Raw genomic sequence first — 576716 nt, 5'->3', positions numbered from 1 at the left:
TTCAAGTGTCCCCACAGAAAGAAGTCACAGGGGTTCATGTCTGGCGAATAGGGAGGCCAATCCACGCCGCCTCCTGTATGTTTCGGATAGCCCAAAGCAATCACACGATCATCGAAATATTCATTCAGGAAATTAAAGACGTTGGCCGTGCAATGTGGCCGGGCACCATCTTGCATAAACCACGAGGTGTTCGCAGTGTTGTCTAAGGCAGTTTGTACCGCCACAAATTCACGAAGAATGTCCAGATAGCATGATGCAGTAATTGTTTCGGATCTGAAAAATGGGCCAATGATTCCTTTGGAAGAAATGACGGCCCAGACCAGTACTTTTTGAGGATGCAGGGACGATGGGACTGCAACATGGGGCTTTTCGGTTCCCCATATGCGCCAGTTCTGTTTATTGACGAAGCCGTCCAGGTAAAAATAAGCTTCGTCAGTAAACCAAATGCTGCCCACATGCATATCGCCATCATCAATCCTGTGCACTATATCGTTAGCGAATGTCTCTCGTGCAGCAATGGTAGTGGCGCTGAGGTGTTGCCGCGTTTGAATTTTGTATGGATAGAGGTGTAAACTCTGGCGCATGAGACGATACGTGGACGTTGGCGTCATTTGGACCGCAGCTGCAACACGGCGAACGGAAACCCGAGGCCGCTGTTGGATCACCTGCTGCACTAGCTGCGCGTTGCCCTCTGTGGTTGCCATACGCGGTCGCCCTACCTTTCCAGCACGTTCATCCGTCACGTTCCCAGTCCGATGAAATTTTTCAAACAGATCCTTTATTGTATCGATTTTCGGTCCTTTGGTTACATTAAACCTCCGTTGAAAACTTCGTCTTGTTGCAACAACACTGTGTTCTAGGCGGTGGAATTCCAAAACCAGAAAAATCCTCTGTTCTGAGGAATAAACCATGTTGTCTACAGCACACTTGCACGTTGTGAACAGCACACGCTTACAGCAGAAAGACGACGTACAGAATGGCGCACCCACAGACTGCGTTGTCTTCTATATCTTTCACATCACTTGCAGCGCCATCTGTTGTTGAAAATTGTAACTACTGTAATTTCGAAAGTTTGTCTGCCTGAAAATGTACTGTTGTCCCAAGCATATTGCAACAAACGGTGTATTTCTATCGCTGCTCGTTTAGTTTTTATTGCCGTTTCAAATATACCGGTCATTTTTGAAACACCCTGTATATGCATCAGTTGTAAATTAGTTCTGTTGATTGAGGAGTTTGCCCAGTTCTTTCTGTTTCATAAAATATGTCTTGATTCTCTTAAAATTCTAACTGTGTACTTTTCAACTTTGCATAAAATTTTGGCTGTTTCTCAGTGTTACCAATATTATGTCCCTTCTTTTCAATATGTAAGCCGAATTGTAGATGTGCTTCTTGAATCTTCAGTTTAAGGTCCTGTCTGCCCATCTGACTTGAGCTGTGGATTTAATACCACTCAATTAAATTGCCAACCAAGCTCAGTTCAGATGTGGAATGATTATGGATAGAAACCCAGAGGTAACACAAATAATTTGCAATATTTAACAATAAATTACAAATAAATCTGTAAGTTACAGCAAACAAATATACCACACCATAGCATGACACAGTTTACAACATATTCAAATGATATGGGCATTGCATGTGCAGTGAACAGTGTAGCCTTCACAGTGGCGCCTTCAGCCTTTCTGGCGGCTAACTTCACAAATACATTGACAAACAAAAGGCTAAGGAGAAATCGAAAACACATATATAAAATCACTGCAGAACATTGCACTAACAGATGAAGCACTGAATAACACCATAATTCAGAAACCAGAAAACTGCTCTAAGAGGATCAAAACCTACTTGGCCAATCTTAATGCAATACAAAAAATTCAGTTTATAAAACTTAGCAATCAATAAATGAACCATATAATCTTTACTAAAAGAACTGCAGGCACTTACCATTTCCTGCACTGAAGTGCTGCTTGTTCCCTACCATAAAAATCCATCAGTCGTGTATCTGGAAGCATCCACAATCCACAACTAGTAGAGGCAGTACCTGGCAGGTCCATCTAATTTGCCCAATCACATACAAATAACACCTCTATTAACACACTGTATTTGCCAATTGTAGACTATGGCTACCACAGCCAGTCTCTTCCAAGGTGCACTAGTAGACCCTCAGACACCAACTATGTGCCAATTAGCTAGAGTGACACTGCAAACTCAGACTGGGTCTTCCCTCGAACAGAGACAACAACTACTGACTAGCCAGAGAAGACACTACTAACCAAGCCACCTGTAGACAAGACACTGGTGGACGGGACACTCAGAGACTCCTCACTGAGGCAGGCCATGTGCAATCCTGTAACCTGGCGCACACAACTTGACTACCTCCTAGAGAAGTGCTGGGGTAGTGCAGCATTGAGGACAGTTGCAGATCTTTGCCTGTCAATAGCAGACTGGCTCAACCTTCCCTGCTTAAACCAAAGCTGGAGTTGGAGGCAGGGGAGGAGGAGAAGGATTTGGCCTACTGTTACCTGGTTTCTTCATCCCCATCATCCTTAGTATCCCACTTACATTGTCTCCAATGAACCTGAATTCATTTCCTTGTTTTAGGATTCTGGACTCAATAACTGATTGAGGTACTCTTTCAGATGACCTCATACAGTCCTAGAAATCACAGCAGCATCTTCATCATAATGCCCTGTTCACATACACCAAATCCTTGACATGAAGGAAAAGTCCGTTACATCCTTGGTTGTACAGCTTTGCCCGCCTTTAATACAAGTGAGAGATACTGTGATGAGCTGCACCCCTTTTCTTCTTTATACTAATCAGGTAAGCGTCACTGATCATACACAGATTACTGAGTGGGGAATTGTTGGGTAGGCCAGCATGAGCTTGGCTCCTGTGATCTTATGCGTCTCATGATCTGTAGTATTGAAAGTGAAGGGCAGCCACCTGACTGAGCTATCCCACCTCGACTTATTATGAGAGTGGTTAAGAATTAATGCCAACTTCAGATTCCAGTTGATGCATTCAACAAAGGATGGCTGAGGGAAATAAGATTTTGTAGTAACATGATAGATGGTGTGATTGGAACAAAATCTCTTAAATGGTCTGGAAAGAAGTGTTGCTGCATTATGTTAGGTAGGCCAAAACTGGTGAAAATACTTATAAGATATTGAATGGTCACAGTGGTGTGACAAATGTATACAGATGCCCATCCTTCATGTGCGACAAGGGTCCTATGTAGTTCATTAAAATTTTGTTTGTGGGACTACTTTCTCAGGAGGACAATAAGAAATGTGGTGGGTATTGGAATTTGGTTTTGCTGTCTTGTACAGTTCACATTGCCCAGTCAATCTCTTAACATTCTTTGAAAGATCACTCCACATGAGGTGTTCTTTAATCTTCTAGAAGGTCTTTGTAAAGCCCAGATGCCAGCCACACAAAGAAACATTGAAATAATTGAACACTGCTAGTAGCAGGTGCTTTGGCAAGCAGATCTTCATCTGGTCATCAAATCGAATAAGAAAAACCAATAGTCCCTTTGAAATGGAATACCAATCAACTATCTCTTCTTGACCCAGTCCCTCCAAAATCTTGCTGATCTTGAGTTACTGCCTCTGCTCTGCTTCAAATTACAAACAGCAATGTAATCTTAGTCAAGACAGCAGTACCCCTTTCGAAGGCTCTCCCAAGGTATTGGAATTCAACCTGGGTGACTCCTCCTGAAACATCAGACTGAAGGTGTCTGTGATCTGACTTTCAGCCCTATGTGTATGTTTCATCCAAAATTTTAAAGCAGAAATGTGTACCAGCCAACAAGCAAACTGCCAGTCTTTCTAAGCCCCATCAGCACCCAGCTCAATGCCTGATTATCAGTTTCTAGCTCTAATTACTTGTGCTCAAGATAAAACCTGAACTTCTCCAAGGCGAAGAAGACTACAAAGGCCTCTAACTCATATACCACTATTCATTGCATCAGTTTGCACCACAAAGTATTTATTAAAGTTAGGTATCGCCAAGACTGGAGCACTGGCTAAAGCCCTCTTCAGGGAATCAAATTCTGATAGTTGTACATGAGTTCTTCGAAAATCCTCATCTTTTATTCACAGCTGATTAAATGATGTGGCAAGCTGGCCAAAATTAGCAATAAACTTCTGGAAGTAATTCACCATTCCAATGAACACTGCCATGTCCTTTTTGTCTCTAGATGGCTTCAAATCATAAATGGCTTTAGTTTGACTCTGATCTGTCCCTGCCGCAGTGTTGATGCGATGTGCCTAAGAAACTGACTGTGAACCAAGTTGATCTTAGATGGCTTAACAGTAGAGCTAGACAATATAAAACCTGACCCATGAGTCCCAGATGTTCATCAAAGGCCTCGCTGTATATCACAATATCATTGAGATAGTTGTAGATGCAGCAGGATTTTAGTTCTTCATAGACAGTGTCCAATAACCCAGAAAGAACCACAGGTCGCATAGTCAACCCAAGGGAACATGATTGAACTGAAAGAGACTGTAATGTGTACAGAAAACCATAGCTGCTTTTGACTTTTCTGCCAACAGGGTTTGAAAGTAAGCTTGGCTCAAATCTATAACACTGAAAAAGTGAGCTCCAGAAAATCAAGAGAAACAGTTATAAGAGATCAGGCGTTGGAACTGATTCCAGCAACACTTTCTGGTTGAAGGCCCAATATTTTACTACCAGATGGTACCCTGCCCCACCTGCCTTAGGAACTGGAAAAATAGGTGATGAATATGAGGAGACTGGAGGTCTAATAACTGCGTCCTTCAGCAGCAGCTGATCTACAATTTTTGTATCTCCTCCATTTTTGGAGGTGATAAAAAATACAGAGTTTGTCTCGCAGAGGTGTAATCAGTCAGTCAGAAATGTTGTTTGATCTTGTTAATGACTCCCAAATTTTTGGTGAGAAGCTCAGAAAAACACCCAAGATCACGAAGCAACTGTTCTACTTGATCTTTGCTCAAATGATTCAGACTAAACCCTCTGGCCTCACAACTGATGACACAAAGCCTCTGCTGAACATTATGCTGACAAAAGGAAATGTTCACCTCGTCCTTAAACAAAACAAAAAAAAAGTTTGTCAGCATATATCAATGTACATCCAGTCTTAATTAAAAAATGACATCCTTTGACCACCAAAACTGGATAGGCCACAAAAACTTAACAGTCTTAACCTTCAAGTGACACTGGCCAACTATCGATAGCAAACTACCATTGGTTGCAAAACATTTCTTCTGTACATGGCTTATCAGCCCAAACCCTCCCATGCTGCGATACTAGAAGTTGTCCTTGCTGTCTGATAAAGAGACAAAACTGCCAGAATCAACCAATGTGCAGACCATTTCAGACTTTAAAAGGGAACACACAAAGGGTAAAGGATGCATGTGCAACTCGTGACTTTCCTTAACACTAAGTGATAGTTGGCACTGTGCCACCTCCGGACAGTGTCATTCGTTTATAAAAGCCTCTTGTGGTTGTTGACAATTGCAGACCACATGACCGGGGTGATGGCAATGAAAACAGACAACCTTCTGAAACCATTTTCATGTAGTAATTGGAGGTTGCTCACTTTGAGCTGTTTCCAAACAGTCCACCTCCAACGTTAATTTATGCTTTTGGTTTGCAAACCTAATGCTCTCAGCCACTGAACTCACTTCATGCGGATCAGCGAACACAATCTGTCTGTCACACAACACCATACAGGACCAATCTTGCATATGCATTCCTTTAAGGATTAGGCACACCATCTTACTTTCTGATAATTTAATCGATAAAGCAAAACTGGCCACATGAATACTTTTCACAAAAGTGTGTGAGGGTCTTGCAGTCATTGCAGTCAAAAAACATACTCATTAATCAAGTCTTCCCTCTGTAAAACTGAGAATTAATTTGTTAATTTTAATTTACAAAATAAATTAAAGATAGCTGTAGGACTATACCTAGAAAACGTTTTAATGAATACCATAAAAAACTGTTGAATAGTAATTGAATTCTGTGTGTATGAGGGAAATGTATTTATAAACGATGTTTAGTAATCATTTGAAGGAATTTTTGATAATGAACTTTTTGAAATATCATTGATAGCGAAAAATGACGGTGAAGAACAACAAACTCAGTGTGATATGAAAACAAAAATGTATTAACTGTCAAGAAATTAAAGATTGTTATTGTGTTTACTGAGATTCGTATTCAGCAATATAAAAAATTAGAATGATCAACTAATCAGCATTTAAAAAAAATGTTTAACATGCCACTAAATTAAAAACTGTTTGCTTTTATGTAACTCCATCATCTAAAGACAAATATTCAAGCAAATGTAAGAATTGTTTTCTATAATATATGAAAAAAAGAATCCTTGTGATAAAAATCAGTTTGAAACAAATTAAAAACAATTTAAAATTGTCTTAATTTATTTTTATCTTATGTTCAATTACTTTTAATAATTATTAATTCTTATTTATCATTTTTTAAATTTCTAATAAATATTTTCCCTTATAATAATAAAGGAGTGAGGTGATAAAAAATCGTCATGAACTCAATTAAATTAATGTAAAAATCTTAACGCTGGTTCATCTTAATCTCAAACTCAAATTTATATTTGTCCTATATGAATTAATTTTTAATAAACCTTAATTCTGTCATTTGAATATTTTTGAATCCATCAAAACCAAAAAATTGTGGATGATGTGGAAGAAAATTTAAAATTACATAATGGACTGAAAGTAAATTTTATACTTTTTTGTGATTACAAGATGAAATCATCTGATTCTGAAAACCAACTGAATTTAAATTCCAAACATATAATTACAAAATCATGAATGAAAGAGATATGATTAAAACTTACATCAATCGAAAAGAAATTACAGCATGAATGTCAAAATTTCATGTTCAGTGTTCTGGCTGGTGTCTAGACTGAAAAATTGGGTTACAGTTATCAGTTAATAAATATATTCCTTTACGAGTTTCAACTTACATGGATTTACAGAAAAAATAAAGTAGAATGAAGCTTGTACTATTGTTAAAAACATCGATCATAAATGTTTTTGTGGTCAATAAAATAACCATTATGTCCTGTACATAAAGATCAATAAAGAATTGTTACAAATAAAAATGATGGACTCAATAGCAATAAAAAAATTGAAATTTATGAATTTCCATTTGTGATTGATATATTCCAAGAACTGAGAATAAAATTAATGTCTCTACTAATTATTATTCATTTAATAAAAAATATGATGTATAGCCACTGGAAATAACTAAATGTAAACAAGATAAGCATATTACCCTATTATGTTTCAAAGACGAAAATAACTTATATTATTATTGGATAAGGATCTACCTTCACTTATTTCAACTCATGTTACAAAACATAAAGACCCTAAATTTATTTGTGATATGTGTTTATTACATTTTAATGTTAAAGAAAAATTAGATAATCATATTTCAAAGCATTTAGTTAACAAATCATTAAAAGTTTAACTATCAGTCAAAATTTATATAAAAGTTGTAAAAATAATGAGTATACAATGAATGTTCCCTTTGTTATTTTTCCTGATTTTAAATCTTTACTTTTAAAACTGGATAACTGCCAACCAGAATCAGAAAACTCATTTACAACGAAATATCAAAAACATGAACTAAGTATCTTTTCTTATTTCAGTAAATATATCAATGGACATATAAAAATCCAGTTGTATATAGAGGGCCAACCTGTCATAAAAAGTTATCGAATGTATAAAAAAGAAGCTAAAGAAATTGGTGAAATATATTTTTAATTTGAAAAAATGGAACCATCAATATCTGAATAACAATCAAGGAAACTATAGTAAAAACATGTTCATTATGTGGACATCATTATTCCCAAAAAAAAAAAAAAACAAGGAAGTTCATCATCATGAACATTCAGTAGGAAAATATACAAATCCATTATGTAATAATTGTGATGTACAACTAAATATCTGAGCTTTGTACCAATTTATCTGGTTCTGATTCTGATTTGCTCATAAAAGAACTGTTATTAGGAAATAGAAATATAGTTAATGCCAAATACCGAACATAGATATATGAGTTTTGAGTTCTGACAAAAGAAAGAAAATCTGAAAATGCAGTTCATTGACACATTTAAAATTGTTGGTTCAAGTCTTGATAAAATATCTTGAGATTTGGGAAAGAATAAAATGGAATATAATATTACAATTTTTTCAGAAAATCTAGTAAATTTGGTAATTAAAAAGATTTATATCCATATGATTATATGGATAGTTGGAACAAAAGTTGAAGGAAAAAATCTTCTATCAGAACAAGATTTTTGTAATAAATTAAATGAATGTGATATTAATGATCTAAATTATAAGCACACAAAACTAGTTTGGGAAGATTTTAATACAAAATGTGTTGAAAAAATCATGACATCGTAAAACTGATATTTTATTATTATGTGATGTTTCTGAAAATTTTAGAAAACTTTTATAGAAGCTTAGGATTTAGATGCGTCTTAGCAATATACTGTGCATGGTTTAATTTTTTATTTAATGTTAAAATGATAAAATTTGAATTACAATTGTTAGATGATTATGGCATGGTTATAATGATTGAAAAAGGAATTAGAGGTGGAATATCTCAGTGTTGTAACAGAGATTTTAATGTGAATAACAAAAATTTGAAAATTGTGATCGAAATAAGAAATCAAATTGTTAAACATATTTAGACGCAAATAATTTGTAAGTGAAATATCAGATAATTGAATGTATGGATATATATTTGAATTAGATTTAGATTATCTTTGATATTAATAATCTCTTCAGTTGTACTAAGTCCCTTATTATTGGATCACTACTAGTTACATGACACATACTGATGACAGAGCACGTGGCCACATCCCCTGTGTGTGGTTCGAAATAGATTGGAGAATCAGAACCATCCACTACATTGGAATCTGGCTGTTTTATTGTATGACATACCACCTTTTAGCGGTTTTTTTCTGATGGCTAACAAATGTTGGGTAAAAAGATTCCTAGCTTTCCTGCTCTAATGTTTCAGGCACATAGTCACCTGAAGATAAGGTTTTTAATGCCACAAACCCAATAGTGACCAAATAATAAAGGACTAAATACAGCTGAAGTGGTTACTAATACCCAAAGTGACTACTCATAGCTAAGGTTGCCACACATACAAGGTTGTCTGCAGATTTAAAATATGGAAAAAACTTACATGATGAACATCAAAAGTTATCATTAGCTCCAGAAAATAAAATTGTACCTGATACTAAAGAAACTTTGAATGAAAAACATAATTATGTAGTTCACTACATAAGTCTTAAACAATATTTATCTCTTGGAATGAACATAACAAAAATACATAAAGTTTTAAAACTTAAACAATTTGATTGGTTGAAAAAATATATAGATTTGAATACGGAAATGAGGACTATGGTGAAAAAATTGGTAAAAGTTTTGTACAAGTTCATAAATAAGTTAGTATTTGGAAAACAGTGGAAAATATAAGAAACAGAGTGGATATAAAATTAGTTTCAAACACAGAAAAGTGTGAAAAACATGTAACAAAACCAAATTTCAAAACAAGCACAATATTTAATCAAAAACTTGCTGTAATTCACATGAATAAAACTAAACCACCATTTAATAAATCCATTTATACTGGACTGAACATACTCTAATCATCTAAAGAAATTATGTATAGTTTTCACTGTTATGTAATGAAACCAAAATATGGAGAAAAAGTTAAACTTTGTTATCGAGATTTATAATATACAGGGTGTTACAAAAAGGTACGGCCAAACTTTCAGGAAACATGCCTCATACACAAATAAAGAAAAGATGTTATGTGGACATGTGTCTGGAAACGCTTAATTTCTATGTTAGAGCTCATTTTAGTTTCGTCAGTATGTACTGTACTTCCTCGATTCACCACCAGTTGGCCCAATTGAAGGAAGAAAATGTTGACTTCGGTGCTTGTGTTGACATGCAACTCATTGCTCCACAGTACTAGCATCAAGCACATCAGTACGTACCATCAACAGGTTAGTGTTCATCACGAACGTGGTGCAATGTTTCCAAATGCGGAGTTGGCAGATGCCCATTTGATGTATGGATTAGCACGGGGCAATAGCCATGGTGCGGTACGTTTGTATCGAGACAGAATTCCAGAACGAAGGTGTCCCGACAGGAAGACGTTCGAAGCAATTGATCGGCGTCTTAGGGAGCATGGAACATTCCAGCCTATGACTAGCGACTGGGGAAGACCTAGAACGATGAGGACACCTGCAATGGACGAGGCAATTCTTCGTGCAGTTGACGATAACCCTGTCAGCGTCAGAGAAGTTGCTTCTGTACAAGGTAACGTTGACCACGTCACTGTATGGAGAGTGCTACGGGAGAACCAGTTGTTTCCGTACCATGTACAGCGTGTGCAGGCACTGTCAGCAGCTGATTGGCCTCCACGGGTACACTTATGCGAATGGTTCATCCAACTATGTGTCAATCCTCATTTCAGTGCAAATGTTCTCTTTATGGATGAGGGTTCATTCCAACGTGATCAAATTGTAAATTTTCACAACCAACATGTGTGGGCTGACGAGAATCCGCATGCAATTGTGCAATCACGTTACCAACACAGATTTTCTGTGAACGTTTGGGCAGGCATTGTTGGTAATGTCTTGATTCGGCCCCATGTTCTTCCACCTACACTCAATGGAGCACATTATCATGATTTCATACGGGATACTCTACCTGTGCTGCCAGAACATGTGCCTTTACAAGTACGACACAACATGTGGTCCATGCACGATGGAGCTCCTGCACATTTCAGTCGAAGTGTTCGTACGCTTCTCAACAACAGATTCGGTGACCGATGGATTGGTAGAGGCAGACCAATTCCATGGCCTCCACGCTCTCCTGACCTCAACTCTCTTGACTTTCATTTATGGGGGCATTTGAAAGCTCTTGTCTACGCAACCCTGGTACCAAATGTAGAGATTCTTCGTGCTCGTATTGTGGATGGCTGTGATACAATACGCCATTCTCCAGGGCTGCATCAGTGCATCAGGGATTCCATGCGACGGAGGGTGGATGCATGTATCCTCGCTAATGGAGGACATTTTGAACATTTCCTGTAACAAAGTGTTTGAAGTCATGATTAATGTGATTTGAAGAGACGTAATAAAATGAGCTCTAACATAGAAACTGAAGCGTTTGCGGAGACATGTCTACGTAACGTATTTTCTTTCTTTGTGTGTGAGGAATGTTTCCTGAAAGTTTGGCGGTACCTTTTTGTAACACCCTGTATAAACAGAAGGATTTATAATATACAGGGTGATTCAAAAAGAATACCACAACTTTAGGAATTTAAAACTCTGCAACGACAAAAGGCAGAGCTAAGCACTATCTGTCGGCGAATTAAGGGAGCTATTAAGTTTCATTTAGTTGTACATTTGTTCGCTTGAGGCGCTGTTGACTAGGCGTCAGCGTCAGTTGATGCTAAGATGGCGACCGCTCAACAGAAAGCTTTTTGTATTATTGAGTACGGCAGAAGTGAATCGACGACAGTTGTTCAGCGTGCATTTCGAACGAAGTATGGTGTTAAACCTCCTGATAGGTGGTGTATTAAACGTTGGTATAAACAGTTTACAGAGAATGGGTGTTTGTGCAAAGGGAAAAGTTCTGGATGGCCGAGAACGAGTGATGAAAATGTAGCACGCATCCAGCAAGCATTTGTTCGCAGCCCAGGAAAATCGACTCACAGAGCTAGCAGAGAGCTGCAAATTCCACAATCAACTGTATGGAGAGTCCTACGAAAAAGGTTAGTTATGAAACCTTATCGTCAACTACCCGAGGCGATGGATCGGCCGCCAGGCAGCCCGTGACAGAGCACTTCATCACTGGCCTCCAAGAAGCCCTGATCTTACCCCCTGCGATTTTTTCTTATGGGGGTATGTTAAGGATATGGTGTTTCGGCCACCTCTCCCAGCCATCATTGATGATTTGAAACGAGAAATAACAGCAGCTATCCAAACTGTTACGCCTGATATGCTACAGAGAGTGTGGAACGAGTTGGAGTATCGGGTTGATATTGCTCGAGTGTCTGGAGGGGGCCATATTGAACATCTCTGAACTTGTTTTTGAGTGAAAAAAAACCTTTTTAAATACTTTTTGTAATGATGTATAACAGAAGGTTATATTATGTTTCTTTCATTAAATACACATTTTTAAAGTTGTGGTATTCTTTTTGAATCACCCTGTATAATATATAAACAGAAGGTTTTTATGAAGATGTGAAAGAAATTCTTGGTAAATTCGATACAAGAGATTATCCTAACTGTAATGTACACAATATTCCACAAGTAAAGAAATAAAAAGTATTGGGGAAAATGGAAAAATGATGCAAGAATTTTGTTGTTTGAGATGAAAATGGTATGCTTATAGTGATTTAAAGGAGGAAAGATCAAAAGGAATTGAGAAATATGTTGTAAAAATCAAATAAGTTTACAAGACTATTAAAGAGTGTTTGTTTAAAAATATGGAACAATTAATTTGATATCAAGAAATAAACAAGTACTTTTTGCTATTAAAATTAACAAGAGAACATTAAGTCCACTTCATGATAAAATATATGTTTAGGAAAATAAAATGCATACACCACCATATGGACATAATAAATAATACTTTGTTAAAGCTTACACTTAGTGTATTTCTGATACTTATAAATTTCACATTTAATGTATTTATGTCCTCCAGCAAAAAATAAATCAATTATATGTTCTTTGATTCCTAAGCTGCATTCCTAGCTATTATCACCATCTGTTAAACTCATAATGTCACTCTAATTTTAAAAAATTACCTCATCATAATTGTCAGTATAGATCACCTATATGATAATTAAACTTTTCAGAGATTTATCAGATATTATCTTCGATTTTTCTTTTAAAATATATTTATTGTTAAAATTATTCTAAAGCTTCCAAAGCACTGAAGATTTACATTTATATTGAAAAATATTATAATAAATTTTGAAGAACTAAATGAGTGAGGGAAGCGAAAAATTATTACAAGTTTTACCAAGATTTTTCATTTTTTTATCACATTTTCGAGAAAAAGAGATGAAAATGAAGAAATAATTTGTAGCTTTTGTACCTTGGATTTATTCTTGAAATATTTTTTTGATGTTTTTACAGCAACAGTGGGCTAATCATTTTTAAATTTAGGATGACTGTTCTGCAGTTTGACAACCAGCAGACTTCCCATCACCTTAAACTTAACGTAAGTGAATTTTCTCGCAATTTGAAGTTATGGTAGCTGGTGTGGAGGAGTAAATTGTTTAAACTATATTGTCAGCAGAGGATGTGGAGGGTTGTTGGAACATAGCCCAAGTCAACTTGGGGTGCTGGAAATGAGCCAGCACGAGGTAGAGGGGCCTTTCCTTTCCCACTGTCAAAGATTTAAAGTGGAGAGATACAAACTTAGAGATAGGAGAAGCAATAATAGTGACCATACATCTTTGAGAGACCGTGTGCCAGAATTCTGCAATGTTATAAATAGCCCGACAGATCTGACCTAGTTACACCATAGACACAGTGACAGTATTCCAAGTCTTGGATTCCATCGTCACAGAACCAGTATTCCAGATCAGCCACCTTGCATCGCCTTCTTCGATTCTGACGTCATTGATCCAGTGATGCATATTTTCACTGTCCTTGGATGGTTCTTACCTTCGACCATGGATTCTATGGTCGAAGGTTCTTACACAGTGTAATCCATTAACAGTATCACCACTTGCGAGCTGAACATTGCAGTTATTCGTGCTGTATTCTGATCCTGCCCTGTTCTATCCTACAACACACACACACACACACACACACACACACACACACACACCCGTCAGTAATGACATGTTATGTAAAGGCAGCCGCTAGTACTATCAGTTTGAGAGTGCATGACAAATAGATATCGAACGACATAGACAGCCTGTAAGGCTCACAATGTATAGCCTAGACGAAAGTGTAGCGGTATGACGCAAAATTAAATTCTGTCACTAAGATTTTCATCGATTTAAGTACAAAATTGCGGGATTTGGCTTTGTTTTGTGTTGGATGCATGAAGGAGGTTTGTGTCGCGCTGTGTTATTCCCTCCTGCGTCGATGTTGTTGGTCAATTTGTGTACAGCTGTCGACTGTATCAATTTAATATATAATAGTTCTCAATAACGCCTCCGAAAAGAACGCCTGCACATACACCCGAAAAACTGTTTCAGTCTCTTCCTAGCTCATGTGAAGTAGGGCTCTGTTGTGTATTATAAAGGGAATAGGATGGAAGACGCTAGCATGATCAATTCTAGACTCTTATTTCCAAAATTTCACGCCGAGTGCTATAAATTACACTGTGATCACAAAAGTTATGTGATACCTCCTAATATTGTGTTGGCTCTAAACTTGCGCAGTATACTGCAGCACTCGACATGACATGGGCTCAACAAGTCGTTTGAAGTCCCTTGCAGGAATACTGGTACTGAGCCATGCTGCCCCTACAGGCATCGATAATTGCGAAACTGTTCCTGCTACAGGACTTTGAGCATGAGCTGATCTTTCAGTCAGGTCTCATAAATGTTTAATGAGATTCAGGTCGGGCGATGCTGGTGCCAAATCAGTTGTGGCTCCGTGACATGGCGCATTGTAATCCATAAAAATTCCACCGTTGTTTGGTAACATGATGTACCTGAATTGCTGCAAGTGGTCTCCAGGTCGCCGAACATAACCTATTACAGTCAATTCAGTTGGACCAGAGACCCACTCCATTCCATGTAAACACAGTCAACACTATTATGGAGCCAACACCAGCTTGCATAGTCCCTTTTTGACAACTTGGGTCCACGGCTTCGGGTGAGGTGGGGGGGGGGGGGGGGCGATCTGTGCCACACTAGAACCCTACCATCAGCTTTTACCAACTTAAATCGTGACTCATCTGACCAGGCCACGGCTTTCCAGTCGTCTAGGATCCAGGAGAGGTGCTGCAGACGGTGTTGCGCTGTTAGCAAAGGCGCTTGCGTCGGTCGTCTGCTGCCATAGCCCATTAACGCAAAATTTCGCCTCATTGTCCTAAAGGACACTTTCGTCGTACGTCCCACATTGATTTCTGCGGCTGTTTCATGCAGTGTTGCTTGTCTGTTAGCACTGAAAACTCTATGCAAACGCTGCTGCTACCGGTCGTTAAGTGAAGGCCGTCGGCCATTGCGTTGTGCGTGGTCAGAGGTAATGCCTGAAATTTGGTATCCTCTGCACACTCTTGACACTATACATTTGGGATCATTGAATTCCCTAACGATTTCCGAAACAGAATATCCCGTGCATCTAGTTTCAACTATCAATCTGCGCTTAGTCTGTTATTTCCCGTCGTGCGGCCATAATTACGTCATAAACCTTTTCACACCAATCACCTGAGTACAACTGACGGCTCTGCCAATGCACTGGCCTTTTATACCTAGTGTACTCTACACGACTGCCATCTGTATACATGCATATCGCTATCACATGACTTTTGTCTCCTCAGTGTATATCGAACTTGCTTCCTTTTTCTCAATAGGTTCTGTAAAGTTTAGCATAAATGTTTCGCAAAATAAACGTCCACACACTTCTGAACTGAGTCACCATAAACATAGTCCTGGGGAATTTATTTTCCAGTTCATGCATCATGATTCCAAACAGAGCACTGGACACATCTGTACCACAATTATTTGGCCTCTGCATAGGTACTTAACGTGATAATTCAGTAGTCGAAATTTCTGTCACACCAAGGCATACCTATGGTAAAGATCGTGGGGTCACGCCTGCGCTGACGCCCGTACCTCGAGCGCTAGGAATCATAGAACATAAGTAAGAGCTAACAATATCCCTATTGTAAATTTCACCAACATCAAAAGTACAGTAAGTAATGACGACGTGATTATTAAAACTTACGAGGCCACGAATAGTTTCAATACCTTCAAGGCAAAAATAGCCACCGCAAGCCATCCAGAACCTTTACTGAAATCAGCATACTTTGTGATGGCAAAATTCAAAATACCACCAACAGATACCCAAAGACAGTCAACAACGGCCTTTGAACCAGTGCTTTTCAGCTTCACTCCATTCTTTGAAGTGTAAGCTGCCCCAGTGATGAAAGTACTATTGTAAGTCGCTTTATAAACAGTAAACAGTCGCGCGAGAGCACTGGTTCTCCTACAAAGACGCATCTCTGTGAACCGTTCAGCCGACCGCTGTGACCGAGCGGTTCTAGGTGCTGCTGCTACGGTCGCAAGTTCGAATCCTGCCTTGGGCATGGATGTGTATGATGTCCTTAGGCTAGTTAGGTTTAAGTAGTTCTAAGTCTAGGGACTGATGACCTCAGATGTTAAGTCCCATAGTGCTTAGAGCCATGAACCGTTCACAGCAGTTGCTTCTCCAGCAGCCTGAGCCAGACTCGCAGTGTGACCTCTTTTCTCTTTGGTCAGATGTTGCGATACAGCGTCATCCGTTTAGCAGCGGTCGAACTGTCCTCGTGTAGTAGTAAAACTTTCGTATATTACAATGACATCACTGTATTGCACATTGAAGTTGTGACCGTGGTACTTGAAGTCCCGTACCACACCCTAATGGTGGGAGTTCAATTCTGTCGGTAAGATGTTACACAACTACATTGATAGTATAGTGCTGGCTGTACCAAACGTTTCACATTATGAGTGGCCGTACCAAAACTGACATTTGTTATGAGTGGCTCTACCAGGTTTATCGTTACCCATGGTCCGAATCCGAGTCCTCGAGGATTGTAAGTGGAACAGAGTGGCAGTGCCAGTGCCAGGGAATCATGATGCCAATTTGTTGCAAGCCATTGACTGTGTTGTGGAGGACACCCACTTTGTGATATAGTCACCTCGCCTTGTCTCGAATGATCGTCTTTAAAGGGACCATGTTTGTCTCCTTGTACAAGGTAACAATCCTTATGAGTGGAGGGGCATGCTGGCTCACTGAAGTAGCTTATTCTGCAGGCGCTGAAGGGTCTGCATCCTGGAGGAACTAATCGTGGCCCACGCCATGGAGCCATAGGTGAGAGAAGGATGGACAAGCATACAGTACAGTTGGAACTTAGATACCAAGTTCAGGTCCCTCCTGATGAGGAACGAGTGCAATGTCTTTGTCAGTTTCAGTACCTTTTGGATGATGCACTTCACATGTCGGTGGAAGAGCAGTTTGTTATCCATCTAGACTCCTAGACATTTGTTATCTGGGGACCATGGAAATGAGACGCCTGCAGTAGTGATGTTGTGGCGGAGGACTGGGAGCCGTTTGGGAAAGTAGACTGAAGTAGTTTTGGTGGAATTGAGGTCAATATTGTTCCACCTGCCTTTGGAAATGAGCAATGAGCTGGTCAGTGTTGCAGCTGACCGTATAGAACGCCGTATCTCTAGTGTGTTGTGTCAGGTGGCAGTGTGGGATGACTGGTGTATTATTACCATAAATGTTAAAGAGGATGGGAGACAACACAAAGCCCTGAGAAGTACCCATCGGCATGTGTCGTATGCTCCAGCGTTTTCCTCACTGACAAGGGAACCTCCCCATCGCACCCCCCTCAGATTTAGTTAGAAGTTGGCACAGTGTATAGGCCTTGAAAAACTGAACACAAATCAATCGAGAAAACAGGAAGACGTTGTATGGAACTATGAAAAAATAAGCAAAATATACAAACTAAGTTGTCTATGCGCAAGATACGTAACATCTAGGATAATCTGCGTCCACCAGTGCCGTGGGCCCGTGGTTAGCGTGAGCAGCTGTGGAACGAAAGGTCAACGGTTCAAGTCCACCCTCGAGTTAAAATTTTAATTTCTTATTTTCGCAAAGTTATGATCTGTCCGTTCGATCATTGAAATCTCTGTTCACTGTAATAAGTTTAGTGTCTGTGTTTTGCGACCGCACCGCAAAACCGTGCAATTAGTAGACGAAAGGACGTGAGTCTCCAATGGGAACCGAAAACATTTGATCGCAAGGTCATAGGTCAACCGATTCCTCCACAGGACAACACGTCTGATATATTCTATACGACACTGGTGAAGGCATGTGCGTCACATGACAGGAATATGTTGTCGACCCACCTACCTTGTACACTTGGCAAATGGGTAAAAAGATTCTTCTACCTTGCCCGATTTAGGTTTTCTTGTGGATGTGATAATCACTCCCAAAAAAGTGATGAAAACATGAGTTTGTCACATAAACTGAAAACGAAATATTAAACTTTTCACTGGAGGCAGGACTTGAACCAAGGACCTTTCGTTCCGCAGCTGCTCACGCTAACCACGGGACCACTGCGCTCCTGAGACCGCGCTATCCTTGATGTTGCCTATCTTACGTATGGACTACTCAAATTGTATATTTTACTTATTTTTTCATAGTTCCACACACCTTCTTCCTGTTTTCTCGATTGATCTGTGTTCAGTTTTTCAAGGCCTATCCACTGTGCCAACTTATAACTAAATCTGTGGGGGGTGCGATGGGGAGGTTCCCTTGTGAGTAAGCAGGAAGATCCTGTAGTGGAGGAAATCTTCCACGATCTCAATATAGATGTTTGGGATTGTAATCTGTATCAGTATTTTGTATACAAAACCAAATCCTGTTTTAAGTATTCTGCAGATCGTGTTCTATAATCCTGAGAACTTGCAGTTTGGCTGACAGGTATACAGTGAACTCGAACTGTTCTGGACAGATTGTCCCAGCCACAGCCAGAGGCTGGGAAATCCAGTGGAGGATCAAAGATTCCAGGACCTTCGCCAAGGTATTCAAGTGGTTGAAGAGCCTGTTGTCCATAGGGGCCATAGGATCCTTTAATGACTTGGCGATTGCTTTAAGTCTTGCCATCTTTCACTGTGGAGGGAAAAATCCAGTCATGAGACAGCAGCTCAGAATTCTGGTAAACGAGACCAGAGGCTCGCTCAAAAGCCAGCGGAGGTGTTTCTTTAAGATGCCATCCAATCGAGGAGCTGATTGTCCACACTTCCATTGGAGGATCTATTGGACTTCTACTGGGGGCGTAAGGTGAGGGGGAGTAAGATGTGGTCTGTTTCTGAAAGTGACAGTGGCTGTCTGAATATTGTGTCCACCCAGGAGTTCATGAGGAGTGAGGTCCTGGATGAGCAGTTGATTCTGGGGATCAAATGCATCTACCAGAGTTTCCACCACATGGAGGTCATCATAAATTAAGCCATCCAACCGTGTGGATGGGATGTTTGGTTCTTAGCATGGTTTGCCTAATGGCTCAGACAACAATCCATCCCGACTTGTGTTGGAGGAGAAAGGTGGACATCTTGGCATCATATTGTTCCATTTTCAAATCAGCAGGGCAGTGACAAAATTCACGTTGGAGATGCTTCATGCACTGCTTGCCCTGAGGGTCACAAAACTGCTTATACTGCTGGTGGTAGCAGTTGTTATGGATTTTCATCTCGCACAATAGAGGACGCAAGTCATCCAGTGGCGTTAAAGTATGAGGTACAACGAAAATGGAGGTCTTCATTGATTTCTGGATTTTTGTGGTTAAGTGATCAACAGCATTAACAAGATTGGCAGGGGTCATCAGTTCGAGGCTTTTCTGGGTGGTGCTGTCAAGAAAACTGCCAAATCTGTCTCAGTCCATGATAACCATGGTACAATGAACGTTGAAGGAGAGTGTGACATTGGTAAGGTGCAGGATCATTGGGTTCATGGGCTGATGCCAGTTCATGGAGCGTTCCCAAAGAAAACTGCACCATGATGTTCTTGAAAATGGCCACATCCAGAACATGTGGCTCATAGCTAGAACAGACTGGTATATGTGTAGGATTGTGGGGGCCATAGTGGACAGTGCCAGAGTACCTTCCAATTCGAGAAGGAGTCTGGCTGTGGAATTAGTGAGGCGAGAATACCAAGCTAGGTCTGCTCCAAACCAGAGTATGTCAAAAGATGTCAATCAGCAGAGGTCCATTTCAAGAAGCGGCTGGTTAGGGCTCAAATATGCTGCACCTAAAGTGATAGATCCAAAGTTGGTAGAGGCAGTGACTGCTGTAGCCTCTATATGTTCCAGTGGTTGGATAGCCTCTTGACTGTGGAAGAGTGAATTATATAGGAACTCTTCTGTACCTCCACCTTTGCAATGGAGCCAGTCTGTGTGACAGAAAACGAATTTCTGTAGATGAAAACCACCCATCAGTTAGATGTGTGTTTCCATAACAAGTAAAATATCCACATGATGGTCACAGAGGAATGTATTCAGTTCAGTCTTCATCTGTTTAATGGCATTGGCATTAATAATACAGACGACTAGATCCTGAGGGGGCTGGTGGTTGTTTGATGGACCATTCGCCACAATAACAATATCTGGCTGAGCCCTTCAGCCAGGACGATAACCTTTGTGAGCTTGTCGTCTGACTGAAGGATTTTCTGAACTGTTTCAGAATGATTGCCCTGATGCTGGGCTACGTGAACAGGGAGACAACCTTGAGGATATCTCTTATCACCCTATAACAAAGCATCTGGCTCCACCATTGGAGGATATCTTCGACCCTACAGCTAAGATGGGTGGACGATGTGGCAGGTGGAGAAGCTGTTGCAATGGAGGCTTGGGGCACTTCAATAAGTGGGTGAGAAGGCAGCAGATGATCTTTCTGTCTGGTGGGGGATGGCCGCTGTGACGGAGCAGTTCTAGGCACTTCAGTCCAAAACCGCGCTGCTTCTATGGTGGCAGGTTTGAATCCTGCCTCGGGCATGGATGTGTGTGATGTCCTTAGGTTATTTAGGTATAAGTCGTTCTAAGTCTAGCGGACTGATTACCTCAGATGTTAAGTCCCATAGTACTTAGAGCCATTTGAACCATTTGTCTGGTGGGCGTTGCTATTCGTCACAAGAGACAGATCAGCAGAAGGAGACCAAGCTGCAGCAGCAAAGGTTGTCATAGGGGACTTAGCTGAGGGGGAGGGGGGAGGTGGAGATCCTCATGCTACACATATGTTGAGTGCCGTAGCATCTGCAGCAGTTTGATGATTGTGAGATTGACCCCATAAGATAGGGAAAATGGGCGTGGTCCCATGGTGTTGAGGATGGCCAACTCATTCTCGATTTCCTTTCTGGAGAGTGGGAAAACTTTATTGCCTTCTGGTATATTGGACAACCCTTCCAGAAAACCGGCTGCTGGGGTCGCATATGGATTTTCCCAAGGCCAGGAGTTGGCAGTCCTCCGATGCATGCAGACTGGTACACTTAGCACACTGCAATGGCAGTGAGCAGTAATTACCAGTGCTTTGCAAACGTTGACGCTTATGGCAAATGGATGGTCCTTCATGGCCTTGATAAGATTCAATACACACCTTGGTGCATAGAATATACCTGATTTAGTATATATGTTCGACATCTTCTCTCCTAATAAGAAAGACAATTTGGGTTGGTAAAGGGATTAAGTTCCAGGTCTCAGGGTCCCTCTTGTACTGATGGACCAAAGGACTCTTGAAGTTGAGACAGAGCAGGTCATCGCTGAAGTCCATTTCTGGAACTTCACTTCGAAGGCCTTTTATTATAATTTTTGTTTTTCTGTCGTCAGAAGCCTGATGAGTTTGGTAATTCATGGCTCTCGATTTCAAAACGTAGAGGGCTGTGAGGTAGCCTTCCTGGATGTCAAGCATGTCCTTCTGGCGTTGCAGTTCAGTGTTAAGTTTAATGTAATTCATAGGATTGTAAACCACGATACAAGGCATCATCTCCTTCTTTGGTGGGGTTGACAGTGTATTCTGAGAAGTGGGATCGTGAGGGGGATCCATTCCCTGGCCCCAGGCACCAACAGGCACTTCTTCCCCTGGTTGTGAGTCATCCGAATCCATACCACTGCCACTGCAATGGAAGCAAGCAGATGACCATTTGAGAATTTGGCCTTGGGGGAGATCAACAAGGATGGAATTCTCAAAAGGCCTGCTGGGCCAGTGAGATGGTGTAGACAAAACAGCACTCAATGCTGTGTCCTGGTGGTGGTTGTTTGCATCAGTGTTCGGTTCTGATATGGCATGGCAGTCGGCAGGTGAGAGGTCTATGATAAGGTGGCCATGGGAGTCGTCAGACAGTGAGGTAGAAGTGGAAGATCAATCCCATATGCAGGGCTGTGGACAAGACTCTCATGAATCAGTATCATGTCAGAGGCTACTGGTGACTTGTGGTGGGAGGCCCGTTGGATGGTGATGCAGCCAGGCCCCAATAATTACCTTATTTCCTGTCGTCTATAAACCCCAGTTAGCCCGGGAGACTTGAAAACAACGGCATCCTGGAAGGCAAATGGCTAATCAAGGTCGACTCAGATATTACGGCTTGCAATGCTGAGCAGAACTCGAGACTGGTATGAACGACGCACACGTACTCGCAAATAAACACTGTCAGGGCTCCAACCTGACTGAACTGACACCGCAACCAGATATGGTCGTGCTGATATACGTTCGGCGTTATCAAAACCGCAACCCACTTCTGCCTTGAATAAATCTGCCCGCAGCGTATAGTAAAACTACAGACGCTGCATGGGCAGCGGCCGCTCACATACATGAAGTACACTACTATGCCGTGGAAGACTACATAGTTCTGCACTCGAATCGCAGAGAACGCAGGAGTGCCTCATATAGAGAGCACCCCAATGTGCACCTGAGAGCAACGATATCAAGAAGAATTGCTTTTGGCAAGATCAATGAGTTTTTTTTTTTTTTTTTGGAGAGGGAGGTGAAAAGATCTTTATTTATTATAACGACACTGAATTTTGAGCTGAAAACAGTGAATATAGCACCAAAATTACCGCTAAGGACAAAATGCTATTTGCTAGGAATCCTCATTTCCACCATAAATCCGACACGATACTTCGTATTTTATGATGTGGTGACATCTTGGAACTGTATAGGACACCAACCACAAGTTAGCAACACAAACTTCATGTTCCAATAAATACTTGACATCATCATCGAAGAGCAGTTTAAGAAATGTCTGCCATGGATTGAGCAACCGATATTACAATGCAGATGCTGTGCAGGTTCATGGCTCTTAGCTTCTTGAAAGTTACTTGACAGAGAAGACCTAATGCATCAAGGCACATAACTGTTCTCCCTTTGTGCCATCTGCGAATGAACTAGGAAAGGAAACGACTAGCAGTGATATTAGATGTACTTCACAGTCTGTTATATCAAAGCTTCGAGAATACATGTAATCGCTTTTGTGAGGTTTGTAATTTAGCAGAAGCGTCATGAAAGTCTTTATCTAGGAATAATACATTAATTTGACATTTATAACTGTGCGTTAAACTCCAGTCATCCCTGCTATAAGCAGAAAGCAACCTAGGTGATTCTAAGCTATTCTACACATGAATTACAAGCATTTTGCGTTGTAAAGAGGACATTCAACATCACCAGTGGATCTCTTATGGTACTGTCTTGTGGGATTTACATCATGCGGTCCTATGAGTTCTTGAGCTCAACGTCATAATCAGAAACCTGATCATAGATACTTCATGGATAGACATCGCGAGAGTAGATCTTTGGTATTGTCTTGGTTATGGCAGTGGAAGCACTGAGATAGAGAAGTACTGTTTGCGAATTCGGTCACTCGATATTTCTAAGATAAAATTATGATTGAAGTGTCGCACATTTGCAATCGAAGATAGATGGTAGCACAGTACATCCATTCGGAAGTATTGCAGAAGATGTGCAGTGAGCTAATTAGCAGCCATATACATAATATATTTCCACATGATTTCTAAATCTTTTCTATTGAAGACATGTGTAATCCCTTCAATAACACGCTTCCTTTGGAATTCTTTTGCTGGTCGAGTTTGCAAAGTACACCAGATGTGACAGAGAAGATTCCTTTAGAAGTTTTGTACAGCGTTTCACAGTAGGGCACTTCTTCTAGTATAAGTGCTTCACTGTATAGCCAATAGCACACAGTTAACATAGCAGAAGTACCATGACTGTATGTATTAGACTACCACCACCATGAACCCCACACAGTCTCAAGACAAAACAGCACAATTTACATCATACACTCATCCTGCTGGGAGAATGGACTGCCAATGTCCCACATCCCAATATACACCAATGAAAGACATTAGTAGGTGAGTAGGTAGATAGGTAGGCTATGTATAAAATGGCAGGTAACTCAAATTTTCGTGGGAAATTCAAAAATTGGCAGCAAATTAAAAAATAGGGCAGTTGTGCTGCAGGGTTTTTCCCCACTCTTATGATGTCACTGTGGAAGCACTGTTGTCGTAGGTATAAATGGGTGGGAAATTCAAAAATTCAAGATGGTACTTGGTCATGCTGGAATTCAAGATTAGAGACCAAGGATACTGGCCCAGCCTGCATGGTTGCCAAATTTCCTGGGTTTTCTCCTAAGACAAATGATGTTTGTTTTCCATGCAGGCCCATGCCTGCATGTTAGATAAATGATGACAGTCTGAGCCTGGGGTTCTGGGACAAAGACCATTGTCTCCCTAGGTCACCCTTCTCCCCCCCTCCCCCCCCCCTGCATCTGTTTCAGGACAAAAGCTGTGTTTCTTCTGAAATTCCAAACCTGTCTGTTAGGCAAAAATGCCATTCTGACCCTGCAGGTACGTAAACGTGCTTTCCCAAGCTATTATTCACTCAGACATGCATGAACCTGCAGTCATGGTATTTAGGTTGAGGGGATCGTTAGGGTTGGTTACACCAAACAACACCCATTTAGCAGTAGTTCATTTATCCACCTAAACACGTGCAAGGCTCACAAAGAACTGAACATGGCGGAACAGCCCAAAGACAATGCTCAGAGTCCAAATACGATGTTCAGAGTCCAAAGACGAACGCATATCGGTTCTGGTGTCGACCTTATAGGCGCCACAAGGTCACTTGTTCTAATCACAGAATTCAAGATGGCCACTGGGCTTTCCCCTGACGATACATACCACCTGCTGAAGTTCAGCTGTTCTAAGAAACAGTTTACCCACCCCTATTACATCACAGCTTAAACAACTATCAGTGTAAGGTTGAGTACACTTGTCCTAAGATTAAGTCCACCTGTGCTGTGCTTAAACATCAGCTGGGAATAGGATAGTAACAACTGCGTCTTTATATAGAAATACCACGCCAGGGAGAGCCCCCTTCCTGGAGTGGCCAGGTTCATAATTGCCTTACCAGATGAGAAATCTGCAGCACCCATCCCTCCACAGTAGCACACTAATTGTAATGGCAGGATTGGGCTGCACCAACATAAGCAGTCAGAGAGGGCCATTGGGCCATTAGCTGCCAAGGTCTGTCACTGCACAGTGGTAGCATGTCGACAGACGTCAGCCATGTAGCCACAGAACCTAGTCCACCGCTCAGCTGATACCAGCACTGGACCACATTGCTGAGCCCATCGCCTCTACTGCCCCCAAAACCTTGCCTACATCAAGTGTAATGTGGCAGGAAATTCAAAATGCCATGTGGTCTTTCCAGTACTAACCACTAGTATCTTATTTTCGACGACTCTGCAGTCGCAGCCCATGTTAAAATGGTGGGGCGATATAAAGTGACCCATAACCCATACATGCATATATTCTGCAAGGAAATACAAAACACTGTGTGATGCATGTTTGTCCTCTCGGAAAACTCATACAAATATCCTCGAAGGGGGAAAAAATAGGTTCCGGTTCTATACTTGTAAAATTGTCCAAAAACATTATGTTGGGGGGGGGGGGGTGGAAGGGTGACTGCTATGATGCAAGTTATTCTAATAGTCCACCACCCCAGGTGATCTATTTGTTTTATTCTTTTCATTTACCATGTCAAGGAGTGGAGTAGGTTGTTTGAGATTGGCCCACTAAAAGAGTCATGGTTCTATTCAGGAAGTATCAGACAAGCAGATAGCGGGGGAGTTGGGGTACCCAAGTTGGGAATAAATGGATGAGGCTTTCCGTTTCCAGCACAGGTCTTACAACGAAGGAAAACCTCCCAAAAATCTTGATCAGATCCTTGGGATTAGAAAGTTATTAATTTATTTCTGGAGCATTATCCTTCGTTGAGGACGTTGTCCCAGCCAAAAATCAAGCTTGTTTGACAATCAGAAAAAATTATACTTATTTACAAGTCGAATTGTAGCCGTCAAAACCGGCGTAAATATAGATGATCCGTCTATAACATGTACCACTGGCCTCTGGCACAACAATAGGCAGCTGAAGAGAGATCCATCAGCGTTCAAGTGAATCACGAGATGGAGTTCCATAATGATACGTCGGCTAGGCGAAACACATCACCACCAAAGTGCACATCGCAAGGCAGCAGCAGCACGCGCGGTCTCTTTAGACATGAGCTGTGCTATCTCGCATTACTCGTCGATTCTGTATGACTCCGCTCTTTGATAGGTTCTCTGGGGGTATCTCGCACCATATGTTTACGAAATTTCCAATAGATTCCGGTTCAGTGATTGTGGTTTTTTCAGTCATTCAGACAGAATTCATAATAGCTTCGGAAAGGCTGAGAATGGACGTTAGTGGAAAAATTTCATGGGGAGCTACACAGATAGCAGAACAGGTGGAATTTAGTAGGTATAGCTCTAACATGGTGCGGTACTATCCATTGAATTATCACATTAAGACGGTCCCAATTCTGCTACAGATACAAAACCACAACGATTAGGAAACAGAGTTCAACACATATTTTTGTTAGACACAGGTGTTCATCTAGACGTCATGTTAATGTGGTGACATCTCGGAACTGTGCTGGACGCTCAACAGAAGTCAAGGACACAGGATCTACCATCTTCTGGGTCTCGTGGACGAGCAGAGCGAGCTGAGTTCCACACAGTCAATGTTTACGGAATTCATGTTGATATTCTGTCTCCAGAAATGTCATAAGATGTATTCGAAAATTGCACAGGCGTCAGCGCTAATGGTAGTGTGCATCAACTCGATGATGGTTCACACAGTATCGTAGAAAAGTCAGAGAATGGGTCGGCAGAGAAATGTGTTTCTTCGTTTTTCATAGCTGCACTGAACGCGAGTCAGAACCCACAATTCTAACTTGGTAATGATATAACACCATCCAGCACTACTTAGGTCTACATTTTAAAGTCAAAATTGACAGAGACAAAATCGCTCGGTCTGTCGATGTAAGCAATATAGACCCATAGTAATATGCATCAACTCTATAATAGTTTTTGAAAAATGGAAATGCCTACTTACTAGCGTGTTGGTTCATCTATCTTCGCACCCAATAAAATGTCACGAGTCTGTATTTCATAGATTTCACAAACCACTGACAGGTTGAAAGTGACTGAAAAGAGCAATTTGTGAACCGGTATAACATATTTCTTCTTTCTTGACTGAAATATAACGCTTCCTAATGAATCCGACGCATGCACACAAGGTGAAGTGCGAAACAAACAAAGGGAACCTGCTGAAGATTTAGCGCCATCCAAAAGTCCTGAAACCCACAGGTTAAAGCAAAATCAATAGAGCAGTACTATATCGGTCTGTAGGAACAGAAAACTTACCATATCTTTCCTATAAACAGGCTACGATCTCGCATTCAGGCGATTTCAAGCAGTGATTCATTATTGCATTGTCTTCTGGGGTTTAGTATCATGTGGACCCATGATCCACTGAGGTCAATGTCACCATAAGCAAGACGAATATCGGTGCTTTATGGATAGAACTGATGTAAGTAGATCTATGGTATTGTCTTGCTTATGATAGTGAAAGCACTGAGATGGAGATGTGCTGTTAAGATTTTAGTCACTCAGTATTTCTAAGATAAAAGTTCGACTGAAAGTGTCGCACGTTTGCGATCGAAGATAGATGGTAGCACAGCACATCCTTCGGAAATATCGCAGATGTGCAGTGAGCTAATTGTCGGACATATTTATCACATACTTCCACAGGATCATCAAGTATTTTCTGATGAATGCAGAACCAAAACCTTCAACAACATGCTTGGTTTTCTTTTGCTGGTCAAGTTTGCGAAGTATACCAAATGTGATGGAGAAGATTCATTCAAAAGTTTTATACAGCCTTTCATAGTAGGGCAGTTCTTCTATACATAACTGCACCTATAGCCAATAGCCCACAGTAAACGTCGCAAAGGTACCATTACTGTATGTACTATACTATCATTTGTGTTGGAGACCGGTGTTAGTTGCATTGGTCTATAGTAGCATGATTGAGTCTTACACCACAGACAATTATATATGTATTTGTGCAGGAAAATTCTCCATCGATTTCTTATGGTACTGTCTTCTGAAGTTTGATGAGAGGTGGACCTGCGAACCATTGAGCTCAGTGTCATCTTAGTATAGCATTACACAGAGAACTCTTAATATGGTTGGACCTCTCCTGCTCATCATTCTCTGCTGTTTGGAAAGATGCAAATCTTGTAAAATACATCGAAAAGAAGTAATAAAATCGATCGCTTTTTTATTCCGATCACACAAGGAGTACTGCCAACACAAATCACCGCACACTGTTAAAAAGCTTTCCCACCGACTGCAGGGCATTGCAACTGCTTCACTGGGCTAGCCACTTTGTGAATTCCCACATGTGCAGGCTCCGCTACGCCCGCTCAAGGCCCGCTACTGCTGTCAACTGCTCCACACGGCTGCTGCCTCTTGCGGTGCGCAGACTGGATGTGGTGGCAACACTTTAATATTGATACCTCAGAAATTTCTGTCAAAATACACGCCCTCCCCCGCCCTCTCTCTTTCGCCCTCTCTCTCTTTCTCTCTCTCTCTCTCTCTCTCTCTCAAATGGATGCTTCCTGCTTGTGTGAACCAATGTATGCAAACACATACAGACTGAGGTGTCCCCCCCCCAACCCTCCTCCCTTCCAGCCTCTAACCCTGTCCATATCACTGCTCATGCAGACCTGGCGTTGGTGGTCCATACATCCCTCTTTGTTCTCACACTTCCACTGCTATGGAAACCTGTAGCAGATGGAACAAAGACATTCAGGAAGATGTACGTAGCATCTGACATGACATGTGCCTCACTAAACCAGCCTTTGTCCTGAACAAATTAGTGGGTACCTGGTAAACCCCCCCCCCCCCCCCCCCCGCAGTCAGCTGTGGATGTCTTGCAAATATTCCCTCACTCTATCAGATTGATTGAATATTTAATTACACCGATACCCTTTGTCTGCAGCCAGTTTTTTCCTTGCGTCCTAATGGTGGGTACTGGGACTGGTATATTTGTCAGGATTCGATCCCGCAATTGCCCAGTTTCCAAACCCTACTCTTCCCCCTTTCGGATTTATTTTCCCTTGCTTCTTACTGGTGGATACTGACACAGTTAGGTTACTTGGTAGGAAGTCCATTACGTTGGAGGCAGCTGAAAATTTCAGATTTCAGCTCAATTGCATGCTATGTTCTTAAACAATTTGCGGGAGTGGCTGGACAGATGCGTGCTCATACTACCCCTATGAGAAACAAAAAATTGATCAATCGAGAATTTGACGTTTCAGTTGGGGTTTTAAAGCGCCATAGAATTCCTAAACTGGTTCTCTCTGCTACATTTGGATGGAGGAGGAAGAGCCTACTGCATCATAGGATAGAGACAACAACAACAAATACCACTGAAAGACAGAGTCCACTGTGTTCTGTTGAGAAGGACGAAACACGACACACTTAAACCATGATCCAATCCGTAGTAGTAGTAGTAGTTGTCATGGCTAGATGTCAGAGCACTGAAACACTTGCACATGCTACACGCTCATGTCGCAATGTCCACATGCAGCATGCCAATTCCCTCATACACCGCCATTGCCAGCATCATTCCTCAGAGGTCAGAGAAAACTGCTGTTGCGACTGCAGCTGCAGTCATGGACATGTGTGTATGTCAGAGTGCACCACTCCCAGCCACGGAGGGCATCCGGGGATGATAGGAGTGGTAGGAATTCAGATGTTATCACTATGTCCAGCGCAAGCACTTTGCATTGATCGATACTGAATGGCTCAATTTTTGACGGAGAATACATGCAACACATGTGAACACACAGACAGCCCAACGCATCCTGAGTATTAGTTCACTATTTAGCTATCCAGAGGGTGCCGCTGCCGGGACTTGCCTCTACAGCTGAGGGCAAGAACCGACTAGCCAGCCAAGTGGAAGTTTTCCTTGTACCTGCCACTCGTGAGAGCCTTAAGCCGGCAATGCCCATTCGTTCAGGCTACAGGCTACCTCGGCCACGCGCCCCGTACGCCAGACGGTGTCGTCCTAGGAAGCCAGCCACAGATTTATCACTGTAATTACAATTAAATATTACGATTGTAGCTCCAATTTGATGACATTTGACAATGGGCGATGTATTGGAAATACCTTCTCCTGATGGGTGTGGCTCTGGAAATGTCAATATCTACAGGATGAGTTTTTCCACCATGTACAAACTCTAGGGACTGATTGGCGAGAGGATACGGTACAAAAAATGTCCAATGAACGTTTGTGTGGAAATGCATAGTTTTCATGCTAGAGACCATTTATTCAATCATATATTGTTACAGAGACTGTGGTCTAATACGAACTGTACCATGCAGCCACAGTTACAGTATGTATTGAAAATGGTTTCCATGTGCCTCAACGCATGCGTGTATGCACCGCAGCATGTTCTGTCTCACTTTCAGATCGGGTAGGCTGCATCTGAACAGTGTCAAAGACAGCATGAATGCACTGCGTCCGTGTCCCCACATTTGGAATGGTCTCTACATACACGACACTTTTGAGTTGGCCCCATAACCAGTGAAGGAGTAGGCATGCCACTGGACGCCCTCGTCCGATCCATCGACCAGGGAAGACACGTTTGAAATATGTCCGGATGTTAACAGCGAAGTGGGCTGGAGCACTATCATGTAGCAGCCACATAACCCTTTGAATCATCAATGGCACTTCGTCCAGCAGGGAAGGCAAAGTCACGAACAAAAAACCCTGCTGGTTCCAGCTTGTTACGCGATGTGGAAGGAAGACTCGTCCCAAAATACGGTCGCCAATCATCCCTGCCCACACATTCCAGCCGCTGATGATTCGCTATCACCATACCAGGGGGTTGCGCATGCTATCCCACAGATTACCGTCACGAAAACTGAAGATACTGTTCCGTGTAAAGGTGGCCTCATCTGTGAATAGGATGGATGACACAAATCCTGGGATCGTTTTTACCTTATGTGGGAGGTCTGTCGCTAGTAAGCCCTGCACTCGCTATAAGTGATAAGGGTAGTAATAATTGTCATGGAGAATGTTCCACACCGTTGGGTAACCGTGTGGACTGGCGGGCCAACTGCCTGGTACTGACACAGCATCGCCTACCACAGTGTTAATCACATTTTCCTCCAAGTCTATTGTCCGAACATTTCGGGTACGTCTTTAATGTTTTCCTACTTTCTGAAACAACACTGTCTCTGACAAACGGCCGGCAGGGGTGGCCGAGCGGTTCTAGGCGCTACGGTCTGGAATCCTGCCTCGGGCATGGATGTTTGTGATGTCCTTAGGCTCGTTAGGTTTAAGTAGTTCTAAGTTCTAGGGGACTGATGACCTCAGAAGCTAAGTCCCACATTGCTCAGATCCATTTGAACCATTTCAGACAAGAAACACTGTTGCAAACACTTAATGTTGTGGTTGTTGTCGGCGGGAATAGGTCTCCTGATACAACCTTGCTGCCTGCCGCTCGTTGCCATTTGCCTTTCCATAAGTAAGCACCGTGTCGGTAAGCTCTCGATACGAATATGGAACCACTGTGTACAACGTTGTATTACATCCACTATAAGGTGAGTCTGCAAGAGAAGTGAATTGGACACAACGTTTCTGATTATAAAACTAAGTCTTTAATTATTTTTAGCATTTAAACACTGACCTACAGAATTTTCCCTGACAGAGATAACTCAAGCTTAACATATTCATTTATTACCCACAGTATACAAACCCAGCGCAATGTGACTGCAATACAGTGACAACATGGATTCCAATAATTAACACAAAAGAATGGCCCTGAATTGCAAGAAATGCTAACAATAATAAAAATCCAAAAAATATGAAATTAAAGAAATATGAAACTACCTCCAAATCTGTTAATTGCCTAAACTCATTTCAACGGAGAGTCCCGATAGTGGAAACCCCTTTTTTTTTTTTAATTTTATAATTCACTTACCTCATAGAAAATCTTCATAACACGAACTACAGCAATTACAACAAGCAGCAACTACAGCCAGCTAAATAAAAATATTCTAACTACTATAGACTCTAACTACTAGGAGGCATATGGTTAGCAAAAGAAAGATTTTGTTGAAGAGAAAACAATGTATTTAGAAAATTTTACCTTATTCATGTGACATTCAGTTCCAAAAATTATATAGTTGTCGATAATTCCACTGCCCAAACATTACCAATCAAACGTACGTCATCATACATTTCCTTGTGTCTCACTTTACAATGCATGTACTACTAACACGGAGTCGCCAGTAAGAAAATCATGGCCATACACTTCTCTATCCACTCGCTGACTGCTAGCCCATCCAAATCTTGCGGAAGGCGCAGAGCTCTGTCAGCGATATTAACACAGTCTATAGCGCTGCCAACATATAAACAGGCTACTTACAATTACTATGGCAGGAAAAGGCGCAAGGGCATGATGTATGAGGAACAGTACTAACGTCTAGGAGGAAACCATACATAATGTAACTGTAGCTACATGGTACAGCGCGTATTAGACCGCTGTGTCTGTAACAGAGTATGACTGAATAAATGGTCTCTAGCATGAAAACCATGCGTTTCCGGACGTAAGTTCATTAGACCTTTTTTATTCCGTACCATCTCATCGATCAATCCCTAGGGTTCGTAAACGGTGGAAAAAAATTACCCTGTATATCCCTCTTGTGACTGGACATAATTTGCCACGTAAAATCCATCATGCACCTTATGGCTATCGGTGCGCTGAAATCGCTATCTTTCATGTCAAATCTATATCTCCCTTACGACCGGACATAGTAACTTGTTTGCACATGTTGGAACAATGACCACAGTAACTTTACATCCCAACACGAACTTTATAAGCCTGCCAATCACAGGATATCTATCACACATCTCCTACTAAGTATAATACTTCGCCAATAACTGAATTCTGGTGGCACCAAACAATATTGAGCGAAAATCAGCGATGGATGGACATGCCTCATTTGTTTTTCTTGCGAGTGGTACCAGTGTATCTTTGGAAGAGAGACATAACCGTCTTATAAGCGACTAGAAGGTAAAAACACGATCGCAACGACTATGTTACTGTCACACTGTATAAACAGTGGTCTCAGTTCTACACGCACAAACAAGTATCGCTAATGATATCCATGTTAAAAACTATATATGCTTTATAAATCGAGGTATCGTATTGCTCCTGAATGAAGTGGTCTTCGCCAACGGTGTAAGCTCCTAATAAAATCACCCTTATCACGAATTTAGAAAGTGATTCGGCTGAGGAACATGGTATTATGCTGATATTTGCAACTCCCTCTTGCTACTGCCATATTTTCCATGCTAACAGACAGTATTTGCAACGCATTCTGCCTCGATTCCATGTAGACATTGTAACAGAGGTTCTGCGATATATCCACTGGGCTATAGGCGAGGGAGGATGATGGTCGATTGAGAATGATCACATGCAGTGGATGGCGTGCTACGTGAGAAATCACTTTAAAAAAGTGGTTCAAATGGCTCTGAGCATAATGAGACTTAACATCTGTGGTCATCAGTCCCCTAGAACTTAGAACTACTTAAACCTAACTAACCTAAGGACATCACACACATCCATGCTCGAGGCACCGTAGCGGTCACGCGGTTCCAGACTGAAGCGCCTAGAACCGCGAGGCCACATCGGCCGGCGAAATCACTTAAAAAATACAAAGCTAGAATGAGGTCTTAAGAAATGCACAAAATCCTATGACCAATATACTGGCTTTTCATATCTTTAGTGTTACACTTCCTGGTAGAAATGGTGTCTGCAATTTGCAATCAACCACATAATTGCGTTGGATCCTATGGAGATGTCTTTCATACAGGTACGAAACGGGGTCGCTATGCTTTCTACTACCTGTTTCAACTACCTTTCAAGGTCATCCAACCACACACTTCCCCCATCCGAAATACATGCACATAGATCATTGTATATAGGAAATTTCTTCGGATTTTTGGTAGGTTAGCGAATAAGGCAGGAAAATATTCTTGTACAATATCTTCATTAACTTTTACATATACAGTTCCTTATTTTTGTTAGGTGGAGTTTTAATAATGTTCACTTTAATTTTTAAGTTATAGCTTAAATCCGCATCTGAATCATCTATTTCTTTCTCCATCCAGTAATATGACAAATACAGAGAAGGTATATTCTCGAATTCTGGTACGTATATAATTTTCTTCATGTAAAATACTTCTTTTATGCCTTTATATATAAACTTTGTTCCTTCCTGTAGTCTGTAGGCGAGAGAAGTTGGGGATTTTAATTTTTACTCTTATCTCCTCCATGACGCTATTGTTAAAGCGCCGGCCGGTGTGGCCGTGCGGTTCTAAGCGCGTCAGTTTGGAACCGCGTGACCGCTACGGTCGTAGGTTCGAATCCTGCCTCGGGCATGGCTGTGTGTGATGTCCTTAGGTTAGTTAGGTTTAAGTAGTTCTAAGTTCTAGGGGACTTATGACCACAGCAGTTGAGTCCCATAGTGCTCAGAGCCATTTGAACTATATTGTTAAAGCGTTCCACATCTTCCTGTGTTCTCCTACATATACTCCAGTTTCCCTTTCTTTAGTTCGATGTCCTCCATTTCCAGCTTCCTTTTCCGTGTGCATAACACGTTAATTGTACTTAAAAGTATAATTTCCTTAATTGGGAATGGCTTAAATCTGCGTGATACATTTACTCTTTTTCCTAGGACTCGTGGAATGACGTTGCTCGTGTCGTCCATTCCCCATTCTATATCGGACGGTACTGTGGAGAACAGTGTTCTAGACAGAGACAAATAAGTTTCTCCTGCTTTAACATAACACCTCTGTATAATACTTATATCGTCTTTATAGGTATCAGAGTTAAGACCCCCACGTAGTTTATAGGTAGATAATTAAAACTGTATGCAGACAGAACATAGCTGATGAGCTTTTCTCAGTCTCGAGTATCTGAAAGACTTACTTGTACACCTGTCAATTTTGGATATTGTTATTACCCCAGTACACAAACTGCAGAATGTTGTTAAACACAACAGTTTTTCTGTAAGTTATGTGTTAACTGACGCCACATGGACGCAGTTGGTACAGAGTCGCGTGGAGCACATTGTAAACACTATTTGTTGGTGTCTGATACACGTCTGATACACGTAAACACTCTTGCACATTCTGTAGTTGTATACTGTATATTAGCCAGCAGTCTGGTAATGCCAATGTATTGTATTGTATTGTATGGAACTGGGGACCTAGAAACGACGGAGAGGCTTCGTCCCCGCTCGAGCTCTCAGTGGTACACAATCCCACAACAGGCTACAGCAGTCCACTCACCCCACCGCTGCCCCACACCAAACCCACGGTTATTGTGCGGTTCGGCCCCCAGTGGTGGTGCACGTGTCTGTGCGAATTATTCGACGTTCCATTGCTGACACATGGTACTCTCTCTGGCTTATTGGTTGATGGTCTCTAGTGCTAATCCGGTGCTTCACAGTCGATTTGTCTAATTTGCTCTTCACCTGTGGATTGAAGCATTCAGAGAACTCTTGCAGAATGGCAAATAGCTTCTTCTGTTATTCCTTAGTGAGATCTGGTGATAGTCGAGCTAGAAGATCTTGTCTCGTAGTGGTAGTGCCAATTTCGCCCACAGACTCGGCATAGGAGGTTTCTACGACGCTCAGCTGTTCGGCAATTAACGGCTGAGCGCTTGCTACGCACATGCGTCGGGGAAGGATCTGCGGGTCTCGGCGACAGTTAACTATCCACAATTCACCGAATCCGTTCTTAAATGAGACGACAGAGGCTGTGATGACCAAGTTATTCTTCAGTGGTATGCTTCTCTTACATTCCACTACAAGATCCATGGGTTGATGCATGGCGTGACACATGACAGTTACCTTTCTAGCACTGACAGCATTAATGATCACTTCATCCAGCACACACAGTCTCCACACACTCGGATGCTCATCTTCCTGTCCACAGTATCTCATCTCGTATAGCATAATCTTCGAGCGACCACAATCTGTAATTGCCTGAGAAGCTTTCAGAAAGTCCCATCCGAGAATGACGTCATGACTACACTCTTGTAAGACGATGAATTTTAAGGGTTGTGTATGGCCACTTATACCCACATGAATGACACATCTTCCTGTAGGTTTTACATATTTCCCATTAGCCACCTTCAGAAGAGATGTTCTGCTGTTGACGAATACGGTTTTCTGCAACTGGCGACAGTACTTCTCCGAAATGACTGAATATGATGCTCCACAGTCCACAAGAGCTTGAGCTGGTCGGCCATCCATGAGAATATCGACGTAGTTTCCTATCATTTTTGTAGTGATCGACGGTGGAGGATTTTTCTGTTCGGCGGCCTCACCTCCAAGGAAGGTCGCAACCTTTAGTTTTCCAGTTTGCGGCGGCTACGTGATCGGCTGGAGCTTCTAAACGGCGACGGAGACCTTGATCGGCGTGTTCGGGAGCGTCCTCTCCAGCGGCTAGCTTGCGGCGATGGTGACCTGCGTCGTCCTGCACCCACATCTTCTTGTTCATCTTCGTCGTCCCGGAGTTGGCGTCGGCTGAGATCGGTCTGCTGTCTTCTGGCTCGGGCGTCACCAAATAACCGCCGCCTTTCTCGACAATAGTGCACCACATGTCCCGGTCGTCCGCAGTGGAAACATACTGGTTGGTTATCCTGGGTCCTCCAGACGCCAGTCTTCCTTGGTGCCCAAACAGATTCCTCATGTGGCATTGTAGGAACGTAATTTATCCTGGGTCTCGACTTTTTCACCGTTTTAAAAGGAAACGAAGGACGAGAGATTGGGTTCAATGTCTGTTCCACTTCCTCCCTTATGACCTCTTGAAACTTCTCGCTTTTTTGCTCGCCGTGCAATCCATGTGCCTTCTGAACTTCCTCTCTCACTATCTGACGAACACTTGTGAAATCAGTTCCTTCCTCCATCACAGACATCTATACGACGTTTGGAAGCCGTACAAACTTCTTGCATGTAATTCTTTTTTGATGCATTGTCTCTATATACTGGCACCATTTTATGAAGTCGTCTGCTGTCGAAACCTCCTTCAGGAATAGGGTTTGATACATGTCCTTAGCAACACCCTTCATGAGATGTGCAATCTTATCTTCCTCCTTCATTCTAGGATCCACTATTTTACACAGCTCCAAGGCGTCTTGAATGTAGGATGCTGTAGTTTCTCCTGGACGCTGTGTCCTGCACTTTAATTTATCTTCAGCCTTGCACTTCTGTCGTTGTGTGTCGCCGAAATACTTGCGCAGTTCCGCCTGGAATACTTCCCAGCTTGTGAACTTCTCCTCGTTGTTCTCATACCATTGCTTGGCAGTGCCCTCCAAGTAGAAAAATACGTTAGCCAAACGCACAGTGTCATCCCATTAGTTAAATTTGGCTATACGCTCATATACCTTCATCCACTTGTTTGGATCTTGGCCATCGTCACCAGAGAACCCGGAAGGATGTCTTATGCATACAGTTGCTGTCATCGTAACGTCCTCTTCTTCTTCTGTCTCCGGTAGATTGCGATCTGTTGAATATGGCTCGAACTCGGGTTTCTCGCCACGTAAACGGCGGCTCTGTCGTGGCCTGATGGGAGCCACTGTGTCGTCGATAAAGTGCGCTGTCACAAGTTTCAATACTCAGCGTCTCCACCAGAATAATGTCATGTAGAAGAAGGTGTAATTAGATGTATGACGAACACTAACTTCACTTAACGAAGGTTTATTCAGCACTTGCACATGCAAGAGCGCGGAGCGAACCGCCTCCGGCCAAAACACATACGGTATACATACAGTTACAGAACATTCCAGTACAATGATTCCTGACATTTGTGGATACTTCTAGAATGTACTCGAAACGATTATAGAAATTAAAATTTTGCATCCATGCAACAATCCAGTATCATAACCACTATGCTGCAGCCAGGCGACTAGCGCGAGTTTTGGTGTTCCCGTAAAGATAAGTTATTTTAGATTATAAAACATATAGTTTAGAACTGATTATGTGGTAAATAGGTGTATTAGTGTGCCTTTTAAGTGTACCATTAGAGGTTTCATTTTTCTTTACTTAACCCTTTCAGACCCGAATTTTTTCTGGAGGAATGAAAATTTTTTCAAATACTGTAATGGACTTGGATGATATTTAATGATTTTAGAAGCAACATTTGTAAAAAGACATGTTACCATTTTCGAAAAAAATTTTGTACACGTTTGTGTACACTCAATCAACACTGAAATCATAGCAGTCAAAACTAATTTATTTAAACATTACACATAAATTTGAAATCATTTACACACAAAATACATCCAAAATTCACCATAGTTTTAATTAAAAATGAAATGAGTCAGGAATTATGTTCATTATGTGGTTCTAATTGACATGAAATGAACGGAAACAGTTTTTTTCCTTTGACAAACAAAGATGTACATTACATTTTTCACATTTTATTCACGAATGTCCCTTGCATCCCGGAAATTTGCACCTGGTAGACAGTGCACCACTTTCATGAAGAGGCAAGTGTTGTGTTCCATCAAACAGACTCTCTTCAGGAGCCCTAGTTTCTCCTCGTCATCTTTGAACAGGTGTATCTGGAGGTGTGGCAGATGGTTGGCCTCATTTTCTATTCGAGGTATCCTGTTACGGATGGCAGTATATATGGGCCCAACTTTATAAAACTTGTCTTTATTGTCTGCTGGTTTAGCCACGTTGTTAACAAGATGGAAATTTGTTCTGAGTTGGAAGAATCTATTTCTCGGCATACTGTCCAAGAATAATTGCATTTTCAATGTTGTGTCCCAATACATTCGGACTCTAGGAAATTTTAGAGTTACCATAATTATATGAAGCCCAAACAAGATTTGGAGTTCTGCTGGTGTAGTTTGTTTGAAATTGCTAATTGTTCCACTCTGCAAGGCATATAGGTTTGTCACATCAGCCATAGTACTGAACCGATCATTGGTAATGTACTTGCTGAAATAAGTTGAAGGAGAAAGTATTTCCTGTTCTTCAATACATTGTTCCCATTTGTAATATGAATCCAGTATAGAGAGAGGACGATGACGCCACCTGATGTCTTTTTTTTCTGACAAAATGTATTTTACATCACTGAGCTTATTGTTGGTAAGTGGATCACTGTCTTGAATATCACTATTGTTGTTATCATTGTCACTGCACACACCACTTTCATTGTTTGCAGTTGACTCATCATTGGTTTCTCCCCCGTTTATTTTGTCAGCCCCCACTCTGATTTCCTTCTCTCTTGAAGTACAGTAGGATTCTACATCAGGAAATGATTCTTCATCTGATGATAAATCGATATCTGACACCTCTCCATTCAGCAGGATCCCTAAAATGGCATCTGCATCTCGCTCAGTGTTGAAATTCTGTTTCTTTGACATGATCAACAGAACTGAAATATTCACAAATAATAATATCAGTAGTGGTATTTCCCTAAAATAATAGTTTACAGTAGACCTAACGACATTGTCATCAACTGGAGCTTCAATGCTATGTCTATTTTCCTAAATGTTGCTCATAACAATACCTAGTAATACAACATACTTCATATGTTTTGAAAAATTCCGAGTCAAAACTCATACAATCGTCAGAATAAAACGAAACTGTTTCAACAAGCACTTCATATGAAGAAAACACAAAATACTCAACGTTATGTAAAACACTGTTCTTGAGACATCATGGCTACAATTGTGCACACAGAAAAACATCGCTTCTTTTTGTTGACTACAACAAATGATTTTGAAATATTGATTGTTGTAATAAATAAATCGAACATTCTACAATGTTCATGCAAAACAACAATACTAGTACTCAACTATACTGTGGGTTATAGCTTACCAAAGACTACCAGGTACTTTCAAGGTCACAAACTGCTCTGCACTGCTACCTTAATCTGTTGATATGTTTATAGTGCTGCACAACAGATGGTAGCACTTGTGCATGGTGAAAAGAATGAACATTCACAAATGTGTACATCAGCTCCAAATTGAGGAAAAATATTTCTATTGCAGTTAAGACGTCGTGAAAATTAATGTACACAATTGTAACCACAGAGTCTGAAAGGGTTAATATAGCAGAAGCCGCGAAAAGATCGTACAGTCGTATTTTCTGTTTACGTTTTGCTGCAGCAAATCTATAGAATTTCGTTTAGTTGTTCCTTGCTCTCTCCAGCAATTTAACTTAGCGTACCTCTTCATTATTTCACTAACATTTCCGGAAAGTAGCGTAAAGTTTAAGTTGTTGTTTCAGAAACTTTGCACTGTTGTTTTTGTTTACACACTGTTGCGTATAGGCAAATTTGTGGAACCATATTTTCGTGTTTATCTGTAATTTAACTGACTTATTCTTAACTAACTATTACGTTTATCATGAGTGAAAAGTGCTTGACTTGCTGTAGAATTGTTAGGTCGAGGCTTTGGTGTGATGGGTGCTGTAGTTTTTTCCATGTGGGTGACTGTAGTGGCGTGGCAATAGGGGAAGTAAATGAGACTCATCAGTGGTTTTGTAGGATTTTTAGTAGAGACAGGAAGATACTAGAACAGGAGGGGATAATTGCCGCCCATCAGGCTGTGTTAGACAAGGCCAGGGGAGTTCTTGAAAGATTAAGGAGGGAGAAGGGTAAAGAGAAGTGGGAAGTGCCAACAGGCAACAGGAGGAATAGGCCTAGATCTTTGAACTCTGACAGCTTTGTGGTGAATGTGGAAAATAGATTTGACCTGTTGCTTCAGTTAGAAGCTGGTGAGCCTCAAGCAGTTGCAGGTGTAGACAGGGCATAACAAACTTTCAGCAGCAAATTGAAAAGTAAGAATGTAGGGAAATTAGTAAAGAGAAAGAAAGTGTTGTTGTTAGGTAGTTCCTATGGAAGAGGTGTTGGCCAACTTTTGCAGGATGAACTAGGATCAAAATACCAGGTCACCAATTTTTTTAAACCTAGTGCTGGTCTGGAGCAGGTGACAGAGGACTTAGGATCACTTTGCAAAGATTTCACTAAGGAAGACAGCGTGGTTATTGTGGGTGGGGCAGTTAACAGTATTGACAGAGGTCCTGGCTACAGTATTGAGTGTGACCTGGCAAAGATTGTATCAGCATCGAAGCATACTAGTGTTGAGTTTGTATCTGTTCTTGGGCGCCATGACCGACCTCATTTGAACTCTTCTGTCAAGAGAGTTAATTTGGAGCTGGAACAGTTGCTTATGTCGGGTGCAGGGTCACATATTGGTGTGGTTCCTGTTGATTCTCTCAATAGGTGGGATTATACGAGGCATGGCCTTTACCTAAACAGGAAGGGGAAGGGTAAATTGGCTGGGGAAATAGCAGGAAAGTTAAAGGGGGGAGGCACTGTCATGAGTGGTAAAATACCAGTGGTTATAGGGTTCAGAAAAGACCCTTTTTTAGTGTAGGGAGGACAGAAAGAAAGCAAATTTTAAGAGAGGTTAGAACTGAGACAAACCTTCAGTTTGAGAAAGAAACGAAAAAACATAATTCTAGTTTATTACATCAGCATAAACAACTATTAGTTAAGAATTTTCAACAGTCAGCAGATGTTTTAACTCTACCGAATTTTAACTCAGTCACTGTGAAATGTCAGCTATCTTTATTGCATCAAAATATTCGATGACTGAGAAATAAAATTAATGAATTAACTATCTGCATAGAAGAATTAGAGTCTACAAACCCAGCTGACATAATCTGCCTCTCTGAACATCATGTGACCACTGGTATAGAACTTTTAAGTGTTACAGGGTTTAGGATAGCATCTCACTTTAGTAGATCAGTAATGGAGGAAGGAGGAGTTGCCACATTCATCAGGAACTGTCATAAATTTAAGAACATATACATCCACAAATTTTGCCTAGAACAGCATATGGAAGCATGTGCAACAGAAGTAGAATTTCACAAAAAATCCTTCATAATATTAAGTGTATATCGAGCACCTGCAGGTAACTTTAATTTGTTTGTAAACCACCTTGAAGCTGTACCGGCCCATTTAACAACCAAAAACAAATAAATAGTGGCTGCTGGTGATTTCAATATAGATTTCCTTAAAGACTCTCCCAATAAGAACTTATTTGAGTTAGTAACACTATCATTCAACTTAATTCCCACTGTAAAGTTCCCCACTAGCCAATTGCTCACAAACAGCCATTGGTAATATCTTTATAGAAAAGTCCAATGAACAAAATTATATTACAAAACCAATAGTCAATGGCCTCTCAGCCAATGACATGCAGTTCCTTCTGTTAAATGTTAATACTGAACAGGATATAAAATCTGTTAAATCTGAGCTCAAGAGGGTAATCAATAAGCCAAAAATTGATTATTTTAGGACACTCCTCAGAGACATTCACTGGACTGATGTTTACAGTGCTCATGGCATGAATGAGAAATGTAATACTTTTGCTAATAAAGTGCTTACCTTATTCGAACACTGTTTGCCCCCAAAACTTACCAAGGTTAGAGAAAAGTCTACAAAGAAGCCATGGAATACTCAAGGAATAGGAGTATCTTGTAAAACAAAAAGAAAACTGTATCTGTCAATCCGAAACAGTTCCGATGTTGATGCTATAGCACATTACAAGAAATACTGCAAAATATTAAAGACTGTAATACAGACGTCAAAGCAAATATATTACAAGGAAAAGATAGTCATATCAGATAACAAAATAAAGACAATATGGGATATAGTTAAGGAGGAGACCGGTTGAACCAGACATGAAGAGAAACAAATAGCATTAAGAGTAAATGATACATTGGTGACAGATGTGTATAGTGTCGCAGAACTTTTTAACAAACATTTTATAACTGTTACTGAAAAGATGGGGTCTCACGTTCGGTAGATGGTGCTATGGAATACCTCAGACCAGACATTGCAAGTAACTTCCATAATATGAATTTGACCCTCACTACCCCAGCAGAAATAATGTCCATCATAAAATCTTTAAAATCAAAAACATCTAGTGGGTATGATGAAATATCAACAAGAATGTGATTCTGAACTAAGCAACATATTAAGCTATCCATGTAACCAGTCGTTTATCTGTGGAATATTTCCTGAATGGTTGAAATATGCTGAAGTTAAGCCACTGTTTAAGAAGGGAGATAAAGAAATAGCATCAAATTTCCATCCAATTTCACTGTTGCCAGCATTCTCAAAAAATTTAGAAAAAGTAATGTACAGTTGGCTTTATAACCATCTTATCTCAAATAACATACTGTCAAAGTCACAGTTTGGATTTCTAAAGGGTTCTGATATTGAGAAGGCTATCTACACTTACAGTGAAAATGTGCTTGATGCATTAGACAAAAAATTGCAGGCAACTCGTATATTTTGTGATCTGTCAAAGGCATTTGACTGTGTAAATCACAATATCCTTTTAAGTAAACTAGAATATTATAGTGCAACAGGAAATGCTGCAAAATGGTTCAAATCTTATATCTCTGGCAGGAAACAAGGGTGTTATTAGGAAAGAGACATGTATCAAGCTATCAGGTATCATCCAACTGGGAACTAATTACATGTGGGGTCCCACAAGGTTCCATTTTGGGGCCCTTACTTTTTCTTGTGTATATCAATGACCTTTCATCAGTAACATTACCAGATGCCAAGTTCGTTTTGTTTGCTGATGATACAAACATTGCAATAAATAGCGAATCAAGTGTGGTCTTAGAAAGATCAGCAAATAAAATATTTGTGGACATTAATCACTGGTTCCTAGCCAATTCTTTGTCACTAAACTTTGAAAAAACACACTACATGCAGTTCAGAACTTGTAAGGGGTGTCCCACGAGTATATGTCTAACATACGATGACAAGAAGATAGAAGAAGTGGACAGCGTTAAATTCTTGGGATTACAGCTTGATAATAAATTCAACTGGGAGGAGCACAATACAGAACTGCTGAAGCGTTTTGACAAATCTCTGTTTGCAATGCGAATTGTGTCAGACATAGGGGATATAAAAATGAAAAAGCTGGCATACTATGCTTACTTTCATTCCATAATGTCATATGGGATTATTTTTTGGGGTAATTCATCAAGCCAAGCTAAAGTTTCCTGGGCACAAAAACGTGCAGTAAGAGTTATACGTGGTGTGAACTCAAGAACATCCTGCAGAAGCCTGTTTAAGAAACTAGGGATACTAACTACTGCTTCCCAATATATTTATTCCTTAATGAAATTTGTCATTAAAAATATATCACTTTTTCAAACCAACAGCTCAATTCATGGTATCAATACTAGAATTAAGAATAATCTTCACAAGGATTTAAAGTCACTTACTCTTGTACAAAAAGGTGTGCATTATTCAGGAACACACATTTTCAGTAACTTGCCAGCAGCCATAAAAAACTTAACAACCAATGAAATTCAGTTTAAGAGAACCCTAGAGGATTTATTGGTGGCCAACTCCTTCTACTCCATTGATGAATTTCTCAGTAAAACCAATTGATATATATATATATATATATATATATATATATATATATATATATATATATATATATAGCTTATTTATTTTAGTTGCAAATATTTGTCATGTATTGTTGTTTTTCTGACATGTTCCACATCATGGAGGACCTCCTCACTATGGATCAATTGGAATGAAAGTAAATCTAATCTAATCTAATCTAACCACTGTGCTACTCAGCTTCTTCTATATATATATATATATAACTTCTGCACAATTTCAGTGCAGTAATGTATTCATTGTAAATATGTGTGTGTGTGTGTGTGTGTGTGTGTGTGTGTGTGTGTGTGTGTGTGTGTGTTTGTGTGTGTGTGTGGGTGTGTGTAAGTACAATCTAACTTCTGCACCATTTCAGTGCAGAAATGCGTTCATTGTAGATAAGTATTATAGTAGTTGTATTACATGTTTATTACCTTATAAATAAATAAATAATTTTTTTTAATTCAGTGCATTAGTATTTGTAAAATGACTCTTTCATATAGTGTTCATTAAAAAATGACGCTCATTCCACTTGGGACCTATGGAATAGTACATTAGCTTATTTGTTTTAGTTGCAAATATTTGTCATGTATTGTTGTTTTTCTGACATGTTCCACATCCTGGAGGACCTCCTCACTACGGATCAATTGGAATGAAAGTAAATCTAATCTAATCTAATCTAACCACTGTGCTACTCAGCTTCTTCTGCGACAATATGTCGGAACTCCTACCCTTAGAGATGATAGTTCTTAAATTAGTAAGACCCTTGTTCTTTTATCATTGTATTTCGTTCTATTGTCTAGCGGCTTCCATGTTTGCTGTATGATATGCATGCTAATTCGAGTGTATTTAAATTGTAGTAAAGTGATCAATAAAACCATTGTATCAATGAACGGAGTACCACAACATTATTCAGTGTCTTCCTAAGTGGAGTCACAGTGGTGACCAAGGAAAGTGCTACAGATTTAGACTCCACAGTGAAAAGACAAACATTTTCGGACACCTTCAGCAACACACGATAGAAGTAAAACATGAAAACGTTGTACTGAAGCATCATTTCGTCGACAATGCAAATGGCTCACAAAGACATGACCCACATTCGCGTCAAATAGACCTCGGCGAGATCACACCCCAAGAACTTTGTGCCTCTTGTCAGCATCATTCAGTTCAGGTGACACGTGCAGGACAATGCAACGAACACGCACGGACGCTTGCCGGTTCTTCTGCATCGGTCCCGCCCCTGTCAAATCCTTTCATTACACAATATGCGTCCAGCCGGCCGGGCCTCGCGAGAAGTGGCCCTTCCGCATCGCGTATGCTCCACGAGCATCCAGACTTCAGTGCTGTTCCGCCATTACCTGTCATTCCTAAATTACCGGCTTTCCAGCCTGGGCTTGCTGCATCGTTATTTCAAATTGCTGAACTAATTTTACAAAGCCACGGCATTATGGAAGACACGCCCAGGTTTGTTGCCTTATTAAGTAATATTGCAAATTATGCTCATGTCATCAGCGATATCATCCATGTCTCGCCGGCTGTAAGAAAACTCAGCAAAATCGGCGCTACTTCAACGACTTGACAAGAGTTCTGAACAACGGCTGCGTCTGGCTATTTGCGAGGGAAGAACTGGTAGCAAAACACCCTCTAACCTATGTCAGCAACTGCGAGAGGCTGTATCTTCGAGCGACATGTCGGACAGAACTCTTTGGTCATTCTGGTTACTCAAAGTACCTCCACTACTTCAATGCGCATTTTTCTCGAAGGAACATGATTCGAAGGATATTAATTAATTTGTGGTAAGGTGATAGACTTTATGCTGTTCCACGACAGCAACAAGGAGGAGACGAAGGAACTATAACGTCCCCCTGGTAAATTTACCAGCCATTCGTGGTTCTCAACGGACGCGCAGGGACTACGAACCCCGAGCGCTTCACGAACACTGCCGACAGCGCCCGACTGCGGTACACTGACCTGCAGTCAGCTGGGGAGAGCACACCCTCAGCGGATGGCAACAATTCTCGCGTTGATGAGACGGCGCAACAGTGACGCCCACTTCAGCGAGAGAACACGCCACAGCCCACAGCCGTGCGACGTCCCGGAAATTCAGAAGTGGCGAACAATAGGCGCTCTGGATCACAACCGACAGTAAAATCACTTACGGATTGGGAGCAGCAGCCAAATCACTTTCACCGAGCCAGCAGGACGGATACGAGACTTAACGTGCGAACTCTAACAGACTCCTAACCGACACCGACTCCACGGTAGCACTATACCTGTTCGTTTATTTAAATCAACACATGAAAAGTTAGACACACAACTACGCGCCGCCAACGACATCCCCGCCAAACATTTCAGAACTATGGAACAGACAGTGATACAGGGTGTAATGAGACATTTACTTGGCAGCTCTTTATAGCCGATGTGTGCTACCCTACACTGAGGACGTACTTCCCACGAAATTTCCACCTTTCTCCCGACGTGACAGAGGCTTTCCTTCACCAGACAACTAGCGGATAATCTGTGCGAGGACACATCGGCTTCACACTGACGGGAGAAACGATTCCTATCCTTTGCGACACAAATGGTTCAAATGGCTCTGAGCACTATGGGACTTAACTGCTGAGGTCATCAGTCCCCTAGAACTTAGAACAACTTAAACCTATCTAACCTAAGGACATCAGACACATCCATGCCCAAGATAGGATTCGAACCTGCGACCGTAGCGGTCGCGCGGTTCCAGACTGAAGCGTCTAGAATCGCTCGGCCACGACGGACGGCTTTGCAACACACAATACGTACTGGAATACGACCTCCAGAATATGATCATGAAATACGAGGAAACCAAAAGAGAGAGAGTTTCTATGCTCACTGAAAACTCTGTCTTGAGAGAAAAGTTGCGTCCTTCGGCGACAGACACGACAACAAACGAGCTCACATCAGCAGGGCTTGTCAGGCCGTTAGAGAGTGAGCTTCACCCACCCACTTAGAGGTAAAGAAAGGCGGTTCTTGCAGACTTTGCGGTGACTGTCGGTCGCTGAACACACGTACGATACCCGATCGGTATCCAGTTCCGAACACACAGGACTTTTCACACTCCTTGACTGGCGTCTTAGACTGCAAAAAGGCGTGAAGATGCTCCCAAAACTACCATAATAACATCCTTCGGGTAATATGAATTTCTCTTCACGCCGTTCGATCGGAATTTACCCTGCAGCAGAAAGGATCGAACTATTAGGCTCACTCCCACGTCCAAGCAACTATCAGGAATTGAGAAGATTACTTGGAGCTATTAACTTTAACAGAAGATATTTGCCGCAAAGCTGCGATGATACAAGTTCCGCTTATTGGGAAAAACAAGCGCTGCAAGAAAACTCTTACATGGACAAAATTGATGCAAAGAGCATTTCACAATATGATACTGTGTCTGAAACAAGCTGTCACCTTGGCTCACCCTATCGAGAACGCTCCTCTGTCTACCATAGCTGACGCCAGCGAAACAGCAATTGGGTCGGTCCTGCAACCACTGGTTAATGGACAACAGCCGTTACTGCTTTTTTCACAAAAACTTACCCCCGCACAACGCAAACGGTCAGCATTTGACTGGGCGCTCTTGGCCATTTACGAAGCTGTGCGGCTCTTCACTCTTCAAAGAGAAGGCGGCGGACAGCCTGCTCGCAATTTATACGGAGCACCGCCCACTCGCGGAAGCTATGAGAAATACCTCCTGGACGGTATCGCCACGTCGACTTTGTCAATCAGTTCTTCATCGGCGTTCAGCACATCTAGGGTGCTGAAAACTTGTGGCGGATTACCTGCCTCGCATTAACACTTTGTCTACAAACATAAACTATGATGACCTCGCTTCGGCTCAAGAACATGACACGAAAATCCTGCTCTACTGCAGGATCAATCGACTGGTTTGATTTTTGAACGTGGACCTCTTCTCAGATGTGAGAAACAGCTCTGGTGTGACGCATCACAAGGGAGCGCTCGTGCGCTGGTTCCACTTTCAGTGTGACACCACAGCTTTCACGGTCACCAGCATCTGTCATATCCTGGTATTCTATCTTTCACCAAACTAGTCACAGAACGTTTCACATTCCCACATGTGAAACGTGACTGCAAACTGTTGGTTGGTCGGTTGGATGATTAAAGGGACCAAACTACTTTGTCATGAGTCCCTTCTTCCTCCAACAGATAGTATACATGACTGTGCACCAGAGATGGCCTACTGCGCAGAACCTAGGGGAAGAAAACCCCAAGACCCATCAAAGGTCAGAAGAAAGGCAGAAGAGAGGCCCATCTAAGGAGAAGCTGGAAGCCCCCAAAAGCAGAGTGCAATAAGGGGACATACATCCTTCACCTGTCGCCACTTACCAGACATACCCCACTCAGGAATTGTCTATGAAAGACTATCAACATGGACAGGACAAGAGAAGCACAGATAGACAAAAGAAAATTCGAAGGAACCACACGAGAGCGGGGAGGAAGAGTAAAAGAGCAGGTAGGATGAGGCCCAGGGTGGACCACTAAGCCCAGACAGCCACAGCCCAGTCTGGGCAGAGGAGGCGACGGAGTGTCTGCCACGCTCTCAATGAGCCAATAAAGTTAAGTGGCCCTTAAAGAGAATGGTAAAGGCCCCCTTGCAACGTACGAGGGGTTTATTGTAAAATCATTGATATATTGAAAAATATCTATTGGTAGTCTTAGAAGATCTTAAGTTGCTATCTGACTTAAGTTGGCTCTGTTTAAAAGCGCGGTTATGCCCCCAGTATCATTTGCATCGAAATTATCATTACAATCTAATTATTAAACAAAAATATGGTGATTGCTAGCTACGAAATCAATAATGCGGTGATTAGCATATGATACCAAATTAAGATTTATTCAGAACAGGATGAGCAATATTTCTAGCCAAACATGACAATCCAATACACTCGCTAACCTAACTAGCCTATCATTGGCACAATGCATCCTCTTTTCCTAACTACTTAAGTCAACACTGAACCCGCAAGTGACTCTATTGAAGTTCTGCCTGAACGGACACAGACTCAGAGAGCGCCAGTCAAAGAGCTACCGGAATACAAACTCATTTAGAATTACAGTGCCCTACTTTGGCTGATGATTGCTAATATCACCGTAATTCTCCGTGATGATTACGACGGTCGGCCCAGCCAACGTCGTGATGCCGTCTTTCCCGTGAGCGAACTTGGCTTTAATCTCCAACGTGGACGTGGTTTGCGTCCGTAAACTCCTGTACGCAAGTGTTCAATTGCGTAGTCCGTCAATAGTCAATACTCAAGCTACTTGCACATATGCCAAGAGTAGTTGGTCGATTCAAGTGCGCGCCAGCAAAGGTACACTTCAGATTCCATATGAACACCACAAGTTAGTACAAATCTGTTTCTCTCCTCAGAGGAACAGATAATGCTACGTATGTGGAGTCGTATGCTCTAAACTATTCAGACTTGGAGAGTAACCACTGGACTCATTGCCGGTAACTTCTCTCCACGCTCTCCAAGCAGGGCAGCCAGACACCGCGACTGCTCTCCTCCACAGGCGACGACACAGAATTCTCCTGCGGTTGCTGTTGCCGCCAAACTTTTAACACGTATCTCTACGCGCTCTGCGCCAATCCCGTCACAGTCTTCCTCAAATTTTCCACTGTGGCGCGAAATCGTCTTTCTCTCTTTCGCATATAGCTCCTTCTCGCTTCTTGTTGTGATGGCCCAGCCTCTCCGAACGTCTTTGGTGGTCTGAAGTGCTAGCCGACAAAGGGGTCCGGCCGCGGCCATCCCGTTAGTTTGACATGACATGAACACCTTCCTTAGGGGTTCCGGCCGTGTTCCAGCCTCTGAGCCCATCTCGTTAGTCTGACATGACACACACATCTTTCTTTTCTGTGCCCATTCTCTCCTACCGGTGGGCCAATTATCAATTATTATTCAGTGTATTAGTACTGATTTAGCGTCATGTAAGGTGCAAAATCTGCTACCTTACACCCTTCACTAATAAAAACGTAAAACTAAGTCAGTCACTGAGGCATCGTCTCCTGACACTGGGGTTAGCGAGTCAGGGAGATAAAGAGTTCACTGTAGGGCGGCTAGGTTGGGACAGTCCAGCAAAATGTGGACCACCATCAAACGGGAACTACATCGACAGTGGGAGGGGTACTCGCGACACAGGAGATGAGTGAACCAAATATGGCCAATTCGGAGCCGACTGCAGATTGTGGACACAAGCTTGCGAAGACTGCCAACGATGCAAAAGAGGGCACCACACAAATCTGGCACTTGGAGAACGAGATGTTTCAACAGGAAGATTGCAGCATGTGCGCCTGAACCTAGTCGGCCCGCTCCTGGAGTCCAAAGGATATAAATAAATTCTCTGCAGTTGGGTAGAGGCAGTGCCCGTACCAGACAGTATGACAGACACCACAGCTAGAGCCTTCACATCACTTCAGATCTCACCAGTCGGATTTCAAGCCCCAATAATCATGAACCAGGGCCACCACCTTGAGACGACCCTGTTCTCAGAAGTATACAAAATGTGCAGAGTGGAAAGCTATTGCACCACTGCCTACCATCCGTAGTGCAGTGAGTTGATAGAGCAGTGGTACTGCACTTAAGCCCTTTGACTACCAATTTTATTTCAAAAACATTAATGTATGGTTATTTTAAGTAATGTCCAGGAAGTAACATTATGAAAAGAATATTTCTCAGTTTCATTTTCCAAAAGGGTTGGGGGAGTAGGGGGTAGGACATACAGGATTATTCAAAATTATCTCCAGGGTTTCAGAAGATGACTGCACACATACTACAAGACATACTGAAAACAGACACACACCAGTGGACAGAGCAACTCTCCAAGTTTATAACTCACATTACAGCTGCTCAATATGGGCTTCGTTTGTGATGTGGCAAGTGTCAGTTCATGGGTGGAAGTCATTGACACGATGTGTCCAGAAAGGTGTGAAGGCAGCCTGCTATGCGAATCTGGTAATTGTGTTGCCTATCTGCAGGTGCTAACTAGTTCAATGTGGCAATACAGAGATGAGGGCTAACAAGGGAACCTCCGCATCGCACCTCCCTCAGATTTAGTTATAAGTTGGTACAGGGATAGGCCTTGAAAAACTGAACACAGATCAATCGAGAAAACAGGAGGAAGTTGTGTGGAACTATGAAAAAATAAGCAAAATATACAAACTGAGTAGTCCATGCGCAAGGTATGCAACATCAAGGAGAGTGTGAGCTTCGGAGCGCCGTGGTCCCGTGGTTAGCATGAGCAGCTGCGGAACGACAGGTCCTTGGTTCAAGTCTTCTCTCGAGTGAAAAGTTAATTTTTTTATTTTCAGACAATTATCAAAGTTCAGGCACTCACTCATAATCAACTGCGCTCTCCAAAATTCCAGGACATGTTCAGATTTGCTTGGACATATGCAGGATTTGACGGTCTACACACGGAAACATTTGAAAACGTAAAAAACATATGTTTTGACAGAGCACAGGGAAAACTGTGCGACTGTGAAACTGTTGCATTCATTTGTTGCAGTTTATGTGATAAACTCTTATGTTTTCATCACTTTTTTGGGAGTGATTATCACATCCACAAGAAAACCTAAATCGGGCAAGGTAGAAGAATCTTTTTACCCATTCGCCAACTGTGCAAGTTAGGTGGGTCGACAACATATTCCTGTCATGTGATGCACATGCCGTCACCAGTGTCGTATAGAATATATCAGACGTGTTTTCCTGTGGAGGAATCGGTTGACCTATGACCTTGCGATCAAATGTTTTCGGTTCCTATTGGAGAGGCACGTCCTTTCGTCTACTAATCGCACGGTTTTGCGGTGCGGCCGCAAAACACAGACACTAAACTTATTACAGTGAACAGAGACGTCAATGAATGAACGGACAGATCGTAACTTTGCGAAAATGTATATTTTGCTTATTTTTTCATAGTTCCACACAACTTCTTCCTGTTTTCTCGATTGATCTGTGTTCAGTTTTTCAAGGCCTATCCACTGTGTCAATTTATAACTAAATCTGAGGGGGGTGCGATGGGGAGGTTCCCTTGTAAGAATGAAACTTGAGGACAGTACAACCTACAGGTACAGTCTGTAATTATAAGAATGATGCTAACCATTGGCAGGCTTCCCATTACCAGTGAGACACTGACACGTAACAATAACATGCAGCGAATTCCAATTGGTTCTCTGATAACCTGCTGTGGGACATATACATCCTGATGGTAGTAAACGGGTTAAAGTGGCTTTAATGTGCGACTGGGGCTAGTGTATCGAAGCACTACCTCGGCTACATGCTGGGTGCTCTTCCAGCTTTTAAGGAAGGCTTGCAGGCGTCGCTGGCAGAGATTTTACATGGAGAGCCTTTGAGCGTACCAGCCGAGTTCCTCAAGCCTACAGAACTTCCGAACGCCCTTCAGGCCAATCCTAGTCACCTGTGTGAAACAGCACATCTCACACATTAGAACATCACCTCCTCAACACTATGGAGCTCCCAAGACATTCGTTCATAAGGTCCTCGCAACCTGCAGATTTGTAATGCTACATGTGGACATGTTATGTGTGGCTCTCCAAGGACCATACTCCAGCCCCCACAAAGTGATAAGGAGAAGTGTCAACACCTTAGATGTACTTCTTCATGACATATCTATAACCGTCAGTACATCGACATAACCTGCCTGGATCCCAAATGACACCACTGACGCCCAGGATCCAAACAGCACTCTCGCATCCGCCGATAAACAGCAACACTCAAACATACCTCATTGTTCAGCGACAGCTGGCCGGAGTGGCCGTGCGGTTCTAGGCGCTACAGTCTGGAACCGCGTGACCGCTACGGTCGCAGGTTCGAATCCTGCCTTCGGGCATGAATGTGTGTGATGTACTTAGGTTAGTTAGGTTTAAGTAGTTCTAAGTTCTGGGGGACTGATGACCATAGCAGTTAAGTCCCATAGTGCTCAGTGCCATTTGAACCATTTGTTCAGCGACGCCGCTAGGGCCATCGCCACCTGCTTCCCCTCCTTCCCCATCGGTTGCGCCATCCCTCAACAGGACAACCCCCTCTCTCCCACAATCCAATCACTGGTGTACCCGCTGTCTACCAGCTCGCCTTGACGATCACGTCCTTGACTAGGGCAGATGCCTTCACCTCCGCCCCAAGACTCGCGCACTGTGTGTGTGTGTGTGTGTGTGTGTGTGTGTGTGTGTGAGGGGGGGGGGGGCAGTGAAAGGTGCCTGTGGGGAAATTCTTCCCATAAGAGATTATAGTCCTTAAATCACTAACACCCTTGTTCTTTGGTGAAGTTCTTAGCTTTTATCTTTGTCTTTGATTCTGTCGGTTAGCTACTTCCATATTTGCTATATGCATGTTAATTCGAGTGTAATTAAAGTGTATTGAAGTGATCAAGAAAACAAGTGCATCAAAGAACAGAGAACCACAACATTACTCAGAGTACTTCCTGAGTGAAATCCCTACAAGTAGTACTCCCATGTGTACCTTGTAATGGTACAGAACAAATTAAGTATTTTGATAAATAATATCCAAAACAGTATATGCATTGTCATGAGACGACAGATCTAGGAGTCAGATTTTCTGATACAGCATCTCACAATTTCTTCCATCATATGACCATTACCAGGTAACTTCCTATCACATTCCTGGGGTAGTGTGAATAGTCTGTGACACATTCAACTGTCAAGAAGGCAGATTTGTGACGAGGTAGCGAATGGATGTTTGACATTTTAAGGAAAATAAGCATTGGCTATATGGAAAGAATTGTATTGAACAACATGTGGAAGAATCTATTCGAGTGTAAATATGCTTCTTCACTCCTTTTCCGGTGTGATTCAGCAACAGTAATCCTATTTTCAAATAAAAAGACATTCTATGTTGCAGGTATTTATTTTAAAATTTACACGTTTTCTGCTAGTGGCGCATCTTCAGAATTTCTGTATACAAACAGTTACATACGCATTACGTAAATCGTGAAGATGAGTCTATCCAAACCATGATAAGTAACTGTTAGTAATGGGTATAGGCAGGTTCTCTGACTATACGCCTATTTTTATCCTTAAATAAACAAACCACAGAGTTACGCTAGCTCCACGTATGTAACCAAACCATCACCTGGATGCACGTTTTATTTATTTATGACATAATTAATGGGCAGTAACTGTCATGATAATTACCGTAATTCATGGGTAAAATGGTGGCCCTGGTTATTAGCCAGGTGTTCAAACGCTTTTAGTGTAAAGTGGTAAATGTCATTGTAATGATGGTAATTTATAACCCAAAAACCTGTTGTCTTCTCGCCCCCACAGCCCCAACCACCGCCCCCACTCTGCTGCTACTGGCCACGCCCCTACCACAGCCCTCACCCCTCATTATTGTTGTCCCATCATCCTGAGACTGTCATTCTTAATGTGGACCTCACTGGAGCAGCAGTAACATCAGTATATTCAGATGATGCTGCAAATTTCCGGCATACTACTGCTCACAGCGGTGTTACCCTAGTTACGCTGTTTACTGTTTCGTGGCTAATTTTTGCCGTTTTTTAAAGAAAATACACATTTGATTGCAATTTTACTAATTTCTCCCACTTTTTAAGAAGTTACACGTAAATATTTGGTTCAAATGGCTCTGAGTACTATGGGACTTAACTGCTGTGGTCATCAGTACCCCAGAACTTAGAACTACTTAAACCTAACTAACCTAAGAACATCACAGACACCCACGCCCGAGGCAGGATTCGAACCTGCGACCGCAGCGGTCGCGCTGTTCCAGAGTGTAGCGCCTAGAACCGCTCGGCTACTCCGGCCGGCCGTAAATATTTGTTTCGTTGCTATTTTGCTCGTGGTCGTGCGGTAGCGTTCTCGCTTCCCGCGCCCGGGTTCCCGGGTTCGATTCCCGGCGGGGTCAGGGATTTTCTCTGCCTCGTGATGACTGGGTGTTGTGTGATGTCCTTAGGTTAGTTAGGTTTAAGTAGTTCTAAGTTCTAGGGGACTGATGACCATAGCTGTTAAGTCCCATAGTGCTCAGAGCCATTTGAACCACTTTTTTTCGTTGCTATTTTCCCGAAATTTCTAAGAATATGTATGTAAATAAGGGTTTCATGACTAATTTTTCCGATTTTTTAAGACGAGACAAATATAGGTTCGTTGCTATTTTATCGGTTTTTAGAAAATACATGGCTTTAATGCTTAATGTGACAGTATTTTGCATCTTACAGTGATTCAATTTTCACCCCTTGCCACGTGATTAATCTGAAATTAGGAAATACACTCCTGGAAATGGAAAAAAGAACACATTGACACCGGTGTGTCAGACCCACCATACTTGCTCCGGACTCAGCGAGAGGGCTGTACAAGCAATGATCACACGCACGGCACAGCGGACACACCAGGAACCGCGGTGTTGGCCGTCGAATGGCGCTAGCTGCGCAGCATTTGTGCACCGCCGCCGTCAGTTTCAGCCAGTTTGCCGTGGCATGCGGAGCTCCATCGCAGTCTTTAACACTGGTAGCATGCCGCGACAGCGTGGACGTGAACCGTATGTGCAGTTGACGGACTTTGAGCGAGGGCGTATAGTGGGCATGCGGGGGGCCGGGTGGACGTACCGCCGAATTGCTCAACACGTGGGGCGTGAGGTCTCCACAGTACATCGATGTTGTCGCCAGTGGTCGGCGGAAGGTGCACGTTCCCGTCGACCTGGGACCGGACCGCAACGACGCACGGATGCACGCCAAGACCGTAGGATCCTACGCAGTGCCGTAGGGGACCGCACCGCCACTTCCCAGCAAATTAGGGACACTGTTGCTCCTGGGGTATCGGCGAGGACCATTCGCAACCGACTCCATGAAGCTGGGCTACGGTCCCGCACACCGTTAGGCCGTCTTCCGCTCACGCCCCAACATCGTGCAGCCCGCCTCCAGCGGTGTCGCGACAGGCGTGAATGGAGGGACGAATGGAGACGTGTCGTCTTCAGCGATGAGAGTCGCTTCTGCCTTGGTACCAATGATGGTCGTATGCGTGTTTGGCGCCGTGCAGGTGAGCGCCACAATCAGGACTGCATACCACCGAGGCACACAGGGCCAACACCCGGCATCATGGTGTGGGGAGCGATCTCCTACACTGGCCGTACACCACTGGTGATCGTCGAGGGGACACTGAATAGTGCACGGTACATCCAAACCGTCATCGAACCCATCTTCCTACCATTCCTAGACCGGCAAGGGAACTTGCTGTTCCAACAGGACAATGCACGTCCGCATGTATCCCGTGCCACCCAACGTGCTCTAGAAGGTGTAAGTCAACTACCCTGGCCAGCAAGATCTCCGGATCTGTCCCCCATTGAGCATGTTTGGGACTGGATGAAGCGTCGTCTCACGCGGTCTGCACGTCCTGCACGAACGCTGGTCCAACTGAGGCGCCAGGTGGAAATGGCATGGCAAGCCGTTCCACAGGACTACATCCAGCATCTCTACGATCGTCTCCATGGGAGAATAGCAGCCTGCATTGCTGCGAAAGGTGGATATACACTGTACTAGTGCCGACGTTGTGCATGCTCTGTTGCCTGTGTCCATGTGCCTGTGGGTCTGTCAGCGTGATCATGTGATGTATCTGACCCCAGGAATGTGTCAATAAAGTTTCCTCTTCCTGGGACAATGAATTCACGGTGTTCTTATTTCAATTTCCAGGAGTGTATTTGATAGGTTTATGAGGACATTTGAATGTGACTGACATTGTCAAGTACATTTTTCTACAAATTCTTAATTTTCATTGTATGACGAGTGATATGTTTTATTATCAAAGACTGTGAACTCAGTGGAGTAAGAGGCAGAAACGAGACGTTGGTCTCACAGTGTGTGCGCGGGCAGCCCTTGCCAGCCCGGAAGCAGTAAGTATTGTGGGGACGTGGCGGCACTGCTTTCAAAGGTCTTTCCCAGTCCAGCTTACCACAGGAGGTCCCACAGTGGCACACAAGGTGGCTCAGGATCTTCTCATTTCAGAGCAGTGGGTACCTTACAGATCAGATCGTGAGAGCGCAGACACAACGTAGACCCGAGCTCGGTTGGCGCCATACAGCTGAGTCTGGAAAGTTATGTTAGTGATCGCTGAAATTTGAATGTATAAGGAGCTTAAATCGAGTGTATTTTAGGAGGTAATTGTTTCCTGGGCTCAAGTTTCACATGCTAACGAGACTTGAAGCTCGCTTGGCCGCACAGAAAAACATAGGCAATAACAATATTGAGATGGCTGACACACATGGCTGTAGAGAGAGCTTGTGGGATGTTCCAGAGTTGCAATTGTTGGAAGCACATTAAGCAAGTGAGGAGAATGCTGATCCGCAGGAATTTTGTGAGGACGATCGGTTCACTCAAACCTTTGGTGAACATTCAGACGCGGGAGACAAGTTGCAAAGGCACATAAAGGCGGTCGTCAAGATCCGTAATTATGATGTAGGCAGTCCACCCGGGTGTTTACCCATCCGTTACTGCAGTAGACCAGTGTCATGTGCATCTGCACAGAGCAGCCCAACCGATGTGCGCAGTCGCGTCTTTCATGAGGACACAGAAGAAGAGATGGAAGAAGGAAGGAGATCCACTGCAAGTACAGGAAGGGTCTTGCAAAATCATGGACAAGTTTTAGATAAGACAGGTGTGTCGTACATCCTGGAATATCTCAAACGTCCTACCAATAAGGTCAGTACCGAAGTGAGTAATCAGATTGAACGGGGGAACGCTGAAACACGTAAAGATATAATTGATAAAGTCGGCTCCAACATGGGAAACCAAAACTAGAAAGCAGTAGCGAAATTCAAACGATTAAAAATGAGACCCCGGAAGTGAAAGATAAGGTTGCAGCACTCAGAACAAAACACGGGCGAGAAATTGCGGTGGCCAAAAGAACCGCGAAGGAGGACAAATTAATTGTGAGGGACGCGAAGCGAATTGCTAGCGAAATAAGAGAAGAGGTGCAGAACACTGCGAAGATGGGTAAAAGTGTACTGTCTACGTTGCAGACACGGATAAAACGTGTAGAAGAAACGCAAATGTGAAAGACAGAAATTTCATCTAGCGAGGGATTGATTGCTGAGCCATCGACGTTCAAACAAGGGTTAGAAAACTAAGTCTACAATTATCAGAGGAAGTCAAATCGCCGGCCGGGGTGGCGGAGCAGTTCTAGGCTCTACAGTCTCGAACTGTGCGACCGCTACGGTCGCAGGTTAGAATCCTGCCTCGTTCATGGATGTGTGTGATGTCCTTAGGTTAGTTAGGTTTAAGTAGTTCTAAGTTCTAGGGGACTGATGACCTCAGAAGTTAAGTCCCATTGTGCTCAGAGCTATTTGAACCATTTGAAGTCAAATCACAGACAACCATTCCTACGGTAACAGTAGCGGACGCCAGTCACCAAGGTGGCGAGTGCCAGTTTGTCACCACCAAATGCGGTTCCGGTTAACAGAAGCGTGGACTTTGATATGAGAGTATCAAACCGGCTTCAGACAGAAAGCGTGCTTGACAAACAACAGACGGTTACCAGCAGCATGGCGCCACAAATAGTGAATGCGCGAAGAGTCAACGGCACGTATTATGTTCACAACTACTGTCTGATAATGCGCATCACGGCACACTTTACCAGTGCTGATAATGTGATGTAGAGTAGGAGGTCAAGATAGCGTGCGCCAAGAGGTGCGAGAACGAAGTGAAAATGTAGCTCGACAGGTCAGATATCCTGTGGAAACGTTCGATTTTAAACACTTCATTTCAGTGTGAAAGTTTCACACTACAAAGATGAAGGAAACATATTACATCCCAAGACCTTCATAGAGCAATTTGATCTACCTCTGCCTCCATATTGGAGGCAGAGGTACCCAGCCAGGAAGGGATTGGAGCTTGCCCTGAGAAATAATGTAAGGAGTTTCTTACATAAGACTAGATCCTTTAATTGATATCTAAACAAGTTAGGAATTAAGAAACCTTTCCATGTATCACCCTACACCATTCGCTGGTCTTACTGCGATAGGGTTTTCGTTGAGCTGCAGAGCATGATTGATGAAGGTGTATCAAGACCGCAAAGTCGGAGTATAATAGCCCATTAAGGATCAAAGAGGACGGTGGCATCCGATTGGTACTGGATTCGCGGCAAAAAAATACAATTATCGTGCTGGGGACGAATCGCCCAGAACGACTTAAGAAACTCCTACCGAAATTCCGTGGTTTCGATGTTTTTCTCGCCGGATTTGCGATCTAGCTTTTAGAAGATCGAGCTAGAACCGGACTGCCAGAAGTACACCCTTAATCGCATTCGGGAGATGTTTTCAGGTCAAAAAACTACCTTTTGGACTGAACATATCTTCCACAGCTCTTATCAGACCGAGGTCTCTGGAAAATACTGAGCAACGAACTGAAAGAAAAGGTTCCGTGCTATATGGACGACATATTAATAGCAGAAAGTATCTAGGAGAAGCATAATTTACTGCTGGAGGAAGTGTTGAGCAGATTAAAGAAATATAGGGTGACCGTCAACATCACTAAATCATGCTTTGGAAGCAGTCGTGTAAACTTCCTGGGACGCGTTATATGAGAAGAAGGGATTAGTTCCGATCTGGAAAGATTTGCCGCAATTGATGAATTCGCAACTCCAATGAATAGAAAGCAATTGAGAGGGTTCCCCAGAGTAGCCAATTTCTATAAGAATGTTTTGTATATGTAACGATATTGGCCATTCCCCGACTCTGTCAATTGACTGCGAAGAAGACAGTATGAGTGTGGGATGATTCTGCAGACCGAGAGTTCAACGCTCTGAAGTCGGCACTTGTCCCAGTACGTACGCAGTAGAATCTCGCTAATCCGTCCCTTAAGGTACAGGAGCATGGTAGGGACGCAAAAAAAGGTCGGATTATTAGAGGAACACTTTTATTGGGCCATAACATCACAGTACAGTACAGCAGAACTTTAATGTTCTACTGGAAATACTGTCGGAAATATTGTTCCACGTTAAAACAGTAACAGAACTAAAGGGAAACGTCCACACACTAAGAAATCTTATACGAAAATGTGGTGTACAGTAGCTCATGTACCATACAACACATCTGTATCGTATAGTAATATATTGATACTGTGAGTGAAAGTTTAACTTCTGTTCATACCTTATTACAGAACTGCATTTACAAGCAACTGATTTGCACTTAACTATTTGAAACACGAGAAATCACATGGTAAAAGATAAAAAATTTTTGGTCTTAAGCAGGACGAAAAAAGTCTGTAATGTCCTTTTACTTATCAGACAACAACTTTGTCTTTTTCGCTACGTTTCGCCATTTACTAATCCAAAAAGTGGATATTCAGGTAGACCTAGAGCTTTGTTGGATGTATTGTAGGGCTATATCAAATGCATTTTTAGCATTGTATGTGTTACTCGACTCGTAGGTTCATTGTCTTCGTTGTGGTCATCTTTCTCGTTCTCATCGGTTGTTCGACATACGGCGTCAGTGATTCAGTAGTCAGTTAATTCTGCTTACATTGTGCACCCAGCAACAGCTGTACTGATCCACTCACTTACATCACTGTGCCCAACGTCCGGTTGTAAAGACAGCATCACATATTTCCGTTTAGTTCAAATGGTTCAAATGGCGCTAAGCACTATGGGACTTAACTTCTGAGGTCATCAGTCCCCTAGACTTAGAACTACTTAAACCTAACTGACCTAAGGACATCACACACATCCATGCCCGAGGCAGGATTCGAACCTGCGACCATAGCAGCAGCGTGGTTCCGGACTGAAGCGCCTGGAACCACTCGGTCACGGGAGCCGGCTCCGTTTAGTTGGTGCCATAATTTAGTTTTACATTCTTTAATACGTAAGAAGAACATCTGTGTGCACAATAACACTTCTTGATCGAATTAGAAATAAACTATTTCATACTGACAGTGATCGAACTGTCGCACCTAGCAATAGTCAACTGTCTACTGATTCAATTAGCCATCGACAAGTCTTGTCCTGACTGTAGCAGCGGCCCGTGTATTTGTTTGTTTGTTGTTGCTTTAAGGGCGCAAAACAACTGAGGTTATAAGCGCCCGTGTCACAACTTAAAATTGTCAATTACCGAATGAATTTGAAGTCGATAATACTTAGAGCCTAATCGACTGGAGGAGAGGGATAGATAAAAACGATCGCTTCCCCTTTGAGGAGGTTGCTCAAACGGTTGAAAATAATAAAATTTCCTTTGCCATATTACTACGATGGATTAAAAGTAAAACGCGATTTACAGCACGTGTTGTATCTGCTAAAATATCTAACGATTCAGATGGGGAACATACATTAAAACGTAAACGGCTATAAAATCGGCATTGGGTCAGAAAATGGCACACAGTCAAAGGGTGGTTGCACTAAGCACAGATTGGTGCGGTATCCCCACGTAACAAATAGCGGTGACTGAAACCGCAGTGCCCGATACGTAACCTGGCTAAAAGTACCTCCTTGCGACGAGAGGTGCGAGAGGAAGTCGTCCAAACCCATGGGATGGTTTATTTTCCCGTAGTTTGTTCCCATGTAGAGAAGACTAGTTAGTGTTCATGCTAGAGTGACACAATGTTCCTACGTGCCGCAACACAGAGATTATCTGAAGGGACATAGTAACTAAACGGCCCGGGTAGTCTGAATGCGGCCTTGGGAACAGCATCGGCAGCTTCTTTCCCCGACACTCCGATGTGAGAAGGGACTCACATAAACATCACGTTGGCTGCATCATCAGCGTGCGAGTGAAGACATTCTTGGATTCGTTGTACTAAGGTGTGATACCTGTATAGCACCCAGAGGCTCTGGAGGGCACTAAGTGAATCGTAACACAACACAAAATTGAGAACCATGTGTCGTCGGATGAGATTGTAGATTGACGAATATCCCACCTGACTATACCTGATTAATACTATGTACAAACCCTGTATGAACACTTGTCTGTCTCGGAAAATACACATACATTTGAGATCGTTGGACGAGCAGTACATCCGCTCACCCTGATATATATACTGAGGTTCCTGTCACATCCTCACCACTGTGCGAACCTTCCAATCTGTCTGGATCAACAGGCTTAGAGTCCGTAGGATGAGCTTCAACACTACTATGACTTATCTCTATCGCATTCTTGCGTCAGCCTTCGCTACCCGCATCCTCACATAAACCTTCCAGTCCGTTCCCGCTCACAAACTGTATTTAGGGTGTGAAGCGTCAGTGTAGTGTACTATATTCATATTGAGTGAAAAGTGCGTAGCGTCACGTAATCAGCGAATGTATCCATACCCACACGACCAAACATGTTTTGTTCTGAAACTTTCTGGCACATTAAAACTGTGTGCCGGACCGAGACTCGAACTCGGGACCATTGCCTTTCGCGGGCAAGTGCTCTACCAACTGAGCTACCCAAGCACAACTCACGCCCCGTCCTCACAGATTTACTTCGACCAGTATCTCGTCTCCTACCTTCCAAACTTTACAGAAGCTCTCCTGCGAACCTTGCAGAACTAGCACTCCTGAAAGAAATGATATAGCGGAGACATGGCGCACAGTTTTAACCTGCCAGAAAGTTTCATATCAGCGCACACTCCGCTGCAGGGCGAAAATCTCATTCTGGAAACACCCCCCAGGCTGTGGCTAAGCCATGTCTCCGCTATATCCTTTCTTTCAGGAGTGCTAGATCTGCAAGGTTCGCAGGAGAGCTTCTGTAAAGTTTGGAAGGTAGGAGACGAGATACTGGCAGAAGTAAAGCTGTGAGGACAGGGCGTCAGTCGTGCTTGGGTAACTCAGTTGGTAGAGCACTTGCCCGCGAAAGGCAAAGGCCCCGAGTTCGAGTCTCGGTCCGGCACACAGTTTTAATCTGCCAGGAAGTTTCATATCAGCGCACACTCCGCTGCAGAGTGAAAATCTCATTCTGATGTTTTGTTCTGATACACATAGTCATTTTGTAAATATTCCTTGTATTTGATTTCCGTCTTATGCTGATTTTTTTAGAACGGCAGTTTTGAGAGAGATCTTCGAACTGGACACCCGTGAGGAACGGATGTCTTTCGTGCCAGCTCTTGTTGACGACGGATGAACATGCTGTCTTTCGCTCTCAGGTGAACTTTTATTTCATCTAGCAGTTAGGCCACCGTATTTCTTATAAATTTAGGCAATTGATATTGATGTATCTCGCAATGAGACGTTTCGGAATTTTGCCGGGCTGGGAGTTCACGTCTCTCGTCTGTTGTGTGTATAGAGCTACAGACAGTGTGCAGATTTAATAGTTTGTGGACGGCAGTCTGCTCTCCAAGATCTTTTATGTTAGCAAAAATGGTTCAAATGACTCTGAGCACCATGGGACTTAACATCTGAGGTCATCAATCCCCTAGACTTAGAACTATCTAAACCTAACTAACCTAAGGACATCACACACATCCATGCCAGGGGCAGGATTCGAACGTGCGACCGTAGCAGCAGCGCGGTTCCGGACTGAAGCGCCTAGAACCGCTCGGCCACAGCGGCCGGCTATGTTAGCACTCAGAATATTCTGAAGGGTTGCATCTTTGCCGGCGGCGCAATATTTCTTCAAGAATCGTCACTCCGTTTCGCCGCCACGCTGCATTCACGGTGATATTGCGACTCGCTCCGGCACTGTAGGACTGTAAAAGTAAATTTCTATGATCGTTATTAACGTACTTTTTATCTCCACTGAGGTTTCACACCAGTTGTTTGGGAGCAGTTTCTTCTAGAGCTTCGAACTGAGGTGATGTCAGTCATTTCGTGTTTTATTTCACAGATCACGTAGCCAAAAACAGGGCAGAAATAGGCAGTTAATTGCTAGTATCGGTTTAGAGTGACTTATTTTGTTTCATATGTCAGTTGGACGATTATGTCACAGTTTCATCTTGATTTAAATTGGTTCTGACTTTAATTCATGTAGTGAAGTAAATCATTTATTATTTCAGTTGAGATTAATTTCCCTTGATCAATGACTTTTATTGTATTGTGTTTCTTTATTAATAATGTTCAGATGCAATAGTTGATTTGGGTGAGCTTGGGGACGAGAATATAGTCTGAATATCCTAGAAGATTACCGATTAATCCATGGGATATACTCTAGTTGTAGAACATTCATTGTGATATAACTATCTGTTGTCAGATATTCATTGTATTGTAACTATTTGTTGTTGTTGGTTAAGTATTGTTTCTAATCACTACCTCCTGGGGGTACTAATGGTAGTGCCACTCTTCATCTGTCGTTAGTGAAATCCATTGCGCAACCTTACACACTTGTAGGTGTCCTTGGTTTATCTGCTTCCATATTCCGAAGGTAAGAGGTGTATAATACGCACACACACACACACACACACACACACACACACACACACACACACACACTCACTCACTGACACTCACACTCAGTCCACAAACCAGGAGGGGTGTTAAAAACTATCACCGCTAACGTGTGATGCTATTTACAGTTTTTTGGCAAATCATTAAAATTTTATCGATTGTTTCTAAGTATTTCGCAACTACCTACTTTTTCAAGAAGACGCACTTAAATATGTATCTTTAAATGTGTAATAACTATCACCACAGCTCATACCCTGCGAGCACACCAACATGTGACACTATTTTCAGTTCTTAAAAAATTTGTCGATTTTCTCCACAAATTTTTTTAGGAAGACACGCCACAACAATAAATATACAGCAATCCTACTTTTCATTTAAAACAAACGTAGTGCGTGGCGTAACTGCCGGCGCCCCTAACACTACATGATTACGCTGGTCTTGTAAAAAAAGTAACGGCTAGCATGTCTCTATAGAGAAAGCTATATACTTCCCTAACATGCCCCACTTCTGCGCCACTACAATCGGGATAATAATAGGAGTGAGACAGCTATGCCCGCTATTGGAGAACAAACAAACGAAGGAAAAAACTTTCGTTCTAACTGTGTTTTCCTATTGCACCGCACCGCACACCCCAGAATGCTTGTTTCGATATCACGTAGCCTGTGGAAGGAGGGCGAGAAATACTTCTTTATTTAAATCTGAAAAAAAAAATGGGATAGGACCTCTCGCAAGCTATTCGAAGCGCATCCATCCACCCTGTTCTAGCTACAGCTGCCGACCAGAGTCCCTCTCCACTGCAGTTCTGTGGCTGGTCGGCTCCAAAGCGCGCTTGACAGCGTTAAGTGTCTATAAACAGAAGAATACTATAGCATACACAGTAGGGGTCACGCGCAGGGGGGTTGTGAATTGTGACGTCACCGTGAACCCCGTCGCCACATCTCACTGCATTGAAACTTGTAAGCAAACGGCGTACACATGTTTAACTCATACGCAGGTACGTATGAATGAATCTAGACCTTCAAGGTTTTTGTATATTATTGTTACTGTTATTATTATTAAACTCTATATTAGTTAGGTTATTTTTTCTATGATCGGCGAAACGCTAGTGTAAACTATTTCTTTTTCAAATTTTGTTTGTAATTCTGATTGAGATTTTAAAAACACTAAGGCTTAAATCAATTAAATCTGGTGAAATGCTAAATTACCTGAGTATTATTTTTAATAGTGACTTCACTAGGATATTTCAATGTGTCTCTGACAAAAGATAACGTTTTACAAGTCACAGCCTTTACAATACCATTTAGAACACCATCCTATCATAACCACTTGACAGTCAGAAAAAGGGCTCCGAATCATTTTTTCACCATGTTTTAATTTCAGTAACTCAGCGCTTCATCGAGAGAGGCGATCCTGTAAATCTGCGTTCTTTTGTCAAAGGTCTTTTATTTCCCTTTCCATAATTTCTAATTGTTGGTGTAAGCACGCGTTGTTGCATTCACAGCAGTGTTACTTTATACGGTTAACTTTTTATCTAGTTGTAATTTCTTCGCCGGCCGCGGTGGTCTAGCGGTTCTAGGCGCTCAGTCCGGAACCGCGCGACTGCTACGGTCGCAGGTTCGAATCCTGCCTCGGGCATGGATGTGTGTGATGTCGTTAGGTTAGTTAGGTTTAAGTAGTTCTAAGTTCTAGGGGACTGATGACCGCAGATGTTTAGTCCCATAGTGCTCAGAGCCATTTGAACCATTTTTCTAATTTCTTCATTAGTTGGTAACACACTGAAGCGCCAAAGAAACGGATGTAGCCATGCGTATTTAAATACAGAGATATGTAAACAGGCAGAATACGAGTCTGCGGTCGGTAGCGACTATATAAGACAACAAGTGTCTGGCCAGTTGTTAGATCGGTTACTGCTGCTGCAATGGCGGGTTATCAAGGTTTAAGTGAATCTGAATGTGGTGTTATAGTCGGCGCACGAGCGATGGGAGACAGTATCTCCGAGGTAGTGATGAATTGGGGATTTTGCCGTACGATCATTTCACTAGTGTACCGTGAATATCAGGAATCCGGTAAAACATCAACTCTCCGACATCGCTGCGGCCGGAAAAAAGATCCTGAAAGAACGGGACCAACGACGACTGAAGAGAATCGTTCAGCGTAACATAAGGGCAACCCTTCCGCAAACTGCTGCAGATTTCAGAGCTGGGCCAACAACAAGTGTCAGCGTGCGAACCATTCAACGAAACATCATCGACGTGGGCTTCGGGGCCGAAGGCCCAATCGTGTGCCTTGATGACTGCACGACACAAAGCTTTACGCCTCGCCTTGGCCCATCAACACCGACATTGGACTGTTGATGACTGGAATCGTGTTGCCTGGTCAGGCGAGTCTCGTTTCAAGTTGTATCGAGCAGATGGTCGTTGTATGTGTATGGAGACAACTTCATCAAACCATGGACCCAGCATGCCAACAGGGGACTGTTCAAGCTGGTGGAGGCTCGGTAATGGCTTGGGGCGTGTGTAGTTGGAGTGATATGGGACCCCTGATACGTCTAGATACGACTCTGGCAGGTGGCACATACTAAGCATCCTGTCTGATCACCTGCATCCATTCATGTCCAATGCACATTCCGACGGACTTGGGCAATTCCAGCAGGACAATTCGACACCCCACACGTCCAGAATTGCTACAGAGTGGCTTCAGGAACACTCTCCTGAGTTTAAAACACTTACGCTGGCTACCAAACTCCCAAGACATGAACATTATTGAGAATATCTGGGATGCCTTGGAACGTGCTGTTCAGAACAGACCTTCACCCTGTCTTATGGATTTATGGACAGCCCTGCAGGATTCATTTTGTCAATTCCCTCCAGCACTACTTCAGACATTAGTCGAGTCCATGCTACGTCGTGTTGCACTTCTGCATGTTTGCGGGAGCCGTACACGATGTTAGGCAGGTTTCTTTGGCTATTCAGTGTAGAATACACGATAGGGGTCGCGAGGTAACGCAGTAGCAAGCTGCGCTACTGACTTCAGAGTGAATCCAAGCAGCAGTCAGTATCCCGCTAACACCATAACGTATTGTGTTGTAGTTGCGTTTATGAGCGAGAACAAGGCTGTTACGATGATGTCGGAGATTTGATGTTTTACCGGATTCTGATATTCACGGTAGACTCGTGAAATGTTCGTAAGGGCCGGCCGAAGTGGCCGTGCGGTTAAAGGCGCTGCAGTCTGGAACCGCAAGACCGCTACGGTCGCAGGTTCGAATCCTGCCTCGGGCATGGATGTTTGTGATGTCCTTAGATTAGTTAGGTTTAACTAGTTCTAAGTTCTAGGGGACTAATGACCTCAGCAGTTGAGTCCCATAGTGCTCAGAGCCATTTTTTTTTGTTCGTAAGGGAAAATCCCCACGTTATCGCTACCTCGGAGATGCTGTGTCCCATCGCTCGTGCGCCGACTATAACACAACATTCAAACTCACTCAAACCTTGATAACTTGCCATTGTATCAGCAGTAACCGATCTAACAACTGCGCCAGACACTTGTTTTACATAGGCGCTGCCGACCGCAGCGCCTATTCTGCCTGTATAATATCTCTGTATTTTAATATGCATGCCTACACCAGTTTTTTTGACGTTTCATTCTAGTATCCGGACAGAAGAGCATAAGCCCGTTCTGTCCCAGCTGGCGCCAGGGCTTTCCGCCTCCCCTCATCCTCCTCACCTACCCAGCACCCAGTGGCACGGGAGCGATGTTTCTGGCGCTACAGCCGTCCTCTACAACCGATGAGCATATCTCGATTAAAAAGCCAGTAATGCACCACCCTTCCACTAACTCTACGAATTCGAGCAGACAGCTTACGTGAATTTGCATGTAGTCGCTTATAGTGTGATAAAAAATATGGACACTTTTCTGTGCAACTGAATGTCCAGCGCGTGCTTGTGTCACACCTATGCTTTCATGGGTCGCTACTGCATGGCACAGTTCGCCAAATAAACATCTGTTCTACGTGAGAAAGCTTATATACGTTTCCAGAGATATATGAGTCCATATGTTTCACGAAAACTCACGTTTATTTACGGTTTGACAATTCTAGTAGTTATTTTCCGTCATTTCAACGGAATGTATTCTAATTTCGCTCCAATTCCAGCCAGTAGCTCTCTCTCCCTTCATTTTGTTCCACTGTCAGAGCGATCAGATATACACTGTGTGGCTCCTTGGAGTCGTCAAGTTTTTTTTTTTTTTTTCCCTGCATCAGTCACACTTAAGTCTGCTCTTCATATGATAGCTATGAGTACTCTGTAATCTTAACACCTCCTGAACTGCATTGAAGTACCATGATTATTTTTGTCGAAACATAGGACTGACAGACAATACCAACATTCTGTCTATGTATGCAGTTTTCCATGGGGTTACAGACATATCATTTCGTCCCCCAGCATATTACTATTCTTAAGACTTGTGCTACACTGTAGTAACAGGGCAATAGGTGCAGCAGCACAATTTCTTAGTGTCGCATGCCTACATTCAGGGACAAACCTATTGTTCTCTTTTGATTGACAGGTCGTTAACCTATTGTTCTGCTAAGAGGATTATGACCTCCTGGGGATAATCCATCCTTTTGATTGACATGTCCTTAACGTATTGTTCGGTTAAGTTTTTTTCAAATGTCATTCCTACGTCTCTGAGCCTCTCGGAAATACAGCACCGCTTCTCATATCAAATTAATTGACTAGTTAATTAAACTGATTGGAAAAAATTGATGGGGAATAGCTCAGTTATGCCACTTTCGGTATTTACGAGATTCCTCAGGTAATTCGAATAGGCCCTTCCCACTCTACCAATTTCATTGACTACTTAATTAAAATGATCAATTAATTAACCGCCGCGCAATGTAGCCGTGCGGTCTCAGGCGCCTTGCCACGGTTCGCGTGGCTACCCCCGTCGTGGGTTCGAGTCCTCCCTTGGGCATGGGTGTGTATGCGCTGTCCTTAGCGTATGTTAGTTTAAGTTAGATTAAGTAGAGTGTAAGCCTTGGGACCCTTGACCTCAGTAGTTTGATCCCATAGCACTTACCACAAATTTCGAAATTAATTAATCCCTCCCCCTCCGGTAAATCCCCCGACCCTCTCCTCCCACTGCCCCCTGCCTGCCGCATGGGATTAGCCAAGCGGTCTTAGGCGCTGCAGTCATGGACTGTGCGGCTGATCCCGGTGGAGGTTCGAGTCCTCCCTCGGGCATGGGTGTGTGTGTTCGTCTTTAGGATAATTTAGGTTACGTAGTGTGTAAGCTTAGGAACTGATGACGTTAGCAGTTAAGTCCCATAAGATTTCACACACTTTTTTTCCGATCGCACAAGGAATACCAGGGTGAACCACCCATCAGACGTAATTGCAGTGTTAAAAAATCTGTCGATCGCGAAGCACACGTCGTCCACCATCAACCGTCCACTAGCCCACAGAGAACGCCAGCTCGCGCCACAGTACGCGCAACTCCCACGGGGACCCGCAAACCAACGCGACCCTCAGCGGTGACGCCACGCACCGGTGTCCAAGAATGTCCGCTCGGGCACCACGACTGACAGACCGGATGTTACGCTGTTCCTCGAACGAAAGCATCAGGTAGCGGCAACTCTTTGATACTTGATACCAGAGTAATTCCTGTCGAAACAAGGGCTCTCTCTCTTCCTGTATCGTGCCACTGCTGGGACTGCACGCGCCGCCACGCGCCATCGGTCGTGGTCGAATCGAACTACAAACAAAGCAGCGATTACCCGGTAAACCCCTGCGGAATACCGACAAATGCGAGATGCCTTCATTCCAAAGCAAATACCTGACAGGGAATCGATCCATAAATACTGCTGAAGTTAATAAATAATTAATTTCTGGTCACGTAATCGTGATGTCGGGGATATAAGGCGGATGTAATAGCTATCTTACTCACACAAATTAAGGATGTCACGAAACTAGTAGCAGGCTGACTCGAAATACACTTTAAAAAAAGATCGTTGCATACAAAGAGAGAGAGAGCTCTAGTTTGCTTTGCAGATGACATAGGAACTTGCATGAGATATTTCATTCCGCCATGGACTCTATAAACAGCCCCAGCCTTCCCGGTGCACTTTTCTTGCGGTACACTTAATGAAGCGCTTCAAGAGTTATTAAATCTGGTGTGGAGTATCACATCTTGAAGATGTTACAAATGGTGCTTCAGAGGATGTGCCACAGGGAATATAAAGTAAATCGTTATTATAGGCCTTTAAACAATTTGCTTCACACAGTTTAGAACTACTCAAAATAAAAAAGGAATGACACTGCACAGTAGTTTGCGTGTGTAACAGAAGTGTTGTGTTTTTGATGAGAGATTTCATTAAATAATTCAAACCTATTATTATCTGACATCGTGATTGGAACTGGTGATGTATGAAATGATAGTCAGACTTTCTCTTTTTTATTTTATCAATTTCACCACTTCCACGAAACCTTTGCGTATTTTTGATACTTGTTAATTCAGCCTACACACAGTGGCATCTTATGTATACAAGTATAATCTGACCGCCAAGTCGTGGTTTGTGTCAGTGCATTCGAAGCATAGCTATCGTCCTTTCGGGGTTAATTTTCAGGGCCAAGCAGATGGGTGGAGAAACTGCAGAACTGCTGAAGTTTAAGTACATTTTTAAGTTCCAGATTTTATTTGCCATCTGACGTGCTGAATGGGGGATGTAATGGAATTTGGTCCAAAAACATTATTTTCTTGATCTACACAGTTTAATCTGTGTTTTGCGTGAATTTTATCGTAATAGCAGCTTTAGAAATGCCTCTAAATTGTTAAACTGATTAACTCTGCACTGGCGGCCACTCCCACCTTTTCCGACATTTGGGAAACTGCTTGCTTCAGCGGAATTTTTGTCAGTGTGAAGGCTGTTTTCTTTTGATATCTTTGGCTGACATCTATATCTCTGGCTGACATATATGTCTTTGCCTGAAAACTTTCCTGCATGTGGTTTATTTACGTCTTGACAAAACTGACACATATTAGTAGGTGGAAGGTTGAATTCGCAAAGCTTTCCGCGGAAATCAAGATTTATGCATCATAGGTGATGGAAAAATTGTGTTTAGGAAACGGAGGTTTCATGGAAATCGGTTTACCAACAAAAAAGAGGAAGCAGCTCGAAATGAAGAACATAAGCTCTCAGCTTCAGCACTGAAACTTGGGACAGGAGAATTGTACAGGTGCGTGAATGATGTTGATATGGATTCCAGTGGATTCAGACTTATTGATTTAGATTTCCTTTGCCAGACTATAAAGTTTTCGTGTTCATGTGTTAGCTGTAAAAATACGGAATGCGTGATTGTTGTTGAAGAAAGAAGAGTGGGAATAGGCTGTGATTTAAAATTAATTTTTAATTCGTGTGGCTATGAATTTTCGCTTTCCTCCTCCAAAAAATCTGACGCTGGTACCTACGAAAGTAATTTTAGGTTAGCATATGCTCTGAGATACCTTGGACAGGGCAGCGAAGGAGGTAATTTATTGTGTGGTTTTCTGAACATGCCTCCACCTTGTGGTAGGTTTGAAAAGATAAATAAAAAAAATGTCTGATGCTGTATGCGATAGTGCCAAAGTTTCTATGAAGAAAGCAGTGGAGAAATTAGTGGAAATAAACAAAAAAGAAATAGATTCTGGGGTAGATATTCATGACAGTGAATCTCCTACAAATATTACTGGCCTGTGTGTGTCTGTAGATGGGACCTGGATGAAAAGGGGTCACACATCTCTGTATTGAGTTGCATCTGTTATTGGTATTGACTCAGGCAATGTTGTAGAAACTATGTCTAAATACTGCCACCAGTGTGCAACAAGGAAAATGTCCAACAATGAAGACAGTGAGAAACTGTGGCAAGAAAAGTATGCAATAGCATGCTCTAAAATTTTATAGTGGCTCAGGTGGGGGCATGGAGGCTAGTGCAGTTGTGAGGATGTTCTTCCGATCTGAGAACCAGTATGGTGTTAGATATACTAAAAACCTTGGTGATGGGGACTCCTCTTCGTTCAAAACTGTAACACATAAAAATCCGTACAACACAACAATAGAAAAGTTGGAATGAGTTTGCCACATCCAAAAGAGACTTGGTGGTAGGCTTCGTCGCTTGCTGAAAGATAAGAAAGATGAAGTACTTGAGGATGGAAAACCACTAGAAGGAAAAGGCAGGCTTACCTGAAAGAAATTGATTCTCTTCGCTTATTTTATGGGAGAGCTATCAGGAAAAACACACATAACTTAGAGGCAATGAGTCGTGCTGTGTAGGCAATTTTCTTTCATAAACTATCCACTGATCGAACACCAATGTACAATCAGAGTCCGAAAGACGATAGGCGTATGTCCAGCAACAGAAATGAGATGTATTCACATAAACACTCATTACCAGAACCTGTTATGAACGCAATTAAGCCCACATTCAGGTTTCTTGCAAACCCTGACTTACTGAGGAAGTGCCTTCATGGAAAGACACAGAATGCAAATGAAAGCCTCAATAATTTAATTTGGATTAGATGCTCAACAATGACATTCTGTGAACTTGAAGTACTCAAAATAGGTGTCTATGGTGCAGTTTTATGTTACAATAACGGAAATAATCGCAGAATTGAAGTGCTGAAGAGAGTTGGTATAGATCCTGGTGAGTCTACAACAAAAGCATTTTACACCATCGACGAGAGCAGGGTCAAGAAACTAACAGATCAGTGTCCTACCTGCAAATACAGGCCACTCAGATTCGAAGAGGAGAGAAGAGAAACCTGGAGGATGAGGAGCATCAGTATGAAGGATTTTAAAATTGAGGTAAGCTTATTACAGTAAGAGAAGAAAATCTTTGAATCTCATTTTCTCTGTTTTACATTTTTTGTGTTATTAGAAGCCTTTTCTCAAAAAGTATATCTGCTAAGGCTATGAAATTTTCAGGAACTGTTCGCAACGTGTTGCTGTCTTCCTGGAACTAAAAAATACGAAATCCTGCAATTAAATTCTGATTCTTAGATGATTGTATGTACCAAAAAAATTAATTTTGGATGTGCATAATTGAAAACTCTGTTAATGATACAATTTGTACCATAAATTAATAACTGTAGTTCAGTGGTCTTATAACCTTCTCAGGATACTACAATGAAATTTTCAGATTAATTGAATGATTAGAATTTGAGTTATGGCTCTTTATAGAAAAGTCAATAAAAAATTAAAAATTCAAGTTTCTGGTAACACATTAATCCTGCATAATTTGTTATATTTTTCCATTAAAACACAGCTCTTTTTCTTTACATAAAATTTTAGATTTGTGCATTAATAAATATGGCTGTAATGATTTTTTAAATAAAAGTTTACATTTCCCGTTACATCCCCCCTTAAAAGAGATGAGTCCTGTGTGGTGTGAGATTCATGGACCACAAGCAATTGAGATGAATTCTATTGGGTGTATAGCTGAAAAGATTAACAATAACAATGTCTTTTCTGTAGCAAATTAAGGTGCTGCTGCTTTTTAATGACTTATTTCTTTACTTTATGATGAGTGTAGACATTTCATATTCAAAGATATGGCATAACGGTTGGTTGGTTTTTTGGGGGAAGAGATCAAACAGCGAGGTCATCGGTCTCATCGGATTAGGGAAGGACAGGGAAGGAAGTCGGCCGTGCCCTTTCAGAGGAACCATCCCAGCATTTGCCTGGAGCGATTTAGGGAAATCACGGAAAACCTAAATCAGGATGGCCGGACGCGGGATTGAACCGTCGTCCTCCCGAATGCGAGTCCAGTGTGCTAACGACTGCGCCACCTCGCTCGGTTATGGCATAACGGAACATACTGGCACAACTGAGACATTCCCAGCAAACACTGCATCACAAGCATTGCATCACTGAGGTCTTTGAAGAATGTGAAGTGTGCTAAAACACGGAAGAGTGTGAAGTGGCAACACGTTTCTACCATGGAATTCACTGGGATGATCCTGGCATACCCTATAAAGGTATGGTGACGACTCTTCGATTATTCGACCACACTGATATTATCATCTTTGTGAATGGGAAAGACAAGATCTCATGGATGCGTCGAATCTTCAAGTTTGTTGCTATTCAAGACCTGGAATTCTACGGGTGTCCTGCTCTCCATCGACTCAAGAAGAAGAAGATATGTGAAAATACAGTTGCAGTTATACCTGCTTATAAAAAAGTAAAATTACTTTGAGAAATAAATGTATTTTCACCTCATAATATGTGTATGATTATTCTTCACCCTGTTCCCACTTTGATAGTATACAGTTTCGTCCAGATACTATGTCTGTGGTTCTCGTACATATAATTTTCGACATGAATGCTATATGTCTTTGGAAGCAGACGTGCTCACGTGCCTCCTGCTTGCATAACCCAATTTGTGCTGTACGATAGGCATAATTCCATACAACCTTTCTATATATTTTGTTATTTCTGTCTTAAACTTCAGCTCCTTAATAGCACTCATCTTCAGAAAAACTTACTTGTATCACGCACAGCCTTTATATGTACATATATAATGCAATAGGGGATAGGTTCTTTATAAACAACAACAACTAAGATATATTGTAACGAATTCTTTTTTTATTCAGTTCACACAAATACAGTCAGTTCTTGAGATTGAAATTCACTTCTTGAGATTACAATATTGTTGTTGAGGTACAATTTAATTCTGCTATTCCAATTCAGAGATAGTTTTAACTTACACGCTACAACAGTAACACTGGCGGTGAATATTTTTCTTACATTTTTTCTCAGTAGCACTGGATGAGAATGTTAACAATTTTTCCAGATATACAAATCTACGCTAAAAACTAATGTGGAGATACTTTTATTACAACTAAATTCCACAGTCCCAGTAGCATAGCTTTTACCATAATTCTGATGGATTGTGTACACCTGGAAACTAATTTCAACAGCCCCAACTGCAAAGGTTTTTACAATAATAATAATTCTGATGGACTGTGAGCTATGTAGATACATATAAATTTATAAACTATTCTGACTTGGATGGCTACTGGCAGGTGAAAAACTTAAAAACTATTCTATTTACAAGACACATATCGTGTCGATATATATTAACAAAATACATATTTGTAGTGTACAAATAAATAAATATACAAGATCTTTTCTGTTTAAGGTTTTTTTAAATAAATAAAAGTATTTTTGTTTATGCTGTTTTCAATTTTTTTCACACACATGGTGTGCATATATCTGTATACTTTTTTTTCCTTTTTATCTTTTTTTCCACACTTGGTCTACATGTGTATATACACATGTACATAGTACACATAAATATTTACACACACACACACACACACACACACACACACACACACAAATACTTACATCATGATGAAAGGGTCATATATTACTACTCTGCAGACTCTCTCTCTCTCACTCATTCTCTCACTCATTCTCACTTAGTCACATTCCCTCGCCCCTTCTCTCGCTGCAAGTGAGTTGCGTGAGTACGGGAGAGTTTCAATCCTATCATCACAAATGATCCTTTTATCGTCGCGAGTCCACAGGCTGATTTTAGACTGCAGCACAGTGTTTACTTCGTGTTGTCTCAATCAAATACTAGTTTGCCGTACCATATGTAGCGGCTGCAGTGCAGCACTGCAAACACTGCTGTAAAGGCGCCACAAATAGTCTTTGATAGAGAGTTATCTCGATGCCATATGACGCACACCCGTATCCTGCTCTGGGTGGTACCTTCCAAAATGCGATATGCATACATTTTTGACCACAGACCTACAAACTCAACAATAGGCAATCCACTCGCATCGTCTTTCACAAGGCCGATAACCTTCTTGTTCTGTGGAACAATGCCATAAGAGTTATCAGTCACGTATGAGGACGTGTCGAATTCATTGTTGTGATACCTCATTGCTTCATATAGATTACAACAGATGAAGCTATCTGTATCTATATAAAGCAATTTAGGACTGCAAAATGAGTATTCATAAACTCATAATGAAAGCGGTGCATGTGGAGTTTGGATAGGTCTAGTGTGCACACCCTCACATAAATAGGTTTCATAAACTCTACTGCCGTCTTCGTCATCTCCACACCAACAGAGCTCTCACTGAATATGGTGACCCGCTTATAATTTGGTCTGGCAATGCATTTTATTACGCTGAAACGTCTATCTATTCAGTTCTGTTCAAACATTCACGTCGTTCCCTCAAATTCGCCATTGCTTCACCGAAAATTGAATTATTCATTAAAATATTTCTCAAAGTCACATGTCGCACAAACTCTATCTCTTATTCAAATCAATATACTCCTTCAACCATGGGGAGTGCTTGAACGAGATAGGCCGGATGATTCTGATCAGCTCCTCCCCAAGTTGAGACACTGATGGAGATTACGGTAATGAATAATGTATCTCTGCTTATTCCCCAGCATTGTCATCACAGTTCTGGGGGGGGGGGGGAGGGGGAGTGGGGGAGCCTTCTTGCAGAATTAGTTGCTCTGGACAGTGCCAAATCGAAGAGTGCATCATGCAAACTAGTGGGGTATGGGCGTTCTGCCTCCACCACACACCCTACATCAGAATCAGCCACGATACCCCCCCCCCCATGATTCTTATAACAAATCCCTTATCCCTTGCATTCGTCTTTGGGCACCCATTGAAACTTAACGATCGGTAGTGATTGTTGCATGCCATGCCCATATGAGTTTTTATATTCAAGTACATTATGTAACTTGCATCAAGGGATGCTTTGAACCTGCCACCCATCCATGGGTTATTTGCCTTCGCACACCTATGGATACATTGGCGACGTCCCCCATGGATCCCTTGCTCAAAGAAAAGAAGATGTCAGCATCAGTCAATAATTCGATGCTGCACTTTGTTTTCTTGACCATTGCATCCCAAGACAACCCAGGTGCCGTGTAATAAAAGGCGGTATCCAGAGAATATGTGGTCATGCATAGACTCCAGAATTTCTCGAAAACGTATGCAAGCAAGCACACATCTGTTTCCATGTAAATCCATGTGTACTGTACTAAAGTGGAGATGCTGAATTCCCGCGAGACATCCACGGCATGGTCATACTCTGCATCCTTTATGGCATCGCCTGTAAGGTTGCTGGAGAATGCAGTTATGTCGCATAGCCTGAGTTTCGCCATACTATTCACATACTGGTATGGGAAAACTCCCTTCCTAGTCACAAGTTCAAACTTTTCCTAGCCAGGAAATGCAGCTCGAGTGATATGCATATCCTCCCAGGGTAGAGTTTCAACGAGTTTGTGGGGTGATGCCTGTATAAAACGCACTTATCAAGGAAGCAGAGCGTATGGCGTCATTCGTTTGGAGAATGAAACCTATTTCCTGACGCTATCAGCTAGGATACCGACCTGATTTTTCTCCCAGCCGAAATCAGCCAAGTGCTCACCTAGAAGGTGAGCGTCGATTCCACTTAAACTATGGAAGAAAACGTGCATGTGCCTTGGTAGCTGGAACTTTCCCTTAAGATGACAGTGGTCCTTACGAGGAGTTTCTGTTTTTTTATCTAACAGCAACCTACAAATATGACAGTCAACCGCGTTATAGCACAAGTCTTCATTCTTCTTCGATTGGTGATGAGAACGTTGTCGCTGTAGAGCTTATCAACCTCCCACGAAATTTTTTCGAGCTCAGTGAGCAGCCAAACCGCAGGATTAACCCCAACATAAGATTTGTAGTGGTTATTACTCGAATTATAGGGCGATACAATTTGGTATGCTACGTGCTTTTTTGTAAAGGTGTATGTGAGGCTGCAGGGTCACCTTCGGAGTGGGTCACATGAGCGAGGAGGCATTCAAAGTCGGCCTACACTACAAACGGGCATCACTCATGGTGGTGGGTATTTTTATACTTTATGAATCTGTTTTCCTCAATAGGCATAATAACACATACCAGGTCCCTGGAAGCGCAGTCTACTAGATGCTGTGCTGATAAAGTGTCTGAGGAAGAAACTTAAGCAAATATGGTTTTTACACTTCTAGTTTAATTGGCAGAACAGAAGTTGGGACATGTCTTTGTTATAACACTTATGTATGTCAAGATGTCTATGATACTGAGTTGTGCACTGCGGATTTTTCTCGTAATTTCTCTCACAAGCCAGGACTGAACATGCAAAACGAGCTTGGTCGGTTTTATTTTCGACATTAATAGATGCCCTCTTATTAGGTATATCGTTAGGTAGCTCTATAGAGCTGGACCCTGACTTCCATCTTGGGAAACCGGTAAATTATAGCACTCAAGGTGGATTCGTGATACCATTCGGCGATTGATGTGCTCCGTGTTATCATGCCATTTTCCCCTCCAAAGATAATGAAGACTTGAGCCAGGGGCAGCTTTACAGGGGTGCGACAGTACGCAGAGGACTGTACTGCATTTAATGGCAGGATATCAGGGATCACTGACTACCTTGAGCAGCTCCATTTCCACAACAGGAAGGCACGCCCTTAGAGACCCGACAGTGTCGCAGTGCCCTCCTTCCGGATTCTCGATCCTTGTGAACAAGATTCGCTCCTCAAAGGCGTCTGCAATCACCCAGTGTTCTAACTGCGGCATGGGGTCACTACCATGACGTTCTTCACTAAAAGGAGAGGGAATGGCAGCTAGCCACAGGATCACATCTATTACTAGTACTATAACAACAACTAAGTGACGAAGCTGCTTGTAGTGATGTGTTGAGGGGTACGTGCTGTACCTCGTGAAATCGGGGAGGACGTGATGGCGGAGGAGGACGGAGGAGACACTGCGGAGTCGCGCCAGTGCGAGCAGCCTGGTTGCTGCAGCCCTGACCCACTTGCCGGCGGGAGGGCGGTTCGTGGACGCCATAGTGGTGCTGGGGCGGTGGCGAGGGTGGCGGCGGAGGCAGTGGTGGTGCCGGCTGCAGTTTCTTATGCAGCCACTAGCGGCGCCCTTGCTGGCGAAGCATGCTGCGCAAGACTTCGCCTCGATGTTACGGGCTTTGCCGCCCCTCGGTACCCGAGCCGTATTGCATGAATTGTCCCGCAGACGCGACCGCTGTAGAATAACGACAAAGAAAAATAAGTACAACGTTCTAGACATTGCTTGCTTCGAGGAAAGAAAGAACACTGATTATTTGTAAGCAGCGTGAGTATGTATTACCTATTTCGCTCGGGCTTCTTGGCATCTCCCTCATCTCCTCATGACGACGAAGGTCTTACTCCACCTCCTCCACGCAGTGTGGCATTTGCCCTCTTCTGAATCGGGGATGGCCCATCGATTAATCACACTGATAATCGCCTGCAACAATAATGATCTAATAACAAAGACAGATAAACATTCCCTGTCCCGCTTCTTTGTCTGCCACGAAATCATCCACAACAATAAAGAATATACACCATGTTACATCTATGATGAAATTTAATTACGTATACACAGTACTATGGAGATGAAAAAAAGTTAATATATGTATATATACTGAAACAATATGAAATTCTTAGTGAAAAGAAAAGAAATATCGTTTTATTGTTTTTGATCCTCGATATAATCTTCAACAACAACAAAATATTACGTAAACGATGAAATTTTTTAGAAAGAAACTACATATACTGCAACGAAATTCTTAGTGAAAAAGTAACATTTATGAGTTTTGGTCCCTCGAAATCATTAACAACAACCTCAGACTCGTTCGCCGTAGTACATTATGTGTACAGTGAAAGATATATGTACTACTTACGATGATACTGCTGCTGCTGCCATTGCTGTTGGTATTGCTGCTGGTGCAGCTGCAGCCACCGTTGTTGCTGTTGCTGCTGATGCAGCTGCTGCCACTGTTGCTGCCATTGCTGCTGCTGTTGCTGCAGCTGTTGCCTCTCGGGCTCTTCAGTTACCCTCTAGATATACGCTAAAACAATAAGACCTGTATTCAATACGAAATACTTCATGAAAAAAAAGTTACAGTTATCGATTTTAAACCCTCCAAATCATCTACAGACTCGCTGGTCACACCAGTCTGCAAAGATGGAATATATACTTGCAATGCTGCCGATGCAGCAGCTGCTGACACTGTCTCTGCTGTTGCACTACAGCATTCATTTCATCCACGCTTTCGTGTTGGTGGATATGTGCTGAAACAGCAAGAAGAAATGAATTCAATACGACGAAATACTTAGTTTAAGAGAAAACTTACAGTTACCGATTTGAATCTATACTTACCAGATAATTCCCAATCATGGTCTAAAGGTCTCTGCCGTTTGCCGCCACTAACACTACTGACGGTGCTTGATGCTGCTGATCGTTTCATTTTTCACCCAAACTACATCTACATCTACATACTGGTAACGTACATTTATGTACTGGTAACACCAGGCAAAAAAGGAGCAAACTGGAAATTAACGCATGCGAGCGAGAGCAGGACACTCGCCCTCACACTACTGTGGTTGATGATAGAATGAGGGCGACTGCTAAAGGATGGGGCCCATCCACACCCACACCAACGTGGTGACCAAACCAAAAGTTCTACTGTCACCTCCGTATAACATGTTAGTTTTTGAATCAGGAGCCACAGGATGCGGGCTGTGATGTCATCCATGCGTCTGGGTAAGATTACTCATTAACATGATCCATCAGGAGATAGAAAGTGGACGAAAGCGATCGAAGGGTAGGGCAGAGGGAAAAAGAGTGCCAAGGCAAGCGCCAAGGGAAAAATCTTCTGCGACAGTAGGACGGGTAGTAAGGGCAGTAGCGGCTTGCTATCTGCGACAGTGGATGCAGGGTGTGGTTATGTTAGTGCGAGGTATCGTGCATCGTTACCCTTGTTGCGGAAGCTCGTCGCGGGGCTTGCTGCAGTTGCTGCGTCCCTGCAACAGTTCAAGGTCGTTATACATTAGTGGGCGATCGGTCATAGATCGGCTCGCAGACAGTGTAGGGGGTGTGTGTGGCTGGTTTGCGTGCTGTGTACAGTACGGTTTCCCTGCGGTTGCCTGTTTTTCGGCGGGTCGAGCATCTGGGGTTACCAGTAGTAGCTGTGTTGCAGGGGCTCGCCAGTACTGTCGTGTTAGCGTGCTATGGACCATAGATGTTTAGTTCCTAGCCAATAGTGTCTTTGGTCTGTTATGCTTCCATCTATGGTTGTGGTCGTAGTCACCCAGAGAAAGGATAATCAGGTCGCGCGAGTGTCTCGTGTTATTGTACAGTCGTGTGGAGAGTTTCTGGAATACCTGCAAGATGATATCTAGCCGATATTCCCGGTGAAGGTCCGCGATGCGTGTGTAGCGCGGAGCGTTGCTTATGATTTTGAGTACTTTGTTCTGTATGAGCTGAAGACGGCGCAGTCGAGTGGGCGCAGCGTTTCCCCGGACAGGGGCTGTGTACGTCATCAGGGGTCGAATAAGTGTCATATACATGGACCTAGACACCCTCCTATTCAGTGTGCTACGCCTGTTAAGCATAGGGTAGAGGTGTTTGAGACTCGCGTTTGCTTTGTTGGTCACTTGTTGAATGTGGTCCCCCCCAGAGTAGTTTCCGGTCCAGCCAGACACCGAGATATTTGACCTTCTCGCGGAAACGTATTGGGTGTGCATGTAGTGTTATTGGGTTGCAGTGCTGATGTTTGCGCAGTAGCTTCGGTCTTCTAGTGAACAGAACGGCTTTGCACTTGTCGACGTTTACTCTAACACGCCATTTCACCAGCCAAGGCTCTGCCTTTCTGAGTGCAGTCTGTAGTCGTGAGTTAATGTTAGACGGCTTCCAGTCTTGCGCAAGGATGGCGCTATCATCCGCTTAGATTGCCACCGTTGTGTTGTGTGTAGCTGGGAGGTCGCTAATGTAGAGGTTAAACAGTAAGGGCCCTAGGATGCTTCCTTGGGGTACTCCTGCCTGGATACCATGTCGTGTCGATTGTTTGCCCTGCACGTCGGTGTTGAAACTCCTGTCCGTGAGATATGAGTGTATGAGACGTACGAGCCCATCGGGGAACACTGCGTCACTGAGTTTGCGTATTAGGCCGTTGTGCCATAGACAATCGAAAGCCTTTTCGATGTCCAGGAACACCGCCCCAGTTGCTTTGTTTGTGTTGTATCCGTGTGTTATGTATTCAACGACGCGGAGGAGTTGTTGTGTTGTTGAGTGGTGATTCCTGAAACCGAATTGCTCCGGTCTCAGAGTGTCGTTTGTGATACAGTGCCTGGTGAGCCGTTTTAGTATTACCTTCTGAACGATCTTGCTGAGCGCGCTCAGCAGACTGATGGGTCGGTAATTTTGTGGGAGGGAGTGGTCTTTTCCCGGCTTCCTGAACATCAGGACCTTGACCGTCTTCCAAAAGACGGGGAAGTGTTGGTGTTTGAGTATGGCATTCGTGATGTGTGTTAGGTACTCTACTGCTTTGTCCGTGAACTCCTGGAGGGCACGGTTTTGAATGCCATCGTGACCAGGGGCCTACCTAGCGGTGGTATGCATGATGGCCCATTTGACTTCAGCTGTACTAGCTTGTCGGATGATGTTGAGCGCTGGTTTGGCCAGGATGCGTGTGACCTCCTGATCGGTAGCAAGTGTGAACGCTGGGTCTGAGGGATCCAGGTTCGGTGTGAATGACGCTGCGAGTCTGATGGCCATCAGTTCCGCTTTTTCTTCCGCAGAATATGCTGGTCCGTCTGGCCCTTGTAACGTGGGGGTGTACAGTTTCTCCCTGGTGAAGTGTCGGGCTAGCTGCCACACGCCAGGCCGCGTGGTGTCTAGCCCTTCGAGTTTTTGGTCCCACTGTTGTGTCTTGAATGTTTGTATTTTTTCCCGGATTATACCCTGGAGCCTGTTAATGTGCCGTTTGAAGTGCTGGCGCCTGGTACGCTGCCAGTGTCTCCTGAGGCGGTTCCTCATTGAGATTAGGCCCAGGATTTCCTGGGGCAGGGCAGCACTGTGTTGTTTTGGCGTGTGGATTGGTATGGTGTCGGCTATTGCGTCCTGGACGGCGCCGGTGAGGGTTTCGACTGCCTCGTCAATTTTGGCTGTCTCGTTAATCGCGTGGGTTGGTGGGATGCGACTGTCAAGCGTTTCCTTGAACTGGGTCCAATTCGCGCGCCTGTAGTCTAACATCCTGCGTTGTTCCATGTTCTGCAGTGTTTCTTCAATGTACAGTATAACGGGTTGGTGATTTGAGGGCAGATCGTTTTCAACGGCAACGTTGAGTGTCGTTGTTATGCCCTTGATGAGGGCCATGTCTAACACGTCTGGCCTGTGTCCCCTCCGGTAGGGAATGTGCGTCGGTTCGGTCGGCGCTAGTGTGATGTAGTTTCGTCCTAGTGCGTGTTCGTATAGTTTCTTGCCATTGGAGTTTCATATTCGTGAGTTCCAAAAAAAAATGGTTCAAATGGCTCTGAGCACTATGGGACTTAACTTCTGAGGTCATCAGTCCCCTAGAACTTAGAACTACTTAAACCTAACTAGCCGATGGACATCACACACATCCATGCCCGAGGCAGGATTCGAACCTGCGACTGCAGCGGTCACGAGGTTCCAGACTGTAGCGCCTAGAACCCCCCGGCCACCCTGGCTGGCTCGTGAGTTCCAGTCCGGGTGTTTTGCGTTAAGATCTCCAGCGGCGATTACGCTTTGAGACATGTTGAGTATTGCGCTGATGTCGCGTGTTTTGATGTTTTTAGGGCTGTTGTATACTGACACCAGTGTAATGTAAGCTCCTTTGAACTTGACCCTGATGGCGGTTGCCTCTAGTTTTTCAAGTTCATGGAGCACAATGTTTGTGTGCTCTATGTCTTTCCGTATGATGATGGCTGTTCCGCCGTGACCGGAGCCGTCCGGTCGGTCGGTACGATAGGCGCAGAAGCCGGTGAAGTTTAGTTGGTTGCATGGTTTGAGCTTAGTTTCGCTCAGTAGTGCGATAAGGATATCCTTACGCTCCATGAGCGCGGCAAATTCCGTCCTTTTGTTGTTGATCCCGTCTGCATTCCAGAACAGGATCTGTGTCAGTGTCTGGTTGTTTGCGATGGGGGCCGGCTGTGGCGTGTTATCCATGTAGGGGTGTGAACAGTGTGGTGAGCGCTGTTTGTATGGCTGCCCAGTACTGCCCAGGCTGAGCAGCTATGAGCCGTGTGATGAGTGTGGTGACGGCCGCCGTGATCTTGTTTAAGATCTGAGTGGACGTGTGCTGGGGAAATATTGTTGCCAATAAACCCTCAAGTGTTATGTTGGTGTTGTGTGTGTTGGCCTGTGGCTCGGTAGTAGTGTTGGCGGCCGCTGGTGCGGGTGTTTTCGTTATGTGTGGGCTGGCGCTTGTGTTGCTGTTGTGTGGTGCATTTTGAAGTGCCTGTGTTTCAGTTGTGGTGAGGGGTGGAGTAGTGTGTGTGCTGGTATCACTGGCTTGCTGACTGTGTGCCTGCATTTCAGTGTTCTGTTGTTGTTGGGTACTTTGTTGTGGCTTACATGTGTTCCCACTCCTGTTACCTCGTGGTCGCCTACGCTTTATCTGGGTTCTTGGTTCTGGGGCTCCGTGTATAGGTGCGCTTCCTGTATGTTGTGTGTGGATTCGCAGGCTGTGGCTTCAGGAGGTGGGGTCGTGTTGTTTTTGGGGACTGCTGTTGGTACGGGTGTGGTTGTGGTGTTGCATGTTGGCTGAGACGGTTGTGTTGTTGTCGCAGCGGTTGTGTTAGTGCGTGCGCTGGGCGCGGAGGTTCCGCGGCCCGCTCCGCTCCTCCAGGGCGTGTAGCGATGGCGAACGATACTCTGTCCCTAACAGGGTTTGGTGCATGCCTTGGACGTGATATGGCGTTGGGTGGCTTCGATTTTTGAGTTTTGCGCCTCTGCGTCTTTGTTTACACATCGCAGCCCCTGTAGTTGGCGGCATGGCCTTGACCACAGCTGGCGCAACGGCGCATGTTTTGGTGGATTACAGTGCAGGGGTTGGATGCGTGTTTGCCAGCGCACCCGCGGCAACGGGGTGACAGGCCACAGTGAAGTGCCAAATGACCGAATCGCTGACAGTTGTTACATTGTTGGGGGACTTGTGGTGGTTCGTATAGCTCTACCCTTACGTCCATCCACAGAAGGCTCTTTATCTGCAGAAGGTCGAGGGAAGCGGCCGTGTCGGCCATCTCGACCAGATAGTGTGGCAGACGACTGTGAGAGCGGAAGCCCATCAACCTGGAAGCACTTTTACAGTCGAATCCCAGGAATTTGAGTGCCGCTTGTACTGTAGTGTTTGGGGTACTGGGGTCCACTCCCTTTACCACGTACTGCTGTGTTCGTCCTTCAGCTGTTCTGTACGTGTAGTGTTCGATCCCCTTTTCTTTGGCGAAGATAAAGAGATCTTTGTATTCGTTGTTAGTTAACATGTACAGTGACGTCCTATCCCCAGAGTACTTCGTGTGGAGCGTACAAGGTGTGTGCCTTTTCGCGAATGTTATGTTGAGGACACTAAGGTCCCCGTAGGTATTACGACTGGGGGAACAACCAGTCTTTTGTTGTGCGGGTGTAGCTGCGGTTTGTGTTTCTGTGGTGTTGCTAACTGCAGGCCGGGTCATGTTGGTTGTTGTGGTTGTGCCCCTTACCGGAAGTGTGGGTATTGGTGTAGGCAGCAGCGCCTTTCGGCTGCCTAGCGAGTGTGGTTGCTAGCTTGTTTGCGTACTGTTTCTGGGTTTGCGTCGTGGGCCCTCCACCTGCCAGGATCCAGTGTAGTGGTATTCTGGGTCCGCATCTGCAGCCGCTGGTTCCGCCGTTGGAGTCAGTTGCCACAGTGGAACGGTTGTACATGAGTCACCAGTTGCAGGTGAATATAGTGTGATGTGGAGGGTACTTGTTCGCGTGGGGGAATTGAAATGCCCCCTTAGAAAAATTATACATGACTGTGCATAAACTGACACACAATATTTTTAGCGCAACGCAATCTGACTTTCAAAAATCCCTACAGAAAAATGGCCTTGACTAACATTAACCTATACGTTTCACAAATAGCTTACCTCACAAAAATCTTGGTTACTCGAACTACTGCAATACAGCGAGCGCCACTACTGCCAGCTAAATAAAAGATTCAAACTACGGAAGGCACTAACTACTGATAGGGATAGTTAGCAAATGAAAGATTTTAATAGAGAACAAACAATGTATTTACCTTAATATCATCAAAAGTCATAATATATATAGCAGTTCATGACATCCAGTCTTACAAATTTCAAAAGTCCGCCATTTCTTTCCCCACATCCACCACTGCTGGCGGCTCACCTCCAACTGCGCAACACTATGTGCTGTTAACATCCAGCTGCCCAACACTAAAATAGCCGACAAAAATGCAAACCAGCCACAGACTGCACACAGCACAGCCAGTGATTTTCATACAGAGCGCTACGTGGCGTTACCAATATAAAAACCTGAACAGCCTACTTACATAGCCCCCATGCTCCCTACAAAAAATTTTACAAATTGTTTTGGGCACTGGCCAATACAGATTTGAAAAATTTTTTCATAATTACAGTAAGAAAGATATCAAATGCACACACTTATTGATACAATGTTGGTCAAAAGCTAAAATTTTCTTACAGTTCATAAAGACAGCGCTGATCATTCATCACAGTAAAACTACCGTTTCTTTTCTCAAAGTCTGAGCAGTAAAAGACAATGCACAAGGAAGTAGTGGATTTCCATGCAGTCTTGAAGAAGTAGTGTTGTCCTTCCAACCGAAAGCCAATGCTGACTCTTGACATGCAGACAGGTAATGGGTCACAACAGAGCAAACCCACATCAGAGTCATTCGAAGTTTTGAAGAATATTGGTAGGTAGGTCATCACAGAGTAGACCCACTGTAGTCCTGGTAGAGATTGTGGTATTGGTGGGCCACCAAAGGTGCAGACCCACTGCAGTCCTTATAGAAATAATGGTATTGATGGATCATCAAAGGTGTAGACCCACTGTAGTCCTTGTAGAGATGGCCAGCAGCCATCTGCTGCGACTGTGCAGGTGCACAATCACCACCGAAGAGTCTTGCAGACAATATAGCAGGTCCATAACCACCACTTGTGCACTCGCAAAGTTTTTGGAATTGTCCTTAGAATCAGCAATGCTGTTATCCAGTCCCTTGCTGAATTATTAACACATGTGCAAACACTAACTGTCCCTACATCTCACATATTGTCCATATACTATGACCAACAGAAACGTGTGCAGTGAAATGTAACTTACAAGTTACTTAATTTGATGAACTGGTGTCAATTACAATTTTATAACATAAGAATACAATTAGAAAGGTACAAAATAAATCATTAAAGAACATGACAATACAGATAACATTTGTAGTAGTACAGACTTTACAAAAGAATAGAAATAAACAGATACATCAGTGTTACAGGAATTATGACGTGAGTACATACATAAAAGATCAGAATAACTTTCGAATCATCAACTTCACACATGATAAATAAAACAGAACAGAATAAATAATGTCTAAACATCTTTACAAAGAAAATAACATAGTATTAGAAAATTTCTACAACATAACTCTCATCAGCCAAACACATAAAGACAGGAAAAAGACAAATACGCAAGGGTACATAAACACATAGTGGAATAATACAAAAGGAAAGACAGGGTTTGTTTTACTGCAGTATCTTGCAAACAAAACTTTCTTTACTTCTTGGAGATCTCCTTTCGTTCTTCATTATTTCAAAAAGTGCTATCTGTACCTGCTTTCTGTACTTTTTTCGTAAAACTTCTCAATGCATTTCTTCCAATCCATCATAGTTAGTTTCTTATATAGTCTACCCCCTCTAACTAAATTATAATTTTTTTAAGCTAACTTAAATCTACTGAGCTCAGACATATATACCAACGGACGAGGCAATGCAGCAGCACATAACAAATTAACACAAACCACAAGGACAAAAAATTGCAAATTGGCAAACCAAGCAGCAGTATTACAACTAACATAAGGCAATGAGCAGCAAACAAGAAAAATAAATCAGTAGTAAAACTGGCTTAACAGAGTAATGTAAAGTGAAATTTAGTAGCACTATGCCTGGCAAACAGCAGCAGCAAATGCAATAACTTATATCTAAACATGACAAAGCTCAAGCAGAAAAAATATTACAGTAAAAATGGCCATGTTTAATACCTATGCCGCATCTTAGTGTCTGTGTAATTAAAGTGGTGCACCACAACAACTTATTGTAAAAAAAAATATTACCATGTACTTGAAAAGAAAATTATGTATGCAGTTACTGTTACTAGTCCCTTCTTATTGTTCTTTCCATTCCAAGAGCTCCTTTTTCGAAGAATGTGGATCATAAAATAATTATTTAATAGATCTGTTGACAGAAAGTGTTCACATTAGCAAATGCATTTAAGTTTATTTTATAAAACCAATGCTGCAACACAGCTGGAAACCAAATATTAAACAAAATGAGCAATCTCTCAACTAGAAAGACAATAGATGTAAAATGTTTCTCATCATTTCATTAGGCATTTTAGTAAATATCATAAATTAAGAGCTCCACAGTGTAATCATATGTTTTCAAGTTTGAGCGTCTCGTATTTGCTATGCTTTCGACAAAGAAATTTCAATAGTGAGGATAATGGCCTCTTTTTTTTTTCTCCACCGAATGGCTTTCTTTTGTCAGACAACTACCTCTCAGCTGGGCGCCCAAAACGCATTACGTCAAGGTCACTTACCTTTCTTAACGAAATACACTCCTGGAAATGGAAAAAAGAACACATTGACACCGGTGTGTCAGACCCACCATACTTGCTCCGGACACTGCGAGAGGGCTGTACAAGCAATGATCACACGCACGGCACAGCGGACACACCAGGAACCGCGGTGTTGGCCGTCGAATGGCGCTAGCTGCGCAGCATTTGTGCACCGCCGCCGTCAGTGTCAGCCAGTTTGCCGTGGCATACGGAGCTCCATCGCAGTCTTTAACACTGGTAGCATGCTGCGACAGCGTGGACGTGAACCGTATGTGCAGTTGACGGACTTTGAGCGAGGGTGTATAGTGGGCATGCGGGAGGCCGGGTGGACGTACCGCCGAATTGCTCAACACGTGGGGCGTGAGGTCTCCACAGTACATCGATGTTGTCGCCAGTGGTCGGCGGAAGGTGCATGTGCTCGTCGACCTGGAACCGGACCGCAGCGACGCACGGATGCACGCCAAGACCGTAGGATCCTACGCAGTGCCGTAGGGGACCGCACCGCCACTTCCCAGCAAATTAGGGACACTGTTGCTCCTGGGGTATCGGCGAGGACCATTCGCAACCGTCTCCATGAAGCTGGGCTACGGTCCCGCACACCGTTAGGCCGTCTTCCGCTCACGCCCCAACATCATGCAGCCCGCCTCCAGTGGTGTCGCGACAGGCGTGAATGGAGGGACGAATGGAGACGTGTCGTCTTCAGCGATGAGAGTCGCTTCTGCCTTGGTGCCAATGATGGTCGTATGCGTGTTTGGCGCCGTGCAGGTGAGCGCCACAATCAGGACTGCATACGACCGAGGCACACAGGGCCAACACCCGCCATCATGGTGTGGGGAGCGATCTCCTACACTGGCCGTATACCACTGGTGATCATCGAGGGGACACTGAATAGTGCACGGTACATCCAAACCGTCATCGAACCCATCGTTCTACCATTCCTAGACCGGCAAGGGAACTTGCTGTTCCAACAGGACAATGCACGTCCGCATGTATCCCGTGCCACCCAACGTGCTCTAGAAGGTGTAAGTCAACTACCCTGGCCAGCAAGATCTCCGGATCTGTCCCCCATTGAGCATGTTTGGGACTGGATGAAGCATCGTCTCACGCGGTCTGCACGTCCAGCACGAACGCTGGTCCAACTGAGGCGCCAGGTGGAAATGGCATGGCAAGCCGTTCCACAGGACTACATCCAGCATCTCTACGATCGTCTCCATGGGAGAATAGCAGCCTGCATTGCTGCGAAAGGGTGATATACACTGTACTAGTGCCGACATTGTGCATGCTCTGTTGCCTGTGTCTATGTGCCTGTGGTTCTGTCAGTGTGATCATGTGATGTATCTGACCCCAGGAATGTGTCAATAAAGTTTCCCCTTCCTGGGACAATGATTTCAAGGTGTTCTTATTTCAATTTCCAGGAGTGTATTTACGACAGCAGTTTCCGCTACAGTGACAGTCTCATATAAAAATTTCACAGGTCGAGAATTTGCGTTACAAATATGTAGAAACGAAATCCTGTAAATATAACAGTGTGCAAAAAATTTTCGTCGGCATTGTGAGACATTCACGCCTATACACACATTTCATAGCTCTTAAAGAACGATTCTCGGTTTCCAACATCCTTTTTCACAACTAGAGTCCCTAACCACTACTCATTATTCCTTAACTTGTTACACATATAAATATTCATCGACACTTCTTCAGTATTTCATCATAAGAAATACGTAGCATAATCAAATTTCTCATATACGGTAGCATCATCTTATTGATCATAAACATATCTCAACAGCATAATACACATCGTCATCATAACATCATAAAACCTCAGCCAAATCTCAAAATCGTCGTAGCTTCCTTCAATAATTTCAAAACCTAAAAAAATTCTCTGCTCATGTCAAAAGTGTCATCTACCTCAAACATACTTTAAAAAACATGATCCCACACCAAATACATCATTAAAAGCTCTCGTAGTACCACAATGGTTCCAAAAAAAAAAAATATGAACAGTTCACAAAGTACAGACAAAATACAGTTTCATAAGTGTGAAGTTATTCAACTGTGTAATTACGTAAACATCTGTCACTGATGTAGTAAAATAAATGTTTGTCTCTTCCAGTTAAATGATCAGATAGCTGTGTAATTTATGTGTTAGAGAAATATGGTACCGATGTGTAAAGTTGTATAAGCAAATACCATATTAGCTAGGACTACTTGTGCTTGCCACACACATGGTACACAAAGTAAGCGTGTACCCCCCTGAGGATTAATGAATAATACCCTCAGGTGTTACAGATTACAGCAATGGAATGAAATGTATCACGGAAAACCTTTGTATCATTATACTTCAAATATCTTCAAAAATAAATGTTTTGAGTATAAAATGAATCACTCAAATACGTGTACTGTAGCGCTAAACTGTGCGTCTTGTTGTAAGATAATCTCTGTGGAAGTGTCGTAGTTATCGTCCTCCGAAAGCTAAGTTCTGCAGAAGTCAGTGTACTTACCTCATGCTAAACAAAAGTGAAATGCTTTGCGTATAGATATCTTAGTTATTACGCTTATTGCCGTGATGAAGAAAGGACTGTGCTCTAACGTATTGTTGTGCTATGGAAAAGGCTGTCTCATTGTAGCTATACCACAAAGGTTACTACTAAAACATGTTTTACTTTCCAGAATAATACAGAAAAACTGTGCAGATATAAAACAGAAACACTGCAAAAGCAACATTGTAAATCGTCACTCATCAGTAGCGTCGTGATAAAATCGTGTAGCTGTCACATAAACTAACCACTGTGTCATCTGGTATCTCACTGAAGGTACTTTAAATCCAGAATGTATTCTCAAGTAAACCAAAATGTTGCATTAAAATCTCATTAGCAGTACCAGCATATGTTCTAAGTATGTAAGCCTTATAGTCGTTACTTAATCGTGCAACTAACAAGCAAGAATGTACACACACAATAACACTGTGACGTCTGTTCACTATAACAATGCATTCGTAATTTCTGTTTAAATAAGTTATCTTGGTTCTTGATTGGATATTTAACTTCAAACATTGTTGCATGGTAACAGTTTTTAAGTCTGACAATGCATACTAGAAATGTGAAGTGAAAAGTTATATGGCAAAGACAAAGTTAAAAAGCAGATTATCTTTCAATAAACGGTTTTACGTGTGAAATGTGGTGTAAACCTTTACTCTTCCTAGTACGCAGAGTTTCAGCTTCCGTGGAATTATCATGTGGTATATGGTACATCGGTAAAGAATGCTAAAATTGTTCTCAAGGTTAGCGTCTATGTAATTTTTCCCTGAGCCAGCCGGCGCACGTGGCTGCCTGCGGTGCGAGTCATTGTCTGTCTCTTCGTTGGCGTGCGTCGTTATTGGGATTAGGAGACCTAACTTCTACAAATTCACCTTGTCGAGAGTGCCCTGCTCTGTTTGAATCCCGCCAGTTCTGATGGAATTCAGGTCTGTCGTTTTGTCGATAGTTTACATAGTTTCTTGTTTGTCGGTCATGTGGTGGAGAATTTCTCCCGGAATCGTAACTGCGCGCTGAACTGTTGCGTCTGACGTTATTCTGTCTCCCTTGATAATAATTATTTTCGTTCCCATATTGTCTGTTTCTATGGTTATCTCTGTCATATTCATTACTGCGAAAATGCGATCTTTCTCTGTAACTATTACTCTGCCAGTGGTTGTCATATGGGTGGTGTCTGTTTTGTTCACGATATGCGTTGTAAGAATAGCCTTGTCGTGTCCAGTTATTATTTCTTTCATCGCGGAATTGCGATGGATGTGACCTGTAATTGTTGTGTTCCTGTTTTCGCGTTCCGCGATTGTCAGTGTCAATTTCTAATTCTTGTAAGAGTCCCTGAAAAGTTTCAGAATGTCGTCTTTGCAACGTCCTGCCAAAATAATATGTCGTAAATGTTCAGGTAATTTGATTAAGCAAATGCGGATGAGTTCTGAGGGGCTGCATGGGTTTGAAAGGTACTGATTCTTGTGCAACATGTCTTCAAAATATTTCACAAGACTGGAAAATTCAGATTGTTCGAAATGTTTCATCATTATGATGCTATGTTTTACTCGGTCTTGTGTAGCTGAGAGGAAGGCATGATAAAATTCTCCTTCACTGTGGCAATCGTATGTGACCGATCGCATACTTACAGCTGGTTCATTCTCTAAATAGCCACACATAAATTCTAATCTGTGCTCTAATGACCAGTTGGGAGGAAAACAATGAGAGAATTGATGGAGCCACGCTTGTGGATGAATGTCGTTGCCAGAATTCTTAAATGTTTTAAATTTACGTGTAGTAATGAACAGCTTGTAGTCAAAATCATCATGTCGGCGAGTCGCATATCGGTCATTGTTACGTCGTTTCGGCGGTTCCATTTCAAAATTCGTTGCACCTTGCCAATTTCTTTCATAATTTCCGAAATGCGCTGTGTTATTATTTAGTGGCTGTTCCGTCTTTCTATGTCCCACTTCCCGTATTGGAGCGCGAGTGTCCTCTGAAATACGTAATTCTTGTATTACCTGTGTCAGCTGATCTTGTACTTCCCGGATTTCTCTTTGGTGTTGCGTATTAATTTGATTCTGATTTTGTTTGAATTTCCTAATTTGTTCGCACTCTTCCGTGTCATTAAAGACTACCGGTTTTGTGTCATTCAGATTATCATCTACCTTCGTAGATAAATTATTTAGCTGATCCGAAAGTTCAACTACTTTCTCTGATAGTGAAGTAATTTCCTCCATGTGTCTTTCTGAACCAATTTTCAGAGTATCTACTGTGTCCTTTAAGTTTTCCTGAGTTTTTGCAAGTTGCGTAACCAAATCGGTAGATGCAACTGAGTCAATTTTAGCTTGCAAGGTCTCATGATTTTCATGAACAATAGTTTGCAGTTCTTTTATGGCTGCTTCGTGATTCTGTAATGCATTTTCATGCCGCGAAAAAATAGGTTGAAAATGCTCACAAATTTGTGGTTTTACGTCATTACAGACCTTTTGACATTTCGATTCAATATTATGTAACTCAGTAGTTAAATCTTCACGTGTTTGTTGAAGCGTGGTGTCTAACTTCCGAAGATTTTTTTCCATTGTGTCTAACGTTTGAAGCTTTTGCTGTTTTTGTCTCTGATTTTGTTCCAGTGTATCTAACTGTTGCTGTGTTTGTCTCTGATTTTGTTTCATTTGTTGCATTAATTTCAATAATAATGCATTAGTGTCAGGAATCTGTTCCTCTATGCTTTTCGGCAGTGCATTTGCACCGGCAACATTCACATTTTGACAAGCAGAAAATGTGTCTTGACTTATTTGAGGAAACGGTGAGGACCCAAAACCTGTATCTGCAGTATTTGCAAGATTGTGTCCTGTCATTTCGGATTCCTGAGGCGAGCTGTTGGCGACCGATCGATCGATAATGCTTCCCTGTTCACTAATTGTTTCACTGCCTACACCATTATTTGCAGCCCGCTCCATTTCCCTACGCACAATTACCAAATTACTACTTTGTACATTAGTTAATTCATTACTCGGCGCCACTAACACACTGCTTTCGTCTTCACTGTCATTTCTCAGTTTACTTTGGAGATTAGTATTACGTTTTTCACACGCCATTATTGTCACAATATTTCACACGACAACACAGAAAAGCACAATTTGAAGGGCAAAATAAGAAAACACATTAACATAGCACTGAAAATAATATCTCGTTAATTGCAAGCACAGCTGCAAAATACTTGGTGCAAATCTACATGCATGCCACAACTGTTTTACTGTATAACAATGAAAGACTGCAACTACAAAGGAGATTCTCTCTACAGTTACGCGCTAGCAATAAACAAAAGCTACACTAATTACACAAACTACAAGAAAAAATTAGAAGATTCCAGTGAGGTATCTTCGGCTAAGGGTCGACATATGAAACGTCCCCTTAGAAAAATTATACGACTGTGCTTAAACTGACACACATAATTTTAGCGCAACGCAATCTGACTATCAAAAATCCCTACAAAAAAATGGCCCTGACTAACATTAACCTATACGTTTCACAAATCGCTTACCTCACAAAAATCTTGGTTACTCGAACTACTGCAATACAGCGAGCGCCACTACTGCCAGCTAAATAAAAGATTCAAACTACGAAAGGCACCAACTACTGATAGGGATAGTTAGCAAATGAAAGATTTTAATAGAGAACAAACAATGTATTTACCATAATATCATCAAAAGTCATAATATATATAGCAGTTCATGACATCCAGTCTTACGAATTTCAAAAGTCCGCCATTTCTTTCCCCACATCCACCACTGCTGGCGGCTCACCTCCAACTGCGCAACACTATGCGCTGTTAACATCCAGCTGCCCAACACTACAATAGCCAACAACAATGCAAACCAGCCACAGACTGCGCACAGCACAGCCAGTGATTTTCATACAGAGCGCTACGTGGCGTTACCAATATAAAAACCTGAACAGCCTACTTACGGAATCACTTGGGCCATAGAGGTCGGTTATTAATCGACGCTGGTTGAGCAGTTCCTGCGCTTGCGCAGCGTTTTGCCGATCCTTGTCGGCTGGGGAAACACCGGTGGGAAGTGCCATCTTGGTGTTGTCAGGAACTTTATTAGGTGTGGGTGGGCATGACAATTTTGCTTTTTCTGAAAAGAAAGAGCTACCAAATAGGTCCTACGGAAGAGGGGGAATGCCCTACGGCATAGGCACTGGTCAACCCTAACACAGAACGAGATAGTCTCGCTAGGGGAGTTTGTAACTGAAGTTACTGGTTGCTGCGAGTCAGTGACTCTTGCGACAATTTTTCTCCGCGAGCTACGCGGGAGCAAAGCTCAACCTTCCGCTGACCCACCGAGCGCTGCTGACACTTCGAAAGAAGACTCTGTAGAGCAGAGCAGTCAGCGAGGCCTAAACCCCAATAGCTACCGATGCACCGGCCATCACCGGCTGAGAGCTCCTTCCGCTGCGACTGCTGGAGTGCGTCGACGGTGATAGCGACTGCAAGGATGGGGCCCCTCCACGCCCACACCAACGTGGTGACCAAACCAAAAGTTCTACTGTCACCTCCGTAAACATGTTAGTATTTGAATCAGGCGTCACAGGATGCGGGCTGTGATGTTGTCCATGCGTCTGGGTAAGATTACTCATTAACATGGTCCATCAGGAGATAGAAGTGGTCGAAAACGATTGAAGGGTAGCGGTTGTAAGGGCAGAGGAAAAAAAGTGCCAAGGCAAGAGCCAAGGAAAAAAAACCTCTGCGACAGTAGGGCGGGTAGTAAGGGCAGTAGCGGCTTGCTATCTGCGACAGTGCATGCAAGGTGTGGTTGTGTTAGTTCGAGGTATCGTGCATCGTTACCTTTGTCGTTGTTGGAGCTTGTTGCGGCGTTTGCTGCAGTTGCTGCGTCCCTGCAACAGTTCAAGGTCGTTGTGGATTATTGGGCGATCGGTCATAGATCGGCTCACAGACTGTGTAGGGGGTGCGTGTGGCTGGTTTGCGTGCTGTGTACAGTACGGTTTCCCTGCGGTTGCCTGTTTTTCGGCTAGTCGCACATCTGGGTTTCCAGTAATAACTGTGTTACAGGGGCTCGCCAGTACTGTCGTGTTAGAGTTCTATAGGCCATAGATGTTCAGTTCCTAGCCAGTAATGTCTTTGGTCTGTTATGCTTCCATCTATGGTTGTGGTCGTAGTTACCCAGAGAAAGGATAAACGGGTTGCGCGAGTGTCTCGTGTTATTGTACAGTCGTGTGGAGAGTTTTTGGAATACCTGCAAGATAGTATCTAGCCGGTATTCCCGGTGAAGGTCCGCGATGCGTGTGTAGCGCGGAGCGTTGCTTATGATTTTGAGTACTTTGTTCTGTATGAGCTGCAGACGGCGCAGGGGAGTTGGCGCAGCGTATCCCCAGACAGGGGCTGCGTACGTCATCAGGGGTCTAATAAGTGTCATGTACATGGACCTAGACACCCTCCTGTTCAGTGTGCTACGCCTGTTAAGCATAGGGTAGAGTTGTTTGAGACTCGCGTTTGCTTTGTTGGTCACGTGTTGAATGTGGTCCCCCCAGAGTAGTTTCCTGTCCAGCCAGACACCGAGGTATTTGACCTTCTCGCGGAAACGTATTGGGCGTGTGTGTAGTGTTGTTGGGTTGCAGTGCTGATGTTTGCACAGTTGCTTCGGTCTTCTAGTGAACAGAACGGCCTCGCACTTGTCGACGTTTACTCTAACACGCCATTTCACCAGCCAAGGCTCCGCCGTTCTGAGTGCGGTCTGTAGTCGTGAGTTAATGTTAGACGGCTTCCAATCTTGCGCAAGGATGGCAGTGTCATCCGCGTAGATTGCTACCGTCGTGTTATGTGTAGCTGGGAGGTCGTTAATGTACAGGTTAAACAGTAAGGGCCCTAGGATACTTCCTTGGGGTACTCCTGCCTGTATACCATGTCGTGTCGATTGTTTGCCCTGCACGTCAGTGTTGAAACTCCTGTCCGTGAGATATGAGTGTATGAGACGTACGAGCCCGTCGGAGAACCCTGCGTCACTAAGTTTGCGTATTAGGCCGTTGTGCCATAGACGATCGAAAGCCTTTATGTTATGTATTCAACGACGCGGAGGAGATGTTGTGTTGTTGAGTGGTGATTCCTGAAACCGAATTGCTCCGGTCTCAGAGTGTCGTTTGTGATACAGTGCCTGGTGAGCCGTTTTAGTATTACCTTCTGAACGATCTTGCTGAGCGCGCTCAGCAGACTGATGGGTCGGTAATTTTGTGGGAGGGAGTGGTCTTTCCCCGGCTTCCTGAACATCAGGACCTTGGCCGTCTTCCAAAAGGCGGGGAAGTGTTGGTGCTTGAGTATGGCATTCGTAATGTGTGCTAGGTAGTCTACAGCTTTGTCCGTGAACTCCTGGAGGACACGGTTTTGAATCCCATCGTGACCAGGGGCCTTCCTAGCGGTGGTATGCATGATGGCCCATTTGATTTCTGCTGTACTAGCTTGTCGGATGTGGTTGCGCGCTGGTTGGGCCAAAATGCGTGTGACCTCCTGGTCCGTAGCAAGTGTGAATGCTGGGTCTGAGGGATCCAGGTTCGGTGTGAATGACGCTGCGAGTGTGAGGGCCATCAGTTCCGCTTTTTCTTCCGCAGAATATGCTGGTCCGTCTGGCCCTTGTAACGTGGGGGTGTACAGTTTCTCCCTGGTGAAGTGTCGGGCTAGCTGCCACACGCCAGGCCGCGTGGTGTCTAGCCCTTCGAGTTTCTGGTCCCACTGTTGTGTCTTGAATGTTTGTATTTTTTCCCGGATTATACCCTGGAGCCTGTTAATGTGCCGTTTGAAGTGCTGGCGCCTGGTACGCTGCCAGTGTCTCCTGAGGCGGTTCCTCATTGAGATTAGGCCCAGGATTTCCTGGGGCAGGGCAGCACTGTGTTGTTTTGGCGTGTGGATTGGTATGGTGTCGGCTATTGCGTCCTGGACGGCGCCGGTGAGGGTTTCGACTGCCTCGTCAATTTTGGCTGTCTCGTTAATCGCGTGGGTTGGTGGGATGCGACTGTCAAGCGTTTCCTTGAACTGGGTCCAATTCGCGCGCCTGTAGTCTAACATCCTGCGTTGTTCCATGTTCTGCAGTGTTTCTTCAATGTACAGTATAACGGGTTGGTGATTTGAGGGCAGATCGTTTTCAACGGCAACGTTGAGTGTCGTTGTTATGCCCTTGATGAGGGCCATGTCTAACACGTCTGGCCTGTGTCCCCTCCGGTAGGGAATGTGCGTCGGTTCGGTCGGCGCTAGTGTGATGTAGTTTCGTCCTAGTGCGTGTTCGTATAGTTTCTTGCCGTTGGAGTTTCGTATTCGTGAGTTCCAGTCCGGGTGTTTTGCGTTAAGATCTCCAGCGGCTATTACGCGCGGTGATATGTTGAGTATTGTGCTGATGTCGCGTGTTTTGATGTTTTTAGGGCTGTTGTATACTGACACCAGTGTAGTGTAGGCTCCATTGAACATGACCCTGACGGCGGTTGCCTCTAGTTTTTCAAGTTCAGGGAGCACTATGTTTGTGTGTTCTATGTCTTTGTGTATGATGATGGCTGTTCCGCCGTGACCGGAGCCGTCCGGTCGGTCGGTACGATAGACGCAGTAGCCGGTGAAGTTTAGTTGGTTGCGTGGTTTGAGCTTAGTTTCGCTCAGCAGTGCGATAAGGATACCCTTACGCTCCATTAGCGCGGCGAATTCCGCCCTTTTGTTATTGATCCCGTCTGCATTCCAGAACAGGATCTGTGTCAGTGTCTGGTTGTTTGCGATGGGGGCGGGGTGTGGTGTGTTATCCATGTATGGGTGTAAACAGTGTGGTGAACGCTGTTTGTATGGCAGCCCAGTGCTGCCCAGGTTGAGCGGCATAGAGCTGCGTGAGGAGTGTGGCGACGACCGCAGTGATCTTGCTAAAGATCTCAGCGGTCGTGTGATGGGGGAATATTGCTTCCAATAATCTCCCAAATGTTGTGTTGGCGTTGTGTGTGTCGGCCTGTGGCTCGATTGTGGTGTTGGCGGCCGCTGGTGCGGGTGTTGGCGTTATGGATGGGCTGGCGCTTGTGTTGTTGTTATGTGGAACATTTTGAGGTGCCTGTGTATCAGATGTGGTGGGGGGTGGGGTAGTGTGTGTGCTGGTGTCGCTGGCTTGCTGACTGTGTGCCTGTGTGGCATTGTTTTGTTGTCGCTGGGTATTTTGTCGTGGTGCACGTGTGTTCCCGCTCCTGCTTCCACGTGTTCGCCTACGCCTTCTCTGGGTTCTTGGTTCTGGGGTTCCTTGTGTTAGTGTGTTTTCTTGTGTGTTATGTGTAGGTTCGCAGGCAGTGGCTACAGGGGGTGGGGTCGTGTTGTTTCTGGGGGCTGGTGTTGATACCGGTGTGGGTGCAGTGTCGTGTGTTGGCTGAGACGATTGTGTTGCTGTCGCAGCGGTTGTAATAGGTGCGTGTGCTGGGCGCAGAGGTTCCGCGACCTGCACCGCTCCTCCAGGGCGCGTAGCCATGGCCAACGACACTCCGTTGCTGACAGGGTTTGGTGCGGGCCTTGGTCGTGTTATGACGTTGGGTGGCTTCGACTGTTGGTTTTTGCGCCTCTGCGCCTCTCTGTATACGTTGCAGCCCCTGTAGTTGGCCGCATGGGCTTGGCCACAGTTGGCGCAACGGCGTATGTTTTCGTGTATTAGTGTACATGCGTTGGATGCGTGTTTGCCAGCGCATCCGCGGCAACGGGGTGCCAGGCCGCAGCGGAGGGCCGAATGACCGAACCGCTGGCAGTTGTTACATTGTTGAGGGACCTGTGGCGGTTCGTAGATTTCTACCCTTACGTCCATCCGCAGAAGGCTTTTTATCTGCAGAAGGCCGCGGGAGGCGGCCGTGTCGGCCACCTCGACCAGGTAGTGTGGTAGACGGTGGTGGGAGCGGAAGCCTGTCATCCTGGAAGCACTTTTGCAGTCGAATCCAAGGAAGTTAAGCGCCGCTTGTACTGTGTTGTTTGGGGTGTTGGGGTCCACTCCCTTTACCACGTACTGCTGTGTCCGTTCTTCGGCGGTCCTGCACGTATAGTGTTCGATTTCCTTTTCTTTGAGGAAGATAAGGAGATCTTTATATTCACTGTTAGTTGATACGTACAGTGAGGCCCTATCCCCAGAGTACTTCGTGTGTAGCGTGCAAGGTGAGTGCCTTTCCGCAAATGTTGTGTTGAGGACACTGAGGTCCCCGTAGTTCTGGATTACGACTGGGGGAAAACCAGTCTTCTGTTGTGCGGGCGTAGCTGCGGTTGGTACTTGTGTGGTGTTGCTGACCGCAGGTCGGGTCGTGCTTGTTGTTGTATTGGTGTTCCTAAACGGAAGTGCGGGTTTTGGTGTAGGTAGCAGCGCCTTTCGGCTTCCTAGCGAGTGCGGTTGCTCGCTTGTTTGCGTGGTGTTTCTCTGTTTGTGTCGTGGGCCCTCCACCTGCCAGGGCCCAGTGTAGTGTTGTTCTGTGTCCGCATCTGCGGCTGCTGGTTCCGCCGTTGGAGTCAGCCGCCGCAGTGGGACAGTGGTGCATGAGTCACCAGATGCAGGTGAATGTAGTGTTATGTGCAGTGTACTTGTCCGCGTGGGGGACTCACTTGGGCCGCAGAGGTCGGTTATCAATCGACGCTGGCTCAGCAGTTCCTGCGCTTGCGCAGCGATCTGCCGGTCCTTGTCGGCCAACACCTCCTCAACGGCGGCAAGCGGGACGCTGACGTCGACGGGAACAGCCGACTCTCGCGCCTCTTTAGCTGCAGCCTTACTGCGGGTTAGGGCGGGGGAAACACCGGCGGAATCTGCCATCGTGGTGTTTGCAGGAGCTTTATTTGGTATGGGTGGGCACGACAATTATGCTTTTTCTGAAAAGAAAAGGCTAATAGTAGGTCCTACAGAAGAGGGGGAATGCCCTACGGCCTAGCGTGCGCCGTTGGTGCAGTGGCGCGGCACCTAAAGGAGGTGCGGAGGAAGAGAAGTGGCCTACAGTACGCGGGGTGGTCCGACGTGAACGGGCCCCTGGCACTGATCAACCCTAACACAGAACGAGAGAGCCTCGCTAGGTTTGTAACCGAAGTTACGGGTTACTGTGAGTCAGTGACTCTTGACGACAATAGAGCTTCTCCGCGAGCTACGCGGCTTTTCGACGAAAGGGAGCAAGCTCAACCTTCCGCCGATCCACCGACCGCTACTGGCGCCTCGAAAGGAACTCTCTGTAGAGCAGAGCGGTCAACGAGGCCTAAACCCCAATAGCTACCGTTGCACCGGCCATCACCGGCTGAGAGCTCCTTCCGCTACGACGGCAGGAGCGCGTCTTTTGTGCGGTGATAGCGACTGCACCATGACGAGGGTTTATATACTCTCTGCCCACTCCACCCACCACTTCCCCTCCAGGGAGCCAATAGGAACGCAGCATCTTACACCACCTGCAGATGAGTGCCGGTTTGAGCACGCTGGACAAGTCTGTGCCGGTCTGCGAGCACTGCATATGTCCTGCTGGTTGTGGGATGTTTGCTGTTCAACGTAATACGCAACTGGCCATTAAAATTGCTACACCACGAAGATGACGTGCTACAGACGCGAAATTTAACCGACAGGAAGAAGATGCTGTGATATGCAAATGATTAGCTTTTCAGAACATTCACACAAGGTTGGCACCGGTGGCGACAGCTACAACATGCTGACATGAGGAAAGTTTCCAACCGATTTCTCATACACAAACAGCAGTTGACCGGCGTTGCCTGGTGAAACGTTGTTGTGATGCCTCGTGTAAAGAGGAGAAATGCGTATCATCACGTTCCCGACTTTGATAAAGGTCGGATTGCAGCCTATCGCGATTGCGGTTTATCGTATCGCGACATTGCTGCTCGCGTTGGTCGAGATTCAATGACTGTTAGCAGAATATGGAATCGGTGGGTTCAGGAGGATAATACGGAACGCTGTGCTGGATCCCAACGGCCTCGTATCACTAGCAGTCGAGATGACAGGCAACTTATCCGCATGGCTGTAACGAACGGATCGTGCAGCCACGTCTCGATCCCTGAGTCAACAGATGGGGATGTTTGCAAGACAACAACCATCTGCACGAACAGTTCGACGACATTTGCAGCAGCATGGACTATCAGCTGGGAGACCATGGCTGCGGTTACCCTTTACACTGCATCACAGACAGGAGCGCCTGCGATGGCGTACTCAACGACGAACCAGGATGCACGAATGGCAATACGTCAATTTTTCGGATGAATCCAGGTTCTGCTTACAGCATCATGATGGTCACATCCGTGTTTGGCGACATCGCGGTGAACGCACATTGGAAGCGTGTATCCGTCAACGTCATACTGGCGTATCACCCGGCGTGATGGTATGGGATGCCATTGGTTACACGTCTTGGCCACCTCTTGTTCGCATTGACGACACTTTGAACAGTGGACGCTACATTTCAGATGTGTTACGAGCCGTGGCTCTACCCTTCATTCGATCTGTGCTAAACCCTACATTTCAGCAGGATAATGCACTACCGCATGTTGCAGGTCCTGTACGGGCCTTTCTGTATACAGAAAATGTTCAGCTGCTGCCCTGGCCAGCACATTCTCCAGATCTCTCTCCAATTGAAAACGTCTGGTCAATGCCCAAGCGTATCAAGGCCGTTATTACGGCCAGAGGTGGTTGTTCTGGGTACTGATTTCTCAGGATCTATGCACCCAAACTGTGTGAAAATGTAATCACATGTCAGTTCTAGTATAATATATTTGTCCAATGAATACCCGTTTATCGTCTGCATTTCTTCTTGGTGTTGCAATTTTAATGGCCAGTAGTGTATTAAATGTGGGTAACGCTCGCCTCCATTTTCCTATATTTGCATTCAGATTTCTATGTATCTAGGGATGACATAATTTCTGTCTGACGAACCGGAGCATTTCTCTCACAAGTCAGGATTGAACATGCAAAACAAGTTTGGTCGGTTTTATTTTCGACATTAATATATGCCCTCTTATTAGCTATATCCTTAGGTAGCTCTATAGAGCTGGACCCTCCATTTACCGGATCATAGACATGTGTATGGATGCGCTGGAAGGAGAAATCGGGACAAAGCGGGCGACTTCCCTTAAGCTTAAAGAAGTGAAACTTTACAGCATATTCCGCTTGTAGTTGCAAACAGCTGCAGCTATACCAAAAATAACGGAACTTTGAAAGATCACTGTGTATTTGTTCGACAGTGTCGGTAACTAACAATTATTTCACAATTGCTGTTGACTTTGTTACGCCCAACTTCACATTCTTTGTTTCTTCGGAAACATTAAAAGTTTGGAGCTTAGTATGAAAGTATAGTGCACTTATTTCAAAGACATGATGATGTTTAACGGTATGACAGCACACTGCTCATTTCGCTGCTGTTACTAATTGGCCCTGTTAGAATGAATTTGAAACAAAATGACTGTCCATTTCTTTAAGTGCATCCACAGTGCACGTTCGATTTGTGGTTTGTGTCAGCTAAATGATCCTTAATATCTGCTCTTCCCCCATCCGCAAAAAATATCATAACACTTACAAATTACACATTCTGCTTCATAGTCACGCCTCCCTCGTTTTATGGAGAACCATTCATCTGAATATTTTTCTTGGAATGAACAATTCCTCTTCGGCATTTTGAGTTCACTTGAAGCCCTCAAACACCTAAATAACAAATTAACCGCCATACGACTTGGAGAAACAGAGACTCACGTTGCTGCGAAGCTTAAACTAAAGTGAGATAACGGACGCTGATAGCGGTCCATCTATATGGCATCGCGCTTTCGAGTCACAATGTTTAAAGCAGGACTCGTCCCTTTTAAGCACGTCAGGTGGCAAATAAACTCTGTTCCATATATATTACACGGTAATGGTACAACTTGTGTAGGGAACATGTAGTAATCAAAAGCGTTCACGTGGCGACGACTCGTAATCAGCTTCATATAAATATCCGAGAGCACATTGTACACATTTCTTGATTTCACCCGCTCAAAGACGTTGTAAGCAGTAACATTCTCTTTTCCCAGCGAATCCGCAGTCCTCAAGGCTAACTGTCGTAACATATTGAGGAAGTAAGGGCTCTAGAATATTTTTCTAATGTGTGGCTACAGCTGTTCTTCTTCAATAAGCAAAGTTGTGCAGTCACTATCCCCTTTAATAGCGATAACTAACGCATGACCGTACTACGCACAATACACTCACTACCATTCCTCAAATTCACTATTCACAGACATCCTGCACACACTTGAAGTTGAATAACTGAATGACGATGGATTGATAGTAATTATTCAGTTACATACAGCTGGTGCGCTGAAAGGGATAAACAAAAGTCTGTTGTACACTTGGAATGAAACATTCTTTGCGTTCAAGCCTATAGGAGATTTCTACATTTCATGGTATTCCTTTTTGAAAATTCAGCTTCCGCACACATTATAGGATCTAAACAGGTCTGTATTATTAAGTCATCGTTACTCGCACATTAAACAAGCAGAATCTTTGTATGACGCTCTGACAGGCTCTTTTCCTTTTTCGTAACGAACTCAATTTTTCCAGCTGCAACAACGGATCCTCCTCCTGCTGCAAAGTGTTAAACAAGTGCGGTGCTTAGCAACAGAACTTAAAAATGTGCTTAGACTACAACAGTTTTGCAGTTTCACCACCCGTCTGCTTGGCCCCTGAATATTAACACGAACGGAAGTACTCTACTATATACTGCACTTGCAATGGTGACATCCAGTTTAACGTATAAAAACTTTTGAACACTATTAAGGTAAATACATTGTTTGTCCTCTCTCAAAATCTTTCATTTGCTAACTATATGCCTATCAGTAGTTAGTTCCTTCAGTAGTTAGAATCTTTTATTTAGCTGGCAGTATTGGCGCTCGCTGTATTACAGTAGTTCGAGTAACGAAGAGTGTTAGTCAGGGCTATTTTTTTGTGGGGACTATTGAAAGTCAGATTGCGTTGCGCTAAAATATTGTGTGTCAGTTTAGAAATGATCAGAATAAGTAAAGAGAAAAAAGTCTCAGTACGTTCAGTTTCACTCTGGAGTTTGAAAATCAAGTAACGCAGAAGTTTTACCAGCACAGTCATTCTTTACATTAAAAAGGGGAAGTTTCATATGTCAACCCCTAGACGAGGATATCTCACTGGAATCGTGTGATTCTTCTTGTAGTTTAAGTAATTAGTGTAATTATTGTTTATTGCTAGCGTGTAATTGTAGAGAGGATTTCCTTTGTAGTTGTAGTTTTTCATTGTTGTACAGTAAAACAGTTGTGGCATGCAGGTACATTTGCACCAAGTATTTCGCAGCCGTGCTTGCAGTTAATTAGATATTATTTTCAGTGCTATTTTAATGTGTTTTCTGATTTTTGCTCTTCAAATTTTGCTTTTCTGTGTTATCGCGTGAAATATTGTGACAATTATGGCGTGTGAAAAACGTAACACTAGGCTCTAAAGTAAATTGAGAAATGACAGTGACGACGAGCGTAGCTTATCAGCACCACCTTATAATGAATTAACAAATAATCAAAATAGTAATTTGGTAATTGTGCAAAGGGAAATGGAACAGGCAGTAAATAACGGTATAGACAATGAAACAATTAGTGGACAGGGAAGTACTGTCGATCGATCGATCGGCAACACTTCACCTCAGGAATGCGAAATGACAGAACAAAGTCTTTCAAATACCGTACATTCAGGTTTTGCATCATTACCCTTTCCTCAATCAAGTCAAGATACATTTTCTGCTTTTCAAAATGCGAATGCTGCCGGTGCAAATGCACTGCCGAAAAGCACAGAGAAATAGGTTCCAGACACGAATATATTGTTATTGCAATTAGTGCAACAAATGAAACAAAATAAAAAACAAACGGAACAAAATCAGAAACAAATGGGACAAAGGCTTCAAAAGTTAGACACAATACTTGAACAAAGTCAAAAACAATCACAGCAACAAATGGAACAAAATCAGAAACACATTAAAGAAACACTTGAACAAACACGTGAAGGTTTAACATCTGAGTTTCTTAAAATCGAATCTAAATTTCAAAACATTTCTGAAGATGTAAAAACACAAGTTTCTGAGCATTTTCAGCCTATTTTTTCGCGTCATGAAAATGCATTACAGAATCACGCATCAGCCATAAAAGGACTGCAAACTATTGTTCATGAAAATCACGATACCTTGCAGGCTAAAATTGATTCAGTTGCGTCTAACAATACGGTCATGCAACTTGCACAAAATAAGGAGAACCTAAAGGGCACAGTAGATACGATTTCCATACAAATGGACACTCTGAAACTTGGTTCAGAAAAACACACGTAGGAAATCAGTACATTATCGAAAAAAGTAGTAGAACTTTCTGACCAGGTAACTAATTTATCTACGAAGGTAGATGATGATCTGAATGATACAAGACCGGTAGCCTTTACTGACACAGTAGAATACGAACAAATTAAGAAATTCAAACAAAATCAGACTAAAATTAATACACAGTACAAAAGAGAAATGCGAAAGGTACAAGATCAGTTGACACACGTAATGCAAGAATCAGATATTTCAGAGAAGACTCTCGCTCCGACACGAGAAGAAGGATTTATAAATACGGAAAAGGCAAAGAATAATAACACAGGCCATTTTGGAAATTTTGAAAGAAATTGGCAAGGTGCAATGAATTATGAGATGGAACCGCAGACACGACGTAACAATGACCGATATGCGACTCGCCGTCATGATGATTTTGATCATAAGCTGTTCATTACTACACGTAAATTCAAAACATTTAAGAATTCTCGCAACGACATTCATCCACAAGCGTGACTTCATCAAATCTCTCATTGTTTTTCCTCCCAATTGGTCACTAGAGCACAGATTAGAATTTGTGTGTGGCTACTTAGAGAATGAACCAGCTGTAAGAATGCGATCGGTCATTCGCGATTGTCACACTGAAGGAGAATTTAATCATGCCTTCCTCTCAGCATATTGGTCTCAAGCTACTCAAGGTCGAGTAAAACATAGCATCATAATGATGAAGCATTTTGAACAGTCTGAACTTTCCAGTCCAGTAAAATATTTTGAAGAGATGTTGCACAAAAATCAGTATTTGAGAAATCCGTACAGTCCCTCAGAACTCATCCAGATTTGCATAATTAAATTGCCTGAACATTTACGACATAGTATTTTGGCTGGACGTTGCAAATACGACACTGAAGCTTTTCAGGGACTGTTGCAAGAATTGGAAATAGACACTGGCAGTCGCGGAATGCGAAAACAGGAACACAACAATTACAGGTCATATCTGTCACAATGTCATGACGACAGAAATAGTAACTGTACACGACAAGACTACTTTCATAACGCAAATCGTGATCAAAACAGACACCAATTGTATAACAACCGTTGGCAAAATAATAATAATTACAGGGAAAGATCACCTGTCTGTGGTAATGACTATGATAGAGACAATCATAGAAACAGACAATATGGGAACCAAAATAATTATTACCAAGGGAGACAGAACAACTTCAGATGCAATGGTCTACTGCGCAGTTACGATTCCGGAAGAAATTCTCCACGTGACCGACAAGAAAGAAACTATGGAAACTACCGACAAGACGACAGATGATGTAATCTTAACAACAGACCAGAATTTAACCACAATTGGCGTGATTCAAACAGGATAGGACCCTCTCGACAAGTTGAAATTGTAGAGGTACGATCTCCAAATCCCAATAACGACGGGCGACAACAAAGAGACAGTAGACAATGACTCACACCATTGGCAGCCACAAAACTTACTTATGAAGCTGACGCAGCTGCCATGGCTATTAATTGCGTAAAAATGGAAGACATTAGGGACATCTTATGCCAGCAACACGGCATAAAACAGAACAATATTGCATATCCTGTAATTCACTTTACAGTAGATGATGTGAAATTTACGGCAGTAGTTGACTCTGGCAGTCCAATTTCAGTAATTACTGAAACAGCTTTTAGCAAATGCAACAAGTTGAACGATTGCCCCACACCTCCTTTACGTAAGATTAAATTACAAGGTGCAATATTTGGAAAAAGTGTAGATGTATTCCAACAAACTAACTTAGAATTCTTTTGTCAAAGCCGCAGATTCACTATGAACTTTCTTATTGTTCCATTATTGTCGACGGAAATTATATTGGGAGTAGACTTTTTGAATGAATACAAACCAATTTTAAACTTTCACGATGCTGAAATAAGTTTAGAGAAAGAATTTAAGTCAATAGGTTTGAAATTTGAAGATTGGTTTTCAAACCATGGCGAGGAAATCAATCGGCTTTTCCTCTTGTTAGACCACAGCTCGGAACTTTCGACGGAACTTAACACTAATAATCACTGTGGTAGTACTGACAGGGATGATGACTTATTAGACACCAACGATTTAATTCAGAATAAAATTCAAACAATTGAGAGCTGTAATGACACTGATAGGCAGGACCTTTTTGACATTTTACAAGCAGATTCCACAGTTTTTATTCACAAAACAGGAACAATCAAAGGATTTCAATACCAGTTTCGTGTTCGTGAGCATACTAAATTTGGCGTCAGACCATATGTAATTCCGGCATTGTGTTAGAACGGAAATACAGTCTATGCTTGGCGAGGGCTTATTGAACCTGCAGTAAGCTTATACAATAATCCATTACATGTTGTTGAGAAGAAAAATGGATCGATCAGGCTTGTGTTATATTCGAGAGAAATAAATACTATCGTCATTCCTGAAACAGACAGACAGCAAACGTTGGAAGAACTTCGTCAAAATTTTAATGGTGTAAAAGTGTTGTCCTCTATTGATCTTAGATCCAGCTTCTATCAAATCGAACTTCATCCAGAATGTAGAAAATACACAGCTTTTCTCTGCTTCGGCGTTTGTTATCAGTTTCGGAAACTTCCTTTTGCTTTGAACATTTCTCATTCGTGGGCTAAATTCCATATTTCCTGAGTTCTTAAAACGTCATATCACCTTATATGTGGACGATATTCTAATTGCAGAAACCTCATGGTAACAATATAATCGCATTCTCAATAGTGTATTACGTACTTTTGCAGAATCTGGAATTACAGTTAACTTGGAAAAGTCTGCATTCGGTAGGACAAAGGTGAAGTTTTTGGGACACAATGTTTCTTCTGAAGGCATTCAGCCGGATCCTGAAAAGTTATAAGTAGTCAGAGCCATTCCAGTTCCATCCACAAAAAAACAAGTCTGCAGTTTTCCAGGTCTCGTGAACTTTTACCGTAGTTTTTTGTATATGCAAATTCTAATAACATCAAAACTTTGTTCTCTTACTGGAAAAAATACTATTTGGAACTGGGATGAACTGGCACAGTTGGAATTCAACTCTTTGAAAGAAGCACTACTTAACGCACCAATCTTAGCTCACCCAATCTGTCACAAGATTTCTGCCTCAGCACGGATTCTTCTAAAGTTGGTCTTGGTGCCCACTTATTTCAAGAAGCCATAGAAAATGACACTTCTGTTCAGAAAACCATCGCTTTTGCTAACCACGTGCTAAAAACTCTGAAAAAATTATTCCGTTACTGAATTAGAAGCTTTAGCTATCGTTTGGGCATTTACCAAATTCCGTTTCTTTCTTTCTGGTAAACACGTAAAAGTATACAGTGATCATCGTGCATTACAATTTCCTATGTCTTCAAAATTAAATCATGACAGTCTAAAACGCTGAGCATTATTTCTGCGAGAATTCCACTTCACAATAGTCTACATTCCCGGCAAGGAGAACATTGTTGCGGACGCGCTGTCACGTCCACCGGCTGGGCTTGAGAAAAGTAACACAGAAGCCAACCTCGAGAAAAATTTCAGTATTATTTACATTCAGAAAGTCGCCTTTGAAAACTTAATCACCACATCTTTAAAGGACATTGCTCATGAATAAGATAAAGATCCGATTTGGAGAGACATCAAAAGTAAATGGCATGAAAAGACAAACTCGCAAATTCGGCATTATTATCTGATTAGAAACAACATACTCTTCAAACGTTGCACAGTTGATGACAAGCTATAGTACTTTGCATTGCTGACGATTTTGTTAATAAGCTCATTTGGTACATTCTTTTCAGCTACGCACATTTTCGTCCACGAAAATGTTATCATATTCTTAGAATGACTTGTTATTTTAACAACATCGAAAAGAGAATTCGAAGAGTCTTGTCTATTTGTAAACTTTGTCAAGAAGCTAAACCATCTACCATCTCACATAGTGCTCCGTTTCTTATAATCCCTACTAAATGGAAACATTCGCTGCCGTTGACCTCTTGGGACCCCTTGTCAGAACATCGAATGGATTTTCGTACGTTATAGTCGCTGTCTAACTTACTTCAAAATTTGTTTCTTTCACACCATTGCGTAAAGGCATTGGACGGTCTGTATCCAACGCCTTTGTTAAAAATTTCTTACGTGTTGTTGGACACGTTGCTATAGTCTTTTTAGATAACGGACCACAATTCAGATCTGCCGTTTGGTCACGCATGCTTCGGAATCGTAAAATCAAACCTGTTTTTGTTTCATTGTACTCACCACATTGTAACCCATCTAAACTGATTACGAAAGAAATCAATAAGCTTTGCAGACTTTATTGTCACAGAAAGCGTCAGTATTGGGAGAGATATTTAGACTTATGTCAAAACGTGCTGAATGAAATGCCTCATGACTCCACTGCTTTACCACCTATTCTTGTACTGAAGAATGAAGAACTACCGAACACAATCAGAGAGCTTGTACATTTAACAAATACACGTAAACTTCGACACAAAGACATAATTGAAGGAAATGCAAAGAAACTGTATATTGGTCAGAAAGTTTTCATTAAAGCCCATTCATTCTCGCTTAAGAAGAAACACTTGAGTCACGAATTCTTTCTGATTTACAATGGACCTTACCGGATCTGTCGTATACCACATGATAATTGCGTTGAAGTTGAAATTCTGCATACTAGGAAAAGTAAAGGATTACACCACATTTCACATGTAAAACCATTTATTGAGAGATAATTTGCTTTCTGACTTAGTCGTTGCTACAAGTTTGCTACTTCACGTTACTAGTACGCTTTGTCACATTTAGAAACTGTTAACACGCAACAACGTTCTGAAGTTAACTATCCAGTCAAGAACCTAGGGAACGTATTAAGACCGTAATCTTATAAGCGCATTTTCATAGGGAACTGAGGACACAGTATTAGTGTGTGTACATTTTGTTTGTTGGTTGCAGGATCACGAAACGACTATAGTGCTTACGTATTTGGAACATATACTGCTAATGAGATTTTAATGCAACATTTTGATTTACTTGAAAAGACTTTCTGGATTTAAAGTACTTTCTGAGAGATTACGGATGACACAGTATTTGATTTGTTTGACAGCTACATGATTATATCACAACGCTATTAATGAGTAATACAATTTACATTATTGCTTTTGCGCTGTATTAGTTTTATGCCTGCAAAGTTTTCAGCGTTCTTCTGGAAAGTGGAACTTATTTTGGTAATAACGTTTGTGGCATGGCTACAGTGAGACAGGTATTTTTCTTAACACAACAATACGTTACAGTACAGTACTTTCTTGGTCACGGTAATGTACATAATAACTACGACGCTTGACATATTTTTACCGTTAAGCAATGACAGAAATTATCTTACAGCAAGACACACAGTGTAGTGCTACATGACACACATTTGAGTGATTAAGTTTTGTACTTGGAACATTTTTAGAAAGATTCTTGAGTTACAATGATACAGTGAAGGTTTTTAGTGGTATATTTCAACATCTGAGGAAATAATTACATTAACCCTCAGGGGAATATGCGTACTTTGTGTACTACACATGTGGAAAACGCAAGGAGCCCTAGCTAATATGGTATTTGCTTATTCAGTTTTACACATCGGTACTGTATCTCTCTAACACAGAATTACATAGCTATCTGATTATTTAACAGTGAGACTAACATTTTTTACTACATCAGTGACACATGTTTACGTAATTATACTTCACACTTATGAAATTGTACGTTGTCTGCATTTTGGGAACTTTTCACATTAACTTTTGGAACCATTTTGATACTATGAGAGATGTGAAAGATGAATTTGGTAAGGGATCATGATTTTTGAAGTACGTTCAAGGTAGATGACGCTATTGAGAGCATTTCTTTTTTTTAAGGTTTTGAGATTATTGGAGGAAGCTATGACGATTTTGAGATTTGATTGGTGTGCTATGATGATATTATTACGACAATGATGTGTATTATAATGTTGTGATATGTTTATGATCAATAAGATGATGTTATATGAGGAATGTGATTATGTGTTTATATGTATATGAATAATGAGTAGGGGTTAGGGACTCTAGCTTGTGAAAAAGGATGTTGGAAACCAAGAATCGTACTTTAAGAGTTATGAAATGTGTGTGCAGACATGAATGTAAGCACCACAATGACAACAGAAAGTTTCTGGACACTCTTATATATGAGTTTTTGTTTCTACACATTTCTAATGTAAATTCTAGTAGAGCATTTTTTTTAGAGATTTTGAAATTATTGAAAGAAGCTACGATGTTTTTGAGATTTGATTAAGGTGTTATCATGTTATTATTGTGACGACGATGTGTATTGTGACGTCAAGGTGTAGTTGTGATCATTATGAAGGGTGAGTGTGTGCATGAATGTGAGTACCAAAATGCTGACAGAAAATTTTTTGGACACTGTTGTTTATGAGATTTTGTTTCTATACATTTCTAACGTCAATTTTCAACCTGTGAAATTTTGTTATTTATATGAGACTGTCACTATAGCAGAAACTGTTGCCATAAATGTTTTGGTAAGGAAGGTAGGTGACCTTTACGTAATGTGCTGTGGGTGCCCAGCTGCGCAACAGTCGCCTGGAAAAAAAAAATAGTGTGTGCCTTTCAGAGGCACAGGCGTAGAAAAAAGAGGCCATTAACCTCACTATTGACATTTCTTTGTAGAAAGCATCGCAAATATGACACATTAATGCTTGAAAACATATGATTACACTATGGAGATTGTACTTTCTGATATTTACTAAAATCGCTATGAAATGATGATAAATATTTTACATCTACACAACTGATTATGACTACTGTCTTTCTAGTTGAGAGATTTTCTACTGCCTTATGAAATGCCATTGGCTAATGAATGGCATCTTCATGCTTTGCCTTCTATATATTTTCTTATTTTGTTTGATATCTAGTTTCTAGCTGCACTGCAGCATTGGTTAAAATAAAACTTAATAGATGAACTATTGTAAATATTTTCTGTCTACAGATCCATTAAATAATAATTTTATGATCTACTTTCTTGAAAAAGGGAGCACTAGGAAACGAAAGAAGTACAGGAAGGAGAACTGATATAGATGTTAGAATGTAAATAAACATTTCCCTTTATGGGAATTACATACATTATTTTTTTCAATGACTTGTTAACTTGTTTGGTAGAGTAAGTTATTGTGATGTATCACTCTAGTGTTAAGATGTGACATAGGTATTGAGGTATAAATAGACAATCCCTTTATCGGTATTGCTATCTTTACTGTAATATTTTTTCTGCTTGAGCTTTGTCATGTTTAGGTATAAGTTATTGCATTTCCTGCTGCTTTTTCTCAGGCATTGTCCTACTGAATTTCACTTTGTATTACTTTGCTAAGCCAGTTTTACTACTGATTTATTTTTCTTGTTGCTGCACATAGGCTCATATTAGTTGTAATGTAGCATTTTCTTTGCTAATTTATATTTATTGCTGCTTGCTTTGCCACTTTGCATTTTTTCTCATTCCTGTTTGTGTTAATGTTTGTGCTGCTGCATTGCCTCATCCCTTAGTTTATGTATCTGAGCTCAGTAGATTTAAGTTGGCTTAAGAGGGGGTATACTACATAAGAAACTAACTATGAAGAATAGGGAAAGAATGCATTAAGAAGTTGTATGAAAAGGATTTGGGCCAAAAAGAGTATTGTACAATGAGAAATAGTTACTTTGAAAGAGGACATGAATAGACAAGTAGGGTTTAGGGACAATAGGATTAGGTAGGACTTTATTGAAAACAAATAAGGAGGTAAAGAATATGTGAAAATACTAATACAGAAAGCATGCATAGATAGGACCTTTTGGGAATAATGATGAATCAAGGGAGACCTCTGAGAAGGAAAGAAAGTTTTGTTTAAGAATGAAATACGATAAATAGTGCAGTATCAAATGTTATACTGAAAACAAACCCTGTCCTTTCTTTTTGTGTGATTCCACTGTGTGTTTATATGTACCCTTGTGTGTCTATGTTCTTCTTGTCTTTATGTGTTTATCTGCTGAGAGTTATGTTGTAGAATTTTGTTAATACTAATTTACTATGATGAGGAGTACTGTTATCCTCAAATATAACCTGTTCTTTACTTTGAAAAAATGTTTAGATATTATTTACTCTGTTATGTCAGGTTAATGTTTGAATATTCTAATTTCTCTTTTATTTACTTATGTCACAATTCCTATAATACTCATGTATATGATTATTTCTATTCTTCTGTGAAGCCTGAATTACGAATAATGTTATCATTATGTTTATAATGATTTTTTTGTACTTTTGTAATTGTATTCTCATGTCATAAACTTGTAATTGACACCAGTTCTTCAAATTAAAGAAATAGTATGGTTTCATTTCACTGCACACATTTCTGTTGGTCATAGTAATTACACAATATGTGAGAAGTTAAAAAAAAAGGACTGTTAGTGCTCGAACGTGTGGTGATAATTCAGCAAGGGACTGGTTAACAGCATTGCTGGTTCTAAGGACATTTCAAAGTTTTTTTGTGAATGCACAAATTGTGTTTCATGGACTTGCTATATTATCTGCAAGACTCTTCGATGGTGGTTGTGCACCCACACAGTTGCAACAGATGGCTACTGGTCATCTCTATAAGAACTACAGTGGGTCTGCACCTTTGGTGGCCCACCAGTACCATAATCTCTACAAGGACTACAGTGGGTCTGCACCTGTGGTGACCCACTAATACCATTATCTCTATAAGAAATACTGTGGGTCAGCTCTGTGATGACCTACCTACCAACATTCTTCAAAACTTCGACTGACTCTGCTGTGGGTTTTCTCTGTTGTGGCCCATTACCTGTCTGCATGTCAAGAATCAGTACTGTCTGTCCATTGGAAGGTCAACACTACTTCATCAAGAGTGCATGGAAATCCACTACTTCCATGTGCGTTTTCTTTTACTGCTCAGACTTTGTGCATAAAACTGTAATTACTACTGTGATGAATGATGAGGACTGTCTTTATGGACTGTGAGGACAATTTTTGTTTTTGACCAACAGTGTATCAATAAGTGCGTGCATTTGATCTATTTATCATCGTTAATATGGAAAATTTTAACAAATCAGTATTGGCCACTGACCAAAAGAATTTTCAATTTTTTTTTTTGGGGAGCTGGGGGGCTATGTAAGTAGGCTGTTTAGGTTTTTATGTTGGTGACGCCATGTAGTACTCTGTATTAAATCGCTGTCTGCGCTGTGTGCAGTCTGTGGCTGGTTGCACTCGTTGTTGGAAGTTATTCACCAGTGTAGTGTTAGGCAGTTGGATGTGAACAGCCCATAGTGTCGGGCAGTTGGAGGTGAGTCGCCAGTAGCTATATGCCTATCAGTAATTAATGCATTCAGTAGTTAGAAGCTTTTACTTTGCTGGCAGTATTGGCGCTCACTGTATTGCAGTAGTTCGAGTAACGAAGATTTTTGTGAGGTAATTGATTCATGAGGGGTATAGGTTATTGATACTCAGGGATATTCTTTTGTAGGGATTATTGAAAGTCAGATTGCGTTGCACTAAAATATTGTGTGTCAGTTGAGTAATGATCAGAATAAGAGAAAACAATCTTACTACGTTCAGTTTCACTCTGGAGTTTGAAAATCAAGTAACGTAGAAGTTTTACCAGCATAGCCATTCTTTACATTAAAAAGGGGAAGTTTCAATATATACAGGGTGGAGAAAAACTGTGTCACGAAATTTTAACCCTGGATAGCTGATGTCAGTAGTAACCAAAATCGGTCGATAATGCACAGTTTTTAAACTACGGAAACTTAACGCCATGGGCCATCTGATTGGCCGCATGCTCTGGACACCCCCTGACCGTGAATGCTTTGCCTGCCAGAGATCGCGATGTATCCAAGACGGGCTCGGTTGCGCACACCTGCCTTCAACTCTGAGGGCGAATTCGCTGGGGTCCTGACACATACATTGTAGTTTCATGATAAGACATACTGGGAACAAACCCGTCAACAGCTGTTAGTTAGCACACTGAAAGTCTTTTACAAATTGTGTTGGCCCTGAAAAGGTCCTTTTTTGTAGCTAGGACATTGTTTACTTAAAGCAGGTGCTCGAATTCGCGACCCTCTGATGCGACACAAGCTTGGTAACGTCGAACCGCGTTTTGCCGAACTCTTTCAAAGATTTCATCATTGGTGGCATGTTGAATGCGATCCATTAATTCTCTTCGTTTCTAGGTGGTTCGCATCTGAGTTGGTGAACTAGAACCTTGAAGAACCCCCCCACAGGAAAAAGTCCAGTGGTGTGAGGTCTGGTGATTGCGGGGGCCATGTCCTACGAGCACCTCTGCCAATTACCCGGCCGTCGAAGAGTTCATTTAAATATCTGTGCACAGCACGACTCTTATGTACGGGCGCCCCATCATGCTGCAACCACATGCATAGCCGTATGTCCAGGGGAACATCTTCCAGCAGACCGGGTAGAGTTTGTTGCAAAAAGTGAAGGTAATTTGCCCCAGTAAGTAAGTCGAGGAGGTAGACGGACTGACTCAGTCAGATGGTCACCCACAATGCCTGCCCAAATATTAAGCGAAATTGTTCCTGGTGTCCATGGACATACGTGATGTGAGGATTTCCCCTTGCCCAGTAATGAACGTTTCGAGTGTTGCAAAGGCCATCCCGATGGAAGGTGCACTTATCGGTAAACAACACAATCGTGGGGATGTCGGGATCTCGTGCAACACATCGCAGAAACCACTGGCAAAACCCTAGCCTGTGTTCATAGCCCGCCACAGGATTTAGGTCTTGGACAGGGTGGACACTAAATGGATGCTGGCCATCATCCCTCAAAACCTCCTAGACTAACCGATAAGTGGCCCCCATGTCATGTCCAACCGGTCAAATATGTGTCGTAGGTGCTAACTCGAAGCGCTCGAGAAGAGTCTTCAAATGCAGTACCCTGTCGTGTTAGAGGTCTTCCAGCATCACCATGATATGCTGCTAACGAGCCTGTTTCACCAAGTCGCCTGTTAATTGCTGTAAATGTTTGTGGTTGTGGGCGGCATCTTGCTGGGTACCATTCCTCATACAACCGTCAGGCTTCATGCGCATTGCTGTCGGCTACTCCATAAACAAAAACCATATCTCGTTATTCATCAAACAATTACTGTGCTGCCATGCTTATGTATGACTAAATCGCAGGTGACATGTGTGTGCTCCAAAGCGAAGCTTGCGTGTGAATGCCTCTGAGGTAGAGACAAACAGCAAGACCTATTCGACACGTGTGTGTGTCACGCAAAGAACCTGGTATGTTATCCAAATATCAACTACATCTATCTGATGGATGAAATTGTGCGAAGCAGTACCAGAAAATCTATCTCTTACACCTTTCGTTTTATGACCGTGCACAATCATATTGATAATGCAGGAAAGCGCCAAAGAAGCTAGTATGGGAGTGCATATTCAAATACAGAGATATGTAACCTGGCGGAATACGGCGCTAGGTCGGCAGCGACTATAAGACAACAAGTGTCTGCCGCAATTGTTAGATCGGTTACTGTTGCTACAATGGCAGGTTATCAAGATTTAAGTGAGTTTGAACGTAGCACGGCGTGGGACACAGAATCTCCGAGGTAGCGATGAAGTGGGGATTTTCCCATACGACCATTTCACCATTCAACGAAACATCATGGATATGGGCTTTCAGAGCCAAAGACCCACTCGTGTACCCTTGATGACTGTATGACACAAAGCTTTACGCCTCGCCTGGGCCTGTCGACACCGACATTGGACTGTTGATGACTGGGAACATGATGCGTAGTTGGACAACTCTCGTTTAAAACTGTGTCAAGTAGATGGATGTGCATGGGTATGGATACAACCTCATCAACTATCACTGCTTGTTCTAGTGTTTCCAACACACGTATGCAAGCCAATGGATATGTGCGTGTTATTTGCGTGAGTTCTTCGATCGCAAACATACAACGCTTCTCCCTGCTCATCTACTGTGGAGCAAGGCATGAAATGCACCAATAAAAAAGATTGCTCTGTCACATCTACAACTAATTGCAGCACATATGTATGATACTTCCACGCTTATTCTGCTTATAACTGTGACCTTAGGCTATGTTCCACGTGAGCGATAGAAGCTAGTGACAGCGCGCGACAGCTTCAGGCGACAAAACACAACTGCAGGTGTAGTTACGGAGGGACATCTGTGTCGCTGCCTGTCTCCCCCTGCAACTGGCGACGTTTAAATCAAACGTGTTTGTATCTTGTCACTGCAGCACGCGCGACACAGAGCGACAGCCACGTGTCTTCTCGGCAAAGCAATGGAGCAGATGCGACGGCAGCTGTGAATTACTTCATTCGATTTTAAGAAAACTATTCTGTGAAAAACTTTGATTCTTCCACAACCTATAGTCTGATATCTTTAAACAATAAAGGTCGGCATTTATTTTCGTTATTCGTCATAGTTACAGTGCTGCACGAAATTGAGTACATGGCTGCACGATTTTTTTAAAAATTTGCAGAGGTAAAATCACATTGTGTAGACTTTCCGTATAGTTCATTTAAGGCCATACATTATTGCATATGAAATGTAACCAATATATCTAAATTGTATTTAAAGTTGAGACCGGAATAATATCTCTTTCCATTCTTGAGCTATTGTTTGTTATATACGCGGACGGGTCGCTCGCGGTGCGTCCGAACCCTTCCTGCGCTTCGGGAATCAAGTGGTCGTAAAGATCGTCGTATCTCATAAAAGGTTCAAGATATCAAAACGACGAATTTTGGAAATGACAGTAGGCAGAAAGGACTATTTTATCGTATGATTAACACTCGATACGTTTTTGTGAACGCGTGAGCAGAGCCGAAAACAAGACTCCCTATAACTTACACCACGAGGTTTTGTCCAAATTTTCATAGCCAAACAAAGGGAGAGAAACAGGTAAACGGGGTATCAAAGTTACCAGCATGAGGTCTAGTTTGGCATGAAAATATTTAACTGCTTCAAAGTAATCAGGGTAATGAACGAAAACCTAATTAATAAGCTGATGAAAAATTGAAATATTTCACGAAAAGCTGCTGCCAAGCAATGTAAATGAAGTGTCAAAAATTTCATGTGTTCAAGATCTAGCTATTTTGCACATGAAAAGATACATTGGTGCGGTATTTAAATGCCAAAAAGGCTTCCTTCGAATCAAGTACGGTAGAAAGGCAAACGAGGAGTCAGTAAGATCATGCTCTTTTGAATAAAACTTGAAATTAAAAGAATGAAAGAAACCAGTCAAATATTTTATGAAATGGTTTGTCTGAAAGAAATAAGTAGATCAGAGAAACGTTCTGCGTGCCTTTGAATGATGCTCGAAATCATGAAAAGAAAATGAGGTGCACCAAACTTTTCCCTGATATTTTTCTAATTCATACTTTTAGACAAATCATTACACTAAACGTTTGACTTTCTTTTCAAAAATTTTGTAAGCTTTACTTTTACAGACTATTTAGAGTAATTGAAACGAGGTGCACCAAACGTTTCCCTAATATTTTTTATTTCATACTTTTAGGCAAATTATTACACAAAACGTTTGAATTTCTTTTCAAAACTTTTGTAAGCTTTACTTTTACAGACTATTGAAACGAGGTGCACCAAACGTTTCCCTAATTTTTTTATTTGATACTTTTAGGCAAATTATTACACAAAACGTTTGAATTTCTTTTCAAAAATTTTGTAAGCTTTACTTTTACAGACTATTTAGAGTAATTGAAACGTTTGGCCTTAACACTGACTGCTGATGAATTAGGTTCGCAACATCAAATATTTGTAAAATTTCATCGTTCATTGTAATTTATTAGGAATTAAATGTGTGTGATATAGTGGGATAGGTGTGAAAATCAAGTTCTTTGGCAAGACCTTAAAAATACACTTAGCGATGCAATGCAAACAGTATACGTCAAACTTAGTGTACAGATTGTAAGTGAGTCAGTAAAAATGTAAAATCAGAGTGGAGTCGAACCCTCGACCTCCTCCCAACCCATAATCACGGCCTGTTTACACTACCCCTACACCACAGCTAGCATTTATGTGGAAGTACCAATTCGTATGCTTATGTTAGTATTTAGCATAGTTTGTCATGTAATCATTCCTCCGCATTTATTGACTGTTAAAAGTTCTTGATTATGTAAAAAAAACATTCATATTTAATTTATTGATGAGATAGTCGAATACTCCTCTGCTAATTCTCGTGTATTCGAAGACTTTGTCTGGTTATCTTCGTAGTTGATGATATTTAGGGGACTGATGACCTCAGATGTTTAGTCCCACAGTGCTCAGAGCCATTTGATGATATTTATAAAATTCTCCATGGAGATTCCTCCCTTTGTAAATTTCATGCAAAACATTCCTTTTCGCTTTATTTTCTTAAGTAAACCTAATTCTGTAGCCTTACTCTCGAGCTACAGTATTCTACAGGTTAGGGACGCCGTTTTATAGAAACAGCTGGTTGGCTCTAAGCAGCCATCTTATAGCGCGACATGGTCGCTCGTACGCAGGACACCCAAGCTTATCTCCCGATGTTGCTGATTGTCGCTGGAGTGTCGCGTATCCAGAAGTCGCTCGCTGTCGTTCGCTTCTGTCGCTCAAGTAGGATATGGCCTTTTAGGCCTCGTCTGGCGCCTTGGTATCTAAGTGACTCGCCAGCCAGTCTTGCTAATAGAAGTTCCACTACCTACCAGTCGACTACGAAAATGTTTCACACATTACTCAGATCTTATAATTTATCAATACCCACCATTTAGTAATTCGGTGGAAATGTTATATGTCTTATGTATAGGATAACAACACTTCCAAATTATCTAAGGAATTACCTAAAATCACTTTGAAATGCAATACTAGCGCTTACCATGTTATCGGAAATTACGCTCCAGATCCCAACTACATGCATCAGCTGGATGAAATTGTAGGAAGGTGTACCAGGAAATCTACCTTGTACACTTTTCGTTACATGACCATGCATATACTTACTGATAATGCACTGAAGCGCCAAAGAAACTGGCATAGGCATGCATATTCAAATATGAGGGTCATTCAATAATTAAAGAGACAAATTGGTCAGAGGAAAAACCGTTAGTAGGGCAAGTTTGGTACTTATATGGCTTTAAGTTGTCATCACTGAGATGAGTCCTGATCAGTTGATGTATCAACATAGTTTTGTTTATAACCTCAAAAATACATTTCAAGATGACGGGTCCGCTTGAAACGTCCACACTGGTTGAACAACGTTCTATTATTCGCTATTTACTTGCTGAAGACGAGAAACCAGTGAATATATACTGTAGAATGTCTAAAGTTTATGGTGAAGGTTGCATGAATCGTGCAAATTTTTACAAGTGAGTAGAGCAGTTCAAAAATGGTCGCGACTCAGTGACTGACGAACACCATTCTGGCCGACCAGTTGCAGTTTCAACTCCCTCACTTGAAAGTCTAATTGATGACATTGTTCGTGCCGACCACCGTGTGACTATGGAAATGATAGTTGATAAGGTTCAAGTTAGTACTGGTACTGTTTATAAGATCATCTTTAACAAGTTGAAGTACCGCAAAACACGTGCAAGATGGGTCCCAAAGGAGTTGACGCAGCTGTACCAGGAAACAAGGCTGAGAGTGTGCACAGAGCTAAAGGAACCTTATGAAAGAGAAAGTGAGCACTTCCTCAACAAAATTTTAACTTGTGATGAAACTTGGGTTCTCTATTACGAGCCAGAATCAAAAGGATAAAGCATGGAGTGGAAGCACACCAACTCACCTGTCAAGAAAAAATTCAAAACCCAATAATCGTCAGGAAAAGTCGTGCTGACGGTGTTTTGGGATGCTGAATGTTCAATTTTTGTGATTATCTCGAAGAGCAGCTTACAATGAACAGCCAATACTATTCGGATTTGCTTTTCAACAAGGTGAAGCCAGCCATTAGTGAGAGATGTCGTGGATCTCAGAGGAGAGGTGTGATTCTCCAGCAAGACAACGCACGTCCTCATATTGCTCAACTAACCCGTAAAACCATCGATAAAATGGGCTGGGAAGCACTGCCTTATCCCCCTTACAGTCCTGATTTAGTTCCTAGTGATTTCCATTTAGTTGGTGCACTGAAGGAGGCATTATGTGGGAAGAGGTTCCAGGACAACAAGGACTTGAAAAAGTTTGTGGGAAATTGGTTCAAACACCAAGAAAAAGAGTTCTTTGCAGCTGGAATAAAAAAGCTTGTAGCCCATTGGAACAAGCGCATAAATGTTCAAGGGGGTTATGTTGAAAAGTACGTATAAAAATAAATGCTTTTTTCTCCAGACCAATCTGTCTCTTTAATTACTGAATGACCATCGTACAGAGATATGTAAACAGGCAGAATATGGCGCTGCGGTAGGCAACGCCTATATAAGACAACAAGTGTCTGATTCAGTTGTTAGATTGGTTACTGCTGCAACAATGGCAGGTTATCAAGATTTAAATGACTTTGAACATGATGTTATAGTCTGCACGCAAGCAATCTGACACAGAATCTCTGAGGTAGGGATGCAGTGGGAATTTTCCCATATGATCATTTCACAAGTGTATTGTGAATACCAGGAATCCAGTAAAACATCAAATCTCTGACATCGCTGTGGCTGGGAAAAGATCCTGCAAGATCACGACCGACGACGACTGAAGAGAATCGTTCAATGTGACAGAAGTGCAGCCCTTCCGCAAATTGCAGCAGATTTCACTGCTGGGCATTCAACAAGTGTCAGCATACGAACCATTCAACGAAACATCATCAATAGGGGATTTTGGAGTGGAAGGTCCACTCGTGTACCCTTGTTGACTGCACAACACAAATCTTTAAACCTTGCCTGGGTCTGTCAACACTGTCATTGGACTGTTGGAGATTGGAAACATGTTGGCTGGTCAGACGAGTCTCGTTTCAAATTGTATTGAGTGGATAGGCGTGTACACAGAGACAAAATCATGAATTCATGGACCCTGCACTAGGGGGCCAAGGCAGCATCACGCCACATTGCGGGTTGCCTATATCAGGGGCAGGTATGCTCTCAGGTGCAAACTTATTGCCCTTCTTTGATTTACTGGTCATTAACTTATTGTTCTCCTGTGATTAACAGGTAATGTCCCCCTGGGGATAATAGGCCCCTTCTGATTGACAGGTGAATTGGGCTACCTCCACTAACCTAACCTCCACCTCCCCTCCCCCCCTCCACTCCCCTCCCCTCCCCAAGAAAATGGTGGGAATATTTTGGTGGGAAAAAATGTCGGGAAGAAAGGCCACCTAGACTACCTCCACAAAATCATCCAACCACCACCTGCTCCTTTGAATTGGCTGGAAAAGGACTCTGTGCTGGGCCGCTGGATACGATGGACGGACTCTTTATTTTGCATGCGTTGTGTGTTTGCACAATTTGAGTTGTTATAGGCGGTAGTACCATTCATTATGATCACCATGTGGTCCGGAGTCCAACTATCCTAGTACACAGTACTGCCACCAGAGGGCGCTGTCATCCCTCCCCCTTCCCATGATATCCAAGATGGCGATGTGGGGAAAAATGGCAGGAAAAGGACTCAATCTTTGTCCAGCTGCTGGAGAGGAAGAAGTGTACTTATTTATCTTCAGTGGGAAGTCGGAACAATTTATTTAGGGATGGATTTCATGTAGTTTATTTACTACACTGATATAAAACACTCACCCTCACGTCCTTGGGGTCATACATAATAAATAGCCTACAGACCTGCAAACTACTCGTAAATTACTGAAATAATGCAGTACAGTGATGTACAGACATGCAAACAACTCGTAAATTGTCAAAACAATGCATATAAATCGCTCTGCAAACATGCTCACTGATTGTAAACTGTCGAAATAATGCACTGCACAGCCTAAAGACATGTTCACAAAATAATGCAGTACACTGATGTAGGGACATGTTCACTACACGTAAAACTGTCAAAATAATGCGTGTACAATGCTCTGCAAACACGCTCACAATTCTTTAACAGCCGAAATAATTCAGTGCACAAACACTCATTGCATGTAAAAACAGTTTCGAACTATCGTTAAGAAATTGGACTGCAAGATATCAGCTATCTGTTCCATACAGAGGTCAAAGATGGAATGATAACCAGATGAGACAAGCACACACACCAGTCCAGCCTGTTCCACATGCGAGACACGTCTGGTTGCACACATGTTTACCTTGCTGGTGCACTACTGACACATTGCCTTAATACCTGCGGGTCCAGCGCCGGTCTAACTGCTGAGCAAGATATTTGCCTAGCGGCCCACCCTCGCAGGCGCAGCTAAGATGTTGTCAGTGTTATACTGACATCTCGTGTCTATGTAAATAACAGCTCAGTCTCCCTCTGGACGCACTTTAGAAACCTTTTGCAGTGCTTTCAGAAACTGTTTACAAAAATATCCCAGAATAACACAGGATGCATTCTACCTAGCGATCCTAATGGGATAGTCATCCATTACATATCATCCTTCCCGCAAATCGTAAAATGCCGTAGACATAGTTAATGGTCACTTTTGTTGTAGGAGCTTTTGTGATGTCTCGGCTTGTCTGCATGGAAATTCTTGTCCTAACAGAACTGTTTACGAAAATATCACAGAATAACACCAAATACACCCTTCCTAATGGTCCTAATGAGGCACCCCATCCATCACGTGTTACCCTTCCCAGAAATTGTAACATCCTGCTTTCAACATACATACCAGAAACAGTAAAAATTCGCTCATGTTCTCACTACTAAAAGCCTTATCATGTCTGTGCATGCTTGCGAAAACACTTTCAATCATAAAAGCTTCTCGTTGTTTGGAAAGAGAGCTTTGTCCACGCACAGACAGGAAAATCAGAACAATTATGCAAACAGAATTCGAGGCACAGAGGAGAAAAATGGCTGGAATTTCTGGTGTCCTACAGCTTCTGGTCTGGAGTTGTCCTAATGACACAATGGTGGATGAGGGACAGCGTCCCACCAGAAATGGATGGTCTGCTTCAACTCGCCTTTGGAGAATTGAACAAAGAAGACATCATGTTACTCTCAGAATGTTCTGTAGATACCTTGCCCGCACCTTGTTCGAACCAGTCAGCAGAGGCTCTTATGCCCCAGCACAAAGGATGCCTTGTGGATGAATGGAGCATTCTGATTGGCTCTTACTGAATTTGCTCATGAAACTGCTGCTGCTGCCTGTGTGGGAGCAGTGTCTGCCATTGTTTTTTCTGCAAATGAGATTTTTAAAGGCAAAACTATATTGTACAGATCGCCATATTGCACTGACACTTAAACCCTGCAAAACTGGTCTACAGGTCGTCAAATATGGAAAGACACTTCCTCAATTACACTGCTCTGCTATTGCTGAGCAAAGCTTGACTTTCTCAGTTTGAAACCCTCCAAACTACTGATGCTACTGATGTGGGAGCACTGTGTGCCATTTTCTGCAGACGAGACTTTCAGCAGCGAAACTACTTTGCATAGATAGTCATATCGCACTAATGGTTAAACTTTGGTTTAAAGATCGTGAAATATGGAAAGACACTTCCTCAATTACACTGCTCTGCGACTTTGGAGGAAAGCTTGAATATTTCAGCATGATGCCAATCTCCAACCCAGCTATATCACCACATACCATATCGATGTAGTAAACACACAATTCATACCCTGCGCTATACATAATCAACACTTCTGCATCCTGCATACAGCTATCGACTACCAGACCCTCGTACATATACCACAAAGACAGATAGCATAAGCACATGTACCGTATACACTCCTTCCAGCACCATATATTTCCCGCGAGGTCGGGCGGTCATCCACTGCAGCTGACGGTCACAAGTCATCTGCCCTCACACACACAATGTCCCAATGATTGACCAGAGCACCCTCAGCGGACTGAGGTCATGCTCTGAATTGTTGTACAAAGGCCGGTTCCCCCCGGCACAAAGGCATTACTGTTTCTGACACCCAGCTGCTTGCTTGCTTGCTTTCTACACCCATCTGCAGGCTCTAGGATTACAAGAACATATGCATTTTCACATGGTTTACCAGAATATCATACCATTTACGCGATGCCTCTCTATATCAAGCACATAGCAATATCGCTTGCATAGCAATATCGTTTGCACTCTATAATTGCGAAGATATAGACTGGAAATTGTTTCTCTAAAAACCGAAAACTTTAGCGAGGTGTAGTGAGATGGAACGTGCTGTAAACCATGGAGAACGCGAAACGTATCTCGTCTGCGAAGACATTAACGTGAAAACTCGAAAAAAAATAGAGGAAACATAATTCCACTTGCGAATCCAATGTCGGTGATATAACGGATTCCAAATCATCCTTACAATTTACAAAGTCAGCTGAGGTGTTTCTCATGTCTAGAGAACCAGCAAACGTGTCTTCAACTAGTCTTTCACCTGCTAAATGCACACAACACATATCACAGTCGTGTTCTCTCAATCAAATAAAAACAGCAAATGTGCAGAAGCAGTCAATGGAACTATTTATATGGTAGGGAATAATGTTCCAGCGCAAACACATGTACATATTGAATCTTCTCAAATTTCCACGGAGAACACACACGATTACGAAGGCTGTCCAACACACACTGAGTATTAGTTCCCTACTCAGCCATCTAGAGGTCGACACGGTTAGGTGAGCTCTGTTCCTGAATCCCAACCGGTCTTTTCATTCAGATGGCTCCTGCCGTAAGCCAGAAACGTGAATCGTTACCGCCACAGGAAGACTCAACATCATACAGGTACTCCAATCCGAAGCAGATCCACTTCCTTCAGGGTCCATTCACGTCCATCACGCCCAACATTCTATCATTGTTATTCTGTATCATCAAACGGAGAAAAATTACGAACTATAGAAGCTCTTCTAACTTCATTCGATAGAGAACTCTATAAGATTTTTACTGCAACTCTCTCTTCCGATATATCAAACACAAATATGGTACGCGTGCTTTCATCGAGCATATGTGACAATCCCAATAAATATCCAGGTATTGAGCCATTGCACAGACCAGTGTAAAGTGTCAACGCCCGTACTATAGGAGGAGGAGGACCATATCACGCAGACTATCAGTCGCATGAGAGGCTCCCTGTGACACAGTGTCGTTGCTTGAAACATTGTGTTTTTTCTGCTGCATCACATTTTGTACACTGCCATTCATTTTGTTTTTTTCCGTTCGCAGCTCGTGGTCGTGCGGTAGCGTTCTCGCTTCCTGCGCCCGGGTTCCCGGGTTCGTTTCCCGGTGGGGTCAGGGATTTCCTCTGCCTCGTGACGACTGGGTGTTGTGTGACGTCCTTAGGTTAGTTAGGTTTAAGTAGTTCTAAGTTCTAGGGGACTGATGACCATAGATATTAAGTCCCATAGTGCTCAGAGCCATTTGAACCTTTGTTTTGTTTTTTTGTTTTTTCCGTCACGACTTTGAGGTCTGTGTCAGGTTCTAAACTGACATTAACATGTTTTGATCCATTGCCTCACACAGAAAACCAGACGTCATGTAGTGTAAATCATGTTTTGCTGCTGCTACCACACACAAACACACACACACACACACACACACACACACACACACACATGATTGAAATAAAAGAAAGTCAGAACATAAAGGGAACTGAAAGACTTTTGTGGCGTTGTGGAGCGTTTCCAGTCTGCTGTCCAAAGGTGATTGACGGTCTCTACATTTTAACTCATTTGTCACAGTGATTGGATAACTGATGGCTCTGTGTTCCATTTCGATTGATTCTTCATATTGCAGTCATACACTGATCACTGTTTCAGTGCTAGCCATCCCTGAAAAGTGTTGCCCCTCCGCCAAGACTCTTTCTCCATCTCAAACAAGCTATGTTAGTAAATCATTATGTGAACCGCGCGACTGCTACGGTCACAGGTTCGAATCCTGCCTCGGGCACGGATGTGTGTGATGTCCTTAGGTTAGTTAGGTTTAAGTAGTTCTAAGTTCTAGGGGACTGATGACCACAGATGTTAAGTCCCATAGTGCTCAGAGCCATTTGAAATCATTATGTGGTAATCAATGGCGTACCAGTGGACGGATGGGATGGAAAAGACACCGCATATGTGCTGTAATAATAAGCATTACAGTTGATAGTGCGAACAATTTTAGCAATTTTATTATAATTTCAACACCGACCAATGATGCAGCAGCATGCTTCCCTATTTCAGTATCATCAGTAAACTGCCTCTCCTCTGCTTTGCGAGTACCAATGCGAATGTACATAGATGACTGTTCAGGACGTCCATTCATTGTTATTTCTCGAGCATATACATCAACGTATACCAGACAGTGATCTACATATTTCTAGCACTTCCAGCATAGTGCGTAATTAACGATCTTTGTCTATGCGGATGGGAGTCATTGGGAATTCTCGCATTCTTAGGATAAAGTTAGAGACTGAAAGATGTTCTCACACTGTCTTTGACCAACCCGCCCTGCAGCACTGTCAGCGATTTAATGTGCAACTGACCAGAAGTAGACTGCTACATTCCACATCTCGTGAAGAAATGGAGTGTGCCTAGTCCGTAACTTCTGCTCCGCACTCATCCAAGTGCATAATATTTCTCCAGATGCACGCATGTCGAGGAGGTTAGCACCCCTTATCGGTGAACAGTAGTAGATATGAAAGTGTTGCCATATAATAGCAGACAATTAAGAAGAACAAGAAACGAGTGGTTTTTATGCATAATGGAGCTTCAGACGGACGGAGTTCGAAGCATTTTACATAAATCAACTACGGTATCAATTCTAAAGTGTTGTTCCAGTGTCTGGGCTCAGTACCAAGAAGGTAGTGGTAAGGGAGAACATAAACACACGCACTCCTAAGGCTACACAGTTCTGCACTTAAAACAGGCTACAATGTTAGATGGTTGCAGTTTCCGACCTATTAGTTGTGTGGAATGCAACGATGTTAATATTCCAATGTAAGAAATATATTTCAGCACATGACATAAATCCTTCTTGCAGTTTTCTCTACGATAAACTATCGTGACAAACTGTAAAATAAAAAAAAAAAACTTTCTTAAAACATCGATTCTGTGTGATATATGCACAATATAGCTTTCCACAGGTGTACGGCGTCTACTGTTCATATCCGATCACCGTTCAGAAATTATACCATGCTTGCATCACTCCTATAGAAAATGATCGTTGGTAATGGAAATACCACTTACAAGGAAACGCATAGCAGTGGCCTTTGACATATGAAATTACACGTCATACCGCCACTAACTCTGTAAACAGGACATCTGTCAAGCAGATGAATACATGGGGATTGCAGTGCCTCACAAATACCTGTCGCTAACTTAGAATCACCTTAGTTATGAAACTGAAGTCTCAATTTTATATCCAAGATGCGACAGGGGAATGGAGTACATCGCATAAATCTTCGTTCGTTTAGAAGAATGTGACAAAACAGGATAGTCACGTTTCATCACACACAAGATGGAAGTTCTCTGATGACTGATAGATTTGTTGTTAATGGTCACAAGTAGACAGTGCTGTAAGTCACACACAGAACACGCGGTTGTATACAACTCGAAGGCTATGTCAGACAACTGATGCATCCTGACAGAACACCGGAAAAAAATGATGAAATGACCTGCAGCAACATCTCCCTCTCTCTCTAGAATGCATCATCAGTCTACCATTAAATCATACTTCGTTACAACTTATCTCAACCAATCACTCCATCCACTCTCTGTCATCTCTTCACGCAAATGCAAGTAAGTTTAGAGGCAGATGGTTTTCTGTTTACCTACAAAGCGTCAAATACAGTAGTCAACGCGCTTGTATCATTATTACATCAATAGACATACAGTAGAGTGCTGCCTCAACGAAAAAAAAATGACTTTCCCTGGTTCCCTGTGCATCCATGTCAACATTTTCTCGTTTTCCTCTTGCTGTTGCATACTCATTCCCATTCTGAGGTCATCAGTCCCCTAGAACCTAGAACTACTTAAACCTAACTAACCTAAGGACATCGCACACATCCATGCCTGAGGCAGGATTCGAACCTGCGACCGTAATGGTCGCGCGGTTCCAGACTGAAGCGCCTAGAACCACTCGGTCACACCGAATTTATATGTATTTTCTGTCGTTTTTCGTAATTGTGTCGATTTTAAGTTACTTCTACCCTTGCGATCATGCCATCACTTCTCGTTTTGTGTTCTAAAATTGCTTGTAAATGTAGGACAGCTGTCAACACCATGCGCAAATGCACTATTTTTCTGTTTAGGCGGCATAGTATTGGACTGTATTCGAATGCTCCCAGTCACCCCCACCCACATATTCTACAATTGCAGTGCGTTTGCTCTTTTTTCTGTATGTTTGTGCCTGTGCGTATATCCATGAATGTGTTGCATTGTCAGTGCGATATGTAGATCTATGCAAAATAGTTTTGCCGCTGGAGGTCTCCTCCACAAAAAATGGCGGACAGTGCTCCCACACCAGCAGCGTAAGTAGTTTGGCGGGTTTCAGGCCAAAAAATTCAAGCTTTGCTCAGCAATAGCAGAGTACTGTAATTTAGCAAGTCTCTTTCCATATTTGACGATCTGTAGACCAATTTTGCAGGGTTTAACTGTCAGTGCAATATGGCGATCTGTACAAAATAGTTTTGCCTGTGAAAGTCTCATTTGCAGAAAAAACAATGTCAGGCACGACTCCCACACCACCAGCAGCAGCAGCTTGATGGGTAAATTCAGTAAGAGCCAATCAGAATGCTACATTCATCCACACGACATCCTTTGCCCTGGGGCATAAGAGCCTCTACAGACTGGTTCGAACAAGGTGCGGGCAAGGTATCTACAGAACATTCTGAGAGTAACATGATGTCTTCTTTGTTCAATTCTCCAAAGGCGAGTTGAAGCAGACCCTCCATCTCTGGCAGGATTCTGTCCCTCATCTACCATTGTGGCATTAGGACAACTCCAGACCAGCAGCTGTGGGACACCGGAAATTCCTGCATTTTTCTCCTCTGTGCTTCGAATTCTGTTTGCATAATTGTTCTGATTTTCCTGTCTGTGCTTAGACAAAGCTCTCTTTCTAAACAACAGGAATGCTTTTATGATTGACAGTGTTTTCGCAAGCATGAACAGACATGATGAAGGCTTTTAGCAGTGAGAACATGAGCGAACGTTTACTGTTTCCGATACATATGTTGAAAGCAGGATGTTACGATTCTAGGAAAGATTGATACATAATGGATGGGCTATCCCATAGGTTCGCTAGTAAGAATGCATCCTGTGTTATTCTGGGGTATTTTCGTAAACATTTTCTGAAAACAATGCAAAAGATTTCTATAGCGCATCCAGCGAGAGACTGGGCTGTTATTTACACAAACATGAGACGTAAGTATAACACTGACAACATTTTAGCTGCGCCTGTGGGTGTGGGTCAATAAGCAAACATCTCACTCGGTCAACTGGACCCGCAGATACGAAGGCAATGCATCAGCGCACCAGCAATGGCAAACATGTGCACGGCCAGATGCGTCTCACATGTGGAACGTGCTGGACTGGTGTGTGTGCCCAACACATCCTGTTATCATTCTGCCTTGGACCTCTGTGTGGAACAGATCGCTGATACGTCTCAGTCAAATTTCTTAACGATAGTTCAAAATCGTTTTTACATGCAATAGGTGTTTGTGCACTGCGTATTTTTGAATGTTTAAGCACTGTGAGAGTGTTTGTGGAGCGTTACACATGCATAATTTTGACAATTTTGCGAGTAGTGAACGTGTCTGTACATCAGTGTACTGCATTATTTTGTGAACATGTCCATAGGCTGTACAGTGCATTATTTCAACAGTTTACAATTAGTGAGCTTGTTTTTGCAGAGCGTTTTATATGCATTGTTTTGACAATTTACGAGTTGGGTTGCGTTGATGTGTTGGAGGAGACCAAACAGCAAGGCCATCGGCCTCATCAGATTAGGGAAGGGTGAGGAAGGAAGTCAGCTGTGCCCTTTCAAAGGAACCATCCTGGGATTTGCCTGAGGTGATTTAGGGAAACTACGGAAAACCTGAATCAGGACGGCAGGATGCGGGATTGAACCATCGTCCTCCCGAATACGAGTCCAGTGTGGTAACCACTGTACCACCTCGCTCAGTAATTTACGAGTTGTTTACATGTCTGTACATCAGTGAACTGCATTATTTCAGTAATTTAAGAGTAGTTTGCAGATCTGTAGGCTATTTATTGCGACCCCAAGCACGTCAGGGTGAGTGTTTAGTATCAGAATAATAAATAAACCACGTGAAATCCATTCCTACATAAATTTTTCTGACTTCCCACTGAAGATAAATAAACTACACACTTTCCTCTCCAGCAGCTGAGCACAGACTGAGTCCTTTTCTGGACGATTTCAAGGAAGAGGTGGTGGTTGGATGACTTAGGTTAGTGGAGGTAGCCCAAGAGACCTTTTTTACTGCCATTTTTTCCCACCAATATTTTCCCGCCATTTTCTTAGGGGAGGGAAGGTGAGGTGAATGGGGAGGGGTGGGGAGTTAGGTTAGTGGTGGTAGCCCAATTGACCTATTGTCCCATCAAAATTTTTCCACCATTTTCCTGTGGAGGGGAGGGGGGAGGTGGAAGGGGAGGTATGGGGAACTATTGGTTAAGGACCTGTCAATCAAAAGGGTAAATTAGCCCCAGTGGGTCATTACCTGTCAATCAAAGGAGAACAATAGGTTAATGACATGTCAATCAAAGGTGAACAATATGTTTGCCCCTGAGTGCATATCTGCCCCTGATGTAGGCAACCCAAAATGTTACATGATGCCGGCCTTGTGTCCCTGCTCCCTGCAAGTCAGCAGGGGACTGTTCAGGCTGGTGGAGGCTTTGTAATGGTATGGGGTGTGTGCAGATGGAGTGATATGGGACCTCTGATACATCCAGATTGCATTCTGACAGACTTGGGCAATTCCAGCAGGACAATGCGGCACCCTACATGTCCTGAGGTGCTACAGAGTGGCTCCAGGAACACTCTTCTGAACTTAAACACTTCCGCTGGCCACCAAACTCCCCTTACATGAACATTAAATCTGGGATGCCTTGCAACATGCTGTTCAGAAGAGATCTCCACCCCCTCGTACTCTTACGGATTTATGGACAGCTCTGCCGGATTCATGGTGTCAGTTCCCTCCAGCGCAACTTCAGACATTGGTCGAGTCCATGCCACATCGCGCTGTGACAGTTCCGCGTGCTTGCGGGGCCGTACACGATATTGGTCAGGTGTACCAGTTTCTTTGGCTCTTCAGTGTAGTTTTGAGAGTTCTCTACGCAAGGCTATATTACAATGTCATTGAGATCAATGGCTCACAGGTCCACCTGATGTTAAACCCCAAAAGACAGCACTATAAAGAATCCGCTGAGAATTTGCATCCACAAACATCTTTATAACTGACTGTAGTATAAGACTCAATCATACTACTCCAGACCAATGCAACTTAGATTGGCGTTCGTCACAAATGATTTAGAAATCCCTTGGAACATTTGACTGTCGTTTATATATATTGAGATGTGGGACATCCGCAGTTCAGTATAACGAACTGTGTTCTGTCTTCCAGTAGGATGAGTGTATGTGGTTGGAGGGTTGAAACTGTGCTACTGTGTTTTGAGGGTGTATATACAGTAGTTCACTGTGACGTTACTCTAATACACACAGTCATGGTTCTTCTGTTACTTCAACTGTGTGCTATTGGCTGTAGGATTATGCAGTTATATACAGAAGAATAGCAGGGAATGCCCTACTGTTAAACGCTGTACAAAACTTCTGAGGGAATCTTTTCTGTCGCATCTGGTATATTTCGCAAACTTTACTAGGAAAAGAATTCCGATGCAATCGTGTTCTGGAAGGGTTTATACCTGCAGTCACAAAAAGAGATTTAGAAATCCTGTGGAAATATGCACTCTGTATGTCCGACTTTAACGCATTGCAAATCATCTGGGACACTTCCGAATGGATGTACTGCACTACTCTTTACCTTCGACTGCAAAATTGTAACACGTGTCATCAAACACTGATCTTAGAATTACTGAGTGACCGAAATCACAAACAGCACATCTCCATCTCAGTGCTTCAACTGTCATAAACAAGACACTACCACAGATCGACTCTCGTGATGCCTTTCTGTAAAGTACTTATGTTCATCTTCCTAACGATGGCATTGAGTTTAGTGGCTCACAGTCCACACTATGTTAAATCAAGAAGACAGTACCATAAGAAATCCGCTGGAGATGTTGGATGTTCTCTTTACAAGGCAGAACACTTGTAATTAGTGTGTGGAATAGCTTAAAATCATCTGAATACTTAGATCGCTTTCTGACTATAGGTAGGGTGACTGGAGTTTGTGGCCGGGCGGTTAAAGGCGCTGCAGTCTGGAACCGCAAGACCTCTACGGTCGCAGGTTCGAATCCTGCCTCGGGAATGGATGTTTGTGATGTCCTTAGGTTAGTTAGGTTTAACTAGTTCTAAGTTCTAGGGGACTAATAACCTCAGCAGTTGAGTCCCATAGTGCTCAGAGCCATTTGACCCATTTTTGACTGGAGTTTCACGTACAGTTGTTGTTGTTGTTGTGGTCTTCAGTCCTGAGACTGGTTTGATGCAGCTCTCCATGCTACTCTATCCTGTGCAAGCTTCTTCATCTCCCAGTACCTACTGCAACCTACATCCTTCTGAATCTGCTTAGTGTATTCATCTTTTGGTCTCCCTCTACGATTTTTACCCTCCACGCTGCCCTCCAATACTAAGTTGGTGATCCCTCGATGTCTCAGAACATGTCCTACCAACCGATCCCTTCTTCTAGTCAAGTTGTGCCACAAGCTCCTCTTTTCCCCAATTCTATTCAATACCTCCTCATTAGTTATGTGATCTACCCATCTAATCTTCAGCATTCTTCTGTAGCACCACATTTCGAAAGCTTCTATTCTCTTCTTGTCTAAACTATTTATCGTCCACGTTTCACTTCCATACATAGCTACACTCCATACAAATACTTTCAGAAACGACTTCCTGACATTAAAATCTGTACTCGATGTTAACAAATTTTTCTTCTTCAGAAACGCTTTCCTTCCCATTGCCAGTCTACATTTTATATCCTCTCTACTTCGACCATCATCAGTTATTTTGCTACCCAAATAGCAAAACTCCTTTACTACCTTAAGTGTCTCATTTCCTAATCTAATTCCCTCAGCATCACCCGACTTAATTCGACTACATTCCATTATCCTTGTCTTGCTTTTGTTGATGTTCATCTTATACCATCTTTTCAAGACACTGTCCATTCCGTTCAACTGCTCTTCCAAGTCCTTTGCTGTCTCTGACAGAATTACAATGTCATCGGCGAACCTCAAAGTTTTTATTTCTTCTCCATGGATTTTAATACCTACTCCGAACTTTTCTTTTGTTTCCTTTATTGCTCGCTCAATATACAGACTGAATAACATCGGGGATAGGCTACAACCCTGTCCCACTCCCTTCCCAGCCACTGCTTCCCTTTCATGCCCCTCGACTCTTATAACTGCCATCTGCTTTCTGTACAAATTGTAAATAGCCTTTCGCTCCCTGTATTTTACCCCTGCCACCGTCAGAATTTGAAAGAGAGTATTCCAATCAACATTGTCAAAAGCTTTCTCTAAGTCTACAAATGCTAGAAACGTAGGTTTCTCTTTCCTTAATCTTTCTTCTAAGATAAGTCGTAGGGTCAGTATTGCCTCACGTGTTCAAACATTTCTAAGGAATCCAAATTGATCTTCCCCGAGGTTGGCTTCTATCAGTTTTTCCATTCGTCTGTAAAGAATTTGCGTTAGTATTTTGCAGCTGTGACTTATTAAACTGATAGTTCGGTAATTTTCACATCTGTCAACACCTGCTTTCTTTGGGATCGGAATTATTATATTCTTCTTGAAGTCTGAGGGTATTTCGCCTGTCTCATACCTCTTGCTCACCAGATGTAGAGTTTTGTCAGGACTGGCTCTCCCAAGGCTGTCAGTAGTTATAATGGAATGTTGTCTACTCCGGGGGCCTTGTTTCGACTCAGGTCTTTCAGTGCTCTGTCAAACTCTTCACGCAGTATTATATCTCCTATTTCATCTTCATCTACATCCTCTTCCATTTCCATAATATTGTCCTCAAGTACATCGCCCTTGTATAGACCCTCTATATACTCCTTCCATCTTTCTGCTTTCCCTTCTTTGCTGGATATCTCTGTCAAGGCGAACTCTGTCAAGTAACTTTCAAGTATCCAAGTGCTGTGAAGCTGAGCAGTTGTACGTTGCAGTATGGATGGCTATGGAGAGACTCAATCCATGGCGGACATATCTTAAACTACTTTTCGATGACGTTGTCAAGTATTTGTGGGACCATAAAATTCGTGTTCCTGAATTTTGGTTGGTGTTCATTACAAATCCGAGATGTCACCACATGAGTAAAATACAGAGTATTATGTCAGATTAATGATGGACTGAAGAGTTCCCACCAAACAGAACGTTGTCCTTAAATTTGTGAATTAATTTCATTGAGTTTAGTACTATATTCGCTGATTTCAACGCAAAATTCTGTTTTACAGTGCAACATTCATTTTAAAAGCGTAAGACGACACTTGGAGAGGGAATTTACTCTTATTTTTCATTTATTTAGGTACTATATTCGCTGTTTTCAACGCGAAATTCAACCTTTGTGGTACAATATTCATTGATTTCAAAATAAAATTGGTGTGAAAATTGAGTTATTTGTTGTTTCATCTGACTGTTCAATAAGAAAAAAGTATATTGAGTTACATGAAGAAACTGTTGTCTGGACCATCGCATTTGTTTGTCATTTTCTGAGAACTTTCATTGCAATAAACACTAACGGGCTATTACATCACTGCACTTCTTTCAAATTTTACCAGCGCCCTAAATACTACACACCCTCAGGTAACTATAAAGAATTGTAGGACGTCTGGGCGTCTTGTGGTGTGGATGCAGACGATCATTTATACGACCGGGCGCGTCTCCTTTCCGTCTTGTGGCATCTACAGTTGCCAAGTTCATGTCGATCAGATGTCTACTGCAACAGTGATGCACGACATAGCCTGATGATTTCCCGTTAGCCGTCTACGTGCACTCTCGAGGTATAGCATTCATATTACTTCCACTAGATGTAAGTATAATGCGTTTAAAATTAGTTGCGACTTTTGATGTTTGGCTGACCGGAGGGGATCATGATGCCATTGCCCAGGTAACACCAATGCCAAGCCGGCTTTCCCTACCACGCCGCTAGCGTTTCGGCTGGTAAAGCGCCCTGTTGCCATGTGGTGTCACGCATTACATGCATCAATGTTCGTCATCTCTCGTAAAGTCGTATTTTCTGGCGTTGAAGCGTTCTGTAGTCATTAGGTATTGTGAACAAGCGTTTTATGATGGCATTGCATTAATAACAACAGTGCAATACATCTGAATACGATATTTGCAATAAAAGTACTGTCCAAGAACACATTCACTTGATGGTGAGATAACATTCTGCTGCATAACATTTCTCGGAATTTGACAATAGTAATCGACAAAACGCCTTGCCACTCTGTTGTGATGCATAAAGCCCCAACAATGCAGTGGAGGAAAGCAGATATTTTGCTCTGGGTACAAAGAAATGTTCCGTGAGATAAAGTTGAATCTAGCATATACAATGCGGTGTTAATGGAATTTGTAGTGCTGTACAAACCAAAACTACACGCTCCCAGATCGACGAACTGGCTAATGGTAAAGGGCAGACTTCAGTCGTGCTTCCTCCGTATCATGCTCATTTAAATGGGACTGAGAACACATGGGTCTAGGTGAAAAGTAATGTGGCAACAAACAGCAACACGTTAAAGCTGAGTGATTTTCAAATACTAAGAAAAGAAGCCATTGCATATGTATGACCTTCAGTTGTCAGCCATACTGAGAATGTAGTTAAGGAGATATTTGTTCATGAAGGACTGTGACAGGTTTTGAGGGATACGTAACTTCTCTTGTTGCCATGTTAGCAGAGTTTAGAAATATTGATCTCACTAAAATTCTAATGGAGGTGAAATTGCGAAAGAATCCTGAAATAGTGTATTATTAAACTAGTAACTCAGTGCAAGTCAGGAGAATACTTTATAAAATAACCCATTCTCAGTAAAAAAATAAATAACTTCTTCACTTATATTGTTACAAAACCCACAGCAGTTTTCGTTTCACCAGCTATCAATGACCATAAATAATTACATTACTTTATTGAAATGAATCTGTAGTCGCTTGAATATCGCACTAGATATGGAAGTTTCGCATATTAATCATATGGCAATCCACTCTCGTTTTTGCGCGCTATGTTTTACCAAAATCTTGTTTCGATATCTCGAATCATTTATGAAATACGACGAATTTATGAATATTTCTCTCTAGTTTTTTCACTGACGGACGAGTTGGTGACGGAAGGCTTTTCACACGTTCCATTACCTCGAGACTGGGAACTACAGCGATATCCTTCAAAGTTCAAGGAATAATTGAATATATTATCTATATTTAATACGTGGCAGCATGTAACCTAACACGCACCAAACACAAATTCACAGCGACCCGTATTTTTCACTGCAAACTAAGAATTTCTTGCAGTAGTTTACCTACTATCGAAATATCACAATAACAACGACCATTAACGAAATGATAGGCGGTTCTTCATATAGCTGACGAATTAAACTATAAGATCGTCCGGTTTGCTGATCAAGCGAGCCTGCCAGGTTCCACGCTGCGTAGGCCTGGCATATCGTCACTTGCTGACGCGCTCAGCACACTGGCAACTATATTCCCCTCCACTCGCTCTGTACTGAACTATCAAAAGTCGCAACTTATTTTAAACTCACTATAGTGCCCTGTAGTAACCCCACCAGCAGTCGGCGGGAGGTACTGTACAACAGATCCTCCATGTACCTGGCGTCTCTGAGATGTTTACCAAGCGACCACAGCTATTGTTTCTCAATGGGCCATGCGGGTCTACGTGACACTTCTCTTCCTACAGAAGGTGTCTGGGTTTTGCACCTAGAACTGTTGTCTGTTCTTCATGTTTAAATGCTGTATTCTCGTAAAAAATGTCATTATTTCAGAGATAAGGGCAGGAGGAGGGGCACTGGTAGGGGGAAGGGGATTGGTTCAAATGGCTCTGAGCACTATAGGACTTAGCATCTGAGGTCATTAGTCCCCTATAACTTAGAACTACTTAAACCTAACTAACCTAAGGACATCACACACATCCAAGCCCGAGGCAGGTTTCGAACCTGCGACCGTAGCGGTCGCGCGGTTCCAGACTGAAGCGCCTAGAGCCGCTCAGCCACACTGACCGGCCGGGGATTGGTACTGGGGAAGAAGGAGGATGAGAGCGCGGGGAGGGTAAGGTGCAGGGGGAGGTACAAATACGCCCACAATGCACTTTAAGTCAGAGCACACTTAGTCTACCTACCAACAAACAGTGGAAATATAACATACTGAATGCAACAAAATTAAAACCATTACTCAGATTACCAAGAGATGGAATACTATGTTCCCAAGGGCCAGCACTGGGACCAATGCTATTCGTCCTATCTGTAAATGACATAGAAGGAAACGTAAATTATCATAACCCTCATCATTAAACTGGTGACACTGGCTTTTTTATCAGTGCAGAAATCTCCAAACCTAGTACACGAAAACATAACAAAAGCGTCCGCCCCCGCTAACTGAGTGGTCAGCGCGACAGAATGTCAATCCAAAGGGCCTGGGTTCGATTCCGGGCTAAGTCGGAGAATTTCTCCGCTCAGGGACTGGGTGTTGTGTTGTTCTAATCATCATCATTTCATCCCCATCGACGCGCAAGTCGCCGAAGTGGCGTCAAATCGAAAGACTTGCACCCAGCGAACGGTCTACCTGACGGGACGCCCTAGTCACACGACATTTACATTTATAACAAAAGCAATTGATAGCATAGTAGAATGATTCACATGCAATAAGCTGATCACAAATGACAGAAAAATTGTAGTATTCAACTTCTATAATGCCGAGAAAAAATCCTACAAACTATAAATATCCAGTTGTCAAACAATGCCATAAATAGAGTTTAACTGAGAAAGTTTCTCAGGCTCTGCATCCAGGATAATGTCAGGTGGGGAACTCTTACTGACAACGTCATCAAGAAATTGAGCACATCCCGCCATGTGATAAGGATCCTTGTAAGCTTCCACAGCAAGGACTGCCTAAAAAGTGTGTAATATGCAAACGTTCAGTCACTTTACAAGTATGGAGAACATTTTCTGGGGAGCTTCTCCAAACAGCATTAAGCTATTTAGAGTGCAAAAAAAGAATCATATAAGGTGCCGCACACAGAAACCCTTGCAAGCAACTCTTCAAAAAATTACAAATCCTTCCATTACCATGCCTGCATATACAAGTATACTAAACAGCAGTATTCATAAAACAGTGTGCGATTGAAAATCTTGTACCCTTCCTCAAAAATGAAGACATAAACACCCACAATAGAAGACAAAAACTGGGTCTCCATATACACTGAACAGAAACTAAGCTCTGCCAAAATGAAGTTCCTCATAAAAAAGTAGCATTGTAACCACAGAACCAATACTAATAATAATGTACCAGTAAGCTGTATTGTAACCATAAGTAATTAATGATGTTTTATAATGATTGAAAAAGTATTGTGATAAATTATGTTCAACAACTTACTGTACATTCAATGTATCCACAAGATCTCATGGACAAATAAATATGTATGTTGGTCTACATACCACTACAATTAGTAGTAAAACTTTTATAGCAAAATTCCCTTCTAATTGAGCCAGTTTTCTACTACTGTTTCCTAGATTACTACTGCATGCATTGCTTGTTTCAACTTTTTCTGTCTATACAACTTTGCTGTTAATTAAAGAAATCTAGTTTCCGTTTTGGATTCCAAGTTCATAAATTTTTTTCAAGATTTTGATTATACTGATCAGTATCAGATTTTAAAACGTGATGCTCTTGCTTTATTAAAGGACATAGAGTACGATTTAAAAGTTTTTTCACGATTTTCCCAGCTGTATCTGATTTCATTCGAACTTAGGAAATTTAGTTACCACTGAATTAACCTGAGCGTCGATTTATTAGTGCTCTAACTCAACAACTGATTTAAATTTGCAAGGATCTTATTTCATCTCCGCAAGCTGAATGCTGTTGTTTAAAATCTCACTTCTTAACTCTTGCGATTCATTGTTTGTAGCATCAGTTCTACCGTGCAAGTCTTGACTTACTAGTAATTCTCTGTTCAGTTCACCTTTTGATTGTTCTAAGCCGATATTTAGCTCATAAGTCTTTACTCTGTGTGTTAAGTTTTTCCTCCAAAAATCCCGTGACATATTCAATCAAATTATTGTTGAAACCTGAAAGTTCCCTGTGGTCGAGCCTCAGAACAGACTACAAACACTGAACACATTTCTGCCTTCCGTTGACTCATCAAAACTTTGGTTAAGTCACATATTGTTGTCCAAAATTATAGCTGCCTCCCTAAAACTTTGGTCAACTTCCGTGTTATTGTCTGAAACGTGTTCTTGATTAACTGCCTCGTTTTGGTGTTCCATATTGAACAACATTACAAACTACAGGAATTTCACACCACCTGCACACTGTTTCCAAAATCAAGAAAGGAAAATAATGCATCAATAGATTACTTAACGTTTGCTGTCCGTGGTCACGAAACCCCACAAAATTATCTCCAGTCATTCACTTTGGCTCGTTTCTTGTCCATGCATGTGTCCACATTCTAGGTCGATGATGCCAGTTTCTTCCGTGATTTTTAACGATTTTCTTCCAAATTTTTGTTTTTTCAGGCTGATCTGTAACTGAAATAATTAATATGCCAGTTTTGATATTTTCAGCAGGGCAAATCTCCTCCACCAAACTGAAACGGGTCACGAATTTGAATGCTTAACTGACAACTTGCAGCTCTCCACGTTGATAGCTTTTCCATTAAAATGAATCTGCAGCACAAACTGTATTATTAGGGCGTTTTTGTGACATACTAACTACAGATGACATAGAAGAGACACCATAGCTAGATCTTTACACTTTATTACAACACTGTGGCAAAAACTAGTACAGAATTGACTAAATAAACATTGCTCTAACACTCCCTTGCCATGACTTCAGCCATAAACTAACAATAATGAAAATTAAGTACATACGTTAAAGTTATGCTACCTATTCGCCCAAATGACAGGCACCGACAGGGGCTACTGGTGGAGAGCAGTTTGGGATGCAGGCAGCGTTTCTGAAACATGAAAACCTATGGCAAGATAACAATAATCACGAAAACGTAGTTGATTTTGATGTTATCAGTGTGTGCCTGATTTACAGTGAATGGTAAAGTGAGCTTGGCCAGTCGTCTGAATGATGATGCAAGATTCCCAGTTGTGAGGCATGTTCAAGACAGGGGAGAAAAAAATTGTCTCCTGTGTGGAACTTTGTTGTGAATTTGGCTTGTGAATCATGTGGTCGATAGTGATATAGGTGCAGAATAGTGCGTTGACAACTACCATCCAATAATTCCACTGGTGAAGAGACGTGAAAAGACAAAATGCGATAGGTGCTGAGAAACAGCGATACCTCAATTTTCCTCGAGTGCAAGGCACAAAGATTGGACATCTGAGCCTTGAAAGTACGTAAAAAATGTTACGCTTCACCATGTGACTGAATAGAAAGGTCCGATTTGGATATGATGAATCTAATTTTGTTGGCAAAATTATTGAAACTCCACATCTGAAAGTGTGAACCATTGTCCAAAACGATAATTTATGGCAAGCTTTCTAAACAAAAGAGAAAAACGAATGCTTTTATAGTGCTAGAGCTGATTGTCAAATTCATTAGAATGACAAATAGATATCTACTTATGTACTGACGATGATGAGCCACCGTGGGTTCCAGAAAGGACCAGCAAACTGAATGTGGATGCGTTACCAAGCACTGTCAGGTCAAGTCCAACTGAAAAATTCCTGGTGTAGCGCTGTCTTGTTATCTGCACATGTATGACACTAAGCAGCCATCAGTTCAATCTACTTTTCAAGCCCATGTCACGCACAATGGTGTCAGTCCTCCATGTAATAATTTCAAAACATGTTGCTACAAAGACGTGGAAATAATTAGTCGCATTTGTTCTTTAGGAGTATTCAATAAAATTATACCATCCTGAAGAAAAAAGGCTATTGTGTTGCCCATACATTGCCAAAAAAATATTAGTGTACCAAGAAAGCGACATCTACTTTCATCCATTGACGGCATATGCCATCTGGGGGAAGTAAATGTACTGATAATGGTTTCAACATCGTCGCCAACAGACAGCGTAATGGCATAGCTACCGGAGCGCCATCCGTGTCTACTCTTTAATAGTGAATACTCACAGACAGAAGGCCCAGTGTGGTGCGAACGTGTGAAACAAACAGACAACCATTCCACAGAGAAGCACTCATGCTTCCTACAGCCAAATGAGGGCGTTTGGAAGGGGTAAAATTGTGGCATTCCTTTTGCAATACGACCACACAAGTTTGACGTGCTGCTTCAGATGTCCAACGATATTGGTATCAATGATCATGTGAACATTCTCACATGCTTAGACGAGGTTCTGGACATCCAAGCAGCACAGACGCGGCCAGGATCGTCGTATTGTAAGGACAGCAGTGACAGAATCTACAGCTACTAAAGCACAGATAAGAGGGCTTGTGAGCCAAGTCTTGTCAACACAAACTGTTACAAACTGATTATTAATAGTGAGACTACAGGCACGCACGCCTCTAGCCCATCTTCCACTAACGCCACAGCATCGAGATGCACAGCTCGACTGGTGCCGTCTGGTATTCAGCGATGGAAGCAGATTCTGCCTGCACACAAGTGATGGTCATCTGCACGTATGACATAGATCTGGGTTGTTTGGGGGAGAAGACTAGACAGTGAAGTCATCGATCTCATTGGATTAGGGAAGGACGAGGAAGGAAGTCGCCCATGCCCTTTCAAAGAAACCATCCCGTCATTTGCCTGGAGCGATGTAGGGAAATCACGGTATCATAATTAATAGCAAAAACTGAGACAGGTGAAAATATATTGTTGCGCCACGTCCTAGTCTGGAACATTGAACTGCCTGGCGCCAATACAGCAAAACTATGACAGAGTGCTATAATTGCGATGATCACAGATGATGAAGAGTACCGCTTCTGAAAAATGAATTGAGACAACTTTCAGCTACCACAGAGCGGCCAGAAGAGCTGACAGGACGAGAAAAGCAGGTCAATTGAAGTCCGAATAGCTTCGTGATGGTGAGTGGGTGTGCTAACTTGTTTTGGGATCTGGGTTAAAATGATAGCGAGAGAAAAAGGCTAGCTGGCCTGGTTGACATAATCAGTACTTGAATCAGGCTCTCTCTCGACATGTGCGCAGTGTTCTCAGACAGTGTCCACATGCATGTGTGATGCTGAGCTACAGCTTCAGATCAAATGTCTAACTTTGAGACGAAGAGCATTAACAGTACACAATGATGCAGTCAGTCAACTACTTTGGACTTAGATTCCAGAAACTGCAGGAATCCTCCAGAGCCAAAAATTGTATGCACGCTACCTGGTATCCTCACGCTGCTGAGTGTGTGATAACCTCCCTGGTTGGAGGCGTGTTCGAATCCGGACTGGTAGATGGCTGGCTACCCTGTTGCTGCACTCCAGTGCTTGTGGACAACCCTGTCGCTGATCCTCAGCCAGTGGGGCACATGCCTTCGTCGCTGATCATCTGATCATGCTGGGAGATGTGGTTTGAGTACTGACCTTCCCTGTACTGTATTCCATGGCCTGAGGAGGGCCAGCATCCCAGATGTAGCTGCGGTTCTACAGCTACAGTCCGCGTTCTCTGCCAGCAACTGCCTTTCTGTTGACATCAGTGGGTGATGCTGCCTGTACTCGCCGATACCCCTCGTGGCGCCATTAATACGATGAGGAAGGAAAAATGTTGCACTAAACATGGATCTGCAAATGAACCATTTGCGAGATAACTGTGAATGTTTGATTACGAGTCACCACTGATTTGAGTGTCAAACATTGTCCTAGTTAGTAAAAATGATTTGAAGTGTAAACTTTTCGATTTAGTCCTCATCCAAATGAGCTCAAACTGCATGCAAGGCTTACCATTACAAAACAAACGATAATTGTTGCAGTTTACTGTACACCACTCGCATCTGTAAAAGGAGGTGTTCCACGTGTCGCCTTCATATCTGAAGGCAATACTGCACTTGTATCTACAGTGAGTACGAATTCTTTTAACTACCTGCAAATCATCTTGTTAATATTTACAAGACTGCATAATTCGCTGCTCCAATTCCTCAACCATATCAAATGGTTCAAATGGCTCTGAGCACTATGGGACTCAACTGCTGAGGTCATTAGTCCCCTAGAACTTAGAACTAGTTAAACCTAACTAACCTAAGGACATCACAAACATCCATGCCCGAGGCAGGACTCGAACCTGCAACCGTAGCGGTCTTGCGGTTCCAGACTGCAGCGCCTTTAACCGCACGGCCACTTCGGCCGGCCCTCAACCATATCAATGAGAGTGCTCTACACTTCATTTCTGAGGTTATCACAGACAGAAAATTCCAGAGAAAACCTAACTCTGGATGACCAGACGTGGGATTGAACCGTCGCCCTCCGGAATGCGAGTCCAGTGTGCTAACCACTGCGCCACCTCGCTCGGTACATACATTTGGTGAGCACTGTGTCGTAGAGTACATTCGCCCAAGACAGACTGGTCCAATCCCAGGCCTTATGGTCTGGGTTGCGATAAGCTATGATCCTCGTTCACTTTTGGTGATTCTGGAGGGGACACTGCCCAGCACTTGGTACATGCAGAACGCTGTTAGACCCATTCTTTTGCGGTTCTTGCAACAGCAAAGTGATGTGTTGTTCCAACAGGATAATGCTCGCCCACAAGCTTCCCGTGACGCCCAAGTTACTCTGCAAGATGTGCAGCAACTTCCCTGGCCAGCACGAACTCCGGACTTGTCTCCAATCGGGCAGGTGTGGGATACGATGGGACAAGAAGTGACTTGTGCGACTCATCAACCAACAACCCTTACAGAACCACGTCAACAGTTCGAGCAGGTGTGGTGTAACGTATTTCTGGCCAGTATTCGACATGCCTACGAACGACTTGACGCCAGAGACATCGCCTACATTGCCGCCGATGGAGGTACATCACATACTAATATGAGCCTTCTAACATCAGTCGGTACCTGGTACCTCAGATCCGCTTGTGCTATTAATCTGTAAATGTTCATGTACTCATTATGCACTGTTGCAATAACAAATCTTGAGTGAATTGGAAACTTCTGAAAGGGTGTACTAATGTTTTTTTTCTTCTGTCAGTGTAATATTTGTGCACCACTGAAGCTGAAACTGATTTCGGATTACGAGGCCAGCACATCTGAATGTAATACTTGAGCAATAATAGTGACTGATGTTGTTCAGCAGCATGTTGCGATTCGCCGACAATCAATGGGAAAAGCTTGCAGTGCCTGTGAATCATATTGATCAGTGTGAAGAGAAGAATCTACTGGGGCATCGAATTTCGGATCATTTCCTGTAGGGAAACGAGACAGAATGTCTGCGTTTGCGTGCTGTGTCGTCAGGAAACAGAAAATATCATACTGGTATTGGAAAAAAGTAATGACCAACGTTGCAGCTTCTGTGCTGTGCGATCAGGCACATCTTTTGTTGGCTGAAAAAGAGCAGCCAACGGCTTAAAATCCGTCACGAGAAAAAATTCTCTACCTTGCAGGTATTGATGAAATTTCGTGACACCATAGACGATGGCTTAGGCTTCCTTGTCCAGCTGATTTTAGTTGACTTGGGCTTTGCTCATTATCTTAAACGTGAATGCCGTGGCGTCGTTCAGCATTGCCAGCCTTGTGAGATAAAACTGCCCCTATTCCATTTGTGTGATGACTCAGCAACTGCCAACACTACTGGTTTTTGCAGATCGGAATGAACAAGCCATGGGCGACTAAGCGATGCTTTTTTCAACTTTTAAATCGTATTCTCCAGTCCATTGGAAAGGAAGACTTTGACACCGAAAAGGAGCAACAATTTGCATTGCATTTGGAGTAAATTTGGTCTAGCAAATTAGTTTGCCCGAAATTGCCTGCAGTTCACGTATATTTTGAAGAGAAGGTAACCTCGGGACGACCTCTGACTGCTTAGACGAGGGACAAGCGCCATGGACGTCGATGAGATGTCCGAGATAATCTGTTTCAGTATTTAAAAATGAATACTTCTGTAAATTACACTTAAATCCTGTGTCAGTTAAAATCTGGAAAAGAGATACCAAATATTTGGGATGCTGTTCTGATGTTTATCCAGATACAATAATACCACACAAGTAATACGAACATGACAAAATTTTCGAAATTGCTTGTTCAAGAAAACGTTAAATTAATCCTGGAACAAGTGTGCTTTCGAAGGGAAGGCACTGGTATTGACCCAAGCCAACATATATATTGACCACCATGAAGATTTTTTCGTTTTGTCATTCACGGGAAGTTGACAGTAAGCATCGGCTAAATGGATTATAAAAAAGAATCGCCCATGCACGAGACAATGCATGGATGTGGCAAAAAATCAATAGCCATTTGGGCGTTAACTGTTGCCTTAAATTAGGTACAACGTCTAATGTTCTCAATAGATTTTCTTGTGATAACCAGAGGAGATTCACATTGACTAGTAGAAGACCCCAGTTTTTTGTAATCTATTGAGTTCAGAAGCAACTTCATTGCAAATGGCGTGAGGCACTGGACGTGTGCTGTAAAACTTTACTTGAGAATTGTCTTTGAGTATTAAGTCCAGTTGAAAATTCTTTGCTGTCGTAATGTGCCATCCAATAACTGTCTGTATTTTTCACACAACCAGTAAATGCTGGCATAGGAAACTGCACAAGTATCTAACTGAAACTGTGAAGACTGATTGCAAATGTAAAGGATGAGCCAGACAATAGGGGATTTTACTTTATTATATGAGCCTCAAACTGGTAACTTCATTTTTCCATTACGGCCAAGCCACGGCCGGCGGTGTTAGCTGCCTGTAAATTCTTTCGTCCCACGGTCTAGTAACAGGAAGTCAGCACCGACGAAGGGCACCTTGATCACGCGCCTCTCTCGTGTGCTTACGAGGTAACGCCGCCCCAGGCGTCGCTTAGCAGGCAACGCTCTGGAAAGTTCCATGCCGCCCGCACGGTTTGCTCGGTCCTGACCAATCAGGGCGGAGGAAGCCGCGTGGTGCGTCGAATATAGCCGACCGCCCGTCGCCGGGCCCGCTCTCTTGTATTCTTGCTCACCCGCGAGTCGGGTGCGCGCCCCGTAGCATTGAACATCTCCCGCTTCTCCCAGTGCTGCGGCACTGTGGACTTAGTTTTGGCAGACAACAACTTTCGGTAGCTTCGCGAACAGTGTTCACCAAATTGTAAGCTCTGGCTCACCCTTACCTCCCTAGGCCTATGTAGCCCCGTTCAACATGCTTTAGCAAATAAATGGCCATTCTCTAAAAATTACCATATTAATCCATGACGCCCACCGCCTGCCCATACGCCCATGCTGTACACAAATTTATAAAGATACGAATACTTTGTAGTTTGTTCTCTGAATATGAATGTCAGTTGTAACTTTAATCTTTTTCTTTTGTTGTTGTTCATGTAAGGTTAGCTGTTTGCTCCTCGTCTGCTATTTACAAGTTTCTGAATAATAGTATAGTGAAACAATTCGCCTTGGAAAAAAAAACTCCACAAGTGCAGTTAAATTTATAGTTCCTAGTCATGCCCTTGATTTCAGTGATCCAATCCTTGTAAATTGATTACTATGATGATACACACGAAAAAAATCTGAACAAGCAACAGCTACATGAATCTACACTTCAACAAATTCATCGTGCTTCTGATGACTTGATCATGGGGTAGGGTTTTCAGGCATTGCTTGAGGGAAGAACTCACAGCACAGTATACAGAACTGACACTCCTACCCAATAACAACAAAAAAAGAACATCAGGAGTCACCTGTGATTTTATAGGCAGCAAAAAGTTGTTGAAGCTGGATGTGGTAATCTGTCCATTTATCATGTTTCTCATCAAAGAACAGACGGCACTTGGCTATCACAATTCTGGGTTCACTCATAGTATTTTGTGATGGCTGTGTGTTTAGCAGTCTGTTAATGCTTCACAATATGGCTCAATTTCCACAAAAAATAATCGTAATTATGACGAAAAACACATTTTTTCATATTTTTCGAAAATACCAGACCATCACAATCCATAAATGGCCGACGGAGCTCATCGTATAAAAAAGACGCTTATTCACTAATTTACATCATATTTTCTTCATTTTCCCAGTATTTTCACGTTTTTTGAATATTTTCACTAATTTTCAAGTTTTTCACCACTTTTTCGAAACCGTTATTTATCTATCATATTGTAAAATTTCCTACCACTTCCCATGATATTTACTTGAATTTTATAATTTTTTCATTTTCTTAGAAATTGAGCCAGAACATATAAACTACATCTACTCCAAATTTCAAATTCAAAAACTGTACTGGATAAATTGATAAGAAAATTAAATATAAAAGTTCATCAAAAATATTTCAAGCAAAATATTTTTCAAATTACAAACTCAGTATCATGAAATTCTTCCTCTCTTTGTATCTTACATTAACATTTTCTTCTTCAAAAAATTGAAAATCACATCCAATAATTATTCTAAACATTTGATTGGAAAAATAATTTTAAAATCATTATGGACCTTCATACAAATTTTATCTCAATATTTTGCATGTAGTGATGTTATATAAATCATCTCATTCTAGCTCATTAATCTTCTTAACCAATGTTGCATTGTTTACACTGTTGAGTTTTTTAAATAAGGACTCCATCTATGGAGAAAAATTATTAATTAGAAAAATTTTAATTTATTCATCATAGAAATAAAAGTATTTTTTTAATTAAAATGTTATATGTTGTGAATGAACTCAAAAAAAAGAAATTGTAGCAAAAAATTCACAATCACAAAAATTAGAAATTTATAAAATTGAAGAGATAGCACATATGATATTCAATAATCTTTAGTTCTCTGAAGATGATAAATGGATAAAAGTTTCCTTTTTCGATGACAAAGTTGGAGAATATAATAAAAAATTAAGAAAAGATGATAATGTTAAAATATGTAAAAAAATTAGGAAAAAGTTGAAAATTATCGCTAGGATCACAATACGTTAAATTCTCTATTCCACTCATTATTATGTACGGAAGTGTATCAGGCTGTACATCAGAATTAAAACTAGGACATAATGTTATCAACGTTTTATTATTTTCTCTATGTGTCACGTTTATGACATACATTGGATAATATGTTATGCAATTATATGGACATACATCAGCATCTCTTTTCAGTTATAAAACTCATTTGAAATCACAAAGTTATATATATTTTGACATAATTATATGGTGCCTCTAAATTCCATATATCTTGTGGAAATAATTCGTTTCTTCCATTTTTCAAATATAATAATTGCAGTTTAACATGATCACATAATGATGAATCAATCAACTGATAATTTTTACAATTAGTTTGAAACATCAACAATATGTAAAATAAGTTATATCGAACTCCACTAAGTTACAATAATTTGTGATATCTATCTCTAAACATGGCACTCAAATTTATATATTCTCAACTTCAATTTTACCTTCTCCTGGTAATGTATCTTTATTTCAACGAAAATTTCACTATAATTGGCACGTTCAAACATAGCATAATTTGAAATTTAATTAGTCAAAATTACAGGAATACCTCATACCAACATTACTTCTTCACAGTCTTTAATAAACCTCCTAAAATCTCCACTAGATGTAGAACTTTGTTTACCTTACTCCTTATTTTAGCATTGTATGTCTTTTTATACATACTTCAGCAAGAGACAAAGTTAAATGTATTAAACCTGATGGAGAAATAAATCAATGTTCGAGGCTGGACTGAATGTTATTTTCTTTCCTTATGATTACAAAACCGATCAGCTTTCCTACACAGTTATCAATTAATTTTCTATTAGATTTTTCATCATATATCAGATAATCTGATTCAGAATGTGTAATAATTATAACATTCATGTAGAATTGACCATGATTTGGATATAGACAGCCATCAACAATATGAATGTTAATTTATACATTTTTATTAGGAATAGCAAATTACTTTTTCTTTTATAATTCACAGGAAAAGAATAAAACTGATAGTGCTCAATCTTGTTCATTTATAAAGATTAAAATTAATTGATTCATTTACAAAACAACTGTTATTGTAGCAGCTCTGAAATCAACAAAATGATCATTTTCTTCAGTAATATTTATTTCTAAATCCTGGATATAATAATGAATTCGAGTAAATAATGGATAACACAGTTCATAATTTATCGGTGCACCAAATTTAGTATTACTCTCAAATGAAGCAAAAATGTTAGTTTCACAATAAAAACAATCACCATTTTTATAAACATTCCATCAGCAAAATTAAAAATAACATCAGTTAATTCAGATTGTATCATTTTCTGAACATTATTAGTAATAATTTTTTTCATAGGCTGGATTAATTTTGTTATTAAAGTATAGCACAAAACCATCTTTCATGTCCATATTCAGATTAACATTGCTCTCAATAATAACTCTTAAATTCCATCCCCTTTAACTTGTATATTAGTCATCTGTATGAGTAAATATTTCTAATTTTTTGAACTATGTTGATCATCACAAATTCCTACTGTTTCTTCATCGTAATACAGTTATTTTTATTTTTTGATGTGACACTTGGACTTATAAATATTGTGTAACACCAATTAGTGCATGGTCTTATACATACAAGAAAGTTTTTCTTATGAACTGATGAACTAACCCTTGTTTGAAGTTAGCGACTGCCAGTGCAGTACTCAGACTGTGTCAAGCTTTCCTTTTATTACATATAAATTATTACTAATTAAATGAAAACAAATTGTGAGCCTAAAACAAGAATTGGAGAGAAGAAAACAGAAAATAAACACAATAAACTATTAGCTAATTCGATTTGATGATGATAATTGCACCAGCTGGTTGTTGAAAAACAACATTAATGATCGATAATTATGCTTTACTGAGAGGATGGGTAAAGTGTGATAAAATCATTTGTATATTTGTTCTAAAGGCTAACTCCAACCAAAATATCAAGAGCTTATGAAAGAATATAAAATGGTTAATGAGAATATTGCTATTTTTATTGAAATAACTATGAAATTATACTGTTGGATAAATGTGAAGGTAACTTAGTTGCTTTAGTAAATGATTTCATTCATAAAAATCAGTATGTATTTAGAGAATATTTTACTGTGGGTGGATATAAAGGAATAGATTGTTTTTATTTAGTTGAAACAAAAGACAACTAAATAAAAACAATCTCATTCTGGAAACGTCCCCCAGGCTGTGGCTAAGCCATGTCTCCGCAATATCCTTTCTTTCAGGAGTGCTAGTTCTGCAAGTTTCGCAGGAGAGCTTCTGTAAAGTTTGGAAGGTAGGAGACGAGGTACTGGCAGAAGTAAAGCTGTGAGTACCGGGCGTGAGTCGTGCTTCGGTAGCTCAGATGGTAGAGCACTTGCCCGCGAAAGGCAAAGGTCCCGAGTTCGAGTCTCGGTCGGGCACACAGTTTTAATCTGCCAGGAAGTTTCATATCAGCGCACACTCCGCTGCAGAGTGAAAATCTCATTCTGGAAAAGACAACTAAATAGTTAGTGAGAGATATACTAATTTTTAAATATGTTTAGACAAAGTGAAACAATTAAAATCATATTTACCAACAATCAGTAACTGAATATTTAATTTTTGATGATTTTAAAGAAAAAATAGTAGATACTGGAATGAGGAATAGATAGGACTATTTTACAATAGACATGTCAATGAAAATGTATGATGGAAAATACTGAACTAAGATTAAAGATTTCTCTTAATTAAATGGACTCGAATAAGGTATTAAAATCCATTAAAAACTATGCGGATCGAATTTTATGTGAACATAAAAAAATTTGCAGAAGCTCTTGATTATTCAGAGCAATATGAGTCATTATAAAAAACTAATCAATGTTGTACAGTTTGTCCATGATCTAATAATGGACCATAATATGGGCAAGTACTTGTTTTTATTTTTGTCTTACAAATGTAAAAGTAAAACACATTATTTTATTAATTTTTCTAAATGCAGGTATATAATTTCAGGTTTTTAAGACCATTTGTTGAAAATAGCAACTTTAAATAATTATAGGTATAAATTATTTAGTCATTACACATAAACATTAAAAATGAATACAAATTGCAAACATAAACATACAATGTAAACATAATATAAACCTAAACAACATTAACATAGTGTTATACATTACTAATAATTGCTTCATCTTAATTAAAAGCAAGCAAAAATATGATACAGAAATTGTTAAACAGGTTAAACGAAATAGAAAAATAGTTGAAGAGTTAAAAGAAGTTTTTTGAACATACAAGAAACAACTAGAACAGAATATGAGATATATGTGGAAGATGATGAAACCCATTATTGGTGCAATCGAACAATGCAAACAAGGAATTGAAGGTTTAGATGATAATGTTCTTAAAATTTTTGTAGTAAATCGAGAAGTTGAAAACAAATAGATCCATTACGATCATTAGAGAAATGTGAAACTTCACAACCAGTTAAACAATCTGATATACATTAAGTGTTTCAGAAATACAAGATGTACTGAAAAGAGAATAAAAATAGAGTTAAAAAACTAAATATAAGTAAACAATGTTGAAATATGTTAACAGTAGTTAGATAAAGTTGTCAGATCAAAACCTTTTGTTATGTTTAAATATATCTGTAATTAACCAGTAGAATTTGCTGGCGATATTTTAAAAGTTAGCGAAACAATGTACAGATTGATTGACGAATCTTTTAACTGATAACATGTACTATAGACGATTTTATTAAAAAACTTGATTATATTGATTTATCTACTTATGCAAATATATTATTTGATTCAGGAGCTCTATATCCTATTAAAAATCCTAACAACATAAAATCAAGTAGAGGTATTAAATACAATAATTTTAAAAAAAGGTTGTTGAAGTTTATATTCCAAAATTAACACCAGATAAGTCGCAATAAAGTACAGATGATTAAAATAACAAGAAAGTATGTGAAGGATTAAAAAACATACAGAAAAACCAGTTGAATACTTTTAGATGAATGATGAGGTTGAATTAATTGATAGATCAGTAGATCAGCAGTAATTCTTGGTGTAGAAATAGCTGGAAATAAGAATTATCATAAAGAAAAATTGGTGTACAAAAAGTTAACTAGTAACTCAATGATTTTATTATCAACAATATAAAAGGAAAGCTTCATGTAATTAGATTTATTATTAATTTACTGTATTCGTCTGCAGCTCGTGGTCGTGCGGTAGCATTCTCGCTTCCCACGCCCGGGTTCCCGGGTTCGATTCCCGGTGGGGTCAGGGATTTTCCCTGCCTCGTGATGACTGGGTGTTGTGTGATGTCCTTAGGTTAGTTAGATTTAAGTAGTGCTAAGTTCTAGGGGACGGATGACCATAGATGTTAAGTCCCATAGTGCTGAGAGCCATTTGAACCATTTTTTGAACTGTATTCATTTTGGAAACATAAAAACTGTAATAAACATTTAGGAAGTAGATTCATTAATAGGTTAAAATCTGAAATGCATTTACCTGATTATAATTATAGTCGTGCAGCAAGTAAATTAGCTGTGAGATTAGCAACATTAGATCAAGATAAATCTGATAGATGAAGTGTGTAAAAATGTAATACATCATACAGAGATCATAAGATTTCGAATCTATATATGAAGCAGATAAAGAACTTCACCAAATCGCAAAAGAAAGAATGTATGCTGAAGACACATCATTTGCAGAAAAGCGAACCGCAACGGCATTTAGAAGAACAATGTACGAAAAAACAAAATTAGGCATTGGAACTGAAACTGATAACAATGGATGAGGACTACAATTTTTTTTATTATTTTTAAACGATATAAATGAATAACTTCAACACATATGTTCTACTATCAAAACTAAAAAAGTTTTGGCAAAAGGTAAAGCTACAGCAATTAAACTGAAACTCAATAATGAACAGTGGACTAGCACTGATGATTATTTAACTGATGCTGTGAAAATAAAGAGAAGTAAGAAAACTGGTGAAAGTTTTCTTATAACATTACATAGACCTTTTATGAAAAAATGATTGAATATTTAAGGAAAAAGAAAGTAGGAGTAAGCTTAACAAAACATTAGGGAGGTGTCTTACAAATTTTACTAGCAGTATTTGGAGCTATTTGTTCATTAGATGGTGGAGTAGCAGCTATAACTAAATCAGTTCATCATTAACAAACAAAGATGAAGATTTAGCACAATAAAAAACATAATACAGCAGTAGCAAAGAAAGATGAATGAATAAAAAATTTGGAGAAATGGTTATGAAGTATGTAGTCCGTTATCAAATTTTCACCTAAAAAATTGAGTTAAACGATTGAAAATGAAACGCTTCTGTCGTGTTTTTCTGACTGAGGAATCACCTAACAGCCCAAAAATTTTTGAACGTGTAATAGTTAATATAGACACTTCAGAACATTGGTACACATTGGGTTTGTTCTATAAAACAACTAACAAAAAATGTTTTCGATTCATTTGCTGGTAACATACCAAAAGAATTAGTTAATCACTTGGGAAAAATGAGGTATACTACGATTTCGAGAGAACATAAGACTGTGAGGAATTAGTAAGTGGTCATTTGTGTTAAACCTATTATCAGATGGCTACACACTGAGGTAACAAAGTCGTAGGATAGCGATATGTGTATGTACACATGGCGGTAGCATCGCATACATAACGAGTGAAAGGGCAGTGCATTAGTTGAGTTGTCATTTGTACTTAGGTGAGTCATGTGACGAGGTTTCAGACTATTATGGTCGCATGATATGAGTTGACAGACTTTGAACGCGGAATGGTACCTGTCGCTAGACCCATGGGACATTGCATGTCGGAAATCGTTAGGGAATCCAATATTCTGTGAGCCACAGTGTCAAATGTGTGCCAAGAATACCAAATTTTAGGTATTACCTCACACCATGGACAATGGTATGGTCAACGACCCTCGTTTAATGAGAAAGAGCATCATCGTTTCCATAGAGTTTTCAGTACTAACAGATAAACAACATTGCATGAAATAACCACAGAGTTCAATGTAGGACATACGATGAATGTATTCATTAGGAAAGTGCAGCGAAATTTGATGTTAGTGAGGTACGACACCAGACGACTTAGGTGAGTGCCTTTGCTAACAGCATGACATCACCTGCAGCAGCTCTCCTGGGCTCATGACAATATTAGTTGGACCCTAGATGACTGGAAAACTGTGGCCATGTCAGATAAGTCCCGATTTGGTAAAATCTGATGGTAGGACTTGAGTGTGGCGCCATGAAGCCATGGACCCAAATTATCAACAAGGCACTGTGCAAGGTAGTGGTGTCTTTATAATGGCGTGGGCTGTATTTACATGGAATTGACTGGGTCCTCTGCTGGCCAGACCGCTACGCTCACAGGTTCGAATCCTGCCTCAGACATCGATGTGTGTGATGTCCGTAGGTTAGTTAGGTTTAAATAGTTCGAAGTTCTAGGGGACTGATGACCTCAGAAGTTAAGTCCCATAGTACTCAGAGCCATTTGAACCATTTTGACTGGGTCGTCTGGTCCAACTGAATCTATCATTGACTAGAAATGGTTCTGTTTGGCTACTTGAAGACCATTTGCATTCACGGACTTCATGTTCTCAAACAGTGATGTCACTGGACCACGACTGTTCGTGATTGGTTTGGAGAACACCTGTATAATTCGTGCAAATGATATGGCCACACAGATCGCCTGACATGAATCTCATTGAACGTTAATGGGACATAATCATGAAGTCAATCCATGCACAAAATCCTACACCAGCAACATTTTCGCAATTATCGACAAGTAAAATGCAGCATGGCTCAGTATTTCTGAATGGGACTTCCAACGACTTTTTGAGTCCATGCTATGTGAAGCTGCTGCACTATGTCAGGCAAAAGGACGTTTGACACGATATTAGGAGGAATGTCATGACTTTTGTCGCTTCAGTGCAAATTGTATAATATTTTAAATTTATAAATGGACATATTTTGAAATAAAATAACACTGGAAAATTAAAACTAGAAGAATGAAGAAATAAAAATTGAAAGATGTAGTTAACAAAATTACAGCATTAACAATTTCTCAACTTTTACTGAATTAAAGGCATCAGTTGTTGAAAGCTAGAACAGAGTATTGTTGGATAAATGCGGAAAAATTGATGTTCAAGGTAATTACGAATGTTTTGTGAATGAAACCATGGTAAATGTAGACTGTTTTTTTATTGTTTGTACGATTGGTCAGTTTCGACCTTTGGTTATTTTCAAGCATTCATCTAAAGGTCGAAGTTGGCCAGTCGCATTGTTAAAAAAAGTAACCAAACCTATGTGGACCATATTATCATTCATAAAACATGCTGAGGCTGTGGACCACCACAAAAACAAAAAAAATTGAAGTAAGTATGAATATTCTGATTTAGTCATAAAACTGGTTGATGAATATAGTAATACAAAACATTTGACAATAATGATTAGACTTAAAGATGTAGATAATTTAATTTAACTCTGACTAAACTTGTATCTAATGGTATAAACTAGAATTTAAAATAGGAGATAAAGTGAGAATAAGCAAACTGAAAGGAATTTTTTAACAGGATTATACTGCAAACTGGTCAACAGAAATTTTTGAAACTGAAGATACGATATTTTCTGGTATAGTTACATATAAATTTAAAGATATGAAAGGAAATTTTTATGAGCAAGAGGTACAAAAAACAAAATATCTCGTAGCCTAAGTTATAAACGAAAGATTGTAAAATCTATGTTCAATAGTTAGGATTTGATCCCCTATATAATAATTGGACAAATAAAGGTTAAATTATGATATAAAGTTTTTATGCACTATCAGTTTCTTCTATCAGTTCTTTATCCTGATGATAATGTATCTATCTTTATTAATCAGTTGACTGATAAATATATGAACTATTTACTTGATGTACATTGTTTGGTTATGAAATAGGTATTGATTATAAATATTACAAACAACAGCTAAAACAATATTGACTGCAATCAAACAGGCTAATACACGCACTTACATTTTTTGATAAGTACTTCCTTAATTAAATTAGTTATAGATCTCTTTACGTTTATTTTATAAGCATTGTTGTGTAAGTGTTGTTCAGAATCTCTTCTTACCATTTTATCTTTGATAGGATGTATTGAATAACATTCCTTTACTGTTAGCTTTATTTATTCTTCACTGAGACTATCTAAAACAATTATAATAATTATCACATTATTAACTATAGCTGTTACTATATGAATGGTGATAATTGATTGAATATATTCTGCTGATGTTAGAAGATTGTCATATAACTTGTTTTTAGTTTCATAACTACTTTGTTCATATTCATTTAGCATCACATTATTTTCAACATCAACAAAGCAATATAAATTATATTTAATGTCATCATATCTCATCTTGTAGAACTGTTTATCTTCTTCTATTCTAAACGTTTGAGAGCAGGTGTAATTTTTCCAGTTAATTTATAACTGATATGTACTTTGATATGTACTTAATGAAATTTACTATCTGGTTGTTCATCAATATTGTATATAGATGACCTTGTTTTACTTAATTTTTAGTTGTACTGTTAACTTTAAAGAACTGATCTTTTTGAAGTAGATCTGTTGTAACTATATATATTACATCTTTCAACTTTCTTTTAGATATTTCTATAGTTTTCCATTCTTAATTTCTTAATTTTGAATTCTAATCTTCTAGTTCTATGGCAAGTTTTTGTTCTTGCTTTTCTTCTATTTTCAGTTCATTTTCATATTCGATTGTAGGTTTTCTCTTTCTTTTTCTAATTTATATTCACCATGTATTCTAATCGAAGGTAAATCGTCTTTGTAAACTATTTTTTAAATTTTTGATTCTTCTTTTTTTGATGATAGAATAAGATTATATATGCCTGACTCTTTACCAAACGTAGATGACTTTTTGTTTCTTATCAGTTCCTCGCTCATCAATGTTTTTATATGCTTAAACAGTTTTTTCTGTTTAAGTATTTTGCCAACATCTTAAACTTTAAACCTAGGATTATTATTTCATTAATTATGACTAATACTTGTTTATCATTATTTATAAGATTATTGTTGATGCTGTCTAAGAATGACTCAATTTAAAAGAAAATTTTTTTACTAGAAGTGGTTTTTTCCATCAATATTGTTTATTTTTTGTTACATATTATTTTTCAGCTGCAACTTATAATATCCATATATAGTACATTGCACAAACTTGAACATTTCACTACCAATAAATGTTTTATCTTACAATTTTTTAATTTAATGTAAGCAATTAAAACTAAAAAGTTTAAAATGTTCACAATTGACAAATCAATTAATAATTTTAGTATACAGAACAATACAAAAGATGATGACAGGACAATATGCCAAAAATGTCAATGAGCATAATGAAAACCAATATAATAAGTCAATAATTTATGTATTTGGAAAATATATTTCTGCATATTATCATATTAATAATCTAAAACAAAATGATGAACATTCCAAAATATTGTCAGCGATGAAAAATTATGATGTTGAAGAACACACTGGACATGAACATGTATTAAATATAAAGAAATTAAAGATTTAATTTGTTTTCAAAGTCCATCATGTAGGGCCAAACATTTAGGTAAATTTTAAAAATGTAATCAAGTATATGCCAAAAATAAGAAACCTTGCCCTAAAAAACTGCCCCCAGTTAAATATAATTTAAAACCATATTTAAAAACCTTAGCTCAAAATAGCACATTCACAGAATCATTGATGATTTTTGTGAATTGTGCCAAATTATGGGGAACATTCTTTATTAATTATTCGATCAGCGAAACAGTGAAAAAAGTTCGACAGAAATGAAGAATATTTTGTGATGTAATCAATTGGCACTTTGGCATTACCAATTTCCAATAGCTGTTTTTAAAATTCAGCTGGCATATCACATCATAGATGTGTGTGGATTAAGGTCTTTAATATGTATTTATGCGTTCATTGCCAAAACCATGATGTTTTGAGGCAAGCCTTGAGTTCATCAGCCAGTGTTCATTTAGGTATAACTGGTAGATTCTGTTGGAATTTGCTTACTAACAAAATGAGGGCTCATCCGAACAGTTGTGCATTGGAATGCTGGACATTTGCCGCACCAGACATTTGCCACGCCGGACATTTGCCACACTTGCTCCTTCGCCAGGTAGCTTGAGCAGCGATCCCTCAGGTAAGGGACGCCCTTCCCCATACTACCTCTGTCCGCTTTCAAACCGCCGCCTCCACATCTTACTCGATGCAACCAGTACATAAGGGACCTTCTTCTTCGACATCTTGGCCAAATACAGAGCTTCTTTTCCGAAATAGAAATATTTTTAACTTTTGGGAAACTAAAGCAATACTGACGATTACGTCAGTATGTAATTAGTTCTGCCAAGTATAAATATAGATTCCTCTGCTGTATAGCAGCTTCCTTTCACACTTACTGATTGCGATTGAAACAGTCCATCTGCATGGGAGCAACAAGAAAGGAATGATGTAACGAGAATGCGAATGTATGCTAATCATTTCTTTTCGACCACTGCATTTGTGCCTACTTTAATTACTACAACTGCATACCCAAAAGACAATAGGGAAAGAATAAATGGGTATGTGAATGTTTGAAAAGAAGAACGACATACTCCATATTAATTTACTCTCTAGAAACATTAGTTAATAAAGTGTAGCAGGACAATGTTCAAAACATAATTGAAAACAAACTCATTAAATAGAGATAAGAAGATCTATGATTGACATATCATCTAAAGTCGACTTACAATTTTAAAATTTTAGAAAAAAGGAAATGAAGTAATACAGAATGCTACGCTTTTAACATACGTTGTTATTCTACATTGTTTACCTCTGGTATTTACAGGGTCACAGAGAAAGCATCTGAGGTTCCGGAGGGAAAAGGCGTAACTGTAATTATCTGCACTACAACAGAAACAAGGAGGACAACTTAAGGAAAAATAATGTAAGCTCACAATTGACTTTGAAGCAGATAGTACCTGTGACTTAGTATAGGCAGAGGTTATATTCGACAACTGGAATAAATTAATAACTGTCTCCTTTTACCGACCCCCTGTCTCAGATGAAATAGTTGCAGAACAGTTCAAAGAAAACTTGAGTCCTATCACAAATAGGTACCCTACTCATACAATTATAGTTGGCAGTTACTTCAATCTGCCTTCTGCATGTTGACAAAAATACATTTTCATATACCCTATCGTAGATAGAAAACAGCTGTCGTAATTGTTCTAAATGCTTTTTTTTTAAATTATTTTCAACAATTAGTTGACGAGTCCATTCAAATTGTAAATGGTTACGAAAACACACTTGATCTCTTAGCCACAAATAATCCTGAGTATCATGACGGACACAGGGATTAGTGAACACGCAGTTGTAGTGAGGCTCACTACCGTAACAATGAAATTCACCAAAACTAAATGCAAAATATATCTATTTATAAAAGCAGCTAAAATTCGGGTGACATCTTCCTAAGAGATAGTCTCCAATACTTTCGAACTATGTAAATGATGGCCATATGTGGCTTAAGCTTAAAGAAATAGTATCAACAGCACTCGAGGTATTCGGTACACAAAACACGACAGAAAGCTGTTGCAGGAGCACTGCAAAAGGCACGTTTAATTTAGACGAATGCAAAATCTCCAAGATTGGTGAAGTTTTACTGAGGCTCGAAATTTGGTGCGGATTTCAGTGCGAGATGCATTTAATAGTTTCCACAACGAAACTCGTTCTAGAAATGTGGCGGAAAATCCAAAGAGATACTGGTCCCATGATAAGTAAACCAGCAGAAAGGCTCAGTAAGTACCTTTACTGCGCAACAGCGACGGTAATGTTACTGATGACTGTGCCAATAAAGTGGAGTTTAGTAAATGCATTTTCCGAAATTCCTTCACCACAGAAGACGAAATAAATATTCCAGAATTCGAAATGAGAACAGCTGCAAACATAATTTAGAAGTAGATATCCCTGGTGTTGCAAAGCAACTGAAACACTGTCAGTGACAGAGGAAATGATCAAATATCTTTTCAAAAAGTCTCTAATGTATAAGAAAAGTAGGTCTAATACATTTGATTCTCATGTTCTTTAGTAACAATTAATTTTCAGTAGTAATCTCCTTGCTTTTACTGACCTATTTAAAAATAATCAACAATTTAATAAGAAATTTTAATTTTTAAAGGACTATATCTAAATGTACTTAAGTAGATTTACATCTATTATAAATATTTGTAGATAAACCTAAATAAAAAATATTTGAGGTGCCAAAATTGTCAACCTTTAGATCAGATCAGTTTTGGGGTGTCAATTTTAGGTGCAATTCAAAGATTCAGTTCCCATTTTCTTTTACAAAAGCGTATACTATCAGTTTAACAAACCATGATATTTTAGGTGATAGTTGCGATTCTGAAGCTTCAGAAAATTATTATAGAACTCACAATTATTTAATAGTATGGTCATAATACTGGAAGGTAGGAAAAAGTTATCTTAACGTGACAACAATAAGGATACTTTTGTTAGGCTTGAAACACTTTTTAATTTTTGCATTAAGGGCTGATTCGCACCACACTTTGCAGAGGCTTTGGACCATCAAAATGATAAATGACCATTTACCATTCTTGGTGTGTAAAATCAGCCTAAGCACGCTGAAGTAATGTACACTCTATTTACAATTACAACTTAATATTAGCTCCAATAATGCTGCTTCAATGTTTTGATAATTTTATCTCAGTAATCTGCGAGGACTCAGTGGTCTTCATAATTTAAATACATTATTTTTAACGTATTTTAGCTCAGTTTCTAAATATGGGCAATGTCTTTCAAGCAAGGCCTAATGTTGACTGTCTCTTCATAATTCTTTACGATTCTCTCTATGCTGTCGTCCAGCTTCAAGTACTACTGCTTCTTCTTCTTACCTTCAAGATTCATTTCCAATTTCATGTGCATGCAGTTTGTGAGCTCTGCTTCCTTTTCCAAGCACTCCACCAAACAGTTGATTCTAGGGTGAGGGTTTCCAATAATACTAATTATTTTGTTGTGCCACCCTTCAACAGCATTCGTCGTTCGGTGCCTTTTTCCGTAACAGTCCCACATTTCTATTGTGATATCCTCATTCTCTAGCCAGTTATCCACAAAGTAGTCAAAAAATTGAGAGAACCTTCCGTTATCAGGAGCTTCTGCATGAATCTCAATCCATCCATTGCTTACGTCCACCGGTTTTACAACTGCCAGCGCTGCACATGTGCTGACGTGAAGTCTTAAATCCTCGTTCTAGCGGTCCTCCTCAGTTAGACCGAGAACTCGAAATCTTCTCCATAAACTTTTCTTCATATGGAAATAGAATCCATTTATTTCAGTTGTGGGGAAAACTTGACGAGTGGCCGGTATCGTAGCTGCCTCTAAGTCCACCTTTAGTTGTTTAGGACACCACTCAGAGACTGCCTTTTTTATGAAACGAAACAGACGAACATCTGTGTCTTTCTTCTTATTAGGGAGCAGTGCAAATACAGTAGGAAGAATGTTTGTTTCTTTAATCGGGCCTCCTAAGTCTACGTGTATGATGTAGATCTGTGCAAACTGCTTGCTGCATCTCTTAAATGTTCCATCCATAAAAAAATGGGAACATGTTTTTAAACTTTCTTTTCCTTTGCTTCCACTAAAAATCATTATTCTCACCTCTAATCTATCGTCTTCCAGAAGAAAACCACTGCCATCTCCCATTTTTAATAGATCTTCATGAAGATAAATTTCATAAGAATTCTTAGGCTCTTGTTGGTTCCCTCGCTCTTGACTCTATCGACGACGCATGGTTCTCTTCATGGTTTCTGAATTAAGCATCACTGTAACAAAGTCATAAACTTTATTATGTAGATATCCCATTTCATCTGGGTATATCTCCAATAACTGTGTAGTTTCTTCTCGGACATTCTCTTCGCCTCTTTCCACTTGCTTTCTCACTTTCAGAGCCGCATCGTCAGGTGGTCCACAGAGAAGTTCTATTATGTTCAACACTTCTCTGTTCCTCGAAAGCCGCTTTCCCTTGCAATGATCCGCTTTTCGACGGAAGCACATCCATGTAACAACACCTTCTTTAGATTCCCTCTGTTTAAGATACGTGTAACATTTGTAATGAGCAGGAGGCCTGCCCTTGTTCGTTGCAATAACTTCCATACTGATGGTCATGTTAGGAACTTCGAAAGCAAACTGGGCGGCTGGGTGAGGAAAAGGCGGGGGGGGGGGGGGGGGGAAGAAAAGGGACCCGACCCTTCGGAGCAGGTAAAATCGTGGCAAATGTCCAGATTGGCAAATGTCCGGACACTGTGCATTTCCTCGTAAATCTTGAAGATCCCATCAACCTCTTCAAGCGATTTCTTGTGTTCCATTGTGCAACCTTCCCAGAGAATCAGTTAGCAAATTTGCAATACTTTTGCTATTTCAGAACCTTTTGTGATACTACATGTTTGAGTCTCTGCAAAATATATATTCAAAGGCAAATTGAGCACCAAATGCACTGCCCAGCCATCGTCGAATAATATAGTTCTAGTACTTGATGACACAAGGGACCAAAGCAATTCCATTTTGAGAGCGAATTTTAGCTAACAGCAAAATGATAAGGAGCTTTTTTCTGTTCTGCTGAGAGTATCAAGGAAAATTAGACAGCCACTACCATTGGCCACCACACTTGTAAATGTTTCGTAGGTCAACTTTTGATCTGCAAGCAAGAGTTGTTCATTTGATATGACAAATGCATGAAAGTCATCAGTATTGAATTGTTATTCTGTCAATAAATCTCGATCATATTTGTCATACACAAAACGTTTTGGTGCAACAACATCACGTTGAATAAGTGCTTAATTGTTGATGGTTTTCTATAAAAGTTCGAAATAAGTTGTTGCCTGTTATTCTATAAAAGTTTCATTGAAAATCCAGTCTGGAAATAGAATGGTGTCAATGTTCCTCATCATATGACTACATTGGAAAATATCTTCACTCAAGTCCTTTCCGAATTTTTCAAACAGATCGTTTGGCTTGGATGGAGACCAAGTGGTAAAATGGTAGCGAATAATTTTCGTATTTGTCACAGATGACAGCTGACAGAGGCATCCACCGACGTGGTTTCCCAATATAGGAGATGAAATGTCAAAAATTGTAGCATTTTCTTTCTTACATTCGGTTCTATTGTAAAACTGATATACTGTTTCTACAAATTCTATATAGATACAAATCTTCTCCAGAAAATGCTGCGTATTCTACAAAATGCCGCTTGTAAATCAGGCTATTAATTTTTGAGATTATATGTTCTGAACAGACAGACAAACATTAATTTTTATATAGATAAGGACTGCAGGATGCCAACCTATGCTCATTGACTCCCCAACTTTACAACTCCAACCACAACATCACAGTGAAGACATACAGCTCTCAACAGTATTATCATTCATCTTAGGATCTCCGTAACGCTTTTACCGCCAATGTGTCATTAACTTACATTTCATTGTAGTTAATTGTACTAAGAGTGGAATTTTTGTGATGAATCTACAATGTGCTGGCATACTATCATAATACACAACTTGTAGTATGAACACAATGAAGTATGACAAAATCCAACTTGGAATCTGATTACTGTCGAGTTTCGTGGAATCATCAAGCTGCACTACGACTTCATGAACGTTAGCCAATAAACCCAGTTCCTTATTATCCTCGAGATGGAGTAGGCTGCTAGATTCCTACTTTCCACAACGATTTTAAAGCCAATTACTTGGCATTCTCGAGATGTAGTAGACCGCTAGACCTCTACTTCCCACAACAATTTTAAAATTCAAGCAATAATCATTGTTTTTCAAAGTTCGTCTACAATAAATATTATTGCATTATCACGTGAATAACAACCTATCGCTTTTGACGCTAGCAAGAAAACTAATCGCTCTCAATTCGTTTGGATCATTCCAGTGAACACAGTCGATATCTGCTGGCGATTAATTCGACATCATCTTCCATTGTGAACATCATCTTCTTCGTTGTAATCACCCACTTCATCACAATCATCATTATCGTCGTCATCATCATCTTCATCTTTGTGATCATCCACTTCTTTGTTATCATTAACATCATCATCATCATCATCTTTCTTATCATAATCAGACTCCTCGTTTCCTCCAATATCATCACCTTCTGCTTTCATGAAAACATTGTTTCTTTAATGACTCATCTTGTTTATTTTGCCATACCTTCTTCATCTTCTTCTTCTTCTCCTTCTTCTTTGTCACAACATATGGTACATGCTCGTTCCTTGTTTTTTTTTATTAGTACCACTGCATCTTGGTGGAGTCATTTTCTATGACATTCTTTGCACAATGTCTGAGTGTCTTTGCAAGAACAATTCTAGCTACTTCTTACCAGATTTTCCATCTCTGAATCGAGGTTCCGGCTTCAGCTGTGCCACTAGTTGTGGACAAATTGTATGAGTGGACTTCTGATAAGAGGGAATCTATTGTTTTGACTCTCTAAGATCTGCTTAACTGACTGAGCTTCACAGTCTTCACCCAGTATACAAGAGGTACCCACCTGTCTTTGAACTGGATATCATCCACGATTTTCATATGTCACAGTTGTTTTGGGAACTTATACAATTTACTGGCATTTAGCATGGGCATCCCATTTTTACAGCTTCCAAAGCTTGAAGCATTTGGTTTTCTTTATACCTGAGAATCTTCTTTCCCTTTTCTGTCCTGTCCCCATGTCAAGTTACAGTTGGAAACCTAACACAAAACATTATGCTGAGTAGACGAGCACCAATGAGAGGGAGGGTGTGAGGGGTGGTAAGCTGGGGACAACATCCTGGGGCCCAAGCCTCATGTGAGGCACAAATCACTCAAGGGTTCAGATCACCTGGTGTGCTAGTTGGCAAATATGAGACTGCTATTGTAAAATAAATTTTGTATCATATAATAACCAAAAGAACATTACCCCAGTATCAGCTTAGCCAATCTAGCTCTTGCTAGATTTCTTCGCTTTCACGATTCTTTCAGCGTAATTGCATACAGTTTTGTTTTGTGTTTAATCTTGAATGCATAATATTTTGTTCAGGCATTGTGCACTAAAACCACATTGTAATGGGGTCGAAAATGTGCTTTCTTTAAGGGGAGGTTTACTATCTTTGTCTCGAATAAAGCATGCTCTTTGAGAATTTTTTTTCTGGATGTGTTATAGATATCAAAGTCAAATTTGCTCAAAAGTTTTATTGATATTTCCTCTACAAACTGGAATTTTTTCGACCGGAAATGTCGAAGAGCAAGGGCGGAATTGCCGTCTGAACGAAACAAAATTTCCATGTAGACCTCCACGCGCGGTATGTCACAAGTCAGCCGGCTCGTTTAAATCAAAATTGAGTTGACTTTAGCGAAGTATATAAGACTCTTTAGGAGCTGTACCTCGATTAAGTTATTTTGACCATTTGAAAAAATAGGTTTTTTTCATCGATTTTTCGACTTTGTAGACCAGGTAAAAATATTTATAGTTTATGGATAGGAATAAAAGTGGTGCAACTCCTAGACAATTTAGTTTGCTTCGTCGGAAACAAATAATAATGCCAATCGGTTCAGTAGATTTGACGTTACCATACCACGCGATCAAAAAAACGTCATTTCGAGAGAAACGCGTTTGAAGTTTTAACTACATATAAATGCAATATTATGCAACGTACGTTCAATCTGCTATTCCCGGTGCACAAAATAGTCCTTCCTCTTCTGCATAGAGGGCGTTCTGCTCGGTCTGGGCCATCCCGTGCTGCTCCAGAGCCCCTCGTATGGCCGGTGACAAGCGGTTTTCGGCCGCTTGAATCCGTTGGTCGTCCGAATGCTTGGCGAACTGCGTCGAATAGAGTCCCAGGGCGACGTCCATCGTTGTCATGGTCTTCAAAATTGCTGAATACCCTTCGTTGAAGCCGCTCACTGACAGGAAAGTCGCAATCCCCATAGTCTTCGCATCAGAATGCAAATGCCTGGGGGCTAACTTCCAAACACATGCGTTCAAACTTTCATTTGAATTTTACGTGTTTACTTCCAAGCACCGGTACAATAACTCATCCTCCAAAAGAAAACAACTGGTGCTTGAAAAAGGCGAATTTCAGGCAGGTGCAATTTTTTTGTTCAACTGTGAATAACAAACATTTCCATTCCGTATTCGGAAAAACCGTTTCAGGGTGGATTCTAAACATTTTTATGGATCCAAAACTGCAATTTAAAAAAAAATCGGTGTTTTGAACCAAAAGATAGTAAACCTCCCCTTAAATGGTGTTGGAAATCCTACCAAAACATTTACCCAATAAATGTACACAGCAACAGGTGTTAAATGTCGTTGTAATTAGGTAGGCTTGCCAACAACATTCAGAGAGAAGGCACTTTTGATTCCATCATAAGAAGGTTTTACACGAAATATATAGAAAATATTTTGCATTCAAGAGATCTGTATACAGTTGTCCTAGAAGAATCGTTAAAGTGAAGAAATAAAATTACACGAAAGAGGTACACTGGCCATGTTGATGCTCATATGTGTAACTTGAACTATTGTTCTTTTGTTTGTTCGTACACAGAATAGCCATCTTATATGGGACCTCTCATGTTACTTGATGTGACATAATTTTTTGATCAAAGAAGCTTGGCCTTTAGAGGTTCATCTCACAAAACTGGTGATGCAAATAATAGAAATTTCCTCAGCATATTAGAGCTCTTGATTCACTGTGATCCAGCTGTTGCAAATACATTTGCAAGGTCAGGGACAGATAAGAAGCTGGAAATCGTTTAAAAATTATCTGTCAAGTAATGGAATGACTACAAGTTGTGCCTATCACGTCAGGAGTGCCATCTTCTAACAGAGAGAAAATCAGATGTACTATCCTATTATCGCTGACACGACTCCTGATTCAAAACACATTATTATTTCTCATTATAATACGCTGCGGTTTAAACTAAGAAATAATTTGTAGTAGGAAAGCGATAAATATGAGAGAGTTGGGGTCTATAAAATACCGTGTAACACGTGCAAGGCAAGCTATGTAGGCCAAACTGGTAGGTCCTTTAAAGTACGTTACAAAGAACATAGCTATGCTTTATGGCTTAATAATTTCGAAAAGTCAGCTGTAGCCACGCATATTTGGGAAACAGGACACCCTATGTTGGGAATAGATCAGGATCTCGTTATTTTACATACACAGGACAAAGGCAAAAAGCTGGATCTACTAGAACAGCTGGAAATTACGATACACAGCGTGGATAATCAGAACACACTGAATGAACAGCTAACTGGCGATACAAATAACTTTTTCAAACATTTCACTGGTTTCTTTTAGTAACTACATTTTTAGCAATTGGCAGGATACCATCATTTCATGAGGTCCTTGGAACATGTATACGTTATCTGTTTGTATAGACATCTCTGTGACTTCCTTGTTTACTTAGGCGTGAGCTCATTCGCGTTTCAGTGTCGTGTTTGGCTACATGGTGTGTGGTATCAACGAAGACGCACGGGCGGTTTACGACGATAGAGGAGAGAGCCATGTGGTTAGATGTTGAAAACCATAGGCGACACCATTTTAGAGTTTTTTCTATTTTGACGACTATGTGGAGTTGCACTTTGGAAGACACGGCTGCAACAAGGGAAGTAGCCATGATGTTTTAATTTTATTATCAATTTTATTGTGCCTGGTGCATGTTCCATTTTAGCGAGTTTTAACAGGTTCTTTTACTTTTTATTATTCTGATGATGGAAGCTTGACTTCCAAAACGCGTCAATCTTAGTGTTTTACACTGTAAACAAGTGGATGAGCCGATATATTTTTTACATTGACATTCACAACGACGACCTCTCATCCAGTATGGATAAAATCAAAGTTCACTTGGATGAGATTCTCGTTGCTGTTGAAACCCTCAGTAAGTTAAATTTGTCAGCTGAAACACGTTCTCTTATACAGGATGTTTCGGATTATGTCAGATCTTTCAAGATTTAATCATGGCATCAAATTGACTAAGTTGTTGGTACCAACTGATTACAGGAGCAAATTAATACATGCTTGAACTACCAGCATAGATTTCGATGCAAGAGACATTGAGAGCATATTAAATTACTTAAAACATCTTCACAAAAATAGAGACGCCATCCTCCCTGAATCTAAAGTTGTTGTCAGTGCAATACTACCGATCCTGAATTTCTGGAGGAGTGCATTAAGAAGAGGAAGTCATTTCATGATGAAACTGGGAATGAAGTGGTGAGATCTGAATTCAGAAGATTTCTTCAAGATAATTGCTTTTTCATGTAATTATTGACAATCTAGTGTCTAACTTGGAAAACAAATACGAAACAGTGAAGGGTTCAGATGAAACATTTGTTACTCAAAGAAGGTGGCTGTGACTGACGATAAGGTCATTGAGGCATGCAGCTTATTTATCAAAGAATACCACAAGGATCTCACTCCAGATATAGAAGAAGAAAATAAATACAGGATGTCCCACTCAAACCTCCCTGATTTCAAAGACCCAGAAAAAAAAACACAGCGGATATGACAATGAAAAATGCACCACATTGTAGAGCATCTGAAAGAATTTATTTATTTATCATCAATACACCTCTATAAGTGAACCATTTGTAGCACGAAGAATATCTAGTCTATGTTCAGTTTATTGCCAAGTTCTTTGTAACATTTCCTCTGCTATTGTTGGAATAGCATTAGTGATACAATGTCACAACGTGGGAATATCGTCCACTTCGGTCGCATACACTTTGTCCTTCATGAATCGCCACATGAAGAAATCAAGTGGCGTAATGTCGGATGAACAGGGTGGCCAGGCAATGGGTCCTCCATGTCCGATCCAATGATTGGGAAATTTTTCTATCCAGGCACTTGCGAACAGCCATTGACCAATGCAGCGGAGCTCCATCTTGTTGAAAAATGGTGTTGGGTTGCAAGTCTTGTATCTGAGGCTACACAAACTGCTCCAAGATGTCCAGATACACTGACCCATTCACTGTTTGTTCTGTGAAGAAGAACGGTCCAACAATCCTGTCATGCATTAACCCACACCAGACATTTAGTTTAGGGCTATCACGAACATCTTCAATAACGACGTGCGGATTTCGCGGACCACAAAGTTGAACATTATGCCTATTAACCCTTCGTGATAGATGAAAGGTTGCCTCATCTGAGAATAAACATCTTTCCAGGAAGCTGGTATCCATATCAATACGTTGCAGCATATCCGCAGCAAACTGTTGTCAGCGTGGTTTGTCGTTTGGCATCAGATGTTGCAGAATTTGCACTTTGTAGGCACACATACGAAGACGCTGGTGGATTACACGATGCAATGTTGATCGAGGTACATCAAGTTGCCTAGATGCTTGACGAATTGACTTACGTGGGCTTCTGAGAAACGTTTCTCTGATGTCTTCCACTGTCTCTTCTGAAACTCCATAACGTGCACTGCCAGAATGTTTCAGAACACTTCTTGTTGCCAGAAACTTCCTTTACCATTGCTTGATTGTTTTCATATCAGGTGGATAACACTCATACATACGATGATAATATCTTTGCACAGTAATCGGCGATTTTGTTTCGCCAAACCACACTACTGCTTGCACGCGTTGCTGTGGAGTCTTACTTCATGCGACCATGCTGCACTCTGGCTACGATACTTTGGCACTTCTGATGTAGAAATGAATGGGACACCCTGTATTTGAAGACACTTCATACTTTAAACTTTGAATACATTGTTTTGGAACCATTAGACCTCTTGAATAAGGTGCATGAGCTTAAAATTCCAAGCTTATTTCCAAATGTATATGTAGCTCTGGGCATCTCTTACACTCTTCCAGTGACTGTAACTGAGGCAGAAAGTTCATTCAGCACTCTTACATATGTTAAAAATTATCTCAGATCAACTATGTATCAACAAAGTTTCACATATTTTTGGGACCTTGGCAACTGAATGTAATATGGCAACAATGATTTTATCTTGGAACTCTTCCAATTGGTCCGTGTTTGCATAGAGAAACAATAATATCAGAAAATTGAGTCTGCCTTGATGCAAAATGCCTTGTTATTCGTTTATTTCTTTAGTCTCCCACACTAGTTTTGGCGACAAATATCACCACCATCAGTGGTTTTTTTAAATCTAAAACATGCAGAAAATATCAGGGTTATACAAGCACAGTAGCACATTATTACATTTTTACTATTTGTTTCTTAAAATATTGTTTTCTATGGATACTTTTATACTACCTTATTTATTGCATATTACAGCATGTTTTAAGCAACAGAAAAAAATGCACAGAAAATATGTCGCAGACAGTGACAATAATTGCTTAAAACATGCTGTAACATACAATAAATAAGGTAGTATAAAAGTATCCATAGAAAACTATATTTCAAAAAACGAATAGTAAAAATGTAATAATGTGCTACTGTGTTTGTATAACCATGCTATTTTCTGCATGTTTTAGATTTTAAAAAACCCACTGATGATGGTGATATTTGTTGAAGAAACTAGTTTGGAAGAATAAAGAAATAAACGAATAACAAGGTGTTTTGTATCAAGGTGGACTCAATTTTCTGATATTACTGTTATAATATGGCAAGGCAACTAGGCTCTGATGATGTGATTCAAACATTTGCTGAAGAAAACATTCGCAAATCGCCATTGACAATGTTACAGGCAAGTAGGTTATAATATACTACCTGTTGCACAACTCATTATGGTTTAGATGCAAGCACACTGATCTGTATTTACTGAAATGTGTGGGCACATCAGGGAACGAGTGGGGAAAGAACACCTCATATTACAACATTACTGGAACCACACATTTCGTCAATTTACAACTCAGTATAATACTTAGCCTTTTGTTTTAAAGTGAAGTGAAAGTAAATTAAAGTAATCAAAAAGTAAATGGAGTGTACTTAAATTCTACACTAAATCGTTATTGTGTAACATCTGATGCTGAACTTGTAAGTTCGTTAGTTATACCAGTTCTCTCTCTTCCCATGTAGGTGTGGGTAAAGCCATCATCCAGTCTGCTACCTATGGTGATCTTGAGTTCCTGATAGCTGTCTTCATGACTACTTTTCAATCCAAAATTTTTTACTATTCTTTCAGTCTCTTACATCATGAAAGAGTCATGGTGCTGATATTCATTTTTGATATATCTAACCTTTGCACATTGATTCATGATTCATCCAATGGGTGTGTTAGCCCTTTCAAAGCTGCAGTGGGTAATTGGAGACATGGTTTACGATTTTGTTTTGTTTTACTACATTACAAATGATTTTGATTGTACTAGAACATTATACAAGCTATATTATAATAAATACAGGTATTTATAGTTTTCTGAAATAACAGATGACATGAAATCAAAAAAATCTCTTAGATAAGCGGTGTCTAGTAATGCATCGTTTTCATCTTATACTGGGATGAGGGAAACTGCCCCTAGCAATAAAAGTGCTGGAAGGACTTCGTTGAAAAAGGAGTGCGAAATTTAGAGGAAAATCTTAGCAGTAGCACATCATGCAAGTGTTTTACAAACTGTTTTCTTTCTACAAGATCATTATAACTAAATATAATGAAAAACTAAAACATATTTATAAAATGTTATTTAAATTTGTAGCTATCGCCGAAAATTCTATTTCTAATTTTGCGTGGAAATCAGAAACATGAATGTAGAAAATATGATAGGAAAAAATTTACATACTGGAGGCAGCAAATTTAACTTCCAGTGTCAGTTCTGCAATTAGGAAGCCTGTCCTTCTGAACTTTCCTAGAAAAACAATATTTTAATACATGAAACTAAATGAACAAATTTCATAAATATCTTCCATCACTTACAACAACAAACTAACAGCAATAGTTCGTTGTATCCATGGTGAGAATAAAATCTGAAACAAAAGGATACAAAATCTCAGTGATGAACACTGGCTGTTGTATAGAAAACGAGATATTTGCAGACACTGTATTATTGAAAACTGATGTTTATATTCATGTCCTTTACAGTATCAGATATTTGGGAACAGTTACTTTGATACTCTTGTTATAAACTTCCTGCTCTGTTGGAACACTTCATATGATTTATTAGGTACATCTGCTGCTAAATACAATGGAATAACCCATGACAGTCTGTATAATTTCCTGAAATGTTTACAAGCTCTATAATACACTGTAACACTGCGTCCAGCATGCAACCAAACTTAGTGCTGTTAATAGTGGCATGATGATACACAAATGTATACTACAACATGCTCTGATTCAATCCATTAAGTCATGAACAACTGTTAGTTCACTCGAATCCTTCTGTAATATCTCTTACCACAGTTTAAATTGCATTTTTGAACATATGTTTAGCATTTAATAAGAAAAACATATTTATTCTACGTTTCATTCCAGTCAATCTTTTTTGCGAGTAGGTGACAGGTTTCACATGACCTAACTGGAGCCATGGAGATGTAGATGTTTTGAAGTACCTAGTGTTTCCATCAAACAGTGTCACATATACCATGTCATTACTAGAATAGAGTCCAAATCCGAAAGCATGGTCGTCACTGAAGTGCAACTTTTGACATTGAAACATGTTTATTACGATCACCAATGGCAACCCGAACAGAACAGAACTGAACTCTTTGGACAGAGAGTGCTGTTATTTTAACAAACACTGAATATTCAACAATATACAAACATTACAGACATAAGAACTTTCGAGAATAATTCAGAAATGTTAAAGCTAAATAAAAAGTTATTGATGGTGGTTGTGTTTGAATGAGGACACACTGAGCGCAGCACACAAGCTAGTGACACTAAGTGTTATGCTGCACAATGTGCAACACTGCTCGTGGGAATACTGTACTAATAAAATAATACTTTCTTGCTTTTTGTGAAGCATAAAGTTATACATTCCTGAATATTTGAAGTAGGCTCACAATCTCTGCATCAGTTTTAAATTATGTCAAGCCTGACTTACAATTTATGCAGTTTTCTTCATAGAGTATTTCATTTTAGGTAACTGTGTCATGTGCTTGCACTCTGAGATTACTAATTAATATTGTCTGTCAGTTATTGAACAACATGAATGATAAAGGTCCCAACACAGTTGCACCTGAAGTTACTTCTGCATTGGCCAATGACTCCCCCTACCAAGAGGTTAAATTTCATTTGATGCTCTCTTTTCTACTTTGTACAAAATGTTTAATTTAGTTTCTAGTTTTCGTGATTTTTTTCACATTTAATGTGATAGACCTTAGATTTGCACTGTTAGTAAATGTGTCTGAATTTTTAACGGTTGAAATTTTGAAGGGTACGTGAAACATATGACTGTACCTGACATCTCATTCTGTAGGTTTCCTCATATTCTGACATAATCTAATGTGGGTCAGTACCAAAAGAGAATAGGAAGAAAAGAGTCTTTCTACTAGGTAGTAGTCGTGGGAGGTGTGTAGGTCAGATGGCACAGGACAGATTAGGGACAGAGTACAAGGTCATAAGTATAGTGAAGCCAAGTGCTAGCTGTAGCCAGGTGACAGAGAAAATAGGGAATGTGTGCAAAGGTTTTGGCAGAGAGGATCAGATAATTGTAGTTGGTGGTGTAGGGAACAGCCTGGCTAGGAACAGTAATTACAGCATTAGAGGTGACCTGGATGAAATTGTACTAGCAACTACACACACAAATGTGAGTTTTGTGGAGGCCCTGCAGTGCTATGACCAGACCTGGGCAAACACTGCTGTGAACCATGTGAAAACTGAGTTGAGAAGGCTGCTGATGACTGAAACGAAATTTCTCATACATGCAGTGCCAGTTGCTGCGGTTGGGAGTTTGGAATATACTAGACATGGCCCATATCTAAGTAGGAGAGGGAAAGATATACTGGCTGAGCCTCCTGCAGATAATATATAGGGGGCCACCATCACAAACACCAAGATCCCCATGGTTACTGGTGTCAGAGAGGCACCATTTTTAGGTTATAATCAGGATTCAGGCACCTTATTTTGAAAGAACTGAAAATAACTGAAGAGCCCACAAAATGCTTGATAATGCACAGAAAAGTAAGGTTAGCTTATATGTCAAAATATCAGAGGACTGACTAATAAGGTAGAAGAGCTTCTTGTCTGTTCGGAAAATTTAGAAAGCTACGAAAATTTAGACATCTTGAGCCTGTCTGAGCATCACTTAACCACGGGGTTAGATGAGTTACATATGAAAGCTTATACTATTGCAGCTTACTCATCCAAAAATAACATGGGAAATGGAGGAGTTGTTACATACATTAAAACAGAACACAAGTTCAGAAACATTGAGACAAGTAGATTTTGTAGAGATCAGCACATAGAAGTGTATGCATATGAACTAATACTAAAAAATAGTTTACTTCGAATTGTAGCTATATATAGATCCTCACTGGGAAATTTTTAACTGTTTATGAAGGATCTGGATTTTGTGCTGTGCTCTCTGTTAGGCAACAGCAAACAGTTAATAGTGTGTAGTGACTTTAATGTAGATTTTCTAAAAGATTCTGATAGGAAAGATGATCTGGAAACCTTATTTGGATCCTACAATTTGATCTCAGTAATCAACTTTCCAACATGGATGGATAAAGACGATAGTGTTTTCTTTGATGAAACTCAAAAGAAGAAAATAATTATTTGGCCAATAACAAATGCTCTCTTTGATCATGATGAGCAATTAGGATAAATAACATACTGTCTTACAGTATGAATCTTCCTCAGTGGAAATCAGAATAATTAATAAGTCCAGGTCAAGTGATTTTAAGAATAATTTACAGGAGATGGCATGTGATGTAATTTATATAGTACCAAATGCTGACATAAAATTTAATCTATTCCATGATAAATTCATATCATTATTTGAAAGTAACTTTCCACATAAGGACACTAAACAGCCATTTGAACAACCATGGCTCACTAGAAGGACTAGAGAATCTTGTGAAAGGAAAAGTGAAATGTATCTTTTAACAAGAACAAGCAGGGATCCTGCAGCAGTTGCACACAACAAAAACTACTTAAAATTACTAAGAATGTCAAATATCAGTACTTTTGACAACAGACTTAAGGTTATGTGGAATGTAGTGAAACGAGACACAGGACAACCAGCCACAGAACAAGACAACATCACTGCTGAACTGAATGGAAGTGCTAAAAATGGTGAGTAACAGGTAGCAAATCCATTTAGTAACCATTTCCTAAATATAGTAGAAAGCATAGGGATAAAAAGATGTATCACCAACTTCTCCTTCTAAAATTAAGAAAATTTATAATCTTTCAAAAATAAAAGCTCCAATCGAGTACTAAAAATTTGTACCCATGTAATAAGCACCATATTTTCTGAAATATGTGATGCATCACTAACTCAAAGTTTTTTCCCAGAGAGATGGAAATGTGCTTTTGTTAAACCCCTCTTTAAGAAAGTTGATAAGAGAGGTGTCAGTGACTACTGATTTGTTTCACTGTGACATCATTCTCCAAAATTTTTGGAAGATGTATTCTGGAATAGTATCTCACTTTAGCAACAATAGTATCTTTAGAAAATCACAGTTTGGGTTTCAGAAGGGGTGAGAATGCCATTTATACGTTCACTCACCAGATTTTATAAGAATTAAATAATAAAAAAATAGCGTGGGTTGGTATTATCTTAGACCTCTCGCAGGCATCTGACTGACTGAATCATAGCATTCTCTTAGATAATCAGACATTTTATAGAATTGATGGTATAACCAAGCAATGGATAATGTCATATCTAACAAAAATAATTCAAAAAGTTGTAATTAGTAAGTCAAGCAATATAGTCCAGAGACAAAATTCTGATTCGGGAGAAATAATGTAAGGCGTTCCCAGAGGTTGAATCTTAGGTCCATTACTGTTCCTCATATATCTAAACGATCTTCCATGTTTGTCGCCAGGGGTCCTTTCCTGCATCTTTCTGCCATTTTTGCGATCGGTTCGGTACACGAGTGCACCAAATGGTCTTGTTTCCGAAGGAGAGCCCCATCATTATTCTGTAAGCATTTCGGAAGCAATGCCCAACAGTTCTAGCGAACCAAAATCCTGTTGTCAGTTCTCCTCGCGCCAACCACTCACAAGCAATCTGCCTCAGATCCGCGCATGCGTACTTCAGCACCACAACGGCACGAACCCGAACCGGCTAGCAGCCGGCACAGGTACGATATTCTTCACAGTACCGAAAAGTGTGGTTGGAGTACATAATACTGTTCGAATTTCGCTGACGGTGTGCTTCCATGAATGCATGATAAAGATAGGCTATTGACTGTGTTCTGCAAACTGTCATAAATGTCACATTATGTCATTTTATTCTTATTCAAGTCGACGTCTTGTTTTCGATTTTACGTTTCGGAATATGAGTTGGGAATGGAGTGTAGTACCACATTGTACAATTAAACCTAAAGAAACAAACGAAAAATTCGTCATTTCTTTTGTTTTCCGTCGTTTCTTAGTTGCTTCAAAATTCATGGAGGTGTGTTTCATCCATGCAATTAGTTGCATAAGGGGAACATACCTCTACAAACCCAAAAAATTGTTTAAGAGAGTGTCAGAGGATAAGAAAATGCATAGAATGTAGTTTTAACTCACTCTTAGAGATCCAAATGATGAAATCTTACATCAACGATTTTGTTTTTAGAAACAAAATTTAAAAAAAACTCCTTTTCGAGAGCGTGTGGCAAGTGCAGCTATGAAGTTCGTTGTGCTTTATAACATGCATCTGACGACTCAAATGTGTGTGAATTCCTAAAGGACCAAACTGTTGTGGTCATCGGTCCCTAGACTAACACAGCACTTAAACTAACTTATGCTACGAACAACACACATACCCATGCCTGAGGGTGGACTCCAACCTCCGGTGGGAGGGGCCGCGCAATCCGTGACATCGTGCCTCAAACGACGCGGCTGATGAATCAAAATGTTTCATATATGGTGGTATAGTCTACAAACATTATGGACAGGATCTTTCATCTCTGTCTACTATTCTTAACGATTCGATCGCAGATAAATACGTGTGACAAGCAAGAATATAAAGACGATTCCTACAAGTTTCATTCGCACTAATTTAAGTTGTGCTCTTAGAGTCCTGTTTGACCACACACTCCGACGTCGCTGCATATTCAGAAAAAAAAAATTGTGAATTATTTGCGAAAAGAAAATATATAAATGTCACTGTCACTTGTTTCACGCACAGCAGTCTCGTCTTTTATTTCTTAAAAATTTGGGAGTCACGAAATCTGAAGATACTCATTCCTGAGAAGGCGCGCTCCAACGTGTAAATAACAACGAATATTTCAGTAAAATACTTAATTTTGACGATTAACGAAGTCTCAAATGTGTTACAAACACAAAATGGAAAAAAAGTTCGTACCCAGCGCTATGCGAACGCATGACCTTTCACGCTGCACTTCGTTGCGTTATCCGAGAGGCTATAACGACTCGCGTACCCTAGCTGCTTCATTCCGTATAATTCCAGTCGAGACAGACGCAGGCTGACTTCATCTCCGAATGATGCGGTGCTCCCGTAAATACACTCCTGGAAATTGAAATAAGAACACCGTGAATTCATTGTCCCAGGAAGGGGAAACTTTATTGACACATTCCTGGGGTCAGATACACTACATGATCACACTGACAGAACCACAGGCACATAGACACAGGCAACAGAGCATGCACAATGTCGGCACTAGTACAGTGTATATCCACCTTTCGCAGCAATGCAGGCTGCTATTCTCCCATGGAGACGATCGTAGAGATGCTGGATGCAGTCCTGTGGAACGGCTTGCCATGCCATTTCCACCTGGCGCCTCAGTTGGACCAGCGTTCGTGCTGGACGTGCAGACCGCGTGAGACGACGCTTCATCCAGTCCCAAACATGCTCAATGGGGGACAGATCCGGTGATCTTGCTGGCCAGGGTAGTTGACTTACACCTTCTAGAGCACGTTGGGTGGCACGGGATACATGCGGACGTCCATTGTCCTGTTGGCACAGCAAGTTCCCTTGCCGGTCTAGGAATGGTAGAACGATGGGTTCGATGACGGTTTGGATGTACCGTGCACTATTCAGTGTCCCCTCGACGATCACCAGTGGTGTACGGCCAGTGTAGGAGATCGGTCCCCACACCATGATGCCGGGTGTTGGCCCTGTGTGCCTCGGTCGTATGCAGTCCTGATGGTGGCGCTCACCTGCACGGCGCCAAACACGCATACGACCATCATTGGCACCAAGGCAGAAGCGACTCTCATCGCTGAAGACGACACGTCTCCATTCGTCCCTCCATTCACGCCTGTCGCGACACCACTGGAGGCGGGCTGCATGATGTTGGGGCGTGAGCGGAAGACGGCCTAACGGTGTGCGGGACCGTAGCCCAGCTTCATGGAGACGGTTGCGAATGGTCCTCGCCGATACCCCACGAGCAACAGTGTCCCTAATTTGCTGGGAAGTGGCTGTGCGGTCCCCTACGGCACTGCGTAGGATCCTACGGTCTTGGCGTGCATCCGTGCGTCGCTGCGGTCCGGTCCCAGGTCGACGGGCACGTGCACCTTCCGCCGACCACTGGCGACAACATCGATGTACTGTGGAGACCTCACGCCCCACGTGTCGAGCAATTCGGCGGTACGTCCACCCGGCCTCCAGCATGCCCACTATACGCCCTCGCTCAAAGTCCGTCAACTGCACATACAGTTCACGTCCACGCTGTCGCGGCATGCTACCAGTGTTAAAGACTGCGATGGAGCTCCGTATGCCACGGCAAACTGGCTGACACTGACGGCGGCGGTGCACAAATGCTGCGCAGCTAGCGCCATTCGACGGCCAACACCGCGGTTCCTGGTGTGTCCGCTGTGCCGTGCGTGTGATCATTCCTTGTACAGCCCTCTCGCAGTGTCCGGAGCAAGTATGGTGGGTCTGACACACCGGTGTCAATGTGTTCTTTTTTCCATTTCCAGGAGTGTACATGAAATTTTGAAAGGTTTCCTCTATCAGGCTTCATAAAATTCCTTTTCATTGTCACTTAAAAGTTTTAAATGTGTTTCGATAATTACTAAGTAAACCATGTGCGGAGAAAAGTACCCGAAGTCACCAGTAATTTCAGCTAACATTCATGTGATATATGTAAGCAGAGCCGACATTATGAAATTTAATGATTTTTTAAACTCTTAATTACATAAAAATAACATATTTTGTGAGAATGCTGACGAAAACCGTTTTTTTATATCATAACCACTCACACCCCGCCTATGAACCATGGACCTTGCCGTTGGTGGGGAGGCTTGCGTGCCTCAGCGATACAGATAGCCGTAGCGTAGGTGCAACCACAACGGAGGGGTATCTGTTGAGAGGCCAGACAAACGTGTGGTTCCTGAAGAGGGGCAGCAGCCTTTTCAATAGTTGCAGGGGCAACAGTCTGGATGATTGACTGATCTGGCCTTGTAACACTAACCAAAATGTCCTTGCTGTTCTGGTACTGCGAACGGCTGAAAGCAAGGGGAAACTACAGCCGTAATTTTTCCTGAGGGCATGCAGCTTTACTGTATGATTAAATGATGATGGCGTCCTCTTGGGTAAAATATTCTGGAGGTGAAATAGTCCCCCAATCGGATCTCCGGGCGGGGACTACTCAAGAGGACGTCGTTATCAGGGGAAAGAAAACTGGTGTTCTACAGATCGGAGCGTGGAATGTCAGGTCCCTTAATCGGGCAGGTAGGTTAGAAAATTTAAAAAGGGAAATGGATAGGTTAAAGTTAGATATAGTGGGAATTAGTGAAGTTCGGTGGCAGGAGTAACAAGACTTTTGGTCAGGTGAATACAGGATTATAAATACAAAATCAAATAGGGGTAATGCAGGAGTAGGTTTAATAATGAATAAAAAATAGGAATGTGGGTAAGCTACAACAAACAGCATAGTGAACGCATTATTGTGGCCAAGATAGACACAAAGCCCACGCCTACTACAGTAGTACAAGTCTACATGCCAACTAGCTCTGCAGATGACGAAGAAATTGAAGAAATGTATGAAGAAATAAAAGAAATTATTCAGATAGTGAAGGGAGACGAAAATTTAATAGACATGGGTGACTGGAATTCGGTAGTAGGAAAAAGGGAGAGAAGGAAACGTAGTAGGTGAATATGGATTGGGGCTAAGAAATGAAAGAGGAAGCCACCTGGTAGAATTTTGCACAGAGCACAACTTAATCATAGCTAACACTTGGTTCAAGAATCATAAAAGAAGGTTGTATACATGGAAGAAACCTGGAGATACTGACAGATTTCAGATAGATTATTTAATGGTAAGACAGAGATTTAGGAACCAGGTTTTAAATTGTAAGACATTTCCAGGGGCAGATGTGGACTCTGACCACAATCTATTGGTTATGACCTGTAGATTAAAACTGAAGAAACTGCAAAAAGGTGGGAATTTAAGGAGATGGGACCTGGATAAACTGAAAGAACCAGAGGTTGTACAGAGTTTCAGGGAGAGCATAAGGGAACAATTGACAGGAATGGGGGAAAGAAATACAGTAGAAGAAGAATGGGTAGCTTTGAGGGATGAAGTAGTGAAGGCAGCAGAGGATCAAGTAGGTAAAAAGACGAGGACTAGTAGAAATCCTTGGGTAACAGAAGAAATATTGAATTTAATTGATGAAAGGAGAAAATATAAAAATGCAGTAAATGAAGCAGACAAAAAGGAATACAAACGTCTCAAAAATGAGATCGACAGGAAGTGCAAAATGGCTAAGCAGGGATGGCTAGAGAATAAATGTAAGGATGTAGAGGCTTATCTCACTAGGGGTAAGATAGATACTGCCTGCAGGGAAATTAAAGAGACCTTTGGAGAAAAGAGAACCACTTATATGAATATCAAGAGCTCTGATGGAAACCCAGTTCTAAGCAAAGAAGGGAAAGCAGAAAGGTGGAAGGAGTATATAGGCAATACTGACCCTACGGCTTATCTTAGAAGCTAGATTAAGGAAGGCAAACCTACGTTTCTAGCATTTGTAGACTTAGAGAAAGCTTTTGACAATGTTGACTGGAATACTCTCTTTCAAATTCTGAAGGTGGCAGGGGTAAAATACAGGGAGCGAAAGGCTATTTACAATTTGTATAGAAACGAAATGGCAGTTATAAGAGTTGAGGGGCATGAAAGGGAAGCAGTGGTTGGGAAGGGAGTGAGACAGGGTTGTAGCCTCGCCCCGATGTTATTCAATCTGTATATTGAGCAAACAGTGAAGGAAACAAAAGAAAAATTCAGAGTAGGTACTAAAATCCATGGAGAAGAAATAAAAACTTTGATGTTCGCCGATGACATTGTAATTCTGTCAGAGACAGCAAAGGACTTGGAAGAGCAGTTGAACGTAATGGATAGTGTCTTGGAGGGAGGATATAAGATGAACATCAACAAAAGCAAAACAAGGATAATGGAATGTAGTCGAATTAAGTCGAGTGATGCTGAGGGTATTAGATTAGGAAATGAGACACTTAAAGTAGTAAAGGAGTTTTGCTATTTGGGGAGCAAAATAATTGATGATGGTCGAAGTAGAGAGGATATAAAATGTAGACTGGCAATGGGAAGGAAAGCGTTTCTGAAGAGGAGAAATTTGTTAACGTCGAGTATTGATTTAAGTGTTAGGAAGTCGTTTCTGAAAGTATTTGTATGGAGTGTAGCCATGTATGGAAGTGAAACATGGACGATAAATAGTTTAGACAAGAAGAGAATAGAAACTTTCGAAATGTGGTGCTACAGAAGAATGCTGAAGATTAGATGGGTAGATCACACATGAGGAGGTGTTGAATAGGAGTGGGGAGAGGAGAAGTTTGTGGCACAACTTGACTAGAAGAAGGGATCGGTTGGTAGGACATGTTCTGAGGCATCAAGGGATCACCAATTTAGTATTAGAGGGCAGCGTGGACGGTAAAAATCGTAGAGGGAGACCAAGAGATGAATACACCAAGCAGATCGAGAAGAATGTAGGTTGCAGTAGGTACTGGGAGATGAAGACGCTAGCACAGGATAGAGTAGCGTGGAAAGCTGCATCAAACCAGTCTCAGGACTGAAGACCACAACAACAACAACCACTCACAGTAACAACAACACAAACCATCTTTCTAACAAAGGAAAACAGTCTGTTATGAACTCACTTTCCACCCAGATGCATCCTGGTGATTCTTCAGTGACGCAATCACTAAATCCGAAGTTAAAACCACTCAATATGTCTAAAATAACAAATACTAGGTGTAAATAAATCACACCGAACCGACCGAGTGGGCCATACCGAAACCTAAAACCTCTTGGTACAGTTGACCAAAAATCGGCGGGCGGACTGATCGGTAACAGGTCTCAGAAGCTTACAGAATAGCAACTTCGGATAAAGAACCGAAAAAGACGTCACTACGGGTAACCTACCGCACCGATCGGTATGAACGATACAGATAGGGCCCGATAGGCGCCGTGAGGCAGTCTTGTATTGCTATCTCGTTCAAACAGTGTGGCAATGTTTCCGGGCTCCCTTGGCTGCCCACAGTGGAACAATTCCTTTCTGTTTCATTTAAGTATATGGCCCGCGGAAATACGGTTTGCAACATTATTTTTGGCATTGCCCAATGTTCCGAAAATTTCGCGATTTACATCCAGCATATAAATAGAGTGAGTCTGTTGGTTCATTGAGATATCTATTAATTTTTTCACGTACATAAGCAGGTTGTTTTGTTTGTGGGCTTCATGCCTCAGCTCTTCATTTTATACAACAATATATAACAGTGACTCTAATTGGGCACCACGCCATAATCTTCCTTCTAAAAAGAAAACTATATATGTTTCTGAATTACTAAAGTAATATAGAGTGTGCTAAAGTACTGTTGACTTTTTTGGAAGAAAAAGTGTCCTGTGGCTTATCGTGGCCTTCTATTATTAATCATCTATGGATTCAGTTTACTGTGGAGTCCCTTGCCAATAGCTGTAACTCTGGTATCGATCGCACTTTGTGAGGTCGTTTGGTGTGTCGGTTGCGTTGCTTGTAGTTGACTGTGTTGTTTTTGTTTGTGTTGCGATATGGTGTCAAGTGTTAGTGCTGTGTATAAACTTTCTCCGCTGTCAGTCAGCCACTCATACTAGGTGCGTAAACACAGAGTAAATATTTTGAAATGAGACTCCTTGCTTACTATATTTTACTGAATCAATTTTAAGTGAAATCAATGTAGCTGGCGAGTTAGTGAACGTACCGTCTAATTTTACTAAACTCAGTGACTGTGTTTTTGTTACAAGTAAGACACTGTTAATTTTGGTACTATCACATACGTGTATGCTAGGCAAATTTTTACCATTTTAGGTAACGAAACAAGGTGAGAAAACAGCACTGTGCTTCGTGGCATTTCAGCAGATATGTAATTGGACGTGAAAATGTTGAACAAATATTTGGGAATCGTACATTACATTATACTAGATCATAATATAGGTCCTCCAAAAATCTTATTTCGAATGAATTTTAGTAAACATTTCTATAAACACCGCCGTAAAGTTAGATGCATTCTTTACAGCCCCAGAGTGCATGAAATAGCTTCCTCGAAGTAGTATCTAGTCCAGAACATCACACTATAAAAACGTAATAGTTTTTTTTCGCAGCCTCAGTGATGGAACCTATAGGCAGTTTACCGGTGTCTTACTTGGAGCAAAGCTCGTGTCTATGCTTTCAATTTGATCAAATATAGATTGAGTAGACGTGTTGCGTAAGTCACCAGAGCTACTCATCGGATATCACAATATACTTATTGGGATAAGATCTGTTACGGTGAGATCCTTGTTTTACCAAACTTCCGTGGGACTGTAGGATTTTCAGAATATTGATTACATCACAGTAATCTGTGATCTGCCATAGGAACACAGTTATATGTGGGATACGAAATAGTATGTACGCCGCTTTTATCTGTAATAGTGTTACTTCAGCTGTGTTATTAATATGTTTATAACACACGCTGTGAGCGGATGACAGTGTTTACCTTGTGATTGAAAGAAATTCTCAACATTTCGAAAGTGTTGCATCATATAATTATATGATAATCTTTTCTTCCCATGGTTTCTATCACAAGCGTGTTTTTTAAAATCTCTGCCGACCAACTAGGATCACAGAACAGACTCAGTTCCTCCTCTTTCCTTGTTGTTTTCTACTTTTCCACTTCTCTTTCATCTTCTTCCCATTTTGTCATTTGCTTTCTTCCATCCACTGATTCTTTGATATTATTTCCTTCTAGATCTTTTCTTATTTCTGTAATCCATGCTATTGTATATTTCTTCTTCCAGAAATACAGGAATATTTGTTTTGTGAGCTTGTTTTCATTCATCTGGTATAGGTGTACAGAAAGGATTAATCTTCATTTAGTCATTACTTCTGATATTTTCTCAATATTTTTGTAAATCTCCTCATTGTTTCTCATTTTCCAGCCATATATAGTTTGTATTTCACCTATTATTTTTCTCACTAGGCCTATACATCTTTAAAGTTCCTCTTATGCTGTCCCGCTTATAGTTCATTGTTAAGCGTTCATATCCATATAAACATTGTAGCCATACCACTGTGGTATAGAGTTACTGTTTTTTTTTTTTTTAGCTATGCATTTTGTGTTGTCAATATTCTTTGTCAAGTGATATGCTCACTCTTTTTGGTTATCTCTTACATCCACTGCAAACCATTCTAGTCCATTCTGTTGCATAGTTTCTCCAAGGTATTTGAGTTTACTTACTTGCTCTCTTTTTACCTATTTCTGTTTTCCATGAATTTTTGTGCATTTTTTATGTTTGTTTTGAATTTTGTTTTTTCAGTTAAAATTTTGAGACTAGTTCTGTTTAGTATTTCTTCAAGCTAATTTATTTGAATAACTGTGTCTGTCAGATTTTCTGAAAGCATTGCAAAATTGTCTGCAAAAGCCATGCAGTTTACCTTAATTCCATTTGCTTTCCTTCCTAGAATTATTTGTTCAGTTTTGTGATTCTTGAGCTCCAAACTCCAGATCCTTACAATTTTCTCTAGAACACAGCTAAACAGTAAAGGCAATAAACCATCCCCTTATCTAAAACCAGTTTTTATTTCAAATGGCTGAGATATTTCTCCTATTAATTTAACTTAGTTTCACAAATTATGTTTGCCAACTTTGCTTCAGCACCAGATTCTCAAATGATTTTATCTATTGTTTCTCTGTCTACTGAATCAAATATTTTTTTGAAATCAAGAAATGATACTATTATAGGTTTGCTGGTTATCATTCTGTGGTGAATTATTGATTTTAAGTTAGAAATTGTTCTGTGCCGGATCTTTCCTTTCAAAAATATCCCAGATACTCTCCTAATTGTTTGTGTAAAGTTTCTACAACTCTGTCCAGGAGAATTTTTGATAATATTTTCTATGCCACTTGTGGAAGTGACACTCCTATGAAATTTTTGACATTTTGTTTGTCTCCCTTTTTATGTAGTGGGTGGATTAATGCTATTTTCAGTTTTCCAGATGTTGCAGATCATTTATAATCTTTGGTTCCGACCATTTCAATAATTCTGCTGTAATGGAGTCTTTACTACTTGCTTTGTTGTTTTTGCATGATTTGAGTGCTTCATGAATTTCTTGCTCTGTTGGTGGGAAATCTTCCCCTAGATTTTGTGGTATTGCTGGAAATTCCAATTTAACTGTTGAAACTGGACAGTTTAAGAGCCTATCAAAATTTTTTGATAGTGTTTCACAATTGTCCTTGTTGTTTGGTCCTATTTTCTCATTTCCATCTTTGAAGTTATTTGTATGTGGATTGATTTTCCAGTTTCTGGTGGTTGTCAAGGATATAGTCCATGGGCCCATTTCCTTTGAATAAAGAATCAGTAACATGTATATTGATGAGTCAACAAATTGAGATTGGTGAGCTGGAACTCTTTGTTTGGATCCTGAGTTGTGGGGAACTTTTTTTTCCTCTAAGCGTTAAGGAAAAGAGTGATCATTGACAATTTGCACAACTGCATTAGAGAGCGAGTGAAAGATAGAAAGAGTGTGTGTGTGTGTGTGTGTGTGTGTGGTGCAATTTTTTGCACTTACACATCTTTTTTTTTAATAATTAACAGATGACTACCATTCTAAATATTTGGCCAAATTCTCAGCAGTTTATTAGTTAATCAACCTCCTTACATAATTTATGTTTATTAATGGATAGTTCTTCAACCATTTTTAAAGGCTGTATTTGTTGAGTGAAGTAAAACCGTGAATTGATTCTCTGCAACTTATAAGGCAGCGAGTTTTGAGAATTACGTAGATCTCTGTACTACAATTGTTTTTTCTGTATTAGAGATTCTTGCCTTTAGAGTATGTCCTGTCTTTTAATTTTAACTTGCTGAGGTGGCACAATGTCTGAGTTTTGGGTTCAAATTGTGCTTTCCATGAATCACTTGAACTGAATGCTGGGTACCAGAACACAAGTTTTGTAAAACCAAGTGCCAGCCTCAGCCAGGTGCCAGAAAACTTAGGCCAGCTATGCAGGGACTTTGAGAAGGAAGATCAGGTAATTATAGTTGGATGAGCAGGAAACAACCTGGCTATGGATCCAAGATACAGTATTAGGAGTGACCTGGATAAAACAGGAGCAGAAACTGAGCACACAAATGTGGGGTTTGTGGAGGTCTTTCAGCACCATGATCAACCCAGGGTAAACACTGCTGCAAGGCATGTTAACCCTGAGCTGAACAGGATGCTTGAGACACTGGCAAAATCTCACATAAGTGTTGTTCCAGTAAATGCTGTTGGTAGGTGGGGATACACTACACATGGCCTGCACTTGAACAGGATGGAGAACAATAATTTAGTTTCTCTATTAGCAGAAACTGTAAGGGGGTCCACAGTCATACAAAGGTTGATCCCTGTGGTTAATGGGTCCAGGCAGACAGGTTTTTTTAGGTTAAAGTCAAAGTCCAGAAAGATGACAATCAAGATAAATAGAATAAAAGAAACTTCATGTACAGTAAATAGGGGTAAAGCTAAGGGCAGTATCAACTTACTTCATCAAAATATCAGGGGAATAAAAAATAAAGTAGATGAGCTATTAGTGTGTTTAGATGATCTCAAAAATAAGAATGAGATTGATATAGGGGCCTACTCTGTCTGTCTGAACACCATGTAACTATGGGCATGGATAGTGTCAGTATAAGTGGGTATAATTTAGCAGCTTACACTTGTAGATCTAGGATGGCTAAAGGAGGAGTTGCAATTTTCATAAAACAAGGGTATAAAAGCAAAACTGTAGAAGTAAGCAAATTTTGTGTTGATGAGCACTTTGATGTTTGTGCATGTGAGCTTCAGCTACATAATGTAATATTTACATTAGCAACTGTGTACAGGTCCCCATTAGGAGATTGGGAGCTGTTATGTTGTCTGTCAGACAGAAAGAAAGTTATTAATCTGTGGTGATTTCAGTGTAAACTTTCTAAGTAATTCCGATAGGAAAAACAAACTAGAAGTGTTATTAACAACATATAACTTAGAATCAGTGATCAATTTCCCTACACATATAGCTCAAGACAGTAGCACACTAATAGATAATGTATTTGTACAGAAAGAGGATGTAGAACAAACACATGCTTTCCCTGTGGTAAATGGATTGTCAGACCATGAAGCACAACTGATTAACTTTCAAAACCTAACAGGGTGTACAGTTCGGAAACCATTATGTAAAAGTGTGAGGTTGCTCAACCCGGTATCTATAGAGAACTTCAGAGAAAGCTTAAGAAGTGTTAATTGGGGAGATGTATATAATGAGCCAAATGCTAATGATAAATGCAACATATTTCTTGATAAATTTATATCCCTTTTTCAACATTGTTTCCTAAAGAAAATTACTAAATGTAACACCACACACTTTTCAAAGAAACCGTGGATTACAGCTGGTATTAAAGTGTCTTCAGATAAAAAAAGAAAACTGTATGAGACTGCAAGAACTAGTAAAGATCCAGAAGTACTTTTATACTATAAAAATTATTGTAACATACTGAGAAAAGTTGTAAGGAAATCTAGAAATATGTATGTTAGAGAAGAAATTAACAACTCCAACAATAAAATCAAATCAATATGTAATGTTGTTAGAAGGGAGACAGGAAAAGTAACCACTGGGGTAGGTAGTATTACTATTAAAGAGAACGAGACCATCCTAACCAACAGTACACAAGTAGCTACTGTATTTAACAACCATTTCTTAAGTGTATGACAAAAAATTGGTGAAGTTCAAAAGAAAAAGCCAGGCAGTACATGGAAGAGTCTGTTTTGAAAATATTTAGTCAGATTAAGTTTCACCTAACAACCTCTTCTGAAATAAGTAAAATTATTAAATCTTTGAAAAATAAATGTTCTATTGGAGTAGATGACATCTCTATTAAGATATTAAAACAATGTGGAGCAATTACGGCTGATGTTCTGAGTCACATATATAATGCATCACTAACTCAAGGTATTTTCCCAGATAGGTTAAAATATGCCATTGTCAGGCCTCTCTACGAAAAGGGGGACACCACAGATGTCAATAATTATTGGCCAGTATCCTTGCTTACAGCATTTTCAAAAACCTTCGAGAAAGTAATGTACTCAAGAGTGGTTAGTCATCTCAACAGTAATGGGATACTTAGCAAATCACAGTTCGGATTTCAAAAATGCTGTTCAACTGAGACAGCAATATACAATTTCTCTGTCCACATAATAGAGTCTTTAAATAATAAAATGTCACCAATAGGAATTTTTCTGTGACTTGTTCAAAGCATTTGATTATGTGAACCATGACATTATGTTACAGAAATTACAATTCTATGGTATAAATGGAATAGCATATGAGTGGTTTAAGTCATACCTACAGAACAGGAAGCAAAAAGTTTCCTTATATGAGTCAAGTGATTTAAATAAGTTTTCCACTTCATCTAACTGGGGTGAAATTACATTAGGTGTTCCACAGGGTCAATCATGAGTCCCCTTCTGTTCTTGATATATGTGAACGACCTCCCTTCCTATCTGAAACACTGTTTGCTGATGATACAAGCTTCATTATTAATGCAGAAAAAGAGACTCCAATTGAAAATGATACAAATAAGGTCTTTGGAAAAGTCATTAATTGGTTTTCTGCAAATGGGCTTGCTGTAAACTTTGGGAAAAAAAAAACAAAAAAAAAATAACAAAACAGTACATCCAATTTTCTGCTGCAAAATGTACAGTTTCTTCAATAAATATAACACAACAGAAATCAGTAGACATGGTAGAGCATACTAAATTTTTGGGTGTACATATAGATGAGAATCTTAATTGGAAAATTCATATTTTGGATCTTCTAAAGCGACTAGGTTCAGCAACTTTTGCAATCAGAATAATTGCCAATTTTGAGGATAAAGAAATTAGTAAGCTAACGTACTTTGCATACTTTCACTCTCTGATGTCATACAGAATAATATTTTGGGGTAACACAACATTTAGACAAAAAGTATTCACTGCTCAGAAGAAAGTGGTTAGAATAATGTGTGGGGTTCATAGTCGCACATCTTGTAGGCATCTTTTCAAAATATTGGGAATTCTTACAACAGCCTCACAGTACATTTACTCACTAATGAAATTTGTTCTCAACAACATGGACCAGTTTAAAAACAACAGTGACATTAATGATTATAATACCAGAAAAAAGAAAGACTTACACTATCCTTTACTCAACCTATCTTTGGCACAGAAAGGGGTAAAATATGGTGCTATAAAAATTTTTGATAAATTTCCAGATGAAATAAAATGTCTGACAGAAAGCAGTAATAGCTTCAAAAATAAATTGAAATCGTATATCCTTGACAACTCCTACACCATAGATGAATTCTTGAATAGGAATAAATAAATCTATAAATATAGTATATGCATTTTGTGCCATTTAAGGGAGTGGGGTAAATATATATCTAAAAACAAATATGATGTGACTTACCAAACGAAAGCGCTGGCACGTCGATAGACACACAAACATACACACAAAATTCTAGCTTTTGCAACCAACGGTTGCTTCGTCAGGAAAGAGGGAAGGAGAGGGAAAGACAAAAGGATGTGGGTTTTAAGGGAGAGGGTAAGGAGTCATTCCAATCCCGGGAGCGGAAAGACTTACCTTAGGGGGAAAAAAAGGACGGGTATACACTCGCGCGCGCACACACACACACACACACACATACACATACACACACACACACACACATCCATCCATCCATCCACACACACACATATATATAAAAATGTTGTTTCATATGTAAATTTCTTGTGCACTTGATACATTCCACATCATAACGGCTACCATACCGTGCGATTGATCAATGGAACAAGCAACCAACTAACAAACTAATGAGCTGAGGTTGTTATTGTGAGGGAGGACATGTCTGATTTCCTTTCCCATGCCTCTCCAATTTGAGTTTGATTTCGTTGTGAACAGAACATTTCCCCATGGTCCCCCTTCCTTGTTTTTAGATGATTTGGAGATGTGATTTATCTATTACTGTTTTGTATAACTGTTTTCTCTCAGTGGAAGGAATAAATTGGTGCTCACTGCAAAGAGGAAGCATTGAGTCTCACACAGGCACAATGTAAATAATACTAGATATATTTCGGATTGTGGACAAAGTTTTTGTTTGGAAGTGGAAAAACTCTCACACAAGAACAATTATCACTAGCATGGCCTCTGTCTTCAGGCACTGAGTTCAGTCAGGCCTTAGTGCCCAGAGACAGTAATCGTATATGTGTGTGTGTGTGAATGTTTGAGAGCTCTAATTCTGAGGAAGGATCTTGTCCAAAAGCTTAAATATTTCTAGTATTGTTTTTTGTTGTGTCTGTCAGCAAACTCAAAGCCTCGTCTGTGTTATGAGTAGCAATCTACCCTTTCAATGTTGTTATTCCATTATGACCTTTTCATTGTTTTGAAGATCTACATCTACATTGATACTCCGCAAGCCACCCAACGGTGTGTGGCGGAGGGCACTTTACGTGCCACTGTCATTACCTCCCTTTCCTGTTCCAGTCGCGTATGGTTCGCGGGAAGAACGACTGTCTGAAAGCCTCCGTGCGCGCTCTAATCTCTCTAATTTTACATTCGTGATCTCCTCGGGAGGTATAAGTAGGGGGAAGCAATATATTCGATACCTCATCCAGAAACGCACCCTCTCGAAACCTGGCGAGCAAGCTACACCGCGATGCAGAGTGCCTCACTTGCAGAGTCTGCCACTTGAGTTTATTAAACATCTCCGTAACGCTATCACGGTTACCAAATAACCCTGTGACGAAACGCGCCGCTCTTCTTTGGATCTTCTCTATCTCCTCCGTCAGACCGATCTGGTACGGATCCCACACTGATGAGCAATACTCAAGTATAGGTCGAACGAGTGTTTTGTAAGCCACCTCCTTTGTTGATGGACTACATTTTCTAAGCACTCTCCCAATGAATCTCAACCTGGTACCCGCCTTACCAACAATTAATTTTATATGATCATTCCACTTCAAATCGTTCCGCACGCATACTCCCAGATATTTTACAGAAGTAACTGCTACCAGTGTTTATTCCGCTATCATATAATCATACAATAAAGGATCCTTCTTTCTATGTATTCGCAATACATTACATTTGTCTATGTTAAGGGTCAGTTGCCACTCCCTGCACCAAGTGCCTATCCGCTGCAGATCTTCCTGCATTTCGGTACAATTTTCTAATGCTGCAACTTCTCTGTATACTACAGCATCATCCGCGAAAAGCCGCATGGAACTTCCGACACTATCTACTAAGTTATTTATATATATTGTGAAAAGCAATGGTCCCATAACACTCCCCTGTGGCACGCCAGAGGTTACTTTAACGTCTGTAGACGTCTCTCCATTGATAACAACATGCTGTGTTCTGTTTGCTAAAAACTCTTCAATCCAGCCACACAGCTGGTCTGATATTCCGTAGGCTCTTACTTTGTTTATCAGGCGACAGTGCGGAACTGTATCGAACGCCTTCCGGAAGTCAAGAAAAATAGCATCTACCTGGGAGCCTGTATCTAATATTTTCTGGGTCTCATGAACAAATAAAGCGAGTTGGGTCTCACACGATCGCTGTTTCCGGAATCCATGTTGATTCCTACATAGTAGATTCTGGGTTTCCAGAAATGACATGATACTCGAGCAAAAAACATGTTCTAAAATTCTACAAGAGATCGACGTAAGAGATATAGGTCTATAGTTTTGCGCATCTGCTCGACGACCCTTCTTGAAGACTGGGGCTATCTGTGCTCTTTTCCAATCATTTGGAACCCTCCGTTCCTCTAGAGACTTGCGGTACACGGCTGTTAGATGAGGGGCATTATATGCTTATAAAAATTTCAGATAAATACTGCACCCATATGGATTTAAAAAAATAATAAAAAAACTGTTCAAAATTACTGAAAATGGGTTGGTGACAGGTTGGGAAGCACACAAATGACATTGAAATTGTCACTAATTTTTTGGAAAATGTCCTTCCTTGGAGCACAAAACATGCATCATGCTTGACATTGTTCAGCAGTCCAAACTAACTCTCAGCTCAGTCACCTATGTCTGATGATATGAGAGGAAACATGGTGGGCAAGGGAAGATTGGGTGATAGCTTGAGAGGAGAGGTGCAACAAGAGATTGAAATAGGAATGTTTCACCAGTGAGTGCATCTTGGTTCATGCAGGACAGATTGTGTGGTGGCATACTCTGTGTGTGTGTGTGTGTGTGTGTGTGTGTGTGTGTGTGTCCTTTGATACAATACCTACCTACTAATTAGTCTTCTTCTTTCTTTACCTTGAACTATAACTCTTCTACATAATTGGTAACTGGGCAATTCCTTGCCAAGTGGTTTGATATCGAGAAATGTTCCCACATGACCATCATGGATTTTGATGAAATTTTATATGAACATTGACACATGTTCTCAATGAACACTGGTAAAGTTTCAGTTTTGGAAATTCAATGCTTTTGGAGATACAGTCACTTGTTTAAGACCATAGCACAGCTTTCTATAGTGCGTCCTTGAATTTTCAGCAACTTTGAGATGAGATATCTCTGTAAGTATTTGCGTGAAAGAAACAAAACTTGGCCATCTCATACAACTTTTAGAGCTCTTTAAAGTAAAATCTTAAGAAAAGGATTTCTGAGCAATTTTCATATAGATAATTTGAAGCAAAGTTGGCCGAAAAAATAGCTGTTTGAAAAAAAATGCGAACTTTTAGTTTTTTAAATCTCCATAAGTAATTGTGGGATGTACATGAAACTTTGCACACCATAACTCACCAACACAAGGTCTTAGAATATAAAATTTCGTTCTCCTATTGCTTTCCATATTTCACAAATCTAGGGTGAAGTTGACGATTTTTCAAAAAGTGCCAAAAATGGGTATTTTTAGTCAAATTTTTCAAAAAAGTGTTTTCTCCAAACTCTTCTAAACTACGGTCATTAGAAAGAGCATATTCTAAACTATCTAGAAAAGTGGATTTGGTTTTGCAATGCAAGCATATAAGGCCCTAAAAAGTAGCATCATCAAAGAGGCGCACTGGAAGTTTGAAAACATTTTTCTGGCATTCAAATTATACCCGAAACCTTTTATTATGCCTAATAAATGTTTATTAGTGCCTTGAATAATTGAAGTAAAAAGATCTGGTAAATAGACAATGAGACTGTCAGAAAAACTTGAAAACTATGAGAAGTAGCCCTTCTGCTTTTATCGTAAGTGTTCAGCTGCATAAAACTCTTCTCACTAGTAAAAAAAAAAAAAAAAAAAAAAAAAAAAAAAAAAAAAAAAAAAAAAAAAAAAAAAAAGAAAGAGAGAGAGAGAGAGAGAGAGATCATAAAGAATTCAATGAATAGTAGCTTCATATTTTTTGTACTTCTCAGAATTGTAAATATTTACAAGTGGAAAATGAAGACCTAATTTTTGGATTCAATTGTATAAAACATTTTTCCAAAAAAGAATTGGTTTGCTTGAATCATGCATCAAGTGATGTAAATTTTCCAATCAATATTGCAGAGATTTTAATACCTAGGTGTTGTAACCTGTGATTTTTTGTTTTTAAGTTATTATGGAAACATGTGAAATTGGTTGGTTAAACATCTAAGAGTTTTAATTTTGTATTTAATCACACTTAAATGTAGCCTACTACCTTGGTAAATACGTAAGCACTAGTTTCACAGAGAAAATGCACAAGATTCGCTGTTTATAGAAAATATAATGGCAACAATTACTTTAACAATCAGATTGTTTCATTATTGTGAGCCTTGTTTGAACAATCAGTATTTCAGTGGTGTTTTTGCAGCATAGTGAGTGGGTTCTCTTGACTGAGTGTGGCTTGTTAAGTGATTTGTAAGACCATCAAAGTTTGTAATCTAATTTACAAAAAAATGTTTTGATTGTGTCTTTTATAGCATATATCTCTTATTAGATTTTTTCATTGGTATTATACATTGTGTATAATTTCATTCAGTAGCAATTTGTCTGAAATTTAAGCAGATTATAATTTGCACTTAGAGGCCAAATACATTATTTAGTTACTGATTAGAGATGGATGCAGAAGGGAACAGCATACCTTCCTGCTCAGTTGGGCAAGGAGGTTGTGGAACAAAGTGTCATGCCACTTTCTTTGCCAAAAAAGTTGCTTTAAAATGGTTTGCGGATTTTAGTGATGAGAAAAAAGAGTTGTTGGTCCGATGTTCTGAAGCAAAGCTGGATAATATCTCTCATATTTGCCTACAACATGAAGCCCTGTTGTCGACACAATATGAGAGGTTACAAAAAAAAAGAAAAAATGCTTCAATCCCTTTGGGAAGGTGAATCGTAATGTTAATGCAGGAATTCGCACTCTTGATACTGAAACAGCTAATAAGGCTTCTGATATGTTGAAGAAGCAGCTTGTTAATAACATAAAGCCAAGTCAGAAAATTTGTCCGGCTTGCAGGACTACCTTAAACAAACACTTGGACAAAGCTTTATCAGCCTCATCACCACATTCTGATGAGGACTTTACACCAAAAGAAGAATTAAATAATAGCTTATTGTCTATCGGTATGTCACCCTTGAAGAGAACAGTTAGCTACAGTGATAAGCCCCAATATGTGAAGAAGAAAATTCAAAAGGCTCAAAATGTGATTAAAAGCAGAATTGTAAATGCAATGGGAGTAAACCGACAAATTGAAGATGCTAGTGAAATTAAGGAATGTGGAAACTGTGCCGACTATGCACATTTGCTGACTGAAGTGAAAGCCAAGATGCAGAATGCAATTCATAAAGAACAGATGCAAATTTTAACTTTGGCACCTGTAAGTTGGACAGTCAGACAAACAGCAGCTCAGTTCGGCGTGTCTGAAAGAATGGTGAAGAATGCTCGGAAGCTTAAGACAGAGAAGGGCATTCTGGCACTTCTCGAAAATAGGCAAAGCAGGAAATTACCAGCAGAAGTTGCTAGTAGAGTGCAAAATTTTTTTGAAGATGATGAGTATAGTAGGGTGTGCCCTGGAAAAAGAGGTAGTATTTCAGTTAGACTTTTAGATAGAAAGGCATACATGCAGAAAAGATTGTTACTTTGCAATGTACGAGAAATGTGTGTTATCTGTAAGAATATAAATGGTCCAGAAATAGGGTTCTCAAAGTTTTGTGAACTTAGACCCAAATGGTGTGTAACAGTAGGATCAGCTGGAATGCCTGCAGTTTGCGTCTGTGCAATTCACCAAAATGTTAAGCTTATGCTTAGCGGAGTTGGTATACGTGAAAATTATAAGGAGATTCTCAGCAAGGCAGTTTGTAGTTTGAACTCTAAACAGTGCATGCTACATCGCTGTGAAAGGTGTCCTGGGCCCGAAGCTATAGCATCTGAAATTGCCAGCTATTTCCTAGATCATGAGCCACATGAAGTTGTTGTGTTTAAGCAATGGATACATACCGATCGGGCCACGCTGGACACGAAGCAAATGGTAGTGGATGAATTTATTGACAATGTAAAAAATAAAATATGGGGTCTGTCATGCCATCATTACATTGCCAAGCATCAAAGCTTGCATCTTAAAGGCGTTAAATGTCATCTGAAAGACGAAGAGCTTGTTGTCCTAATGGATTTTGCAGAAGATTATTCTTTTATCATTCAGGATGCTGTGCAAGGCTTAGACAATAGTCAAGCAACAATTCATCCATTTATTATCTACTTTCGTCAAAATGAGAAAGTAGAATCTTTAAGTTTTTCCATTATCAGTGAGTGTTTGCGGCATGACACTATTACAGTTCACGTTTTTATCAAGGAGCTCATCAAATATATACAAGCACGGTTTGCACAGATATCCCACATTCATTATTTCAGTGATGGCTCCAGTGCTCAGTATAAAAATGTCAAGAATTTCCTAAATTTGTGCTATCATAAGAGTGATTTTGGAATGACAGCCGAATGGAATTTTTTTGCTACTAGTCACGGGAAATCACCCTGTGATGGGATTGGAGGTACAATAAAGTGGTTAGCAGCAAGAGCAAGCTTGCAATGGCCACTTAATGGACAAATTCTTACTCCCCTAGATCTGTTTCACTTCTGCTCTGAAAACATTAATGGAATTAAATTTGTTTTCGTCAGTAAAGATGAAATTGAAAAAAAATATTGTGTCACAAGAAGAGAGGTTTAAACTTGGACAAACTGTAGCAGGCACTAGAGAAAATCATCACTTTTTACCTATTGATGAAACAACAATTCAGGTCAGCAGAGTTTCAAATGATTGTTCATCTTTTCTAGCTAAAATGGGTCACAGTAATGAAGGAGGCATATTAATGTCTGCTCTCCAACCAGGACAATATGTTGCATGCATCCATGAAAACGTGTGGTGGATTGGGAACATCTGAGAGACCTCCACAGAGCAAAGGGATGCATTAATAAACTTTATGCACCCACATGGTCCTGCAAATTCATTTTATTGGCCACCAAGAAGTGACAAGTGCTGGGTTCCGGAACACCACATTATTGCAGTTATTCCAGTTCCATCAGTAAATTCATCTGGCCGGCAATACACCATTCCTCTTGATATTCACCAGAAAATTAATGTAGCATATCAAAAATTGAAATAGGTTAGAGGAAACAAATTAAGGAACCCAAGAGTGCCTTATAATTTTACTATCAGGCTTGGGAACCTGTGTAAAAAAAAACCTTATCAGGCTTGGGATCCTGTGGTAAAGAAACCCACCCGTGGCTGTTGTTGCTAAGCTATCGGGCGTGGCCCCTACGGCAATGGGAATGCTGGTTTTCTCAGGTGAAATGAAACTAGCAGTGATTAAGCCACCATGGACCATAGCAACTTATTTATACACTTCTTTTCCATCAGTAAGCTGGTGTTGTTCATTAAACAGGCCACTAATAATTAGATGATTATGCAAATCAATTTTACGATTTACATTCATTCTTAATAATAATTGTGTGTGTGTGTGTGTGTGTGTGTGTGTGTGTGTGTGTGAGAGAGAGAGAGAGAGAGAGAGAGAGAGAGAGAGAGAGAGAGAGTTGTGGCGGGGGGGGGGGGGGGGGGGGGGAGGTGACAATTAAGAAAAAACATTGTTTCTATTTTTATTCTTTTGCTATTCGGACTTAAGCTAGGTCCTATTCATCAGGACTTCTTATTTCACTTATCCCAGACATTAATAATCATGTATAAGGCAAAATAAAAGATTTCAGGTATAATTTGAGTGCCAGAAAAATGTGTTCAATCTTCCAGTGCGCCTCTTTGATGATGTTACTTTTTAGGGCCTTATATGCTTGCATTGCAAAACCAAATCCACTTTTCTAGATAGTTTAGGATATGCTCTTTCTAATGACCATAGTTTAGAAGAGTTTGGAGAAAACACTTTTTTGAAAAATTTGACTAAAAGTACCCATTTTTAGCGCTTTTTTAAAAATCGTTAACTTTACCCTAGATTTGTGAAATAATGGAAAGCAATAGGAGAATGAAATTTTATATTATAAGACCTTGTGTTGGTGAGTTATGGTGTGCAAAGTTTCATGTACATCCCACAATTACTTTTGGAGATATAAAAAACGAAAGTTCGCGTTTTTTTTCAAACAGCTATTTTTTCGCCCAACTTTGCTTCAAATTATCTATATGAAAATTGCTCAGAAATCCTTTTCTTAAGATTTTACTTTAAAGAGCTCTAAAAGTTGTATAAGACGGGCAAGTTTTGTTTCTTTCATGCAAATACTTACAGAGATATCTCATCTCAAAGTTGCTGAAAATTCAAGGACAGCACTATAGAGAGCTGTGCTATGGTGTTAAACAAGTGACTGTATCTCCGAAAGTATTGAATTTCTGAAACTGAAACTTTACCAGTGTTAATTGAGAACATGTTGAATGTTCATACAAAATTTCATCAAAACCCATGAGGGTCATGTGGGAGCCTCTAGACCACTTGGCATGGAATGACCCAACTGTAGCTCTTGATAAAAGCGATCCTCAGCTTTCGAATTTGTATCGGTAGCTCTTACAGATAAAAATGAGTTATACTTCTACTGTGTTCCCCACTTGAAAGTAGGGGCTCATATATATGTCCCTGTACGGAGCATGAGGATTTGATTCTGATGTTGCTGTGAAAATAAATAAATTAGCAATAATTGTGTCAGTGGAGGATTATCTGCTGAATCGTTCTAGTTAGTGGCAATTGAGATTGAAGCTGAGCGGGCCAATGCAACATAGACATTTAAAAAATTTAGCCTTTGGACTTTAAGTTCTTTTTTGTGACAGAGAGAAAGCTGGGTAAACAGGAAGAGTAAGAGGTGCACTGCTGGAGTAGAAAAGTCTTGGCCCAAGCACAATAGAGACAATGTTCCAGAAGCAGTTCGGAAGTGACAGTGTGCTGACTTGTGTTATTCAAGTTTGAGAACAGTATTGAGACATTGTTAATCAATAGATTAGAGATGAGAGCTAAATGAAGGGGAAATTATGGGTTAAAATTGAAACAAAGCATAAATGATAAACAGATGAGAAAAATTACTTTGCATTTGGCCTAATACGCATTTCAAATTATGTCTGTTGTACTTGTTGGTTCCATTTTTTATGCCTGCAGCCAAGTTGAGTGTTCAGTTTTTGCAGATAATGTTTGGACAACTGATCACTGAGGGTGATAGTCTTGTGTGTAATCATTGACTGGATTGAATTGTAGGTGTTACACTACTGATTTCACAGGTACTGTTCTAAAAATTCAATGTTTCAGTCTTGGATCATTTATTTCTGTGGCCTTCCTCCCCCTGCTCTGTCCACCTCCCCCATCCCCACCCCAAAGAAAAAGTAAAACTTCCAGGTAATGGAGGTGGTTAAGGTAGATACCGGACTTGCCTTAGGGAGGTGCAAATATAAAACCGCCCTTTGCCACACAGATTTATGTTACATTTGTGTAAGACATGGCAAATTTGTTTGTCCAGTCCAAGGTAGTGCTGTGACCTTAATGACATTGTCACTGATTAGATGTTAAACCAAAATATCACATCTTTCATCAATATGGCTTTCTTCTACACCTACATTTATACTTTTCACGCCACCTAATATTGTTTCATAGATCTACTGTGAGCCAATGCCAACATTATCACCCCCAACTGTTCTGTTAATGAAATTCATGAATGACATTTTGTTTGAAGGAACACATATCAGCTATGTTAAAATCCTATTGTGAAGACTGGTTTTGGGCTTATCCCATCATCGTGGGAACTGATGACAGAGAACAATTTATCAGTTGCAAAACTTTGCCAGTGAAACTTATCAAGAAACCATTACAAACGACTAACGGTATGTATTTTTGTTGCATAACTAATACAGCTGGATTCATGCATGTCATGAACTGCAAACATGAAGTTGAGAAGAGTTTTTGAAATTAAACATCATTTCTTAACCTCACACAAGCTGTTAAACATCATTATTTCCAATATTTTTTTCTATTTATGAATGATGCTCAGACATCTGTACAAGCTATAATTTCTCTTCTTAACCATACTGGTCATTTTTTGTTAAAATGTGGGTTTGAGCAATATGTTGTTTTTGTATGTCCATCCTTTTAGCAGGAGGTCTCTGGGACAACGGCCGTCTACTGTCGTGACAAAAAATAAAAACACCTACAGCTGTCCTTATGATTTTAATTTATTTTGTCACTACCAGTTTCAGCACTTCATTGCGTCATCTTCAGGCTCTCTTTGAAGTGGTACAGGTTGATATGATCCCCATGCATAACCCATCAGTTGCAGCATTACTGGATATGCACATAATGTGTCAGCACTCCATGATTGGATTGGCAGTTGGTGGTTGGGGTGCTGACACATTATCTGCGTATCCAGTAATGCTGCAACTGATGGGTTATACATGGGGATCATATCAACCTGTACCGCATCAAAGAGAGCCTGAAGATGACGCAATGAAGCATTGAAACTGGTAGACCGAGCAAGGTGGCGCAGTGGTTAGCACACTAGACTCACATTTGGGAGGAAGACGGTTCAATCCCGCATCCGGCCATCCTGATTTAGGTTTTCCGTGATTTCCCTAGATCACTTCAGGCAAATGTCGGGATGGTTCCTTCGAAAGGACACGGCCGATTTCCTTCCCCATCCTTCCCTAATCCGAGCTTGTGCTCCGTCTCTAATGACCTCATTGTCGACGGGACATTAAACACTAATATCCTCCTCCTCCTCCTCCTCCTCCTCCTCCTGAAACTGGTAGCAACAAAATAAATTAAAATCATAAGGACAGCTGTAGGTGTTTTTATTTTTTGTCACAATATGTTGTTTGGCTTGTTAGGCCATTAGTCCATGAATTCTTACAATTTTGACTTCAAGTTCATGATGATATACAATGCATCTCATCTGCCATTGGAACATAAATCAGTGTCCTGTGGCTCCTTTCTAGGACTGTCTGGTATTTGTGTTTCCCACTATTTTACGAAATAATTCCAAGTACATGTCCATAAAATACAACATTGTTCTGGTGTGATGGTTCCAAGTATTGAACTGCGCTGGTGTAATGAAACAAAACTGGGTATTTAATTTAACCTTCCACGCACAGTGTATAGTTTTGGGGGAGGGGGGGAATAAAAAAAATAGTGCCATCAGTTTTCAAGGTTGCTGCTGAGTTAACCATATTTAGGTCCAAACATAAGTTAATGATAAACTGGCTTATGGCCTGAAAGAGAGCACTGAATCTGTTCATAGAGAAAACTTCATAAATCAAAAAATTAGCAAATTATTTCAATATCCTTTCAGCAGAGAAACGTAATTTTATGCAACTCTGTACCTTCATATGACTTAGCTTCATCATTTTTGTTAACCCAGAATTGGATAGTGTTACCATACCACCGGATTTTTAAACAGTTACGAATGTTGGAATTGTACTAGCTTAGTAGTCTATGTGAACCATGGCCAATTGAAATAAACTGTGCAGTTACACTTTCCAAGATACTGATCTGATGCGGTGAAAATTTAATCCTACCGATATTGCCACAAATCTGACATTATTAGTCAACAATCAATAAATGATGTGTAATTCAGACTTCAAGAAGAATGAATTAATTCCAGTTGCAAAGGAATCAGTTGCTGACGGGTGTGAAAATTACCAAACTATCAGTTTCATAAGTCATGGGTGCAAAATACTAACACAAGTTCTTTACTGAAGAATGTAAAAACTGGTAGAAGCCGACATCAGGGAAGAGCAGTTTGAATTCCAGAGAAATGTAGGAACACCTGAGGCAATACTGGCCCTATCACTTATCTTACTACTGGGGATGTAATGAATAGAATTGGCACTACTTGACCAAAAGAAGAGATCGGTTGATAGAACAGAGACATCAAGGGATCGCCAGTTTAGTATTGGGGGGGGGGGGGGGGGGGTAAAAATGTAGAGGGAGATCAAGAGATGAATACAGTAAGCACATTCAGAAAGATGTAGCTTGCAGAAGTTATTCGGAGATGAAGAGGCTTGCACAGGATAGAGTAGCATCAGACCAGTCTTTGGACGGAAGACAACAACAACAACAACAACAACAGTTTCATTTATATGGGTCACAGTGAAGTATAATGTTTACTCCCATAAGGCCTTTAAAGAAATCTGAAGGTAGGAAATTTTTATGTATTCTGTGGGCCAACAAATGTCATTGTGTAAGTGCCAAAATATTTCATTAAGAGATGACCCTAGTATTTTTTGTTGGGTACTTTTAGATAAAAGCTACTACCAAAGACTTTATTGGGATTGCCTTCTTATATTATGTGCAAATTTTTGTGCGTCTGTCTAGATGCCTGGCAGCTGAAGCAGGATACCATGTTTTGCATCCACAGACTCCCACAAAATCTTGCATTTCCACATATGTACTCCACTGCAGCTATCTTGTTTTAAATACTGGGATCAGGATCTGTATCAGATATGAGACATACACTCCTCTTTGGTGTATTAGCTATGCCATTGTTTTAAACTTCTGTACCAGTCACTTGGCATTCATAAAGTGCAGAGCTACAGCCTGCATTAGGTTGGGAAATGCAGTTCATCCCTGACTATACTGTGCGTAAATGAAAAATTGCTATTTGCATTGTGATTTGAATTAAACATGAAACAGTAAGTTCTGCTATAACTGTTTGGGTGAAAGTATTCTCAGTTTTGAGAAAATCATTAAGTGTCTACATTCAGTAAGATGATGACCAACAAAGAATATACCAGTACGGCATCCAGCCAACTTCTAACCTTCAGTTGGACCATCGCCAGTTATGAATATACTGGCACGGTGTCCAACCAACTTCTGGGTAGCATAGTTGGAAAAGCTTAGTGACAATATCGCGATTTATGCCATGTTCCCAGAATTGAGTAGTGTAGTTGTCACAGGCTGTATATATTCATATACCTAAATTAATGTGCTTGTGAGATGTTTTTCTGTTCATAAAATTTGATGCATTATTCTTATAAGTGTCATGGATATACCTAAATTAATGTGCTTGTGAGATGTTTTTCTGTTCATAAAATTTGATGCATTATTCTTATAAGTGTCATGTCAGAAAAATTTAATTTTAGAGTTTGTAAAGTAAAATGTTTAAAGAGACTAGACAATCATACAAAGTGGCAAACAATCTATGTAGCAAAAGATGGAAGTTTTCATTTGTTGGTGAGTAACAGACTGCCGTACTGAATCCTGATCCTGACTCCCCCTGCGGGTCCTGGGGTAAGAATAGGCCCAAGGTATTTTTGCCTGTCGTAAGAGGCGACTAAAAGGAGTCTCACACATTTCGGCCTTTATGTGATGGCTCCCTGTAGGGTTTGACCTCCATTCTTCAAAATTTTTTCGAAGAGCGAGCCAATTGGGGGAGGGCACCTCACCTGGTGCATTTTGTCCATCATACCTTGAGATCTGTAGCCGCTTTCACGTCGTTGCATTGCAGTCCCGCTCATTCTCCATCTCTTGGGCGAGGACACCTCCCTTGGTGCATTTTCCACCGTGCACTATGCAGTGTCACTTTCTACACCGACAATGACCATGGACTTGTTTGCATCTGATATCCAGTACGGTAACGAGTCCTTTGTGGTGGGGCCGCCATTTACCCTGTTGGTTGTAGCCCCCTGACAACACAGGGATCACTCTGCTGATGCCTGCACTGTTGACTCCCCACATATGCCAAGGAGTAGATGCCTGTCACCCTGGGGCACCGGGACTCCCAGCAATGGTCATCCTGCCAGGTGGCCTTTGCTGCAGCTGTGTGGTGTCCGTGGGGAGGGCCACTAGTCGAAGTGGGTGGCATCAGGGCGGATGACGTGCAATGAAGCGTACCACATCATCACTTGCTGGTGATCAAACACGAGCAGTCTCTAAGCATTCTAAGTCTCAGTACAGTGCAAGGAAGTACGACCCTATATCATTCCCCTCCCTGGCCACACCAAGAGAGGAATGCCAGGCTAAGGATGGCAGCACACCTTATTCATCCCGGTACCTCGTATGTACGAGAACTGATGGGGACTCCTGTGTTCTGATGAAGCCACATTTTTTGTAAACCATTTAGAGGACAAGTTTGGGGAGGTGGAGGGCTTGTCCAAAATGCGGTCAGGGTCAGTCTTGATAAAAACAGCATCCTCTGCCCAGTCACAGGCATTACTCGCTTGTGACAAGCTGGGAGATGTTTCCATTACCATCACACTCCACAAGAGCTTAGATATGGTCTAGGGTATTATATGCCACAGGGACCTTCTTTTACAGTCTGACGATGAGCTGCACACCAACTTAGAGCGACGAGGCATTCATTTTGTCCAGCACATACATCGGGGTCCGAGGGATAATCAGGTTGCCACTGGTGCCTTCATCTTGGCCTTCGAGGGTGACACATTATCTGAGAAGGTCAAGGTGATGGGTCTACCACTGTGATGTAAAGCCATATATCCCTCCTCCATGCGGTGCTTTAAGTGCTGGAAGTTTGGCCATATGTCTTCCTGCTGTACTTCCAGTGTCACATGCTGAGATTGTGGACATCCATCACATCCCAATACTCCATGTGACCCGCCTCCCATCTGTGTCACGTGCGGAGAGCATCATTCCCTTTGCTCACCAGACTGCAGGATTTCACAGCGTGAAAGGAAAATCATGGAATACAAGATGCTGGACCGACTGACCTACACTGAGGCTAAGAGGAAATTTGAGGGTCTACATCCTGTGGCTATGACCTCCTCTTATGCCGCTGCTATGAGAACAGTTGTAGCCCCATCCGTTCCACTAATTCCGGTTGGCTCTCCGAGCTGGGAAACTACACCTGCCCCCTTGATGGTGTGGGGGGGGGGGGGCACTTCCCTCCCTGTTGCTCCCACACCACCTACCTAGGGAGCACGGCCCCCCAACCATCAGGAACACCAGTCCCCACTTCTCAGCTGGAGAAGTGTAAGTCTTCTTCGGCACCTCTTGCTAGGAAGGGGTCCCTTGGGTCACTCCCTTCCCAGTTTTCTGCTACTCCCACCAGTGCCTGAAGTGCCCAAAAGTAGCTGGTTGTAGGGCTTCACGATCATCCTCGGTCCCAGAGACTGAATCAGTCAAGCCCTCTTAGCCAGAGAAATCCAAGGAGCAGCGAGAGAAATCCAAAAAGAAGACCTCCAAGACCAAGGGATTTTTGGTGGCACCCACACCACCACTACCTACAAGCTTTGCTTCTGAGGATGAGGTGGAGATTCTGGTGTCCGCTGAGGACCTAGATCTTGCTGGACCCTCAAACATAATGGATACAGACAGCTCAGGAAATAAATCTGTGGCAGCAGGTGACCCTGAGGCGTAAACTGCCTCATTGAATGTTCCATGCCTTCCCAGCCTCAAAATCACATCATCCTTCAGTGGAATTGCGGCGGTTTCTTCCACTGCCTGGCTGAGCTACGGCAACTGTTAAGCTTTACACCTGCTTTCTTCGTTGCCCTCCAGGAAACCTAGTTCCCAGCAATGCGGAACCCTGCCCTCCGCAGCTGTAAGGGATATTACAGAAACCGTAGTGACTATAATCGAGTGTTAGGTGAAGTTTGTGTCTACGTCCTGAACTCATTATGCAGTGAACCTGTGCCCCTTCAAACCCCTCTTGAAGCTGTGGCTGTCAGGATAGGGATGATGCCGGAAATAACTGTCCACAATGTATGTCTTCCTCCAGATGGTGCAGTACCCCTGAATGCATTGGCTGCACTGATTGATCAACTCCCTAAACCTTTTCTACTTTTGGGAGATTTTAACACTCATAACCCCTTGTGGGGTGGCACCGTGCTTACTGGCCGAGTCAAAGATGTCAAAAATTTAGTGTCACAACTTGACCTCTGCCTCTTAAATACAGGTTCCCCCACACATTTCAGTGTGGCACACAGCACATATTTGGCCATTGATCTCTTGGTTTGCAGTCCTGGCCTACTCCCATCTATCCAGTGGAGAGTTCGTGACGACCTTTGTGGTCGTGACCACTTCCCCATTTTCCTGTCACTGCCCCGGTGTCAGGCCCATGGACACCTGCCAAGATGGGCTTTAAACAAGGCGAACTGGGAAACTTTCACTTCTGCTGTCACCGTTGAATCTGCCCCACATGGTAACATTGATGTGACGGTTGAGCAACTATCGTTCCTGCGGCAGAAAATGCGATCCCTCGCTCTTTAGGGTGCCCACAGTGAAAGGCAGTCCGTTGGTGGTCGCCGGAAGTCACTGAAGCAATTAAGGAGTGTCGGCAAGCTCTACAGCAGCATAAGCGGCACTCGTCCCTGCAGCATTGCATAGCCTTTAAACGGCTTCATGCTCGTGTTCGTCATCTTATCAAACGACGGAAGCAGGAGTGTTGAGAGAGATACGTCACGACCATTGGGTGCCATACATCACCTTCCCAAGTCTAGGCAAAGATCAAACGTGTTTTTGGGTACCAGACCCCAACAGGTGTTCCTGGTGTTAACATAAATGGCGTGTTATCTACCAACGAAAACCCGATTGCCGAGCACTTTGCTGAGCACTATGCTCAAGCCTCTTTGTCGGAGAATTACCCCCAGCCTTTTGCACTCTCAAATGGCGGCTGGAAGGGAAAGTAATTTCGTTCACTACAGCCACAGTGAATCACGTAATGCCCCATTTACAGAGTGGGAGCTCCTCAGTGCCCTGGCACATTGCCCCGACACAGCTCCTGGGCCAGATGGGATCCACAGTCAGATGATTAAACATCTCTCACCTGACTACAAGTGACATCTCCTCGTCATCTTCAACTGGATCTGGTGCGATGGCTTCTTTTCATCGTAATGGCAGAAAAGCACCATCATTTCGGCGCTCAGCTCCGGTAAAAACCAGCTTGATGTGTATAGGTATTGGCCCATCAGCCTCACCAACGTTCTTTGTAAGCTGCTGGAACGTATGGTGTGTTGGCGGTTAGGTTGGGTCCTGGAGTCACGTGGCCTATTGGCTCTGTGTCAGGACGGCTTCCGCCAGGATCGCTCTACCACTGATAATCTTGTGTCCCTTGAGTCTGCCATCCTCACAGCCTTTTCCAGATGCCAACACCTGGTTGCCATATTTTTTTGATTTACGAAAAGCGTATGACACAACCTGGTGACATCATATCCTTGCCACATTATAAGAGTGGGGTCTCCGAGGCCCGCTCCCGATTTTTATCAAAAATTTGCTGTCGCTTCGTACTTTCCGCGTCCGAGTTGGTGCCTCCCATAGTTTCATCCATATCCAGGAGAATGGAGTCCCGCAGGGCTCCATATTGAGTGTGTCTCTATTTTTAGTGGCCATTAACAGTCTAGCGGCAGCTGTAGGGCCATCTCGCCTTCTCTGTATGCGGATGACTTTTGCATTTCTTACTGCTCCTCCAGTACTGGTGCTGCTGAGTGGCACCTACAGGGAGCCATTCACAAGGTGGAGTCATAGGCTCTAGTCCACGGCTTCCAGTTTTCAGCCTCAAAGTTGTCTGTCATGCACTTCTGTCGGCGTTGTACCGTTCATCCAGACCCAGAACTTTATCTAAGTGATGAACCACTCACTGTAGTGGAGGCATATCGATTCTTAGGGCTGGTTTTCAATGCCCGATTGACTTTGCTACCTCACCTACATCAGCGTAAGTGGAAATACTGGCAGCACCTCAATGCCCTCCACTGCCTGAGCAACACCAATTGGGGTGCAGATCGTTCTACGCTACTGCAGCTCTACAGAGCCCTTGTTAAATCCTGTCTTGATTATGAGAGTGTGGTTTATGGTCCAGTGGTGCCCTCGGTTTTGCATTTACTCAACCCAGTGCACCACTGTGGCGTTCACCTAGCAACAGGTTCTTTTAGAACAAGTCCGTTGACCAGTGTCCTGGTGGAGGCTAGAGTCCCTCCATTGAAGGTTAGGCATGCACAACTACTCGCCAGTTATATTGCACCGTTTGTAGTTTCCCTGCGCATCCGAATTACCATCTCCATTTCCCACCTGCGGCAGCCCGTCTCCGCATCGGCAGCCCAGGTCAGGGCTAACGATTGCGGTTTGCATGCGATCTGTCTGAACTAGAGTCCTTCCCTTTACCACCTATACTTGAGGTCCAAACATGTACACCTCCGTGGTGTACACCTAGGCCGCAGTTTCGCCTTGACCTTTCACATGGCCCTAAGGACTCAGTTAACACTGTGACTCTCTGCTGTCACCTCCTCTCGATTCTCGATATGTAACAGGGCCATGAAGTGGTTTACACTCATAGCTCGATGGCCGATGGTCACGTTGGCTTTGCCTACGTTCATGGTGGACATATAGAAAGGCACTCCTTGTCCGATGGCTGCAGTGATTTCACTGCAGAGCTGACAGCCATATTTCGTGCTCTTGAGCACATCCGTTCTACATCTACATCTACATTTATACTCCGCAAGCCACCCAACGGTGTGTGGCGGAGGGCACTTTACGTGCCACTGTCATTACCTCCCTTTCCTGTTCCAGTCGCGTATGGTTCGCGGGAAGGACGACTGTCTGAAAGCCTCCGTGCGCGCTCTAATCTCTCTAATTTCACATTCGTGATCTCCTCGGGAGGTATAAGTAGGGGGAAGCAATATATTCGATACCTCATCCAGAAACGCACCCTCTCGAAACCTGGCGAGCAAGCTACACCGCGATGCAGAGCGCCTCTCTTGCAGAGTCTGCCACTTGAGTTTGTTAAACATCTCCGTAACACTATCACGGTTACCAAATAACCCTGTGACGAAACGCGCCACTCTTCTTTGGATCTTCTCTATCTCCTCCATCAACCCGATCTGGTACGGATCCCACACTGATGAGCAATACTCAAGTATAGGTCGAACGAGTGTTTTGTAAGCCACCTCCTTTGTTGATGGACTACATTTTCTAAGGACTCTCCCAATGAATCTCAACCTGGTACCCGCCTTACCAACAATTAATTTTATATGATCATTCCACTTCAAATCGTTCCGCACGCATACTCCCAGATATTTTACAGAAGTAACTGCTACCAGTGTTTGTTCCGCTATCATATAATCATACAATAAAGGATCCTTCTTTCTATGTATTCGCAATACATTACATTTGTTTATGTTAAGGGTCAGTTGCCACTCCCTGCACCAAGTACCTATCCGCTGCAGATCTTCCTGCATTTAGCTACAATTTTCTAATGCTGCAACTTCACTGTATACTACAGCATCATCCGCGAAAAGCCGCATGGGACTTAAGACACTATCTACTAAGTCATTTATATATATTGTGAAAAGCAATGGTCCCATAACACTCCCCTGTGGCACACCAGAGGTTACTTTAACGTCTGTAGACGTCTCTCCATTGATAACAACATGCTGTGTTCTGTTTGCTAAAAACTCTTCAGTCCAGCCACACAGCTGGTCTGATATTCCGTAGGCTCTTACTTTGTTTATCAGGCGACAGTGCGGAACTGTATCGAACGCCTTCCGGAAGTCAAGAAAAATAGCATCTACCTGGGAGCCTGTATCTAATATTTTCTGGGTCTCATGAACAAATAAAGCGAGTTGGGTCTCACACGATCGCTGTTTCCGGAATCCATGTTGATTCCTACATAGTAGATTCTGGGTTTCCAAAAAGACATGATACTCGAGCAAAAAACATGTTCTAAAATTCTACAACAGATTGACGTCAGAGATATAGGTCTATAGTTTTGCGCATCTACTCGACGATCCTTCTTGAAGCCTGGGACTACCTGTGCTCTTTTGCAATCATTTGGAACCTTCCGTTCCTCTAGAGACTTGCGGTACACGGCTGTTAGAAGGGGGGCAAGTTCTTTCGCGTACTCTGTGTAGAATCGAATTGGTATCCCGTCAGGTCCAGTGGACTTTCCTCTGTTGAGTGATTCCAGTTGCTTTTCTATTCCTTGGACACTTATTTCGATGTCAGCCATTTTTTCGTTTGTGCGAAGATATAGAGAAGGAACTGCAGTGCGGTCTTCCTCTTTGAAACAGCTTTGGAAAAAGGTGTTTAGTATTTCAGCTTTACACGTGTCATCCTCTGTTTCAATGCCATCATCATCCCGGAGTGTCTGGATATGCTGTTTCGAGCCACTTACTGATTTAACGTAAGACCAGAACTTCCTAGGAGTTTCTGTCAAGTCGGTACATAGAATTTTACTTTCGAATTCACTGAACGCTTCACGCATAGCCCTCCTTACGCTAACTTTGACATCGTTTGGCTTCTGTTTGTCTGAGAGGTTTTGGCTGTGTCTAAACTTAGAGTGAAGCTCTCTTTGCTTTCGCAGTAGTTTCCTAACTTTGTTGTTGTACCACGGTGGGTTTTTCCCATCCCTCACGGTTTTACTCGGCACGTACCTGTCTAAAACGCATTTTACGATTGCCTTGAACTTTTTCCATAAACACTCAACATTGTCAGTGTCGGAACAGAAATTTTCGTTTTGATCTGTTAGGTAGTCTGAAATCTGCCTTCTATTACTCTTGCTAAACAGATAAACCTTCCTCCCTTTTTTTATATTCCTACTAACTTCCATATTCAGGGATGCTGCAATGGCCTTATGATCACTGATTCCCCGGTTCTGTACATATGAAATCGAAAAGTTCGGGTCTGTTTGTTATCAGTAGGTCCAAGATGTTATCTCCACGAGTCGGTTCTCTGTTTAATTGCTCGAGGTAATTTTCGGATAGTGCACTCAGTATAATGTCACTCGATGCTCTGTCCCTACCACCCGTCCTAAACATCTGAGTGTCCCAGTCTATATCTGGTAAATTGAAATCTCCACCTAAGACTGTAACATGCTGAGAAAATTTATGTGAAATGTATTCCAAATTTTCTCTCAGTTGTTCTGCCACTAATGCTGCTGAGTCGGGAGGTCGGTAAAAGGAGCCAATTATTAACCTAGCTCAGTTGTTGAGTGTAACCTCCACCCATAATAATTCACAGGAACTATCCACTTCTACTTCACTACAGGATAAACTACTACTAACAGCGACAAACACTCCACCACCGGTTGCATGCAATCTATCCTTTCTAAACACCGTCTGTACCTTTGTAAAAATTTCGGCAGAATTTATCTCTGGCTTCAACCAGCTTTCTGTACCTATAACGATGTCAGCTTCGGTGCTTTCTATCAGTGCTTGAAGTTCCGGTACTTTACCAACGCAGCTTCGACAGTTTACAATTACAATAGCGATTGCTGCTTGGTCCCCGCATGTCCTGACTTTGCCCTGCACCCGTTGAGGCTATTGCCCTTTCTGTACTTGCCCAAGGCCATCTAACCTAAAAAACCGCCCAGCCCACGCCACACAACCCCTGCTACCCGTGTAGCCGCTTGTTGCGTGTAGTGGACTCCTGACCTATCCAGCGGAACCCGAAACCCCACCACCCTATGGCGCATGTCGAGGAATCTGCAGCCCACACGGTCGCAGAACCGTCTCAGCCTCTGATTCAGACCCTCCACTCGGCTCTGTACCAACGGTCCGCAGTCAGTCCTGTCGACGATGCTGCAGATGGTGAGCTCTGCTTTCATCCCGCTAGCGAGACTGGCAGTCTTCACCAAATCAGATAGCCGCCAGAAGCCAGAGAGGATTTCCTTGGATCCATAGCGACACACATCGTTGGTGCCGACATGAGCGACCACCTGCAGATGGGTGCACCCTGTACCCTTCGTGGCGTCTGGAAGGACCCTTTCCACATCTGGAATGACTCCCCCCGGTATGCACACGGAGTGCACATTGGTTTTCTTCCCCTCTCTTGCTGCCATATCCCTAAGGGGCCCCATTACGCGCCTGCCCAGGCAAGTAATTTCTCCTGTGTACTGACTCCTTGAGCAGCCTACAAGCTATCAACCAGTGCTACCCTCGTCATCCTTCTGTAGCAACCATCCAGCAGTCCATCTGTGCCCTGGAACGGTCCATTCGTTCAGTGGTGTTTGTCTGGACCCCAGGTCACGTCGGAATCCCAGGCAATGAACTTGCTGACAGGCTGGCCAAACAGGCTACATGGAAACCGCTTCTGGAGATGGGTGTCTCCGAACCTGACCTGCGTTCTGACTTATGTTGCAGGGTTTTTCGGCTTTGGGAGACGGAATAGCATAACAGTATGCACAATGCACAACAAACTGCATGTCACCAACAAGACTATGAATGTGTGGAAGTCTTCCATGTGGGCTTCTCTTACGGAATCAGTTGTCCTGTGCCGGCTCCCCATTGACCATGCTTGGGCAACCCACGGTTACCTCCTGTGCCGTGAAGACCCTCCTCAGTGTCGGTGCGGAGCCTGGTTGACAGTGGCCCATCTTCTGGTGCAATTTCCCACTTTGACTGCCCAGCAACAGAATCTTGGGTTACAGAACTCGTTGCCGCTAATTTTATCTGACAACACCTCACGTTTTATTCATAAGGATGGGTTTTATCATTTGATGTACGTTTTAGCGCATGTGCTTCTGTGTCCTCCACCCTAGTGCTTTTAGAGTGGAGGTTTTAATGTGTTGCAGAATGGCTGGTTTATCCTTTTTATTCTCATGGTCAGCGAGCCATGGTCATCTGCTTTGTTATTTTACTCTCTTTATCCTGGTTCTTGCGTTTCTGTGGCTTTGTTGTCCCCCTTTTGTCCACTTACACGTTTGCTGCCCTTCATCGTTCTTATGATTTTTTTCTTTCATTCTGTTTTGTGTTGTCAGTCTCATTTGTTTTATTCTCACACTTGTGGCATTGTTTTATTTGGAACAAGGGACTGATGACCTTATAGTTTGGTCCCTTCCCCCTGTCTTTTAATCCAACCAACCAACCTGATCCTGACTGATAAAATTAACAGTATCTTTGGTTGACGAGTTGTGCACATTCACAGTTCTCATAAAGATAAGTGTTTAATTGAGTAATAACAATTAATTAAGGCAGTATTACATAATAATTAAGTAAATTAATACCTATTATAAGCTATCAATTAAAGACTTCACAGTTTTTGTGTATTTTCTGAAGGAAGAAAACATTTCATAGGTGCGAATTTTGGACTAGGATTTGTTTACGTTGTGATATACTGTAAGTTACATGATTATTTCAATGGAGTAAAGTTTGTGTTGTTCGTGTATTCTCATATGCTATCCATTTGATTCTCTAGTAAGTAGCCAAAGTAAGAATATCCGAAATAAGTGAAAAGTTTATATATGTAGGCTCAGTTCTTTGTTTACTTTTTGTTTCGTCATGTAAACAATAAAGGTTACGTCATTTTTGTTTCACCAGAAGTTTTGAATTAGTATCCGAACTTTAGGCCTAACTTTCTAAGAAATTTAATATATTAAATGAGTAGCCTACGAAGTTGTTATTGTTTTAACTTAGACTAAAGCTAAAATTTGTTTTCCATGAGTGAGAAGTGTATGACTTGCCATAGGGTTGTTAGTTCTGAGGTATGGTGTGAGGGTTGTTGCAGTTTCTTTCATATGGGTGACTGTAGTGGCATGGGAATTGGGGAAATAAACAAGGCTCATTGATTGTGTAGGATTTGCTGTAGAGATAGGAAAATAGTGGAACAGGAGGAGAAGATTGCTGGCCTTAAGGCGAATCTAGCTAAAGTAAAACAAGATCTGGAAAGGTTAAGGGGGAAGAAGGGAAAAGAGAGGTGGGAAGTGAAAGAAGAAGAAGAAGAAGAAGAAGAAGAAGAAAAAAAAAAGTAGTAGTTCAAATGTGTGTGAAATCTTATGGGACTTAACTGCTAAGGTCATCAGTCCCTAAGCGTACACACTACTTAACCTAAATTATCCTAAGGATGAACACACACCCATGCTCGAGGGAGGACTCGAACCTCCGCCGGGACTAGCCGCACAGTCCATGACTGCAGCACCTTAGACCGCACGCCTAATCCCGCGTGGCGGTGGGAAGTGACAACAGGTTGTAGAAGAAATAGGAAGATGGATGTTCTCAGACAGTGTGGTTGTGAATGTGGAAAACAGGTTTGATCTGTTCTCACAGTTGGAAACTGAGGAGCTACAAACAGGTGTAGGAGTAGACAGGACACAACAAACTTTCAAAAAGTTTTTGCAAAGTAAGAAGTCAGAAAAAGCTGAAGAGAAGAAGAAAGTTTTGTTGTTAGGTAGTCCACATGGTAGAGGTGTAATCCAACTGTTGCAAGATGAACTAGGGTCAGGTTACCAGTTCACAAGCTTTTTTAAACCTAGTGCAAGTCTGGGTTAGGTTATAGAGGATGTAGGTTCACTTTGCACAGACTTTACAAGGGAAGACACCATAGTAATTGTGGATGGGGCGGGCAACAGCATGGATAGGAACCCTAATTATTCAATTGAGAGTGACCTGGTAAAGATAACTTCAGCAACAAGGCATACTGGTGATACGCTTGTGTCTGTTCTGAGGCGCCATGACGAGCCTCATTTAAACCCTTCTTTTAGGAGAGTTAATTTAGAGGTGGAACGGCTGCTTGGGTCAGATATGGGGTCTCACATCGGTGTGGTTCCTATTGACTCTATCAGCAGGTGAGACTATACTAGGATTGGCCTTCACATCTACAGGAAAGGGAGGGGAAAACTGTCTGTGCTAACAGCAAATAACTTGGGGGGGGGGGGGCTGTCACAAGTGCTAAAGTAGCAATGGTACAAGTGACAGATCACCAGTTTTTTTAGGGTACAGAGGACAGAAACAAAAGGTGTTCAGAGACAGGCTGAAAATCACATTCACATTGATAAAACAGGCAGCCAGAAAGCAAATTTTAATGTACACAATTCATGCAGACAGCCTCTGATTGAAACTAGAGATAATCAAAAATTGACAAGAAAATTAGGTTCATCCAGTTGTAATTCAGCCCGTGCATAAAATCTGTTATTGTTATTGTATCAGATTATCTGAGGACTAAAGGGTAAGCTTAATTAGTTGCTTATTTGTGTTGAAGAAGTAGAGTTGAGCAAACCAGTTGATATAATCTGCCTCTCTGAGCATCATGTGGCCACTGGTATAGATATGCTAAATGTTACAGGATTCGAGTTAGCTTCTTACTTCTGTAGAGAAAATATGGAGAAAGGAGGAGTTGCCACATTTGTCAGAAACTGTTTTGATTTCCAGAATATTTATATTAATAAATTTTGTTCGGAACAGTGCTTAGAAGCTTGTGCAACAGAAGTAGTATTTCATAATAAGTCATTTATGATAGTATGTATATGCAGATCACCTTCAGGAAATTTTAACCCCTTCATAAAAAATCTGGAAGCTCTGCTGTCCCATCTCATGGTAAAAAACAAGGAAATAGTGGTTGCTGGTGACTGTAATGTGGATTTATTGAAAAGCTCGGTCAGTGAACAATTATTGCAGTAAGTAACACTATCATTCAATTTAGTTCCTACTATGAACTTTGCTACTAGGATATGTAAATGCTCTGAGACTGCTACTGATAATAATGTTTGTAGACAAATCTAGGGAAGAAAGTCATATCACAAAACCAATAGTAAATGGGCTATCTGATCATGACATGCAACATCTTGTGTTAAATGTTGAAACTTGTCAGGATAAAAAATCTATTAAATCTGAGTACAGGAGGGTAGTAAACAAGTCAAAAATTGAGAAATTCAGGAAATTGCTCAAAGACATGAACTGGATAGATGTTTACAATACTTCTGGAAAAATTTGGAAATTTGTGGTAAGGTTTTATGGGACCAAACTACTGAGGTCATCGGTCCCTAAGCTGATGCCCTACTTAGTCTAACTTATGCTAAAGGCAACACACACACACACACCCATGCACAAGGGAGGACTTGAACCTCCGACAGGGGGGAGCTGCTCGGACCGTGACTCGGCACCTCAGATCACGCGACTACAATACTTCTGACTCAAATGGAAAACACAAAGCATTCATTAATAAAGTTCCCTCCGCTTTTGAAAATTTTTTCCCCTAAAGGTAACTCAAATCACACAGAAGTCAAAAAATAAACCGTGGGTTACACAAGGAATAAAGATATCATGTGGGACAAAAAGGAGACTGTATCTCCTATCTAGGAACAGCTTTGGTGTTAGAATTGTAATGCATTACAAAGAATACAGCAAAATGTTGAAGCAAGTAATCCAGAAATTGAAGCAGCTTTATTATGAGAAAAAGATAATTGCATCAGACAACAAAATAAAAACTGTATGGGCTATAGTGAAGATAGAGACAGGTGGGGCTAAAGAAGGATGAGGAACAGATAGCTCTAAAATTAAATGAGACTTTGGTAACAAGTGCATGTAGTGTTGCAAACCTCTTAAACAAGTACTTCATTCCTGTTACTGACAGCTTGGGGTTATCAAGTTCAGTGAACTGTGCAATGGTGTATTTGAGACCGGTCTTGAAAAATAACTTCAGTAAAATGGAAATGACACACACATCTCCCAAAGAAGTAACATCCGTCATAAAATCCTTAAAATCTAAGTATTGCAGTGGGTATGATAACATATCAACGAAGTTAATCAAGGAGTGCCTGTGCAAGTTGAGTTCTATCCTAAGTTATTTGTGTAATCAATCTCTTATCAGCGGAACATTTCCAGATGGGATAAAATATGCTGAAGTTAAGCCTCTTTACAAGAAGGGGGATAAAGAGATACCATCAAATTATCAACCAATTTCACTTTTTCTGGCTTTCTCAAAAATATTTGAAAAGGTTGTGTTCAAGGGTCTCCTTAAGCATTTGACAGCAAATAATGTATTGTCCAAGTCACAGTTGGATTTCTTAAGGGTTCTGATATAGAGAAAGCTATTTACACTCACAGTGAGAATGTAGTTAATTCATTAGATAATAAATTAGAGGGTACTGGCATTTTCTATGACCTGTCAGAAGCCTTTGACTGTGTGAACCACAGCATTCTCTTAAGTAAATTAGAATATTATGGTCTCACTGGCAATGCTGCAAAATGGTTTAAGTCTTGTCTATCTAACAGGAAACAAAGGGTGTCATTGCGAAAGACCTGTGCAGTAAGCAGTCTGTCTTCATTTGACTGGGGATTAATTACATATGGTGTTCCTCAAGGTTCCATCTTGGGTCCATTGCTTTTCTTGTGTACATTAATGACCTCTCATCTGTTACATTGCCAGATGCTAAGTTTGTTTTGTTTGCAGATGATTGCAAACATTACAATAAGTAGCAAGTCAAGTACAGATTTAGAAATAGCTGATAATCAAATTTTCAAATACATTAATAAGTGGTTTAAAGCTAACTAACTGTCATTAAACTTTGAGAAGACCCACTGTGTGCAGTTTAGAACCTGTAACAGATTTCCTTTCAGCATTTGTATAACATATGAAGACATGCAGATCGTAAAGGTTGACGGTGTTAAACTCCCGGGATTACAACTTGATAATAAATTCAGTTGGGAAGGGCGTACCACAGAATTGCTTAAGCGCCTAAACAAGTCTGTATTTGTGGTGAGAATGATGTCAGATGTCGGAGATATAAATATAAAAAAACTGCATACTTTGCTTACTTTCATTCTGTTATGTCATATGGGATCATGTTCTGGGGCAACTCATCAAACGGAGCAGAAGTTTTGAGCATGCAAAAGTGTGTGATAAGAATTATTTGTGGTGTAAATTCAAGAACATTTTGTAGAAACCTGTTCAAGGAACTTTGTTTTCTAACCACTGCTTCTCAGTATGTGTATTCCTTAATGAAATTTGTTGCAAATAAGAAATCTCTATTTCCAACCAATAGCTCAATACATAGTATCAATACTAGGAATAAGAACAATCTACATGAAGACCTAAAATCACTTACGTTGGTCCAAAAAGGGGTCTAATATGCAGGAACACACATTTTGAATAAATTGCCAGCAACCATGAAAAACATGGTTTCAGATAAATCACAGTTTAAACAGAGGTTGAAAGACTTTTTGTTAGGCAACTCCTTCTACTCTATAGATGAATATCTTAACAGAGACTGTTAAGCCAGCTTAAGTAAAAATGTCTGTTAGATTTCAGTTTTGACAGCACTTGGTCACAACAGTCAAGATTAGGTATTTGGTGTATGATACATTTATTAATAGCGCATAAAAATGTTTCATTTTGAGAGAGTGTTAATTCCGTTAATATTAGCTGTTCCAGTTTACCGCATTGTATTCACCTATTTTAACAATCTCCTGAAAAATGAGCAGAGTAGTAAATATTATATTCAAATGTTTTATGTTCTTATGTTATACTTTCTGACATGTTCCACACCCACGAGAATCGTCTCATTTTTTGGGTCTATGGAACAAAAACTGAATCTAATCTAATCTTCAGAATTCCAGTTGCTATTCATGCCAAAGCGGTTTCATAAACAAGACCACTGTTGAGCACTTTCTCCCACCCTTCCAAAAATGGCATATGTGGTTGCAGCCTTCCTTGGACTTATGAATTAATTGCAAGCTACAGTAAAAAGTAAGCATTCCCAAGATATCATAAAGCATTCTCTAGGGAAGGCAAATGAGAGAAAATCCACTGCAAACAATAAAAAAGCTAAACTGAAAAACACTCCAATACTTGCTTTATGCCAGTACTTTAAATCTTTTTATAATGAAAGTGGCTCAGAAATAAGCTGTTCAGTACCTGCACCACAAAAAGAAAAATGGGCCCAAATTATAATGCACAAACTGAAAACTAAGAAGTCACAGATGATCCTCATGTCGCATCAAAGTTGATCAGTGAATATTTTCATGAAGCTCATCCCCCAATACTCATTGATGGTATCTTCTTAGCCTATAAAAAAGGAAAGCTTTAGGTATAATCCAAGACTAGGTGGAACAGTTGTCACAGCATGAATGAAATTTTTCTTGTGCCTGAATGTAATTGAAAATTCTAGACTGCTGCTGTTACAAAAGTGCCCTCCATTCTATTAGCTTTATATTGGGGATGGTTGATAGTACTTAAACACCACACTTTTGCCATTAGGAGTGCATAACAGTGTTTCGTTTTGACAGTGTGTCAATTCCGTAAATATGAGCTGTTCCAGTTAACTCAACTAACAGTAGAGGTGCTGAGTTGTCAGAATCCAGTGGCTTCCTCCATCAGAGAAATGTGTATTTTCAGTATATAATTTTACAAGGCCCAACAAGAAGATGTGACAGTTTCTAAAGTCTGCTAACCCAATTATACACTCCTGGAAATGGAAAAAAGAACACATTGACACCGGTGTGTCAGACCCACCATACTTGCTCCGGACACTGCGAGAGGGCTGTACAAGCAATGATCACACGCACGGCACAGCGGACACACCAGGAACCGCGGTGTTGGCCGTCGAATGGCGCTAGCTGCGCAGCATTTGTGCACCGCCGCCGTCAGTGTCAGCCAGTTTGCCGTGGCATACGGAGCTCCATCGCCAGTCTTTAACACTGGTAGCATGCCGCGACAGCGTGGACGTGAACCGTATGTGCAGTTGACGGACTTTGAGCGAGGGCGTATAGTGGGCATACGGGAGGCCGGGTGGACGTACCGCCGAATTGCTCGACACGTGGGGCGTGAGGTCTCCACAGTACATCGATGTTGTCGCCAGTGGTCGGCGGAAGGTGCACGTGCCCATCGACCTGGGACCGGACCGCAGCGACGCACGGATGCACGCCAAGACCGTAGGATCCTACGCAGTGCCGTAGGGGACCGCACCGCCACTTCCCAGCAAATTAGGGACACTGTTGCTCCTGGGGTATCGGCGAGGACCATTCGCAACCGTCTCCATGAAGCTGGGCTACGGTCCCGCACACCATTAGGCCGTCTTCCGCTCACGCCCCAACATCGTGCAGCCCGCCTCCAGTGGTGTCGCGACAGGCATGAATGGAGGGACGAATGGAGACGTGTCGTCTTCAGCGATGAGAGTCGCTTCTGCCTTGGTGCCAATGATGGTCGTATGCGTGTTTGGCGCCGTGCAGGTGAGCGCCACAATCAGGACTGCATACGACCGAGGCACACAGGGCCAACACCCGGCATCATGGTGTGGGGACCGATCTCCTACACTGGCCGTACACCACTGGTGATCGTCGAGGGGACACTGAATAGTGCACGGTACATCCAAACCGTCATCGAACCCATCGTTCTACCATTCCTAGACCGGCAAGGGAACTTGCTGTTCCAACAGGACAATGCACGTCCGCATGTATCCCGTGCCACCCAACGTGCTGTAGAAGGTGTAAGTCAACTACCCTGGCCAGCAAGATCACCGGATCTGTCCCCCATTGAGCATGTTTGGGACTGGATGAAGCGTCGTCTCACGCGGTCTGCACGTCCAGCACGAACGCTGGTCCAACTGAGGCGCCAGGTGGAAATGGCATGGCAAGCCGTTCCACAGGACTACATCCAGCATCTCTACGATTGTCTCCATGGGAGAATAGCAGCCTGCATTGCTGCGAAAGGTGGATATACACTGTACTAGTGCCGACATTGTGCATGCTCTGTTGCCTGTGTCTATGTGCCTGTGGTTCTGTCAGTGTGATCATGTGATGTATCTGACCCCAGGAATGTGTCAATAAAGTTTCCCCTTCCTGGGACAATGAATTCACGGTGTTCTTATTTCAATTTCCAGGAGTGTATTTTAAGATAAATTACGTCTAACATTCTTATGTGAAATTTTATAGCAAAGTTCTGATAGTCCTGAAGTACAGTGAGATTTGTACAATTTATGGTTGGAAAATTCAGTAACGTGCATCTGAATAATAGGAGGTAACTGACATATTGCTGAGTAAAATCTGTTTTTGTCCCAGTAACTACTGTGACTTGTCTTAGCAGTGACTTCTCATTCTCACTGCACATGACATGTTAAATAGTTGTGGATTATCTTGTCCCACCAACAGCTGCTTTCTATTTATGTGTATGCTGGAACATGATTTGAGCAGTGTTCAGTTGTTTTGGCAGCATCCAAATCATGCTGTGGTCCTGTGTTCCCAGTGGCCAGGCAAGATATCTCATGTTTGTGGTTTATCCATTGAATCTTTCCAAGTCAGTTTGGAATGTAATATGTGACGTGCTGTCTTGCTGAATTTACGGGTCTACAGTGATGTGCTCTAAGTGTACAAAGTGGGGTGGGTGTGATCGAGATTGTTCAACCTACATACTTGGCTTGGATGCTCTAGCCACGATCAAATGCCGCGAGATACCTTGTCTGATCCATCCTGACACCACAGTACTGTAATGTCTTGCTAGAGGGGCCAAAACAAAACGGCAGAGCCCATTGATAAAGTGGAATACTGTGCCTGTGCAGCAGCAGAAATATTGTACCTGTGTCAGGCGAATCCAGCAGCTAAAGAAGTTATCTGGAATAGTGTGACACAGCTGCAACATTACTACTGTTGTTGAATTAGTGAACAATACTCCACTTTCATCATTTTTCGGGAGTATACCTGGGATATTGTTAACTCCTGTACTAGTATTTTGGCTGACAACTTTTCAGCCATTCTCATTGTGAGTTGCTTACAAGATTTTTCAAGCACTTTACACTGTGAAGTAAACGTGTATGCATCAAAGGTAACACTGTTGGTAACTTCAAGGAACACAATACTCCACTTTATTAGTGGGCTGCACCGTTTTGTTTTTGCTTTTGCAGTGGCATACTTTGGTACTGGGACTTCATGATATCGTGAAAGCGATGGATCAAATCAGTCAGATAGATGCATTGTTTTTTTACTTTCAAAATGCATTTGATCCAGTACCACACATAACCTTTCCAAAAGGCACTTGATTCAGTACCACACTTGTGCTTTCCAAAAAGCAGTAAATTTTCAGAGTGTTCGGAATAAAGTTCCTGAATTTACTACCCTCCAGGAAGCGTGTGGTGCACAAATTATTCTCGGGACCGAGGCCTGGCTGAACCCTGAGATAGGAAGTTCTGAAATATTTAGTGAGGGTTGGAATGAGTATTGGGAAGACAGATTAGACATCGTAGGAGGTGGTGTCTTCATTGCAGTTGACAAAAATATTGTGTTTACTGAGGTCGAAGTAGAGTGTGATTTTGAAGTTATCTGGACACGTTTAACAGGGCTAGGAGAAATAAAGTTAATTGTTGGGCCACCAGGTTCCACCATAACAGTTCTAGAATCATTCAAAGGGAGTCTACACTCTGTATCGCAGAAGAACCCGGCTCATGCTACATTAGTCGTTCAACCTACCTAGTATAGACTTGGATGTCTATGGATTCATTACAGGTGGTACAGACAAGCCGTCGTGTGAATTTTTTAACACATTATCCGAAAACTGTCTTGAGCAGCTAAATCGACAGCCAACGCGTAATTAAAATATTTTAGATCTGGTAGCCACAAACAGACCAGACCTCATCGAGGTTGTCAGTGTTGAGACAGGGATTAGTGATCATGATGTTGTCATTACAACTCTGGTTACGAAATTTAAAAAGTTGGTCAAGAAGGCTATGAGAGTATTCTTACTAGAAATAGCAGATAAGCAGTTGTTAGCATCCCACTTAGTAAATGAATTGACTTCATTTATTTCCGGTACGATGAACGTGGAAGAATTATGGGCAAATTTTAAATCACGCATTGGACAAGTACGTGCCAAAAAAGTGGATTACGGATGGAAAAGACTCACTGTGGTTTAACAGCGCAATTTGGAGAATGCTCAGGAAACAAAGACAGTTGCACTCACTGTACAAGAAAGATCGGGAGAATGAGGACAGGAAAAAGTTAGTAGATATTCATGGTGCTGTAAAAAGAGCGATGCGTGAAGCATACAACCACTACCACCGTCATACCTTAGCAAAAGATCTTGCTGAAAACCCAAGGAAATTCTGATCTTACATAAAATCGGTAAGCGGGTCGAAGGCTTCCATCCAGTCACTCACTGATCAGTCTGGCCAGGCAACGGAAGGGAGCAAAACGAAAGCTGAAATTTTAAATTTAGCATTTGAGAAATCTTTCACACAGGAGGATCGTACAAACATACCGCAGGAGTCTCGTACAGATTCTCGTATGGAGGACATAGTGATAGACATCCCTGGGGTTATGAAGCAGCTGAATGGGTTGAAAATAAATAAATCGCCAGGTCCTGATGGGATTCCAATTTGGTTTTACAGAGAGTACTCTACTGCATTGGCTCCTTACTTAGCTTGCATTTATCACGAATCTCTTTCCCAACGTAAAGTCCCGAGCGACTGGAAAAAAGCGCAGGTGCCGCCTGTATATAAGAAGGGTAGAAGGACGGATCCTCAAAATTACAGACCAATATCCTTAACATCGGTTTGTTGCAGGATTCTCGAACATATTCTCAGTTCGAATATAATGAATTTCCTTGAGACAGAGAAGTTGCTGTCCATGCATCGGCATGGCTTTAGAAACCATCACTCCTGCGAAACGCAACTCGCCCATTTTTCATGATATCTTGCGAACCATGGATGAAGGGTATCAGACGGATGCCATATTCCTTGACTTCCGGAAAGCGTTTGACTCGGTGCCCCACTGCAGACTCCTAACTAAGGTACGAGCATATGGGATTGGTTCCCAAATATGTGAGTGGCTCAAAGACTTCTTAAGTAATAGAACCCAGTACATTGTCCTCGATGGGGAGTGTTCATCGGAGGTGAGGGTATCATTTGGAGTGCCCCAGGGAAGTGTTGTTTTCTGTCTACATAAATGATCTTTTGTATAGGGTGGATAGCAATATGCGGCTGTTTGCTGATGATGCTGTGGTGTACGAGAAGGTGTTGTCATTGAGTGACTGTAGGAGGATACAAGATGACTTGGACAAGATTTGTGATTGGTGTAAAGAATGACAGCTAACTCTAAATTTAGGTAAATGTAAATTAATGCAGATGAATAGGAAAAAGAATCCCGTAATTATTTGAATACTCCATTAGTAGTGTAGCGCTTGATACAGTCACGTCGATTAAATATTTGGGTGTAACATTGCAGAGCGATATGAAGTGGGACAAGCATGTAATGGCAGTTGTGGGGAAGGCAGATAGTCATCTTCAGTTCATTGGTAGAATTTTGGGGAGATGTTGTTCATCTGTAAAGGAGACCGCTTATAAAACACTAATACGACCTATTCTTGAGTACTGCTCGAGCATTTGGGACCCGTATCAGGTCGGATTGAGGGAGGACATAGAAGCAATTTAGAGGCGGGTTGCTAGATTTGTTACTGGTAGGTTTGAGCATCACGCGAGTGTTACGGAAATGCTTCAGGAACTCTGGTGGGAATCTCTGGAGGAAAGGAGGCGTTCTTTTCGTGAATCGCTACTGAGGAAATTTAGAGAACCAGCATTTGAGGCTGACTGCAGTACAATCTTACTGCCGTCAACTTATATTTCGCGGAAAGACCACACAGATAAGATAAGAGAGATTAGGGTTCGTACCGAGGCATATATGCAGTCATTTTTCCCTCGTTCTGTTTCAGAGTGGAACAGGGAGAGAAGTTGCTAGTTGTGGTACGAGGTACCCTCCGCCATGCACCGTATGGTGGAGTGCGGAGTATGTATGTAGATGTAGATTCAGTACCACACATATGCTTATTATCAAAAATATACTCATGTGGGGCATGGAGTGAGACTTGTGACAGGAGGATACAGCGTGTTACCTTGGATGTAGAGCAATCAACAGATGTAGAAGTGAGTTCACATGTTTCCCAGGGACGTGTGTTGGGACCCTTGCTGTTCATGTTGTATATTAAGGACCTTGCAGAAAATATTAATAGAAATCTTAGCATTTTTGCAGATGGTGCAGTGATCTATAATGACAGACTGTCTAGGAAAAGCTGCACAGAAATTCAGTCAGAAATTGACAAGATTTCAAAGTGGTGGAAAGATTGGTGAGTCACGGTTGCAATTTGGTGACATACAAATATTTTGTTGTAACAATTTGTAGGGACATGAAGTGGAATGATCATACACTCTGTCATAGGTAAAGCAGGTGGCAGACTGCAGTTTGTTGGTAGATTACTTGGGAGATGCATTCAGTCTACAAAGGAGGCTGCATACACAACACTTGTGTGACCCATCCTAGAATAGTGTTTGAATATGTGGAGTCTGTACCAGAGAGAACTAATGGGGGATATTTAAAGAATACAAAGAAGGGCAGCACAAGTCATCACAGGTTTATTTGATGCATGGGAGAGTGTCACGAAGATGAAGTGAACTGGCAAATGCTTTGAAGATATACACATACTATCCTGTGAAAGCCTACTTAGAAAGTTTCTATAACCAGCTTTTAAGTGATGAATCAAGGAATATACACTCCTGGAAATTGAAATAAGAACACCGTGAATTCATTGTCCCAGGAAAGGGAAACTTTATTGACACATTCCTGGGGTCAGATACATCACATGATCACACTGACAGAACCACAGGCACATAGACACAGGCAACAGAGCATGCACAATGTCGGCACTAGTACAGTGTATATCCACCTTTCGCAGCAATGCAGGCTGCTATTCTCCCATGGAGACAATCGTAGAGATGCTGGATGTAGTCCTGTGGAACGGCTTGCCATGCCATTTCCACCTGGCGCCTCAGTTGGACCAGCGTTCGTGCTGGACGTGCAGACCGCGTGAGACGACGCTTCATCCAGTCCCAAACATGCTCAATGGGGGACAGATCCGGAGATCTTGCTGGCCAGGGTAGTTGACTTACACCTTCTAGAGCACGTTGGGTGGCACGGGATACATGCGGACGTGCATTGTCCTGTTGGAACAGCAAGTTCCCTTGCCGGTCTAGGAATGGTAGAACGATGGGTTCGATGACGGTTTGGATGTACCGTGCACTATTCAGTGTCCCCTCGACGATCACCAGTGGTGTACGGCCAGTGTAGGAGATCGGTCCCCACACCATGATGCCGGGTGTTGGCCCTGTGTGCCTCGGTCGTATGCAGTCCTGATTGTGGCGCTCACCTGCACGGCGCCAAACACGCATACGACCATCATTGGCACCAAGGCAGAAGCGACTCTCATCGCTGAAGACGACACGTCTCCATTCGTCCCTCCATTCACGCCTGTCGCGACACCACTGGAGGCGGGCTGCACGATGTTGGGGCGTGAGCGGAAGACGGCCTAATGGTGTGCGGGACCGTAGCCCAGCTTCATGGAGACAGTTGCGAATGGTCCTCGCCGATACCCCAGGAGCAACAGTGTCCCTAATTTGCTGGGAAGTGGCGGTGCGGTCCCCTACGGCACTGCGTAGGATCCTATGGTCTTGGCGCGCATCCGTGCGTCGCTGCGGTCCGGTCCCAGGTCGACGGGCACGTGCACCTTCCGCCGACCACTGGCGACAACATCGATGTACTGTGGAGACCTCACGCCCCACGTGTCGAGCAATTCGGCGGTACGTCCACCCGGCCTCCCGCATGCCCACTATACGCCCTCGCTCAAAGTCCGTCCACTGCACATACGGTTCACGTCCACGCTGTCGCGGCATGCTACCAGTGTTAAAGACTGCGATGGAGCTCCGTATGCCATGGCAAACTGGCTGACACTGACGGCGGCGGTGCACAAATGCTGTGCAGCTAGCGCCATTCGACAGCCAACACCGCGGTTCCTGGTGTGTCCACTGTGCCGTGCGTGTGATCATTGCTTGTACAGCCCTCTCGCAGTGTCCGGAGCAAGTATGGTGGGTCTGACACACCGGTGTCAATGTGTTCTTTTTTCCATTTCCAGGAGTGTATTACAACCTCCTACAACTCCCTCCCATAGGGACGACTCCGGAGACAAGCTTATACTAATTACAGCATGCACAGAGGCATTTGAACGATGGTATAAACTCTAATAACTGGTACAATCAGATGTATCCTCTTCAATGCACATCACAGTGGTTTGACATTTATAGATGTAGGTGTGTACCAAGACAGCAGGCATGTAACTGCAAACAAACAAAAATTTAACTTTACTTTTTTGTGTATTTGTTCTCTGCCAATGCTGATATTGGTTTTTGTTCAAAGTTCATTTCTGGTGTTCAGTCTTTTTGACAACTGCAGAAGCTTATTTTTGAGGATTACTGTAATGATATGGTGTGCAACCATATGGGATGCTCAGAAATGACAACTTGGGTTGTGTGGAAGTTCATACAAGAGCAATATGGCTACACACGATCATCAGCGCAATGCCTCAGGGAAAACGTTTAGATTAGCAAATATTTTGACACAGTTTGTACATTACATCCACTATTACAGTGAATGGTGGGCACAATTACATATGCCTGGTGTTGGAGAAGTTAATTCAATTTTGAACAGCTTACAACTTTTTGCGTGGGTAGGTGACAACAGCAAATCAAGAAATTGACATTAATTCATCATTTTACACTCAAAGCAGGTACTGTGTTCTCTGTAAAAACATATTGTATTGGAAAGATAAGTGAGAAAACAGATCTCCTTTGAAAGAATCTAGTATTGATTGATTAAGATGTAGCCTGATGGATCATTTCTCAAGTAAAAATCAAGTCAAAGTCCCTGAATTAAATTATGCTGAATTTTGGCCTGTGTTGTGTTGTTGTAATTAGCGATGGATGTTGATTGATGTGATTACACAACCATTGGGCTCTTTCATGGTACAAAGCTGACAATTTGAGTAAAGACACTAAATTTCACTAACATATTGAAGTAGGAATAGTTTTTGAACTGTGAAATAATTTTTTAAAATTGCATTTTTAATTTTTTGATGAACGTATTTTCGCATATGCTGAGTGAGTCCATGCAGTGTGTTAAATAATGTCACTCCATGACAGAAACTTTGAGAATACTACATTTGAAGTGAAAAGTGAGTAGAAATATGTATAAGTCTTTTTCTTTGCAGGCTGTGCACTTGGATTTCCTGTCTTCAACGACAGTGAACACCTTAAAGAACACAACTGGTCGACCAGGCATTGACAATGATTTGGTAAATGTGGCCAAGGTACAGCAATTTCTCTTATTGACATTATTTGTATCATCTTACCTTTGCACAACATCACAGATGCACATAAATATCCTCATCAATAATTTTCTCCCATTATAACTCAGCAACATCTTTCATGTGAGTTTCGTTTTGATAGTTCATCGACTTTGATATTGTGGTTGTATTTTCCTCTCCTGACCTTCAACCTCTGTCCTTCATCTCAGTATTCAATTGTTAACCACTAAACATTTGAGTTATCTCGGTAATATATGTCTCTCGGACACAATTTAATTTTTTGTAAGTATGTGTAATCTCAGTGTGTTAACTGTATCTGAAACAAATTGCAGATACTTATTGAGGAAATACTAAGAAATTCTATGATATTTACGAGATGACAACTTACAACAGGTTCATCCAACATCTCATTATGAATGGTTCAGGAAAATCGTAAGTTGACTAGAAAGCATTGATGCATAAAATGAAGCAAATGCTGTGTAAATGAAGCACTGTTGTGGTCAGCATGTTCAGCCTGTGCAGGAATATCTAGAAAATGCTGAATAGTTTAAAATGGCAGATTTTGCAAAACCGCTGCCAATATTTAAAAAAAAGAGAAGTGCCTTTATTTTGGATAACCATACCTGTTACAAATGTTTCATAAATATTAAGTAAGCAAAAAATTGCCATATGCAATTGCTGACATTACTTTTTCTGTGCTTTATCAATAAAAGGAATGGAAAAAAGTGGGTTATACTGTGGCAGTGGAAAGTGGGATTCAGATATAGATATAAGTATCAGTTATATTATTTGTCTATAAGAAAATAACTTTCAGATTTTAAGTTGATTTGTTAGGACTGGGAGTTGGTTGACTATGCAAGGTGCTGGTAAAATACTGTAATTGTGATGAGCAGGTGAAGGACTGAGATCATAGGATGGTAATCATTATTTCAATTTTAGGTGAATTTCCTGAATCTGTATAAGTAATTTCTGATCTGGTATCGCTTAGAAGAACATAAATAATTCTTTCCACCACCTGTGTGCTACGCCTCTAATCGTGTCACCATGGATGGAACATTATCTTAGAGAAAAAAATGTCAACCTGACAACTGTTCCGTGAGAAAGAATGTAACAGTGTTATCAGCAGGTGTATGAACCTATCTGTCAGATCCCTTTGACCACTTATATGTGCTATTGTGTATCATATTAGCCTTCTGCTCAACAGAAGAATAATTTTGTTTCCATAGTTATTTTCAAGCTTTCCTCCAAATTGCAAGTTTTGAGGAGTTGTTTGTAGGTGTTGCTTTGGTCATTTTGTGTGGTAAATTGTAGTATGATTTACTGGAGATTATTATGGACTTAACTAAGAAATATTTACTTATAACAACTTCTAAATGCAGAGTGTTAATGCCTTCTGACAGCCTAGTCAGGTTAATTGTATTGCTTGAGTTGTTGAATGCACTCACAGTGTGCTGTATATTGAAAGATATACTCTTCTGTGGAGCAGATCCGTCTCCCACGAAATCCGAAGACTGTACAGACAAGTTATTTTTTAGTGTGGAAAGGGTTGACAACTGTAAATTGAATATGTAGCTGTTCATTTGTAAGAAAAATGCCCAAAACTGTGATAGTGCCTATCAGAGAGGTGCATATCAACATTGATAAAAGTGGCATAAGATGTGGAAAAATAGTATTTGAATTTTTTGGCAGAAAATTAGGTGAAATGTTTTAAGAAATTACGAGTAATTTATTCTTGAATGCCAAAGCAATGTCATCTGGGTAGTGGTGAGACCCTGGACTCTCATTTGCAAGGACAGCAGTTCAAATTCGCGTCTAGGCATCCAGATTTAGATTTTTTTTTTTTACGTTTTCCAGAATCTCGTGAGGCAGGTGCTGGGCTGGTTTCATTGAAAAGGATGTGGGCAATTTCCTTTGCAGTCTGGACCTTAGCCCTAATGACCTCATTGTTGGGATGTTAAAGCCTTATCTTTCTTCATTTTCTTGAATGTCATATATTGTTAATGTACCTGTGCTCCAAGTGAGGGACACTGGTCTCACTTTTAAATATACATTAAAGTTTTTTGGGCTCACTATGTATGACAAGGTTTCATAGTATCTTCACCTAGGTCTTCATGTCTACAGATGTAAAACCACATAATGTTCTACCAGGATTTTGTCTGGTTCCTGTTTGATTGTTAACCTATGTTAAATTTGTAGATAGTACACAACGTGAGAGTGTTTGCTTGCCTATAAGTGCTTTGTAAATCCAACACCCTGCTCCATCTCTCTACTGTGATGCTCCTTCTTAGTATTCAGATGTGATTGCTCGTAGCATATGAAGTATATCTCATGTTGCCTGTTCAAAAATCATAAGTATTCTTATCTCATGTTGCCTTTTAAAAACTGATAAGTATTCTATATGTTGCTTAAGGTGAAGATGGCTACATGATGTTAGCCGGTGCCTATAAACTTCCATACAATCTACATTTTTTAATATCATTTTAAGGAACAGGATGTAAATGTATTTAAAATTGAATAGTTGACTTCAATACAACTCATCTTAGATGCAAACCAACAGGACTTTACCAATGGTAACTAGCAGGATAGGAATCTGCTGACATTATATACACAGATATACATTGAGCAATACAATTTTGCGTAAAAATCTTATCATATTGATGCATTAAAATGGATAGCTGGCCTTAGCCGCTGACTCAACATATTTTTTATTTTTAATATGTGTCTACACAACAAATGAAATTATAAGGAACATCGCCAACACATGCAACACTATAGCTCACAATTGACGTGGAACTAATGAGAGTGAGTCTTTGCGCCATGTGATGATAATAGTTAAAAATTATAGATTATGCAACTATCAAGTTGGAAAGGATGTAAAATGTGTGGCAGTGTACATGATAAAAGAATGGCATTTTGTAACATACTGTGCTACACATGTTCATAACAGACTGTGGTGTAAGAGCAACACACATATTCAACATTATGAATCATAATGGAGGTCTAAACAATCTCGGGCAATTTTTATGTCTTAGTGATGGTACAAGGTAACATCAGATTATTCAATTCATTGAAATGATGATAAAAACTGCATTTGGCTCTGTGGCTGATGCTTGCCAATTGCATACATAAAAGTACAATACTTAGGTTTGTGGATTATGTTGTAATCTTATATATCCAGTGCACCATTGCTCAAAGCCACTTACAGAAATGTATTTGTTTGTAGCAGACTTTGGGCTATACTCTGTACATGGATGGTATTCCCACTCTTATGACGAAAACCTTAGATAATCAGACTTCATACAGTTTCTAGAGTGCATCAGGTGATTTACTCATAGTACTTGTCCACATGTAGGTTGTAGCATTGCCTGTTGAATTCAATAGAAGGTGGAAGCCATTGTACTTTAATTGCCTTCCTTAGACAAGGCATAATAATAATAATAATAATATGTATGTTTGTGTTGTACGAGAAGTGCATATATTGGGTTAAATATTTTCAGGGACTAGGTGTGATTGTGCCAATACCTTTGCTATTGGCAACTATCAATAAGGTGGTTGGCTCTTCAATTTTTGAGAAAACATCTATTTTATGTCTTAGATCTGAAGATGGCTAGATTGTTAGCCGGAACTAGTAATAAATCCAAATAAAAATTTCGTTTGTGATCTTGGCTTCATGGGTTTTCAATCCTTAATAAATAAAAAATTTACAAGAGATTGTATTTCTCATGGTTGACAATGTCACCAAACCTAACAATACATGAAATAGTTCAGTGTATGTCTTGTAATGCAAATATGGCATGGTCATGGTAACATGTTTGAATGTACTTTGTTTACTGGTACAGTAAATGGACCTGTATGTGGGTTGCACTTTTTTCATTTGAGGTATAGAACCTCATATTTGTGACTGTATGCATTATGCCATTTGATGGTAACATTTGATGGCATTACATGTTGCATTATCCACATTGCTTTTCATATCATGCCATGCTGAGAAATGGAAGCACATAATGTAATTTTGTGTGATGTTGCTTGATAATGCGCAAAGGGGCAAAAACAGTAAACTGCCATTAAGAGAAAGTGAATGTTTCTTATAAAAAAGCAGCTTAACACAAGAAAATACTTTGACGATTTAAAGTTACATTAATCCATTTCATCATTTCTCAAGGAATGGGACACTGAGAAATGATACAGAATTGTTAAAGATGTAATTATTATGACTTTGCAGGGTGGTTGTTGGCTAATTCTCCTTTTTTATTTGTAATACCTCAAGACACCTTTTTCTGATATTTGATTTTATTTTGAACTTGTTACTATGTTTGTATTTTAATAATCCACCATAACAAGTATAATTATTAATAGTAGTGTGGTTAGGAGTTAACAAGTTGGTGAATGTGATTTTTACCTAAAACCGTACAGATAAAGTAAATCAGAAAGGATTTAAGAGAGCCACAAAGCAGTAGCAAAAATACAGAGTTGTATTTTATCATTGTTTAAATCTGGGACATCTGTCCAAAAAATTGAGTAAGGGTATGTATGGTGTGCAAAAATGCTGTTTGTAATCATCATTATCATCTTACAAGATAACATCAGAAAGACATAGAAAGGCAAACAAGCACTAAGCTTTAAGACAAGTTGCAACTTCCAGTGGTTCCACTAGAAACACTAAAACACGTAAAATAGAAAAGAAATAGGGATTAGGGTGCACATTGCTTGTTCTCTGTTTCAGCTGAATGAAATGTTAAGGTGTTCAGCTGTGTACACTTGGGGTACTGGTGTAGGGTGATGTGACATCAGTAGTGACGATGACAGACTTTCATGGACGTTTAACAGAGAGATGTGGGATGCATACACCTTTCTGGCACTCCTGGTCTAAGTTTTCAGTATTTGGCTGAAATCAATTTAGGTGAATGCCTGAGTACTTTGACTTATTCAATGTAGTTTGTCTGAAAAGGGCACAGTCAATGTTCATGTCTCATCTTTTCCTACTATTCATCCATGTGATAAATCTCTAATGACCTCTTCATCATTCTTGTCAAAGGTAAACATATTGGGAATTATGACTTTAGTACAATTGTAATGTTTATAATTTAAACAGCAACCATACTTGAGTTATCTGGTGTTTAAATTGTAAACCTTATTGTTGTAAACTGGATCTTTCTTTTTACTTTCAAGTAGGGTTCGTGTACACAAAAGTGTGATCTTATTGTTCAAATCTTAATCAGTACTCGCTGGACGTTGTGGCCGAGCGGTTCTAGGCGCTTCAGTCCGGAACCGCGCTGCTGCTACGGTCGCAGGTTCGAATCCTGCCTCGGGCATGGATGTGTGTGATGTCCTTATGGTAGTTAGGTTTAAGTAGTTCTAAGTCTAGGGGCCTGATAACCTCAAATGTTAAGTCCCATAGTGCCCAGAGCCATTTGAGCCTTAATCAGTACTATAATTATTAGAATTGAGGGTACATCAGTATTGTACACGGAGACAAAGCCACACATGGGAAACAGGGATCAGCTGTTCGCAAGATCACCAGACATAGACGTATATATATTTCCCACAGATCTGCATCAAATGCTAAGACAACTTTGTAGGCAGAAGTAAAGAATGTCCTATTTTTACCAAGTAGAAGACATCAACTAGGCATAAAAAATGTATCATATGGTGAACTAAAGAAGGCATACTATGCAAAGCAATCACCAGATTTCCTGCATTTTTTTTCCTGGCCTTTCTAAAGCTTGTGGTGATTGTGGATATCTTTAGTAAAGACAAAGGCCAAGCCGGTAGTGTAGGAACAGCCCTCTGAAGTTAAAAGTAACTGCAAAATGCCTCCACAGTACTTGTACCAAATTCTGAAACTGTTGTTGGCAAAAATATCCAGCCAGGCAAATTGGAAGCAGTATATTTGCATATATACCTCAAAACCACCCTCTCGCAAAAGGAAGATGTATAGGTAAAGGCAACTAAGAAATGAGGAAAATATCATGCATGAAATAAGAAACAGACATTGACATTTGTGTGGCTTAAGAAGCGAATCCTTATAGACTGTAGGTAAGAACCTAAGATTGACATCACCAATATAATGCCTTTCATGTGGAAGAACTGAAGCTTCCTCCATGTGTAAGACCCTTGTCTTTATATCTGCAAAAAATACGTTTCCTGGATGCTGACAAAACTATGCCAAAGGGCTGTGATCTATACAAAAACAATGGTGTTGGAGGTGACTGACTGGGTGATAATGGGATTGGCAATGCCTGCTAATGACCATAACCTCCGTCCCCTCATCCCGCTTGCTATTGATGAAAGGCTTTCATACTATCTGCACCTAAAAGTTATAAATCGAGAGCCATAAATGCACTAAATGTTGTACCAGGATTTTGTCTGGTTCCAGTTTGATTATTAACTTGTGTTAAATTTATAGATGCTGTGCAGAGTGAGAGTATTTGCCTGCCTATATGTGCTTTTTAAATCCAACACCATGCACCATCTCACTGCTGTTACACCTCTTGCTGTGATTCAGCTGTGACTGCTCAAAGTGTGTCAAGCAAGTCCCACATTGTTGGTTCAAATGTCACAACCGTTCTATACATTGCTTGGGGCAAAGACCTCGAAATGGCATTAGCATCTGGCTATATAACTTACATAAAATCTACATTTTCTAATGACATTTTAAGGAACAGTATGTAAATGTATTTAAAATTAAATATACGTCATCAATACAACTCTTTTAGAGTTAAACCAATGGGACTTTACCAGTGGTAACTAGCGGGATAGGAATCTGCTGACGTTATGTAGACGTAGCTATGCAATTTTGTGTAAAAAGATTTATCATATTGATATGTTAAAGTGGATAGCTGGCCTTAGCTGCTGACTCAACATATTTTTAATATGCGTCTACACAACAAATGAAATTATAGGGAACAGCGCCAACATATACAACACTGTAGGCCACAATTGACGTTGAACTAATGAGAGAGCGTTTTGCGCAATTTGATGATAATAGTTAAAAACTATAGATTATACAACCATCAAGTTGGAAAGGATGTAAAACGTGAGACAGTGTACATGATAAAAGAATGGCATTTTGTAACATACTATGCTGCCCATCTTCATAACAGACCGTGGTTTAAAAGCAACACTCATAGACAACATTAAAATCATAACGGAGATTGAAACAGAGTCTGGCAATTTTTATGTCTTAATGACAGTATAAGGTAACAACAACAGATTATTCAATTAATTGAAATGATGATAAAAACTGCATTTAGCTCTGTGGCTGATGCTTGCCAATTGTATACATAAAAGTACAATACTTAGGTTTGTGGATTATATTGTAATCTTTTACATTCAGTGTACCGTTGCTCAAATCCACTTACAGAAATGTGTCTGTTTGTAACAAACTTTGCATCATACTCTACACATGGATGGTATTCCCACACTTATAATGAAAATCTTGGCTAATCAGACTTCATACAATTTCTAGAGTGCATCAGGAGATTTTTCTCATAGTAGTTGTCCACATGTAGGTGGTAGCATTGCCTGTTGAATTCGACAGAAGGTGTAAGCAATTGTACCTCAATTTTCTTCTTTAGACAAGGCATAATAATAACATTTATGTATCTCTGTAATTGTATGTGTAGTACATATATTGGATTGAATATTTTCAAGGACTAGGTGTGATTAGATTGTTTGCTGAAACTAGTAATCCACTCAAAAATTTCACGTGTGATCTTGACTCAATGGGTTTTCAATCCCTAACATAAATAAATATTTACAACCAGTCGCGTATCTTCTGATTGACAATGTCACCAAACTTGACATTACATGAAAATACAAATATGGTATGGTAATGTTAATCTGTTTGAATGTACTGTGGTTGCTGGTATGATAACTTTACCTGCATATGGTTGCACTTTTTTCATTTCAGACATTGAACCTCCTATTTCTTTTTGTACATATTATACCCTTTGGTGGTAAATCTGGATGTCGTTATATGTTGATCTGTCCACATTAGTTTTCATGTCATTGTGTGCTGAGGAATGGAAGCATATGATGTAATTTTGTGTGATGATGCTTGCTAATGCCCAAAAAGGCAACAAAGGTAAACTGCCATTAAAAGAAAGTGATTGTTTCAAATAAAAAATGCCTTAACATCAGAAAATTACTTTGAAGAAATTAAAGATACATTATTCCACTTCTTCGTTTCTCAAGAAATTGGACACTGAGAATTGGTTACTAATGTAATTTTTATGCCTCTTTAGGTTGGTTGGCTATTCTGTTTTTTGTTTGTGATATATTACACTCCATTTCCTGATCTTTAATTTTAATTTTGAACTTGGTACTATACTTTTATTTTAATAATCCACCATAGGAAGGATAATTTTTAAAAGTAGTGTGTTTAGGTGTTAACGCGTTGGTGAATGTGAATGAGGCTGGTAAGAGGAATTTTGAAATTCCCCCAGTCAGTCCACTTTACTTGTTCTCTATTTCAACTACTTGTATCAGCAGCATTGGGAGCTGTGCTTCCCAAAAGTAAATTTGGGGCAGGCAGTTTATATATATATCTACCTGATAGTTATCAGTTTTTTTTAACTAAATTTTCGTTTACACACACACACAGAGACTTACTTGATCGCTGTATTTTTTTAAAAATTTTTCCTTGTGAAGTGTTACAATTATGAATTAAATTGCAGGTGACAGGAGTGATAGAGAGTCTTGTCTTACTCTTGAACATATGGGGAGTCATTGGTCAATGAAATGTTCAGATGTAAGCCAGCTGTCTACACTCGAATTATTGGTGTAGTGGGATGTGGCATCAGTAGTGACTAGAACATAATGTCATGGAATTGGAACAGAGAGAAATGGGGTACGCACATCTTCCTGGAATTCGAGGGGTTTTCAGTGGTTGGCCTAAATCAGTTTCAGTAAAGGCGTGAGTAGTTTGACATATTCAATACAGTCCCTCTGAAAAGGGTATAGCCAGTTTTTGTCTCCCATCTTTGCCTCATATTCGACCATGTGACAAGTGGGTCAATCCATACCAAGTGGTCCAGGAAAAAAATAATTGGTTGCCTGACCATCTTAGAAAAATTTTATATTTGCTGAGTGAATTCACCAATGTTTAGTAGTTACAGAAATATTAAAAACAATTATTGTTTATTATTTTTAAATGGCAGCCGTATTTGTTCCAGGCCGCATGCTTTTTTTCGTATTTGCAAGCATCTACATTTTTTACAATTATTCAGTAGTGGATTGTCCTAAGCCTTTCAGATAAAATGCATTTAGTTCAACACACTCTGGGCTACAAATTAACATCATTACCACTTAGCTGAATGTATTATTTAATATATTTTTAATAGTTCGAAGTTATCAGCCACAAATTAAAAGAAACACCATTTTTGAACAGTAGTTTTCAAAAGAAAGATTAATTTCTCAGCTTTAATATTTTTTCTGCTATTACACTGTATAGTGTAGTTATTTTTTATAGAGTATCAATAGTGAGCAGCTTACACTTAAAAATACACTATTTAAAAAAATGGATTTTTTTTTTTTTAATTTTTCCATTTTGTGGCCTGCAATATCTTTATTGGGGGACCAGATAAAAATCTGAAAATTTCACAGTTAATAGACTTATATGATATCAAACTTCAGTATAAATTTAAACTTTGAGATTCAATTGGAAGTTATGGGGAAAAAAAAACCACGAGTCAAAAATACGTTTTTTAACATCTGTGATATCTAGACTTATGGAATAAAATATATCAGTTACAGTATATAATTTAATCGTGTATATGATTACCTACTTTTTTTTATTGAAAATAAGCCTACTAATTACATTATATTGTTGTCTTTTTGTTTGTTTTTAGTACATCACTCATTGAACATTTGAGAAATTTGTTCACTCAGTTTGGGTGTTAGATTATAAGTTCATCCAGTCACAGTTGCAAATTCCATGGGAAACAGCTTCCTTAGTGCATTTTTAAGTGGCATCCAAACTTGATCCTTCTCAATTTTTTTAAAAGGTGTCCTTGGTCCTGGAGGGTGATAAAATACAACATTGTACATCTTGGTTTTGACAGTCAATATTATCATCTTCACCAATCCACCACTGTTCATCGTAAACACAAGCCACTATGTCTTTATTTTGAAGAACCAGTTGTACAAGTTTTCCACACTGATGAAGTTCACTAGCAGGCGAAGTTGATGTGATCTTACACTTCAGTAAGTTGTGTGAATGGGTTACAAAACAATGAAAAGATCAAGTGCTTTTTTTCTTCTGACAAGTGTTGTACCTATCCTTCAAGACACCGTCATAAACTTCTTGCATTTCCTCACATTGTACAAAAACCATGGGTAATTCCTTTGATATGTTTTTTACAGATTTCAAACATTTCCTGAGGTGTAATGATATGATTGTCATCGATCCGCTGCAGACTTGCTTTTGTGACAGCTTGCTTTGTTGTACCCCCAACACCATCACAAGCATTCTTCTCATGGCATGAAGTGAAAAAGTGCCATTCTACATCGAACCCAAAATCTTTTTTATGAAAGGAGATCTAAATAATTTTTTGTTTGTTTTTATATTGACTTGCTGCCCCATCCAAAAAGTAAATCAGTTTTATTATGGAAGGGTGGTGCTGTTTAATGTAGTTTGTTAATATTAGTTGAAAAATGTGCGTGCATTGCTGTAGTCTTGTGTTCAAGGTAGTCACTTATGACACAAAAGCTGTGGCTCATTAGTTTATCTTCATCTTTATAATAGAATACAAATGGATGGACTATGGCCTGTTTGTTACCCAGTGGTGCCCTTGTACTTCATCTTGAACAACAAAGGTATAATTTTCTGAAAAGTCAGCAAGAACTAAGCATTCATCAGCTGCCAAGGTTTGCTATTTGTCTTTCAAAAATTTACTTTGAGTTTTTGCAGCAAAATGATGCATTTTCAGATTTTCAAGATTAGCCACCAAGACTTCAAAAAACTCTTCTTGTGATTTTATGACTGTCACTATTTCAGTTCTGTCTTGTGTCACCCATTGTTTGTATTTTATATTGGCAAGCATCAAATCGTCTTCTTCGGATTATTCAAACATGTCAAGTAAGGCTTGTTTGCCTGGACAATCTTCACATTTTTCCTTGATCAATCAATTGTAACTGTCAATATTGTATACCATAACTTCCAAAAGGTCGTTATAGTCAACTCTAAGATAGGCCCCATCTATAATTAACTTTACATTCTGATGATACAAACAAACACAAACATTAAGGGTGCCAGATGCCCCTGCAACAATACACCATCTTGGTCTCAACTCGCAAAACTTTGATCTTCCAATTTTAATGTCAAGATTTTCTTTTTTAAATTCAGTGAATAGCTCATTTAAATTACACAATATTAACCTTTTTTGTCTTTGAATCTTAGAACCATTTTCTTTGACAGAAACACACACTTTTTTGCCAGACATCAAACGGCTGTTATTGCCATCGTCATAATACTTAATAACTTAATTGATTGTGTTTGCGTGTACCAAATTAGATGCACTTTTCTTTTGTAATGCTGGTAAAATTCCCTGTTCTTTTACTAATTGCCTTGTTAACTTAACAAGACGTTCTGACACATGAAATTCATCACTAACTTTTGCTCGACTCCAAGAATTCGGCGGTAAACTGATAATCTTAATTTTATCCTCTTTGTTTGAAATACTGCATTTAGTTTTTAGTTTTTCTATCAAATCATCATATTCGGTTGGTGAAGTTTTAGAACTTCCATCTGTTTTAGTACAAATTGTATTTTGAAATGAAACTTCCAAATTCTTTTTGACTTTAGCTGCCAATTTCTCAATTTTTTTATTCAAGGCACTTGGTCTTTTATCTTGTCTTAGTTTTCTAATTTTACTTGCAGGCAATGTACCCAGGATTTCACAATCTGTATCTACTTTTTTAATGGTTGCTGATAAGTCACAAAATTCTGTATCTGAGGTTTCACTATACTGTCTCTTGTGAATTACAAATATCTTAGAATAACATGTTGGACACAATGATTTTCCTGGTATGAGATTGACAAAAGGGCTTTTATTTTTAGAATAATGATCAAATGTTATTTCTCGCAGACCTTTTGGTATAGGTTTCTTATGTTTCTCAAAAGGTTAATTTTAATTTTAAACCATCAGCCCACCTAGATTTACCTAGGTTTCAGTCGGGATAACCCAACTTTCTTCAGAATAAAAACTTTAAATATAATTCCGCAGTCATTCCATAAGTTCAGTGGCAGTAGTCAGCAGGCCCAAATTATGATGGCAGTGTTCCACACACAGTTTAACAGTATGTGTGTGGATCACCTCCATGAAGACAAATTTAATACCCCATTGCCACCACATTATCCCCTACTTAAGTGTTTTCTGTAACTCATAACCATAACTTTGTCACGAAGCTCAATCAGGCACATGCATTAGTTTATTTTGATTTGATTCTAGACCATTACAGGTCAAATATACTAATCTTGAATAATGACCATCTATATTATATGGCTCGTATTGCTGGATCTTACAGATTATTTATTTATTTATTTATTTATTTTATTTATTTCTTTATTTTTATTTATTTATTTTCTGTCCATATAACAAAAAGTTTTTGGACATTGTCAGGAAAATTTAAATTAGATTACACATATATACTAAAATATTTACATTCTTTCATAACAACATATGGATCAGACAAATGTTTGTACACATTATTTTTCTAAAGGGCAGTACAAGTAGATTCCTCTATAGTGTAACACAATTTAGCTTATATTTATAATAGTACAGTACACATAATGCAGTGTATAATTACATTCTTTCATACCACTGATAAATCGGAGACATTGTCTGTATACATTGTTTTCCAAGATGGCACTACAACTTAAAGTCCTCTATAGAGTAACAACACTTCTCTATTAATAATTGCTTCAGTCTACTCTTTAGCATATGTAGATTTACTTTCTTGAGTTCACAGGGTAGTGCATTGTAGAAAATTGCTCCCATTCTGTGTGGGCTGTGGTCCGTTGCCTTTTTATTGGTCACTATTCTATGAAAATTTTCCCTTCCTCGTGTATCATAGTTGTGTACATTACTGTTTCTCATATTAAATTCAGGATTTTGTTTCATGAACATGACTGTCTGCAGTATAAACATGGAGTACACCGTAAGAATTTTATATTTTCTAAAGGTGTCTCTACAAGGCTCTCTCTTCTTTACCTTGGCTACCATTCTTACTGCCTTTTTTTGTAATCTAGAAAGTCTATCTATATGAACTGCTGATGCCCCACCCCATATCTCAATACCATACTGAAGGTGCGGAAGTATTAACCCAAAATATATTTGCCTTAAAGTATCATGGTCCAAGAAGGCTGAGACCTGTTTCAGTAGATACACATTTCTACTGATTTTCTTGCAAATATTATCTACATGTTCTTTCTATGATAAGTGTTCATCAACAACAATGCCCAAAAATTTATGTGAATTTGCATATGTAAGGCCCAATGGGGATGTAAGTACAGTATCAGTTATGGCAGCATTATAACTGTGGATGAACTTCATTATTACCGTTTTGTCTTTATTTACAAGAAGCTTGTTTGCTGTAAGGTATGTGGACAGAGTATTGAAACTGATCTCGGTAATGTTAGGTGCAGACTGCATATCACTGCCACAGCTGTAGACTTGTTCATAAGTTCATTCATGACCATTTGTGGGCTAAGCCAATAGGATGTTCCTGCGTTGTAACCATAGCTAAGCAAATGCTTAACATTTACGTATCAAAAATTTTTTTAGACCTAGTCATAATAATGACGATGTTGGCTTTATATTATCCTCCCCACTCCTAAGTTCTTTAAGGTGATTAAACTTCGTGCTTAAGCACAAAATTTTCCTAGAGAGGCCACACATTGTAGGCACGTGATGTCTTCCTCATATCATGACCAACAAACACTTCATAAACGTTAAGACAGTCGATCTAAGTACGTTCTGCACAGGATAACATATAGGCCCTTTTCCTCAGCTGTACTTTTCTTTTATTTCACTTTACTAGTAAATTCAAGTTCAGGAGTTAGGTTTGCGTCCTGTCCCAACAAGTACCCATCACACAGTTTATGTGCAGGCACAAGGTAGTGTGTCTGCCTAGGTGGGCCTAATGACGCTACGGTCAGTTCCAGTACAGCAATCGTGGCTGCTGCATCGCGGTCGCGAAGTGGGGGCGAGGCAGTTTCAGATAAGTTTTTACAATCTGACAGTAATTTATGGATTTGTAGTTTTAGCTTGATGATGTCCACTATGGACAAACGGTAGTTACTTTTATTCTGAAGAAGGTTGGGTTATCCCTACTGAAACATAGGTAAATCTAGGTAATCCTTGCAACTGAGGCTGTTGGTTTAAAATTAAATTATGGGCCCATATCATTAACATTGCTATGCAGAAGGATTTTTTGACATGTATTGGGTTTGAACATTATAAATTGCCTCGAAAAGAATGGTCGATTGACATGCAGGGGATGGATTTAGGAATCATTGTTCTTATGTAACACAGTTAGCTCTTTACTCACAAGGAGGGTAGAGTGCTATTGACAAGGGATTTCAAATTGATTCTGTATTTCTAGATTTCAAGGCTTATGAAAGCATACCTCAGAAATGGCTTGTAATCAAATTGCAAGTTTTGCATCACCTCAGTTCTGAGAGTTCTGGAACCTGTACAGAAAATTGGAATAGAGATGAACATAAACTTCATTTCCACCCTTTTTATTGCTCATTAAAACTGCGCTTTGCATGTTGCATTACCATACAGTGGGACCTTGAGAGGTGGTGGTCCAGATTGCTGTAGACACATCCTCTTGCATTGATGCATGCCTGTATTTGTAGTGGCATACTATCCACAATTTCATCAAGGCACTCTTGGTCCATATTGTCCCACTCCTCAATGGCGATTCGGCGTAGATCACTCAGAGTGGTTGGTGGATCTCATTGTCTGTAAACAGCCCTTTTCAATCTATCCCAGGCATGTGTGATAGGGTTCATGTCTGGAGAACATGCTGGCCACTCTAGTCAAGCGATGTCGTTATCCTGAAGGAAGTCATTCACAAGATGTGCATGATGGGGACGCGAATTGTCGTCCATGAAGACGAATGCCTCGCCAATATGCTGCCGATATGGTTGCACTATCGGTTGGAGGATGGCATTCATGTATCGTACAGCCGTTACGGCACCTTCCATGACCACCAGTGGCATATGTCGATCCCACATAAAGCCACCCCAAAACAGCAGGAAACCTCAACCTTGCTGCACTCGCTGGACAGTGTGTCTAAGGCGTTCAGCCTGACAGGGTTGCCTCCAAACACCGTCTCCGACGATTGTCTGGTTGAAGGCATATATGGCACTCATCAGTGAAGAGAACATGATGCCAATCCTGAGTGGTCCATCTGCCATGTTGTTGGGCCCATCTGTACCACGTTGCATGGTGTCGTGGGTGCAAAGATGGACCTCGCCATGGACATTGGGAGTGAAGTTGCACAATATGCAGCCTATCGGTCATAACACGATGTCCTGTGGCTGCACGAAAAGCATTATTCGACATGATGGTGTGGCTGTCAGGGTTCCTCTGAGCCATAATTTCTAGGTAGCGGTTATCCACTGCAGTTGTAGCCCTTGGGTGGCCCGTGCGAGGCATCTCATCGACAGTTCCTGTCTCTCTGTATCTCCTCCATGTGTGAATAACATTGCTTTGGTTTACTCCGAGACACTTGGACACTTCCCTTGTTGAGAGCCCTTCCTGGCATAAAGTAACAATGTGGACATGATCGAACCGCGGTATTAACCATCTAGATATGGTTGAACTACAGACACCACGAGCCATGTACTTCTTTCCTGGTGGAATGACTGGAACTGATCGGCTGTCGGACCCCGTCCGTCTAATAGGTGCTGCTAATGCATGGTTGTTTGCATCTTTCGGTGGGTTTAGTGACATCTCTGAACAGTCAAAGGGACTGTGTCTGTGATACAATATCCACAGTCAATTTCTATCTTTAGGAGTTCTGGGAACCGGGGTGATGCAAAACTTTTTTTGATGTGTGTATATAAACGATTTAGGAGACAATCTGAGCAGCCATCGTAGGTTGTTTGCAGATAATGCTGTTGTTTATTGCCTAGTAAAGTCATCAGAAGATCAAAACAAATTGCAAAAAGATTTAGAAAAGACATCTATATGGTGCGAAAATTGGCAATTGTCCCTAGATAATGGAAAGTGTGAGGCCATCCATGTGAGCGCTAAAAGGAATCCATTATACTTCGCTTACACGATAAATCAATCAAAACTAAAGGCCATAAATTCAACTAAATACCTACTAAATACCTAGGAATTACGATTACAAACAACTTAATTTGGAAAGAATGCTAAGAGAATGTTGTGAGAAAGGTGAACCAAAGACTGTGTTGCATTGGCAGAACACTTAGAAGATGCAACAGATTTACTAAAGAGACTGAATACACTATGCTCGTCCATCCTCTTTTGGAGTACTGCTGTGAGGTGTGGGATCCTTACCAGATAGGATTAATGGAGTACATCAAGAAAGTTCGAAGAAGGGCAGTACGTTTTGTATCGTCAAGAAGTAGGGGAGAGAATGTCATAGACATGATACAGGATTTGGGAGGGATATCATTTAAAACAAAGGCATTTCTCCATGTGGTGAGATCATCTCACGAAATTTCAATGACTAGCTTTCTTTTCCAAATGTGAAAATATTTTATTGACGCCAACACTTATAGGGAGAAACGATCCTCATAATAAAGTAAGGGAAATCAGAGCTCGCATGGAAAGATATAGGTGTTCATTTTTTCCACTCGCTGTTCGAGAGTAGAATACTAGAAAATTACTGTGAAGGTGGTTTGACGAAACCTCTGCCAGGCACTTAAGTGTGATTTGCAGAGTCTCCATGTAGATTTACTTGTAGATGTAGATGCTGTAGTTGAAGTTGCAGTAGCATATTCCATTGATGCTTTCAAGTCAATCAATAAGTTGCCATAGCTGACAAGTTATCATTTCCCAACTATAACAGTGAAGAAATGTCTTGGCGTACAGTTGGGTACCTAACTGTGGAAAAATTAGGTAGCTGATAAACCAACAAAAGAGGTTGCTGAGGAGCAGATTCATCTACACGCACATAGTCACCATTCTGTTGCATAAATAACTGTGTGTCAGTAGTCCGATGTCCTTAGACTGGTATCTCCATGCAGCCACAATGAAGGGAAGAAGCTCTTTTGGTGGAATTCTCTCTCTCTCTCTTCCTCTCTTTTTTAAGAAACTCTTTTCGCAGATGACTTCATGCTCTAGTGGGTGGACTTTCCTGTGTGTGTTTCTTGTAAGATACACTTTTTGGGAAAGCCTAAGTTAAATAAATTGTATGTATTCAATATTTCTGGTGAGGGAATGGCCCTTGGCTTACATGAGGACTTCTTACTACTCTTATATGTTGATTAATAGGGATGAATTAGTAAAAAATAATTAGTAGGAAGGAATAATAGGACAAATATAGTGTGAATTTTTAAAAGTTTGTGTATTATCAGAACTCGCTAAATTAACCACCTGTATATTTAAGCATGTTCGTAGTGGCTGGTTCACCATATATGTTGTGTAATCAGCTAGCTGCATACATTTGTGTATCAAGTTTTAGACCCAGCAGCTGGAGAGGTCTGTTCTTTACCCGTTTTCCCTTATAACAATAATCCCAACTGATTTTCCCATTCAAAATATAGAGATTTTCAATCACATTCTTATGTAAAAATGTACGGGGAAAAAAGGGAGGACTAAGTAACAATCAGTGGCAAGGTAAAGCAAAGCCAAAAAGTGGGAGGAGTAGAATCATAACAGAAAAGTTAGTTAATAGAGAGAGGGAGTAGTGGAGAAACAGAGGAAGGTAGGAGTGGTATAAGGGTGGACCGGAAATTATACATGTGGAATAGGTGACTGAATACCACTGTGCAGAAGCAATAAAATTATTTCTTATTTTAAGGTAGTAGATAGTCTGCTTATGGCCCTGTAGGTGGTGAGAACATGACGTGTGATGTTTTGTTAGAGGTCATAAAAACACAGCAAGAGGGTGCTTCTTTTCAATTGGTTAACCGTAGTTCAGAAAAGGTCAGGAGAATGCGTGAATATGATGCGGGACATTTGGTTTTAGACCAAGTAAGAAGGGTTCTTTCTGTCAGTAGAGGTCTTAAAGTCTTGGGAGGACCTTCAGAGTCTGTTTATTATTGCACATATGACTTCTAGAATTACTACTTGGATCCTACAGAAAGATTTTGGTGTGGAGTGGGTTGCAGAAGTAAAGGTTTTATTATTCAGACTTGAAGGTGTGTAGAGAAACCTGCATTTCATAATTTGAGGATCAATTGGTTCATCTTTTAACGAGACATGTATTCCAGTGTGGTAAAATGTACGGTCCTGCTTCTGAAGCCATTGCTGCACAGACATTTTCATGTCCACCCTATCGTCAAAGTGAATCCCATAATGAGCGTCTTTTAGCGGCTTGAACAGCTAGAAGTCTGATGGTGTCAGATCAGGGCTGTATGAGAGATGAGTCAAGATTTCCCATCCAATTTTCGCAGTCTCTTCAGTGGTCTTGCATTGTCTTGCATTGTCATGCAGAACAACAACATCTTCCACAGCTTTTGTTGGGTGAACTTGCTGAAGATGCACTTAAAGCTGTATGAGGGTTCTGATGTATTGGACAGAATTTATTGTGCATCCCTGCTCCAAAAAAATCAACCATAATTACACCCTCTGCACTGGCCTGTTGCTCTGCATCTCATCAGCCAATGGTTTTCGCCCTTCAGCTTTGTTACTGCGACAAACCCATCATCTAACACTGCTGGTATCCAATGTTACATCACCAGATACACTTTTCAGTCTTTCAAGAGTGTAAATTGGCATTTCACCTTCTGCATTCAAGAATTCTATCACAGAGCATGGTTGAAGATGAACATCGATGTCACCCATTTTGCAAGTGATTGCAGTACTGGCATCTGCTGACATAGAAAGTTACTAATGCAGCACGAGGTGGAGAAGAAGCTGTGCAGAATAGCACCAGATTCAAAATTTCCCTTAAGAAACTATATTTAAGGAGGAAAAAATGGAAGCCATTACTTTCTGCTGACTCTCATACATTTATCAATCTTGTCATTACAATGTTTTAATTTGCCGCTACCTGTCCATATCTGTTGAAATTATTTGGGTTAAATAGATTGGCAAACTTTGCTTGTGCAACATCTTCCTTTACATCCATTTCAGATATATGTATTGATCAAATTTTTAATGTCCAATTTAAAATTTTGTGAAATGATAAGGGTATTGGACCATATGAGGACTCTTGAGGGGGGGGAGGGTGACACACACACACACACACACACACACACACACACACACACAAAATGGTTCAAATGGCTCTGAGCACTATGGGACTTAACGTCTGAGGTTATCAGTCCCCTAGAACTCAGAACTATATAAACCTAACTAACCTAAGGACATTACACACATCCATGCCCGAGGCAGGATTCAAACCTGCGACCGTAGCGGTCGCGCGGCTCCAGACTGTAGCGCCTAGAACCGCTCGGCCACTCCGGCCGGCCACACACACACACACACACACACACACACACACACACACACACACAGTTGAGGAAGGATCTGGTATATCCAATTTACTCTTACATTCTTGCTAAGAAACACATGGGCAGACTATCCAACCACGCGAGAATGTAGAAAAGTGAGCAAGTTGACACAGCAGCCAAGGAGGAACACCAGTGAGCCACAATAGTTCAGTGCACTGGCTCCTGCAGGCCCTTTCTTCCCTGTAGAGGACTCATTTACATGCTGGAGAAGAAGTTCACTGAAAATAATGAAAAACCAATTAAGTCAATACAGGAAATGGAATGCTACACGTGTATCCGTGATCATGTTTGTATTATTTATTCCAATTTTCACCCGTATCACACCTTTAACTTATTAAGTCCAGTGACATTACATGTTTTGGCACACAATAGTCATGAGATGTGAATTTAAGATAGTGATTAATACATAGTCTCAAATCAAAACTATGCCACAAATAAACAGTAACTCAAACCAGTGAAAGTATGATATGCAAACAGTCAGGTAGTGGTTAACCTTCTTCCATTTGTATGATGAAAAAAAAAAACCCTTACACAGTGAAAAATATTTTAATGTACATACATATTCTGAAAGCCTCTACACAGTGTGTGGTAGAGGTCCCTTTGTAACATTCACAGTCATTTACTATCCTGACCAGGTTGCAAATGGGACAAGGGAAAATTGATAGCCTGTGTGCTTCTGTACAGCCCTAATCTCCTCAATTTTTTGATTATGAGATTCATGTTGAAAGACAGTAGAATCATTTTGCAGTATGTCTAAAATGGCAGTCCCCTAAATTTCATCAATAACATTTTACAAAAAGATTGTCTTCTTGCTTTCAAGGATTCCCATATAAGCTCATGGAGCATTTCTGTTACTGATCAAACTGCCTGGTAACAAATTTAGTGGTGTGCATCCGCATTTCTTTAATGATGATACAAACTGGTGGGGATGTCAAAACACTTGATCAGTTCTCAAGAATGCAGCACAAAAGGATTTCGTTTGCAGTGTCCTTTATAGGTGTGCTACACTTTGGCAGGACTCTGTCATTTGCCTTCCCTGCAGCTGACCGTATGTGTTCACTCCATTTCATGTTGTCTTCTCAGTGTTATGCTTTGATATGTAATCAACATGACCAAGTCAAGTGATGTACCATTAATACAGGAGTTTTTCTCTTATACATATGCATTAACTTACATTTACCCCAATTTAAAATGTGCTGCTGCTCGTCATACCAAATGGAAATTCTCTCTGAGTCATCCTGAATCTGCCTTTAGTCACCCAATTATAATACCTTCCCGTGCACAACAGTGTCATCAGCAAACTATCAGATTGCTGCCCACACTATATGACAGAGTGTTTGTCTACATGGAGAATAGGAGTGATCCTATCATGCTTCCCCGAGTCTGTCCTGTTGCTACTATTGTCTGTGATGAAAATTCACTGTCCAATATGAAGTACTGATTCTTTAACTAAAAATGATTCTGTAACTCAGAAAGTCTCTGGGCCAGTCACATACACTGATAGAAATGAAAATTTTACACCATGAAACACCAGTCTGATATTTATCAAACTTTGTGGAGATGTTCATCACATAACAGTTAAGTGATTAAACTTCCATTCCATTCAGATCTGATACCCATCATCATCATCATCATCATCATCATCATCACTATGAGGTGTGACCCTACAGACCTGAATATTTACATTTACTCACACCTGATTACTCTTCAATCCACAATTAAGTGCCTGGCAGAGGGTTCATTGACACACCATCAAGCTAATTCTCTACAGTTCCACTCCTAAACAACATGCAGGAAAAATGAGCACTTAAATCTTTGTGTGTGGGTTCTGATTTCTCTTATTTTATCACAATGATCATTTCTCCTTAGGTAGGTGGGCACCAACATAATAATTTCACAGTCGATGGAGAAAGTTGGTGATAGAAATTTCACAAGAAGGTCCTGCCACGATGAAAAATGCCTTTTTTTTTTTTAAATGATTGCCACCCCAATTCACGTATCATGTCCATGGCACTCTCTCCCCTATTTTACGATAATACAAAATGAGTTGCCCTTCTGTGAACCTTTTGATGTCCTCCTCCAGTCCCATCTGATGTGGCTCGTACACCACACAGCAATACTCCAAAAGGGGATGTACAAGCTGGGTGTAAGCAGTCTCTTTAGTAGACCTGCTCTATTATCTCTGTGATTGTACCAGTTTAAGTTATTTGTAATTGTAGTCCCTAAATATTTAGTTGAATTTACAGCCTTTAGATTTGTGTGATTTATCATGTAACCAAAATTAAGCAGATTCCATTTAGTACTCATGTGGATGACTTCACACATTTCATTATTTGGAGTCAATTGCCACTTTTTGCACTATAGAGATATCTTGTGTAAATCATTTTGCAATTGGTTATGGTCCTCTGATGACTTTACTATATGGGTAATGACAGCTTCATCTGCTAACAAATGCAGCTGCTCAGATTGTCAGGTATGTCATTTATGTAGATCAGAAACAGCAGAGGGCCTATAGCACTTCCTTGGGTAATGCTAGATATTACTTTTGTTTTACTCTATGACTTCCTGTCAGTTACTATGAGTTGTGACATATCTGACATGAACTCATGAATCCAGCCGCACAACTGAGGCGACTATCCATAGATACGCAATTTGATTAGAAGTCTCTTGTGAGGAACGATGTCAAAAGCCTTCTGGGAATCTAAAAATATGGAATCAATTCGATATCCCCTGTCGATAGTACTCATCACTTTGATAATAAAGAGCTATTTGTGTTTCACAAAAATGATATTTTCTGAATCCGTGCTGACTGTTGGTCAATAAATTGTTTTCTTTGAAGTAATTTATAATGTTTAAACACAGATATGATTCAAAATCCTATTACAAATCGACATCAGTGATATGGGTTTGTAATTCAGGGGATTACTCCTATTTCCTTTCTTTGGTAGTGGCACGATTTGCTCAACTTTGTAGTCTATAGATATGGATGTTTTGAAGAGCAAGTGGCTGTATATGATTGTTAAGTTTGGAGCTATTGTATCAGCCCACTCTGAAAGAAATCAGATTATTATACAGTCTGGACCGGAGGCCTTGCCTTTATTTAGTAATTTAAGCTGCTTCGTTACTTCTAAGTTACTCATGTTGGCAGTTGTTCTTGATCTGAATTCAGGAATATTTACTTGGTGATCTTGTGTGAAGGAATTTTAAAAACCGTGTTTAGTAACTCTGCTGTAGTGGTACTGTCATCAGTGACATCACCATTTTTATAACATAGTGAAGTTATTGATTGAGTCTTGTGACTGGTGTACTGTACATATGACCAGAATCTCTCTGGGCTTTCTGCGAGAACATGAGACAGGGCTTCATTGTGGAAAGTATTAAAAGCCTCTCACATTGAAGTTCATGCTAAATTCCAAGCTTCTGTAAAACTTCGTCATTATAGACTTATATTCATTGTGGCATGGAAAGAAACGGGCTCTGAATGTAATTTCAAGGAGGTCCTTTCTGTACACCTGAAACACATATTGTGTCAGTTCATGAAGATCACTGGCTGGAGGCTGGTATAAAGGTATACAGCTCCTCATAACATCCCAGTATTGCTCAATGGGTGACAAATCGGGCAGCCAGACAGACCAGTCAGGAATCCATACATTCGTCAAGGTGACTGTGGTATTAACTGCAGTGTGGAGCCATGCAGTATCCTGCTGGATCATGCCATTTGGTACCCTGGTGGTGAAGAGTATGACAGTAGGATTTATCTTTCTTGACATACACTGATGAGCATTCAGCTTCACTTCAGCAATAACAAATCAATCCTGTTCTCATATATAATATCTCCTCACACTGGAATTCCAGGAGTTGGATAGGTATTGGCCACAAGAATTTCTGCTTCCTGTGACCTTCCATTAAGTCATTTACAGACATGCTGACATCAGTCTGCCATAAACAGAAGACTCATTGCTAGACACCACAGAATTCCATTCAATGTTGCAATTGACAATGACTCTACAACAGGGTGCAAAGTTTCAATTCTGAAGCCACTAGCCTTTCTAACAACTTTGGTTGCCACAATTTCTTTATCAGGATACCTTTATGAAATGTGACATACTGTTTGAACAGTATCTTTTTTCATAATTCCATATCAGATTTGTTTATTAGAATATTAAAGTTCATCATAAGCATTGCAAATATAAATATACTGATGAAAAAAATATGACAACACCAATAAGGAGTTGTGTGACATAAATGAAATTTGGTATGCATGTTTCTTCATCTGAAAGATGACGTGTGTTTCAATTTCACGCCAGTCATGTAAAAGGGACACTAGTAGCAGCACTATGAGGATGCAAATTAGATTTGCTTTAAATACACGCTGTAATCATTATGAGCATTAGTTACCTTTGGGATTGGACGTAGTGAGTTGATGTTAGTCAAGAATGCCTTTAAGTTGACAAAGGCTCCATTGTCAGCACATCACTGAGTGTGTGTGAGGTTGTGTAATAGGTCTACGAGAAACTAGATGTTCTTCTTGTGATATTGCAGAAAGACTTGACAGGAATGTAGCTGCAGTAAGCAATGGCTGGCATTGGTTGTCATGAGAATGTACAGTCCCAAGAAGACCAGGCTCCAGATGGCCATTGGCACTGCCGAGAGGGAAGACCGTTGTGTTCAGCATATGGCTCTGGCACATCATACTGTATCTGCAGCAGCAATTTGAGCAGCAGTTGGCACCACAGTGACACAACAAATGGTTAGAAATTGGTTACTTCAAGGATAGCTCCAAGCTGACACAATGTAGTGTGCATTCCACTGACCGCAAACCACCACCACTTGTGGCTTCAGTGGTGTCAAGCGAGAGCTCATTGGAGGGTAGGATTGGAGGTACGTTGTGCTTTCTGGTGAAAGCTAGTTCTACCTCAATCCCACTGATGGCCACGTGTTGGTTAGGACGCGGCCAATTGAGGGCCTGCAACCAATGTCTCTCGTGCTAGAAGCACTGGACCTACATCTGGGGAACTATGGTCTGGCATGCAATTTCGTATGACACTGTTATGCTGCCATTCATGAACAGCATTCCAGGGGGTGTTTTCCAACAGGATAGTCCTTGTCTACATACCGCTGTCAAAACCCAACATGCTCTACAGGGTGTTGACATCTTGCCTTGACTTGCTTGATCACCACCTCTGTCTCCAATCAAGCACTCATGTGACCTCGCTGGATGACCACTCCAGCGTCATCCACAAACAGCATTAACCGGCCCTATCTTGACTGACTAAACAGAACAGGCATGGAACTCCATCCCACAAACTGACATCTGGTACGTGTACAACACAATGCTTTCACGTTTGCATGCAACATTCTGGTGATTACACCGATTATTAACGTACCAACATTTCACATTTGCAGTGGCTTGTCTCGCACTTACATTAACCTGTGATCTTGCAATGTTAAGCACTTAAGTATGTTGCCTAGACAAATGTATTCTCAGAATTTCATTACTCTACATTAATTATTTTTTGCTGCTGTGATTTTTTTCCATCAGTGTACATACCTTTACCATAGTCTAGCGGTCTAGCACTTTATATTTGTGTAGAGTTGTCTTTTTGCAGTGAAATACGACTGATAAGCTCTTGGATCAAACTCAGACAGAGGAGATGTCTGATAAGCTCTTGGATCAAACTCAGACAGAGGAGATGTCCATTTGCAGATATCATCAGCAAATCCTCCAGTGTGTGTCTGTCTTCATCCAAGTCCTGTATGCAGATTTTAGTCTGTTGTGACAGCTGAAACCTCTCACATGAGCTGTGCTCACAGGTAGAACAGCACAAAATGTGAGAACCTGAAGCAGATTGGAGCTCTTGTACAAAAATTTTCATTGCAGAGCTTTTGAAGCATCCGATTCACTGTCGTGAGGGAAACAAAAGTTTTTATTCTGCCCACTCTGCTGACAGGACATCCACTTACTCATCAAAGGGTGTTGGATTCAAATACATAAAGAGCTTTTTTATTTTTTCATTTCCTAGTTGGAGAATTTTGTCTTTGTGAGGCCAGTCCAACGTGTCAAAAACAAGCAGAGAGTTAGCAGAATGTAATGAGACAGATTGCAACCTTTCTGTGAAGTACACCTTTGCATTTTCTATTAAGTTACTCTTACAACCTGATACTCTTTATCCCCTATTTGCAGGTTTGTCAACTGAATATCATTAATTTTCCCTGAATTGAACACCTGATCCAAAAACCTGTGTTCATTCGGCCCAAGAGTAGAGTGCATGTCCTCCCAAACTGAGTTCAAGTGTTCAGTTTTCATTTTCAGAGATGAAATAAAGAGTTCCTTATCTTCCAGTGTCACACATAATGAATTCAGTTTCTGTTAGAAGTCCAGCAGGAGGTAGAGAAGCCCAACAAATTTAAATTGATTTAGGCTTTTCAGGAAATCTTTAACATTAGCAGCATCATCGTCATTTCCATGGGCTACCTGTTCACAGCAGATCACAACAGCTTTCCATGTTTGCAGGAGAGCTTAAACAGCACTCTCATTGCTGGAGAACCACCTGCCTGTGAATATCCCTCAATTTACAAATTTATTCTCCTACAATTTGTGCTGTGTCGCTTAACATCTGAAGTCTTTTTGTTGATCCGTAGTAGAATTTGAAAATATTTCTAACCACCGAGTCAAATGTTTCGAGATGCTCACATTTCCTCCAGATATCTAACACAGCTAATTGCAAGGGTTGTGCAAGACAGTGAATGACTATCAGTTTTAGGCAAAGAGGTTTCATTTACACAGCTAATCCTGATTTGTGCCCAACCACATTTGCAACACCATTGGTACCATAACATTTGTCTCTGTATTTACTTGGGCCTATGAGCTTATCTACATTACATATTAAAGCTATTTAATAACCAGAGGAAGTGGAGTCTGGTAGCTCTGTTACACCAAAAATGTCCTCCTTGATGTGGCCGTCATTTGCGTCCATGTTTCTATCATACATATTTGCATGATTGACTGCAGATTGCTCACTGGAACGATAAGTTAAAAGGCACATGTATGCACAGTTTTTAAATTGTGTATGAGACCCTGCTTCAGTATATCTGCTATAAAATGAATGAATTGTGTGCACTGTTTTTCATTGTCATACTGTGCTAACAGAGTCACAGTTAATGTACCTGCCAAACACAGTGCACCAAAGTCTTTAAATGCTTTCTCATGCTTAGCCATATACACTATGTGGTCAAAAATATCCAGACACCTGGCCGAAAATGACTTAAAAGTTCGTGGGGCCCTCCATCAGTAATGCTGGAATTCAGTGTGGTGTTGACCCACTCTTAGCCTTTATAACAGCTTCCACTGTTGCAGGCATACATTCAATCAGGTGCTGGAAGGTTTGTTGGGGCATGGCAGCCCATTTTTCATGGAGTGCTGCACTGAGGACAGGTACTGATGCCGGTCGGTGAGGCCTGGCCCGAAGTTGGCATTCTAAAACATCCCAAACGTGTTCTATAGGATTCAGGCCAATTGTGTCGTGTAGCCACTCTGCCACAGGCTGTGCATTATGAACAGGTGCTCGATCGTCTTGAAAGATTCAGTCGCCATCCCTGAATTGCTCTTCAACAGTGGGAAGCAATAAGGTGCTTAAAACATCAATGTAGGACTGTGCTGTGATAGGACCCCGCAAAACAACAAAGGATGCAAGCCCCCTCCATGAAAAACACAACCATACCATAACACCACCGCCTCCAAAGTTTACTGTTGGCACTACACATGCTGGCAGATGACGTTCACTGGGAATTCACCATACACTCACCTTGCCATTGGATCGCCACATTGAGTACTGTGATTCATCACTTCACACAACATTTTTCAACTGTTCAATCATCCAGCGTTTACACTCCTTACACCTGCGAGGCATTGTTTGGCATTTACCGGCATGATCTGTGGCTTATGTGCAGCTGCTTGACCATGAAATCTGTTTTCTCACCTCCTGCCTAACTGTCATAGTACTTGCAGTGGATCCTGATGCAGTTTGGAATTCCTGTATGATGGTGTGGATAGATGTCTGCCTATTACACATTACAACCCTCTTCAACTGTCAGCGGTCTCTGTCAGTCAACAGATGAGGTTGGCCTGTATGCTTTTGTGCTGCATGTCTCCCTTCACATTTCCACTTCACTATCATATTGGAAACAGTGGACACTGGGATGTTTAGGAGTGTGGAAATCTCACGTACAGACATATGACACAAGTGACACCCAATCACCTGACCACATTTGAAGTCCAGGACTTTCGCAGAGCGCTCCAGTCTTCTCTCTCACAATTTCTAATGACTACTGAGGTTGCTGATATAGAGTACCTGGCAGTAGGTGGCAGCACAGTGCGCCTAATATGAGAAACTTGTGTTTTTTTGGGGGTGTCTGGGTACATTTGATCACATAGTGTAGTACGCTACATTTGTAGGGTGGGAAAACATTTGACTGTCCCTGTTTTTGATGTATCTCACCATTGATCTTTCTGTGGGTCTTTCCTTTGCTTTTACAGAAGCAACATTTTCACAGTGCACTTTATTCTGAGTATGCAGAACATAGGATTCCTTTTTAAAAGGTGTAGAAAACCCACCGACTTTTGGTCAACATCACTGGCTTGCACCTGTTAACAAAATTTGCAGATGCAAGCTTTGGTATATCATCATACAGTAGCCACTGAAAGGCTTAACCAGTCTTGATTAAATTTCCTTTTAATTTGGAATGGTGGTATGACATTACCACCTTCCCTTTTAGCAGAGCAGGTAGATGATATAAGATGAACACTGTTAACTACTGACTGATTCTGTATCTTGTTTTTCCTGCACACAGGGAACATTCACGTCGCCCTTCACATTTTTGTCACCAACTGCACACGTTTCATTGGATGTGTTATGCTTAAAAAACAACTGCGTGTTTGTTTGCCTCTTTTCCATGGTAATAACTAATTTGTCACAATATTAGAAATAACATATGTTTAGTTATGACACAGTATAGGTAGCCATAAAACTTGAATACTGGAGGACGCCACCATAACAACAAAGCATTATTATACAACATGTTATCACCTTTTTTTGACTGGTTGTGCTGCCCTCTTGTTTCACGAAACAGGTCTTTCTTGTAGCTACCAACACTTGGCACGGCAAATGTATATTTCTATGGTATGTGAGCTGAGCATGCATTTATGTTGTCTGAACAATTCTGAACCTGGCCCTAGTAAGTTTAGAAAATAAAATAAGATTTACATGTAAGCCTGGGTTGCCAGCTGCCAATTTTCAGTCACCAATGATGAACTGGTGATTGTAAATTTCACACCCTGCTCTACAGCATACAAATATCTGTTGTCTGTTGTATGATGTCAGTGATAAATGACATGTGGCAACATGAAATTTTGATGCATCTTCCAGTATGTTTCCCCCTTATGGTTTGTGGTGAAACTGCACCTTCAACGCCAAAGGCAGTTAAGGAGTCCCATGATATCCTCACAGTGTAGTCCTTTTGGAAGGACCTGTGCCTACCTGTGCTGCATCGTTGTCCTTAGTCTGTCATATCACAACTTGTTCTGCAATCATTGCACTACAGCTAACTGTCGTTGTGATCTATGAGTATGATGCTCCCACATGCCTCATGCCAATGATTCAACCTTTTTCATGGTTAAAGTGTTCCCATTGTTCAAAAGGTGGTGTTAAGCAGCTTGTGCACGTGCTCCGCTAATGCTGTTTACAATCTCAGGCTGAAATGTTCTAGTAACGTTAGACTCACCAAGTAGCCATTATGTCCTCGCACCATTCTTCATCTGTAGGAATCGCTTTAGTCTGTACTGAAAATAAGCTCACATAAGGATGAAAATTTTGAAGTATCAATTTAGTGGTGTTCAATCAAGGTTTTAAAGATGTAACACTTTCCATTTCTGTCAGTGTATTTGACAACGTATTTTGTATTCTCGGACCTTTATTAACAGTCTATAGAGTAATATCATGATGTAGCTTTCTCCTCCAGTGAAAGTACATATTTGTAATTGGTGCTTATGTTTGTACCAAGAAAGCCCTTCAGTTATTTAATAAACGTAAACGTGGTCTGTAGTAGGCTCTAATGTGACTTTTATTTAATCATGTGATTAGCTAATTTCATCTACTTGTCATTGTCAAGCACCTGTAAAACAAATTTGGAAAAGCACTACATTGTCTGCATGCATCACCATGTGTAAATAACACTTTCACAACTCACATTAAGATAAAACATTACTGCGCAAATTTCATACAACTGCATAGTAACTAACAGCAACTGGCAATTTGGTGTCACCAAGTCATATTCATCCAAAGACTTTCGATAGCACATATCATAGGCACATTACATATATTGCTGGCATGCCAGACTTAGTTGATGTCATGCATAAAAACAGTAAGTGACCAAACAGTGCGTTAAAGGCATAAAAATGGACATAAAATATTATGAGGATATCCCAGAAAGTAATACACCACATTTTTTTCTCAGCCAAAAACAATGCTACGAATCCAGAATGTTATGTATGTATTATTTGAAGTCTCCTGAGTGAGCGCGCCAAGTTTCCATCACTTCCGATAGATAGCGTAGCTGCAGGACAGTTTCAAAATGACGTCTGTATGTGATGCACATTACAAGCAATGTGCTGTCATTGAATTTCTCACTGCAGAGAAAGAAACTGGGGGTGATGTTCACAAACGCGTGTGCAAAGTCTATGGAGCACCTGCTGTCAACAGAAGTACAGTTAGTCGCTGGGTACGGAGGGTGAGGTCATCAGAGGGCGGTTCGGCGGAGCTCCACAATTTGCACCATTTGAGGTCACCATGGCTGTCACACCTGACAGCCCTGAACTAGCTTCCTCGAACTTCCCCTTGTGTGGGCCATTAAAGGATGCCATTCATGGAAGACATTTTGAGGATGATCAGGAGATGATTCACACAGTGAAGCACTGGCTTCACCACCAGCACAAGGCCTGGTACTGACAGGGCATACGTGGCCTTGTTTCATGCTGGAGGAAGGCCATAGATCAGGATGGAGATTACGTGGAAAAATAGGATGTGTGTAGGTAAAACACCATTCTTTCGTGTGTAATTCTCGTTATGTTCAATAAAGAATTGTTGAAAAAAAAAAAAAAAAAGCAGTGCATTCCTTTCTGGGCAACCCTCATGTATACAGTACATGGCATATCACCGGGCAAACTACATTATTTTGAACATAACATTAACAAAAATATACATGAGGTAGTACAAAATCCCATGAATGAGAGAAATAGAATACTCCATCAACTGCTGGCATGCCAGGTATAACAACTGCCTCTTATCATAAGACATCAGCTTCTGAAAGCTATTTCTAGACACACGGAAACCAGACCTGACTGTTTGTACAGAAAGATAACCCACAGAATTTTTTTTAAGTAACCACTAATATACAATGAGTGAAAGGGTTGTAGCCATATGTCACCTGCGTTATAAAATGTATCGACCAGTGTTGGGAACATCAAGTACTTCATGACTTATAGTGTATGATAGTATCATAATATAAAATACATTAAAAACCATGGGATCTGTTCAATATAAAGAGAAATAATGTGGGAAATAACTGTAAATGAGGACAAATCAACCCTCAAAACAGGAAGGGTTATGTGGCCACATGAAGTAAGCATAACACCAAAATATAAAATGTGTGAAAATCAGTATAATACTACTAAAGGAAGACAATATAAAATGTATACTGTTGTCATAATGATATAAATTCCGTTATAAAATTGTAAAATACCTACAAAAACATTTTAGTCAGTTCAGTAAAAGTAAATTATATTGCAAAATGATATTGGAAAATAATGGCAAGAAACAGAAATTGTTAAAACTTGGAAGGTTATGAGGCTGCATAAAAATTAGCACAACACCTGAGATATGAACCATAGTCCTCAAGCAGAGCAGTTTGTGATGATACATATTCAATATTACTACATCATACATTATTGGGTATGTAAAGATGCCAATACATTGTTCTCACTTCATATACATGACTCTAATATTGAGCAAATACATGGAAACACATCACATACTTTGAAGAGAGATACATTGAAGATCCAAAGAAACTGGTACACCACCTAATATCGTGGAGGCCCCCCACGAATATGCGGAAGTGCCCCAACACAATGTGGCATGGCTCTGACTAATGTCTGAAGTAGTGCTGGAGGGAGCTGACACCATGAATCCTGCAGGGCTGTCCATAAATCTGTAAGAGTTTGAGGCGGGGGAGAGCTCTTCTGAACAGAACGTCGCAAGGCATTCCAGACATGCTCAGTAATGTTCATGTCTGGGAAATTTGATGGCCAGTGGAAGTGTTTAAACTCAGAAGAGTGTTCCTGGAGCCACTCTGTAGCAATTCTGGATGAGTGGCGTGTCACATTGTCCTGCTGGAATTGCCCAACTCCGTCAGAATGTGCAATGGAAATGAATGGATGCAGGTGATCAGACAGGATGCTTGCATATATGTCCACCAGCTTGAACAGTCCCCTGCTGATATGCAGGGTCCATGGATTCATGAGGTTGTCTCCATACCTGTAGACGTCCATCCACTCGATGCAATTTGAAATGAGATTCATCCGACCACGCAATGCGTTTCCAGTCATCAATAGTCCAGTGTCGGTGTTGATGGGGCCAGGCGAGGCGTAAAGCTTTGAGTCGTACAGACATCAAGGGTACACGAGTGGGGCTTCAGCTCCGAAAGCCCTTATCAATGGTGTTTCATTGAATAGTTTGCACACTGACACTTGTTGAATTCCCAGCATTGATATCTGCAGAAATTAGTGGAAGGGTTGCACTTCTGTCATGTTGAATGATTCTCTTCAGTCGTCATTGGTCCAGTTCTTGCAGGATCTTTTACTGGCCGCAGCAATGTCGGAGATTTGATGTTTTGCCCGATTCCTGATATTCACGGTACACTCGTGAAATGGTTATGTGGGAAAATCCCCAATTCATCACTACCTTGTAGACGCTGTGTCCCATTGCTTATGCGCCGACTATAACATTACATTCAAACTCACTCACATCTTGATAACTTGCCATTGTAGGAGCAGTAACTGATATAACAACTGTAGCAGATAGTTGTTGTCTTATATAGGCATTGCCGACAGCAGCGCTATATTCTACCTGTTTACGTATCTCTGTATTTGAATACACATGCCTATACCAGTTTCATTGGCTCTTCAGTGCATATGGTTAGCAATGACAGAACTAAGGACAGAACAGGTATAAATTATTGTATGTACATCAAGTGATGGATCAGTTAAGACAAACTATTTATTGAGAATAAATACAGTGTCAATAGATACAAATGCAGGGAGGGGTAGCAAACAAACAGTTGCAAAGTGAATGAACAGTTGCTGTGTACACAATGTAATAGAGACATTACAAGTATGCTGTTGTCTTGATATAACATACATTATAAGCTAATACAAAAAGGAAAAAAAAGAAAAAAAACCCTAGGGATCTGTTCAGTGTGAATCCAAATTGTCAAAGACAAGAGCTGTTAAAAATGAACCTGATTACACAGCAAAGGGTCAGAGGCTGCATTAAAATGGATTAATTCAGTTATATCAGATGATGAGGCAAGCATAACATTTACCTCACTGTTACACATGATACCTAGTTTTTATCATAAATCTTTGTATATGTTTTGAAAATATAATGTAATTGGATGGATAAAAAAAAAAATCTACTCACCAGGTGGCAGCAGGAGAACACACATATAAATGTAGAGAAATTTGGAAGCTTTCGGTGCCAGTAGCTCCTTCTTGTGGCAGAAGGATTGAAGTGGAAGGAAGAAAGGTGAAGGAAAAAGGCTGATGATAAGGTTTAGGAAATGGGAGAGTTTATATTTTAATTCTTCTCGAAATTTTTTTGTCACTTATCTCCCCCCCCCCCCCCCCCCCCCCCCCTCCACACACACACACACGTGTGCGCAGTTGTGTGTGCTTACATACAGAGTGTCACAAGCACAATGTTAGGTGTCTGCAAGTAACAACAGAAACAACCACAAATATAACTACTTTGTGGCTATGGTAAATTCCTTGTAGGTCAGTTTTGCCAGATTGACTCAAACATGGAAGGCTCTTCCTGTTTAGGGAGATTTGATAGAGTAAATTTCCTTATACACTTATTACAGAACTTTTTCAAATTTTTCTCTTTACCAGGCTGTTAAATATGCATGGACGCACAACAGAGCACTCTTTTGTGGGTCTCTGATTTGTGACTGTGAATTGTCCAGCAGCTGTAATTATTTCATAGTTGTCAGCTGGTTGCATTATTGGCTGACTTAGGTCTTTACTTAACATGAAACTGTACTGGGTCTGTAAGTGCTGAGCACTGTCAGTTGGTCAGCAACTGTAATTCCTTCATAAGGTGTCAGCTAATTACATTATTTTCTCATATCGGTCTTTGCTTATCATGTAAATGTCGTAGCTCTTTATGTCCTAAACCCAACAGGATCTTGTTCTGTGAAGTATTCATCTGAAAGTATAGAATATTATATGACACTATCATTACAAGTGCCATGAAAACTTTTAATGAGTTGGTAAAGTGAAGTGAATCCTGTATGCAGCACATGGACATGTTACTGTGGACAAAGGTGTGTGCAATTGGAAGAATGAGGAACTGAATAGGAAATGTAAAATTAAGAAGTGTGTCTGTTCTGAAATCTTCTATTAAGTCATGGCAAAGTACTTCATTACACTTGGACAGAAAGAAGTTTCAACTTATCCAGTTAATCATTAGACATAGCTTTATTGACATGTGCAACTTTTCCTGATAGAGAATACTGCATCTATGCAGCACTGCAGTTTGTAGACTTCCATTACTTGAAATTTAAGCTGAATGGTTCCTACTTCTGGAGAAATGGTTGCTTGTTTCTGCTTGACATTGAGATGTTTTCAGACAGTGGTTTTAAAGTTATGCTCACTGTCTGCACTTCTCATTATTCTCTTGAGAGGATGTTTTGTGTGCTAATGAAGTGAGTGTTTCATGTATGTGTTTTAGGTTTGTCAAACACAAATTTCATGGAAAGAAATGACTGTGAGTAATGTCTGCATGCAGCATGTGTGTTATGTATTCTCTTGATTTTTAGCATCAGTCTCGTTTGTTTTAAATAACTCTACCTTCACCTGTTACAGATAATTAGTGGAAAGTCATCATTAACAGAGGTGTTTTGTACCCCAAAGTGACAATAAAAATAACGCCATGTCAGTGGAATAAATACAAACACGACAAAACTCTCACGCCTGAGGACTAAATGGAGGAAATGTGGGAAAACTTTGTCCATCTCAAGAGTACATGTTAATTTGTCAGTTAAATATGAGTCTTACAGCAGAGAAGCTGAATATCCATTGAAAAGAGAAAATATGATAAAAATGACCTGGTTAAAACCCTTTGTTAAAGTGTGGTCAGTTTTCAGTTTCCCACAGCCTCTGACCTCCAGTATGTTTGTTCATATTTGTCTTGTTATTGGCTGAGAGCCTCATTTTAATTCAGCCAATGCTTACAAAATTATATAGTGCCTATCCTCTAGCATTAGCCTCAATGAAATGTTTTGACACAGTTACCAGCCAAGCAATATTTATGGGCTATTGAGAATGAGTATATAGTCAAAACTGTTATAGCTATTCAATATTTTTTAGAGCAGTGACTACAATAATTTTTATAGTATCCATTACTGTTTGTCCTCGCACCAAGGAAACCGTCACCCACTGGTTAAGGTCTATGTGGTTAAGAGAAATTCTAACTGCATCTGCATCACATCCGCTCCAGGGCCATACGATGTTCACATTCAGATATAGCAGCACCTTTCTCTTGCGGGCAAGAACTTTCTGTTTCATATGTACAACCACATCTGGGCAGAGGACACGTTTCGCAGATCCTGACGTGAAACCACTGTCACACCCATATCTAAGCCCGGTAAGGACAAACACCTTCCTTCTAGCTACCGCCACATTTCTCCCATCAGCTGTGTTTGCAAGGTGATGGAATGTATGATTCGTGCTCAGCTGGTATGGTGGCTCGAATCTCACAATTTGCTAACCACTGCACAGTGTGGATTTCAAGCTTGCCTTTCTGCAGTTGACCATCTATCACTTTATCCACTCATGTCATGAATGGTTTTCTGTGGAAATCTCAGGCTGTGGCCATGTTTTTTGATTTGGAGGCGGCCTACGACACCTGCTGGAGGAGTGGTATCCTCCATACACACTACACATGGGGCTTCCGTGGCTGCATACCCCGTTTCCTTCAAGAGTTTTTAAAAGACTGAGTTTTCAAGGTTCGTGTGGGTCCTGCATTGCCAGACGCCTTTATCCAGGAAAACAGTGTGCCTCAGGGTTCCGTCCTGAGGGCCGTCCTCTTTGCCATTGCCATTAACCCTATAATGGCCTGTCTCCTGCCAGGCATCCTTGGCTCCCTTTTCGTTGACAATTTTGCCATCTATTGAAGTTCTCTACGGACTTGTCTCATTGAGCAGTGTCTCCAGTGATGTCTTGATCTTCTTCACTCATGGAACATTGACAATAGCTGTCACTTTTCCACTGACAAAACCATTTATATGAATTTCTGGCAGCACAGTTGGTTTCTTCCATCATCTTTATATCTTGGGCCTGTTGCTCTTTCATTCATTGAAACTACTGAATTCCTGGGGCTCATGCTTGATAGGAAAATTTCTTGGTCCTCCCACATGTCTTACCTGGGAGCACACTAAATGCGATCCGTCAATGTCCTATGTGCGCTCAGCTCTACTTCCTGGGGAGTTAATCGAATCACCCCCCTCTATTTCTACATTCCCCGTGTTCATTCTAAACTAGACTAAGGGTGTTTTGTTTATGCATCTTCACATCCATCCCTCTTACGCCATCTCAATACTATCCACCATTGTGGCATCCATTTGGCCACTATTTACGCTAGCCAGGTTCAGAGTCTGTATACAGAAGCTGATGGAACTACCGCTGTCCTACCACCATGGCTTTCTTCTCACCAGATATGCATGCTGTTTGTCTGCCATGCATGGCCACCCATCCTGTGCTTCCGTTCTTGATGACTCCTTTGATCACCAGTATGGGGCACATCAGTCTTCTCTGTTACCTCCTTGAGTTTGCTTTCGGCTCTTGCTCCAGCAGCTTAACTTCACGCTAATTGCAGCTTTCCTGGTGGGTGTGAACCCTTTACCATCTTGGCTTTGTGCGGTGGCCCTTGTTGACATTGGCCTTCATTCGCTTCCTAAGGACACTACTCCACCCTCGCTCTATCGCCTTCAATTTCACGACCTTCACATAGAACTTCGTGGTAGTACCTTTGTCTACATTGATGGCTCTCGGACTGACCGTGGTGTTGGGTGTGCCTTCGTCATTGGCATTGACATTTTTTGGTATCGGCTTCTAGAACACTGCTCAGTATTTACAGCAGAGCTCTTTGCCCTGTATTAGGCCATGCAATACATCTGGTGATACAGGCTTTTCAATTGCATCATCTGCTCCAACTCTCTCAGTGCCCTTCAAAGTGTCTATGTGCTGTACACCATTCATCCCTTGGTGCAGCGGGTCCAGGAAAGCTGTCACTTGGTCACTCTTGATGGAGCCACTATGATGTTTATGTGGGTTCTTAGGTATGTGGGTCTGACAGCAAACGAGGCTACTGACATTGCGGGCAAAGCTGCAGTCCTCGTACCTCAGCCAGCTAGTTCTTCCGTTCCCTCTGATGATCTCTTTGTAGCCGTCTGTCAGCAGGTGGTGTCACTGTGGCATCACCACTGGTCCTCCCTCCATGGCAACAAGCTCTCCCAGTGACTTGGATGATCTCCTCTCGGTCCTCTTGCCGTAAGGAGATCATTTTAGCTAGGTTGCATATCAGGCACTGTCTTTTTAGCCATCACCATTTGTTAAGTGGTGCTCTCCCACCACTGTGTGCTCAGTGCACTCAACCTTTCACGGATGGTCCACCATTTCCTGACGGAATACCCTTTCTTTAATCACTTACATTCTCATTTGTGTTTGCTACCTGAGTTATCGGCCATTTCAGCAAATGACGCGTGGGCTGTTGACCGCGTTTTACTTTTTATCTGGCATAGCGATATTGTGAAGACCATTTATTTTTAGTTCATGACTTCCATTTGTCTATGGCGTATTTTACAGACCTTTCTCCACATCCCTGTTTTTAGCTGTCTTCTCTTCCGTCGCTGGGGATTAACGTGTTGTTGTTTTTAACTCCTCTCTTTTTCTTCTTGTTCTACAGTTCCAACACAGGCGCATATGACCATAGTTGTTTTTGCATCCTAAAATGCAACAAACAAACCATTAACACTTCATTGTTGACCAAAATTGTTGGAGTTGCCACAAACACTTGTACGAACAAGTACTGGTATGTCGCACATTTACAATGAGTCTAATGTCAGCTCTAGATTTGTAAGCTTATCTTGTAGGGAAGGTTTTCTAAGGATAAGGTGAAAATGGAGTGGTGACAATGTATTACGCATTGCGTATTCATCGTATATTGTAGAGTATGGGAAGTTTGTCGATTTATGAGAGTCAAGAGTTTAATAATGAGACTGAACCATCAGCTTTTGATGGCAATTACTTGTTCACGGGGATAGAAGTGTGTGCAGATGAACCAGTAGGACCTAGTTAACCACTTCAGTTCTTAAGCTGTCAACTTCGTGGAGAGACAAAAAGGAGGAAAATTCGTTGTCACTAGATGCCTCTAATGCTATAGCAAAACTTTAACTGTTATGGGACATGTGTGAACAAACAAAAGAGAAATGTAAGATCAGTCCATAGATCTGTAGAGGTACATAATTTATTTCAGTATTTTACGTTTTATTGCTGAAATGAGTGATTGTTAGAAATTGAGAGCCTTCTCTATTTTCATGAGATTGAAAAGAATGTAGGTAATGTCAATAACAAGCATTTCACTTTTGTTTATTGTTGATTGGCTTTGGATACAGTTCTATATTATCATCTTAATAATGAGGTACACACTAGTGAAATATACCGTGAGATTTGGGACTGATCTAGGATTTTTTGTTGTGGCTTCCCTGGTCAGTTCTCAGTGTACTGCCACATCATCGTATAAAATACTAGAATACTAAAATAACTGTATATTTCAGCTGTGTTGCAGCTACTTTCCACAAGGTGTAGAATGATGTAGGTGGGAGTGAGAGGGTGCTGCAGTATGGCTGAAATGGCAGTCATTTTATTATTTTACTTTAAGTGTTTTACAAAATGATGCACTACACCTGCAAGGATTTTAACAAAGCACAAATCCAAAGATTTGTGGTTTAATCCTTGGTCAGTCCAAGAATTTTTTTCAATCACTTAACCTTACTTTCATTTCTATCAGTGATTTTTTTTTTCTCTGAAAGAACATCAAATTGCATTGTGGTTTGGAGTCTGTGTTAAACTGCAGGACCATTTATAACTGTCTGGCTAAGTCAGTTCAGTGGTTGTAGGAGGCCAAGTGCATATCACAACAGGAATATGCGTATTAAAGCTCTGTGGTGTTCAAACCTACCTCTGGCTGGGGCAGCTTAATTTTTTTTTTATGCCTGTTATGCCATTCTGGATTGATATCGCAACAAGGAATGAAATTATATCAGGACTCTTGCCGGGGAAGTACTATAGACCGCCATCATTCGTACTGAGCCAGATAGAAGTTTGTTGAGTAGCCCGTTGCAAGTTGGAGTCTTTACAGTTAGTTGAGCTATGCCCAGGTTGTGCAGTTGTTATCACACTGCTTTTGGAGGACTGATATTGGGCTCTCCAATGCCATAAGTATCGTCATCAAAATGGCTTTGTGACTGGGTCCACCACCTAATAAAATGACAGAAACGTTAATGTTGGGAATGTTATGTTATTACCATTGGACCACATACCCCTCCTTCGCAGGTTTGGCCAAAGATTCAATGCTCTGTAGACACCCCCCCCCCCCCCTCACCCCCCACCACAGGTGTACCTGTTGTCTCCCAGATGCTATTGCCAAACATTTTCCTATGCATTATGCTTGAGGTTTTGTGCCTGATAATTATCAGCCTACATTTCCTGTCATCCAACAGCTGGTGGAGCAAATTCACTTATCTTTTACTGTATGTCACCTGGAACCAGAAAATGCTCCATTTGGTGTGAGAGGTTTCCCACAGTGCCCTTGCCCTTTGATGTGACACAGCTACAGGGTCAGACCGCATCCACAGCCAAATGCTCAAACACCTATCAGTGGATTGCCAATGCAATGTCCTTGCCATTTTCAACCATATTTAGATTGAGGGTGAGTTCCCATCTCAGTGGTAAGGAAGTGTGATCATTTCAGTACTGTAAATGAGTAAACCACCTCCTTGAGATGGTCAGCTCACACTCAATTAATCTCACTAATGTTCTCTGCATGTTGCTCAAACATATGGTGATCTGGGGGCTGTGTTGGCACTTTGAGTCTCAGGGTCTTTTGACTCCATTCCAGAGTAGTTTTAGCCAAAGCCATTCTACTACTGTCAGTCTGGTCTGCCAGGGGTCTGCTATTTGGTCAGCTTTTGCTCATCATCGAAACATTATCACTGTCTTCTTTTACTTGCAGAAGGCCTATGACACCACATGACATCATCACACCCTTGTTACCCTACATGAGTGGGATCTGTGGGACCTGCTTCTGATGTTTGTTCAGAACTTCTAGTCACACTGTACTTTCCAGGTTCAAATTGGTGCTTTCCGCAGTACCCTCCCCGTCCCTCATATGAGAAAATAGGGTCCCACAGGTCTCTCTGCATGGAGTGTGTGCCTTCTTCTGATGGCTATCAATGGACTTAGTTGCTGCTGTGGGATCTACAGTGTCACTCTCCCTGTATGCTAACGATTTTTGCATTTACCATTGCTCCTCCACTGTTGATGTTGAACACTGACTGCAGTGTGTGCTACAAAAAGTATAGTTCTTGGCTCTCACCCATGGCTTCCGGTTTTCAGCCACCAAGACATGCGTCAAGCACTTCTGTTGCCATCGTACTGTCCATCCACAACCAGAAACCTATCTCGATGACCAATTGCTCAAATTAGTGGAGGCTCATCACTTCCTTGGACTTGTCTTTGATACCTGCTTCGGGTGACTTCCCCATCTTCACCAACATAAGTGAATGCGCTGTTCATACCTTAATACATTTCACTGTCTCAGTAACAACAGCTGGGCTGCAGACTGCTCTATACTCTTGCACCCTTACAGAGCTTTGATCCTGCCCTGTCTTGATTATGAAGATCTGGAATATGGCTTGACATCACTTTCAGCGTTGTAGATGCTGGACCTGATACACCATCGTGGATCCAACTTGTGAAAGAAGCCTTTCTGACCAGCTGTGTAAACAGCCTACTCTCAGAGGCTGAAGTCCTTTCACTACCGATCAGGCATCAAAAGTGGCTGCTTAACAATGTGATACATACTTATTGCTCTGCTGAGCATCCAAATTACTGTGTCCTTGTCATAGCAGGGAGATCCATTTCTCACAACAGCGGCCCAGGACTGGATTAATGATCACAGTGTCTCTGCTCTGGACTCCAACTTCCCCCACTATTGCCTCTTGTTGAGGACCAGTTGCGCATGCCCCCACAGTGTGAACCCTGTCCTCAGATCTGTCTCGACCTAACTTTTAAATGAAAAGACCCTGTTTGTTCCATAGTTTTTTGCTCCCTGCAACTGGATACAGTTGAGAGGCAGGCTGCTAGATTTGTTGCCGGTAGGTTCGAACAACACGTATGTGTTATGGAGATGCTTCTGGAACTTAGATGGGAATCCCTGGAGGGAAAGCAAATTTCTTTTCAAGAAACACTATTGAGAAAATTTAGAGAACCGGGTGGGAAGCTGACTGCTGAATGATCTACTGCCACCAATATACACCGTCCGTGAGGACCACACACTATTTGCGAGTGGAACAGGAGGGGAATGACAACTAATTACCACTGTGCAGTGGCTTGCGGAGTATCTATGTAGATGTAGATTCACCACAAAATTGTTGGTCATCCCACAAGCACTCAGTCGCATTCATTCTCGCACCAGAAAGACATTGTTAATTGGCAGTAACTTCCTGAGTTATCTTAAGGCTATCGATCCATGCTACCCTCGACATCCATTCGTTGTGACTGTCCAGGATCTACTTTCCGATCTGCATTAAGCCAGACAGTTGTTCATCTTGTCTGGACTCTAGGTCATGTTGGAATCCCAGGGAACGAACATGCTGAACTTGGAGATTGTGGTACCAGAACCCAACCATCGGTCGACTCTATGCTGTCAGTTTGTAGAGGCTTGGAACACAGGTTGGTGTGCTCTGGTTTCTCTGAACGAATTGTGAGCTATAGAGGGGGTCATAACCATGTGGCTCTCTTTCCTTCGGCCTTCTCGCAGGGTATCTACCATACTCTGTTGGCTTCACGTTAGCCACACTTGGCTGATCAAAAGCCACAACCTACGATGTGAGGATCCACTCCACCATTGATGTGGTGTCCTGGTGGTGGACCACATCCTACTGGGCTGCACCAATTTGGTCATCTTACAGTGAACCCTTAAACTCGCTGACACACTGCCTCTGGTGCTAACGGACGACATCAAAGCAGCTGATCTCATTTTATATTTTACCTGCGAAGGTGGTTTCTATTCCTCTCTGTGAGGTATGGCATTGTCTGTTGCTTTAGGGTTTGGAGAGGTGCTCTGTCATCCGCTCTGACCCATGGGACCATGGCTGCTGCCCATTCCAACTTTTTAATTATAATTCCTTTACGTCTTGTTGAGTTTTGTCCCATCATCATCATCATCATCATCATCGTCATCATCCTCATCCTCATCCTCTTCCCTGAGCTTTTATCAATTTGTTCATGTTGTTAGTTCTTGTGGTAAAGGAGGTTGAGGAAACACTAGTTGGATGCAGAGAGTGTGTGTCTCAAATGTAACATGTCCTGGGGCCTCCAACTGATTTCTGGGCTGGGCAACTCATCCACCTTAACCCTCTTAGCCCTCTCTCACTTCCATCTCCCAGTTTTATTGATTCTTGGTTATGATCAGTTTCATTAGCTTTGTATTCTTTGTCCTGTCCGAGGACTCTCCCCGTCTTGACACGTGTAGGATGGAGGGAGTGATGACCTTGCAGTTTGCTCCATTTAACCCCATCAACCCAATCCAGTTAAGCTTTCAAGGTTTACGTTTCAAGCGATGGTCTAGTGATTAATGCAAATTCCTTGTTATATAGAATGGCTTGACCAAGTGCAGAATTTATACAATTGTCCTGGATTCAAATGTCATCAATACAACTGCAATGGAAGAAAGGCCCTTGTCTATCAAATACAAAAAATGTATCACTCTGCTGTATGTATACTGTGGCTTGTGAGTACCAAGCAAGTTAACACATGGGAAAATGTTTCCTAAAAGGGTTGTTGGAGATGAAGAATGAAAACATTCTCTATAGATGTTAACATGAAATCGTGCTGATCTGAAATTTGTGAAACTCAAGCTCATTGTGTTTGTCCATGAAATCCAGAAGGCGATAGATAGCAGCATCCAGGTTAATGTTGTATTTCTTTAATTCTGGGATGTATAGAAGAAGGGGACCATATCCTTAACATTGGTTTGTTGTAGAATTCTTGAACATTTTATCAGTTCAAATACAGTAAACTTCCTTGAGACAGTCCTTTCCTAGAGAATCTTGTTGCCTTTTACGGCTGCGGGCCCGGGCTCGGCGGTTAATCCAGTGGAGCAAACAGGACTGCTGGGAACGATATGTTGCCACCATAGGTTCTCGCACCTCCCCATCTCAGGTGTGGTCGCGGGTTTGGCGCATTTTTGGCTTTCGCCCTCATGCGTCTGTCCCTTGCCTTTCTCTTCGGGGTACACTTTGTACTGACCCAATCGCCATCGCCGAACATCTGGCAGAGTACTTCGCTTGTATTTCCGCGACAGCAGGCTACAGCGCAGAATTCCGCACCATTAAAGAGCAGGTTGAGCATACACAGTTGTCGTTTCGCACGCACCGTTGGGAACGATACAACGCCCCGTTTAGTAAATGGGAGTTCCAAAGTACCCTTACAGCTTGCCCCGATACCTCTCCAACTCCAGACCGAATTCACAACCAGTTTCTTCGCCGTCTGTTGGCTCACTGTCAGGGTGAATTACTCGTCCTGTTTAACCGCATCTGGATGGAGGGCATTTTCCCAACTCGTTGGTAGGATAGCGTTACCATCCTGGTGCTGAAACCTGGTGCAGATCCGCTGGTGGTTGATAGCTATCGCCCTATCAGCCTTACCAACATTATGTGCAAACTCCTGGAACGGTTGGTGAGTCGGCGGCTCATGTGGATCCTCGAAGCTCGGGGCGTCCTAGCCCAGCAACAGGGGGGCTTCCGTCAGGGCCGCTCAGTGATCGACAATTTAGTCTCGCTAGAGTCAGCTATTCGTACAGCTTTTACTCGGCGAGAACGTCTAGTTGCTGTTTTCTTTGATCTTCGGAAGGCGTAAGATACCACCTGGCACCATCATATCCTTGCTATGCTGCACGAATGGGGCTTACGGGGTCCACTTCCAATCTTTTTATGGAATTTTGTCTCCAATCGCTCCTTTTGGGTAAGAGTTGGCACATATTTTAGCTCTGCTCATATTCAGGAGAATGGTGTCCCGCAGGGCTCAGTTCTCAGTGTTCCCCACGTTTTGGTGGCGATTAATGGCCTTGCGGCTGCGGTGGGCTCATCAGTCTGTTCCTCTCTATACGCCGATGACTTTTGTCTTTATTACAGTTCCCCAAGCATCAGTGTCGCTGAATGGTGGCTGCAGGGAGCTATCCGTTAGGTACATTTTTGGGCATCCAACCATGGTTTTCAGTTCTCAACCTCTAAGACCCGAGTGATGCATTTCTGTCGTCGTCGAACGGTCCAGCTCCATCCAGAGCTCTACCTTGCCAATGAACTCCTTTGTATTGAGGAGATGCATTGCTTCCTTGACATGCTGTTTGATGCTCAGCTCACTTGGACACCTCATCTTCGAGAGCTTAAACAACGGTGCTGGTGGCACCTCAACATCCTTCGCTGCCTCAGCCACACCGTTTGGGGGGCTGCACGAACAACCCTCCTACAGCTCTATAAGGCCTTAGTCCAGTCCTGTCTCCACTACGGGAGCGTGGCATACGACTCAGCTGCACCTTCAATGTTGCAGATCCTCGACCCGATTCTCCATTGTGGTGTCAGACTGGCGACAGGTGCCTTCCACACTAGTCCGGTGACGCCTTCTTGTAGAAGCTGGAATCCCTCCCCTACGATTCCGCTGACAACAGTTTCTTGCGTCATACATCGCCCGCGTCCATGCCTTGCCCGACCACCCAAACTGCAGGCTCCTTTTTCCATCTTCTGCACTCCCCTCCCCACGACTGCAGCCTAGGTCGGGTCTCCCGATCGCGGTTCGCGTTCGTTCCCTTCTCTCGTCACTAGAGTCCTTTCCCCTTTCTCCATCCTTCCGGCCCTCTTCTTCTACCCCTCCTTGGTCCCTCCCTCGCTTGCAGCTTTGCTTGGATTTGTCCTGCAACTCCAAGTCCTCCGTTCCACCTGCCAGTCTTCGTCAACAATTCCTGGCTCTTCTTGCCTCATTTCGCGATGCAAATGTAGTCTACACCGATGGTTCTGTGGTCAATGAATGCACTGGGTTTGCTTTCATCCACGGTGACTACGTTGAGCAGCATTCCCTGCCTTGTGGGAGCAGTGTTTTCACTGCAGAGCTGGTTGCTCTTTATCATGCACTCGCTCACCTTTCCTCCTGCCTGGGGGAGTCATTTGTAATATGCAGTGACTACCTGAGCGGATTGCAAGCACTCGACCAGTGTTTCTCTCGGGACCCTTTGGTGTGCGGTATTCAAGATGCTGTTTCTGCTCTCGCCGAGTGTGGTCGTTCAGCGACGTTTGTGTGGACCCCGGGCCACATCAGCATTCCAGGAAACGAACGTGTCGGATTGGTTGGCCAAGCAGGCCACCACTTTGCCACCACTGGAGCTTGGTCTCATGGAAATTCCTACATCGCAAGGTCCGTGATGTCTGGAGCTCTGAATGGTCTGTCTTGAACACGCCAAATAAGCTCCGCATGGTCAAGTTGTCCACGGCCATATGGAACTCATCCTTGAGAGGCACGCGTAGGGACTCAGTTTGTTCTCTGCCGTCTCTGAATTGGACATACGTGGTTGACCCACAGCTATCTCCTTCGTCGTGAGAACCAGCCCAAGCGTCGCTGTGATGCAGGGCTGACAGTGGTCCATCTTCTGATGGACTGCCCCCTTTTAGCGCCCTTGCAGCAGTCCTTTACTTTACCAGCTACACTTCCTTTAATTCTCGGTGACGATGCCTCTATAGCTGACTCAGTTTTATGTTTTATCTGTGCAGCTGGGTTTTATCACTCACTCTAGTGTGGGCGCTCTCGCATGATTTTTCAGGCTACACCCACTCCAGTGACTTTTAATTGTGACGTAGATACCAAAATAGTGTCTTTTATGGTAACAAGTTGTGTTGGTATTCTATCAACGCTTTCCAGCTGGAGGTTCTTCGTTTGTAGTTGAGTGGTTGACCTTTTACCTGATCCATCAACCACTGTAGTCTGTTTTACTCTAGTCAACTATTTGCTCTGGTCCTTTTAAGTGTCCTCTATTTTGCATTACTGCAGTGTTCATTTTAGCTCTGTACCCCTTGGTGTTCCATCCCTCTGGGTGCAGAGTTTACGCTTTTACTGTATAGGCCTTTTACAAGTATGTCTGTTTTTAACTGGGGACTGATGACCTCAATGTTTAGCCCCCATCAAACCCCTAAACCAACCAACCAACCTTGAGACAGAAAAGCTTCTGACCACAAATCAGCAGGATTTTAGAAAACATCACTTGTGCAAAACTCAGCTTGCCCTCTTCTCAAATGATACCGTACAAACTATGGATGAAGGGGAACAGGCAGATTCCATATGCCTGGATTTCCTAAACGCTTTGACACAGTGCCCCACTGCAGTCTGTTAACAAAGGTATGAGCATACAGAGCAGGTTCCCAGATATGCGAGTGGCCCGAAGACAGTAATGGGAACCATTATGTCGTCCTTAGTGGTGATTCTTCATCAGAGTCAAAGGTATTGTCAGGAGGGCCTCAGGGTAGTGTGATAGGACTGCTTGTATTCTCTGTATACATGAATGATCCTGATAGACAGGGTGAGCAGTAGTCTGTGGCTGTTTGCAAACGACACAATTTCTAGTTGATGCGATGAACGGCAGCTAGCTCTGCATGTAAAAAAATGTAAGTTAATACAAGTAAGAAAAGCAATTCCATAATGTTTGAATAAAGCATTGGTAGTGTGCTGCTTGACACAGCTACATCCATTAAAGATTGAGGCATAATGTTGCAGAGCAATATGAAATGGAACCAGCACATAAGGTTAGTGGTAGGGAAGGTGAATTGTCAACTTCAGTTTATTGGGAAAATTTTAGGAACATGGGGTTCATCTGTAAAGGAGACCGCATGTAGGACATTAATGCAACTCGTTTTTGAGCACTACTCAAGTGTGGGATTCCCACAAGGTTGGACTGAAGGAAGACATCGAAGCAATTAAGAGTCAGGCTGCTGGATTTGTTACTTCGAATAACAGGCAGGTATTGTGGAGATGCCTCGAGAACTCAAATGGGAATCGTGGAAGGGAAGGTGATATTCTTTTTGAGGGACACTATTCAGAAAATTTAGAGAACCAGCATTTGAAGCTGACTTCAGAATGATACTACTGCTGCCAATGTGCATTTTGTGTAATGACCTTTAAGATAAGAGAAATTAGGGCATATACCAAGGCATATAGATGTTCATTTTACCCTCGCTGTATTTGCGAGTGGAATGGGAGAGGAAATGACTATTAGTGGTACAGTGTACCCTCCATCATGCACCATACAGTGGCTTGCAGAGTGTATATGTAGATGCCACCTCTCTTGATTTCAGGAAGGCATTTGACACTGTCCTGCAGTGCCGTTTATTGAAAAAAAAAAAAAAAAAAAAAAGAGCGCTTACTGAGTATCAGAGCAGATTTGCTACTGCATTCAAAACTTCCTCGCATCTAGAACTCAACACATCATTTTAAGTGGAACAAAATTGACAGATGTAAATGTAGTTTCAGGCATGCCCATAGGAAGTGTGATAGGACTGTTACTGTTTGCAATGTACTGTATATAAATGATCTAGTAGAATGCATCAGAAGCTCTTCAAGGCTGTTTGCAAATGATACAGTTGTCTATGAGAAGGAAGCTATGTCAGAAGACAGTAATAATTTGCAGAAGGGCCTGCAGAGGAATTATGAATGGTACAGAGACTGGCAGTTGACCATGAATGTAAATAAATTTAATATATTGCACTTACATAAGAAAAGAAGTCTACTACTGTACAACTACACTATTGATGACAAATTGCTGGAAACAGTAGCCACTGTAAAATATCAAGGGTTATCTATCTGGAGTGACCTTTAAGTTGAATGACCACATAAAACAGATAGTAGGAAAAATAGATGCAAGACGTAGATTCATAGGGAGAATCTTAAGGAAGTGTATTTCATCCACCAAAATCATTTAGTTGGCATGAGAGCATTGCAGAGATGCTCAGCAAACTCCAGTGGCAGATGCTACAAGAGAGCCATTGTGAATGATGGAGAGGTTCACTATTGAAATTTCGAGAGAGTGCTGTCCAGGAAGAGTCAGATAACATATTATTTCCTCCCACATACATCTCCCGAAATGATCACAGGGCTGTAATTCAATAAATAGGAGCTAATATAGAGGCTTATTGACAATAATTCTACCCATGCACCATTTGCGAATGGAACAGGGAAGGGAGGATCAGTTAGTAGTACCAGGAGTATCCTCCACCACACACCATCAGGTGGATTGCAGAATACTGATGTAGATGTAGGTATGATACAACTACAAACTTATGGAATATCAAACCAGCTTTGTGATTAAATTGAGGACTTTCTAGCTGATAGAACTTAGTACATTGATCTTAATAGGTTATAATCATCAGATCTGAATGGAACTTTTGGTGTACCCCAAGGTTGTATTGTATGAAGCAACATAGTGCACAAATAGGCAGAAAGATCCATTACCATTTAATCATGCAATTGGTGATCAGTCACTGGAAACAATTACAATTGTAAATATCTGAGAGTGTGCATCATGAGTGACGTGAAGGGAAATAACTACAGAAAAGTATTTGCAGGATAGGCAAATTGATATTCGTAGAATACAAAGGAAATGTAATTCACGTACAAAGGAAGTACAAGTGAGTCTTCAATATTGTTCATCAGTCTCAAGCCACTAGCAATTTGTATTATTAGAGAAGATAGGGATTATCCAAATAAAAACAGTGTTAATAGTGGTGATCCAAAGAAGAATAGCAAATTTCATCATGGTTTTAGTTAGTCAGTTTAGTAGTGGGTAGTTTTTAGTGAGCATAGAAATGCTCATCCAACTTTGGTGACAGAAGGTACAAGAGAGGTGTTGTGCATCATAGAGGGGTTTAAAGTTAAAATTCTAAAAATGCTCTTTCCAAAAAGAATCAAGTAATATATTATGTATATATAGGGAACATAACCAAAACAGTAAACTCATAGAAATTCTAGCTTATACAGAGGCTTGCCAACAATTGTTTCTCCTGCACATAATTCATGAGTTGATCTGGAAATCAGGGAAATAATAGTTTTACCTGAACTATGAACATCTTAAGGTGCCTTGTGGAATGTGGTTATAATAGTTTTCATGTGACACAATAAACTGGCCATAGTGTACTGCCTGCTGATGGGGAAAAATGTGCTGTATTTTGCCTCTTGTGACAAATCTCTGTGATGTTTTAAATGGTTCTTGTGCTTTTGATATTGTAGTTTGCTGTGTTGTAACTGATCAGTTGGTTGGATCTGCATGTGTGCATGCTATATGCCAGGCTACAGTGCTGATCCCATGCTGAGTGGCTGACTGCATTTCCAGTTCTTTGCTCCTGTGATGGGAAATGATAGTTCCCTGGTGACATGGGATCATTCCTAAATCATTTCTCAGCAGTTCCCTTTTCCACATTCATTGAATCTTTGAGGTCCACATCTGACAACTGAATAGTGAAATGTTCTGAAAACACCAGGAAAGTGAGTAAGAAAATAAAGCAAACAAACACCAAGCTCTCTCTCTCTCTCTCTCTATCTCTCTCTCTCTTTCTCTCTTTCTCCCTCCCTCCCTCACACCCACACACACACACACAGACCATAGTATCTATCACAGAATCTCCCAATTTTCAGTTTCCTCACATCACATGTAGGAGTAACCTCAGGTGTACACTGGGAAAGCATATTGAGTCCCTTGGTGTTCATGTTGTGTGTTACTGACCTGGCAGACAATATTAATAATAACCTAATATTTTTCACAGATGATTCATTTATCTGATAGCTTCCACACAAATATTCTGTCAGATCTTGATAATATTTCAAAGCAGTGCAAAAATTGACTACTCACTTTAAATAGCAAGAAATGTAAATTATGTGCTTCGCAAAATAAAATAAAAGTGATATCCTGTGACAACAATAACAATTACTCACAATTTGAATCAATAAACTCATGAAAATACCTGGATGTAACAATTTGTAGGGATGGCAAGTGACATACTTTGCTTCATCAGTGCTCCATATATAATTTCAATGGGAATATGCCCTAAGAAGTGTTCCTATTGCAAGTAGCCTTTGCCACACACCTCAGAGTGGTTTACAGACTATAGATGTAGACTTATATGTGGGTTTTAGTAACCAATTGCCCAAAAAAAAATCAGTAATACTAATTTGTACTTCCTTGTGCATTAGAGGCACAAAGGGATAGTAAATGTAAAGAAAGGAACATCATGTTACTGTAGAAACTGTGATGTTCCTTTATATTTATGATCTTAACTTGGGAAACATCGTATGGTAAATGCATTTTAAATAATAGTTACACCAAAGTAGAACTATTAAAAGAATGGAAAATTAGATACTGTATTGTGTCTACACTTATTCTGTATTCTGTAATAATTTAAAAAAAATATTCAATGGAGTTATCAGAAATTTCCACTTCAACAGAAATAACTTTCTGAAAGATGAATACAGGACAGAGATTCACAACTGTTCAGTGGTTGAAATTCAACAGCTTACTACGTGATTCCAATTTTGCCTCTTTTGACACCATTGCTTTTGGTTTGACAGGACCATTTATTTTTATTTTTGGGCTTCAGTATAAGAAAAAATAGATTTAATGTTATGCTGAATGGTCTGAATGTCTTCTTGGATACAGCTGTTGCAGGTATATCTTGGAACATTTCCAATAACTTTAATGTGCTTCTATCTATGTCTATGAGGTTTCTGATGAAGTTGGGGTTCATCTTGACATTGCAGCCTCAATTGTTTGAGATTGTTTTCTGCTGGTTTGGTTTTGTCTCTGGTGATGTTTGAGAGTGGCTTAATTATAAGATGAATTTATTTATATCTGATGCATTACATTAATGAATCAAAACAGTTAGAAAACTATGAATACATCTTTGTCATACATTCAGTGCACTGCAGGCTATGATCGCAGTTTTGCATATTTTATTGCTGACAGTGTACTTTTCCTTTTTGTTGAGTGATGGCTCTAAACAGACTAATCACCTGCAAGTAATAGTTTCCTCAGACTTGAATAGTCAAAGAATGTGACTCTTAAAGAAAAGTCAGTTTGCTTGCCATGTGACATTTCAAAGTGTGGACAATCTATCACTGAAGCTCTGCTTTTGTTGTGGCCTTCAGTTGAAAGACATTTGACCATGCTTACAGTAAAACTTCCTGGCAGATTAAAACTGTGTGCTGGACCGAGACTCGAACTCGGGACCTTTGCCTTTCACGGGCAAGTGCTCTACCAACTGAGCTACCCAAGCACGACTCACGCCCCATCCTCACAGCTTTACTTCAAGCCTCGGTCCGGCACACAGTTTTAATCTGCCAGGAAGTTTCATATCAGCGCACACTCCGCTGCAGAGTGAAAATCTAACTCTGGAAACATCCCCCAGGCTGTGGCTAAGCCATGTCTCCACAATATCCTTTCTTTCAGGAGTGCTAGTTCTGCAAGTTTCGCAGGAGCGCTTCTGTAAAGTTTGGAAAGTAGGAGACGAGGTACTGGCAGAAGTAAAGCTGTGAGGACGGGGCGTGAGTCGTGCTTGGGTAGCTCAGTTGGTAGAGCACTTGCTCGCGAAAGGCAAAGGTCCCGAGTTCGAGTCTTGGTCTGGCACACATTTTTAATCTGCCAGGAAGTTTCGTATCAGCGCACACTCCGCTGCAGAGTGAAAATCTCATTATGCTTACAGTAGCAAAGCATTGATATCCGTATACAAACCCCTCATACTTCACTCCAGTAGCAATCTGTTTCCTATCAATCCATCCCTTCTTTTAGTCAAGCTATACCATAAATTTCATTCTTTCCTACTTCGATTCAGTACCTTCTCATCAGATATCTGATATACCCATCTAACCTTCAGCATTCTCGTGTAGCACCATATTTCAGAAATTGATGTTCTCTTTGTGCCTTAACTGTTTATCGTCCATGTTTCTCTTCCATACGAGGTTGTGTTACCTTCACAGAAGATTCCCAGACACTTAAATTTGTATTCGAAACTAACAAATTTCTCTCCTTAAGAAAAACTGTTCTTTCTGTTACAGCTACTCTCTGACTAGTACTCTTTGCCATCTCTCACAGAATTGCAGTAACAGCAGCAAACCAGAAATTTTTTATTTCTTATTCTTCCTTAACTTTAATTCCCTTTATGAATTTCTCCCAGTTTCCTTTACGTGTTGAATAGCATTGGGGATAGGCTACAACCTTGTATCACTCCCTTCTCAACCACTGCTTCTCGTTTATACTTATATTGATATGGTGTCTGTTCTTAGACACCATTGATGACCTGCAGCTGTCTAGAACGAAATTAGAATTCTATTAATATCTTCAGCTGTTGACGGACGTTGGTATATATCAACGGGGACAGGTGAAAATGTGTGCCCCGACCAGGACTCTAACCTGGGATCTCCTGCTTACATGACAGACACTCTGTCCATCTGAGCCTGTGAGGGCACAGAAGATAGTGCGACTGCAGGGACTATTTCGCGCATGCCTCTCGCGAGGCCCACATTCTCACCTTGTATGTCCACACACTACATTTGTAGTGTCCCACCCCAACACACTCATTATTCGTGGAAGACATTCTTCCAAGACCCGTACGAGTTCGGAGAATTTGTGTGCATCCGCACAGGAGGAGGAGGTCATGGCCAGTATTGCCAGAACTATATACTTATATGGATATGGTGTCTGTTCCCCGTTGATTTATATCAATGCCCATCAACAGCTGAAGGTATTAATATAATTCTAATTTCGTTCTAGACAGCTGCAGGTCATCTATGGTGTCTGTTCTTTCGGACATGTCCGAAAGAACAGACACCATATCCATATAAGTATATAATTCTGGCAATACCGGCCATGACCTTCTTCTTCTGTGCGGATGCACACACATTCCTCGAACTCTTACGGTACTTCGAAGAATGTCTTCCACGAGTAATGAATGTGTTGGGGTGGGACACTACGAATGTAGTGTGTGGACATACAAGGTGAGAATGTGGGTTCCCGAGAGGCATCCACGAAATAGTCCCTGCAGTCGCACTATCCTCTGTGCCCTCAGTGGCTCAGATGGATAGAGCGTCTGCCATGTAAGCAGGAGATCCCGGGTTCGAGTCCCGGTCAGGGCACACATTTTCACCTCTCCCTGTTGACATATATCAACACCCATCAACAGCTGAAGTTATTAATATGATTCTAATTTTGCTTCTCATATATGTCCTTTTTCTGTTATAACTGCTGCGTGGTTTCTGTACAAGTCATAGATAATGTCTCCTTTATGTATTATAACCCACCTACCTTTTGAATTTAAAGAGCGTATTCCAATCAGAGTAGTCAAAAATTTTCTCTAAATCTACAAAAGCTACCTTTCTTTAATCCTTCTTCTAAGATATGTCGTAAGGTCAGTATAGCCTCACATGTCCCTACATTTCCGCATAACCCAAACTGATCTTCCAGACTGTGGTCCCTTAGAAATACTAAGAAGATTGATGTCCCTCTTCAGAGACCGTATCTCAAGTCTGGCCTTCTGGCCCCTCCACATATGCCCTTCTGATGTGGTTGATATAGGATGGCTGTCTGTATTGTTGAAGGAAGCAAGTCACCTCACCCCACTGTGGCAAGGTGCTTGTTTCATGGGGGGCCATAGGACCTATCTCTTATGAGTATCACAGTCATGTGGATTGCTTTGTCTGATCTATTTGGTTGTTTTTGTCTTCCCTATATTTGTGTTTAAAGCCACTATGAGTATGTTCCAGGTGCATATTAGAATTTAGTGTGGCATACAGGAATGGCAGTATTCTCTAGAAGAAGCAGATGATTGGTACACATTTTCAAATTAGTGACCAAATGGCCTGGCGTCAATTTGGTTTTAGGGTAGCTAAAGCAAGTTTGAACATTCTGGAAAACAGTTTCCTCTTTCTCCTCAAATAATGTTTTCAGTAATTTGTAGATATACTGTTTTTCATAGCTGTTCACTTTCAACATTTTCTTTTTACATGCTTTGTCAAAATGCCATGATCAGAATGGGCAAATTTTTGGATTCAGCATAACTGTAGTCTGTTTTTATAATATCTTTCATTTATGTAATGTGTTTGGTTGGAAAGGACCAGATGATTATTTTCTTAAAACTTTTAAAAATACCTCCACAGCACACATTATGTCTGCGAGAAAACATGAATGACTTGAGTGACAAACACCTTAACCAATATCAATCAGCGCCAACAAAATTGTGGTCTGGTATTTATAATCATTGCAACCATGCATTCTATCCAAACATACACAGACTTTTCCATACAGCCTAAGCATCTCTCACTGCACTTCGTTTGTAATGATATGCACAAAATAGTAACTTTGCAAAATAGGGCGGATTTCTTAAAGGCAGACAGCCAATTGTGAGTGACATATTTGTTTAAAATTTAATACATACACACAGATGAGCCCAGACTTTGTGACCACCTGCATAATAGCATGTTGGTCCACACATAAAGCACATTACAGCAGCACTTTTGCCTAACTCAGATTCAATAAGTCCTTAGGTTTCAGGAGCTGTTTGACACCAGGTATATATATTCACAGATTGCACAATATCCATAAATTATGGGCCAGTGGTTTTTGGTCATGAAGCTAATGTCTGATAGCATCCCATGTGTGTTCTGTCGAGTTCATACCAGGTGAATTTGATAGCCGAGACATCAGTATGGGTTTACTGTCATGATCCTTCAACCACTGTAGCACTATTCTGGCCATGTAGCATGGACTATTATCCTGCTGGAAAATCCAATCACCATTTGGGAAGATGTTGAGCATGAAAGAATGCAGGTAGTCTGTAGTGATGTTCACATAATCCACATCTGTCATGGTGCCTTTGTTCACTACCACAGGTTGATTGTCCCCCATAGCACAATATTGCCCCCACAAGTCTGTGTTCATGGCAAAGTGCATTTTTTGAGCAGCCATTTGCCTTGATGATGGTGCTATCCATGCACAATCATTGGCATGGTGTAATGTGATTCATCCAACTAGCCTACAGTTTTCTATTGGTCCACCATCCATTCTGGACTGTCTTGTGCCCATTGCACTTGTAATTGATGATCTTATTGGGTCAACACAGTGACACACAGGGGGTCATGTTCTGTGGAGCCATGTGTTCAATAATGGCCACTGAACAGTGTGCTCAGAAACACTTGGCCTGCACCAGCAGCATTGTACTTCATTATCAGATCTGTCACAGATTGCTACCTAAACTGCTTGACATAGTGATCAAGCCTGTGAGCTCCACGTTTTGTGATGAAGCTTGAGCATTCAACACCTTATCGTCTATTCATTGTTTCAGCACCCCTCCCCCCGCCCCCCCCCCCCCTGCTCTCTCTCTCTCTCTCTCTCTCTCTCTCTCTCTCTCTCTGTCACACACACACACACACACACACACACACACACACACACTGAAATAAGCGTGTAGAGACTGAGGTGCTATGTTTTGGAAAGTGAACCTGTGGTATAGTTGGTGTCTCAGTGGAGGAACCTGACAGCTGCGAGAAGGAACCAAGAATTTCCTGAATGGCGACATGGGAGATAACGGTTGAATGGATGGATGCTGCAGTGAGGGCTCAGCCTCTGGACCCATATCCACGGAAACTGTCAACAGTGACCTGGAGTGGAAATTGAACCCTGTGGTTTAGGAATTTACAACGGTGGGCACTCCAACTCTGAGTGACCCACTGATGGTGTAGCAGGCAATAAGTGGAGGTGGAGTTGGTTGGTGTGCTGACTCTCCAAACCCCTTGGAATTTCCAGCCGTCATTAGGTGTTGCCCATGAGTGGCCATGACTGTAGCCAGCATCCATTAATATCTTGCTCCATATGAACGTGCCCATCATCCATCATATTTTATGTGGGGTTCCTCTGCTTCACCATTGGAGGATGTGTGAAAAGGCAGGCTAAACAGGTGATTAATGCCATTGGCATTGCAGAACTGTTCAAATGCCTTCACCAAGAATTTGGGGCCCATTGTCGGACACAAGGATGAGGGGAAGCACTCGAGTGTTGAGAATCTGGGTAAGTGCATTGAATCTGGCAGCTGTAGTGGTGGATGCCGTGCTAACCATATGTGGCATATGGGTAGCTGGAATAAGCACCCACAACAGTGAGCCACATAAAGCCTGGCAAAGTCCAGATGAATGCAGTCCCAGCGGTGATGGGAAGTGGGCCAGGGGGCTTAAGACTGAGACAGAGCAACCTGATGTGGGGCATGTGCAGAACAGCTGCAGTCATAGTCCAGTAGACTTGTTGCCTGCCTAGGGATTTCATCCACGACATAACCCAGTGTCCATGATAGAGGAGTACCAAGACACAAACATTGGGATGACAAAAAGGTGGGTATCTATCTGCATCCACATCGGACATAACATCAGAGACAACAGACAAACAATGAGAAAGGCAAGCCCAGACCCGATCTTCTAGATCAGTAGATTTGGAAAAATCAATGGGCCACCCATGTAGCACATAGTGCATGACACCGGAAGATAGGGTCACAGTGTGTGTCTGTGGCAATGTGAGTAGCAGTATTGGGAAACTCATCAAAAGTGGATTTTCAATCTATGTCAGTGTGGAAACAGGATATCTCCTGTTTTTCTAATGCCGGGTCTGGTCCTGAGGGTAGACGAGAGAGCGCATCCATGTTCATGTGTTGTTCAGTCATCTTGTACTTAATGGTGTAATTGTAAGAACTAAGGAGAAGAGCAGAATGCTGGAGCCTTTGAGCCGTCTACTCAAGAAGCTGAGAATGCGGCTCAAAGAGCACAACCAACGGTTTGTGGTCATTAATGAGGGTAAATTGAGTCCCAAGGAATTTCTTTACGTCAAAGATGATTGCCAAAGCCTCATTCTCAATCTATGAGTAATTTCTTTGAGCAGTTGTCAGTGTCTTCATCACATAAGTGATGGGTTGCTCAATACCATTGGGGAGGGGGGGGGGGGGGGAGCATTAGCAGCCAAAACAAGGATATGTGATGGAGAAATGGGTGTAAGGCAGGGTACCGAGTGTAACGTGCTTCAACTGGGTGAAGGCACGCTTGCAGGCAGCCGATCACTCTAAGTGAACACGCTTTTTCCACAACTGGTTGAGTGGGTGCATAATGTGAGCTGCTTACAGGAGGAACTTAGAATAATAATAATAAACTTTATCCAAAAAAGCATGCAGCTCCTACAGGTTTTGGGGATGTGGTAGAGTGTCAACAGCCACAACGTTCCAATCAGCGGGCTGAATCTTGTCTTCGTTGGGCAAGTGTCCAAAGTATTTGACTTGCTTCTGAAAAAAAAAAAAAAACTGGCATTTGTGAAGGCAGTACTTGAGCCATGCATCATGCAGCATAGTAAAGAGGGTGCAGAGGTTGCGTAGATGGTTTTAGCTTGTAGTGCTCAATACTATTAATTCATCTAGGTAATTGCTACAAGTTGGAATGGACATAGTTAACTGTTGCAGGTGTTTCCGGAAGATTGCTGGAGTGGAAGAGGTCCCAAAGGGCAAATGTTTGTATCTGTACAGGCCAAAGGGTGTATCAATGACCATAACGTGTTATGGTTCCTCATCCAGTGGGCTCTGTAAACAATCATTACCAAGGTCTATCGTTGAGGAAACCATTTGGTTTCTTAACCACTACCAGGGGTGTGGCCCAAACACTAGTTTTGACTGGTTTAATTACCCCAGCTACAGTGAAGGCGATTGAGTTTGAGCTCAACCGCCATCTGTAGGGAGACCAGTAGCAAATGTGCCGATCAGAAACAGGGCACTCTATCGGAACGTAGAGAAGTATGCACTTCAGAATTGGTGACACACCCCTGGCCAGGTTCAAACAGAGAGACAAGAAACTTACAAAGGTCAACAAGTTTGTAGAAGATAACCGTGTGCGACAACCTGAACTTTATCCATTATGGAGAACCCAAACAGGGAGAAGGCATCCAGGCCGAAAATAATGCCAGCTGAGTGACTATTTATAACAAACAGCATTATCAGTCATGTAACCTCCTTGTATGCTGCTAAGGTTGTGAATTGACCTCTGAGGGCAATTAAGCTGTCACCATATGCAACCAACTTGCAGGAGGACAGGGCCAACACTTGGTATCCCAGGCGAGCATATGTTGGGAGGTTCATCAGGGAAGAACATCCTAATGTGCAGTCATGAGATCAATAAACAACTTGGAGGTGGGAGGACGACCGTAGGGAACAATGGTCTGGAGTTCATGCACTATCCCTTGACACAAGTGTGGAGTGGGGTTAGATTGTCCCAATGTTTGACAGCAGACAGTTCAGAGATGCCCATCCTTTTCACAACGGATGCAGTGCAACTTGACTAATATCGGAGATAGTGCTGAAGTGAACTGAAACCATGAATCCTGCAGGGTTGTCCATAAATCCATAAGAGTACAAGGGGGTGGAGATCTCTTCTGAGCAACATGTTGCAAGGCATCCCAGATTTGCTCCTTAATGCTCATGTCTGCGGAGTTTGATGGCCAGCGAAAGTATTTAAACTCAGAAGAGTGTTCCTGGAGTCACTCTGTAGCAATTCTGGACATATGAGGTCTGGACATGCAGGGTCCATGTATTCTTGAGGTTGTCTCCATAGCCATACACGTCCATCTGCTCAGTGCAATTTGATATGAGACTCATCTGACCAGGCAGTGTGTTTCCAGTCATCAATAGTTGAGTGTCGGTCTTGACGGGCCCAGGCGAGGCGTAGAGCTATGAGTCGTACAGACATCAAGGGTACACGAGTGGGGCTTCAGCTCTGAAAGCCCTTATCAATGGTGTTTCATTGAATAGTTTGCACACTGACACTTGTTGAATGCCCAGCATTGAAACCTGCAGAAATTTGCGGAAGGGCTGAACTTCTGTCATGTTGAATGATTCTCTTCAGTGTTCATTGGTCCCGTTCTTGCAAGATCCTTTTCTGGCTGCAGCAATGTCGGAGATTTGATGTTTTGCCCGATTCCTGATGTTCACGGTACACTTGTGAAATGCTCATACTGGAAGATCGCCACTTCATCAATACCTCGGAGATGCTGTGTCCCATTGCTCGTGCGCCGATTATAACACCAAGTTCAAACTCACTCAAATCTTGATAACCTGCCATTGTAGCAGCAGTAACCAATCTAGCAACTGTGCAACACGTGTTGTCTTACATAAGCATTGCCAACTGCAGAGCTATATTCTGCCTGTTTACATATACTGTATTTGAATGCACATGCCTCTACCAGTTTCTTTGGTGCTTCAGTGTAGTTTGACAGCAACAAACACATCTCCTCGAATGTGAGTGCAACCATAGTAAGAAAAATGTCTCCGGGGAAGCCCAGGAAAGAAAGTGTGACAAGTGGAGAGCATTATCAAATGCCCACCTGTAAAGTGAGAAAGTGCTGCAAATGTGTGTCCCAATATTCTTAGGTGTCATAAAATGGTGGAAACATGGATGGGCAGGACTCCGCCTGGTAAGCAACAACAGCTCGAATGGGTTGTGAACTGTGCACCTGCAAGTGTTCTGAATTTCGTTATGTAACAAGTTGGTTTGCTGCTGCACCTGCTCTTGCTGTTGCAGTTGCGTCTGCAGGAGTTGCTGTTGCTGTTGCTGTTGCTGTTGCTGTTCCACGAGTTGCACGAGTACCACATCCATGAGGCACTATTAACCTTTTTTCTCATTGCCAAATACTGTAAACAAAATACGGCACGACCTGTGGCTAACTGGCACAGGGCATCGGTGGTGAGTTGCCAAAATCCACGAAAGACAACACAAGCAATGGACGAACAACCAGACAACATGCCAGACTGACAAATCTGTAATGTAAACCAAATCAAGAATCTAGATGTATCAGTATCTGGAACCAAGCAGTGCCGTGTACAAGGAATGGTACGAGAGGGCACTCAGAACATGACTGACGTCTGGGGCCCCTTGCTGCTAGCTTTATAGGATGGCGGTGAGTGCCAATAGGTGAGCGCATGGGCCATGGCCTGTGCCTAGAGCTGAAGCAGCTACAGCAGCGCTTGCAAATATTAGGAGTGCCGCCTAGTGGATGTTGTCTAGATCCGTGTGTTCTGGTGGAGACACACATATATAATGGAAGATAATGCCTTGCAGGCATACGGATTTTTCAGAGTGAAACCGGAAAGGACAGTTTGTTTGAATTCAAAAGGATTGTTCTGTCCTTTACATCTGCATCTAGATTTATATACTTCACAAGCCTCCATATGACGTGTGGTGTAGGGTACCTTGTACCACTACCAGTCATTTCCTTTCCTGTTCCAACTGCAGAAAGAGCAAGGGAAAAATGACTGTCTGTATGCCTCTTTACGAGGCCTGATATCTCTTTATCATATCCTTATGATCCTTACATGAAATGTACATTGGTGGCAGTAGAATTGTTTTGCAGTCAGCTTCTAATGCTGATTCTCTAAATTTTCTCAGCAGTGTTCCGCCTAGAGAACTTGTCTTCCCACCTTCAGTCGACCTGAGTATGAACCATGCATACTTGATCATTCCTCGAAAATCAGGTGCACTAAACTGGTGCTGAATTAAAGTACGCATTTTAATGGAATCTTCCTTCAAAGCAATTTCTCTACTAGTCTGTAGCATTTTGAATTTTTTCCATGAAAATTTTAACCTGCCTGTAAAAGTAAGCATCACAGGGATGGAAAATCTATACTGCCAGTGTGGTAGTCATGAACCTTAGCTACTGCACTACACTAGCTTGGTCAAAACTTGACTGATGTTGCCAGTATAGGACTACATATAAAACTTGAACACCAAGTTTCTTGGAAACTAGGACCCATTGCGTGAAAATCTGCTAGTCAGCTACTCAGGATAGGTCCCTTTACAACATATCTAACACTCATCAAAAGCGGTAATTAACAGGTCTGGTAGTCTCCATGGTAGACAAAGTATACAAAGAGTTCGCAAGGACTCACAGAAGAATACACTTTGACTACTCCCAGTCCATTCGAAAGTGCTACATTGCACCTGGAACCCATAGTTCTACAGCACTGTATTGGTACTGTGTGGATTTGATGGGCCTTCAAGAGCCCTAACTTTGAAATAGTGTATTTGAATGTTTTCCACTAAATTTAGCATCATTATTCACCACTCAAGCACCATGGCAGCTTTAGCTATGTGTAACAAAAAGTGGAAAATAATGAAGATATGTCAGCTGTGCTCCATCCATTAATTAGGACATCTGGCAAGCAGAAAAGTGGGTGATTGCGTCACTGTATGCACAATATTCACGCGTGGTACAACTGTATGCAAACCTGCTTTGTAATATTGTCCAATATTCTCAGATTAAATGCTTACCAGTAGTTGTGGACATTACTGCAGGAATGATTCTATGGAACTTTCAGAGGACAGAAGACAGGCCATGTTACACAAGAAATACGACAAGAACAGGACTTGGGTGTCCTAAATAAGGGAGGAAGACTTCACATGTTTCACAGCAGATCAGAAGCAACCAGTGATGTATATATCTGGTAGCAAGCAATAGGGCCATAGCAAATGGCTCATGTTTGTTGGCCTTACTTTAAGTGATTTTTGTTGCATTTACATAGAACTTAGATTATTGACTAAAAATAACATTGGCATTGAGAATGATTACAGATTAGATTTCAGTAGAACAGATTGAGAAAAGCTAAACAAATTCTGTAAGATTTTCCAATTTTCATCATATAGGCAACCATTGGAGAAAAAAATGTTCTTAATTATTGACTTAATCCATAAAGCACAATGGAGACGATATTCATCAAAAAATGACACTATTATTCCATGGACCCCAGAGTGTAAGAACATGCACAGCCAGCATGTTCTATCAATTCTCACTAACCAATAGAGATCAATAAATGTTTTCAGCAGTGCAAAGACTGTAAAAATAAGTATAAATCTACTGTATTTAATACAAAAAAGATTTGGTGGGAGTACTATCTAACCTATGGAGAGTATCATACAAACTCCTGACTGAGCATGTGAAGACCCTCATGGTGCTTTTGTTCTTCTCCATATTGCAGTCAGATACTGCAGAATGGCTCAGTATTGGAGACAGGTACAAAAACATCTGACAAACTCCTCCCTCACAACGATTGGTAAACGTGCCAGATGCACAGAACCCAGGACAAAATTAGAGCAAAATTACGTAGCATATTTCATTATTTTCTGTATATGCAAAGAAAATTGCACTGGCTGTGACCAAGTGCAACAAGGGAAAGGTCTGTGGTCTAGATGGTATCCACTTGGAAGAACTGTAATATCAAACACTACAAATTGTACTATATTTAACAAAAGTTTTAAGTGACTCAAAAAGGTCTGGGCAAGTTTCAGGAATTATGAATAATACCAGAATAGTAATTATGAAAAAAATTCCAAGGGCCATACAGGTCTTAAAACATGCAGAACAATTTGTCTACTCAGTGCAGGAACATCTCTTCTGTAGCTATCTTCCAGTGCACAGGAAGTTTCATGACATTAACCCAAGCCAGTTTTGCTTTGCATAAGGTAAGTCCATTGATAATGCTGCTAACCAAGCAGTGCACAAACTTGATAACGCCCCCAAGAAATATGTGCTTCCAGTTAATGATAAACATTAAAATAGATGTCATCTACTTTAGGTGGCCTGTGATATTGGTGCAATACCATAGACACTCTACAACAGTTTTTGTGACTGTTGAAGAGGCAGAATGGTATATGGGAAATCATAAAGAATCAGAGAATGTATTGGTTATTTCACAATATCAGAAAGCTATTAAGTGGTCTTTCTCAAACACTTCCAGGGAATTGGAAGCCACATTATGGGAAACCACCCATATCCAACATGTTTAGAGGATATGAAACTGAGTTGGAGAAGAATATACCACTGTGGACAGAAAGGGATATCCAAAATTAGAGCCCAAAAATGTGACATACATGACTGGAGTGATAAAATGTATTTATATGTAATGATATGACTACTCCTCTACTAGATTCTTCAAACTGGACGGAAACTGATAACAGTCTGAACAGTGTCTCTGGCATGTTACATACAGAATATGAGGAGACTTGTCTTAGAAAATGTGTGAATGAGGATGAAAGTGAAACAAGTGAAGTGCTAAATGAAAACAATGAACATGGTAATCCATCAAGTGCTATAGATCCTCAAAAACCTACAAAAATAATCGAGAATAATACAAAAACTGCATCTGTAAATAGACTAACATAGTTTGTAATTATTGTTGTTCTTTAAAATTCAGTCCCCCCAGGGGGCTCACCGCTCTTTGGTGAGTACATTCTTGACAACCACGGGGCCCTAGCCCTCGCAGCACTGCTTCTCTTTCTGTGCTGCTTGTCTCCTCTTCTCCTGTTCTTTTCCCCTCTTTTGGGGAGATATCTCATGTCTCCATGGGCTCTTGAAGCTCATTTGCGTTGGTTTGCTTGTAGGAATATTCTCTCTTGTACTGCTCCTTCCCTGCACTGTTCCTTCCCTACGCTGTTCCTTCCCTGCACTGTTCCTTCCCTGCACTGTTCCTCCCCTGCGCTGTTCCTCCCCTGCGCTGTTCCTCCCCTGCGCTGCTCCTCCCCTGCGCTGCTCCTCTCCTCCCCTGCGCTGCTCCTCTCCTCCCCTGCGCTGCTCCTCTCCTCCCCTGCGCTGCTCCTCTCCTCCCCTGCGCTGCTCCTCTCCTCCCCTGCGCTGCTCCTCTCCTCCCCTGCGCTGCTCCTCTCCTCCCCTGCGCTGCTCCTTCCTTGCGCTGCTCCTTCCCTGTGCTGCTCCTTCCCTGCGCTGCTCCTTCCCTGTACCACTTTTTCCTCATCTTGCTCTTTCCCTGTTTATCTCTTTCCCTGTTTATCTCTTACCCTGTTTAGCTCTTTCTGTGTTTAGCTCTTTCTCTGTTTAGCTCTTTCCCCATTTAGTTCTTTCCCTGTTCCACTCTTTCCTTGTTTTACTCTTTCCTTGTTTTACTCTTTCCTTGTTTTACTCTTTCCTTGTTGTGCTCTTTCCTTGTTGTGCTCTTTCCTTGTTGTGCTCTTTCCTTGTTTTGCGCTTTCCTTGTTGTGCTCTTTCCTTGTTGTGCTCTTTCCTTGTTGTGCTCTTTCCTTGTTGTGCTCTTTCCTTGTTGTGCTCTTTCCTTGTTGTGCTCTTTCCTTGTTGTGCTCTTTCCCTATTTTGCCCTTTCCCTGTTTTGATCTCTTTTTCCTCTGCTGCGGCATTTGAGGCCATTCTTTCTTTCCCCCTTTCCTTCTTATCTTTTCTTCTTCTCCCTGTGTGTGCCTGACGGCCACCCACATGTTTGACGCATAGCAGGAGACTGGGTTACAGATAATTCCCAGCTCCGGGTTGGCATTTAGGGCCTGCACATACCCCTGATACAGGCCAGGCCCAGGGAGCGGTGATTGCCTGAGCTGTTACGTTCCTCCTCTGCCAAATGCTCCCTCTGTCTGTCATTCGGGAGTTGTGACGCAAGGTGAGGAGAATCATGTAAGGCGGGGGGGGCTCCCCTTTGCAGGCCCCCTGGCATGAAGGAGTGCGTCATCAGAGATGCTGGCAATTGTGCGGGGACTACTTCCCAGTGACGGACTTTTCTTCTTTTTCTCCGAATGTTCCCATAAAAGAAAGTGGAATGAGGCTCCTGCCTCAATGTCTCTGCCTGTTGTGCCTCAATATCTAGTAGTCTCACGTATAGACGAAAACCACTCTTTTGCTACTATTAACCCCTTTGTTATACAGAAAGGCATGGATGGCATCGCTGGCCCTGTGAAGTCATGCTCTCACCTCCGCAGTGGTACCTTGCTTTTGGAAATTGATAGTGCTCTCCCGGCCTAGAAACTACTCAAGGCCCAAATCCTCCACGAATATCCTATAAAAGTGGAGGCTCACAGGACACTTAACTCGTCCAGTGGTGTTATCTACACCCGGCTGTTGGATGGTTTGACAGAGTACGAAATAACTAATTATCTATTGGATCATGGCGTTACTGCTGTTCATTGAGTTATGAAGAAGGAAACTGCCAATTTGGTGCCCACTCGCACATTGTCCCTGACTTTCGTTCGGTTAACGCTTCCTACCAAGATAAAGGCAGGCTATGAAGTCATCTCTGTGTGCCCTTATATTCCCAATCAATTGCAGTGTTATAAGTGCCACCAGTTCAATCATACCAGCACGTCATGTAAAAATGCAGCCAAATGTGTCACTTGTAGCAGGGATGCACACGAGGGCGCCTGTCCACCTCCTTCCCCACACTGCGTTGTCATGGAGAGTATGCTGCTGCTTCTCGTTCTTGTCCCGTCTATCAAGACAAGCGGGCTGTTCAGGAGATAAGAGTGAAGGAGAAGGTACCTTTTCCTGTTGCCCGGAAACTGTTGGCGAGCCGTAAACCGACTGTCCCTTCATCTGGAAGCTACAGCACCGTCTTAGCCTCTACCCGTCCCACGCAAGACATAGCTACGCAAACTTGTGACTTACAGTTCAGTTCAATGGTGGCAAAGTTGCCTCGCCTTCATGCTGACACTCCGTCTCCCACTTCCCGGGCTGTAGATTCTGCTACCCGTTATTCGCCCTCACCGGCGAAGACTGTCGCAACGCAGCCAGAGAACCGTTAATTCAAAAAGGATTATTCCCGGGAAGATTTCTTGCATACCTCGAGTTCGCAGCTGTCTGGCTCTCCTGCCAAAAGCCAAAACAATCATCCAAAGGCAAACAGTCTTCCCCCTCTCCGACTTGACGGCCCTCTTCGACTCGTCGGTCCTTTTCAACTGACTGACACCGGGGAAGCTCCGTTGATCCTGCTGAGTTGATGGACGCAGATTCTCCACCTATGGATTCCAGTCGCCATCCCCCCTCGATGGGTTGCCCTAAGCAGCCGTCGAGGTGAGTGTTTCTTCTTCATTCTCTGGTGTTCCTAAATTTTATGGCCCTTGTACAATGGAATATCCATGGCCTTCGATCTAACAGGGTAGACCTCCAGCTGCTCCTTTGATCGCAATGTCCGCTTGTAGTCTGTCTCCAACAAAACCAAGCTACATCCTCAAGACCATTTTGCTCTTTCCAATTTTACTTCGCTACGGATGGTCCTTCCCCTTACGGCAGGGATTCATGCTCATGGTGGGGTCATACTGCTTCTACGAGATGATGTTTGTCATTGTCCTATCCTCTTGCACACCCACAAGCAAGCAGTTGCTGCCCGTGTTTTCCTTCCTGAATTTTCCTTTTCCCTCTGCACCATTTATATCCCTTCATCTTCTGCTGTCACTAGAGCGGACCTGATGCAGTTTGTTGCTCAGCTTCCTCCACCCTTTCTGCTTCTCGGTGACACCAGTGCCCATCATCCTCTTTGGGACTCGCCTGTTGCCTGCCCGAGAGGTTTTCTTTTGGCGGATCTCCTTAATCTTGTGTACCTGAACACCGGCGAAGCCATGTTTCTCTCCGATTCCATGCACACTTATTCCCACTCAGACCTCTCGGTCTGTTCTACCCAGCTCACTTGATATCTCGAGTGGTGTGCTCTTTCCGACGGTGGACTGTGGAGTGCGGCAATGCGATTCGTGTCTGTCGACGTGCGCTTTCTGTCTTTCACCATCATCCTACATTAACGAACTGCATCCGCTACAAGCAGCTATGTGCGCAGTGCCGTCGCAGTATTATGGAAAGTAAGAAAGCATGCTGGGTTTCCTTCACCAGCTCACTCAACAGATTTACTCCGTCCTCTCTCGTTTGGGGTGGCCTGCGCTGGCTTTCCAGGACTACCGCCCACTCCCCGATTCCTGGTCTGACTGTGGCAGGAAACATCATAGTCGACCTTGTCGATCTTTCCAATGCTTTGGGTCGGTACTTTGCGGAGGTTTCAAGCTCCACCCACTACCATCCGACCTTCCTTCCTCGGTAACAGGTGGAGGAGGCTTGTGCAATCTCTTTTCTCTCTTTCAATTGAGAAGTTTCCCTTATCAGCAGCTTTTGTAAGGTAATGGGACACATGATCGATGGTCGATTAGTGTGGTGGCTGGAGTCACACCATCTTCTCACTAATGTTCAGTGTGGGTTCCGAAAGCACCGCTCAGCGGTTGATCATCTCGTCACCCTGTCGAAGTTCATCATGAATAATTTTCTTCAGAAGTGACAAACAGTGGCCATTTTCTTTGATTTGGAGAAAGCTTTTTTTACCTGTTGGCAGACAGGCATTCTATGTACTACGTACACATAGGGCCTTCGTGGTCGCCTTCCCACTTTCATCCGAGAATTTTTAACAGACTGAGTTTTCCAAGTACTTGTGGGTTCCTCCTGATCCCACACCTTTTCACAGGAGAATGGGGTTCCTCAGGGCTCCGTGCTGAGTGTCATCCTCTTCGCCATAGCCATCAACCCAATTATGGACTGCCTTCCAGCTGGCATTTCCGGCTCTGTTTTTGTTGACGACTTTACTATTTATTACAGCTCCCAGCAGATGTCTCTCCTGCAATGGTGTCTTCAGCATTGTCTGGACTGTCTCTATTCATGGAGTGTCACAAATGGTTTCCGCTTTTCTGCTACCAAATCCGTTTGCGTCAACTTATGATGGTACAAAGCATTTCTTCCACCGTCCTTGCGACTGGGCCAAAATGCTCTCCCGTTCGTGGGTTCTTAGGGCTTACGTTCAATAGGAAACTCAGTTGGTCTCCCCACATGTCTTACCTGGCTGCACGCTGCACCCGGTACCTAAATGTCCTTCGTGTATTGAGTGGTACCTCTTAGGGATCTGACCGGACTGTCCTCCTCCGCCTCTATCGATCTCTTGTGTGCTCCAAGTTGGATTATGGATGCATTGTCTACTCCTCTGCACAGCCATCTTACTTACACCGCCTAAATACAATACACCATTTGGGGATCCGTCTTGCCACTGGTGCCTTCCGTACTAGCCCTTTTGAGAGTCTCTATGCAGAAGCCGGTGTATTACCACTGTCATACTGGCACGACACCCTACTCAGTAGGTATGCGTGTTGGCTTTCTTCCATGCCAGGCCACCCAACCTTTGACCCTTTTTTTGATGATATCCTTCACCCCCAGTATGAGATGTACGTTTCTTCTCTGTGGTCTCCCGGCGTCCGCTTTCGTCACCTGCTTCAGCAGCTGCTGTTCACACTTCCTGACACTTTCCGAATGGGGGAGAGCCCTTCACCACCTAGGCTTCAGACACAGGTTTGTGTTCGTTTTGACCTCAGCTGGTTCCCGAAGGATTCGACTCCCAAGCTGACCTATTGCTGCAAATTTCTCGAACTTCGCTCACAACTTGCCGATAGCATATTTTTGTACACTGATGGTTCCAAGTCCACCCACAGTGTTGGCTGTGCTTTTGTCGTCGGGGCTGATAAGTTTCAATTCTGGCTTCCCAACCAGTGCACAATTTTTACAGCAGAGCTTTTTGCCCTGTATCAGGCTGTTCACTACGTCCGGAGGCACCAGCTCACTCGCTGTGTGATCTGCTCTGACTCCCTCAGTGCCCTTCAGAGTCCAGATGTTCCCTCGCAAGATATTTGTACTTTTCTCTCTCGGCGTATCACATCACTTTGGCATGACCATTGGTGCTCCCCTCATGGGAATAAACTCAGAGAACTCTCCCAACAGCCTGGTCGACTTCCTCCCGGCTGTCTCACCCTGAGGAAGTAATGTTAGCTCGGTTGTGAATAGGACACTGCTGCTTTAGTCACCGCCACTCGTTGAGTGGCGACCCTATATCCCGTTGTCCTTTCTGTAGCCGGCCATTGACAGTCAGACATTTCCTGATCCTCTGCCACTATTTTAGCTACTTACGTCTCAGGGTCAGGCTGCCACCTGCTTTGCCAGACATTTTAGCGGGTGACGTGTGAGCTGTGGCTCGCGTTTTAAGTTTTTTAAAAAGCAGTAATATGACAAAAGAGATTTGATTTCTATCTGGTGACTCCAGTGTCTTGTCAGCGTCTTGTAGATACTCTTCCATAACGTCTTGATGTTTTAGATTTGTTTTTTTTCCTTCCTTTTTGTATTGGACCTCGCAATGGTTTTTTACCCTCGCAGACCCAGCATACTATGGTTCTATTCTGGGTGCGACCATAGATGTTTTGCGCCCTAAAACCCCATACCAAAAAAAATAAATAAAAAATAAATAAATAAATAAATTAAAATAAAATAAAATTCAGTGTAGTAATGTGTGTCTGTTACAGTGTTCATAATACAGACATGCTCAGAAAAACCAGTACTGAGCTACATATCGCACTGCTGGAAAAAAATCGCAACACCAAAAAATATTTAATATAGAATAATGAAATTTCGAGTACACATTTGTCTAGATAACATATTTAAGTGATTAACATTGCAGATGACAGGTTAATGTAAGCATGGAACATACCATTGCAAATGTGAAATGCTGGTACAGTAATACCTGGTGTAGCAGCTAGAATGTCGCATGCAATGTGTGTGCATTTTGTTGCACAGGTGCTAGATGTCAGTATGTGGGATGGGGTTCCATTCCTGTTGCACATGATCGGTCAATACAGGGATAGTTAATGATATTAGTGGGTGATGCTAGAGTTGTCATCAAATGATGTCTCATATGTGCTCAATTGAGACAGGGCTGGTGATCGAGCAGGCCAAGGCAACATGTTGGATTACAACAGTGGTATGTGGTCGAGTGTTACTCTGTTGGAAACCACCCCCTGTAATGCTGTTCATGAATGGCAGCACACCAAGTCGAATCGGCAGATTGCTGAACAAATTTGCAGTCATGTTGTGTGGGATAACCCTGAAAGTGCTCCTGCTGTCATTCGAAATCACATCCCAGACCATAACTCCAGGTGTAGGTCCAGTGAGTCTAGAACTTAGGTAGGTTGGTTGCAGGCCCACAACTGGCCTCATCTTAACCAACACACAGCCATCACTGGCACTGTGGGCGAACCAGCTTTCATCAGAAAACACAAAGCCCTGTTCCTACCTTCCAATGAGCTCTTGCTTGATGCTACTGAAGTCGCAAATGGTGGTGGTCTGGGGTCAGTGGAATGCACACTACAGGGCATCTGGCTTGGAGCTGTCCTTGAAGAAACCAATTTGTAAGAATTCATTGTGCTGTTGTGGTGTCAACTGCTGCTCAGATTGCTGCTGCAGATGCAGTGCGATCCATCAGAGCGTACGCCAAATACAATGGTCTTCCCTCTCAGTAATGCCACATAGCTGTCTAGAACACAGTCGTCTTGCGACTTTACATTCTTGTGACCACTGCTGCCAGCAGTCGTGTACAGTGGCTGCATTCCTGCCGTCTTTCTGCAGCATCACAGCAAGAACATCTAGTTCCTAGTAGTCCTATTACACGACCTTGTTCAAATTCCATGAAGAGTTGATAAAGGCGTTTTTGTCACCTTAAAGGCAACAGTTGTGACTATTACAGCTTGTGTTTGAAGCAAATCTGATTTGCATCCTTATAGTGGTGCTACTAGCACCACTCTTACGTGGCTGATGCAAAATTTGAATAGGCATCATCTTTCAGGTGTAAAAAGACACCTACTAACTTATGTTGCACAACTCCTTCTTGGTGTTGCAGAGTTTTTTTTTTTTAAGAATGTGATATAAAAAACTGATCCTGGTCCGAGTCCAAATGAGTACTATTAAGTTATAGGAAATTGCCTGGGCATGGAAGACTCAATGTCTTTTCTGAGACTGATACCTACTGAAGGATAGAGGGCGAGGAAGATAACTTATATTTCCTCTACTCCTGTTAGTACTATCATAATTTCTTCTCAGAATCATTACAACAGGATTATTGTTGTTGTTGTTATTTCTTTCTTTTCTCAGACGTTATGTCTGGTCAAAAATGGAAAGTGACGCGGACCTTGATCAAGCGTGACTTCCTTTTAACTTTACGGTATATGTTACATTGCATTTAGGAACTTTCGGGTAATTGAACAAGTGTCAATAATTACAGATTTATGTAGTTGTATATATAAGTTTGGATTTAGCTGTATTGCATTGATGTACTGGTGGATATTGTGTGGTATGACTCCTGTAGTTGATAGTATAATTGGTATAATGTCAACTTTATCCTGATGCCACATGTCCTTGACTTCCTCAGCCAGTTGGATGTATTTTTCAATTTTTTCTCCTGTTTTCTTTTGTATATTTGTTGTTTTGGGTGTGGATATTTCGATTAGTTGTGTTAATTTCTTCTTTTTATTGGCGAGTATGATGTCAGGTTTGTTATGTGGTGTTGTTTTATCTGTTATAATGGTTCTGTTCCAGTATAATTTGTATTCATCGTTCTCCAGTACATTTTGTGGTGCATACTTGTATGTGGGAACATGTTGTTTTATAAGTTTATGTTGTAAGGCAAGCTGTTGATGTATTATTTTTGCTACATTGTCATGTCTTCTGGAGTATTCTGTATTTGCTAGTATTGTACATCCGCTTGTGATGTGATCTACTGTTTCTATTTGTTGTTTGCAAAGTCTGCATTTATCTGTTGTGGTATTGGGATCTTTAATAATATGCTTGCTGTAATATCTGGTGTTTATTGTTTGATCCTGTATTGCAATCATGAATCCTTCCGTCTCACTGTATATGTTGCCTTTTCTTAGCCATGTGTGGGATGCGTCTTGATCGATGTGTGGCTGTGTTAGATGATACGGGTGCTTGCCATGTAGTGTTTTCTTTTTCCAATTTACTTTCTTCGTATCTGTTGATGTTATGTGATCTAAAGGGTTGTAGAAGTGGTTATGAAATTGCAGTGGTGTAGCCGATGTATTTATATGAGTGATTGCTTTGTGTATTTTGCTAGTTTTTGCTCGTTCTATAAAGAATTTTCTTAAATTGTCTACCTGTCCATAATGTAGGTTTCTTATGTCGATAAATCCCCTTCCTCCTTCCTTTCTGCTTAATGTGAATCTTTCAGTTGCTGAATGTATGTGATGTGTTCTATATTTGTGGCATTGTGATTGTGTAAGTGTATTGAGTGCTTCTAGGTCTGTGTTACTCCATTTCACTACTCCAAATGAGTAGGTCAATATTGGTATAGCATAAGTATTTATAGCTTTTGTCTTGTTTCTTGCTGTCAATTCTGTTTTCAGTATTTTTGTTAGTCTTTGTCTACATTTTTCTTTTAGTTCTTCTTTAATATTTGTATTATCTATTCCTATTTTTTGTCTGTATCCTAGATATTTATAGGCATCTGTTTTTTCCATCGCTTCTATGCAGTCGCTGTGGTTATCCAATATGTAATCTTCTTGTTTAGTGTGTTTTCCCTTGACTATGCTATTTTTCTTACATTTGTCTTTTCCAAAAGCCATATTTATATCATTGCTGAATACTTCTGTTATCTTTAGTAATTGGTTGAGTTGTGATTTGTTGCTGCCAGTAGTTTTAGATCATCCATGTACAGCAGATGTGTGATTTTGTGTGGGTATGTTCCAGTAATATTGTATCGATAATTTACATTATTTAGCATTTTGGATAGTGGGTTCAGAGCAAGGCAGAACCATAAAGGACTTAATGAGTCTCCTTGGTATATTCCACGCTTAATCTGTATTGGCTGCGATGTGATATTATTTGAATTTGTTTGGATATTAAGTGTGGTTTTCCAATTTTTCATTACTATGTTTAGGAACTGTATCAATTTAGGATCTACTTTGTATATTTCCAATATTTGTAGTAACCATGAGTGGGGTACACTATCAAAAGCTTTTTGGTAATCAATGTATGCATAGTGTAGCGACCTTTGTTTAGTTTTAGCTTGATATGTCACCTCTGCATCTATTATCAGTTGCTCTTTACATCCTCGTGCTCCTTTGCAACAGCCTTTTTGTTCTTCATTTATAATTCTGTTCTGTGTTGTATGTGTCATTAATTTCTGTGTAATGACTGAAGTTAATATTTTGTATATTGTTGGTAGGCATGTTATGGGGCGATATTTAGCTGGGTTTGCTGTGTCTGCTTGATCTTTAGGTTTCAGATAAGTTATTCCATGTGTAAGTGTGTCAGGGAATGTGTATGGGTCTGCAATGTAACTGTTAAATAATTTAGTTAGATGTGAATGTGTTGAGGTGAACTTCTTTAGCCAGAAATTTGCTATTTTATCTTTTCCAGGGGCTTTTCAATTGTGAGTAGAATTAATTGCTTGGGTGACTATTATTATTATTATTATTATTATTGGATATAATCTCCATCTGTTACACAAAACACTGTTTTTGCATACAACTCAAGTATGTTTCAGCACCTCTGTGCCATCATTGGTCCATCATATGAAAAATCTGTTTTGCATAACAGGCAGCCCTTACATCCAATAATTTTAACTGTAAACATGGCAATTGCAAGAGCACCCAATTCAAATGATGTGCCTCATTATCATCATCGTCATCGTCACCGTCGTTGTTGTTGTCATATTTAGTTGCTTAGGTGGACCACATCTCCAAAATGATGTGGTGGTTGTGGTGATACAAAACATAAAAATGATGAACAGTCACATTCTTCCTCCTACTCCAGGATAGTGTAGAAGTTACAAAGTTCTCAATGTCATTATCTATATATATTAAATTCAGTTTCATTTTAAAATTTCAAAGTTTTTGTTGTAAATGCATTACAAACTATTTAGAGGATTTGATATGAGAACTATACTGTATGGTGTGATTACGTAGGCTTTCCCGGCATAATAAGTCTTGAAAGTCTCTTCGGGTTTGCTGCCGGATCCTAAAATCAACTTGACTCGATATTTCGGCGATCCAACTGTCCGTGTTTCGGAAGGCAGAAACCGTGATGGGCAGCGCATGCGCCGTGTACTGAACGGTGGCCTATATAGGACGTCGATTTGCAACCTGGCGTCAGTTCTCAGCGGGACTCATCAGCAGAAGCAGCGTTTTCCTGAAGGTGGCGGACAGTTGGATCACCAAAATATCGAGTCAAGTTGATTTTAGGATCCGGCAGCAAACCCGAAGAGACTTTCAAGTCTATACTGTATGGTGTTAAATAGCGATATATTAGATTGTCCTTTGCAACACTACCGCCACCCCCGAAACCTACCCATGCCATCATCCCCCTTGTAAGCTGTGTGAGTTAAAAGTTTGCTCTTTGCTTTCTGAGTTAAAGAAAATTTTGATTCACTAAAAATTCTGCAAAAATCACACATGAGCTTTGTGTTAAAACCGCTGTGCTTTTATTTTTTATGCTTATCAAACATTCTCTTGTTAATTAAAGATTTTGGCATGACTACTACAGGTAGCATGATGCATCATATCTGCCACGAATAAGTGAATTGAACTGAAGTAGTATACTTATATAAAGACTACACATGGTAAAAATTAAAACCCTTTAAAAATAAGAACTGCACATAACCATATGTGATACAGCTGAGTTCAGACCAAGGTAAATATGCTAATTTCAAAATGTATGGTTTTGGAACTGTGTCACCAAAATACCATTGTCAAACATAGACAAGCAGTTGCATTTCCATGTTGCCACACTACAGATGATGGTAGGTGGAAAAAGCAATACACTTCTCAGTGGCTAGATGCTTGTGTGTGTGTGTGTGTGTGTGTGTGTGTGTGTGTGTGTGTGTGTGTGAGTTCTCTTCCCTGTTTGATAGTCCATTACAATTGTGTAATTGATGTTAATTCTTTATTTTATAGCAACGTGTATTGGAAGCTGGATGTAGACAGTGGAGGCATGGCAAGTCCTTCTCCTCAGCCATCTCCAATGCCCCCACCTCAGACACCTTCACCTATGGGTCCTCCCCAGCAATCTCCTTCCCCTATGCCATCTCCATCAGGTATGGCTCCTCCTCAAGCCCCTTCGCCAATGGGCCCTCCACAGCACCACTCCCATAGTCCAACAGGCTACAGTCAAGGACCTCCACCTGGAATTATGCATATGAATGGCCCTTCTGCAATGCAGCAGGGTACTCAGACATTCCAACAGCATACCATGGTTCCACAGGTACGTTTTTTGCTGAACTTACTGTGTTCATTCTGGAAACAATTGTTGTGTGTTTGTATGTTGTGCTCTGCAGCTAAGTCAAAAAACTAAAAAATAAACACTGTTATTGGCTGCAATGGTAATTGAAATAATGTGAGAGTATTATTCTCAAGACTCACCAAAAAGGCACTGTGCTATGAAGAAGTCGGGCATTAAAATTTGAAACCCAGACATATTATATCATGATGAGATGCAAACTTTGTAAACCTATTAGATCTTTTGCATGTCTTCTTCATCTATAGATTTTCCATTTTTTTCATATGAGGGTAAGTGTATATCAATTTACCTTGTTGTGTTGAAGATAAGGAAAGAGGTCACCTGTATCATCTGTCTGTTTTGCTTGTTGTGTACGTTGTGATCTAATTTTTTGATATCAGAGCCATAAATGGAGACGTAGCCTCGTCAATGTTGGTAGCTAAACTGATGCCCAGTATGCTTAGTGTGTCATGCAGTCAATAATGAAATTTTGTATTAGACTTATGTGACTCACAATGAAATCTATAATTTGCTCTTTTACCTAAGCACTTAGCAATATTTATCCACTGTGGTAGTTATAACAAAAGGGCGTTGGCTTCAAAAAGAAAAAGAAAGCAAATTTAATACAGAATCAAGACAGGCTGTGAAAATACAGTAATGTGATAAAAACTGAAATAAGCATATTGGGAACAAATTTTTGCATACCTTAGAAAACGAAAGGGACACAGTAGAAGTTAATCAACAATTGCTGTACATAGAAGTGATGGAAATATGCTATAATAGTACTGTTTGAATCCCAGAAAACACTGCCCATAACTTTTTCAATAAATTAATCAACTTGATGTCTTTTGGTACATGGTATGTGGCCACCAACTTCCACCTACTACTTTGACTGCCATGTCATTTCTAGCATGAAGCTCTAGATCCATCTGACATTCATGTTATCAATTTAGCACGCAAAATCTGTTGATCCAGACATTGCTGAGGAATTCGTTTTTGTGTTTGCTTCTGTCTACATCTACATACATACTCCACAAGCCACCGTACGGTGTGTGGCGGAGCGGAGGGTATCCTGTACCACTACTAGTCATTTTCTTTCCTTCTCCACCCACAGATAGAGCCAGGGAAAAATGACTGTCTATAAGAACCCTAATTTCTCGTATCATATCTTCATGGTCCTATGCAAAATGTACGTTAGCAGCAGTAGGATCGTTGTGCAATCAACTTCTTTCCAACAGTGTTCAACTAATGTGGCAGCCACCTGTTGCAAAGCTTTCACAAAGTTAATGCATCCCTTACTGTCTGCCACACTCTTCCACCTGATATATTTATGGTTCAGCTGATTAGTACACTGTCAGTTGCTAAGTACCATAGTGTGCCCTTCACTAACTTTGGATGAATGATGGTTAATGGTAGAAGTTTCAAAACAAAGAATTTTATTTGAAGAAAGTTGTATTTACTGACCACAAAGAACTACTGATTAAATAAACTTTTATTTGCTACCAGTTATGATTGAAACTATAATCGGGCAATTTGTACTGTAACAGAGAAGACACATGAGATGCAGTTGATCATCGAAGAATCTGTGCAACAATGAGTAGAGAACGTAGTAGTACTATTTTGTTAGTATGAAAACTTTCTATTATGTTACTTTGTACTCTGTGTTTCTTTTCTGTGGCACCGAATGGAGTTCTATAATTTTATTTCTATTGAAACCACAATAAGAGTGATATCATGATAGGCTGCTGTAAATAATTTTTTGTGACTATGATGAAATTGAGTTCTGACATTTTCATGAGCATGTTCACCACATATCCATGCATTGATGATCATTTCAATGAAGACTGTTAGTGAATAAAGGTTTATTTTATCAGCAGTTCTTGCTGGTTCATAAATAAGGCTTTCTTTAAATATTTACAAGCTGTGGGCCACCACTAGACAAAAAATAAAGAATTTTGTGATGGCATGGTATTTCAGTTTAGAAAATTTGAATAACGCACACAGCACTACTAATTTAAGGAGCTGTATACACAAGACTACATAACTAAACAAGTATGAAATTATTCAAAAATTTACCAAAATAACAAAAACAAAACTTCACTGATATCAGTGCAACCTTTGTGTCACTTGCTCATATTTATGTTGTCTAATAGAAAAATTTTCCAACAGCAGGTAGTTCAAGACACAAAGGAATTAAAGACATTAGCTGTCAGTGTGCATTGATTTATATCAATGCATCAGCATGCTCAAATAATGTAAAGAAAGTAGAACTGATAAATGCACCAATTCCAATAGAAGGTAATTGTGGGGGATTTTAATGCAAAAGTAGGGGAAAAAACTAGAGGACATTTCATAAGTGGGGAAACTTTGTGTGTGTTACTAGAGATAACAGAGGATACACATTAGTAGATTGTACCAAAAAGAACACGTTTTCCATAACACACATTTCCAAAAGAAAAAAATGGGCTTGGAAAAGGCCTAATGGGGCTCTATTTGAGAATGAGGAGGTAACAATATTAAATTAACAAACAAGTCCAGCATATTAGAAAATAAAAAAAAACACATTGATGAAAGAGGCAGCTATTTAATAAATTTAATAATGTAAAATGCAGAATACATTGCAGATATGAAGTGAGCAAAAGGAAAGAGAATGGAACAAAGCAAGTATTAAAGAAAAGGCAAGAGTTTGAAGTAAATGATAACAGAAATGTGGTAGAAAATGTTGAATTAAGCAAATCTGTTTGGAAGTTTGTTCAGTAGGATATGAGAAAGTATAGCGAAAATTAAATAAGAAATGCAACTGAAAACAGAGTACAATGAAAATGAAACAAAAACTTACTCTGGACATTTCATCAGTCAGGATGCTTGGCAAAGGTGCCTGGAAGTGATTAAGGATGGAGAAAATGTAATACAGAAGAAACTACAAAATTATTTACAGAATGTTTGTGAAAGAAGACAGTTCCACAAAACTGGAACATGGCTGTAATTGTTCTGCTGTACAAAAAAGGAGAGTGATGAACCTCAAACTATAAACTTATCAGCCTGCTTTCTATAATGTGCAAGATGGTTATTAAATAACACCCAGTCCATAGGAAAAATTGATTTAGTCAAGAAAAGTAACAGGCTGGCTTAAAAAATTGGTAGAAAACAATAGTTCATTAGCAAGTTGTGAATGAAGTTATGGAACAGAGCAATGAGTATGTATTACTATTTTGGATGTGATTCATAGATTTTGAAAAAGCTTTTGACTTTATTTCTACAAAATTTGTACTGTCAGCCCTTCAAAACAAAAACATTGGTTCAGCTGGTGGTGGTGTATTAGAGAATAATACAGGGATGTGCTGAAAAGTAGTACCTCTTAATTATTTATGTGAAAACTCTTAAAGCTTTTTAAATAAAACAAATATTATTAACATTTTACATCTTTATCCTTCATGCATACATATTTGCAGCCTTTTGCCACTAAAGGGCTCCGAATTGTGGCATGTAACATGTCGGTGCATGACAAACAGCATAGTTTAATCAAGTTTTGAATTCAAAGATTTCCTCCACACATGGAGCACCCTTTCCTTCAGCATGCAGGAACACATCTGTGTCACCAGGCTAGAACTGGACAAAATTGCACAAACTCTCCTCATGTGCCACCTGCATCTTTCATTCAGTCTCGTGTCATGCACAAAGGAGTAGGTGATTGGAAACACCTTCACAACCAGTGAACTCTGCAGCAGAAACCTATTGTGAAACAATGCAACAAGTTCCACCACCTTCTTGGGGCTTGCCTACAGAATGTCAACACTAGTGATTCGAAGACTATCATGAATTTGACCAGAAAGGAACTGGACTATGTGACAGCTTCTGTGCTACCTAAACATGAGATGGTCAGCAGCATTGAGCAAGCCAGCTGTGTGCTCCCCTCTGATACCACTAAAGTGCTGCGATATCTGCAAAAATCTGATGCCTCGGGTTCACTGTCATTTATCATCCTCCAAACAGTCCCGACTTGGCCCAACCTGATTTTCATCTGTTTCTAAAACTTAAAGAACATCTTCCAGGAGATCACTCTGATATTGATGAAGCGGTGCAAGCAGAGGTGAGGCTGTGGCTCCATCAATAAAGACAGACAGTCTACAGTGACAGTATCTACAAATTGGACCCTCTTTGGGAGAAATGGATTCATCATCAGGGTGATTATGTTGAGAAATAATTATGTAGACATGAAGAATAAAGATTTAGAATGTTGCTAATGGTGGTTTTATTTAAAAAGCGGTAAGAATTTTCACGTAAATATTTCAGAGGCATTACTTTTTAGCATGTCCTTCTGCATTTATGTCAGGAACACACTGATGCCAAAGCAGCAGCTGAGGTAGTGGGCGGAACAGACAGGCAGCTCAGACTGCCCACCAATCTGGACACCCTCCTCCTCCCCTCCCCTCTCCCTCCTTCCAGGCTGCACAATCTTTTCTGAAGGCATGTGATTGGTGCACTCATTGGGTCCCAGGTGGAGGAGTATGTGGTCCAAATGCTATAAAGGAAAGAACTGGACATGAGCCTGACACTTTGCCTGAAGGTGATGAGTAGGATACTCATTGATACTTTGTGCCCATCAAATGCCCTGACTTGGCTGATAACTCGAGAAGAGTTCATTAATGAAATTTGCCAACAAAATTTGCATTCCCATATAGCACACCTCCATGGTGAGGAAATCCAGTTCAGATTAAAGATTCTGCAAAAGCTACAATGCAAGAAGGTTAGTCTGTTCAGCTAACTGGCTCTCTTACAGGGTATGGGAATAAGGTGGTGATGCTGCACTTCACTTTCATATGACATCACATCAACATGACAAGGCCAGAATACATTCCACAGCATGCTATTTCAGCCCTAATGCAGGAACACATCTGTGTCACCAGGCTAGAACTGGACAAAATTGCACAAACTCTCCTCATGTGCCACCTGCATCTTTCATTCAGTCTCGTGTCATGCACAAGGGAGTAGGTGATTGGAAACACCTTCACAACCAGTGAACTCTGCAGCAGAAACCTATTGTGAAACAATGCAACAAGTTCCACCACCTTCTTGGGGCTTGCCTACAGAATGTCAACACTAGTGATTCGAAGACTATCATGAATTTGACCAGAAAGGAACTGGACTATGTGACAGCTTCTGTGCTACCTAAACATGAGATGGTCAGCAGCATTGAGCAAGCCAGCTGTGTGCTCCCCTCTGATACCACTAAAGAATTGAGAATGGAGACTTGTGTGGTCCTTGACATAGCCAAAATTCTGAAGAATAACATCTCACCGGCAGAATGCACTGCTATATGTGTCTTCCGTGAGGACAATAACACAGTCATCATAGCAGCTGACAAAGGCAATGTGACAGTGCTGTTACAGTCAGATGATTATTGGAAGATGATTCAGATACTACTACAGGATCCAGCATGTGGGAAAGTGAAGAAGGATCCTACACCAGCTGTGACACAGAACATCATCACACTCCACAACAATGTGGGTCCGAACAAGGAAATGGTCAGAATGCTGTACCTGTAAGCACCAGTACCATCATAGCTTTTTGGTCTCCTTGATACAGAATTCTACTATGCCTGATAGTGAGCACAGTAAATTTGCCAATGTATGGCATAGTCAGTACCTGGCACAGCTACTAAAGCCTCTTGTGGCCCTTTGTCCACACAGTGCCACAAACTTGACAAAGTTTGTGAAATTTCTTCAAGAAAGTTATCTGGATGAGGGTGAACTTGAATGTCCTGTCTCTCTTCACAAGGGTACCACTAAAGATTCTGCTGTATTATTGGAGAATCACTTTGACAGTCACATGGCGAAACTGTTTTGAGATGCACTCACCAACACCTACTTTCATCATGGCAGAAAGTGCTGCAAACAGATAAATGGAGTCATCATGGGATCCCCATCTAGTGCCAGGCATCACTAACGTGTATACGGAATACTTCCGCATGGCTCAACCAAAGGCAGTCTACAGGTTTTTGCGTGACACATTTGTAACTTGTACACATGGTGAAGAAAACCTACAAGAATTCCTCTGCCACATTAACAGCATACACATTATCAGGGTCATTGTGAAGGTAGAAGAAAACCGATGCCAACTGTTCCTCGACATTCTGATAAAAAAGAACCCTGATCATACACAGAGATATTCAGTCTGCAGGAACAAGATGTACAGAGACCTGTAGCTAAACTCCAATAGTTGCTACTATCCAGTGCAACATAAACCTGTGCTCACCATCCTGGTACACAGAGCCCGAGCCATATTGACAGGGAAAATCTGCCTAGTGAGTTGCACTATCTGCATGAAATATTTCACAAGAATGGCTACTCAGAGATATGTACAAAGTGAGCTTTCCGGCTGAGGAAGGAGAAGAAGAAAGAAAACAATTCAGAAGAAAACACCAACCTCCTCTCGTTCCTTCTATATGCAGGACCTTCCACAACCACGATGCCATGGTAATGGAGTAGCACATAATAAAAACAGTTTTCTGGTCAGTGGTTAAAATCAAGAATATACTTGGGTTAGTCAAACACCAACTAGGGCTATGGGCACCTGGCATCAGTTACAAGTGTGGCAAGCAGTACATAGGCAAGGCACAGTGATGCATTGTGCAGTGTCTATTTGAGGAGTGTTTACATCAGCTAGATAGACAAGTCTGCAGTAGCAGAACACAACATCAGTGAAAGAAACATGTTTGTTTTGGAACAGTCAAAGGTGCTTTGTCATACCAATGGCTTCTAGCATTCTGTCATCAAAGGTGCTGTGGAAATAAGAGCACATGATGAACTTCTCAACTGGGACAGCAGCTTCCAGCTTAGCTCTGCGTGGGATGTGGTATCAGCAAAAATACGTCAGGAACACTCTGACATGAAAGAGGCGAAGACAGTGAGTGAAATAGACATGCAGAACCAGCACTTGAAGACACCCATACCCAACCCCTCTCCATCCTGCTGGGGGGGGGGGGGGGGGGGGGGAGGATGATACCACCAGTAGTGACATTCTCTTCTTGAGGCATGTGTTTGCCCCATCTATTTGGCACTTGACAGAGGAATGTGCAGTCCAGTGGCTATAAAGGAACAAGCTGGACATGAAATCGACACTTTCCTCAAAGATGACCAGTAGGAAACATTGCGAAACGACTCAGCTGATAACCCAAAATGATATCATCGTTGAAATTTTTCAAAAAAGCCTACATTCCAAGATATACATCCGTTCTACAGCTTTCGTTAGCCTTTGTTATTATAGTGGGAAATTCAGAAATGAAAGAGAAGTCAGGTAAGGAGATTACATATCACGAAAATTAATCTCAGCAGCCGTAGAAGAAATGTTCAGATCCTTAAACATGCAAAAAGAAGAGCAATCTACGTTAATGGAACAAACCTAAATCACTTTTGTTTTGCTGATAGCATTCCCTTAGCACAGAAGGCTTCAACAGTGAATGAAATATCTTAATAGTGAATGTTCTACTATTTATTTTAAAAATAAAGTTTGCAATCAGTGTGTGTTATCAGTGCTTGCTTATTGCAGTGAAACACAGACTTTTACTGTGAAAAACATTCAGAAACCCTAGGTTGCTCAGTGAGTAATTGAGATGCATGTTCAGAATTATAATGAGAGGCAGGGCAACAAACAAATGGACCAGGGAATAGGCTGGAGTGGAACATATAATTATGACTACTGAAAACGAAGTGGAGACTGGCTGGAAATGCAGCCAGGCGAATGGATTGTAGATGAACCCGAGAAGCTCTGCAAGAAAGGCTCAAGGAGCAACCCAATAAAAACCATTTGCAGATAAGAAATTTCTAAGATCTGTTTGAAGACTCCTTCACAGAAACTGCTTAAATTTACAAAGCTGCTTTTATAATCATAACTTTTTACGACTTTTACTGTAAATTATCATCTCAGTGGTTTTCAGTTGAAGGATTTTAGTGTAGGATGTATGAGTGTAACAGTGAGGAGATTTATGGGATTTAGTGTGGAATCTGCCAGACTGAATGTAACAATGAAGAGGTTTATAGGGTTCTTCAGAACAACTGAATTTGTTGGTGACATTGTCTTTCTTTGTCTCGGCATGTTGTAGATTGAATGAGTAGAAATGATGATCTGTAAATGCCGTTCCACGTTAGTCGAATTATAAATTTTTATTCTATTTCAGTTTTATTACTTGACAGTAGTTGATATAATATGTCACAAAAGTTTAAAATCTTACTAATAAAAGCATGATCTATGAAATTCCAGACCGAAAATGACATTGAAAACTGTAATTATAATACGTATTTATATTTATTCAAATAACCTTTTTGGAGGGTACGATGGATAAACTTCTGCTCTGCTTCTTTGTGTTTAATTTTCTTTGTTCCCAGACTTTCTTCGTCCTTTGAGAGTCTCATTGCTTTTCTTCTGGAGTCCACATCCTTCCATTTGATGACTTCTTTCTTTTCTGAAATCCTGCCTTTTCTGTTGCTTCTTTAAAATGTGTTCTTGAACAGTGTGGATTTGTAGCTGTTAAGTAAGTTGAAAATCCGCTTGGTTATCTGTTATTATCCCTTCGGTATGTGTGTCCATAAAACTGTACTCTTCTTTTCCTCGTTACACAAGTTACATTTTCAAATTTTGACCTTAATCAGTTTCTGTTCTGTGTAACTATTACTTTGAGGTTCCAGTATTTTTCTTATAATTCTTTATTTAACTTTTTCTAGTTTTTTGAGTTCCGCAGCTCTAGTTAGTTTAGGAGAGTTTCAGGCCTTCATGCTTTTTGACAGTATTTTAGTCTTTTGTTCAAAGACAAAGGTTTTTGTTATATGTGTTTTATGTCATAAGGAATGCACTCTCCACCCTGTGTCCTCTTTTTTCTATTGCTATCTTTTTTTTGTATTGCTTATTATCTGTTCTCCTGGATACTAAAAACAGTTTATTGTAGATATTGTGTTGTTATTAATTTTAAGATTTTAGGAGGCACCACTGATATTTATCATGAACTGTGGTTTTCAAATGATATTTCTAGTCCTATTTTGACTGTTTGTTTCTGTAGTACTGCCATTTTGTTTTTTGGTACTATCCAGTGAGTCAGTAATTACACAAAGTCGTCTGCAGAAGCTAGATAATTTATGGTGATTTTACTTGGATTTCTTCCAAATTGAATGTCCTAACTATTGATGGATTTCTTCTAGTCTCTTGTTACTTTCTTCAGTGTACAATTGAAAAATTGAGGTGACCGACCATCTCCTTGTTTTAAACATTTCTGTGTTTCAAAAGATTTTAACAGGTACCCTGTAAATTTTGCTTTTGATGTTGTGTTTGTTAAGGTTCTTTTAATTATTTCTGTTGTTTTATTATTGAGTCCAAATTCCTTTATAGTGTTCATGAGTGCATTTCTATTGATTGTGTTGTAGATTTTTTTAAAATTTAAAAAAGTTATCAAACATTTGAAATTCAGATTTCTCTCATTTGTGTTATTTTCTTCAGATTTAGTATTTGCTTTGCACAAAATCTCCCTTCCTAAATCCTGCGTCACGCTCTCCTAGTTGTGGATCAAGTATTTCTTAAGCTCTCTTCGAAAGTTCCATGGACAAGATCTTATACATTACTGGCAAGAGGGAGATTCCTCTATAATTGTTAGGATCTGTTTTCTTTCCTTTCTTACGTAGTGAATTTATTAACAACAATGTTTAATTTGATGGTAAGGAGCTGTTTGCTGTCTAGGTTTCACTAATGTTAAAGAAAAAATAATGTTGTCACTAGAATGTCTCCATAATTCAACAATTATATTGTGTTGTCCTGATGCTTTTGTTATTTTTAAGCTTTTTTAAGATTTTTTTCTGATTTCTTCTATTGTTGGTGACTTTGAATCTGCTTGAATTTGGATTTTATTATCAAAATTAAATTCGTATTTTTGTGATTGTGGCTATGTAGCTATGTGAATTAACTTGCAAGTATTCTGCAGTTCTCACTGTTATTATATGCAGTCTTTCATGTTTTTTAATATATAAACTGCAAACTTCATGGTGTGTATTTCTTTAAAATATTCCTGACATCGGTCGATCTTTTATATGTTGTAATCTGATCTTTTTTCCTGGCTTCTATAAAATTTTGCACATTTTTGCCATTTCTATTTACATTCCAGATGTTCCAAGCTCATTGTCTTTTTTATGATTAATTGATCACAATCGTCATCCCACTAGGCATATTTACTTTCTTTTTAAGGGGAATAGTTTCTTCTGCAGTCTTGAGGGGAATAGTTTCTTCCACAGTCTGAGTAATGTATTTTTAAAGTTGTTCTCTACATTTAGGTAACCTTTTTCTGAAAAGCGTTTTTAAATCAATTTATGTAGGTAATTCCCGTGTGTCAAACATTTTATGTTGATATTTGTTCTTTTTTCTATACATCTGTCTAATAATAATAATAGCAGTAGTAACAAAAATGTTCCCTAAAATTTTGGGAGAACTGCGAGATGTCTGCAACTTGCTGCTACAATGTATCAACGCAGAGTCTTCTGGCCACCTGCAAGTGAATACTGATGCAAATTATCTGACATCAGGTGTTTAAGACCCTGCAGGTACATGCTTTTGACATTGCACATGTGGTACTTGGGTGCATGTGCTTCTGCTGAAAGTCTGTGTGCTTTGCCGCACGCCCTCTGTAATAGGAACTCGCTGCATCAATTTCAGTTCAATTGTCTTGGCTCGATAAAATGGCAGAATGATGCTGGATATGCAGAGCATGAACTTTTTCTGTGATAGGATTCCACACAGAATTTAAGTGGACAGCACCGTCTCATTTGATTCACTTGCTAAGGAACTCATACAGTTGTATTTCCACTGGTTCATTGCCTATGGAGCGGTGGAAGTTTGATGTATGGGCCACAATTTTTGTTTCGTTGTATATCATCAAATGATCAGTGGAAATAGAATTTCAGCAGTAGTGGACTTATTGGCTCGAAGGAGGTGAGTATGCTGTTGATGTTGGACAGTGTGATCCTGCACAATGTGTGTCATTTGCCCTGTATAAGATTTCCTGTAAACACCTGCCTTTCACAACTCTAAGTCGTCTTTTACAGAGCCAAAATGAACCAAGATTTTGGAATGAATAGAAAAGATTACATTAACTTTATATCTTTTTAATAGTCTACCTATTTTTACTGAAACATTCCCAATATATAGTAGATAAGCAACACCAACAAAATACACCACATATGTGCTGGTGGGTTCTAAAATACGTGAACTCAGAGCATTTGTTCAGTATTCACCTGAAGATGGCCAGAAGACTCTGTGCCAAGATATTGTGACAGGAAGTTGCAGACATCTGGTAGTGCACCAAAAATTTTATGGAACAGTCTGTACACTGGGAAAGTTTTAAATTTCACACCAGTAATAATAATAATTACAGTTATTATAATAATTAATATTATTTGCATAAACATAACTATTTACTTCATTTATCAAATTTACTGTGAGTGAATGCCAATAGATTTTTTATCTGATTATGTCCAGTCATTTATAGGCTGTTAACAATTGCACATACTGTCTTTTGTTCAGTCATTTGGTGGCCAGCCTGATGCACAGAAGCCAGCTCCGCAACATTCATTTTCTCCTGGCCAATTGCAACAACTCCGTGTGCAGATTATGGCATATAGATTGTTGGTACGGAATCAGCCACTCTCACAGCAGTTGGCACTTGCAGTGCAGGGCAAGCGACTTGATACTCCAGTACCACACCCCACGCAGTGTCCCACACCTCCATCACCATTTCAGCAACAGCAACAGTCACGTTCTCTTCAGATGCAGCCACCACCGCCTGATAGTGGTAAGAGAAGATTTAGCGAATAAAGCTTTGCTTTACTTTGAGTTTTCTAAATAACACAGTGTAATGACAGCACATACTTTCATTTTTGAAAAAAATAAATAGTATAAAATTTAATTGTAAATATGAACACTTCACGTTTTTTCCAACATACTACTGTAGTAAGCACAATATATTTGTGAGCTGCTATTGTGAGTACAGTGTATTTTTAGGGGTTTCAGTATCTGGTAGGATAAGTAGAGAACTTTTGCATTGATAGAAGAAAATGTAGACCTACTTTTTCCCTTTCATTCTGACATTAAATTAACTATACGGGTTATTTTTAATTTTTTCTCTACTTATTCTTCTGTTTAATCACATTACATTAGATTACAGCAGTTTGATTGTTTTTAGTGTAAAATGGGAGACTGTATAATTACATTAATTTCTTAAGTAGTGAACTACTGTATTCTTTAGGTTTCTGTAGTATTGGAAAGATGCTTACCAACTTGCAGTTCAAGGAACAGTTGCAAGCTCTTTCTTTCTCAGGTCTTATTACATAGCTCTTAGCTACTGTTTCATATTTACCTCAGAATTAAGGTTTATTTTATTAACTTCATGCCTCTTGTTTGGTAGCTGATGTTTATCGAGAATTGTGTGTGCAACAAATAGTCTCATGTGACTTGAAAAGGTTGTGAGTCATTGCTGCAGAAAGGGTAATAGATGCATAAAATTATAGATCAATATCACTGACTTCCATATGTTGCAGTACCCTTGACCATATTCTGAGCTCCAAAATTATGACATTACAGGAGGAAAACAAAACTTCTCTCAAAGATTTGGTGCGGATTCAGAAAAAGATTAGTCATGTGAAAAACAGCCCATTTAATTCAAGCATGATGTCTCTCAAAGAATAGATGCATGTGAATAGGTAGGTACTGTCATCCTGGCGTACCAGAATGTGTTCAACACCATACTACATTGTTAACAACTACTGAGATATGATCGTACAAAGTATTGTACAAGATACATGATTGGTGCAAGGGATATTTGATTAATAGTACCCAGTATGTTGTACCGGGCAGCACTTGTTCCACAGAAATGAAAGAATACTGGGTGTGCCTCAAGAAAAGATAATAGGATACCTAATGTTTTTGGTATACATTGTAGTGACGTGCAAATTCTTCTCTCTGCTGTTCGACATGAAATGACGAGTAGATGACTTATGAGATTTCCCCACATTAGGAGCCAACAATTTCTTATGTCAATAATGAAATTTATGTCAATAATGAAATGAAATCAAACACAAATGGTTCGTGATTAAGGGGTTCATGTATGAATTTAAAAGATTGCTTATATAATCAAAACATGAAAGAAATGTATTTATTTTCATGCTGTTTACACAAACCAAAACAAAATTATAAATCCCAGGGCTGCTTTGACTGGGTGTGGACATCACTCAGTTATTAAGGGGAAGGAGGAGGGGACAAATCGACAAATCGTCTCACCATTACTCATTATCGTTCGTCATGTACTGCTGTCGGCGGCAGGCGCTGTGTCAGTTTGGCGTGTCGCCTTGGGCTGTGCGGCACTAGTCTTCTGCCCTCTTCAGAAATCGCGGCTTTGTGGCAAAGCCCAGGTATAATCTCTGTGTTGTCTGACTGTTGTTGTTGGTCATATGGCTGAAGCTATGCTATCATGGTGTCAGAAGGTGGGTGTTGGCGATGGGTGGAAGAGTGCCCATGTCCTCTTGCTTCTATAGTGTCTCCACGACTCCCCTTATCACTTCTCCTCCATCTCTCAGCTCAACCCCTCTTCGAAACATTCTTCCTTTCCGTGTTGCCATTGGCGGACAGAATTTTCAATGCAACCCAATGACAGATCGCCATTTCATAGCCGCACCTGTCCGTGTGGGGTGGAAATTTCCCATCTGGTGTGAGCTGGCGTGTCCCTCGTGAATTGGCATCTTTCTCATGATTTCACATTCTTACAATGTTTTCCTGCTTTCTGAGGCTGTTGTGAGAGCAGCTGCAGAACATTTCTTTGTGACCGATCTCTCTGTATGAGGTCTGGACAGACTCATGTTCGGGCTTCGTCTCAGAGTCTGCCGGCGTCCTTACTGTCGAGGAAAATGTCTTCTTAAGGATGCTGACTTCTTTCACACACCTCCCTCCACCAATTTCCCATGCGTTGTGTATGCTCCTGCTCCCTGTGCCCCTGGGGTGCTGGAATTGTCGGCACATTTCTGCTTTTTAAGTCATGTAAAATGACTGCCGCCGGGCCAGAAGAACTCTCATGCTTTCATGTGTACATTGTTGTCATTTCATCCTAATGGCTGCGGGTGTCAATCAGTTCTCGGCAGGCTTCTCATTGTCAGACAGGCCCTTCGCAATGTGTCCCTCCTTGAGCGAGGTGGGGGTTTCCACGCAGCTTCCCACTGTGTGCTTGAAGAATGACCGCAGTGTCCTCTCCTTGGGGACTCACACCAGGGTGTCTGGGTCTCTCTTCCTCCTCAGTCACTTGTGGCGAATTGGCGAAAGTGGCCGAGGTTGGACGTATTACACAGCTCCTTGTCATGACTATTAAGCTTCTGATACGGAAGTTTGAAAGTCATGGCAAAGTGGCCCCTCTATATTCACTTGGCCCATCACACACACACACACACACACACACACACACACACACACACACACTTCAAAAGAAAACAAAAAATTTCACTCCATAACAGCTACACTAACACTTATTCACTGATGTGGGATATTGTGGGGATATTACGTTTTCAGTTGTGCCCTAGCCTGTCAAGTCCAATCAACCATTTACATATATGGTCGCTCTTAGTAAAGAGGTGCAAGACACATACAGATAAATAAATTTCCTTACAAACAAACTTTTCATCAAGAACACTGTTACATTGAACGTGATGATAACGTCGCATGTGTACGTAAGGGAAGACATGCACAAATAAATGAAGATCAAGACAACTAAACAATACACGAGGAACGCAAGTAACATTGAACACAATGAAAGTGATGATAACAGTACAGACGTGCAAAGGATGTATGCAAAATAAACATGTATTCAAGATGAGTCTAAATAAAAAATAAACTGCTCACAATAATAATGTTCCATCACGTCACAGATGAGAATAGTATACATTTAGTCGACACATAGAGTTAAGACATGTGAAACAAAAGTTCACTTTACACAGAAGTAATGTTTATAAAAGATTTATTTGTCAGAAATGCAAATATGGAAAATACTCAAGACAGCATTAAGGCAAGTGACACAAGAGTTGGCCTTAAGTTGTGTTGTTCATCAAAGAGTGCTATAAAATCGATACAGAATGGATGTCAGTTCAAACATCTGGTCACACAAGCAATAAATTTTTCAATGACACTTTATTGGACTGATAAGGATATCCTAGATGGGAGGGGATGGGTAGCACCTTCACGTTTTCGTCAACAGTGCACGTATTTTCTTTCCTTTTAAGATGTAAAAAAATAAGATTTTCACCTTCCCTTCTTCCATAGAACTCACAATCAGTATGTATAAAATACTCATCACTGATCTTTGGGAGGCCTCCTTCTCATTTACTAGGTTACATAGTGTCAGCTGTGCAAGCCACGTGAACGGAATTGAATGCCATCAAACAAAATTGTTTGTGTACCTGACTTTATATAGCCATAACTTAAGCATGCAAAATTTTTACTAAATTCAATAGTGCCAGCTGTGCAAGCCGTGCTGATGCCTAGAATGTCAATAATCTAAAAACAAATCTTTTGTGTACCTTACTTTGTACACTCGCGATGTTTTACCCAACCCTTAAATTTTAACATGCAAAATAATCCTAACATGCTTCAGTCAACGTTTCATGCAGTACTTTGCAAAGGTAAAATGTCTTCTCCGCCAACTGCAAGGTAACCTTTGGTATGCCTCTGTATGCTGCAACAGAAATCTCATCAAATACTGTTGCGTGTCTGGTTTTCACCTTTCACGCTAGAGTCATTACACAGAACATCTCGCATCGTAATACGGTAAAACATGGATCTATAACACTGCATTGCAATTAAATATATACAACAAAAAAACAAAATTTGAAAGACATGGACATGGCAATGTGCTTGCATGAGCTGCCTGATACTCCCTCGCTACTGGAAGTATGCTGTCGAATGCGGGCAGGTCCTCTCCTCCTTGCACTGCGCTTTGCAATGGTGCACGGAACGCAGGCACACACTCATGCAACTATCATATCATCTCTCCACATTCACACCAAGTATTCTATTCTTCAGGTACTCATAAAATGACTGTCTATGGTAAGCACAATAAGTACTAATTACAACAACAGAAAATCTGTTCACAAGATACAGCATGCTGTTAACAGACATCTACAATTTTCTATGCCACTACTTCCAAACAATACTCTATTGAATTATGTATGCTCTCAGGCTGCAGGTGTTAAAAATCCCAACCTTGCGTTTGCCATCATAAATTGCGTAGGCATTGGGAGCTACTACCTGTCGAACTGAGTATGGGCCCTCGTACAGGTGGAATAACTTTGTTATTCTTTTCTTTTTGGCATCCGATGGCCTATGTTTTCTTACGAGGACTTAGTCCCCGATCTTGTAAGTCTTTGTCCATTTTCCCTGCTCCCTTTTGATTTTTTTTCATCACTTTCTCCATCATGAACTCTTGTGCTTGATTCATGTGTTGCTGGTGTGTCTCTACTTCTCCTCCCGCCAGCGGTTTGACAATCCTGTCAGCCATGGACTTCTCCGGTTTCTGAAACTGTAGGTCTATTGGTCTGTATGCTGTACTACAATGCGTGGCTTCTTTGAAGTATCTCTCTATCTTCGGTCGGTGCTGTACCCAGGCATTGTGTCTGTGAGGAACCAATATTCTAAAGAACATTTCCAGCTGTCACATGTATCATTCTGCAGGGTTGGACTGAGGATTTCTAATTGAGAAGAGTGTCACTTTGATCCTTTCCTTTTCTAATCCTGCCTTCCTGCTTGGAGATGTGAAAATTGTAGCATGGGCTGAGAGGGCTTTCTTGGGCCTTCCACTTGTGTGCACATAATCTTCTGTCAAAATTTTCACACTGCTTTTTGTTGTGGTGTGGTTTGTGGCATAAAGCCTGACGTGCTTAGTAAATGCGTCCACAACACTGAAAATAAAGTGCCACCCAAACTATCCCTTCAGCAGAGGGACATAATGATGAACACACACCAGGTCATTCGGTGCTTAAGGTGTGATGGCATGCTTTCACCTTGCACAATCGTGTTTGGATGTTTTACACACTGACACGTGTCGCATTTTGTAAGTATCTCCATAACTTTCTGTCTGAGAATGGCTGTTCCCGCTCCTTGGTGATTGTCACGTACAACTTCATCGCCCAGCAATGGCCAAGATGCTTGTGATAGTGTTCGATTAAATCTTCTAAAAGTGTGTCAGGGAGCCAAATTTTACACCTTCGTTCTTTCACATTCTACCAGAAACATACCCTCCACTCAGTTGTGCACAATAGAGCAATATTTCAAATTTTCACATCCTCTCCACCAACACCGTACGTCAGGAAATCCTTTACTCTCTGGATTTCTAGCTGTTGGTCTTTTACTGTGGCTAACTGTCTCCTGATTTCCAGATCGAATTCCTGAATCACCAAGGCCCAATGCATCACTCTGTTGCTCATGTATCTGACGGTTCTTAGGAATGTTACAGCATGGTGGTCTGTATATACACAAGTTTTTCAGCCAAGCAGGTAGCTCCTAAACTGTTTTGTCGCATAGACTATGGCCAGAATTTCCAATTCTGTAGTGAAGTACCATGTCTCTGCATCCAGTAGCATCTGGCTACATGTGGCCACAATGTGTGCGTTCCCATCCTTGGCTTCCTGTTGTAGGCATCCCCCAATGCCTTGTGCATTTGTGTCTGTGAAGAGTTGAAAAGGTGCCGAGAAGACAGGATGTGCCAAACAAATACTGTCATGAAACGCAATCTTAACCTTCTCGAATGCATTTTCCTCCTCGTTTCCCCAGTTCCAATTCTTGCCCTTCTTCAACAGCACGTATAGAGGACTCAATATCTGGGAGAAGTTGACAATGTGGCCCCTGCAAAATGAAACCAGCCCCAAGAACTGTCTTAATTCTCGTACACGGGATGGCCATCTCCTTTTTGTGATTTCCACCAATTTGCATTTTTCGAGACGGATATCTTCCAGTGAGATCTCAAACCTGAGATTTACCTGTTTGTACACAGGTTCACTTTGTCAGGCCTGAGGGTTGCGCTGTATCCCTGTAGTACCGCCACCAGCTGCCACATGTGTTCTTCTAAAGCTGCAGACACAACAATTATGTTGTCGATGTAGGCAGCACAAAATTCTGTCATCTCTGGAGTGGTTATACCATTCATGGCCCTCAAAAATGCTGAACTTGAGTCCTTAAGTCTGAATGGTACTCAGTTGTACACGTACTGTTCCCTTTCGAATAAGAAGGCATGGTATTTTTGGCAGGATGGATTGAGCTCAACTGGACTGAAACCGGCTGTAATGTCAAAGGTTGACAGCCAAATTTTTCCCAAAAACTGGTGCCGTATGTCCTAGACAGGCTCTGGCCTTGTTCCATCTGCCTCAGTATGATCATTTAACACCTTCATGTTGAGGCAACAATGGACCAACCCATATTTCTTACGCATAATCGCAAGCGGATTCACATATTTCAACGCTGCTCGCAATATAACTCCGGTTGCCTTCATCGCCTGTGTTGCTTTTCTGGTAACTTTATGGTGCTTCCAGGCCACTGACTATGTTTTCCCTGTCGGCGGCCGGTCACACATTACTCTAAACTTGTGGACCACTCCCCAAAATTTTCCCAGTAGGAACGAGAATGTAACCCTGAACTGCATGATTGTTTTCTTCACCTCCTGTCTCTGCAACAGGTTCGACCACCATGACTTAGCTTGAATACTCTTTCTAAGTAATCCCACCAGATCAACCTCCGCATTATCCGCACAAACTACTGGCTGATTGTGTATACACAGGGTGCCATCTACTGTGTCCCTTGTTCCTGAGTGAGACGTGATCAGTTTATCTCGCCATTTCAACACATGGAAACACTTGCAGTCCTCTGGACACCATCTTACTTTTGAAGATTTTGCGACCGTAGAGGGAACAACATAGTCTTCTACTGCTAGTGAGTGGGCATTAGTACTTCTGCGGGCGCACTTCACAGTGCTCCTGTGCCATCCTGCACTCACTCTCGCATTTTGCACTCCACATGAGTTTCTCTGTTGCTGTGGGGGCTTCACCATCAACCTTTTTCCTTTTCTCGGCGCTCTCATCATCACGGCAGTTGACCATGGTCTCGTTCTGCATATTATCATGTTCCTTTTTTAGCATGTTATCAGTAATTGCATGGGTAGCTTGGAGTATTGTGGGAGCATACTCATTTACGGCCTGTGGCCCTTTAAACCCTAATAAGACATATGTGAGGTTCTCTAACTCACAACCAGTCACATCCTGTCCATCAGATTCACTTTCGTCAGCTGTGTGCGTAGAATTCTCATCACAACTTGCGGACGGCAAACTGACTTCGTCTGGAACCCCTGTTCCCTCTAATAAATCACCTTTTAGCTTCTGTGGCCCATACATTTTACTAAATTAACTGTGACCTTCGTGCCCTCTGCACCCTATGTGATTAAATCTTAGAATAAACTGATCACAGTTTTAGTGGTCCAATCCATGATCACCACTCTACTCAAGAGTATGTCATTCCTATTATAAAACCGAGCGACAACCCACAGATGACAATTGCATTCACCTGGATGGTACTTCTACCGTCGCTTAACAACACCAAGACCTGTTTCTCTACCTTCTTTCTTTTCGCCCCAAGAGCGGGAATTAGTGAGATTCCTTTTACGGGTAACTCATCTAATTTACTACCATTTTCTACCAGCTTTGAGTAAAAAGACATTGAAAATGCTGTCACTTCCGACCCAGAATCCAGACAAGCTCTCGTCATAATTCCTTCCATGGTTATTTCAATGAGAGGACACCAATTGTCTGCTTTTTCCAGCAACTCTGGGTTATCAAAGTACTGGTCAATGTTGTCTTGTGCTTGTGATTGTCAGTACTGCACATTGCATATGTAATGACCCTTCTCTACTGTGCCATTGTAATGGATCTGGGAGATGTGTTATTTTCTACCGGATTTGTCGATACCAAATTGTAAATGTTTTTTTATATTTTTTGTCAGAATTTTTTTACTGTAATTTGCCTTATTATATGCTAATTTACTTATATTTTTGAGAGTGACAGCATATTGATTACTATTAGTAAATGTGACGAAGAATATCAAAGAGACTGATTACAAGTGGAAGCTTGTGTGTTGTGTAAAATGTCTTTGACGTTGGAGTCGTCTTTGACTGTAGTCAGTCGGCAGTGAACTCGTGGTGTGTATTGACGGTAGAACAGTGTGCAGGTCGCCGTCATAATAATTTGGAAGTGAACAGAAAAAAATGAATTATGTTACTACTTTTTTTATATAAACTGTAAGAAGAAACCACATTCGAAGAAATGGTATTTGAAGCACCAAAAATGAGGCAAACGCATTGAACCAGGTCATTTCTGCAGCCGACGAAACTGCATTGTGGAATCATACTTCCACTAGACAACTGAAGCCAAGACAAATATCGCCTTGCAAACATTTCACCGAAAAGGTACTGTCACGAAATATGCCAAATTTAAGTAAATAAAAAATAGTGAGCGTATTTCACCATCCCCTGCGATATCTCATTTTCTCTTATCATTCATTTGTACGATCTCACACTCCTATGCCTGAGATGGGGTCAGAGATGGTAAATCTCCATTATTCTCATGGTCTCTCCCATTATGTGATGCTTTCATGCAGTTCACATGGCATCTGTGGCTCGGCACTTCTTTCCTGCCTTATGCTCCTTGGTGTGGACCATGACATTTATCTCTCACTTGCCTGTTCCCCTCTTCTCTCCTTCGTCCGTTTTTGCGCCAATTCTGCTTGTCATTGCGGTGCACAAACCATTGCTGCACCCCATTTTCTGTCCTAATTGCGTTTCCATTTGCCACCTTTTGCTTCTCCTGCTCTCTGATGGTGTCCAAGGACCTTAAAATATCGAGCAACTTTTCTCTTGACAGTGGCTCGACAAGTGTATATTGTATATGAGGAAGAAAATATGAGCACACTGCACTGCTCGATTCCTCGTCTGCCATTTCATCGTCCAAGTATCGTGCCAGAACCACAAAGAGAGCAGCGTATGTTTCCACAGATTGTCTTGTCTGTGGCTCATACTGTCCCTGATATATACTCATCTTTGCACTCGCCTGTGCGGGCAGGTTCCAGTATGTTGCCAGAAACTTAGTGCAGAGATCCTTGTAATTACTGTTCTCGCAAATTGTAACGTCAAACCAGGCAGCCTCCTCCTGATTGAGTGTCTGGGCGCATGCAGGTGCACGTCTAAGTTCTTTAGGTATGCCTTCAGGTGAGTACTGCATGTTCGTCCGAACTTGGGCAGTGCTATGTCCGCCCTTGCATTGTGAGTGTGTCCTGCAATTTTGTTGGCATGACCTGCATTACAAGGTCATTACCTTGTCGCATTGCAGGCACTTCTTGCTCAAGGACTGACACTCGTGTTTATGTCTCCTTGGATGATTTACTTTCCTCACCTATGCACACAGAGATATCAGTCATCTTTTCTCTGACTTTGTGTGTCCCCCATAAACATGCCTTGTGTTCCCTCTCTCGCCCCCTGAACTTTCGCAACTGGCTTGACTGTTTCCATATTTATCAGTCCCCCAGAACGTAGTTGCATAGAAAAACTAAACTAAAAACTACAAGCACCCCACAGAATGAACAGAGACTGCACAATGCTGATGGCAACACTGGTAACAGCAAACAGAACAATGGAAATCATGGAACAGGATATTCACAACAATATATTCTAAAACTACATCAAAAAATATGAGGAAGCTCTGGAACCAAAACTGACTACACTACCTACTGTTATATGTACTTTATATGCTCATTTGCAAAGCACTTCGCACACACAAACATACTATCCATGTGCCTGACATCTCACACAATGAGGTTAACATATGCTAATAAGGGAATGGGATTTCTTCCTGAGTCGTGTCTCGAAACTTAGAAGTTCTCACACTAACAACAGCCTGAGAATGACTTCAAATTGAAGACCCACATTGGGCACCAAAAATGTAGTGCACTGTGAATTCTTCTCTCTGCTGTCGGACATGAAATGATGAGTGGATGACTAATGAGATTGCTCCACATTAGGAGCCAACAATTGCTTGATGTCAGTAATGAAATGAAATCAAACACAAATAGTTCATGATTAAGGGGTTAATGTATGAATTTAAAATATTGCTTATATAATCAAAACATGAAAGAAATGTATTTATTTTCATGCTGTTTACACAAACCAAAACAAGATTATAAATCCCAGGGCTGCTTTGACTGAGTGTGGACATCACTCAGTTATTAAGGGGGAGGAGGAGGGGACAAATCGACAAATCGCCTCACCATTACTCGTTATCGTTCGTCGTGTACTGCTGTCAGCGGCAGGCGCTGTGTCAGTTTGGCGTGTCTGCTTGGGCTGTACGGCACTAGTCTTCTGCCCTCTTTAGAAATCGCGGCTTTGTGGTGAAGCCCAGGTACAATCTCTGTGTTGTCTGACTGTTGTCATTGGTCATATGGCTGAAGCTGTGCTATCATGGTGTCGGAAGAGGGATGTTGGTGATGGGTGGAAGAGTGTCCTTGTCCTCTTGCTTCTACAATGTCTCCACGACACCCCTTATCACTTCTCCTCCATCTCTCAGCTCAATCCCTCTTCGAAATATTCTTCCTTTCCGTGGTGTCATTGGCGGACAGAATTTTCAATGCAGCCCAATGACAGATCACCGTTTCATAGCCACATCTCTCCGTACATGGTGGAAATTTCCTATCTGGTGTGGGCTGGTGTGTACCTCGTAAATTGGCATCTTTCTCACGATTTCACATTCTTATGATGTTTTCCTGCATTCCGAGGCTGTTGTGAGAACAGCTACACAATACTTCTTTGTAACCGCTCTCTCTGCGTGAGGCCTGGACAGACTCATGTTTGGGCTTCGTCTCAAGAGTCTTCCGTTGTCCTTGATTTATTAGGAATGTCCATACTGTCGAGAAAAGCATCATCTTAAGAATGCTGACTTCTTTCACATGCCTCCCTGTGCCAATTCCCCGTGCTTTGTGTGTGATCATCCATGTGCCTATGGGGTGCTGGAATTGTTGGCACATTCCTGCTTTGTAAGGCAGGTAAAATGACTGCCGCCAGGCCAGAACAACTCACACACTTTCGTGCGCACATTCTTGGCGTTCTGTCCTAATGGCTGCAAGTGGCCGTCAGTTTTCAGTACGCTTCTCATTGTCAGACAGGCCCTTCACAATGTGTCCTTCCTTGAGTGTTGTGAGGGCGTCTGCCTGGCTTCCCGCTGTGTGCTTGCAGAATGACTGCAGTATTCTCTCCTCAAGGGCTCGCCCCAGGATGTCCAGCTCCCTCCTCCTCTTCAGCCGCTTGTGGTGAGTTGGTGAAGGTGGTCACGCTCGGACATATTACAACATAAACAATTTATCACGTAGATTCTTCAGCACTATGATATTGTTTGCTGGCAGTGTGGTTAGACGATTGTAAGGAACTGCAGAAATACTTCTACAAAATTTCCACTTTGTTTAATGTGTGGCAACTCTGTTTAGATGTGGATAAATGTGACACAAAGCTTATAACAATGAGGGAGAATCATATAGTATCTGATTACAAAATTAGTGGTGAACATCTAGAGGACATAACATCGAATTAGTATTTAGGCTAATACTGTGGAGGGAAATGAAAAGGGGTGATCACAAAGTGTCAGTGTTAGGGAAGACTAGTGAAAGATTCATTTCAAGGGTTCTGGAAAAATTCAGTGCACCTGTAAAGGGAGTCACATGCAAGATGCTATTGTGACCAATATTGGAATATTGTTCTAGTATTGGGAGTCATTATCAAGTAGGCATGATGACAGATATCGGTAGAACTGAAAGATGCCCTGCTAAGATTGTAAGAGGTTGGTATTGCCATGTGAAAGTGTAACAGAAATGCTCAGGGGCCTTACACGGAATCCTTTTAAGGAAGATGGCAGTTCTTGCAAATTCCTGTTGCATAAATTTAGAGAACCTGTATTCAAAGAAATTTAGAGAGTCTGTATTCAAAGAAAAATGTGTGACCACTGTATACGTATTGCCTGGGAATCATGAGAACAAGATTAGAGAGATAGCTATAGCTAGGTGTAGATGAACACCAGTGTTAGTGAAAACTGCAACCCTGCAAATTATGTACACAAATAGCATAAAAAACAACATATTTATAAATGTTCGTGATTACAAATAATACTTGATTAAGTTCAGCAGATTCATCTGAATAGCTATGTTAGGCTTATCAAGAGAGGCAGGACAAAATAATATGTTTATCCTGGTCGTAACACTTCATTTCCAGAGCTTGTTTTCTGTCATACCAGTAATGCACATATATTGTCACTGTAAATATTCTAAGCCACCAACACATCTGTCATCACTGTTGTTTATGTACCACTGAGTTGTACTTTATGTGTTTCCAGTAAGGGCGGTTTGTCCATGGTGACGAAATAGAATGACTCGTACATTTGATTCAATCAAATCATTCCGAAGAGTACGTACATTTTCGTGATGTAGTGGTTAATGATGGCAGTGTGAATCTCAGTGAATTTGGAGAAGTGGACATACTCCCAGCTACCTTCATAATGAGTCTATGAATATGCACAAGATACTACATACATCCGCACATATTGCTGCCCAGATTTTCATGTTACGTTGACACACAATCCTGTGCGGGATGAAATAAAAGAACTTTCATTAACTGGACAATCATCATCAGATCGTCATGATTGTTCCACATGTGTGTTCAAACAAAAATTGAAATCCTTAATGGCTCTCATTCTCAATCACCATGTTTTGTATTGCATGGGAATGGCTAAAAAGGGGAGTGCCACAAACTCACATATTGATTTGATTGACTGAAAAAGTGATACCACATCAAATTGATCAAGCCATCTCAGCAGAAATACCACTTGCAAACATTGATCTAGTTTTGGTTGGTCACTAAAAACAACATTCATGGTCCATGTGGGATATTCAAGAGCAATGCACCATGCATGTCTGATGGAAATGCATGAAATGAAGCCCAAGAGAGTTACTCACCAAGATTACCACTGCCAGTGATGAATATCCATTATATTGTCGGCGATTGATTGAAGATAGTGACTAACCCATCACTTTAAAAGTATGGAATAGTGATGATGAAGCCAATAATCATTGGGTTGTACCACATTCAGCGTTACTCTCAAAAACTCACAAAGTACACATTGATGTCAGGTCTTGCAATTTGGTGAAATTGATTGAATACATTTGCAAATATGTGAAATAAGGATGCAAAATGGCAGTTTTTGAAGTGGGGAATGCAAAAGCATCTATCAGTGGAATTGAACAGTATCAACTGGGATGCTACAGTAGCAGCAATGAAGCAACATGGAGTATTTTATCATTTCCAATCCATGAACGACATCCAACAGTTGTTCATAGCCAGTTCCTCATAAAAATGTGCAGCACATGTAGTTCATAACAGAAAGTGCAACCACCACCACCACCACCAACAACAACAACAACAACAACAACGGCATTAACATCATTTTTCTCGTTTTGTGGGGATTATTTGTTTGCTTTGAAGTGCCAACATGCAATACATGGAATGCATCAGCAAATAAGTTAAATAAGTTTCAACATTGCAGACAAGCAGAGGATTGTAGGACATTCAAATTTATATTTGACCATCACATTATGCCCTCATTACACTATTCACCCAAACCATACAGAATGCTTTTAATTGTGATTGCTGTTATTGAAGTATGTGGATCAACATCCTTCTAAGAACTCAAGTATGTGCCACTTATTGTGAAGAATAAAATCATCGCCGCCCATGGTGGCCGAGCGGTTCTAGGCGCTTCTGTCAGGAACCGCGCGAATGCTACGTCGTAGGTTCGAATCGTGCCTCGGGCATGGATGTGTGTCATGTCCTTAGTTTAGTTAGGTTTAAGTAGTTCTAAGTTCTAGGGGACTGATGACCTATGATGTTAAGTCCCATAGTGCTCAGAGCCATTTGAACTATTTTGAATAAAATAATCATGAAAACAATGGACACTGGGACACTTCACTTGCTGATGTGTTGAATACTGCTCAACCACAGTAAATATGCATATTATCTGCAATAATCTTGACAGCGTTCTCCCTATTCAGTTTAGAAAATATATGGAAAAAATACAAAAACTTCATGAGTGAAGGCATCACACTTTGTTTGTGGGCTATGAATAAAAATCTGTAAATTCAGTTCACATTAAATGGATGCACAGATTTTGATTAAGGACATACATTTTTGTCAATAACTTGCAGACCATGGCATGTAACTATATTTGCAAATTAATTTGTGATGTGATGTAAAATGATTCATTCTACATCATTACATTTTATCGTGCAAGTGATCCATGGAACATGAAACTAACTAACTCGCTAGCTAGCACTGGTGCAACTGGAAATGACTCAGCTGAGTCTATCTGCAAAAACCAACTTTTTGGTCATGATTTGCCACGAGAAACACATGTTGGTGGGTACATATGATTAAACGAATCTCCCGAAACTGGTCCCAGAACAGTGCATAGCATATGCAGAAATAGGCATGAAGCTACAAGCCAAAGTCATGGATCATATTTCCAAGATGTGCCCTGAGGCACAGTGTGACATCCCCTCTCCTCCGCGTGCTGCTGTTGTCGACACTGTGGAGCTGTTACTGCTACAGGTCGGTTGGTGGAGTCGAGACGCGATGCGTGATGATGGATGTCTCCATTGGTTAACGAGAGACAAGATCTGAAAAAGCTCTTAAGAAATCGTTCCTTGCCTGATTAAAGTTTGATTGTGAGTCCGCACAGTTTCCTTCTTAATGCGAACTACGCACTCTGATTGTCCCTTATGGTTTGAATTTGAATTATTATGTGCCCAGTTAACACTTTAGTGCGGTAATTGATGAATCTTCCCTCATGCGCATCATCCACATCACCAAAAATGAGGAAAAAGTTCAATTGCAGATCATATTGGTCATTGTTTGTTCGCTGCTAAGTAAAATCGTTCACTCTATATGATGCGAGATCCACAGATACTCTTTAACAATGTCGTAATTATCTTGTTTCGTAATATTATGTATGTCCAAACCTTCCTTGTCACAACTAACAGTCCACGAAGTTACTTCCAAGTTAAATAGTCGCTGTTCATTAACTTTTGATGAGCAATTACCAAATATTCATAGAATGATGGAGGCAACACGTTTAATTTCCAGTTTTGATGAACAATTTTATTGTTCCTTTTTGCTGAATACTTTATAAATATCACGCCATTAATTAGCACTGGCAGTTCTGTTAGTGTCAAGTATCATGACAATTACAACAGCTTTAACCCTCGGCGTAATTGTATCTTCTTCATGTATTCGTGTCAATGTCTCCTACATGAGACTAAATGTGTATTATAGTCTTTTGAAACTTTGTCCATTCCTTTCTCTACGTTCACTTAAATGAATGTTGAGTCCAATATTGCCTACTTCTGTTAATAAAGTCCAACAACTCGGTATACACAGTCAGCATACTATCTCGGTTCAAGTCCCAAGTGCATCTATGTCACGCTACGACTACTCTTGAAAGTAAAACAACCTCGTCACGCTCCTTTCGCTCAACTATGGCAAGAGCTGCTCTCGTATGACTTCATAGCGCGATAGCTAGCAAGAGACTCACTTTTTCCGTGAATGAGTATTGTAGACGCATTGAATTTCTTCATTGTGTTTACAACTCTCTTCCACATAAAAGTTATCTCTGACTGACATTTCTTTGGACTTAACTTTCATTGTATTAATTTGCAATGATTACTTAGATGTTTGGCAAATAACTAAGGATGACCTTTCTTTCTTCTTCCTTTCTACCACAGTACACTCTGTAATGCTTAATGTTGGTGTTTAACAAGACTTTCTGGTGTTATATCATGGGCAAATTTGTCGTACCTGTCAGTATAACTTTTCCCTACTTTACATAAAGATGGTCTCTCCTAATTGGGTTTTGGGGTTCATTAGGGTGTTAAGTTTGCCCCCCGGACGATGAAGTGGGTATTTTATTCCCGCTTCGAAGTCCGTTCTTAGGTCAGGTCCTTGTTTTGGTTTTTTCACACTCTTACACATACATGTACAAATTTGAAATGTAACACCATTCACACACATACATAAACATGAAATAATACATCGATCTTTACAAACATATGAACATAAGGTTCATCACTTAAATAATTCATTTCATTGCACTGTTGTTGTCGCATCATCGCACTGACGCTGCGACAGCACTGGACCATGTGGGCTGCGAGACATGGCCCAGTTCGAAGCCTGCTTCTTCTGTTCCCAGCCTCTGGCGTATCTGCTACTGCATCAGATTGTACAAAGCAGCAATTACGATCCGATTGTCGCTGATTGAGGGTTGATCTCCGTTGCGAGGTGGTGATGTCAGTGGTAGCGTGCATTACAGCTCAGTACAGCCTGCAGCTTGGCAGTCAGCAACACCACAGTCAGAAATCTGGAACACTTATTTCACTCCTTTCCCTTGTGCACACACACAACACTAATGATTTGCTATTTTCTAATGACACTATGTTTTGCCTCTGTCTAACAATGTCATTCAGTAGTTTGAATAGTATCCTGGCATTCTATACAAGTTTCTTTAGTTTATTAATCATAGCCTGTTCACACTATCGTTACTTTACCATTTTGATTCTGTCTCTTAAAATAGTTCTCACTCTCTGGTACCCTCATTTGTTACTTGGTCACTTTCTATACAGGCTTTGCTTGCTTTCCCCAAAATAAGTGATCTCGCTTTTAAAATGACTCTCCTATCCGAATTAATCCTGATTATAGTTTTCATTGTGCTTGTGTGTTCCTATCCGAATTAATCCTGATTATAGTTTTCATTGTGCTTGTGTGTACATGCGTGTGGTGCTTCTTTCATCACATAACACGTGAACAAATATTCTAAACAAACATTCATCATTAATCTAGAATAAACACATAATTAATTAACTAAAATTCCAACACATAATCCTCTTTAAGATGGTTCTAGCAATAACTCAATGGAACTTATATTAATTAATTGATTCTTCTTGTAATACCTATCATCTACTTGGAAGACTCAGTTAAATTCAATTAAAAAAATAATTATAACTATTGACTATTAATCTACTAATCTAATTAGAAAATATAAACATTCTTAGTCTTCTCTTGCTTCATAAAATATCTTGATGAATAAAATAATTATTCTGGACTAGCTAAAATACCTTTTTAATTCAAGATGAAGATAAACTCCATTTATTTTTCTATGTTCCTCATCTTTTTAGAAGATAACTCCCAGCATGAGGTATCTGAATAATTCGGTACGGTCCATTATATAGATTATACCATTTCTTATTTAGTCTCTTTTCTTCTTGACAATTTAGGATGGTTTCTTAATAATACAGAATCACCTCCTTTATAGCAAATTACAACACCTATTCTCTTATCAAACTGGTTCTTGCGTATTTTAGCCTTATGTTTTAACCTCAAGTACGCTTTACGTATCATTTCCTGGTGATTTCTTTCCTTCTGATGTAGAGATGGTAAAGGACCAAGCCAGTTGTCATTACTCTGCTTATTGAGTAAGATTTCATTTGACGAATAACCAGTCGATAGGTGTGGTAGTTCATTGTACATGGTTTCAAAGCTATCTATCAGCTCTACCCATTGATGGTGTTGTTTGCCCACATATGTCCTTATAAATCTATTTAGTTCTCGAAATATCCTTTCAATTGGGTTCCCCAATGGGTTGAAGCGGGCTATGAACTCATGAGGCATGCCCCATGTCTTCATTGCTTCATGCCACATCTTACTTCTAAAGAACGAGGCATTATCTGAAATTAACCTCGTCAGTTTACCTACGTTAATTAAATAGTCGTCCTTGATTTTTCTCAACATCGGTTTGACATTAGTGGATCTTAACGGATACAATTTTACATGTTTCGAAAATAAATCATTCATAGCAAACACATATTTGAAATTCCCCTTGGCTGTTGGAAAGGGTCCACATGTATCGCATGATACAATGCTCAATGGTTGCTTAGGAACTATGGGATGTAAGACACCTCGAATACCATAATTACCTGGTTTTGCCTTTTGACATATCTTACACTTTTTTAGTACTTCTTGAGCTCTCTTTAATAGGTTCAGATAAAAATACAGTTGCTGTAGTTTCATAACACATTTCTGAGCTCCAAAATGACCCCAACGGACATGAGTTAACCATAAAATAGGATCAACATACTTATAAGGAATACAGATCTTCCACTTATCCCTTTCATTTTTCCGCTAGAATAATACACCTTCTTCTATTTTATGATGATTCTTAATTTTATTACTGTTGCCAGTATGTAAATCACTTATAACTTCCTTCCACTTACAATCTATCTTTTGCATCTGCTCTATATGCAAACACATCTCACTTACCTCTTTCGTATATGGAACTGTTTCAAACATCATGATCTTAAAATCACTATACGCTCTTCTTCTATTTCGTCAGACTTAGGTGTTGGAAATCTCGACAATGAGTCTGCTACGACATTGTCACGACCCTTGACGTGCTTAACTGTCATGTTGTACTCTTGTAACACTAAGGCCCAATGTGTAAGTCAGCCATGCAGCATTTGACTTGACATAAGAAATGTGACAGCTTTGTGATCACAGTATATAACTATTTTCTTACCATATACAAAATACCTGAATTTTTTCAACGCCCGTATTATCGCTAACACCTCTAAATTCAGTCGTACAATATGAACGTTCACAATTAGATAGTGTTCAACTGGCAAAAGCAATTATCTTTATGGTATCTACATTTATTTCGTCATCCATTTGAAATAACGTAGCCCCCAATCCCATCTCTGCTGCATCAGTCGCGATGAAAAAATCCTTTCCCATTCGCGAATGGTGCGGCAGTGGAGCATTAATTAGAGCACTATGTGTTTCATCGAAAGCTTTACTACAAGCATTAGTCCAGTGCCATGGTACATTTTTTCATAGACCGAGCGAGGTGGCGCAGTGGTTAGCACAGTGGACTCGCATTCGGGAGAACGACGGTTTAATCCCGTCTCCGGCCATCCTGATTTAGGTTTTCCGTGATTTCCCTAAATCGTTTCGGGCAAATGCCGGGATAATTCCTTTGAAAGGGCACGGCCGATTTCCTTCCCAATCCTTCCCTAACCCGAGCTCGCGCTTCATCTCTAATGACCTTGTTGTCAACGGGACGTTAAACACTAACCACCACCACCACCATATTTTCATAACAATTGTAGTAGACATTCCTTATTCAATAACTGATGGGATATAAATTTCCTGAAAAAAGACGCTAACCCCAAAAATGATTTTAACTGTTTTCTGTTTATAGGATATGGGTAGTTTCTAATGACATCTAACTACTTAGGATTTGGCTCTATTCCCTCAGGTGTGACTATGTGATCCAGAAATCTAATTTGATTCCTCCCGAATTTTGATTTTGCCAAATTAATTGTTGCTCCATATTCCAAAAATTTTTCAAACACACAATTTAGTAATTACAGATGTTCTGCCCACGTTTCCGTGGCAATTAACAAATCGTCTACGTAAACTGTAACTCGTTCTAAGAGATCTGGACCAAGCACTGTGTTCAGTGCGGTTATGAATACACCACCACTAATATTTAGCCCAAATGGCATTACTTTAAATTGATAACTTCTTCCCAAATATATAAAAGCGGTGTATTTTCGTGATTCCTTGGAGATTTTTGTTTGCCAATAAGAGGTCCTAAGGTCTAGGGAGGTCAGAAACTTCAGTCCATGGAATTTTTGCGCAAGTTCTTCAAGATTTTCCGCTCGAGTCCTCACTGGTTTGATAATTTTGTTGATATCCCTCGCATCTAAGACTAAACGTATATCTCCATTAGGCTTAGTTACGGCTAAGAGGGAAAGGCTATTTACAATTTGTACAGAAACCAGATGGCAGTTATAAGAGTCGAGGGACATGAAAGGGAAGCAGTGATTGGGAAGGGAGTAAGACAGGGTTGTAGCCTCTCCCCGATGTTGTTCAATCTGTATATTGAGCAAGCAGTAAAGGAAACAAAAGAAAAATTCGGGGTAGGTATTAAAATTCATGGAGAAGAAATAAAAACTTTGAGGTTCGCCGATGACATTGTAATTCTGTCAGAGACAGCAAAGGACTTGGAAGAGCAGTTGAATGGAATGGACAGTGTCTTGAAAGGAGGATATAAGATGAACATCAACAAAAGCAAAACAAGAATAATGGAATGTAGTCTAATTAAGTCGGGTGATGCTGAGGGAATTAGATTAGGAAATGAGGCACTTAAAGTAGTAAAGGAGTTTTGCTATTTGGGGAGCAAAATAACTGATGATGGTCGAAGTAGAGAGGATATAAAATGTAGGCTGGCAATGGCAAGGAAAGCGTTTCTGAAGAAGAGAAATTTGTTAACATCCAGTATTGATTTAAGTGTCAGGAAGTCATTTCTGAAAGTATTTGTATGGAGTGTAGCCATGTATGGAAGTGAAACATGGACGATAAATAGTTTGGACAAGAAGAGAATAGAAGCTTTCAAAATGTGGTGCTACAGAAGAATGCTGAAGATTAGATGGGTAGATCACATAACTAATGAGGAAGTATTGAATAGGATTGGGGAGAAGAGAAGTTTGTGGCACAACTTGACCAGAAGAAGGGATCGGTTGGTAGGACATGTTCTGAGGCATCAAGGGATCACCAATTTAGTATTGGAGGGCAGCGTGGAGGGTAAAAATCGTAGAGGGAGACCAAGAGATGAATACACTAAGCAGATTCAGAAGGATGTAGGTTGCAATAGGTACTGGGAGATGAAAAAGCTTGCACAGGATAGAGTAGCATGGAGAGCTGCATCAAACCAGTCTCAGGACTGAAGACCACAACAACAACAACGGCTAAGAGAGGGCTGGAGTACTCTGACATTGAAGTTTCGATGATATCCCACTCTAACATCCTTTTTATTTCCTTCATTACCGCTTCCCTCTTTGACCATGGGACTGACTATGTCGTCTTGTGGGTAAGTTTTGATGTTATGCTTGAAGTTTTTTTATTATCACTGTTTTTTTATTTATTAAATACTGGTAGATATAACCTTAACACTTCTCTTAATTCTATCTGCTGCTGTATTGATAAATATTCTGATTCTTTAACTTTATCATCAATGCTCAACATATCAGGTTCAACATCGGTTGACTTAACACGGTCATCATATATGTAATGCACAGCATTCACCGGAATACAATTGACAATTAAATGTTGACAGTATTTCCCTAAAATAAGTCTTTCTTTCGTAGCATTATCTTTAATGGCTTATCATTAACAGTTAACATACAAACACCTTCCTTAATGCCAAGGATTGCACTATATTCATATAAAAAATCCATCCCCCATATGCACGGTGTAGTCATTTTAGATACTATCAAGAAAGTACATTCTAATTTAACTTCTTGTAGCTCAACTTCTCCCCGTACTTCTTTAATTATCCTTTGTGGTTTCACGCTAAAGGCCCCCGATACCGTGCATCCTGACCCTGGCAAAGTAAGTAGCTTCTGTTGTCTACTAACAAAATTTAAACATTTAATCGTCATTACACTGACCGTTGCACCTGTGTCATGCAGAATATTTACTGGAATGTTATTGATCTTTGCTACCACAATAGCCTGTAAGGTATATACTTCCTTATTAACTTCAGCCCTTGGTTCATTCACTAAATCATCTCTGATGTCGGAGTCAGTGTGATACTTAAGGACATAAATGGACTCGTGAAGTTTGCCTCCCTCCTCATAACCAGCCATCCGAGGAAGGCCTAAGATGACTGGCTCTCATTTGACTGTCCGTCAGTTAGGTTTCTCGGTGGTTCGTGTATTTCAACTAGATGTACCTCGTTCACTTTTTGTGGATACGCGTTGTCTACTATTACGTTTCTCCCATCTGGTAATGGTATAGGTCGATTAGGGTTAAAGGACATGCCAGTAGCATTGGTATTAGTCCAACCTACATTGTTCATTTGGCATGTTTCCCAACTGGACTTGTTAGGCAGCTCCATAGGAGCACAGTTGTTCTGTCGGCCGTCGCCACAACATTGGTGGTTTGGCGATTGCCGCCCCACATATTCCTCTTCCTATTCATTGATACTACATTTACTCTTTGGAAATTGCTTTGTCCTGGCATTTGATTATTGTTCAGTACCAAGGCACCTTTAGGACGATTATAATTTGGGTTCCAATTTTGATTATCCTATAGCCTGCAATCTATTTGTGCGCTACCATTTTTGAAATTCTTATTATTCTGGTTAAAGTTGGTAGAATTCTTATTGTTATTCTGCCTATTTTGATTCCACTGACTATTATTTATATAATAATTGCTGTCATTGTTGTGCCATTGTCTGGTGTCCTCCATTAACATATTAATTGAGTCAGTTACAGACAAAAATTGTTCTACATCACTGTCCGTTACGTGAATGAGCTTTTCCCTTATATTGAATGGCAACCTGCCCTTCAGTATCCTGATTACTTCACAACTGGAAATGGGTTCAGTCCAGTATCTAGTCTTATAAAAATAATGCTCAAAGCGTTGCCTTAAAGTCTCTTTCTTAGGGTTGTAAAACTCAGGTTGGTAAACCTCCTTCCGCAAACGTTCTTGATGACTTAAGGGCCAATATTTCGCTAAGAAAAGCCTATCGAACTCTGAGCATGTATTACAAGTCTCACAAATTTCCGCGGCCCACAATGCAGCTTTTCTTTTCAATTTCAGTCAGACAATCTGTAATATTGCTATTATTATCCGTTAAGGAATTAATTCTTACTGATACCATTTCGCATTGTTCTGATAAATTACCGACATTTTCTTGTAATTTATCTATATGATCAATAAATTTCACTTCCTGTTTTTCCTGTTTACTTAACCTAGGCTCAACATCCACTAATTTATTATATACTTTAACCTTCTGATTGACAAGTCTAGCTTCAACATCCTCTATTTGGTTAGCTACTTTAACGTGCTTTTCAACAAGTCTATTTTCAAAAATCTGTAATTGTTCACTGAATTTGGCTTCCATAACAGCTTGCTGTTGCACTATCTTAGCATCTATATTAGCTAATTTACTATTTAACATTGCTTGTTGCTCCAAAAATTTATTATTTAATATGGCCTGCTGTTCGGCTACTTCAGAAAATTTACTATTCAATGCTGTTTGATGTTCCAAAAATCTATTGTCTAAGGATGTTTGTTGTTCTGAAAATTTCTTGTCTAAGGTAGCTTGCTGTTCCTTGATTGCATCATTCATATCACCCAATATATTTAATTTTGACACTATGACACTGAGTATGTCCACACTTCCAGAACTGGTCTGTGCGACACTCATTCCACATTCGCGATCTATTACCTCTTTAGCATCAGAATAATTATTATATGCTAATTCTACAACTTTACTTTCTGTTCTAACACCCGATACACTAGGTGTCACTACTTTATCTGGTTCGGTAAACGTTTCACCACCTACCTTGACAATGGTTCTAGTACCTTCTTCGTGTTCTGATAAATCACTAAACTCCTCCCCCGATTCGGGAATTCTCTTGTCCATATCACTACGCAATCTAATGTTCCTCTTGGACAAGGTGATAACCCGTTTAGTATAGCTCACAGTTATCACAGTATTTCACCCACTAATATTATTACTACTACGAAACACAACCACAGTGAAAGTATAATATTCCCACTATGCTAAATAATCTACTCTACTATACTCAAATGATCACTTATTTTGTGGATTGCTTACGTTTTCTCTGGTGTTGAAGATTGTCGTGGCGTTGGGTGTTGTCCCTGGTGACTGCTCTCTGACGCGCTGCGTCGTTCTGCGTGTAGCTCACTCAAAGTCGTGAAGCGTTGGCTGTTTTGTGGAGGCATCAGCCCCCCCACGTTGTTTCTGCACTCATAGTTGAGGATAAGCGTCGGACGGTGTGGCGTCTCATGTCATTGATTTCTGTACTGTGGACAAACAATGTATAGCTGTTGTCTACGAAGATCACGTCGTCTTCTGGATGATTCGGCTAGCGTCGTCATTAGGCGCTGCGTTGTCTCCCAGATGAGGCAGCAGCTGGCATCATCGATCCCCACGTTGTAGGCACCAGAATGATCTGACGTCCCCTCTCCGCCGCGTGCTGGTGTTGTCGACTCCGTGGAGCTGTTACTGCTACTGTTTGGTTGGTGGAGTCGAGACGTGATGCGCGATGATGGATGTCTCCGTCGGTTAAAAAGAGACAAGAGCTGAAAAAGCTCTTAAGAAATCATTCCTCGTGTAGTGATTAAAGTTTGATTGCAAGTCCGCACAGTTTCCTCAATAATACGAACTGCACACTCTGATTGTCTCTTATGGTTTGAAGTTGAATTATTATGTGACCGCTTAACACTTTAGTGCAGTAATTGATGAATCTTCCCTCATGCACATCGTCCACATCACCAAAAATGAGGAAAAAGTTCAATTGCAGATCATATTGGTCATTGTTTGTTTGTTGCTAAGTAAAATCGTTCACTCTATATGATGCGAGATCCACAGATACTCTTTAACAATGTCATAATTATCTTGCGTCGTAATAGTATGTATGTCCAAACCTTCCTTGTCACAACTAACAGTCCACGAAGTTACTTCCAAGTTAAATAGTCGCTGTTCATTAACTTTTGATGAGCAATTACCAAATATTCATAGAATGATGAAGACGACACGTTTAATTTCCAGTTTTGATGAACAATTTTATTGTTCCTTTTTGCTAAATACTTTATAAACATCACGCCACACACACACACACACACACACACACACACACACACACACACACGGTTAATTAGAACTGGCAGTTCTGTTAGTTTCAAGTATCGTGACAATTACGACAGCTTTAACCCTCAGCGTAATTGTATCTTCTTCATGTATTCGTGTCAATGTCTCCTACTCGAGACTAAACATGTAATTAGTCTTTTGAAACTTTGTCCATTCCTTTCTATACGTTCACTTAAATGGATGTTGAGTCCAATATTGCCTACTTCCGTTAATAAAGTCCAACAACTCGGTATACACAGTCAGCATACTATCTCAGTTCAAGTCTCTAGTCTGAACATCAGTTCACAAAATCCGTGCGTCTACGTCACGCAACAATGACTCTTGAAAGTAAAACAATCTCGTCATGCTCCGTTCGCTCAGCTGTGGCAAGAGCTGCTCTCGTATGACTTGATAGAACGATAGCTAGCAAGCGACTTACTTTTTCCATGAATGAGTATTGTAGATGCATTGAATTTCTTCGTTGCACTTACAACTCTCTTCCACATAAAAGTTATATCTGACCAAAATTTCTTTAGACATAACTTTCATGGTATTAATTTGCATTTATTACTTAGATGTTTGGCAAATAACTAAAGATGACCTTTCTTTCTTCTTCTTTTCTACCGAAACACACACTGTAATGCTTAATGTTGTGTGTGTGAAATCTTATGGGACTTAGCTGCTAAGGTCATTAGTCCCTAAGCTTACACACTACTTAACCTAAATTATCCTAAGGACAAACACACACACACACACTCCGGAGGGAGGACTAGAACTTCCGCCGGGGCCAGCCGGCTTAATGTTGGTGTTTATCAAGACTTTCTGGTGTTATATCATAGGCAAAGTTGCCGTACCTATCAGGATAACTTTCCTTTCTTTACATCATGATGGTCTTTCCTAATTGGGTTTTGGGGTTCATTAGGGTGTTACAATAGGCAAAACTTTTTGCATTTCACATATTTTTGGAAGGGGGGAAAAAAAAAAAAAATTATTTGCACTGGCACTCATATCATATTGAATTGTAGCAACTCTTTAGGATAGTGGTCAAACTGTACCATTAACACCGGAATTGCCATTGAATATACAAATCACTGAGACACGAACATGCAATAACAACAAAAATTCTGGAACAGGTAAATTACTCCAATCATGTGAACTCATTTTATGGGACGAATGTTTATTTCATTGTACACTCAAAGAATTGAGAGGAAACGAACTGTTCTTTAATGGTGCACTCATTTTATTGTCCAGCAATTTTCAACAGACTCTGTCAGTTATATTTCATTCAACAGCCACTGATGAGCATAATGCATGTCTCAAACTTCACTTTTATGGCAATACATACAGAAATAGTCTTTGAAGATCAGTGTGAGTGTACAGTTACAACATGATTCATCATTTGAATGTTTCAGAAAACATTTTTTGGATATTGGGAATGGGGAAGTGGCAGTAGATGAATCCATACAATGTATCATATTGCCAGCAAACTTCTGTAAAATCGCAGCAACCACAGACAAATTGGTTCACAAAGTTTTCTGAACTATCACTCAGCATTACAAAAATCATCAGTATCTTAGTGCACCTACTATAATAGCAGCAGAAAACAACAAAGTCAGTGTATCAGTTCCAGCATTCAGAATGAAATACAGATGAAGTGATAATGTATCAGTCCATTGATACTGTAATGACTGAAGTTTAAGTTATTAGTTATCAGACTGAATACTTGAATTCACTTTATTTGCCAGGCCTGCTGCTGCATGTTTTAACATTGAAATCGGTATGCCTATTATTCTTCTCCAAAACATAAATCCATTATGACATTGCAGCAGTACCAGAATTTCATTGAAAAAGGTGATGAACATTGTCATTGAAGCTACAGTAATAAATGGAAAATTTACAGGAGAAGATGTAATGTTGCTAGCATGCCAGTGATCTCCACAGATATGCCATTCAAATTCAAAGTTTACAGTGCGATTCACATTTGTAATGCCCATCAACAAATCACAGGGACAATCACTTCTAGTTTGTGGACTAAATTTGGCAACTCCATGCTTTTTGCAGACACAGCTGTATAGTCACCTTCTGATTTACTTGTGTTCACTCCAGGTGGAGAAACAAAAAAAAATATTGTGTACCCTGAAACCTCCCTCCCTCCCTTCCCTGTCCTCTTTTGTCCTACCATGAAAATAAGGAATGGGGATATCCTCCCTCTCCCCACCCTCTTTTGTCCTACCATGAAAACAAGGAATGGGGATATCCTTTGGAGCAGCGGCAACTAGGACACAAGGGTCCTGGAGTGAAAGTTACTATGCTGTGACAATGAAATTTACTTCATTGAGAAAATCCTACTTTCACACTTGAACGATGCTCACAGTTATTAAGAAAACAACATAAATAGGCATTAGCCACATTACATAATAACACATTCCAGTTTTCAGTTTAATTCAACAAGACGTGACCAATCAGGGTTCATAAGTTACAAGCAGCACAAGCTGCCTTTAAAACAAATGACACAGGCTGACAATAATCCAGATTCTACTGGCCTTTCATTATTAAATAAGTACAATAGAATAAGACTTTTAATATTCCCCATAGTTCTCAGCAGTCTCATCTAAAAGGATAATTTATGATTCTCAGTTCCTATTGGCACTGCTGCTCTATGGGAATAATCACATAAGCCATAGCATAATTCAAATCACTGATGGCTCTAACAGTCTACGTATGTTTCACAACACCAAAATGCTAAAAATTTAATTGGCATGTAGCCATCTTAAAACACTTAACTTGACTTCTGTGCTTGAACTGGCAGTAGCCACTTAACTTGCAAGCTACATACAGTAAAAAAGAAGCTAAATTTACCAATGATCTAAAGACTGTGAAAACAGATAAAACATGGAGTTTAACTGGCCGCTTATTCGCCTTTGAATTCACAGTTTGAATCAGCACTACCCATACATAACACCAATGATTTTTTTTAAAACAACTTCACAGCTCTAGCTGCCACCAAACTAAGCAGGTTAACAATTTTCATGAGCAATGACAGGTGCTTGGGAGTTTCAGTTCAAAGCACTAATGAAGCTAATCATCTAAGACGACATTCTAAAACATAGGCCTCGATCAGCACAGCACATGAAAACAGTACTTATATTAACCAGTGCCTTTAGCACTGATGACACGCTGTTGCATGTAAGTCCAGCCAGTCACAAGAAATGATATGGACACTAGCTGCTTGATACTTTATCAGAGATAAGGTTATGGCCTGTCAGTGAATAATCCCCCAAATCCTGCAACATAACAAGGGGAACATTTAAAAAGTATTCAATGATAACAGTTTAAACATAGAGGTGAGATTGAGGGCTAGACATAAACCATTTTACTGCCACAAATCACTCTAAAACAACGCATATGGCAGTGCTGCCAGAACATGTTAAAGATGGCCATAAGAATAATAACAGCCACTCACATATCAACCAATAGCTCATATGCAAAATTTCCTGTGCTAAAATAGTTCACCAGCCTATGTCAGTCCCAGACGTTTAACTTGAAAAATATCAGAAATAACAACCACTGGACTACTGCTACAACAACACAACAGTCAGTTTCATGGACCTTTAGCCACTGTGCATTTTAGATGTTTTTAAGCACATAATAAGTTTAAGTACATAGGAAATGGCTACTGCATTCAAAATAGTCTTAGCCCAGATGTACAATGCCCATCAATTTTAGTCACAATACTTTACCCCCCCCCCCCCCCCCCCCCAGTCGTTCATGTTTCTTTCGTGATTTCATATGTGGCACCCATGGGGCCCCAAGCTATTGCAGCCCATTCTTCCTTCCCGGGCTGCATTTCCTTCCCCACACCTCTCCTTCCCCCCCCCCCCCCCCCCCCCCCCCCAATCCTCGCTCCTTCCCCACTGCCCCCTCGTTACCCTCTCTCTGTGTTCTTACTTATGTCAGCCTTGCTATCCACCTGATTTTCTGTATTCTGTGTGGTTTTGGTCTCCTTGCCTTTTCTCTTCCATCCTTCCTTTTTGGTATTTTTGGTCCCCTTTTGGGGTTTGACCTCCATTTTTAAATTTTCTGTTCATAGTGTTAGCCATTTGAGGAAGAACTCACCCCCTAGCGTCTATTGTGTGGCTTCCTCCCCCCCCCCCCCCAATCCTTCCCCACCATAGGCCCCCTCCACCCTGCTAGGTCACCAGCATGAGTAGCCAGTCCATTTGGTGGGGCTGTTATGTATCCGTCTGGCTGAGCCCCCTGACAACACAGGGATCACACTTCTGATACCTGAGCCTATGTATGCCTGGCAGTGGTTGCTTGTCACTCTGGAGCACTGGAACTCCTGGCAGTGGTCACTATTCCAGACGGCTCTTGCTATGGCTGGGTGTACCCATGGGAAGAGCCTCTGATAGGAGTGGGCAGTATTAGGGCTGATGCTTTGCTATGAAAAGTATCAAGCTTCACAAATCTGGCTGTTGTTTTACAACTGTCTTTTCAAGTGGCAACAGTTCATTGAATGCTGCTTTTTATGACCTTTTCGTCCCTGGCTACACCCTTGGAGGAGGGCCAGGTTTGCTGGCTTGGGGTGAAACACCTTCCTCGCACCTGGTTTGTACAAGGACAGACTGGGACACATTCACCACCACAAAGCCGTTATTTTTTGTGGAAAATATCGAAGATGGATTTGGCAAAGTGGAGTCTCTCAGTAAGATGCGGTTGAGTTCCCTGTTGATCAAAACTACTTCTGCCACCCAGTCTGCAGTTCTTCATGCTTGTGACCATCTTGATGATATCCTATTGCCCATTACATCTCACCAGTCTTTGAATACGGCATGTGAGGGAGATACCCTCCCAGAGATGGTCAAGGTTGTGTGTTATCAGTGTGACATGAAGCCTTATGTCCCCACCACTCATGAGTTGCTTTTGGTGCTTGTGTTTTGGGCATGTGTCTTCCCACTGTATGGTGGATCCTCTATGTGGTGACTCTAGACACTCACTACATGATGGTAGACCCTGTGTTCCGCCACCCGTATGTGTTAATTGTCATAATCATCACTCTCCACGCTCACCATATTGCCCAGCTTATAAGAGAAAAAGATGGTACATGAGTATAAGTCCTCATCAGAAATTTTACCAACTTCAACCTGTGTCAATCATGTCTACTTTTGCCTCTGTTTTGTCCCTTCCCCCTCCTCCCTCTCCCTTACCCCAGTCCCATCACCCTCCCCTCTCTCCGTCCCCTGTTGTTCCGAGCAGCTGGGTGCTGCTCCCTCTCCTCCGGTGCTGCTCCCTTTCCTCCGCTGAAGGAGTGCCCCCCTTCTTCGGCACCTGTCGGTGACGGGTCTCCCTCCCAAGGCCCCTCCCCCTCTGGTGTCTCTCAAGCCGGAGGTCTACTGCCACATCTTGCCCATGGGACACACAGTCTGTGCCTCCCAAGGTTGCCCGCTTTCTTTCGGTTCGGGATCTTGAAGAAGCCTGCTCTCCCTCTGTGTCCTGCCCTCCTCAGCCTGTGAAAGAGAAGACAAAGAAACACAAGTCGCAGGACAACGCCTGTGTGGTGCCTCCAGAGGTGCCATCTCCCCCCTCGCAACCAGAGTCTAACCTCTTATTCATGGATATCATCCCATCCTTGTTGGTGACAGATGGTGGCCCTGTGGCATGATTGCCTCCAGCCCGTTCACCTCCTGTTTTTATACCCAGTCCATGCTCATTCAATGGAACTGTAATGGATACCGCTGTAACCTCCAAGAGTTGCAATCCCTTATTGCCTTTTACTCTTCAGCTTGTGTCATTCTCCATGAATCTCATTTTACTGATGCTCACTCACCAACCCTTCATGGGTTCAGTGCTTTCTGTTGGAACTGGGTCGGCCCTTTGAGGTCTTCCAGTAGCATCTGTACATTGGTCCGTATGTATATTGTTAGTACATGGATCCCACTTTGTATCCCATTGGAAGCAGTTGCTGTCCGGGTCCACTTGGACTCTGCAGTCATGGTTTGAAATCTCTATCTCCCTCGTAAAAGGCCACCTACATCTGTTACCCTAGCTGCCCTCCTTCAGAAACTGCCCCCTCCATTTTTCCTTGTTGGTGGTTTTAATGCTCATCACTATTTGTGGTACTGTGCTTTTTCATCTATTCAGAGGCACCTCATTGACCAGTTTGTTGTGGACTGCAACCTGTGACTTCTTAATGATGGTTTCCCTACTCATTTTAGTGCTGTATATGGCACTTTCTCTGCCATTGATTTGTCACTCTCTTCCTCACCCCCTTCTTCCTTTCTTACACTTGTCACCACACAATGACCTCTGTGATAGCGACTGCTTCCCTTTGATTTTCTCATTCCCTTCGCACCTTTTGATGACTACGTTACCTCTCTTGGCTTTCCACAGTGCTGATTTGCCTCTGTATATCGCCCAGGTCATTTTTCGACCATCTCTGCAGGTTGCATTGATGAAGTCGTCCGTGATCCATCCGATAAGGTAAATCTACACTGTCGGCATTGCTGTTCCTCACTTCACATGCCCCATTCCCCATTCGCCATTGGCTAATTCTGTGGTGGAGCACAGCCTTTGCCGCGATTATCCATAATCGTCGTCATGCCTCGCAACATCTTAAATGGGACCTGTCCTCCTCTGGTCTTAGTACCTTTAAATGTCTTCGCACCAAATCCTGTTACTTAATCAAATAGAGCAAGAAGGTGTGGTGGAAATGGTTTGTCTCCTCTCAGGGTCTTGTGTCCCTTTGTCACAGGTGTGGCTGCACTCCAAGGTTGTCAGTGGCAGTCCTCCGTTCTGAGCCTTGCTCATCCAGGACGCCTTTGTACAGATCCATCAGTTCTTATGGAACACCTCGCAGCCCATTTTGCGACAACTTCCGTGTCAGCCTTGTATCCAGCTGCCTTTCTCCTCTGGAAACAGCAGGTTGAAGCTTCCCACATATATTTTCCCTCTTGTCAGACAGAATCCTACAATGATCCTTTTACTGAATGGGAACTTCTTCTGGCCCTCTCTTCTTCCCATGTTTCAACACCTCAATCCTCCACAACAATATCTCCTCTAGGTGTTTAACCATATTTGCCTCCAAAACATTTTCCCCTCTCAGTGGAGAGGCAGTATTGTGTTTCCTGTCCCTAAGCCTGGCAAGGATCTGTCATCCCTTGATAGTTACATGCCAGTCAGCCTGACCAGTGTCTGTTGTAAGTTACTAGAACAAATGGTGGCTCAGATCAATTGGATCCTTGATTCTTAAGACCTTTTATTACCTTACCAGTGTGGCTTTTGGGAGGGACGGTCTCTGATCAATTATATGTGACAAACCACAGTTCGGCAGACCTTTTCTCAGTGCTGCCATCCTGTCACAGTTCTCTTCAATCTTCGTAAGGCCTAGGACACAGCTTGGCACCATCACATCCCCCTCACGGTGCAGGAGTGGGTTCTTCGGTACCCCCTTTTGATTTTTATTCACCAGTTCCTGTCCCACCAGTTGTTCAGAGTCAAAAGCTGGCACTGTTTTCAGCTCTCCACATACCCAGGAGAATGCCATTCCACAGGGCTCCTTATTAAGTATCTTTCTTTTTGTCATGGCCTCTGCCAGACCATTGGTCATCCGTGCTCTAAATGTGGATGATTTCTGTATTTGAACTAGGTCCCACCCAGTGGCCTCAGTGGAATGACAGGGTGCCATCCAACACACTTCCATGTGGACATCCTCACACATTTTTCAATTCTCTCCCCTTAAGCTGACAAGGGTGCATTTCTGTCGCCGTACTACAGTCCATCCTGATCTGGAGCTCTACCTCGACACTCAACACCTGACCATGGTCCCCCAGTTCCATTTCGTGGGTCTTCTTTTTGACTAAAAGCTTACTTGGTTGTCCCTTGTCTGACGTCTGAATGTTGGCTGTTTTCGTAAACTCATTGTTTCGTTATCTGAAGGTTGGCTACTTTCGTAAACTCAATGCTCTTCACTTCCTTGCCCACACCTCTTGGGGCCCAGATTGTGCATCCCTTCTCCGCCTATCCCGGGCATTATTTCTGTGTTGTCTGGACTGCGTTTATTAAGTTTATGGATCAGCTGCCCCTTCCACGGTGCTCCTCTTGCACCCAGCTCACCATCATGGTATCCGCTGAGTCACCGGTGTCTTTTGCACAAGCCCTCTTGATAGTCCTGTGGTTGATGCTGGGATTCCTCCTCTTTTCATTCGGTGGTCCCAGCTCCTGGATTCGTGTGCCATCACTATCCACTCTTCCCCTGCTGACCCCTCCTATTCTATTCTTTTTGTGAGTTCAGCCATCGCCCACCTGCTGCCCACCCTCGGGTAGGTTTACTGGTTGGGCTCTGCCGTACTTCTCTCTACCATGACTTCCATCTTCCCTCTGTGTCCCCTCCCCACATTCTCACCTGACCACTCTCCCTCGGTTAGTTACTCAGCCCCAGATTCGGATGGATTTCTTCTGGGGACCTGAAAGCCTCCGTAGCTCCAATGGTGTTCCGTTGTTTGTTCCGAACGTTCTTACGGAGTTTCAGGATGCCATTGTTTTTTACACCAGTGGCTCTAAATCTACTGATCACGTGGGATATGCCTTCATGTTGTATCATGATGATGGTATGGTATGGTATAGTGTGAGTACCAGTTCGGGTCAGAGGTGGTCCTGCTGGTCTACCATGTGTGGCCTCTCTGGGGCACCCTCGCTGTACCTGTTTCCACTCATCCCTCTCCTGTTCTTTCCTTTGTCTGCTGCTCTGACATCCCTTTCCCTCTCTGTTTGTGCAATAATCCCTTCCCCTTGACTGGACTGTGCTGCTTGTGTTGTTCCTCCATTGATTTCTGCCATCTTTGATCATGGGACCATTGACCTCGCTGTTTGGTCACCCCCCCCCCCCCCCCCCCTTGCCCCCCCACCGAGCAACTAACCAACAATGCTTTACATCTGCACACTAAGAAACAACTCTGGAGCACTGGAGCAACCCAAGACAGCCACATTTCTAGCCAAACCCGCACAAGATTCTGCACAACCTGAGTCTTTCAGCGCATGACAGCATGAGTTTTGTGTAAAATAGCTGATAAATCCTCCAGGAACGATACTTGATGTTGATGTTACCGTGTGTGTAGCAGTAGTATTTTCGGCTCCGCACTCCAAAACCTTTGGGACACCAGCCACAGTGGCTTGTTTCGTCCTGGCTAAACAGCACTGTGCCAGGCCCCGGTGCTCTCGATGTTGGTTAATTCACTCGTGCCCTCCATCAGTCCACAGCCCGGTTTCGCTGTGGCATGTCACATGTTGTGTACTGACTCGTCTGCTGGTCGCTGTGCTTCTTCCTCTCACTTCTCCTTAAAACTCTGTCCTCGTGACCTCACACTCTGTCTAGTCACGCTGCAACTATCACTGATGCGAGTCGATAGCCAAAGAACTCAATGGCATGCATCATACCCAAAAGCACTTCGATAAACACAGCTTAAACACAACACTTTCTTTGAGGGGCATTGCAGCACATGCTGGGTACTTGATAGTTACAAATAAGTTCTAATATTTAGAGGCATTACTTGTAGTTTCTTGACAGCATTCAGAGTCCATGAATAAGCTTTGTTTGCAAAATATGATAGTTGTTAAGAAACATTGAACTTATTGCTAGAGCCTCAAGAGAATTAAATAGGATTGTTATCTTAAATACGTTATGCCCCTGCCATGAAAGTGACTGCTAAGCTTAATTTGCATCTCAAGAAAAAAATTTCTGATGAAAATAGGAAATGGAAATTGTATAAACAAAACATTAAAGGTAAACCTGTGATTGACAGACACTTTCCATCACAGCTGAATGCAAGGAAAAGGCTTCAATTATTCAGCTAGCACAAAACCTGGACAACTGACAAATGAAATGTGTGACATGTTCTGATGAATGTACTTTCACACTATTTGGTATATATACATGTACATCTGTACTCCACAAGCCACCTTATAGTGTGTGGCTGAATGTATTTTGTGTTCCACATTTTACTGTTCCAGTTGTGAATGGAACTCAAATGGATTTGATATTCAAAAATGGAAACCTCAAGTTAGAGAGAAATTCTTTTTGTATTCACAGTTGCATAATCTCACTCCACTTTCCTTTTTAAAGACAAGCTTTTTGTTTGTATACCTGTGAGCAAGATGTCTTTAGTGACTAATGTTGCAGTGTACATTTTTGACAATAGAAAGAAAACATCAGTGGACATATTTACATTCTGAGAGGAAGTGTACAAATTGGTCCTTTTTCCAAATGTGGGGCTTGATGTACAATTTATAGCAGTCGTGGTATACGTATCACAACTTTTTATTAACTAGTTTGGTCACAGAGTTCAATAGTTAATTAATATGTGACATTTTTAACTCTTTCTTTTATCCATATTGGATCTTCAGTTTTGCCAGGTTATACAAGCCTATTAATCACTCACTTCAGTCAGTACCCTTGTTTGTTGTAATTTGCTTTTCTGGTGTGGAAGTACAGGATACTGAATGTTAATTTCCCATTACATTTTGGAATTAATTCAGTCTGTCATTGGTTAGCATGTACTTTGTGCTATATTTGTGCCTAGAGTTATTATAGAGGGATCTTTGCATGGTTAAAAATTATTTACTCTGTTGTATAACAAAAACGTTGCCTTGATAGTAACAGTGCTTCATGTAATGATTTCCAGTTGTAGAATTTTTAAAAATGTTTCAGTAAAGTCTTTTTGAAGGATTTCAAGTGGATTTGATTTTCATGTGAATAAATAAAAAAGAATCTTACCTTTCATATTCAAGCACTGAAAAATACTATTTTTATTCACAGTTACCCAAGGACAAACTTTGTTTGTAGTGTATAGGGGTTAACAAGAAATTTCTAATGAGTCATATTAATTAAATATTTTGCCTTTTTTGTGATCCCCTTGTGTGTTACTACAGAATTTGTCATAAACAGGAACAAAACTATGATACAGTTTTAATTAATGATTCGAAAGAAGAGAAACCTTATTTATAAAACAGTTTTTCAGATAAAACATAGTGCAAACAATTGTATGCAAAATAAGGTTTTTGAAACGAAAAAGAATGGTACCAGAACTTTTAAAAGAAAAGGTGCACATGTAGTTGAGTGTGAGTAAGGCAGTGTAAGAGATAAAAGTTCTGGGTGCATTGATTAAATGTGAGGTAATTCTGGTTTCTTTTCGTTTTTCCTGCCTTCCTTTTGCTCTGATGTTAATAAATTCTACCAACTGTGTACTGTTTAAACAAAAAAGTTTTTTATGTTTCTAGGAGTATCCGTATGTCCTCCTCCATCCCCATCACCAATGCCGGCACAAATGGCACCCCCAACATGTCCATCAGCGTCTCAACAGAAGCCATTAATGCCCCCACGCTTGGGCACACCTGCCCCTCAGGCCCCACCACCCCAAACTCAGCGACCTCAGATGGCACCACAGCAGCCTCCACATAATCATCAGCAAGCAGCAGTAACAGCAGTGCCACCACCACCACCTCCGCTGCAGCAACAGCAAATGCAGCAACAACAGCAACAACCACCACCACAACAGCAACAACAGCAACCGCCGCAGCAGCAGCAACAACAACAGCCACAGCAGCAACAACAACAGCAGCAGCAACAACCACAGCAGCAGCAGCAGCAACATTGTGGCCCTGGAGGTCAGCAGAAGCAAAACAGGGTCACATCGGTACCACGACCGGTGGGCATTGATCCACTGCTTGTCCTTTCTGAGCGTGAGAACAGGTAAGGAACAATATTTTTGTAAGCTGCTGCACTGAAAGTGTAAAAATGGAGTTACTTTAGCCAGTAATTAGTCTTGTATGTTGTGGACAGCAAAGGTGTATTTCAAGAAATTACAAAATTGTTCATTATATTTTTGTGTGAGCTTGGTAGTGAAGTATTGAATTGCTGCACATGAGGTTCCTGATTTTGATGGTGGAATGAGTGATGTATATCCCTAAACCATCAGATGGTATCAAAATTTTGAAAATTAAACTGAGATCCATTCTTAAGATCTGTGTTGAATCTAAATTTCAGATATATTTTGTCTTCACATTTGAGTATGTGCAGGGATTCCAAGGGCACAGGATACATTTGTTATTTTGTAAAACTGGTGAACAGAAGATGGAAGAGAGATGAGCTCTGGAATTAGTAACTAACTTTGTTTTTTCCTCTCTGAAAATGCAAGACAGGTGCAAGTAATTAGGAAGTTGCATTTTTGCATCATAGTCCACTGCAGCGTCCAAAGCTTAGGAATGGAACTCAGAGTTATCCAATTGGTAGTGGAGTCATTATTCTCATCCATAACATCAGACAGCTTTCTCTTGTTTATGTTATAACTGTCTCTAATTGACAAGGTACTATGTACACTATGTGATCAAAAGTATCCGGACACCTGACTGAAAATGACTTACAGGTTCGTGGCACCCTCCATCGGTAATGCTGGAGTTCAGTATGGTGTTGGCCCACCCTTAGCCTTGATGACAGCTTCCACTCTTGCAGGCATATGTTCAATCAGGTGCTGAAACGTTTCCTGGGGAATGCCAGCCAATTCTTCATGGAGTGCTGCACTGAGGAGAGGTATCAATGTTGATCAGCGAGGCTTGGCACGAATTCGGCGTTCTAAAACATCCCAAAGGTGTTCTACAGCAGGCTGTTCCAGCTTGTCGGCTCCGTTGTGAGCCGCGAAGCGCTCCCTGCTCCAGGGAGCCGTGTTGGTCGCTGTGACCATTCAAGTGGGCCGGCACATGGCACGGCTGGCTGAGGCAGGTGGCAAGGCAAGCGTTTTGATGTGCCAGCTGTGTCTTACAAGATCGACAACCTCATACTCTTAGCTGCTAAGACGTGGTGACATGCTACATCAGGAAATACGATGTTCAGGAAATAAATAAGAAACAACTGTTTTACAAGAAATTGCATACTAAATTTATTGGGCCTCTTTAGCTTGATATTTTATTTTCATTACAAGATCGGAAATATCAGGCATCAAAGTGTTCACAGCGTTAATGCGGAGGTTGTCCTTCATTGTTGCATACTGAAGAAACGATTGTTCGTTACTTTTTACTCTTTTCATTGCTGAGAAAAGCTGCTCACAACAATACATAAATCCAAACATGCACATGATCTGAGCGGCATTGTTCTGAAGCTTGGAAAGTGTTTTTTGCTGTGCTGAACAATACCATTGTGACAAATCCAACGTGTTGTAGTACCTCCCTTTCAACAAAGTTGAATTTTGCAAATCAGTAATCTCCAATTGAAGTGACGATGACAAGTCATCGGGGGAAACTGGAAAAGGAGCGCTGAATGTGGTGTCACCGCCAGACACCACACTTGCTAGGTGGTAGCCTTTAAATCGGCCACGGTCCGTCAGTATACATCGGACGCGCGTGTCGCCACTGTCAGTGATTGCAGACCGAGCGCCACCACACGGCAGGTCTAGAGGGACGTCCTGGCACTCGCCCCAGTTGTACAGCCGACTTAGCCAGAGATGGATCACTGACAACTACGCTCTCATTTGCCGAGATGATAGTTAGCATAGCCTTCAGCTACGTCATTTGCTACGACCTAGCAAGGCGCCATAGCATTTGATATTGAGATTATAACATGTACCGTCAAGAGTGATGTACACCAATTGTGGATTAAAGTTAAGTATTATATCAACTACGTACTTTATTTGCTACTATTAATTCCCTTAACTGTTCCAGACCTCATGCCAGTCAGCGTGTAATTAAACGCGTGCATTTCGGCCTCCTCTAGCAACACAGTGTTGGCTCTTCTGCCAACACTTCACTGAACACCTTAAGTTCCATTTCCAAACTAGTGAGGTCTCGGAATCGTGTTCCAAACAACGTGATAAGCTGCTTTAACTTTGCTTGTTAATCGCCGAAAGTAGTACCTTCAGGTAGTTTTAAAGAAGCAAGATGATTGAAGAACGTTAAATGTCCATTACTCATCTGCCTCTCAAATAAACGTAACTTTTCCATGAATGCTTTGATCTGGCCGTGCATGTCAACGATTAGCTGCCCTTTGCCCTGCAATGACAGATTTAAATTATTCAGATGCATAGTTATTTTATATCTTTCAGACAACGCATTTCTTCCCCTTTAATTTCGATAAAAAGGGATATTTCCTCATTAATGGCAAAGAAAACATCAAGAACTTTTCCCTGACTCAGCCAACGAACTGTAATGTGGTAAGGTATATCCCCATACTCCGCTTCCATATCTTTCAGGAATCCTTTGAATTGGCGATGATTCATACCCTGACGCCATACAAAATTCACACACTTTATGACATCTTTCATTACGCCACCTAGCTCTACTGTTTCAGCACACAGTGCCTCTTGGTGAATAAAACAATGAAGAGTCAAAATGTCTTTCCCGAATTCGGCCATGAGTTCATTTTTCAAATGAGAAGCAAAACCTTGGGTGACGCCCGATCATTTGTGGTGCACCATCTGTCGCTACAGAATGGACTTTATCCCACGGCAAATTCATATTGTCCACTGATTCACAAATAGCTTCAAAAAGTGTCACGTCCTGTTGCGGTGTAATCAAGTGGTACCACATCCAAGAGTTATTCAGTTACTTGCAGCTTCATGTTGACACCATGCACAAAGACTGCCAGCTGAGCACAGTCCGATATGTTGGTGCTTTCGTCAAGCGCTAGCAAAAATGCAAAAAAGCTCTCCGCCTTTTTCCTGAGCTGTGTCTCTAAATCCGCTGCCATGTCCAGGATTCGACGAGACATTGTTTGCTTTGACAGGAAAACCCCTTCAATTACCTGCACCTCCCTTGGAAACAAACATTCTGCAACTGCTACCACACACAATTTTACGAGTGGTCCCACTGAAAACGGCTTGCCACTCGTCGCAGTGATGTGAGCGACCCTGCAGCTTGCTCAAATTGAAGATTCAGTAGTGTTTTCTCCGCTCTCATTCACCTGAAAATTATAAATGCATTACAGAACATGAACTATGTTGCATGTTTTGATACCCTCCATATTACGAAACCGTTTTTAAACTTATGTCTCCTGGTATGTCGTTCTTAAGCCTGGCTACCAGTTCTCTGCGTGCAACGCCTTCTACCTGATGCCGTTGGATATTGTACCTCTTCGCAGAATTAAATACTTTATGACATACAAGACACTGCGGACGTCCACCCCTCTCAATGAATAGAAAGGTATCCTCCAATAGAGGTACAGGGCTCCCGTGGCTAGTCATAGCTGTCATTGAACATGGATTATTGCATCAGTTGCGGCTGCATGCGGCCAGGGGCAGTGAGTTCGCTTTCCCCCTCCACACAGGTTCTGAGCTGCCACAGTGAGCGCTCCGGAATGCTCCAGCTCCCTGGAGCTCGGTTGGAACAGCCTGTTCTATAGGATTCAGGTCAGGACTCTGTGCAGGCCAGTCCGTTACAGGGCTGTTATTGTTGTGTAACCACTCTGCCACAGGCCATGCATTATGAACAGGTGCTCGATCGTGTTGAAAGATGGTATCACCCTCCCCGAATCGCCCTTCAACAGTGGGAAGCAGGAAGGTTCTTAAAACATCAATGTAAGCCTGTGCTGTGATAACTGCTATGCAAAACAACAAGGGGTGCAAGCCCCCTTCATGAAAAACACGACTACACCATAACACCACCGCCTCTGAATTTTACTGTTGGAACTACACATGCTGGCAGATGACGTTCCCAGGCATTCGCCATACTCACACCCTGACATCGGATCACCACATTGTGTACCATGATTTGTCACTGCACACAATGTTTTTCCACTGTTCAGTTGTCCAGTGTTTTTGCTCCTTACAACAAGCGATGCGTCATTTGGTATTTACTGGCGTGATGTGTGGCATATGAGCAGCTGCTCAACTGTGAAATCCAAGTTTTCTCACCTCTCGCCTAACTGTCATAGTACTTGCAGTGGATCCTGATGCAGTTTGGAATTCCTGAGTGATGGTCTGGATAGATGTGTGCCTATTACACATTACGACCCTCTTCAACTGTCAGCGGTCTCTGTCAGTCAACAGATGAGGTCGGCCTACACGCTTTTGTGCTGTGCATGTCCCTTCATGTTTCCACTTCATTATCACATCGAAACAGTGGACCTAGGGATGTTTAGGAGTGCGGAAATCTCATGTACAGATGTATGACACAAGTGACACCCAATCACCTGACCACATTCGAAGTCCGTGAGTTCCGCGGAGTGCACCATTCTGCTCTCTCATGATGTTTAATGACTACTGAGGTTGTTGATTGGAGTAACTGGCAGTAGGTGTCCGGATACTTTTGATCACGTAGTGTATTATTTTGGTCAGGATTGAGATTAGAGGGAGCTAAGGGGAAGTGCTGTGTGACTCAGTGTGGAAATTGGTGTCTCCAGTATGGAATTAGAAGCAGGTGTAATTCAAAATTGTGAAGAGAACTAAAATCTGTTGAGATTCTACCAGGATGGAGAAAAGCTATGTGAAGTTAAAGCATGGAAGTATAACAGAGAACGTGTAGAATGGGAGCAGTGGGTCTGACAAGTAAATGTTAAGGAGTTTGCCCAGAATGAGTATTTTATTATATGAATGATTGATTTTCAGTATGTTTGGCTAACTGATGGTGCAGCATTTCAAGTGGTGGTTGTGAGAGAGGCGAGTTTAGACAGTGTAAATTATTGTGTCATGTAAGAACTGAAGTGGAGGCTCATTATTTACATCTCCATTAGCTTTTGCTGTTATTACAGTTGGGACTTGAGACAGTAAACCTGAAACACAAAAATTTGTTTATGCTCTCAGATATAACTGGAACAGTTTTTTCAATTATGTGATACTCTCAGATGTAATGTGCTACAGCTAGTGTTGATGAGGTGTTTCAGCATATGGAAATAAAAAGTCGTAACTTGCAAGCATTGAAAATCTCAGTCCAGTGTATGAACATTGAAAGTTTTCCATCCAGTTCGAGAAACTTTTCAGGGCACATATCAACAGTTTTTGGAGAATTGTATGGCCCTTGTCGTGTGAGTGGTAGCACATATGGTTACCCGGAATAATTCTTTTGGCAATTACAATGTAGTGGAACTGGTGGCTCTTGTGGTGAAATGTGTTAAAAAAAGTTACAAGTTGAACAAAATATCTAGTGCACCATGACAATGTGAAATCTCATATGGTAAGAATACCAGAGCAAGTCCACTCAGTATACACTAGTAGATTACATTAAAGCAACTATCCTCGCTATGTTTCCTTCCAGTTAACAACCACATTTTACACATTTAGACAGAAGTCACAAATAAATGACAATAATTGTTAGTCGACCGTGATATTGTTGCACCTGGGAGTGAGGGCACTTTGATCAGCTTATCGTGGGTTTTTATCATGATATTTCGTGAGGATATGCTGAACCACTTGATAGTATAAGCACAGCTGACTTAAAACCATTCACAATGAAATGAGTTTTCCTTAGTCACTACCGTACTTGTTTACTGTAAGGTCACAGCATGTTTCCAATAGTGGCAATGCAAGGTCAAGTGCAATAATAACAATAATAATAAAAACTTTAATTTGTTCACTTGCACTTATTGCTATGTATCTATCAGATTGTTTCAAAATGAATGTTTATATTTTGTGTACTTGTTGGTATCTTTACATGTGTCCATTCCTGCAGCTTGCTGTCTCATTGGCAATAAAGAGGCCAGTTGAAGAACACTGTTAATAAATATAACTGCTCTAAAACAGTCTGTAAATTTGGCAAACTCCTTACTGCAGAAGACAGAAGAAGGACACAACTAAATCTTGTTGTCAGTATTAATATCTTAATTTTTTCAAAGAAAAATTGATGATGCAGAGGATGTTTGATGAAAGAACAGGTCCAATAAATGAGATGAAATGTTCTACCAAAGAAAGTAATAAACTCCTCCTCTTTTTTTGAATTTTTGTGGGTATTAGTTATGTGCTATGAGCTTGTTTGACATGACCGCCGGCTCTGCAATAATACTATGTGGTTGAATAATATATGATCTAAACAAGAATTATATTGTAGTTTTGAGACACTGTTTCATTCAGTAGCTTGTGTGTAAGCTGCTATTAATTTTTTCCTTCTCTATTTCTCAGGGTAGCAAATCAAATATACATGCGTATACAACAGCTCATCAACTTGCCACAAGATTTGCCAGAGGAAATTAAAATAAAGGCAGAAATTGAGTTGCGTGCATTACGAGTTTTAAATTTTCAGAGACAATTGAGAAGTGAGGTATGGAATTTATTTCATAGTATGCCAAGACAAATTTATTTTAATTTGAGATTATGGCAAATACAATTTTCTTGTACAGATACTTGCTGCCACTAGAAGGGACACTACTCTTGAGACTGCACAGATAATGAAGATGTACAAACGTACCAAAAGACAAGGTTTGCGGGAGGCACGAGCAACAGAGAAACTGGAAAAACAACAAAAATTGGAAGCAGAGCGGAAGCGAAGGCAGAAACATCAGGTATGTTTTGTGAAATTTGTTGGGTAACACTGATGGTATTATTTAATTGGGATGTTAAGCTCTGTGTTAGCCATGAAGATTTATTTTACAATGAGAATTTTTTAGTATTTCTTTTGGAATACTGTCTGCAGATGGACATTGATACAAAGTTAGTTATGTAGACCTGTGTAAACTTTTTGTTATAGAAAAATGCTAACACAATATGAAAGGAAACTGCAGCTTTTGTGTATTCATTGCCCTAACAATCCTTGTGATATCTACCAGTTGTCTTTCTCCTACCCTCCAGTGAAACAGTTTCTCTGTTCTATTTTCAGCTGTCTCCCTTATTTCTTCATTTCTATCTTTTTCTTTTTTCTTCCATTGCCATTTCCATTGCTTGTTATTGTCTTAAGGCAAGACATAAATAACAGTGCGGCTAAAATTAATCAAAGTTTATTCATCCAAATATAAAGGAACAACAAACATAGAAGCTGATAGAAGTAAACACTAAAAACATATCTGAGAGAGAGTGCATGCTGTACTGTCCTTATATAGAGCAGGGCTTTGGTAGATGGTACGGTGGCTGCCATGCCATGTGCAGAAGTCCTATTGACCCACTGCAGGCATCCTCTGGTGGCCGGTCTGTGCAGATGCAGTTGGCATATGATTTGCAATGTAGTGTGCCAGTGGCCTGGTGCTGTGGCATGTATCCACGTATTCCGTGCTGGGTTACAGCATCCCTCCCCCATGGGGAAAGGGCACTCCTCCAATGCAGACATCTGGATGACTGACGAAACCCCCACAGCCTCTGTGGTGGGTGACACAGACGTTGATAGCGGCATTGGAAATAGATTCCGGGCTGAAATGGGTGAATAGGGGCACAGGTGGCATGCCCGTGAACACATGCAGCGTCCGCACCCATGAACTATAGCAGAGACGAATGGTCACGAGAGCACTGGTAGCATTTTGATGTCCGGGATCCTGTTGTGGTGGAACAGCACTGACGGCGAAAGCACCAGCCACTGGGCCACAGGCAGCCCAGATGCTGGTGGTGAAAGACCCGACGGTGCCTACCCAGCCTGTGGCAGAATTGCTGATGGCAGCAATGTGGCGCGGGAAAGGTCGGCAGCATGTCCTGGTAGGATGAGGGACAGACTCTGGAGGAGAGGCAGGAGGAGGTGGCACCCACAAGGAGGGCGAGTCCACCACTGCAACAGGGATGCCCCACAAGACCTGGACAGGTGCTGAGGGAGGAGGCAAAGGCGGTGGTGGTCAACCTGTGGGCCTCACCACAGTGCGAGAATGCAGTTGATTGTCATGGTGTGCCACAAGCCCTTACCACTGCGCACCATACAAAAGTGGTGGCCTAAGCAGCTGTGGGTTGTTGCTAGAATCCTTACTGGTTGCCAGAATCCACAGAGCCAGGAGCAGACCATGACGAGTCTTATGCTAATGGTTGTTGGTAGGGAAGCATGAACAGATGCAGAAGGGAGTGTGTGTGTCAATAATGGAGCATCTCTGCATGATTTCGATTCCCCACAGTGTTACCCTGTAGGAAATTGAGAAGTGTGTCAAAGTGTCGTCCATGGAAGAGCCTGCGACAAGCTTCTTCATTTGAATCTGGAATGTGCAGACGAAATGGTCTGCCTCATCATTAGGCTGGGATTGGAAAGGTGAAGCAGTCATGTGATGAATGCCTACCAGGGCACAGAAATCAGGGAAGGTCTGAGACACAAACTGCGGTCCGTTATCTGTCACAAGTGTATAAAGCCATCCTCCAATAGAAAGAAATATGGAGATGGTTGCGGCTGACATGAAAGGACAGTGGATGACATGGAAATTTAGAGAAAGCATTAACAACAAACATCCAGTAAGAACTGGGGAAGAACGCATCAACATGGACATGTTCCCATGGACACTGTGGTTCAGGCCATGGAGAGAGCATCACCAGCAGCTCCGCATGTTGAATAGCACACAAAGATCAGGCTGCCACAAAATATACAATGTTGCCGTCAATGCCAGACCAAAACACGTGCCAACAGGTCAACAACTTGGTATGGGAGACCTCCCAATGATCCTGATGTGCAGTAGCCAGGATCACCACCTTGAGCAATAGCCCATCCGTAGCTAAGATAACACCATCAAATACCGAAAGGTGATGATAAAGGGCAAAATAGTTGCGCAGAGGGTCATAAGCCCTGCACAGATGCCTGTCCAGTCAATCATATTGAATGAGATGAACAACTGGATGCAAAACCAGATCGATAGTGACAGCAGCTGCAGTCTGGGAGACTGTACGTTGCAGGTCAACATCTAAGTGATAATAAATGAGTTCATCTTGGTTAAAAGCAGGATCTTGCTCCATTGTAAGCTAGAACATCACATAGGCATTATTGTGTTATGCAGTAGGCTGAAAACGTATTTCACAGTTGTAGTGCTGGATGTGATGGGCCTCTTTGTCGGGCAACATAGCAGAACAATCAAACAACAAAATCAAGATATGTGGTCAATAATGATGTAGGACTTGCTCTCATACAAGGAATTCAGCGTTTTTGACATGTATGCTATTGGACATTTGGAACCATCCTCATATAGGTGTGGGAGAAGGGCCCTGAGTCTATAGTGAGAGGTGTCTGTAGCCAAAACCAGGTGATGGCTAGGATGGAAATTAGCCCAACAAGGATCAGAATGTGATTTAGATTTTACAAGCTTGGATGCATGTTCACAAGCCGGCATCCGCTAAGAGGGAACATTTCCAGAATAAGATTTTCACTCTGCAGCGAAGTGAGCGCTGATATGAAACTTCCTGGAAGATTAAAACTGTGTGCCAGACCGAGACTCGAACTTGGGACCTTTGCCTATTGCGGGCAAGTGCAAGGTCCCGAGTTTGAGTCTCGGTCTGGCACACAGTTTTAATCTGCCAGGAAGTTTCAAGAGGGAACATTGTTGCAGAGCAACTTGTGAAGGGGATGGACCATCATGGATGCACCTGGAAAGAATTTGTGATAGTATTTAGTGTTACCTAAAAATGCTTGGTCTTTTGACATTTGTAGGACAAGGCAGAGCTGTGATGCCAGCAACATCATGGCATAAAGGCTTAACACCATCCCGAGAAACCTGAAACCCCAAATACTCAATGGACGGCTGGAAAAAGTGTAACTTAGCCAAGTTTCATTTCAACACTGTGGTTTGTAAGAACGTGAAAAAAGTGCATAAATTACGTAAATGCTCTTCCATGGATGCATCCGTAATGCCAATGTCATCAGCATTGTTGATGCACTCCAGAATGGACATCGTCAGTTGTTCCAAAAAACACTGAGGAATCACCGATCAGGCGACGCTGATATTGGCACAACCTAAAGGGTGTGTTAATCATAAAGAGACATTTAGAATCCTTATCCAATGTAACCTGTAAATAGGCTTCAGATAAATCAAATTTTGGAGAAAAACTGGCCCTCAGTGAGCTTAACCCATAATCTGTTCTAACGGGGCAAAGGGTAGATGTCAATGATAGATTGGACATTAATAGAAACTTTAAAGTGCAGAGGTGAAGCTGAGACCAGGTGGCTTTTTTAAGAATCGCTAGGGGCATAGACTACTCACTTGGTGTAATTGACTGTATGATCCCCAGTGGCATCAACCTGTCCAATTCTGATTTCATTTGGTCCTGCAAAGCCACAGTAACAGAGCACACACAGAAAAAGACTGGGAACACAATAGGTTTCAGAATAATGTGAGCTGCAAAATTAGTGGCACAACCTAACCCATCCAAAAAAGAGTCAAGAACTCAGAACACAGAGAATCTAACTGTGGATGAGGGTCCTGGTTTGAAACAAGGTGCACCATATCTGAATTGGAAAAAATCAAAACCATTGAAATCATCCAGACTGAACAAATTGTCGGCGCCAGTATCGTCCACTACTGAGGAAGTCAAGGAATGAACCACAGATTTATACACAGTGGGAGTTGTAAATTGTCCCAAAATTGGAATATGCTGCTTATTGTAACCCACTAAACACTGAGTAACTGGAGACAAAGCCACAATCCCAAATCCACATAAGTTTGTAAATTCTATAAAGTCACAGCTCCACCTATGTCCACTTGTAGTCTGAGCACTTGCACTTCAATAAACAGTTTTGTGTGAGTCGTAAGCACTGGAGATGTACAATTACGTCCACAGGAGGGGGGCCAGGAATGATACATAGACACTATATGTCCTCCTTCCTACAGTTGTTGGAAATTTCCCAGTGCTTTGGGCACTCGACTATGACATGTTGCACAAAACAGTATGGGCAAGATGGGAAGACAGAGTGCTCCATTGCTTGGTGGTTGCTGTTGTTGTTGGCATGGCACTGTCCAATGCAGCGTAGAGATTATGTGTGACCGGCTGGCACATTGTTCTCCCCCTGAGTACTGGCTGATGCCCGATGACCAGGAACAGAAGCCACCAGGGCAATGTCACACCAGGCCTCAATCTGATCACCTGCAGCACAAGATACCTTGAGAGATTGAGGAATATTTAACACTTTAGCCAAAGATGGATTCTCCTACTGCAATACATGTTGTTGCACCTCATTGTTGGTATCCAACGAATGGCAGCATCACAGACCCTAGAACCAGCATAGGAATCATGCTAAGCATCGGTAAAAAACTGACATTTGCTACTGAGGCTGTGGAGTTTGGCTTCCCAAGCCCAGTAGGACTTGTGGGGCTGTTTCTGATAATGACAGAATTCTACACGCACTGCTGAAACATGCATATGTTTACTGTCATAATTTGACAACAACTTACACATTTTGTCGAACAAAAGTGACACAGGTTCCTGGAGTGGAGCTAACTGGCACAACAAATGGTAGATTTGCGGAGAACTCCAAGAAAGGAACAAGACCTTGCACGTGTTTGCATCAGTGACACCAAAAGCGACAAAGTGTTACCAAAGCCGTTTCTTGCGAGCCTCCCAGTCTTCGGCTGCGTCATTGTAAGGCAAATAAGGTGGTGGGTACAATGATGGTGTGGAAGCCTGTGTAGTCAGTGTGGCCGACAAGTTCGTGATAGAAACCATAAGAGCTTGCTGCTGCTCAAGGAGAGACTTGAGCACTCCCTTCATGGACATGAGAACCAGCTAAATAGAGATCACACAGAAGTGAACCCCACACTCATCACCAATTGTGTCATAACACAAGACACAAATAACAGTGTGGCCACAACTAACCAAAGTTTATTCATCCACAAACAAATGAACAACAAACATAGAAGCTGATACAAGTAAATGGTAAGATTACGTCTGGGACTGAATGTTTGCTGCGCTTTCTTATAATAGAGGAGGACTCTGGTAAATGGTACCGCTGCCACCGTGCTATGTGCACAAGCCCGGGGATCCACCACAGTCATCCTCTTATGGCCGGCCTGCATAGACGCCTTTGGTGGACAATTTGAAGTGTAGTGTTCCAGTGGCCTGGTACCACGGCACATATCCGGGTGTTGCATACCAGATTATCGCATTTATTTCATTGCCTCTTTTCTACCCTTTCCATATTATTTTTCTCTTCCTCAGATCATTTTACACCTTACCCAGATTTGATTCCTTAGGCACTTCTGTTGTGAGTATATGATTATTCCCATTTGGGACGAATGTTATAATATGAAAGTTGCTCTTATAATAATGTTATAAGTTCTGACATCATTGTAATAATTACACTTATACTATAGCTACTTATATGATTATTATCATATCTCATTTTCTTTTGTTCACTAACTTATTGAAATAACAACCTAATCTAACTCTACTGGAAAATATAAAATGCACAAATAAATAAGGAAATTGATAGTTTTTGCATTTTATGACATTGTAGATAGTAGTGGCAACAAAAGTGCTCATCTGAAATGTCTTAAGTTACAATAATAATTGATGTTACAGTTCTGAAGGAATTTGGGTTGCGTTGATTTATTTTCTACTGTGAAGTCTATTGTTTAATTGACATAGGGTCTGCAGAATAAAGAAACTTAGTTGATGCATTTGTTGGGGGGGGGGGGGGGGGGGGGTCTTGCCCACTCAATAAATGAGGTCATACTGGTTAATGTTTTGTTGACTGTATCATTATGTCGGACATAGCATTCTAGCAGTAAAGTGTGTGAGCATAAACTGAGAAGTCGCATAATCAAATCTCAGTTGAACAATGGATTTTTCAGTCTTCGTTTTCATCTAGTCTTCACCTCTCAACAATGTGAGAAATTGCCAGAAACAACACAGGGTTCAGATTCCACACTAAACTGTCAGTCCCCTTTCCCTGGTTGAAGAACTGGGGTAGGTAAGGGACATGCAAGTCGCTAGAGTGGCATCCAATGAAAATACTTGCACCGAGCCACTTAGCCACACTAAATTATTATTATTATTATTATTATTATTATTAGTCACAAAGCTCCCAGAGTGGAAAACTCTAAGTAAAGAAGGTTCATTTTCTGTTCTTCTTGTTCTTTTGGTTCTTTTTATGTGCCCACAAGTTTTTCATTGTTTCCGAGAATTTAGCTCTTCTTTCTACGTTCCATGAAAAACTTTCCTTAATTTTCTGCATTACTGTACGATTTGTTTAGGGCATCTGCAGTGGAAACATACTGGTGTGTAGTCCTCTGTGAGTTCTTCTGCAGGAAATTGCACTTAGCACAGGAGTTGGTTGTACCTGTGTTGGTTGGTTGCTTGGTTGTCATTTGATGGCTGCAGCATAAGTCCGAATTGGCAGAATCTGTTCATTTGGCAATTTCGGCTGGTAGTGGAGATTGGTGCTGAAGACCAGTACCCCCCTTCTTCAGCTTTTTCTGTTACCTCCTGATGATTTGGGTCAAGATTCATGCCTACTACCTTTTGTGTCCGATATTTCTGGCTACCATATACTGTTGTAACTCTTCTCTTACTATCTGGCATATGAGAGAGGTGAGCTCATGGTGGTCTTCCACAACTGCTATAGTCACAACATCCAGCAGTTGGTCCCACCTCTTTTGTCCGACTCTCTTTCTGCTGCCTTTCCTCGATTTGCCGGCACAACTTGAGGAATACTTCTGTTGTCCTGACATCCTTTGCGACAAGAGCTTGGAACTTGTCTTCTGAGACTCTTTTCACAAAGTGCGAGATTTTGTCAGTTTATATCGTGTTACAATTCATATTGTGGCACAGGGCCAAAACGTTCTGTATGTCTGACTATGTCATTTCTCTATGGCATTGTGTCGTGTTCTTTGATTATTGACTTTCTGTTGATTGTAACCAAACATTTTCTTCAGTTCAGTCTAGAATTTATGCCATCTGTTGAGCTGTTCTTCATTGTTCTTGAGCCATTGCTGGGCTGTGCCATCCAAGTAAAAGTACGCATTTGCCACACACATCATGTCATTCCAACCATTGTATTTGGTAACTTACTTGAATCCTTTTAGCCACTTCATCAGGTCCTGACCAGCAGCTACAGAAAACACTGACGCATGCCTGATGTGCACCTGGCTTGCTGCTGCTTTGGAATCCATCAGTCTCCTGAATATACAGCTCTTAAGAATAATTTACTGCTTTTATTCTGGTTCCTGTCCATGTAGGCAATGGCTTTTACATTGCCTAATTGGAACCATGGTAATGCAGGTGTTTTGAAATACTAGGCGTGTCTCCACCAAACCATGTCATGTCTAAATGACAATCAAGTTCAAATCTGAAGGCAGGGTCATCAGGGAAGTTAAACACTGAAAGCAAATTTATTTCTGACAAGAACATAAAGCGAGAACAGACTTGATAAATAATTGCTGGTGATTAACCTTGAACTGGCAAACTTCAGCGTGCCTTCCACTGATGCCAATCACTACGCCACACTGCACACACCACAGCTTGCAGTAATATCGACAAGAATTTTTTGACAGACGCATCTTTCAATCATTTAATGTAAACATTTGTTGCCAAGTAGCTTTATTCAACTATCATTTCATTGGTGCTTTTGTTATATCTAAACCATGAGTTATTGAATATGCTTTTCACAGTGAGAGCCTATAAAAATATATTACTGTTCATATCATTGGTAGTTGTCATAATGTAGTGTATAATTTCTGTACTAAGCACCACTTAGTAATCTGTGTAACAAATTTCACTAATTCAGTTTTGTTTAGATCACATGAAAGGACGTAATCATAAGAAACCAAAGTAATAAATAGCAATTTCATATTTATGTATAATAATATTTCTTTCTTTGTCCAGGAGTTCCTCATATCTGTCTTGCAACATGGAAAGGATTTCAAAGAGTACCATCGAAATAATGTAGCAAAAATAGCAAGACTTAACAAAGCTGTCCTAAATTACCATGCTAATGCTGAACGGGAACAGAAGAAAGAGCAAGAACGCATTGAGAAGGAACGTATGCGTCGCTTAATGGCTGAAGATGAGGAAGGATATCGGTAATTTCTATGATCTAATTAGTCTAAAGTGCTGTGAGCTTTATTGTAGAGATTTTTGAATAATTATAATACATTATTTAAGTAAAACAATCTGCTTTTCTCCATTGTAAAGCATGTTCAGTCTAATCACTTATAATGTTTGCAGGAAACTAATTGACCAAAAAAAGGATAAACGATTAGCATTCTTGCTGTCACAGACAGATGAATACATTGGAAATTTAACCGAAATGGTTAAGCAACATAAAATAGAGCAGAAACGAAAACAGCAAGAAATGAAACAGAAGAAGGTAAGTCATAATATGCTTAGAATTATTGGGCGTGGTAAAGGCATCTGTAGAAATTGTCCTTCCACTCACTAATATTATTGTTGTGATTATCATCATCATCATCATTATTATTATTTTATAAAGAACAGTAAAAAATTATCAACACTTTCATCATAAAACGCCTCTCAGATTCTCACATTGCCTTCTACACTTGTAGTTAGTACCACTGTAGTCATGTATGCACCATTCAACACAGACACTTCAATTGCATTCTGTCAGTGACGGTGTAAACATGTCCACTCTGCTAGTAGTTTGCACCATTGAGGAATCACAAGCAGTGACTAAGTTTCTTTTGTTGAAAGTGGTGAAAGGGACTAAAATTAGTAGATTTTGAACTCAATATATGGAAAGTGCAGTGTCACGTAAAAGTGTTCATTTGTGGATCAAAATGTTTGAAACTGATTGGACAAATGTGTCACATGCAATGGGTATGGGACATCTCTTGATGTCCACCACAATCCGAAAGATTCAGCAAACTCAAGAGCTACTGTTGATATGGTAGTGTCTACTTTGAACATAATTCATAGTTCTACCTATCAAAACATCCATGACAAACTTGGCTTCCATAAATTTTCTGTGTGTTGACTACCAAGACAGCCATTCGTGTTGACACCTGCCAGCACTTACGTGACCATTTCATCAGGGAAGGATAGCCACTGGAGATGAAATGTGGGCTCTCCTCTATGAGCCACAATCAAAATGGAAGATTATGGAGTGGAAATGCCCAGTATACCAAAGGAAAGGAAAAGAAAGTTCAAGAATCTGTAAACTGTGTGAAATTTTTTGGAATGTAGCTGGGCCTGTACTAAGAGTATGTGGCAAGTGGAACAACCATCAACAAAGGGTCTTTCAGTGCATTGTTGGAAAGCAAGTTAAAGCTAGTAATTATCAGCAGATGATGAGATTTGTTGTCAAAGAACATGTTGCCATTGCCTGCACAAATATATTTTAGAATGAAAGTTATAGATAATTGTTGACTCTGACTTGCATTTTAATTGTTTTAATGATTTATTTAATTCCTGTCACATGTAAAAGACAGGCACACAAGCAGCCATTGCTGTTACTGTGTTACAGTCGTTGAAACAAGTCTTGGATACTGACAGATCAGCAGTGTCATTTTATGATCTAGTGACAGTATGGAGCCTGCTAGTGGGAGATGGCACAGGAATAGATAGCAGGAGTTATGTTGCTGTACTACAAAACAAAATGCATAGAAGTTGTGTAGCAGTGAGTCTTGTGTATCAAACACCTGCTGTTGTTTTCCTTGGCTGCATCTAGAAGTTATTTTGTGGTTTATTTGATGTGTAGTGGTCTCAGTGTTTATTCAAGTAGGTCTAGGGCAATGAGTAGTGCAAGGCTAACATGTGACGTGGAGGAAGAAAAGTATGCATCACTATAAGGCCACGAATTTGTATTCTCATTGAGAGAGTACTTTGAAGAAAAGAAGCAGAATGTTGAACCCTTATTTTCTGTTGCTCATTTATTGAAACTACTTTGAAAATAATCAAAAACACTGTATAAGGAGTAGGGAAAAAAGCATACAAAATATATTGTGATGAGACTGGCACAACAAATAAATGGACACCAGGAACAATTTGCAGCCAAGGAGGAAGAAAATAACAGCTTTAGATGAATTCCAGAAAGCTTTCAATTATCGTCATATATATTGTCCGAGAAAGGGGCATCCAATAATTCTGAAATTTTGTGTTTTGCCTTATCATCTGGTTAACGGTAGTAAATTTCTATACGGTACAACACTGAAAGACCTAGTGTTCAGTTACTTAGTTGTTAATGGACAACAAATATTTGTCATAATGATACTTATTGTTACATCCTGATGCAGATTTCTACAGTGGTAGTTGATGGTGTGAATTCAGCAATATTGTGTGACAATGAGACTTCAGTCAGTGCCAGTCATTCATTCTGTAAAGTATGAAGTGACAGAACCTCTGATAGGACAATGTATGTCGAAAAATGAGGCTGAATAATTGTGTTGCATAAGGCTTTTTTTAATAAGAAAGTAATTATCGTCAGGTGAATAGTGTAATTTTCTGGAAGGGATTCAAAATTTCCCTTGTGATGAATTGTGTAAGGTCTTCAGTCATTATTGGGATATTTCCCCATATCATTTTGTTGTTAAGCAATGAAAGATGAAAACTTTTATTCAAGGAAATGAGATGTCAATCTCAAAGGAAATACTGCTCAAAACTGTAGCATAAAATAAATCATTACACCAAGCCATCAATGAAACTGAGAAAAGATACAGGCATAATATTGACTGGTTACCTCCCTGTCATTGTCTTTTTGGTATGATTGAAGATGTTTGGATGAAAATGAACTGGAGAAACTGCTTGCGAAACCTGTGCCTTGTGTCACTACTGAGATATTGACGGAAACTGTGAACAGCAGAGCGGGTGTTGACAGGGAGGCAACCAAGAACAGAAGCGTTGTGGAGGCAAGTGTCTGTTGAAATATTAATTATGCATTCGGTATACATGAGTGATAGTTTGAGCAGTGGAGAAGAGAGTTGGTCATTTTTTAAATGCAACTGGAATGAAGTTTTCCTACTACTGTAAATGCAAGACAGCTGTGACTATAAAGGAGAAAGTGCGTGATAGACAGAGCAGACATCTGAGAGTATTTCATGAGATTATAACCATTAACATACTGACTGATATTAAATATAATATAACAAATCAGGGAACAGTCTCTCTCTCTCTCTCTCTCTCTCTCTCTCTCTCTCTCTCTGTGTGTGTGTGTGTGTGTGTGTGTGTGTGTGTGTGTTTTCTAGCTCTGACAAAGATACTACTTCCTCTTTTATGTGCGTGTCTGGTGCCGCCTCAATTTAGTGAGTAGTGTGACCTATTCAGTTATATATTGTATAAAACATCCTGCTGTTCCCATTACTGCATATAACTAATAACTATTAGATATGAAACTTTTGGCAGATTAAAAATCTGTGCCAGACTATTACTCGAACTTCAGACCTTTACCTTTCATGGGCAGGTGCTCTACTGACTGAGCTATCAAAGCACAACTCACAATCTGCCCTTGCAGCTTCACTTTTGTTAGTACCTCATCCCCCTACCTTCTGAACTTGGAAACTGGTAGGTACTTCAGCACAGTAGATAGTGAACTCCTTGTAGCAGTTTTACAAGTTTATCTGTTAGTAATCACTACTGTAAATTTTCTTTACACATGCACTGTCTGAGTGTTCTTGTTTCTGCTCCTCAGGTAGTTGAGGAAGTGCAGTCTGAATGCCATACACCATATCCAGAAACGTTGCTGTGTGGCTGCATGATTGTTTCAATACCAGTTGTTTGTCTCTCGGACAGTAGCTCAATTCAACAATCAGAAAATCAGCAGACAATGTCAGCATTGAATAAGTTTTAAAAAATCTGGAAACCACAGTCTACTAAGAAGTAGAGAGTCTGGATTTTCCATTGTTATATTAATTGATTCATATGAGTAAGAATACAATAACAATAATAAAATTAACACTCAGATTTAAGGCCCTAGAAAGTGAAAAAACTGCGTACATAAATCAGGGAAATGAAAATATAACTATCATTCTGTTGGTATTACTAAAGGCATAAAATGAAACAAAATGCCAGAGCCAGCTAGACTAACGATGGCAAATGGAACAGAATTAAGAATGGTTAATGACAGAAGTGTATCAGAATTTACTGGGAATTGGGAGGGGGGGATAGGGTGGGAACTCCTTAGGAATATTTACTGCATGTCAGAAAGTGTAATGAAACAACACTAAGACAGAGAACTAAAAGAAATTGAAACATGAAGAGAATGAAAAAAAGCACATGTTTAGCACATTGTTCAGGGAGTCAGATATCACCATTACAATCAATCAGGAGACAGTAGTGGGACTGTCTGAAGAACTATTCCGAAACATTTCTCTTTTCATCTAATGAAATATAAGTATAGGAAGAAGCAGAGAAAATCATTCAACATGTACACACCAGCATATGATGGAATAATGATGAGAGCTTATAAAAAGAAACAGAGATATGAAATTGAAAGTACTCCAATGACCTCATTGTCGATGGGACGTTAAAAACCCAAAGTGAAAATAGTGGAATTATTCACAGAACATCATCGTGGGATAGTGATACTTGATATTTGGAATTGGTATGTGATAATCAACCTTTGGTTTTTAATGCTCTAAAGTAGCAATGTTTCCAAAAATACTTTTAGTTGAAACTTCCTGGCAGATTAAAACTGTGTGCCCGACCGAGACTCGAACTCGGGACCTTTGCCTTTCGTGGGCAAGTGCTCTACCCTCTGAGCTACCGAAGCACGACTCACGCCCGGTACTCACAGCTTTACTTCTGCCAGTACCTCGTCTCCTACCTTCCAAACTTTACAGAAGCTCCCCTGCGAACCTTGCAGAAGTAGCACTCCTGAAAGAAAGGATATTGCGGAGACATGGCTTAGCCACAGCCTGGAGGATGTTTCCAGAACGAGATTTTCACTCTGCAGCGGAGTGTGCACTGATATGAAACTTCCTGGCAGATTAAAACTGTGTGCCCGACCGAGACTCGAACTCGGGACCTTTGCCTTTCGCGGGCAAGTGCTCTACCCTCTGAGCTACCGAAGGACGACTCACGCCCGGTACTCACAGCTTTACTTCTGCCAGTACCTCGTCTCCTACCTTCCAAACTTTACAGAAGCTCCCCTGCGAACCTTGCAGAACTAGCACTCCTGAAAGAAAGGATATTGCGGAGACATGGCTTAGCCACAGCCTGGGGGATGTTTCCAGAATGAGATTTTCACTCTGCAGCGGAGAGTGCGCTGATATGAAACTTCCTGGCAGATTAAAACTGTGTGCCCGACCGAGACTCGAACTCGGGACCTTTGGCTTTCGCGGGCAAGTGCTCTACCCTCTGAGCTACCGAAGCACGACTCATGCCCGGTACTCACAGCTTTACTTCTGCCAGTACCTCGTCTCCTACCTTCCAAACTTTACAGAAGCTCCCCTGCGAACCTTGCAGAACTAGCACTCCTGAAAGAAAGGATATTGCGGAGACATGGCTTACCCACAGCCTGGGGGATGTTTCCAGAATGAGATTTTCACTCTGCAGCGGAGTGTGCGCTGATATGAAACTTCCTGGCAGATTAAAACTGTGTGCCCGACCGAGACTCGAACTCGGGACCTTTGCCTTTCGCGGGCAAGTGGTCTACCCTCTGAGCTACCGAAGCACGACTCACGCCCGGTACTCACAGCTTTACTTCTGCCAGTACCTCGTTCGAGTCTCGGTCGGGCACACAGTTTTAATCTGCCAGGAAGTTTCATATCAGCGCACTCTCCGCTGCAGAGTGAAAATCTCATTCTGGAAACATCCCCCAGGCTGTGGCTAAGCCATGTCTCCGCAATATCCTTTCTTTCAGGAGTGCTAGTTCTGCAAGGTTCGCAGGGGAGCTTCTGTAAAGTTTGGAAGGTAGGAGACGAGGTACTGGCAGAAGTAAAGCTGTGAGTACCGGGCGTGAGTCGTGCTTCGGTAGCTCAGAGGGTAGAGCACTTGCCCGCGAAAGCCAAAGGTCCCGAGTTCGAGTCTCGGTCGGGCACACAGTTTTAATCTGCCAGGAAGTTTCATATCAGCGCACACTCTGCTGCAGAGTGAAAATCTCATTCTGGAAACATCCCCCAGGCTGTGGCTAAGCCATGTCTCCGCAATATCCTTTCTTTCAGGAGTGCTAGTTCTGCAAGGTTCGCAGGGGAGCTTCTGTAAAGTTTGGAAGGTAGGAGACAAGGTACTGGCAGAAGTAAAGCTGTGAGTACCGGGCGTGAGTCGTGCTTCGGTAGCTCAGAGGGTAGAGCACTTGCCCGCGAAAGGCAAAGGTCCAGCGTTCGAGTCTCGGTCGGGCACACAGTTTTAATCTGCCAGGAAGTTTCATATCAGCGCACACTCCGCTGCAGAGTGAAAATCTCATTCTGGATACTTTTAGTTCCTTTTTACTCCACCTGATTTCAAAAAATACAAATCCTTTCACTTCCTTGCTGAAACATATTTCTGTCCAATATGCAGCCATCCATGACATACCATCAGAAATTTTTGTCCTTAACATTTTCTGATCTTCAAAAACTGACGATGTTTAGAATGTGGAGAATATACATTTCCAAGCCCTTGGGTTCAATTTTGTGATGATGTAGATCTGCTCTGATTTTAATGGTTGTAGGAAAGTCTGCACTACTTCTGTATTCTGATACCCTCATACAGCCATACTACTGACCACTTCATGTATAAATTTGTCCATACCTGTACAACTACTTTCCTATTTATATCTCTTTGATGATATTGGAAAACAGTCGCATTCTGGAGGACGATGGTTTAATCCCACGTCTGGCCATCCTGATTTAGGTTTTCTGTGATTTCCCTAAATCGCTACAGGCTAATGCCGGGATTTTGTTGACATCCATCTACAGTGGAAGAAATGATCATTGTAATAAAATAAATCAGAGCTCGCTCAGAGGGATTAAAGTGTTCATTTTTCCTGCTTCCCTTTACAGAGTGGAACGGTAGAGAAATGGAGTGAAAGTGGTTCAAAGAACCCTCTGCCAGGCACGTAAGTGTGAATTGCAGAGTAGTCATGTAGATAGAAGTAGCGTACTAACAATAAGTGATTGGATTGCAGAGGGATGGCATACTGGTAGGCTAGATCTTCACTCTCTTATATGACCAGAGAAGTCAACATTATGCCAGAGGTAGTTAATGAAGACTGTTGGATGTAATGGAAATGTTGAAGTGTGTGTCAGTATACCTTGTTGATGTGATGTGAGCATGTAAGGGAATTCAAATGGGGCAGGGTTTTTGTCATAGGTTCTGACTACAACATGAAGGAGCTGTACACTATGTTGAATTTTCAAGTTAAGTAATGTACTTCATGCTTTTCTTCATATTCCTTGTAGGTGGTAGAAAGATGCATCTCAGTCACCTGTATTCTTCTTAGTTTTACAATTTTCGAAGATATTAATGTGCATATTAATAGCTGATATCAACAACTTTTTTCAGAAAAAGAAAAGGAAGAAGAAGAAGAAGAAAAATGCAGAAGGAGAAGGTGACACACTAGAAGGTCAGACTGATGAAAACTCTCAATCATCTGATACTCGTGTCACTGTCATTGAAACTTCTAGTGGTAAGTGTTGCAGAAACCACTGCTGATGTGTGACGCAGATAGATATACTGGAATGAAATGATCTATATTTACTAGGTGTATAGATTATCTTTCAGTTCTGTAAGATTTTTTTTTTTATGTTGATGTATTAAATTGGAAACATAAATATAGCAGTACAGCAAGCCATGAAATGAAGCTACAAAAGCAAATAAATGTCTATGTGCTGCCGTATAACTTATTCTTTCTTTTTCTCCTCCTCCTCCTTCTTCAGCCTCTGTGGACTGTATGTTAACAAACAGTCTCAATTTGAGCCTCTAGTCCTTGTTTGCAGCTGACTTTGAAATCCTTCCAGCATCTTTCGAATGATTCCACCATAAAACTCTGATAGCTTTCCTCCAGCCTTCTGAAATCATCCCTGTCATTTATTTTATCTTCAGCGGTGCCTCATCTCTTATGGAGCTCTCTCTCTCTCTCTCTCTCTCTCTCTCTCTCTCTCTCTCTCTCTATTGGAACCATCATAACAAAAGTTCATCTTATTTACTGTTGGGATAACATGCAATGGTGTATCACAAATGGCATAGTGGTGGATCACACACACTTGCATTTATCCCTTGTTTTACCAGTAGATCTGTGTAGTCTGTAAATTATATGTATTTGGTTCATGGAATCTACTCTACAAATAATAGCCCACAACTTGTAACCGCAGGTGGTACAGCATGAATAGCTTGACTGAATGATCTAAATTATTCATTAATTTTCCATTTGCCAGTACCACTGGTGAAACAAATGGGGTGTTCAGAGCACAAGGGAATCAAGTCACAATAAGAAAATTGTGAGAAAAACAGACACAAAGTTATCACTGAATAATTAGTTACAGGAAACATTTTACAGCATTTTAAAATGTTTGAATGATAGCAAAGATTTTGTATAATGTATTCTCACACTGAAGAAGGGTAAATTTAGGTGTTATTACATGCCAGCAACAATAGGAAAGTAAAATTTTGGACTTGTATTCTTTTCTTTGATGAATGTATTGTATTTGTATCTTCCTCTTTATTCTAACCTTCAGGATTCATTAAGGAAACAGCAAAGAAAATACATTTCTTGAATGTGTAATTATAATTTCATATTTCCAACCAGGAAGTTATACAATTCAGATTCAGAGAAAAAGTATTAATTTTCGTCTGCTTGCTCTTGCAAAGCCGAGGAAGCTCTTGTGGCAGAGTCATGTGGTAGGTTCTTGAAAAAATGGTAATGCACAGGTGGAATGCATAGCAGCAAAGTTTCCGTGTCCTTTTTCATCGCTTTTGTTAATGGTAGATGTTTGGCGCAAAATGGCACTGTTGGATGTCACAGAAGTATGTCAAGGGGTGGCTAGATTTCTTTCTTAAGTCAACTTCATCAAAATGCACATCAGGGTTTAGAGTCTGCTTAAAAAACAGATTAAAAGGACATTCTGTTTTATGATGTAACTGGTGTTGTCCAAAGAACAAGATCCCACGGCAAAGTTGGTACCTCATGATGGAACCACAAGTGCAGACAGTCATTGCCTGATGCAGCAACAAATGAGAGATGTTGGCATAGGCAAAGCCTCAAAAGTTTCCATATGCTGCGACTGCTGGAAGAGTATTTATGTCAGAGCACAGTGTCACTCATCTCAGTCTGCAGTCATTGCTTACGATGACAGCATCACCTTACAAGGGGAACTCACAATGTTTGGATCACAGATTTACTTCAAACTACATACACTGATAGTAGTTCATTAGGACAACATAATGTGAAAGTAGAAGGCATACTATTTAGGGATTTTGAGAAATTCACAAGAGAAGTTTTTTTACATGTTCTCTCTCTCTCTCTCTCTCTCTCTCTCTCTCTCTCTCTCTCTCTCTCTCTCTCTCTCTCTCTCTCTCTCCCTCCCCCCCCCCCTCTCCCTCTCCCTCTCTCTCCCCCCTCCCCTCTCCCCCTTCTCCCTACCTCCCCCCTACCCTCCCCCCACCCCAGTCGTATTATTTTGTACATATATACATTTGAAAGCTAATTGAATTTCCAATTTTATTTGATTGTTTGCTCATTTATATTATCACAACAAATATTACAAGTAAACAGCCAGACGCATAAAGTTTTCTTGCAAATGTATGCCTGTTGTGATTTTCAAAAACCCTTATACCTGCAATTGGTGACGGTACCGATAGCTGCTTTGCACCTGAATGCTTCAATCTGCAGACACGGATTTGAATGTTGGGGGACAGGCTTGGAATGCCCATGTCAAACATCAATAAATAAATGTGTAAATAACTTTATTTAATTATACAATGAGTTACAGTATGTCAGAATATGAGTGTGGATGTGCTTTTGACATTACATGTTGCAGGATAATATTTTTCATACAGACATAAAAAATACAAATTAAAATGGCGCCTACTGCATCAAATGAATGCAATTTCCCCACATACACAAGAAATCTTCCGAGGTTCTAAGGAATAACAAAGCTCGTTGACAGTATGAAAAACTTCTGTTTCTTCCTACAGTTTGGATGCAAACTGTGCGTAACATAGTATTTTCGTAAATATCAGTGCCGAAAATTTCTGATGTACGATTGAATGTATTTTAGTAGCATCTTCACGAGAAGCAATTTCTCGTTCATTGTCTATCAAATATAAACAAGTTTAAAGGCGCGTGATAAAGTTTTTAACTGGTATATACAAAGAAAGGTCACATAATATTTGTTGTAACAATAAAATTTAGTAAACGGCTAAGTAACATTGGAAATTCAATAAAAGTTCATGAAAATACATGTCTTTTCATAACATTACCTTTCAAATGTAATATGTACAAAATAATATTACTGTTTTTTTTTTTTTAAGAGAGAGAGGGAGAGAGAGAGAGAGAGAGAGAGAGAGAGAGAGAGAGAGAGAGAGAGAGTGTCGATCCAGCCATTACAGAACTTGAACACTAACCACATGACCGTACCATCTTGTGCTCAGTGTCACAATGCACTGGTACATCATTGACACGTAAAACTTTTCATGTGATTTTCTCGAAATCACCTAAGTAGTACATCTTACTACTTGCATGTTATGTTGTACTAATGGACTATGAAAAGTTTACAAAGTCTGGGGTAAATCCATAATCCAAACGTCGTGGCCTCCCCTTGTTAGTCAGATCTAGCAGTGCAACTTGTATTAGACATCTGTACCAAAGTTTACAGTCAATTGTACATTGAAAGATGACTCATTCTGTATTGTATCGAGTAACAAGTCATAGAGTACAGTGACAGAAAATCAGACACTATATGAACATGGGTTGTTTTTAAGTATTTTATATTGTTCAAACAATATTTTGTATGTGGTGTTGTATCCACTCAACCTCCTCCAGAAGTAAATCTAGGATTGCTAGGACCCACTGCAGTGCTGAAGTGAATGTCTCAAGTGTTTTTTTGTCCAGTACCTTGTATGGAGTGTTCTTCTATATGGCGCTGAAACATGGACTATGAGGAAAAAAGACAGAGAAAGGCTGGAGGCTTTTGAGATCTGGACATGGCGGAAGATGGAAGGAATAAGTTGGATGGACAGAGTAAAAAATGAAGAGGTACTGAGAAGAGTGGGAGAGAAAAGGCAGTTACTAGATGTAATAAAGAGAAGAAAAAGAAATTGGATTGGGCATATATTAAGAAAGAATGACGGACTGATAAAAACAGTTTTAGAAGGTTATGTAGAAGGGAAAAGGAAGCGAGGAAGGAAGAGATTCCAGATACTGGATGACATGATGGACGGTACAACATACAGCAGCCTTAAGAAGGAAGCAATGGATCGCAGAAAATGGAGAGGCAAAGGACCTGCTAATATAGCAGATAACTGATGATGAACTGATGATGATGACTGCATTAACCACTTTTTAGTCAACCTGTTGATGCCATAACTGTCAACCTTTTTTCTGTTTGTTATTGAATTCTCTAAAAGTTTCCTGTGGATAAAAAATCCAAGATACTCATTTCACTGTCCTCAGATCTTGGGTGCATTTTCTTTGTCTATCTAACAATATCCATCCAATCATTTGGTGCATAAATATGTGAAATTTTCTCCACTAAACCAAACTCACTATTACTAGGTATGTAAGAATGCCGTGATATGATGAATTTGCAATCAGCGACTGAGGCATTCGTGTTTGGATCTTGACATTACTTCATGACAGCCAAAAACCTTTTAATGCTGCTGTTTTGGCCAGAACAAGTGTCTGAGTATAATATTAATTTATTATGAGCAGAGGTATGTGCTTTGAGATGATGCACCAAACTTGAAATTAGCTTTAGAGAACCCCTTTATCTCTCAGTTTCAGACCACGTGTACCTGAATGATTTCCCGAATTAACAGAAAATATTCCAAAATTGCAAAAACATTTCTTTTATAATAAGCTATTGAGGTAGGTATATTTGGGAACATGAGGGCTTTTTGCAAGTCAAATACAATGACATAAGGTTCATCTACTTCAAAACATTGGTTTGATTGATCTGCGTTTGCTAGATGGATATTTTTGGCAGTCTGTAAAGTAGCTCTCTTTTCAGTGTTCTGTTCACATTTAAGTTGCCATTCCATTTTATAACATGTGGTAGGTGTCCGTGGGATGGCTTAAAGTGCTAATTAAATTTAATGCTAAACACATTATAATAGTATTTCTTTTCCAATGGTATTTCAGGTTCATCCTCACATTTCTGTACATATAATGCATACATTTTCTGAATCATTCCATTTTATAACATGTGGTAGGTGTCCGTAGGATGGCTTAAAGTGCTAATTAAATTTAATGCTAAACACATTATAATAGTATTTCTTTTCCAATGGTATTTCAGGTTCATCCTCACATTTCTGTACATATAATGCATACATTTTCTGAATCATTAAATCACGCTGTAGATATTTCCTTTCTGGATTCTTCTCTAGAGTGTAATGTCTTTGGAAGGTTGCTGTATGTTAACACCTCTAGTACCATCAATTTTATTGGTTGCCTTCTTCCTGCCCCAGCCACCTGGTACACAAAAACTTCATCTTTACTCATACATATACACAGCTTTTTCCTACTAATTTTAAAGATATTCAAAAAATACTTATTAAATGCCTATACAGCTTTCACTCCAAACCTTAACAAAAATTTGAATCTAACACAGTTAGGATTTCCGGAACCATCTCTTTTCCAAGACCTCAAAATCTGGCCTGACAGAACAGATCCCCGAAGGTTCACATTTTGCCGACTGCAATCACTAAGTTTCCAGAAGGAATCAAATATATATTATGTCTCTTCATCTTTAAGTTGATTGTGGCATTGCAATTTGCAGCAGGGGATGTTAGCAGGAAGGCTTTTAGCTGGAACTCCTATGCCCTGCCGTGTAGCATACATCTGCTCACAATTCCATTGCCATTGCCTAATACTCTTCTCCTACTTCCCAGCATGATGAAAAAATCTTATTCTTCTTCTCTGTGCTCCATCTTGATTGCAGATATTGTTGTCTGCTGCTGCAGAAGCGTTACCTTCATCAGCAGATTTTTTTCTCTCGTGGATCAAAAGAAAACTGTGATGATGTAGCATACAATGACTGCAAAAGTACCATGTAATATTTTATGTCTTACATTTTAAGTACAAAACATTAAAAAAATAAAAGCAAACATAAAAATACTGCTATCATGCAATTAACCTCAACAGTCCTGTCTGGTTATTAACTCATTTGTTTAATATCACTTGCCAAAGTTTCATAGTAATTATTAAACTACCTGAACTAGAACGCTGATATTCCGATGTGTTATCTCCCATGTTTTCAGACAAATTAATCATAATCATAAATCTACCTTAATTAGAGCTCGCACACCAACAAAACAAACCAAGCATACTGTGAAAATGGACATGTTCCCATTTTGCTCTGAACAGAAGACTGCTTCCCTCCATGCACAGCAATGCTGCCAGTTCTATAACAGTTATTTACAATATCTGGACACGAATCTTTTATTTTCTGCATGTAGCTTCATAAATAGTACTTAAAAGTGGAATAAGTCCAAAATGACAAAAATTTGAACTTGTTTCCTTTGTGCTCTGAATGCCCCAAATGTTAATAACTGCACGTGTTTGCAAGTCTTCAGGTAAGTAGCTTGGTTGGCTCATGCCAAGTTCCAATTATACATACTGATTCTAAAATGCTTAGTGAGCTCAGTAACACTGTATAAAGTGTCTGGTATAGTTCCACACCAGAGCTCAATGTATAGCATCTTACAGTTACACCCACAGTGAAGTTCATACACTGCTTGACAGTTTTTAAGGAGCAGAGACATTGTTGGACAGGAATAATCACAGACAATGACGTGTGACATGAAACACAGTACATATGTAGTAGAGGTGGAGTGGTATATTTATTATGAAAAATGGTACAGATTTCACCAAACTGGAAAGCAGGATGATAGATATAAATAACATTTGTATTTGACACAGGCCAGGCTCACAACATAAGGTCAAGGTCTGACTCTCAGTAAACAATATGCCTTTCTTGGGCATTGATGCTCATTTGCCACCTTTTATTCATGCTGGTTATCAAACTTCAGCAGGCTTTGGGGGATATTGTTCCACTCCTCTCTCAAGGCAGTTTTCAGTTGTAGCATGTTTCGAAAAGGTAATGTTTGTTGAGAAACAAATCTGCCAAGAACATCCCTAAGAGGCGCTGTAGGGGTTTAAGTCTGGGGAGTACACAGGCAATTCTATATGTTCAGTACCTTGACTTTCCAGTGTGTCCCACACCTCTACGGCCCTGTGTGGGTGGGCATTGTTGTCCATAAACAGAAAGTCAGGACCTACCGCACACTTAAACAAATCCGTGAACATGACCCAGAATAATCTCCCTGCAATACTGCTGTTCTGTAACATTACCTCGCACAAAAATATATGCCATTGTTTGGCTGTTGTTCATAATGTCTGCCCACATCATACTGCCCAGGCCATACCATTGATGTTCATTAACATTCTGTGGTGTGTAATATGTTCCGCCTCCCTTTCTCCACACTGATGTCGAGAATAACTTTCCATGATGAAATGGGATTCGTCAGAGGATATCATTCTAGATCACTGTTGCTGACCCCAATCAGCATGCTGCCTACACCAATAAACTCTTTCTCAGCAATAGCATAGTTGAAGTGGTATGCATTTGAGAGGCTTCCGAGTATAACAACGAGCATGATTTAATCACAGTGACATGATTCTAGCAGAGACACGTATACCAGTAGTGGTTGAAAGAGCTGCAGTGATCCGTCTAGGAGTGAGATGTCTGTTTCTTTTCGTCACTAGGGCTACATATCAATCCTCTTGAAGCTTGGTGGTCCATCTACGATCACCAGTACGTTTTCACATAGCATTTCCACCTTCAGCCTTTTCCATGATCTTAAGCACTCAAATGATGTCATGTAGACATATAGCTGTACCACACATGATGTTGCACTAATCGATTCCACAACATCCTTTGTCAGACACTGTAGTGCATGAACTGTCAGATGCCTACAGAGCATTTGTGCGTGGGCTTCTCTATAGTGACCACATCCCACCTTCCAAATGTCCTTTTATTATCATTGGTCAGTTGTTCCATAGCAGTTGTCATTTGTACCGTAGCACTTGGCAGTTGTTCCTTAGCAAACGTCAGTTGTTACTTAGGCATTGTCAAGCAGTGTATAATTCAGTATACTAGTACCTAAGAAGCCATGGGAATGTCAACCGTAAATATACTGAAGTGCCACAGAAACTGGTATAGGCATGTGTGTTCAAATAAAGAATATGGTGCTGTAATTGGCAATGCCTATATAAGACATTGGTTATGAACTGTAGATTAAAACAGAAGAAACTGCAAAAAGGTGGGAATTTAAGGAGATGGGACCTGGATAAACTGACTAATCCAGAGATTGTACAGAGTTTCAGGGAGAGCATACGGGAACAATTGACAGGAATGGGAGAAAGAAATACAGTAGAAGAAGAATGGGTAGCTCTGAGGGATGAAGTAGTGAAGGCAGCAGAGGATCAAGTAGGTAAAAAGACGAGGGCTAGTAGAAATCCTTGGGTAGCAGAAGAAATATTGAATTTAATTGATGAAAGGAGAAAGTATAAAAATGCAATAAATGAAGCAGGCAAAAAGGAATACAAACATCTCAAAAATGAGATCGACAGGAAGTGCAAAATGGCTAAGCAGGGATGGCTAGAGGACAAATGTAAGGATGTAGAGGCTTACCTCACTAGGGGCAAGATAGATACTGCCTACAGGAAAATTAAAGATGCCTTTGGAGAAAAGAGAGCCTATCGTATGAATATCAAGAGCTCAGATGGAAACCCAGTACTAAGCAAAGGAGGGAAACCAGAAAGGTGGAAGGAGTATACAAAGGCTCTATTCAAGGGCGATGTACTTGAGGACAATATTATGGAAATGGAAGGGGATGTAGATGAAGATGAAATGGGAGATATGATACTGCGTGAAGAGTTTGACAGTGCACTGAAAGACCTGAGTCAAAACAAGGCCCCCGGAGTAGACAACATTCCATTGGAACTACTGACGGCCTTGGGAGAGCCAGTCCTGACAAAACTCTACCATCTGGCGAGCAAGATGTATGAGACAGGTGAAATACCCTCACACTTCAAGAAGAATATAATAATTCTAATCCCAAAAAAGCAGGTGTTGACAGATGTGAAAATTACCGAACTATCAGTTTAATAAGTCACAGCTGCAAAATACTAATGCGAATTCTTTACAGACGAATGGAAAAACTAGTAGAAGCTGACCTTGGGGAAGATTAGTTTGGATTCCGTAGAAATGTTGGAACAGGTGAGGCAATACTGACCTTACGACTTATCTTAGAAGAAAGATTAAGGAACAGCACTCCTACGTTTCTAGCATTTGTAGATTTAGAGAAAGCTTTTGACAATGTTGACTGGAATACTCTCTTTCAAATTCTAAAGGTGGCAGAGGTAAAATACAGGGAGTGAAAGGCTATTTACAATTTGTACAGAAACCAGATGGCAGTTATAAGAGTCGAGCGACATGAAAGGGAAGCAGTGGTTGGGAAGGGAGTGAGACAGGTTTGTAGCCTCTCCCCGATGTTATTCGATCTGTATATTGAACAAGCAATAAAGGAAACAAAAGAAAAATTTGGAGTAGGTATCATAATCCAAGGAGAAGAAATAAAAACTTTGAGGTTCGCCGATGACATTGTAATTCTGTCAGAGACAGCAAAGGACTTGGAAGAGCAGTTGAATGGAATGGACAGTGTCTTGAAAGGAGGATATAAGATGAACATCAACAAAAGCAAAACAAGGATAATGGAATGTAGTCGAATTAAGTCGGGTGATGCTGAGGGAATTAGATTAGGAAATGAGACACTTAAAGTAGTAAAGGAGTTTTGCTATTTGGGGAGCAAAATAACTGATGATGGTCAAAGTAGAGAGGACATAAAACATAGACTGGCAATGGCAAGGAAAGTGTTTCTGAAGAAGAGAAATTTGTTAACATCAAGTATAGATTTAAATGCCAGGAAGTCGTTTCTGAAAGTTTTTGTATGGAGTGTAGCCATGTATGGAAGTGAAACATGGATGATAAATAGTTTGGACAAGAAGAGATTAGAAGCTTTCGAAATGTGGTGCTACAGAAGAATGCTGAAGATTAGATGGGTAGATCACATAACTAATGAGGAGGTATTGAATAGAATTGGGGAGAAGAGGAGTTTGTGGCACAACTTGACAAGAAGAAGGGACCGGTTGGTAGGACATGTTCTGAGGCATTGGGGGATCACAAATTTAGCATTGGAGGGCAGTGTGGAGGGTAAAAATCGTAGAGGGATACCAAGAGATGAATACACCAAGCAGATTCAGAAGGATGTAGGTTGCAGTAAGTACTGGGAGATGAAGTAGCTTGCACAGGAGAGAGAAGCATGGAGAGCTGCATCAAGCCAGTCTAAGGACTGAAGACCACAACAACAACAATATAAGGCAACAAGTGTCTGAAGCAGTTGTTAAATTGGTTACTGCTGCTATAATGGCAGGTTATCAAGTTTTAAGTGAGTTTGTACGTGGTGTTATAGACGGCGCACAAGCAATGGGGCACAGTATCTCTGGGGTAGCAATGAAGTGGGGATTTTCCCGTATGAACATTTCATGAGCGTACCGTGAATATCAGGAATCTGGTCAAACATCAAATCTCTGACATTTTTGCAGCCGGAAAAAGATCCTGCAAGAACAGGACCAATGACGACTGAAGAGAATCGTTCAACATGACAGAAGTGCAATCCTTCCGCAAAGTGCTGCAAATTTCAATGCTGAGCCATCAAAAAGTGTCAGCGTGCAAACCATTCAATGAAACATCATCAATATGGGCTTTCAGAACCGAAGGCCCACGCATATATCCTTGATGACTGCACGACACAAAGCTTTACGCCTCGCCTGAGCCTGTCAACACTGACATTGGACCGTTGATGACTGGTAACCTGTTGCCTAGTTGGACAAGTCTCTCTTAAAATTGCATAGAAGGAATGGACATATACAGGTATGGAGACAACCTCATGAATCCATGAACCCTGTATGACAGCAGGGGACTGTTTAAGCTGGTGGACACTCTGCAATGGCGTGGGGCGTGTGCAGTTGGAGTGTTATGGGACCCTTGATACATCTAGATATGACTCTGACAGGTGACATGTACAGACCCCACATACCCAGAATTGCTACAGAGTGGCTCCAGGAAAACCCTTCTGAGTGTAAACACTTCCGCTGCTCGCCAAACTCCCCAGACATGAACTTTATTGAGCAAATCTGGGATGCCTTGCAACATGCTGTTCAGAAGAGATCTCCACCCCCTCGTACTCTTACAGATTTATGGACAGCCCTGTGTGATTCATGGAGTCAGTTCCTGCCAGCACTACTTCAGACATTAGTCGAGTCCATGCCACGTTGTGTTGCGGCACTTCTGGCCGTTCGCAGGGGCCTACACGATATTGAGCAAGTGTACCAGTTTTTTTTTTTTTTTTTGGCTCTTCAGTGTACATCCAGACTCACCAGATGGTGAAGTAGTGCAAAAGATGTAAGTTTGATGTATGTTTCCTGGCTGCGAAGGTGACTAAGTCCAAATCACCCCTACAGAATACAAAATACTGCATAACGTGAAGAGTCTATTGCTTACATGAAGTCCATGTTTGGCAAAAATTCCAGAGTCCAGCAAGCATGCATGATACTCTAAGTCTAAATATGAGACTACATGGCAATCATATTATATATATAGCATGATCTTTTTTCAATGGGTCAGAAGTCTCTGTGTTAGAATACTCACCTAACATGTAGGAGGAGGATTGGGCTCAATTCCTGGCAGTGGTAAGTTCTTAAACAAAGGCGCATGGTCCATGAGCATTTCCATGAGGCGTAAAAGCGTAAGATGATGTGAAGTAAATTTGTACTTCCTTTTTTTTTAAAATTAAACAATATTTATTAACTCTCTCTTACAAAAGATCAGTAATTAAGAATTTATATTTGCACTGAAAACTGGATTTTTGTGTGCAATATGTAATCAGAAATAAGATGATCAGCATTTTTCCTAAAAATGTAATTAGAAATGTGTTAATTATCATAAACTTGATGAATTTTATATTTAAATGACATATGTATTCATACTGAATGGAATAAAAATGAAATATATATATATATATATATATATATATATATATATATATATATATATATATATATATATATATATATAAAAAAATAACCGAAATGAGACTCAAACCAGCGAACCAGAGATTACCAGTATCAACTGCTACAGATTTTTTTCCACCTTTATGTATTTTACGCTTCACAGAAATGCTCGTAGAACATACACCTTTGTTCAAAAGTATGTATCAGCTGGGAATGAAACCCAGGCTCCCCATGTGACAGGCAAGCATTCTACCACAGAGCCACATGGACCATTGAAACGGTTACTTTAGGGTATTGAATACACCCTTTCAAAGTCAATTTACTCGAGAATTTTTGAGGGTTGCTTCTTACTGTGTTGGTTTGATTGATGTTTAAATTCTGAAACTTTTTGTACCATACATGTAAAAAAAAAAAAAAAAAAAAAATACAAAAATCCGATTGCAATGTGGTCTCCTTCTAAGACCAGTGTTGACGCAAAAATGTCTAAGTCCAACTATGCTGTGATCTGTTCAAAAATGGAGTTCTGCTGCCTGTCTCACACTGCAATTTTACATAGTCCTGAGGTCGAATCTGTACTTTTACCCACGCATTGTGTCCTCCTTTAACTGCGAAAATGATTAGACCCTCAGGTGCTTCACATACTACCTTAAATATAATGTTGCTTCCTCCCCACTACTGACTTGCATCAACTGACCAGTGTAAAATTTAGAGATAGGCCGTTTCTTACACTTAGGTAATCATTATTGCAACAGTTTTTTCATCTTTTTGTGCTGATTATTTTGTGATTTCACAGTTGGTTCTATATCTGCTACTCTCTCAGTCAAAAATGTTGAATGTAGCAGTTTATCAAAAATGCATCAAAGAAAACATATCTAAATATTACTCTATTCATTACTATGACAAGCCACTTTGAAGTGGCTTTTTATACATTTTTCATTGGTACTGTCAGACCCTGCCTATTTCATACCATTAGTGAATTCAAGTCAATATTTTTAATCACCATTTCAATTAAATGATAATCTTATAACTACAATTCATCTTCATAGGAAGATAGGTAATGGGTATGTTTACATCATGCTGTCATCTTACTATGTGTATATGTCTGAGTTACGACATTATGGCTGAAGTTGCATTTTTATTACTTTTAATTCATGTTGCAGCATCTAGCATCTGAATCGTGCAATCGCTGAGATATTTTGGTTGTATGTAGCTGCTGAAAGTAGTTATTGCTTGACATAGTCTGTGTCTTTGTATCTATAGGGATGTAACCACAATTAAAGTTTTATTGATTAGTATAATGTTGCAGGTGAGTAATATGCCATAACTTTATCAGTTTTTCATTGTAAAGACTGTTGCAAAGTGTCAGTGAGCTTAAGTTCATTGATACAAATAAAAATACATGCTTAGATTTTTCATAGCATTAATGGAACATACATAAGTTGATTCTTCAAACAATGGAAAATCTGGGGTGGAGTAACAGAAATATGGAAAGGATATAGTGCTACTCACCAATTAGAGGAGGCAGTGAGACTCAGAACTGCACAGTGAAAAACACACACACACACACACACACACACACACACACACACACACACGCATGGCCACTATCATCTCAGGGTGCAGACGTTCGACAGTAGGGACTAGTGAAAGTTGATGCCAGAGGGGGTTATGAGAATGAAAGGTATGTTTCAGGAAGTGTTCCCACCTGTGCAATTCAGAAAAGCTGGTGCTGGTGGAAGAAATTCAGTTTGCACAGGCTTTGAAGCAGTTGTTAAAGTGATAGACTTATTGGGTGACATGCTCAGCAACTGGGTGGTCCATCTGTCTCTTGGCCACATCATTGTGGTGGTCATTCATGCAGACAGACAACCTGTTAATTGTCATGCCCACATAGAATGTGCACAGTGGTTGCAGCTAAGTTGGTTTATTACATGGCTGCTTTCACAGATATCCTGTGATGGGGTAGGAGATGCCTATGGCAAGTTTGGAGTAGGTAGTGATTGGAAAATGTGTGGGACAGGTCTTGCATCAAGGTATACAAGGTGTATGAGAAATTTAATGAGACTGATTTTTATCTATCAAAGTTTTTATTTTTTTCAGATAACAATATTGTCCCCTTCATAATAGTTCACTTCGGCAGCTATACATCAGTGAAGTTGTCGTTCCCAGTTTTGGTAGGAGCACTGAAAGGCTTTCATCTGGTAGGGCTTTTAACATGTCATTCACATTCTCTTTAATGTTCTCCAGAGTCCCAAAATGGCGCCCTTTTGAAACATTTGTCAATTTCGGGAAAAAGAAAAAAAATCACATGGACTCTGATCAGGTGAGTAGGACGACTTGACCCTTTCAAGGACATCTTTGTAAAACACTTGGTTGACAATTTGCCCTGGAGGAAAGATTTCTTTATGCACGACACACATTCAACATTTTTGTCAGTTTCTGGAATGAACGGTCTCCTTGAATGAGGTTTATCTTCAGTGTGTTATTGGCATTCCAAACATGAATTGTGCCAGGAAACAACTTGTGCTCATGATAAGGAATGTTCCCCATAATCCTGTCTCAACTTTTCAGAGGTCACACTCATGGGTTCCCCAAGTTGAACGCAAAACTTGATGGCGTAATGCTGCTGTACAATTTTTGTAACACACAACAAAATCACAACTTCACTAATGGCACCCTCAAAAATCATGTGATGGCCATACAAAGCTGAAATTCAGACTGAGTATCTAAAAGGGATGAAGACACTGGTGTTCACAAGTAAAACAGCAGAGCTTTGCCAGTTTGCTCACAGTGTTGTTAGTCTCATTACTTTCTTACACACCTCATATAGCAGTATATGAGGAAAGGTGTTGCGAGTAGACACAGACAAGGATATGGCATAGTTGGTTGTATGCGAGAATACTACTGTGGGCGAGGTAAAGAGGATTTCTCATTTCAGTGCATGACGAGAAGCAGTCGAAAACCTGGTAGAGAATGTGTATCACGTATTCCAGTCCAGGGTGGTACTGAGTCTTGAGGTGGGTGCTGCTTTGGCACTGGACAGTGGGTATTTGGGGGGATAGTGACTGGTGGGGGGGGGGGGGGGGGGGGTCAACAGGGCCATGCAGATCAGTTTCCAGACAGGGTTGGGTGATAATTTCAGTCTTTGAAGTCCTCAGTGAGACCCTTCGTATTTTGGAAAAGGACTGCTCATCACTACATATGTGACAACCACTGGTGGCTAAACTGTATGAGAGGGGCTTCCTAATGTGGAATGGGTGACAGCTGTTGCAGTGTGGTGGTACCGTTGGTGGATGTAGGTGCTGATGTAGCTGTCCTTGAGGTGGAGGTCTACATCGAGGAAAGTGGCTTGTTGACGTATTGCCTAAGCCTAATTTACCTTTATATAATGGTCAGTGTGCAATGATTTGTCAACAGAATGTTAAACTGTAACCTTTTTTCATTCCTTATTCATCTATCATGATCTGCAACTAAATACTACTGTTATATACTGTTTTATAATTTGTAGTGAGATAGATTTCTACAACAATTACTTTACTTCTTGAAAGTGTCTATTAAAGATCTGTGTATTGTTTGATTATAATACAGTTGCATAAAAGATGATGGAAGGAGGTGTGGGACACATTTAAACTTACTTATGGTAATGCATATCATTGCAGTAATATATGCAAGGTGAAACATGTAAATTACACAGCTCAAACATTTTGTAAATGATTTTGAATATGAAAACAAAGTTTTCGGGAAATGATACTATGTGAAGTGGCAAATAATGTACTGTATTGGTAACACTTAAATATTTTTTGTTTACTGGTATAGTAAATAAACAATAGTTATATAAAAACTGTACCCTATGTATTTTTTAAACATAATTCGACTCCTCTTTAAAGGAAGAATTTTATAAAAAAGATTTGGAGTGAAATCATAACAAGCTGGGTAATTATCGAAATACTAATGCAAGGCTGATAGCAGGATGCTGTCTCTCCTTTCTGAATGTATAAAAGTCATTAGGAATTCATCATTTCCTGCTTCGGAAGGAGCCGCTTTCAGCATTGTTGTTCACGTTTACTGGAGGAGTGACAGCATCTTGCCACCTGCCTTGGCCCTTTTATGTAAACAATTGCTATTAAAAAAGATTGCTTCAGTATCACAGTAGGGAAAAAGGAGCAAGTGTTAACAATACAGCAAGTTACTTTCCCCTCTGAGTGCTATCATTTTCTGGAATCTATGTTCAGTTCATGAAATATTCAGAGCATGTAAGTTATATGGTGCACCGTGTATATGTGTTCCAGTACACCATATCCTATGCTTGAAATCTAGCACTTAGTCTTAACCCACGATATACACTTCTTGCTTGATTTTTGTTCATGTATTGTATCTCCTGGAGGAGAAATGAAAAATGAAAGTATATTACCAAGTAGAATTTATAGTATGTGATTTTATCTTTAATTCTGTCATGTTTCAAAGTCTGAAATTAGATACAGAAAATTTCATGAATCTGTTAGCACTGATGGTTCCTGGTTTGACAGGAAAACAGCTCAGTGGAGAAGAAGCTCCTTTAGAAAGCCAACTTCAGGCATGGTTGGAGGCACATCCAGGCTGGGAAGCTGTGCCACAAGAAGATGATGAGGAGGATGAAGAAGATGGAGATGAAGAAGATGATGATGATGAAGACAACTCTGATGATTCAGATGATGAAGACCAAGAATTTTCTGGTGAGTTTCATGAAAGACAAATATTTTGTATACATTCCACTTAACAGTAAGGTGTCCATACCATGATTTTGCAACTAAAACTGTAAAAAAATCTCCTTTTAGCCAACAGTAAAGATGACAGTTCTGATCCTACTAAATCAGATGCAGATAAAGCAAGGGAAGTAATAAAGAAAGCTAAAGTTGAGGATGATGAATACAAATCATCAACAGAGGAACAGACTTACTACAGGTGAGACATTTAGCACTTCAAAATTTTTGTATTTCTAATCATTTTTTGTGATCATTTTCATTTAAAAGTCTTACCAGTAGTAATGACAAGATTCTAGTACACCATGCAGAAAGAATATCTATCTGTCTCTTGTATGTCAAATATAATATTAATCTTAAACTGACCACATTTTAGGACATTTATGAACTGTGTTTCAGCATTGCCCACACCATCAATGAAATTGTGACTGAACAGGCAACTATTTTAGTTAATGGAAAACTGAAGGAATACCAGATAAAAGTGAGTCTGTTGCAAAAGATACAAATTTATAATTTTCTTGTTATCTTTGTTTCTTTCTAGAAGTTATTTCTAGAAGTTCCTAACACAATAGTATCTTTGTTTTGGCATAAAATGTCAATCTCACAACATTTTTGCAGAAAATAGCCGAATTTTTCCTGTAATATATTGACTAGAGTATAATATGTATAGCAAAAAGTAGGAATAATTATAGATAGTATTCACTGTAAGACATACACAATTTAATAATTACATTGCTAGTTTTTAAGATATGTTAGCTGGTTTAAGCATTTTCCCTAAACCCCAGATGGATTTTTAATCATTTATAAATGAAAGATCTTTAATATCAATGTACTTACACAAATTTTTGCTTTAACTTAATGCAACATCGTAGAATGACATGTAAAATGCTGGAATTATGATCTCAGTAACAAACTGTAGTCTTTTCAATTCATGGTTATAGCATTATCACATCAAATAAAAGTCTGTGTAAAAATTGATCCAACCTGCAAATAATGTCAGAAATTTTAACCTTTCTTTGTATTTTTAAGGACTTTGTATGTTTATAGTTGAAAGGGTAAAAATATAGTCATCATTTGCTAATTATTTTGAGTTGACATCAAGCACTTCATCAGATGATTCAAAATCAAGATGTCGTAAAATAGCTTGTCAGTACTTTGTCTTTCTGATGACAGTGTTACACAGTCCTTTAATGTTTTTTCATACTCACCAGGGACTGGAGTGGCTGGTGTCTCTGTACAACAACAATCTGAATGGAATTCTTGCAGATGAGATGGGTCTTGGAAAAACTATTCAGACAATTGCACTTATCACCTACCTAATGGAACGCAAGAAAGTCAATGGGCCATTTTTGATTATTGTCCCATTGTCGTAAGTTGTTTTAAACTTGTTCCTCCTTAATAATGAGCTCTCAAAGTGTCATTTATTAAACAATAATTTAGCATTGATTTGCTGCTGAAAAAGTGTAAACTTCTATTACAATTCTTTATAAACATTTTAGTGTAAGGTTTTTCGGTGTTAGAAGAGGGGTTGATAAAACTTAAAATTCCATTACTCTTGATAGAAGATGCTCTACGTTGATTGTGTATAACAAGCTAAAACTTTATGCCATTCAAGGTTTAACTTTGGATACTTCCTTTTCCCTGGCAGTACCATATCAGTTGAGCCATCCAAACACTGATTAACGCAGAAATCCAACTTATCACTGACTGTTTCCCATTTCTCTAATGTTTATCAACAACTTGGACTCCTGGTTGGCACACAGTTTTAATTTGTCGAAATAAGCAATCACATGGACAAATTCATGGAACAAACAAATCTTCATTGAGAAAGGAAGTAAACTCAATTAATTATTAGTGTGACATTATTTCAGGAATCCCTAAATTAGTTTAATGGGATTGAAGTTTTTTGTGATGATGTCCATTTTAAAACATTTTTGCTATTGTTGCCATGTCAGATTAGAATAAAATGACTGACAGAATGCCCATGGGCTCTTCACTATCTCGAGATGTATCTAACTTCTTTATGAATAATGTTGAAGAACACACCTTGAATTTTGGTTGTATTCGTCCATCTTCATATGACCCTGAAGTAATGCTCTCTGGCACCCAGTTCACTATCAGACTGGAGGCAAAAGGAAAACCAGTTGGACAGCTTTGTCACTTTGTATATCACAAGGTGACACACATTCACTTAAATCTTGATGTGCAGAGCTTGTATCACCCAATCCAGAAGAGAGGGGTTTTAAATACATGAAATAGATTGATGCACAGAGCTACAACTATTCATGACAAGGACTGCCACAATAAACTGCTGCTAGAAGGGGAGCAAGTTCTCTCTCTCTCAGGATCTGATGCAGTCAAGGTCCCGTTCACTATTGAATGAGTTTAGTTGATTTTCTATTCTACAATCACACATCTCAATATCTGCAATTTTGGCATTCATATGAGGGTCAAAAAGAGGAATCATATTACAGTACCAACTGAAAAACTCAGCAGTGCCCAGGTATTGACCATGTTTACCCAAGATGAGGTTTTACCCAAAGTTCATCATTTGAAAAATACGGGGTTGTCTTATATTCACAAATTAAACTATTGCTGCTGAGGGAAGAGTCCTATGTTGCTTAGTAGGTTGATACAGTGGCCATCTGAAACTCTGTGTAGGTTCCAAAGATTTTGGTCTGTTTTCAACAATGTGACCTTACTAGAAGCAGCTATTCAACAGGCTTTTCTACATAAATGCCATTGTCTTGGTATATCCAAAGACACTTGGATAAAGGTTTCAGCCACAGCCTTAATCAGCAAAAGAGAAACACACAGCTGTCATACACAGAAGCATGCATACCTCATGCACACATGACAGCCAACTCCAGCATCTCGGGCTGGGCCGAGATGCTGGAGTTGGCGCTCACGTGTGCATGAGGTGTGCATGCTTGTATATATGAATGGTGTATGTTTCTCTTTTGCTGATGAAGGCTGTGGCCAAAAGCATTATGGAAGTGTCTTTTAATCGTGCATGTCTGCAACTTAACATGTTTTCTTTATGGTAAGTAGCAATGTGTCTTTTCCTACATTGTTGATGTTCATACCTGGAGTTTTCATCGTTTTGTCTTGGTATATCCTTTGACACTACTTGGAGACATAGTATTCTCGTGCAACTTCACAATTGCGGCTTTCGTGGCGTGGCCACTTCCCTATCTTCATACAATCTTTCCTATCTCGGCAATTTTTTAGGTCACACGTTAGTTCCATGCTCTCAACTTGTTTCGAACAAGAGAATGGTGTCCCTCAGGGCAGTGTTTTAGGTGTTAGCCACTTTGCCATAGCCATAAACAGTATCCCTTACAGTTCTGCTTATTTGTGGATGGCTTTGCTGTTTTTTCTTTCTCCTCCAATCTTCTAACAACAGCTCATCATTAGAGAAGTGTGCTACAAAGATGGGCTTTCAGTTTTCCGCAGATAAAGTGTTAAGTGTGTGTGTGTGTGTGTGTGTGTGTGTGCGCGTGGGTGTGCGGGTGTGGGGTGTGGGTGCGCGGGTGTGGGTGTGGGTGTGCGGGTGCGGGTGCGGGTGCGTATGTGCGCGCATGCCCACACTCCTCTAACCCTGCACAGTAAGTTGCAAATGACAAGCTGTTGTTAGAAGATTGGAGGAGAAAGAAAAAACAGCAAAGCCATCCACAAATAAGCAGAATTGTAAGGGACTCTGTACTGTAGACATGATACTGTTTATGGCTATGGCAAAGTGGCTAAAACCTAAAACACTGCCCTGAGGGACACCATTCTCTTGTTCAAAACAAGTGTGAGCATGTGTGTTCATTTTAATCATTTTTGTCATATTTTTAATTTACTGGACTTGCAGGTGAGGGATACCATTCTACATTGTAAAGACTCGGTGATGTTTCTGGGTCTCATTTTTGACTCCAAACTCTGTGCTAAGTCTGGGGAACCCCTGCTTACCATCTGATGGGAGCTCCTCATGCTGCATCAGACATGTAAGTTCCTCACAGCTCTGAATTCATGTGCATACCATACTGGTGCTCGTCCACCTCTGAAACTGGGGACTCCGTTGTTTGCACTGTTGTTTTCCCTGATTGTGACCTTAAGTTCCAAGCACCTCAAGACTTGACATTCTTCGATGAAGAATTATATGCAATCTTGCAGGCACTGGAGCATATGAGATGTGCTTCGACTGCAAAATTCCTTGTTTGTTCTGATTCTCTGAGTGCCATTCACTCTCTCTCTCTCCATAACACTTGTACCCAGCAGATAAAGTAGTCCAAAATATCCAGGATGTGCTTCTCTAACTACAACGGCTGGGGAAGGAATCGTTTTTTTGCTTGGTACCAGGGCACATGTGTATTGCAGGGAATGAAAGGAGGGATGTAGCAGATAAGGAGGTATGTCATGATCCTCAGTTATTTCAGTGTGCAATCACCCTGCGTGCTATCACCTTGCTGTTTAGGTATAGAGTCATGCATCGATGGGAAGACAAGTGGCTGGAATTGACAGATAATAATCTGTGTCTAGTAAAGCACACTGTGTGGCCATGATGTACCTCCTTTCAGTCACAAACACAGGATGAGGTCCTCCTTACTTGCCTTTGCACAGGCCGCAGTTCTCTGACACATGGCTTCTTGCTCCAGTGAAAGGACCCTTCAGCATGTGGTGCTTGTGGCAGAAGGTCGCTGTGGCCACTTTCAATACGCTGTGTTTTATTTTCAGACTAGAGGGCAGTGGCAGATTTGCCGGCAGATCTGGTAGATTTGCCAGCAGATCTGCTCTCTATTTTAAGTAGCATTGAAATGAGTGTGGTTAGAGTTTGAAGGTTTTGAAGTTTTATAATCTTGGGTCCAAAAGTTTTGGGAAATGTTCTTAATGTGTTAACAGGGTGACTTACTCACCCATAGTTTTTTTGTAAATGATCAGTCAGTCACACATCCCGGTGCTCTTGTTTTAGCTCCTCTGTCATTTTACTTCTGTTTTCATCCCAGGTGTAGCACCTTTTCACTATATCTCCTTTATTTTATGGTGTGTGATATAGAGTGATTGTGTGGGTCAATGCAAGTGAGGTAAGAGTCAGTGAGTGAGTGAGTGTGCCAATGTTTTTAGCACTTTTACTCACATTTGTATCTTTTAATAATTGTAAGGTTGATGATAACCTCGCCATTCAGTGCCCGTACATCCCCATAGCAAAACAACAACAACAATCTCCTTACACTCATTTTAGCTTCATTCTGCCTTTGTTTATCAACTATGCCTTGACCTCACTTAAATCTGTAATGAAGCTTTTTATCCTCAGAGCTGACTATTTTATGTTTACTACTCAGTACTCCGCAGTGTGTTTGCTGTTACTATAACAACATCTTTTATACTAACTGATTTGAAAGTATTGGCCCTGTTAGTGGCTTGATCTTCAACATTGCCCACACGAGTAAGTTCCTAACTGTCTGCTCAAAGTAATTTTCAGACAAGACATTCAGAACAGTACCACATGTACCTCCACCTCTTGTGACATGGTGCTCCCATTACACAACTGGCAAATTGAAGCTTCCTCCTATTACAATAATGTGATCAGAAAGTTTACTAGTGATATTCTCCAAGTTTTCCCTGAAGTGCTCTCCTGCTATGCCTATTGAGGCAAGCAGTCTACAAAAACATCAAATTACCATGTTTGATCCATATGTAATTCGTACCTTTACCCACATTATTTCAGTTTTAATTATGTTATAATCTTAGTAGATATCAGTGAGTTCTTTTTGGTAATAAGTACCCCTCCAATCCTTCTGATATACAGATCAATTCAAAATTCATGTCCAATAGGACAAGTAGGATGAACCATAACTCCAAAGACTAACTTTAGTAGGTGGTAGGATGGGCCAAAACAAGAAAAAAAAGTCCAGTAAACATGGGCTCTAAAATGTGTAACTTACAAGCTATGAGCACTGCTTCATATTTGCCACTGTGAAACATATCCTATCTACTGAACAAGTGCTCATAGCTCTTAAGGTATGCACTTTAGAGCCCATGTTTACTAGACTTTTGTTCTTGTTTTGGTCCAAACTGAAAGTTTGTTGATGGCGTTCTGGTTCACCCTATTTGTCCTATGGTACATGACTTTTGAGTCACCCTTTATATTCCACTCTGAATTTAGTATATTATTTATATTTCAGCCAACTTTCTCTTCTTATTACTTTGTGGGAATCATTCCCTTTTATAAGCAATACTAATTCTGGAGCTTTACTATGGATGCTCCTGCAGTTTAATGAGGCCACATTAATCATTACTTTTTCTGTTCTGCAAGAATGTAAGTTCTCCTTCAGTAGTAATGTGGACAATCTTTTTCCAATTACAGTATATAATTCAACATTGACCATATTGAGGGTTTCTAGCCATAGCAAAATAGGGTCCTGGGAAGAAAAGGCAGAGGACCTATTTTGTGACTGCTTAAGAAGATAAAAGAGATGTTGTACCAGGTGTACACTAAAACTGCAATACTTTCAACAGTATATACCTATAACTGCAGCAGCAGTCAAATTGTCCACAGTGGCAGAGCTACCCTTTTTTTCTATTTTAACACATTGACAAGTACAAAAGCAAACTTATTTAATGAGAACATTCAAACCGATGTTGTAAATTATTTTCATTCTTAGTAATCATCTTTATTTGTGATTGAACTGATTTTGGGGTAAGTGTATAATAGAAATTAAAGTAAGTTTTCTTGTTCTCACATTTCAACACTGCATTGTTGTCTTGCTGTTATGTCATAATTATTTGACCCATTGCTGGTTGCAGGAAATACTCTTTGGCTCCTATTTTTCGTATGGGTTGTCTTAGTTTTTGATGAGATGCTGCAGACACTGCCCATGACTGATGACTTTCCCTGTAACTGATCTGTAAAGAAATCATGCATTTATTCTGACAAAATCATGTATATTGTATAACACTTACACTTACCATCTCTGCAGAGGTACTTTCACTGAATATTTTGTGGCCACATCATCTAGTACATCCACTCAATATTTCATATTGTTGTGGCATTCTACAGTTTATGGAAGAAATTTCAAATTGCTACGTATGTGTACACTTGAATGAAGTGTATTGAGAATGAGAACATTTCTCTTTTTCTTGTCTTGATACACTGACAAGGTTTTGTCCTCGTGACACATCACAGTTGTTTTATAGTGCTGCTTTTGGGACTCTTATTGATTTTGGTATCACTCTTCTCAAATGGTTCTCTGTACCCACTAGGCTTGTACCGTTACTCTTCAGTATTTCACTGAATAAGGTGGCACAGTGATTAGGATGGTGGACTAGCATTTGGAAGGGCAATAGTTCAAATCCCCATCCAGCCATACAGATTTAGGTTTTCCATGATTTCCCTAACTTGTTCAAGGCAAATGTTGGATGGTTCCTTTGAAAGGACACGGCCAATTTGCTTTCCCATTCTTCCCTAATCCGATCTTGTGCTCCATCTCCATTGACCTCATAGTCGATGGGATGTTAAATACTCATTTTTCTACTTTCCTTCTTCAGTATTTGAGTCAGGTGCATAGATATGAAAAAATTGTCTCTTGTCAAATTCCTGGTGTTTAAGGAATGGTGCCACAATTTTCATTACAATGTACGTGGAAAGGGTTTGATTCTCTGGTTGATGTTAATCCTTTCCTATGTATGAAGATCCATTGAACAGATTTTAGGAATCTACCTCAGATGCTAACCAAAATTTAATTTAAAATTTATCTACCTCACTGGCCATGCATTGTGTAACTCTGCATCTGCCCTTAGTGGGAAAGAGTTGTTCATCAGTTGTGATGTGTTGTCCTGAACTGTAAACCAAGGAGCAATGAAATAATTCAAAATATGTGACACCAAAGCAAACTTGTCTGTTTTGAGTCTTATTGGCATTTGTTCCCTGATATCAAAGAATAAAAAATTGATATTGTCTCTAAAACTCTCGCGTGATATTGTGTTGTGAAAGAACTATGGTCATCAGTTTTCTAATCAAAAGCTATCAATTTTGATTCCTGTGGTACAAAAAAAGCCCTTAGCATACTAAACATCCATTAATAAATCTTCTCAAAAAGAGAAACACACCATTTGGTGTTTAGTGGGCTTCTGTCTGTGTGTGCAGTTTAGTGTGTTTTAACATCATATCATCTATTAGCAGCCACCAAGAACTGACAGCACCTTGAACTGATGTTTTCCTTCACAAGTGGAAGTGGTCCTTCTGTATGATGTGAAATGTTTTACTTTTATGGTTTTGCAGATACGTTCAAGATGATGTCCAAAATTTCCCATTCTGCCTTGTCTTCTCTGAATTCTGACTACCTTCTCCTCCTTTGCCTTTTTGTATTGTATCAAATGTCATGCCTTTGATGGAGGAGTTTATCTTGCCACTGTAACAATTATTGATGTAACTTGTCCAGACACTTCACAACTGCTTTTACTGCATTCGACATTGTCTGGAATATAATCATCACTGCTATTTCTGTGTGTCTTTCAATTTCACCATCTTACTACTCATACTCTGAAACTTGCTGCAAATGTTCTAAATATTTAATTACTTCCTTGTCTAACTACTTATGAGCCAGTGTCAGTATCTCTTGTCATGGCTTACACACAACAGGCATTTTAGGCATGGTGCAACACAATGATAAACTCAGAAGCTACAGCATACATTGTAGCATCAAGTTGCAGCTATGTGCAATGCAACTGAGCATTTGCAGTACTCTCAGGGAATATCGGCATGTAAAGAAATATTAAGCCATCAAAATGATTGTTCCTACAGTGTTAGGAGTACAGTGTATAACACTGTTTGCACAGTCTAACTCTCAAAATTTAAAATAGTTCAAGAAAGTAGAAATATTGTTGTTATGGGTAGACTTTTTCAAAATTGTCATTTTGATGTTTCCATAGTTCTAGTGTAAAGAATGTCTTGCCCTTAGGGTCGATGGAATTTACATGATGTCTCATTAGTGCAGAAGCAACTATATTCATCAATCAATCCCTACAGTTTCTGAACATTATACAGAACACTAGTGGCACATTAAAAATTGTTATTTTCAAAAAATCAGCGGTTACTAAGCATTGTGGTTCTAGTTTAAAGAAAGTCTTGGCCTTAGAATCCTTGCAAGGTACACTGTCTCTTGTCAATGCAAAAGCAACCATATTGATCAGTGAGTCTCTACAGTTTCTCAACACTGTGAAGGAGACCAGTGACACATTAAAAATTGTAATTTCAAAAAATATGTGCTGTTCTGAACAGAACTTCACAAATAAACATAAAATTATGTCTCGTGAAACAAAACATCTCGTTCCAAGCTTAAACCTACCGAGTCTCAGCCATTAACGAGGTCATAGAGATCAGAATATGTGGCAGTAACATAAGCCAGGACAGTGGCTACGTCTTGGTGTTGCGTGGAAGCAGGATCCAATGATGATAGTCTCCAGAGGAATTTGCCAAGTTGTTTACTTTACAGAAGACACCACTAGCATCTGAGACATTGACACAATCTATGGGAGCATGACAACAGTTCCTGATTAAGACTATGGGGATTATCATCGAGAGCTCGAATTTTTATTATGTTTTTTCATGATGTCCTGAATTGTCATTTTTCATGATGTCCCACGTTGTCATTTAATGAACAAAATATGAGCTTACAAAGTATTGAACCAGATTTATAATTGAGCTCAACAGTTCCCAACTGATAAAACTTGTTATAATATTCTTAATGGGGTGAAACCTACAGATGTCAAAGTAATTTTGGGAGGACCACAAGGAAATGCTGTAAGTTTGTTACTACACACACAAAATTGTCTAAGGAACAAACTACTTTTCTATTAACGAAAAATCGTAGGAAATCTACCCGGTACAAGGTCTGTTCAAAAAATTCCAGAAATTTTTCCACAAAATTTTTCTACACTTATCTTTTACTTATTGTGCTTGGTCTCCTTCTAAATACTCTCCTCTACAATTGATACACCGCTCCCAACACCATTTCCACTTCTGGAAGCAGTCTTGGTACACGTCTCGCTGGAATCCTTGAAATGCTGTCTGCAAATTTTCTTTTATCTCATCTATTGTTGAAAATCTTTGTTCTTCCAACATAGATTGAACTTTGGAAATAAAAAAAAAAAAAATATCTGCAGGGCCAGGTCTGGAGGATATGGAGGATAAAACAGCACAGTTATTTCGTTTTTTGTGCAATAGTCATGCACCAACAGAGATGAATGTGCGGGTGCGTTATTGTGATGCAAGAGCCATGAATTGTCTAGTCACATTTCGGGCCATTTCCTTCTCACATTTGCCGGCCGGTGTGGCCGTGCGGTTAAAGGCGCTTCAGTCTGAAACCGCGTGACCGCTACGGTCGTAGGTTCGAATCCTGCCTCGGGCATGGATGTGTGTGATGTCCTTAGGTTAGTTAGGTTTAATTAGTTCTAAGTTCTAGGCGACTGATGACCTCAGAAGTTAAGTCGCATAGTGCTCAGAGCCATTTGAGCCTTCTCACATTTTCTTGCAGGCATCGCAGCGTGTCCCAATAGTACCATTGAGTAACAGTTTGCTCGTGTTGCCAAATTCATTATGAACTAATGCTTTAAAGTCAAAGAAAACTATCAGCATGGCTTTGACATTTGACCTGAACTGACACAAGCGCCCCCCCCCCCCCCCCTTAGTGTGTGTGTGTGTGTGTGTGTGTGTGTGTGTGTGTGTGTGTGTGTGTGTGTGTGTCTTGGAGAACATTTCCTAACCAATTGTTAAGATTGGACCTTGGTCTCAACATCATAACCATAGACCCATGTCTCATCACTAGTTATGATTCTTTTGAAGAACATCTCATTCTCATTTGTGCGATTCAAGAGCTCTTCACAGATTGCGAGGCGATGGTCTTTCTGAGCCGCGGATTAAACTTGCCGGCAACATGGTGCATTCCAAGATTCTGTGTCAGGATATGACATGATCCAACTGAAATTCTGCATTCTTCAGCAATCTCTGGGACAGTCAGTCTTTGAGTGGCTCACACAGTTTCATTGATGTGCCTGGCGTGATTGTCATCGGTAGATGCTGCAGGGGGTCCTGATCAAGGGTCATCTTTAATTTTTTAAACCATGTGAACCATTCATAACACTAAGTATGGCTTAAGCTCTCATCACTGTAGACTTCCTGAGTTTTACGCTAAATTTGAAGCAGATGCATTGCTCCTCTAACTCGGACATATCGAAATTTGCAAACTGTGCAACACAATGTTATACTCAGTACAGTACTGAACAATAACTAACAGACACACAGCAGTGGAACTTCTGGCAGCTACACATTATACACACTCATGTGCAGGGATGCCAACTGTATTCTGCTCTAACACACCATTGGCGCAAAATTATGAATGTTCTGGAATTTGTTGAAGAGACCTCCTGTATACATACAACATTAATGGAAATTCGTGGATAGAAAAATGAGTAAAATAAATGAAAGGCAGCTAATTACCTGTTGAGAACTAATGTGTGGCACACAGAATCTCTTAATACAACACTGGTAACACTAGCTTTCAAGTTCTTGTTGTTTTTCTAGTAAGAGTACACACATTCACACACACAACCTGACAGCCAAATGCACGCTTACTAGAAAAAGAGCAAGAGCTTGAAAGCTAGTGTTAACTGTCTTCTGTTGCATATTTCTGTGTACCATGCACCAGTCCTCTATACGAAGTAGTACACACGTATGATACACTTGTAACTATTCATATATACATATCATTACGTAACTTAGTAACGATACTCAATCATCTCATTATGTAACTTTGTGACAATATTCAACCATTTCATTACATAACTTTGTAAGTGATCTTAACATTTTTTCAGAAGAAACAGTGCTGCACCAGAATTGTAAAGAATCTGTCATAAAATTGTGAAGTTCTTAAAACCTTATCACTGTCAATTGTCAGTACTTTTTGGGCATCAGTAATTGCTAGCACTTTCTCTTGGGTTACGTGCAACTCAGCACCTCCTAGTCACTGATAAAAAGAGAAGAGTAATCCCATCTTAAGCACTGATCTGTCAGTGACATCTAAGCTGAGCGCAACTGATCCAGGCACTGGACATTATCTACATTATCTCAAACTTTTGTGTGAAAGTTATCCCAAAGGTGCTTTATTGGCTTGAGTTCAGGAGACTGAGCAGGTCACTGTTGTACTTAAACACTGTGTCTTTCAAGCCACTGAAAACGGCTCCAGCAACTTGTGATCTGGCAGTATGATATGACGAATTCAGGCCCATACTCTACAGCAGTCGGAAACACCAAAGTTTGCAAAATGTTTTGAATTTAAAGATTTGCCTGTTACTTTCCTCTTACAAAAACAAAATCCATTTTTCAAGTGACCGTTATTTCTCCCCACACTGTGATAGAAATTCCTTGAAATTTTTGGATCTCATGTATGTTCATAAGACTTTGTGCATCACCTAGTTGCTTCTGTATGAACACTCATCTTGACTCTGGGTGCAAACCAAAGCATTGTTTATCTGTAAAGATGACTTTCCCTCATTGATCCACTGTCCAATTTCGATGTTGTAGGCACCACAAAACATTATTTCCTTGACAAATAGCTGGAAGCCTTAAAGGTCGATAGGCATGAAGGCCTTTTTCATGCAGTTTGTTTCTGACAGTTTGGGTTGAAACAATTACGTTACCTACATTTTGCAAGGCACTTCTTAACATTCTGGCAGTTGACGTTCTTACTCTAAGGGTTCTAAGGCATAGAAATCTGCCTTGTCCTGCACTAATTCCTTGGTTTTCTTCAGTGCTTTTCTTCTGAACAGCCAAATTGTTTATGACGACTCCACATTCTTGAAATCACACCTCTTCCTTTGTTTGGAGCACTAACAGCATCAGTTTGTTTTCCGCCATTTTCAGTTATGGCAGTTGCTGTAAACATTCCATCGCGGTTTAAATGATGACTTTCTGCCGTCATTAAATCTATTCTTAACTGTTAATTATGATTTTATGCAGTTATTAGTTATTTGTGTCCCCCTGTTTAAAACATACTTAATTCTTTTCAATACAACAATATAAAATAACAACTTTTCTTAATACAGCAATGACAAATGACTAGTACTTTAATATTTATTTCCATTCATTTTTCTACTTCAGTCAGTTTTTTAATGTTTCTATTTTTTTAGTTATTCCTTAGGCAATTTTGGTGTGTGTATATAAATGATCTAAGTGATAATATTGAAAGCTCGTTTGTGGACAGTGATGTTACTTGTAGGGAGGTAGCAATGCTAGAAGACTGAAAAAAATTCAGGAAGATCTCTTGAGGATTGATGATTGGTGCAGGGTATGGCAGTTGACCCAGAACGGTAATACATGCAATTTATTTTGCATGTAGTAAGAACTATAAAAAGGTTGAGGAGTAACATGAAGTAGAACGCCCACATAAAACTAGTTGTAGGAATAGCAGGTGCCCGTCTTACTGTCATTGGAAGAATCTTAAGGAAATGTTACACATCTGTAAAAGAAGTGCCTTACAAAATACTTATTCAATCAGATTTTGAGTATTTATTTTCAGTCTGTGACCCTTACCAGGTCGAATTGATGGGGGAGGGGAGATAATTAATATCAAAGAAACAGTGACATATTATGTCACAGGTTCAGTTCGAAAGTGCAAGGGTGTTATGGAAATGCTTTCTGATTCTAGTAACAGACACTACAAGAGGAACCTGTGCATTTTGTAGAGATTTACTCTCAACATTCCGATAATATACATTCTGAGTATAGTCAAGCAACATTTTACTTCCCACCACATACATCTCACAAAAATCAGAGAAATAAGACCTTGTACAGAGTAGTAATGGCAGTTGTTCTTCCACATACCATTTGCAAATGAAATAGGAAACATGGAAATTGAATTATCCTCCACCACAGGCCATAAGTTGGAGTACAGAGTCTAGATGTAGATGTATAAGAATACCAAGAACATCCTACACAAGTTGCTACATAATTTGTCTTTGTCAACTATACACAAACTGTATGATAATCGAAAGTATGAAAACTTGGGATACTTGAGGAGGTGCATGGCTACACTTCCTTATAGTTGACACATGGCTACAACTGTGACTGGAGTTACATATTGTAGTTGGAATTTTGTGTGTGTGTGTGTGTGTGTGTGTGTGTGTGTGTGTGTGCGTGCGTGCGTGCGTGCGTGCGTGCGCGTGGGTGCCTGCGCATGTGCATGCTTGCAAATGTGGGTTACATGCAAACTAATATTTGTTGTGGATTTAAGATGTATATGGTTATGGTTGTATTTTATCATACTTTTTTCTTTTTCTTTAAAGGACGTTATCAAACTGGGTGCTGGAGTTCGAGAAGTGGGCACCGTCTGTTATTGTTGTTGCCTATAAAGGTTCTCCTGCTATGCGTCGTCAGATCCAGAGCCAGATGCGGTCAACAAAGTTTAACGTGCTACTCACGACTTATGAATATGTCATCAAAGATAAGGGGATGCTTGCAAAAGTTAGTTAATAATATTTCTGTCCAAACTGTTATTTTTTTTCAGACATTTGGTTCTAGAGTTTTTACATTTTTACTAACTGAAATTATTTTGAAACATAGTGAAATTCTTGTAGTTAATTTGTAGAATCTCAGGCTGTTTGAAAAACCAGAAAAGTTGTTACATCTCGTATTTATGGGATGTGCCAAGTAACAGAGAATATTTCTAGTAAAGTTTCTGTTTAAGTGTGCCTTGTTACATGCTTAATTTTTAAATTTCTGTACTAGTGGACCAATGTATGTGTATCAGGTGCCTTTAATATGAAAGAGAATGTTGGTTAAGCTTTTTAGAGAAAAAAGAGGGTAACAACATATAAAATAATAATAAAATGGGCTAATAAACATGTAGCACAACTGTTGCTTACTATAGATAGTTACCAGTACAATTGAAACTTTAAATTTGACTCTCTGGTTCTTTAGTGAAATAGGCTTACAAAATAAATTAGTTCCAACCAGAAGCTTTATTTTTAACTTTGTCATAAAAGACTGTTACTGTTTCCCATTTGAAAAACTTTCTAAGAGACATTATTTCAGAGTGCATTGTCTTCTTAGCTTTTCCTCCATAATGTTGTTGCTAAATAAGAAGTACAACTTTTGTTTGAGATTTTAGTGGGATTTCTCCAATGTCATTCTTTCAAATGACCAAGTAAGTGATTTTCATACATCGTTGATTGTTCCTTGACCAGTAATGTTGTATTGGTTGGTTTTTGACTGATAACGTGCTCAAATTTCTGTGTCATATTTGAGTAAATGAGAGTGCAGCAGATTTACGTATGTATTTGGCTGGCATTCCAGCCCAAGGTGCTGGAGTTAGCTGTCATGTGTGTTTTGCTGATGAAGGCTGTGGCTTTGAAGCTACATATGTAAGTGTCTTTTAATTGTGCCTGTCTGCAACTTACCATGTCTTCTTTACAGTAAGTAGCAATCTGTCTTTTCCTACATTGCTGATATTTGTGCCTAGAGTTTAGATTGTTTGATATTTGGCTGTAAGGATTTAAATACCTCTTTCAACCAATATATTGATAGATTTGCTGTTAAACAGTCAGAGTAGTTAACAGTGTACTACCTTGAAAATATTTCTGGCTGGAACTGTATAGCATCTGCCAACTCTCATTTGGGGAAAGGGGGGGGGGGGATATTAATAGTATAGTTGCAGTCTTATATGACAGAGTACAATATGAGGAAGATAACCACTGCCTGTTTAGAGTAGGTATGGGTAACAAATGCTGACCCGTGGTGTGTGTGTGTGTGTGTAATTTTTTTTATTATTATTTTTGTCCTTGACGTTAATGGTTAGGAGTAACAAACAGATATAAGTGGCACCCCTTTTCCGATATGCCACGCCAATGAAATATGCATTTTTGAGAGTACATTCATTTTATGTTTACCGCTTCGTCAAATGTTAATTTTAGTTATGTGTTGTGAACATTGTATCTTTGCGTATGACGTTTTACAGTAGCTGTCTGACGTTTTACAGTAGCTGTCTTAAAGCTTCCATTGCAGAATTCTGCAAGGCTGTTACCGTATTTTACGGATTGTAAGATGCAACTTAATTTTCAAGCAATTTTTTAAAAAAATAACATTTTTACCATTTTTATTATTAGATTGCAAAGCCAGACTAAAAAAAAAATTCGTGTATAAAACCAAACTGACCTTTCAAATCCCTGAAAACTGTCATCTGAACTTTCTTCTTCTTCTTCCTCCTCCTCCTCCTCCTCCTCCTCCTCTTTATTGTCATTGTTGTCCTCTTCGTATATATAAGTTGTTCTTCACTGCCATATAGAGTGTTACTTATGCTGCACTTCTTGAAAGATTTAACAATAATGTCTTCTCTTACTCTAGATAACTGTTTTATCCACTGACACACTCATCTGATTGTAGGTAATTTTAAAGCTCCCTTCAGTGTGAATTCGTTTTGGATTTCATCCAGTTGTTTCATTCCTCTCTCATACACATTTAAATGGTTAATTATCATGACATCAAGAGGTTGTATTTGTGAAGTAAGTATTCCTGTAATAACAGAAATATCTGGTTTTCCCTGTCTCAGCGTCTCTTTCACAGAATTTTTCAAATGACTACTAAACTGATCTAGCACAAGAAGAGAACTCTTCTTCAGTAAAGCACCTTTCCTTTCCTCTCATACTTGGACTTGGTTAACCCATAATTTCATACCAGCCTCATCCATTCAACTCTTGTCATGTATGTGAACAACAGCACCTGGTGGTATTTCAGGAGGTTTTGGCATTTGAAAATGATCATTAGCACAACACGAAAGGACAACAGTGTAGTGTATTGCATTTTTTCATGTCCACTTGTTTTTAGAGTTACAGTTTCAGCACCTTTCATGACAACAGATCTGTTATGTGGCACATTGAGTGCCAGAGAAGTTTTATCCATATTTGCTAATTGGCTTAGTTCCATTCTAGTTTTCTTTCAGTTTTGAATAATAAAGCGATGGAAAGATAACATTTTCTCTTCATACTCTTGTGGCATTCTCAGATATTTTTGTTTTGGTTCTCATTCTAAGTCCATGATGCTTCATGAACCTATAGCATGAACCAACTCCACCGTTAAAGTCTGTTAAGTTCCACTGTAGCGCTAGCTTACAAATGTGTATTTAAATGATTTTGGACTAATTCCAATGCCATTTTGATGGTGTCCTTCAATCTATTTCAGTACGTCATTTTCTAGTATTGACCATTTTGCATTCAGTCCTCTATTTGCACATTTAGTCTTCATCATTTTTTTCAGTTCTTCTTTACTACCCAGCAATTGTGAATGCATTTTTTCTGTTGGTGGAGGGCTGAAATGCCACTCAGCTGCTATGTTTATGTGTTCTTCTTCCTATGCTATTACTTTGAATCTATAGCCTGCTTCATATGAATATCTTTTATCTTTTCCCCATTACGAAACTAGCTACTAAAAGAACTATTGTACTGTTACTGATAACACAAATGACTTTCAGTTCAAGTTCACTGGCACCATAGACTGCAATGACACATCATAGGCTAGACAGTGTCCTGGGTTTGTGATGGCAGGGCAGGAGCGAGACAGTGTTAGCAAGCTTATGAATCCCAGCAACTCATGTTGTCGCATAGGTGCACTGCTGCTGCCACTTGAATCCCATGTTGCCAGATAGAGATAGGTTTCCCCCAATATCAAATAGATGGCCTTTTTAAGACTGGTGGGAATTAAAATCAAAGATTCAACATTTTTGTATTAATGTCGAGTATAGGAAGTCCCTGAATTTTGGAGGCAAATTTTTTTAAGAAAGAAGTGTGCCTTATAGCCCATAAAATATGGTATTAAAGAAAATATGTTTGTGATGTATGAATAAAAGTAAACAACTGAAGATGGGTTCCCAGGCACCTTTAAATGTCGTCATTGAAAAATAAATGCCTGTGAAAGCAGCCGATTCCAGATAATTCATTATAAATTCAGTTCCCATAGACTGTGCCATCTAATGACTTTTATTCGTGTATTTGCGCATTACCAACAAAACAAAGGTAGTAGTCAATAGTTGTAATGTTCTAATGAGTCCATAGTGCATAAGAATTGTTTACCAATATTAATACAAGGAAGAATAGAAAAACAAAATATGGCAATGAGATAGACAATCACAGTCGACAGACAATTAGGAGTAATTTTGCAAATTTCTTTTGTGGCGTGATTGAAACCCATTGTGGCCATCGGTTGTCCACCCACGGTGTAGAGGATAGGTGGAATAATAGAAAGGCACATAAAGAAGCAGGTGAACATTGTAACTCAGTTTTGTGTTCGGTCAAACATGGCCACAGTTTACTGGCAGCCTTCTTACAGATGGACATCCTTTGATTGGGTAGAATGTTCCAATGACTGGAATGGGATGTGATGGGTAATTATATAAGTATTCCAGCCACATTTTCTGTAATATCTACAGATTTGATGGCACAGTTTGTAAACTGTGCAAATGAACTTTTGTATTGTAATGTTCTCAATGTTCTAATTTTTTGTTTTCAAAGCTCATAATTTTCCCTCTGTCAAACTTGCAGCAGTGCACACATAGCCAGACATTTAATGTGTGCTGGGATGTGAGACTCTCTGGTTCCTTTATAGTTTCTGGAAAAGAAAGAAAAAACTGATAGCTACATATGCCTATGCACCCTGAAATCCATTTCAGTGATATTGTCTGTCTTCTTCATATCTAGAAAGTAGACTACTCCATTAAGGTCAATCCTACTTACTGTTATCAGGTCGTGGTCTCCGCCTACAGTTTTTACCCCCCACACTTCCCTCCATTACATCCCTTGATTGGCATTCTTAACCCATTTACAGTGAAAATGTGTGTTTTTTAAGGTCTGGCTGCTTGCATGATTTTCCATGTCATTTGCTGCTACTACTACTACTACCACTACTACTAATTATTATTATTATTATTATTATTATTATTATTATATTACTATTTCTGTTGTTCTTGTTGTTCATTATGGATTACTTTTACAGTTACATTGGAAATACATGGTCATTGATGAAGGCCATCGCATGAAAAATCATCACTGCAAGTTAACACAGGTTTTGAACACTCATTATGTTGCCACTCACCGTCTGCTCCTTACTGGCACACCTCTTCAGAACAAGTTGCCTGAACTTTGGGCATTGCTGAACTTTTTACTTCCCTCTATATTCAAATCCTGCAGTACATTTGAACAGTGGTTCAATGCACCATTTGCTACAACTGGAGAAAAGGTAAATTGCACCACATATTTTTTGGTTGTCCATTCCTCTTTCCTTTACAATTTTTAGTCGTAGTGTAATGTACCATCTTTATTTTATTAAAATTCATTCATTTGTGCTTATTAATAAATTTGTTACTGAGTACATTAATTTGCAAATATTGTTATTATAGTGCCTCTGAATTGTCTGGTGTTTACATCAAGTATTTCTGCATTAACACACTAGAAGAAAATTGTTAACAGCATTGACAATGTGAAAAGAGTGATATTCGTTTTACAGGCTTGTCATATGTTGCCGTACACTAGTGAAATATAAAAAAATTCTTAAGACATAATGTGGAAACTCTGTATTTGCATAGGGAACTGAAAGAGCACATATAGGCAGAGTATCATCCTGTGTACAAAATATAGAAAACACAAACTGTACATTAAAACAATTGAACCCATAACACTGATCTTTTTGAAAATTTGGTTTATTGTTTTGGGCATCACACTTGACAGGTAAACACTGTAGACATACTAGGTCAGAGTTGTCAAACACAATTTTCGTAAATAACTCAATTCATCACTATATTGGGTCGACAACTTCCCTTCTGCTGTACTACAATAGATGGCAGTAGCGGCAAGTGATGGTGCAGGTGGTGGGTCATGAGTGGGTCACGCAACCAGCTTAGGCATTTGTAAACATAGCCCCATCAAAATATTGGTCAATTTGTGATTCAATCATAAAGTTATTCTTGATTGAATATGTCAACTTATGTGCCCAGTTGTCATCATTTGGGGGAAGTTTTAATTTTCTGTTTTAACATGAAGAAATCTGTGGTCGAGGCTCATAAAATGCTGGGTACGACCTGTGACGAAGCACTTATTAGTGAAAGAATTTGCAGAGAATGATATCAACACTTCAAGGACAGGTTTTTTTTTACACTTAATGCTGCCTTGGTGGTGGAAGAGAGAAAGTTATTGAAGCTACTGAAACTGATGGAAACAATCACACTAGATCATTATCGAAAGCAGTTGATGTGAGCTGAGCACTGTAAGACAAATGACCACAATACAGTGATAGACATTAAAAGGTGATTTTGGCATGACAATGCTCAATCCCATGTTGCAAAACCTGTCATAACATATTTGGAAAGACTGAAAATTAGAAGCCTTACTCTACCCACTGTATTCTCCAGACATTGCCAGATTCACAATTAGACTGCTACATCTCATAAGAAATCATTAATGTTCATAGCACAAATTAGGAATGATGTTGCATTCACATTGTAATCTAGAGCTGTCACCAACCATTTGCTGGAAGCTGAGCTACCATCAAGGTTGCAGATTGCCAGGCTTGCTCTCAAACTTATAAATGTGTCATGTGCCTCTGATGCTGTAGGAAAAGATGCAACTGGTGGGATGAATGATCCAAAGTTGTTGTTGATGGTGATGGTGAAGATGAAGATAACACACTGTGCTTTTGTGTCAGTGATCGTCATTTACAATTGTGATATAAACCAGGAGTGTGACAATTATATGAATGAATCAGGCAGTGTTATATAGTCATCTCTGGGCATTGTTGTGTTGGGAGCTACAATATACTTTGGCCATACAATTCTGCTTTGTTGAGTGAATGCTAAACAGTCCAGGATATAATTCAGCCCATTCTGTTGCCATTCCACAAACATAAAGGAGAAGTGCTCTTCCAGCAGAATGATGCAATTGCATATACACTTTCTGAATTACTCAGTGTGTTCTCTGAGGTGAATATGAATGTGAGACTGAACATGTCTGGGACAAGATGGGGTTGTATCTTGCCCATTCTACATTACTTTTAACATCCCTTAACCAGTTATGACAACGGATGGAAATATCAGTGGTCACCATCTCCCAAAATGAGATTTCTTGCTTTTAGGATTGTCTCCATGTGCAGTTGAAGAACTGCTAGTGAAGGCTATGCAAGGTAGTGAAATTGCTGTTAAAGTTAAATTTGTCCATATGAACATGACCAAGTAGCTGTAGTTATATTGCATGTACGCTCTGTGTACTTAGTTAGTTATTTTCATGTTCCATGGATCATTTATGTGATAAGTCGTAACGATGTGGAATGAGTAATTTTATATTCATGTCACAAACTATTTTGTAAATATGCCTCCATGCTGGTATCATTTACAAGGTCTTTTTTTTTATTTATTTAATTTTTTAAGAAAACATACAGATGCGCGTTTGAAATTCCTATCCACAACCTTTTACACATTACAGTAACAGAAATTATTCTAGAGAACAGGAACTGTAAAAGAGAAACTTTTTCAGTTTATTTTCAAATTTTACTTTGCTCTCTGTCAGACATTGTATGCCTGTCACTGGGTAAGCGATAAAACTTTTGGTTGCAGCATTGTGTACCCCTTTTTGTGCCAAAGACAACCTTAATGTGGTGTAATGAATGTAATTTTTTCCTTCTGGTTTTGTACTTATGTACATCACTGTTCCTTTTGAACTACAGTGAATTATTTACAACAAACTTCATAAGGAAGTAAATATACCGTGAAGCAGTAGTCAGAATCCCAACTCCTTAAACAGATGTCTACAAGATGATCGTTAGTCAGCACCATATATTATTTTTACAGCACATTTCGAGCAGTGAAGAATTTCTTTCCGCAGAACGTTATTTGTATGGCATTATTGAATGAAAATTTACAGAATATGTCAACTTCCAAAACATGCTTTTTCCATTTTAAATTCTCATCAGTATAGACACCCAAGAATTTTTAATTTTACACCCAGTTTCTTCACCATGTGTCACACTTAACATTTGTGTAGTACCCATCAATGTGCAGAACTGAATATACAGGGTTATTACAAATGATTGAAGCGATTTCACAGCTCTACGATAACTTTATTATTTGAGATATTTTCACAATGCCTTGCACACACATACAAAAACTCAAAAAGTTTTTTTAGGCATTCACAAACGTTCGATGTGTGCCCCTTTAGTGATTCGGCAGACATCAACCCGATAATCAAGTTCCTCCCACACTCGGCGCAGCATGTCCCCATCAATGAGTTCGAAAGCATCGTTGATGCGAGCTCTCAGTTCAGGCACTTTTCTTGTTAGAGGAGGTTTAAACACGGAATCTTTCACATAACCGCACAGAAAGAAATCGCATGGGGTTAAGTCAGGAGAGTGTGGAGGCCATGACATGAATTGCTGATCATGATCTCCACCACGACCGATCCATCGGTTTTCCAATCTCCTGTTTAAGAAATTCCGAACATCACGATGGAAGTGCGGTGGAGCACCATCCTGTTGAAAGATGAAAATAGCTCCCTGCTTGCTTTATTCGTCGACTTCCGCGGGCTACGCGTGAAACTTGCCTGCACGCGTTCAACCGTTTCTTCGCTCACTGCAGGCCGACCTGTTGATTTCCCCTTACAGAGGCATTCAGAAGCTTTAAACTGCGCATACCATCGCCGAATGGAGTTAGCAGTTGGTGGATCTTTGTTGAACTTCGTCCTGAAGTGTCGTTGCACTGTTATGACTGACTGATGTAAGTGCATTTCAAGCACGACATACGCTTTCTTTGCTCCTGTCGCCATTTTGTCTGACTGCGCTCTTGAGCGCTCTGGAGGCAGAAACCTGAAGTGCGGCTTCAGCCGAACAAAACTTTATGAATTTTGCTACGTATCTGTAGTTTGTCATGACCATATGTCAATGAATGGAGCTACAGTGAATTTATGAAATCGCTTCAATCATTAGTAATAGCCCCGTATTTGTGTCTTCTTAAAGTTGAGGGTGAGACCATTCACAGAATACCAGTTAGTGATGCTTTTAAGAACATTGTTTACCATACCTTCTGTTGCATATGTATCCTTAGATTGATTACAATACTAGTGTCGTGTGAAAAGAATTTATTCTGCTTGTTGTGTATTATACAGCAGATAATTTACATATTTGATGAATAATAGTGGACCTAAGACCCATGGGGAACCTCATATGTGATTTCTCCCCAGTCATAATAATATCCCTGGACTACATTGGTTGAATTTCTAGGTACAAATTTCTGCATGGTTTGGGTTAGATATAACAGTATCCATTGGTTGGCTATACCATTAGTCCCATAAAAGCTCAGTTTATCTAGTAGAATATTGTGATTCACACAGACAAATGCCTTAGATAAGTCACAGAAACTACCTACCAGTGTTATTTTGTTATTTAATTCTTGTAAAATTTGGTGAGTGAACATGTAAATGGCACTTTCAGCAGAGCAATTCTTCTGAAATTCAAACTGTGATTTACTGAGGATACTATTCTAGTCTACATCACCTTCTCAAAAATTTTGTAAAATAAAGTTAGTAGTGAAACAGATCGGTAGCTACTGACATATCTCCCATTAATTAGATTAGATTTACTTTCATTCCAATTGATCCATAATGAGGGGGTCCCCCAGGATGTGGAACATGTCAGAAAAACAATAATACATGACAAATATTTTCAACTAAAACAGATAAGATCTTTTTTTTTAATGAACACTATATGAAAGGATCATTTAAGAACACTCATTTACTAAGATCGCATTAATGCACTGGGGGGGGGGGGGGGGAGAACATATATTAGAACTACTACAATACTTCTTTACAATGAACACACACACACACACACACACACACACACACACATTTTCAGATAAGACAGGACTTATTATTTAGGAACAAATCTCTCACTGATCATGACGGACAGTTTGTTATGATAAATAAGACAGTGGCTTACAGTACTGATACTCCTCGGTAAACATTCGTCAGAATAATCAAAGACTCCAGAACAAATATTTTTAAGAACTGTTTACAAGAGACAACCTAGGAGAGACCCCGTCCGCAAAAAATGTATATTACCTTTATTGTTGAGAGAATATATAATTTTATTAATTTTAAAAGTGTTGCTTTTCTAACACACTGCTGTGATATTTCTCTTGAACTGTTTGTCCACTCGTCATCCTTTGGTAGTGACCATCCAGGAGTCCATCTATGCTCTGGAATGGTCCAGTTGTTCAGTGATGTTTGTCTGGACCCCAGGTCATGTTGGAATTCCCAGCAACGAACTTGCCGACAGGCTGGCCAAACAGGCTACACTGAAACCACTTCTGGAGATCGGTATCTCTGAAACTGACCTGCATTCAATATTACGGCTCAAGGTTTTTGAGCTTTGGTAGATGGAATGGCATAACAGTACACACAACATACTGGTTATCATTAAGGAGACTACGAATGTGTGAAATTCTTCCATGCGGGCCTCTTGCAGGGACTCTGTGGTTCTCTGTTGGCTCCGCATTGGTCATGCTTGGCTGACCCACAACTATCTCCTGCGCCGTGAAGACTCGCCTCAGTGTCGGTGCAGCGCCCTGTTGACAGTGGCCCATATATTGTTGAGCTGTCCTCCTCTGGCTGCCCTGCGACAAAATATTCAATTACCGGACTCATTACTGTTAATTTTATCTGACAACCTGTCATTGGCTACTTTAGTTTTTCGTTTTATACGTGAGGGTGGGTTTTATCATTCTATATAAGTTTTAGTGCATGTCCCTTGTCCCTCTATGTTCTCCACCCTAGTGCTTTTAGGCTGGAGGTTTTAATGTGTCACAGAATGCCTGGCTTATCCGTTTTCTTCTCGTGATCAGCCAGCCATGGTCATCTCCTCTCTTGTTTTAATTTCTTCTACTTGTTTCTTGCGTCTCTCTGTGGTTTTATTGTTAATTTTGTCCATTTTAGTGTTTGTTGCCCTTCTGTGGTCTTGTGGTCTTTCCTTTCTTCCATCTTTGTGTTGTATGTCTTGTTTGTTTCCCTTTCTCCCTTGTGGAATTATTTTAATCAGAACAAGGGACCGATGATCTAGCAGTTTGGTCCCTTTCCCCCGCTCCTTTAAACCAACCAACCAATCAACCATGTAACATATTTAACCCTGTGGTTATGTGGTGTTCAGACAGGCACAAGATGTCTGTCTTTTCAGAGCTCTCTGAATTTTCCAAGAGACAAGAAGCTGTTTTACCTTATTATTCAGTCCTCTAATATTCTTGTGAAGTAAGTTAACCTTACTTTTCTGGCCATTCTTAGGCATTTTGTAGGGCCCTTCTGTTATTAATGTGAATAATGTTTAATTCCTGTGGGACCATTCTTTCATGGTGTTCATATTTAGTCATATTTAATCTCATGCTAGTGTATGTCTCCCAACAGTTCTTGATATTTCATGAGCAATAACCCAATAGTTGGTGCCATTTGCTCCAAATTTAATTTTTTGTAAACTAAAAGATTAATATGAAGCCATCAGAATATTCATATTGGAAATATCAAGGTATAATTATTTTAAGACTATGTAATATTTAGTAATGCTCTATTTGTATCTGAAAATGAATTGGTGCTGACTGTGAAAGGAGAATCATTTGTCATCAGAACAGTTAAAAAGAACCTAAAACACTTGAAGTAATTTTTTAAATAGGTTAAAAAATAGAACCCTTGTGGTGAATATATTTGTGGTATATTTAAGGCAGTGTAGGTGTCCTCCATTTCACTTTACATCATTGAAGTAATGAATCAGCATACCTGAATTCAACGTGTTCTGTTATACACAATTAATTAACACAAAAGCCGGCCTGGGTGGCCGGGCGGTTCTAGGCGCTACAGTCTGGAACAGCGTGACCGCTACGATCGCAGGTTCAAATCCTGCCTCGGGCATGGATGTGTGTGATGTCCTTAGGTTAGTTAAGTTTAAGTAGTTCTAAGTTCTAGGGGACTGATGACCTCAGTAGTTAAGTACCATAGTGCTCAGAGCCATTGGAACCATTTTTGAATTAACACAACAATCAAGTCATGAATAAACACTCATCTGTCAAAACTATAATGTCAAAGAGTTAACATAATACTCTAATGTGTATCTGCTGTACAAAGCACAATCAGATACACTTTGCATGTTATTCTGAAGTCAGTCAATGCTTTCCACACAGCCCCCTCCCCTTCCCCTCCCCCCTCCCACACCCTTGCCCCACATGGTAGGGTGGAGTTCTTGGAATGTGTAGGTACTTGCACCGCACACATCAGCATGCCCTGATTTAGACTGCTGGTGTCTCCGGCGTTTCTTCTATATATTCTTGTTGAGCCAAGGGTAACGCTGTGGTTGTTTGCCCAATGTCTCCACTGGTCTGCTTCAGAGTCATGGGCATGGCTTTCTGATTTTTCTCATGAATTATAGCAGTGTCCGATGTAAGCAGATATGCTGACTTGTTTTAGTGACACTATTTGTGGCTTGTCAATATATTGTATGTTTGCTGTGTTTTAAAACCATAAATGCACCAGAGTGTGGTTGTTGTAACAGCAGATGCACTGCATCTGTTCTTAACATTACATGCGAGCATGTTTTCAGATCACTGTATATCAAAATCTTCTGATCTCTTTGGCGTGATGCGGGTGAATGGCAGAGCTTGGATATGTGGGCCTTCATTTGCTGTAGCAGGTACAACAATTCTGTCTCCCTCAGTATTTGTTGAATTGAAAAAACTGCGATGGTAGGGGTTACGTCTCATTATAGATCATCACCTTTGTCAATGCCCCTATGTCTGGCTTACGTTCAGTGTGGAGCCCACCAGTGGCAGAGCAGACCCATAAGTGCAGCTTTCAGTGTCTTGCCAGCCCTCTACCATCCCAGTGCTTGCTGGGTGGCAGCTGGTTGTATGGTGGTGTTGGAACCAAATGACTTGGACAGCTTCAGGAATGTGGTCAATTCGGACTGTCATCCCTGACCCATAGTAATGTGTGACAGACAGCCGAACTATGATATCCGTACCATTAAAAAAAATTCTTGCTATTGTATTTACTGAAGTGTCACTGATTGGGACTGCCTCAGTCCACCGAGTGTATATGTCGATGGTGGTAAATATGTAGCGATATCCGTCTGATGATCTGTATGTACGTTGGAGAACCGACCTGTTCCCTCTGGAAACACCCTCACCAGTTGGCGTACATGTCTGCCCACTTTACATTGCTGACACACTATGCATGTTCTCGCCCACTGGTGAAAATATTTTCTTTATTCTTGAAAAGGATAGACTGCTACTCGCCATAAAGGTGACACATTGAGTTGCAGACAGGCACAACAAAACATCTGTAACAATTAAGCTTCCAGCGAAAGCCTTCTTCAGCAAAGAAAACACATTCATTCACGCAAGCAAGCACACTGCACGCACAAATGACCGCCGTCGCTGGCAGCTCGGACCAGAATATGGCATTTCATGTCTAGCTGCTGGAGATGGCGGTCATGTATACATGATGTGTGCTTGCTTGTGAGTGAATATATATATATATATATATATATGTGTGTGTGTGTGTGTGTGTGTGTGTGTGTGTGTGTGTGTGTGTGTGTGTTTCTTCCTTTTTTTGGGTGATGGCATTGGCCGAAAGCTTAATTGTAACAGTTTTTTGTTGTGCCTGTCTGCAACTCAATATGTCACCATTATAGTGAGAAGCGATCTATCCTTTTTCTTGTGTTGATGATACTCCAACCTGGAGTTTCCATTCTTTGATCTTCTTCATGCTGGGCCACACGAAACGTTCTGTCAACAGTTCGATGCTGGTTTCTGTGGTCGGTTGGCTAGGTTATGAATACTGTCAGAAAATACTTTGCATAACTTTTCCAGCACAAATGATCTGGGGCTGGTTTTGGAAATATCACACCAAATAATATACTTAGCCCCTAACAGCTGCACCTGTTTAAGCTGTAGCTCTGCTGAACTGCTGTGTAAATATTCCAACAGCTGTCTATTGGCAGTCTGTGCTATGCAGAGTTGCTTGTAATCAACTGTGTGTGAGATATCTTTAATTTGTGTTTGTGTGTGTGTGTGTGTGTGGGGGGGGGGGGGGGGGGGGCTATTACGTTCTCTGCTTCTTTTGTGTGCCTTATGTCTGTGGTGAAATGGCTGACAAACTCAAGCTGGTGGAATTGTCATGGTGAACAGCTACCCTTGCATTTGCTCTAGGCAAACATGATAGGTTTATGGTCCATAAAGATTACAAAAGACCTAGCCTTCACATAGGGGCAAAAGTGTCACATGGCTTTATAAATGGTTAATAGCTCCCAGTTGTATAAATTACACTTGGTTTGAGCCTTCATAGATTTACAAGATAAAAAAACCCAGCTAACATCCACCATTATCACTAAGGGCTTATCTTGAACTGGATGGCTCAAAAGAAATGCTTTTTCCAACCTTCTCGAGAGCCCGTTGCATTTCCAGTGTCCGTGGGGGAGGACGTTGGCCCATTGCGTCATTACCCAACAATGTTACCATCAGCGTTGCTTGAATCTCTGCTGCTCCCGGTAGGTGTCATCAACTAAAATTCATGATTCCCGGGAATCTTCTTAATCGTTGAAGATCTGTTGTGCATGGTGTGGCCTGATGGTGTCATTTTGTCTTCAAACAGATGAGCTCTGGCCACCAAACCTGCATGACTGAGGGTTGTCGCATGCTTCTGTTGCAAAACACATTTTGTTTCATTGACTATTATACCATATTTGCATATTCTGTTCCTTGTGCCATGCTGTCATCTTAGAAAATACCAGAACATTGTCGAGATAAACAAAACACAAATTGAATCTTGTTAAGACTAACTCTATGAAACACAGCCATGTCAGTGTGACTGTCTTCAAACCAAATGGTGTACACAAATATTCTAAAAGATTAAATGGACTTATCACTGCAGTCTTGAGTATGTCTGCTTCTGCTATCGGTATCTTGATTGTAAGCTTCCTTACAATCAATCAATCATGCTGAAAATCAAGGCTTGCACCAGTATATTTCTAAAATCCTTTATATTCTGTATTGGGCAGTGGTCTGGAATGGAGTGTGAATTTAATGTGTGGTAATCTCCCCAGGACCTCGGGGTGCCATCTCTCTTCTTGACCAAATGCAGTGGTGATACCCACAGGCTGTCTGACCTGTGTATGATGTCCACTTGCAACATGTCTTCAAACACCACATTTGTTGTGACAGAGCGGTTGGGTGCTGATCTTCTTGGCCCCTGGGAGAGTGGCTGGCCAGTTGATGTCTTAATATGGTGAACTGTTTTATGTAATACTTTCCTTATCTGGTCCCCCATCTTGTTGTCTGTTCTCCTGTATAACTGAACTGCAGAGCGGGTAGATGGTGTACGTAGCACCTTGGCGTAAGGAACCTGTTATTACTTGCCCAGCCATTTTAATTTGCTGAGATTTATCTCTAGCCTTTGTTGACTAATAACCTCTGCTCCTAACATGGGCTCCACAACATCTGTGAGAACAAATCTCCACTTGCACTTCTTGCTGAAGCCCAGGTACACTTCCACCTCACAAAATCTCATACGTCATTATTAGGAAATTGTTGGCTGCCGTAACATGAGCAGGAGTGGCTGTTGTTGCTTTCTTGTCTTTTCTGAGTGGTAATGTGCGTGGGTGTGGTCCCAAATTGACTAGAGAGCAATGGTTCACTTTTCTGTCTCTTAAATACACTGTCGTGGTAGTGTAAGCAAGCTTGATTGGCTCTGTGTGCATATGGGCGAGTTGTCATCAATTAGTGGACCAATTTCAAATTATGTGTCTTGTTGAACTATGCTCGCATGACCATTGACTCTTTCAGGACTTGTGTTGATTTCTTCTTCTGCAGAGTTTCATGGCCCACATTGCCTGTTGCCGGCTGTTGAGACCGTTTGAGTATGTGAATGGACATGTACACCTTGTGGCCCACTCACCAAAACGTCTGTGGTACCAACATAATGTATTTTGTTGTATGTCTTGTACCATTTGCCCACCTGTTTGATTTTTTTGAAACAGTTTCTTCCCATATTCTTCATTATGCCTGGGTGGGACTGCTCATTAACGTGGGGCTGCTTATTAACGTGGGGCCGCTTATTAACGTCTATTTGCTTTTCCTTCTGAGTAGCAGCCACTTCTGCTGAGTCTACTTTTTTGGCTAACTTCGTCACTATCACCGTGCTTGCTTGGTCTGTCATTGCATACACCTTGTCTGCTACTGTGATTACAGAGGTGACGTCAGTTCGCCTACATCTCACTGAAGCTACCGGTAGTTGCGTCAACCGCACATGCCATAACATTGGATCAGACATTTCCTGCTCTCCAACACTGCCTCTTAAAAGTCGCCAGAAATCCGAAGCCATTTTATCATCAGTACATTCCCTACACATTGTCCTAATGATTTGCACATTCAGCTGACTAGCGTCTCTATCGAGTGTAGATATTATCATTCTTGAGGTGGCTTCAGTGTAATACCTGAGGCTGTTATGGCTGCCCTAGCATCTAAACTGTTTACTATTACCACAAACTTTGTGCGATCTTTGGTAACGTTGTTCTGCACAAATGCTAAGCCGAACATCACGAACTATAAGGGCAAATTGTTTGCTGAATTTAATTCGTGCATATAATTCCATATTCTTCTGTGTTTCAGTTTTACCTTGTAGTTCATTAATTTGTTTTTGCAGGTCTTTTCGTAGCTGGAGCAGTTGTAGTTTCACCTGAGTTCATCTGATGTCTTGACGCAAAGTCACTATATGTTTTTACACGGTCTCCAGAGTTCTCACATTCTTCAGTATTATTGCAATCACCAATTTGTAGGTATTCTCCATTTTGCCTTATGCTGTTGAGTCAGTGGACCAGCACTTCTGAATTCAACATATTTTATTTCGCATGATTAATTAACACAATGATCAAGTCATAAATAAACACAGAACTGTCAAAACTACAGTGTCAAAGAGTAAACATAATATGCTAATGTGCGTCTGGCATCCTAAGCACAATCAAATACATCTTGCATGTTATTCTGATGTCAGTGCTTCCCACAGCAGGAAAAACTAAAATAATAAATATAATCTATTGGAGAGAAGGGCAATTGGGTAATTACAGTCTTTTGTGGCTTCTAAAGTATGATTTCGTGAACTGAAGATCTTTTATATTTTCTGATACTTAAGTATATAAATATTTTATTGTTACTGAAATTTACAACACCATTTAAGAACCATCTTGCTCTGGGAAATACATGGATGTCATTGTATGCCTGAAGCAGTGCAACAGAGCACCATCAAATTTCTTCACAATAAGTTCTAGTGAGTCTTTCAGTGGGACCCTAGAAGTGGTGGCTTAGAAGAACTGGGTACTTAACGCACTGGTCTACAGAGCATGTTCCCTGTCAGACCAGGAGAGTCTATCAACAGAAATGGAGCATCTTAAAACTGTGTTCTGCAAAAGTAGATAAACGACCGAACAAATTGAGAGGACACTCCAACCAGCCACTACGCCACAGGTTCCAGAAGCAGAGCAAGATGAAGCAAAGAAGGTGGTGTATCTGCCCTATGCTGGTTCTCTTTCTGCCAGAATCAGTAGGATTCTCTGTAAACACAATATCAAGTGTGTTTTCTGTCTACCCGTTAAGATCGGGGAACTGGTGGGAGTGTTAAAGATGACCTGGGGTTACAGAAATCAGGGATTTATAATACACCTTGTCAATGTGGCATGCCCTACATTGACCAGATGACAAGAACAGTGGATACCTGGTGCAAAGAACATCAGAGGCACACCCGATTAAGACAGGTGACAAAGTCAGCCATTGCTAAACACTGTCTAGATAGAACATGCCATGAATTATAATGAAACCAAGATTCTAGCACAGACGCCCAGATTTTGGGACAGTGTTATAAGGGAATCGATTGAAATAAAACTGACTGACAATCACATGAACTGCGATGTGGGGTACCAACTAAGTAGAGCCTAGGATCCTGCTCCAGAATTGTTAAAGGCGCAATGGGGACAGCTGCAGCATTCCACAAATCTAAAAACGGAAGGCACGGATATGAAAAATGATCACCAGACAGAGTGCCATGCGCAGCAGACTGAGGTGCAACATCTAGGAGTGGGTCCAAGGGGTTTGGACCACAGAGGAAACATCCAGAACTGCAGTGGACCGAAAACAGAACAGCAACACTCCAGCAGGTTGCAGTGAGTGGGAGTAGACTGTAGGGGGAACGTCTGGTACCTCAGACAGAATTTCAAATGCACCAGAGTGAGGATGGAGCACCCAGGAGCAGGTGTGGTGGGCACAGCCCACAGAGGGGACACTGAGAACCATAGCTGATGGAAAACAGAACAGCAATGTTCCAGAAGACCGCAGTGAGCGAGGGAATGTCTGCAACCGCCGGCAGAGGGGGAAGGCCACAGACATAAATACTGGACCAGGTCCATTTGAGGAGCAGTCTCAGGTTGCACCTGATGAAGGTTATGAGCTGTGTTACTGAAATACCGTGCAAGTATGGCGCTGATATCCAACAGACACCCAACAACCCAATATGTACTATGATGTCCATTCACTCGTACACATTTTTCCAGCCAAACTCTGAAGTAATTCCTCACATTTTCAGTATTACCATTTGCGATTGAACCACTTACTGTCAAATATATTGTTCAGGGCTTCAGCTGTTTGTGATGGCATTTTCCTGATAGTTTTTACTCTTCAAGTAACCCCTATAAGAAAAGGACTGCATGTTGTGAGGTCTCGTGAATGGGGGATCGTGTAATATTCTTACTAGAAGAACTCACTTGATTTAGAAGCAAATCATTAACAATAATCATGCTTACTCCCTATGTGTAGGAGGCTACACCAAACTACTAGAAAAAAAATTGTCGTCATTTACTTTGCATTGTGCAGATGGTGATGGAAAACAGCTCTCTGCATGTGTTTGCAATCACTGTCACAGCATTGTCAAGAGAATCTTCAAAAAATTAGGCCTTAGGATTCCAGATGGAGAGTGAGTACACCACACAGTAACTTCAGTGGAGTGGAGAGGATGCTGATGCTGGTTAGGATTCGTGTCGCTACAAAACCTTTGCTTATTGATGAATTTAGACAAATGGGAATGGGTTGAGACAGTCATCCATAAATTGTTTACAATGTACTCACTTAACTGAATCCAACAAATTTTACAAAGTTTCTGTTTCTTTAAGAGCATGAACCATGAATTTTGAATGTATGAATGAAGATGTAGATTTTTGTGTAATAACTGCCAACCTGTTCTGTTGAAAATACCAAGTGTAATACTGTTTCAGTAAACTGAAGAACATGTTTCTTCCATTTTCAAGTCTTCCATTCATTATACTATCATATGTGTACTCTGTCTTGATCTCCTAAGCTTCTTTCTTGTAATTTCCAAATCTTCTGCCTGCTTGATAGTGAAGAATACAAAAATTGTAGAGGTTAGTATGATCTAGTTGATGGTGCTGTGGGATTGCAGCCAATCATCATTTACCATCACACATGATATTTCATCGGGGGCCTTAGAGACATTTTCAAGTGAGCCATCGAAGACTGACATTGGCTAACGACGTTGATGTGAGTAGCTAATGTCAGTCTTTGACTGCTCACCTGAAAATGCCTGGCAGGTGTCCAGATGAATTATCATATGTGACAATAAACTACGAGTGTCTGAAATCTCAAAATTTACTTGAGTATTCAATGCGCTGAGAAAATTTCAAGCATAATGCATCTGCTTGTAAGAATCAGCATTTCCATAAAAAAAATAAAAAAAATTGACAGCGTGCATTTACTTTTAGCTGACAAAAGTCATGGGATAGTGATACGTACATGTACAGATGGCAGTAGTATCGCACACTTGAGGTATAAAAGTATAGTGCATTGTGGAGCTATCATTTGTACTCAGATGATTCATTGAAAAAGTTCCCGACATGATTATGGCAGCTATGTGAATAAACAGACTTTGAACACAGAATGGTAGTTGGACCTAGATGCATGGGACATTCCATTTCAGAAATTGTCAGGGAATTCGTTATTCCAAGATACACAGTGTCAAGTGTGCCGAGAATACCACATTTAAGACATTTCTTCTCTCCACTTACAATGAAATAGCCGATGGCATTCACTTAACAACCAAGAGCAGTGGCATTTGCTTATAGTTGTCAGTGCTAAGAGACAAGCAACACTGCATAAAACAACTGCAGAAATCAGTGTGGGATGTATGACAAATGTATCCATTAGGACAGTGCGGCGAAATTTAGCGTTAATGGGCTGTGGCAGTAGACGACCGACGTGAATGCCATTGCTAACAGTATGACGTTGTCTACAGTGCCTCCCTGCACTCGTGACCATATAGGTTGTACCCTAAAAGAATGGAAAACCATGGCTGCCATGTAGGTTGTACCCTAGAAAAATGGAAAACCATGGCCTGGTCACACAAGTCCCAATTTCATTTGGTAAGAGCTGATGGTAGGGTTCAGGTTTGGCACAGACCCCATAAGCCATGGATCCAAATTGTCAACAACGTGCTGTGCAAGGTGGTGGTGGCTCTGTAATGATGTGGACTGTGTTTACATGGAATGGACTGGGTCCTCTGGTCCAACTGAAGTGGTCATTAACTGGAAATGGTTATGTTCGTCCTACTTAGAGACCATTTGTAGCCATTCATGGACTTCGTTTCCAAACAGCAATGAGATTTTTATGGATGACAATGTGTTATGTCACCAGACCACAGTTCTATGCGATTGATTTGAAAATTATTCTGGACAGTTTGAGCAAATAATTTTTCCACCCAGATCATGTGATATGAATCCCATTGAAAGTTTATGGGACATAATCGAGAGGTCAGTTCACACAAAAAATTCTACAGCGGCAACACTTTCGCATTTATGGATGGCTATAGAGGCATTGTGGCTCAATTTTTCTGCAGGGACTATCAGTGACTTGTTGAGTCAGTGCCATGTCGAGTTGCTGCACTATGCTGGACAAAAGGAGGTCTGACACAATATTAGGAGGTATCCCATGAATTGTGTCACTTTAGTGTATACTGAAGGTTCACTTTCTCCATTAGTGCTAAATTCTAGTGGTCATGGAACATTACAGACCATATCCAAACTGACTCTCGATGATGTAGTATGTCTCCCTGAGCTTTTAGGTTACTTTTTATTTTACCCCACAAAGCCTGTATATCCAGTGCAGCCATTCATAGAGCACTGCTCTCTCTGTGTGTGTGTGTGTGTGTGTGTGTGTGTGTGTGTGTGTGTGTGAGAGAGAGAGAGAGAGAGAGAGAGAGAGAGAGAGAGAGAGATTTTAAACATAGTTAAAATTATTCAGGTAGGCATGTGTAGCAGCAAATAAAATACCAAGCTACATATTGTACCGGAACAAAATTTGCACAAAAACTCAAGTTTGTTGCCAGCAGACATATTTATTATCCATAGTGATAAATACATGAACACATTTTCTGGCTCATCTATATATAACTGAAGGTCATCATCGTATATGCGATTTTTGCAATCAGAGAGGGTAGTCAACAGTTCATAAATATATATTGAGAAAAATAATGGACAGAGTACTGATTCTTAATGGGACCTTGATACTACATCTCTCCATCATGGCCTTTTATTCTACTCATTACACATTATTGGCAGGGTGTTACGGATGATGGAAATCATTACACAACACATGAAGAAACATTTATCAAGTAGAATGTTAAAGTGAACAGTGTTGAAAATTTTGCTGAAGTCCAAAAGACACATATTATTGTCCTCTTGTTTGTACATAAATTGTTCTAGTTTGTCAGTCATTTTTATAAAAGTAGTCCTCATGTTGCAGTTTTTGTGTAAACGTGACTGATATTCATCAAAAGGTTATTTGAGGTAAAGTAATTAGTAAACTGATTGTTAACTATATATTCTAAAGCCCTCAATAATACTGGCAAAATTTAAATGGCCTTTAGTTGGAGCGTTCTTTGGCAGATTCATTCGTGGGAAATGGTTTTGTCTGTTCCAACCTGTTGGGAAGATGCTGTAGGTCAAAGAATTGTTAAAAATGTTCCTTAGTTTGGATAGTAGTGGATCGATAAGGAAATTTATCATTTTCACTGTAGTATCATCAGATCCTGCAGCTGCCAAACAAATTTCTGCAATTTACTTCCTTAAAAAGATTTTACTTTCATATTAACCACTGACTCTTTGAAGGAATTGATGATTTGCACGATTGTGTACTGGTCAAGTAAAGATGTTAGTAGGACAAAATACTGAATTAGACCCTCAATAGAAATTAGAGGTCCAGCTGTAGATTAGGGGTTTACTTATTCCTGGACCTCATACATTTTTCCATAAGACAACAGGTCTGTGAAAGTACTCAGTTAACAAATGAGTACACCTGAGGTTTGCATTTTTTGCATTTCTCACAGACTAACTGGGTTTCGTAGTTGCTTGTAGGTGAGATGATTGTTAGAGGCTAGGTATCATTTATATGTTCTTTATGCTGTGTCTTTGATACTCGTAAGACGTTTGAGGCGATCTGTAAGCTATGGTGTAGGTTTGCTCTTTACTATTACAGTTTTTGAGAAGCATGTTTATCGTTTAAATTATTTAGTCTCTCAGTAAAATTAGATAATTCATAATTTATATTGAAGTTATTTCATGCCATTGCCTACCAAGAAATATCATAGGCATCAGCTGTAAGTTCAGACATAGTTATGTGTTTAAAATCTCTAAAAGTCACCACTTGTGGTTTGTTCTTTGGATACTGTAATGAGCAAGTCATGGATGTTACGCCATGAGCAGATGTGCCTGGTGCAGAGATCTGATCAGTGGGAATTACACTATTTCAAGACTTGGTTGCAAAGATATTGATAAATGTATAAGTGTTGCAGTTGGCCCAAGTTAAAGCAGTGTAAAATTTGCTGCTGAATTTTGTAATGGGGGGAGTGTTGTTCAGAAAATTTATGTTTGTTTCTCCGGCTACAACTGTTAGTCCAGTCAATAAAGAAAAATCCGAGAAAAATTGTTGTGTAGCCACAAATTTTTGTACAGTGCTATGAAGGAGTATCATGAACAACGTACTAAACAATCCTGACCGACGGGGTGTGAGCATGTTTAAAGGTCACTTTTTAAAGTTTTTCTCAAATAGCTAGTAAACCACAGCGTCTCACAAAAATATTTCTTGGTACAAAATTAAACTACATTAAAATTCCTACAAGAAAAGTCTTTTCAGCACTAATAGCCAGATTTCGACAAAATAACATTTAATAGTTCCAGCATTGCAGGGGATGGAAGAATCTCAGATTATTAAAATTATTTTTTAACAGTGTAATGTTAATGTTTATTTGAAATGAAATGAGTGAAAAACAAATATTGAATATGTGTACTGTGTTTAAGTGCCGTACACTATGTTAAGGATACATTGTGTTCTTGCACTGTAAAAGGGTGGAAAGTTGAGGGGGTAGGTGGGTTAGAAGCACAAGGGAAGGTAGGTCGCCATATTGTGGTCATGTACTTTCCTCATTCATAGGTCTGCAAACTGAAGGTCAGGCATGTTATTCTCCACTCTGTCTACCCCACTACATGACGCAAAAGCAACTACCTGGTGTCCACAAAGCTATACACATTCTCCAAAGCACACATTATGAATCACTGGTGACACAGTGTGCAGACGTGCCCAGTGAGTATTTATTTTGCACAAAATGCATTAACACCACATGGAATGCAGATATGAGTTACTAATAACACTAACATAACAAATGAATACGCACAGAATCTGCAAAAATTTGTGCACACTGTTCACTACTAAAACGTAAACTAATTTTTAGTCATCCTGTATGGCAGCTGTAGTTAGTGTACTTTCAGGAAAGGCAGCATCCGCCATCACGAGCACTGCTCTCCTTTCAGTTTGCAGGCAGACTATACTTTCTCAGCATTTCCTGTCCAGTTTTCTTATGTGAGTAAACAAAATATCATCAGTGAGCTTGTTTTTATATAGGAGAGTTATTTTTAGTTTATTAAATGAATGCTTATTTGCAGTTTTTAAGTGAGCTATTAAGTAAAAATAGGGAACATCTGGAGATGTGAACTGTCTACCACACTGAAGAGCCTTTCACAGGTGTAACACATTGTCAGTAAGTATTTAACAGTGTTGATTTTATTGTTTCCATTATCACTGGCTGGAATACTTCTCACAATATGACAGTTATCAAATGTATCACACCAGCCTTGGTTCTCCCATCATGTGAAAAGTCTCAGAGGCTTAAATTGGCTTCCTCTGCAACAGAATTAGGTTACTTAGGTGTTACAGAAATTCAGATATCTCACCTTAAATGCAGATTAGTGTTCTAGACTTGAACATGATCACTACTATATTGTAGTGTCTGCATTGTTCAGAAGTACGATGCAGTGTTCCTTGAGACATGTATGCAAGTCTGAAGGAACAGGCACTGTGGCGACTATATCCATCATGAAATACATGAAATGTATTCTCAGGTGCAAATATGGAAACCATCAGCTGTAATGGAGGGGGTTGTACAGTGGAATGACGACCATCAAATTTGTGCCAGACTGAGACTCAAACCCAGATTTCCCATTTACAATTAAGCTATCTGAGTATGTTTCACAGCCAGACCCAAACTTCCATATGTCATCAACGATGTGTCTACAACCTGCACTCATACATCCATTATGTATATTCCTATCAAGCATGTCCAAAGGAACATTGCATCATGCTTTGGAACAGCACAGGCACTACAATATTGTCTATATCCGCTGTCACTGGGCAAGCAACATCCAATTAAAATGTGCCCTTGTATTGGAATATACATAGTAGATATATGAGTGCAGATTGTAGGCTCATGTTTGACGACGTATGGAAGTTTGGGTCTGGTCATGAAGCATGTTGGGATAGTCTAATGGTAAGGTGACCACTCTCAATTTGCAGGAACGCCGGGTTTGAGTCCCGGTTCGGCACAAATTTTCGTTGCTGTCATTCCATTATACAGCTGATGGTTGTCCATGTTCGCAGCTGTGAATTCATTTCAGATATTTCATAATGGCTACAGCCGTCGCATTGCATCGTACTTCTGAACAATGCAGGCACTACAATATCGTATTTATGAGAAAAAGTGCCACCACCGCTGTATCTTGAGAATATCTTTATTCTATCAAACGACTAGTTTAGACAGGACATTACCACCATCCTCAGGCCCCACCACTGCCAAAAGAGCATTTGATTTCCTTGGTGTGTTTACTGTGGGCTCCTTGTTACTAGCACACGAGAGCTAGTAACAAGGATCGCACAACAAATGTGTCAAGGAACTCAAATATTCTTTTGGCAGTGGTGGGGCCTGAGGATGGTGGTAATGTGCCACCAAAACTTGTCGTGTAGTAGAATAAGGACATTCTCAAGATACAGCTGTGATGGCACTTTGTCTCATATATATCATCAGATGAAGTCCCTTGTCAATGCAGTAAGATGGACATCGTAAATATCGTATTTATCTGCTGGCACTGGGCAAGCGATTTTCAATTTAAATGTCTCCCCTGTATGGGAACATATATAATGAATGTACGAGTGCACGCTGAAGACATATGAAAGTTTGAGTCTGATTGTAAAGCATTTTCGGATAGCCTAATGGTAATGCAACCACTCATGATAAGCAGTAAATCCAGGTTTGAGTCCTGCTGCAGTACAAATTTTCATTGTCGTCCAACCATTATACTGCTGATGGTTGTCCGTATTCGCAACTGCAAATCTCAGTCCCATCCCACCAGACATATTCACGCACAGCTTGGAAGATACACCATGGATGTGTGATAAGTAGCTGCACTCATTGCAGCCCATTCTACATATTCCAGCAATTCATGAATGGAAAAGATTTATACAATCTATCAGTAACACAATAAGTGCATTAACTTTTTATCATTCATTAATTCACCACCACATGGCTAAAACACATTCACATGGGTTTACAATTCACTGTTAATGATAGACAGCAACAAGGTGCTACATTTAACAAACTAGTCCCTTTGCCACCAACATGACATAGATGACTGAAAACATCACACGTACAAATTAAACACACAGGAACATAATTTACATAAAAGATGACTAGCAACTGCAAATGAGTAGTCATTCAGTAAACTGGAATAACTGCACTACATAAACACATCCTCAGTGAGGTTATTTTGTCTATTGCCATAATAGAACTGGACAGGAAACCTGGGGACGTGTAGTTTGTCTGCAAACTGAAAATCAAGCAGTGCTCATAACAGAGGAAGTCACCTTTCCCAGAAGAACAATACAGATGCCATACAGGATGATAAAGAATCAGTTTCCCTTTCTAGACATGTAGAACAGTGTGCAGAGATTGATGTAGATTCTGTCCATCTGCGTTACTTCCTTTGTACTATTAGTAACTCATATGTGCCTTACATCTAGCATTAATGCACTTTGTGGAATTAAACATTCCTCCTCCCCCAGGCATGTCTGCACACTGCGTTGCCATTGATTCATAAGGCATGTTTTGGAGGGTCCACCCAACTTATGAAACACCCTGTAATTGCTTCTTGTGATGCCGTGGGGTACATAGAATGGGGAATCACCTGCTGTACCTTCAGTTTGCAGACCTATTAAGGACCTATGACCTACATTCCCTCATGCTTCTACACCACATATCTTCCTCCTCCACTCTGTTACACCCCTAGTACACAATTTCTCTCTCAGTATGGCCCTCTTGCACTTAGATGTGGTACACACATTTAATATTTATTTTTAATTCACTTCATTTAAGAATAAACATTATAGTTTTAATAACCTGTGATTCTTCCATTCCCTGCAATGTGTAAACTATTAGTCCTAGAGAAAAAAATGAACAGAACTTTTTGGTGGCAAATTTTATGTAGTTTAATTTTGTACTGAGAATCATTGTCGCTAAAAGCTGCTGTGTTGGAGTTATTTGAGCAAAACCTAAAAATGTGACCTGTAAACACCCCATCCCCCAACACTCACACCCTCCAGTCAGGATTTTACGTATGTTGTTCATGACACTCCTTCATAGCATTGTGCAAAAATTTGTGACTACACATTTATTTATTTTTTTTTTTTTTCCCCCATAAATGACCTTTTTGGTCTTCATTGACTGATGTGTTCATACAAAGATTCGCGACATGAGAGTGCAGGTTGAAAGCTAGAAACCCGCCCAACTCTGTGTGACTTGTATATTACACAGATAAGACATTTTTTGTTGAGGGTTTTAATTTCAATGAACTTGTATTTGGGCTGTTTGTCCTCATGTTTGGATGCCCGTATGCATGACCTTGAGGAACAAGTTTGAGTGTGTGTATGCTGCCACACCGAGCCCCTCGCTGTTATATGTCATGGCTCAGAAAATATAGCCATCAAAACATACACAGTTAGTACGGATATTTGGCTTCAGCTATTTCTCTGACAAGGATATGACATCAAAAGCTGAAGTAATGAAGGATGGAATGGAAATCTGCCAAGCACAATTTTCAGCATAACGTTATCATGAGTCCCATCTGCAATAAGTCAGCAGGTAGGAAGGACAGGTGTCCTGGAAACAGGTATGTCTTGGCAACTTTTTGAATGAGAGGAGGATTGGAAGAGATGGGTTCACAAAGCTGAAACAGTCAAATGGAAGGCCGGAGAAATGGGAGACCTACCAGGGAAGTATCAGATCAGATGTGCTTGCTGTAGCAGACAGCATGATAGTTGAAGGTGTGTTAGTTGCATGAAGAGAAAGATCTGTTGGTACAATGGCTAAAGCATGGTGATAAAGTGAACAGTGTGTAAAGTATAAGAAAGAACTTAAATCAGTAGCAATTATGAACCTTCCTGGCAGATTAAAACTGTATGCCAGACTGGGGCTCGAACTTGGGATCTTTACCTTTTGCAGGTAAGTGCTCTGCAAGTTGAGCTATTCAAGCACTACTCATGACCTCTTCACTTCTGCCAGTATCATATCTTTCATCTTGTGGACTTCACAGAAGTTCTCCTGCAAAATACCTTGCAGGACTAGAACTTCTTTCTTTGAGGCTGTAAATGACAGTGTTTCATATGATTTGTTTTGGTGTGATCTGGGCGATGTGCCCCTTGCTGGTTATCAGACACCCATTTCTGATTACAGCCTAATTTGGTACCTCACATCTCTCCCTGAAATCATTCTGGAGGGTTCACAAACAGAGGAGAATGCTTGTGAGGGGGTGAGATAGGGAGTGAGGAAATATTGTCTTGCTAGTAGACTGCATGGTCAGCCTAGTTGTGTTTCATTGTGTACTATTTATGGTCTCCAAGCTTCTTTTATTTTTTATTTACATCATCATCTTTCTGAAGCTACCCACTTATTACTTATTAGAGAGTTAGCTGGCAGTTGAGGTACACCAGTAATGCCATTTATAACTGTCCTTTTTCCATGTGGGAATTCGATTTGCCTTGTATACAGTATGTGATGTGGCACCAAATCACAAAGATTCCATTACGTGTTATGGCACCTCTCCTGAGATGCGAAGGAAGTTCACCTTGTACTTTTTGACTTAATATGTGAAACAGGACAATTCTATAACTGATAAGAGGAAGCTATTCTAACTGATAAGAGGAAGCTATTTCGATTATCCTGAAATGTGGGATGAATTCCTCATGCTCAAGTTACAATTGTTATGTAACTCTCATTAGCTGTCTGTGAAAAATACTGGAGTGGATGGTAGATATAGTCAGTTACACATTACTGGGTCATTATACACGGAAGTACAGTGTCACTCAAGGTATTGTTCCAAGTGTGACAATATTTACAGTAGCTGTATACTGTATTAGATACACTGAATAGGCTCCTAATTTGTGCTCTACATTTTTGAAAATTTTTTCGGTTTTAGCAGCCTGTAGAGGAAACCTAAGATGGCACATTTTAACATAATGCATTTTATATTCTGATTACAGAGTTGGAGTAAATTTAATTATGAGTGGCCGTCATCTAGGTCCTCCCCACTCCCCACCCGCTCTCCCCATGGCAAGGAGAGTTTGGCATGAATTTTATGATTTTGTGTGTTGTCTGGATTCCAGCCCAAGCTTTTAGGTTGGGGTGATTAATGTGTTCGTAGAGTGGTTGGATCACCTATGATCGATTAGTGATCAGCCAGCCAAGTGTTTCTGCAGTAATACTTCAGTTTTTCTTTATTGACAGCTGACATTAGTTTTATCATAAGTTTTCAGAACTGATACAGTTATCATCACTGTCATGAGCACTGTTGTCATAATTTTGGCTTCATCATCATTGTCATCATTTTTATTTTTATAATGTTTCAACTGTTTTTGCTGATGTTCTTAATGTGCACATAAATCACCCCAAAATTTTTTTTCAGGTGGAGTTAAATGAGGAGGAGACAATACTGATCATAAGACGTCTTCACAAGGTTTTACGGCCCTTTCTTCTGCGACGTTTGAAGAAAGAAGTAGAGTCTCAGTTACCAGATAAAGTGGAGTACATTGTTAAATGTGATATGTCCGGCTTGCAGCGTGTGTTGTACAGGTATAATATCTTTTAACATGTTATGTTCATTAATGAGAAAAAGATTTATGATGTTGGAGTGATTAAGGTTTTTTTGTGGTATAGGCACATGCAGAGCAAAGGTGTCTTATTGACTGATGGTTCAGAAAAAGGAAAGCAAGGAAAGGGAGGAGCTAAGGCCCTGATGAACACTATTGTCCAGCTGCGAAAACTTTGCAACCATCCTTTCATGTTCCAGCATATTGAAGAAAAATACTGTGACCATGTAGGAAGTCAGACAGGTGTTGTGACAGGGTATGTAATTCAGTGAACTCACTATGATTGTATGTTTGTGGACAAGGAGAACAATTCTCAGTCTGGCAATGAAAACCAATGATTTCCCCTCCTCTCGCCATGACCTGTTCATTGGATTCCAGATTTTTGCAGCAACAAATTTGATATGATTTAGAAGAACCTTTGTGAATTTTTGGCGCTGTTTCCGGATGAAGGAACTTTTCTCCAAGCATCCTCTCTCTCTCTCTCTCTCTCCCCCCTCCCCCCCTCCCCCCTCCCCTCCCCTCCCCTCCCCCTCCCCTCCCCTCCCCCTCCCCCCTCCCCCTCCCCCCTTTCCGTGCGTGCGTGCGTGCGTGCGTGCGTGTGTGTGTGTGTGTGTGTGTGTGTGTGTGTGTGTGTGTGTGTGTTTCTCAAGAGGTGCATAGTATTTGTGTTTGATTCAGAAGAGTTGCATAGTATTCACCAGTTATTGTGTAACCTTTTGCAGGGTTTGCATCCAAGTAATTATTAGCCAAAATATTTCCAACAGAACAATCAAGATTGCAAAGCAAGTAGTACCGGGACTTCAATTAAAGGAGAGTGAGGTTCAAACCTTCATTCAGCTATCCTGATTTACGTCGTCTATGTTTGCCCTAAATCAGTTCCTTTGGAAAAGACACTGCTGCTTTTGTTTTCCATCCTTCCACAGTTTGCTCTTAGATCCCATCTGCAATGATCTCATATTCAATAGAACATTAAATTGTAATCTCTCACAATATCCTTCAAACCCTAGATGGAGGACAATAGGCAGGTTCCATATTCCTAGATTTCCAGAAAATTTGGACACGGTGCATCACTACATACTGTTGACAAAGATCTGATCATACATATTGATATGTATGATCAGATATGATAATATGTATGATCGGATCTTAGTTAAGTTCCCAGGTATGTGAGTGGCTCAAAGAAAGTGTTTAGGCATAACATTCCAAAGCAATATGAAACTGAATGGGCACATCAGTAGTAGTGAAGGCAGATGCTGGACTTCATTTTATTGAGAGAATTTTGGGAAAGTGTAGCTGATCTGTAGAGGAGACAGCTCTTAGAACACTGGGGCGACCCTTCTTGAGTGCTGCTTGAGTGTTTGGAATCCCCACCAGGCCAGATTAAAAGAACATGTCGAAGCAGTTCAGAGGCATGCTGGTAGATTTATTAACAGTAAGTTCAGTCAGCACACAAGTGTTACGGAAATGCTTCATGAATTTCTATATCAATAGGTATCCCTGGCGGAAAGACGGTGCTCTTTTCATGAGGCACTATTGCAGAAATTTAGAGAACCGACTTTTGAGGCTGACTGTGGAACGATTCTACTGCTGCAATGTACATTTCACATAAGGACTATGAAGACAAGATGAGAGAAATTAGAGCTCATATGAAGGGTTATAGATAGTCGTTTTCTCCTTGCTCTGTTTGCAAGTGGAACAGGAAAGGAAATGACGAGTAGTGGTATGTGGTACCCTTTGCTATGCCCCACATGAGCTTGTGGAGTATGTATGCAAATGTAGATGAAATAATCTTCGTGGTTTCATACAGAGTCACCACCGTCCAGCCGCTTCTTTGCTTACTGTCTCATTTCTGGTGTGAAGTTGTGGGTCCATATCTCATCCCACAAGCAAATATTCACACTGAATGAATTGGATTATTTATAAAATAGTCCAAACACTGCTGTGAATTTTTTTGTTCATTTGATTTACCTCATCATTCAACAAACCTGCTCCTCTCATAGATACTTTTTCATGTAAAATTTTTTGTACTATGTCTTATGGTGTGCTTATGGGATCAGTTTTTTCATATACTTTTAATCACCGTTCGTCTAACACCATACTGTGCACATTCGTGAATGTTTTCATCTGTGGTTTCAGTTTTGGGACATTCTTCACCTGTTGTTGTTGTGGTCTTCAGTCCTGAGACTGGTTTGATGCAGCTCTCCATGCTACTCTATCCTGTGCAAGCTTTTTCATCTCCCAGTACCTACTGCAACCTACATCCTTCTGAATCTGCTTAGTGTATTCATCTCTTGGTCTCCCTCTACGATTTTTACCCTCCACGCTGCCCTCCAATACTAAATTGGTGATCCCTTGATGCCTCAGAACATGTCCTACCAACCGATCCCTTCTTTTGGTCAAGTTGCGCCACAAACTTCTCTTCTCCCCAATCCTATTCAATACTTCCTCATTAGTTATGTGATCTACCCATCTAATCTTCAGCATTCTTCTGTAGCACCACATTTCGAAAGCTTCTATTCTCTTCTTGTCCAAACTATTTATCGTCCATGTTTCACTTCCATACATGGCTACACTCCATACAAATACTGTCAGAAATGACTTCCTGACACTTAAATCTATACTCGATGTTAACAAATTTCTCTTCTTCAGAAACGCTTTCCTTGCCATTGCCAGTCTACATTTTATATCCTCTCTACTTCGACCATCATCAGTTATTTTGCTCCCCAAATAGCAAAACTCCTTTACTACTTTAAGTGCCTCATTTCCTAATCTAATTCCCTCAACATCACCCGACTTAATTAGACTACATTCTATTATCCTTGTTTTGCTTTTGTTGATGTTCATCTTATATCCTCCTTTCAAGACACTGTCCATTCCGTTCAACTGCTCTTCCAAGTCCTTTGCTGTCTCTGACAGAATTACAATGTCATCGGCGAACCTCAAAGTTTTTATTTCTTCTCCATGAATTTTAATACCTACTCCGAATTTTTCTTTTGTTTCCTTTACTGCTTGCTCAATATACAGATTGAACAAAATCGGGGAGAGGCTACAACCCTGTCTTACTCCCTTCCCAACCACTGCTTCCCTTTCATGTCCCTCGACTCTTATAACTGCCATCTGGTTTCTGTACAAATTGTAAATAGCCTTTCGCTCCCTGTATTTTACCTCTGCCACCTTTAGAATTTGAAAGAGAGTATTCCAGTCAACATTCTCAAAAGCTTTCTCTAAGTCTACAAATGCTAGAAATGTAGGTTTGCCTTTCCTTAATCTTTCTTCTAAGATAAGTCGTAAGGTCAGTATTGCCTCACGTGTTCCAGTGTTTCTACGGAATCCAAACTGATCTTCCCCGAGGTTGGCTTCTACTAGTTTTTCCATTCGTCTGTAAAGAATTCGTGTTAGTATTTTGGAGCTGTGACTTATTAAACTGATAGTTCAGTAATTTTCACATCTGGCAACACCTGCTTTCTTTGGGATTGGAATTATTATATTCTTCTTGAAGTCTGAGGGTATTTCGCCTGTTTCATACATCTTGCTCACCAGATGGTAGAGTTTTGTCAGGACTGGCTCTCCCAAGGCCGTCAGTAGTTCCAATGGAATGTTGTCTACTCCGGGGGCCTTGTTTTGACTCAGGTCTTTCAGTGCACTGTCAAACTCTTCACGCAGTATCATATCTCCCATTTCATCTTCATCTACATCCTCTTCCATTTCCATAATATTGTCCTCAAGTACATCGCCCTTGTATAGACCCTCTATATACTCCTTCCACCTTTCTGCTTTCCCTTCTTTGCTTAGAACTGGGTTTCCATCTGAGCTCTTGATATTCATACAAGTCGTTCTCTTATCTCCAAAGGTCTCTTTAATTTTCCTGTAGGCAGTATCTGTCTTACCCCTAGTGAGATAGGCCTCTACATCCTTACATTTGTCCTCTAGCCATCTCTGCTTAGCCATTTTGCACTTCCTGTCGATCTCATTTTTGAGGCGTTTGTATTCCTTTTTGCCTTCTTCATTTATTGCATTTTTATATTTTCTCCTTTCATCAATTAAATTCAATATTTCTTCTGTTACCCAAGGATTTCTACTAGCCCTCGCCTTTTTACCTACTTGATCCTCTGCTGCCTTCGCTACTTCATCCCTCAAAGCTACCCATTCTTCTTCTACTGTATTTTTTTCCCCCATTCCTGTCAATTGTTCCCTTATGCTCTCCCTGAAACTCTGTACAATCTCTGGTACTTTCAGTTTATCCAGGTCCCATCTCCTTAAATTCCCACCTTCTTGCAGTTTCTTCAGTTTTAATCTACAGGTCATAACCAGTAGATTGTGGTCAGAGTCCACATCTGCCCCTGGAAATGTCTTACAATTTAAAACCTGGTTCCTAAATCTCTGTCTTACCATTATATAATCTATCTGATACCTTTTAGTATCTCCAGGGTTCTTCCATGTATACAACCTTCTTTCATGATTCTTAAACCAAGTGTTAGCTATGATTATGTTGTGCTCTGTGCAAAATTCTACCAAGCGGCTTCCTCTTTCATTTCTTAGCCCCAATCCATATTCACCTACCATGTTTCCTTCTCTCCCTTTTCCTACACTCGAATTCCAGTCACCCATGACTATTAAATTTTCGTCTCCCTTCACAATCTGAATAATTTCTTTTATTTCATCATACATTTCTTCAATTTCTTCGTCATCTGCATAGCTAGTTGGCATATAAACTTTTACTACTGTAGTAGGTGTGGGCTTCGTATCTATCTTGGCCACAATAATGCGTTCACTGTGCTGTTTGTAGTAGCTTACCCGCATTCCTATTTTCCTATTCATTATTAAACCTACTCCTGCATTACACCTATTTGATTTTGTGTTTATAACCCTGTAGTCACCTGACCAGAAGTCTTGTTCCTCCTGCCACCGAACTTCACTAATTCCCACTATATCTAACTTTAACTTATCCATTTCCCTTTTTAAATTTTCTAACCTACCTGCCCGATTAAGGGATCTGACATTCCACGCTCCGATCCGTAGAACGCCAGTTTTCTTTCTCCTGATAACGACATCCTCTTGAGTAGTCCCCGCCCGGAGATCCGAATGGGAGACTACTTTACCTCCGGAATATTTTACCCAAGAGGACGCTATCATCATTTAATCATACAGTAAAGCTGCATGCCCTCGGGAAAAATTCACCTACAAAGTGTAATAAAACTACATATACACAATTTTAGAGTGTTTATAGGAGATAAACAGAAACATTTTTTTATGTGACAAAAATTACCCTAGGTGTGTTGTTTCCCCAGTAGGGATGCCTGAAGGTTTTGATACTAGTTATGTTCAGAGAATATTGTTTTAGGGATGTTGCTGAAATTTCCGTCCATTTACATCAATGCACAACAAGCATCTGTGTGCTATTGATTGTGTAACATGCCCAAAACAACTGCATGTATCATGAATAACGGCTGCAGCTACAACCAAATGGGCTGAACAATCACACACTGTGAGGTTTATTAATTACCAGTCAAGGTGGTCTAAGGAATCATGTTTCATGAAGATGGCACTCAAATCTTTGAAATGTGAAGCAATTTGATAACCACCTCTTCAGAACTCGTTGCTGTTAGGTTGTTGCATTGTGCCTCCCCATAAATAAGATGCATCAGCTAACTTGGTTAGAGTGTAATAAGAAATCAAGAACCTGTAAAAATCAGTAGAAAATTTGATGTAAACACAACATAATAATAATGTAATTGTTTGATCGGAGACATGGACACTGCAAACAGTAATGAGAACTTGCCCTTCGTAGTAGTAAGATGTAATTATGTTGCATATGAAGCTGTTCAAACGGCTCTGTGCCTTGGCCTAGGGGAAGTCAAATCAAACTCTTCAAGTACCCCTAGCTGGGAAACTGCACCTGTGACAGTTTTATCACATAACAAAAATGTTTCTTTTTATCTCCTCTAATAACTCCATGTATATAACGTCGAAAAAAAAAAAAAAAAAAAAAAAAAAGAAAAAAAAAAAAGCATTTGAATGTGTTTGCCATTTCCTAAGCCTTGAAAATGAATGAGCACTGACTCCTTATAAATCTTAATCAACTTTGTATGAATTTCAGCTGGTGATAAACTGTCTGAAACTAAAAATTTTTTGATAGCATGGTGTTCCATTTTATCTGCTTTAACAAAATATAAACAGCATGAGTACTTTAAAAAGCAGTATAAACAAAACTGACCTGCAGATCAAGTTGTCTCTGGACTTAACATTGTTGTGTGACATGTACCGCCTTAACAGAACTAAATTTCATTAATGACAAAGCCATTTTGTGCCAGACTAAGAAGTTTTCTCCTTGCCCTATATGGACTTAATGAACTGTGATGTAAAATCATCCATCTGTTCAAACATGTTCATACATAATGTGTGCATATTAAAGATTGGTGCTTGGAACTCTGTATTATCATTTATTGTTTACTTTAAAAGGCCGGATTTATATCGAGCTTCTGGGAAGTTTGAGTTGCTGGATCGTATCCTACCAAAATTGAAGGCTACAAATCACCGTGTATTGCTGTTCTGCCAAATGACTCAACTAATGACTATTATGGAGGATTATCTGAGCTGGCGTGGTTTCACATATCTGCGTTTAGATGGAACAACAAAAGCTGAAGATCGTGGTGAATTGCTCAGAAAGTTCAATAGTCCAGATTCAGAATTTTTCCTGTTTTTGTTGAGCACCAGAGCTGGTGGTTTGGGTTTGAACCTTCAGGCTGCAGATACTGTAATTATATTTGACTCTGACTGGAATCCTCACCAGGTATGGACAAAAATTTTAATATTTTTATTCAGAAAGTTGATTTTTTGCAAACTATTATGTTTCCGTCAGTTGAAGATTGTCTGTTGCACTGAGATTGCCTAAATTTTGTGGATGTAAATCCCAGTCCGATACAGATTTGACATTGGTCTTAATGTATAAATATTTATTTATGAATAGCTTTTTTTCTCATTTTTTGTTGGGAAGTTTTTATTTGCATCAATTTGGCCCTCTCCTGCTCAGGCCTAGTGGTACAGTGGTAAAACATATGCCTGGAAACTGAGAGGTCATGGGACTGAACCTCTCCTCTCTCTCTCTCTCTCTCTCTCTCTCTCTCTCTCTCTCTCTCTCTCTCTCTCACACACACACACACACACACACACACACACACACACACACACATACACACACACTTAAAACTCACTGCTAGCTCTCTCTTGTTAACCTCATGTGACCCGTGAGTTGACTTTGGCGTTTCCATAGTGGAGTCACATTTGTTATGGCACTTAGCGATGCCAAATGATATGAGTGAGAATGGTAGACCTGCATACAAAATATGGTTCTGTTCGAGAAGATGCACAGGAACTAAAGCACAAATCAAACGTGGAAGGAATAGCAAACATCACTGTAAAATACATATGTTGTGAATTCTCAACTTTTACATTGAAGATCTTCATGTAGTGCAGTACAGGGTCCTTTGTCTACTGATAACATTGACATGCACAGTTGTAAGTCTCTGTACAGTAGTTCTGTTGCCTGAATGAAGTCAAAGTTCCTGATCTGGGTTGACATCTCTGAGATGAGATAAACACTGAATAACGAGTATGTCACTGTACTCCTAAGTGGCTCCACTGGCGTCGTCATAGACTAGACTGTCTGGGCTCCGAAGAGTAACAGGGGAGTAACTGCAACTGCTGCTGCAGGCAGTGCCTCTATATGTGGTCAAGTCTTGCGTGCTGGTGGTGCTGCCACATAGGGGGCGTAGGCCTGGCACAGCTCGGGGTTAGACGGTTCCCATTGCAGAGCAACCGGTATGGGACAGTCACTACACTTGTGCTGCCAGCTTAAGAGTCTTCAACAGTGATTGGCCACTGTGTGGTATCATTGTGCGGTGATACTATATTACCTGTGTCACCTCTATTCTTCCTTACACCAAGTGATCATAACACTACAGGAGAGACTGCGGAATTTTGATTCATAGGGAGAGAGGTAGTAGTGGATATGAAGTTACAAATCTAGTCTGTCACACTTAGATGGATAACACCACATAAAAATTGTATCCATAGAAGCTAGAGTCACTGAGTCGACTCCTGTTGCAGTACACAGTTCTGTTCTGCCATGTCATCATTGTTGTGGTCTTCAGTCTGAAGACTGGTTTCTCGCAGCTCTCTCCATTACTCTATCATCTTCAGTCATCTTCATTTCCAAGTAACTACTATAGCCTACATCCAGTTGACATTGCTTGCTGCATTCATTTCGTGGTCTCGTTCTACAATATTATTTGACTGTTTTCTGGAAATCGTCTTAAATTATTAATTATGTAATTTTATGCTCCTAACATGCTTTTTCTCCTCTTGAATTTCAGTATTCTTTTATAAAAATGGAAATGAAATTCAAATAATTTGTATGCCCGCTGAAAAGCTCCATTCAAGTCATGATGCCTGTGACATCACTGGCTAGCTCGCTGCTCCTACTGTCATAATGCCAATTCATAGTGATGCCTTGTTTAGAAATTTTTGTTTTGGAAAATGGGCTACAAATGGTGTGTAGTACCATACTGTACATATACGTCTACAAAAACTCCTGAGAAGTTGCTTTTCAGTGTTCCAGGGAATGAGAAGATGCATAAAATGTGGTTGCGCTGTACCGGCAAATTGTCACCACATTGATGCACAAGTGCACTGACTTAATTAAACATGTGTTACACTGTGAAGTTAACATTAACTTATCTTCAAAATATGATCTCCCATAGTTACAGTGAAGGATAGTGTCATTCAATGACATTAAACTCCTGGTGAAAATTTTAGTTTTACCTAACTCCACCTCAGTTATTCAGTAGCTCAGTTGTTACAGGGGTAAACTTGAATTTTATAAGACAATGTCCATAGATCGCTGGTTTGAATCTAACCTGAAAGAACATTTTAACTTATTTGTAAAATGTCTCGGCAGTCCTCTCATATGAAAACCAAATCAGTTACAGAACTTCACTAGCCGATCAGAAACAGAATATTATTGTGTTTTCCTTGCTGTTTACATGTGCTTACATTTGCCATTGCTTCACATGTCACCTTCAAAAAGATATTTTCTAGTTAATGTAACCACACACTTTTTGCTGTATTAGAAACAATACCTTTCTCTACGTACTTTCTAGCCAGGATCTTTAAACGCTTGCAGTTTCGTCATCTTACGTAAAGAGGAAGTAACTCTGCTTCAGGCGCTAACCTTAATGAACACTCACAAACATTGCAGCCTGTGACATCACTGGCTAGCTCGCTGCTCCTACTGTCATAATGCCAATTCATAGTGATGCCTTGTTTAGAAATTTTTGTTTTGGAAAATGGGCTACAAATGGTGTGTAGTACCATACTGTACATATACGTCTACAAAAACTCCTGAGAAGTTGCTTTTCAGTGTTCCAGGGAATGAGAAGATGCATAAAATGTGGTTGCGCTGTACCGGCAAATTGTCACCACATTGATGCACAAGTGCACTGACTTAATTAAACATGTGTTACACTGTGAAGTTAACATTAACTTATCTTCAAAATATGATCTCCCATAGTTACAGTGAAGGATAGTGTCATTCAATGACATTAAACTCCTGGTGAAAATTTTAGTTTTACCTAACTCCACCTCAGTTATTCAGTAGCTCAGTTGTTACAGGGGTAAACTTGAATTTTATAAGACAATGTCCATAGATCGCTGGTTTGAATCTAACCTGAAAGAACATTTTAACTTATTTGTAAAATGTCTCGGCAGTCCTCTCATATGAAAACCAAATCAGTTACAGAACTTCACTAGCCGATCAGAAACAGAATATTATTGTGTTTTCCTTGCTGTTTACATGTGCTTACATTTGCCATTGCTTCACATGTCACCTTCAAAAAGATATTTTCTAGTTAATGTAACCACACACTTTTTGCTGTATTAGAAACAATACCTTTCTCTACGTACTTTCTAGCCAGGATCTTTAAACGCTTGCAGTTTCGTCATCTTACGTAAAGAGGAAGTAACTCTGCTTCAGGCGCTAACCTTAATGAACACTCACAAACATTGCAGCCCTGCACATTGTACACACTTTATATCTCTCCCTATAACCTCATCATCCTACACCTCATTGTACTGTGGATGTGTTGTAATATCTTCACCACTAGCAATGCTTTAAAAAAAAGTGAATTGTTTGTTCGCAGAGTAAATGTATTTATCCTCTGTTGTCTTTTTCTCAGACTAAGACTAGTGTGAAGCTATATATAATGTGTCCTATAATCGAAACAACCGCTACAATCAGTTCTTGCTAACACTATTTTCATATTTCATGTGAAACTTTTAAAAATATATCATTATTGCAGGATTCAAACACATTATCCCTTTCACTGCAGTTGAATGTGCTATCCGATGCGCCACAGAATGCCTGACAGAAGCCGTATCTCTGCTGACTGTGATCTACAGAGAAAATCTGCACTAAGTTTTGCCAAGAATAATTTTGTTGTGCTTAGGTCCGTAGCTCATGACTGATAGTTGAAAATCCAGTTATAATATACGGACCAGTTTGTGAAAGTTCTATAATAATTTAGTTTTGAGTGAGTTTAATGATGTTGCAGGGAGCAGGGAAAAGAATGTCCATTGTTGCACATACCGAAGCTTTCAGTGGATAGAGCATAACACATCAACCTTCGCAAGGCTTCCAGTATCAGGGTCCAGAAAATTCCTTTCTATTGTCACTAAAAAATGGTAATAGTGTTTTCCATCACTAAATAGCTAAACTGTTTGCAATAAAAGTATGTAAAAACCTCGTAACTTCGGCTAACGTACCTATAACACAAGTGTAGCTTTGTCTTGCTCCTAGAACACAGCATTTTTGATCATGTGGCCAGATCATGATATTTAATTATTTTTATGCTTTAATTACATAAAAAATACATATTTGTGAGGATATTGAAGTCAATGCTACTTAAATGTTTTAATCAATCAGAATAACAACAATCTGAACCATATTTTTAACATAGGAAAATAGCCTATTCTCACCCCCCACCCCACTTCCTCCCTGACACACTTCCCTTCATTACCAAATTGACAATTCCTTCCTGCCTCAGGATGTGTCCTAGCAACTGGTCGCTTTTAGTCAAGTTGTACCATAAATTTCCTTCGTCTTTTCTTTTTTTCTAATTCAGTTTAGCACTTCTTCATTAGTTTCTTTATTATGGGACCTGCAGAATATATTATGTCACAGTAGAACATTATACAAAGAATCAGTAGACAGAATACCACTTGATTATGACCTTATTTCAGCTTTATTGTCTTCGTGTCCATCTACAATGTCAGAACATAACATGTACTGTTCAAGGCAAAAAGCCAAAATGAACTTATAATCAAGCAGCATACTGTCTACTAATTCTCAGATCCTCCATTGGTTATTTGATCTACTCATCCAATCCTCAGAATTATTTAGGAATAAAGGAGATAACACACCAAAAGGCAGAAGTGCTGCGGCGTTGACAGGTGCACAAAGAGAAGGTACAGAGCTTTGCTTTGCTAGCTTTCAGAATTAAATTCCTTCCTCAAGCTTGTAGGAGAAACGACCCCCCCCCCCCCCCCCACACACACACTCACATGCATGCACTGGTTTCCCTACATTGTGCTCATCTCTATCCTAGCCCATGGTGTATGTGCTGGGGTGAGGTGGGGGTGTAGGGTGGGAAGGGTGGGATGGGGTGAAAGATGTAGAGAAGGGGGAGCATCAATAGGCTTGTGGGAGAGTGGGGAACTGTCTGTGGGCTAGCTAGGGGTGCAGGTAGAGGGGGAGGTGCAGACAAGTAGGCATGCAATTTCACAGATTGGGGCATCAGATGGCAGCACACAGCTAGCTGACGTGTATTGGGTGGTGGTACTGGGACAGGGGATGGTGTGTGTGTGTGTGTGTGTGTGTGTGTGTGTGTGTGTGTGTGTGTGCACACCATTGGATGGGGGGACAGCAAGTTATCTTAAGTTTAGCTCAGGGAGGTTATAGGAGTGAAGGATGTGCTGTAAGGATAGCTCCCATCTGCGCAGCTCAGAAAAGCTGGTGGTGGTGGGGTGAATCCAGGTGGCATGGGTTGTGAAGCAGCCATTGAAAACCAACATGTTGTGCCACTGGGTTGTCCACCTTGTTTTTGGCGTTAGTTTGGTAGTGTCCCTGCATTCTGGTTGTTAGCTGGTTGGTTGTCATAGCAATGTAAAATGCTGTGCAGTGGTTACAGCAGAGCTGGTATATAACATGGCTTCTTTCACAGGTAGCCTGGTCTCTGGCCTGTCCCAGAACTCCCACCCTATACATATCAGCTAGTTGTGTGCTGTCATCTCACACCCTAGTCTGTGAAATCGCATGCCCAGCCGTCTTTCACCTGCCCCCTCTACCTGCACCGCTAGCTAGCCCACAGAGAGCCCCCCCCCCCCCCCACCTCCACCCCCACCCATGCACCCCCACGAGCCGACAGATGCTTCCCCCAAACCTCTCTGCTTCCTGCCTGTCTCCATTCATGATGCCCACCCTGCACCTCCATCTCACCTCAGTACACTCATTATGGGCCAGGAAAGAGCTGGCAGTTGACTGACCACAATGTAGGGAAACAGGAATATATGTGTGTGTGTGTGTGTGTGTGTGTGTGTGTGTGTGTGTGTGTGTGTAAGCTTGAGAAATGAATTCCATTGCAAAAGCTAGCAAAGCAAAGCTCTGTACCTTTTGTTTGTGAACCTGTTGACGGCACAGCACTTCTCCCTTTTGGTGAGTCATCTCCTTTATTCCTAGGTAATTCGTTATTGTCAGTTAGAATTTTCCATGTATTATAATCCTCAGAATTCTTCTGTAGCATCACAGTTCAAAATCATCTATTCTCTTCTCATCTGAAATTTTGATAGTCCAAGTTTCACTTCTGTAGAAAGCTATGCTCCAGACAAATGCATTCAGGAAAGACTTTCTAACGCTTGAATTTATATTTCATATTAACAAATCCCCCCCCCCCCAGCCTTGCTGTGCTGGTACTGCGAACGGCTGAAAGCAAGGGGAAACTACAGCCGTAATTTTTCCCAAGGGCATGCAGCTTTACTGTATGGTTAAATGATGATGGCGTCCTCTTGTGTAAAATATTCCGGAGGTAAAATAGTCCCCCATTCGGATCTCCGGGTGGGGACTACTCAAGAGGACGTCGTTATCAGGAGAAAGAAAACTTGCGTTCTGCGGATCGGAGTGTGGAATGTCAGATCCCTTAATCGGGCAGGTAGGTTAGAAAACTTAAAAAGAGAAATGTATAGGTTAAAGTTAGATATAGTGGGAATTAGTGAAGTTCGGTGGCAGGAGTAACAAGACTTTTGGTCAGGTGAATACAGGATTATAAATACAAAATCAAATAGGGGTAATGCAGGAGTAGCTTTAATAATGAATAAAAAAATAGGAGTGCAGGTAAGCTACTACAAACATCATAGTGAACGCATTATTGTGGCCAAGATAGACACGAAGCCCACACCTACTACAATAGTACAAGTTTATATGCCAACTAGCTCTGCAGATGATGAAGAAATTGATGAAATGTGTGATGAGATAAAAGAAATTATTCAGGTAGCGAAGGGAGATGAAAATTTAATAGTCATGGGTGACTGTAATTCGAGAGTAGGAAAAGGGAGAGAAGGAAACATAGTAGGTGAATATGGATTGGGGGAAAGAAATGAAAGAAGAAGCCGTCTGGTAGAATTTTGCACAGAGCATAACTTAATCATCGCTAACACTTGGTTCAAGAATCATAAAAGAAGGTTGTACACATGGAAGAATCCTGGAAATACTAGAAGGTATCAGATAGATTATATAATGGTAAGACAGAGATTTAGGAACCAGATTTTAAATTGTAAGACATTGCTAGGGGCAGATGTGGACTCTGACCACAATCTATTGGTTATGAGCTGTAGATTAAAACTGAAGAAACTGCAAAAAGGTGGGAATTTAAGGAGATGGGATCTGGACAAGCTGATTAAACCAGAGATTGTAGAGAGTTTCAGGGAGAGCATAAGGGAACAATTGTCACAAGTGGGGCAAAGAAATACAGTAGAAGAAGAATGGGTAGCTCTGACGGATGAAGTAGTGAAGGCAGCCGAGGATCAAGCAGGTAAAAAGACGAGGGCTAGTAGAAATCCTTGGGTAACAGAAGAAATATTGAATTTGATTGATGAAAGGAGAAAATATAAAAATGCAGTAAATGAGGCAGGCAAAAAGGAATACAAGCGTCTCAAAACTGAGATCAACAGGAAGTGCAAAATGGCTAAGCAGGGATGGCTAGAGGACAAATGTAAGGATGTAGAGGCTTATCTCACTGGGGGTAAGATAGATACTGCCTACAGGAAAATTTAAGAGAGCTTTGGAGAAAAGAGAACCACTTGTATGAATATCAAGAGCTCAGATGGAAACCCAGTTCTAAGCAAAGAAGGAAAAGCAGAAAGGTGGAAGGAGTATATAGAGGGTCTATACAAGGGTGATGTACTTGAGGACAGTATTATGGAAAAGGAAGGGAATGTAGATGAAGACGAAATGGGAGATACAATACTGTGTGAAGAGTTTGACAGAGCGCTCAAAGACCTGAGTCGAAACAAGGCCCCGGGAGTAGACAACATTCCATTAGAACTACTGGCGGCATTGGGAGAGCCAGTCCTGACAAAACTCTACCATCTGGTGACCAGACCAAGATGTATGAGACAGGCGAAATACCCTCAGACTTCAAGAAGAATGTAATAATTCTAATCCCAAAGAAAGCAGGTGTTGACAGATGTGAAAATTACCGAACTATCAGTTTAATAAGTCACGGCTCCAAAATAGTAACGTTAATTCTTTACAGACGAATGGAAAAACTAGTAGAAGACGACCTTGGGGAAGATCAGTTTGGATTCCGTAGAAATATTGGAACACGTGAGGCAATACTGACCCAACGGCTTATCTTAGAAGCTAGATTAAGGAAAGGCAAACCTACGTTTCTAGCATTTGTAGACTTAGAGAAAGCTTTTGACAACGCTGACGGGAATACCCTCTTTCAAATTCTAAAGGTGGCAGGGGTAAAATACAGGGAGCGAAAGGCTATTTACAATTTGTACAGAAACCAGATGGCAGTTATAAGAGTCGAGGGGCATGAAAGGGGAGCAGTGGTTTGGATGAAAGTGAGACAGGGTTGTAGCCTCTCCCCGATGTTATTCAATCTGTATATTGAGCAAGCAGTAAACGAAACAAAAGAAAAATTTGGAGTAGGTATTAAAATCCATGGAGAAGAAATAAAAACTTTGAGGTTCGTCTATGGCATTGTAATTCTGTCAGAGACAGCAAAGGACTTGGAAGAGCAGTTGAACGGAATGGACAGTGTCTTGAAAGGAGTATATAACATGAACATCAACAAAAGCAAAACGAGGATAATGGAATGTAGTCGAATTAAGTCGGGTGATGCTGAGGGAATTAGATTAGGAAATGAGACACTTAAGCTAGTAAAGGAGTTTTGCTATTTGGGGAGCAAAATAACTGATGATGGTCGAAATAGAGAGGACATAAAATGTAGACTGGCAATGGCAAGAAAAGCGTTTCTGAAGAAGAGAAATTTGTTAACATCGAGTATAGATTTAAGTGTCAGGGAGTCATTTCTAAAAGTACAGGGCTATTACAAGTGATTGAAGCGATTTCATAAATTTACTGTAGCTCCATTCATTGATGTATGGTCACGACACACTACAGATACGTAGAAAAACTCATAAAGTTTTGTTCGGCTGAAGCCGCACTTCAGGTTTCTGCTGCCAGAGCGCTCGAGAGCGCAGTGAGACAAAATGGCAACAGGAGCCGAGAAAGCGTCTGTCGTGCTTGAAATGCACTCACATCAGTCAGTCATAACAGTGCAACGACACTTCAGGATGAAGTTCAACAAAGATCCACCAACTGCTAACTCCATTCGGCGATGGTATGTGCAGTTTAAAGCTTCTGGATGCCTCTGTAAAGGGAAATCAACGGGTCGGCCTGCAGTGAGCGAAGAACCGTATGAACGCGTGCAGGCAAGTTTCACGCGTAGCCCGCGGAAGTCGCCGAATAAGGCAAGCAGGGAGCTAAACGTACCATAGCTGACAGTTTGGAAAATCTTACAGAAAAGGCTAAAGCAGAAGCCTTACCGTTTACAATTGCTGCAAGCCCTGACACCCGATGACAAAGTCAAACGCTTTGAATTTTCGGTGCGGTTGCAACAGCTCATGGAAGAAGATGCGTTCAGTGCAAAACTTGTTTTCAGTGATGAAGCAACATTTTTTTCTTAATGGTGAAGTGAACAGACACAATGTGCGAATCTGGGCGGTAGAGAATCCTCACGCATTCGTGCAGCAAATTCGCAATTCACCAAAAGTTAACGTGTTTTATGCAATCTCACGGTTTAAAGTTTACGGCTCCTTTTTCTTCTGCGAAAAAAACGTTACAGGGCACGTGTATCTGGACATGCTGGAAAATTGGCTCATGCCACAACTGGAGACCGACAGCGCCGACTTCTTCTTTCAACAGGATGGTGCTCCACCGCACTTCCATCACGATGTTCGGCATTCCTTAAACAGGAGATTGGAAAACCGATGGATCGGTCGTGGTGGAGATCATGATCAGCAATTCATGTCATGGCCTCCACGTTCTCCCGACTTAACCCCATGCGATTTCTTTCTGTGGGGTTATGTGAAAGATTCAGTGTTTAAACCTCCTCTACCAAGAAACGTGCCAGAACTGCAAGCTCGCATCAACGATGCTTTCGAACTCATTGATGGGGACATGCTGCGCCAAGTGTGGGAGGAACTTGATTATCAGCTTGATGTCTGCCGAATCACTAAAGGGGCACATATCGAACACTTGTGAATGCCTACAAAAACTTTTTGAGTTTTTGTATGTGCGTGCAAAGCATTGTGAAAATATCTCAAATAATAAAGTTATTGTAGAGCTGTAAAATCGCTTCAATCATTTGTAATAACCCTGTATTTGTATGGAGTGTAGCCATGTATGGAAGTGAAACATGGGCGATAAATAGTTTCGACAAGAAGAGAATAGAAGCTTTCAAAATGTGGTGCTTCAGAAGAATGCTGAAGATTAGATGGGTAGACCACATAACTAATGAGGAAGTATTGAATAGGATTGGGGAGAAGAGAAGTTTGTGGCGCAACTTGACCAAAAGAAGGGATCGGTTGGTAGGACATGTTCTAAGGCATCAAGGGATCACCAATTTAGTATTGGAGGGCAGCGTGGAGGGTAAAAATCGTAGAGGGAGACCAAGAGATGAATACACTAAGCAGATTCAGAAGGATGTAGGTTGCAGTAGGTACTGGGAGATGAAAAAGCTTGCACAGGATAGAGTAGCATGGAGAGCTGCATCAAACCAGTCTCAGGACTGAAGACCACAACAACAACAAACTTTAACGATAACAATCGGTCCTTCAGGTATCAATTTTACAAACTATGTTAAATGTCTTTGACCTAGCTTTTAAAAGGAAATGAAGTGATAAGTATTTTTAAAGGAAACTCATATCATAAGAATGAATTTCTGTAATAGTTATATGGAAATGTATTAAACTTCTGAAACAGCTAATAAGAAAGGCAGAGATCCACGCCGGATTTTCAACTCGTGTTATGTGGATGAGGCTGGCGCAGAATGGTGCAGAAAGAGCGGAAGGATAACAGTCGCAGGCAGGGTAGCCTCGCGTGCAGGCACAACTGAACCACCCCTCTCCCCCCTCACTTCTCCTCTCCCTCCCTCCTGGGATTGCTGTTCAGCAGATGGACTGGGGTAAGAAGTCATGTCAAGTACGGTGGATAGAGGGAGAAAGAGGCAGAAAGCAGGAGGGTGGGTTGGGAACAGGTTGCTCGTGGCTCAGAGGGGGTAACAGTCTACATCTACATCTACATTTATACTCTGCAAGCCACCCAACGGTGTGTGGCGGATGGCACTTTACGTGCCACTGTCATTACCTCCCTTTCCTGTTCCAGTCGCGTATGGTTCGCGGGAAGAACGACTGTCTGAAAGTCTCCGTGCGCACTCTAATCTCTCTAATTTTACATTCGTGATCTCCTCGGGAGGTATAAGTAGGGGGAAGCAATATATTCGATACCTCATCCAGAAACGCACCCTCTCGAAACCTGGCGAGCAAGCTACACCGCGATGCAGAGCACCTCTCTTGCAGAGTCTGCCACTTGAGTTTATTAAACATCTCTGTAACGCTATCACGGTTACCAAATAACCCTGTGACGAAACGCGCCGCTCTTCTTTGGATCTTCTCTATCTCCTCCGTCAAACGGATCTGGTACGGATCCCACACTGATGAGCAATACTCAAGTATAGGTCGAACGAGTGTTTTGTAAGCCACCTCCTTTGTTGATGGACTACATTTTCTAAGCACTCTCCCAATGAATCTCAACCTGGTACCCGCCTTACCAACAATTAATTTTATATGATCATTCCACTTCAAATCGTTCCGCACGCATACTCCCAGATATTTTACAGAAGTAACTGCTACCAGTGTTTGTTCCGCTATCATATAATCATACAATAAAGGATCCTTCTTTCTATGTATTCGCAATACATTACATTTGTCTATGTTAAGGGACAGTTGCCACTCCCTGCACCAAGTGCCTATCCGCTGCAGATCTTCCTGCATTTCACTACAATTTTCTATTGCTGCAACTTCTCTGTATACTACAGCATCATCCGCAAAAAGCCGCATGGAACTTCTGACACTATCTACTAAGTCATTTATATATATTGTGAAAAGTAATGGTCCCATAACACTCCCCTGTGGCACGCCAGAGGTTACTTTAACGTCTGTAGACGTCTCTCCATTGATAACAACATGCTGTGTTCTGTTTGCTAAAAACTCTTCAATCCAGCCACACAGCTGGTCTGATATTCCGTAGGCTCTTACTTTGTTTATCAGGCGACAGTGCGGAACTGTATCGAACGCCTTCCGGAAGTCAAGAAAAATAGCATCTACCTGGGAGTCTGTATCTAATATTTTCTGGGTCTCCTGAACAAAGCGAGTTGGGTCTCACACGATCGCTGTTTCCGGAATCCATGTTGATTCCTACATAGTAGATTCTGGGTTTCCAAAAACGAGATGATACTCGAGCAAAAAACATGTTCTAAAATTCTACAACAGATTGACGTCAGAGATATAGGTCTATAGTTCTGCGCATCTGCTCGACGACCCTTCTTGAAGACTGGGACTACCTGTGCTCTTTTCCAATCATTTGGAACCCTCCGTTCCTCTAGAGACTTGCGGTACACGGCTGTTAGAAGGGGGGCAAGTTCTTTCGCATACTCTGTGTAGAATCGAATTGGTATCCCGCCAGGTCCAGTGGACTTTCCTCTATTGAGTGATTCCAGTTGCTTTTCTATTCCTTGGACACTTATTTCTATGTCAGCCATTTTTTCGTTTGTACGAGGATTTAGAGAAGGAACTGCAGTGCGGTCTTCCTCTGTGAAACAGCTTTGGAAAAAGGTGTTTAGTATTTCACCTTTACGCGTGTCATCCTCTGTTTCAATGCCATCATCATCTCGGAGTGTCTTGATATGCTGTTTCGAGCCACTTACTGATTTAACGTAAGACCAGAACTTCCTAGGATTTTCTGTCAAGTCGGTACATAGAATTTTACTTTCGAATTCACTGAACGCTTCACGCATAGCCCTCCTTACGCTAACTTTGACATCGTTTAGCTTCTGTTTGTCTGAGAGGTTTTGGCTGTGTCTAAACTTAGAGTGAAGCTCTCTTTGCTTTCGCAGTAGTTTCCTAACTTTGTTGTTGTACCACGGTGGGTTTTTTCCGTCCCTCACAGTTTTACTCGGCACGTACCTGTCTAAAACGCATTTTACGATTGCCTTGAACTTTTTCCATAAACACTCAACATTGTCAGTGTCGGAACAGAAATTTTCGTTTTGATCTGTTAGGTAGTCTGATATCTTCCTTCTATTACTCTTGCTAAACTGATAAACCTTCCTCCCTTTTTTTATATTCCTATTAACTTCCATATTCAGGGATGCTGCAACGGCCTTATGATCACTGATTCCCTGTTCTGCACCTAAAGAATCGAAAAGTTCGGGTCTGTTTGTTATCAGTAGGTCCAAGATGTTATCTCCACGAGTCGGTTCTCTGTTTAATTGCTCGAGGTAATTTTCGGATAGTGCACTCAGTATAATGTCACTCGATGCTCTGTCCCTACCACCCGTCCTAAACATCTGAGTGTCCCAGTCTATATCTGGTAAATTGAAATCTCTACCTAAGACTGTAACATGCTGAGAAAATTTATGTGAAATGTATTCCAAATTTTCTCTCAGTTGCTCTGCCACTAACGCTGCTGAGTCGGGAGGTCGGTAAAAGGAGCCAATTATTAACCTAGCTTAGTTGTTGAGTGTAATTCACAGGAATTATCCACTTCTACTTCACTACAGGATAAACTACTACTAGCAGCGACGAACCCTCCACCACCGGTTGCATGCAATCTATCCTTTCTATACACCGTTTGTACCTTTGTAAAAATTTCGGCAGAATTTATCTATGGCTTAAGCCAGCTTTCTGTACCTATAACGATTTCAGCTTCGGTGCTTTCTATCAGTGCTTGAAGTTCTGGCACTTTACCAACGCAGCTTCCACAGTTGACAATTACAATACCGATTGCTGCTTGGTCACCGCATGTCCTAACTTTGCCCCGCACCCGTTGAGGCTGTTGCCCTTTCTGTACTTGCCCAAGGCCATCTAACCTAAAAAACCGCCCAGCCCACGCCACACAACCCCTGCTACCCGTGTAGCCGCTTGTTGCGTGTAGTGGACTCCTGACCTATCCAGCGGAACCCGAAACCCCACCACCCTATGGCGCAAGTCGAGGAATCTGCAGCCCACACGGTCGCAGAACCATCTCAGCCTCTGATTCAGATCCTCCACTCGGCTCTGTACCAAAGGTCCACAGTCAGTCCTGTCGACGATGCTGCAGATGGTGAGCTCTGCTTTCATCCCACTAGCGAGACTGGCAGTCTTCACCAAATCAGATAGCCGCCGGAAGCCAGAGAGGATTTCCTCCGATCCATAGCGACACACATCATTGGTGCCGACATGAGCGACCACCTGCAGATGGGTGCACCCTGTACCCTTCATGGCATCCGGAAGAACCCTTTCCACATTTGGAATGACTCCCCCCGGTATGCACACGGAGCGCACATTGGTTTTCTTCCCCTCTCTTGCTGCCATTTCCCTAAGGGGCCCCATTACGCGCCTGACGTTGGAGCTCCCAACTACCAGTAAGCCCACCCTCTGCGACCGCCCGGATCTTGCAGACTGAGGGGCAACCTCTGGAACAGGACAAGCAGCCATGTCAGGCCAAAGATCAGTATCAGCCTGAGACAGAGCCTGAAACCGGTTCGTCAGACAAACTGGTGAGGCCTTCCGTTCAGCCCTCCGGAATGTCTTTCTCCCCCTGCCACACCTTGAGGCGACCTCCCACTCTACCACAGGTGAGGGATCAGCCTCAATGCGGGCAGTATCCCGGGCAACCACAGTCGTAGTCCGATCGGGGGATGCGTGGGACGAGCTGGCCGTCCCCGACAAACCCCCATCCGGACCCCCACAGTGATGCCCATTGGCAACAGCCTCAAGCTGTGTGGCCGAAGCCAACACTGCCTGAAGCTGGGAGCGAAGGGATGCCAACTCAGCCTGCATCCGAACATAGCAGTTGCAGTCCCTATCCATGCCAAAAACTGTTTTGCAAAGAATGTCTGAACTAATCTACAGGGAGCGCAAACAAATCGACAAAATTTAAACGGTTATTAAAATACAAGATTGCCTAGTAAATGCAGTAATGCTGCTACTTGCGCACTGCTGACACTGCTCGGCGGCGGAAGGAGACTACGCGAATTTACACTATTCAAGTACATGATACAGTAGGTTCGCAGGAGGGAGGGGCAACAGCTGCACAGGCTAGACGTGCAACACATGGGCCTTGTAGCTGAGGTGACATGGTTACATGGATTGGGAGGGGGTGACAGGACAAAAGAAGGGAACTATTGGGTAGAGGGTGTGGGAACAGTGGTTTAGCGGAGATTGAGGCCAAGAGGATCACAGGAGTGATGGAAGTGTTGCTAGGATAACTATCATCTATGTAGTTCAGTAAAGCTGGTACTGAAGTGAAGGATCCAAATGGTATGGATGGAGAAGCAGCCATTGAACTTCAGCATGTGGTGCTTAACAGTTTGTTGTGCCACTGGATGGTCAACTCTCCTGGTCATGCCCACATAAAATGCTGTGCAGAAGTTGCAGCAGTGTTCATTTACGACTTGGCCACTTTTATAAGTGACCTTGCCTGAGACGGGATAAGCCTGTGACAGGAATGGAATAAGATGTGCTGGATGGGCAAATCGGACAGCTGTTGTGCCTAGGTCAGGGATATGATCCCTGTGTCACGCCTTAGTGAGTGGGTTTGGCATAGGGATGAACCAGGAGGTTTTGCAGATTGGGTGGATGATGGGACAGCACTATAAGAGGGGTGGGAAGGTTCGTGGGTGGGATGTCCCTCCATTTTTGGCCATGTTAATAGATAATCAACGCCCTATGAAGGAAATGGTTCAGTTGCTCCAGTGCAGGGTGGTATTGTGCGATAAGAGGGGCGTGCACCCTTGTACTTGATTCTTGAAGTGGTGGAGAATAAGGTGTGTGTGAGGATATGGCGTGGAAAATTGGAAAATCTGTTTGTGGGCTAAGTTTGGGTGGTAGAACCTTACTGTGAAGGCTTTTGAGAGACCTTCAGTATACTTAGCAAAAGAATTCTCAAGCCTCCAAATACACAATCCACAAGTGACTGGGCTATGTGGTAGCAATTTTTTGTTGTGAAAGAGGGTACAGCTGTCAAAATGCAAGTGCTGCTAATGGTTAGTGGGTTTAATATGGACGGAGGTATGGAAGGAGCTGTGAGAAAGGTGGAGGTCAATGTCCAGGAAGGTGGCACATTGGGTTTAGGAGGACCAGGTGCAGAGAAGGTGATTAGGCTGTGGAGAAACGAGTTTCAGAGTATGAAGGTATCATCAGTGAACCTGGACCAGACAAGGGTTTGGGAGGCTCGGAAGATTCCCTCTACGTGGCGTATTAACAGGTTGGCATAGTAGGATGCCATGTGAGAGTGGCAATGGCTGTGCCGTGGTTTTTTTTTATGTACCTTGCGCTCAAAGTAGAAGTAGTTATGTGTGAAGATATAATTGAGAAAAGTGTATAAGGAATGAGGGAGTGGGTTTGGAGTTGCAAGGATGTTGGAGGAGATAGTGTTCAATAGCAGCAAGACCGTGGGCATGAGGGATGTTGGTGTATAGCAAGGTGCCATCGACAGTGATGAGAAGGGACCCAGATGGTAATCGGGCGGGCATGGTCGTGGCCGGGGATGGGAGTTGTTTCCATGTTTCATATGAGAGACTAGGATACGGACAATTGGTTGGAAATGTCTAATTTGTGAAAGAATTTCTTCCAAAAGCTTCCAGAGTTTCCATTCTTTTTGTGCTCCTGTCGATGGCTCAGTGCCTTATATATTCATTAAATGCAAATATATTTTAACCTTGTGTTGTAGAGTTTAGGATATGACATTCTGTTAATTTCTGTGTTGTTTAAGATTTGTTTGTGATATAGTTAATTGTTTGTAGGATCTCCAAGCCCAAGACCGAGCACATCGAATTGGGCAGCAGAATGAAGTACGTGTGCTGCGTCTAATGACAGTGAACTCTGTTGAAGAACGTATTTTGGCAGCGGCTCGTTACAAACTGAATATGGATGAGAAAGTGATACAGGCTGGCATGTTTGATCAAAAATCAACTGGTTCTGAGAGACAGCAGTTTCTACAGAGTATTCTTCACCAGGATGAAGCTGAGGAAGAGGTATGGTGAGAAGTTCAATAGTTTTTACATTGCATGTATTAGAGAACACCTTGCAATAAAATAGACTGAAAGACTATAAAGGTTTATTAGTGAAGACATTTATGGAACTCGACAGTTGAATGTCAGCAGTAAGTTTTCATCAAACGATTAGGTGCTTTGTATTGTGTAACTGCAGAGTATGGTCCATTGTATGGAATTAGAATCATGGCTTGACTACCTCGGTTTGCCCCTATGGCATTTGCCACACCAAGTATATTAGGTGTGCTTAGACACACAATTCTCTGCGTGGGTTGACTTGCACTTCCCCAGTGCCCCATTAAGGTGGCCACAATCGTAGCTCATCCTTGACAAGCACTCATGCACAAGCGTACTCGCCAAAGCATGCTTGTGCGTGTGTAGTACAAATTTACACAAGCATCAAGACTTTACAAGTAGCTTGAAGCTTGATCGAATTTCAATTATGCATGCTTGTGCAAGCTTTCAAGTGTGAGCATGATTGAGCGTGTTTACTCTTACATTACATTCTGTGCGAAGGTTGTATTGTAATATGGGAATAATATTTTTGTTCATTTAAGGGTAGGTACTAGTGAAATTTCAACCAACTCATTAAAAAAAAAGAAAAGAAAGAAAGAAAAGCCGGGGGCTGAAAAATGTTTCATAACATATCTTGGCATGCTGAATTCGGTAGGGGTAAACTCAATTTCAGAACAAATTTTTTCCATCACTTTTGAATTTTAGATTGTTGCAAAAATCAATATTTTTTTCAAACCCATAAGTGGGGTTTTTGTTTATCGTGGAATGTATTCGCAAAAATGTATGGAGCCCAAAATTTTTTACATTGACAAGTACACTTTAATTTCAGCCATTATGATTTTTTTTCCCAACTCTATATACATGTGAAAAGTGTAGATAAATTATAAAAATATTGTTTTTATAATATGCAACAAGAACTGAGAATATAATAGATGTATTATATCACATGTGCACCGTACCTATGAATAATACACAGTTACATCAAAACAGCGTGGCCACATAGCTTACACCATCATGTTGAAGTATAGCTTCTACTCTTTGATGTTTGAGAAAATCAATTTTTTGGCGAATTTATTTGTATTTTTCTGAATTTTTCAGTTCATCTTGCTGCAGTCCTTTTTTACTGATGCTTGTGCTGTTTGATAAGCATATTTGAGTCCTAATTTTGTCATTATTTCTGAAATAACTCTGTGAGAACCAACATTGTATTTAGAAACAGTGATAGAAGCCACTACTTTTGCTCTCTTTGCTGAAACATGTGTGTCTTTGGGCCGAGTATTCCATATAATGCTGTGTAAACTCTCATTAGCATTTTGTGTTAGACATTAAACACACCATGTTAGTAGTGATTCATCAGTCAAACGAGTATAAAGAGGCAGTATTTTATCCAAACAAAAGTTCATTTATTGGTGGTTTAATATTAGAAGCTTTGAGATCCAGGCTCAGTATCTTTTGCCAATGCTGACTGATAAAAAACAACGACCCTGAAAAAAGTATAAGTTGTAAATGTGTCCTATATAAATTTTGCTGTATAAATATTGAAAATAAAACTGAGGTATATGTGAAGTAGATATGTATACACATCTGTGTATGTACAAGAGATTTTGTGTAGACATACAAGAACTTTTTGGAACATGAGTCAAACATTCTTCCTTTTGTATCTTGTGATTATCTCCATAAATATTCAATGAGGTGGTTTGATTGAAAGCTTTAAGATCTCCACATGAAAGCTGTTTGGTATACAGAAGAGCCCCAGTAATTCGAGCTAATTGGGGCTGAATGTACCTTGGTGAATTACAAAAAAACTTGGACAGTACAGAAATATCAGTAAATCAATGGGTGAATCATGAATAAATGTTTTATGAGCACAATAATAATTAAAAATTAAATAAAAACAATATAGTAGATACCTGTGTTGTAGGTGCATATATGACCACACATTTCCAAGTTGTAGAAATATAAGTTACATTTTAAAGAAATTGTCCCTAGACCCCTAGACCTTTGTTTTAAAATAGAAAACCCCCTCCCCCCCTCTCTCTCTCTCTTTTTTTTTTTTTTTTTTTTTTTTTTTTTTTTTTTTTTTTTTTTTTTTTTTTTTTTTTGCGGAAGTGACATGCCATCTTCTATGGAACATAGTGTCTGTTGGAATAGCTACTGCTTGCTGCCTGCTCAGTATAAAGCAATGCAATGTCTAGTGCTGTAGTGCTGCCAAACCCTTGGTGTGGGTGGTCACTGGTACAATTTCTTCAGGCAGTTCCTTTTGTCGTCACTGTCTTCAGTGGGTGCACTAACCATTCAACAATTCCAATATTGGTCACTTCAAACTGTTCATTACCATTCATCCATTCTGAAACCTCACTCTCATTCACATTTTCACATCCAGCAAGCTTTTTCGTCAGTTCTGCCAATGTTAAATCATCTTTGTCTGTTCTGTAGTATCTGTTTCATTCTATAAAATCCGGTTCCAAGACATTTTTAGTGTCTCCGCATTTATTATTTCAGATCATGAATCAGCTATCCAGTAAACTACGTCTTTTGTTGTAGCTTTTTTTTTTTTGTAAATTGTTTGATGGCTCTTTCACCCCTTCTGTTGTTTGAAGAAGCATCTGAAGCAAACAACAATGGATCCCCCCCCCCCCCCCAAGCATAGTAAAACAGGCCCATAACGTGTATTAAACTCATCATGTTTAGAGGTAAGAACAATGGGCTAATATCGTCACACTACAGTTCTTCCTTATCAGGGTGTGAACCAGCACTGTCAAGCATTAAGATTGCTTTGGAAGGTAAGCACTTTTTCTTATCTTTTGGTCTTTGGATTCAGTCTCAGAAACTGACATACAGCCAGGAGAGCAGTGTGCTGACCAAATGCCCCTCCATATATGCATCCAGTGATGCCTATGAGCTTAGGATGGCACGGCGGCCAGTCAGTACTGTTGGGTCCTCATGTCCTGTTTGGTAGGAGTTTCATTTTCGTTGGTCTCTGGAACAAAATCTTGGAAAAATCACTTCTTAAAATTATTTTTGTCCATACAAGCAGATTTTTGGTATACATATGTAGCAGACAGTGCAGACACAGTGATATTTTTTAAAGCTCTTGGCTTAGCAGACTTCTCTGTTACCAGCAGCTTCAGTTTATGGCCTCCACTTGCATTCGATGCAGCAAGAACTGTTAGCCTCTCTACATTTTTCGAAGCCTGGGACAGCCTTTTCTTTATTTGAGGCTAGAGTTCTAGATGGAAGCATTTTATAATTTAGTCCTGTTTCATCACAGTTATACAGTTGATCAAGAGTAAGATTTTCTTCTTGTATAATTTTTCTTAATTTCTCACAAAATTATGTAACAGTTCGAGAATCCACAGAAAGTTATTCACCACCTATATCAAGCTGCCTTATGCCGTATCGCTTCTTCCACCTATCCAACCATCCTGAACTTGCAGTAAAATGATCCTCACTTTCATTTAACTCGTTTCTAAAAAATATATAGCTTTATGTTGCAGAATATGGCATGAAATTGAATTTTTTTTTTTTTTGTATTTGTGGAGTAAACAAAACAAACAAAGCTTTAATCATTTTTTCATGCTCGGATTTCTTCATTGATTTCCATTCAAATGGCAAAATAGAACACGTGTTTGTTGAAAACTTATTAATTTTGTCTCTGTTTCTATGCTAATTTCCAACTGTCACTCCACCGATTCCGTAATCAGCAGCAAGTTTTTTTTTAATGTTTCTCCTTTCTCTAGTCTTTTCAAAGCCTCCGATTTCAGATTCATTGACACAAATTTTCTCTTACTCCTACCATTCATTGTAATGTATGAATTAAAACATTTAGAAACACACAGTTGCATATGTACAGTACACTCCACATACATACAACACTTTAAAATTAACATTACACAGTTGGGCTTACTACAATACAGATGTTACTACACAATCAAGTACAGTACATACAACAATGTGTACTGTATTATTACTTAGGTTTACTGTATTTTAATGACAACAATAGGTGTAACAATAAAGATGACGTGCACTGTACAACTGATGGTCAGGTGGTCCCAGTTAGGGAAGGGTTGACAAAGAAAAAGCAAATGCACTCCTTGAAGATGACTGGGTGTTGTGTGCTGTCCTTAGGTTAGTGAGAGGTTTAAGTAGTTCTGAGTTCTAGGGGACTGATGACCATAGATGTTAAGTCCCATACAGAGCCCCCCCCCCCCCCCCCCCCCCTCACTCCTTGAAACTTGATACCTGTCCATCTGTAATAGAAATGCACTAGCAGTCTGAGGCCAAGGTTATTTCTGTGCATTATGAATGAAAACCCTAAGTGGGACAGTTTTACTGGTACTGTACATGGAAAATTGAAAGAAAGTTTAAAATGTGCCACATTTGAAAGTGCATAAAACATACATGTAGACAACATATGAAAACAGGTTTTTACTCTAGTTTTATGTAAAATTTTAATTTTCTTAAGAGCAGCTGGAATTACACGGAACCTCTAAATACCAGGGCTCGAATTATCAGGGCTCTACTGTATCGAAATCCATTGCTTTTGGATCGTTACCATATTTTTTCAGCGTTCGTAGATTCGGTAGGATCCCGAACTATTCATGGAACTTTGAGTAGTGTGCCCTTCCTACCAAAAACGAAATTCTGATGAATATCACCTAATTGAGTCACATAGCCATGCCAATTTGACAAACTTTGTTACACTGTCAAAATCAACAATGTATCCTGTGATAAAATCAATAATGCTACCAAACCAACTCTGATTGGCCATGAACCATCGAACTCATGCCTAAATCTATATTGTCATCTGAACTTTGCAGTAATGTATCATTGTTGCCAATATTATCATTACTATACTCACAGTCATAACGTACTTGCAAATGTCCTCACAATCATTATCAGTAGGCTCATTATCAGATTCCAATTTCATTTTCCTCAGTATCATTATGAACAAGCTCATTCTTAAAATCCAGTTCTGAATCTTCATCAGACTCACTTTCAATAATGTTGCAATCACCATCCAATTCTGACCTTTTGTATATATTTTTTACTATTACCCGACATTCATCAAAAATGTCATTTGAAGACTCAAACAGCAGTTTCTATCCATCACACATGTTCTTGAAAAGTATCACAGGAGAAAGATTGCATATTCATAATCATCAAAGACTGTTGAATGCTCGAATATCCTCTTCCTGCATATGTAAATGCCAAACACAGATGTGTATTTACATCAAAAGGGGCTCTACTTGCATTTTGTTTGAAACATTGTCTTGATTTATAATTTAGCGTGACTCTACATGAAAACTTCCAACACGTTGGATCAAAGTCAAAATTCAAGGAACTTTGGTCGTACTCAGTGCACTTCATTTCTAACAGTAATGATGATAACAGGGGAAAATAAGTAGAATACACTCTGATTCATCTGTCTTTACTTCAGTGTTTTTTCATTGCTAGTACTAGCAACATAATTTTTTCCATCCTATTCCTTGCAATACTGTCAAATTTCATTTATGTATGTATGTTTTTCTCATGCAATTTATTTTCATTGACATTTTCACTGCTGTCACTGACACTTTCATTTTCTTCGCTTTTCATGTTTTTTATCTCTTTGTCACTGTCTCACTACAATTTAATAACTGTCTCTTATGCTGAGGCATGTTTGATATTGTCATGTTGAAGAAGGTGTAATCAGATGAATGACTAACTCATACTTCAGTTAACGAATGTGAAGATCCAGACGAGGTCACCAGGCTGGGAGATAACAGGGTGGTGGCTCACGTCATGCCTTCGGTGATCGTTTTCTTGAGCCTGCAGCGTGCGGAGTTGAGCTAACTGCTAAGCTTCCTCAGCTCTTGTTAACACCTGGCTGATGTAGTCGTCGTCCATGTCATCAAGATGTAACGTAAACACAGTGTCCATCGTCATAGTCGCCTCACACCCCTGCACCAGGAAAAATGGAGTAAATCCTGTGGTGTCTTGTTTGCCAGTGTTGTAGGCAAACGTCACAAAAGGCAGCACCTCATCCAAGTTGCTCTGCTCAACATTGACTAACTTTAATGGCATGTCGGCCAGTCGCCATGTGACGAGTAATTTTGCGCCGACTGTTTATCTCTGTCACAAGATTCAATTGAAAAACTTTCCCTCGATCTGTAATTAACGACCTTGGGGCACCGTGTTTTAATACAATGTCTTCCACGATGAATTTGGCTACCACAGATGCTACGGTTGCTTTCACAGCTTTTGTGATGGTATAGCGTGTCAGATAATCAGTGCAAACAATAATCCATCTATTGCCACTAGCAGATGTTGGAAATCGCCCGAGGAGGTCAAACCCAACACGGTGGAAAGGCGTTTTGGTTGGTGGAATTGGTATAAGTTGGCCAGGTGGTTTCTGAGGAACTGCCTTTCTCTTCTGGTACTCTCAGCAGTGCAACACATAGTGATAGACACTCCTAAATAAACCTGCCCAGAAAAATCTCTTGTGGACTCTATCGTATGTCTTAATAAATCCTAAATGTCTGGCCTCAGGTGTGTCATGGAATTTCTGTAGAAAATCTAAACGGATGTGTTTAGGAATCACTGGTAACCACCTCTTTCCAAAGAGATCAAAGTTTTTCTTGCAAAGTAATCCATTAACTACCTTAAATTGTCCTTTCACATCCTCTGACCAATTTAAGGCAATCATAATTTGAGATATCTTGGCGTCCTTCTTCAGCAGAGAGATCCTTCCGCCACACACCGTCAGGTGGCTTGTGGAGTATGGATGTAGATGTAGATGTAGATGTAGAGATCCTGGAGTGCAGCGAGACAGTCACTATCTTCATCAGTCTTGATGGTCTTGCACGGGGTTTCTTGAGAGACAGTCTGCATCTTGGTGTTTTCTTCCACTTTTGTACACTATGGTAATGTCGTACTCTTGAAAACATGGTGCTCACTTGGTGAGTTGTCCTGTTGGATCCTTAAGGCCTGTCAACCAACAAAGTGAATGATGGTCTGTAACAACTGTGAATGGCCTTCCATAGAGAAACTTGCACATGGCCCAGATCACAGCAAGACATTCTGTTTCTGTAGTTGAGTACTTTCTCTCAGCTTTTGTAAGTGTCCTAGAAGCAGAGGCTATAACCTTCTCTTTTCCATCCAAAATTTGCACCAGAACAGCACCGATCCCATACCAACTGGCATCTGTGTGTAGTTGTGTAGGTGCTCTCTCATCATACAGACCAAGTACAGGGTAAGTTGTCAGAGCTTTTCGCAGCACATGGAAAGAATCTTCTTGAGCACCACTCCAGATAAATTTAGCATTGGCTTTTAACAACTCTTGAAGTGGTTTGGCTTTGATAGAAAAGTGTTTGTTAAAAGGACAGTAATAAGAACATAATCCGAGGAAGCTTCTCGCATCTCTCATACTTTTAGGAATAGGAAATCCCGTTATAGATCTCACCTTTTCTGGGTCTGGCCGCACACCTCTGTTTGACACAAGGTGTCCAAGTATTTTTATTTCTTTTGCTCCATAGAGACTCTTTCTTGGATTAAGTTTCAGTCCGCCTTGTTGGAGACTCTTAAAAATGGCCCTCAGTCTTTTTATATGTTCATCAAATGTCTCAGAGAACACTATAATGTCATCTAAATAACAAAGATACATCATCCACTTCAGGTACCTTGGAAGATTATCCATCATCTGTTCAAAAGTTGCTTGTGCGTTACACAAACCAAATGGCATTACCTTAAAACTCTTACAGGCCCTCAGGGGTGATGAATGCAGTTTTCTCACGATCAGCCTCATCTACTTCGATTTGCCAGTATCCCAAGTACACATCCATGGTTGAGAAAAACATAGCCCCCTTCAGACAATCTAGTGTATCGTCAATTTGTGGAAGGGGGTAAACCTCCTTTTTAGTTATCTTATTAAGCTTTCTGCAATCAACACAAAAGTACCAGCTGCCATCCTTCTTCCTGACGAGGACCACTGGTGACAACCATGGACTCTGTAAAGGCTGAATGATGTCATTCTTCATCATTTTCTCTACCTCGTCGCGAAATATTTGATGTTCCGTTGCTGACACATGGTATGTTCTCTGGCTTATTGGTTAAATGTCTCCAGTGCTAATCCGGTGCTTTACCGTTGATTTGTCTAATTTACTCTTCACTTGTGGATTGAAGCATTCAGAGAACTCTTGAAGAATGGCAAGTAGCTTCTTCTGTTGTTCCTTAGTGAGATTTGGTGATAGTTGAGCTAGAAGATCTTGTCTTGTAGTGGTAGCGCTAATTTCGCCCACAGACTCAGCATGGGTGGTTTCTATGACGCTCAGCTGTTTGCTACGCACATGCATCTGTCCACAATTTCACCAAATACATTCTTAAATGAGACAACAGAGGCTGGGATAGCCAAGTTATTCTTCAGTGGTATGCTTCTCTTACATTCCACTTCAAGATCCATGGGTTGATGCATGGCGTGACACATGACAGTTACCTTTCTAGCGCTGACTGCATTAATGATCACTTCATCCAGCACACACAGCCTCCACACACTCGGATGCGCATCTTCTTGTCCACAGTATCTCATCTCGCCTAGCATAATCTTCGAGCGACCACAATCTATAAATGCCTGAGAAACTTTCAGAAAGTCCCATCTGAGAATGACGTCATGACTACACTCTTGTAAGACGATGAATTCGAAGGGCTGTGTATGGCCACTTATACCCACACAAATGACACATCTTCTGGTAGGTTTTGCATATTTCCCATTAGCCACCTTCAGCAGAGATGTTTTGTTGTCGAATACGATTTTCTGCAACTGGCGGCGGTACTTCTCCGAAATGACTGAATATCGTGCTCCAGAGTCCACAAGAGCTTGGGTTGGTCAGCCATCCATGAGGAATCAACATAATTTCCTATCATTTTTGAAGTGATCGACGGCGTAGTATTTTTCTCTTCGGCGGCGCACCTCTAAGGGAGGTTGCACCCTTTAGTTTTCCAGGTTGCGGTGGCTAGGTGATTGGCTGGAGCTTCTAAATGGCGATGGAGACGTTGATCGGTGTGTTGGGGAGTGTCCTCTCCAGCGGCTAGCTTGCGGCTATGGTCACCTACATCGTCCTGCACCCACATCTTCGTCGTCCCAGAGTTGGTGTCAGCTAAGATCGGTCTGCTGTCTTCTGGCATCGACATCATCAAATATCTGCCGCCTTTTGCGACACTAGCGCGCCACATGTCCCAGTCGTCCACAGTGGAAACATACTGGTTGGTTATCCTGGGTCCTCCAGACATCAGTCTTTCTTGGTGCCCAAACAGGTTCCTCATGCGGCATTGTAGGAATGTAATTCCACCTGGGTCTTCAGTTTTTCACCATTTTAAAGGGAAATGAAGGTTGAGAGATTGGGTTCAGTGTCTGTTCCAATTCCTCCCTTGTGACCTTTTGAAGCATCTCGGTTTTTTCCTCGCTATGCAATCCAAGTGCCTTCTGAACTTCCGCTCTCACCATCTGATGAAGAACACTTGTGAAATCAGTTGCTTCCTCCATCACAGACATCGATATGACATTTGGAAGCCGTTCAAACTTCTTGCGTGTAATTCTTTTTTGATGCATTGTCTCGATATACTGGCACCATTTTATGAAGTTGTCTGCTGTCGAAACCTCCTTCAGGAGTAGGGCTTGATATATGTCCTCAGCAATACCCTTCATGAGCTGTGCAACCTTTTCTTCCTCCTTCATTCTAGGATCCACTATTTTACACAGTTCCAAGACGTCTTCAATGTAGTATGCTGTAGTTTCTCCTGGACGCTGTGCCCTGCACTTTAATTTATCTTCAGCCTTGCACTTCTGTCATCGTGTGTCACCGAAATACTTGCACCTGGAATACTTCCCAGCTTGTGAACTACTCGTCGTCGTCCTCATACCATTGCTTGGCAGTGCCCTCCAAGTAGAAAAATACGTTAGCCAAACACTAGTCTTGTGCATAATAGTTCGCGACTGGGAACGTTCAGTTTAGTTCGTGGTTCCGTCGCGAACTAGGTCACTCTTTTAGTTCGTTAGCTCCCATCTCGATTTCCAGAAAGACAGCTCGCTCGCTTTGCTACCGCTACTGCACACGCTCTTTTATTCGTTATGCTAGTCTTTGAAACAATGACCAGTGTTGCCAATGCCTATATTATTACAGTTTTATATCGAGTAATTAGACTTTGAAATGGCAAATAAACCAGCTATTTACACAAATGGGTAAAATGAAGTAGTCAACTACTTTACTTTACATACAGTGCACTAGTAGTATTTTAATTTGAAAATATATATATATATATATATATTTGTTTATTTATTTATTAGTTCATTGTAGGAATATTACTTACAGAATATGTTAAATGCGTTTTTTTTTTTTTTTGTGAATAATAATACACTTTCATAAATAATCGGTGTTTTTAAAGTTTTGGAAATAACCAACAAAAAATATTTCTGCTTTAGGTACAGGTTAAGTATTATATGGCACAAACAATAATACCTTTACCATTAACAGAAGAAACACTAACACTTATAATTTGTTACCAAACAATTAGACGTAGAAAAAATAACTATGACCCCTGAGTGAGATCGTATTCTAAAGCATTCTTTATGTGCTTTGCATTATCATTCTTTAAATAATCAGTTTTCTAATTTTCAAGTGAAATATTACAAAAATTTACATATTATTATGTAAAAACATTAATTTGGAAACTTTGTTCATTGATAACAGTGTTCTTCGTTCATTAAGGATTTGTCCTGTCACCGAAAAAACACGTTCTCAGGGCACTGATGTCGCTACTATGCAAAATCTCCTTAACACATATGCATAGACATGAGGATATAACTGACGACGCTCGTGCCACCACTCAAGTGGATCTTTTTTTCGATCTAAATACTCTTCATTGAGGTATTTATCGAGTTCGCGAATACCAGCAGCAAGTTGGTTATCTGGTCTAGTGATTTTTCTTATTTCTTGGTCATACTCGTCCCATATAGAGTCTTTTTTATTTTCATTATTGCTGCTACTAGAACAAGACGTCGAAGGGTCGCTAGCAGTAGGATCAGCCACTAAAATATCTCGATTCTCCCTTTGAAGTAACTGCACTCTGCCAACTTTATTTTTGAGGCATTGTATTGCAACTTCACAAGCTTTTTGATTTCTAAATCCTCTCTGTCTAAATCAGGGATCCAGAATAGTACACTCAGCATATAGAATGTTGCACGTGATTTTTTTAAAAGCCTACTGCGGGCTCTCGCTCCGTCTCGCTATTGTCAGTCAGTCTTCGGAAAAGAGCGAACGAACCAAGTAGCGAGGTTATCCTTGAAACAGTTCACGTAGTTCGGCTGTGGGAGTGCACTTCCGAACTAGTTCGTTCGCGAACTACACAAGACTACCAAATACCCAGTGTCATCCCGTTTGTTAAATTTGGCTATATGCTCATATACCTTCAGCCACTTGTTTGGATCTTGGCCATCGTGACCAGAGAACCTGGAAGGATGTCTCATGTGGTGGCACACAGTTGCTGTCATCGTAATGTCCTCTTCTTCTTCTGTCTCTGGTAGATTGCGAACTGTTGAATATAGCTCAAACTCGGGTTTCTCGCCACGCAAACGGCGCTTCTGTCGTGGCCTGATGGGAGCCACTGTGTCGTCGATAATGTGTGCTATCACAAGTTCCAGTACCCGGCGCCTCCACCAGAATAATGTCACGTAGAAGAAGGTGTAATTAAATGAATGACGAACACGAAAGTCACTTAACAAAGGTTTATTCAGCACTTGCACATACAAGAGTGCGGATCGAACTGCCTCCGACCAGAACCCATATAGTATATATACGGCTACAGAACATTCCAGTACAATGATTCTTGACATTTGTGGATTCTTCTAGGATGTACTCAAACCGAATACAGAAATTAAAATTGTACAGCCCGGGTGAGTTTTGAACTCGTGACTCTCCATGCAACAGTTTAGCATCATAACCACTACACGGCGGTGCTACTCAGCTTCTCCTGCGACAGTATTACTAGTTACTGGCATTTCATCATATCAAAAAATGTGTAAATAGGGTGATGAGGTAGTGCACACAAACATTCAACCTCCAATCCAGAAAGCACATTCCCAGCTCTGCTGTATCCTCAATTGTGGGTCATCGTCTATGGGTATAGTTGACCATACAGAATGAAGGTGGGTCTTGGCCACGTGTCGTCCTCTCATAAATTGCTGGGCTTCCATGTGACATTGCAGTTGATAGGCTGTAAGGGCATTGACCACTAGAGAATTTCTATGTATTATTTATTTTCCAGTTCACAATTGAGTCTGCCAAAAATATAAATCTGTCTGTCTGAAGGGGAGGGGGAGGGGGGGGGGGGAGGTTGGTTTCAGATGCGCCTACAAATTAGGCACACATACATACACAATTACATTTGTACATACAGATTATGTACATATTCACATAAAATTAATGTTTCAATTAAATTTCTGCACTGGCCCTATCTATCTAGTGGTAGAAAGCTAACTATACTTCAGCTTTTTTGAAAAAACCAGAATGGCCACAATAAAAAATACTGCTACTCTGTCACAACCAACAACTCCAATTATGAATCTGAAAAAAAATGGTTTTAGTTTCAAAACTTAAGAATCTGAAAGTATGAAAAAATGCTCTAACAAATTAGACTTACCTGCTGAATTCAGCATGCCAAGATATGTTATGAAACAAATTTTCAGCCTCCTGCTATAGTTTTATGACTGGGTTGAAATTTCACTGGTACCTTCCCTTAACTATTCCTTACTCCAAAAATCATGTTTCCTCTCTTTTTTATGTAACATAAGCAGAATGGCTGCCAAGCCAGCACATCATTGTCTGGACTTGAAATTTTTTGGTAAACAAACTCATGCTTGTACAAGCACACTTGAGCTGTGTGTAGGCAAAAGGAATTTGTTCTGATTCTTAGTGGTTTGCGTGTGGAGTAGTATTTACATCCAACTGAAGACTCCAGACGGCTAGTACTACTCAGAAGAAATGTATAAATGTATTAGAAAATACAGTAACAGACAATGGACTTTGCTGGACAATTTATTTGTGGCTATTTAAAGAGGGAGGGATTCTTCAGAAAAAAGCCTCATATGTGCAAAAGCACTTGAGAAATCAAGAACAACTACAGAGTTCTACGTCATATTCAGTTATCGTAATGAAATAGTAAGCTGTAAATATGTTATGCTCTTTGGTAACGAAGAACTGCACCAGAAAGCATGAATGAATGAACAGCTCAAGTTGCATGTGGCAACAGTTATCTGCCTGAAAGATAGTCCATATGTACGAAACTCGTGCACGGAGTCAGAAGTCAGTAATTTGAACAGAGTATGTAAAAGGAAAGCTATGTGTGGGAGATGAAGTTCACATGCACACTGATCCAATGCAAGTGGTTTCCTCACCCTACATCTACCAGTTGCTCTTACCTTGATTACATAATTGAATGTGTCATATAGCAGAGAGATTCTGATCATCGGGATATCTATTGACAATGTAGTGTATGTCAGCATGCTTGTGTCCCTGGGTTCTTACGTGCCAATGTACCAAGAAAAATGATACATACTTCCCCAGCCGTTACAACAGAAGGGAGTTCTGTTTTGTTTGAATCACTTTCTGTTCTGTGTATGCCTGTTATAGTGCTTTTAGGGCACAGAGGGAATATTAGAACTTGTTACTTCAATTACGCTTTGTCTGTGACTTCAAGATTGCACATACTTCAGCACAAAATACTGTAAATTCATTGGAAGCCAAATCCTGAATATGTAACTGGAGAAAATTACTGATTAGCCTAAAGTGGCCTCTCCTTGATTTGAATCAATTTGTGTATACTTCATTTGTGGTGCTTATCGAAAATATTACAAGGGTGGCTCAAAAAGTAACAAGTCCTCTGTATGAAAAAGTTTATTTAGGAGATCAAAGAGATGCACAAAGTTATTGAGTCACATATCATCATGATTGTCCAAGCATTTGTTCTATTGGCGAACAAATCTGGTAAAACTGACATATGAGAAATAATGATCTGGATCTAGGAGCCACTTAACAATGGCCTCCTGAACGTTGACATTGGTTCGGAGGTGGCAACCAGTCAGGTCCTTCTTTTACAGTCTGAAGAGATGAAAACCACATCGTACGAGATCTGGACTGAGAGGAGGATTTTCCAATACAGCCCATCAGAAACAGTGGACCAAATCGTGCATAACTGATTAGACATTTTTGCCCAACAACACAGCACTTTTTGGAAACAATGCCAGTTGTTTCCTCTGAACTGGTTTCTGCATCTGTTCCAGTGTGGCACAGAAAACTGGCAGCATTTGTCGTCACTCTGTGGAAAAGGAAATCAACCAGCAATACCATGCAAGTTTCAAAATTCTATGACTGTTACTTATGCGGATTCCATTTTTTTTAATTTCTGAATGCATAAAGACGAGGAGTACCTTCGTGGCACTGATTATTTCTTTGTCTCAGGTGTCACGTCACACACCTGTTTTTTGTCTGCTTCGTCCTGTTATGATATGGTGATGGAACATCCTCTGTCTGATACTGAAGTAGGTATTGAAGAGACAACCCAATTTGCATGGTTTTATTTTCATCAGAGAGTTGCCACAGTACCCTGCAATAACAGGTCTCCCAGTAGTCCAATGTGTTGTGGACAATATCCACTATACCACCAGTGCTGATGTTGAATATATGTGCAATCTGCCTAACATGAATGCGATGATCTGCTTAAATAAATACTTTGACGCGGTACGCATTGTCATTTGAGGTGGATGTGCTTAGTTGCCGTATTCTTTGCTCATCTTGCACATTTATTTTACCTGTGCCAAATTCATGGCATGTAATTACACCTGTTTTCATGATGTTACATTTGCTACATAAACTTACACTATTTGCCAGTGAATTGTAGCTAAGTACATTTTTAAAACACAAAAACCTTATTACAAATTAGCACTTCAATTGCCAAACATGTATCCTTGAAAGCTTGTATCTAGAAACTGTATTTCAAAGTGTAACAGCATAGCTACTTCCATCTGCTGATGGTGGTTGAAAGCTGTGACTGACTCTATGTGTCTAGATATTGCGGCATTAACCCACTGGGGATCTATTGTGTCCTAACTTCCTGTATCGCCCTCATAAAAAATAAAGAATTCAGAATTATTTTTTGAGTGCAGTACTTTTTGAATTTAGCTGTAAATCTTTCTGGAGCTCGTAAGGAGACAGTATGATCTGATGTCAGCCATTGCTAAAAGGGAGTTCTTAACATGAGTTCCGAAAGGTTTCATTCCTTGCAGATGATTATTAAAGATCTGTTCCATTACTGGTTGAGCTATGGGCTGGTTCACGGGTGTCTGTGGAGTAGAACAAATCTTACAGACTTGTCACTAAGGGTAGGAAAAAATCATATTATTTTATGACCAATTTCAATAATGTTGTCACATTGTAATCACAGTGAAGTACAAAAGCGAAAGCAGGTTCATCAGTGAAGTACAACATTTAACACTGAAAGCACATTTATTATGAACACAAATGTATAGGTAGAACAGAACTGGACGAAAAGGCTGCTGTTTATACGAACAGCAAATATTCCAGAATATACAAACTTTACAAATGTAAGAAATTTTGAAGACATTCAGGAAATGATGAATACTAAATAACAAACAATTACTGGTTGTCGGGTTTGAACTGGTGACCTGCAGGACACTAGCCAGTCATGCAGACCACTGAGCCACTCTGCTTGCAGCACAGCTCATGGCGTTGTAACCTCTCCTGGAGAAATGGTGGCCAGCTGTTTCAGAAGTTCTCGCTGAAGTAGACTACAGCATCCTTGATCTATACAGCAATGCTGGCAGATCTTTGCATACTGGTCTTGTTGTCACATAGTCTCCACTGTGACTAGCATTGAAGGTAGATCCCATCAAAGCTTCATGGTCAATGAGTGGATCTTCAGTTTCTGAGAAGCCCCCATCATCGATCTGTGCCGCAGGGCTATAGTAGGGCTTTGTACATAGGACATGGACGATGTCTCTGTGCTTTTCTTCTTGATGACGAATCATAATCATTGAATTCATATGTGACATCCAGAAAGTAAGGAAGGACATGATACAGCACAAAGTATTGCTTTACTATCTTTTCTGTTAGTACCACTTTCTGCATAGGTGTAAAAATTCATCTCCTGGGCTTGATCTCACAGTTGGTGTTCGATTTTACAGTGCCCTTGGTCATTCTCAAGGGCATCCAGAGTCCGTATGCGAGCCAGCTGTCATTCTTCTTAAGTCGTAGTGATGAAGTACTACATGTAGCAGTACTTCTGAGCATTGTGTGGTTGAAACAGGAACAATGTATCCATTGTTGTTTCAGCCCCAGTGGGTATTATTGTATCCCAGTTTCTCTGTGTGACAGCAGTGTCCATCATGAGCATATCTGCCAAAGTCTTATTCAAGCTTTCTGTGAGACCATTTGTTGGTGTGTGGTAGAAATTTGTAATCCTGTGGGTGGTGTAATGTGAAATTGTGATTGATACTAGTCTCAACTCTTCCGCAATTACAGATCATCACACGGTGTGCTCCTGTCTTCAAAGTGATATCTTCTACAAGAACCCTTGAACTTTGTGAGTTTCAGCAGTTGGCACGGCTTCGGTGACAATGTAGCAACTCCATATTTGTCGACTTCGGAAACCTCACCTAGAGGTCAATTACAATTTGGTGGAATTTTGCTGCTGCAAGCAGGATTGGTTCCAGGGTGTCCCAAGAGATAACTGCAACACTTGCTTCCATTGTTGGCATTCCGTACAGTGCCTCACATAGTATTTAATCGATCGGTAGAGACCTGGCCAGTGATACCAACATCTCATTCTGTCTAAGAGTCATCACAACTCCCAAGTGATGAGATGTTGGAACATCATGGAAATACTACAGGATATGAACTGGGATTATGAGCAACTATTTCTGCACCACTGACAGTTCCTCTTTTATAATGTTCTGTTTATTAACTGGAATTCTTTGGCTGGTTCCTCACTCTTCAAGACTTCTATGGTTTTTAGCAATGTGGGATTTTCTCTCTGTTAAGGAGCAATGTGATTTAATGCAGTGATGACAGATTTTGTCTTCACTGTGGTGTTCCAGCAAATGATTCTTGAAAGACAGTGAGCTTCTTTCTGGTTGTGTCCAGTTTTGTATATTACTGTAAGGTTGTACTCCTGAAGTCTTAGTGCCCATCTTACCAGCCCACCCAATGGATCAGCCAGCGTAGAGAGTGGTGGTCGGTCACAACAGGAAATGGTTTGCCAAATAAATACGGCCAGAACTTTTCATAAGCCCAAACAACTACAAGACACTCTTTCTCTGTTGTAGAGTAGTTCCTCTAGAACTTATAGATTACTCTGGAAACCTAACCTCTCATCTTGTCAGCACTTTCCTGAATTTGTTCTGGAACTGCACCTATCTCATAACTGCTAGCTGTCTGGTCTATCTAGGCATTTTTGCCATGCAGTGTTAACTGGAGAAGGCATTAGCACCTCCTTAAAGACACAAAACATTCTTTTCTGCACCCTGTTCCAGGAAGATTTGGCATCTTCCTGTAGCAGTTCTTACAAGGTTCACACGTTGCTAACGAAGCCCTTTTTGTATTACCTCTATTACTAGCACATTCCAAAAAATCGTATCATGTGACGAATGCGCCAAGGAGTCAGAAGATCTGTGACAGCTCTTATATTCTCTGGATTGGGATGGACTCTATCACCATTAACTGTGTGCCCCAAGATTTGTACTTCTTGAGTGGCAAAGGGACACTTATTTGGATTCAGGGAAAGACTTGGAGTCTGAACACACTTCAACACAGTTGTTAGGTAGCTTAGATATTCTTCAGATGTCTTTGAAAAAATGACAATGTCTGCCAGATAGCAAAGACACATTGTCCGTTTAAGATATCAAAGCATGTTTTTCCATTATAAGCTCAAACGTGCCTGGAGCACCGCATAGGCCAAAAGGCAGAACTTTGAACTCATGAAGGCCATCAGGATATATGTAGGCAGTCTTTTCCCAGTCAGCCTCATCAACCTAATTTTGTCAATAGCCTATCCATAGTTGAGGTATCCTTTGCTCCTTTCAAGCAATCTACGACGTCTATTCAAAAAATTCCAGAACATTCGTAATTTTGCACCAATGGTGTGTTGGAGTGAAATGCGGTTGACATACCTGTGTTTAATGTGTAAATGCCAGAAGTTTCATTTTTGTATGTCTCTTAGTTATTGTGCAGTGCTGTATTGAGTAGATCGTTGCGTTGCACAGTTTGCGAATTACAAGATGGCAGAGTTAGAGGAGCGACCGTCTGCTTTAAATTTTGTGTGAAACTCAAGAAAACCTTCACACAGACACACCAAATGATGCAGGAAGCAGTGGTTTAAATGGTTTTAAAAGGGCTGGATGGAAGTTAAAGATGACCCTAATTCAGGATGCCCTTTGATATCTACCGACGACGCTCATGTCAGGAACGTCAACGAAATGGAGTGTGCCAATTAAAGACTGACCATCCAAGAGATTGCAGGAGAATGTAACATTTCAGTTGGATCATGTCATGAAATCCTGACACAGCATCATGGAATGCATTGTGTTATCACCAAATTCATCCATGGCTCATGAATCAAGGCCAGAAAGACCTTTGCCTTGCAGTCTGTAAATTAGAATGAGATGTTCCTTCAGAGAATCATAACTGGTTATGAGACGTGAGTCTATGGTTATGATTTTGAATCTTGGTCTCAATCTTTACAATGGGCCGGGAAAGGTTGTTATAGTTTTCTTTGACTTTCAAGAATTAGTTCATCATGAATTTGTGCCACACAGACTGTTAGTCGATGGCACTATTGGGATATATTGCGATGCCTGCAGGAAAATGTGAGAAGGGAATTGCCCAAAATGTGACTAGACAATTTATGGCTTTAGCATCACGACAATGCACCCGCACGTTCATCGGAGTTCGTGCATGACTATTGCACAAAAAACAATATCACTCTGCTGCCTCATCCTCCATACTCTCCAGACCTGTCCCTGCAGATTCTTTTTTTATTTCTGAAATTGAATCCCCCTTGATGGAGTGTAGATTTGAAACAGTACATGAGATAAAAAATATTCACAGACAGCACTTCGAGCGATCCAGCAAGAGGTGTACCAAGACTGCTTCCAGAAGTGGAGACGGTGTTGGGAGCGGTGTATCAGTTGTGGAGGAGAGTATTTTGAAGGAGACTGTGCATGATAAGTAAAACGTAAGCATAGAAAAATGTTATGGACAAAGTTCCAGAAGTTTTTGAACAGACCTGGTAGACTGTCATAGTGTGTGCAATATGTAGACATCTATTTTTGTTTTTTTCATTTGTCAGTAATCGGCACAGAAGGTGCCATGTACTGCCTGCCTTCTTTACAAGGAGGATAGGAGAGTACCAAGGATCTATTAATGTTTGTTGATGTCATTTTGCAACATCATCTCCATTTTCTCCCAGTTTACTTACCATTCAGCCAGTGACACCCTGTACAAGCACTGCCTAATTGGTGTATGATCCTCAGTGTTGATACACTGGGTTTTGCCATGGTCTGTTTGGTGTGCCATTTCTCCATTCCATATTTTAAAGCATCCAAAAATTGTTGTAGAATGGCTAACACTCACCAATGTTGTTCCTGGTCCAGGCCAGATTTGGTAGCCGTGTCCTCCACTGCGTTGGTTGTAAAGGTAGTAGAGCACGATTCTTCATTGATGACACTAAGCTGGCTGGGCTGGTTCAGCTGTTTCCATGTGCATACTTTTAGGGATTAGTTGTGCCTGCTTGTGACAGTGACCTAAAATTCTCCTTCACCTCCAGCAAAGCTTATGATTGTTCCTGACATTTAGATTTATTTGGTGAAGCTGAGTAGCTTTTTGCAGTCACCAACATACATACAAAACAGAACTTCTGGTCAGAGGGTGCTACTTTTATACAAACGTAAAATATTACAGAATATGCAAACATTAGAAGCATCAGAAATTTTGAGAACCTTCCAAAAATGATAAATACTAAATAAAAAATAATCGCTGGTACTCAGGCTCAAACTGGTGACCTGTGGCATGCCACGCCACATTGCATACAGCACAGCTCGCAACAATACTTTTGGCGAGTGGTGGTGTTATTTTTTGCCAATTTTGCTGTTATTCTGTACCAGTTTTGGTGGTTTTTTTTTATATTAGTTCCTAACAACTTACATTTTAAGTATCATTTGTGTTATATTATTGTTTTACATTGTTATGTATATTTGTTTTTTCAGCCTGTCAGTTACCTTATGTTTACTGACATCAACGTCACATTTATTTACATTACTGAAAACAGTATTTTAAATCTATTACATTAAGTAAATTAAAGGAAAAATATCTGTTCAACCATACACTTGAAAGTTTTTTAAAAGTTCTGTCAGTGAATTATAGCAGACAACACGTTATGTGAAGCATATTCGTTTCTTGCTGTAAAAAACGGACACTGAAAATGTTAATTTATGTATTATTTTTGTTATTTTGTGCATTAATTTTGTTGTAATGGCTAATCTGTTGAACAGAGGCTGAGGTTGGGTTGAAGGATGATAATTTGATTGTGAGGTGACAAAAACAATGATTGTGATTCCATAAGACTCTGTCAAACCTTTTGTGTGGCATGATTAAAATTCCACCATCTGTCATAATATGTGAAGGCAGTGATGTTTGCTTGCTGTCACGTATCATGTGCTGTGATTGTCTGATAGAAACAAATCAAACATGCCATGTTATGTGTATGGCATATTTGGTGGTTTTTCATATTTACATTTGTATACTCTTGAAAACACTTCATTTCTGGTATGTTTTGTTGTGCAAAAAATTTCAGGAAATGTGATGTCTTCAACTAAAAGTACTGCCAAAATGGAGTTTGTGGAAAGTAGGGTATTTTCACATCTAGAATTATTGCTCCTTACAAATGTGAAATGAGCAGTCTTATTAAGAGTGTACAGAACCTCAGTTTGGGGGAAAAGTCAGAATCCAATTTCAACATTCAGTAACTATCAGTTAACAATATTAGTAAACTGCTACCCTTAGAGTTACGACATTTTTACGGGGGATCAAGGAAAATAAACACTGCTGATGTCGACTTACACTGCTAAAAACTGTGATTTTCTGTTGTTTTTAAAGTTATCGTTTATGCGAAATTTTCCTGTCCTTATTTATCACACCATGAAGGGTCTCTTTGAAGTTAAGTGGTAAAGCACCTTCGTCAACACAGAGGTTGGGAATAGAGTTCGTCATAATGCCATTGTGGCCAGTTTGTGTCCTGCATTGTGCACCACATCTAATGTAAGGACTTGAGAAAGTAAGTTACACACAAGACCACTGCACACCAAGAGTAGTGCATTGTCAGATGAGAGTACATGTTCCAGGTTTCCTGCAGAGAGAGTTCTGCTGCAGCATGGATAACAGGTGCATCACGATGTGGGAATGCAATGGTGCAGCAGTTGGAAATAAAAACTGCACACAGATTCACCATGAAATACTGGTGTATATAGACCAAATGTGATGCTTCATCCTCCAGTAGTGATATGATGCCCACAATTTGAACGCCACAGAAATAGGTGATGCTAATCGGAAAAGGGACCTTTGGCATTGACTGCAGACAACGATATTCATGCAGTCGAGGAACCTATTCACAGCTATTGCAGAGTGACTCTCAAGGAAATTGTTCAACAGAGAGCGCATCTGAATAGGCAGTGCTCATTCCATCATCCAAAATCGTTTACAGTTCGGAAATTGTGCTCTCACTGGTTTCTGCGATCACTCTCATGTACATTCAAAGGCACAGGACTTATAGCGTCATTGGACTTCCTTGAACGTTACTTTGCGGAACACAATGATTTCCTAAGGCATAGCATTATAAGCAGTGAGACATCAGTCCATCATCTCACATCTGCAACAAACACAATGTCTATGGTATAGTGACCAGAATCAGAGAAGACTGTGGATAGCTCAAGAATCAGCGGAGACTGGCAGAGAGCATTGACTAGGAGCCACCAGAGTGTAAAAAGTTGACAACAGAAGAGAAAAGCAGACAACGGAGATGGCGCGACAGAACAAAGAGTCCAGCAAGCAAGCCAAAATTGAAAATTAAGACACTGTGAGGTCAGGACCAAGTCAATGATATGTAGCGAGGTCAATACAGTAGTGCTGAGACATCACAACTGGCTGCAGAGCCAGTGTGCTGCCTGCTTTAATGGGAAGCCACAGGCACTGAAAGGCTGGCACAGTGTGTGTGTCTTTGTGGTGGCACTCACAGCAGCGCACTCAGATGCAGCCATGCCTCCTAATGACTATCATTGATTCCCATGCTGTCTGGCAGCCCATCAAACACATAGGGCCAGGATACCAGAGCCCTCCTACCTGGAGTTGGCACGTAGGACCAGAAGCACCCTGGATGATACTGGGGAAGGAGAACAGGTGGCACTGGTCGAGGCTCGAAAAAGAAGTTCACCAGCTAGGAGGAAAAATGCGGTGCCTGGCACCAAACTGGGGTGCGACAGCATTGACAGTGACAGTGTGGGCAGTGACGACCAAGATGGCTGAGGTCACACTGAGACCTCCACTTCCATGCCAGTCTATGAGCATGCCCATGCAACTGAGCCCAGCAACAAGCGCCCGAGATGTCGAGTGCAGGGTTCTGTAGGCTATGAGGCCTGGAGATGAAGGTGACTATGTGGCTGCCGCCCATGGAGAAGCTCCACCGGGCTATGGTCATGGGTGGGGGTGATCCTGTAGGTGCTTAGAAACAGTGTGAGCACCGCTGTGGTGGTGGAAGTACACACCGCTTTCAGCATTTATTGTTTAAATGTATGCGCCACATACTCTGCTTCACCATTGGAGGAAATTATGGACTAAACAGGTGCTTGATACCACTGGAGGTCCAGAACTGTGCAAAACCCGCTGCTGTGAATTGGGGTCCATTGTCCAACATGGTACAGGGAAGCCCTTTGATGACTAGAATGTGGACGAGAGCAGTGAGAATAGCGTCAGTGTTGGATGCCATGCTGACCACATATGGGTGGTTAAAATAAGCGTTCACAAGAGTGAGCTACATAGATCCCAGAAAGGGGTCAGCAAAGTCCAGATGAAAATGCTCCCAGGTGCAACAGGTCATGCGATGGGGCAAAAGACTGGAGTAGAGCAGTCTGTTGCTGGCCACAAGCAGAACAGCTGTGTACCATGGCCTTCACGTCTTTGTTCAGCTCTGGCTGGGAGATATGTCGTCTTGCAAGGGCTTTCTTCCACGGCATACCCCAATGCCCAAGGTGGAGTATTGCAAAATGTGGGGGACACAGGGCAGTTGGAATGATGACACAGTGTGGACAAGCCTCTGTGTCAAGCGGGAGAACATCGGAGACAACCAAAAGCGGTGGAAGAAGCGAGCCCAGGTCTGAAGCTCTGGATCGGCTGTCTTGGAAAAAGAATTGGGCCACTCATGTACCACAGTGTGTGTGACATACTGCATCATGGGGTCGCAACACGTGTCTGCAGCTATGTGAGTAGCTGTATTAGGAAACCCGTCCGAGGCCTGCCATTGTTCCTCATTGATGCGGAAGCAGGAGATTTCCTGTTGGTCAAATGCCAGGTCAGACCCCAAGGGCAGCCTGGAAGACAAGAGTGGAGCCCAAAGAAAGCTACTAGTGGGTTGTGGTCCGTAATGAGTGTAAACCTGGTCTCAAATATGTAAACATGGAATGTCTTAATGGCCAAAATTATCGTCAAAGCTTCTTGTCTGATATGCAAATACTTTTTTTGAGTTGTGTCAGCACCTTTGACACATAGGCAATCAATAGCTCAATACACTTATCATTCCTGTGTGCCAGTATTGCACCAATGCCATAGGGACAAGCATATGTGGCCAATACCAGTGCACACAAAGGAATAAGGTGCATAAGGCAAGACACCGAGTGCAATAGACACATCAGCTGTGAGAAAAAATGTTCACCAGTGGTTAAGTGGATGCACAATGTGGCCACTTGAGGGAAGAACTTCCAATAATTGTTCACCTTTCCCAGAAAAGCCTGCATGTCCTGTTAATTTTGGGGTTCAGGGAGAGAGTCAGTGGCAGAAACTTTGTGGTCTGTGTAAAACGACCCCAACTTTTTCTTCTTTACTTTGATTGAGTCCGATTTACTACTGTTGTTCTGTTAAGGCAGTTTATGAAAAGTTATTGGGTTGTCATTAAGCTATGTATTCTGCAATGATTTCCACAGTTCCAAGCAGCAGATACCTTCCCCCACCTTGTCAGTTAGCTTTTAAAATTTGAAAATGCCTTATGCATGTAACACTTAAACGTTCTGTAGCAAAACAATTACCAAAACACCTTGTCATCTGTTGAGATTAAAGCACCACACACGTGTCCATTTAATCCAAGCCCTAAGAAGACTGTTTCTGCCCTGAATTAATTTGTCTGTGTCTGTGATTGTATCTGGCAGATAGCATCTGTCTCTAACAAAGATTGACCGAGATCGCAGATACGGGACACAAGCACACTTTAATCACATATGAAATAAACACTTATAAGTGAGACACATAAACAGATAACATATCCACAAATATTACTTAGCAACGGCAGTTGTAACAATAAATAACTCTGGGTTACTGTCTGCTATTTGAGATGGATATGTGGGTAGGCAGTGGCAACGGCCTTGCTGCAGTGGATACACCGGTTCCCGTGAGATCACCGAAGTTAAGCGCTGTTGGGCATGGCCGCCACTTGGATGGGTGACCATCCAGCCGCCATGCGCTGTTGCCATTTTTCAGGGTGCACTCAGCCTTGTGATGCCAATTGAGGAGCTACTCGACCGAATAGTAGTGGCTTCAGTCAAGAATACCATCATAATGACTGGGAGAGCAGTGTGCTGACCCAATGCCCCTCCTATCCGCATCCTCCTCCTCTTTGGATGACGCAGCGGTCGGATGGTCCCGGTAGGCCACTTGTGGCCTGAAGACGGAGTGCTCTCTCTCTCTCTCTCTCTCTCTCTCTCTCTCTCTCTCTCTCTCTCTCTCTCTCTTTTTTTTTTTTAAGAAAAGCTTTGTTATATGAAAACATCTTTCACCAAGCTAATTAATTTGATGTGTATTGTCTTAATACTGTTAGCAACTTAGATCTTTTAGTATTCTGAGTGTCCTTGGTGGAAACCTGTAATTATTAAGCGGGCCAATCAACAAATGAGCAAATGATCTCAGATTGGAACAAAATTAATGTAAGCACTAACGAATATGTGGTGACCTGGCTGGAAATTACACAACTGTAAACAGTTTTGATTTCAAGTATACTTAACTGATTATAAATGTCACTATTGTTTCATGAGCAGTAGCTCTAAATAACGTGGGTTCACAGTATCAATAAAGCAAAATTGTTCAAACTTTATCACCAGTATCTTCAGAATATCATAAGTTTAATTATGGCTTTTGTACTATCACAAATTAACAAAGTGATGGTGAACTAGTATCCTTAGCATGACCGCTATGTCAAAACCCTTTGTTATGTGAAAACCACCTAACATTCTGGGTGTTACTGAAGGAGAACTGTTGAACAGTAAATTGAAAACTGACTTGAACCTACGTTATTGATGGGAGTTTGTGTTGACACCCTGCAGCAATGAACATCTGTTGACAGTGTGACTGCAGATATATGCAGTCTGCAGCTTCCTACCTGAAATAGCTGTATAGGATCTCTGTTGCCAACACTCTGTTGTCTCGTAGTTCACTGGCTTGCCAGAATACGACATAAACAAACTGTCACTGATTCAAAAGCAGAACAGGATAGGCCAATCAAGCTAATTTACTGTTAAGAACATAAGGTGATTTCCAGAAGTAACATTGGCTGGTTGACTGACTATCCACAGTGACATGCAGTCCACTCTTTTATTCTTCACATCACAAAAATTAAATTTTTCCGGAATTGGCCCTCACACAGGTTCTGACAGTTTTGAGCATACTATACCAGACCATAGACAGCTCACTGCCCCAAATGATGACAGTCTGTTTCACTCACAGTATTCCACTGTACTCATAATTGCATTGCAACATAGACCACTTTTGCTCCTCAGCTGTCTCTTCGTAACATTATTCACAGATATTAACTTTCCTAATGGACCAAAGCTCCTAAAATTATGACAGCATTACACAGTAATTGACAACATTGTTTCTACATAATACATTACCCTGCATCTGCACACGCAGAATAATTAAAATCCAAGATAAGCAATGTTAACAGAGAAAAGGAAAAAAAAAATACATGTTGACTTCATTGATGTTTTACAGAGCTCTAAATGATTAGTAGTAGTAGATTACAATACTGTAACATAAGCCAAGTAAACCAGTTACAAGTGGGGTGGATCCCATCTTTATTGAGCAAGCGGCGAAAGTATTCCACTTGCTCCTGAAAAAACTGATATATGTGGAAGCAACATTTGAGCCCTGTATCATGCAACGTAGTAAAGAGACTACAAAGGTTACGTAGGTGGTCCGATGCTTAGTGCCTATGACAGTTAAGTCATCGAGGTAATTATTACAAGCAGAAACGGACACAATTAAGTGTTCCATATACCTTTAGAAAATCACTGGATCAGAAGTGATCCCAAAGGGCAAGTGCCTATATTTGTATAAGCCAAAGGGGGTGTTGACAGACATACTGCATTGCGATTGCTCGTCCAGGGAGATCTGCGAACATGTTTCAGCAAGACCTATCTTAGAAAAATATTCACCCCCAACAAGCTTTGTGAGGAGCCCTCCTAAACACGGGATGGGGTAGGTTTCCACTTGTGCCTGTGCATTGATTGACATTTAAAATTTCCATATAGGCAGAGAGAGCCATCAAGTTTCTTGACCACTACTGAGGGTGTGGCCCAGACACTAGTTTTAACAGGTTTGATTACCCCAGCTTCATGGAGTCGATTGAGTTGTTGCTTTATGGCCACCCGAAAAGAGACAGGAAGAGCCCACACTTGGCAGAAATGGGACACAGCATCTGGATGTAAAGAGACGTGAGCATGAAAATCCATTGCGCACCCCAGGCTTGATTCGAATTGAGGTGCAAAGGTGGTACAGAGGTTTTCAAGCTCCTGGAAGGGAACTGTGTCTGAGACAACATGAACCTCGTCAATGATGGAGAATCCAAACAGTGAGAAGGCATTGAAACCAAAAATGTTGCCTGCTGAGTGACTGTTGACAACAAATAGTGTTACTAGCCTTGCAACCAGTTTATATGTCATGTGGGCCATGAACTGACCCCAAAGAGGAATCGAACTATCACCTTAGGTGACTAAAGTACGAGAGGGCAGAGCCAAGGTGGGGGAACCAAGGTGAGCATATATTTCGAGGTTAATCAAAGAAATGGTAGCTCCTGTGTCCACCTGGACGTGGATGGCCTAGTTTGCAATCATGAGGTCAATAAACAACTTAGTGGTTGAAATATCATCCTGTAAAACAACTGCCTGAAGTTCATGCACTGTCCCGTCATGCGTGTTGGAGTGGCATCCGACTGTCCTGACAGTTGACAATAGATCATGCGATGATGCCCATCTTTCCCACAATGGATGTGGTGTGCCCAACAATCTGGACAGTCCGCATGTGGCTGTGCTGTGAAGCAGTCAGGATACAATGGGAGACCATGCTGTTCATGTCGATATGGCATGACAAGCTGTTCATAGGCCATGGAAATGTCCAAAATCGAAAAACACCATGTCACTGGCAGGGAAAAAGACTGACAAGAATTCTGCCTCCTAGGCAGTGGCTGGACCACTGCTACCAGGGTTTGAGCCATGAGGAGTTCATTTGCTACCTGTGTGATCTCAAAAGAGCATGCAGTTTTCAAAATATCATCTAAGGAAATCTTGTCCAGCTTGAGAGTTGCAGTGCAAACATCCTGACTGGGAGCCAATAGCACCGTGACAACTTGTATCAGAGAATCTGCATATGAAGTTTTGCAAGCAACGTTCATACAAGTGAAGTTGCAATGTCGACTCAACCTTACAAGTGGTACAACGGACAGGCTTGCTTGTGGTATTGATGGAACTTGAGGTGGCATGCGACAAAATGGAATCGTTATGAATGATAATTGAACAGCAAGAAACACATCTCCTCGGATGTGAGTGCAACCAGGTTCCAGAGTGGAACCAATTTCTTTACCAAGAAAAACATCTCTGGGGAAGCCCAATAAAGAAATAACGACAGTTGGAGATAATCATCCAAAACCTGAAAAGTGGCGACATGCTGTTTCAGCCACTGCAAATCCTTTTCCCAATCCTCCTTTTGCATCGTTAAATGGCAGAAAGGCAAGTGGACAGTACACGGCTGGGAAATTGAGTGCAGCTTGTATGTGTTGGGAACCCTAAACCTGTAAATGATGTGACAAAAGTTGAAATTGTTGTTGGAACTGGTGTTGCTGTTGCGTAAACTGCTGTTGAAGCTGCTGTAGCAATTGCTGCTGCAGGAGCGGCTGTTGCTGTTCCTGTTCCATGAGTTGCACAATCTTAGCATCACCGAACTTTTACCTTGTTGCCAGTTATAGTGACTGGAATCAAACAAAACCAGGAATGATTCAAGAAGCAGCAGAGACTGGTCAAGAGTGTCGACAGTCAGCCCCTTGTAAGTAACAGGTGAACAACATGAGAGAGACAGACAATGGTGATGGCACGACATAATAACAAGTCCACTGAGATTGAAAACTAAGACTTAGGGAATTCAATACCAAGACAGTGATGTGTAGCAAGTTCAGTACAGTTGCACAGAGAAATCACACTGACTGTGAAGCAACTGTGCTGCCAGCTTTAAAGGGAAGCAGTTGGCACCGATAGACTGGTACAGTGGGTGTGTCTTTGCACTGGCCTTGAAATGCACTGGGCTGGGATACCAGGTATGGAATGGGGACCCACCAACTTGCCCCCACAGGAGAAATGCAGGGCAGGTTGTGGCCACAAATTTCTTAAACTGTTAAGAAGGAGTTTCTTACACGGAGCTTATGGTAAAGGGCACAACCATTAATGTCGATTTGTACTGTGCAACACTGACATTGCTGCGCCATGCCTATAAAGACAAGAGGTATGGAAAATTAAGCAAAATTTGTTTTCCTGCACAGTAATGCAACACCCCACATGAAAGCATGACACAAACTTTGCTGCAAGGTCAACGTTTTCAATGCTAGGTTTGGAAGCATCCGACATACAGTCCAGATCTTGCCTCATATGATTTCAATCTTTTCAGCAAGCTTAAAGAACATCTAGGGGAAAGAAATTTTCTAAAGATGAAGATGTTCACACAGTGGTTCCCGAGTGGTTCTGTGACGAAGGAGCTGATTTCTATCATCAACGAACTGAACGATTGGTAGAACATTCTGACTATCGTTTACAGAGACCGTGTTGAAAAACAGTGTCATGTGTCTTTGTCACTTTCAAGTGTAGTGCACCATGCTGTAAAAACTGCTTGGCCTGCCATAATAATGTGTAACTAATTTTTTAATTCCCCTCATAAACTGATATTGGCACCCTATAAGCCATGCATCCAAAAGCCAGAATCTTATGAAGGCTATGTAAAAATGGAGCAAACTATCTGAGACTGCATCATACAAAGTATGAGTTAAGCATTTCAAAGTATTAAGTGTTTTCATGTCATCACCATAAGCAAAGCTTAACCTGTTACGTGGGTAGTTTGCGCGCGCGCCTCTTCCACAGTGGGTAATGCCAGCGCGCCCGTTCGCGGTGGTGCTGCACACTGTTCTCAAGTTTTCCTTTGCGTTTTCATTGTTGAATTTAAATTGCTATTGGGTGGAAATGAATAAAATATATTGCAGAAGTTAACAAAACTGTATTTTCACAATATTACATATCATTTTCAGTGTGAAATATTTTAAAACAAGGTGCTGCACACAAGGAAACTTTGCATTCTGCGCACCAGTATGAAGTCTCTTTGCGAAGGCCTTTTCTCGTACACACCACACACCTTCTTGTTGGTCTTTTCTTCATTGTGGGTGGCAGAAGGTCTGGAAAATACCTGGCTGTAAGGCGTGTTGCTTTTGGTGTTCGAGGTGGGCGTCCTACTGATGTCCCTTGATGTGGTGAAGATATGGTCAACTGTTCACCGAGACTAATCAGGAAGCTCATTCTACTTTGTTCGCCACCATGCTTCTTCTACAGAACATATGCATTGTAGCATGCAATGTCCAACAAGTGGTGGAAAAGCTTCTGATAGTATTTTTTCAGCCTGCTTCTGACCATCTGGTAGCTTTGTAACTGAGAATCGCACCTATCCACGCCCCCCATATTCTTGTTGTAGTCAACGACAACTTATGGCTTTTGAATGATTCCCTTCTTCAAGTTTACATTTACAAATGTATCGTCATGGAAGGTGCTGACCATAACAACGTCTCTTTTGTCTTTCCATTTCATTACCATCTGCTTGCCTTTGTACCCTGTTATGTACTCCCCTTTCTTCAGTTTTTCCTTTTTTACGAAGTCAGGGAATCCCTTCCTGTCTTGCCGCATTGTGCCAACAACATCGGTGCTATTGCTGGTTAGTTTGTCCACCAAATCTGTACTGGTGTACCAGTTGTAAGATAAATACAGTGGCCTTTCCCGAGTAGATCGTGTGCAAGCTCCAAAACAATTCGAGAGGTTATTTTTTTGTCTGGATAATGGCTACCATAATTAGTGTCCTTTCCAGTGTAAACAATAAAGTCCCATACATACCCGGAACTGCTTTCACAGAGTTCGTACAGTTTGATGCCAAATCTGCTACACTTTGATGGAATACATTGCTTCCATCAAAGCCGTCCTTTCCATAGCAACAACGATTCGTCAATGGTGATGTTCCTTTCTGGCATGTACACTGATCTGAATTTACGCCGCAGATGCTCCATAATGGGGTGAATTTTGAGTAGTTTTCTGCTGATAGTGCCTAGTGGATCATATGAGGTAATGTCAGCAAAGTGGAGGAATTTCAATAGAAGGTGAAACTGCTTTTCACTCAACACTTTCTTGAAGAAAGGTGTGTCAACTGATTCCCTCTTTGAAAAGTACATTTTGTGGTCTGGTTTGTGAAGAATTCCTTGAAGTACAAGCATTCCAATAAGTGTTTTTACCTCGTCGCATGTAGTATTCTGCCAACTGTGATCCCTGGAGCATGCTGCTAAATTGGGATGAGAAGCTATGAACTGGTCTGCATATAAGTTGGTCTGTTCAGCTATCATTGTGCACAAAGCATCATCCACAAAACACACAAAACAACTCATCACATCGTTTTGTTTTAGAGGCACAACTGTACTACTATTACCACTGAACAAATATTGAATACGAACTGAACTAGCACGCACAAATTCACTAGGTACCGTCTGCTGCAGTAGTGTCTCGTCATCAGATGTTTCTGAATCGAAGTCACTTTCACTAGCTCCAACATCTGTATCTTGAAAACTTTCAGAACTGTCACTGAAATTATTGTCACATTCTAAAAGCAGCTTCTCAGTCTCCGAATCTGATAAACGACTTCTTTTCGCCATTGCAAAAGATCACTCACTAACGCTGCGGTAAACACAGATGAAAAAGGCACGCTTTTGCGGTTGCTTCACAGGACGCATTTTCTCGACGCGCGCTCGTGTGGACAATGTTATAACTAGCCTAGAAGACGCTGTGTTGCATGACAAGAGCTGCCATCTAGTGGACGAACCTCAACTAATACCACAGTGTCAACGGCAGGCCGATAACTCGTCATTCCCACTAGCTACTAGCCACAGAACGCAGTGGGCGGATATATCCGCCGAACCCACTGTGCAATAGCAGAGCATGGACGGATATATCTGTCATGCCTACTTAAAAGGTTGAAATGAAAGTGAGGTTCAGTAATATCACTGTTTCATTTCATGTTAAATGTAACTCTATTATGAACACTTGTGCAATAAATTAACTGCAACACAAAAGCATATTCCTTAGTTCAATATTTAAAAACACTCTGTCCACTGATTCTTCTACCATTATAATTATTATCAGTTGAGAATGAACATAAAATGAAAAAGTAGGCACCTGCAAGCAAATAAGGAATGCTTTTATCTTGTTCAAAATCATGAGAAAAGATGTCATCAGCTTTAACATTTAAAGTAATGTAGGAAGAATAAGGATCATATAAAGATGGGAAAGTAAGGTTAGAAGCTCTATTCATGGAACTTTTCAAAGATATTCTGTCTGTTCATAGGCTTTTGTAATAAAAGTTATATAATGTCTCTATCATAGTTTCTGTCTACTAACTGTCTCCCTGAGAGCCACTTCCATTGGTGGAATGAAATCTTGAATCCACTCTAGAAGCAACTGTAGGAATGATTCCCTACCTAACTTACAAGCGTGAAACACTGAAAGTAAGTGTGGTGGACGCTACACAAAGAACAATATCCACAGGTGGTTAGGTAAACGTGTATTCAACAACCACACTACTACAAAACATGAAACAGTCTCAGAATTTACAAATGCATCAAAGAGTCACTCACCGATGTGGTGGCACTAGATAAAGGAGCAATGGAGTAGAAATACAAAACACTGAGTGAAGTCACCACCTTGTCCCATGTGTCACCAGCAGGACACTGATAATTTTCGGCATGAAATGCAGAATTAATCGTATCTGACAGACACCAAGTGTGATGAGAGCGGGGTGGCTGGCTGACAGTAGTGCAACTCTGCTGTATGACAGCAAGCGGCAGTGTGTCACTGTCACAAGGCTCGAACATTGAGTAAGTTAGTGAGATTGGTGGAGCCAGGCCAGGTCAGCCTGAGCCAGTGTTCAGTGCTGCAAGCTGTGCAGTGGGCAGGCACTGGGAACAGTTGCCAGCACAGGGCTGTGGAGGCAAGGGCACAGCCACATTGCAGGGTTGTTGTGAGGAGGGGATGACAGCCTTGTAGCTGCGTGTGACAGCTGAAAGTGGACATGTCAGCCTTTGCGAGCGTGAATCACCTGTGCCTCCGACATGAGGATGGGTAGTGGCAGTTCTGGGGTGCATCACTGAGAATGTGTGAAATAACACTGTTTTGAAGGTGGTAGAGGCTGCAGTGCAGCACTAGGGGTGTACCCAGTTGTTGAAGGAAGTGGAGGCAAAATTACTGCTTTTGGTGTGGGCTGCAGAGGAGGTAGACGGGTAGGGACACGAGCATCCGGCACATTGGGGATGCAGCATGGTGAGTCATAGTGTGGTAGGTTCGTGTCTCAGCAGTTTTGACAGTGGGGGTGCTTGGTGGAGTGGCATCAGCAGTGGTGATGCAGACGGAGGCTTTGGCAGAGGCGGCGTGCATCTGCAATGCTTTGATGAGAATCATAGTAGGGTTGCATGGTGTGGGATTGGGCAACTTATAGGCAGGCTGGTAGTGCCATGGAGATTCAGGGTAAATGTCTTAAAGTCCTGCTTCAGGACCCCATGGAGGCTGGAGTTGTATGGGTGAAGTGGGGGACAGTGAGCATCGATGCGCAGCATAACGTGTGTGCATGCATGACATGAGTTCAGTGTGAGTGAATGCTTGGTGTTCGCTGTGGCACTGGGGAGGAGTGGTGGGCCATGCAGTCCTGCAACCTGGCAATGTATTCAGGGATGCCATCATCTGTCAGCCTGCTGCAGGAAGTTGCTTGGCACAGCTAGTGGTTGGCCATAAACAAGATAAACAGCAGACATGTCGAGTTTGGTCTTGTGAGCGACATGGAGGCTAACGAGTACCAGAGGTAAGCAGCGGTCCACCTATTATCATGGCAGTTGAAGGTGGCCTTCAAAGTATGGCTGAGCTGTTCCACCATGCTGTTGGCATGTGGACAGTGGCTCAATGTCAGTTGTGGGTCTGCCTCAGAGAGATCTGTCAGCATGCGAAAAACGGCAGATGTAAATTGGCATCTGCAGTCTGTAGAGACTTGGCATGGACAGGTGAAACAGGCAATCCCCGTGGTGAGGAAGGTGGCTACTATTGCACCGATGAGGTTCTGTATTGTCATTGTACCAGGCCAATGAGTGAATCTATCCACCATGGTGAGGAACTAGTAGTATCCATCAGAGGAAGGTAGAGGGCCAATGTTGTCCACATGAATGTGGGTGAAGTGATGCCTGATGTCTGGGAAATCGGTGACGAGGGCAGGCACATGGTGATTGAATTTGGCGTGCTGATAGTCGAGGCAGGTGCAGACCCAGGTCCTGCAGTCCCTTTGAATACCTTCCCACACGATACACTGCATCATCAGAGCAGTAAATGCATGCACACAAGAATGTGCCAGGTTGTGTAAATAGTCAAAAGTGACCTTGCAGAAGGGAGTGGGCAGGTACGGGCACAATGAGCCTGTAAATATGTTGCACCAGTTACTGCTGTTTGAGCTGGGAGCTGACATATGTTGAAGCTGGAGTCCGGAAGTGGTGTCTAGGCTCATGAGCAGTGTGAAGTGCCCTATAGTCCAGGGAAGAGGCACGATGCAGGTGCAGCTGTGGCGGTCGATGTTGCCAATTCCAGAGATGTGACATATGTCAATAGCAAATTCAGAGATGAATGACATCTGCATGAATTGGGGAGCACTGGTCAAAGACTTTCGTGAGGGCAAATGTTGTAGGCTAGTGACTGTGAAGTGACAGCCGAAAGTATTTGACTGCCTCGTAGATTGTGAGGAGCTCTCTTTCGTATGCCCTCCAATGCCGTTGAGTGGCAGAGAGCTTGCTGGAGCAGTAAGCAAGCAGCTGCCGGGTGTTGCTGGCATGCTGCAACAGAACAATGGCGGTTGCCATCTGGCTGGCGTCGGCTCTGACAGCAAGTGCGGTTGTGGGGTGGAGGGGGACATCTAGGGTAGCGTCTGCCAAGTGTAGCTTGGTGGCAGAGAAGCTGTCTTCCATTTGTGGCATTAATGGCACCCACTTGTTGCCCTTTGTTTTGGTGCCATGAAGAGTGGTGGTGAGTGGCTCCTGCATAGCTGTAGCATTCGTCAGCCAATGACTGAAGAAAGTTAACATGTAGAGGAAGTAGTGGAGGAGTTTCAATGTCTCTGGTCGTGGAAATCAATAATAGCTTGCACCTTGTCGGCAGGATATGTGAGCCAGCAGCGGATATGACATGGCCTAGGAATACCACATTTCTTGCACCAAGAATGCACTTTGTTGTGTTGATGATAATGCTGGCATCCTGTAAGTGCTCACAATTACTGCAGATTTGCTTGTGGTGTTCCTTGAGCGCAGTGGTAAAAGCAAGTACATCATCCAAATAGAAGAAACAGAAGGGAAAGCCCCGCGAGGTGCCGTCCAAGAAACGTTGCCACGTTTGGCATCATTATGAAGACCGAAGATCATGAAGGTGCTCCATAGAGCCCAAATGGCTTGATGATGGCAGTCAGCTGGATGTCCTCAGGCACAACCAGAATCTGTGTCGAAGCCTCAGTTCAGTTAATTGTGCTGAAAATTGTGTCGAAACAATGCATTCCTGTAGCTGCACAGGAGCACCGCTGGGTACCAGTCAGGGACGGTATGGGTATGTAACTTCTGGTAATTGCCACATGGGTGCCAGAATCCATCCTCCTCCTTGGCAAGGTGAGGGGTGGATGCCCACGGGCTCTTCGGAGGATGCAGCATGCCAGCAGCAAGCAGCTCATCAAACTTTGCATTGGTGATCTTGAGTTTCTTTGGTGGTAGTGGCTGTGGTTGCGGCAGGCAGAAGATGGGTGATCAGGGGATGGTGTCAATGTAGTGGACAGTTGAATGGGGGACCTCCCTAGGCACACTCGACAGGAGTGTGAGAGCAGGAAATTTCACAAGGAGGTCAGCGTATGGTCTCTAATAAGGCACCTGCTGCACGTCGACGGAAATGCCTTAACAAATGGTGGATTTTGTTGATATCCTGGTATCGCTGTCTGTGAGATGCTGGCCAGCAGCATCATGAAGCAGTTGGTACTGCTCAATGAAGTCCGCTGCAGTACTGGGATCATTGGGATTGGTGACTGTGAAGATTCATGGGAGGTCTCACTGCAGGCTGAGATCAAGGATGCCGTGATGTATGTCAAGTGGAGATGCCGTCAGGAGGATGGCTGAAGTGGCATTGGGGTTCCATAAGGCCTGCTGTGGGAAGATAGATAACTCAGAGCCAGTGTCGATCGGGAATGGCATGGTGGAGAGAGTATTGTTGACGAACAGGCACTGGGAGACTGAGTAACCCTGCCTAATCCCACAGGCTGATGGCACTGCATTTCACAGCGTCCTGGCCAAAGCATTTGTGGTACCAGCAGAGGCTGGCTATGTCGCAAGAGGTGTCAGTCAGCAGGGCGGGCCGGCCGCGGTGGTCTAGCGGTTCTAGGCACTCAGTCCAGAGCCGCGCGACTGCTACGGTCGCAGGTTCGAATCCTGCCTCGGGCATGGATGTGTGTGATGTCCTTAGGTTAGTTAGGTTTAAGTAGTTCTAGGGGACTGATGACCATAGATGTTAAGTCCCATAGTGCTCAGAGCCATTTGAACCATTTGAATCAGCAGGGCGACAGTAGCTGTCGTGCTGGTGGCTGGTGCCTGGTGCCTGGAGCTGCACTGAGGGTAGCAGTCGGAATCTGGGTGGGCCACAGTTGCATGCAGTGTTGCCAAGTCAGCACTGAAACAGGTGAGCATGTCGTGCACTCCCGGCTGCTGTGCACTATGCTGCAGGCTGTCGGGGAGGGGAGCGGCCGGTGAGACCATTAGTGGCACAGCACGAGGGACCTCCTGGTGGGGTGGCTGGCAGAGTCATGGCCAGCTGACTGTGACATGGGGGTGACATTGGTATGCAGCAGCTGTAGTCAGTCGCAGTGAGGTCAATGTGTGCTGTACCCTGTTGGCGAGGGTGGCGGTGTCGGTGATGGAGAGAGAGGTGTGCGAGCCCCATCAGGCTTCAGATGTGGTGCAGGTATTGTGAGGGTCCCCACACTGCTCAAGGGAAAGGAAGATCTGGACACGGCACCTTTCATAAGATGTGAGTTGCATCATGAGGCAGTGCGGAGTGTTTAGTAAAAGTCAGTGGCTGAGAGCGAAGAGATGAGACATCACGGACTTCCATTGCATATGTTGGCTCGAGCTTTCAGATCACCATAGTGAACTGGATGGCATCCTGAGTGATGCCTCGGGTAGCAAAGATAGCTTCCACTGAGGAAAAAGGTGCAGTTCCTGCGGCTTGAAGGGCAGCAGATGAACCTTGGCACAGCTGGACGGAATGGTGGTGGCATGCTGGGGATTGGGTGTTGACACGTTGAGATTGGGAGGGATTGTGGCAGCAATGGTAGAAGCAGGGGGTGCCAGGGGCTGCGCTGCTGGTGGTCACATCGCTGCAAGTTGTGCGTGCAGATCAGTGTTTCAGAGTTCCAGTTCTACAAGGTGCATGGTCAGCTCAGTGATGTTGTGTGGTGCTGGACCAGCAGCCACATTTGACAAGGTGTCTTTTGGGCTGGTGGTGGAAGCTGTGGTTGCTAGGTTGCACTAGAAATGACGAAAAATGTGCAAGAGAAACAGCTTGTGAAACAAAGCGCACAAACAGGAGTTGTTGGTGGTGTGTTCGAAATAGTGAAACAATGTGCAGGGGGCACCACACAGAAGACAATATCCACATGTAGTTAGGAACCACATTTATTCAATGACCACAGTATTACAAAACATGAAACAGTCTCAGAATTTACAAATGCTCCAAAGAGTCACTCGCCGATACGGTGGCACTGGATAAAGGTGCAGTGCAGTAGAAATAACGGGAGTGAAGTTGTGACCTCATCACCAGATATCACCAGCATGACACTGATAATTTTCAATGCGAGATACGGAATTAAACGTATCTGATGGAAGACACAGCGTGAAACACCGATTTACCTGCACAGCTGTGTAGCAGGTGTAGAGAGAGTTCTGCATGGGTGCGTCTTGAAATTCACGATCAGCGTCTCTACATGGCGCATCCATTGAGGCACAGACACAGAGCAGATGATGATGATGATGATGATGCTGTGAGGAGCAAGTAAAGACTGAGAGTGAGACTAGGTTGACAGAAGCCTCACTATGGACCAAGATAATTGTTCTTTGCCGGTAGCCAGCAAGTACCCAGCAGGTACCCCGTTATATGGCAGATCCGACAGTTTGGGCAGAAGTGAACACATGAGGGAAGAAACTCATTGCCTTAGCAGACAGCTGGAGCAAGGGAGGGACATACTTAACTGCTAATACAGCTTTGCAGCAAAAGACTGCCACATCACTTAGAAAGCATCTGGGTTTTAAGCTACAGACTAGATAGAAGTTGATTATCAAAGGTCTTCTATGGTGGTGAGCACACAGTTCCCCCACTTTTATTTCATGATTTGCCAAAGCAACTCACTTAACCTTTAGCATGCGGCTTAATCCGCATCAGGTGAGCTTTTAGTTCCTTACCTATTTGTAAGTCACTTAACGGCACTTTACTGGGGATAAGAAATTTCCTTATTTGAAAGGGGCCTTTATATCTGGGTAACAATTTTCTAGTAATCTCTCCAGAGAGTTTACTGACACCCTGAAAGTTCTTAATGTAGACCTTGTCTTTAACTCGGAAAGAACTTGGCTGAAGCTCTTTATTATATCGCATCACTACCCTCCTATGAGCCTCTTGAATGTTTTTCATGGCCAATCTCCACTGAGCAGGCGCCTGATGTGTATCCTTGCCTTCAGGCAAAAGATCCTCTATTTACCATAAATTGCAATGGGAAGTAACTTGGCTGGTGTCAATTTACGAGTCTCATAGCGAGCTGTGTTAAAAGCCATGGTCAACCAGGGAAGTGAACAATCCCAGCCATCCTGGTCCTTGCTGTGATAAGCAATAAGGGCTGATCTTAGGTTTTGATAAATACGTTCGGCATTGGTGGGATTGGAGTAATATGGTGGTGGTGTTACATGCCACCCTCCGACCCCTAAGCAAAATTACTTGAAGCTGTTTCCAGTGAACATGTTTGCATTCTCAGTCACCATCAACCATGGTGATCCAAAGATTCCAAAAAATTCTACTCAAGTTCTTGGTTAACACATGCGTTGTTGCTCCCCTGGTAGGCAGCAACCATAAAAAGCTAGTGAACACATTGACACAAATTAAAATATATTTATTGTGTGCTTTTGGTCTTGGCAGTGAATCTGCAAACTCAACACAAATATGCTGGAATGGTTTGTCGATTGGTTTACAAGCCGAGTACCCTATCTTGTTATTCTGAGCAGGTTTGCTAATCACACAAATCTCACAATTTGCCACCCTCTTGCGAATTTCACTATCCATTTTGGGCCACAAAAATTGTCAGATCTCTTCCTATGTCTTGTAAACAGCCAAATGGCCTCGCACAGGAGACCCCTGGAAATACCGAAATAACGCTGGAGTAACTTCATTGAGCATGACTATCATAGGCGGTCCCCACCAATAAGCTTCACAACACACTAACTGATCTGTTAAAATATGCAGTTGTACTACTTCACCTTTCTGAAGCCTTTGCTTAATGTCATAAATGCTTTGGTCACAGTCTTGGAATTCCCTAAGAGTCTGAAACAAACTGTGGATCTGGGTAATGATGGAAGCGACATACTCTTTGTGATTGTATCCTCCCGTTAGTGGGTTCTCAGTTTGAATATTGTTGTTCTGCTCAAAAATGTGGCTTAACCCACCCACTAGCACATTTTGAGAGCCCCATATATTACGTACGTCAAACTCGAAAGTCAGGATCCTTCTTGCCCATCTAGCAATGTGTGGTGTCACCGCCAGACACCACACTTGCTAGGTGGTAGCTTTAAATCGGCCGCGGTCCATTAGTACATGTTGGACCCGCGTGTCGCCACTGTCAGTGATCGCAGACCGAGCGCCACCACACGGCAGGCCTCGAGAGACTTACTAGCACTCACCCCAGTTGTACGGACGACTTAGCTGGCGATGCGCACTGACGAAGCCTCGCTCATTTGCAGAGCAGATAGTTAGAATAGCCTTCAGCTAAGTCAATGGCTACGACCTAGCAAGGCGCCATTAGCATTACATTGCATGTATCTACAGAGTCTCACTTGTATCGTCAAGAGAGATGTACAACAAGGATGGATTAAAGTTAAGTATTCCAGCAGCGACATACTTTTCTTTATAGCATTCATTACATATCCTGTTTCAGACCTCACGCCATCCTGCGTGAGCTTATAGCATGCATTTCGGCATCCTCAACCAAGTAGTGTGCATAGTGTTGGCTAACTGCTAACACTACACAATGCACCCAGTTGTAAGGGGTCTGGCCAACACCCATCTCAGGGCTTGATTATCAGTTTCTGTGTTCAAGATAATATCTGAAATAGAATATTTCTTCTGCTACTCATTCAATCCTCTAGAGACATAGGCATTTGCCTTCCTATCGCCCCCTTTCTGCAGCAATAGCGCTGCTCCTGTTTCTTGGGCAGATGTGTCAGTTTTTATCATAACTCTATCATTGATAACAGGCATAGTTAGCAATGGTGCTGACTGCTATGCTTGTTTTCGTACCTGAAACACAGCTTTCTGAGAAGGACCCCAAGTGAATTTACATCCACAAAGGAATTACAGACATTGGCTTGATTTAAATCAACAAGGAAAGTTGAAAATTTGTGCCAGACTAGGATTTGAATGTTGGTCTCCTACATACTGGGCAGATGCTCTGGCTGATAAGCCATCCGGGCACAGTGGTCCTCACAGCTGTGTGGACTACCCTAGCACGCTTCCTGTCAGAGCCAAATTTTCAACTTATTCACATACTAGTAATATAGTGCCCCTTGCCTATTACCCTTGTTACCTGTGGCATTTCACCAGTTCTGAAGATTCAAAAAACTTGTGATGGATTCTGTAACTTAGTAAACTTAGTATCCAGAACCATTCGCCTCCCATCAACATTGTGGGCCATCAGATTACTTCCAGTGTGTGTGGCCATTAATCTATTATCACTGTTCTGATACCACTTCTTGTTGGTGTTACTATAAGGTATTAACTCTTCGCCTGTTGCTTATCCACACCGATCAAGTCATTCAATCTATCAAGATAATGATCAAAATGCTCCTGTAATCTACGTATTTCTCTAGGCAAACAACTACCCATGTCCAGGGTAATTTCTAGGATCTCTGTGAATGCATCAGAAATAGCAGTTGCCACCAAGATAACCTCAGTTGGTTGATCACTTTACATAACACTGGTAGACAAGTATGCTGGCGTAATTGTTCCATCAGTTCCTGTACTCTGTCGTTGGGTTCTAATCCTTGTCTGTCCAACTCATAAACTAGCCCATTGCATCTCAAACAAGTTGAATCCTTCACACCCCCAGACATTCTGAAGAATAGTAACGATATAGTAAAGTAAATATGACAAATATCGTAATCTTTCTACTGAAGTAATGTTCACACCCACTCAATCGATCGCCACACTCTGCTGATTACTTAAATTACTTAAAAGACTTGAGCCTTCACTTATAGGGATCACTTAAGAAAACAGTTCAGCAAATAACATCTCATCAAGACAGCTGTAGCCAATATGCATTTCAATTATTTAAACAGGTTTCTCAATTACAGTGAATTCAGAAAATACTTACAATATTAGAAATAAAGAAAGGCTGGCACGTAATGCACCAGTCATAATTCTTATCTGAAGAAAGAATTAATGGTTTAGTTATTAATAACCTGATAAGTAATACCTATCTGTGCTGTATAAACCACAATGTCCTTGAAAACCAAGCAATACACACATACAACAATAACTACCAAAGGGAACTCTTGGTCACATAGTTCTCTTTGGCACATAATTATACAAACATAGAGAATGAAGCTGCTTAGGGACTGTTACAGCAGTCATAAGGAAAACTCTCTTTCAACACATCCAACTGACAGTTGATAATGCTTTTATAATAGGTATATATATATTGAAGATAATGAAATGAAATGTCGTGTGGCTAGGGCCTCCCGTCGGGTAGACCGTTCACCTGGTGCAAGTCTTTTGAGTTGACGCCACTTTGGCAACTTGCGTGTTGATGGGGATGAGGTGGTGATGGTGGTGATAGTGATGGTGATGATGATGATGATGATGATGACGACAACACAACACCCAGTCCCTGAGTGGAGAAAATTTCTGACCCAGCAGGGAATCAAACCCAGGTCCTTCGGCATAACATTCCGCCGTGCTGACCCCTCAGCTACTGGGGTGGACACATTCGAGATAATAAAAGGCATAAACAACATAAGCTTCCCATGTTTGCTGGGTGCTGCACTGGCGTCACTCTGCTTCCCACATGCGGCAGACGTTTAGCACATTGATTCTTTCAAATAATAAATGTAAAGGGAATTGAATCTGCAACGAACTGTAATTAATAGTCAGTAATCACTGTTATTAACATCAAGGCAGTTCAACACTTTTTTCCTTTCGCTATAACTGTTGGCCAGCTTAAATATCAGTACACGTCCTAGTAACTGATAGTTAATCATGTGAGTGCAATTCAGTTTAAGGAAATAGCGAGCATGTGCTTTAATACGGGAACATGATCTGCCAGTGGACTCAATACAGCTCACTGCCATCCAAGATGGAACTCAGCAAATATGACAATATCTTTTAGCATGAAGGGCAAGCACAGCCGAGGCTTGCTACACACACCAAAAGTGCACTCTCTTCCATAGTACATGCCCAGCAGGATACAGATGTCCTCTGGACAATCTTTCAGAGCATAAACTTAAGGGCACACACCAGATCAGCTTCAGATATCTGTGTATGAGGAAAACTGTCCTCTTGCTCCTTCCATTCCGTGTTGTCAGTCCACTTCCTCTTTGGTGGCCCATAGATAAAAGCTTTTCCAGGTACTGATCTCATAAATCTCAGATGGCGGAAGTAGTGCTAGCTTAGGTCATACACTGGAACCGTGACACATAGTAAAATAAGTACTGTGGCTTGTATGGCCCTTTGTATATTTCAAGTGATGATTTAGAACAGCATCTCTCTGCAAGTTGAGAAATTGTTTCTTGTCCCAGAAATGCAAGAAAAATTGCATTACTTTTCCCTGTGATATGGAGTAATTGATGCATTTATGGCCAGTTTCTCAGTCATGTGGCACACACAAAACATAATCCAACTCTGTTCTCTGTTATTATGATAGGATAGTTGTGAGCCTGATGTAAGGGAAGTCCCGACAACCCCTGTCAGTTATTATGCAGTAGTGTTTCGAACACTGAATCTTGTGATGGTGGCCTTTAGTCCTGCAGGATGTCTCAATATTTCCTGGTCTATGTCACTTAAATTGCTATTGAAAGTTTCCATTTTCTATTACACAGTAACTGAGCACTTGTCGCCTCTCCCTTCAATCCTTCTGGTGCTCTTCCCAACAACAATAAACTTAAACTCTGTCTTACGTTGTACATGAACTTGTTGTGCAACTCTTGTTGCTCTCTGTAATAGACTGCAACATTTCACTCCTGGTTTTCTCTTAGAAGAAATGTGGCTTTATGTGATGTAGCAGTTAAAGGGATCCATGAAATTGTGTGCAGAGTTAGGGGAATGAGAGTTGACTCAAGCAGAGCTCCATATACCTGGGAAAGCTTTATAAAACTGAGGAACAATAGGTTCCCCAGAGATTGACTGATATTGAATGTTTTACCTAAGCAACTATCCACCACAATGGAGTGCAGCACACACATTTTATAATTATTTAGTTTTTAAGTGATTTCTGCAATTTTGGCAATCTAGAGTGTTTCCTGCTCACTATGACAAAGCCCACTTTTCCACTCAATAGTGGTCACTCAAGCATGCAGAAAGCTTACAGTAATAGAGGACTGATGATGCTGACCAGTACACGTCTTGTCAGCTGGCTATTTACAAACCTGATCATAGTCACTTGCAGTGGGGCAGGTTATAACTTCTTATCCCTATCATTCAGTCCACCTACTTCAGTAAACTTCTTGATATATGTACCATTCACTCTCCTTGGTAGGTACCCACTGAGCCAATAAAAAGCAGCTTCGAAGAAGCTTTGACTAAATACCAACCAAAAAAGGCCTCATAACTCAAACTTCGAGGCAGCACCTGTAGGTTCATAAAATTTTAGGTGTTTGGGATTCTAAAGAACTTCCTTGAAAATGTTTTAAATATCAACTAATTATGCTTTATTGATGTTGTAAGTGGCCTTCAAGTCCCTGTTTACTGTCCAACTAACACTGACGCAAGTTAATGACTGTTTTATTACAAATCCTCCACATGAAAGCAGCCAGAAGTTCACCAATCTGACCCAAATGAGTGACCCACAGCAATTTTTGAGTTACTGCATGAAATTGTTTAGTAGTCTTGTTAAAAAGTTCACACCATAATGCCTTGTGATGTTCACGAAACATGCCATGCTCAGTTTAAAGGATGACAAGAAAGGTTACACATAATTTAACTTTCAATCTAATTCACTCAAAATGTCCAAATTTTCATCAAATAGTTCAAACCTGAAGTTATTTTGTGTTTACAAAACGAGATCAGGCAAAATGCGAGATTTCCTTCATCTTAGTACAAATTTGTATAGTGTGGTTCAACATTCATCTGTATAGTAAGACAGTTCACAGGTGATTCCCAGATGCATGGCACTGTATCACAAAACACTACACAAAGCATGGGAGATGTTTAATGCCTATTGGCTGATGATTTTGACAGCTAGTCATAACAGTTCCAACCCTCAAATACTAATGGTAGTCCTTAAGTCATCAAATGAAACCACAGAAAACAATTTGTAAAAGAAATTATTAACTTACGAATCCAAATTTAATTCAAATAAAACAAAGTATGAATTCTTCAATAAAATTCTTCAGGGTATCAGACCGCATCGTCATAATTTAAAATGCGCCAACGTTTCGGCCAGTGTTGCAGCTAGCCTTCATCAGGGCCTTACGTTAACTGCTAAATGAATACACTTGGTTCCTTAAATAGCTGCACGAGAAAACCGTGTCGTTACTTGATTGGCTGTAAAAGGAGGAGGAGGAGGGGTGAAAGGTATGCTTTATTGGTGTTTACTTTATTATCTGTCATTTTCTATTGGTCTTTATATTAATCCACCCCATTGGAGGAGACGGACGAATAGCGAACAGGTGATGGCTGTGACGTCACACTGTTTCCATGCTGTCCAGAAGCCGGCTGCGGCGTGCCATTGCTTTGTGTGCTCGCGACCACTACTGCGGCTCTCCGCGTGTCTGCATGGGCCGCCACGGCTCTGCCGCCGCTCCGTAACCCTGCTATTGCAGGCAGCCAAGACCTCGGAAGCTTGTACCCGTCCTCTCTATTCATGTTGGCGGGTCTTTTGGCTATTTCTATCGCCTCTCTAATCTTTCTTTTGAAAGTGAGAGGCTGTTTCGCCAGGACGCGGGCTTCTTGAAAAAATATTGGTTTCCCGCACTCGTCTCGGTGTTCCGCCACTGCTGACTTGGTGTGTTGTTTCAGGCGGATATATCTTTCATGTTCCGAGAGCCTTGTGCTAATCGGACGTCCCGTCTCACCTATGTAGACTAATCCACACGCACAACCAATTTCATACACGCCAGCTGTGTGTAGTTTGTCAACTGCATCCTTGGTAGAACCGAGCATGTCTGATATTTTGTTTCTGCTTCGGAAAATTGGTTTGATGTCGGCTTTTCGTAGAATTTTGCCAATACGTTCGGTGACCCCTTGTACATATGGTAACACAGCAATGCTCTGTGCCTCCTTCTCCTCTTCCCTATTAGCCGTCCACACTCTCGCCCATCTCCGCCGACCCCACTCTCGCCCATCTCCGCCGTCCCCACTCTCGCCCATCTCCGCCGTCCCCACTCTCGCCCATCTCCGCCGTCCCCACTCTCGCCCATCTCCGCCGTCCCCACTCTCGCCCATCTCCGCCGTCCCCACTCTCGCCCATCTCCGCCGTCCCCACTCTCGCCCATCTCCACCGTCCCCACTCTCTGCCCATCTCCGCCATCCCCTATCTCTGCCCATCTCCTCCTCTCCTTCTCTGTTCATCTCTTCCTCTCTCTGCCAATCTGCTCTTCCCCCCTCTGTCTGCCAATCTGCTCTTCCCCCCCTCTGTCTCGTCCTGCCCTTGTCTTTGTCCTACTCTCCCATCTCTGTGTCCATCTCCTCCTCTCTCCTCTCTGTGTTCATCTCCTCCTGCCCCTCTCTCTGTCTATTTCCTCCTCTCCCTCTCTGTGTTCATCTTCTCCTCTCCCTCTCTGCATCCTCTCCCTCTCTGCGTCCTCTCCCTCTCTGCGTCCTCTTCCTCTCTGCGTCCTCTCCCTCTCTGCGTCCTCTCCCTCTCTGCATCCTCTCCCTCTCTCTGTCCATTTCCTCGTGCTCCTTTCTCTGTCCATTTCCTCGTGCCCCTCTCTCTGTCCATCTTCTCATGCCCCTCTCTGTGTCCATCTCCTCCTCTCCCCTCTCTCTGACCATCTCCTACTCTCCCCTCTTTCTGTCCATCTCCTGGTACCCACCCATCTCTGTCAATCTGCTCCTCTGCCCTCTGTTAATCTGCTGCTCTACCCACTGCCCATCTGCTCCCATGATTAAGAAAAACATTGATGGCTGTTAATACATCATAATGTCTTAAAGTTTCATTTACACTGCCATAGTAACAAGATATCTAATACATAACTTGGACCTATTTCCAAGAGCAGAACAACACCAGTGTACAAGAGCTACGGCTGCTGACCAATCATCTCATTTGTGATTGTTTACATCAGGTTTATTCTTATGATGAATGAAGTATAGTCACTGCCTACACCGCACCAAAACATACACTACATTACATTGCACGTGCAGTCTCAGCACATTCTCCTCCCCCCCCCCCCCCCCCCCCATCCCTACACAAACTTTGTTGGCACCATTAGTTCCACTATTGTATTGAATTCTCCATGTTGTTCCCTTGGACCACCTGAAAAAGTAAGTCAGCACCTCACCTCAATGAATAAGAAACTGAGATCGAGAAAATGGAAAGAGTTTAGAACTGTCCATCACAGATCCTGGGCATAGGATTTTACAGTAAGAATCATTAACTGCAACAATTTCCAATAGAATGACAGTTGCTTATTATTAAAAAAAATGTCAATTTTTACCACCATTTATTCTGTGTTGTCTAAATAACCTTTTACTTTGTAGTATGAATTATTTAATAGGTATGTTGTGACTGACTTTTTATTCTTAGTTGTCTCTTTGATCTCATTGGGCAATTAATTGCAAAGTTTAATTTCCTTGTAGATAATTCAGTTTTGTGTTCTTACTATTGGTAAATGTAAGATTAATCTGGCTCTTGTTGCATGAACTGCTGTTTGTGAAATAATGGCCTTTGTTCTTTTTGATGTGCATAACAGATTGGTAGACGGGAAATTAGAATCCCCAGCTGTTTAAACGGATCTTTATGGGATGTGTGGTTACTATTTTTAGTTATTATTCAAATGACTGTTTTCTGTAATTTAAAGACTGTGGACAATAAATGTCGTATAAGACTGCCCATGGGTACTTATAAATTTACTTCCACATCCTGACAATAACTCCCCTTTAAATACAACATACTGAGTTCTGTCTGCTAGGAAAACCTCAATACAATCTATAAACTATTCCAGTGTTGTTTAAGCTTATTATATGCTTGGCAAGTGATGTCAGATTTTTCAATGCAGTGTGTCTCATTTTAACTGACAATATTGTGTATTCTGGGATGTCAGTGTTAGTATCAGGCTGTTAGTAGACTTGCTTTCCACTTCTGTAGATAATGAGATGAATGTGGGAGAAGTCTTCAGATTTTGCTTGATAATGGTTTATTCTTATGTAACAATATTATTGAGATTTTTGGTATGTACTCATTGTGTGTGACTAATTTAGTTGCTGAGGACAGAGACTTCAGGAAGTATTGTCACTTCCTTTTTAAATTTATCCTAGAATACTAACAAGTATCTATCACTTAGTGTGTTACTATCTTATGTATTTTAGTGTAGAAGATTCTAAAATTGTCTAGGACCCATTGTAGCTCAGCCTTTGCAGTTTATGCAACATGAAATGCGTAGAACCATTTTCACTGGTTTTTGTACAGTGCCTGTTGCCGTAGGTAAGTTTGTTATGCTGATGTAAGTAAATGCTCTAAAAATAATAAACTCAGGAATTTTCAACAGATATTTAGTGCATTGTGATTGTATGATAAAAACATTTTTTGTTGTATGTTAATGTCATGTGTTAACTAGTCTCTGTAATATTATTTTGAGATTTCAAAATTTGTAGGAGGAAAATGAAGTTCCAGATGATGATTCTGTCAACCACATGATTGCTCGAAATGCTGATGAACTAGCATTATTTCATCGCATGGACCTGGAACGCAGACGAGAAGAGGCAAAACTTGGTCCAAATCGCAAATCTCGTTTAGTGGAAGAAGCTGAATTGCCTGATTGGTTAGTGAAGGATGATGATGAGGTAGGTTCTTAGATTACTGGAAGGCAGCAGTTGAAAATAATTTGTAAAATGCTTAGTAACTTAGGTTCCAGTTTATAAAGCAGTTTCAAAAAGAAATAATAATAATAATAATAATAATAACAGGATACCCCAGTCAGAATTAGAAAACATCAAACAACAAGTACAACAAATACTGGAACAAAATAATGTGCAATCAGAAGAAGAAGAAGAAAATACAGTAATGGACTCGAACATCCCAGAGCAAACAAACAAAGACCAAAACGCATCAATTAAACAATCAGAGGAAAACGAAATCTTAAGACAGCCACCAGAAAAAGCACAAATAGAACACGAAGTGACACACGTTAGATATAGAAGAGAAATTTCAGCTGACATATATAGAATACAAAGACACAAATACAGACATTAGACCATTCTTGCATAGACCGCCAAATAACCCACAAGTCGAAACAACAATAAAAACTATCAACACAATCATACACAACAAAATAAATGAAAACACAACTATGGAAGAGTTACAACTACTGGTTTATATAGGAGCACTCACTACACTAAATATACATACTAGGCAGAGATCAGAACCAACCAACACACAGAAGAAACCCACAAAACCAGCATGGCAACACAGGCTACAGATCAGAATAGAAAAACTGAGAAAAGACATCGGACAGCTAACACAATTTATAAGAAATGAAATGTCAGAAAAAAACGAAAAAGGTTAGGTAAAATCTCACAACAAGAAGCGATAGAGCAATTAGATGAAAAGAAGCAGAAATTACAAGCATTGGCCAAACGACTTAGAAGATACAAAAAGAGTGAAAATAGAAGGAAACAAAACCAAACATTCAACACAAACCAAAAGAAATTTTACCAGACAATAGATAACACACACATTAAAATAGACAATCCACCAAGCATAACAGACATGGAACACTTCTGGAGCAACATATGGTCAAACCCGGTACAACATAACAGGCATGCACGGTGGATACAAGCAGAAACAGACACATACAAGATGATACCACAAATGCCTGAAATGATAATTTTGCAACATGACGTCACCCAAGCAATTAATTCTACTCACAGTTGGAAAGCCCCTGGAAAAGATAAAATAGCAAATTTCTGGCTAAAGAAGTTCACCTCAACACATTCACATCTAACTAAATTATTTAACAGTTACATTGCAGACCCATACACATTCCCTGATACACTTACAGATGGAATAACTTACCTGAAACCTAAAGATCAAGCAGACACAGCAAACGCAGCAAAATATCGCCCCGTAACATGCCTACCAACAATATACAAAATATTAACTTCAGTCATTACACAGAAATTAATGACACATACAACACAGAACAAAATTATAAATGAAGAACAAAAGGGCTGTTGCAAAGGAGCACGAGGATGTAAAGAGCAACTGATAATAGATGCAGAGGTGACATATCAAGCTAAAACTAAACAAAGGTCGCTACACTATGCATACATTGATTACCAAAAAGCTTTTGATAGTGTACCCCACTCATGGTTACTACAAATATTGGAAATATACAAAGTAGATCCTAAATTGATACAGTTCCTAAACATATTAATGAAAAACTGGAAAACCACACTTAATATCCAAACAAATTCTAATAATATCACATCACAGCCAATACAGATTAAGCGTGGAATATACCAAGGAGACTCATTAAGTCCTTTCTGGTTCTGCCTTGCTCTGAACCCACTATCCAACATGCTAAATAATACAAATTATGGATACAATATTACTGAAACATACCCACTCAAAATCACACATCTGCTATACATGGATCATCTAAAACTACTGGCAGCAACAAATCAACAACTCAACCAACTACTAAAGATAACAGAAGTATTCAGCGATGATATAAATATGGCTTTTGGAACAGACAAATCTAAGAAAAATAGCGTAGTCAAGGGAAAACACACTAAACAAGAAGATTACATATTGGATAACCGCAGCGACTGCATAGAAGCAATGGGAAAAACAGATGCCTATAAATATCTAGGATACAGACAAAAAATAGGAATAGATAATACAAATATGAAAGAAGAACTAAAAGAAAAATGTAGACAAAGACTAACAAAAATACTGAAAACAGAATTGACAGCAAGAAACAAGACAAAAGCTATAAATACTTATGCTATACCAATATTGACCTACTCATTTGGAGTAGTGAACTGGAGTAACACAGACCTAGAAGCACTCAATACACTTACACGATCACAATGCCACAAATATAGAATACATCACATACATTCAGCAGTTGAAAGATTCACATTAAGCAGAAAGGAAGGAGGAAGGGGATTTATCGACATAAAAAACCTACATTATGGACAGGTAGACAATTTAAGAAAATTCTTTATAGAATGAGCAGAAACTAGCAAAATACACAAAGCAATCACTCATATAAATACATCGGCTACACCACTGCAATTTCGTAACCACTTCTACAACCCTTTAGATCACATAACATCAACAGATACGAAGAAAGTAAATTGGAAAAAGAAAACACTACATGGCAAGCACCCGTATCATCTAACACAGCCACACATCGATCAAGACGCATCCAACACATGGCTAAGAAAAGGCAACATATACAGTGAGACGGAAGGATTCATGATTGCAATACAGGATCAAACAATAAACACCAGATATTACAGCAAGCATATTATTAAAGATCCCAATACCAAAACAGATAAATGCAAACTTTGCAAACAACAAATAGAAACAGTAGATCACATCACAAGCGGATGTACAATACTAGCAAATACAGAATACTCCAGAAGACATGACAATGTAGCAAAAATAATACATCAACAGCTTGCCTTACAACATAAACTTATAAAACAACATGTTCCCACATACAAGTATGCACCACAAAATGTACTGGAGAACGATGAATACAAATTATACTGGAACAGAACCATTATAACAGATAAAACAACACCACATAACAAACCTGACATCATACTCGCCAATAAAAAGAAGAAATTAACACAACTAATCGAAATATCCATACCCAATACAACAAATATACAAAAGAAAACAGGAGAAAAAATTGAAAAATACATCCAACTGGCTGAGGAAGTCAAGGACATGTGGCATCAGGTTAAAGTTGACATTATACCAATTATACTATCAACTACAGGAGTCATACCACACAATATCCACCAGTACATCAATGCAATACAACTACATCCAAACTTATATATACAACTACAGAAATCCGTAATTATTGATACATGTTCAATCACCCGAAAGTTCCTAAATGCAATATAACATATACCGTACAGTTAAAAGGAAGTCACGCTTGATCAAGGTCCGCGTCACTTCCATTTTTAACCCTGACATAACGTCTGAGAAAAGAAAGAAATAATAATTTACTTAATATAATATCAATAAGTTACTTACCTTATTGCAAATCATTTGGTCTACTACTATTTCAATTGCTTGAGTACATTTTAATATTTTCGTATCAAGAATTAGATACAGCTGTATCTAATTGCAAAGGAAATTACTAAAAACTTAATAAGGGAGGTAACTAGATTACACTTTTCTCCTTATTATAACTGGAAAGAAAAAGGCTTTGGTTGATTATAAATTTTTGTGTAAAAAGATTTCATACTTGCAGTTACAGATAATCACAGCTAATGCTGCCTGTAAGAAGTATTTTCTTATTTCTTTTTCCAAAGTTACAGTGCAGACAACCCCCTTTTTTAACAAGTTAATACTTTGTTTCCTTATCAAGTGCTTGTAAATATATTGGTAGTAGTACTTGTTATGTGCCATGTTACTTACATGGTACCATTGCAACTGGTTAGCCAGAACATGTGTGTTTCCAATGTATGCCTTGCAAGCAGTATAATACATCACCTGTGTTCAAACATGTTAAGATAGGAATTTTTATATGCGGAAAAAACTCTGCTAATATTAAGCTAGTCTGCATTTTACTGAATTGAGTTTCAGAGGCCACACAAGCCACTCTGCTCATAATAATATTATCCTTTCTAAAAAGTTGAGAACATAAGCTATTCATACAAAGGTTAAAACTGAAGCCCTTAACTTTCTTAATTTTGGTATTAATTCCTAATGAAAAAGTAGGAATTAGGCTCACTGACACAGATATCAATGTAAAAACAAGGCATTAAAAGTACCATATAATTTCTTAAGGGAATCCTGTTTTATGCTAAATCTTGTATTCAAAGTAGTGATATGCCCCAGCTTCACATGGGTAACACTTAAATATCTATGGCCAGACAGCTTGCATGGCGTAATGGTAATAAATTATGTATGCAAATCTTCCTAATGAATCAGTCTATTAGTGAAAACCGTACCAAGATCCCTACTATAGTTCCTGAGATTAGCCTTTACATGTAGACTGAAAGACATGGCGGAAGACTTTAATTTATGATATGTATAGAAGATATTTGTAGATGTATAGATTTTGACCAAGCTTTGGTGCTCTCTGAAGTTGTGGCAGTTGTTTGCTTTACTGCTCTTCCTGCCAGATACCGCCTCCTCTTTAGCTGACCAGCCTGTAGCTCCAATCACTGTCACGAGATGTCACTCCAAACATCAATCTGAAGATTGGTTTGATGCAGCTCTCCATGGTAATCAATCCCATGCTGGCCACTTCATTTCTGCATAACTGCTGCAACCTACATCCAGTTGATCTTGCTTTGTGTATTCATTCCTTGGTTTCCCTCTACAATTTTTACCACCGTCCAACCCCCCCCCCCCTCCCACACACACACACACACACACGCACACACACACACACACACACACACACACTCACTCACTCTTCCCTGTATTATCAAATTGACAATTCTTTCCTACCTCAGGATGTGTCCTACGAACTGGTCCCTTTTAGTCAGATTGTGCTACAAATTTCTCTTTTCCCCAATTTTGTTCAGCAGTTGTTCATTATTTATCTACCTACCAAATCCTCAGCACTCTTCCATAGAACCATATTAAATAAGCTTTTTTCTTCTTGTCTCAACTGTTTATCATTCACATTTCCTTCCACACAAGGCTACACGCCAGAGAAATAGAAGATTTTCTTACACTCAAATTTATGTTTGATGTTAACAAATTCCTTTTCACAAACTATTTTCTTTCTATTGTCAGTCTGCATTTTATATTCTCTCTATTTTTTTCTTATTAAATTATTTTGGAGCTCAAATAACAAAACTCATCTACCACTCTGTCTCATTTCCAAATATAATTCCCTCAGCATCACCGAACATAATTTGACTGCATTCCATTAGCCTACACCCATTTTCATTGAAGTTCATCTTAGACCGTATTTACCCAAGTATAAGATGAAGCCCTATTTTTTATAAGGCTCCTTGAGAAAAACTGATTTTTTAGCATATTCTGACTTATCAAAATTACAGACTTTTGTTGTCATGAGCAATATGCCTCAAAAGTTACCATTACACCTATTCTAAACTTTTGCCATTTATTGGTTGTCTACATTTTGATAATACAAGGAGAAAGAAAATAAACAAAAAGAAATTGTTTACATTAATTTTTATTTTCACTGCCTCTTTTCTTTGCCTGTCATTTGTGGTACCACCATTTTTAATCATCATCATCGTTATCAGGGCAGCTGTGAGACTTATATATAATATTTGGCTGTTTCTTCTGAGTAGTGGATTTTTCGTCTCTGCAGACTATGAGAATGTTACAATGTCTTTTGCTACAAAAACATATTGTCTGCCCCGACGCTCTCTCATTGGCTGTGTAGAACCAGCAGCTTAACATACCCCCTGCCATTTGCTTCATACCAAACGTTGAATGCCTACACCATTGCTACACAAAACACGTAAGTATGTCACTGGATGCAGTCTAGACTTTTAGCATCTTGTGCAGAAATGTATGCTATTGTTGAGTATTTGGCCAATTTTAAACCCAGTTTGATACTGAGTACAAATGGATTCAGGCAAACTGCAGTTTAAACATGGTAAAATGTTCATAAAAACCTAAACTACACAGTGTAGATTCCCATAGTTGGCAGCAAGACAGAATTTACTGCCCGCTCACAACCCCCAACCCCACACTCATTATAGTTCTCAGCTAAGATTGTGTCACTGTTGCCCCACCAACCCTTCCATAGTGCAGTGCTTGAGCAACAGTGAAACACAGACATCTGTATCTTCTAGGGTGCAGGTCATATGTAACAGCAGTGACTAACACGTAAATAAAAGATCCCAAACACGAATCATTCCAACTCTCAAAATTTTGCTTGTCCCACGATCTGGTGATGTCTGTTGGTATTATCTCCACAACAGGTCTTTCCACTATAATTTATTCTTGTGATAACAATTGCAGTCAGTTAATGTGATTTGTTTCATTTGTTAGATATTCAGTTCTTGATTAATTTACTTTCTCATTTCGTCTGGATGTCACCATCAATTCTAAACCTGATTAAAAGCTGGTAATGTTTTCCCAAAGTATTCGAATATGTGATCAGCTACTGAATTTTCATTTGCAATGCACTTCATAAATCATTAGTTTCTTATAACCAAATTAAATACTGGCTTGGGTTCAGAATCATTTAAGGGCAAGATTTTCGCCTTTGAGTGCTACCTTTACTTAAAAAGGAGCGTAAATGTATGTATGTGGTATCCATACATGTATGAAAACTTCTATTGCAAACTGATTCAGATACAACAAAAGTTTGTGAGTTGATAGAATTTAATGCTATTTCCCCCTATGTATCACAAAATTGTCAATTTTTTAAGTAGAGCATTGGATTGTTGTAGTGCCTAGTTCATAATCTCTCACATATCCATCTGTTGCATTAGCACCACGAGTTAAATGTTACGCAATTGATTGAAGATCAAATGTTAAGCGGTTGATCGAACAAGAGCACTTCAGCATACTGGAAAATCTTGAGCCTATTTGAATGAAAGTATTGTTTGCTAATCTCTATCGTTCAGAACTCTTAAAAATAAATTTGTATGAAACCTCAATAGCCAAATCTTCAACTCTAAATGTAATATGACCCCAGTATTAATCTTTTAAGCACTGTAAAAATATTTACCTCAGCAGCAGTAGTTTAATATGTGAATATTAATGTTTTTGAATGACGAATTTGGGGAAAAAACCTCATCTTATAATCGGGTAAATACAGTAACCTCTTTCCGAGGCACTATCCATTCAACAAAACTGCTTTTAAATCTATTGCTGGCCTTGATAGAATTACAGTGTCATGAACAAATCTCAATTCTTGTATTTTTATTTTCAATTTTTTTTTTTATTTTTCTTCACCCTGCACTTTAATACTCCTCCCAACTTTCCATCTGTTTCCTTCATTGCTTACTCACTCTGCTGATTGAATAACATCGTTGATAGGCTACAACCATGTATCTCTTTCTTCTCAAATGCTGCTTCTCTTTCATGTCCTTTCGCTATTATAACTGCAGTTTAGAGTCTGTACAAGTTGTAAATGACCATTTGCTCCCTGTTACCTTCAGAATTTCAAAGAGTGCATGCCAGTCAACATTGTCAAAAGCATTCTTTAAATCTACAAATGCTGTAAAAGTAGGTTTACCTTTCTTCAACATATCTTCTGATATATCTCTTAGGGTCAGTATTGCCCCACGTGTTCCTACATTTCCCCAGCACCCAAGCTGATCTTCTGCGATGTCCCCTTCTACCAGTTTTTCCATCCTTCTGTTAATAATTTGTGTCAGTATTTTGCAATCATGACTTATTAAACTAATAGTTTGTTAGTATTCAGACCTGTCAGCACTTGCATTCTTTGGAAATTGAGTTACTACACTCTTCTTGAAGTGTGAGGGTCTTTCCCCTCTCATATTTCTTGCATAATTGGTGGAATAATTTGTCATGGTATTTTCTCCCAAGAATTTGTATAATTTTGATTGAATGGCTTCTACTTCGAGTATCTTGTTTCAACTCAGGTGTTGCGGTGTCGCAATATCATATCTCTCGTCTATCTCTTCTTCTTCTTCCTCCTCCTCCTCCTCCTCCTCCTCCTCCTCTTTTCTTTCCTTTCTGCAGCATTGTCATCAAATTCATTTCCTCTGTAAAGTTCTTCTTTATATTTGATCCATCTTTCAGCCATACCTTTTTTGGCTGATACTGGCTTGCAGTCTCGGTTCTTAATACTGCTTCTCTTTTTCTCCAGAGATTTCTTCAAGTAACTTATATGTGGCATCTATCTTTCCCATAGCCATTTACAGCTTTGCGTTTGTTTGCTAACCATTCCTGCTTTGTCATTTTGCACTTTCAATCTCATTTTTAATGTTTATATTTTCTCCTTTTATCAGTGACACTTATAATCTCATGTGTTATCCAAGAATTTTGACTGGGGTTTGTCTTTTTGTGTATTTGATCCTTACCTGCCTTCACTATTTCATCTCCCAAAGCTACCCATTCATCTTCTGTTGTCTTTGGTTCCCACATTTCAGTCATTCATTGCCTAATACTGCCTTTAAAACTCTCCATAATCAGTGCTTCTTTCAGTTTATCCAAGTGCTGTCTCTTTGATTTCCTACTTTTTTTGCAATTTAATATGCAGTTCATAACCAATAAATTATGGTCAGAATCCACATCTGCCCCTGAAATGCTCTCAGTTTAAAATTTGGTTTGAAATCTTCTGGTGTTTCCACACCTCTTCAATATATAATACTTCCTCTCACGATTTGTAAACCAAGTGTTTGTAGTGATTAGGTAGTGCTCTGTGCAACATTCTACCAGGCAACTTTTTCTTTTATTCCTTTCCCCCAGTTCATGTTCTGCTATTTTTCCTTCTCTCCCATTTCCAGCTGTAGAATTCTAGTCCCCATCATACATGGTGGCACGCGAAATGTGTTACCAATTGTTTCTTTCACAATTTACGACACACATTAGATATCCCGCTGGGATCTCTACAGCAGTACTAGCAGAGCTTGGAAAAACAAATGAGTTACGAAATGACGTGTAATTCATGATACTGCCGCTAGGAGACTAGTAAGCAGCAATGGCTGACAATGGAAGACTGACGACACAGCAACGATTGGCAATTGTGTTACTTTTTCATGAAACGAAAAGCCTTGTTGTGACTCAGAGGCGTTTTCGACAACAGTTTAACACACAATGGGTCCCTTGCAAGAAGACCATCCACAGGTTGTACGATAAATTTGTACAGGAGGGAACAGTATTGGAAGCAAAGAGACCTCAGCCTAAGCCTGTTTGTTCGCCAGACAATATTGAAGCGGTACGAGTTGCTGTACAGAGAAGTCCCGGTAAATCGTGTAGAAAGGCAGCAGTGCAATTGGGAATATCCACATGCTCCGTTCAACGCATTCTTAAAAGTGACCTCCATATGTACCCATACAAGATGACCTGGGCAGAGGATATGGAAGAAACTCTCAACTACGTTTGGTTTTCAGACGAGGCGCATTTTCATTTAGACGATGTGGTTAAAACAAACAAAATGTACGCTTTTGGGCCACTGAAAACCCACAAGTGCTTCATGAACGACAACATTATGCTCCGAGGATTACAGCGTGGGGAGCAATTTTCAGTCACAGACTTATTGGACCCTTTCTCTTTGAAAAAACTGTGAACAGCGAGCGTTATTTGAGCATGCTTCGCAATAGATTCATTCCACAGCTTCTTGCTACTGCCTTGCCCTTCAACACGCAGTGGTTCATGCAAGATGGAGCAAGGCCACATACTGCAAACACTGTGTTGGAGTTTTTACACAAGCATTTCGACATCGGATCATTTCATTCAGGTTTCCAGGTCGCTTCAATGACGGACAAAATTGGCCTCCCAATAGTCCAGACCTCAATCCATGTGACCTTTTTTTTTTCCGGGGTACCTTGTAGGAAAAATTTTTCCAGAAACGTCCACGTAATTTAATGGAGCTCAGAAGACTTATTCTTCAAGCTTGCAGTTAAATTACGGAAGACATGTGCCGTAGGGTAATCACTAACTTCAGTGTTCGTTTGAAGGAAGTTAGGAAACTAAATGTTGGACATATTGAGCATGTGCTGAGTTAAAACAAATCTCCATGGATGGCTCTTCATTGTAGTATATGTTCCTTTTAGATTGTATTGACAATAAAGTTAATATTCAAAAACAAAATGGTAACACATTTTGTGCGCCACCCTGTAATTACATTTTAGTCTCCCTTAGCTATCTGAGTAACTTCTTTTATCTCATATACATTCTTACTCTTCCATCATCATCTGTGAATTCGTAAGGCATATAAACTTGTACTGCTGTGGTGTAGTCTCTCTCTCTTAGGCTATCATAATGCGTTCACTAAGCTGTTCATTGTAGCTCACCTGCCTTCTTATTTTCTGATTTGTTATTAGGCCTACTCATGACGTATCACTGTTTTATTTCATGTTGGTAACCCTCTACTCACGTTACTAGAAGTCCTGATCTTTCTCTCATTGCACTTTACTAAATCTCACTATATGACTTTCAGTCCATCAGTTTGTGTTTTTAAGTTGTCTAGCCCACTACTGGATTAAGGGATCTGACATTCCAAACTCTAAGCCATAGAATGCCATATTTGTGTTTCGTGGCAATATACTCCTTATTAGTTCATGCCAGGTGATCTGGGAGGATGACTATGTTACATCTGAGAAATATTTTACCCAGTAGAATGCCATCATCATCAATCCATACAGTAGAGCTGCATGTCTTTGGGAAATATAATATATGTAGTTTCCCCTTGCTTTCGGCTGTTCACGGTACCCACATAGCAAGGCCATGTTGATTAATGTTACATTGGCAGGTCAGTTAATCATTCAGACTGTTACCTCTGCAAGTATTGAAAAGGCCATTACCCCTCTTCAGGAACTATAAAAGGTGTGATCAAAAAATATGGTGAATAATTTTTTTAGAAACAAAGGAATGAGCTTATATGGAGTTTCATTTACTCTCCTTTAAATTACTGTCCTTGGCTAGCAATGCACTTAGCCCAACATTGAATCCATGAGTGGAAGCATTTATGGAATGTTTCTTTTGGCAGGGCATTCAGCAGGTCTTTCATGCCCCTCTCAGTGTCAGGAATGGTGTCAAGACTTTTCCTTTGAGTGTGGTTTTAACTTTTGGGAAGAGCCAGAAGTCGCATGGAGCTAAATCTTGAGAGTAAGGCAGATATGGACAGACAGGAACACTTTTTTCAGGCAAAAGCACACAAATCAAAAGTGAGGTGTTTCACGGCGCATTGTCATGACTGAGAAGGAAGCCATTGTCCCATTTTTCTGGTCTCTTTCTTCATATATTGTTTGGCAAATGTTGCAGGATGCCCTTGCAAAATTTGGCATTTACAGTTGTTACCCATGGAACAAGCTCAGATAGCACTGTGCCCTTAGTAATATTGAAAGAAACAATGAGTATTACTTGGATATTTGATTATGACTGATGTGCTGTCTTAGGGCAGGGAGATTCAAGGGTATTCCATTGGGAATTCTAAATTTTATTTTCAAGTTCTTAGCCATAGACCCAAGTTTCATCTCCAACTACAGTTTTGGACATAAAGTCTGGATCTGAATGAAGATGATCCTTCAACTCCGTGCAAACTGACACATGATTTATCTTCTGTTCATCACTCAAAAGTCTGGGAAGAAATTTTGCACTCACTCATCTCATTTGCAAATTATCGGTTAAAATGCCTTGCACGGACACATACGAGATGATAAGTTCCCCGATAAGCTCATGAATAGTTTTTTGCTTGTTTGAAGGAACAATTTTGGCTACTTGCTGCACATTTTCTTCTGTTTTTGAGGTTAGTGGAAGTCCCAAATGTTGCTCATCTTCTACTGACTCATTTCTGCTTTTAAATCCTTCGTACTACTTGTAGACAGTCTTCAGAGTTATGGCATTGTTGCTATACACTGATTTCAACATTTCATGAGTTTCTTTGGCACTTTTTTGCAACTTGAAGCAGAACTTAATGCTGATGTGTTGCACAAAATTTATGATGTGTGACAGATGTGGTAAACACAACCTTATTCTAACATCTGTGTGCTGACTGACAAGATAGAATTTGTTCCAGCTTGACACTGCCAGTCTCAGCAGATCATGCTATTGGACAGATGACATCAAATGGTTGTAACATCAGCAATTAGGGTAGAAACATTCATTCATCTTATTTTTTGATCATACCTTTGTTAGTCATATCTGTCTATAGATGTACCTGTAATGGGGTTGCATATGTGGTACAGCTACTTCCATCATTGAGATGCACTCAGCGCAGCGAGGTCCATGGTTCACAGGAGAAATTGGGGGGGACGGGGGGGGGGGGGGGGTGTTTACTAGGCTAAATAAAACACTGTACTGTTTTTTAGATTTACTTTGGAAGTGTAAATACGGCTGAATTCTCTCAGGCAGTTTTGTTATCCCTCTGTCAAACAGGAAAGTGCATTTATGTCACATATTTTAGATCTATGATTGAATTCTGTTTATTTTTCAGCAGCATAAGTATGGCATATGTTTAATTGAACTATAAAGTTTTACAGTAACTTCATCTATATATGGCAGAAACCACAGCACATTTGTTTAACTGTGTGATGTGTAATAGAAATAAATACATCTCTTACACTAGTCTACAATTCTGTGTACATAAAGTGTATATTTAAATTTTTATATCTAATTAAATGAATAAGAAATCTAAAATAATTTTCTTAATAATGATAACTTAAAAGTCACTTTCATTAAGTGACTGTAAAAACTTGGGCTGTGCTTAATCGGTATGGTTTTCATTTCCTTATTTGTTCAATATCTTTCTCTGGGAATTTTTTAATGATAACTCACTCATTCAATTATTATTGCTCTCTGATTCTTCACCGCAAAAGTGTTCGAACACTTCAGATGGTGGTGGGTGATAAGTTTAGTACATAGAGAATAAATGTACAGTTAATGTTGTTTACTTTTGTGTTTCTCATTGATTATTGGCTTACTGCAAACAGAATTTTCTTGTGCTTCATTTGTAATGTAGAATTTTGCATGAACATTTTGGATAACTTCTGGTTGTAGACTGTTATGGTGCTGTGCTTTAGTGTCTGATGCTTACAGTGTAGTTATTGACTGATTGTTGTTCACTGCCAATTAATAATTTGGAAGCTTTTAATTTTAATATATAACTGAATTATTATTATGTCATTTATCCACCTGTTTAAACTAGGAAAAACTGTCTGAGGTTAGTGACAGCTGAACACTCGCTTTGAGAAATTGATGTGTGTTCATATGTCACAGCCACATGTCAGATGAAGTATACAAATACATCATTGACATGGAATTTTTCCACTCATTTCAGAGATCCTCTGAGATGGTATGTCTCACACTATTACTAGATATAACAAAAGAATTGAAAAATGAGCATAGATTCTGATGTAAAAAATCAGCATTTGTGTACTGATTGTGCTGAGCTGTGGGCTAAGAATGCATAAAGTTAGGTACACTATCAAGAGCATTGTATACTACTCCAGAAGAACATCTAACAGGTTTTAGACTAGCATGTCCTCAATCTTCAGTGTAATATAATTATTGCTTGCTGTATCATCTGATAGGTGACTGTAGTCTGATTAAAATTACTTGATAGTTGACATCTGTTACTTGCCCCTACATTGTTGCCAAATAAGCTGCCGGCTATCACTCGGTTATAGGTGACACAGAAACATGACGGGTCATTTCACAAAGGCAATTAGCATGTAATGTGGAGTAGTGGTGGAAGTGGCCATGGCAAGATGTGTTGAAAATGCAAGACACTCTGTCAACAGCCGATTTTAAGTGACCAATTACTAAACTGTGGCAAACAACACATTTTGTAGCCCTGAATTTAAACTCACATTCTAAGCTGACCACAACCTAATGATGTGCAATGTATCCAAGATAAATCTGCAGCAGAACAAAAATCATGATCGCTTTGTTCACGGTGATTAAATTTAACCTCTACGAGCAAACTTAAGACAAACGATTTAATCTAAGGGCTAAAAAGCAAACTGTCATTTTTTACTATCATCGACCACCTGAAACTATCTTCACACTGGCTACATGAGCTGCCATGTTACCAACTGATGAGGAGTCCTCATTGGCATTTCATTGCAGTTTATAAGTGACACAGTCAGATTCCAGATGAAACAAGGTTGATAGGAAGAAAAATTAGGGCAAATAAAAAAGTAGTTACGATGATGAAAATGACATTGAAGAGTATTAGAAATAAAAAAGTTACATTTAAATCAGTTAATTAAATAAAAATAATAATCAGTTTATTTTGATTAGATTTAGAAATTAAAAAATTCCACTACCTTTGATGACATTTGAACCCACAACATTCTACATGTCAGGTTCATACACTAATGATTGCCCTATGCCACAATTCTGGGTTAAGTAGCCATGTATATAGCTGGGGTGATCCAGTCGCAACAATGAATTGCAGCCTTCAAAAATTTGGCTTCATGCAGTGTCATGTGAATTTTATCTAACGTATGCTTGAATTGCATCTTGTGCGGAAGCATCCATTACTGTTTGGTTAGTGCTATCTATTAGCTTTATTGTGTATGTACGGGGGGCGGGGGGGGGCGGCAGTGTGTGCGTGCATACATGTGCGTGTGTGTTTCTTTGTTTGTTGTGCTTATCATGTGTGATGAAATACGAAATAAAAGTGCCAGGCGCATGATTAGGGATCCAAACACATCAAGAAAAAAAGCCGGACAATAAACTGGAAGTGAACCAACAAACTACTGTGGCAGTTTGACAACAGTGAATGGTTCTTGCGTGACATTGAGCACTCTGATTGGAGGAAACCCGTGCCAATATGTTAAGTGTCAACTATCAAGTAATTTTAATCTGACTACAGTGATTTCAATATCATCCACTTAAAATTTGTGGAGCATTTTTTTCCTGAGTTGATTTGAAAAGGAGCTATAAATGCTCCTTGTGTTAAAACTGTTTGGATATCTTTAAATAATAAAGAAATTTAATTTATTTTAGAAAAATTGATGTATTTTGGCCATTATGTTGCTTTTGTGTGGCTTGGTGGTTGAGTGGTTAGATGTCATATGACAAATCTAAAGGTTCTGGGCTTGATTCTCAGTTGGTCCAAGGGATTTTTTTCTGTCACCTCACTTCTTTCACCTCTGTTGATTTATATAAGTGAAAAAGAAAAGTTTCACTGTCATCTGGAGTTCACTGGCTAAGTCAGATCACAGGGCACAGAAAGGCAAGGGCATACTATCTTCAACAGGACCATGTCTAGTAAAGCACTACAGTGTTCCAACAAGCCTTTGCATTGATGATAGTTTTACTGTTATGACTGTGAAAAATTGTGAGTTAAAGGCATTGTTTTAAATATAAGAATTGCTCTGAATTTAATATGATATATTTCTTTTTTTGTTTGCATTCTTGCACCTTCTGAAACCTAAAGAGTTGATTAATGTATGCTGAGCCCAATCTGGAACTTCATTAAGAGCCTTGCTGAGCGAGGTGGTGCAGTGCTTAGTACACTGGGCTCACATTCAGAAGGATGAGGCCTCAAATCCCCATGTGGACATTCAGAGTGAGGTTTTGTTATTTCATCAAATCAGTTGATCCAAATTCTGGTATGGTCTCTTTGAAATTGGTATGGCTGATTTCCTTCTCTTTCCCTCCTTAGTCTGAATTTATGCTCCATTTCCAGCAGAGTCATTGTTGATGGGACATTATATTCTTAATCTTCCTTCAGCAAGATCTTTCAAAAGACTGGAACCCATGTAACAGACTCACCAAAATCTTTCTGCCCTTTTATAGTTTGTTGTTTTGTTGTTACTTCTGCTGCTGCTTCAGCAGTGGAGGTTTGAAATATTACTTTCACATTTTTCAGCAGAATGATTATTTGCAGTGATTAAAAAATGCAGAATATGTGTCATGTCCTAACACAGGGTAGAGGGAAGACAGGGGGTTACAGATCAGACTGCAATTTCTGAATGATAGGTATCAGATGCAGAAAGACAAACTTCCAGTGAAGACAGCGCCAAGCACTGTTACAAAGCCCCTATGAGAGGCACAGATTTTAAAATTGATAGGATGCCTGCAGCTGGAGGCTCAAGGATACTCAGGGATTTGATTAACACTGTTTATTAGCAATGAAACCAACTACTACATTGACGGCTCATTCTGAACATTAAAAAAAGCCAAGGGCGCAACTGGTTGCCCAACAGAAATCAGTGTCTGAGACCATGGAGTGAGTGCTGACAGGACCAGCGAACACTAGCAGCATTTTAAGTACAATCTATGAGAGCAGCACTCCAAGTGAGGGAGACAGACTTGTTGCAGCTTACTGAAACTGGCAACAAGTGACACGGAGTTGGCACCCCAGTGAGCTGAGTGAGAGCTCTGAATGAATACAAAAACATGGGTTTTTAAAAACATGGGTTTCTTATAGTCAGCTCACCAATCCACTGGCACTTTATAAGCTTAAGCCAATCTGACAAGTGACTCTGCACCTCCAGGACGCCTCTGCCCAGCCACATTCAGATTCCTCCCCCTTCTCCTTCTCAGTAAATATGGATGTATCAGGATTTTACATTAACACACTCCAGGTTTGGTATCAACTGTGTTCAGCTGGAAGCCAGATGTCATTGCCCTTCCTCTTGTGGCCAGCAACAACAGTGTTTTGCATCACTTGGCTCTGCCCAGAGGCCCTTCATGAGTGAGGACCACTGTCATAGCACTCTAACCAGTACAAATCCACAGATGTTGCAGTTCTCAGGAGGAGGTATGAAGCTTTCTGCATCTATTAAGATGCATCTTTTTGTGAGCACCTTCTACTGTGATGCCTTACAATAGCGTCTAGACAGTGGATCGAGTTACCCGTTAACTCTCTGAAGTGAAACATCTCCCCCTTTAACAGCTGCCCAGAGCATCTGCAATTCACAGAACTCTAGCATTGCTGTTTACCTCTGATAACCTAAACGCAACCACTTTTGCTTTGTGTGTCTGATTTGCTATCTTGGAGTTCCCTTTCTTGCTTCCAACAGCCTTAAGCTTAATGATATACAAGTTGTTATTTTGTCAATATGTGACATACCTTTAAAATCATACATATGTTACCTGAAAAAGTTCAAGTGTAAAAATGCCCCCCTCCAACCTTTAACATTATACATATGTTGCATGAAACAGTTCGAGCGTAATAACACTCCCTCCAAAAATTGGTTGTGATGACAAAACTGATAAGTGGTATAGCCAAGGTCTAGGTTAGGCTGGAAGGAGACAATTTAGTACAAGATAGTGATAGGAAATAAGGATAATGTGGATATGAAACAAAGGTGGTTGTAAGAGATTAAACTACAGAATGGCCAAAGGCCTTTGTTTAATGCACTTTTGTTATATGTAATTAAACCTGCAAGATAAACTGAGAAAAACAGTGTTACAGAATAGACAAGTCTCCAACAAGTATTTTATAGCATATTTTGTATATAAACTATGACAAATGCATTGTTACTGTCTGTACCCTTGCAGCATTATAAAATGATAGTAAATAAATAGTGGCAATTAAGATTAAGAATTTTGTTGAAGGGGATGTGTTTTTAAAAAACTGCGAGTTCACTGATATTAACTGTATTTAATTCAAACTGCAGAAATACTACTGACACAGCTTAGTAACCTTCTCCAGATATTAGAAACTAAATGAAACAGTTTCAAACTGATGGAGGACGTTCAGAAATTCATTAGAAGAGTTTGTGTTCTCACGTGCTATTTACATTTAAAATCATATTGTGACATTAAAAAAAAAAGAAACAACCTCTTTCTTGATATGACAGACTCACCTATTGCAAGATAAAATTTTTTCTAACATTACTGAAGAATGGTGCCATGTGTTTGAGATTTGAATAAACTAAGTAAGAATTTCAAAAAGGCCCTATTCCACTAAGCAATTATCATTGTAATTTGTTTCCTGATGTTCAGTCTACGTTCAGCTGAAAACCAAATGAGATGGAGTGATTAAGGTATTGGACTTCTATTTGGGTGGAATGGGGGTTCCATCTGTCCCTATCCCATCCTTGTCTAATACAATATTGTGCTCCAAGTATTAATGACCTTTTTACCCGTAGGGTGTTAAGGCTTATTCTTCCTTCCTCACTTCATGCTACAATCTATTGAAGCACCTTTCTGCAGTTGTTATTTGCCTGAGCCTCCACACAACACCTATGTCTCTCACCATCTCCACTAATTCTCTCTCTCTCTCTCTCTCTCTCTCTCTCTCTCTCTCTCTCTCTCTCTCTCTCTTTTTTTTTTTTGTAGACCCCCCCCCCCCCCCCCCACCACCACCACCATACCCCTCTGACAAGAACATACTGGAACATACCACTGTTTCAAAATTGCACATAGGTTGAAGTTGTGATATTTCTTGCCCACTTTTCACCCTTGTTAAATTATGTTCAGTAAGTACTTAAATGGGTACAGCAAGTAGTCCAGTGGAAGGCATTATGGTTTGAATATTACAAGTATTTGATCATCAGTTGCCCACACCCCTCCATTCCAATGGCTTGTGTTGTGGTATCTAAATTATAACAAATGCTACGAACATTGAATATTTGCTATTGCTGGAATGTGTGAAAACTTTTTACTTGGTTATTATGACTGTGTAGATGAAACAGCAAGCAATAAATATATTTTATAGTTCAGATAGGGACTTTTCAATTTGATTTGTTCTACATGAAAATTACCTCCATAATATACGTAGCTGTGTCCCTTTCTGCTACAGGAATGTGAAACAGTTATGGTGGTATTTGGGTCACATTGTTGTGTGATAGGTGCCAAGGATGCAGAGGACTAGATGAAATGTAATCTCTACACCGATCCAGATGAAGGTTGAAATTGCTCTGTTAATGGGACAATAGATATTTCTGCCAATCTTTTCAAAACTAATATAGTGCTCTTTTCTTTTGTTCTCTCTGTAAAGTTCTGGAACAGTCACATAAAGTTAAAGAAAGGGAGAGATTTGTAATGCATTTCCAGACCAATTTAAAATGCTGTTCTAATTCGTTGATTAACTCGCCTCCTTTAAAGCTCTAATGGCTGTATGATACTATGTTAAGAAAATTTGTCATCCTTGCCTGTTCCTAAATTCTTTTATAGTTTTGATCAATTACTATTTTTCAGTTGCATGATCGACTTCATTGACAGTTAAAGTGATTTGAGAACCTGATAAAGGTCTCTGCTGGCTGCTAGATACTTTATATGTTAACTGCCCATGGGCACCTTCATAAAAAGACTGCTGGGAGCTCAACACTATTTTCTCAGTAGGTTTTTGCTCTAGCACTTTCATCTTGAATTAATTGGTCATTTGATTGTGCTTATTTGATGTACCATATCGTGTAAGTTCTCCAGCTTGTCTCTCAGTGTGGACATTGAGGTTGCAAAGTAACATGTAATTCTTTATAATGTCCTTCCTTTATGACCCTTCTTGCTACATGTGCCAGCGATACAGAATTGTTGTTTTTGGATGATTGAAATTATATGCAGCAATTATTTGATGATTGTTCTTCACTAGGATGGCCTCTGAGTATGTATTTGCTCCAGATGACCGTTTCATTTCCTAATGCGCACATTGTTAGTGGAAACAGGCATTTTCATCTTGCCTAAGAATTTGTACAAAAATATTGGCAGTAAGCCCTATAAGGCACTAGGCAACCTGTCTGTGGCAGCCAATAAAACGGTGATGTTTCATCATAGGCTGTGTAGCTAGGATATCCTGGCTGCAGCAGCCATTATAACATATCTGATTACATGGAAGACATGTGTCTCCCCACAGCCATTTACGAACAGGGTGTCTTGTGAGAATGTATGAGGCTGTCTTCAATCTCGGTGCACTTGACGAAGTAGCCAGACCTTGTTTGCAACCCAAAACAAAATGTATAATGACGTTCGAGACTGATATTTTCTGTAGTTTTTTTGTTTCACTGCTGTTGAATTTTTTTAATTACTCATGTCCTCGTCTGTTCGATCATTATTAGTTAATGCCATAAATCTTTGGTGTTACTAGTTACCATGGAGTTTTGCATGAACAAATACTTTTGATATGAAAAAAGAAATAATTAAACTGTGACAATCAACATTTTACCCCCAAAACCTTCAGTTATTTTCAAATATTATTAGCAATAAACTATCATTTTTGTCTTTGTTTATATTCACCTCAAATGATTAACAGTTTTTCTTGTGGAGTTATACAAATTTACGTAAGAGTATCAGTTCCCATAATAGAATAAATTTGTTATGTTTACTAAAAGGTTATCAAATGATTTCACTGACATTCAAGTATAGTTAAAAAAAACATACAGAGTAGCTTTGAAGATCCTTAAAATAATTTTAAAATAAACCCTTAGTGTGACCCACCATTATTAGGCATGAACTCAATTTTTTGAGACAAAATGTAAACAGTTATGACATCTTCCATGTCTATCTGGCTCAGCTGATTGGTTACAACTGATCATCAGCTGGCTGCTAAGTCTTATTTCAGCTCTCAGCCATGCTGCTTAGTGTGTTATAGCTCTAAATTGGAACACTTTTTTTTAAGCAATGAAATTAAAGGCACTTGTGAGCCACATATCCCCCTTCCCACTCTTATCCTCAGTACCATTACCACTGTTTCCATTCCAAAATTTTTGTTTACTGAGATTTCATAAGAATTGCTACATTTTGCATGAGTATCTCAGTGATGGAAGACATCATCATGGACTACCAGTCAGTATGATATAGGGTTAATGACACCCTTGCATTACCTGCTTCATGGTTCACCAATTATAGTTGGTCATTAATTTCTAGAATGTTATAGATCTATATCCATTCATTTAAAGATACATTTTGCTCATTGCTTTTCAGCTTCTAAATGCTTCCACATTACGAGTTCTGCAATTGTCTTTCGAAAAGTAATTGTGTATAAGACTTTCATTTCATTGATGTACTGATATAAGGTGTTCTGTTACTGAGAAAAATTCTGTGAAAAGTATTAATTAGGTACCAGTGTCTCTTGTATCCTATTATACAAAATTTTATTTGTCAAACATGATTTATTTGATCACACATTTAACTTTTGCAATTTTTTGAGAATTATAGAATTCCTCAGACACTTATCTGCATGAAGTATCCTGTACACGTTGTTCCTTATGGTATTTCTGAGATCCTGATGTACATTTGGTCTGAGCCTGTGGTAATAATTATTTGTCTCCCACCGTCTGGAATCCTTATGGATTGAGGTGGTGAAGTAGCTAAGGCACTGGACTCATATTCTGAAATAGTGTAAAAATCTTCATCCATCATCTCGATTGAAGTTTTGATGTGACACACACAAAGCCATTACAATATTTGTGTGTGTGTGTGTGTGTGTGTGTGTGTGTGTGTGAGAGAGAGAGAGAGAGAGAGAGAGAGAGAGAGAGAGAGAGAGAGAGAAAATACAACTGATGAAAAACCTATCTAATTGTGAAGCCTTTCATCATCGAGCACATTTTTTTATTTTCAAAGATGAAATGATCTTCATCATTGTTGAAAATGTGATCATAGCATGCAACAGCATATTCCATGTCATGTTATAAAATTTGAACCCAAGTATATGTAAGAGAAGGCGTTAGTGATAAGATTTTTCTAATGAAAATGTGACTTTTTGCATGACGCCCAATGTGTAGACATGGGATCAAGCAGTCAGCGGGCATGCAGGCAGCCTGTGCTCCCATAGTGTGGCAAAGCGCACAGGAGTGAGAGGACCTTGCATGTATAAAGTGAGTCTGCTTATATGTTCATGGGAAAATGTAATGGATTCACAAAGAAGAGCTCAGTGAGTGTAAATTCTGTTATAATGTTTGGCTCAGCAACAACAACAGATGCCAGTCTGTATGCAAGTTATTGGTTTGAAGCTACAATATTCCATTTTTCTTTCTGTCTGTGTCTAGGATGCCTTGTAAAGGCGTTCCGTCTGTTTTGAATAGGTGCATAGTGCTGTTACTTAGGGCAGCAATGGTTATTTAGTGTTATGAAACTCACTGAGTCTGAATATGGGAGCTTTACAGAATAACTTTATTATTTATTGTAAATTTTTATAGTTAATGTACTTTGCAATTTATGCTGAGAAAGAAAGAATGAGATCAATGGTAATTCTTGACTGAAACAGGTAACAGGAAAAGTTCTGAATTTTTTTTCTTTGTGATGTTCTGTTTTTTATTAGACATATATGAAATTTCACTTTATTGTATTAAGTAAATATTACTATGCATTGTCTATGTAGAAAATGAGATTTCCACTCTGCAGCGGAGTGTGCGCTGATATGAAACTTTCTGGCATATTAAAACTGTGTGCCAGACTGCGACTCGAACTCGGGACCTTTGCCTTTCGCGGGCAAGTGCTCTACCGTCTGAACTACCCAAGCACGACTCACAACCCGTCCTCACAGTTACTGGGAGAATTGAAGCTGTGAGGACAAGTCGTGAGTCTTGCTTGGGTAGCTCAGATGGTGGACCATTTGCCCACGAAAGGCAAAGGTCCTAAGTTCGAGTCTCGGTCCAGCACACAGTTTTAATCTGCCAGGAAGTTTCATTGTCTATGTACTTGTACTGCCATGTCTACCATATGTTACTATAGGCTTTGTCTACAGAGTGTAAAAATTTATCTTCTTTCTTTGCACTTCACATTTATTTTTTCTACTCCCTTTGTCAGTTTTGCTTTACAGTCCAAAGCACACAAGAAATCAGTGTTTTGAGTTTGGTCCATTCAGAACATCCTTCCAAAGACTTTAAAGGTCAGTTCAGAAACTTCAATTTGTGTTGATGATAAAAGTATTCTAATCAAGGTCCAACCCCAACTTACAAGACACAGCTCAGCCTTTAGCCGAACAGGCATACAGCTGGTTCACAGCAAACAGTTTGTCTGAATCACATAAAGTCTCTTATTATGCAGTTTCAAACTAGCAAAAATGACTTGCTGGCACCAAGATTAGACATTATCATACACTAAATGAAACCCTGTGTGTGAAATGAAATGCCTTGGTGTCCAACTGGGTAACAAGTTCAGATTGAGTAAACACATAGTAAAGTAAAAGAGGGTGGCATTTTCCCCACTTCTGTTATATTTATGCTATTTGTTCATGACTAGTTTCTACCTGTTGGGTCATTTTTGAGCCATTTTTCTGTATAAAAGAGAGCACACTATGTTAGCTCTGCAAATACAATTAAAATAACATGGAAAAATATAAATAAAATATTAAATTACAATTCAGCTCCTAGCAGTATCTCTGTGAGTTGACTTGAAGACAAGGGTGTTGGCTGATTTAGCTTATTGCCACTCTGTCTTGTCTTTTATATATATATATAATCTCCTTCTGCAAAAAAATATAAGAATTAGAGACAACTGTACAAAACTTTTTTGAACGCGCTTTGTAGAACTACCACCTTGGACACTGCAGCTGAAACAAATGACGTGTTTATTCAGCTGAAGCAAGTAGTGAGAATATTGTGTAAAGTAGCAAACGACACGTCATGCAGAGATTTCTTTGAGGATATTGAAATTGTGACATTAATTTCGCAGTACATGTACTCCTTAATTGTGTTTGTTGCTGATAATAAAAACCAATTACTGGAATTAGCTCAGTCAAAACAAGATAAAAAAAATTTATGTAGACTTTGTGTCCTTTTATAGTATTCACAGTGGAATTCGCTATCCTGGTGCAGAGGCATTCAACAAGCTCCCATTTGTGTAAAGCAAGAAATTGGTAATTCCTACCAATTTTCACAAAAAAATTAATAACATTTTTTGTTAGCCACTCTTACTACAAATTATCTGATCATTTACGTGCAAGGATTGAAAATTTCTTTTTACTACGTGACAAGTAAAAATTTTCACTGCAAAGTTGCTTGACAAGTTGTAATGTATTGGGTACAGGCCTCTGTTGTTACAGATGTAGGTCACTTTTCTTTAAAAATGCAAATGCAATCAAATGAGTATTAAGATACCAATAGAAGATAAACATTAGCTTTATAATACAGTATAACCTAGGAAGCAGCAGCTTTTTTCAGAGTAGCAGCTTTCCTTCTAGTTTTCAAGGTTATAAGTAGCTGACCTATGCACAGATTGTATTAAGTAGTATAGCAATAGTTTATTGTTAATATAACGTACAGATTAAGTTTGTTATTTACTTCTCTTTTTTTAATGTATGGTCTTGAAGACCCACTTTCTTGATGGTATTCACGAAACAAAATGATTGAATGAATGAATGAATGAATTGTGTTCCGTACTTAACAGTTCTTTACAGGGTGGAGTTTCACATACCATAGGTTAGTTAATTTAAACATTGCGTATTTGTTCATGTTTGGAACATGATTTTTCTAGTGCACTTGCAATTACCTAGTTCCAGACTCTGAGGTTCTCAGGATCTCTTATGAAATTTGTAGGCTTTTCCAGCTACATATTAAAGACAGTACTGCATGAAAGCATTAGGTTGATTTAAATCAAGTTACAGATATATTTCATTTCTGATATCAAGCTTATTGCTAGCATTGCAGTGTCTTTCATAGCTGAATTTGCAACAAACTATCGAATACAGAGTAACTGAAGCATATAGCGTGTAGAAGTGATTATTCTGTCATGTAGATATATTACCTTGTGCCCGAGATTCTCATTTATTTTCTCATGCCTATAAAAAGGACTGTTCAAAAATATCAAAGGGTTTTCTACAACTTTTAACTGAAGTTGACAAATTTATTTGATTACTTTGATTAGTTGTCTGTTACAATGTTGAAATTTCTGTTAATCACAGAATCATTAGGAAACTTTTTTGGCAGGTTACCAACTGTGGATATGAATGAATAGTGAACTTATCTTTTGTGTTTTGATATTCTCAGAAAGAAAATAATTTTAGGTTTGCTCTTGAACAGGTCTGTCTTGTGACATTTTAAGTGATCAGATCTATCTGTAGTAGTTTTTAATGTTGCTTGTAATACATGTAATTAAGTGAATGATTTCAAGATACTGTTTTAAATAATGGAAACATGACTGGTCCAGTATTGATAGTAAAGAAAATGTTAGAGATTGAAACAGGCATTATGGTTCTCTTTATGTCATCCTGACTGGCGTGATGCAAAAAAGTGGACTCTCACATTCCATTTGTCTTGAACTAGCATAAGTCTACATCAGTCATGTTGAGCCATATGGTGACTGAAATAGTTTCTTATGGGCACTATACCTGGTCACACTTACTTGACTGGTTTTGATTGAAGGATATACATCATACATTTAATGGAAAAATAAACCGTCACATATGAAATTACATCCAAAGAATCTTGTAAAGGTCAGTCAGATGCATTTTTGTTAACTGAGTGCTGTAACAAAATACATTTTAAAAAAACAATTAAAACATGTGAGAGGTTTCTTTGCAATGTTAATCTTTCATTGCTTGTCACATTTGACACACATCCTCCTTGTTTTACCTCCAACTTGTTTTATGTATACAGTTTGAAGAAATGTTATCAGAATCATTAAGTTCCAATCATATTTTTCACACATCCAACTGGTATTTTTGTACATTAATTCTGTCATCAATTTGTGCACATAACCAACTAAAATTCATGGTTTCTCTTTTTGTTTTTACTGTCCTTGTAGACTATTGTCTTTCATCTCTATTTTGATACCAAAATCTAAAGCATTCATTTTGTTTTTCTACATTAGTAGTTTCCTTTGTATGTCATATTTATCAGGCTTTTTTCCCCATAAGTGGAAGAGTGCAACTTTCAGTTAATTTTCAAAGTTCAAGTGATTTGTCTTTTTATCATAGATATTGGCACTGGTGTGTAATAACTACCAGCCCTAAGTGCTTGTTTTAAGTTTACTAATTTTTTCCATTTCTTGACAACTCTGACACACTCAGTGATGTAGTTGTTAGAGTAAAGGACAAGGACAGTGTTCTGCTCATGGGTGATTTTAATGCCAGGATTGGAAATCGAACAGAAGGGTATGAAAAGGTTATGGGTAAATTTGGAGAGGAGATGGAGGCCAACAGGAATGGGAACAACTCTTGGATTTCTGTGCCAGTATGAGCTTAGTAATCACAAACTCCTTTTTTAAACATAAGAACATTCACCGGTATACTTGGGAAGGCAGGGGAACCAGATCTGTCATTGACTATATAATAACTGATCAGGAATGCAGGAAGGCTGTGAGGGACACACGTGTATTCAGGGGATTCTTTGATGACACTGATCATTATTTAATCTGCAGTGAAATTGGGATTGTGAGGCCAAAAGTGCAGGAGGTCAGGTCCATATGTAGGAGGATAAGAGTGGAGAAACTTCAGGATAAGGAAATCAGGCACAAGTACATAACAGCGATCTCAGAAAGGTACCAGTTAGTTAAATGCAGTCAATTACAGCCATTGGAAAAGGAATGGACAAGGTACAGGGACACAGTACTAGAAGTGGCTAAAGAATGTCTTGGAACAGTAGTGTGTAAAAGTAGGATGAAGCAAACATCTTGGTGGAATGACACAGTCAAGGCAGCCTGTAAAAGGAAAAAGAAGGCGTATCAAAAATGGCTACATACTAGAACTCAGGTAGACAGAGAAAGTTATGTTGAAGAATGAAACAAATCCAAACAGATAATTGCAGCATCCAAGAAGAAATCTTGGGAAGACTTTGGAAACTGGTTGGAGACTAAGGGTCAAGCTGCAGGAAAACCATTCTGGAGTGTAATTAGCAGTCTTCGAAAGGGAGGTAAGAAGGAAATGACAAGTATTTTGGACAGGTCAGGAAAACTGCTGGTGAATCCTGTGGATGCCTTGGGCAGATGGAGGGAATATTTTGAAGAGTTGCTCAATGTAGGTGAAAATACGATCAGTAATGTTTCAGATTTCGAGGTAGAATGGGACAGGAATGATGATGGAAATAGGATCACATTTGAGGAAGTGGAGAAAATGGTCAGTAGACTGCAGTGCAATAAAGCAGCTGGGGTGGATGAAATTAAGTCGGAACTCATCAAATACAGTGGAATGTCAGGTCTTAAATGGCTACACAGGATAATTGAAATGGCCTGGGAGTCGGGACGGGTTCCATCAGACTGGACAAAAGCAGTAATCACACCAATCTTTAAACATGGAAACAGAAAAGATTGTAACAACTACAGAAGTATCTCTTTAATCAGCGTTGTGGGTAAAATCTTCTCAGGTATTGTTGAAAGGAAAGTGCGAGTATTAGTTGAGGACCAATTGAATGAAAATCAGTGTGGGTTTAGGCCTTTTAGAGGTTGTCAGGACCAGATCTTTAGCTTACGGCAAATAATGGAGAAGTGTTACGAGTGGAACAGGGAATTGTATCTATGCTTTATAGATCTAGAAAAGGCATATGACCGGGTCCTTAGGAGGAAGTTATTGTCTGTTCTACGAGATTATGGAATAGGAGGCAAACTTTTGCAAGCAATTAAAGGTCTTTACATGGGTAGTCAGGCAGCAGTTAGAGTTGACGGTAAATTGAGCTCATGGTTCAGAGTAGTTTCAGGGGTAAGACAAGGCTGCAACCTGTCTCCACTGTTGTTCATATTATTTATGGATCATATGTTGAAAACAATAGACTGTCTGGGTGAGATTAAGATATGTGAACACACAATAAGCAGTCTTACATATGCGGATGACCTAGTTGTGATGGCAGATTCAATTGAAAGTTTGCAAAGTAATATTTCAGAGCTGGATCAGAAATGTAAGGACTATGGTATGAAGATTAGCATCTCCAAAACAAAAGTAATGTCAGTGGGAAAGAAATATAAATGGATTGAGTGCCAAATAGGAGGAACAAAGTTAGAACAGGTGGACGGTTTCAAGTACTTGGGATGCATATTCTCACAGGATGGCAACATAGTGAAAGAACTGGAAGCGAGGTGTAGCAAAGCTAATGCAGTGAGCGCTCAGCTACGATCTACTCTCTTCTGCAAGAAGGAAGTCAGTACCAAGACTAAGTTATCTGTGCACCGTTCAATCTTTCGACCAACTTTGTTGTATGGGAGCGAAAGCTGGGTGGATTCAGGTTACCTTATCAACAAGGTTGAGGTTACAGATATGAAAGTAGGTACTAGTAGATGGGAACAATGGCAGGAGGGTGTCCACAATGAGGAAATCAAAGAAAAACTGGGAATGAACTCTATAGATGTAGCAGTCAGGGCGAACAGGCTTAGATGGTGGGGTCATGTTACACGCATGGGAGAAGCAAGGTTACCCGAGAGACTCATGGGTTCAGCAGTAGAGTGTAGGAGGAGTCGGGCAGACCAAGGAGAAGGTACCTGGATTCGGTTGAGAATGGTTTTGAAGTAATAGGTTTAACATCAGAAGAGGCACCAATGTTAGCACTGAATAGGGGATCATGGAGGAATTTTATAATGGGGCTATGCTCCAGACTGAATGCTGAAAGGCATAAACAGTCTTAAATGATGATGATGATCTTGACAACTGCAGGGAAATAATTTTAGTCTTAGTTTTCTCCTGTCCTTGTAAACAAGGAAATTATATGTTTGCCTCTCATCAAGACTTTAAATAAGGGCTATTGAAACAATCCTCATATCATGTTTCCAGTAAAGTGCCAGAATACCAATCGTCCAGTACACAATATGAGAAGCTTGCTCGTGCTAATTACATCTTCCGGAATTTTAGAATTGTTTGATTAAAAATTTATCCTACTTTGTGTCATTGTCATTAGAGACAGTTTTGTTATAACTGAAGTGCACCAATCGTGAGCAACATTTGACACCTTTTTCACAAATTATCTGGTCAAATAAAATTATAGCAAAAATATAAAATTAGTTATATTACATATCCAGTATTTTGAAAGCTATTGAAATATTTTCATTGTATGCATTGGCCCAGGATGGTAACTGAGAACTATTGCATGTTTTCGGGTAAACATTGAGATGCTTCAGGGTTTTTTCATTTAATAAGCAAATTTAGCAGTATATAATTTCTGAGAAATTTCTAAATTTTGAAAGTTTTATAGTGTAAATATTGTTTTTTCGTCATAATTGTGACTGTGAAATAAAAAAAAAAAAAAAACTTCAAATTGTATCTAGTAATGATCTGCTCAGTTATTGATTGGTTATTTTTAGGTATTGTTCCAGACGACTTCAAACAGTAAGTTATACATTGGCAGTCTAAGTGACTTTCATTAAATGTCGCTCTACATTTCAAAGTGACACAGATATGTGACACTATTTTTCAGCATAGTCACCAAGATGAGGGCCAGAACGTTCTACCAATCATTCAGTTGCTCAACAATAGAAATCCACTCCGTAGTCATAGAGTCATTTGAGAACTGCTGTGTGAATGTCTTCATCGTAGAAAAATCTGCGATTACTGCAAATCTATTCCTCAGCTGCCTGAACAGTTGTATGAAATAGAGGATGGGAAATGAAAGGGAAAGGGTTTCATATAAATATAGACACCAGCTGTGTCATCACAAGAGATGTCTGTGCTGTTAGACATGTCCGACATAACAGACACTAGTTAAATGTATTCCTGGACATTTTCGTATGTGGTCGATGTCAGTGGCCTTCCTTCTTGGTCAGCATTACATATGTCTGTGCAGCCTTGGTCTAACTCTTGGACCCATATCACTATGGCTGGATGTGACAATGCATTTGTTCCTTATGCTGCCAGAATTTCATGGTGAATCTGTGAGCAATTTAGAAATTTTGCCCACAAGAACCATATTGTCGTATGTACAGCAGCTTTGGAGGACATTTCCAGTTGCCACCTCATTTCGCTCCCACACTGTGATGCCTGTTGTCCACACCGCAGCAGAACTGTGCCTGCAGGAAATCTGAAACATGTATTCTCTTGTGACAATGCACTCCTCAAGTTGAACAATGGTCTTAGGGTTTGATGACTTAAGTAAATTACTTCTGATGTCCTTTCATAGTTAGATTATATCCAGTTTCATTGTCAAACAGTAAAATTTGCTGTTGACATGATTTGTATTAGTGACTACTAGTACATGATAGTGTTGATTTGGATGTCTCATTGAATGACAGATGTGTGTCTTCTCTTTCTGAAAGTTCAAATGTCTCTGCCTAGCAATTCTTGTCAGATGAGTCCAGGCTGTAATCCCTGGTTTGAGAATAGAATAGTGTTTGGAATGAATCTCCTATGCTGCATTCACTAAACAGTAAGTAGTTGGAAATGTGAATTCCACATGCTCTTCAGTCATTTGCTTCAAATACTTTTCAATAACAATAACCTCCTCTCTCTCTCTCTCTCTCTCTCTCTCTCTCTCTCTCTCTCTCTCTCTCTCTCTCCCCCCCCCTCCCTCCCTTCATCCCTCCCCCTCTCTCCCTCCCCCTTCCTCCCTCCCTCTCTCTCTCCCTCTCCCCCTCCCCCTCCCCCTCCCCCTCCCTCCACCCCCCCTTTGTGTGTGTGTGTGTGTGTGTGTGTGTGTGTGTGTGTGAGAGAGAGAGAGAGATAGAAGAGAGAGAGAGAGAGAGAGAGAGAGAGAGAGAGAGAATGCATGTGATTGGGTGCACACTAGTGGAGTAGTAGTAATATCGTGGTTGTGGGGCTGTGCATGAAATAGTCTCTTCAGTGATGTTGCAGACACTGCTGTTAAGGGATTATGAGGTGGTTGCTATCGATTGGACAATGAGCTGAATCTCATAATAAATATATATTGCTGTGAGCCGTACTGCATGCAGCATGGCAGCGCAGTTAGCATCGCTCACTGGTGTGCTGTAGGTCAGCAGTTCAAACCCAACAGCCAGCAATTATTTATTATTTACCATTTACTCATTTCTGGAAGGTTTTCAAAATTTCTTTGTAATGGTTGTGTATTCTGGAATATTCAGTGTTTGTATAAATAGCAGCATTCTCTGTCCAAGAGCTCAGTGCTGTTCTGGCTCTGTGTTGGTGTTCATAATAAACATGATTTCATTGCTAAGAGCTGTACTTCATTGACTACTCTGCATTTAGACTTGGACTTGATGTTGTTGTGGCATGATTGTTTGTGTAAGAGGAGACGTACAGCATCTTATGGCAGCCAGAACTGTCGGACCGAGTAAACAAGAGATGGCAGCCATGTCAACCTCGTACATCAGGAAGTAATAGAGAATGTTGAAGAAGAGGTGTACTGACTTTGAGCACCAATCTCTGCCACCGGTAAAATACATCAGGAAAAATGGACTTTGCCAAATCAGACTTGTGCCACAGCCATCAAACGACAATCCAGCACTTGACCAAAGTAGGTACAACCAAGTCCTCCAACATGTATAATGCCCTGTAGAAGAACAGACATTTGGAGTTGGGAAAAACACACTTGTATGTGCCCACTATAGATGCCATTGACACACTATATGCTATTGCAGATAAATAAGAAAAGTTTTTGACAGCTAGTAGCTGCCATATGTCAAATATTGCAACAGTTCTATTAACGCCAATAAAGTACAGATGATTATAGTCTACTTGGCATACCCTGGATGAGGTAGCTCCCCAGTATCTGTAGCCATTCCCCATTGTTGTATAGAGGTATCAGCACCTCACCTGCCCTCCAAATGCAGGAATATGAAGTGAGGTGGCCATCTGTAGACGTCAGGCTGCCACAAATGAAAATCCTTCTTGAATGAAATTCAGGAAATCTGGTTGATGATGCCACCATCAGCGACCAACCTGTCCAGGGGCTAGTATACTCAAGGGCCTGCTTTTCTGTAATTTCAAATACTTTATTGTTGCCAGCTAAAGCAGACTGTGTTCTGTGATGTGAAAGTGATTGTGCTGAGATTTGCAAATGGTAAAACACTATATCATCAATGGGAATCGTCCACCATTTAGCCCTTGCTCGTCTAACGTGTCACTGGCTGAACAGTGGAACAGTGGATAATCCAGGAGGAAGTGGAGAACTTGTGGAGAGATGTCATTGAACCTTCAGAGTTCTTGGTCCTTATAAAAAAGAAGCATGGCACATGGCATTTCAGCATTGACTATCGATGACTGGAAAAAAAAAAGTCACAAGAAAAGATGCCACCCACTGCTGCGCATTGATGACACCCTAGACTGGTTGAAAGAAGCAAAGTATTTCTCAACAATGGATATGGAGACAGGCTACCTGCAGATCAAGGCTGATGAGGCTGACGGGGAAAAGACTACCTTCATAACTCCTGATGACCACTATGAGTTTGAAGAGTTGGAGTATGTAATGTTCCAGTCAGCTCCAAACATATGATGGACAACCTGCTTCGACAACTTAACACCTAGGCCACCAGAAGATTATCTTGAATGGTGGTCAGATTGCAGGCCTCCACCTGAATTTGAAAAAAAAGTCCTCTTTACTGCCCAAGAAACAAAAATTGTGGTGTATCTATTCAATGGTGATGGTGTCTGTCTTGATCCAGAGACGTGTTCTCCAAATAAGTACCTACGACTGTCAATTCATAAAGGACTTTCGTACTAAGGTATGTCCCTTGCAAGAACTACTGCAGGGAGTCACCAAATTTTCCTGGAACGAGGTTTAAGAAAGATCTTTCTTTATCCCCAAGGAGGCACTAACATCATCTCCAAGTCTGAGATGAACTACTCTACAGCTGAGAAAGAGTGCCTTGCTCTTGTTGGAAAGAGTACTTCGCACTTGTTGGAGCAATCAAGAAGTTCCAGCACTAGTGTCGTTGCAAACCTTTCACTGTTGTGACTAATGAACATTTTATATGTTGCCTGACTAACCTGGAGGAAGTACAGGCTGATCGAAACTGCACAAATATTCATTCAGACCTGATTAAGCTTTCAAAGTGGTACAAAGATTGGCAACTTGTTTTAAATGTTCAGAAATGTAAAATTTTGCACTTCACAAAGCAAAAGAACATAGTACCATGTGAATATAATATCAGTTAGTCACAGGAGGACTCAGTAAACTCATACAAATACTTGAATGTCGTTCTGAGTAGGGACTTGAAGTGGAGCGGTCACATAGGCTCAGTCTTGGGTGAAGCAGGTACTAGACTTTGGTTGGTTGGTAGAATACTAGGGAAATGCAGTCAGTCTGCAAAGGAGATTGCTGAAAAACCACTTGTGCAACGCATCCTAAAATGTTGCCGAAGCATGTGGGACCTGTACCAAATCTGACTAACAGAGGATATTGAATGTACACAGAGAAAGCAGCACAAATGGTCACAGGTTCCTGTGTGTTTGTGTATGTGTGTGTTTTTTACTCACAGGGGAGTGTTACAGAGATGGTGAAAGAACTGAACTGCAGACTTGAGGACAGGCGGAAACTTTCCTAAGAAAATCTACTAACAATGTTTCAAGAACCGGCTTTAAATCATGACTACAAATAAACTACAACGCCCTACATATCACTCCCATAGAGATTGTGAGGACAAGATTAGATTAATTGCGGCATGCACAGAGGCATTTAAACAACCATTCTTTTCACACTCCATACAGGAATGGAATGGGAAAAAGCCCTAATAACTGATACAGTGAAATGTACCCTTGGCCATGCTCTTCACAGTGGTTGGCAGAGTACAGATGTAGATGGATCTGTCAGGTCAACTGGTGAGATGGGCACTGAGGTTTCAGGGGTATACAAAAGCAGACACAAACACAAGGATGAGGTTGCTGACTGTCTTTCAAGGAACCTTTAGCGGAACACAGCAGCACAGATAAAATCTGAGTCATTGCCACATTAAATGATATTGCTGCTTAATAGAGCGAAGATCCAACACTGCTGAAAACCGTAGAAGCCTTGAAGTTGGAGGGGCTGACCAAAGGAGAAGTCAAATTAATAAACAGAATATTATGTAAGAGTAACTGTGACCTAATTGGGTGGAAATAGTTGCTTGTCATTCCAGTTCAATATGCAGCCACTTATCCTTATGTAATTCCACGATGTTCCAACATCTTGTCACCCAAGAGCTGTGAAAACTCTAGACAGAATCAGATGCAGGTATTACTGGCCAGGTCTCTACCAATCATTAGGTACTATGTGACACTATTATTTATCATCTTTATTATTTCTCAAGTCAACATACGTTTTTCACAACACATACTAATCTTACAGGGATAAATGAGCTATTGTTAAAAAGGTTTTTTAACCGGCTTCTGACATTACATACCAATTTTTCATTAAAACTTAGTATTTGTGGAAAATTTTAATGTAAAAGAGACTTTCAACTATCATAGGCAGAAGGGCACCATAGATGTCCAGCTCCATATCTACATTTTATGAAGATAACTTATTAATCATGGATGAGAGACTCCCTTTTGATATTATTTTATTACAAATACTGTTTTATTTCTTTTAAACTATTTATTAACTGGATAATTTGTATACAGCATTGTCGTAGATAATAATCATGTCCACTGCGATAGTCCATTATCTCTGCCCATCGTATAAGTTGACTTTTCTTAGCAAACAAACTTTCTGAATCGACAAACACATTTATCATTGTCACCTTGAATTGTGATTTACGTATTGCTGCTTTGGCCTAACATGCTTACTGTAAATGAAAATGTTTGCCGAGTTAAAGTTATAGGTTATGTGGCCCTACTGACAGTCCCTGATATCTGCCCATCGTACGAGGTAGGACAATCATTCTAAATGCAAAACACATTTTCTGGGCACACAGAAGTGTACATACAAGGGTGTATCGTTAATTCATGATTATTATTTTACGTTGTTTGGGTCATTTGTAAAGATGTTTTCTCTTCCTTTCCACAACTACCCTTATCCCAGTGGCTACACTTACTCCAAATACTGTCATTATTTAAAACTATAAAAATGTGGAAGTTTTGCATGGGTCCCTGGTCAGGGATAATTTCATGTTACGATGTCACGCACGGAATGACAGCTGTCTACTATCAACAGACAAATGGTCTCACAGAACACTTGAATAAGATTTTGGCAGATATCCTCTTGATGTACATTGCTGTTGAAGAGAGAGATTGGGATACAGTGCTAGCCATTGGGGTCAAAACGACAATGGATACACTGTTTCTGTTTCAACCAGACAATACTCAGTATGGCTACATGAAACACCTCATCACCAGGATCACAGAAGCATGACAGCTGGCTTGCATACATACCCTGTATGTCCTTGAGAATGACCTAGAGTGCTATAACAGCAAACCGTGACCAGTTAGATCAAGCCTGAGAGACTTGGTGTGGGTTTTTACACCTGTGCCAAAAATGGGACTACCAGAAAAGCCACTAAAATGCTAGTTTGGGCTGTATACTACCCTTCGTTGCTTGTTGGATGTCACATATGAAGTCAAGGATTATGACCCTTCAGCAAGAACACAGAAGCACAGAGACATCATCACGTTCTTTGTGGAGGGGTCTACATTTGACGCTGATCATAGTGAAGAGTATGTGATAACATGACCAGATCCCATGGTGTTGCCATATAGAGAGCCATTGACAAGATCTAGATCCATGGTGCTGTAATCAGCTCAAATGAAAACTTCTGAAACAGTGGATTGCTATTTCTCCAGCACAGGGAGCAATGCTGCAAGCTGTGCTGCATGCATGTTGGCATAGTGGCTAGCATCGCTGACTGTTGTGATGCAGGTTGCCAAAACCTGAACTCCAACAGTTGTTTATTACTTAGTATTTATCCTTTCTGGAAGGTTCTTGAAAGTTTTTATGTTTGTAATGTTTGTATATTGTGGAATATTCAGTGTTTGTATGAGTATCAGTACTCTCTGTCCTGGAGCTCAGTTCTGTTCTTTTCTTGCTATACATTGGTGTTCATTATAAACGTGCTTTCAGTGCTAAGAGCTATATTTCCTTGATGACCATACTTTCAGACTTGGACTTCATTGTGATAATGATGTGGCAGTATAATCTGCATTTTTCTATTTTAAATGTGTACCAGACTTGCGAGAGAGAGTTATGCCGTGGAACTGTGCAATAAAATTATTTTGGTGTTGGTGTTACTTTATGTAGCTGTTGTTTTGAATAAATGAAAAATATTTTTTTTTCTTGTAAACCACATCATTATTAGAACCTTAGTTTTTAAATCATTAAAATATGTAATAGTTCAAAATAACTCATGTTTCAAAAGTTTATTTGTAATGGGACATAAATTATGTGTAGGTGGAGAGGTGGACATTTGAAGAGGAGGAAGAAGATCGTTATTTAGGCCGAGGGTCTCGCCAAAGAAAAGAAGTTGACTACAGTGACAGTTTGACAGAAAAAGAATGGCTGAAGGTAAGTGCCCTGCTTCTATTGCTTTTTAGGAGGGGGCCATTTTCAAAAGTGAGAAAATTTGGATTTTCAAGCATAAATAAACCTATTTAAACGGGCTCTGAATTCTGTAGCATCTTTTTTGTGCCAGGCAATTGATGAAGGTGGAGAAGAATTTGAAGAAGAGGAAGAGGAAGAGGAGGAGAAGCTGAAAAAAAGGACACGTAAGAGACGAAGAAAAGTGGAAGAGGAAGAAGAGGAAGAGTCCATACCTATCCAGCCAAAGAAGCGTAAATCTTCATCTGTGTCATGCGCTGTTGACCCACAGCTTAAACGACGGATGCGAAAACTTATGAATATTGTCATCAAATACACTGACAGGTAATTTCAAAATACAACTTCATTATGTGGTAGTAAAATTACAAAATATGTCATAATATTCAGCTTAAAGCTGTACATATTACTTCAAAATAGGTTTTTTTTCCGCTTATTTTGAGGAGAAAACATAGCAATGCTGAGATTCTGAAATATGTTGTCACTGACTTTACTGTAGTCTGTTTAACAGTGACTGGAAGACATTGCATGTGCCCTGCAAAATTGTGTGTACTACAAGTAACTGTGGGGCTAATGTTCACCAATCTAAGTCCATTTCTTAGATGTTCTGGATCTTGTGCCTATTTTAGTTGAGGTTTAGAGTTCGATACTGTTGATTTTTCATTATTGTCGCAACACGATAATTTACAATGTGCAATGAATGCTACTGCAGAAATCATAGTTCACTCCTAGTGAGATGGCACAGTGGTTAACACACTGGACTCACGTTTGGGAGTTCGACAGTTCAAATCCTGTCCAGCCATTGACATTTAGGTATTCTGTGATTTCCCTTAATTGCTAAAGGCAGATGCCAAGATGGTGGCTTTGAAAAGGGCACAGCCGGTTTCCTTCACCATCCTTCCCCAATTCGAGCTTGTGTTCTGTCTCTAATAACCTCATTATTGACAGGATATGAAACTTTAATCTTCCCTCCTCCTTTCATATTTCACCACCAGGAGCTGATAATAAATACTTCTTTATTACAACCAGTTTCAGTCCTCAGACTATTATCAGGTCTCCTGTATACCAAAGGAGAATATAAATGAAATGCATTTTATACTTAGTTATTTATAAAATGCTATCTGGTGTATGCGCTCAAAAAACTCCCATAATAAGATGTCACATACTCATGTAAGACCTTTAGAATGGCTTACATGGCGATATAAAACTTACAGTGTCTATTAGCATAAAATTCAACACAAGTCACTGATGTAAAAATACGAGACACAAAGTAATGGGGTTGACTGTGTTCATATGTAAAACAAAATACGTAGGTATGATGCACATATACAGTGTTACCTGTTGTCAAGTAGTGAAATATATTACAATGTCAATAATAAAATGTACTGAACACTGTCATTCTTCCTTCTACGTATACAATCTGGTTCTAACATACTGTGTGTAGGCCCTCAGCATACTGATGACTATAGAGCTGATCACTATTATATATGTCAAACAAAAGATGATACAGGAGGTATATTAGTATGTTAGAACAAGACTGTATGTATAGGAGAAAGATTAGTAGTGTTTGGTACATTGTATTATTGACAATGTAGTATATTTTACTAGTTGGTGACAGGTAACACTGTATAAGTGCATTTTACTTCAGTATTTCGTTATATGTATGAACACTGTCAGCCCCATTACTTTATGTCTCAGGTTCTTAATTTCAGTTACTAAAGTTGGATTTTATGCTAATTGTTGCCATAGATTTTATATCGCCTTGTAAACTGTTTTAAATGCCTTATGTGAGCAAGTGACATCTTACTATGTGAGCTTTTGTTAGTGTGTACACCAGACACTGTTGTATTAAGAGTTAAATATGAAATGCATTTCATGTATTTTTCTCCTTTTGGTATTCAGGCGACATCATGATGGTCTGAGGACTGAAACTGGCCTTAATAAAAAAAAAAAAGTATTTATCATCATCTCTTGGAATATGACTTTCACCTCTCAGAATGTATGAGTGTGGAGGGGGGAGGGGGGGGGGGGGGAGGTTGTACTATAGTTAAGTTCTCATGTGAAATGTGTGTTGCAGCATGGTTGCATGCAAATCAACATTTGGGTTGATGTTTACTTCATAGTTTCAGTATTAATATTTGTCTTTAAAAAAAAAGAAAGATAAAAAAGCAATCTGTAGTATATATAGATACGTAATGCACATCCACAGGCATGTGAAAGGAGTGCCCTTATAAGTAGTAATAATTATTTTATGTGTAATTGCCAACACATTTTAAGTTGTGAATCAAGTTACTTAATTTTAAAGTCAAAGGATTTTACCATACATAATGAGAACTGTTATTTTTAACAAATATACACAGTTTGACTGAAATAAAATCTCTTGGAACACTTTGCAGTTCGCTGCAATGATATCAGAAGTATAATTAATAGTGTGTAAACCTCCTTTTCCTACTGTCACAACATTAAAGTCAGGAAAGCCCATACTTTAAGTAATTATACTTTCAAGGCAGAATTTTGTTTCAATTTTTCATGAAACAAAGAGTGTTTATTGGTGGAGTTTTGGGCAGATTGGTTTGGAATACTAACAGCACACTAATAGCAAAATGTGTTCTTAAAACAGCAATGCACTGGTAATAGATTTGTGGACAGATGCATTGTCATACTGATACTGTAAAGATCTGATCACAAACTATTACCGATGTGGGTGGACCATGTGGCTGTCTAAAATGCATTCTTCAATATTGTGTTCATTTTGACATTGACCAAAACTAATTATCCAAGCTCAAACCTGGAGAATCTGCCTGATCAAGCCTTGCTCAGTCCTACAGAACAGGCAACATAGGAACACCTGGAGTCCAAGAAAGAACTGCGGTTGGCTGATACTTGCCAAATACGTCAAACAGAAATTTATTCTAATCAGAGTTTATTTACATGTTTAACAGAGCAATTTTGTTAGCGCTCATCATGAGGTATCATGGAAATGCAAGGGGATACATTAGTAGTCAATTGTAAGTTGTCAGTGCGAGAGCAGCAGTAGACAATATATTTTGTAGCAGTGAGTGGAAGTAATTTTATCAAATCACGACTTCAGTATAAAGACAACATGTATAGTGTTTTTGAAAATATAAGGGCCATAATCACTAAAGTTAAGATGGTAATTTCCCTAATAATAATAATAATAATAATAATAATAAAATTATGGTCTATAATATATAACTGAAATTTCAGTGCAAAGTAATGTGAGATGTGTAATCTGTAATCAGTAACTTTCCTCTGAGTAATTATTTGAACTAATCGGTAAATGTAGCTGACTTTTGTTATAACGCCGGCCGGGGTGGCCAACCGGTTCTAGGTGCTACAGTCTGGAACCGCGCGACCACTACGGTCGCAGGTTCGAATCCTGCCTCGGGCATGGATGTGTGTGATGTCCTTAGGTTAGTTAGGTTTAAGTAGTTCTAAGTTCTAGGGGACTGATGACCTCAGAAGTTAAGACTCATAGTGCTCAGAACAATTTGAACCATTTTTTTTTGTTATAACTCAGTTGTTGGATTCAACTTTCATGCAAACTATCACCTTTCAACCTGACATAGACCTTTGGTGACCCTGTAGATTATTATGTTGTCACAACCTTCAGGTCCAATAAATAGCTTCCAGTAATAATACATTTTTTGGAATCACAAACTCTAAACTTTCACATTTCAGCCTGATCTAGGTCTCGGTCTACACTACAAACCAGTCTTCACCACGACCTTCTGAACAAGTAGTAAAAATATATGTGGCACCATATGTTGACTCGCAGGTCATGCATTTCCCATAAATTATGGGGTAGTGTTTATAAGTGTGCCTGATAGTGTCCAAGATATGTTTAATTGGATTCAGATCAGGAAAATTTGGTGACTGAGACATCTACGCGATTTCACTACCCTGCTCCTCAAACCACTATAGCATGATTATGCCCTTGTGCCTTGAACAGTTATTCCGCTGGTTAATGCCATTGCTATCAGGGAAGACATCAAGCATGAAAGCACGCAGGTGGGCCACAACTGTCATGGTGCTTTCGATTACTACCACAGATCCCATGTGATTGTCCCCTGTACCTAATACTACCCCCACCAGCGCATCTGTGGTGCGCTGCATGGTTCGAGCAGCAATGTGGATGGTGTCATGTCTGGACAGCCATTGTACAACACATCCATTTTAGATACTTGAAAATTGCCAAAGGCCTAAATTGTACAAAACACTGACCTCATGTAACAAGAAACTGTAGCGATATGGCAGTATTGTTTGATCAGCTTGAGAACATGTATGGGTTATCTGCCTCGGAGCCTCACGTTCAACAGTATGCACTGAACAGTGTGCTTCAGAACACTTCTTTTGCCCCCAGCCAACATTGTAGTGTTCTCAGATATTCCACAGGTCACCACCTATCCTGCTTTACAGAGTGGGCAAGCTTCAGGCCATGTTCTGTGATGAAGCGTGGACTTCAGTCACCTCGTTGCCTACTCACAGTTTCATTGTCCTTTCACCATTTTCCATAGTTGTTCACAACAGTAGTATGTGAAGCGCTGACCAGCTTCATCATCTCCAAAATGTTCATTCCCAGGTGCCAGGTTGTAATGGTTGCCCAGGTCAAAGTTGCGTATGTCAGTGGATTTCCTCATTTGCAACCTTTATTGTCAGCAGAATGATACCCATTCATCTTTGCCCTGTTCGTATACTTCCCTTACCATGTGTATCACCAGGCAGCATTCGATCTCATGATGGGCAGTGGCCATAATGGCTCACCAGTGTATTTACTGTAGAGAAAAATCACCCAGGCTGTCACTGCGCCTGTCACCACTGCAAATCATTTTGATGAAGACAGTTCACCTCTCACCCTCTGGTGCCATCCTCTAAGTTTTTTATCATACACCAAGTGTCTCTTCTAAGAGTCATCAGGCATATTTTCTCTGGTGTTTTGACACTGCTCCTCTTGTGTTCAGGCAATGTTCAGTCTCAACAGAAAATCTTGGTTTCTCATTCAATAGAATGGTTCCGAAATAGCATAGTGTAATACTTATTTTAGCAACACGTGTTTACAGAGACAAAGAATAACCAGTACCTCACTTGTGATTGAGTAGGATTACTGCATGGTGGTAGCAGACGGACAGCATGACACACATTGGCTCATGAGACAGTGCAAGTTGGGCAATGATTATATGGTGAAAAAGTGTACACCAATCTTTCAGTATCTCTTATTGTTACTGACAGCGTTAGAGACTGATCAAGACCAAGACACACTGTCACAACACTCAATACAGTCTGGGCTGGCCTGATGTTTCGTTACCATATCTCTTAATACAGGGATGGCCAAGAACTCTGCAAGTGTCCAGGTTCTTGCATGCGTACACATCTCTCTCTTCTGACTACACACTTTCCCCACTACCACACCACACTGTCTGTGCAGTAAGAGACAGAAGAGGGGGGAACTACAAATGCGCCACATTAGACAGCAGAGCCGTCATGCAAATTATGCTGACCAGCTTATGTGCAGCTCGACTTCTTATTATGGTGTATTATACTTTGTTCATCATAAGAATAAACCTGATATAAATATTACACCATGTATTCTTATGTATTTGCTGGAATCTCTTTGGATTTCATTTCACATGGAGAGGAAGCCTAGCTGCCTCTAGTACAGTCTATTATGATAATAAAGATATGTTTTATGCTGTGCATTAAGAATACATCAACTGAGCAATAATACGGGACAATAGCTTTACCATCACATTTAACATGGACTACACTGGCTAGACAGCTGGGCCAACTGACCTGCAGTGATGTGAGCAGTTGCACTTACGACATAAAAAGAGACCAGCAGAGAAACAGTATAGCTTCGGATGTCATTTAATTTTTAAAGAGAATGAAAAATATTCAGCAAAACTCCAACAGTACCACACACTACTTAGAGGCCCAGATGAAAAGCATGATATGCTCCCATTTGTAGCTACCACAGTATTGTAATTAAAAACAAAGAGTGATGAAAATTCCTAACTTAAACACAGGGTCATTTTTTCTGTGCAATATATTTGTGACACAAAAGCATATTGCAAGGATTTCACCGTATAGTTAAATATTGAAGCCACTGAAGGTATTATTTACAGTCAGTCATTTGGTAATCTCTCAATTTCTTCCATATCCAAATCTGAGAAATACATTTCGGTACTGGAACTATCATCTGCTGCATTGATGATGAATCGATCAACAACAGAATCCACTAAGCCAACTAAGCAATACATTTTCTCCTCTTCTTTTATGACATGGCATTCTTTACCAGCGTTCAACAGTGATATGAGACAAAGCTTTGTGCGTTAGCTCCAGTACATCTGACTGCTTAAATTTCTTGTCATTGCTCACGATAAATCCCTTAACTTGGCTCCAGATCAGTTCTGTTGGGTCCATGTTGCAATGGTATAGTGGCAACTATAAAAATGCAGCATTTGAATGGTGTGCTCAGTCCTGTGAAAATTATTGTTGTCCATGTTTCCACAACACTTGTCACTGGCTTGTGTGAAGACCGCATCTGTGGTATAAAACACTGGACATAGTCCAATAAAGATTATTTGATTCTTCATTTTTGCCCTAAAATGTTTTCTTAATTTAAACAATATTTATTAGCAATCATTTACAGAATATAGATAACTAAGAACTTATATTTGCAATGAAAACTGAAATTTTATGTGCACCATGCAATTAGAAATACAAAAATGTGCAATTTTAATTAAAATTGTGATTAAATATGTGTTAATTAGCACATATTTGATGAAGTTTACATTTAAAAGATGTAGGTATTCCAAACTGAATGAAAAAAGAACAACCAAAGTGAGATTTAAACCTTAGTTCAATGGATTAATACTGGTCACCATTTTACAACGCTACCGATTCAGCTGTGCATCCCTTATTCAAGTATACCTTGGCTTAAGTAAATACAGTTTCTCAGAAAAGTTCAAAGATGAATATATCTGTAAACTTCTGAAAAATATTAAGAACAACTGGTTTCTTGCCACTTTTTAATGGTGTTCCACACGCATGTTCCACTACAGAGAAGGAAGCAGCATCAGACATTTTCACACTACGTATTAACAGTGCAACAGTCAAAGCACAAAAGTAGAGGACTGCAACTGTACACGATATTTGAAATAATAGCTACAAGCTAAAATATGATTAAGAAAAAGTTTATGGCTGCTATACATTAGAATATCTTAAAGTTTCATTTACCATAACATAGTAATGAGATATCTAATATATGAGTAGGGCCTACTTCCAAGAGCGTAACTCCAGTGTACCTGTACTATGGTTGCTGACCAATCATCATGTTCGTGTTTGTTTGCATCAGGTTTATTCTTATGATAAACAAGGTATAGGAAATCTTATAATCTGAAGCTAATACAACATATCATGAAGAGCAATATTATACTGTTGCTAACTTTCAGTACAAGAAATACACCAAACATAAAAGAAATAAAATAAAATCTGGTTTACAATTGTGTTACACCAGCAATGTTATAGACGCCGTTATGTTTCTTGTGGAATTCTTTCAACATTTAAGCTGAGCTATAGAAATATGCAAAAACAAAGAGTCTCTATAACACGATGTTAAGGGTGGAATAAATGATTCTAAATACGTTTGAAAGAAACAAATTTTATTAACTAGAACTTCTCTACTGGCATTTTCAACAAAGTATATCACAAACAAAACAAAATATTGACCATTATTTATTATTTTTGGTTTGCTGAACCTATAATAAAATTTAAATCTGACACAAAATGTTGACCCACAGACAGTGTCTGGCAGTTTTGTATGTTTTTGTCACTGAGATTTACACATAATCATGACTTATTTAATTTCATTATTGGGAAAAAAACCATACACACACACACACACACACACACACACACACACAGATATATTGATTTGAACATTAATATCACTTTTGCAGCCTCATTCCTCTTCCCGAGGAAAACCTTTGCAGAAGTTCTGGACAGTTTTAATGCAAAGGAATTTGTCTTTTAATCAAGGATTACACTGCAGATTGATCAGTTCTATCTGCAAATGTGCATGGACACTTTCAACTGAAACAGCAAAAAATCCTCAAACACATACGTGAGGTTGACAATGTCCTGAAATTGCTTTGAAAACTGTTCCTGTATTTCTTCAAATTTCATATTTTCCTTAAGAGAAATGGGTGATGTCTGAAATTGCTTTGAAAACTGTTCCTGTATTTCTTCAAATTTAATATTTTCCTTAAGAGAAATGGGTGCTGTAGTTGTCAGAAGTTGTGCCTTCCACAATTTGATTTTCTTTGCAACTTTTTACTGAGACTGTTCAAATGTGCAGTCAAGTCTACTAAAAATGTGAAGCCTGCAGTCCAGCCTGGATCTTCTGATTTTGGTACCTGCTTTCCTTTTTCCTTCATAAACTGCACAATATCGGGTCTTAAATTGTAAAATAATTCCAGGCGTGCCCTTTCGATTTAACCACCAAACTTAACAGTAGTAAATAACATCTCCATACTTTACATTCACTTTGATCAAAAACTGCTGAAACTGGTGGTGTAATAACCAATGTGACTTCAGAAAATTTGCTATTCAGACTACTAATTTCATGAAATGTGCCGTACCTGCAAATTTAGCGCAAAATGTTTCTTGATATACAAAACAAATGAATCTGGTACAAATCATCTGCTGAGCACTGTAGTTTTTCTTCTTTTTTTTCCCACAGCAATGCCGCAAGCCTATTTTGCACTCCATCATTGCTGGTGCACTGTAGGTGGTAACTGAGACTAATATGTTCCAATTCAGGCCAGTCACTTTAATTGCCTCTATAATAGTTTTCAGCTAGTCAATCCTTCTTGTCGTCTCTCTCACTGAATTTTGATAAGACACAGTACATACAGTTCCGTACAGTGAATGGTATGACGCCATTAATAAATATAGACCTTAATCAGAAGCATATAGCTAAGGTAGAATATTCCAAATTTTTTGGTGTGTCCATTGATGAGAGATTAAATTGGAAGAAACACATTGATGATCTGCTGAAACGTTTGAGTTCAGCTACTTATGCAATAAGGGTCATTGCAAATTTTGGTGATAAACATCTTAGTAAAGTAGCTTACTACGCCTATTTTGACTCATTGCTTTCATATGGCATCATATTTTGGGGTAATTCATCACTGAGGAATAAAGTATTTATTGCCCAAAAGCGTGTAATCAGAATAATAGCTGGAGTCCACCCAAGATCATCCTGCAGACATTTATTTAAGGATCTAAGGATATTCACAGTAGCTTCTCAGTATATATACTCTCTTATGAAATTTGTTATTAACAACCAAACCCAATTCAAAAGTAATAGCAGTGTGCATAACTACAATACTAGGAGAAAGGATGATCTTCACTATTCAGGATTAAATCTAACTTTGGCACAGAAAGGGGTGAATTATACTGCCACTAAAGTCTTTGGTCACTTACCAAATAGTATCAAAAGTCTGACAAATAACCAACAAGTATTTAAGAAGAAATTAAAAGAATTTCTGAATGACAACTCCTTCTACTCCATAGAGGAATTTTTAGATATAAATTAAGAAAAAAAGAAGAAAAACAAAAAATTATGAAAAAGTAAAAAATAAAAAAATAAAAAACACAAAAAAAATAAAAAAGTTATTATATTAACTTAAGTATGTTGTTAAATTAACTGAATTATGTCATGTATTGGAAAATTTGACTCGTTCCACATCATTACGAAATATCGTATTCATGATCCATGGAACTAGTATTAATCTAATCGAATCTAAGTGGCACCAGATCTAACAGTTCCTCTGTCAAGTGTGAATTGCTATTGGCTCCACAAACATAATTCACAAGTTGTGCTGTATCTGAAATTGAGAACTCAATGAACTTGTTGGCATTGTCATTTAACTGCCTGTGGACATGTGCTGCCATGACAGCTGATGACGAGTTATTGTTTTTTGTGAAAGACTAATTCCACAAAACTTCTATACATCCCATGGTGTCAAGAGTTCCGCTGCCTGAGTAATGTATTCTTTCATCAACTTGCTATCACTGAAAGGTTTATTTGATGTGGCAATCTTGAGTGCTATTTTGTAGTTTGCTTTTAATGACATTGGTTGCCAGCTAAAAATAAGGGACTGTAAATAAATTAGATTTCTACAAGCAAATATATACAAATACAAACAGAAGAAATATAGTGATTTACATGGCTTGCTCATGTTGGGATTGGCTCACTGTGCAACACAGCACCTTTTTAGATCCAACAATGTATTTGCTCATTCATCACCAAAGTAAAAACAATGCACTCAGCATACCTCAGTTCCGATTCCAGAAGGGCTGCTCAGCTGAGAATGCTATTTATACATTCACCCATCAAATAGTACAAATGTTAAAAAAAAGAAATATCACCAGTCCAAATTTTTGCAATCTTTCCAAGACAACTGATTGTGTAGATTATGTTGCCCTCTTAGGGAAACACAAGTTTTATGGAACTGACAGTTTTACACACAGCTATTTTGAACCATACTTAACTAATAGAATGCAAAAAGTTGTGCTGAATAATTCAAATAATGTTGAAAGTGTAGAAAAATTTTATTGACGGGAAAAAAATCGTAAACTTCTATACCTTATACACGTGAATAACCTTCCACGCCACATTCAACAAGCAGAATTGGTACTTTTTGCAGATGGTGCTAATGTTTTAATAAATCCTATTAGAGAGAAAACAACAGATGAGAATGTAATTGATATTTTCCAAAGAATTATTAGGTGGTTCTCAGAAAATGGGCTCACACTCAATTTTGAAAAAGACATATATTCAGTTCTGTAAATATTCATACCAACAATTGATGTAGCACATGAGCTGGAGTCACAAAATAGGGTAGAATGATCCAAATTTTTGATGAAAACTTGAAGTGAAGAAGCGTGTTACTGAGCTTATCAAACAGTTAAGTTCAGCTACTTCTGATCTTCGTATAATTGCTAATCTTGGAAACAAATGAATTAACCTTCTGGTGTATTTTTCATATCTTCTGTTCAGCAATGTCTAATGAAATAATTTTCTTGGGTAGCTCACCACTGAGAAAGAAAGTATTGATTGTGCAGTAAGAATAATTTGTGGTGTTCACACATGGACGTCATGTAGCTACATATCAGAACACATATATACACTGATGAAATTCATCATAAATAATCTATCACAATTTAAGGAGAATAGTGAGGTCCATACCTACAACACTTATAGCTGGAGTCACAAATGGTGGTGGTTGAGCTTAGGCTTGTTCTGTACCCCAACCTCACACATTCCCTGACAGCTAATGAGCATTTAATAGTGTTCTGAGTGCTCCGCTGTGAATATCATTGCCAGTGTGAGATTAAATGTGTTCATAGTGAGTTATTTCATGAATTATTATCCCATTTGTTGCGAGCTATCATCATTGGTACTCATGGTAAGCGACAAATTCTACATAGGCAAGTGAGAGACAGAATTTGCAGGACAGACACTTTTTTTCAAGCCCAAAGCATGTGTATGCAGATACCACAGTTGTCACTTGGAGCCAGTAACAATAAAATCCCTATCCATACTGTGAGTGAACTATCGTCGTTCGTGAATCAAAGTATAGAGGGAAAAACAACCTTTGTTGCCCATTATTAAAGCTGTCACAGGCTCAGAAAGAAGTTCAACATGCAGCAATAAAAACCTTTGATCATTTGGATAATAACATAAAATATCTGATATACAGTGAAAAAATTTCTGTTTGAAAAGTGGTAGCCTGTTTTTTATTTTAAAAAATAAAAAAAGTTTTAAGTGGAGTTGCATGAGTAGCACAAAAAAATAATATATCTGTGTATGTTAACTAAACATAAATAAATATACTCTAAACTGACTCCTTCCACAACTTTTGATAAAAGAATCATGCAAGTGATGTATGATAAAAGAATCATTCAAATTATCTGTGAAACATGTAACTAACTCACTAGACAGCCTCTTTTTGAGTGTATATTTCACTGCAACAGCCACTGTACTTTCAAAGTTCCTTGAAACAACTAGAAAATAGCATGGAAAAACAGAGTTGGCAGTATGATTCTGCCAAACTGAATAAAGTCATATCAATCAAAAATTACCGTACCGTATGCCGGGAAAAACAGCATTGCATCACAGTGTCACATAATATGTTGCGCTGCACTGAGATGGACTCAAGAAAGCTGAGGCGTGCCAGATAGTGGCGAGGTAGGCTTGAGCCCCAGCCCACAGGTGTGCAGCACCTTGTGCACACATGCAGTTTTGCACACCATGGCCGACCCTGCTCTAATGGAATAATATCTACTGTATTAACTAGTGTTGGGGATGAAAAATATAGCCAGCTCTGGTGTTCTCTAAGACTTGTCATTTTGGTAAACAATTGTTTGCCATGTCTTCCTTGCTCAATTTGATTGTCTCGTCTGCCAGCCCATGCCCCACTGTGAGTTTGCTACTGCATTGCAGCTGCTGGAGTACTGCAGGCAAGACCTGAGATACTAGATTTGTGGGACAGCCGCCGGAAGTTATTTGTATTTGAACAATCTAGTTCCAAGCTGTTCATTAACAGCAGTTAATTCTTGCTCTTCTACAATATAAAGGACAGTTTGTATCTTTTTTTCCTCCTGGTACAAAATTAGTAGTTAATACATGGAGATTTATGGGGATTAAAGCTAACTAATGTGACCTGCAAATTTATGAACCACAACAGCTGATAAATGTGCCTTGGATTATGTATTGCATTTATGTATATTATGTATTGTCTCTAGTGGTTTGAGCTGAACCAGAGTAGTGCTTCTGGCAGTATTGAGCTACACTATTAAAATATTGATTGCTTGATTTTAGAACACTGCGCACCAAATAAGCTGATCTAAGGTAAGATAAAATGTAAACAAGATTGAACCACTGCAGCTATGCTGCCTATAAAGGCAGCTAAATAGGATGCATTGATGCAACACATGTTTCTATGAGAAATTAAATGAGAGTGAATTAAATAACAAAGCCAATCAGTCTGAAGTAAGATCTTCACTTCAGCTGCAGAATCAAAATAAATTTCTTTGTATAAGTGGAAGCTACAGAAGAAATTAAGTATCGCCTACTAGCAATACTGCTCAGCCAGAACATTATAAAATTCTATTTCAAGTTTTCATCTTATTTATTTCATCCATATTTATTGTAAGAAAGTTGTTTTACTTTTAATTATTGTTTATGCTTTCTAAAGTGAGTTGTTCTGTTAAAATTATGCCCCTTTTCATAGGAGATTATGTATCTTTTCTTAAAAAGTTTCAGATATTTTCCATTAATTGTTGAGAAAATAATTGTGTGTTATATTGTAATAAGGGCTAACTTCTTTCCTTACCCATGGCTATTGGAATTACGAACTACCTATAGGAAGAAGTACATTGACTGTGATACCAGTTTGGTTATTTTTGAATGGTTTTCTCAGTTGACCTAAACTGATACATCTGTTTCCACACATCAAACACAAGTTCACACAGCAGTCAGTCATGTATATGGAATATTTCTCTTGCTTTTGTTGAAGCAGTAATTGAATTACTACTAAGAGTATTCATTCATGCTTGATTGATGAATGCCGGATGCTGTAGCTGAGCGGTTCTAGGCGCTTCAGTCCAGAACCGCGCTGCTGCTACAGTCGTAGGTTCGAATCCTGCCGCGAGCATGGATGTGTATGATGTCCTTAGGTTAGTGAGGTTTAAGTAGTTCTAAGTCTATGGGACTGATCACCTCAGATGTTAAGTCCCATAGTGCTTAAAGCCATTTGAACCATTTTTGATTGATGAATACCTATGACAATTCTTAAGAGCCCCTAGAAATACAATAAAATCTTTTATTGATGCCTCATTATCATTTTGCAGTGATGGCCGTGTGCTCAGTGATCCATTCATGAAACTTCCTTCACGGCGAGAATTGCCCGATTATTATGAAATAATCAAGAAACCTTTGGATATCAAGAAAATTCTTCAGAGAATTGATGAAAATAAGGTAATGGATTTACTGATGCTACTTGCATGTCAGAAGTAGATATCTGTTTTAAAAACAAAAAGTTATTCCTTTTTTTAGAGATTGAGGGAGAACTCCAGATATTAGATTAAAAAACTAATTATTTTCACAATTTAAACTATTCACATGTATCAGTGCGTATCTCATAAATGTAGATGCCGATTAAACTGGACCATTGCCTTCACAGGCAGACCTGAGCCACTTATCACACTTCATGGACTTACTTAAATCTCCAATTTTCCAGTGCGTATCTTGTGATTTTCCAAACCATCGATTATCTAATCTGTAATAGAACAACACTTCCAAATATGGTGAAAAATGGTTGGGGCTTGGAAAGCAACAGAATCGTAGCAGAAGATTGAAGTTTGGACTCAATCTGTGACATGTGCTCAAATTGCTCACAGTAGAGCTTTGCCAGCAGAAAGCAAAGATTGAGGTTCAAGTCCTGGGTCTGCACCTTATAATAATCTGAAACGTAATTAAATTGCCCAGTGCTGTATCTGGGCATAATACAAGCTGCAAATCTGTGCCTTTCTCATTGCCAGATGGATCATTACATTTTAAGACTTGTGATACACCATTTCCACTATGCTACATCAGTACATTTTAGCACACACTCTACTGCAGGTTTAAAATTAAAATTTGGAATGAGGGGTGTATCTCATTTTCTGACACAAGTTGTTATTTGTAAATAATTTAGGAGTAAAGGAGACCATCACCAAATAGCAGAAGTGTTGAATCTGTGCTCATACATATTGTGGACTGGATGCACAATGTTGTGATTACAGTTCGACAGATGGACTGGGTGGGATGGAGCTTGAGCCAGGAGGGGTGGGTAGAGGGAGGGAGATTTTGGAGGCAGGAAGGGGGGTGGGGGGTAGCTATCAACTTGAAGGGGGCAGCTGATGTTGCTGGCTAGGAATGTGGGAGTGAGGGGTTGAGGTGTATGCACTAGGCACGTGATGTGTGAGTGCAAGAGCCAGTGGAGAGCAGCGTACGATGAAGATGATGTGGAGGTGTGAATTGGGAGGGGATGATAGGACAGAGGAAGGAAAAACTGTTGGGAGGGTGTGGGGACAGTGGGTTACGAGCGATTGAAGCCAGGAGCATTACAGAAGCAAAGAATATGTTGCAAGGATAATTCCCATCTGCATAGTTCAGAAGAGATAGTGGTGAATGGAAGGACCCAGGTGACCGGAGTTGTAAAGCATCCATTGAAATCGAGCATTTTGTGCTGAGCTACATGTTTTGCCCTAGATGGTCAACTTTGTTTTAGGCCACAGTTTGACAGTGAACATTCATTCTGGTGGACAGCTAGTTGATTGTCATTTTGACACAAAATGGTGTGTAATGATTGCAGCAAAGAGGGCAATGTGATATGGATGTTTTCATAGGTGGCCCTGTCTCTCAGTAGTTAGGAAAGCCTGTGACTGGACTGGAGTACGAAGTATCAAATGGGAAGATTGGCAGGTCATAGGAGTGGCATGGGGGTGATCCAGGCTGTTGTGTACATTGGGTGGGAGATGGAATATCACTTCCAGAGGGGTGGGAAGGATCTTGAGTAGGAGGTCCCTCATTTCAGGGCATGATGATAGATGACAACCCTGGGGAAGAACATGTTTCAGTTGTTCCAGTCCAAGGTAAAATTGTGTGATGAGGAGGCAGTCCCTTGTACCAGATTCTTGGGTGTGTTGGAGGATTAGGGGTGTGTGAGGATATGGCATGGGCAATCCCTAATCCTTGCACCACGCCCAAGTATCAGCTACAAAAGAGTGCCCCCATCATCACCCATTATCACTGTGAACTGGAACAATTGAAACCTGTCCTTCACCAGGACTGTGATTACCTGTTGATGTGCTCTGAAATGAGGGACATCCTACTTAACTTCTTAGTCCATCCGTATGCTACTCCCACTCCCAAACCCTTGCCACAGGGATCATATCCCTGCAGAAGAGCAAGGTGCAAAATTGCCCAATCCACCCACGCAGCACAGTTATAAAGTTGATCACTCAGTGAATGAAATTGTTATATTAAAGTGTAATCTGTAGTTTTTATGTACTAGCTTATGTGTATCGTTCTTAATGAAGACATTCCAGCTACGTGTAACTAGAGGATGTATGTTGTTACCTAAGAGGATTTTAAATAGTTTATGTTTATCATCTATAATTGCAGACATTAGGAGACACTTTTTGAATCTGGCACCTTCAGGCTATGGACCTACATCTACATTTATTCTCTGCAATCTCTATTTCAATGAGGGGTGGGGATAATTTTTTGTTGCAATCGTGAATGAAGTGTAGGTCTAACGACTGTTGATAAGACTCTGCATAAGCATGAATTTCTGTGATTTTCCTCTTGTGATCATTTTGCAAGGTGTATGTGCAAGGAAGTAACATGTTGCATTGTATGTATCGCCACCTGTGATTGTGTAATACATTGGTTTCACATCTAATAGCACTTAGAAAATCTTTAGTTCTGAGTCAACACGCCATATAAATACTGCAAGCTGTCCATTGTCTGTTACATCTGTGGTTTATCAAGTAATAGTTAGTAAACAATAAAAGCCTGACCTTTCTGCTTCAGTTGATTTTCCAGATCTACAACCACGTCATACATCTAAAGACTGGCAGAAGTAAAACTGTGAGGACCGGTCGTGAGTCGTGCTTCGGTAGCTCAGATGGTAGAGCACTTGACCGCGAAAGGCAAAGGTCCCGAGTTCGAGTCTCGGTCGGGCACACAGTTTTAATCTGCCAGGAAGTTTAAAGAGAAACTGTTTGCTTGGAGAGGCAAGCTAATTCAAATTGCTGTACCTCTCATATGATTAAGCACTGTGTGCTGGTGAGCAAACATGATTTGAACAAGTGCAGCATTGAGAACAGTATGCCACTTGTTGCAGTGGTATGCACAACTTTGTAGTTTGCTCTTAGTAATGCCACATTAGTTGAATGTTTCTCCTCACCAGAAATCTAAAATTAATTGCATGTATCTCACGTGGTAATCAAAATTAACAACTATGAAGGACACACAATGCTCTGCATATGAATTTTCTCGCCTGAAATTCCTGTACTTTGCCCTTCAGTGTGGCAGTGAGTTACTTTCATGCATCACTGATCAGCTCATCATAGTGCACTATGTATTATGCACCTTATGGTACATGAGACACTGAGGAAACCCATTTTTTTTCATCAATTAAGTTTTATTCTTTCCCTCAAAGGTAAAAGGTAATGAGCTATTTCAGGAAGTCATCTTCACAACTATCTTCTCTACCAAGTCTAAGGTGTCAATATCTGAAATATTTTCAAGCGTCAGCTATGCCACACAATTAGTCGTGTCCACACAACAGTGAAATGGTCTCCTTGCAGGCAGCCTACGCACTTGCGCCTGTCCAACAGGTGAGGCAGGCAGCTGTGCCCCATTGGGGCAGAGTAGGAACAGTCTGCTGTAGATCATGGTTCTGTCATTCTCCAGTTGTCAGACTCTGAGAAAGAGGTAGTGTTGGATACCAGGACTTGGGGGAGTCTGGGAAAATGATCTGGCTGACACTTTCATCAGTGGGGCCTCTACAGGTTTGCGTAACATCTCTCAGTGAACTCATAATTGAGTAATGAAGTTAAAGTAATGTATTAATCAAGTCTTGAAACCAGAAAAATGCCACTGAAACTTGATTAAAATGCCCAGCAGTGTATCTCGATGGGGTAAAAGCCACAAATTTGTGGTTTCCTCTTCACAAGAGGGATCATTACTATTTGATACTCATGACACACCATTTATAGTATGCTAAATTTAACTGAAAATGTTCTGCTTATTGATAAGTGGGGACTTCATGCATTTTTCTATCTGTGTGAGTGAGTGTGCTACACATATGAAGGTTTGGTGTCACCATTCCGTCATTCCATTTCAGAATAGCTGGTGTAACGATTTTCCTGTTGCATACATTTTAGGTAATTCCTTAAGTCATTTTTAATATTTTAACAATAGTTTTACACTGTGTGTGTGTGTGTGTGTGTGTGTGTGTGTGTGTGTGTGGAGAGAGAGAGAGAGAGAGAGAGAGAGAGAGAGAGAGAGAGAGAGAGAGAGAGAGAGAGAGAGAGAGAGAGAGAGAGGGGGGGGGGGGGGGGGGTTAATTGGGAGAAGACCAATGCTGCACTTGGAATGCACCAAAATCAATGGCATGTTGCAGTGAGATATTGTTATAGACATATTTAATTATTTGCTGATATCATATCTATTGTAACCTTTTGTTCAATATACTCATTTCAGTTTAGTGACTTTGATGAACTGGAAAAAGAGTTTATGACATTATGTAAGAACGCCCAAACATACAATGAAGAAGCATCTTTGATTCATGAGGATTCAATAGTTCTACAATCTGTATTTACAAATGCAAGGCAGAGACTAGAACATGAAGGTGAATCTGAAGAAGAGGAAAGAGCACGAGGTACTTGTAGTGGTAATAATAATAATAATAATAATAATAATAAAACTAGAGCTGTGTGAAAACTAATTTTGCCCTTTATTTATAGGATGTTTATAATCAGCCACTCTTCTGCAATCTGTGAGCATTCTCCAATTACTTTACTTTACATTGTTTCCCTGTTTGAAGAACAAGCTTGTTCCCATTTTGTTTGTTGTGTTTAATTTGAAGAGAGACTTTACAATGTTATACATATGTTAATCTATAGTTTATTCATATTGGGAAACTGAACTACACTAAGAGCAATATTTGTTTGTTTTCTAGAAGTTCCTGAGGAAGAAGTAATATCCGATGCAGATTCGTCTGTTAAAATGAAGATAAAACTGAAGAATACTACTCGCAAAACTGAAGTTCAGGCTCGAACATCAGGTAGAAGAAAACGTAGTTCACGTAAGTATGTGAGTGATGAAGAAGAAGAAGAAGAAGTGTCGTCTGTTTAAATGTGGTATCTTTAGCCTTTATGTTGTAGCTCATTTATGGATGTTCATCACAGTTCCAAGTACTGCATGTAAGAATATTTGTTTGCCATCCCAGTTATTTTTAGATAGTGTATGGCAGGAATGTCACCCAGTATTATAAAAAGTGGAAACTTATAATGCCAGATATTGCTTTGTGAACCTTTCTGTCTTTTGTAAAATTATTTACATTAAAAAGCTTATATTCTGATTGAGTTTTGTTCTTTTTGGTTAAAACTTTGATTTGTGAAAATTTATTTGCTGTTAATAAAAACTGCATTGGCTTCATAGCAGATTTTAATTTGCATCATTTTTGGTTGTATAACTTGAATACCAATCAAAAAATACATTTTTGTGCTGTATATTAGTCTTGCAACTGTTCTTTTTTATGTTTTAATTGCATTTGTTGTTATGGTTCTTCATTCTCTGCTTATTTAAAAGATTGCTTTTGTTTTGGAAGTAATTATAACAAAAGAAAATAATTTTATGCCTAATGTAGTTGTGTGAAATAATACTATGTAAATTCGTTGGCATAGTGAAGGTGTCTGTGATATTATGAAAAGAAGAATCTGTGTAGCTTGAAAAAAATTAATAATACATTTCAAGCTTCCTAAATTTTGTTTCTTCTGTGCTTTACACTGTTATGTACTCTTTGAAAATGAGAATAACAGTGTGATCTGTACCCCTCGGCTACAAATATAGTTTGAACTTCAACTCAGTCACTTTGCTATATGCTGCTATCATGTTTCATGTTTCAATGTCTTGTGGGAAAAGTGATGTGTTTCCCGGGGAACAAGATTTGGACTAATAAATAATAATTTGAACCAAATATACAAAACCACTTAGAAGTAAAAAATAAGTACTCCATATTCTAGATTTCTTTTTTTAAATTTTACGTTCTGCTCTGCGTTTTATACCATTGTAGACTCTAAGTATGGCAGTTACTGTTATACAAACTGTGCTGTCAGTATTTGTAATACCAGTAGAGTATTAATACAACTTAGTCTATAATATGGTAAACTGTGTGATGGTCATCTGTTGTAAAGCTCATTTGGGCAAAGGGATGTGTACTGTGTTTTACATCTTCGCTGGAACCATTATTGTAGATCTGTTCTTGTGAAACTTACTGCTGGGATCGAAGTGTTATAGGAACCGGCTTTTAATTATAAAGTAGTTTTACTAACATATTGCAGTTGAGTGAAGGAGTTGATGGTTTTATTTCTTTGTGTGTGCTGCTTCACAAATAAATGTTACATAGTTGATATCTACCTCTTTGCTCAGTGGCAAGAGAAAAAGAACTAAACTGGCCTAAAATACAAAAATGTTGTTTAAGTTGACCTTGTTACTTGCCAGAAGTTATTTCCAAAACCAAGTTGTTGCATAAATCTGTGCAGTGCTTGACTAATTAGTCAGTTTTTGACCAATGATGTGAATTCTTTTCTGACTCAGCAGAATAATTCTTACTAAGCCTTATAGTACATTTTCTTGCCATCTTTAGTAATTTTTTCATTACTGAGATGTTTAAAGCAAAACGGAAGCTGTATTTACTGATCTGTTGCATCTTGCAAATTTCTGCTCAAACAGTTTTGTTCCAGAATGTTTCTATACAAATTAATGTAACTTTCTGAACAAAATATATGTGGTAATTACCAAATTTGTTACCTTTATTTTGCATTGGTAGCGTGCTCGGAATATATTTCCCATGAGCTATCAACACAGTATTGGTAAATGGTTTACTAGTTGTGATGCATGAACTGATGGTGGCCCTCCTCCTTTCCTCACCCTCCACCCCCCCCCCCCCCCCCCCGACCCCAAACATTTCCTACTTGTTATAGTGGAATACACGTGTACTTGGATGTGAAAGAGCTGTTGTAATCTGTTGTCATTAAGAGGTGGTGTGCCAGGGCGCACCTGGCCATGGTCGAATTAGGATTCGTAGGCCTTATTGTAGTTCCATGTGCTCCTTGTGTTGAACACTTGTAGCTGAGAGTATGTGTAGACAGCAAGTAATGTTTTTGTGCTTGCTTACAGTGTGAGTCCTGAAATCTTAGCTTTCATCCATTGAAGGGATCACATAAGACATTTCAAACCTTGGAAGCAAAGTGAGATTAGAAAATCATCTCAAAAAATAAAGCAAATTTCTTTAATATTTATGAGATTTGTCAAATACAGATTACACTCTAATTCTTTTCTGCAAAATGATTGTAATAGGTATGTAATAAAAATGTTCCAGATGCTTTCCATGAACTGGTTTTCCTTCACATCTTCGCCCGTGGATGTGTGGTGACCTAATTATGATTAACTGCTTTTGAATTGGATGCTGTAAACTAGTACGTATTTGATGCTCCCATCCTTTGTAGACTGTAAAGAAAATGGGATGAGAAGAGAGGACAAATATTAAGTGAATAGCACACATTAAGTATAATGTGAAGTAAGAACATTTGTCTTGACTTTGCTTAGATGTTGAGAAGAGAGAGAGAATAAAAACATCCCCCTTCACATATGTTTATGTAAGGAGACAAAATTAAATTCTATGCTACCAGAAATGGAATAAAGTTAGTGCTTATTATAGTTCACTGGAATTTTTGTCTTCTGTGAAATAAAAGTTTCCGATTGTTATGATTACTTACGTAAACTTCATCTCAGAATCACTCATGTCTCTTTCTTTCCACTATTGTGTTTTTAACACTTCTTAATAAGACAATCTCATGAATTTTATCTTTATCAATCAAATTTTTTAAACATGACCATTTTATCTGATTTTCTGTAATGAAGTGCTAACTTCTACTTTTCTACTTTTGTAACAGCTGCATCTCAGATTTTTACTTCCAGGTAGGTGATAATATGCTTAGTATCTGGCATGTCTCAGCTGTCTGCATTGAAATTTCTTACATTTCTCAATTTATGAAATCTTGATCAGTGATTAAATATTCATCATTAGGATGAATAGATGTTCACACTTACCCTTCTCGCTTAATATTAGGGGCTAGTGCATTTATATAATAAATTGATTCTGTAGTAAGGAAATAGGTCACATCCTTTATGTGAACACAGTATATGGAACATTATTAATCAGCAGATTGTTTGCGAGGTCTGAAGTACGCTGATGTTGAAAACTTCCTTGTGACTATTCAAATTATACTAAATTTAGTATAGAAATTGTCAAATAGGTTCAGTGGCATAAAAAGTTTTGATGGTGTTTTTTTGAATCTGCATGCAGGCTAATGATTCTGAGACATTAATGAAAAATGAAAAAAGATCACCATGAATTCATCAACCCAACAGGGTGAAATTTTATTGACACACACTTTAGGATGTATACAACAAATGATCACACTGACAGAGCGATACGCATCTGAGTACAGTCAACAGGACGTGCAAAATGTCAGCACTAGCACCCTGTACACCCTCCTTTTGCAGCAATGCAGGCCGCAGTTCTCCCATAGTGATGAATATAGTCTTGGAGAATGGTCTGCTGTGCAGTTTCCACCTGGTGCCTCAATTGTTCGAGATTTCCTGCTCGTCTTGCAGACCACACAAGGTGAAGTTTCATTGAGTCCCAAACATGCTCAATAGAGGACAGATATGGGGCTCATGCTTGCCAGGGTAGTTGACATACACCGTGAAGTGCAAGTTGGGTGGCATGGAATACATGTGAATGTGCATTATCATGTTGGAAAAGCACATCACCTTGTTGGTACACAAAGGGTAGCATGACAGATTGAATGATGTTTTGGTTGTAGCATGCTTTGTTCAATGTTCCCTGTATGATCATGAGAGGAGAACAGTCATTGTAATATATGGCTCCCAACACCATGACACTGGGTGTTGGCCCTGTGTGCATCTGATAAAGACAAGTCTCCGTTCATCCTTCCATAAGTGCCTGTCACAATACCACTGGAGGCGGGCTGCACAATATTGAGGCACGAGTGAAAGACATCTGAACTTCATGAAGGATTATAGCGCTGTTGCACGGAGACGGTTGCGAATGATCCTCACTATACCCCCAAAGTAACAGTGTCACTAATTTGCTGAGAAGTCGTGGTGCAGCCTGATACAGCACTTTGTAAGATGTGATGGTCTTGGTGTGCATCTGGGCACTGCTGCTGTCTGGACTCAAACTGACAGGCATGGGCGCCTTCTGCTGATCGCTGGCGACAACACTTGTGCATAGTGGAGAGCTCTCGCCCCACACATAGTCTAGTTCTGTGGTATAACCACCCAGCCTTCCACAGACCCGTTATAATCCCTCACGCAAACTCCATCAATTGCACAAACAGTTAACGTTCACGCTGCTGCAGCATGCTAACAGTGTTGCAGACACACGTGGAGCTCCATATGCCATGGAAAACTGGCAGCTACTGGCTCTGGAAGTGAGCAACTGTTGTAAACATTGGAAAATTCCACAGTTGAAAACACAGTTCCTGGTTTGTCCGCAGTATGTTTGATCATTGACTTCACTGTCCTCTTGTAGTGTCCTGTGCAAGTGTGACATACCTGGGTCACTTGTGTCAAGGTGTTCTTTTCTCATTTTCTAGGAGAGTATTTTGACTGGCATAGTCGTCTTCTTCAGGTGGTCCAATACAGTGGTCTGTGTGTGCTCATTGCAAGGATTCCATAAAGATTATGAGGTGTTGCACTCTTTAAATAGTCTGCATCCATCTTTTGACAACATTTATTTTCCTGGATATTTGTCGTTATTCTATGAGACACACTCATCTTCAATGTTTTCTTGGTCTGACATATATGACTAGTGAGATCTTAATAAACTGAATGACAGATCACACGTTTTACTTAAAATGTGTTTGAATGGACTTGTGTGCACAGCACCAGTAACTTGGAACGTGTGCACCAGTACTGGTCGTGAAACTCCCAAGTATTTGTAGACACTGATTACCTCTAACACGTTTGCACCACTTCCTCAAGATGTGAGCATGTTTGTGTATACTTGTGAATGGTATCTGTGGAGTATGTTTTGTTTGTTTTTAAAATGAATCTTATTAGCCTGTCTGATATTCCTTCAAATTCTGTGATATTGTTTTTGCTTTTCACATTTACAATAAAACTCACCTGAATATTCTCTCCCTATAATATGGCATATGCTCTGCTTTTAATTTGTTTTGCAACACTTCTGATAACTCTACTGCAGCCAAATTGAAGTTATTTAACTGCTCTTCCAGCACCACTGACATCTTTATACCATAAAGTCCTGAAATTTATTGCTACTAAATAAAATTAGTAGACGCAGCAGGGATTGTAAGATCTGTTTTATTGTTTATTAAGCCCGACTTCATGTAGTAAATTGCAGATACAATAGTAACTGGGCATAACTTATGGCTTAAAACCATTGCCCGAGTTCCTTCAGTCCACTACTCCTGAAGATCAATCAACTAGGCCAGAGTATTGATTTCTCAGGAAGTTGCAAATTGCAATGGAACTTCTGGCAGACCTACCCACAGTATATTGGCCTGTCATGGCATGCTGTCCATCGAGAAAATTACCTTGTGGATAATAATGGCTGCATAACTTTTGATTTTCATTGTGTCATCTCATCAGTTAATTAAATCTTTATGAGATATGTTCAGTTTATATATCTATATATCTTCTCATTTTTATCTTGTTCCAAGAGGTTTTCAGAATCATTATGAAATATTAGGGTTTTGTAAGTTAGGCGGGACACTATCTACATTCAGAAAAATCATTTATTGAATTGGCTGCAGGCATCCACACGGAATGTATGGCATTAACCATTTCCTTTGATAGGATGTTGCTTGGTCATACGTGTCCAATCCCTCAGTTGACTGCAACATTTTTTTTCTGTCACACATCGACTCTGACAGCGATTTGTTATTGTGAAAAATGCACAGTGCACCATGGTATAGAATCTGTATTAAACTGTAGTTATCCCTATAACTGGCTGTGTAAGTCAGTTTAACCGTTTCAGACCTGAATTTTTTCTGGGATTTTTTAATGATTTCAGATGCAAGATTTATACAAAAATATGTACCCATTTTCAAAACATACTTTGTATACTTGGCTTTATTTTAGGAACTAAAATAACTAATTACAAAATATTCTCTATTGTAAAAAATAGTAAAATGGTCATTCAGTAATTACCATGCAAAATAACGATAGCAGTATTCATTATACAGTGGAATATAGCAAACCAACCACATCTGTGTAATCTGCTGGTCATGAGCTGCTGCGCACTGCTGATGCGCATTCACAAATGTGTACCTCAGGTTTCCATTGGGAAAAATACTTCTGTAGCAACTAAGACACAGTAAAAATTTATGTACATGATTGTAACCAGGGGTCTGAAAGGGTTAAAGGTCAGAGGAAGGCAAGGGCACACCATCACTGACAGGACCATGCCTACTGAAGCATTGGAGTGTTCAAACCAACCTTTCAGTTGATGATAGCTTTACTTTATGGTGAAATAAGAAAGTAATGCAAGAAAGATATGGACGTATCTTAGTTGTTATGTGTGGCATTACTATGTATATTATGTTCCTAAAGATATATTCACATGTAATTATTTGTAACTAATGAAAACAGAGAAAACCACTATGAACAAAGAACATTACAATATTGTATCTTTTGCTTAAATATGTAAAGTAAAATGTGTACAGTGGTCAAGATGAAAAGTGTGATTCTGTAGTTTTGTTGCAAGGTTAGAAACATGAAGAGTTCACTATACTTTGCAGTTGATGAGTTTCTAGAAGTTAAGGCATTTTGTTTTGCGTATTGTTTTCTTTTAGTATTTCTCATTTGGCATTCCCAATTTTGTTTATCAAGTGATGCTGACAGGGCAATAATTCATGTACCATTTGCATTAAGTCATTAAAAATTAACAGAGATGCACTATATTGAACGCGGGCACAGTTCCTTCAACAAGCATTGGTTGGTTCCTTTCTCCATACATCTTTGACTAGTCTTGGGGCCCAACTGTAATGACCACTACTATATAAGCAGGTTGTTACACTGTAAGCTTACAGCTGTTTAAAGAGGGAAGTTCAAATCATAAAACTATTAAAATCACAAAGAAGTGGAAAGAGTGGTCAGTACTTACCTTCAGGAGGTACTGTTCCCTATAGTGTCAATAGAAACATAAGAAAGGTCATGAGAATCCTGGGTACTTTTTCAGGGTTGAGAAGGGGAGCTAGTTGGGTGAAGCAGGATTGATTGATTTTTTGTGGAGGAGTGCAGTTATCAAAGCTAGGGCAAGAAGGAATCACCTCTATGCACAATGTGCTGCTCTCACTCCTCCCAAAACAATCAACCCCTCACTCACCAATTCCTGCCTATCTCACCGAAGAACCAACCTATTGTTATGTCATCTAGGAATAGTATTCCTTCTCAATTCATAAAGATTTTATTATTGTTACATAATCCTATTACAACTTGCTTTATATCCATATTCAGCCACAGCATTACTTGGTGATACGTTAGTTTTTAATTCATGCACACACAACATTTGTTCATTCATGATTCTTCTTTTAAAACTAAATTGGTACTTATAACAAACTGAAGTGAAACTTTATATGCATAAAAACTCATAGTATGAGAGTAAATGAGTTCTGCTGGATCTATACCTGCCACATCTGTTTATGTCAGCCACCCAAGTAATTCAGCTTAAGACCTAAGGAATGTTATGTAATATTTATTGTAGACAATAGCCACCAGTTGCTTGCTCATTTTCATGAAACTGTGTATAATGTTAAACTTATTGATGGAGGTTCCTTTCTACCATTGCCAACACAAGTATTATTTTAATGTCACTACCACCAACACCACCACCAACACAACTACAGTTTCAAATGTAATTATAAGTGCTAAACAATAAGTATGTAAATGGTTCAAATAATTTTCTCAAGTTTGCTGAAGGTGTGGGGTAAAGTATTACTTTGATTCATTTGTCTCTACAATATTGCTGGATGATTATTGGCTAACTGTCCTAACTACACTCTTTCAGTCGTTCAAATTCTTTTTTATGTCCTAATTAATTGCTCCCCTATTCTGGCCAACATTCCATTATTCCTGTGAGTTAACTGATGTGACTACATCAGAGATTATTCATTAGGAAGAACCTCATTTAGTTTGTCTTTGTTTCCCAGTCTTTTCATGTGTAACAAACCTCCGAGGAATATCGAAAGTTAATTATGTACTGTGAATGGTGGCATAAGTATTTACATTGTAAGTGGTCTATAAAAATATCTATGTAATAGTTGTAGCTTATAAAGGTGTAACTATTCTTGTACAGTACCAAATCAAACAGCTAATTATGGGTGCCGATCACAAAAACTTTGTGGTAGACAGTATACTCTGAGGTAGAGGGATGAACTTAAAATATGATCGTATGTACTGCACTTTTTATATATTTCTACAGAATTTTAGCAATAATGACTTGTAATTTGGTAGCAGTTGCAAATTGCAACATTATTTATCTGGAATGTTTATTTAGTTCACTGCTTATTGTACAACTAAGCATTTTTATTTAATAAGGAATGGAGAGATTGCTATAAATGTAAATGTTTTGAGTACCAGATGTCACCTCACACTGTAGTTAGTGTATTTCCAGAAGAAAGAAATTTGTTTATTTATCACTTACAAATTTCAGAGCCTTTACTCACACTGGTTTTGGTGTAGTTGTAGATATGTTTATTTTCTCTATCAGTATCAGCTAAGTAACAGACCTGTACTAATGCTTCTTGAATAATGGTTAGCTTTTCTGATCGTTATATTTCCTTCATTAGACCCTTTTATTTTATCTTAACACAGCAATCATACTGTAGTGTGTCTAGAGTTAGTGCATGAAAGAGAGCTTTGCAGCAGATTTAGAATGAAACCTAGTTATAAACTGTAGAAAAGAAATTTCTTCTTGGCAGTATAACTTCAGAAAATCTTTGCAGGTGATGTTACATTATGTGGAATCTAATTTACTTGGTAATGTGGCAGCACCTCCAGAAGTACTAATAACCTATGCAAGCAATGATACAGAAGACAATCCAGTATGTTATCCTGTTGAATTCTGGAGTGTTCCGCAGCATTTCTTCAGTTACTGAACAGAATTGTCTTCAGTTAATGGTTCTTTAACACTTCAATATTATAAATTTTATCAGTGATGGATGTTTTATAAATGACAAACTTTGAATGAAGCTAGCTAGTGACACAAATCATACAAAATGTGAAAAAAGAAGATTTGAAGGCTTGCAACCCTAGAAATATGAATCAAATCAGTATTAAGATTTGTAACTTATATTGTGTCTCAATGATAAATTAACTAACAGAAGAGGAATCTCAGTTTTTATGACTGGTTGGTGCTTTGCCACCATAAACATGTGGCCAATATTTATACACATTTAAATATGAGGAAGTTGCTGTAGTATATTGAAACAGATGGTGATGTGAACCAGAAGACCTGCATTGGTTTACATATAATAGAAAGTTTCATGCATGTGGGTGCACGCACCTCAAAATATAATAATGAAAATAAGGTTTATATGCTGGCTACTCCGTGGTTCTCATATATTGTGTACAGAAAAGAGATGGCATCACACTGTTGTTTCACTCATTGTATATGTACATATTCTGTTTGCCAAGCCATGGATGCTGATTTGCTATTGTTTTTGTTCACTGTAATGATGCCATAGAGTCATTAAAAATGTTGGAAAGCAACATTTTTGCTGACCATAAGCCACAAGGTTCAGAGGGTCCACAGTACCCAAGTCCTGAACAAATATTTACTTAAACCATTAATAGACCTACTTTCTCCAACCTGACACTGTCTTTTGCTGCATAAAAAACTTTGATATCAGAAGCATTTGTAATTATTTCTGTATTATGGTATTTTTGACTGAAGATAACGGCAGTCTATTCCTGGTGCTTTTGTTTTAAACATTGTGCTATCTATTTGAATAATCCCAAAAGCTAGACTGTCGTATGTTGTCTTTAATGGACCAAGTCTACAATGAAATTTAGCATACATCAGATTCAAAATATTTTCAAGTGTATTTGGTTGAAAATGAAGTTACTTTTCTTTATATTTGATTTTGTGATAAAATATCTCATAAAACAATCATTGATAGTCCAAATAATTCAGTTATAACAATCAGGTTAGCTTCCATTCGGAAAGTGGATGCACTCAGTGTGTTATGTGATTTATAAATTATAGAGTGCACCAAACAGTCGTCCCTTTTTAGATTTTATTACGCAAATCCAGATTTCGGCTAGTAGTATATTCTCAATGCTAAAAATACAAGTACATAGATGATATAATAAAAAGTTACAACTAATGGCATAACTTATACGGCTTGTATATTACATAGCCCTATTTTCTATTCCTAATGCATGTAAGACCCTGTTGTTTGGGCGCCAGTCACAGTTCTTTGAATACTACTGTATAAGGAACTAGGCTGTGTGGAGAACACATCGGTTGGTTGTATGGCGAAAGATGATGATGAAATGGCAACAATAAGGCACATTGCAAAAGTGAATAACTATCCACATGACTTTGTAGGTACTATATATAAAAACATAGCTAATAAATACAAAAATAGGATGACTCTTTACAATAATATGGCTTCTAAAGAAAATACTAAGTTTGTTAGTTTACCTTACTATGGTAAAATGAGTACTAGTATTGCAACTATCCTTATAAAGTACAATGTGAAAGTGTCTTTTGGAACCAAAAATAACTTAGAATGTATTTTGCGACAC

General features: G+C 40.6%; 1 protein-coding gene and 2 non-coding genes across 6 annotated transcripts; 2 read left to right on the top strand and 1 right to left on the bottom strand.

Annotated features, from left to right (window-relative positions):
- The first annotated feature begins 187067 nt into the window (after positions 1-187067).
- LOC124554818 (ATP-dependent helicase brm-like) lies at positions 187068-566866 on the top strand. Of its 4 annotated transcripts, XM_047128478.1 has the most exons (28): positions 187068-187196; positions 231722-231820; positions 232150-232249; positions 306790-307096; positions 318668-318935; positions 355288-355759; positions 362106-362244; positions 362324-362485; positions 370686-370882; positions 371028-371169; positions 378237-378360; positions 394551-394736; positions 394839-394965; positions 395163-395244; positions 395975-396132; positions 409086-409263; positions 413782-414024; positions 438196-438362; positions 438447-438635; positions 444839-445169; positions 462064-462294; positions 510584-510772; positions 532433-532525; positions 546839-546952; positions 547080-547309; positions 560924-561050; positions 565329-565506; positions 565807-566866. In XM_047128478.1, the coding sequence occupies exons 3-28, from the start codon at positions 232194-232196 to the stop codon at positions 565980-565982; spliced, it is 4866 nt and encodes a 1621-aa protein (XP_046984434.1). In that variant the 5' UTR covers positions 187068-187196; positions 231722-231820; positions 232150-232193; the 3' UTR covers positions 565983-566866. The 4 variants fall into 4 exon arrangements, with proteins under 4 accessions (XP_046984434.1, XP_046984435.1, XP_046984436.1 ...); XM_047128479.1 differs by lacking the exon at positions 232150-232249; XM_047128480.1 differs by lacking the exon at positions 532433-532525.
- On the bottom strand, positions 283384-283458 carry Trnas-uga. Its single transcript has one exon. It is a non-coding gene; the product is annotated as a tRNA-Ser (tRNA).
- Trnat-ugu lies at positions 285238-285312 on the top strand. The gene has a single exon. It is a non-coding gene; the product is annotated as a tRNA-Thr (tRNA).
- Positions 566867-576716: the final 9850 nt, after the last annotated feature.

The sequence above is a fragment of the Schistocerca americana genome, chromosome X (genome assembly GCF_021461395.2).
Source record: "Schistocerca americana isolate TAMUIC-IGC-003095 chromosome X, iqSchAmer2.1, whole genome shotgun sequence".
In the NCBI taxonomy this organism is placed as follows: domain Eukaryota; kingdom Metazoa; phylum Arthropoda; class Insecta; order Orthoptera; family Acrididae; genus Schistocerca; species Schistocerca americana.
Note: the sequence above shows the minus strand (reverse complement) of the source record. Positions and strands in the feature narration are given on the sequence as shown.

What these genes read in the sequence shown, in the direction of transcription:
- LOC124554818 (XM_047128478.1), top strand. Translation starts at nt 232,194, where the DNA reads ATGACAACTTACAACAGGTTCATCCAACATCTCATTATGAATGGTTCA. An exon ending in ATGAATGGTTCAGGAAAATC is followed by an intron (nt 232,250 to 306,789) that starts GTAAGTTGACTA and finishes TTTATTTTATAG; the next exon opens with CAACGTGTATTGGAAGCTGG. An exon ending in TTGCAGCGTGTGTTGTACAG is followed by an intron (nt 438,363 to 438,446) that starts GTATAATATCTT and finishes TTTGTGGTATAG; the next exon opens with GCACATGCAGAGCAAAGGTG.